This window comes from Microcaecilia unicolor, chromosome 3 (genome assembly GCF_901765095.1).
Source record: "Microcaecilia unicolor chromosome 3, aMicUni1.1, whole genome shotgun sequence".
In the NCBI taxonomy this organism is placed as follows: domain Eukaryota; kingdom Metazoa; phylum Chordata; class Amphibia; order Gymnophiona; family Siphonopidae; genus Microcaecilia; species Microcaecilia unicolor.
In genome coordinates this window covers 436,185,982-436,691,098 of record NC_044033.1, presented here as the reverse complement: position 1 = coordinate 436,691,098, position 505,117 = coordinate 436,185,982, and the positions used below count along the sequence as shown (strand labels likewise).

General features: G+C 44.0%; 3 protein-coding genes and 1 long non-coding RNA gene across 12 annotated transcripts; 2 read left to right on the top strand and 2 right to left on the bottom strand.

Annotated features, from left to right (window-relative positions):
• Positions 1-437: 437 nt before the first annotated feature.
• Positions 438-17,564, bottom strand: LOC115467369. The gene is made up of 3 exons (XR_003941683.1): positions 17,482-17,564; positions 942-945; positions 438-449 (listed from the first exon to the last, which is right to left on the bottom strand). It is a non-coding gene; the product is annotated as an uncharacterized LOC115467369 (long non-coding RNA).
• Positions 17,565-78,031: 60,467 nt separating this feature from the next.
• ASAP2 (ArfGAP with SH3 domain, ankyrin repeat and PH domain 2) lies at positions 78,032-411,421 on the top strand. Of its 5 annotated transcripts, none has more exons than XM_030198894.1 (28): positions 78,032-78,996; positions 105,177-105,249; positions 129,999-130,144; positions 135,053-135,127; positions 143,975-144,024; positions 156,241-156,370; positions 165,131-165,216; positions 201,810-201,885; positions 222,503-222,589; positions 246,287-246,390; positions 246,495-246,564; positions 251,920-252,007; positions 252,808-252,856; positions 254,304-254,470; positions 270,142-270,275; positions 275,744-275,838; positions 276,448-276,637; positions 279,651-279,736; positions 290,844-290,959; positions 304,649-304,716; positions 325,745-325,858; positions 335,836-336,085; positions 343,675-343,842; positions 345,053-345,227; positions 354,837-354,904; positions 380,691-380,797; positions 387,592-387,714; positions 410,393-411,421. In XM_030198894.1, the coding sequence occupies exons 1-28, from the start codon at positions 78,871-78,873 to the stop codon at positions 410,465-410,467; spliced, it is 3,096 nt and encodes a 1,031-aa protein (XP_030054754.1). In that variant the 5' UTR covers positions 78,032-78,870; the 3' UTR covers positions 410,468-411,421. The 5 variants fall into 5 exon arrangements, with proteins under 5 accessions (XP_030054754.1, XP_030054753.1, XP_030054752.1 ...); XM_030198893.1 differs by having other exon boundaries at positions 335,833-336,085; positions 380,694-380,797; XM_030198892.1 differs by having other exon boundaries at positions 335,833-336,085.
• A 7,624-nt stretch (positions 411,422-419,045) lies between these two features.
• Positions 419,046-441,100, bottom strand: ITGB1BP1 (integrin subunit beta 1 binding protein 1). Of its 5 annotated transcripts, XM_030198890.1 has the most exons (8): positions 441,091-441,100; positions 439,227-439,230; positions 434,712-434,843; positions 432,726-432,804; positions 428,707-428,843; positions 427,276-427,368; positions 425,101-425,250; positions 419,046-419,707 (listed from the first exon to the last, which is right to left on the bottom strand). In XM_030198890.1, exons 3-8 carry the CDS (start codon positions 434,781-434,783, stop codon positions 419,636-419,638), a joined length of 603 nt encoding a protein of 200 aa, XP_030054750.1. In that variant the 5' UTR covers positions 434,784-434,843; positions 439,227-439,230; positions 441,091-441,100; the 3' UTR covers positions 419,046-419,635. The 5 variants fall into 5 exon arrangements, with proteins under 5 accessions (XP_030054750.1, XP_030054747.1, XP_030054749.1 ...); XM_030198887.1 differs by lacking the exons at positions 439,227-439,230; positions 441,091-441,100 and adding an exon at positions 439,236-439,305; XM_030198889.1 differs by lacking the exons at positions 439,227-439,230; positions 441,091-441,100 and adding an exon at positions 437,986-438,019.
• On the top strand, positions 439,308-498,736 carry CPSF3 (cleavage and polyadenylation specific factor 3). The gene is made up of 18 exons (XM_030198885.1): positions 439,308-439,486; positions 440,682-440,745; positions 440,955-441,052; positions 447,320-447,448; positions 448,282-448,459; positions 451,771-451,860; positions 454,065-454,215; positions 459,303-459,478; positions 465,732-465,890; positions 475,100-475,246; positions 476,067-476,219; positions 485,614-485,722; positions 488,938-489,036; positions 489,375-489,469; positions 491,144-491,231; positions 492,251-492,320; positions 494,117-494,213; positions 498,037-498,736. The coding sequence occupies exons 1-18, from the start codon at positions 439,410-439,412 to the stop codon at positions 498,133-498,135; spliced, it is 2,079 nt and encodes a 692-aa protein (XP_030054745.1). The 5' UTR covers positions 439,308-439,409; the 3' UTR covers positions 498,136-498,736.
• Positions 498,737-505,117: the final 6,381 nt, after the last annotated feature.

Here is a 505,117-nt window from a genome sequence, read left to right as displayed (position 1 = left end):
CCCAAATCCTTTATCCTCCAACTTTTAAGGCACTGCCTATCCAACTGGAACAGCTTTAGACCTTTTACAAATGGACAACGTATAGGCAGTCTGTGATTTCTATTAATCTTTTGCTATTGTTTTCAATAGTGTTTGCTATTGTTTTATGTGAACTAAAATGGTGGCAAGCTCCGCCTACTGTTGGTACTCCGCCTACTGGCTTCAGCCCACATAATGGGCTAGATAGACTCATGCCATCTCCTGTCTCAAACCTCCTTGGTGCCAGCATTTACACCAGGTTTCGGCAGGCAGAAGTCTTTATAGAATAGCACTTAGGACTGATTTTTTTCCGGCACCTAATTTTGAGTGCCATTTATAGAATTCTCCCTTTGCTTTTATTGAAACCATGCATGAAAGGTAAAATATGAAACGTACAGTACATGTTATGCATGTTATTTTTACAGCTTTTCCTAGAAATGTAATGAAATTATCATGAATGTATTTTATGCAGATGAAAATGTGATCCTTACATTGATTTTCTTCATCTATTAATCTTTGGCACAGGGATGAAAATATCAACGTGGCTTGATAAAACAATTATCCTTGAAAGCATAATAAATTAAAATGACTATGAAACAATCACAGTGCCATAGATATGGAATACTATGTCAAAATGGCAATCAACAACAGGCACTTTCATATCAGAAGCATTAGAGTAATTGGTTTCATGTAAGAGAAACAGCTAAAGATGCTGGGCTGAATCCCAGGAGAGTGCTTGGAGATGTCAGCAGAGATCAGTTCACTAATTGAATCTATCCTGGATGAATTATAGCAGCAGAAAGCATTATGAGATTTTGGCATGCCTAAACATCATGCCAATATAACTTCTTCTGACTCTATTCCTCTCCAGCTTCTCCTGAAAAAATTCTCTGTTGTAACCTGTAATGGATTAGTAGCACAACATATCTGGTATAATAGTGTAATTATGCAAAAAAGTGCCCAATATATAACTTAATAAACAGTAATGCACAAAAAATATATTTATCAGATGCTTAGGATTTGTATGCAGTAAATCCTTATTAAGGCTTGAAACCAGGTTACCGTACTCTATCTCTCCTTTCATTAACATCATACAGTCATTCACCTTTTCTAAAATCCAGGTCATTCTCGCTTCTACAGCTAGGAGTTAACGAAAATAGGCCAGAGGTAGAAGGGGAGAATTCTTTGGCTTACAGTGGAGAATTATAATCAATATACATTATTGCATTCTGGGGCCGAGAGAGTTGGTGACAGACTGACGAATCTGACAAACCTTACAAACCCTTCACTTCAGTGAAGCCATGGAGTCAGCTTCACAACGTTGCAGGTGCATTTTATTACATTACACAGCTCCCTAATTTTGCAGTTAAACATCGCAGGGTGGCTGGAGGGGGGGGGGGGGAGAGGGGGGGCAATGACCCTGGAACTGGGAGGGAGGGAGAGAGGGGGGGCAACGACCCTGGAACTGGGTAGGTGGGAGGGAGGGAAGGGGGGACCCTGGAACTGGAAGGGAGGGAGGGGGGAACCCTGGAACTGGAAGGGAGGGAGGGGGCAGGGCCACCCTGGAACTGGGAGGGAGGGGGGCCCCTAGCACACACTCTCATTCTCACACACACACTCTCACACCCAGTCTCACTCTCTCTGTCACACACACTCACACATTCACTCTCTCTATCACACACTCACTCTCACATACACTCTGTAAAACACACACACTCCGAGGAAAACCTTGCTAGCGCCCGTTTCATTTGTGTCAGAAACGGGCCTTTTTTCCTAGTTTATTAATATGTTAAAAAGCAGCAGTCCCAGCATAGACCCCTGGGAAACCCCATTATCTACCCTTCTCCATTAAGAATACTGACCATTTAACCCTACTCTCTGCTTTCTATCTTTTAACCAGTTTTAAATCTACAACGGGACATTGCCTCCTATTCCATGACATTCTAGTTTCCTCAGGAGTCTTTCATGAGGTACTTTGTGAAATGCCTTTTTAAAATCCAGATACACAGTATCAACCAGTTCACCTTTATCAGCATGCTTATTCACCCCTTCAAAGAAATGCAGTAGATTGGTGAGGCAAGATTTTGCTTCACTGAATCCATGTTGGCTTTGTCTTATTAATCCATGCTTATGTATATGCTCTGTAATTTTGTTCTTTATAATAGTCTCTACCATTTTGTCTAGCACCAATGTCAGGCTCACCGGTCTATAAGTTCCCAGATCACCTCTAGAACCCTTTTTAAAAATCGGCGTTACATTGGCCATCCTCCAATCTTCGGGTATCATGCTTCATTTTAAAGATAAATTATATATTACTAACAATAGCTCTGCAAATTCATTTTTCAATTCTATCAGTACTCTGGGATGTATACCATCAAGTCCAGGTGATTTGCTACCCTTCAATTTGTCAAATTGCTCTATTACATCTTCCATGTTTACAGAGATTTGTTTTAGTTTCTCTGACTCAGCATTGAATACCATTTCTGGCACTGGTATCTCTCCCACATCTTCCTCGGTGAAGACCAAAGCAAAGGATTAATTTAATCTCTCTGCTATGGCATTGTCTTCCCTGATTGCCCCTTATATCTCATTTCATCTAGTGGTCCAATTGATTCTTTTGCTAGCTTCTTGCTTTAATATACCTGAAAAAGTATATTGTTCTGTGTTTTTGCCTCCAATGCAATCTTCTTTTCAAAGTCTCTCTTTGCCTTCCTTATCAGTGCATTGCATTTGACTTGCCATTCTATATGCTGTTTCCTATTATTTTCAGTGAGATCCTTCTTCCATTTTTTTAAAGGGTTTTCTTTAAGCTTTAATAGTTTCCTTCACCTCTCTTTTTAACCATGCTGGTTGTTTGCCCTTCCTTCCTCCTCTTTTAATACATGAAATATGTCTGGTCTGGGTTCCAGGATGGTATTTTTGAACAGCATCCATGCCTGTTGTAAATTTGTAACCTTTGACGCTGCTCCTCTAAGTTTTTTTTTTTTTTTTTGCGTTCTTCTCATTTTATCATATTCTCCATTTTAAAGTTAAATGCTAACATATTGGATTTCCTTTGGGTACTTACTCTAGAGCAGATATCAAATCTGATCATATTATGACCACTGTTATCAAGTGGTCTGAGCACCATTACCTCTTGCACCAGATCATGCGCTTCACTAAGGACTAGGTCTAGAATTTTTCCCCCTTTTGTTGGTTCCTGAACCAGCTGCTCAATAAAGTAGTCATTGATTTCTTCAAGGAATTTTATCTCTGATGTTACATTTACCTAGTCAATATCCGGGTAATTGAAATCACCCATTATTGTGTTACCCAGTTTGTCTCCCTGATTTCTGCTAACATTTCTACATCAATCTGTTCATCCTGGTCGGGTGGAAGGTAGTACACTCCTATCACTATCCTTTTCCCCTTTACATTTGGAATTTCTATCCCTAGGGATTCTAAGATGTGTTTCATGTCCTACAGAATTTTTGGTCTATTTGATTCAAGGCCCTCCTTAGCATGTATTGCTACCCCTTCACCAATTCGAGCCACCCCAATCATTGCAATATAATTTGTACCCTGGTATGACAGTGTCCCACTGGTTATCTTCCTTCTACCAAGTCTCAGAGATGCCTTTTATATCTAATTTTTCATTTAGTGCAATATATTCTAACTCTCCCATCTTATTTCTTAGGCTTCTGGCATTTGCATATAAACATTTCAAACAATGTTTGTTATTCCTATTCATAACTTGCTCAGCAGTTGGCAGTGTTAATTTGCAGCTTTGAAAATCCGTCTGCTCTTTGTTTAAAGGCACCTGATCTACTATGGTTTCAATTGCAACCTCACTATCGGGATACCCTACCTTCCCTGTTTTGGTGATATCTTTACCTTGTTCCAAACCAAGCACTTTTGAATGACTGTTGGCCTTCTCTCAATTTCTAGTTTAAAAGCAGTTATAACCAGAAAACCCCGATTAACATCCCATATGGAGAATTTGAGGATTCTGGTTATGACCGAAATGCCCCCAAAATTTCACCATCTTCATTAGTCTGATGATGTCATCTGGCTGCTGCCCTTACAGGAAGATGACATCATTGAAGGAGGACTTGCATATTTCCTCTCTGTGCCAGCTGCCCTATAGCTCTTAGTAGGTTTGAGTCACATGGTGCAGGATCTGTTACTCTGGTCTGGTTGTCTCAATATAAGATTAGCACAGGCTCAAATCTCTTAAGAGCTCCATGGTGAAGACAGCAGAGGAGTATCTGTTTTTGTTTAAAATATTTAAAGACACTACCTGGAGAGTATGTAAAAGAACTGAGGTGTTCATAATGGGAGGAAAGGATGGTAAGGGAGAACAGAATAATACTGCAGAGAGTAAGGATTTAAGCAAAGGGCTATGCCTGCTGTAGATTAGAAGTAAATAGAACACAGCACCAGCTGCTACATTGTACAGCATAATTAATGTTAATAATGATGTGCAAATTGGAAAAGTAATAAGAAAAAAGACTGGAGGAGATCTGGTATTTGAAATAAGATCAGAGTCAATTAAGATGACTTGGCAGAAAAACAAAGCAGGTCAATGTCCCTGGAAAACATATGCAGGAGCACATTTAGAAACAGAGAAAAATTCTGAATACCACATGGACTAAGAGGTTTATGTGATAAGCTGCTCTACCCGTTTTATCACAAAGAATTTACTTCCGATTTTCCAGAGCTAATCTTACTCCTAAAGTAGTAACTTTTTCCTTTGCATAGAACAATGGTTCCCAAACCTGGTCCTTGAGGCACCACAGCCAATCAAATTTTCAGGATACCCACAATGAATATTCATGAGAGAGATTTGCATACAGTGGAGGCAGTGCATGCAAATCTCTCTCATGAATATTCATTGTGGGTATCCTGAAAATTTGATTGGCTGTGGTGCCTCCAGGACCAGGTTTGGGAACCACTGGCATAGAAGAAAAACGCTAGCCCACTAGTGGGTCTTACTACGGATTCAACTGGTGTGCTGCAGCACATTAGTGTGCCATGGCTGCTCCGCAGGTGTGCCGCGGAAGCACCAGCCAGCGACCCTGCATTTTAAGAACAGGACTTTTTTTCCCCCCTGCAGCTTCTCTGTACTACTTTTAGCTGTCCTCTGGGCTTATATTTGTCTGGAAATCTTGCTACACTCCATGATCACATTTCTCTCTTCTCCAGAGCTTTTGCTTCCCTCCCACTTTTTTCACGTTTTTTGTTTTTATATTTTCTACCAGCAGGATTCCTCTTAAAAATGCCCCCCCCCCCCCCCCCCACCACCTTACTTGGGAACTAAATTTCTTATTCCATCCTGGTTGCCATACAGTTTGATAAAATTCAGTGGCACCAGATCATCCCGTCCTCCTGCTTTGCTGTAGGATGGCTAACAGCACAGAAAAATAAAGAAAGAAAGGCAGTCAAGGTTTGCTTTAATCTTGTCTTCCTTGAAATTAGCAGCATGCCAACACTATCCTTTTGTGCTGAGGTAAGAGGAAAAGAAGTAGTGTAACCCTCTGGTTATGGTGTTCTAGGTGGCTGCCTAGACTGTGCCCAGTATAGTTGGACAAGAGGGGTGCACACTATTATTTATTGGTTGGGACCAGGGCCGGGACTGGGATTACCTAGGAGGCTGAGCAAGCTTTGTATCAGACTTCACACAATGATGGAGACCACACCAGTTCTTTTGCTGAAACCAAAACCTTTACTGTCTTTCAACTGATGAGGGTACAGCTTCAAAATTCTCAATACAGGTGGCCAACTATATATTGTAGATATACTCCTCTCCTCCAGTAATACAAAACATGCATACATATTCTCCTTATTTCTCCTTGTTACACAAGCTCACTCATTATGAGGGGTTGGCGGGGAAGCAGCAGACTAGAGGGTGTCGTCATTGCCACAGACAGTTACAGGGGCACATTCCATCCAGCAGCGGGGTCCTGACTGCCTTCTTAGCCCCAGCTCTACTACAGTAATTCTGGGAAGCAGCAGAGTGGAGGGTGTCATTGTTGCCTATTGTGCAGGCAAGCAGCGGACAGCTACAGGGGCACATTCCATCCAGCAGTGAGGTCCTGACTGCCTTTTTAGCCCTGCAGTATGCAGCCATGGGCACATGCCCAAAGGGGTGTGATCAAAGAGGCACGCCCATTTGGAGCCCTTCTGAGCCAATTGAGGAGCTGGGAGCTTTGCTAGTCATCTATAGAGAAACGGAAAAAGGTCAAAGGTAACATCAGAGTGGCCAATAAGTTAGCCCATGTATGTGGCACAATGGGTCAATATGTCCAAGTGCAGGAGGGATTGACTTACCCGGACCATGTAAGTAGTGCTTCCTCCCCTGACACCTCGACTACGTTGGGAGTTCAAACTCCCCCCACTCAACCAGCATTATTGATGGAAAAGAATCAGCTAGTTTGTAGTAATGATCCTGAGATTCCAGATTGAGATAATGCTCTTCGGGATACCTTTCCTTTATTATTGGAAAACCCTAGCCCTGGGAGTAATTTGCCTTATCCAAGGCCTATCTCTAACATATTTCTCAGTCTTTATTGCTCACTGGTACTCATTCTCAGTCCAAACCTACTCTTAAAGATGTTTTGTCTGTGGTGACTAGAATGGAAAACAGTTTGGAAGCCATTTTAAATCAGTTTTCTAAATTTACTGTGGAATCTTCTGGTAAAATGTTCCAGCAACAGCAGAGACAAACCACAGCTGAGCATCATCTGTTAAAATCAGAGACTCAACTGTCTAACCTTCAAGTTGTATTGTATTGTACTGTTTTGGGATCTTGCCAAGTACTTGTGGCCTGGATTGGCCACTGTTGGAAACAGGATATTGGGCTTGATGGACCTTCGGGCTGTCCCAGTATGGCAACACTTATGTAAGTTGTGGTAGCATCATTGGTTAAAGGCTGTCAGTGCATATGAAATTAGAGACACTTGAGAATAAATATTGGGTTATGAATTGAGACTTCTAAATTTTCCAGTAACTCATTACATCTCTCCTTTTGAGCTCTTTAAGTGGCATATAAAAGATGTATTGTGTTATTCTCAAATGGATTCTTTAGCTAATGTCAGTGCATATTATTTACCTTCAGGTAAAAAGTCTGTTAATGAGGAAAGGGACTTTGATCACATTACATCACCAGATAGTCTGGATATTTCCAGATTTCTGGAATCCTCTCAAGAATTAATGTGTAAAAGAGCCATATTAATTGTGACTTTTCAATTCAGAAGATCAAAAGCTCTCAGTTCTCAAACTGTATTTTTCTAAGAAATCTGTTCTTTTTTTTTTATGGGGAGGCTATTTCAGTGTTCCCTGATGTGGCCAGGTGTACACAATTGAGAAGAAAATCTTTCCTTAGCATGAAGCCTAAGGTTCTGGCTTTAGATGGTACTTTCTTTTTTCAATATCCTTGTAAATGTCTTGTTACATGTGGAAATAATCAGTATATGTTTTGGGATCCCAGTCAGTTGGAAATGTTTCTAAAGGAAAAATCTGTTTCTTCTGATAATTCTTGAGGTTTATTCTAAATGATTAATTTGCTGGTGAGTTTTAATTAAAGGGAGTTCAGGATTTAGTGTGGTTTCTTTGTTTTTTTGCACTAGGCAAAATTAATAGTTTAGCTTAGAGTGATTATTTTTTTCTCTACTTTTTTTTCTTTTTTCATTCCTTGATAATTCTGCTAACTTCCTCTTGATGTGGATTTAATGCCTGTTGTTTTCTAGAATCAGTTGTGGTCTGTTTGATTATTGAATGTTGATTTCTTCATGGTATTTACTTTGTATACTTAGTTGTATGCTATTTATGAAAAAGTAATAAAAAAAAGATAAAGGGAATTAGAAAAGGTTCAAAGAAGAGCGACCAAAATGATAAGGGGAATGAAATGCCTCTCATATGAGGGAAGGCATGAGGAAGACACTATGGTGGTGGTGGTGGGGGGGGGTTATCAAGGAGACAAGTGAGAGGAGGATGGTGAGTACAGTGGGCAAAAATGTTTTAATGGGGAGTTGATGACAGAAGGGACTAGGTGAGTGGGGAAGGAGTGAGAGTGGAAATGGGAGAGCTGGGGAAAAGGAGATGGAAAGTTGATAGGTAGGTGAAAAGTTTTAAAAAATGAGGTGGAGAACTGGAGGGTGAGAGAGACATTTGCGTAGACAGAAAGGAAGAAAGAGCTCAAAGGAAAAGATCAATAGAGACAGATGTGAGGGAAAGGAAGAAGACAGAGGAGAAAGGACAAATGGACAGCAGCCACTGGAAAGAGACAGGAAAGCAGAAGAGAGAAGCTCACTGGGATCAGCATGATTTGGTAAATAAAATGCTCAGATATCAAAGGTAGAAAAAGTTTTATTTTAAATTTATTAACTGGAATTTGTTAGTTTTGTGAAAATTGCTTGCAGATGTCTTTGTGTTGTGCTCAGTACAAGAGAAAATGCATTTCTGTTTTTATTTCTCCAGTGTTGCAGTATATGCCAAGTTTGATTTCTTGAGGTTCTCAGTTCAATTTTTCTTTCCATATTTCTATGTCTAATATTACATTTAGTTTAAAGGTCAGAAACCATTCAGAGTAACATATACAGTGGTGGAAATAAGTATTTGATCCCTTGCTGATTTTGTAAGTTTGCCCACTGACAAAGACATGAGCAGCCCATAATTGAAGGGTAGGTTATTGGTAACAGTGAGAGATAGCACATCACAAATTAAATCCGGAAAATCACATTGTGGAAAGTATATGAATTTATTTGCATTCTGCAGAGGGAAATAAGTATTTAATCCCTCTGGCAAACAAGACCTAATACTTGGTGGCAAAACCCTTGTTGGCAAGCACAGCGGTCAGACGTCTTCTGTAGTTGATGATGAGGTTTGCACACATGTCAGGAGGAATTTTGGTCCACTCCTCTTTGCAGATCATCTCTAAATCATTAAGAGTTCTGGGCTGTCGCTTGGCAACTCGCAGCTTCAGCTCCCTCCATAAGTTTTCAATGGGATTAAGGTCTGGTGACTGGCTAGGCCACTCCATGACCCTAATGTGCTTCTTCCTGAGCCACTCCTTTGTTGCCTTGGCTGTATGTTTTGGGTCATTGTCGTGCTGGAAGACCCAGCCACGACCCATTTTTAAGGCCCTGGCGGAGGGAAGGAGGTTGTCACTCAGAATTGTACGGTACATGGCCCCATCCATTCTCCCATTGATGCGGTGAAGTAGTCCTGTGCCCTTAGCAGAGAAACACCCCCAAAACATAACATTTCCACCTCCATGCTTGACAGTGGGGACGGTGTTCTTTGGGTCATAGGCAGCATTTCTCTTCCTCCAAACACGGCGAGTTGAGTTCATGCCAAAGAGCTCAATTTTTGTCTCATCTGACCACAGCACCTTCTCCCAATCACTGTCGGCATCATCCAGGTGTTCACTGGCAAACTTCAGACGGGCCGTCACATGTGCCTTCCGGAGCAGGGGGACCTTGCGGGCACTGCAGGATTGCAATCCGTTATGTCGTAATGTGTTACCAATGGTTTTCGTGGTGACAGTGGTCCCAGCTGCCTTGAGATCATTGACAAGTTCCCCCCTTGTAGTTGTAGGCTGATTTCTAACCTTCCTCATGATCAAGGATACCCCACGAGGTGAGATTTTGCGTGGAGCCCCAGATCTTTGTCGATTGACAGTCATTTTGTACTTCTTCCATTTTCTTACTATGGCACCAACAGTTGTCTCCTTCTCGCCCAGCGTCTTACTGATGGTTTTGTAGCCCATTCCAGCCTTGTGCAGGTGTATGATCTTGTCCCTGACATCCTTAGACAGCTCCTTGCTCTTGGCCATTTTGTAGAGGTTAGAGTCTGACTGATTCACTGAGTCTGTGGACAGGTGTCTTTCATACAGGTGACCATTGCCGACAGCTGTCTGTCATGCAGGTAATGAGTTGATTTGGAGCATCTACCTGGTCTGTAGGGGCCAGATCTCTTACTGGTTGGTGGGGGATCAAATACTTATTTCCCTCTGCAGAATGCAAATAAATTCATATACTTTCCACAATGTGATTTTCCGGATTTAATTTGTGATGTGCTATCTCTCACTGTTACCAATAACCTACCCTTCAATTATGGGCTGCTCATGTCTTTGTCAGTGGGCAAACTTACAAAATCAGCAAGGGATCAAATACTTATTTCCACCACTGTATGCAATAAAAGGGGAAATGAGGAAGGTGGGTAGCAACGGTCCCACTAACAGTGACCAGTGTTTTGACACTCACTGCTTCAGAGAGTAAGGACTGTGCACTTTCTAAAACACACACACACACACACACACACACACACACACACACACAGTAAACAGCAATGAATGGGTATGTGCAGTTAAATCACAATCAGTCCAAAGCACATCTCTCAATCATACATTATTTAATGGCACTGAACTTCTTTCCTGTTCTCCAGGTTCTCAAAGATGGCTCCAAAACTCCCAATGCTTCATTATACCAATTGCTAATACATCACTTCATATTCTTATATCATATCCTCTGAAACAATGTTAAAATATTTCTCAACAAATACCCAACATAGTGTGAAAATGAAAAAAAATATATTAAATTTTCAAATTCAAACCTTTAGGCTTTTCTGCACCCAAATTAAAGATCCATTGTTGATTCTAATGCAGTAAACAACTCTTCTGATCACCTCCTCACACTAAAGGGGGCATGTGGTCTATGACACAGCAGTGAAAATCTTGATTAGAGTGATTCACTCGAAAATAATGAACATAAGAATAACCATAATGGGTCAAGCCAATGGTCCATCTAGCCCAGTATCCTGCTTACAACAGTGGCCAATCCAGGTCACAAGTACCTGGCAGAAACCCAATTAGTAGCAACATTCCATGCTACCAATCCTGGGGCAAGCAGTGGCTTCCCCTATGTCCTTCTCAATAGCAGACTATGGACTTTTCCTCCAGGAACTTGTCCAATCCTTTTTTTTTTTTTTTAACCCAGATATGCTAACTGCTGTTACCACATCCTTTGGCAGTGATGGTCGCACCAATGGCTTCTCTGTTTTCTCCCATTTCAAACTAGGACTGTACCAAATACTCATACTCAATGCGGCCCCGAATAGTGCCCCAAATACATTATTCATATTCAGCCGAACAGTGATTTAAATATGAATAATCTGGATGGTCACGTGATGTCGTGCTAAAGGAGCAGACGTCGGTGAGTGAGGCTCCCGGTCCCAACCGCCAACCCCGCCTTGTATAACGCTCAAAATAAGTGCCCCACGCCTAAAAAGCGGAGGGAACGACAGAGGAACACCTAGTGCACCTGGAGGGAGATAAGATCAGCGCTGATGACCGCACGAGCGACTCGTAGAGACAAAGACACGCTATCTAAGAGCGGATCCAAGATGGCGGCGGGCAATGGCGAAGGCCCGACTTCGGTTAGCTCCACATGGGTGGCCGAGATTGTTGCGGAGGTCACCCATGCCATAGATGCTATGCTGGATAAGAAACTGCAAACATTGTCCGCCAAGCTCGATAATGTAGATGGCAACGTAGAGGCACTCAAAGGAGAGTTTACGGCATGCACGCAGCGGGGTTTCAGACTTAGAAGACAAAATGAAACAGCTGGAGACGCTGACGGAAAAGCTGCAAAGTAAAATGCGAGACCTAGAAGATAAAGCAGATGATATGGAAAATCGATCCCGAAGGGGAAATCTGAGACTTGTAGGTTTACCCGAATCTCTCCCAGAAGCTGATCTGGGTAAGTTTTTGGAAGAATGGCTGACAAATACTTTAAGGCTATCACAGAATATGGGGCCCCTTCGAATCGAACGAGCACACAGGCTGGGGCCTCGTAGGGCACCAGAAGACAGACCCAGGGTGGTCATTTGCAAAATCTTAAATTATGCTCACAAGGTGGATATCCTGCGGGCTATTAGAGCGAAGGGGCCTCTAAAATATGAAAACAAAACTATACTATGTTTTCAGGACTTTTCAACGCGAGTGTCAAGTATGCGGAAAGCATATGCGCCTATATGTACAGAGCTGCATAAGCGCCATATCCAATTTACGTTAATGTACCCAGCCCGATTAAAGGTGTTCCAGGAGGGTAAAGCGCAGTTCCATGACACTCCAGAATCCGCCAGGCTGTTTCTTAAGGGGCTGCCGGAGAGTGATGCCAGTACAAGCCGCTTGCCATAATGCATCCAATTAAAATTGAAAGATACTAGATGGAACTTTCAATTGAGAACTGAGGATGCTGAAAAGGAAGTAGAAATACGACAGTGATGGTGTACTAGTTTGGGGAAACTATAATATTGTGCATGGAATTTTGGACTAGGAATATAGAGCATGGAAGAACGGATACCTTTTTCGGGTGGAGTATGAAGGGTTACAAAAAACTGCAAAACAGATTGTATATATAATCTTTGGATACTCACACAGGCACACATGGAGATACAGACTGTGGATGTACAAGTTTGCACGGAGTATTATGAAAATAGTGGCAGGAGGACCTACTTGGAGAGAGAAGAAACAAAGCTAAATAGAAGGGACGCTATTAGGCGTGTTTTCGGGGCGCTTGGCCTTCCGGGGTTCCATTTAACATACATCGTGGGACTAGACAGGGGTGTCCCTTATCACCTATGCTCTTTATACTAACGATGGACCCTCTGCTTAGAGAAATTATGAGCAATGCAGATATTAAAGGAGTGGAGATAGGGAAGCAGGTGTTTAAAATATCTGCATTTGCTGATGACTTATTAGTACATGTGGTGGACCCCCAGGTGTCCTTTCCAACGCTGATGGAGTGTTTCGAGGAATATGGTGAATATTCTGGGTTTAAATTGAATTTAGATAAATCCATTGCCATGCCTACGGAACACGCCATGAGAGCGGGTTGGTTAGGATCTTTTCCAGTAAAGTGGGAATACAACTCGTTTAGATATTTGGGAATTCAACTATCGAGGTGCACTTGGAATTTATATAGAATAAATATAGATACCCTATTAGAACACTGCAGAAGGACTTTAGCATCTTGGCAGCAGTTACAGTACCTATTTCATTATATGGCAGAGTTCAGTTGTTCAATATGGTGCTGTTTCCGAAATGGCTATATATTATACAATTGTTACCTTTTAAAGTACTGAAGAAGGATCTAAAGAAATTCCAGAGGCTGATCTCTCGGTTCTGTTGGGCGAGGAAAAAACCACGCATGCAGTTTAAATATTTGATAGGAGCGTGGAAGTATGGTGGAGCAGGTATTCCAGATCTATCCTTATATAACTATGCATGCTTATTCCGACATCTAGGGGATTGGATCTTGGGAGAGGAAAAGTACACGCCTAGGGAATTTGAGGCTGCATACTATTCCCCATGGCATTTCAACTCGTTATTACACTGCTCGCAAGCATCCCTGCCAAATAGGCTAAGACAGAGTAGATTACTCAGAGCAATGAGAGAGACGTGGAAATTTTTGACAATGTTGCTGGGGGGACGAGGGGATATATCAGATCAACTCCCGATAAGGGGAAATGTTAATTTCATGCCGGGGAATGACAATGTCAGCTTTGCTCGATGGGCAGTCAAAGGACTTACCCTAGTACAACATGTGATAGATGAGGAAGGTAAATTATATACATGGGGTGCTCTGCTGGAAGCTGGGAGAGTCGAGCATAAAGATTTGATGGCATATCTGCAATTAAGACATTATATAAGGACTTTGGAGAGAGGGGCCTTGGTCCCGTCCTTGGGAACAAAAATACGGGGGTTCTTTGATAAATTTCAAGAGGGCGAACTTTCGATATCAGGGTTACATAAGGCAATACAGAGGGATTCTAAGGAGAGGACATTTGGGGACCTTGTCGCCAGATGGACTCCAGAAATAGCAGGGAGACTGTGCCCTTTGAAGCTAATAAAGAGAATTCCAGAGATTTCGATTAATGCAACCTTGAGGGAATGTCAATTTCGTATTATTCATAGGGCATACTTCACACAGGAGAGATTGTTCAAAATAGGGGCAGTAGATTCACCCATATGCCAAAAATGTAAACAAGGGACTAATTCTTTTCTTCACTCCTTATGGGACTGCTCTCAAACTAAGACTTTTTGGAAAGAGATATTTGGATATCTAGCAAAGTTAACTGGGTGTGTGGTTGTGCTTTCACCAAGGGCCATACTGTTAGATTACTATGAAGATTATCATCTAGAGAACAGAACATACACGCTACTGTTCCGGAAGGCAGGGGTTTTGGGGAAGAAAGTGATTTTAGGAGTGTGGGTGGGAGATGAAACACCGTCTTTTTGGGTGTGGAGAAATAAATTTCATGCCCTAATGACTTTTGAACATAGATATGCTAAACGCACGCCCAAGAGGCTGAAGCAATTCCATGAAGTATGGGGAGTGTACGTGGACTCTCTTCCACACAGAGCGAGAAGTCTGCTGCTAAATGCAGGTTGAGGACAGTAGGGTTAGAGAGCAGGGAGATCAGTGATTTATACAGGATGGGGGGATGGGGTCCCCCTTTGTTTTAGGATCGCTGTCTTCCTCTTCTCCCCCCCCTCACGCTGGGCATATTTGTATATAAATACCTACAAAATTTTTTTTTTTTTTTTTTGTCTGTGTGTCTTGGACTTGTATTTGTCTGTGGTCTGGTTTCAGATGAAGATTGTTGTTGAGAGATGGCGACTGGGTGGGAGTGGGAGGGAGGGAAGGGGAATAATTGAGACTGCAAAGGATGCTAAGTGGAAATTTCATCGGACATATCACAAAATAGAGATGTATTGATGGGAGCTTTAAGTACATATCCATATTGTTTTAATGGTCCCCTAGAACCCACAATATGCTCACTAATTGTTCAGCTTCTGGGCAACTGGTAAGGTAGGGTGGGAGCTGGGAGATTGAAGATAGGAATGAGTTGAGTGTACGTGTTCTCGTATAGTTATGATTGTTGATATGTTTTGGTTGATTGAATTGTTCAAAACACATTGTTTCAAATGGGAAAAGGGGGAGGGTGGGGGGGGGGAAGGAGGAGGGGGGAAAAGTTTGATGAATATAAGTAATAAGATGTTTACTTGGATACGAATTCATGCTTCAAGTCATGTACATTCGAATATTCTAAAAAAAGTATTTCAATCTGTCCTTTTGCTAAAAACTGTAGTGGAAAAAGAAAACCGTTCCTTTTTAATCAATTTATCAAGAAAAGAGATTTCTTGCTTATGATACATCATTGTAAATTGTATATTTTTGTGACATGTATCGAGCCATGCATGAAACTGTTCAAGATTGTCAGTGGTACCATTCCAGACCACAAATACATCATTGATGAATCTGACCCAAAATTTTAAACATCACTCAAAGGGATTCTTCTCAATCCACAGATTCTTAAAAGGGATTATAAAAAGACTGGCCACTGAGGTTGCCATTGTTGTTCCCACAGCTGTCCCCGATACCTGTTGGAAAATCCTCTGGCCTTAGCAAAAAAAATAATATATATATTTTTTGCATTGCTATAGTTACCAAATCCACAATAAAGCTTGTGGGAACTGCAGAGCTGGTTTTTATTTGATTCAAAAACTTGCAGTCACTTATACAGCTTCAAGCTGAACTTCCGGAAAAAACTAAAAACTAACCTGTTTAAAAAGGCATACCCTACCAATCCAACATAAATGCCTGATCTCTGCAACACAACAAAACTAAAGTACGTAATGGACATAACACAACTCTTCCATTGTATGATTCCCTAGTGTGGCTGTGCCACATGAACTTTATCTTACCACAATATCACTTTGTATTTGTTTACACCGGAGTCTGCAAACACCTCTCCGGTACTATGTAAGCCACATTGAGCCTACAAATAGGTGGGAAAATGTGGGATACAAATGTAACAAATAATAATAATAATAACAGTATATAATGATCTAATATCATAGATTTGATATACCACCTTTCTGTAATACAACCAAATCAGTTTACATGCATTATATGCAGGTACTTTCTCTGTCCCTAGTGGGCTCACAATCTAAAGTTTTGTACCTCAGACAATAAGAGAGTTAAATTACTTGCCCAGAGTCACAAGGAACTACAGTGGGAAATCAAACCCAGTTCCCCAGGTTTGCAGCCCTCTGCACTAACCATTAGTCCTCTGCTCCAAACTTTGCATAAAATCTGTGGTAAGGATTCATTGTTAAAGCCATTATTTGTTTATATTGATCATTTTTTAGGCCATTTATTCAAAGGGGGTTTTCTTACATTCAAAGTTCTGCATATCTATCATCTGTATCTGGAGAGAAGAGCAGAATGATTATTTGGTGAGTTTCAATATTAGGTAGATAGAGGCATCCTTTTTGTTTTCCTCTTTGAAGGTCGAATAATGGAGCCAGTCTGCCATTTACTACTAATTGTGCCTTGGGGAGAGTGAATAACATCTATAACCATTCAATGAAAGTTCCATTCAAGCCAAATTGTTCTAATGCCTAAATAAGTATTGCTAAGCTATACTATCAAAGGCTTTTTTAAATATCTAAACTGGCCACTGCTGCCTTATTGTCTTGTTGTCATAGATGACAGTGAGAATGTTAAGTAAATTCATGAATGCATATTGTCCTAGTACGAAGGTCACATGATCCTCATGAATTACTTGGGGTAAAAGTCTGTTTAATCTGCCTCATCAGACCCGTAGTCAACTTCTTAACTTTTGAAAGCCCGTTTTGTGCTTTAATAGACTTTGGACTTCCAACTTGCCCTTTTTGTAGCAGTTTTGGGGGTGCTAAGGGAGGATGGTAGGGTGGTTGGGTATGCTTGACTATTGTATTGGTTGTTTTGTTGTTGTGCTGCCATCTTTTGGAGAGTGATGTGATGTGACAGACGTTTTTAGCCATTGTAGTGGTTTTTCTTATATACTACAGTGCTTTTTCCAAGGGGTTTTTGCCCTTGATGCAGCCCTTATTTGGGTGAAACACGGCCTGTGTCGGGCATTATCTTGGTTTGAGTGTTTTCTATTGATCTGCTTGGTCTGTTCCCACATTGGAGTTTGCAGATTGGTAACTCTCAGTAGGACCAGGTCTCTAAAAAACTCCTTCCTGGCATCCTTATTCAGTACCCTTTCTATATAAAGATCTCTATAGAACAGTGTCTCTCAACCTTTTTTCTGTTGTGACCCACTGAACACTAAAATTCACAGCTGAAGAAAAGCAAAACAAAAAAAACCTCCTAAATATTTTGTTACAAATGATGCAAGGAAAATATAAAATATTCTTAAACAGAATCTACTTTTGTTTAATAAGCCGTTAAAATTAAACTTATAAATGTTTATTATTTCTTAAAGATATTTTAATCTTCACATATTTTGTCAGTGGGAAACCTGAGGCTTTTATGTTGCATACAGTTTTTCAATATGGAATTGAATTATAGGCAAATTCACATGAAACTTACATACGTTCTAGAGTCTATACAGAGCATAGAGCTAGGATGTTTTTTCCCTTACAACACAAATATATTTTCACATTCTGGTGTCATCTCAGTAACGGCAATGCAAAATCCCTCTACTGCCAGATACTGTGAGGCAACACACAGCCCTGCATATAAGGCAGTACTACTACTACTAATCATTTCTATAGCACTACTAGATGTACCCAGCACTGTACACATTATATGCAGGTAACTTCTCTGTCCCTAGAGGGCTCACAATCTAAGTTTTGTACCTGGGGCAATAGAGGGTTAAGGGGTCCTTTTATGAAGCTGTGGTAAAAGGGGGCCTGCACTGGCATTGGCATATGTTTTTGACATACGCTGAGGCCTCCTTTTACCGCAGTGAGTAAAAGCCAGGGTTTTTAAAAAAATAAAAAATAGACATGTGGCAAGTGAAGCACTTGCCGCGCACCCATTTTGGGTGGAAGCATTTACCGCCACCCATTGAGCTCCCGTCCTACCCCGGTGGCAACTTAGCAGCACGTGGCACTGCCCAATTACCTCAGGGTACACACCGGCACTACAAAAATTAAAATATTTTTGTAGCACTAGAAATGGCACGCACTGGGGGTGGAAACTACCGCTGGGCTGCTGCATTAGCCCGGTGGTACTTCACTTTTAGTGTACCGCCACTTTGTAAAAGGGTCCCTAAGGGACTTGCCCAAGGTCACGAGGAGCTGTAGTGGGAATCAAACCCAGGGTTACCATAGCCTGCTGCATTAACCATTAGGCCACTCCCCCACATATATGCTACTCAGACTATGTCGCAAATAGAACATATGGACAGCAGACCTGAACATTTCCACATCTCAACAGTTATCATTTGGGTTATTGGGGAAGCAGAAATAGGGACCAGTTGTGGAGATTTCAAGTACCTGACTGGATCTTTGGTCTCTTCAGCTTGTAGACACAGGTTGTTGTTGATGAAAACAGGCTTGCTGTCTATACCGGTATGTCCTGACACACTAGTTGAGAGCCACTGCTAAAGAATGTTAGAAATTGTTCAGTAATTTTGTCTGTCGTCATATGCTGCTCACTTTGTCTTATCTTTGATACATGCCTACTAGTTCCACTTTCCCCATTTTACTCTCCCATCTATACCATTTGTATCTTTGATGATAAATATTTTGTTCTGCCCGGCTATTAAGCAGATTATCAATTTGCAGTCTTACCTCAGTCATGTTCTGTTTCTGCTAAGAGGTCATTTTAGCTATGTGCTCACATCTGAGCTCCTGAGCTGATTTGAAAGCTAAAGTAATTTCCCTTCTCTTTGCTTGTTGCATCTTGCCACATATGCTAGATGTAAAAAGCCTTGGCAGGTTCCCAATGAATTCTCAGACCTATCTCCTCTATGGAATCATTGCAAATATAATCCTACCAATGCTTTCTGAGAAAACTGTGGAATTCCAAATCTTTATACAAATGAGGGAGATCTTCCAAACAAAGTCCTGATCATTAGAGGCTAAGTTAAAATGGCTATTACTGGAAGTACTTATTTTTTTACATCACTTATATTTCTACACAGGCTTTTGGTTATGAGTACATAAACTAACCAAGCAAACGCATTATGGGCATGTGAGTAAAATATAAATTGAATCTCAGACAGCGTAAGGATTCTCTGAGTCCAAGCATTCAATAAACTCAAATGCTTTATAAGAAAATGATCACATGTATCCCTATGCATTTTCAATATCTGCTTAGGAGGTTTAAAATCAATTGACAGATCAACTGTAATATTAAAGTCCCCTTCCTCCCCCCTCCCCCCCCCCCCACATTACCACCCTGTAGTCGGGGTACTCAGCTATTTTCACAGCCAAGTCTGAAAAACAATTGTGGTTATTAATATTAGGTGCGGGGACAGACTTGGTTGGGGGTGGGGGAAGGAAGGGGGAGGGAGAAAATGGAAAAATGTATAATTGTAAATCTGCATAACAGCTTGAATTTCATTGATGACACTCTGTATGTTTCTTTTTGAGAATTGTATTTGCTACTTTATGTTATCGTTTATCAATAAAAAAGAATTAAATATTAATATTAGGTGCATATATGTTACACAGCAAAAGCCTTTTTCCCTACAGTTCCCCCATCATTAAGAAATAATGCTCTTCCTTATTATGAATTTGATAATGGATTTTAAAGGGCAATTGTTGTGAATCAAAACGGCAACACCCCTCTGCCTAGCCATACATGATGAAAATCCTATTTCCCCAACCCAATATTTCTTCAATTTTTAATACTCTACAGCAGAAAGGTGTGTTTTCTGTAAAGATACAATATCCCCTTTATCTTTCTGAAATTATGTCAAAATTTGGGTGCACTTTACTGGGGATGTAATCCCATGTACGTTTAAAGGCACTACGAACTAAAATTCTATAACTGGAACCTAAAAACTCAGCACCAAAAAATAGTATTCTATAAGCTTAGGGAAAGGGGATGGGTAGTTACAATTAAAGTGGTTTACCTATTATATACAGGTACTTATTTTGTACCTGCAGCAATGAAGGGTTAAGTGACTTACCCAGAGTCACAAGGTGCTGTAGTAGGAATCAAACCCAGTTCCCCAGGATCAAAGTCTGCTGCATTAACCACTAGGCTACTCTTAGAGGTGGGAGCCAGAACTACATTTAGGTGTGATCATTTACACCAACAAAACCTTGGTGGAAATCCCCATGCCTAAATTAGATGTGGATCCCCTTTATTCTATAACAATGCACATAAATGAAAGGAATGCCCATGATCCGCCCATGGATTTCCATGGTCATGCCCCCTTTTTGGACATGCGTGTAAAATTTACGTGTGTAAATTTTAATTAAATCGAATGAGTACCAATAATTGTTAAAATCTCAATTATCAATGCTAATTGATGCACAATTTTTTGTGACTTTTATAGAATTCGGGAGTATGAGTAGCTTAACCATAGCCCTTACTCCTTATGTTTACATTTTCCTGTGAGTTAAATTCCCTCCTTCCCTGACCAGCCCCTCAGCTAGGCCAACCAGTGACCATGTCCTTGTGTGAACAATTCCTCTGGTATATAGTGTAACCAATTTGCCTTTCATATATTGGGTCCAAATCTTCCGTCCTTTTATGAAACACATTTATCCGCCCATCAGTATTGACGCTACCATTCATACTGGCCCTGAAACCCACAATCCTCCCTTTCCCTTCCCCCCATACCTTCAGTCCCTCTGTGTACCACCCGCATCCCCATTTTCCCTTGAGAACCCTCAGGCATGAAACCTTAAACCAATTAACATATCAGTGGTAACAGGTACACATAACAGAATCCAGGAACACTGTCCAAACAACTTTAAATGCACTCTTCTCCCTTCCTCCCTGCACCACCTGCTGGCTATATATTGGTGCACAGAATCATCGCTGGAGCATACAAAACTGGTAGTGGACCAAAGATACCCATGAACACTCTGTTAGAGAGCAGAGGTGTGGGATGGTGTATTGGGTCATTTTGCACAGTACTTATTCCATACTCTCCCCCTGAGCATGTACCCAGTGGAGTAATTGCAATGAAGGGTCGCATACCCAGCTACTTTCATAATAGAATCCCAGGGGGGAAGGGACCTATGGATGAAAAAGAGCACCTGCTGCTCCGGGTTGTAAATGTTTCAAAATCTCTTGCTCAAAATCAGAGTCCTACTATCCAGTTCTCTCACTCAATGTCCTTCATCAAGATCTGCTCTCCAATTGCCCTCATCCCGTCAGCATTGTACAAACTTTTCCAGTTCTTTGGGATCTGTAAATTCCATAGTTTTATTTTCATAAACAAGCCTCACTAGTGTTAGATATTGCATCACAGCTCTGATGCCCATCTTGTACAGTTCCATGCAGAACGATGTCATAGCTTTCCTTTGCAGCGATACTTGAGCTGAGAAGTTCTGCAACATAAGAATTCTGTGGCTTTCTTATTCTAAAGCTCTACATTGCCAGTATTTTTGGAGCACACAATCTTTATCTACATAGTTTAAGATTCCCAATATAGCAAGGAGGGACTTCTGCTGTTCTGCCTGTTTCAGGCCTAACTTATGAGAGGGAGCGGGGGGGCAAAATTTTCCCAAGCCCAGCCTCCAAGGGGGCCCAGCTCTGGCAAACACCCCCTCCCCCACTGCAGTAGTGGTTGAGAGAGAAGGGTGGCTTCTGGTGGCAAGCAGAAAGCTGGCTTGGTCTCCTGCTCCCGTGACATGTGTCAAATTATCTCGTTAATTCCGCTCTGTCGGCCACAGGTCCTTTTTCCTGCTGTGTCCCACCTATGTGGTAACAAGAAGCTACTTCACAAGAGACGGGATGCAGCGGAAAGAAGAACCCATGGCTAGAAGAGCAGAGTTAACGCGATAACCCATCACAGGAGCAGGAGACCAAGCCAGCCTTCTGCCTGCAACTGGAAGCCTCTCTTCATGCCCATGGAAGCATTAGGGGGCCCAGCATAGGACAAGAGCAAAACTGTTGTGGTGATGGCAGCAGTGGGGAGTGGAAACAGCAGCAGAGGGGTGGTGGTGGCAGGGGCCCTTAAGATTGTTTGTCCTGGGCCCGGCTTTGTCTCTTGGCAGCCCTGGGTTCGAGCTCTAGCCCTAAGGCCTTAGGCAGCCATGTGTTCTACAGTATTTATAAATCTTGATCCTTGACTGTCTCTGGGAATCCCACCAGATGGAGGTTATTTTTCCACTCTCTATTTTCTTGATCATCAATGTTGTCATGACCACAAGACAGTAAGCCTTTGGTTTGCACCTGGAGCTGTGGCAGACAAGTCCCCTAGGATGGCACAAGGCAGGAGTAAAGGCAAGGGGAACCAAGGCAGGAACAAGGGCAGATAGGACTAGGCAGAACAAGGCAAGACTAGACAGGACAGGGCTAAACTGGACAAGGCAGGTCTAGAGAAGGCAGGACAAGGCAAGGCTAGCTAGGCACAGCTAGACAAGGCAAGACAGACAAGACAGGAACAGGACCCAGACAAGGCAAGGTAAGCAAGGCAAGGCAACAGAGCTAGAACTGAACCCAGACAGGAACAAGGCAAGGCAAGGAAACAAGGCTAGAACTGGGTTCAGACAAGGCAAAGCAAGGCAGGGCAAGAACTGGATCTGGACACAAGGAGCTACACAAGACAGGGCAAGGCAGTGGTGCAAGAACTGGAACCCAGACAGGACAAGGCAAGACAAGGAATTAGGCTAGAACTGGGTCCAGACAGTCAAGACCAGGGCAAGGCAAGAACTGGATCCAGATGGGAGTGGACAACACAACAAGCAAGACAGACTAGACTGAGACAAGGCACTGAGGACAAAGCAAGGCCAGAAGGAAACAAGGACTAGAAAAGACAGGGCTGGAGCTTGGCAGGAACTCGGAGAAAGGCAGCGCTGGAGTGTGGCAGGAACTCAGACAAAAGGCAGGGCTAGAGCCTGACAGAAACTCAGACAAGTCAGGCCTGGAGCCTGGCAGGAACTCAGAGAAAAGGCAGGACTAGAGCCTGACAGAAACTCAGAGAAAAGGCAAGGCTGGAACCTGGCAGGAACTCGGAGAAAAGGCAGGGCTGGAACCTGGCAGGAACTTGGGACAAGGCAGGGCTGGAACCTGGTAGGATCCCAGGCAAACTGGAGCTAGAACTGGACATACAAGGCAGACAAGACAGAAACAAAAGACCTTGTTGCGAAGGCCTCTGTGAGAAGGAAGAACCGCTCTCAAATACTCCAGAAAGTGGAAGTGGATCCTCAGCTGTCTCCCAGAACTACAGCACACTGCTGCTATAATGTCCAGAACTTCGGCACGCACATGCCCTAGGAAAGCCGGGTCTGCTCAACTGGAAGCAAGAAGGCATGTCGGGGGTGTGGTGCCACAGAACACTGTGGGACCAAAGGAGCAGGGCAGGAGCAATGGAGGACCCAGCTGACGTCCCCACAGCTTCAGAAGGTGAGCTGTGGCACAAGTCAGGTGGGTGCCGTGACAAATGTGCTCTTGCAGTTGTCAGTTCAGGCACTCCAGCTCCCAAGCTTTTATATCCAGGACATCCATTCTGTCTTCCTGTAGGGCTATATGTTCCTCTGCCTATTGGAGATGAAGATTATGGAGGTCAAGGCCATCTTTTATCTGCTTGTGTCTTTGACAGTTTATCTTCCATTAAAGCAGTTAGGTATTTTGTTAATTCCTTCGCTGCCACGTCATGTAAGATAAAGACAGTCCCAGGTTCCTCTGTCAACATCTTATTGCTCTGAACTCTTTCAATGTCCTCTCAATTCGTTGTTCAGCAGAACTGTGAAATGTTTTACTGCATATTGAAATGGAGTTGTGCAGCACTTCAGCAGACAGGTATTCACTGTTATATCAAGAAATTTGATTTCTTAATTGGAGCTTTTCCCTGGGACATCTGTTTACCTCCCTGCCATCACGTAACCCCCTCTTATGTTCTTAAAATCATTTTCTTCTTATGTTAAAGTGATATAATTTTTGCAGGATTGTTTGCAGAGGCATAGGAGCCAACTTTTCAAAAGAATTTATCATGGCTATAGAGCTTACCAAATTCTCAGGGGAGGCCCAAAACAGACCTACCAAATCTCCCATATTGAATGAGAAATTCACGCTTTAATGTATTACCTCCAGCACGCTCGCCAAGGAAGCCAAGATTTCTGCTCAGCAGATCTGGCCTGGTTACTATTATCACATTCTCTTCTACAGTGAGGAATGTGTTATGTTATGTTTCATGGGCGTAGCCAGACCTCGGCGGGAAGGAGGTCCAGAGCCTGAGGTGGGGGGGGGGCACAGTTTAGCCCACCTCCCCCAGCCGCCGCCCCCCGCCATATTGGATCCCCCTCCCGCCGCCGACCCTCCACCGTCGCCAGATACCTTTGCTGGCGGGGGTCCCCAATCCCTGCCAGCCGAAGTCTTCTTCAGAGCCGGTCGACTCCAGCGCCTTCGCTGATAATCTGTTTCTAACTCCTGACGTCCTGCATGCATGCCCTGTATGTAGCATGCAGGACATCAGAAAGAAAATGACCATTTTTCTTCCAAACAACGAAAAATGGTCATATTCTTTCTTTCTTTTCTCTTGATGAAGTAGTGAAACAGAAGGATTCCTGCATCTGTTGAGAAATAGTTTGAGAAAGACACTAGAAAGACTTGAGATAGATACTTCGGATTGAAGACAGTACTGACCAAAAATAGTATATCATGAACATTGGGTTTGAACAAAATTAAGCGTGGCTCAGGAATGACTGCCTTGGTAGCATTTCCATGGTGAAGCTAAGTACTCTCTTTTGTTGTTCCCGTTTCTCTATGATCTACACTTTAAATTTAATCTTCCAATTTTTCAGAATTAGAAGGAAGTTTGGGTTATTGTTTTTGCACTGATTAAAAATTGTCACAATTTAACCCCCTCCGTTTTTTACTGCAGACTTTTTTTCTCCAATCGGAGTTGTTTCACTCTGCAGGTGTTTTCAGAGGAGGTAGGAGCCAATGATGATAGCCAATTCAGTTGGTGTCCAATTAAGTGGTACCCTGGGCTTATGAGGCTTTAATTGTTTAAAATTACAATAAGTGACATTTGATATAAGTGTAAAATCAATACCATAGATTTGGAGCATAAATATATATAAGTTTCTAAAGTAGTATATTATGCCATACTTTGTATTGTTATTTGAATATTTTTACTGCTGTAATTGCCTATTGCTCATGTTTGATCTATTCTTACTGTACACCGCCTTGCATGAATTCCTTCAAAAAGGCGGTAAATAAATCCTAATAAATAAATATGGTGCCAAAAAAATTAGCGCCAAAAAAAATGACATTATATAAGCTGCACTTAAAGTTAGATGCAGTTTATAGAATAGCGCTTATGCCCGGGAATCATGCCTAACTGTAGGCAAAGCCATTTGCACCAAAAGAAACATGGTGCAAATGTACGTGCTTACATTAGGCATGTATCCCCGTTACTCTATAACAACGTGTGTAAATTTTAGGAACGCTCCCGTTCTGCCCATGACTCTCCAATTTGCACGCCCCCTTTTTCAGATCGCACATAAAGTTCAATTAAATTTAATTAGTGCCAATAATTGCTTGTTAAAAAGCCAATTATTGCTACTAATTAGCTTGTTATTAAATTGTGTGCGCAAATTGGGCACACGCCCAAATTTGCACTCGCAATTTTGGGCAACTTTATAGAATTAGGGGGTATATGTATGAGTCTTTTTGAATATTGGCCCAGTAAGGGATAATGTTTCTACATGTGTCTTTGGAGAAAATATGAATTAGCCTAGGAATTAGATCAATAAAAGAAAAATGAACACCAAAAAGCGGATAAGATGACATTCTGAGAAGAGTGGGGATTAATGCAACTGTAAAATTTGTATGTCATTCTTTGCAAGGGATGTCACAATATGCAGCAGCAAATAATACACAGCAGAGAGCAAGTGTTCTCAGCACTAACAGTGATTAAGCTCTGTGTAGATCAATTGACACAATGTTCATGGAAGTTTAACCAGATTAAAGTATCTTAAATAGTTAAAATGAATAGTAATTATAGACTTTGGTTTTGTGGTAGTATTAGTTAATTTCAGTGGTTTGTAGGGTGTGCATGGAAAAAATGTTCAGTTTAGTATAGTTTCAGATCAATCACCTTTACTTTTGTATTTATATCCCAAAAATATTTTATTTATTTCATTTGTTTCCATTCAAATCAATAGTCCGTGAGTAGGGAACAAAGACATTTCTTCCTGTAAGAAAAAAGTACAAGATAACCACATTTTCAAAACTGACATCTCACTTCTTTAAATATTAAAATTTCAATTTTTTTGTCCATTTACGGGCTGACCATTTTGTTTTTCAATGTGGGTTGGTCCTGGTCTCTCTTCACTACTTCTACTTGTTGGTTTTCTCCTAAATTCTTTTCCAGGATCTAATTTCTATTTTTAGCTTTTCACTGTCCATCTTCTTCCCTTTTACTCTTATATCTTCCTCTGACTCTGATCCTTCTGTCTCGTTTTTTTTTCCATTTCTCTCATCTGCCCCCATTTTTTTACCTACCCTTAGCTAGATTTTATTCCTACGTCTCCCCCAACCACTAAATCAGGGCCATTTCCAAACCTCAGTCCCCTTCTCCTACTCAGTTTCTTTTTATTTATTTATTTGCTGCATTTGTATCCCACATTTTCCCACCTTTTTTCAGGCTCAACGTGGCTTACAGTGTTCCTTCATGGCATTTGCCATTCCAGAGTGAAAAGGTACAATTGATATTACACAGAGAACATGAATGACATAATAGATATGTGGATAACATAGTGGATCGTCATTCCAGAGTAAAAGAAACAATTGGTGTTAACTAAAGGTTATTGATGACCTGGTAGATTAAGCAGATAAAATAATAGAACGTTGTTTCATAGTAAAGATGCAGTTGGTATAATAAAGAGAGTATAGATGAACTAGAAGAACTACACAGTAGGCATAGGGAGAAAACATTCTGGATTTTAAGTAGGTGGTGATGTATTACAGTTCCTATTCTGGGTCATTGTGGTATGCCTTGTTGAAGAGATAGGTCTTCAGTGATTTACGAAAGTTGTTTAGATTGTGAGTTATTTTCAGCCCACAGCTCCAGCACCAGCCCCCTTCTTCCAGCTGGCTCCCATTTTCAGCCCCCAGCTCCAGACCTAATCCTCTTGCTCCTCCCTTTTTCATTTCCCAGCTCCAGCTGTGATGCCCTTCTCCCTCTTATCCCTCCCTTTTCAGCCCCCAGCTCCAGCCCCAGTAACCTTCTCCAACTTGCCTCCCCTTTTCAACCCCCAGCTCCAGCCCCAATGCCCTTCTTCCACTTGCCCCACTCCCTTTCAACCCCCAGCTCCGTGGCTGTCCATTTGAACAGGTAGTGGTTATCCCTTTTATGTACCATACACTAAAGCTGTGAAAGAGGTATACAGCTATCCTATTAGAAGGGAGGGTATATAATAGAGAGCTCCCTCTGGGGACAAATGGAGGTATCTTTAAACAATTGGAGAAAAAGAACCTTTGTAGCTTGGATCAGTTCTTGGAGGAGAGTGAAGTACATGAGTTTCTCTGATGGATCTTTATCAGATGGATCACTCAGATTTTTTTCCATTACTTACAACTGATGGATGGGGACTGAGGAGCTTAAAAAAGATTAGATTTAGTTTAGGCCAAAGTCACCATTTGAGCTGCTGTGTACTAAAATACCTTGGTTTAGGAGTTTGATGTCCAAGGTCTATGGGATATTAAATGCTCCCTTCCTGAAAAACCTTGACATGTGATCAAATGGGAACAAGATCCAGGGGCAGAACTGAGAGGCAGCGAGTGGAGTGAGATGTCCCAACAGGTAGCAAGGGTATCTGTTTCATCTAGTTTAATAAAAAATTGGTTACATTTTTATACCAATGATACATGACTCCTTCCAGCAGACTGTTGGAGGTGCTGTGGGCAGGAGAATACCTTCCTAAGAGTATGGTGGAATTGCCTGGGGGTGCAACAGTAATGGAAGAGTTGTCCAGTGGCTGCATTCAATTTTCCAGGTAGATCTTCCTAGTGAGGTCAAGTGTTATCTCTTATTTCCTTTCCCACCAGATATTCCTTGTGGGGTTAAAAAGTTACTGCACTCTTGGAGGTAGTACAAAAAGTCAATCCCAGAAAAAAAGAAAGCAAATATCGGATGCCTAAAGAAAAATCTATAATATAATGTTTCTTTATGAAGGGCCCAAAAGAGAGTTGAGTATAGGCTGTACCTGTAGCTGAGCATAAACTTCAGTGTGTCAGAAAGCTCTATACATCAGGAGTCCCATTGTGAAAGCAGCACTGGCGTCCCTGAGGAAAAGCATTGAAACAGGAATTTCTGTAGGACATTTGGAATTTACAGAGAAACAGCAACTGAGTTGGAATTTCAGATAAGTCTGCTCCTGTTTGCTTCTCATCCTCCAGTTGTTATTGTTGCCATATTTATGAAGTCGGAAGACTCTTCACTCACATTCAAAGATTATCGGGAGAACATTTTAACCCCATGTGGGTCCAAGCTATATATGATGCCTATTGAAAAATAATTTTTTCACTGTGTTTGTTTCAATTATAATTTCACTTTATTGGGTTATTGCACTAAAGAAAATTAAGGGCTCCATGTATAGAGAGTATCTCATGATGTATAGAGCTTTCAAGTGAGACGTGTTCGTGGCCTGACTCACTGAAGTTTATGCTCAGCTGTAGGTACGCCTATACTGAACTCTCTTTTGGGCCCTTCATCAAGAAACATTATATTATAGATTTTTCTTTAGGCATCCGATATTTGCTTTCTTTTTTCTGGGATTGACTTTTTGTATTGAACATAACAGTTGTCTCTCCCTTGGGATTCTAGTTAGTAGCTCTTGGAGGTAGTGGCAGCTTAGAAGCAGGCATGCCTTCAGAGCAGTTGTTACAGAAGGTCTGGGATGTCTATTTCTTCTCCAAGCTAGCTGCTTTTAGGCATCATAAGTTGACTCAATTTGATGAGGTGTAGGATACTTACCAGTGCTCGGTATGTACTTAGTGATGGCTGGTGATATCTCTCTTTCTCTCTCTCTCTCTCTCTATATATATATATATATATATATGTATATATATATATATGGGAGGGTGAAAGGATTGGGGGCAAAGCAGTGGGATATTTCTGTATAAGCTTGGTAATTTGTCTATCTCTTTAATGGATACACTAGATGGGCTAAAGGCCTACCTGTTTGATGCTGCTTTTGACTCCTAACTTGTCACTTGCTCGTAACCTTTATCTTGTCTTCCTCTCTTCAATAGTCCCTTTCCCTATGTGTCCTTCTGTCTGTCTTACCCTTATCCTTATTGGTCCTGTCTGTCTGTCCTGATTTAGATTGCAAGCTCTTTTGACCAGGGACTGTCTTTCTTCATGTTCAATTGTGAAGCGCTGCGTACAACTGGTAGCGCTATAGAAATGATTTATAGTAGTAGTAGTAATGTCAATGATGATGTTCAGTCTTCTGCATAGGATATATCCAATCATGGTTAGATATTCAGCCGACGATAGTGAGTGTTTTGTTATTCCCAGATATTCAATGCCAGGCCGTGTCTAGGCACCAGCATTGAATATCTGGGTTTTTGCAGCCAGCTATCTTTTATGCAGTTAACCACCTAAGCAACACTGCATAAAGATAGGACTGTGTTTTATGTGGTCCGAAATGACCACTTAGCTTAGGTTGTTAAGTTGTGAATATCAGTGCTTAACTGCCCACAAAATAGCTGGCTTTCACTTTAGCATCTGTGATATTCAGTGGCCTTAACCAGTTGGTGCTACTCAATAGCAGCAGATAGCCCTGCTGGCCAGGAGCCATTTCTGGTCAGTTAAATCGCTTTGAATATTGACCCTTAATTGTTTAAATAATTTTTTTTTAACCCCAGAGGAATAGAGCAGTAAAGTACACCTACTCTGATAATTCACAATTGCATCAGACTTTGCACAGCTTGTCAAAGGCAGACTTAACATAAATCATTCGGCTTACACAGCTAAGATCCACATTTTGTTTAATTTTTTTTTATTTTTAATGCAAGGCAACAGATGGTTGATGTTGAATAAAAATAGCTGCATATAAAAAGCACAAGGAGCAGCTGAAAATGTATTACTGGAGGTTCACAAAACAATGAATTATTCTGTAGTCGTGCAAATTTGCAAGCTGACCTTCTATCTACACTTTTAACATTTATTACAAAAAAATCTTGATAATATTCAATGCATAACAAAAGACTACCTCAGAAGAACAGGGGTGTTTAATGCAGTGGGAGCCCTTCGGCAATGTTTAGAATACAGTGATGTAACATTAATTGCTTTGTAAGGGAGTGTATGTGGAAATTTGCATATAAAGCTGCAGGTGTTTCCGTGTTATCCATACAAAGTTGAACACCATTTTGGCACAATGTCAGTTTAGTACTAATTAAGGATGATTTTATTGAGTCATGACTAGAACTGTCTGGGAAAGCATCTCTTCCCAGACACAGTGGCAGAGCTGCCCGGTTGTTTGCTCCCGTTCTGATACAGGTGAGGTGCTAAATCTCAAACTGATTTAAATCTGTGAGCAATGTCTCCAAGTGGGTTTAGCAGGAATGAAACTGTTAAACCAGTAATGTTGGCTATGAACTCAGTCTCTCCAGTGTACTCCTGTGTACGTGCTCTCATGCAGACCCTGCTGCATTCCAAATTCTGACCTTGCAGTGGAGCAGAAGTCAATTTTTTTAATGTTTGAATAAATAACACACTCAGCCCTACATAAAAGCTGAGGAGGAGCGTTGCAGCATCCTAGCAGCAAAAACAAACACAAAAACACCCAGCAAACAGAAGTGTTCAGTCAAAAATGGAGTAGATCACAAAGTGGTAAAAACATCAAGGAAGTTTGATAACAGGAGATGGCATGATGTCACAAGGCTGAAGCCAGTCTCCACTCACTCCACCCAAGGAAGTTTTAATTCTTCCCAATGCAGCCGCCACCATCTTGGTACACCCAAAACAGTGTAATTGATAGGGCGACAAGTTCCGCCTACTGAATTCAGCCCACATAATGGGCCAGATAAGCTCATGCCATCTCCTGTAATCAAACCTCCTTGTAAAACATAATCCACTCCCACTCCTGAAAGAGCCAACGTACAATAGGTGATCTTACATTGTATACAACATAATAGTTTCATATCAGGACTAACACTTTGTTCATCGTAACTACAAAATCTCCATATATCTCAGAATACTTTAAATGACAGTGTTTCTCTATGGCCCTACATGGATTTATGCTCAAGCTTCTTGAATAAATGCATTCCCCATAGAAGAATTGCCCACAATAGATCAGAGTTGGACATACTACTGCCAGCGAGACATATTTAGAGGTGTCTATCCAGTTGCTGGATCTGAGATGCTTCCTGGCCTGCTGTGGCAAGATCATAAAATATCACTTTTAGTCAGAAGTGGCAAGACTGAAAGTAAGGTCATCTCTGGGCCTCCATGGGCACCTCCTACCATGCATGACCTTCAATTTACAAAGGGGCTGACTACTCTACTCTCTACCCTTACCTTCTCTTCCTCATCCTCTCATTTCCCAGTTAGATCTCAGGCTTGGATAGGGAAAAGAACAAAACAGAAAAAAATAACAAGAAGAAGAAGTAAGTGGTCTTAATATCATTGTAATAGAAGATTGACATCACCACTGAAAAGCCAAACAGTAAATACATCTTAATACATTTCAGTTTAAACATCTATATACGCATGAACAATTAAAGGAGTCAGCAGATAGATGCAATTCTGTAAACAAACAGGGCCTGGCTTAGAGTGAAATTTTACCTTGAGTTGTGTACCTGATTCATATATAAAATCAAATTGTTAATGCAGTTTTGCTAAAGAAAGGATTACATATGCATAAAACAGCCAATGAATCACCAGTGAATCACCTCAGATCCAGGTCATGGATACTGATAGTTTGTCCCATGATACCTTAGGCCTGAATTTCTTCTCCTTGTCTTGACATGTACAGCTTTCAAAAGCTTTAAAATAGCCATCCAAATAACAGGAAATGTCTTCAACCAGTGGTGTAAATCCTTTCCAAGTAGCCTTGCAATGTTGGGGGGGGGGGGGGGGGGGGCAAGTTTACTTTTGTTATGGATTTGCTATAGCACCTTTCGAAGAGGACTCCCAGATCTTCACAAGCAGATTCCCTTTTCAAAATGTTCAGTTGGGAGCCCTTAATTTGAAATTGTGCCACTATCTTCGGCACCCACGTTCCCATTTGCAAGGAGTTAAAGGGGAAGGATGGGCTTGGAATTAACTCACCATAGCCTAGCATGGAAGACAAATGATGAGACTGAAATAGCATCAAAGAATAGAAGGATGCTCATGTTCCATAATGCTGATCCATAACCCCTCCCTATGTTGCAGTGACATAGTCATGGGTAGGTCCTAGCAGACACAGGCAGACCCACTTTGGTGTGAGGCCCACCTAGCTCTCCCTCCCATACCACACAGGCATTCTAGCATCTCAGCTCCCCCCCCCCCCCCCCAACACACACACATCCCTTTTAAAGCCTTCAGTTCTTCACCGGCAGTAAGCAGGGACTCATACCTGCTGCTGTGCCAGCCCCAAGTCTTTCCTCTGACACAAATTCCTGTTTCCACATAGGTGGGACCAGGTCAGAGGAAAGGCACAGGGATGGCTTGTCTGTGGGCATGAGTCGTTACTCGATGCCAGCAATGAAATGAAGACTTTAAAAAGTATAGAAGGGTGGGGGAGAGTTGAGAGACATCTGGAGGGGCATAATCGAATGCGAATGCCCATCTCCATGGGCGTCTATCTCCGAGAATGGGTACGTGAAGGGGCGGGACAAACCATATTTTGGAAAAAAATGAGCGTCCATCTTTTTTCTGATAATATGGTTTGTGTCAACCAAATGCATCGGATTTGTGCGAATTGGAGCTGGGCGGTATCGTTTTTCAGCGATAATGGAAACCGAAGGCGCCCAGCTCAAAAATGAACAAATCCAAGGCATTGGGTCATGGGATGGGCCAGGATTCGTAGTGCACTGGTCCCCCTTACATGCCAGGACACCAACCGGGCACCCTAGGGGGCACTTGTAACATGTAAAAAAAAAAAATTAACTACGTCTGAAGTCCATAGCTTCCTTCCCTTAGGTGCTGAGCCCCCCAAATTCCCCCTAAAACCCACTCCCCACAACTCTACACCATTACCATAGCACTTATGGCTGAAGGGGGGCACCTACATGTGGGTACAGTGGGTTGGGGGGGGGATTGGAGGCTCCCATTTACCACCACAAATGTAACAGGTGGGGGGGGGGGGCCTGGGTCCACCTGGCTGACGTCCACTGCACCCACTAACAACTGCTCCAGGGACCTGCATACTGCTGTGATGGAGCTGGGTATGACATATGAGGCTGGCATATAGGCTGGAAAAAAAAAGTTTTTAAAGTTTTTTTTTTGGGTGGGAGGGGGTTAGTGACCACTGGGGGAGTCAGGAGTGGTCATCCCCGATTCCCTTCGGTGGTCATCTGGTCATTTAGGGCACTTTTTTGGGACTTGTTCGTGAAAAAAAAGGGTCCAAAAAAAGTGACCCAAATTTGTGCTAAAAACGCCTTTCTTTTTTCGATTATCGGCTGAGGACTCCTATCTCTCCTCGGCCGATAAACACACCCCAGTCCCACCTGCACCACACCTCCGACATGCCCCCGTCAACTTTGGCCGTTTCCGCGACAGATTGCAGTTGAAGACGCCCAAAATCGACTTTTGATTATACTGATTTGGGCGCCCATGGGAGAAAGACGCCCATCTCCTGATTTGGGTCGAAATATAGGCGTCTTTCTCTTTCGAAAATAAGGTGGCTGGTCACCTTGTGGAGGAAGGAGAGATGCTGTGAAGGGGGGGGGGCTGATGCCCACCCACTTTAAGCTCAGGCCCACCCAAAATTGGGTGTCTGGCTAAGCCCCTGCTATGATGGTAATACATTGTGAGAGTGCACTCTGGAAACAAATCCAAACAAAAAAATGTACTTTTCAGACTTTTGAAGTGGACAGCACTAATACACAGACACAGACTAGACAGGACTGGAACAGATTAGAAGTGTAAGAAGCACACAGACAAGAACAGAGTACACAAGAGCAGAGCCAAGTAAAGCTAGAGGAAGGGTATTCAAATAGGCTGCAAAGTTGAACTGGAACCCATGCACACCAGATCTCTCTCATACAGGCCGCAAGGCTGAACTGAAACCCACACACAATGGTAGAAGGAAAAAGAGAAGGTACATACACACAGGCCTAAGCAGACTAGGCAGAACCCTAGACAAGGCAGACAAGGCAGAGCTCTAGGTATGGCAGACTAGGCAGAGCACAGGGCAAGGCAGACTAGGGAGAACACTAGGCAAGGCAGACTAGGTAGAGCAATAGGCAAGACAGTCTAGGCAGAGCAATAAGCATGGCAGACTAGGCAAAACTCTAGGCAAAACAGACTATGTAGAGCAATAGGCAAGGCAGACTAGGCAGAACTCTAGGCAAGACAGACTAGGCAGAGCACAGGGCAAGCCAGACTAGGGAGAACACTAGACAAGGCAGAACACAAGGCTGGGCCACACAGGAAGCCACAAGGAAGCCACACAGAACAGCAAGGCTGTGCCACACAGCCACTCAGAATCAAAGAACAAAACAAACAGATAATAACCAAGACAGAAGTACTAACCCTAGCACAGGGGTAGGCAACTCCAGTCCTCGAGAGCCGCAGGCAGGTCAGGTTTTCAAGATATCCACAATGAATATGCAGGAGATAGATCTGCATACCATGGAGGCAGTGCTTGCAAATCTATCTCCTGCATATTCATTGTGGATATCCTGAAAACCTGACCTGCCTGCGGCTCTTGAGGACCGAAGTTGCCTACCCCTGCCCTAGCACACAGACAAACACAGAATAATCAAGACAGAAGTGCTAACCCTAGCACACAGACAAATAGATAAGAACCAAGGCAGAAGAGCCACACAGGCACACTAACTAACTAGGTAGAACTTCCCACACCGGCACACAGGCTAGGAAACTAGGCATAAGTGCTACACAAGCACACCAACAAACTTGGAGACTTTTGGCATTGCAAAGGCCCTGAATGAATGTCCTCACCGTCCTTATGAAGGCCCTCACTGATGACATCATGACTACAGGAAAGAGGCTCGAAACACACCGAACAGAGTGAGGCTTGAAACACAAAAGAAGTGTTAGCAAAGGCAACAATGCAAGCAAAATACAGACTGGAGCCACCTCTGAAGCTGACCACCGGAAGACAAGGTGAAACTGAAACTGGGGTCACAACCACAGTTGTGACAGGTATGACTTTCTGCTAGTGTTACTTGCTTTAGAGTTTGGCTTCTTGGGGTTTCAAGTTCATATTTTCACCACATGTTTTGACTTGCAATATGTAATAACTTACAAGCAGGCTCATTTTCGAAAGAGAAGGACGCCCATCTTTCGACACAAATTGGAAGATGGGCTTCCTTCTCACAGGGTTGTCAAAATCGGTATAATCGAAAGCCAATTTTGGGCGTCCCCAACTACTTTCCATCACAGGGATGGCAAACGTTCCCGGGGGCATATCGGAAGTGTAGCGAAGGTGGGACTTGGGCGTGCCTAACACATGGATGTCCTCGACCCATAATGGAAAAAAAAAAGGTGTCCCTGACTAGCACTTGGACGACTTTACCTGGTCCTGTTTTTCTTATGACCAAGGCACAAAAAGGTGCCTGAACTGACCAGATGACCACCGGAGAGAATCGGGGTCTCCGGTGGTCACTCCCCCAGTGGTCACTAACCCCCTCCCACCCTCAAAAAAAAATCTTTAAAAATATTTTGTGCCAGCCTCTATGCCAGCCTTAAATGTCATACTCAGGTCCATCACAGCAATATGCAGGTCCCTGGAGCAGTTTTAGTGGGTGCAGTGCACTTCAGGCAGGCGGACCCAGGTCCATCCCCCCCCCCCACCTTGTGGTGGTAAATGTAAGTCCTCCAAAACCCACCACAAACCCACTGTACCCACATCTAGGTGCTCCCCTTCACCCGTAAGGGCTATGGTAGTGGTGTACAGTTGTGGGTAGTGGGTTTTGGGGGGGCTCAGCACACAAGATAAGGGTACCTGGGAGCAATTTATGAAGTCCACTGCAGTGCCCCCTAGGGTGCCCTGTTGGTGTCCTGGCATGTCAGGGGGATCAGTGCACTATGAATGCTGGCTCCTCCCACGAGCAAAGGGCTTGCATTTGGTCGTTTCTATGATGGGTGTCCTTGGTTTCCATTATCGCCAAAAATCAGAAACGACCAAGTCTAGGGACGACCATCTCTAAGGACGACCTAAATGTCAAGATTTGGGCATCCCCAACCATATTATCGAAACGAAAGATGGACGCCCATCTTGTTTCGATAATACGGGTTTTCCCGCCCCTCCATCAGGACGTTTTGCGAGGACGTCCTCAGCAAAGCTTGGGCGTCCCTTTCGATTATGCCTCTCTTTGTGTGCTATGAGGCTGTATCCATGTTCTGTGTATATGTGACCGAGGTGAGGTATTCTGCTGATGTGCACTTTCTGTGTAGAGAATCCTGTTTCCTCTGTTTTCTCAATAAGAGGTGTATAGGTGCTCCAGGGATTGGTGTAATATTTGCAATGCTGCTTTTTTGTATACTCTGTAGCAGGTAACAGCAGGCATGGCTACTTTGGGGTGTGGCTACTCTGGGAGCGGAGTCATATATAGTCACCCTAGCCCCTACAGTTGGCCCTGTATGAGTACCGGCACCTTTTTTCTTGGAAAAAAGCACTGTCTACATTTATAGAGTATAGCCATCCATGCACATAAGTGCACACTTATGTAAGTAAATGGTAGTCATATGCTTAGTGGTATTCTATAGTCTTATCACACAAATGGCTTAGAGCATAATTGCAAGGAGGAACATAAGCAGGGCATAGGTGGGGCTGGCATTTATTTGCTTAGAGCTAGATTCTATATACGGTGCCTGAAAAATCCACACAGTAAAACAATATGCCTAGGCGTATTCTCTATATGCCTAAATTTTATAGAATAGGCTTAAATTTCCGTGTAGTGTATAGAATACGCTGAGCACCTCTCCACGTGACCAAATTTGGTCATATCCATTTAGGCCATGTTTTTACTTGACATAAATCCCGATGCCTATATTAGGAGCAGAGCGAGTGTAACCTATAACAATACACATAGATTTTAGAAATGCCCATAATCACGCCCCTTTTTCAACGCTGCAACTTGGAATTTACACATACCGTGTTACAGAATACGCTTAGCGAGTTGTGTGCATAAATCATAATTAATGCCAATTAGTGCTAATTGCTTGTTAACATCCAATTGACAACGCTGATTAGCTAGTTAACCATTAAGTTCCAAGCATTGTTATAGAATACACTTTGATGTGCAATATAAAGAATTTGGGGGTTTGCGTACAGAGTACTATCATTTAAGCACATAAATGTCACATTTATGTAACTGCATTTATGCCAGCCATAGACCTGGAGTAAGTGGCCATGGGTTGCCACATAAAGATAGAACTGTGTTGTATGCGGTCCCATGTATCCTGTTACCCAGTGGCGTAGGAAGGGGGGTGGTGGGGCGTTCCGCCCTGGGTGCACGCGCTGGGGGGGTGTCAGCTCGCTGGTTCCCTGCTCTTTCTGCTCCGGAACAGGTTATTTCCTGTTCTGAGGCAGAGAAAGCAGGGAAGCAGCAGAGCCGACGCAGCTCCCAGTGACGTGTACTGGGAGCGGATCGGCCCTCCCGCCTGCCCCCCCCGCTGAAAGGTAGGGTGCGTTTTGGGGGAGGTGCGCTCCGGAGGAGGGGGCGCCGTGCCCTGCACCCGGGGGGGGGGGGGGGTGCGCAGCGGCGACCCGCCCTGGGTGTCAGGCACCCTCGCTGCGGCACTGCGGTTACCCTGGCCTTTTAAGTGCTGAATTTTGGCTCTTAACCAGCTGCTGAGTGCTGACTCCACTCCAGATCGCCCCCCCAGATAGCTGGTTTTCATTTAGGCCCTGATCGCTAATTTTCAGCAGCAATAGCCGGTTAAGTGCTACTGAAAATTAGATGATAGTCTCAAACAAGGGATTTCACCAGTCAGCAGCCATTTCTGACCAGTTAAATTGTTTTGAATATTGACTAGTAGGTGTCATTGCACAAAATGGGCAAACAAAAAGAGGCATTGATCTACAATCAAGCAAAGCATGGAGCAGCCCAGCCAATAAAGAAATATGCGATTTATTAAAACAAGCACCTGCTGTGGCCACATTTCACCCAAAGGCTGCGTCTGGTAAAGCTTGCAGAGCAAGGGTTGAGGGTGGGCCTGAACAATAACACAGCCGGACAAAAGTGTAAAACTGAAAATAAGTGCTTTATTCATTAAAAAACTGAGGCCTGTTACAGCACAGGGCCAGGAACACAAGGTGGAAAGTCTCCTTGGTTTAATGCATACAGTTTGAACCAGGGCTTATGGCTGACAGGGCCCAAACGCAGCCTGTAAGCTAAGCTCTTCTCTCTGAGTTCCAGGTATGGCTCTAGCCAGATTTCAGGGCAAGGGTTACAAGTCTCAAATCAAAAGTTCAGCCAAGTCATGGTTGCTAGACGTAAGTTGTAGCGGCAGATGGTGGGGCTTCAACTCTTTCTTCCCTGGGCCTCCTTAACCCCAGTCTGGCCCTACCTTTTATACTTCCTCTTTCCTGTACCTTGGGCTCCAACTTTGCTGTCTCACTTCCTCCCTGTGCAGGACTAATGGGTTTAAGGTGGCTCAGATTATCTGTGGGACCATCCTTAAGAGTGAGGGGCAGTGTTGGGCATACTCCCTCACACCTTCAAATAAATTAAAATCATATAAATAAATAAATAAATAACAGAAGTCATAATAATAAAACATGTGAGCAATAGCGTGCACTAGTGATAACATTGCCTCCCAAATGGGAAAAAAATGAAGAAACCCTGAATAAAATGCAACATCCAATAGGAGTGGCCTAGTGGTTACAGTGATGGACTTTGGTCCTGGGGAACTGGGTTCAATTCCCACTGCAGGCACGGGCAGCTCCTTGTGACTCTGGGCAAGTCACTTAACCCTCCATTGCCCCATGTAAGCCGCATTGAGCCTGCCATGAGTGGGAAAGCGCGGGGTACAAATGTAACAAAAATAAATGACATGGGCAGCAAAGCAAAACAAATATTTTTGACCTCCACACCCCTATTATGCAAGTCTTCCCTCCTTTAATATATGATTAATATGAAATATCAACATACAACAATTTATTTATTTTTTGTTGTTGTTTTTTATTATTGAAAATTATTTATTTACTGGGATTTAATAATCGCCTTTATGAAACAATTCACCCAAGGTGCTGTTCAGCAGGTACAGCTTGACATAAAATTTACAATTTTGTTAACAGCAAAACAATAGTAAAATAACCAAATAGAAGCATAAATTAATTGAATCCTGGTAATAGGATTAATATGACACAGTATAAGAAATATAAACATTTAACAACACAGTAAAACAACTCTATAACAGAAATATGTTAAATGTCAGCAGAATATAAATCATATCATAATGCAAGAAGATATATATGACATAGATATGTTCCAATATCAGCACAATACAAATAAATTACCTTAACAGGAATGCATTAGAATATTCAGAGATAACAGATATGATGCTAATGATGTTTGCAAAATACAATTAAACATCTTAATAGGAATGTGGGGGCATAACACATCACCCCATCTCCATTCAGAGGACAAGGTAATTGGGAATGTGAACTGTACTATAATTATGATCAGCACCCTGGGATTTATAAACATCAATCTTACGTTCTCTTATGGATCCAAGTCCACAGCCTCAGTTATACTGTCAAGCAATGAAACAGGCCAATAATTATAGAAGTAAAAGTAGATTTATTTTAGCAGCACATAATTTACTAGAATAAAGAAGGCAATAATAACAGGAGAGTTATGCTCAAATGCTAGGTCCCATGAGAGAACATTATCTCAGATCTGGTGAAGTCACCAGACCAATCTTTGGCCACAGGGGTGCTTCTTATACACCATTTCTGGATGAAGCACGTGGTTCTGAGGTTAACATAAATATCACCCCTTCTTCAAGACCATCTGACCTGGGAAATTACTGAAAAGTCCATTTGTGTCAGCAAAGCTGCAATTCCTGGAACCTGGCTTTGAACAGTCCAGTGATGTGGACTTTTTGGCCTCGATTTTATGCCCAGGTGCCGAAGTGGCTGGGTTAGCCTGACCAGGGGTCAGGGCTGGTGTTGGGGGGGAGGCAAACAGGACAGCTACCATGGTCCCACAGCTCCAGGGGGCCCCATGATCCAGGCATCTCTTCCACTTCTCCCCACCACAGTCTGTCTCCTCCTCCCTTCCCATCACCTTTCCGATCATCTTTAAAAATGTATTTACCTGTAACAAAAATAGTTTTCAAGGATGATAATGCAGAGGAAATGAAAGAAATCTAGAAGAACCTGGAAGACGTACTGAGCCAAATCAACAAATTAAGAATAGTAAATCACCTGGACTGGATGGCATACATCCAAGTGAACTAAAAAAAACTCAAGAATGAAATTGCTGAACTGCTGTTAGTAATATGTAACCTGTCATTAAAATCGTTCGTAGTACCTGAAGATTGGAGAGTGGTCAATGTAATATCAATTTTTTAAAAGGTTCCTGAGGTGATCCGGGAAATTATAGACTGGTAAGCCTGACATCAGTGCTGGGTAAGATAGTGGAAACTATTATAAAGAATAAAATTACAGAACACATAAACCATTTAATGGAACAGAGACAACATGGGCTCAGCCAAGGGAAGTCTTGCCTCACCAGTTTGCTTCATTTCTTTGAAGGCATGAATAAGCATGTGGATAAAGGTGAGCCGGTTGATGTAACATACATAGTAGATGACAGCAGTCTGCCCAACAAGATAACTCATATGTGCTACTTTTTGTGTATACCTACATTGATTTGTATCTGTCTGTTTCAGGGCACAGACCGTAGAAGTCTGCCCAGCACTAGCCCCGCCTCCCAACCACCAGCTCTGCCATCCAATCTTGGCTAAGCTCCTGAGGATCCATTCCTTCTGAACAGGATTCCTTTATATTTATGTCACGCATGTTTGATGTAGTGTATCTGGATTTTCAGAAAGTTTTTCACAAGGTTCCTCATGAGAGACTCCTAAAAAAATTAAAGAGTCATGGGATAGGAGGCAATGTTCTGGTGTGGATTAGGAATTGGTTATTGAACAGAAAACAGAGGGTAGGGTTAAATGGTTATTTCTCACAATGGAAGAGGGTGAATAGTGGAGTGCTGGAGGGATCAGTACTGGGACCAGTGCTATTTAACATATTCATAAAATGATATTGAAATCGGAACGACAAGTGAGGTGATTACATTTTTAGATGACACAAAACTATTCAAGGTTGTTAAAACACACGTGGACAGTGAAAAATTGCAGGAAGACCTTAGGTAATTGGAAGTCTGGGCATCCAAATGGCAGATGAAATTTAATGTGGACAAATGCAAAGTGATGCACATTGGAAAGAATCATTTAAATCATAGTTATCTAATGTTAGGGTCCACCTTGGGGGTCAGCATCCAAGAAAAAGATCTAGGTGTCACTGTAGCTAATACGCTGAAATCTTCTGCTCAGTGTGTGGCAATGAACAAAAGAAACAACAGGATGCTAGGAATTATTAGGAAAGGGATGGTGAATAAGACCGAAAATACTATAATGCCTCTGTATTTCTCCACGGCGTGACCTCACTTTGAGTACTGCATTCAGTTCTGGTCACCGTATCTCAAAAAAGATATAGCGGAATTAGAAACGGTTCAAAGAAGAGTGAGATAAAGGGGATGGAACTCCTCTCATATGAGGAAAGGCTAAAGAGGTTGGGGCTCTTCAGCTTAGAAAAAAGACAGATGAGGGGAGATATGATTGAGGTCTATAAAATCCTGAGTGGTGTAGAACAAATAGAAATGAATTGATTTTTTACTCATTCCAAAAGTACAAAGACTAGGAGACACTCAAGGAAGTTACATGGAAATACTTTTAAAACAAATAGGAGGAAATATTTGTTCACTCAATGAATAGCTAAGCTCTGGAACTCTTTGCCGGAGGATGTAGTAACAGCGGTTAGTGTATCTGGGTTTAAAAAAGGTTTGGACAACTTCCTGGAGGAAAATTCCATAGTGTGTTATTGAGACAGACATGGGGAAGCTACTGCTTGCCCTGGGATTAGTAGCATGGAATGTTGCCACTATTTGGGTTTCTGCCAGATACTTGTGACCTAACTTGGCCACTGTTGGAAAGAGGATACTGGGCTAGATGGACCACTGGTCTGTCCCAGTGTGGCTATTCTTATGTTCTCAGAGGGGCCTCAGTGCAGCAGCCATCCTCACAATTTGCCCTGAAGCTTTCCCTCTCTGCTGTGATCTGCCCCCTCTCTGATGCAATTTCCTGTTTCTGCCTAGGCGGATTGCTTCGCTGCAGAGAGGGAATGCTTCAGGGCGGCTGGAGGCAGCTTGTGATTTTGGATGTTGTGTCGAGGCCCCTCTGAGAAGGGAAATTCATTTTTAAAGAAAACCACAAGGTGAGGGGAGGGGAAGGCACATTCAGCAGATTGCCAAAACCTGTCGTTTCTTTCTCTATAACATCAGCAAAATCCGTCCCTTCATCTCTGAGCACTCTACCAGAACCCTTATCCACACTCTTATCACCTCTCGTCTTGATTATTGTAACCTGCTTCTCACCAGCCTCCCTCTTAGCCATCTCTCTCCTCTTCAATCAGTCCAAAACTCTGCTGTGCAACTCATTTTCCGCCGAAGTCGCTATGCTCACATTAGCCCTCTCCTTAAGTCACTTCACTGGCTCCCTATCCGTTTCCACATTCAATTCAAACTTCTCTTATTGACCTATAAGTGCATTCACTCTACCGCTCCCCAGTACCTCTCCACTCTTGTCTCTCCCTACGCCCCCCCCCCTTATCTGTCCCCTTCTCCTCTACTGCTAATTCTAGACTCTGTTCCTTTTATCTTGCGGCACCTCACGCCTGGAATAGACTTCCCGAGCCTGTACGTCTAGCCCCCTCTTTGTCCGTTTTCAAGTCCAAACTTAAAGCCCACCTCTTTACCACTGTTTTTGACTCCTAACCACTGCTCGCTTCCCCTGTCCTTTTATACTCACCTCTTTATTCCCTTACCCTTAATTGTTCTGTCTGTCTGCCTGTCTTATCTAGATTGTAAGCTCTTTGAGCAGGGACTGTATTTTTTTGTGTATGGTGTATAGCGCTGCATATGCCTTGTAGCACTATAGAAATGATAAGTAGTAGTAGTAGTAGATAGACTGTGGTGGGGAAATGGGGAAGTGATGCCCGGACCGTGTAGTAAAAAAGCAAGTGTGGATGTTGGGGGAGGGGATCAGGGGCCCCAACCATGTCTAAAACCGGCCCTACCTGGGGTACATGTTACTGTGGAAGAATGTTTGTAAGGTGATTGGATTAAGCAAGCAGTTCTTAAGAAATCCCTTTTTGGTGATGCAAGACCTTGCCAAAAACCAGGGCATAGTTTATGCTGTATCGATGCTGAGGTTGTTACCAGCTTTATAAGTACATACGTATTGCCATACTGGGACAGACCAAAGGTCCATCAAGCCCGGCATCTTGTTTCCAATAGTTGCCAATCCAGGTCACAAATACCTGCCAACATCCCAAAAAAGTATAAAACATTTTATGCTGCTTATCCCAGAAATAAGCAGTGGGGTTCCCCCGTCCATTTTAATAATTGTCTATGGTAGTGGTTATCTATGCAGGAGTCTTAACCCTACAGGTAACTGAGGGGGCAAGTGCAGTTGAGACATAAAACAGGACAAGGAGGTAGTATAAAGTCACTGGGATAAGTAGATGGATGGCTAAACTGAAGGGAAATTATATGTACAGTTCAATATGATAAGAGGAACTGATGTGCAGCAAGCTAGATCAGGTGTACAGTGAGTGGATAATCAGTCACCACATATTAAAGGCTTGGGATAAGAGCCAGGCTTTTATGTTCTTCCTGAAACAGAGGTAGTTTGAGTTCAGCCCAAATTATTTAAATGTGATTGATGTTGTGAACCACTATGGAGCCTTTTCAGCAGAGGCAGTCTATAAATATGTTAAATAAATAAATACAGTGCCATCACATACAAATATTCAGTACACATTTTTCACTGCTCTGGAACCTCTTTAAACTTAATTCCTCTTCCCCGTGGCAGCTGGAGTGGACAATGGGGACGGCAGCTGGCCCAGCTGCTCTACCATGTTTTTTTAAAAAGAAAATCATCAGTGCAAATGATGTTAAGTCTCCTTGTGCTAAATTACTGGCACTTGTCAACTCTTTGTTTTCCTTTGCAGCTGTTCAGTATGATCATTCAGTTCAGTGCTGTTCATTGGGGCACCAGAGATAATTGTTATAACTGTGGCATCTTTCCAAATGTCTTTCTACTTGGTGAATCAGCAGTCTGCTCCTCCTTCTGGTACTGCACTGGCTGGTTATAGACATGGCATTCTACATGTAAACATACATCCAACCACAGACAACTCTGTAGAGGTTATCACTGTCCCTGTAAAACAACATTTTTGTAGCCACTTTCCAATAATTTACTGGGTGTGTCAAACATAAATCAGTTCTACATAAACAAGCCAGCAATCAGTATTCAATAGCCTTCATCTGAGATGACAGGTGTTCAGCAAAAAGCAACAAATGATCTGTTTCCCCTGTGACCCAGCTGGATGCACTTTCTACTCGAATATTTTTACACCCCACAGTTGATTCTTGGGTGCCTTCAAACTCTTGGAAATCACAGTTATTATTAGAGCACATTTCACAAACCTTGTAGAGTCTTATTCCATTGAAATGATATTCTGAGACATACAAATTCTTTGATTTTAGAATCTTTATTGTGCAATATTAGTAATGGTATCAAGTGAAGGAGAAGTTAAAAGAGCTTCTTTGTAATCTGAATTTGGCCAAGTGTGAATTAATTATGCATGGAAGAAAGTTATTCCTTTAGAAATTCTTCTGTTTCATTAGTAAAGGGAAATTATCTGCTCTCTCTGGTCAATGGCTTTGCAAATGCTGTTCAGTGAAGAAAAAGATTTTAATTGTTGTCCTGATGTTGGGATTAATTGTGATTATATTTTCTTTAGTAGCCTATTCCTAGATTTTCACTGCAGAACAGCTGAACTAATCTTTTTGCAGGGGAAGGTCTCAAGTGCAGAAGCATGGGGAAGAGCATCTTTCAGGCTTATTTTCGAAAGAGAAGGGCGTCCATCTTCCGACACAAATCGGGAGATGGGCGTCCTTCTCTCAGGGTCGCCCAAATCGGCATAATGGAAAGCCGATTTTGGGCGCCCTCAACTGCAGTCCATTGCGGGGACAACCAAAGTTCACGGGGGCGTGTCGGAGGTGTAGCGAAGACGGGACTAGGACGTGCTTAAGAGATGGGCGTCCTCGGCCGATAATGGAAAAAAGAAGGGCGTCCCTGATGAGCATTTGGTCGACTTTACTTGGTCCATATTTTTTCACAACCAAGCCTCAAAAAGGTGCCCAAACTGATCAGATGACCACCGGAGGGAATCGGGGATGACCTCCCCTTACTCCCCCAGTGGTCACTAACCCCCTCCCACCCTAAAAAAAAAAAACTTACATTTTTTTTTTGCCAGCCTCAAATGTCATACCCAGCTCCATGACAGCAGGTCCCTGGAGCAGTTTTAGTGGGTGCAGTGCACTTCAGCCAGGCGGACCCAGGTCCCCCCCCACCTGTTACTCTTGTGCTGGTAAATGTGAGCCCTTCAAAACCCACCCAAAACCCGCTGTACCCACATGTAGGTGCCCCCCTTCACCCCTTATGGCTATGGTAGTGGTGTACAGTTGTGGGGAGTGGGTTTTTTTTTGGGGGGGGAGTTGGGGGGCTCAGCACCCAAGGTAAGGGAGCTATGCACCTGAGAGCAATTTGTGAAGTCCACTGCAGTGCCCCCTAGGGTGCCCGGTTGTTGTCCTGGCATGTGAGGGGGTCCAGTGCACTATGAATGCTGGCTCCTGCCATGACCAAATGCCTTGGATTTGGCCATTTTTGAGATGGGCATCCTCGGTTTCCATTATGGTCAAAAACCGGGGACGACCATCTCAACATTTAGGTCGACCATCTCTAAGGTTAACCTAAATGTTGAGATTTCGGCGTCCCCGACCGTATTATCGAAACGAAAGAGGGATGCCCATCTTGTTTCGATAATACGGGTTTTCCCGCCCCCTTTGCCGGGACGTCCTTAGAGATGGGCGCCCTTAGAGATGGTCGTCCCCGTTCGATTATGCCCCTCCACATAACCCAACCCAAATCTGGTAGGGTTGCTTCCCTTCCTCCCTACCCAATATTTTCTGCTTTTCTGGTGTAGATTGTTTCTGGGCCTAAGAGTTAATTACTGGCTGATTCACCAATTAGGTAAGGTGGTGACTGCTTACAGCTTTACTCAATTAAAGCTGCCTCTCCATCAATTCCTATTTGATTAGTTCTTTTCCTATCATACCCTTATTCTTTTCTGAAAGCCTTTATTACTGTGTTTGTTTGTTTTGTCTGTCTAGTCTAGATAGTAAACTCCAAAGAGATGGGACTTTCTCTTTACAGCCCTGCAAGCATTCGGTATTAAAAAATGGTTTGTCTATTTACAAAATTTATAAACCACTTACCTGAACAGTCATCCATAGCAGTGTACATACAAGAAAACAATCAACATATTTACAGCTGAGAGAAAAAGAAAGCATAGATTGCATGACAATAGATTATAGATTATGGACGTACAAATAAAGTATCACATACCATGTAAATGAGTTTATCTTGTTGGGCAGACTGGATGGACCGTACAGGTCTTTATCTGCCGTCATTTACTATGTTACTATGTTATATGTTATGAGCAGCCTAGTGGTTAATGCAGCAGACTTTGATCCTGGGGAACTGGGTTTGATTAAAAAACTAATTGCAGTATTGTTTAGAGTCTGTGATTCGTAAGATAATACTAAAATATAATGTGACTCTAAAACTCAAATTTATAAAGATATGTGCTCAACAGGTGGAGAAAAACCCTCAAAAACCTGGGACTGGCAGTCGCAGGTTTTAGAGCGGAGTTACTGTTGTTATAAGTAACACACGCCCAAGTTCTATCATCGGGTGAAAAAAACTCCACTTCAACAAAGTATTGTCCTAAACGACTGTGTTTTTAAATAACAGCGTCTTCAACAAAGTATTGTCCTAAACGACTGTGTTTTTAAATAACAGCATAATATGAATTAAACACTCTCTTATCTTAACCCTCCATTGCCCCACATATAAATAAGTACCTGTATATACCATGTAAACCACTTTGAATGTAGTTGCAAAAACCACAGAGAGGTGTCCCTTTCCCTTACAAATTTATAGACCGCATTATCTAATAGTCTAAGACTAAGTGGTGTACAGAAATACATCCATAATAAACCACATAGTATGTAAAACTTCAAGTACAAATTCAACAAAAAACACATTACTACAATAATAATTCAGAAATTATTCTAAGACTAAGTACATAAGTAATACCACACTGGGAAAAGACCAAGGGTCCATCGAGCCCAGCATCCTGTCCACAACAGCGGCCAATCCAGGCCAAGGGCACCTGGCAAGCTTCCCAAACGTACAAACATTCTATACATGTTATTCCCGGAATTATGGATTTTTCCCAAGTCCATTTAGTAGCGGTTTATGGACTTTTCCTTTAGGAAACTGTCTAACCCCCTTTTAAACTCTGCCAAGCTAACCGCCTTCACCACGTTCTCCGGCAACGAATTCCAGAGTTTAATTACGCATTGGGTGAAGAAAAATTTTCTCCAATTTGTTTTAAATTTACTACACTGCCTAAGGTCTGTTCTGTAAACAGAGTGTATCTCACATATCATGTATTTTACAGTTTGGCAGAGTCTGAGCAGGGCAGAGATAGGGTGCAAAGTTATGTGTGTTATCTCCAGTGCTTAGGCACACACACTTAACACCTGCTGTATGGTGGGCATACATATAGACATGTATTTTAACTGTTATGCTGGTAATAACTGAATAGCAGTGATATTTATCTGACTAGCTATAAGGAAAATGGGCTCAATATCACCACTATCTGGATATCACCAGCACCGATTGCCCTATCTAAATATTTAGCGGTGGCCACTATCCGGATACTGGTGCTGAATATCCAGATTCTTTTAGCTGTGGCAGCAGGCATTTAAAAAAAAAATGCTGACTGCCACAGATCAATATTGACATATGAGTTTGAAATGAAGGCTAATGCTTGGAATAAAAGGTTATATTACTGTAACTGGCTTACTCTGGGTGATGGATTCTGAAAAAATGGCAGTAGGTCATGAGGGGGCACATGGTGGTCTGTGACCAGGCCTGGTCCCAGGCATGCTTGACCATGTTTCTAGAACACAGTTCCACTCCCACCAGAAACCCTGCTATTGAGTGCTGCAGGGCTGCTGCTTATCTGGCTCCATGACTCACCCTGTCCACAACTGGTGCCTCCTCTCCAGCCCCATGGTTGAGACATTCATTGTGGGAATTATGAGAATTGTGGGGCTTTGTATTTATGAAACACTGAAAGGCTCAAACATTAGCTATCTAAGCCACACAGGCCCCTGTGGTTCAGCCTGCTATCTGAACTATGCAGGGCTGTGTAGATACAGAGCCTGGCGGTTCAAACAGTACATGAGTGAGGAGACAGAAGCACTGGATACATTTGAAGCAAGCAATTGCCATACAGGTGCCAGGCTATACCTGGGTCAGTGTGACTGAGGGAGGAAATTTTACAGATTGTGAGTGGGGGTGGGTGACAGACAACAAAGAATGGATGGGACCAGTGGGGAGAGCAAGGTCTCAGAAAGGTAAGGATTGTGAGAGAAAGCAAGGGAATAAGGGGATTCAGTGACATTGAGGGAAAGCAAAGGAACAGCAGGAACTGAATGAATGTGGAAGAAAGCATGGAATCTGGATAGGAGGATGGAATCTTGATAGAGAGTAGGAGTCAAAGCATAATATAGGAGATGGGAGAGGATGAAGAAGACTTAGAGACAGAGTGGAAATTTGGAAGGGACAGTATGTAGGAATGGGGCTAAAAAGGAGTAGGGAAAGGTTTAGCTCTGATGTGAATGAGCTAGAAAACTTGCTAGAGTGAGAAATGTTTAAAAAAGTTGGATCTACAAGGTAAGAAAGGGTGGGAATGGGGCTGGAGAGATGGTGAAAGGGGGGAACAGGAAGATGTGTAGATTGCGCTGGAGGCAGTGGTGTGCTGGTAAATATTTAACAACAGGCGCTCTCTCTCTCTCTCTCTCACCCCCCCCTCCCAAAAAAATGGTGCACCTACAGCATCGCTACCTTTCCCTTACAGTGCTTAGAAGGAAGGAAACCCCGGGAACACCCCCTCCCCATGGCACACTCTCTCCTTTTGTCTGCCCCAAACCCCTCCCCATGGCAAACTCACCCGTTTTGATGTCTATATATCATGTAGTTTCATGTTGTTGACCTTAGCCCTTCTTCTGGGGAGCCTGATGCAGCCGTGTCCAACTCCTTCCATCCCCCATCCTGCAAGTCAGGAGTGGAGGAGTAGCCTAGTGGTTAGTGTAGTGGACTTTGATCCTGGGGAACTGAGTTAAATTCCCACTGCAGTTCCTTGTGACTCTGGGCAAGTCACTTAACCCTCCATTGCCCCTGGTACAAAATAAGTACCTGAATATATGTAAACCGCTTTGAATGTAGTTGCAAAAGCCTCAGAAAGGCGGTATATCAAGTCCCACTTCCCTTTCTTCCTCATCTGCTCCACCCCCTCCCCATGTTTACCTGTAAAGGTATCTTTTTCCCCTGCAGAGGTTGCCACTAGCGGTAGTGTTTCACACACCGCTGCCAGCGCCAGTTGCGAAGCCTTCCCGCTGCCGCAGTTATTTCTTATGACTTAACTTCCTATTGCTGCAGGGGTTGAATGCGGCAGTGGGAAGGCTTCACGAGCAGAGCCGGCAAAACGCTACTGCTAGAAATAAGCAGTGGATTTTCCCCAAGGCCAGGTTAATATTGGCTTATGGACTTTTCTTTTAGGAAGTCATCCAAACCTTTTAAAAACCCCACTAAGCTAACTGCTTTTACAACATTCTCTGGCAACAAATTCCAGAGTTTAATTACATGTTGAGTGAATAAATATTCTCTGATTTGTTTTAAAATTACTACTTTGTAGCTTCATTGCGTGCCCCCCTAGCCCGAGTATTTTTGGAAAGAGTAAACAAGCGATTTACATCTACCCGTTCCACTCCACTCATTATTTTAAAGACCTCTATCATATCACTCCTCAGCTGTCTTTTCTCCAAGCTGAACAGCCCTAGCTGCTTTAGCCTTTCCTCAGAGGGAAGTCATCCCATCCCCTTTATCATTTTTGTCACCCTTCTCTGTACCTTTTCTAATTCTACTATATCTTTTTTTAGATGCGGTGACCAGAATTGTATACAGTACTTGAGGTGCAGTCGATATAAAGGCATTAAAACATCCTCATTTTTGTTTTCCATTCCTTTCCTAATAATACCTAGCATCCTATTTGCTTTCTTAGCCACCGCTACACACTGAGCAGAAGGTTTCAAAGTATCATCAACGATGACACCTAGATCCTTTTCCTGATTGTTGACTCCTAACGGGGAACCTTGCATCGTGTCTTATGTATATGCTCTGTAATTTTGTTCTTTATAATAGTCTCTACCATTTTGCCCAGCACAGACGTCAGGCTCACCGGTCTATAATTTCCAGGATCACCTCTAGAACCCTTTTTAAAAATCAATGTTACATTGGTCACCCTCCAATCTTCCGGTACCAGTGAGTTGTTTTTTTTTTTTTTTTTTTGGGGGGGGGGGGGGGTTGGAGGGCTCAACACTTACCACCACAAGTGTAACAGGTGGGGGGGGGGGGGGGATGGACCTGGGTCCGCCTGGCTGAAGTGCACTGCACTCACTAAAACTGCTCCAGGGACCTGCATACTGCTGTCATGGAACTGGGTATGACATTTCAGGCTGGCATAGAGGCTGGCAAAAAAATGTTTAAAAAATTTTTTTAGGGTGGGAGGGGGTTAGCGACCACTGGGGGAGTACGGGGAGGTCATCCCTGTTTCCCTCCGGTGGTCATCTGGTCAGTTTGGACACTTTTTTGAAGTTTGGTCCTGAAAATAAATGGACTAAGTGAAGCCGGCGAAGTGCTCGTCAGAGCCGGCCTTCTTTTTTCCATTATCGGCCAAAGCCAGCCATCTCGTATCCACGCCCCATCCCACCTTTCATACCCCGCCGAAACGCCCCCTTGAAGTTTGGCCGGCCCTGCGACGGAAAGCAGTCAAAGGCAGCGAAAATTGGCTTACGATTATACCGATTTTGCCAGCTTCAGGAGATGGCCAGCCATCTCCCGATTTGTGTCGGAAGATGGCCGGCCTTCTCATTCGAAAATAAGCAGGATAATCTCCTTTTTGAAAGTTAAATGCTAAAATATTGGATTTCCTGTGTGTACTTACTCCAGAGCGTATATCAAATCTGATCATGCTATGATCACTGTTATCAAGTGCCCCAGCACCATGACTTCCTGCACCAGATCATGTGCTCCACTAAGGACTAGGTCTAGAATTCTCTGGTTGGCTCCTGAACCAGCTGCTCCATAAAGCAGTTCTTGATTTCATCAAGGAATCTTACCATCCCTAGCATGCTCTGATGTTACATGTACTCAGTCAATATCGGGGTAATTTAAATCACATATTATTGTGTTCCCCAGTTTGTTGGCCTCCCTAATTTCTGATAACATTTCTACATCTGTCTGTTCATCCTGGCCTGAAGGACGGTAGTACACTCCTATCACTATCCTTTTTCCCTTTACACATAGAATTTCTATCCATGGGGATTCTAAGTTATGTTTCGTGCCCTGCAGAAGTTTTAGTCTATTTGATTCAAGGCCCTCCTTAACATATAATGCTACCCCTCCACCAATTCGATCCACCCTATCACCGCGATATAATTTGTATCCAGGTATAACAGTGTCCCACTGGTTGTCCTCCTTCTACCAGGTCTCAGAGATGCCTGTTATATCTATTTTTTCATTTAGTGCAATATATTCTAACTCTCTCAGCTTATTTCTTAGGCTTCTGGCATGTGCATATAGACATTTCAAACTATGTTTGTTGTTCCTATTTACATCAGTTGACAGTGATAATTTGCAATCTTGAAAGTCTGTCTGCTTTTTATTTAAAGACACCTGGTCTACTATGATCTCTATTGCCTCCTCGCTATTGGGATGCTCTGTCTTCTCCGTTTTGCTGATATCTTTGAAAGATACCTTGTTCCAAACCATCTATTTTGAGTGACTGTCAGCTTTCCCCCAGTTTCTAGTTTAAAAGCTGCCCTATCTCCTTCTTAAATGTTGATGCCAGCAGTCTGGTCCTACCCTGGTTAAGTTGGAGTCCATCATTACGGAATAGCATCCCCCTTCCCCAGAATGTTGCCCAGTTCCTAACAAATCTAAAACCCTCCTCCCTGCACCATGGCCTCATCTACACATTGAGACTCCATTGTTGTTCAGAATTAATCTCAGAATGACTTATAAATTAAGTTTATGCATGATAATTGTGTTGCACTAATGCTATAGTAAGAAAATCTGATCCTGAAAATGTATGTATTTATTTATTTGTTAAGATTTATTTACCGCATTTTTGAAGGAATTCACTCACGGCAGTGTACAATATGAATCTAAAACCCTCCTCCCTGCACCATCGCCTCATCCACACATTGAGACTCCGGAGCTCTGCCTGTTTCTTGGGCCCTATGCAAAGAATGGGGAGCATTTCTGAAAATGCTACCCTGGAGGTTCTGGATTTCAGCTTTCTACCTAAGATCCTAAATCTGGCTTCCAGAACCTTCTTCCCACATTTTCCTATATCATTGGTTCCCACATGAACCAAGACAGCCAGCTCCTCCCCAGCACTGTCTAAAATCTTATCTAGGTGCTGCATGAGGTCTGCCACCTTCGCAGCAGGCAGACACGTGATGTGTGGCAAAAAGCAATATATGTTTCACTGCAGATTGCTAGCTTCCTTACCTTCCCTGTATTTGCCTCAACACTCTAGGCTGAACTGATACCTGAGACTGAAGCTTGAAATACAGTTTTTAAAGTCAGACATGACAACATGTCAGTCCTTTCTCTACCATAAGAGACCAGACCTCACTAGTTGCAACAAATGAGAGATCCCAAATCAGGTCTCCAGTACCATATTGTTACTTCCAAGTCATAAGGTTATCCCAGCTTTTTGCCAATAAAAATCTACATCATACAGCACATACAAGACACAAAACCTGATAATCTACTTCTCTGAGGATATAAATGTAACAAAAAAATAAAAGCATTCGTTCAAAGAGTTACGTTAAGTAAACAAAAAAAAAAAAACAGTCTGCACATAAATTGAAGGGGACACTTACAATACAAACAAATTTGTTTCCAGCTTTTTATTAAAGTCAATTCATTGAACTTTGTTATAATTGTTGTTGAGAACTAATCTCAGAATGACTCATAAAATAAGATTATGCATGATAATTGTGTTGAACTAATGCTACAGTAATAAAATCTGATCCTGAAAATGTATTTATGTATTTATTTATTAAGATTTATTTACCGCTTTTTTTAAAGGAATTCACTCAAGGCAGTGCACAAATATGAATAAATCAAACATGAGCAATAGACAATTCCAGCAGTAAAAATATTCAAATAACAATACAAAGCATGGCATAGTATACTACTTACAGTGTCATCACAAAATTATATTTATTTATTTATTTGTTACATTTGTATCCCACATTTTCCCACCCATTTGTAGCTTACAAAAGCCAATGTGGCTTACAATATGTAGTAGAACATTTTAATTGACAGTGTAGGGTATAAGCAAAGATGGAACATATAGATAGGTAAGAGAGTAAGAGGAGTTAGAAAGTAAGTGACTAATTTAAGGAAAGGTGCAGATGAGGTGAATGAGTGAGACTAACAAGTTTGTTACTTCTTCCATTAAAGGCCTGGTCTAAGAGTCAAGCTTTAACCTGCTTCCTGAAGTAGAGATAGTCTTTTCTTAAATGGAGCCTTTCAGGCAATGCATTCCAGAGTGTGGGGGCTGCTCCGGAGAATGCTCACTTGCGGGCATCACATCATGTAATGTCTTTTGGAGAGGGTGTGGTTAATAATAGTCCTTGAGAGGACCTTAGTATCCTTGGAGGTGTGTAGAGGATCATCCTATTCTTCAGGTACTCGGGACCATTTCCTTTAAGGTCCTTGAAAATCAGACATAGAGTTTTAAATTAAACCCTGTATTGTACTGGTAGCCAGTGAAGGTTTTGCAAAAATGGTGTGATGTGATCATGTCGCTTGCAACCTTCTATGAGTCTTGCTGCTGCATTCTGAATCAACTGAAGCTGATGCAGGCCCTTTGTAGTCAGACCATTGTATAGTGCATTGCAGTAATCCAGTCCTGATGTTATCATGGCATGTACAATTGGGATAAGATTTACCTTCTTGATGTAAGGAGAGAGACAGTGTAGCTGTCACAAATAGTAGAAGCAGCTCTTTGAAGGTTGCTTGGATTTGGGGAATCAGAGTAAGTATTGAATCTAACTGTATTCCAAGGTTCCTGACTCATGATTTGAGGGGGAGATTGTACTTCCCAAAAAGGGTTTTTGATGTCAGGTATGCATCCATTTATGTTAGAGACCCAGAGAAGTTTGGTTTTACTGGGGGTTCAGGCAAAGTTTGTTGTGTTTAGCCCATTCTTGAATTGATGTTAGACAGGTAATCAGTTTATTCAGGGCTGTAGGTAAGTCAGGTTCAATGGGTATGAGTAGTTACACATCATCTGCATAGATGTAGAACTGAGTATCCATTGACCAAATCAGCTCAGCTAGTGATTTGAGGTAGATATTGAACAGAATAGGTGACAGTATCGATCCATGTGGTACCCCCACAGGTCAGTGCCCATGGTGGCGATGAGTTGCTGCCAAACATTATGGATTGTTGCCTGTCTGATAGATAGGATCTGAACAAGGCAAGTACTGTTCCATTGATACCTGTTTCTGTCAGCAGTGTTAGCATGATATCATGATCCACAGTGTCAAAAGCTGCTGAGAAATCTAGCAGTACTAACACCGAAGCGAATCTCCTGTCTCGGTTTCTTTGAAGATCATCTAGTAGGGATACGAGGACCATTTCTGTTCCATAATCAGGTCTGAATCCAGATTGACATGGATCTAGTCAGTTTCTCTCTTCTAGCTAATCATTAAGTTGTACACAGACTGTTTGTTCTATAAGTTTCCCTAGAAATGGGATGTTGGATACTGGCTGGTAACTTTCAAGTTTGTCCTGGTCAAGGTTGTTTTTCTTCAGCAGAGGGTGAACCACTGCCCTTTTTAATGCTGTTGGTAGTTGCCCATTAGAAAGAGAGACGTTCATAATTTTTGTGGTGCTTTCCATGAGGCCCATACTTGCCTGCTGCCATAAGCGCCCGGTATAAGAGGCTTGGGGAGGCTAAGCCTCCCCAGCTGCCCGCAGCAGTCTCATTCTCTGATGCGACGCCGGCCCGACACGCTGTCTTTCTTTATCTTTTCCGTTCTCCGTCCGTCCTCTCTGCAATGCTCTGAGTGCTGCCAGCTGGCTCACCATCACCTGAGCGCTATGCATGCCCAGTTCCGGCCCGGCGCGCCGCATCCCTCCTCCTCCTCTTCTCGCCTAGATGACGCGGGCCAGGGATCCCGGATGGGGACAGTCAGACCTCGCGCGGGGAAGAGGCGAGATGGATCGGCGGAGCCTCGGAGGGTTGACTGATGCTGACGAATCGTCACCGACGCCTATGCCTGCTGCTCTATTTTTGATGGGCACGGTCGAGGAAGCAGGTAGTTGGTCGAAGGTTTCTTAGGATTTTGTCAAGGCTCTCCACTGTCATTGGGTTAAAAGTGTCTCATCTGTCTCTGTCAGGAGAGGGCGAGTTTGTGTACTCCTAGTTAACTGATTAGAGACTAAGTGGGATTGTCTGTAAAACTGGGTGGGAATGCCTATAAATCCTGGCAGAGACTTTTAATTTTGTTGGCAAAGTATGCAGCAAAATCACTGTTCAGTTTAGACTGGGCAGGCTGGTTCTGTTGTGGGGGTTGCAGTAGACCGTTTACTATATTGAACAACTGCTTGGTTGAATTGGCAGCCTGTGCAATACATTGAAAGAAATACTGTTTTTTTTGTTGCTGTTAAGGCTTGGCAGTACTTTGTTGTGTGCTTCCTAAAGTTTAGCCTGTCTTCATCCAGGCAAGATTTACGCCATCTCCTTTCCAGTTTCTGTCCTTCGAGTTTAAGGATCTGAAGTTCTGGAGAAAACCAAGGTGAGCGTTTGTTAGTTGAGCATAAGACTATTTTTTTCGTGGTGCCATTTTCTCTAAGGTCTTGGCTAAGTGTGTATTCCAAATGTCAACCTGTTCTGACACTGTAGTTGTCTTTTTATCCACATGTGGATAGTCCAAGTCTTCTAGGAAATTCTCAACTGTCAGCTTTTTTTTTTGTCTTTGATCTCCTTCTAAACTCTGGGAGGTGCCATTTGTTTCATGTGGTCACTTAAGGAAAATGTAATTAGAAAATGGCCTGAACATAATAGGGGTATTATTTCAATACTGTTATCCCAGTATTGGGATGTCAACCCCTTTGTAGAATACCAGGTCTAGTATGTGACCATAGGCGCCCCGTATAAGAGGCTTGGGGAGGCTAAGCCTCCCCAGCCCAATCGTGGACTTCCTTTGGCTGCTGCCCTCACAAACGCAGCGGCAGCGCTTTTGGCAGAGAGCTCTCCCTCTTTCCTTCCCACTCTCGCGAGTCGCCGGCTTCCCGATCGGCAGCCCGCCCTCTTCCTCCCTTACACCCCCCTCCGTGCGCGCGCGCTTTAACCTTTTACTTCCCAGTGACGTCAATCAAGAAAAAGGCACTACAGGCTCGCCTCCAGCTTCTCCCTTCACACAGTGTCCCGCCCTCGCCGAAACAGGAAATGCATCATCACAGAAGGCAGGACACTGTGTGAAGGGAGAAGCTGGAGGCGAGCCTGTAGTGCCTTTTTCTTGATTGACGTCGCTGCCATGGTCACTTTTTGGTTTGTGGCTGTTTTTTAAATGTTTTTCAGAAGGAACTGAGTCTCCCTAGAAGAGGAAGTTTGTAAGTATATTTGCTTCCCTACATTATGACTGATATGAAACTTTAGCATTACCAATAGTCATGTTTTTGTTTTCATTCATTTAACAATACATTTTGTCTTGTTTTCATTGCTCAGTTAGAAGTTACTAACATCTTGGTAAACTGTCAGAACTCAGCTAAGGTAAACTTCAGGTTGATGGTCTTATGTTGGTCTGTGATTCAAGTCATTGATGCAAATCTGTCACATCACATAATCACTCTTGAACCCTTCTGTTGTCTTGAAAACTTTTTGGTTCATGTATATTAATTTGTCTTTATTTGAGGCATAGAAGTGGAAATATTCAGAAAGTGGTTTTTGAAAAACATTTTGAGCCGTGTTGCTAGGTGAAATAATCTTGCTAAATATTAATCAATAGCCCCTTATTCCCATCTCTGTTTGCTGTGTTTTACTGTTCAGATTTATGTGTAGAGTGGCATATTAATAATTGATTGAAATGGTAAAAACCATACCATGTATGTTAAATATTACATTCTGCATTTTAATATGTATGTATTTATTTAGTAAAAGGATAATGTCATGGAAGAAGGAAGAGAGATTGTGTAGAACAGTGGTCCTCAATCCAGTTCTCCTGGACTACCTAGCCAGACTGTTTTTTATGTTTGTTTTTTTAAAGTAGCAAACACTTGTCTCATTTTCACTCATGCTATCTATAATTGGAACACTCCTTCCCAGTATATCTGGGCTTTCAGGCATTTCACCATATATGCACAAACGTTCCCACCTATCCACTTATTTATGGCATTTTATCCCACATTAAACATAAATTAGGATGTTTTGTGGCTCTACATGAGAATTGTGATATTATGATCCCTTGTTTCATATTGTTGATGGTCTGCATTTTCCGTATGGGTGGTATATTGGTGTATTAGGTTCTGCCCAGTGTAATATTTATGGTACAGTAAGGTTCTGAGTGTGTTTTTGCGCAAAGTTGTGCATAGTGTTTTGCAGTTGAGCGATTGTGGTTAGTGTATGCTTTGAGCAACCACTTTATTCTTTGACATATGATACATAGCTAATATCTATCTAAATTTAATAAAAGGTATTATGACTTTTATTTTTATTTATTTTTTTTCTGTGTGTTATCAGACAATTATGGATTTAAGCTCCACCCCTTGTCCCACCCCTAACCCCGCCCCCTTTAGCCTCCCCAAACAGTTGGGCCACCGACCGCCTATGTATGTGACCCTTTTTGTGGGTTGGAGAATTGATCACCTGTGTGAATCCTAGTGCTGTCATCGTGTCCAGAAAGGCAGCTGTGGTGGTATCTGGATTTTGATGTGTAGATTGAAATCTCTCATAATCACCAGCCTAGGGTAATTCAGGTCTCTTGAGTAATCAAGTCTAGGAGTTCTTGCCCAGATAATGTGTTGTTACGAGGTGCTCTGGATATCATGGTTTCTTCTCTTCACGATGGATTAAAAGAGATTCTGATTCATTTAGCTGGGGAATGGAGATTCTGCGCAATTTGATTGTATCCCGAATCAATACTGTTACCCCTCCACCCCGTCTTCCTAGCCTTGGTTGATGTTTGGACGTTGAAACCTCTTGTGCATAGTTCAGCCAGTGGTAAACCCCCACTTTCATCTAGCCAGATTTCACTTATTCCTAGGATGTCAAGATGCTGTTCATGTATGACATTATGGATCATTGAGGATTTCTTTGCAGCTGATTTGGCATTCACCAGTCCTATAGTTCCCAAGGGTGGTCTGGGGGTGCTTGGGGTAGCTTTGGTATGGCAATAAGGTGATCTTTTAAGTACTGTTATGTAGGTGTCTGACCTCTTGCACTTTTGCCTTCTCTTTCGTTGGTGGGGATTATAGTTTCCTCTCCCACACACCATTGGTATCCCCAAGGTCTCTTGGTCTGCCGGACCAAGGCACATTCTTTGTGTCAGAAGCTAGTTAGGTACAATTTCACTGACTGGCACTGCAGTCCACTGTATGGAGTCCACCCTGTGGATCAGCAATCTTACTAGTTGGCAATACAGGGTCAGTCAGTCTGCTTACTTCACTGACACTGCCAGAGGGCAGCAGCATGGATGATTAAATGAAGGCAGCAGGGAGCGGGTAGGGAGAGAATAGTACTAGATCCCACAGGGAGGGAGGTTGATAGGCTGGATTTCAGGTGGGGAGAAGGAGAGAGAGGGATATGCCGAGGCACATGTGGAGCCCCTGGGAGCATGAGGCCCTTTGCAACCACCCCTGTCGCCCCTGCCTAAGACTGGTCCTGCTTAAGAGGAAATAGGATTAGGAGGAATCTAAAAAAATACTCTTTCACGGAAAGGGTGGTGGATGCATGGAATGGCCTCCTGGTGGACGTCATGGAAATGAGGACCATGTCAGAATTTAAGAAAGCATTGGATAGGCACATGGGATCCCTTAGGAAAAGGAGGAGTTAGTGGTTACTGAGGAAGGGCAGACTGGCTGGGCCATTTGGCCCTTATCTGCTGTCATAATTCTATGTTTCTCTGTTTCTAACATATGCATGTTTGTCACCATATATATTCATTGTGTCTATCTTGAAAACCTGACTGGCTGTGGAGTCCCCAGGACAAATATGGGAAGCTCTGACCAGGAAACATTTTTTATCTTCAACATTAACGTACATAGGACGTGTTTGGATATAATGTAGATACTAGTCTCTGTATGGTAAGCCTTGGATGAGTGCTTCGTTCATACTGCTAACCTTAACTTCACAAACCTGTCAGAGCCAGAATGCTGACATTCCATCTGCCAATTAGCAGCCATGTAAATAGTTTAAATCACATAAAGTTTATGGAAAACATATGTAATATTCATTTTGAACAGAGAATTAGAGGAAAAAAATACCATTCTGAACATAATACACTATAGGGATGGAATGACAACTTCAGATTCCAGGAAAGCTGCATATACAACAAAGCCCTTGATACAATTCATGCCTTTGTTGTTTTAACTGTAATTTTCCTGGATAATAGTTTTACAATTTTAGATCAGAACTGCTAAAACACTGCTCAGGTATTTGCCCATGGGCAGAGTGTATAATTTTTGGCCGATTGTTAGTATGCAGAGTAGAGGCAGTCTAGAAAAGGGCTAGCACAATCCAGGCATGTTCTTGCATGTCTACAATCTCTGCTGCCAACACCCTTCTTTCCCTGCAGCTAAAAGGTGTGTCCCTTGTGGAATAAGGTAAAATTATGTATAATCATACCTGATAATTTTCTTTCCATTAATCATAGCTGATCAATCCATAGACTGGTGGGTTGTGTCCATCTACCAGCAGGTGGAGATAGAGAGCAAACTTTTGCCTCCCTATATGTGGTCATGTGCTGCCGGAAACTCCTCAGTATGTCGATATCAAAGCTCCATCCGCAGGACTCAGCACTTAGAGAATTACACCCACGAAGGGACACTCTGCCCAGCTCACCACCGCCGAAACGGGGGAGGGGAATTAACCCAGCTCATCCCCACACAAGTGGGGGAGGGGAATCCGTCCAGCTCATCCCCGCGGAGCGGGGGAGGGACACCACACCCGCCGATGCGGGGGGATCTGGCTTATCCTGCAACCGCAACCGCGGGAGGAGCTGACTGACCCTAACACCGCCGAAGCGGGAGGGGTACAAAGCTGCCCTACAGCCGCACGAAGCGGGAGGGAGTGCCGGCAGAATTTTAAGTCTCAATCCAGCCCCGTAAAATGGAGGGGAGAGGAATGCAGCAGCTCACTGTAACACAAACTCGTCTTAACTCTTGAAGAATCCAAGTGAAAAAACTTGAACACGAAGTCTTTCTGAAGTAACTGAAGACTAAACTTGAACCTGAAATGCAACCAGAATAAAAACAGTACAGATATCTGGGAGGGGCTATGGATTGATCAGCTATGATTAATGGAAAGAAAATTATCAGGTATGATTATACATAATTTTACCTTCCATATCATCAAGCTGATCAATTCATAGACTGGTGGGATGTACCGAAGCAGTACTCACCCAGGGCGGGACATTGAAATCCCTGACCTCAACACTGAAGCTCCAAACCGGGCCTCCGCCCGTGCAGCCACAGTCAAACGGTAATGCTTGGAGAATGTATGAGCCGAAGCCCAAGTTGCCGCCTTGCATATCTCTTCCAAGGAGACGGATCCGGCCTCTGCCATCGAGGCTGCCTGAGCTCTCGTGGAGTGAGCCTTCAGCTGGATAGGCGGCACCTTCCCCGCGGCCACATAAGCCGCTGCAATGGCTTCCTTGACCCATCTTGCCACTGTAGGCTTAGCAGCCTGCAGACCCTTACGAGGACCTGCAAACAGGACAAGCAGATGATCCGATTTCCGGAAATCATTGGTCACTTCCAAGTATCTGATGATGACTCGTCTCACATCCAGATATTTAAGAGCAGAGTACTCCTCTGGGTAGTCCTCCCTACGAAAGGAAGGGAGACAGAGCTGCTGATTCACATGGAAGCGAGAAACAATCTTGGGCAGGAAGGAAGGCACTGTGCGAATAGTCACTCCTGCCTCAGTGAACTGCAGAAAAGGCTCTCGACATGAGAGCGCCTGGAGCTCGGAAACTCTTCTGGCTGAAGTGATAGCCACCAAAAAGACTGCTTTCAACGTCAGGTCTTTCAGAGATGCCCTCGACAAGGGTTCAAAAGGCGGCTTCTGCAATGCTCTTACCAGGTTGAGATTCCACGCAGGCACCACTGAGTGCAGAGGAGGGCGCAGGTGATTAACTCCCTTGAGAAAGCGCACCACATCTGGCTGCGAAGCCAGGGAAGCACCCTTCAGGCGGCCCCTGAAGCAAGCCAGAGCCGCTACCTGGACTTTAAGGGAACTGAGCGACAGGCCTTTCTCCAGACCTTCTTGCAGGAACGCCAACACTGAAGAAATTGGAGCAGTGAAGGGAGAAAGTGAGCCTGCTTCACACCACGCTGCAACGATACGCCAAACCCTGGCGTAAGCAGTAGAAGTAGAGCGCTTCCTCGCTCTCAGCATAGTGGCGATGACCTTGTCTGAGAAGCCCTTCTTCCTCAGACGCTGCCGCTCAATAGCCAGGCCGTAAGACCAAAGGGGGAGGGATCCTCCATCACCACGGGACCCTGATGTAACAGGCCCTGCTCCACTGGCAGCCGCAGAGGATCGTCGACTGAGAGCCTGATCAAGTCCGCATACCAGGGACGCCTGGGCCAATCCGGACCCACCAGGATTACCCTGCCGGGATGCTTTGCCACCCGGTCTAGCACCCTGCCCAACATGGGCCAGGGCGGGAACACATAGAGAAGCTCTTGTGTCGGCCACTGTTGGAGAAGAGCATCTACTCCCAGGGATCGAGGGTCCCGTCCTCTGCTGAAAAAGCGCGGCACTTGGCAATTGGCCGATGACGCCATCAGATCTAGGCTCGGCTGGCCCCAGCGCTTCGTGATGTCCAAGAACGCCTGAGCAGATAGCTGCCACTCTCCGGGCTCCAAGGTATGGCGACTGAGAAAGTCCGCCTTGACATTCATGACTCCGGCAATGTGGGCCGCTGAAAGCTGCTCCAGGTTCGCTTCCGCCCACTGGCAAAGATTCATAGCCTCCTTGGCTAGAGGGGCGCTCTTGGTACCTCCCTGGCGGTTGACATAGGCCACAGCCGTGGCATTGTCCGACAGGACCCGTACAGGCTTCAACACCAGTACCGGGATGAACTCCAAAAGCGCCAACCGAATGGCTCTGAGTTCCAGGAGGTTGATAGACCACTTTGCCTCTGCAGGAGACCAGAGCCCCTGCGCTGTCCTTCCCAAGCAGTGGGCTCCCCAGCCCGACAACGAGGCGTCCGTCGTGACGACAATCCACTCTGGGGTCACCAGAGGCATTCCCGCAGACAACTTGTCTGTCTGCATCCACCAGCTCAGCGCCTTGCGCACTGCTGGGTCCAAGGGAAGGCGCACAGCATAATCCTCCGACATCGGAGTCCAGCGCTGCAGCAAAGACTGTTGAAGTGGTCTCATATGAGCCCTGGCCCAGAGCACAACTTCCATCGTGGCCGTCATAGAGCCCAACAGCTGCACATAGTCCCAAGCCCGAAGGGGAGAGGCTACTAGGAACTGGTCCACCTGAGCCTGAAGTTTGACAATCCGATTGTCTGGCAGGAACACTCTGCCCACTTGGGTGTCGAATCGAACTCCCAGGTACTCCAGGGACTGAGTCGGGCGCAGCTGGCTTTTCTCCCAGTTGATGATCCACCCCAGGGAGCTCAAAAGAGCAACTACCCGGTCCACAGCTTTGCCGCACTCTGCATAAGAGGGGGCTCGGATCAACCAGTCGTCCAGATAAGGATGGACTTGTACCCCTTCCTTTCGTAGGAAGGCCGCGATGACCACCATTACTTTGGAAAAGGTCCGCGGAGCAGTAGCCAACCCGAAAGGGAGGGCTCTGAACTGGAAGTGTCGTCCCAGGACTGCAAAACGCAGAAAGCGTTGATGAGGAGGCCAGATGGGAATATGCAGGTACGCTTCCTTGATGTCCAAGGATGCCAGGAACTCTCCTGCCTTCACTGCCGCTATAACAGAGCGGAGAGTCTCCATGCGAAAGTGCCGCACTTTCAAGGCCCGATTGACCCCTTTGAGATCGAGGATAGGCCGGACAGAACCTCCTTTCTTTGGTACCACAAAGTAAATGGAGTAACGTCCCTTGCCAAGCTGACTTTCTGGCACCGGAACGACCGCGCCCAGGCGGATCAGATTGTCCAAGGTCTGCTGCACTGCCACAGCTTTGACCGGAGACTTGCAGGGAGAGAGTACAAACCCGTCTTTTAAGGGTCGGCAGAACTCTAGTTTGTAGCCGTCTCTGATGACTTCCAGCACCCACGCGTCTGAAGTTATTGTGGTCCACTCGCCCAGAAACGAGGACAGCCGTCCTCCAATCTGCACTGGGGCGTGGACCAAGACCCCGTCATTGGGTACGAGACCCTGGGGGAGGACCGGAGGGAGCACCTCCGGGACGGCGGTCTCTGCGAAAGGAATGCTGCTTGGGGGAGAAATTCCTCTTGAAGGAAGAGGGGGCAGAGGAACCCGACTTGCCCGGGCGGTACCGACGGGCTTCCTGCAACCGTCCTCTGGAGGTACCGGGACGAGTACTAGCCCGAGCCCTGACCTCTGGTAATTTCTTGCCCTTAGACGTGCCGAGATCGGTCACGATTTTGTCCAGCTCGACCCCAAAGAGCAGCTTGCCTTTAAAAGGCAACCTAGCCAGGCGGGATTTAGAGGCGTGGTCAGCAGACCAATGTTTCAGCCAAAGCCACCGCCGCGCAGAGATTGTCTGAGCCATGCCTTTCGCTGAGGCCCTCAAGACATCATACAGCAAGTCTGCCAAATAGGCTAAGCCCGATTCCAGGGCCGGCCAATCAGCCCTCAAGGAATGATCCGAGGGGGAAGCCCGCTGCACCATAGTCAGGCACGCCCTGGCCACATAGGAGCCGCAAACTGAGGCCTGCAAACTTAAAGCAGCCGCCTCAAAGGACGACCTTAAGGCCGCCTCCAATCTTTTGTCTTGGGCGTCCTTTAGGGCCGTGCCACCTTCCACCGGCAACGCCGTTTTCTTAGTCACCGCAGTGATTAAAGAATCCACGGTAGGCCACAGATAGGCCTCACGTTCACTCACAGCCAAAGGATAGAGGCGGGACATAGCCCTAGCCACTTTAAGGCTCGCTTCTGGGACATCCCATTGAGCCGAAATTAAGGTGTGCATGGCATCATGCACGTGGAAGGTTCTAGGCGGGCGCTTCGTCCCCAGCATAATGGCAGAGCCAACAGGGGCTGAGGGAGAGACGTCCTCCGGAGAGGAAATCTTCAAAGTGTCCATGGCCTGTAACAACAGGTTGGGCAAATCCTCTGGGCTAAAAAGCCGCGCTGCAGAGGGGTCATCCGCTCCATCCGAGCGGGGATCCATCTCCTCCAAGGAATCCGCAAAGGACCGTTGGGAGACCTCAGACACGCTGCCCTCATCTACATCGGAGGAGACAAATTCCTCCAAGGCCTGGGAATCAACCCGAGGACGTTTACCTCTGGGAACCTCAACCTCTTTACCAGACGAGGGAGCAGGGGCAGCGTTGTGCATGAGGAAGGCCTGATGCAGCAGCAAAACAAACTCGGGGGAGAAACCCCCCAGACTGTGCACTTCCGCAACCTGGGCAACAGCCCTAGACGCACCCTCAACCGGCGCTCGCAATAGCGGGGGAGAGACATGCTGCGCATCCAAAATGGCGTCCGGCGCGAAACTCCGCGAAGGAGCCGCGCGGAAAGAACGGCTCTTAACTTTAGCCGCTTCTGTGCCGTCGCCCAAATTAAGGGCGTTCATGGCATTAATGTCTCCAACCTCAAGGGCGGCCCAAGAAGAAGCCGTCCGAGCCGCGTGGCCGGCCAAGATGGCGGAGGCGAGGAGCGGGGGATGGGCGTTTATGGCGGGAAAAACCGCCACGCCGGAGGAAGGACCGGGACATTCATCGGTCACGAAACTGTCACCCAACAAGGGCGAATCAGGCTTTAAGACCCCCACATCCCCTCTAGAAGCGCTCAAGCGACCCGGGGAGCGACCCTTTGCGCCCTCGCCCTCCGACGCCATATGCCACGAGGAGAAGAATCGGGGAACCCCCTGCCCGCTATAAAAAGGTAAAAATTACCTGCTGTCCGCTCCGAGTTGTAACGACCTGGTGTCCCAGTGAGTAGCTGCAATAGACGCTTAAATAAACGTCGAAATAAACGCCTTTAAGGACGTTCAAAATTTTTTTTTTTTTAACGGAGCCAGCGGGAGGGGGGAGAAAAGGAGGGACCTGGCACCACCAGGTTTGCACTTGCTCAAAAGAGCCCTCAACCCCAGGCACTCAACAAAACCTAAAAATTAGGCTTGGAGGCCTAGCCAGAGCTGCTGCTGTGTGTGACCACCACCTGCTGAGATAGAGAACATACTGAGGAGTTTCCGGCAGCACATGACCACATATAGGGAGGCAAAAGTTTGCTCTCTATCTCCACCTGCTGGTAGATGGACACAACCCACCAGTCTATGGATTGATCAGCTTGATGATATGGAAATAGCACTTGTACTTTTACCTGCACTGAGGGTGGGCAATTTTCAACACCCCATTTTGTATGAGTAAACAAAAATTGGTCTCACCAATGATTACAAAAGAGGTTTGAGCCTACCAGTGGCTCAGGAATGGTGCCATCCATTGCCATGGGGGAAAGTTTGTAGTTTGATCTCTATGGGCCCAATATTTAAAGCTATTTATCTGGATTGCAGCTGCTGCTACCTGGATAAACAGCCCTGACCAGGGCTAATCAGTAATTTTCACCAGCATTATCTGGCGATTGGCACTGAAAATGATCACTAACTGCTTGGCATTATCCAGATAGTGTTGGGATGGAGTTAAAGTGAAGCTGGCTAACTATCTGGAAATAATATAGACTCATACTCATCCTCTCATACTGCCCTTCTCCTACTCCCCTCCCCCCCGATTGTAAACTAGGCCTTTTTTTCTTTTTGTTTCTTCCCGCATGTATTTTTGTATATAAATATGCGTCAATTAGTCAAGTAATTTTCCTCCCCATTTTTTAAAATCTATTTTATTGTAAGCGTCTTGGATTTTCTGCTTTGTGATTTGCGGTATATCAAGAAATTATAAACTGTAAACTGTATAAAATAGGACAACAAAAAAGCTGTCTAGATACAGATCTGAATACTGCTGGTACCCAGAAAAGTGCCAGTGGCCATTTTACACTCAGAATTTCGGATATTCAGCACCGGTATCTGGTTTAAAAAAAACCCCAAAAAACCACAGCCGTGGAAGAATACTACCCCTTAGGCAGTGTTTATGAATCTTTCTGTGGCTGCCACCCATTTATGAGGCCTGAGAAAGTATGTGACCCCCAGAGGTGCAGGCCTATGACATTTTACATGGAGGGCCTTCCCAAGTCAAGACCCCAAACATGGGTTTTGCGACCCCATTTGGGGTCAGAATCCACAATTTGGGAAGTACTGCCCTGAGTTGATTGTTTAGCTTTCAGGTGGGCCGGTCATTGCTCAAGGGTGATACCTAGTGGCTAGATTCATGGCTCATGATTACAGGGTTCCAGGAGATGCCTTGGTGCATGACCAGATTGGAGGGGTTGAGATGAGAAAGGCAGTTATAAAATATGGGTGATATCCATGAGTAGTTAGTGAGTGGAAAGCTCAGGGTGTTAGAAATAACAAGAAAGTGCCGGTGGAGGAAAAGCCTACATGTATGAGCTAATTAAAGCCTAATAAATAAATAAATAAATAAAAATCACCAGCATCGATATGCTTATATCACCGAAATCCATTAGGAAAAAATTAACCTGGAATAAAAATATACTTTAACAAGTGTTTTTCTTCTCATCTTATATTCCAAAAAAATGCAGTTATTTGAGATGTTCAAACTGATACAGACTTAGTTTTGATTAAAAGAATCCCTCTTTTTTTGAACTAATAAATAATTGGGGTTTTATTTAACCAAGAAACCAAAAGTCAGTACACTAAGGCAGATAACTAAAGTGCAGTAAGTTTCGCAATTACTACATATGTAGTATACAGCAAATATTAAATGTGCATAAGTTCAAAGTCTGTGTGGTAAATGCAAGGGGTGTGTCCTGCATTTAGCACCCAGGGCACACAATTAGTGCACGGCCATGATATTACATGCCTAGGCCATGCTATCTGCCTGGGCATGCACCTCTAAAGTACAGCTTTCCACAGTAGCGCTACTCAATCCCACCAACCCCCAAGGCCCCCAATCAACAATCCCTCTCGATCCTGCCCTGACTCCAAACCTAGCCTGCCACAATATAAGCCCAGCCTTTCATAGACCTACCCTCTCTCAATTTGGGGGCAAGCATCAATGGTTCAATGGGTCCTGAACAGCAGTGGTAACCCTCTGCTGCCACCCAGGTCAGCACTACAATCCAAAATGGCACTGAAGATCCCTATTAGTAGTCTTGTGGTATTATCACTAGGGGTCATCTTTACATAGAAGAAATAAATCTCCATATATGGAAGGACGACACCTTCCCCCTGCAGCAGTAGCACTATGAAACTACCACTAGGAGTCATCTGCGCCATTTTGGATTCTGGCATTAACCAGGGCAGCAGGAGATGGGGATCACTGCCCACCCAGCATCCACTGCACCACCAATGCTGAGCCCTGTATATATCTTGAAGGGTCAGGGGAGGGGAGGGCTATGGGGCATAGGGCTCATGTGGCAGCGGGCAGTATTTATTTATTTATTCATGACATTTATACCCCCACATTTTTCCGCACAATTTTGAGTTCAGTGTGGCTAACAAGCTAAAAAGAAGTCATTACAAAATATGAATAAAAAATACATAAACCCACACTTATCAATATGGAAAAAATCATAAATATATAAAGAATTCAATATTAAAGCATAATGGGGAGAATGGAAGGGCAGAGATTAGGCACCAGGATAAATTGAGAGAAATGTTTTGAAAAAAAAACTTATGAAAAACCAAGTAATAATGCTGGGATCTTATATTTTTGAGCAAGGAATTCTACCATTTAGTACCTTGGTATGAAAAAGTGGCTGAATATATAGATTTATAAACTGCTTTCTTACAGGTAGGAAAATGAAGACGCAGGTAGTCCCTTGTACCAAAGACTGAATTGCGAGAAGGCAAAGTAATTTGAAGTCAAAGTGTGGGGTTCTGTGTAAGGGGGTTGGGTTTACAGTTAGAGGATGGGGCTCTTTTGTGGGAGAGGATCAGGGTTTGGAGTCAAGAAGAGGTTCTTGTGTGAGGCGGGGTTTGATGCCAGGAGCAGGATTCTTGTGTGAGTGGTCAGGGTTTAGTTTCAAAGTTTGGGGTTCATCTGTCGAAGAAATGTGTGGGGTAATCAGGAGGCCAGGGGTGTGCCACACCAGTGCTTTAATTTTTGGCAGCCACACTACTGGACTGCTGGTAGTATACCTTCACTTATCACCGTCTCCTGAGGTGGTGGTAAATTAAGTTATGCTTTCAACAGTCATGACAGCTAAGTGCACAATACTGACCCTTTACACTAGCTGTCACCAGTGGCATAGCCAGACGGCCAATTTTGGGTGGGCCTGAGCCCAAAGTGGGTGGGCACAAAATTTTCTCTCTGTCTCAGCCCCCTTCCTCCCTGCACTCTCCTCATCTCCCCTGGCACCTCCCAATTCAAAATATAATTTAGCTCATAAAGATCCCCAAGCTCTGTCAGCTGAAAACTTCCTTTGAAGACAGCCACAAATCCCTTTTACCAAACTTGGCAGGCAGCAATAGCAACAATGCCTTGAGTCACCGATGCTGGCACCCCATGCATGCTTAGTTATCGGTGGCTCAAGGATGTTGCCGCCATCTGCCAAGCTTAGTAGAAGGGAGTTTTAGCTGCTTTTAGAGGAGGTCCTCAGCTGATGTAGGTTAGGGATCCCCACCAGCTACAGCAAGGGTCGGGACTGGTGTCATTCATCCCTCCTTCCCTCCCTCCCTCCACACCCTACCCTACATCCAGCAATTATCCCTCTCTCTCCCCAATAATGATCCCATTTCTTCTACTCTCCCATGCATGTCTCCCTGTCCTACACCCCCCTGCATCTCTCCCTCCCCTCCCTAACAAAAGAATGACAAAAGAAGGAGAAATGTTGGACTTGGGAGGGAGGGGAGGAAAATGTACTGCACAGGGGAGAGAGGGATGAAGGAGAAATGTTTCATGGTGGTGGAAGAGATGCTGCAAGGGGGGAAACAGATGTTAGACTTGGGATGCAAGGGTGAGAGAGAAGAGGAAAAGAGGGAACAATGTTGACCATGAGGGCAGAGGAGGGGGAAGAAGGAGGGAGATGTAGGATCCAGGGATAGAAGACAGTGAGGGAGAAATGCTGGAATGTGGGTGGGATGGAAGAGGGGGAGAAATGCTGGCCCCTGGGGGAAGGGGCAAGAGGAAAGAGAGAAAGGACAGGAAGATGCTAGGAGGGGATAGAGGGTGGAGAGAGGAGAAAGAGGGAGCAGATGCTGGACTAGAAGGGTTGGAAGGAGGCAGACACTGGGATGGTGGAACCATATGGAAGGCCAAGGGGGTGGTAAGGAAATGAACGAGAGGATGATAGTGATTACGGGGAGTAGATTGAAGATGAAGGCTGGAGAAGGAGTGAGATGGGGAATAGGAGAGCTAGTGGGTGAAAGAAGGAGATGGAAATCAGGTATCTGAAAAGTAAAAAGGAAAAGGATTAGAAGATGAAATTTGAGTGGACAGAGAGCAGGAAGATAGGAAAGAGCTAAAATGAAACAAACATCAATATGTCAGTGTAGTGAGGGAATGGAATGAGAGTGGAGAAAAGACAAATGAATAGCAGCTGCTTGAAGGAGAATTAACAGAAAGACAGGGAAGTGGAAAAGAGAAATTTGAACCAACATAATGGAAAAATAAAATGACCAGACAACAAAGGTAGGAAAGACATTTTATTTTGAATTTATTAACTGAAATTTGTTAGCTTGAGAAATGTGCACAGCGGATATCTTATTGTGTTCAGTAGAAAAAAAGAAATGTATTTCTGATTTTATTTCTCCACTGTAACATGCCGAGGTTCCGAGTTCAATTTTTGTCTACATATTTTTATTTCTAATTTGTGATCCCTTGTTCTGTATTTGGTGAGAGTCTGGGCCCTAGCATGTCTAACACCAGTCCCGACCCTTGCTGTAGCTGGTGGGGATCCCTAACCTACATCAGCTGAGGACCTCCTCTAAAAGCAGCTAAAACTCCCTTCTACTAAGCTTGGCAGATGGCGGCAACATCCTTGAGCCACCGATAACTAAGCATGCATGGGGTGCCAGCATCGGTGACTCAAGGCATTGTTGCTATTGCTGCCTGCCAAGTTTGGTAAAAGGGATTTGTGGCTGTCTTCAAAGGAAGTTTTCAGCTGACAGAGCTTGGGGATCTTTATGAGCTAAATTATATTTTGAATTGGGAGGTGCCAGGGGAGATGAGGAGAGTGCAGGGAGGAAGGGGGCTGAGACAGAGAGAAAATTTTGTGCCCACCCACTTTGGGCTCAGGCCCACCCAAAATTGGCCGTCTGGCTACGCCACTGTATACAGCTAAAGCAGGATTTTTTAAAAATCAAGATGGCTGCCTTTTTAGCACAGGAGACAGTAGAGCGATCCCACACTACTGTCTACCACACAGTAAAACCTGCATTTTCAGTGACTTGTAGGGCTACCAAACTCTGTAAATCTACTGAAAACAACAAGAGAATTTATAAATCTATACCTGAATTATCATTTCCTTTCACCCCCTTTTTAAAATATGTCATCTTGCACAAGTTACATTTGGAGGGGGCTTTTGAATGAGATGTGGTTTAATAAATCCCATGATGAGAGTAAGCCATAGTAGCTTGCACTCTGTTCAGGAACAAGGAAGGACAACGTAGGCAGAAATTTGGTGTTAAAGGATCTGTTTATACCTTATTAGGCATTACCTTTATACCCTCTTAATGCTAGGCTTTATATAAGACTAATTTAACCTAACTTCTCTATAGCCTACAGGCCCAAAGCCACCCCAAATCTAACCATAGCATCTCCTCTTCCTTTTAAATACAATATGTGGAAACATTGAGGATATAAATATAATACTAGATATGATTGCTAACTGAGAAGCATATAACGTAAGATATTTAATACTAAAAAATACTATCACATTTCTTGGGTGATCTAAACATTTAACTAAACATTACCTACATCTATGTAAATATCATACTTATATACATAAATATAATGCCAAATAAAATGGGAATAAGAAAAAAAACATACAGGAAGTTAACATAACCTAAGAAAACATAACCTAAGATAACCTAAGGAAATACAAGAACAATTCTTCTGTCTTAACTTCTGTCTGAATATCTGCAATTATTTATTTATTGCATTTGTATCCCACATTTTCCCACCTTTTTGCGGGTTCAGTGTGGCTTACAATATGATATAAACGATGGAAATACAATTTGTTACAACTTGGTTATGGATTACATTGTGTAGAGTTAAGCGAGACAGTTGAAGTAGCGTTAAGGAATATAACAATGGAACACAGACATTGAAACATTGGAAGGGGACAATGGGAGGCTTAAAGGGCAATATTAAGGCATGAAGACACATGGTATACATATTTCTCTGAGTGGAGGTATGAGTGATGTGAGATTACGGGGATAAGATTGTAGAATTGGATGTATGATGCATTAGTGAACAGTGAGTATGGAGTTTATGTGTTTTGGCTCTTTCCGTATATTTTTTCAAAAAGATGGGTCTTCAATAATTTGCGGAAGGAAGCTTGTTCGTGGATCGTTCTTAAGTTGCGCGGCAGTGTATTCCAAAACTGCGTGCTTATGTGAGAGAAGGTTGACGCGTGTAGCGTCTTGTATTTCAGGCCCTTGCAGTTGGGGAAGTGAAGGTCGAGGAAAGTTCGAGATGATCCTTTGGCGTTCCTGGGTGGTAGGTCTATTAGCTCAGACATGTAGGCTGGGGCTTCGCCGTGAATGATTTTGTGGACTAATGTGCATACTTTGAAAGTGACGCGCTTCTTGAGTGGTAGCCAGTGTAGTTTCTCTCTTAATGGCTTTGCACTTTCATATTTTGGTTTTCCAAAGATGAGTCTGGCTGCTGTATTCTGGGCTGTTTGAAGTTTCCTCAGTATTTGCTCTTTGCAACCTGCGTATAGTGAGTTGCAGTAATCCAGATGGCTGATTACGAGGGATTGCACTAGGCTGCGAAAGACGGATCTTGGGAAGAATGGTCTTATCCTTTTCAATTTCCACATGCAGTAGAACATCTTTTTAGTTATGTTGTTTGCGTGAATTTCGAGTGTTAGGTGGCAGTAGATAGTGACTCCAAGGATTTTTAGCATTTCTGAGATTGGAAGGTTTAGGTTTGGTGTGTTTACAGTGGTAAATTCCTTTGTGTTGTATTGGGAGGTGAGTATCAGGCATTGAGTTTTTTCTGCATTTAATTTCAGACGAAATGCATCTGCCCATGTGTTCATGATGTGTAGGCTTTGATTGATTTCATTGAAGATTTCGTTGATGTCTTGATTGAAAGGGATGTATATTGTAACATCATCAGCGTATATGTATGGGTTGAGGTTATGGTTTGATAGGAGTTTAGCCAGGGGGATCATCATTAGGTTGAAAATGGTTGGTGAGAGGGGTGATCCTTGTGGTACTCCGCATTCAGGTGTCCATGCCTTAGACGTGGTTGAATGTGATGTGACTTGATACGAACGTAGGGTTAGGAACCCCTTGAACCAGTTCAGGACATTTCCTCCAATTCTAAAGTATTTAAGTATGTGTAGCAGGATTCCGTGGTCAACCATATCGAAGGCACTTGACATGTCAAATTGTAGAAGGAGTATATTGTTGCCAGTTGCAATTATTTGTTTAAATTTAGTCATAAGGGTGACTAATATTGTTTCTGTGCTATGATTCGACTGGAATCCTGATTGGGCATCATGCAATATTGAGTGTTTGTTCAGATAGTTTGTGAGTTGTTTAGTTACCATTCCTTCGGTTATTTTGGTTATTAGTGGTATGGATGCTACTGGCCTGTAGTTGGTTATTTCGCTCGTGCTTTTCTTTGTATCTTTAGGAATTGGGGTGAGTAAGATTTTTCCTTTTTCTTTTGGGAAGAGTCCGTTTTGTAGCATGAAGTTTACATGATTTGTTAGGTCTATTATGAATTGTTGAGGAGCAGATTTCATGAGGTTATTTGGGCATATGTCTAGTTTGCAATGGGATTTGGCATATCTTTTGAGTTTCAGAGATGAGGTCTTCTGATAGTATTTCGAATTCGGTCCAGGTTCTGTCTGCTGGGTATGTTCCTTCTTCTGGATCTAGACAATCTAAAAGTGTGGCGTACTCAATAGGGCTGGCGGGTATTTTGAGTCGTAGTTGTATTATTTTCTCTTTGAAGTATTTTGCAAGGTTGGCAATGTCTGGTATATCTTTGTCGTTGTTTGTAACTGGTGTGGTGTCTAGCAGTTTGTTCACAAGGTTGAAGAGTTTATGTGTGTCTTTGTAGTTTGGTCCTATTATTGTTTTGTAATGTAGTCTTTTGGTCTGTTTTATGGTGTATTTGTATTTTCTCCGAAGTAATTTCCAAGCGTTTAGTGTTTGTTCGTCTCTCTTTTTGTTCCACTCTTTATGTGGTGTAAATGGTAAAATATCCCTTCTATTAATGCTACCTTCACTATGTGCTAAGAAATATTTGATAAGTATAAATGGGATTTGATCAAGACCAATGAATTAATAATAAAAATCAAAATCATGTGTCCCTTCTAAGCAAAGTTCATTAGCCCTGCCCCCAAAGACCCTTAGACATCAGAGATGGGAGGTGGGGGGTGGGGAGTTTGTTCAGAGGGGAGAAACAAGGCATCACGGCTGGGGGGTAGGAGGGAGGGGGATATTAGAGAGGCCAGGAGGGGAATCAGATTAGCGCAGAAGCCCCTAGCACCTACAAAACAGATGGTGACAATGCCCTCTTCTCCTGCCACCACCCTGCCATTAAAGAAAAATCGGTGAAGCAGCGTCGCAGGCAGCGCCTTGCGTCTGCCCTGCTTGTAAAAGAAGCAAATCTCCTTCTCCTCGTCTTCGTCGGGCCTTCCCTCACTATGTCCCGCCCTCACGGAAATAAGAAGCTACCTTAGAGGACGACGGGACACAGTGAGGGAAGGCCCGACGAAGACGAGAAGGAGATTTGCTTCTTTTACAAGCACGGCAGACACGAGGCGCTGCCTGCGACGCTGCTTCACCGATTTTTCTTTAAAGGCAGGGTGGTGGCAGGAGAAGAGCAGCGGGAGCGGAGCACTTTCCCACCCACTGACACCCGGGGCGGACCGCCCCGCCCTTGGTACGCCACTGCACCTTGTATTTGTTCATACCAGAAATGGCGAACGCCATTACGGTACTATGTAAGCCACATTGAGCCTGCAAATAGGTGGGAAAATGTGGGATACAAATGTAACAAATAAATAAAATAAATAAAAATCATATCCTTACTATGGTCAAAGAAAAAATTGAGACATGGAGACCACTTTTTCCTAATTGGTGGGGTTGAACAGAAGCCATGATAATGGTACTAGCCCCCAAGATCAATTACATCCTTAGTTTGTCCCCTATGTTCTTCTCTTCACACTTCTACAAAAAGTTGGAAAGCCTTTTGACTAAATTTATATGGAAATCCAAAACGCCCTGAATTGCTCTGTCCAAACTGAAGTTACCGAAGGACAAAGGAGGTATCAATTTACTTATCGCCTGGCCTTTCAGGCTTCCCAGGCTATAAAATAGTATACCACCTCTCCTAACCACCCCAGATGGATACAGTATGAATGTTCTCTCGCTAAACCATATTATCTTCATCTCCTATCCACTATGAACAAACTCCACTTACCCCATAACCCTCTTGTATTAAAATCCACTATAACTTTACTAAGAGCCTTTCTCAAGAGACTCAAATTAAAGGACAGAAAAATAAACTGGCAGGAATTATGGTTAAAATCTATTAGGCCAACAATGTCCGTGTTCATCACACAATCATCATTTTTATACTCCACAAAGCTTACTGAACACCCTCTAAATTGGCCAAACTATATTCTAACTCATCAGATACCTCTATATCTAGTAACTGCTGGTCCTGCCACTAAAAAGCAGGAGATCTATATCTTCTACTGCCCTAATGTTCACTCCTTTTGGAAAGGGATCTGGGAAAGAATAACTAATATTATATAGATGGTAAATGCACCAGCTATATTTTATGGAATAATCATCCTTCTATCCTCACACCCAGATATATCGCTGCCAGATAAGTCTACCCGATTATTCAACGTATTGATGGCCATCGCCATCCATCTCATTGTGCTGCATTGAAAAGACAATTTGAAATTGCACTTTAATAAATAGTGGTTTACTACTAGGAAAAATGAAGCTTTAAATGCCTTTCAACTCCATAATACACTACACATTCAGAAGACATAGTGCCCCTTAGATGACTTTTGTACCAACTTAAACTCCAATGTCTGACCTCTACTTCATTTATGAAAAGGTGCTGTAACCTTCCTATACCCCCCTTTTTGTTTTCTTCCTCTCCTTATTTTCCTTATTCATTCCATTTATTATGATCTGTTAAAAACATTAAAGAGAATTTTTATTTTTTTTTAATCATGATTAACCCAATGTTTATGAACAGTTGTTATTTTAATACTAGTAAATCAGGCCAGTTTCTGACAGAAATGAAACGGTCGCTAGCAAGGTTTTTGTCGGAGTGTGTATGTTTGGAAGAGTGTGTGAGAGAGAGACTGTGTGTGAGAGAGAGAGAGTGAATGTGCGAGTGTGTGTTTGTGACTGAGAGAGAGTGAGACTGCTGTGTGCGAGTGTGCCTGCTCTGTCCCCTGCCCCCCCTCCAGCCACCCAGCGATTCTCCTCTGTCCCCTGCTCCCCCTCCAGCCACCTAGTGATTCCCCTCTCTCCCCGGCCCCCCTCCAGCCACCCAGCGATTCTCGTCTCTCCCCTGCCACCCAGCGATTCTCTTCTCTCCCCTGCCCCCCCTCCAGCCACTCAGCAATTGTCCTCTGTCCCCTGCCCCCCTCCAGCCAGCTAGCGATTGTCCTCTCTCCCCTGCCCCCCTCCAGCCACCCAGTAATTTTCCTCTGGCCCCCCTCCAGCCACCCAGCGATTCTCCATTTTTCCTTGCCCCCCTTCCAGCCACCCACTGATGCTCTTCTCTCACCTGCCCCCCCCCCCCTTCCAGCCACTAAGCGAATCTCCTGTCTCCCCTGCCCTAACGATACCGGCCAAATCTCTCCGCTGCCATGCACAGCTCAGCGTGCAGGTCCAGTGAACGCTAGATCGATTCGCCGCTGTGCGTCCGCCCTCCCACCTCTGGTTGGTCAGCTTTTGCGTGTGACATCCCTTCACTCGCACTGTTCCGCCCTCGACGTCATCATGTTTTTACGCGAGGGCGGGGCAGAGAGAGATGTGACACCCTTACGAACCCTGAAGCCACGTAGTCAGCTTCAGAACGTTGGAGGTGCGTTTTATTATAGTAGATTAGTTTTTACCATCCTGTACAATCTTTGCCTTTCTTAAATTTTGAAAAGTTAATAAAAAGATTTATAAAAAAAATTAGGACTGTACTGAATATTCAAATTCGATTCGGCCCGAATAGTACCCTGAATACATTATTCATATTCCGCAGAAGTTATTTAAATCCTAGAAATAAACCCTTGGGGTTTCTGTTTTTAAAGCCGCAATAGTGACTTGGAGGCAAATACCAAGAAGCCTATTCAATGCCTATGGGATTTTTTGCATTTACTGTGCTGGAATCGCTAGCGTGGCTTTTGTAAAAGGAGCCATCGATCTCTGATTTTAAGTTGCTCCTTTCTTGTTATGTTCTTGTATTTGCCTGAATAGTAAAATATGGTACTCGGTACAGTTCTATTAATAATACACAAAAGTCCTTAATCCAGTCAGTCAGCAAGTATACGAAGACAGAAAGGGGTTGAATGAACCCGCCAGAACTAGAAACACCACCACCAGCCGGCAGGTCAGCTTCACGCGCACACCTGGAGCGGCTACTTGCCGTACGAGCACGCACACCTAGCCGGGCCCGGTCTAGCCAGCTGCGCGCGCATGAGAACCCATTGCTTTCTTGTTTCGAAGTTTAAGTCGCGAGGTGCGGCTCTCTGTGGTTACCAGTTATTTAGGTGTATACAACTCTCTTCTACGCTGTATGGGAAAAAAAAATCCTGCTTGGTGATTCGGTCTCTTTTCTCGGCACAGGAGAGGCTGGTGTTGAAGGAAGAAAGCAGCGGGAGCGCGGTTGTTGTTATAATAGTATCCGCGGCTGGCTCTTTTTTTTTCTCATTTTCTCTCCCTCCTCCCCTCCGACTCTCCTGGTTTTGACGTTTTCCTGTGTGCATCCGCAGGACTGCGTGGTGATCGTGGACCCTGAGGAACTGTTCCCACCACTTTACAGGCAATTTTTCATATTATATTGGTTGTGCGCGTGCTCCAGTTCCTCATTCAGAAAAAAAAAAAAATCCCAAAGCCTCCGAAACACCGCCCAGAGAGGGAAAGGGAAGAAGGAGGTTATTTACAATTGGGCTTTGGGAGGATCAGCGGCAGTGTGAAGACTGGCTGCTCTCTCTCTCTTTTTTTTTTAAACTGGAAAGCCTTTAAAACACGGAAACCTTTCTGGCTGCAAAATCTCAATAAGTGTTTCGTCCGCTGGTGGCTGCGCTTCCTTCCATCTTTCTCTTATTCTTTCTCAGTAGTTTATGAACTTCTGATCTCCCCCCGCCTCCTTTTCCATCAAGTATCCTGTGAGCGCCGCCGGGAAAGCAGCGCGGCCGAATCTCCTTCACTTTAGTATTTTTTTTTTTTAGGGGGGTTGTTTTTTTTGTTGTTGTGATTATTATTTTTGTTTTCACTCTGTCGTTGGAAGACTAAAGCGAGTGAGAGAAAGAGAGGGGAGGGAGGAGAGGAGAGGGGGGCCGGGTCCGCGGCCCGTACCCACCATGCCGGATTTGATCACCGTGTCGGAATTCGTGTCGGAGACAAATGAGGATTACAAGGCTCCCACCGCTTCCAGCTTCACCAGCAGGATGGGCCAGTGCAGGAACACGGTGGCGGCGATTGAAGAGGTGAGCTCGGGGCTGGGGAGGGAGGGAATTAGATGGGAAGAGGTTTCTTTCCCGTTGTAGGAAAGGCACAGGCCGGCTGCTTTCTCTTCCTGCTTTCTACCCAGTAGGTAGGTGCCACTCGCTTAGGTCCGACTGGGAAGAAAAGGAACAGCGTGTAGTACACCTCTGGTTCAGTTTGAGCAGGTGACAGGGCATGGGTGGCTCCAAACAAATCCAGCTGATATATTTTTTTTGTTTAAAATTTAATCCCCCCTCCCCCCATTGCTATGAGTCTGATGACTAAATCATATAATCGTTATATATTTTTTTCAATAGTGAACTATTCAGGATGTTTATTGTCTAAAACGATTTGATTTTTTTTGTTTTGTTTTTGGACAAAACAATATAGCGTGCCTAGGCGTTCTGAGCTTTAAAGTTAGGGTTTGGGTTTAAAGTCAGTAGTACTCCTAGGGTGCATTGAACGAATTGTGTTGTAATTTGCCCGTATAGGATGTTAAAGATTATTCATTTCTGGTAGGGTTTTAAGACTGATAGTATGTTTGTGTATATGGGTATAAAGGTTTGTATGTAATCAGTTAATTTCAAACCAGTGTAGACTATGTAGTAAAGCTTCAATTTAATTGTCTTGGTTAGTCGGGAAAAGGACACGTTTCACCGATCTTGTGTTTTCTGTGATTGATGCTTGTTACTGATCTAACCAAATATGGCTAATAAGTACATCCTTATAATAACTTTGTGTTTAACTTTTTGCATGGTTAGATTGGATTGTATGATCAGAAAATTTGTAGATGAGCTTTTCTTGAACGTTTGTAGGTTTAACTTTAGTGCCCATGTGATCAGTAGATGACAGTTAACATTTTTTTAACTTGGCTTTTTTTTTTTTTTTGCTAGCTCTAGAACTATCGTATGGAGGAATGGCTGGGTTTTCAAGTTTTTCAAAGTTGCCTTTTCTGACTGCTTAGTTTTACATGCTGTTAAAACAATATTGTAAAATCAGTAATATTGTTTTGATAAAAGCCAATTACAATATTTTGGTATTTGATCACAAGTGAAAACAACTGGAACACTTCAAACTGGGGGCTGCTGACACATTAATGTTGTTAAGACATATTATCTTACAGTAAATCACTTTTTCTGCAGTGGGATCTATTGATTAATAAAGTGCACTTACAGTGGAGCCAATTCTCAAATCTGGAGGCTAACGTTCACTATGCAACAAAACTGCCAAAAAATAGCTCAGGGATGCTCACAAGAATCAGTATGCAAATGATATGCACACTTAATTCACACTAGTAAACTGAAAGTAGGTGGAGGAATGTGCCTGACACTTGCGCACAAAGGTTTTGTGGTAATCACATCCCCTGTGCACATGCCGAGACAAAACTGGAAGTGAAAGGCATTATTCTTTCGCACCTTTAAATAGGAGTCTTTCAAAAATTTGTGTGCACTTAAAATTATGAGGGGCTTATATTTAAGTGCTGAACAGGCGCTGTTGTGTGCTTTCACTTTCGGTTTTACTCACACACATGCTTGTTTCTCACTTTCAGCACTTAAAACCTGAAGGGGGTTTCTTCTGCTTGGACAGAACCTACGGTTTAATATGACAAATTGGCAAAAATCTGAAAACTTCAAAGCTACCTCTAAGCTGGCGATAAGTTTTTGGTGTTAAAGGCCATCATTTGCTTCTGTGCATTATCCATTGGGAAGGAATACTAATTGACGTCATTTGCATCCATTATAAATTTGCAGTAGTGTTTAGTGCGCATCTTTAACACCTGCGCGCCACTCCTTTCAGCATTCTGTGCACAATAACTTGTATTTCCTTTTACCGCTGGCATTAGGCTTTGAGTAACGGCCCCATTGTTAGTAAGTGTAGTCCAGTGTTTTAATCCTTTAGGGCGCAATGCACTTAAATTCAGGATCTGTAAAATTGTGGCAGAAGCTTGTTGATTTTGGTGAATAACCATAATAGTGTGGTAAGTTACATGTAACTGAGACCTGTATATCCTCATTACATGGGTTTTCAGAATGGCTTATCTTCTTATTTAATACTAACTCTACCCGGCCACGCATTGCTGTGGCTGTCTGGTTAAATGGAAAAGAAAGAAAAGAGGAAGCGCACGTTTCTAATATGTTTAATTTCACAATGCTTGTGGGTATACAATATTTTTTGTTGTTCCATTGTGTGTGCAGAGATAGAGATTGTCTGGTTTGCCGACTGAAGAACATGCAACATATAATTGTCCATGTGAGAAGCAATCCGTGTGTAGATGTAAACAGGTGAATTCTAAAGATTGGCCCTGAGCTTTGTTGATGGTGATTGCAGACGCCAATCGAATTGGGAATTGCAATCTGTTAAATTGAAATGGCATATCTGTTGGAATCATAGGAATGTGAGGAATGAGGACATGTTCACCTTTGACAGGTCCTGTCAAGATTGTTGCTTGTACGACATTGCTCATTAAATATTTTACTGCAAGCTGCGTGCGGTTGCAAAGCTTTGGCTGGTTGATATTTCGCAACATGATAATTGGCACGCCGATTTTCAGTTGCAGTACGTGCGGTGGCATCCCTGGCAGATTGAGTGAATTGAAAAAGTCTGTTGGATAATTAAGCGCTTCATCTGCTTCCAGAACAGTGTCGACGGACTTCTATGTGAGTGGCTCGCTTTGAATGTTAGACTGAATAATATTGTTCAGTTCGTAGATGTCTTTGTTCTTGGCCGCAAGAATAGCTCGTTCACTCAGCGAATCGTGATTCTTATAATTGGTTTGAATATTGGGAAATACTTTTTCAACCAATTCTTTTGAGGTCACTAAATTGCAGAAGTTATGAGGCAATGAAATTTGTCCTCAGGTCAAATCAACCGGCACCTTTCCGTTTCCAATTTTCAGCAATTGATGTGAGAATATCTGAGGTGATTGATCGTTTTGCAGCTGGACACGCATATTTGTAGTTAAGTTTAAAGTCTTTATGTGTTGCCACAAAGTAGAGTATTTTAGGCAAGCATTTATTTTGTCCGCTGGTGTCAATCGAGGAACTACAGGTAATGTTTGCATGAAATCTCCTGCAAGCAATATTAATGTGTTCCCAAATGGTCTGATGTTTCCACGCAAATCTTGCAATGATCGATCAAGAGGCTCAAGCGATGTTTTTCACTGTGCTGTTTCCTCGGCACGTATTTGAGCCATTCTTTGTCTGTTTCGCTCGTTCACTGATGCCTGTTCTTCCTCAGTTTGATTTGCAATTGTAGGTATATAAAAACACGCGCGTATTCGATTGCAATGTTGTGTAGAAATTTCAAAGCAATCGGTGAAGAACTTTTGGAGATTTAAGCCATTCTCAGCCTGTCACATTGATTCTGTTGATAACGAAGCAGATCTGAAGCAGATCTGAAGCAGCAGAACGCGATCGACGTGCTCGCAACCGTGCATCGTCAAGTCTGGCTGCATGTCTCTCTGCTGCTTCCTCGGCACGTATTTGAGCCATTCTTTGTGTGTCTCGCTCGTTCGGTGATGGCTGTTCTTCCTCAGTTTGATTTGCAATTACTCGTCGCACTGCTTCCGCTCAGCGAGTACGACAGCTGTGACATCTATATAATAGTAGGTATATAAAAACATGTGCGTAATTTCAAAGCAATCGGTGAAGAACTTTCGGAGATTTAAGCCACTCTCAGCCTGTCGCGTTGATTCTGTTGAGAATGAAGCAGATCTGAAGCAGCAGAACGCGATCGACGTGCTCGCAACCGTGCATCGTCAAGTCTGGCTGCATGTCTCTCTGCTGCTTCCTCGGCACGTATTTGAGCCATTCTTTGTTTGTTTTGCTCGTTCGGTGATGGCCGTTCTTCCTCAGTTTAATTTGCAATTACTCGTCGCACTGCTTCCGCTCCGCGAGTACGACAGCTGTGACATCTATGTAATAGTAGATATATAAAAATATGCGCGTATTCGAATGCAACGTTGTGTCCAAATTTGAAAGCAATCGGTGAAGAACATTTGGAGATTTAAGATTTTGAACAAACATTTACATTTTTATTTATATAGATTTCAGATATGTGAACTTCTTTATGTATGGACACATTTCGTCAGTTCATATTTTCTAACATGCAGTAAGGTTTTGCAGTTATTGTACAATTGTTTTTTTTTGTTTTTTTTGTTTGTTTTTTTGTTACATTTGTACCCCGCACTTTCCCACTCATGGCAGGCTCAATGCGGCTTACATGGGGCAATGGAGGGTTAAGTGACTTGCCCAGAGTCACAAGGATAACAAAATAAATGTGCATTAACTGTTTTGTGGTGTTCCCAGTAGTTTCCCATTTATTTAATGAGACATCATTATTATAACAACTATGGCTAATTATAAATCTATATTATATCTTAAACACTTTTCAACAAAGTGAATGAAACCAATACATACAGAACACTTTGTTGCTCGTAATTGAAACATGTATCCATATAACATCACACACATACTATCGTTAAAACAACAGCCTATCAGTCCGTTTCCTCAATGCGGAACCAATAATGGAATGTAAAAGTCTTTGTACTTAAGAATCGTCCACCCTAATGCTCCACAACCAGATATATTTCTTTATCAGTAAGGTCTTCAATTCATACTCCTCAATATAGGCAAAACCAGTCAGTAGAGCACTGCAGAAGTCGATCCTCCATAACTGTTGTTAAATGCACACACACTCCAAAGGTGTTCCGCTCTTCACTTCCCACCATGTGCACTGGAACGTTGTTTAAATGAGTCCAAAGCCACCAACATTAACAATCCACTTGAATTTTGACCCTACACGGTCCGTGTTTTGCTCACCAAAGTGTCATCAGGGGTCAATATATCTAAATATAGAACATCAATCACTGTGACATTTTCAAACATACTTACTCAGCACATCAAGCATCCAAATTATACATAATATTCAAGCTAAATACAACTTACCGGCTTCAACGAGCCGCAGAGACCTCAATCATGCTGCCATGTGGCATCGGGAAAGTCAAAAAGATGCATGCGTATGGAGCAAATCGTGATTTGAGTCTTTAAATACTTCCTTTGCTCATCGTAAGACCAAAGAGGCAGGTCAGGAAAACACCTCAATAGTGTTTAATCTGTCATCCAAGCATTTATTTATTTGTTACATTTGTATCCCACATTTTCCCACCTATTTGCAGGCTCAATGTGGCTTACATAGTACCAGAGAGGCGTTCGCCAACTCCGGTATGAACAAATACAAAGTGATGTTGTGGTAGACTAAGGTTAATATGGAACAGACACATTAGGGAATTGTAGAGCGGAAGAGTTAAGTCCATTACGTGCTTTGGTTTCGTACTGTTGCAGGGTTCAGGCATTTAAGTAGGGTCGGTAGGGTATGCCTTTTTGAACAGGTTAGTTTTTAGTGATTTCCGGAAGTTTAGGTGGTCATGTGTTGTTTTCATGGCTTTTGGTAATGCATTCCACAGTTGTGTGCTTATGTAGGAAAAGCTGGATGCATATGTTGATTTGTATTTGAGATCTTTGCAGCTTGGGTAGTGGAGATTTAGATATGTTCGTGTTGATTTGGATGTGTTTCTGGTTGGTAGGTCAATGAGGTCTGTCATGTATCCTGGGGCTTCGCCTTAGGTAATTTTATGAACCAGGGTACAGATTTTGAAAGCAATACGTTCTTTGATTGGGAGCCAGTGCAGTTTTTCACGGAGGGGTTTGGTGCTTTCAAATCATATTTTTCCAAATATAAGCCTGTCTGCCATGTTTTGAGCGGTCTGAAGTTTCTTTGTGATTTGTTCTTTGCATCCCACATAAATTCCGTTGCAGTAGTCTACATGGCTTAGTACCATTGTTTGTATTAAGTTGCAAAATGCTTCCCTCTGGAAGAATGGTTTCATGCGTTTGAGTTTACACATTGAGTGGAACATTTTCTTTGTTGTGGATTTCACTTGGCTTTCTAATGTAAGGTTACGGTCGATTGTAATGCCAAGGATTTTCAGACTGAGATAGGGAAGGTGTAATCTGGGGTGTTTATATTTGTGGGGTTGTTCGCATTGCATTGTATTGGGATGAGAGGATGAGATTGTGTGTTTTTTCTGTATTGAGTTTTAGTTCAAATGCATTTGCCCATGAGTCCATGATGTTCAAGCTGAGCTTGATTTCGTTTGTGATTTCTGTCAGATCATGTTCGTAAGGAATGTATATTGTGACATCGTCTGCATAGATGAAAGGGTTAAGGCCTTGGTTGGATAAGTACTTAGCTAGTGGGGTCATCATTAGGTTGAAAAGGATCAGTGATAGTGGTGATCCTTGAGGTACTCCACAGTCTGCTTTCCACGGTGATGATACGTTTGAATTTGATTTCACTTGATATGTTCTAGTGGTTAGGAAACCCTTGATCCAACTAAGTATATTTCCACCAATCCCGAAGTAATCTAGGCGTCTTAGTAGTATATTATGGTTTACCATGTCGAATTGGAGGAGAAGTATGCTTTTACCTGTTGCTATTTCCTGCTTGAATTTGGCTAGGAGAGTAATTAGTACTGTTTCATTGCTGTGGAGGGGGCAAAATCCTGATTGTGATTCATGTAATATTGAGAATTTGTTTATATAATTGTTTGGTTACCATGCTTTCCATCAGTTTGACTACCAATGGGATAGATGCTACTGGGCGGTAGTTAGTGATTTTGTTTGTGTTTTTCTTGGTATCTTTTGGTATTGGGGTGAGTAGGATGTTGCCATTTTCCTTAGGGAAGAGGCCTTGCTGAAGCATGTAGTTTAGGTGGGATGTGAGGTCTGCTATGAAGTGATGGGGGGGGGGGGGGCGGGGTGGATTTTATTAGGTAGCCGGGGATGTTACCTAATTTACAGTGAGTGTTGGAGAACCTATTAATCGCCTGGGTAACTGTTTCGGCGGTGAGGAGAGCGAAGTTTGACCAGGTTCGGTCAGCTGGGTATTCTCCAAGGGTTGGGTCCAAACCATTGATAAAGTTTTCGATATCGGTATTGTCCTGAGGTAGCGCATTGCGTAGATTTGCAGTTTTTTCATTGAAGTATTTAGCAAGTTTGTCTGCAGATGGGATGTCTGTATTGGGTCATTCCATGCCAAGTGGTCTAAAATAAAAAAAAAGTTCCCACCATCATGTTCTCCAATTTTGTTCAAATTTTATCTGTTGCGTGAGTCAGGTGTTAAACGAAGTTCCCAAAATTTGAGGTCTCTAACTGCCATAGTTGCAGATTTTCTGAAAGGTTGTCAGTCCATGAGCGTGCGACATTTACCAAAATGCCATTTTTGGGGTCTAATAAAATCCAAACACATTTATAAGAGTGGCTAAAAAATTCAAATCCTGTACAGTTTTTGATGCTAATTCCGATGAAATACATTTTAACATTATGGATGCAAAATCCAGTCAAACAAGTTGACTCAAAGTGTGCATCAAAATTGGTTGCGACTCATCGGAACATATTTGAACCAATATTCAGACCGCAACAACTTCCATGCAAACAAAGTTGGCACTATCAGCGCAAATGGTAAAATGTACCAAAGTTCAAAGCCAATTATTAAAAAAGAGTCTGCCTGAATCAGCTTGTGAACAGTATCATCTGAAAGAGAAAATTGTGCTCTACAACACTGATATGTTTTTGTTTTGCAAAGCCACCCTTAAGTAGCCATTTACTCAGGTCAAAGTATGTTATATTTTGTGTGCGTGATGTATTGCGTTGGTCCATGATGGCTGAGCCATTACTGGTTATCACATTGAAACCAGCATCCCCATCGCCATAGGGGCCACGCCCGATAGCTATGCAGTAACAGCCATGGGTGGGTATCTTTACTGCAGGATCCCAAGTCTGCCTTCTTCAGTTACTTCACTGCAGGTTCCCAAGCCTGCCTTCATCATTCTGAAAGCATCATTGATCTGCAAGAGAACAGTTTCAGGGAAACTATATTGCTGACCAGATGATGTCACTGATTGAGCTGGAATAATAGCAATGATAAGTTGTTCTGGGATCCAGCAAGTATCGCGTCTTACCGGCCAATAAAATGAAGTAGCGGGACCATGAGGATGCATAAAGCTTATGAAAGCATCTTTCTGTTCAACTGACGTTTCACAAACGTTTCCAATCCACCATAACAGCGCACAATAAACGATTGGGCAATCAACGAATAAAATACGAATGCCAACTTTGAAGAGATCCTGCAGGGCGGTTATAGATGCTGGTTAGTTGCAAATCTGGCAGTATTATGTCCAGCACACACATAATGCTTGTTCAAAATTTCAAGTCCGTATCTTTGTTTGCATGGAAGTCGTTGTGGTCTGAATATTGGTCCAAATATGTTCCGATGAGTCGCAACCAATTTTGATGCACACTTTGAGTCAACTTATTATGGATGCAAACTCCAGTCAAACGTTAAAATGTATTTCATCGGAATTAGCATCAAAAACTGTACAGGATTTGAATTTTTTAGCCACTCTTATAAATGTGTTTGGATTTTATTAGACCCCAAAAATGGCATTTTGGTAAATGTCGCACGCTCATGGACTGACAACCTTTCAGAAAATCTGCAACTATGGCAGTTAGAGACCTCAAATTTTGGGAAACTTCGTTTAACACCTGACTCGCACAACAGATAAAATTTGAACAAAATTGGAGACATGATGGTGGGAAGGTTTAGACCACTTGGCATGGAATGACCCTGCTGTCTTTTACTATGTTACTTTTGTATTTGATGGGATTATATAATTATTGTTCTTAATTATTTTGAGATGTGTATTTTTAAAATCTAATTTTAAATTTTCAAGCTTATTGAACAAAGGTACATTAAAGCAAGCCAACACTTGAGTTAAAAAATTTTTTTCAAGTTTTCTCAGGTTTACCTCATTTATTGTATTTATTTTGGCTATTTTTTACTATTGTTATGCTGTTAACAAAATTGTAAGTTTTTTTTGTGTGTTAAACTGTACCTACTATACACTGACTTGAGTGAATCTCTTAATAAAGGCGGTTAATAAATCCCAATAAATATAATTCCAGCCCCTATCTCCCCCTCCCATTCTCTTATGTTGAATCTCTTTATTGATAACCAAAAATAAAATTTTCACATTTAACATCAACTAAGCTGCATACTAGGTATTAAACAGTATGAGTCTGGGAAACTTAACTGTATGTTCATATAGTTCCCCACCTCTCCCCTCTCCTCCCCAGTACCCCTAAAATCACCATCAAATACAAGAGGTTTTGATAACCTCTCATTATACTCAACTTGACTAATTGGCCTCCCTCTCCTTCCCTACCAAAAATCTAATTTAAAAGTGGTTTAAAAATAAGTTTTTTTGGAAGAGGACATAAACTACAGTTAGCCATTTAGGCTTGGGAAAGCCACTGTTTTATCTCTGGGGTATGAATAAAAAATTAACCTGTTTCTTGGGATCATCCTGGGTTGTTGAGACCCGGATTGGCCACTGTCAGAAACAGGATGCTGATTGCTGGGCTTGATGCAGTTTGGGTCTGAGCCAATATGGCATGTCTTATGTTATATCCTTTCCTATTCCCCTGCAGTCAGTCTCTCTCTCTCTCTCACAGTCTGTCCATTCTGTCTGTATCATACCCCCTCATGAAGTAGATACAGACACACCTACCCCTTCCCATGGCTGTAAAATTGACTCTCATCAAGTACTTCTTTCCAGTGTGGCATGACATTGAAATAAGTTTGACGCCCTTGTCTTCAAGTAAACACCTGTGGGTCATCATTTCAAATCTGGCTCAGGCTGGCAGGGAATTTGATAAGGTAGGTTGGCTGAAATGAGTTGGCTGTCTCAGTCCAGTTGGGCACCATAAGATTTCTATGGGTTTGTATGTTCTGCTGCTCATCTTATCACTGACTTATATTGCATTCGGGCATACATTTCCTCCTGGTCTTTTTGAGTTATTTGTTACAAGGAGGAGGATGCTAAATAATCCTATGAGTAGTTTGTACACATGTGGGTTTTTTTCCCCCCTTCTAATGTAGAGGAGTCAGAAAATGCTGACCTTGGTCACTTCTGGGGACCAGAATATGTTATAGGAAGGCAGTAGGAGCAGTCTTGGAGTGGTGGATATAAGTGCTGAAACTGAACTTGGTAGAGAGACTAGTAGTTAAGGAAGGCTATATATTGTTTTTAACTCCTGGAGGAATTGTGCACAAAATTCCTCTGGGATTCAGTTTTTACCTATCTCTGAATAGAACATACCTGAAAGCTAACAGGAGGCAGAGCCACTGCAGAGTGGAGGAGTGGCCTAGTGGTTAGGGTGGTGGACTTTGGTCCTGGGGAACTGAGGAACTGAGTTCGATTCCTGGCTCCTTGTGACTCTGGGCAAGTCACCTAACCCTCCATTGCCCCATGTAAGCCACATTGAGCCTGCCATGAGTGGGAAAGCATGGGGTACAAATGTAATAAAAATAAGAAGAAGATTTGCTGGTGCCATCTTCCTACCCTGTACTCAAATGGTGTGACTTTTGATAATAGCACTGGATTTTGGCACCAGGCAGCTCATGCTCAGAGTTTTCTTCCTGCAAAACATCAGGAGAAAGGGAGCAGGAGAGGAAAGAGAGTGTAACAGGTATTCAGGGGACTTGCTGAAAGAGAGAGGAGGTACGAAAAGTATATAGGAGAAGAGAGTATTGGATGTATCTGATATGTTGGTGGAGGAGGATAATCTACTGTTTTATGGTTAGGGTGTTTGGATTTCAGGAATTTTCATTTGGCAATCCATGGAGTTCTGGAGCAATTGGCAGCAGCACTGACTTCTTTCAACTGCTGACATTTATAGCAGCAGCCACAAACAACACTGTGTTGTCACAGTAGTTGCTTTATGATAAATATAGTATGCTGAAGTTTTGTGTACAAAATTTCCCCAGAAGTAATGAATGCTGCCCTTTTAATGTGTCAGCATGGGAGTGAGGGGCCTGATGTTAATGGCTGCAATTGGAGCTTTGCAGGAAAGACAGGGAGTGATGGTCAGAGGCAACTGATAGCACTAGCAGAGCTTTCTGATGAATACTCTAGCTCTTAGGCTGTAGAAGAGAGAGCATTTTGACACTGGAGAGTAATGTGCTGTGGAAATTCCTAATGGAGAGAAAACAAGATGACTGCAAGTATGGTAATTTTGAGGCTTAAAAACAAAGGGAAGGGAATAGGATTTGATATACAGAACTGCTTTTCTGTGGTTACAATCAAAGCGGGTTGCACACTGTATACAGTTATTTATTTTATATCTTGGTCAACAGAGGGTTAAGTGACTTGGCCAGAGTCACAAGGAGATGCAGTGGGAATTGAACCCAGTTCCCCTGACTCTCGCACCACTGCACGAACCACTAGGCTACTCCTAAATTTTCTTAGCGTTGCCAAAGGATTAGTCCATACTTTTTGCTGTATAAGGCTTCTGTACATGAGGTTCCGTTTGGTATTTCTCTATCTCCAGCAAACGATAGACCCTCACTGTGCAGCTCTGTGTCAGGTTCCTGTAGTGCTCTTATTTCCTTTCTTAGGTTTCAGTTGAGCTTATGGGGTAAAAGCTTTATATATTGGCCTTTTTGGTTGAAACCTGGTGGTGCCAGATCCTTTCCCCTTCCCCTCCCCCCCATCTTTCCCCTTTCATGTGGTGGTCTCCTGGCTTTTTCTTGGGGCTTTGGTTGTGCTGGGGCAAAAGCATTCTCTCTTAGTCTTTTGGATGTAAACCTGGTGGTTCCAGGACCCTCCCTCTTCTCCCCTCTGTGGCTTCTCCAGCCTCCTAAAGAAAAAAAAATGTCTGAATCTTTTTAGAGACTTTATTTGGGGAATATTCTCTGCTAAGGAATTTCACTGCAGTGCCTGGGAACCAGAAATCACCTGTTTCTTCACTGTGGTGTGTTATTCAAATGTTACTTACGGTTGCAGAGCTAGTTAAATGCTGTTGAGTGTGAGAGCTGGGGAACAGCATCAGGGCAGTGCACCATGTGTGTTAGTTCCTCTGAAAGTGCATATTTAGTATTCCCATATTCTTATATACCTTTCATTTACAGGGCTTGAGTTTTCTGTTTTTTGACAGAGGGCAGTTATATTTAAAAAAACAACAACAAAAAAACACCCTGAAATTTTCTGCAAATGAAGTGAGGGAAACTTGTTTTTGTTACCAGAACTCTATTTATATTGGTAACACATGTATTCTTTCTTTCGGTACCTTTATAAAGGAGTCTAGTATAGAGTCAAGCTTAGTGCTATTGACTCCATGTTTCTGAGAGATTTTTACATCTTGAATTTTTGTGAGTCTAGTTCCACTGTTCCCAGTTCTCTCTCCTAGTCTCCTTGTTAACTGGGGGGGGGGGGGGGGGGGGGGAGGGGGGGCTCGGTGCTCTCATGGTTACCTGGGGTTTTCTCCAGGTGCAGTGTTAGTGCTTTGAGAGGCAGAATAGCTTATTCTGGAAAGTGGCTAGCTTCCAACTGAAGCTGGTTTGTGCATAATGTTAGAAGCTGTGGATCTCAGCTCTTTTTCAAATGGAGCAAATTTTACTTCACTCTGCCATTGTTGCTTGCCTTGACAAAAAGTTCATTGCATGGCTTGGACAGCTAACGCTATGCTACAGTGCAAAGGTTAGCTGTGTTGGCTTTCCACAGCAGCTTTGCTCACTGACACTGATAGAATAAAGTTGGACTTTTTTAGGCATCGTCTTTTAGACTATATCCTTGTGTCATGTTCGCTGTGCCCTTTGTGTCTTTGAATGTGCAAAGACCCTGTTCTTCTGTGTTTACATCATCATCACCAAACTATTACATACCAGCTCCAGCTTCTGTTGCACTTTTGCATCTTTTAAGCAGCATAAAATATATTGTACTGTTTTGGGATCTTGCCAGGTACTTGTGATCTGGATTGACCACTGTTGGAAACAGGATACTGGGCTTGATGGACTTTCGGTCTGTCCCAGTATGGCAATACTTATGATTTTATGTTCTTAATTGTATTGGACAGCTAGCGATTAATTACAGAACTACTTCAGCCACTGATAGTGCACAATAGTAAAAACAGCCATATTCTGCTACCCCATCTAGCTCTGGCTGTCAACCACATCAGCGATCTCTAGTACACAGCCATGCTGACCAGTTCTTAAACAGTTGCAGCTAGGAGATTGCTCTGGCTTAGAAGCCACATCAGTTGTCCAGTACCTAAGTCGCATTTAGCAAAACTACCTTTCAGAAGCAAACGTCTGTTTGGAGAAGGTCTAGAGAAGTTGGTTAAAGACCTAGAGGACTCTAAGGCTTACAGATTGCCAGAGGACAAGCCTAAAGAATCTTTTAAATCCTCTCAGTCTCCTCTTAGGTTTCGTGAAGCCAAGCGTTACAGAACAGGCAAATCTAGCTTTTCAGTGTTACCACTTCCAACAAAGTCAAGCCTTCTGTTATGCTGATAGAAATCTCCAGGTCTACCAATGCCTCATGTGCCTTCCAATGATGGGGTTTTGGTTCACTCCTCGGATTTCATCAGAGAGGAATGCTTCTCCAGATTCTGTGAGGTGTGGACCAGAATTACCTCAGGCCAATATTTCTTGGAAATAATAAAGCAGGGTTACAAACTGGAGTTTTCCCATTCCATTGCAGATTTTTCTGGGAATCTTCATGCAAAGCTCCTGCCAAATATCAAGCCATTCCTTGTCATCAAGCAAATGAAGCCATTATGTATGGGTTATGTCCATCAACCAGCAGGGGAGATAGAGAGCACTCAAACTTTCACAGTGCCCTCTTGGCCAGCTAGCTCCACTGCCTCTTCAGTATTCTCTATCTCCCCTAGCAGGGTGGCTGCAGCTTGTTCGAGCTCCAGAAAAAATCTGCCTGGAGGTGGTTCCTGGCTTGCCAGTTGTTAACCGGGGTGTTGGAGGCTATAACAGCCTCACTTTAAAGGCACATAGGTTAGCCCTTTCCCTGCCTTACCCATACCTCTGTGGATGTGGACATATTGCCTTGCTTTCCCTGTCCTTACCCACCAACAGTGGATGCAGGCATATAGGTTCGCCCTTTCCCTGCCTTTCCCACTCATCTGAGCCTCCGGAGTCTTCAATACCTCTGCTTTCCTCACAGCTTAAAAAAAAAAAAAAAATTCGCGTTGCGTTTTTAAACGCAGAGACACTGGAACAGAGGTTTTTGACCTGATTTTCAGCAGGATCGTAGTTGTACACTAGATCCTTTGAGGTAAGAGTGTTTTCCAACTCCTCCGGGGTGGGCCCACGATCGGGGCGATTTTGGCGCGAAACCACCATCTTGGATTTTACCGCCGTTTTTCAGCGATTGCTGCGGACAATGTAAAGCGCTGTTCCACTTGTGGCAAGCGCAAATCAGCAGCAGGGCTCTGTAAATCGTGCTGTACTGGCGTAGGAGCCAGCCTGAGCATGGCGAGCGATGTTTCTTCCCGCTCTGAGCTGGCAGCGGGCGCCATTTTGCTTACACCACATGGCGCGGCCTCCGTGGACACGGAGAGACCTGAGCCGGGTGGGGCACCTCGAGATGAGGTTATTTCAGGAGTGGCTAGCACCGGACAGGATTTGGGTGCCCAGGGTGAGATTTTCTCCCCGGATTTTGTGCTTTTGCTGCATAAAGCATACATGATGAAAAGAGCCCTTCCTCAAGGGTCGCCTGAGGCTCCTCTGATTGCCCCCCCAATGGATTCTGGCCTGGGACTGCCCAGTGAGGCTTTTTTCCCGGATGCTTGGCCTAAAGATAAGCGCAGAAGGGTTAATTCCCCTTCAGATTGTGGTGCACCTTTTTCCCCCCCGTGACTCGGGGTGTGAGGATTCGGAGAACTCTGACAGACGTTCTTGGTCTGAGGAACCAGAGTCAGGTGTGGATTTACCACAGGATCTGGATGATCCCTCCGCGGTGAGGATTTTCCACCGTGATGAGCTGCCAGCGCTTATTTCAGATACCCTGCAGGCCCTCTCGATTGAAGATCCTGACAGTGGCATGGCCTCCTCGGGTAATCCCAGGATGGCTAGTACCAAGAAAGCTGCTCGGGCCTTCCCTTTGCATGACTCCATCCTAGAGCTTGTTTCGGCTCAGTGGGCTGACCCCGAGGGACCTTTGAGAGTTTCCAGGGCTATGGGGCAGTTATACCCTCTGCGTGAGGGACATATGGCTCGTTTTCAAATGCCTACAGTGGATGCCCTAGTCACTGCGGTGACAAAGAGAACTACCCTCCCTGTTGAAGGAGGTGTTGCCCTGAAGGATGCTCAAGACCGTAGGCTGGAAACAGCATTGAAACGGTCCTTTGAAATTGCAGGTCTCACTGTTCGTGCGTCTGCATGCAGCTGTTATGCTGTTAGAGCCTGCCTAGCTTGGCTGCAACAGGCAGTGGCTCAGCCCGGAGATGGAGCGGAGCCCTTCTTGGATGTGGCTCCGCGGATGGAGGTGGCCTTGTCCTTTCTGGCTGATGCCCTTTATGACCTTGTCAGAGCTTCGGCTAAACAAATGGCAGTAGCAGTGGCGGCTCGCCGTCGTCTGTGGCTACGACACTGGGCAGCGGACATGGCCTCTAAGCAAGGTTGGTGAAGTTGTCTTTTCAAGGACTTCTCCTATTTGGTGAGGAGTTGGAGAAAATTGTGAAAGGCCTGGGTGATCCAAAACCCCAGCGCTTGCCCGAAGATAGGCAGAGGCCTTCCTCTAAGGGCCAGGCGGTCCACTCCTCGTACAGACCTCGCTTCCGTGAAGCTAGAAGGTACCGCCCGGGGCGTTCTGCTGGGTTCACTTCACATGCCCGTGGTCAGCAGAGGAACTCCTTTCGCTCGGACAAGTGTTCCGCAGCCGGTGGCTCAAGACCAGGAGTTCAGGGGCGACCCTCTCAATGATGGTGCGCCGGCCCTCTCCTCGATGCCTGTCATCGGAGGACGGCTTTCCCTCTTTGTCGAGGAGTGGGCCAAGATTTCCTCAGATCAGTGGGTTCTGGATCTGATCAGAGATGGATACAGAATAGAATTCAACGCCCCAGTAAGAGACGTGTTTGTGGAGTCTCGATGAGGTTCTGCCGTCAAACGGGCGGCGGTGGAGGAGACTTTACAAGGTCTGATTCAGTTAGGGGCAGTGACCCCGGTGCCTCCCGCCGAGCAAGGCTGCGGCCGATACTCCATCTACTTTGTGGTGCCGCGAAAAGGTGGGTCCTTTCGCCCTATTCTGGACTTAAAAGAAGTGAACAAGTCCCTGAGAGTGCGGCATTTCCACATGGAATCCCTGCGCTCCGTCATTGCGGCGGTACAGCCAGGAGAGTTTCTCACGTCTCTGGACCTGAAAGAAGCTTACTTGCACGTACCGAATTGGCCCCCGCACCAGAAGTTTCTGAGGTTTGCGGTGTTGGGAAAACATTTCCAGTTTCGGGCCTTGCCTTTTGGCCTCGCCACAGCTCCCGGAACCTTCTCCAAGGTAATGGTGGTAGTAGCTGCCTTTCTCAGGCGAGAGGGTATCCGGGTTCCCCCGTACCTAGATGACTGGCTCATCAGAGCAGACTCAGAAAAAGAGAGTCATCTAACTACAGCCAGAGTGGTTTCAGTCCTTCAATCTCTGGGCTGGGTCGTCAATATGACCAAGAGTTACCTGACCCCCTCGCAATCTCAAGAATATTTGGGGGCCAGGTTCGACACAGCCTCGGGCTATGTGTTTCTTCCCGAGCAAAGGCGGTGCAAGCTTCAGAATCAGGTCCGTCTGCTCCTGAGGATGCCCTGCCCGCGAGCTTGGGACATTGTCCAGCTGTTGGGATCGATGACTGCCACCTTGGAAGTGGTGCCATGGGCGAGAGCGCACCTGAGACCTCTACAGTATTCTCTACTTCAACGATGGTCTCCGGTATCTCAGGATTATCAGTGCAGAGTTTCTTGGCTCCCTGCAGCCCGCCTCAGTATGGAGTGGTGGCTCTCGGACAGCATGTTGCGGCGGGGAATGCCGCTGGCGCTCCCCGATTGGTGCCTAGTGGTGACAGATGCCAGCCTGAAGGGCTGGGGCACACATTGCCAGGGGAAGCATGCCCAGGGTCTGTGGACGCCCGACGAGTTGGAGTGGTCTATCAACTGCCTGGAGTTGAAAGCGGTGTTTCTGGATCTCCTGGCCTTTCAAGTGACCCTGGAAGGATTGGCTGTCCGAGTGATGTCGGACAACACGACAGCAGTGGCCTACATAAATCGACAAGGCGGCACTCAGTGCAGAGCTCTAGCCGCGCAGGCCGAACAAATTTGCCACTGGGCCAAGCTGCATCTACAGTCCCTGTCAGCAGCTCACATTGCAGGTCAGAGCAACGTGCAAGCCGATTAAGCAGGCATCAGATCGATCCAGCGGAGTGGGAACTAGCAGACGATGTATTCCTGCAGATATGTGCCAAATGGGGCAAGCCAGTGATGGATCTTATGGCGACCAGTTCCAATGCCAAAGTCCCGTGCTTCAGCAGACGGGAGGGATCCTCGCTCTGCTGGGTTGGATGCCTTGGCTCAACCCTGGCCCCTGGGCTTGCTGTATGTGTTCCCTCCGTGGCCCTTGATAGGGCTAGTGCTCCTGCGGATTCGGCTGCACCCAGGAGAAGTGGTGCTCATCGCCCCGGATTGGCCCAGGAAGCCTTGGAATGAGGACCTCCGACAGATGCTGTTGGAGGCTCCCTTTCTGGTTCCGCACCTGTTGTCACAGGGTCCGGTGGCCATGGAGGACGCCTGCCGCTTTGGTCTTATGGCATGGCGATTGAGAGGGCGCAATTGAGAGATAAAGGCTACTCAAATAAGGTAATTTCCACTCTCCTGCAGGCCCGTAAGCGCTCTACTTCCGTGGCTTATGCCAGGATTTGGCGCCAGTTTGAAGAGCGCTTTCTCCGTTGCGGGCTCCTGTCTCGCCGATTCTGGACTTTTTGCAGGATGGTGTACACAAAGGCTTGGCCTATAATTCCCTGCGGGTGTAAGTGGCAGCATTGGCCTCCCTGCGTGGCAAGGTTGAAGGCGTGTCCTTAGCTGCTCATCCAGATGTGGCATGGTTTCTTAGAGGGGTGCTTCGGCTCCGTCCTCCCGTGCGGGCACCTTGTCCAGCTTGGAACCTGTGGTTAGTATTGAAGGCCCTTCAGGGGGCTCCCTTTGAACCGCTTCGGCGTGCTTCAGAGAAAGATTTGACACTGAAGGCCGTCTTTTTAGTGGCCATTACCTCGGCGAGATGGGTGTCAGAACTCCAGGCGCTGTCCTGTAGAGACCCTTTTCTGCAATTCTCAAGAGTCGGGGGTCACGGTTCGGACCGTGCCTTCCTTCATGCCTAAGGTGGTTTCAGCGTTTCACCTAAACCGGCCTGTTTTTCTTCCCTCCTTTGTTGAGGAGGAGTTTCTAGATTCATTTGGGCAGTTGCACCTTTTGGATGTGCACAGGACTCTGTTGCAGTATCTGCGAATTACAAATTCTTTCAGGACCTCTGATCATTTGTTTGTTTTACTATCAGGTTCTCGCAGAGGGTCTCCAGCGTCTAAAGCCACTAGTGCCCACTGGCTCAAGAAGCTATCTTTTCAGCTTATCTGCTTGCCGGCCGGCCTCCGCCTGTAGCCTTTAAGGCACATTCCACAAGAGCGATTTTCCTCTTCCTGGGCGGAAACTGGAGCACTCTCTCTTCATGAGATTTGCAGTGCTGCAACATGGGCTTCTAAGCTCTCTTTCGCCCGACATTACAGGCTGGATGTGGCTGCCAGGAGGGATGCGCGTTTTGGAGCACAGGTGCTAGCGCGTGGTGTGGCTTGTTCCCACCCTATTTAGGGATTGCTTTGTTACATCCCATACGTAATGGCTTCATCTGCTTGATGACAAGGAAGGGAAAATTAGGTTCTTACCATGATAATTTTCTTTCCTTTAGTCATAGCAGATGAAGCCATGAGCCTTCCCTGTATGATTGTCTGTATTGCAGTGATTCTGATTTTAGGTGCTGTTCTTGTTTCCTGAAGTTATATTCCTTCCTTGGGGAGTCGGAAAACAGTCTTCAGGATTCTTGTTACAGTTATAGGAGGATGAGTTCATTCCCTCCATCCAGTTCATGTTTTGGGAGGATGAGTTTATTCTCTCCAGGAGGATGCAAGTATTCCCTCTGTTTATACAAAGTGGAGGACGAGTTTATACCCTCCAGGAGGATGAGTTCATTCTCTCCTTTTTTGAGTTCATGCCCTTGTTAAGGGGCCATCGTTCGCTGTGAGGAAAGTTCATGTTATTTCCATTGCGGTTTGCCATACTGCTTTGGAAGCTTCAAATATTGAAGAGGCAGTGGAGCTAGCTGGCTATGAGGCACTGTGAAAAGTTGAGTGCTCTCTCTCTCCCCCTGCTGGTTGATGGACACAACCCATACGTAATGGCTTCATCTGCTATGACTAAAGGAAAGAAAATTATCATGGTAAGAACCTAATTTTTTCTTCTCATTGACCAGTAGGCATTTAATCCAGTAAGCACCATTATCTGTCTATATACAAACTGTCATATTTTATTAAATCGATACTTGGGCAGTTACTCAGTACATATTTTACAATATGGTGCCTTTATTTTGGTTACTTCTGCCCCGTTGGTATTTCTCTTTTTGATTTTTTTTTTAATTACCACATGATATTATCAAAGTTGTTTCCTTATGTACCATTATAATAATATATGCTAGCAACTTTACGATGTATGTACTTAATCAGAATGTGGAGTTTTCATCCCTTACTCATTTAATCATCTTCTCTTTGGATAAGTTTTCTTAGTCTCCTCTTAGAACACCAGTATGAATCCTTGTGTTATGATTTGTATTGTTTTAATGATTTTTATTGTTTTAATGATACATATGTTATAATCGTCTACTAATTCTGCTACAATACGTTTTTTTGATACTGTACATAATGAGATTATATACTCTTATGCCATTTATTTAAAGTCCATTTTCTCTGGCTATTATGTTTAGTTTTTTTTTAATGATTACATTATTACTTCATTTTATATTCACATTATAAATTGTTTACATTATACATTATACATTTTATATTTTATTTGTTTTGTTTTATATGTTATCTTTTTTTTATATATTCTTTTAGACTCCTGAGGCAGGCCTGTGGCCGAAACACAGATCTGTGTTGAGTCTGTAATAAAACATTTTCTGTATTTTATCCGTCTGTCCCAGTCTCTGAAGTTATTGGTCCATTTCCCACTTTTCTTCATATTCCATTTTTTTTGTGGGATTCTGTTGTCCATCCACCCAGGTGGGTTTTCCTCCCTTGTTTGAGATTTATTTTAACTATTTGTGTATTTGATTACATATATGTAATTTGAATTTAAAATGTATTTTTTTTTTAATTTTCTTCTTTCTCTACTTCTGTTCTTATATATTGATGTTCCTTTCATTTTTTTTTTAATTTTAGGGTTGTAAACCACTTGAAGGGTCTTCTAAATGGGCAGTATATCAAATTTTGAATACACTTGGAAACTTGGTCCTGCTACCTGACTCTTTTCATTCCCTAGCTTCTTCTTCCCCCTTCTCTCCTCATGGCTCTTCAATTCTTAATTTTCTATTTGCTTTTGTTACAATTATAACTTTTTTTTTTTTTGCTTTGTGAACTGCTTTTCTGTGCTTTTTAGCCCATTTGTCTGTATAGAACATTTCTGTAAATAAAATAAAATTTGCTACTACTTCTATTTATTTCTCTAGTGTCACTGGAGATGGCACAGCCACTGTCATAATTTGTAAAGTTAAAAATTATATACAGGGGTCTATTCTGCTAACTCAGTAGCAGTACTGTGTGCTGCCTTGTGGAGGATCCCTCGTTCCATTCCTGGAGTGAGTCTGCATCCCAGTTGGTTGAATATGCTACAAAGCAGTATTCACAGAAAGGAGAGAGATTGTCATTGTTCAGGGACAGATTTAGAACTTATGGGCTTCATGACTATTGTGGCAGCGCCCAGACTAGGAACAGTAAGGGGGAAGACTTATTCATATCCCTGAGCTTAGAAGCCCAAGTAGCTGTACTACATATCTCTTGAAGAGAGAGTGCTCCCATCTCAGCCCAAGAGGAAGAAATCGCTCTTGTGGAATGTGCCTTAAAGGCCCTTGCAGAGGGTCTCCAGCGTCTAAAGCCACTATAGCCCGTTGGCTTAAGGAAGCCATTTTTTCTGCATATCTGCTGTCTGGCTGGCTTTCGCCTGAAGCCTTTAAGGCTCATTCCACAAGAGCGATTTCCTCCTCTTGGGCTGAAACTGGAGCGCACTCTCTTCAAGAGATATGTAGTGCAGCTACTTGGGCTTCTAAGCTTTCTTTTGCCCGACATTACAGGCTGGATGTGGCTGCCAGGAGGGACGCGCTTTTTGGAGCACAAGTGCTTGCGCGTGGTGTGGCTTGTTTCCGCCTTATCTAGGGATTGCTTTGATACATCCCATTCGTAATGGATTCATCTGCTTGATGACAAGGAAGGGAAAATTAGGTTCTTACCTTGGTAATTTTCTTTCCTTTAGTCACAGCAGATGATTCCATGATCCCTCCCTGATTGATTCTGTTTTATGTTCAGTTTTTCCTGCAGACATGTTCCCTCATTGGGAGAAGTTGGAAAACGGTCTTCAAGATTTGTGTTCTACTACAGGAGGTTGAGTTCGTTCCTCCTTTGTGTTATTGCTCCTGTTCTGGGACGTTCGTTTGCTGTGAGGAAAGTTCATGTTATGCTATTTTGCGGTTTAACACTGCTTTGGAAGCTTCAAAATACTGAGAGGCAGATGGAGCTAGCCGTCCTAGAGGAACTATGGTTTTCAGTGTTCTCTATCTCCCCCTGCTGGTAGGTGGACACAACCCATTCGTAATGGATTCATCTGCTGTGACTAAAGGAAAGAAAATTACTAAGGTAAGAACCTAATTTTTGCTTCCTGAGGACGTCTACAAGTTCTTTTTGGTCGGGTCAGGCTCGCCCTTATCTTTACTACATCAGGGTTATTGTCCTGGGCAGCCTAGTTTTCTTTAGCAGTCCAGTCCAGGCAGGTTCTCAGAACTCCCAACTTCATTCGTTTGAGATTCTCTGGATTTCTACTGGTGACGGGCACACAGTCCTGTCTTTTCTGCGTACGGTGGTTTCTGCCTTCTGTCCTATTCCACCTTTTTCTCTTCTCGCTTCTTGGATGTTCACCATATACTCCTATACTATTTGGAAGTGACCAGCGAGTTCCGGTTGTGAACTCTTTGTATCTTGCTGTGCTCGGGACCATAGGAAGGTACCATAAGAAGGCTCTCCATTTTTAGATTGGCAGATGTGGGCATAGCGGTTTTGATGTCAGGCGGAGCAGACCTTTTGTAGAATAGGCGTCGGTGTGAAGCTGAAGAGCTGTATCGCATAAGTTCCATTTTGTTCAAAATCCTTTTAGGGGAGCAGCTGCTCCCCTTGCACCCCACCTAGCTACGTCTCTGCATAGTGGAGCAGTGCCCGGGATGACCCACCTGGCAGAAGTGACTTCCTACATATCCTTATGCACTGCTAAAGACTGTAGTGGATTAGCAGATGTAGCGGTGGCAGGATCAGAAGCAGACAAATTTAGAACCTGGAGAGCCTTAGGTATATAGGAAGGTGGCAACTCCTTAAGAAACACCCACACTGTGGTAGGATCATCAGATTCCTGACCTGCTGAGCAGAAATGCCTCCCAGCATACCCTCATGTTGTCCTCTGGCTGGTCACAAGAAAGGGGATCTGGCTTCAAAAGCTGCAGTGGCCGTTGGCTGAGAGAGGCAATTTCTTCAGCTGGCCTCTGTATGGGACAGTCTGTCCCGTTGCTGGTGGCAGCGCTTTCTTCCAGAGCGCAGTTGACTTCCTTTTCCATGTCCCATCTGTCTTCCGTGGCTGCCCTTTGTAGTTCGGCCACTTGGTCCTCTGTCCTGCCGTGGATGGCTTTTGCAGATTGCCCACTTGATCTGCTGTCCTTCCCTTGCCAGGCTTTGCAGGCTTGGCGTGGCAGCGCTAGGCATTCCAGATTTGACATGGCAGCACATGTAACCGCGGCCTGTGTATCATTGCTCCAGTCTGCTGAGGTTGTAGTACCCCGCCCCATTTGAGGACTGCATTGGTACATCCCACAAGTCTCTGGATTGATCTGTGGGGCACTATGGAAAGTAAAATTCTTACCTGATAATTTTCTTTCCATTAGCCCCAATAGATCAATCCAGAGGCCCGCCCTTTATTGATCTGGGTTGAGTGTTTTCTTCTAGTTGCCTCAGTTTCATCAGATTCCTTCATTTGATTTTTGGCGAAAAAAAAAAAAGGCAAAAAATATCAATTCAAAACATAAAGGAAACCTTCTGTTACCATCCCGCAGGAGCGGTTGAGGAGCCTACATGGGCTTTATGCAGGCAGAAGAGGACTTCCTCTTTTGTCTTCCACTGCTTTGGTATCGACAATACTGAAGTTAAGGTGACTGCACATGACCACATATAGTAAACCTCTGAAGTTCTCTCTATCTCCACCTGCTGGTAAAGGGACATAACCCACAAGTCTCTGGATTGATCTGTTGGGACTAATGGAAAGAAAATTATCAGGTAAGAACTGATTTTACCATGACCTGTTTCTGGACAGATCCAAAGGTCTTGAATTCTATCCTCATCCTTCTCGATCTATCTGCTGCTTTTGACACTGTTGCTCACCACCTACTCCTTGATACGCTGTCCTCACTTGGATTTCAGGGCTTGGATTTCAGGGCTCTGTTCTTTCCTTGTTTTCTTATCTCTCCCATCATACTTTTAGTGTACACTCTGGTGGATCCTCCTCCACTTCTATACTACTGTCAGTTGGTGTACCTCAGGGATCTGTCCTGGGACCTCTTCTTTTCTACATCTGTACTTCTTCCCTTGGTACTCTGATCTCATCCCATGGTTTTCAGTATCACGTTTACGCTGATGACTCCCAGATCTACTTCTCCACACCAGAAATCTCAGCAGGAATCTCATCCTCCCTATCTCATCAGCTTGTAACCTTGGGGTCATCTTCGACTCATCTCTTTCTTTCTCTGCACATATTCAGCAGACTGCTAAAGCCTGTTGGATCTTTCTCTATATCACCACCAGAATTTGCCCTTTCTTTTCTGAGCACACTACCAGAACCCTTATCCTCACTCTTATCACCTCTCACTTATTATTGCAATTTACTTCTCACAGGTCTCCCATTTAGTCATCTCTCTCCTCTTTAATCTGTTCAAAATTGTGCTGCACGACTAATATTCCGCCAGTGTTGTTATGCTCATATTAGCCCTCTCCTCAAGTCACTTCACTGGCTCCCTATCCATTTCCGCATACAGTTCAAACTCCTCTTATTGACTTAAAAGTACATTCACTCTGCAGCTCCTCAGTACCCTCTCCACTCTTATCTCTCTCTACACTCTTCCCCGGGAACTCTGTTCACTGGGTAAATCTCTCTTATCTACATCCTTCTCCTTCACCGGTAACTCCATTCTTTTTATCTTTCTGCACTATATACCTGGAATAGACTTCCTGAGCTGGTACGTCAAGCTCCATCTCTGGGCGTCTTCAGATCTAGGCTAAAAGCCCATCTTTTTGATGCTGCTTTTAACTCCTAACCCTTACTCGTTCAGTACCCATATTTTATCATTTCCACCTTAGTAATTCCTTTATCTCTTATTTGTCCTGTTTGTCCTAATTAGATAGTAAACTATGTCAAGCAGAGACTGTCTTCTCATGTTTAAGTGTACTGCGCTGCACACGTCTAGTAGCACTATAGAAATGATTAGTAGTAGTAGTACTGCCTGCATTTTTTTTGTTACATTTGTACCCCGCGCTTTCCCACTCATGGCAGGCTCAATGCGGCTTACATATTGTATACAGGTACTTATTATTTGTACCTGGGGCAGTGGATGTTTAAGTGACTTGCCCAGAGTCACAAGGAGCTGCCTGTACCTGAAGTGGGAATCGAACTCAGTTCCCCAGGACCAAAGTCCACCACCCTAACCACTAGGCCACTCCTCCTCTGGAGACCGCACCTACAGAAAGATATAAACAGGATGGAGTCGGTCCAGAGGGCATCTACTAAATTGGTAGGCGGGCTCTGTCATAAAAACATCTAGGGACAGGGACAAGCTCATGAACCTCCACATGTTAATGCTGGAACAGAGGCGGGAGAGAGGGGATACGATAGAGACGTTTAAATACCTCAGTGGCATCAGTGTACAGGAGGTGAGCCTTTTTCAAATAAAAGAATACTTTGGAATGAGAGGGCATAGGAAGAAGTTAAGAGGAAATATGGTTAGGAGCAATCTAAGAAAACACTCCTTCATGGAACAGGTGGTGGATGTGTGGAATGGCTTCCCTAGTGGAGGTTGTGGAGACGAAGACTGTGTCAGAATTTAAGAAAGCTTAGGATAGGCACGTGGGATCCCTTAGGAAAAGGAGGAGTTAAGGCTACTGAGGGAAGGGCAGACAGGATGAGCCATTTGGCCCTTATCTGCCATCAAGTTTCTATGTTTCTATGTACTGTACGTATATAGACAAACATGTAAGGGGAAATTGACCTAGCTTGACAATAGGTAGTATTGCCTGATTGAAATATTACTAAAACGCGAATGTTTAATTTTGTCTTTTTTTTTTTGTAAATGAAGGGAGTGAAGTTTAAATCTACCCATGAAAAGTCTTTTGGTTGTGGTGCAATTAGTATTTGGAATTATTTACTTTGAACATTTATCTAATTTCAACATTAGAATCTAAAAATGCACTTTTCTTTTTTTAACAAGTTTGTATGCGCTGATTGTCTCATATGTTGTTTCATTTAAGATTGTAGATTTGATGATAGTTACCCGCTTTGAACCTGATTGATTGAGGATTTGGTGGGATACTAATTCTTTACATAATATAGCATAGCATAACATTACATAAAAACATGCAACCCAAAACAATATAAATAGTAAACCAACCCGGTTAAACCTGTGTGATTGAAACAAACTTGCTGTGGGTAAACCCTTTGAAAGAATGATATATTATTTAAAAAATAAAGTAACTCTGACATCTGCCTCTTGTTTATTTTTTTTTTTTTTTCCCCCTCGTGGTTTAAGAAACACCTGTTCCCCTCTCCCCCCCCCCCCCCCCGCTCCCCAACATCTTCCACATGGTACAGAATAGTTTTTCAATGTGTTTGGTTTTTGATTTCATATTTTTCAACTTTTGTTATACATTTAAGTAAAACTTTTTTCAAAATTGCATTTTAGGCCCTAGATGTGGATCGAACTGTTCTTTATAAAATGAAGAAATCTGTAAAAGCCATACACACTTCGGGTCTGAGTAAGTATGTTTTAATTTGTTTTAGCTATTTGTGTTCGTAAACTTACATTTTAGAACTTGTGTAGGTGGGTTGGATAAAAGTTAGGAAGTAAAAGACTGTGCCAGATTTTTTTTTTAATTAGTTGTACTTTAGGGGAATAGTTAATAACTAATAGATGTTTATTGCATATTTTTTTATTTTTCCTTGACAATTTAAAATAGTAACTCCCTTGGCACAGATTTTACATGTGGTTTTCCTTATCTTGTAAATGGCAGCATTTTTTTCTGTTCAACTTCTTTTTAACTCTTGAGTCAGCATGCTTGAATCCATTTTTGTCATGGTTATGGTCATGTAGACCTACTCATAAAAAGCTAGATGTGAGGAAACTGGAGATAGTGATAAAAAAGAGAACCATAAGAATGGCATTGATCATAGAGGTGTCAGTCCAAAGTGAAAAAAAAATTATCGGTTAGTATGAAATTTAGTCTGAGACTAAGAGAATGTGTCAGAAGGATGTAGAAATATTTTTTGTTTTGGGTGCCTCAGGCTTGGCTAAAAGGAATTTTCAAGCCTATCTGAATAAGTTGCCTACACATGTAATGCAGTATAAACTTGAGAAGGAAACTGTCTTTGGCACAATATAAGTACTATAGTGATGATTAGCAGTAGGTTTGAGAGATTCGGTTCATACTCCAATATCCTCACATACGACAAGTTCTTAACTGAAATGATGTGCACAAAAATAACTCATTTGGAGACATACCCCCAGAACAAACTTTTCAGAGCAGGTTCATATCTCAGCTGAGACTGCTCAACTGAAGGCATCTAGTTTATCAGCACTATCTGATTAGTTTGAGCAAAACATCATTTAAAGAAGCGTGGATCCAAGATAATCGCTCAGCGCAGTCCCCATAGTGCAGATGACTGTTAGTGTGGCACTGAAATGCAAGAAGAGAGATGACTGCTGCACTGATTCTTCTGCACTGTCAGAGCCCTGGTGTCATCAAACCACCAGAGCAGTCTGTGGTTCTGTAGCAGTCTGTGTTTTTTGTTGCTGTTTGTAGTTTATGTTGCTGTCCAGGTGCCTTTATCATCGGTGTTTTTTGTTTTGTTTTGTTACATTTGTACCCCGTGCTTTCCCACTCATGGCAGGCTCAATGCGGCTTACATGGGGCAATGGAGGGTTAAGTGACTTGCCCAGAGTCACAAGGAGCTGCCTGTGCCTGAAGTGGGAATCAAACTCAGTTCCTCAGTTCCCCAGGACCAAAGTCCACCACCCTAACCACTAGGCCACTCCAAAAATCTTCTTCATCACCTTTGCCTGCATAGAGCTCTATGCTTTCACTGTGCAAGAGGCCCCAGAATCCTTCCTTCATCCAAGAAGCCATTGATCTCCTTGTGAGTTCTATAACTGTAGCAGATACATTTTCCCTTTCAATTTCTTTTTCTGGACCTGAACAGAGTTGGGCCTTTTTCCCCCCAGCAGATACTCATTAAATTTGTGAAGGGCTACTGCAAGGATCTACCTGGTGTGAAATTCAAATCAATTCTTGTATACCACTAATATCCCCTTTCTGGGTTCAGTGAGGCTTACTTTCTAGGTGAGACAAAAGCAAATAGTGTTAGTGTGAGGTTTGAGAAACATTAGAGACCACTGGATTAATGCATACTAAAAACATTAAGGAAAAGATAACAGATGATACTAGGAGGTATAAGTCATGACGGATTGTTATGAAGCAGTCTTTGGGAAGAGAGAGGTTTTTAGCTTCTTCCTGAAGTTGAGATAGCTGTTTTCTGTTCTGATGGGAATAGGTAGACCGTTCCATAATTTGACACCCAAGAATGGGGACTAGAGAGCTGAAAGTCTTCAGATTTCTAATTGTCTTTTAGAACCATGATGCTAGCATAAGCTGTTTCAGTCTGTTAGACTGGACTAGACATAGCGAAGCGTTCTTAGCAGTTTAGAGGTGAAACCCTTGTAAGATTTGAAAAACTAAACAAGCAGATTTGAACCTGAGTGTTTCTGCTATGGGAAGCCAGTGCAGTTTGTTAAGATGAGTTGAAACAGTAGTATATATTCAATCTGTATGTTAGTCTAGCAGCTGTGTTCTGTATGAGTTGCAGTTTTTTTTTTCTGATATTGACAATACCAAGAAATAGAACGTTACAGTAATCCAAGTGAGGTAGGACTAACATTTGGACTAGTAATGCGAAGGCTTTTTGGTTGAAGAATGTTCTGATTAGACGTAGCTGTCTTATTTTGAATAGTGTTTTCTTCCGTAGCTGGTTGATATAGAAAGCAAAGGTGAGTGAAGAGTCCAGCAAGACCCCTAGTACTCTGGTTTCAGATCCGTCTTTAACGAGTTGGTCAAAGATATTCATGATGAGACCTCAAATCCCTGATTTTGGAACCACAGGATCTTGGTTTTTTGCTCATTCAGTTTCAGTTTATTGGTCAGTGCCCAGGAGCTGACAACAATCATACCATTCGCTATAGACTGAGTTAGATCTATGTTTGATGCTGTCAGGTAAGAGAAAACAGGATGTCATCCACATAGGATAATAGTAGTTCCATAGCGTCCCACAGATCAATCCAGAGACGAGTGGGTTATTTCCCCCTACCAGCAGGTGGAGATAGAGAGAACTTCAGAGTCTTACTATATGTGGACATGTGCAGCCACCTTAATTTCAGTATTCTCTCTATCTCAGCAGGTGGATGGACATATTTATTTTTTTGTTTTTTGTTACATTTGTACCCCGCGCTTTCCCACTCATGGCAGGCTCAATGCGGCTTACATGGGGCAATGGAGGGTTAAGTGACTTGCCCAGAGTCACAAGGAGCTGCCTGTGCCTGAAGTGGGAATCGAACTCAGTTCCTCAGTTCCCCAGGACCAAAGTCCACCACCCTAACCACTAGGCCACTCCTCCACATATCCTGTGCAGCTCTCTGGATTGGGATTTGCTCCTAGCCTGTTCCCTCAGGTTTAGTTGAGCTAAGGGCTCATGGCCATGTTCGGCCAGTAAGGGGTACACCTGGTGGTGCCAGGTCCCTCTCCTACCCCTTCCCTGCCTTCAGGATTTGGTGGCATTCCTTTGCTCTTAATTTTCTGCGTCTCCCTGACACTCCTGCCTCTTTTAAAAAAAAAAAAAAAAGCAGAGAGTAGCAGAGATATATAAAACAATGCTGGACACAATAGCAGTTGGTTTTTTCCTCCCTTTTGTGCTCTGTTTTCTGCATTCCTACAAGGTGAGTGTCATTTTCTTCTTTTACCGATGGGAGCTGTTCATTTAATTTTATTTGCCTCTCGTGGCCCTGAGCAGGGAGGGATATGTTTTTATTTCACTGTATGGGCGCTCCAGTGCTCTGTTTGTACTTGAGCAGACTGCGCTGTAATTTTGGCGTGCTCGGGGCGGTTGTGCTGTTGCTGACGCCATCTTGTGCTGTGACTTAGTGCTTAGCACTATTCCTCCAGGCAGTTTTCAGTTTCGCGGTTCAGGCTGGCCTTCGGTTCTCCCAGAAGCGCACTCAGAACACTGGCGAAGGTGCTCAGGCTTAGTGTGGTAGGACTCGTTTCCGACCCGACTTCTGCTCTTTGGCTGAGCCCGTTTTGGGGGGGGGGGGGGGAACATTTGTTGTACCCTATGCCCTTTTTCCCGGTGAACTCTTGGTTTCTTTTTAGGGTGTGTTCTATTATTTGCTTTTTCCATTCCGCTTTGAGTGTTTGACTTTGCCCTAGTTCATGTGACAATTTGTTTTCTACCACTGTGTAGCAGTTGTGGTAATGGCATTTCGGGGGCTGATTCTCTTGTAGGACATCTCGGGTCACTGGTAACATGGCTGGCACTTATTTGGTTTTCTGTGTTTAGGAGCAGCCTTTTTTAGCAGTAGGGGAACGTTATTAATAGTTCTTCTCTTCATAAAATAGTATTCAGTGCTGTTGTTCGCTATCTGGATTTGCCTTCACTAGTGCTGTCACTACTTCCATGGTACCGTGCAGGTCCTTGGCTTTTCTTACAGTGTTGTATAGGGCATTTTAAAACCCAATTTCTGCTGCTGGGTTGGCTCAGGATACCTCTCCTATGGGCTATGTGAAGCATTGGATAGGTCTCACTTTTGTATGCTAGTTGCATGTTATTCTGTAGGTGGTGAGGTCTCCTTTACCCTCGGGTTTCCTCCCTGGCTAGCTTTGTCAGCACAGCTAGCATATTTAGGTACATACGTGCATAGGTGTTGCCAGTGCTTTTTTGTAGGAGAAAAGGTACCTGTACTCATTATGGGCGAGGTCACCATCTATGGCTCCTCTCCTATGGTAGCCACACCCACAGTAGCCACACCCCTTATACCAGCCATAGCACATATAAGCAGTATCATTGAAAATACTATACCAGTATAGGAGAAAACAATAACTTGTGATTTTTTTTGTTTTCATTATAACTGATTTCTATAAGCTGTTACAGCTCTAGTATACCTAGTGCAAAATAAGACAGCAGATATAAATTCTCAAATTTGACATCTTCCAAGCACTGGAATGAAAATAAAATGATTTTTTTCTACCTCTGTTGTCTGGTGACTTTATTTTTCTGATCATGTTGGTCCCAGTTTCTGATTCTGCTGCTATCCGTTCCCTTAACTCCGTTTCCAGGGCTTCCTTTCCATTTATTTCTTTGCTTTCCTCCTTTGTTCTTCATTTCTTGCCCTACACCCATAGGTGAAAGCTGGGTCCTCTGCAGACTTGACAGGAGGAGGTATAGAGTGGATCCAGCTTTTGCCAATTTTATTCATGCACGTGCAGTTTTTCTCCTCTTTTCCCTTTCCCTCATCTCGTCAGTATGCATCTCCTTCCTTTTTTCATCAACGCCCAGCATTTTTCCTCTCTCCTTCCATCCATATCCAGCATATCTTCCCTCTCCTACCCTCCATCCATGTTCATCTCACTTCCTCTCGCTTTCCTCCCCTCTCCGTCCATGTTCATCTCGCTGCCTCTCTCTTTTCCTCCCCTCTCCGTCTGTGTTCATCTCGCTGCCTCTCTCTTTTCCTCCCCTCTCTGTCCGTCCGTGTTCATCTCGCTGCCTCTCTCTTTTCCTCCCCTCTCCGTCCGTCCGTGTTCATCTCGCTGCCTCTCTCTTTTCCTCCCCTCTCCGTCCGTCCGTGTTCATCTCGCTGCCTCTCTCTTTTCCTCCCCTCTCCGTCTGTCCGTCCGTGTTCATCTCGCTGCCTCTCTCTTTTCCTCCCCTCTCCGTCTGTCTCTCCGTGTTCATCTCGCTGCCTCTCTCTTTTCCTCCCCTCTCCGTCTGTCTGTCCGTGTTCATCTCGCTGCCTCTCTCTTTTCCTCCCCTCTCCGTCCGTCTGTCCGTGTTCATCTCGCTGCCTCTCTTCCCTTCTCCTCCTCCTCTCTCCCCTGCCCTCCCAACCTAACTATATCCAGCGATTCTCCTCTGCCCCCATCCTCCCTTCCATGTCCAGTAACTCGCCCCAGCCTCCACCTGCCCCTGTCGAGTTCCAGTACCAATCCTAGCCCTACCTGCCCACCCTTAGCTCCCCGACAGCCCTGCTTTCTGTTCCTGCCACCCCGTGACATGTTTAAATCTTTTAGTTTTTTTACCTGAAGTTGCAGTGCCAGCGTTAGTGAAAGGACCAGGCTCGTCTCCTCCAGCCTTCCCTTCGTTCCCTCTCAGTGTCTCGCCCTCGTGGAAACAGGAAACAATGTCAGAGGAAGGCAGGACACTGAGTGGGAACGAAGGGAAGGCTGGACTGGAGGAGACAAGCCTGGTCCTTTCACTAACGCCGCCGCTGGTGCTGCGACGAGATAAAAATAAATAAATAAAAGATTTAAATGCGTCGTGGGGTGGCAGGAACAGAAAGCAGGGCTGTCGGGGAGCTAACAGCGGGCAGGTGAGCTGGCCCTAGGTTAAAAAAAAAAAAAAAAAGGTGCCAGTACACTATACTGGCATGTACCGGCACAAAAAAAGCACTGGGTATTGCCATACTGGGACAACCAAGGTCCTTTAATCCCTGCCTTCTGTTTCCAGCAGTGGCCAATCCAGGTCTCACATATCTGGCAAGATTTAAAAAAAAGTTTTATGCTGTTGACCCCATGGTGCTGGAAGATCTTACTTTTTGAGTTACTTATTGCAGCTAGGGCTTTCCTCACAGAGTTCTCCTGGTTGCCATGGTAATCATGCCTCTAGAGGCTGACATGATAGTTTTTCTTCTTGTGGTTTTCAGGTGCACAATTTGTTTGCTTTTATTTTTAGATGTGGGGGACTCAGCTCTGATTTCTGAGAGAGGTTTTCTTTCTCTATTTTTATGTGCAGTTCATTACATGGCTGTTGCAGCTGTCTCTGAATCTTTATCTATGAGCGTTGATTCTTCCTCCTCTGAACGCCTTGTTGAAGCCCCTAGATGTTAAGGCCTGCTCTGTCTCCGGACACCGAGCCCTGCTTAATCTCCTGGGGCTTCGAGGGTGTCTCTGGACGTTGTGCTGTGTACCGTGCTTTGGGACTTTGTGCTTTCTCCTTTTCCAGGTGTCTCCGCGGGCTGCATGCTAGTATTCCTTTGCCTGCCGTAGGCAGCATTTTGGTGCCCTGGGTGTCCACAGCACCTTACTTACGTAAGAGCCTGCTTGGACAGGCTTTGGTCTCGTGGTACACCTTATTTGCTGGGGCTGGACTTCCCAATAGTGGCATTTGCTGGCCTTCTGGTAGGCTGCATCTTACAAGTTTTCTGCTGTGCTGCAGATGAGTTTCTGCCTCCATGGAGTTTCCAGCTTCCTTAGTTGCCATCTTTGGTGGTTGTCCGGTATGCTGCACAGGGGAACCTTGTTTCTGAGTGGCATGATAACTGTTGCTTTGTTCTCCGCACTGTGCCCCAGGTTGCTAGGTATGGCTCAATCTTGGGAAGTGGAGGCTTTCGCCATTTTGGACATCGAGCCATGTGTCGTCTCGGACCTCCGAACCTTGTCCCGTCTGGGGACATCGGGCCCTGCTCCTACCTGTCGGCGTCTGTCTAGTTTTCTCATTGAGACTACGCGACTGGTGGTATTCACTCTCTAGTCCTCATTTCTGGCTCCATCTTGGAATGGCACATCTTGCTCTGTCTCTGGACTTCGAGCCTGGTTGCGGCTTGGGGCCTCGAATCTGGCTCCATCACAGAACATTCCACTTTGCAGCGTCTCGGGACGATAAGACTTGATATGGTTTGAGACATTGAAACTTGAGGCCGTCGAGCCTTGCACTGGCTGTGGCCGTCGAGCTTTCCCCATCTCTGAATGTCGAGCCTTGCTCCAGCTGCGGCCGTCAAGCTTTTCCCGTCTCTGAATATTGAGCGTTGCTCCAAGAGGCCGTTGGGCCTGGGCCCAGCTCTGGATGTTGAGCCTTGCTCTGACGGCGGCCATTGAGCCTTGTGGCCGTCGAGTCTTAGTCCAGCTCTTGTTGTTGAGCCTTGCTGTGGCTGTCAAGTCTTGGGTCTCTGGGCATGGAGCCATGCTCCGTCTCTGTATGTCAGGCCTTGTTGCATTCCTGGCTGGCGGGTCTTGCCTCCCCTTTGGACGTCCAGACTCTCCTCAGCTGAGGCTGTCTAGCTTTGCTTTATCTGGTTATTGAGCTATGCTTCGTCCCCGGGTGTCAGGTCTCGTCTGTCTCTGGTCGGCAGACCTTGTTCTGTTCTTGGACGTCGAGCCTCGCTTTGTCTGTGCAGGTCATTCGATTCTCACTCTGTTGGATGAGCAATAGTCCTCCGATTGAGTGGCAGGTCTAGTAATTTCTGTGCTGGTGTTGGTCTCGTGCCGTGGTGGCACTGTCACTGAATGTTGGGGCGAGTGCAGCCATAGGGGGGTCTGCTCTCCCCATCTCTGGTTAGCGAGTTGGACCATTTCTCTGGGTTTCAGACTTCTCTCTGGTTCAGCCGGCCAACCCTTCCTCGGCTCCTGTTGAGACTTCTCAGTCTATGGCTACCAGGCTGGACTGGGGACCGGCAGTATGTTTGCTGCTGTCTTTGACTGTTTCGCTTTGTGGGCACATGATTTCCTGCATCTTGCATGTAGAGTCTGACCTGTCTGAGAGGTAGGCTTTGACTCAGTCTCCAGAGGCGGCTATTCTTCTAGCTCTGGAGGACAAGCCTTTCCGGGGTCAGCTCGCTCAGCTGTTTCAGATGTACTTGACCCATTTTCAATAGGTTGCAATTGATCTGGCCCTGGGTATCCGGCTTTATCTGTTTCTGGTTCTTTGCCCTTTCTAGGCTTTGGACGGTTTCAGTCTCTGTCGCTTTAGCTGGGCTTGTCTCTGCCGTCCGCTTGGCTCCATTGTTGGCTGTCGGACATGTCTCCTCGGTTGAGCCTAGTTCTTCTCTGGGGGGTGAGCCTTGCATTCTTGTCTGGTAGACATCTAGGGTGGTGGTCTTGCTGTCACTGTTCGGCTTTGACTGCATGTGGGAGTCAGGCTGTGGTTCCTCTCTTTTTTGCTGTGGCTGCTTGATTGCCTTCATTCTCCCTCTGGTGAGCGAGCCAGGCATCCTTTCGGTCTCAAGAGTGATGTCCTTCCTGTCAGTCTGGCTCCTCAGTTCTGTCCACATTTTCTTGCTTTGTAGCATGTCAGTGTTTCGATAGGCACTCCTATCGTTTAGGCTGGTCCAGTGCCAGGGGCTCTCTGGCCTTTCTGGGCTCTACTTTTCATTGTGAGTCAAGCTTCCTCTTCTACGGGATGATGTGGCGGCCGGTCTTCTTGCTGCAGCTTGGAGATCTATACTGTTTCCGGCTTTGGGGGGTGGGGGGGGGGGTTCCAACTCCTTCTTGCCAGATAGTGCCCTTCCTTTGTTGTTCGAGCCTTTCTTTTTAAGGAGCCTTATTCTGGTGGGGGGTCTGGATCTAGCTCCCTGCTCATGACAAGGGTTGGATGTTTTTCCTTTTCTCCACGATCTGGGGAATGCCTTTCATTCCATCTAGTGTTGGCGAGTCCTCCTGGAGTTTTGTGTCTACTCCGTCCCCGTGTTGGGATTCGGTTCAGGTCGGGCCTGGGTCTGTTTTGGAGATCCCACCCTACTTTGGGGACTGCTATTGTACATCCCACTCGTCTCTGGATTGATCTGTGGGACGCTATTGAAGGTAAAATTGGTTCTTGCATGATAATTTTCTTTCTGTTAGTCCCAACAGATCAATCCAGAGACCCGCCCTTTGTTGTTTTTTTTGTCTGCGTAATTTCCCTTGTTTATGGGGGGGGCTGTTTATTCCTGTTCTGGTTCATTAGGTTCTGTTCTTTTCTAAGGGACCAACAAGAAATAAAGGAAAACTACAGAAGATGGAGTACTGTCATGATGCAATTTGCCACTTAGGTGGTTTCCCTCCCGTTGTAAAGAGCCTGCAAGTGTTATCTGGAGGCAGGAGTGGACTTTGATATTGGATTTACTTTCCTTCTTCAGCTGCTTTGGTATCGACAGTACTGTGACCTGGATTGGCCACTGTTGGAGACAGGATGCTGGGCTTGATGGACCTTTGATCTGTCCCAGTATGGCAATACTTATGTACTTTTGTGGGTCTGTAATACCCCAGAATTGTTCAAAGATTACCAAAGAGGTTCTATTTCCTTTGCAGCAAGAGATGAGACAAGATTAAATGTAGTCGGATTCAGGGGCGACCCAAGGTAATCTGCTGCCTGAGGCGAAGGATGAGCTGGTGCCTTCCCTCCCCTCCTCTCCTCAAACTACAATCAAGGAGTAAGGGAGTTGGGAATCGGTGAAAGCAATTAAGCTTATTACAAAATCATGAAAATATATAACTCACATATGTATTATATGCACATAAAACCAAAGTCGAACAGCCTAATGGAGTTAATGGAGTTGAAACACACACAAGAAAAATGTCCAGTCTGTTCTACCAAGGTTGAGCTCTCTGGTGCTGGTGGTCTCCAAGGGCCTAACTGCAAACTTGTAAGGACTGGGTTGAGGAGCATAAGTACTCACAGAGAAGTCAATTGTGTGTAAATTATATAGAATATAATTGTTAATTCACATGGGCATTCCCAGACAACCACTAAAACTCTAATAATAAGGGGTACCGAACAGAAGTAGACCATTTCACTTTACAACTCAGCATATAAACTCTGTTGTCAAATCAGTGACAGCAACTCAAACTCCCTCCACTATTAGACACTGTGATGTAAGGCAAAATATTGTAAACTTGGTACTGGTGTATAGTAAGCTTCTGAGTGAAGAACTCAAATTAAACCAGCCAGGTCAGCACTGCATAAGTTCTAGAATACCAGCACACCTCCAGGGATTGGGGGTGCAGGGGAGGGGGGGTCTTTAAAGGTTGAAGGTGTAGGGGCTCTTTTCCAACTAGAACAGGCAGACTGCTTCAGATTCCTGTACAGATCCTACATATCAACAGAATCCCTAATCTCTTTCACACAGACCATCACTTGGTTAAAAAAAATATATGAAACTAGAAACAAATATGTAGACAAGAAATAAAATAGATAACTAAAGAAACCAGAGTGGATGCAGTGGGACTGCAAAGAAGGAGAAACAGAGATGCATTTCCTTCAGTACAGAACAAAATACAAGAAATGCACATTTTCAAAGCTGACATTATCTATCTCATTCTCTAAATATCTTAATTTAAATTTGCTTGTATTCTTGTTAACCGACCATTTAATTTTTCCAGTTGAGTTGGTCCTGGTCTCTCTTTACTACTTCCTTTTTGTTGTTTGTGTTTTTTGTTTTGTTTTTTTTTCTCCAAGTCCCTTTCCAGGATCTCATTTCCATTTTCTGTTTCTTCACTGTCCTATCTTCTTTTATACCTGACTTTGACACTGATCCTTCAGTTTCATTTTTGTCTTTATTTTTCTCTTCTTCTTTTTTATGTAGCTGTAACTAGATTTCATCCCTTCTTCTCCCCACAGTTAGAAGATGGAGCAGAGCCTCTTCCTGCGGGGGAGGATAGTTCCGTGGTAAGGATTTTTCATAAGGATGATCTGCAGGATCTTATTATACAAGTTTCCTCTACTCTGCATTTTGAGGAGCAGGAGACTCCAGTGGCAGTCCCCAGGAAAGTGGATTTGCTGGTAAAAGGTATTCGCAAGCTCAGTAGGTCTTTTCCTATGCATCAGGATATTAGAGACATTATTCAGGCACAATGGGAGGTGCCTGATTCTGCTTTTCGGCTTGCAAGATCTATGGTTAGGCTTTATCCGGTTCCAGATTCGGATAAAGAGCTTTTCCGTCCTCCAGTAGTAGATGCGGTAGTGTCCGCAGTTACCAAGCGGAACACGGTTCCAGTGGATGGAGGGACGGCTTTGTGGGATCCCCAGGATCGCCGTATAGAATCTTTGCTAAAGATTTCCTTTGTCTCTGCTCTGGCGGGACAGGCTGTAATTTGTAGGTCCTTGGTAGCGAGAGCTTGTTTTCTCTGGTCAGAAAGAGTTTTGGACCGTACTTCGGATGATCTCTCAGCTGTGGATACTGAAGTAGCAAAGTTGGAAATGGGTTCGGCTTTTTTGACTGATGCTCTGTATGATTTGCTGCGGGCTTCTTCTAAGTCTATGGCTCTTTCCGTCGCGGCTCGTCAGTCTCTTTGGCTCCGTGACTGGTCGGCTGATGCGGCTTCTAAGTCCAAGCTTAGTAAGTTTCCTTTTAAGGGATCTTTTCTGTTTGGTGAGGAATTGGACAAGCTAGTTCAATGGACAGCACAAACAGACTCCAAACATTATCTCCTAAATTGGGACGACAGATACAGGAGCATATTAGACAAAATTGCACCACTACAAACAATAACCTCACGAAGACATATCTCGATACCTTGGTTCAACGAAGAACTGAAAAAATTAAAAACACAAGTTAGGAAACTCGAACGAGCATGGAAAAAAATGAAAGATGAATACACACTTAATGCTTGCAAACAAATGCAAAGAAAATACAACTATACAAGAAGACAAACCAAAAGAGCATATTACAAAACCAAAATAGGGCCAGACTAGAAAGATACACATAAACTCTACCAACTTGTGAATAAATTACTAGACACCATACCGGTTACCACAACCAGCGCAGACACATCAGCAGACAACCTTGCTAAATACTTCAATGAGAAAATTATAAAACTACGATGCACAATACCACTCAATACAACTGATCACAAAGAATTCATGGAGTGCCTGGACCAATTCCCGGTGAATACCCAGCAGACCGAACCTGGACAAACTTTGATCCTCTAACAGAAGAAACAGTCACCCAAGCAATCAACAGATTTGCCAAATCCACTGCAAACTGGATATATGTCCCAACAACTTAATAAAACTTGCCCCCCAATGCTTCATATCAGACCTTACATCACATCTGAACTACATGTTACAACATGGACTTTTCCCCAAGGACAAAGGAAATATACTACTTACCCCTATACCCAAAGACTTAAAGAAAAAAACAAATGACACAACCAACTACCGCCCAGTAGCATCCACCCCTCTAGCAATCAAACTAATGGAAAGCATGGTAACCAAACAACTTACCAACTACTTAAACAAATTCTCAATATTACATGACTCACAGTCAGGATTCCAAGCCAACCATAGCACCGAAACAGTACTAATCACTCTCCTAACCAAATTCAAACAATTGCAACCGGCAATAATGTACTTCTCCTACAATTTGACATGTCCAGCACGTTTGACATGGTTGCCACCAAATACTATAGAACATCCTAGAGTATTTCGGGATTGGAGGAAATGTACTTAAATGGTTCAGTGGCTTCCTAACTGCAAGAACATATCAAGTGACATCAAATTCAAAAACATAATCACCATGGAAACCTGAATGCGGAGTACCCCAAGGATCACCGCTTTCACCAACCCTTTTTTAACTTACTGATTACACCTTTAGCCAAATCGCTATCTAACCAAGGACTTAACCCATACGTCTACGCAGATGATGTCACAATCTACATCCCGTTTAAACATGACCTAACAGAAATTACAGCCAAAATCAAACACAGCCTCCAAATAATGAGTTCATGGGCGAATGCGTGCCAACTAAATCTCAATGCAGAAAAGACACAATGTCTTATTCTCTCCTCACAATATAACACGAAGATTAGCTATAAGATCAGGAGAAGGGCGTGGGGGGATATCACGTATTTATAGAGCTCTGTTACATAAGGCCCAACCCTTGTCCAAATGTATTAAAAAATGGGAGGCTTTGCTGGGTAGATCATATGAGAAGGGAGACTGGAAAAGAATATTTAAACGCTTATTGACGTTCTCTGTGGCTACTCCCTTGCTGGAAAACGGTCATAAAATGCTGTATCAGTGGTACCTGACCCCTAGTCGGCTGGCTCATATATTTAAAAATGGGTCGGCAGCCTTTTGGCGAAACTGTGGGGCAACAGGCACCTTCTGGCATGTGTGGTGGGACTGCCCACTGATTCAGCAGTTCTGGATGGATCTACAGCATAAACTGCATAGTGGTCTGGGGACGGAGGTGGTGTTTGACCCTGGCCTATGTCTGCTGAATACTTCATTAGGAGTGAGCAGAGTTCCTTGCTCGGGACTGTTAGCCTATATTGTTACTGCAGCCAGGACTTTAATTGCTAAACACTGGAAACAACAGACGGTACCCACTGTGGATCAAGTGTTAGCTAAAGTGGACTATTGTTGCCTAATGGACAAACTTACTGCTTTGAGGTGAGGGGGTATGGCGAGATATCTCAAAACATGGTCCGCCTATGTAAAATGGCTGGGTCTGTCAAGATGATGATGGTATACTTAGGGATTCACAGTGCTGATACTGCAGATGGGGGATGTCCTCATACATAAGAGAGACCCTGAGCGGGGGAGGGGGGCGGGGTTCATGTTGCTGTCTATTTGCAAAATAACTAGACTGAAATGTTAGTTTGCATGGTTGTTGTATATTGCAAAGCTTTACTAAATAAACAGATGTTAAAAAATATATATATATAACACGAAGAAACCCACCACCATAAATACCCCAGACTACACCCTTCCTGTTTCGGACCATCTGAAAATTCTCGGCGTTACAATTGATCGAAATCTCACACTCGAAAGCCATGTGAAAAATACAGTAAAGAAAATGTTCCACTCAATGTGGAAACTCAATAAAACCTTTCTTCCCAAGGGAAATATTCCGCAGCCTTGTGCAATCAATGGTGCTAAGCCACCTAGATTACTACAATGCCATCTATGCCGGTTGTAAAGAACAAATCATTAAGAAACTTCAAACTGCACAAAACACAGCAGCCAGACTTATTTTTGGAAAAACGAAATGCGAAAGCGCCAAACCCCTAAGAGAAAAATTACACTGGCTCCCTCTAAAAGAATGAATTGCGTTCAAAGTTTGCACTCTGATACACAAAATAGTTCATGGTGAAGCCCCAATGGAGATAGAAATGGACATGTGCTCTAAAAGAGCCTATTACAGGCCCCGGTCTATATTCGTGTTGTCAGACCTCATAGACCTGCCAACTAGGAACACGAAAAGATCAGCACGCACATTCTTGAATCCCCACTACCCCAGATGCAAAGGACTTAAATATAAATCCACATACGCATCCAGCTTCTCCTAAATAAGCGTGCAATTATGGAACGTACTACCAAAGGCCATAAAAACAACTCGTGACCTACCAATCTTCCGAAAACTACTGAAAACCAACCTGTTCAAGAAGGCATACCATAATGATCCATCCTAAATTACCAGACAACTAGACTCGACATAAACTAGACAAAACCAAACTCTCTACACTAGACTGATAACCTTCGTTGCCACTAATGAAAGCTACGCAATACGTACTACCACTCTATCTCTCATGCCGGAAATGAACTTTCTATAGTTGATTATCTAACCTATTGTATAATTCACTCTGTCATTCAGGAACTTTAATGCAACACCGTTGCACTTTTACCATTTATGCGCCTAATGCAATAACATTGCAAGTCTTTATCCGGAAATGGCAATCGCCACTACGGCATAATTTAAGCCACATTGAGCCTGCAAATTGGTGGGAAAACGTGGGATACAAATACAACAAATAAATAGCCTTGGTGAGGCTCGGGTTCCGAGGCTGCCTGGTGATCGTCAAAGGGGTTCTGGACGTGGTATTTTTTCCAGCCGTGGTAGAGGCCGTGATTTTCATCGATATCGGCCGGGCAAAGTTTTTCTGGCTCAATGTTCCAGATTTTTTCAAAGGACTCAGTCCTTTCGGGGAGGTCATAGAGGAGGTTGGGAAGCTGGAAATGCCTTTTCGTCCTCCTCCCGTCTCTAGCAATGAAGGTTTGTGGGCCCAGCCTCTAGTTCAAATAGGTGCTCGGTTAGCACAATTTCAGGAGAGGTGGGCCCAGATTACTTCCGACCAGTGGGTACTAGAGGTTATTCGAGATGGGTACACCTTAGAGTTTGCTCATCCTTTATCAGACGCATTCCTACAATCTCCTTGCCGTTCTCGTCTCAAGATCGGAGCCGTCAGATACTCTTCGCAGACTTCTAGATCTGCGTGCGATTTGTCCAGTTCCTTTAGCGGAGCAGTGTCAAGGCCGTTACGCCATTTACTTTCTGGTACCCAAGAAAGAAGGTTCCTTCAGGCCGATTTTGGATCTCAAGGGGGTCAGTCAAGCTCTCAAGGTGCCCTTGTTTCTTATGGAAACCTTGCGATCGGTCATAGTTGCGGTACGATCTGGGGAGTTTCTGACTTCTCTCGATCTCACAGAGGCCTGTTTGCATATCCCAATTTGTCCTGCTCATCAACGTTTCCTTCGTTTTGCAGTGCTGGGCCAGCATTTTCAGTTTCGGGCTCTTCCCTTCGGTCTTGCTGTACCGCCCCTCGTATGTTCACAAAGGTCATGGTCATAGTAGCCGCAGCTGTCAGGACGCAGGGTATTTTAGTCCATCCTTACTTAGACTATTGGTTAAACAGGGCGAAGTCTTACCTGAAGCGTGTTCAGGTGACAGCTCGTATGGTAGAATTCTTAGTCTCTAGGTTGGGTGGTCAACATGCAGAAGAGCCGTCTTCATCCTTCTCAATCATTGGAGTATCTGGGAGTTTTGTTCGATACAATGCAGGGCCGTGTGTTCCTTCCACTGGTCCGTGTTCTCAAACTGCAGTCTCAGGTTCGTCAGTTCTTGCAGACTTCGAGTCCGTCCTCAAGGGATTATCTACAGGTTCTGGGATCCATGGCGGCAACGATCGAGGCGGTGCCCTGGGCCAGGGCTCACAAGAGGGCTCTGCAGAGGTCGCTCCTGTCGAGATGGTTGTTGCAGACACACTCTCTTCATCAGAGATTACCACTTCCTCTGCATGTAAAGAGCAGTCTTCGATGGTGGCTTCGAGAGGCCAATCTGACCAAAGGTATGCCGTTAGGTCAGCCCAGCTGGAGAATTGTGACGAAGATGCCAGTCTCCAAGCATAATCGCTGGGGTGGCTGAAGGGGGGGGGCAGGGGACAGGAGAATCGCTGGGCGGCTGGAGGGGGGGCAGGGGACAGAGGAGAATTGCTGGGTGGCTGGAGGGGGTGCAGCAGAGAGAGGAGAATCGCTGGGCGGCTGGAGGGGGGGGGCAGGGGAGACGACAATCGCTGGGTGGCTGCAGGGGGGCAGGGGACAGAGGACAATCACACACACTCACACCCGGTCTCTCTCTCTCTCTCGCGCACACACTCGCACGGTGCTGCCAGGGGGGAGGGGCAGGGGGTCCTGAGACCTGACAGGGGGCGAGGGGAGGGGGTCCCCACACCACACCACAGATGGAGGGGGGGAGGTATCTCTGTCACACACACACTCTCTGTCTCACAGTCAGTGTCTTTCTCTCTCTCTCACACAGTGTCTCACACTGTATCACATTCACTCTCTATGTGTCACAGAGTCACTCACACACTCTCTCGGTCTCACAGAGAGAGTCTGTGTATCGCACACATACTCTCACACTCTCTGTCTCACACACACTCTGTCTCACACACAGTGTATCTGTGTGAGACACACTCTCACACTCACTGTGTCTCACGCACTCGCACACACTCTCATTCTGACACACACACTCTCTCTCTCACAGACACACTCGCACCCCGACTCACTCTCTCTGTCACACACACAGACACTCGCACATTCACTCTCTCTCACACACTTACTCTCACACACTCTCTCTGAAACATACACACTTCGAGGAAAACCTTGCTAGCGCCCGTTTCATTTGTGTCAGAAACGGGCCTTATTTACTAGTACACTTAATATTTCCTTGAAGCATATTTTCAGCCTTAGAAGAACACAAAGTAGTTTAGCTTGTGTGAGCACTCAGGAGAGCTGGTGCGGGGAAAAGGGGATAGTGGTTCTTTCAGCCGTCAGTATCCCTGGTCATTCAGCCCAGCTTAGGAGAGCAGTGCGCCCTATAGGGGCCAAACTGCTGGAGAAAGTTTTAGTTAAGGATGTTATCAATAGAATTCAAACAAAATAAAACATGGAAAAGAAAATAAGATGATACCTTTTTTTATTGGACATAACTTAATACATTTCTTGATTAGCTTTCGAAGGTTGCCCTTCTTCGTCAGGTCGGAAATAAGCAAATGTGTTAGTTGATAGTATATATAAGTGAAGCATCAAAGCATTTCAATGCCAGTGTAGCAAGGTGGGGGTGGGTAGGAGGTATGCATGGGTACATCAAAGCATTTCATTTCATTGATAGTCTAACAGGATGGGTGTGGGTAGGTGAGAGGAGAGTGATAAACAGAGAAATACAACTTTATGGTTTATAATGGGCTAGAAAACCCAGATCCTTGTTAAGTCCTGTCTGTTGGGTGTCAAAATATTCAGTCATTCTGACTTCAAAGGTCTTACGTTCCTGTATTGTTTTAAAGTTACCCTTCAGGATTCTTACTGTGAAATCATTGGTGCAGTGTCCTGGTCCTGTAAAGTGTTGGCCCGCAGGGGTGGCACCAGCTTTCTTCATGTTGTGTCTATGTAAATTGAATCTTGTCTTAAGCATCTGGCCTGTTTCTCCAATATAGCATCCTTCGTTACATTTTTTACACTGAATGATATATACCACATTGGAAGATGAGCATGTGAAAGATTCCTTTATGTTGAATGTTTTTCCTTTGTGAATGACTGTGGGGTCCTGTGAAATGTTTTGGCATAGCTTGCAGCTGGATATGTTACAGGGAAACGTGCCCTTTTCTTTTTCAGTCTGTGTTGGAAGTTTACTTCTGATTAGCTTGTGTTAAGTTGGCTGGCTGTCGGAAGGCCAGCACTGGTGGGGATGGGAATATCTCTTTCAGTACATAAGTACATAAGTACATAAGTAGTGCCATACTGGGAAAGACCAAAGGTCCATCTAGCCCAGCATCCTGTCACCGACAGTGGCCAATCCAGGTCAAGGGCACCTGGCACGCTCCCCAAACGTAAAAACATTCCAGACAAGTTATACCTAAAAATGCGGAATTTTTCCAAGTCCATTTAATAGCGGTCTATGGACTTGTCCTTTAGGAATCTATCTAACCCCTTTTTAAACTCCGTCAAGCTAACCGCCCGTACCACGTTCTCCGGCAACGAATTCCAGAGTCTAATTACACGTTGGGTGAAGAAACATTTTCTCCGATTCGTTTTAAATTTACCACACTGTAGCTTCAACTCATGCCCTCTAGTCCTAGTATTTTTGGATAGCGTGAACAGTCGCTTCACATCCACCCGATCCATTCCACTCATTATTTATACACTTCTATCATATCTCCCCTCAGCCGTCTCTTCTCCAAGCTGAAAAGCCCTAGCCTTCTCAGCCTCTCTTCATAGGAAAGTCGTCCCATCCCCACTATCATTTTCGTCGCCCTTCGCTGTACCTTTCCAATTCTACTATATCTTTTTTGAGATACGGAGACCAGTACTGAACACAATACTCCAGGTGCGGTCGCACCATGGAGCGATACAACGGCATTATAACATCCGCACACCTGGACTCCATACCCTTCCTAATAACACCCAACATTCTATTCGCTTTCCTAGCCGCAGCAGCACACTGAGCAGAAGGTTTCAGCGTATCATCGACGACGACACCCAGATCCCTTTCTTGATCCGTAACTCCTAACGCGGAACCTTGCAAGACGTAGCTATAATTCGGGTTCCTCTTACCCACATGCATCACTTTGCACTTGTCAACATTGAACTTCATCTGCCACTTGCATGCCCATTCTCCCAGTCTCGCAAGGTCCTCCTGTAATCGTTCACATTCCTCCTGCGACTTGACGACCCTGAATAATTTTGTGTCATCGGCGAATTTAATTACCTCACTAGTTATTCCCATCTCTAGGTCATTTATAAATACATTAAAAAGCAACGGACCCAGCACAGACCCCTGCGGGACCCCACTAACTACCCTCCTCCACTGAGAATACTGGCCACGCAATCCTACTCTCTGCTTCCTATCTTTCAACCAGTTCTTAATCCATAATAATACCCTACCTCCGATTCCATGACTCTGCAATTTCTTCAGGAGTCTTTCGTGCGGCACTTTGTCAAACGCCTTCTGAAAATCCAGATATACAATATCAACCGGCTCCCCATTGTCCACATGTTTGCTTACCCCCTCAAAAAAAATGCATTAGATTGGTGAGGCAAGACTTCCCTTCACTAAATCCGTGCTGACTTTGTCTCATCAGTCCATGTTTTTGTATATGCTCTGCAATTTTATTCTTAATAATAGCCTCCACCATCTTGCCTGGAGTAGAGGCTGTAGGTCTCTTATGATTTTCCTCAGTATCTCCAGCTCTGGGTTGTATGTAACTATAAGGGGGATTCCAGGGCTGTGCCAAGGGCCTCTAGTGCCCCCTTGCAGACTATCAGTTGCCCCCCCCCCCCCCCCCCCCCCCCCCCGTGTGGCACAAGATGCAAAGGAAATAGGAGCGGAAAGATGGAGTGCATCTTTGTGGGATTGCTGAACAAATAAAGGGTTTACAACCACTTAGCTTTTCGTGCTTTCATGTTCACGAAATTAGTAATTAAGTCTTTGATATCTAACTGGGCACATATATCATTCTCAATAGCAATCATGGCAAGGCTTACCCTCTAAACAATTGGTCTAAATACAACCCTGTCAGTTTCCTTCATTTTGAGGCTCATACAGTAAATCTTATTTTTTAGCGCAAGCTATCAGGAATTTTGGGTGCTATTTTTCTGTACCTGTATATAAAGTAGGTAGAAAAAGAATAGCATGTAAAATTTACCCCCCCCCTCGTTTACTAAGCCACGTGGTAATGATGTCACAGCCTATTCAAAGTGAATGAGCTGTGTCGGCATTAGCACACTGTAGCCGCTAGCGTGGCTTAGTAGACTAGTAACAAATTTTGTAAAAAAAAAAAAAAAAAGGTGTACTTTATTACAAAATATATTCTGTAAAGACTATTTTTTGTGTATATAAATTAACTATGCATAAATATTTAATGAGCTGTTTTTGCATGATTTTGAATTTCAGCAGTACATTAACCATTGATTCACATGGAATTTATGCACAAATCTGTAAGCAGGATTTTACTATATAAACCTAGCAAACATGGTTTACTGCACTATTTCCCAGTTGTCATTATCCTGCTGTGAGCAGACCAATGAGTTGAGTCCCTCTGCCAGCAAATGGAGCCAGGGATGCTTAACTATTCCAGCGACATACTGGTGTAAAGATTCATGCAGCCTGGAATTCTCCAATATCTCTTTACCTCCAGGAGAGGCCAGGCTGCAGCAGCTCCCAGAGGATCGCCCTCGTGCAGTGGCTCATTTTTCAAGCCATTTTCACCTTTTCAAGGAGCCCAGTGAGGGTCAACCAGGCATCCGCGCTGCTGCGCGTGGGAACAGCTGGACGGTGGCGGTGCCAAAGAGCCGTGCGCTGTGCGCAGGAAGCCAGCAGCATGCTTGGATTTTGAAAAAGAACTGGACGGCAGCACTGGGCACGGTGCCCTTGTAGGCAGGCGCCCCCCTGCCGTGCTTACCCCGCTTACCGGGTTGGCATGGCACTGGGGGATTCTGTGGCTTTTCTTTTCTTTGTACTGTAGCAGATTTTCCCTGGGTGTTTTGAGGGAGGAGGCAATATTCCTGGAGATTATTTTGGGGTTGTAGCCTTTCTGTTTGAAGGATGTGGTTTGGATTTCAAGGTGTCTGTCTCTATCCCTTGGGTCAGAGCAGATACGGTGGTATCTTGTGGCTTGGCTGTAAATAATGGATCTTTTTGTATGTGATGGATGGAAGCTGGAGTTGTGGAGGTAGCTGCATCTGTCTGTGGGTTTCTTGTATATAGATGTTTGTATACAGCCATCACTGATTGAGACCGTGGTGTCCAAAAAATTGACTTTTTCTGGGGAGTAGTCAATTTTGAATCTGATTGTAGGATGGTGTGTATTAAAGACATAGTAAAATTGTTTTGCGTTTCTTCCCCCTCCTTCCAAATCATAAAAATGTCATCGATGTACCGGTAGTATTTTAGAGGTTTGGCCTGGTATGTATTCAGAAATGTCTCTTCCAGCTCAGCCATAAAAAGGTTGGCATATTGGGGTGCTGTCCTGGTGCCCATCGCAGTTCCCATTATTTGTAGATAGATATCATTGTGAAGCGGAAGTAGTTGTGAGTTAAAATGAATTTGATTAATTTTGTAATAGTTTCTGGTGAGTATTGATGGTCCAGTGTGGATGTTTTTAGGAGTCTCCCACATGCAGCTATGCCATCTGCATGTGGAATGTTGCTGTATAGTGATTCTTCATAAATCGTGACCAGAAGGGTGTTAGGTGGTAATTGCTTGATATTTTTCAATTTATTCAGAAAGTCTGTGGTGTCTTGTATGAAGCTGTTTTATGCACGAGAGGAAAACTACTCTCCCCAGAAGCCAGTGCAGGGTCAGCTGGACTCCCAGGAGAGGGAGGGGGGGAATAACTGATTGGGAGATGAGGTCTGATCCTGGAAATGAGGAACAGCTAGGGGAGCTTAGGGAGAAGGAGGATATGGTTTGTGATAAAGAGGAGGTGGGAAAAGAAGGGGAGGAGGAGTGTATGGAGGTGGCTGGTTTTGCTCTAACCCGGGCAGACAAGGTGAAAGCTTTTGTGGCCTCAGCATTGCCCCAGCTGTGGAGTTGGGGAAAGCTGGGAGTAAAGCAGTGGAGAAGAGACTTTAGAGCACAACTTGCTACAGTACTGTCTGCTCACAAAAGGTAGTTCTGTTGAAAGTTAAATTGTTTCTGAGCAGGATTGTGCACTGGAAAACTCACTGTATTGTGTAAGAGATGATGTGGCATCACCTGATCATCAAAACTGTCTGCTGATAAGATAGTGCTGCTGGAGGTTTGGTGAGATTTAAAGCAGAAAACTGCAATTGACAAGGGGAAAATGACTCAGCAATATGTAAAGATGGGAGGACCACCCATTGGGAGATAAACAGCCTTATTTTTGAAAGTGATGGGCGCCCAGATTTTGACCCAAATCGGGAGATAGGCGCCCATCTCGCAAAGGCGCCCAAATCGGTATAATCAAAATCCGATTTGAGACGTCTTCAACTGCAATCTGTCGTGGAAATGAGCAAAGTTGACGGGGGCGTGTCGGAGGTGTGGTGAAGGCGGGACTGGGGCGTGCTTATCGGCCGAGGAGAGATGGGCGCCTTTGGCTGATAATCGGAAAAAGAAAGGCGTTTTTAGTGCGAGTTTGGATCATTTTTTTTGCACCCTTTTTTTTTTTTTCACGAACAAGTCCCAAAAAAGTGCCCTAAATGACCAGATGACCACTGGAGGGAATCGGGGATGACCACCCCTGACTCCCCCAGTGGTCACTAACCCCCTCCCACCATTAAAAAAAACAACTTTAACACCTTTTTTTTCCAGCCTGTATGCCAGCCTCAAATGCCATACCCAGCTCCATCACAGCAGTATGCAGGTCAATGGAGTAGTTGTTAGTGGGTGCAGTGGACTTCACCCAGGTGGACCCAGGCCCATCCCCCCCACCTGTTACATTTGTGGTGGTAAGTGGGAGCCCTCCAAACCGCCCCCAAAACCCATTGTACCCACTTGTAGGTGCCCCCCTTCAGCCATAAGGGCTATGTAATGGTGTAGAGTTGTGGGCAGTAGGTTTTTTTTTTTTTGGGGGGGGGGGGGGTTTGAGGGGCTCAGCACCCAAGGGATGGGAGCTATGGACTTGGGAGGTATTTAAATTTTTTTTTTTTAATTGTTACAAGTGCCCCCTAGGGTGCCTGGTTGGTGTCCTGGCATGTGAGGGGGACCAGTGCACTACGAATCCTGGCCCCTCCCACGACCCAATGCCTTGGATTTGTTCGTTTTTGAGCAGGGCGCCTTCGGTTTCCATTATCTCTGAAAAACGAAACCGCCCAGCTCAAATCTGCACAAATCCGATGCATTTGCCGGGCACAAACTGTATTATCGAAAAAAAAAGATGGGCGCCCATTTTTTTTTTTTGAAAATACAGTCTGTCCCGCTCCTTCACGTACCCGTTCTCGGACATAGATGCCCATGGAGATGGGCGTTCGCGTTTGGTTATGCCCCTCAAAGTCTATTGATTGAAGTTGTTTAAGCCAGATTAATCTGGTGTTAAGAGAGCTGGAACAATAAAGAACTTTGTTTTCTAACGGCTGTGAGTGTGCAGCAGTTTCTTAAAAATCTACAAGCAGAGAGAGAGGAAAAGTGAGGTGTCTGGCTAGCAAAGCTCACGGAAGGTGGTGGAAGCTAAGCAGGGATGACCTCGGCCCCATCTGGAAGAGTGGCCTGGTTACACTTGTTTCATTGCAGTATAGTTTGATTTTAGCAACAAAACATTATGTAGAAGTGGAAACTCAATTTACTACAGTGGACTATACGGAGGGAGGCAGTTGTTTATTGGTTTGAAAGTCTCTTGTTCCCAAAGGCTCACTCGAGCATTCACCCCTTTCCTGAAGACCCTTACCTAGGACATCCCCCCCCCTCCCAAACACTGCCCCCTTCCCCTGTAGGCTCCTCCAGGCCTATTTTAAGGATACCCTGGTGTTCTAGGGTAGGATGAGCAGGAACGACTTCTAGTGGTACTCTTGCAGTAGCAATTAGGGGTGTGCAACCACAGAATTTTTGTTTTGTCTTATTTCTCATGTTGTTTCTGGAAATGTCTTTTGTGTGTGTGTGTGTGTGTATTCTTACCACAGGAGCAATGTAGTTAAGAGTATGCACTGTTCTTGAAAAGCAAGCACTATTGACAGTACATGAAAAAAATAAAATTCCTTGTTTTCTGTTCATTTTCTTTTGCTAGAGACACGAAACAATATGGGAGATGTTGTTGATATTTCTTGTGTCCGTGAGGTTTGCTCATTCTCCTTTTGTTCTCATTTCAAAAGACTTACCTGTTCAAAAAGGCATACCCTACCTGAACCCTTCAACACTATGAAACCAAAGAACGTAATGGGCATAACTTAACTCTTCCTCTATACGATTCCCTAATATGTTTATTCCACATAAACCTTATTCTATCATAACATCACTGTGTAACTGTTTATACCGGAATTGGCGAACGCCTTTACAGTACTATGTAACCCACATTGAGCCTGCAAATAGGTGGGAAAATGTGGGATACAAATAAAGAAATGCACATCCCTAATAGCAATAGCACATATCAGTATAGTAAATTTAGCCTTATGTTAGGAAATCCATTAATTTTGTTATCAGTATAGAAATAAATTAGACCAATGCTCATTTTCACTGTTAATTCTGTAGTTGATTTTGTTTTATAATTTGTAGCAGTGTTCTGGTGCTGGTGACAATAATGTTGCATATGCCCTTGCTTTAAAGGTCATGTAGAAAATGAGGAGCAATACACTCAATCACTGGAGAAATTTGGTGGGAATTGTGTCTGCAGAGATGATCCAGATTTAGGCACTGCTTTCCTAAAGTTTTCTGTGTTTACAAAAGAACTGACTGCACTTTTCAAAAATTTGGTAAGTTGTAAATTTACATATAATATGTTGGGTTAAAGTCCATCAAGATAGTCTGCAGTATGTTTATCAAATGCATACGTTCAATACAGTGAATTCTGTACAGTTATAATGAATAAAAAGTACATCTGTATCCAATGCTGGGTTAGCATGTTCATTGATGTCTTTTTTGTTTTGTGCTTCAGGAAATATTGTTTTGTTTCCCCCTGGGTGAAACACAGATTTGCATTGGGGAGCTGTATTGTTTTTAAATATCACAATATGGTAGGGTACTATATTTTTATTTTAAATATCACAGTATGGTTGATTGCAACATGAGAGGAAGGGTGATTGCAATATGAGAGGAAATGTGGGCTATTGGAATATAATAGATATTTATCATTTTGAAGCCACATGAGCCGATAAAAGATAGTGCTTTGAACTATATATTGATTTTCAAGGTTTGATGGCTACTTTATTTGAGATTTCATTTTATTTCCAGTAATATGGTATGATAGATTCATAATCATCTTCACATACTGCTGGTAGAAGGTACAGTTTTTTTCTCTCAGTGCATTACACCCAATATTTTTGTTCAACACTTACATATTCATTTATTCATTCATTTATTATTTTACATTTTTGTTATGTTAATTATTTTTGAAAAATTTAAATATTTAAAAATAATTTACCTAGTCTTTTTTTTTTTTTAATTGGGCTTTTTTGTGCCAGCTAAGGCTGTTGCATGGCTCTTTTTTTTGGTGGAGGGGGTCTTCAAATGCAGAGGCTGTAGAGGGGGTTTGAAGTACTAGTTTTAATCGAGGAGAAGAAGAAGGAAAGCTGTTCATTAAGGCTGCTGTTTTGGGTCACTCAAAGTCTCTGTGGCATGCTGGGCCCAATACCCCTTCTCCCATGGTTGTGGGCCTAGACTGATGGTGAGGCATCCATCACACCACAGCTGAATTCTCCAGTGATACCTGGTTTGGAGATCTATGGGTCTCAACAAATGCTTACTAGAAGGAGGTCTGCCCATACTATAGGTGTTTCTGGATTAAGCAACTCAGTCTCCCTATCTAGCCTGGCATGCCATGGCCATCCCCCAGAAGTGAAGGAAATAACCTTCGGTCATAACAAATGGACAATGGAGTGGCACCTCCTCCAACACATTCTTGCTGTAGCTAGCTGAAAGAAGGAAATCCTTCTTGCCATCCAAGTCTTCCCACTCAGAGAGTGGAGTGGTTGGTCAAGCAGTCCTGGATATGGACATCTGGCTCAGACTAATCTTACCGGTGGTAGGCAAGCCGGGAATTCCATTAGAAAGTCCATTCAGTATATGTTCTGGTGGTACCTGCTAGGAATCCTGACCTCATGGAGATGTGGAACTACCCCAAGAGCTGGGAATGCCAGGGTGGTAGCCTGCACTAATGAGCGTTTAGTGTTTTGGACTGTAAAGTCTGTTGTGAGTCATGTCACTGACTTTCTTCTCTGGACCTTGATGATATATAGTGAGAGGTTCAGGGTTTGATTCTGGCAGTCTTTCTAGAGATTTTCCTACATATGATTCATTTGACCCATTCTGTCTTGGCATAGTTGGGGCCAAAGCTGGCTGCAGCTGGCAGGATTTGCCTCTCATTGGAATGATTGTGGTCCCTGCCTTTTAAAGTGGTCTTCTAAGCCTTACTTGGCCCAGAGTTCCCTCCATTGAGCCTTGTGGTTCAGTCTTCATGAGGGGGTGGGGAAGATTCTAGGAACTGTCTGGAGGTGGCTATTTCTCTCTCTATGCATTATAGAAACATGACTTGCAGATAAGGGCCCATCCAGTATCCCTAACTCCTCCTTTTCCTAAGGGATCCCACGTGCCTGTCCCATGCTTTCTTAAATTCTGACACAGTCTTCATCTCCACAACCTTCACCAGGAGGCCATTTCAGGCATCCATCACCCTTTCTGTGAAGGAGTATTTTCTTAAATTCCTCCTAAGTGTATTTCCTTCCTATGCCCTCTCATTCCAGAGTTTCCCTTCATTTGAAAAAGGTTCACCTCCTGTACATTGATGCCACCGAGGCATTTAAACATCTCTATTATATTCCCTCTCTCCCGCCTCTCTTCCAATATATACATGTTGAGGTTCATGAGCCTTTCATGAGTGGAGGAATAGCCTAGTGGTTAGTGCAGTGGACTTTGATCCTGGGGAACTGGGTTCGATTCCCACTGCAGCTCCTTGTGACTGACTGTGGGCAAGTCATTTAACCCTCCATTGCCCCAGGTACAAAATAAGTACCTGTATATATGTAAACTGCTTTGAATGTAGTTACAAAATACCACAGAAAGGTGGTATATCAAGTCCCGTTTCCCCTTCCCTTTCCCTATATGTTTTTGGACAGAGACCAATTTAGTAGCTGCCCTCTGGACTGACTCCATCTTGTTTATATCATTCTGTAGGTGCGATCTCCATAATTGCAGGCAGTACTCTAAATGGGGCCTCACCAGAGACTTAAGGGCACTATCACCTCTTTTTCTCCTGCTGGTCATCCCTCTCCTTATGCACCCAATCATCCTTCTGGCTTTGACTGTCACCTTTTCTACCTGTTTGGCTACCTTAAGGTCATCAGATACAATCACCCCCAAGTCCTGCTCTTCTTTCATACACAGAAGAACTTCACCCCCAATATTGTACTGTGCCGTTGGATTCCTGTGACCCATGTGCATGACCCTTCATTTCTTAGTATTAAACCTTAGTTGCCAATTATTGGACCATTCTTCAAGCTTCACTAGATCTTTCCTCATGTCATCCATACCCTCCGGGGTATCCACTCTGTTACAGAGTTTGGTATCGTCCACAAAGAGACAAACCTTACCAGACAGCCCTTCTACAATATCACTCACAAAAATTTTAAAAAGAGCCTGTCCAAAGACCGATCCCTGTGGTACAACACTAATAATATGCCTTTCCTCAGTGCAAGCTTCATTTACCAGTACCCTTTTTCTGCTCCCATTTAACCAGTTTTTAACACAGTCAGTCACTTTAGTTCCCATACCAAGGGCACTCAATTTATTAATCAGTCACCTGTGTTGGAACCGTGTCAAAGGCTTTGCTAAAATCCAAGTACACCACATCTAGCACCCCTCCAGATCCAACTGGTCACCCTGTCAAAGAAATCAATCAGATTCATCTGACGTGACCTGCCTCTAGTGAAGCCATGCTGCCTCAGGTCCTGCAGGCCATTCGATTGATAAACCTCACAATCCTCCACTTTAGATGTGTTTCCATTAGTTTACTACTGACAGGTCTGTAATTCCCAACCTCCTCCTTCTGGTCTTGTTCAGAGGGACCACATCTGCCCTTCTCCAGTCCTCTGGGACCATTCTAGACTCTAATAAAGCACTGAAGATGTCAGACAGCAGAGCTGCCAGGACATCTCGGGGTTCCTTGAGTACCCTCGGATGTATCCCATGAGACTACATCGCTTTGTCTACTTTGTTTAGCTAGCTCCTCACAAACAGTCTTATGAGAATCGGTCGAGGTTTACCGTACATCCACCCCCATTAGCGTTTGTTTTCTGCGGTCCTACCCCTGGCCTTTCATCCGTGAACACAGAACAGAAGTAATTGGTATGCAGTTCATCTTTATCCTTATCGGATTCTACATATTTCTCTCTCTCAGCTTTGAGCCTCAGAATGCTATTATGGGATGTCCTTATTTCACTTACATATCTGAAAAACGTCTTGTCCACCAATTTTACCGTATTGGCTATCTTTTCCTCCATTTGCCTCTTTGCTTCCCTGACAGCTTTTCAAGCTTCTCATAGCTTTTCCAGATATTTTTGCCTGTCTTCCTCGGTCGTCTTGTAATGTACGAAGACTAACCTTTTTTTTTTGCCCTTATTTTTCAGCAACTACATATGAGAACCAGAGCGGTCTTATTTTTCTAACATAAAGGTTTGTCGCCTTTAAAATGGCACCTTTCAGTTTTGCCCACTGCTAATCTGCTTCCTTCAGCGGTTCCTGTTTTGCAAACTCTTTCTTGAGAAATTCCACCATCTCTGCAAAGTTAGTTCTTTTGAAATCTAGGACTTTCAATCCTAAAAAATCCCTCTCCTCCTTTGTCTTAATATTGAACCACACCATTTGGTGATCACTAGATGCCAAATGATCTCCCACCGTAACATCAGAAACATTGTCTCTGTTTGTAAGCACTAGGTCTAGAATAGCTCCAGCCCACATTGGATCTGTTACTCATTACTGAAACAAATCTGCATGAGTATGTAATTTTTAAAAAAGATATATAGGAATCTATATTATACACCAATACTACTTGCATACAGTGCCATATGTTATTAATACTATAACTGAGCAATGTCCATTGTTCTGGTAATACAAGAGTAGGTCCATTTGGGGGGGGGGGGGGGATTTTTGGTAGGCAGGTGGATTGTACAATTCTCTAATTTTATATGTATAGTAGAGACTCAATTATCTGACATAAATGGGACCAACAAGGTAGTTGCTTAATCAAAAAGTTTGATAATAATGAAAAAGTGGATGAAGGATAAAAGAAAGGCATATTGAGTGCATATTTCAAAAGAGGAAGCGGTTAGAAGTTTACAAGCTTAACATGCCCAAAAATCTTAGCTAGCACTGCTGCCTTTTAACTAAATGTAATGCCAAGTAAGAGAAACAGCATTCATCTCATTGTGTCACCTAGGTATGTCTGATAATCTAGAATGTTGGATAAGCGAGACTCTACTATAGAGTCATACTTTAGAAACATTCATTTTAGGTGTAGAAAGAGGACTACCAATATTAAAAAAAAAAAAAAAGAAAGAAAGAGGACTACCATATGGTTCAGGTTGAAGGAAAGCAATTGTCTTAAACCATTTAAAAACTGTACAGTCTTTTCATTTTAACTATTTTTACAACATTTTTATATGTTACAGATTCAGAATATGAACAATATTATCACTTTTCCTTTGGACAGTTTGCTGAAAGGTGACTTAAAAGGAGTGAAAGGGGTATGTTAAATTTATTTCCATTTTAAAGAACTTTATAGATATAAAAATAATTATAAAATATGGCAATTTATAGGACTAGTTATAGAGCTGCAGTAAAATAGCACATTTACTGCAGTGAAATTTACTGTGTGAATCACTAATTTGCGGTACCTCAGTACTGCTGGTTAGTAAATCCTGTTGTAAATTAATTTTCTGGTGCCACTGGTGGGAGCATTGTGCCTTCCTAGCTGCAGCAATGCAGAGATAGTGAGGCTCATTTTCAAAGTGCATTTGCTTTGAAAATGAGCACAGGGGTGCCTTAAAAGATAAGAGACCCAGTTTAAAAGGGCTGGTGGAGGAAAAATAATACCCCTTTCCTCCATTGTGATTGTATACCACTACAGCTCTGATTCTTTTAGATTCCCACCCTTCCCCTTTGTTCTGCCCCAGCCCCCTCACTCTCCCCAGCACCTACCAAAAGGTTCCCTGGTGGTTAGTTACTGGGTAGAAGCAAGCCCTGGTCCCTCCTTCCACATTTATTTCCTAGTGATAGTCTTGTGATAACTACTACTAGAGTCAGACTGTGAAATGTAGGGGAAAATGAAAGGGTGGGGGTGGGGTGCTTTGGCAGTTAGAAAGGTTTGAAGCATGTGATTGCGGGTATTGGGAGACTGAGGGCAGCATTTTGTTATCCATACTGGCCCTTTTAAGAGGCTCCCCAGGAGCATTAGGTGATGTAGCAAGCGTGATGCTTCTGCAGTTAAAAACAATGCCACCTCAGTGGGCATGATCTTTCCATGAGTGATGTAGCTTGTGAGGTTAAATGCAATCTGCATTTTCATTATGTGTAGTAATGAAGTTCTTTGTGTTTGAATGCTTTTCTTCTCAGTATCATTTAATTTGAGTTGCATTAAAAAAAAGTGTTTTAAAGTGTTAAGTGGCAAATTGTGTTGTTGGTCTTCAGCATACATTGTTTAGCCTAAAACATGCTTTCTTATAATGCATATTGGTAACTTCCTCTGTTAGGGTCTCTTACAGAGCTGAGCTAGTGATTCCCCTTCGGCAAATGAGAGGAAACCCATAGGAATTGAATGGGCTTTCTTTCATTTGCTGCACAGGAATTGCTAGTGTGGCTTTGTAAAAGAAGCCCTTAATTGGGTAAGTTACAACTCAGACTTGTAGGATCATTTCCTGCACATGTTGTTTCTTCATGGCAGTCTGACCCGCAAATAATAATAGATGGAAATCCTAGCACGCCTTCCCCTTTCTGACATCAATACTTCAAGTTCCTGTATAAATTCAACTGGTAACTGAGCACGATGTGGCAAACGATCCCACACTGGGACTAAATTTGTTGAAAAGTCTTCCAGGCTCTAGGAGACCGCCGACTGGCAATACAGTCTTTCCTCTTCATTAAGTTGAAAAGTTCATTCTTCCAGGCGGTGACTAATGGATTGGTAGTCTGTATCCAAAACATCAAAATATTCTTTTGGGCCAAAAGAATTCCTTATATAGCAGATGGTTAGGCCCCAATTTCATGCCCAATAAAACAAAGTTTGAATAGAATTGAATATCTGCCCAGAGAGGCAGGCATCTACCCAGTATTGCAGAAAGATGCATCACCACCCACATCCAGAAAGCTTTAATTAAGGGGCAAGTCTAGAACATATGCACTAGTGTAGTCAGCTCAACCCTACAACGTGGGCATTCCGCTGTTGCTGCCACTTGAGCCAAAAATGCCTGATGAGGGGAAATGTACAAACGGAGCAAAAACATGTTGTTGTTCCCGCTGATTCTGAAGTAGTCTAGGAGTCTTAGTAGTATATTATGATTGACCACGCCGAATGCACTGGACATGTCAAATTGTAATAAAAGTATGCTTTTACCTATTGCTATTTCCTGCTTGAATTTAGTTGAGGGTGAGTAGTACTGTTTCGGTGCTGTGGAAGGGGCGGAATCCTGATTGTGATTCATGTAGTATTGTGAATTTGTCTATAGTCATTAAGTTGTTTGGTTACCAAGCCTTCCATTAGTTTGACTACCAGTGGAATGGATGCTACTGGACGATAGTTGGTGATGTCATTTGTTTTTTTTTTCTTGGTGTCTTTTGGTATTGGGGTCAGTAGGATGTTGCCTTTTTCTTTAGGGAAGGTTCCTTGTTGAAGCATGAAGTTTAAATCGGATGTGAGGTCTACTATGAAGCGATTGGGGGGGGGGGGGGGAATTTTATTAGGTAATTGGGACAGGTATCCAGTTGACAGTGGCTGTTGGAGTACCTCTTGATCGCCTGAGTAACTGTATCGGCGGTTAGGAGAGCTAATTTTGTCCAAATTCAGTCCGCTGGGTATTCACCAGGTGGTGGGTCCAGTTCACTGATGAAGATTTCGATGTCCGTATTGTCCTGAGGGAGAGTTTTGCGTAGGCTTGCAATTTTTTCGTTGAAGTATTTAGCAAGGCTGTCTGCAGATGGGATGTTTATTTATTTATTATCTCATTTATACCCCACATTTTCCCAACTGTGTCAGGCCCAATGCGCCTTACATCACACTGCAAAGGCGGACGCCAATTTAGTAAATTAAGCTAATACATCATGTAACCTACATAAGAAATAAAGGAGAGGATGGGGAAGAAACGAAAGGAACAGGGAAATCAGGGGAGAGAAGGGAAGGGTGGATGTGTCCAGAATGTTGGTATTGGTTGTGGTGATCGGTTTTATGTCTAATAGTTTGTTCACTATATGATATAGTTTTTTCGTTTCTTTGTATTCCGGCCCTATTTTAGTTTTGTAGTATGATCTTTTGGTCTGTCTTATTGCGTATTTGTATTTTCTTTGGATAAGTTTCCATGTGTTGAGTGTATATTCATCTTTTATTTTTTTCCATGCTCGTTCCAGTTGTCTTGATTGGGTTTTTAGTTGTTTCAGTTCCTCATTGAACCACAGTATCGAGTTATGTCTATGTGAGGTTCTTGCTCGTAAGGTTGCTATTTTGCCTAATATGTGTCTACATCTTTTATCCCATTCTGAGAGGTAGTGTGTGGAGTCTGTTTGTGCTGTCCAATCATTATTGTATACCTGTTTCCAGAAAGTGGCCTCTCGTGGTATAGGTTGTAGGTTCTCGTTTGTGGATGGAACCATTTTTCCGCCATTTCAGGGCTAGGTTTAGTTTATAGTGGTCAGTCCATGGTGTTTCTGGCCACTTAGTTTCTGTTATTATTAGGTTTTGTTCCCTAGACAGTTTATGAGATGAGATCGAGTGTGTGCCCTTTCGCGTGGGTCGTTTGCATGTGTGGCCATTTAAGTGCACATAAGTAAAGGAAGTCCTTGCAGTCACGAGCGTTGGTAGAGTTTGGGTCTTCTAGATGAAGGTTGATGTCTCCTAATACTAGTATATTGGAGTTGGAAGCGCAAGTATTTGAAATGAAGTCCATGAAGTTTGGCTGGCTTTCCTTCCAATTGCATTGTGGTCTGTAGAACAGGACACAGTTTAGATGGTTGAGCAGGGTTTTATGTTGGATTCTGATTGAGGCTATTTCGAGTCGGGTTGTTATGGATTCGCCAGTGGTTTCGATGGTGAAGTGGGATCAGTATTTGAGCGCTATGCCTCCGCCTCGCTTTTCCTTTCTGGTCCAGTGAGTGATTTTTATATCCTGGCGGGCATAGGTTTAGTACGATTGGGTCTTCTTGATTATGGATCCAGGTTTCAGTGATGAAGAGTAGATCTAGTTTTTCTGATGTAATCCAGTCTGTTATTATTGATGTCTTGTTTACTACAGATCTGGCATTAACGTAGCGTACTTGTATTTTGTGGTATGGGTCTTTTGTGTTCGGTGTTATGTGGACTTTTGTCAATTGCCATTTCATAGTATGTGAGGCTCTGTTTATGATTTCTGGGGATGGGTCCTCTCATTCCCAGTGTTCGGGGCCTCTTTCGAATCGTCGGTTTGTATGACCCAGGACGGCTGATTGGCCACGCGCTTTTTCAGTCTGCCGGTCCTCTCGCTCCCAGTGTTCGGGGCCCTTCTCGGATCGTTGTTAGCTTGTATGACCTCCACTATACTTTGTAAACGTAATGCATCACTGTAATTTCGCTGGCTGTTAAATTGTAAGCCACGTTGAACTGAAACTCGGTTTTGTATAATTGTGGGGTACAAGAATGAATGAATAAAATAAATCACCACTACGGGCTCCATTGGATGATATTACCCAGATGTGAGAACGTGTCCTGCTGTCCTCTGAGAACATCTGCTACAGATAGGTAACTTTGCTTTACTCCTGAGTCTGTCTCCTTTCACCTACATCTTATGTCCCCTCATTCCAGAGATTCCTTCCAATTGAAAGAAAATAGTCTCCTTTCCATTTATACTATGAAGGTATTTAAATGTCTCTGTTATAACTCTTTCTAACAAAGCATACATATTCAGGTCTTTAAGTCTGTTCTCGTATGCTGTATGACAAAGACAACTATTTTAGTAGAGGCCCTCTGGATCAAGTCCATCCTGTTTTATTTCCTTTTGAAGGTGTGGTCAACAGAATTGCACATAGTATTCTAAATTAGTTCTCTGCAAAGACTTACACAGAGGCACAATCACTCTCCCTGTACATCCAAGTGTCCTTTTGACTTTTGCCTGTTTGGCCATCTTAAGATCAGATATAATCACCCCAAAGTCCTGCTGTTCTTTCATGCATGGAAGTACTTCACCCCCTACTGTAGCTCTTCCTCAGGCTTTTGCATCCCAAATTCATAACCCTGTATTTTTTTAGCCTTTAAACTGCCAAATTCTTTACCATTCTTTAAGCTTTACTGTATCTCTTCTCATTTTATCCACACCATCGGGTATCAGCCCTATTGCAGGTTTTGGTATCATCCGTGAAGAGGGAAAGGTTACCAGACAACTCTTCCACAGTATTATTTACAAAAGTAGTAAAAGATCCATACCTTATAACACACCACTGGTAATGTCCTTTCTCCTCAGAATGAGCTCCATTTTTCACTGCCCTTTGTCACGCAACCAGTTCCTAACTCATTCACTTTAGGGTCTATATCAAGGGCACTCGGTCTATTTATAAGTTGCCTTGTGGAACCATCTCAGAGGATTTGCTAAAATCTAACTACTCCACTTTACTTCACGGTAAACCTGGAGGACGTAATGGGGCAGTTCAGCAAACTGAAGAGTAGCAAATCTCCTGGACCGGATGGTATTCATCCTAGAGTACTGATAGAACTGAAAAATGAGCTTGCGGAGCTACTGCTAGTGATATGCAATTTATCCTTAAAATCGAGCGTGGTACCGGAAGATTGGAGGGTGGCCAATGTAACGCCCATTTTTTAAAAAGGTTCCAGGGGAGATCCGGGAAATTATAGATCGGTGAGTCTGACATCTGTGCCGGGGAAAATGGTAGAGGCTATTATTAAAAACAAAATTACAGAGCACATCCAAGGACATGGATTACTGACACCGAGTCAGCATGGCTTTTGTGTGGGGAAATCTTGCCTGACCAATTTACTTCAATTCTTTGAAGGAGTAAACAAACATGTGGTCAAAGGGGAGCCGGTTGATATTGTGTATCTGGATTTTCAAAAGGCATTTAACAAGGTACATCATGAAAGGCTACAGAGGAAATTGGAGGGTCATGGGATAGGAGGAAACGTCCTATTGTGGATTAAAATCTGGTTGAAGGATAGGAAACAGAGAGTGGGGTTAAATGGGCAGTATTCACAATGGAGAAGGCTAGTTAGTGGGGTTCCTCAGGGGTCTGTGCTAGGACCGCTGTTTTTTAATATATTTATAAATGATTTAGAGATGGGAGTAACTAGCGAGGTAATTAAATTTGCTGATGATACAAAGTTATTCAAAGTCGTTAAATCGCGGGAGGATTGTGAAAAATTGCAAGAGGACCTTACGAGACTGGGCGTCTAAATGGCAGATGACGTTTAATGTGAGCAAGTGCAAAATGATGCATGTGGGAAAGAGGAACCCGAATTATAGCTATGTCATGCAAGGTTCCACGTAGAGAGTTGCACGGGGACAGAAATCTGACCCATCCCCGCCCGTCCCTGCTGGAACCTTACCCGTCCCCACTGGAATCATACCCATCCCCGCCCGTCCCCGCAAGAATTTAACCCATCCCCACCCATCACTGTAAGAATTTAATGGTACATAAAAGAAAATTCCAGTCAGCTCTCTCAGTCTTTCTCTGGATTTGAGCCACAGCACTGTAGGCAAGGAAGGAATGGAAGCTGAAACTTGGAACACTCTGGTGTGCACATGTAAGATTTGTCTTTGATTTACTGGCACTGTGTGCTGAGAGGTCACCACATGCACGTGCCAGTAGGTCAGGTGACATCTGATGCTTATGCCTGTGTCAGAGCTGAGGTCTGCTCATCAGTCCGGGAGCAAAGGGGATTAATTGTAACATAGTAAGTGACAGCAAATAAAGAGCTGAATGGTCCATCCAGTCTGCCCAATAGTCACGCTCATTATCAATTCATGATTAAATCAACGAGTGTGATATTATATACTTGATTATGGTCTTTCTTTTGTGTTTCTGGAACATAGCCCATAGAAGTCTATCTGGCCCTATCCTTATGTTCCAACTGCTGGAGTTGTCGTTGAAGCCCACTCCAGTCTATTCATCTTCTTATTTGTGGGACACAGATCGTAAAAATCTGTCCAGAACTGTCCTTATGTTCCAGCCACTGAAGACCAGACTTCAATATATTAGACACAGACCATACAAGTCTGCCCGGTATTGGCCCTAGTTAATCACAGCTAGAGTCGCCATCTAAGCATTACTTCACACATCCACACACATGCAGCCATTTAAGGTTAGGTTTTTTATAACTTCCATTTTCTAATTAGAGATCCTCTGTGTTCATCCCATGCCTTTTTGAATTCCATTATCATTTTTGTCTCTACCACCTCCTTAATGGAAAATTTTCCACATTTGTGCTGTTAAAGCGAGGAGGAGGAGGAGGAGACAGCACTCAAAGAACTTGGTACTCGGTAGATGAGAGGCTGGTGCAGGTGTAGCTTACACTTCCACTGGAACCCCGGAGAACTGTTTCCATCCACGCGGGAACCCCACAGGAACTGCTTCCGTCCCCGCGGGAACCCCACAGAACTGCTTCCGTCCCTGCGGGAATTCCGTTCCCATGCAGCTCTTTAGTTCCACGTTAGGAGTCACGGACCAAGAAAGTGATCTAGGTGTCGTCGTTGATACGTTGAACCTTCTGCTCAGTGTACTGCTGCGGCTAAGACAGCAAATAGAATGTTAGGTATTATTAGGAAAGGAATGGAAAACAAAAATGAGGATGTTATAATGCTTTTGTATCGCTCCATGGTGCGACGGCACCTCGAATGTTGTGTTCAATTCTGGTCACCGCATCTCAAAAAAGATATAGTGGAATTAGAAAAGGTGCAGAGAAGGGCAACAGAAATGATAAAGGGGATGGGACGACTTCCCTATGAGGAAAGGCTAAAGAGGCTAGGGCTCTTCAGCTTGGAGAAAAGGCGGCTGAGGGGAGATATGATAGAGTTCTATAAAATAATGAGTGGAGTTGAACGGGTAGATGTGAAGCAAGCATCTGTTCACGCTTTCCAAAAATACTAGGACTAGGGGGCATGCGATGAAGCTACAATGTAGTAAGATTAAAACTAATCTGAGAAAATGTTTCTTCACTCAACGTGTGGTAAAGGCGGTTAGGTTAGCGGAGTTTAAAAAAGGTTTGGACGGCTTCCTAAAGGAAAAGTCCATAGACTGTTATTAAATGGACTTGGGGAAAATCCACTATTTCTGGGATAAGCAGTATAAAATGTTTTGTACATTTTTGGGATCTTGCCGGGTATTTGTGACCTGGATTGGCCACTGTTGGAAACAGGATGCTGGGCTCGATGGACCTTTGGTCTTTCCCAGTATGGCAATACTTATGTACTATGTATTTAATTGTTCAGTATGTATACACGTCATGTGTTTCTACATATTTGTACTTTCTCCATTGCCGTTCTGCTCTTTTTACCAACTGTTTTCCTTGATCAGTTGGCAATTATATCATGGTGCTTTATACTCTCAGTAGGTCTACTGTCTATTGCAGTCTTTAATAATTCATTCAATTTACACAATTTCTAATTTTAATCCAACAACATATCTACTGTAGACTTTACTTCAAACCATATCTCCCTAAAATTATCAACATTGATATGACACTATCTCTTTTTAACTACATTTGCACTTTGTTCTGTAGTCATACCATTCTCAAACAGCCACCCATGATAGAGATCAGATAGGGTGAGAGCATACCATAAGAGCGACTATTGGGTGCAAAATCGACCAGTTTGTTTTTAAACTATCTGGAATAAGGACCATGTCTAAAGTATGTCCTTTCACATGTGCAGGACCACATTTACTTGAGATAACCTAATCAGGGGTGTCTAACCTCAGCCCTTGCCAGGTCCGGTTTTCAGGATTTCCTCAATGAATATGCATGAGATCTATTTGCTTACAGTTGAGGCAATGCATGCAAATAGTATCATGCATATTCATTGGGGAAATCCTGAAAATCTGACTGAATTATGGCCGTCGAGGACTAAGGCTGATCTATATGGTGACGTATAATCAACAGTCTCCTCAGAGCTAAAAATGCCATTAGCAAAATGCATATTAAAATCTTCTAAATTAAAATCTGAATATATCAACTTCAAATGAACTAAGAAAAAAAACCTCCATTAGTTATTTTGGCTATATCTCAGTGTTATGTGGGAGTAGAAATCTAATAGTCTTGTGTTGCAGGATTTGGAATTAGATTGAGAATTTCTATTTATAAAATTACCACTTTGTTAATTTTTTAATGGGCTTTCTTAAATTTTCAGGATCTTAAAAAGCCTTTTGATAAGGCTTGGAAGGACTATGAAACAAAAGTGTAAGTCTTCTCTATACTTTTAAATATATTTTATATATTTTTCAAAGTATTTTGCATGAACATTATGACCCAATGAACATTTACCAAAGGCTTGTAAATATTACTTTGCTTCACAGAGAAAAGTTATATTTACTGGAAGTTTAGGGGGTCCTTTTACTAAGCTTTGGAAAGTACTGACACATGCTTACCATGGGACGTTCTCAGGCATCCTGCAGCAATTTTTGGATCTACGTGCGCAAACCACAGAGAAGGATGTCTGGGGCAGAGAGTGGGTGTTTCTGTGCTAATCGGTTGTGCTAATGGCAAAATTGGTGCATGATCATTGATGCAAAAAAAAAATAGAAAATTGTCCATTTTCTGGCTGAGGTGAGAATGGCCTTAGCATGTGAGAAAGACCTGCATAAGGACATGCTAAGGGCCACTTTTTAACCACAGCTTAGTAAAATGACCCCAAGTGAGTGAGAGGCTGATTAGTGCAATTTAGGCGTACATTATAGAATAAGCCTAAATTTCAGTGCAGCGTATAGAATATGGTGAGTGGCCATGACATCGCCTAAAGTACGGCCATTTTACGTCAAGCAAAACGGTGTAAAAACTGGCGTCTAAATTAGGTGCAGAGCAGGTGTATTCTGTAACCCTGCATGTAGTTTTCCAGAATGCCAATGACCTGCCCATAACCATGTCCCCTTTTTGACAGCATGCATTAGAATTTACGCACACTTTGCAGAAAATGCTCGGCAGGTAATGCACATAAATTCTAATTAGTGCCAATTAGTGCTGATAATTATGTTAACATTCAGTTATCAGTGCTGATCAGCTTGTTAACTAAGTTATGCACATTGTTATGGAGTACGCTTCGATTTCTGCATGGAAATCTCTGGTTCTATATATAGAATCCAGCAGCAAGTGTCCTCTATATATGATTATGTCAGAAGGTGAGCTAAAGGTGGCGGTAAAGTCTTTACCATTTTTCACTTCAGTGGTTAGAGGTGAAAGTTAAGTCTAGCTCAAAGTTCTAGCCATCAAATTAAAAAAAAGTTTGGAGGCACTCTGGTCCAACCTGGGACACCCAATTCATCAGCCTCACCCAGCCTCGCAATAGAGGCCTTTTGTCTGTAATGTTATATTTGTTTGCTTGTTTGAGACTTTTCTATTCTGACTGGCCTGACTGGCAGATCAAGTGGTTTACAGAGTAAAATCAATAACACAAAATTTATATAAAATGAACTATAAATCATGATAGGAAAGCACTGAAGGCACACCAGGAGTAGACTATGAAGTCAAAACTAGGGAGAACAAGAGGGGGGAACAAGGAAAGCCTGGGGAAAGGGAATATATACTGACAGTTGCCTTAGCTAATACCAAAAGCTTGTTGAAATAGCCAGATTTTCATGTCAATTTTGAAGGCTTTAAAGGACAATTCTGCATGAATAGTCAACTGAGAAAAGCAGGCTAGGCAATGCAGTGAGACCAGCGCGGGACAAACGCTTTAGCTGGCGAAGGTTGGGGACCCCTGCCAGCCAAACTGGAAGCCCCAGAGCCAATTTGTGAGGTCCAGGCCACTATGGCCCTACCACAGCTATCAAAACTATAGCATATACAAGAGAAAATCTCCCTGATTAAAGCAATAACAATCTAGAAAGTTTGGGAGATTTTAAAATAATATGCATCAAAAGGTCTGACTAAAAAACAGGAAAAGGCCTCGAGAAGCCCCCAGCAAGTCTATAGACCACGGGGCTGGGCTTCTTCATCATTGGCCAGAAAAACCTCTGTATACTAACCTTTATTCTTTAGCCTTCTTATATCATTATTTTCTTTTTATTATCTTTTTATTGTTCTCTCAATATATCACTTTAGTGAGTCCAATTCTACATCAGATATTACTTAGCTTTTACTGATGTTCCAGCATACGAGTCAGTTTTACACGCAGACCACGACCAACGATGGCTGCCATTTCGAAGACCTGCATCAGGGTACAGTGGTCCGTGTTTTCATAATCTGAAATACAAAAAACAAAAATGCTCTCATATCATTCCAACTTTCATCTTCATTTAGCAACAAATATAGTGGGCTCACCTCCGAATGCTTGATTCTTAGGCAAAAAATAAATAAACTCAAAATGGCCGCTTTATATTGGTGGCTACGTCAGACGCTGTGCTAGAGTATAGCCTATCAGGAAAGCGGGATCTAAAGGTGTGTGCTCATCCGTACTATGAATGGCTAAAAAATCTCGCACTTCAAAACCCAGTCAGAGTAGAAACAGCTGATATGGGTATTTAAATCAGAAAAAATGACACCACTCGATTCTTCCGTTCAACCCTGCCAGAGACAGTGAGTTGAGACGGAAGATCCATTGTTGCTCATTCTGCAGAAGCAAACGTCTTCTGTCTCCCCCAATTTGATTGCAGGAGATCTGTATCTGCTGCAACACAAAACATCTCAATTGCTCAAAAGAGTGACCAAAAGCATTACAGTGGCAGGCAAGAGGTGAAGTAGTCTTATTAGTATTTATGGTACTTTTGTGTTCTGTCAATCTAACGTAAAGCGAGCGTGTTGTCTGTCCCACATAAAGCTTCTTACAGGGGCATATTATACAGTATATAACATAGCTAGATTTACAGTCTGTATTAACCTTCAAGGGAAATTCACAAGCTGTTTGTGGATGTACAAAACAATTCTTCTCTTTCATAATCTGAAATACAAAAAACAAAAATGCTCTCGTATCATGCTCTCAGTGCCTTTGATATGGTGGATCATGAACTCCTTCTACACCTCCTTGACTCGTTTGGCGTGAGTGGCATTGTTTTGCACTGGATCAAGGTGTTCCTGTCGTCCAGATCCTACCAGGTCAAAGTGAACTCTACCATTTCTGCTCCCTGGAGAGCCTCCTGTGGGGTGGCTGAGGGCTCGCCCCTCTCACCTACGCTGTTTAACATCATGCTGATCCCACTTGCTACCGCCCTCAGCTACCTGGGCCTAAATCCTTACATTTATGCTGATGATGTCACCATTTCCATCCCTTTCCGTGACACGGTTGCCGAAATCTCGGACCTGATTGCTACAAGCATATCTACAATGGAACATTGGGCGAGGGTGTTCCAGTTCAAGTTGAATAAGGATAAAACGCAGTGCCTAATTCTCCACTCCCCTTACTATTTAGTCCCTACTGATACCCTCACTATAAATGACTATGTTCTCCCTCTATCCAGCAGTCTAAAGCTCCTTGGGGTGACCTTGGATAAGCATTTGCTTCTGGATGACCAGGTACGAGCTGTCACTAAGAGAATGTTCAATGCAATGTGGAGGCTTCGGCAGGTCAGATACTGCCTATCTAGAGAACTGTTTCGCACCCTTGTTCATTGGTTGGTGCTATCTCACCTGGATTACTGCAGCGGGATTTATGCAGGTTGCCTTGGATACCTTTTGCAGAAACTCCAGACTGTACAAAACACTGCGGCAAGACTAATCCTGGGTAAATCGCGTTTCGAGCATGCTCAACCTCTGCGTTTCCTTCTCCACTGGTTGCCTGTGAGGGAACGTATCTCTTTCAAAATCTGCTCCCTAATTCACAAAATCATATATGGATTGGCTCCAGGATATATGCTTCGCCTTATCGACCTACCTCTCAGGAATGCAGTTGCCACCTCGAGGTCGTATCTCAACCTGCACTTTCCAAATTGCAGAGGCGTTAGATACAAGAAGATCTTCACTTCGTCCTTCCAATACTCCTGTGCCAAGAATTGGAATGGTTTGCCGAAATGCTTAAAACTGCAAAATGATCACCAGCTAGCTGTTCAAGAGGCTGCTGAAAACCCACCTATTTGGACTGGTCTACTCCCCCCCACTCTTACCGATCAATAGTCCCACTTTCTTACCCCTGCATCTGTTATGCCCCCTTCCCCTTCCTTGCCTATTTTTGTCTCTTACCATTTTCTCTTATTGCATTGTCACTGTTAATTCTCCTATGTAAGCCACATTGTGCCTGCGTGTTTGGGAAAATGTGGGGTAGAAATGTACTATAAATAAATAATCGGACACATTTATTACACAGTTATTACACTTTTTGTGTCCATTCCAAATCTGTATGATCTCATTCCGAGCTGGTAAAACAGAAGGACAAAGTAGCTCTTTTAGATTTCTAGAGCGGCTGTAAGCAAAACAGACCCTAGTATCTGAAAAAGCTGGTATGCTACTGGTGATGGTTAGGGACATAACCCACAAGTCTCTGGATTGAGTTGTTGGGACTAATGGAAAGAAAATTAACAGGTAAGGACTAATTTTACCTTTACATAAGTAAACAAAAACTTTTAAAATGGATAATGAGTTAATACCAAGCTCTGTTAGCAGTTGTGAGAATAGATAGCTGCTTGTCGCAGTCCTTTATTGTACACTGCCCTGTATGACCCTAAAGGGTTGGCAGAGTTAATCCGGGTAGATCATCATACAAGGAGGGTGATGATGATAAGGGATGGTGGGGGGGGTGGGGGTGTGTTTTGAGCAGAAGATGGCATTTTAAGCTGATAATATTGGACAGATCCAAGGGAATCCCTGCCACATTGCTGGAAGACCTTCAACTTCTTTGGAAAGTTTTGGGCTAGAAAAGTAAACATAAGTCTGAAATTATGCTGTTGTATACTAGAAAGGGTGTCTGCTTGCAGGCATAGCTTCGGTGCCTTTTTAAGTAGGTTAAGTAATTAAATTTAATTCCACATTTGCAATCCAGTTAACTATTTATAGAGCTCATGGTGGATAACACACAAATATATCTAAACAAAACAGTGTAAAAAACACATTAAAATAATAACAAGCAGAGTAAGTTACTGTTACAGTATTATAGTATTTCTGAAATAAGTCTGTAGACCTGTCAGAATTGCATTTAATTCTTTATGGGCCCCTTTTACAAAGAGTCGCTAGTGTTTTTAGTGCACGCTTAAAATTATTGTGTGCTAACCGCTAAGATTCCCATTATATTCCTATGGGCAACTTAACGTTTACTTCCGGATTCTATGTAGCACGCCTAGAGATCTGCACCAAAATCCAGGCAGATCTATAACAATGCGCTTAACTTAATTAGCTTAATAAGATATTAGCATTGATAATAGAACTTAAGCAATATTTAGAATTTACGTTCACAACTCACTAAGCGAATTCTATAACACACTGCATCTAACGTCTAACGCACGCAGATAAAAAGGGGCATGGTTATGGGTGGTGAAATAGGTGTTACATGGGCATTCAGAAATTTATGTGCACAGTTACAGAATATAGCTTTGTGCCTACATCTACACACCGGGATTTATGCCATGTTTTCATTGGTGTAAATGGACATGTGGAGTTTTAGGCACTGGGATATCAATTAAATGTATTCTTTATACTGTTCTCAAATCTAGTCACCGCTTGTAGAGTTCGCTTAGCTGAAAATATTTTCTGTGTGAATTTTTTTTAGGTGCCATATATAGAATCCCCCCATAGCACGCGTGAATTTTTAGCATACACTAAAAAGGCTAGTGGTCCCTAGTAAAAGACCACCTATGTGTTAAAACATCAAAGGCAGTGAGTTCCACAATTTTGGTCTTGCACTCTAAATAGCTCCTTTTTTTCAAGTGGCCAGTCTAAATGTTTTGACGGGTCAGAATTATTTTAAATTATTCTTGTACACTTTAAGCTGGAATATACCAGGTAACACATAATGCCATGTAAGTTGGTGCCAAATTATGCAAGATCTTGTAAATAAACAGCAAGAGCTTAAACTGAATCCTAGTTTGGATATGTAGCCAGTGGAGAGATATCATACAAGTCATTGCTCTATCTCATTTAGATCTTGCATATGAGGTATTGCTCTATCCCATTTAGTTCTTCCAAAGACCATCTTTGCATGACTTGTAAGCATGATAATCTGGAAGACCAGCCAAAACACGGTTGCAATAATCCAGGGTTGATGATCATTTGTGTTCATGTATCAGGGAGATCATCTGATTTATATCAGTGGTTTCCAACACGCTGCTCCATATGCGGATCCATAACCAAAACAGAGAAATTGAATTGGCTCACCTGAAGGATGGGGCACCGTTAGGAGGTGGATAGAGAAACGGCCATTTCCTCAGATTTTATGAGCCACGCAAAAGCGTGTCATGTCCAACTAAAATCAGTCGCTTTGGATTGACTGTGCCACGTTGAAACCCCTCCATTTCCAGTGAACAATATGCAGACACAGGTATCTTATTCATATCTCTTAAGTGTGTTAATCAGGAGACTCATTTATAGGTTTTACAACTGTTAATGAGCCAAAATTGAGGTTTTAAAAAAATATATCCTTGTTAAATCAAAATTAGTATTTAAAATTACATGTGTTAAGCCTAAAATCTTTTGGTGGCCCCCAGAACTTTCTCATGTCCACTTTGTGGCCCTTTACATGAAAAAGTTAGAGACCAATGATTTATATGATCTGAACTTTGTCCCAATCTTGAAGTGTTTAAAGATGGAAGCTCATAAAGGGAAAGGAGCAGCTGGATTTGTAGAACAAGTGTGATTAGAATGAATTAGCTCCTACGATTTAATTTACTTGTTCACTTTGTTACCAATAGTGATTCCTGCTGGATTTTTCCAAGTAGTGAACTCTATAATCTCTAGCTTTGTATGGGCAAGGAGGTGTGCCTGGGTAAGTCTGTAAAGTTTGCAGCTGAGAAAGGAGACAAGAGGCATTAACTTGCCCAATTTTTATGGGGATTATGTGGCAGCACTGTTTGGAATTTTGTCCCAATGACATGCCTCTTTGGAGTGGAAGAAAACAGAGTTTGGGAAGCAGAGTGGTTGGGTTCCATGGGGCACCATGTCTGGGAACAGGCATTTTGGGTCAAATCTGGTGAGAGTCAAATGGTGCTCTTTTAAGGAAAGTAGATGGGTGTGAAAATTGTCTCCATTTTATTCCTACTTTGGTGTGCCAAAGATTTGGGCTGTTGGGGTGGACATTTAGTCAGCTATAGTATTTTAGTTAGGGAGTTTGTGTATGTGGTTGGAGTTTGACTAAATTCAGTGTGGAAGGCTTTTCTCTCTTTGCATACTTCAACTTCATGCCTTCGTACTTCAGAGGGAGAGGAAGAGAATGGTCAGAGCTGCTCCCACTGATCTTGAAAAGTTTGTGTTTGCACCAAGAGCTTTTAAGGGGAGATTAAGTGACTGGGAGTATTTATGAAGCTAAAAGGCTGAGTACTGATCGATTGACTACTAAGGCAAGTGGGAGGAATAAGGAGTTGGGAGAGGAGGTTAGGGAAGTCACGGGGTTATATGTAGGGAGTTAAGAAGTTGCTGGAAGACTAAACAGCACAAAATACAAGAGAGGATAGAAAAGATTTTACCACTTCTTGAGGAAAAATCCAAATCAAGAATATAAAAAAAAATCCCCCAGGACACGTGTTTCAAACCATGATTCCCACCATAATCAAATTTTATTTGTGTGTTCATAAAGCTTGAGAGACTAACACCAGCCTATACAAGGTTTTTGTTCTTTTTCAGTCCTCAGTTGTTTAATCATTGCACACTGATTTTTCAAAATGATTCTCTATTATTTTTGTTTCTTTTCCAATTTTAAATGCACACATTCAGAAACTGTCCAAACACTTAAGTTATTATTAAGTAATTATTGGGTGCCTTGAAACAGCAGGCTTGCGAAACATGGTCTATGTCAGGACCTAGCAAAAGGTTTAAAGGTAAGTCTTCAATGACACAAAATTATTCAGGGTCGTCAAGTCGCAGGAGGAATGTGAACGATTACAGGAGGACCTTGCGAGACTGGGAGAATGGGCGTGCAAGTGGCAGATGAAGTTCAATGTTGACAAGTGCAAAGTGATGCATGTGGGTAAGAGGAACCCGAATTATAGCTACGTCTTGCAAGGTTCCGCGTTAGGAGTTACGGATCAAGAAAGGGATCTGGGTGTCGTCGTCGATGATACGCTGAAACCTTCTGCTCAGTGTGCTGCTGCGGCTAGGAAAGCGAATAGAATGTTGGGTGTTATTAGGAAGGGTATGGAGTCCAGGTGTGCGGATGTTATAATGCCGTTGTATCGCTCCATGGTGCGACCGCACCTGGAGTATTGTGTTCAGTACTGGTCTCCGTATCTCAAAAAAGATATAGTAGAATTGGAAAAGGTACAGCGAAGGGCGACGAAAATGATAGTGGGGATGGGACGACTTTCCTATGAAGAGAGGCTGAGAAGGCTAGGGCTTTTCACCTTGGAGAAGAGACGGCTGAGGGGAGATATGATAGAAGTGTATAAAATAATGAGTGGAATGGATCGGGTGGATGTGAAGCGACTGTTCACGCTATCCAAAAATACTAGGACTAGAGGGCATGAGTTGAAGCTACAGTGTGGTAAATTTAAAACGAATCGGAGAAATTTTTCTTCACCCAACGGGTAATTAGACTCTGGAATTCGTTTCCGGAGAACGTGGTACGGGCGGTTAGCTTGACGGAGTTTAAAAAGGGGTTAGATAGATTCCTAAAGGACAAGTCCATAGACCGCTATTAAATGGACTTGGAAAAATTCCGCATTTTTAGGTATAACTTGTCTGGAATGTTTTTACGTTTGGGGAGCGTGCCAGGTGCCCTTGACCTGGATTGGCCACTGTCGGTGACAGGATGCTGGGCTAGATGGACCTTTGGTCTTTCCCAGTATGGCACTACTTATGTACCTTTAAACCTTTTGCTAGGTCCTGACATAGACCATGTTTCGCAAGCCTGCTGTTTCAAGGCACCCAATAATTATCTCTCCATCTGTGTTGTCACTACAAGCAAAATATAATTTAAAAATGTCCAGTGCCTTCCCAAAATGCATGTCATCTCTATCAAATCATAAGTATACAGAACTTCATAGCAGGAGATATAACAAACTAGGGCAGGACTCCATACCTCACTTTCCTTTATTTAAACGTGTGAGAGATGCTAAGACTTACCTGGAATTAGGGACCACCTTTTAAAAACCTGTTCAAATAGAAGGCTCGTCACTACTGGGAACTCTGATAGGATGACAAAGCAGAAATCACAAATATGCCCACCATTCCACTTCTCAATTAGACTATTCAGTTGCTGTGTCTTCAATGAAGTATCCATTTTTGCTCTAGCCTCCACAGTTGCCTCACCTAGTCGCCTCATCTTAGAAATGACGGAACTTCCAGTACTACAAATTTTAAATCCTTCAATGTATGTTGATACTGTGCCCAATGTTGTACTAAAGGTGCTTCAATGACACCACTTCATATGCAGCTCATGTGGTCCATGATATGTGTACAAATCATCCGTGTTGTATGGCCAACATAAACTTTTTAGCATGGGCAAAATTTCAAATATACTACCCCCTTCGTTGTACAATCAGTATGTTTTCGTCTGTAATGTAGGATGAACCACTTCAAAGGTCACCATCATATTCGGACAAACTTTACAATGGACACAAGCAGTGTGACCCGCACTCTTGTCTTTATTTCACCAAGTCTTGATAAAATATGATATGGGAAAACTGGTCCTTTAAATTCTTCCCCCATGCATAAGCAAAGCGTGGATAATGTTAAAAAACAGCATGCGTTTGCATGACGTGCCAATTTTGCTGAATAATATGTTTTATCTTAAATGCTTTGTCTAAGTACTGAAGTACACAAACTAATCTCGACTCAGTTGTGTCATTTCTAGGTAGTAAGTATTGGTTTCATTATTAGATGCCTTGAAACAGTAGGCTTATTTATTTTATTTGTTACATTTGTATCTCACCTTTTCCCACTTAGTAGGCTCAAAGTGGCTTACATAGTTCAGGAGAGGTGGTTACAGACTCCAGTGTGAACAAAAACCATATAGTGGTATTATTACAGTGACAAGTACAGTAAAGAAGTATCGATAAATAGGTTGGGGTGATTCAGACAAAATATTAGGATGTGATCATGCGTTTGGGTTGAAAACTGTTCGTTTTCTGATTAAAATTCCATATTTCATTATTCGGTGTTAGATTGTGAAATATGGTCCATGTCGGGACCCAGCAGAAGTTTTAAAGATAAATTATTCAAAGGTTTGAAGACTTACTGGTGTTTGGACAGTTTCTGGATGTGTGCATTTAAAATTGGAAAAACAACAAAAATAATAGAAAATCATTTTGAAAAATCAGTGTTCACTGATTAGACAACTGAGGACTGAAAAAAGACCTTGTATATTATCCAAGAGGGAGCCCCAAGAAGTCAAATTCAGCATGTAACTCATAAAAACAGAAATGCATTTCCTCTTGTACTTAACAAAATACAAAGAAATCCACAATGCATATTTCCCAAAGCTAACATACTCCAGTTAACACATTCAAAATAAATTACATTTATCAACCTTTGTTGTCTGTTTTTCCAAGCGTGTTGGTTCCCAGTTTCTCTCTTCTGCTTCCCTGTCTGTCTTCAAACTCTTTCTTTCCGGTGGCTGCTGTCTAGTTGTCCTTTCTCCTCTTTCCTCCTCTCTTTTTCCATGCCCTCACTACATCTGTCTCTGACTCTTCTCTTTCTTTTCTGCCTGTCTGCCCACTCAAATTTCACCTTTTCTCAGTCTGCAATTCTCCATATTTTTACTTTTTACCTACTTATTAACTTTCTATCTCCTTCTCTCACCCCTGAGCTCATCCATTTCTTCTGTCCCATTCCTTCCTCAACCTCATATTCTTTTCTATCTTTCACACACTCCCTATTACCATACTTCTACCCTCTGTACTCACCATCCTTATCTTCTTCTTCACAACCCTCCATGGCTTCTCCCACGTGATTCCACCATCTCCCTGTCCTCTCTTTCTCCCCACACTTGTGGCCCAGCATCTCCCTTTCCCTTTTCTCTCTACCCATATGGCCCAGTGTCTCACTATCTCCTCTCCCTTCCCATCAGCATCTCCTTGTCCTTTTGCTTCCCCTCTCTCCTCTGCAGCCCAGAATCTCCCTGTATCCTTTCTTCCCCCCCCCCCCCCCCCACTATCAGCAGTACATTATTTCCCCCTTCCTCCCAATAGTGCCTCCTCTCCTACCAACAGTATATTATCTCCCCCTCCAGTGTGGTAGCAGAACAGCTGCTCTGAGGAAGAGGGTAGCAGCAGGAAGCACAGCCTTCACAGCAGGAGACACTGCCAAACAAGTTCCAGCAGTATTCCTTAATTTTCTGTGAGTTAGATTCCTTCCCTGGGTTTCCAGAAGCAAGTTGCACGTACCAGGCTTTTACTTTCAGTGCGGAGTGACATGGAACTGAAACTAAAATAAGCGCCTTATGCTTCTGTGACCTGAGCAAGGGGATGCAGCTCGTGCAACTTAGAGAAGACATAGTAACATAGTAGATGACGGCAGAAAAAGACCTGCATGGTCCATCCAGTCTGCCCAAGACAAACTCATATGTGTATACCTTACCTTGAATTTGTACCTGTCCTTTTCAGGGCACAGACCATATAAGTCTGCCCAGCAGTATTTCCCGCCTCCCAACCACCAGTCCCGCCTCCCATCACCGGCTCGGAGCTGTGTTTCCTGCTGCTGCCCTCAAAGCTGTTGCCCTGATTGCTCTGGCCCTATGACACACCTTCTGAATCTTTGCAACACACTAATGTGTCACGATAACCTGGTTGAAAATTTCTGTAAAAAAAAAAATTCTAGCATAATAGGTCAAATATCATATTTTAGGTGTGATCACTTATACTAGCCATAGAGCTGGTGTAAATGCTCACACCTGGATTGCCAATGAACATGCATAACTTAAAGTACTCTATAATTAATACATGCAGTTGTGTGCCCCGCCCATGTGAACATCATCCTGTAAGATTTGCGCCATTTCATGTAGGTGCATACTTAGAGAATAGCATGCAGTTGGAATATTATGTATGTGAATAAGTGTTAAAATATGCATATAAATGGCCAGAATAATGTCATGTACATGCATATTTGCTGCCTAAATCTAGGTGGCTCCTTATAGAACCCCTCCCCCCCAAGTGTCTATTCATGGCACTGGGTGGGTATCATCAATTTTTCAGCTATTTCTTCTGGCAAATCAAAAGCATACTGTCAAATTTTATAAGTTTCACATAAATACAACATATGCACCTATATGCCGTAACAGCGTAGACATCCTGTTATCTTCAACTTGACTACACAGAACTGTGTATGTTAACAGCATTTTGAGACTTCAGTGGTTGACAAATTGCAAAGTATGTTTCTTCTTTTTATTTTTAGTACAAAAATAGAAAAAGAGAAGAAAGAACATGCAAAGCTCCATGGAATGATCCGGACTGAGATTAGTGGGGCCGAAATTGCAGAAGAGATGGAAAAAGAAAGGAGATTTTTCCAGCTTCAGATGTGCGAGGTAATCCTAGTGAAGCAATACTTTTCCTTCACAAAGGTGACCCATACTGGCGAGTGGCATGCCTTAAAATGCTATTATTTTTAATTTCCTTTTTTTGTTTTGTTGGGGTTTTTTGATCCAGCAGTTTTCTTCTGCTGCTTTGTCCTTCCAGTATTCATTCAAAATTAACACAACAAATAAACTGGCTAGTCAATATTTAGCTGTTGGCAGAAATCATTTTTTAAAGCACCTGATCATCACCAGCTAAATTAGCCCTGCATATTCAGTGCCGGGCCATGTCCGGGCACAGGTATTGAATATCCTGGGTTATTGGGGCACGTGCTGACTGCTGAATGTTATGCAGGACCTGGCTGATATTCAGACAGACCTGCATAAGGGGATATAAGGTCCCCCCTCAACCTTCCCTGATTCTGATCCTCCCTCCCAGACCCTGCCACCATGACAAGCTCCACACCCCTCCCTCAATTCTAACCCTGCTGTATAAAAATAGAAGCTTCCTGGGTCTATCATCCATGATCATCGGGGCAGGACAAAGGTCACCCTATTGATAGTACTGTGAGACTACCGCTAGAGATCATAGCCACCATTTTAAGCCAGAGCTGCCAGAGGCAGTAGCAAATGGGCTTTGCTCCTGTCCTGATAACCCACTGGACCACTGTGGAAGATAAGGTAGGCTTGGGGGGTAGGGTCCAGAAGGGGGGGGGGGGAAATAAATAATCTTGTGGTAGGCGAAGCCTTCCTGGGAGTGTGTTCTAGTGTGGGTTCTACTCCAGAGAAGGCTGATTGGTGGATGTCACATTGCATGATTTTCTTTGAACAGGGCGTGGTTAAGGATACTCTCTGGAAGGACCTTAGTGACTTTGGAGGTGAATAGAGGGATGTCCTGTTCAAGTATTCTTGCCCATTTCCTTTAAGGGTCTTGAAATAGACTTTATATTTTTGGCCTTGTATTATACTGGTAACTAGTGAAGTTTTGGCAGAAATGGTGTGATCACCTAGTCCTGCTGCAACGTTTTGAATCAGTTGGAGCTGGTGCAAACCCATTGTAGTCACTTTAGTTTAGAGTGCATTATACTAATCCAGCCTTGATGTTGTTATCGCATGAACAGCTATGGCAAGACTTGCCTTCACTGTGTATGGAGAGAGAGTTGTCACAGATGCTAGTAGCAGCTCCTGAAGGTTGCTTGGATTTAGGGGATCAGCAAAAGTGTTGTTTAACTGTGCCCTAAAGTTCTTGACCTGTGTTATAAGGTGGAGTTCTTGGTTCCCAAAAGGAATTTTAATGTCAGATATGTGACTGTTATAGGGATTTAAAGGCATTTGTTTTACTTGGGTTCAGAGAAAGGTGAGTGTTTTTAGCCTGTTCTTGAATTGCTGCTAGATAGGCAGTCACTTTATCCATGGCTAAAGGAAAGTAAGTATGAATTGCTGCCCGTCATCCCCTTTGATGTAGAACTGAGTATTCAGTGACTGAATCAGCCTTGGTAATGGATTAAAGAGATATTAAACAAAATAGGTATGGATCCTTGTGGTATCCTTCAGATCAGTGCCAATGTGTAGTTACTCTTATACTTTAATGCTTCTGAGTGCTAGAGTTGTGCATTTGAAAAGTTAGAATTGTTCAGATAAATATTTGGCTGTAAAAATTTGGAGTGATATTCCCCACCAGATTAGGTCTGTTTGTTCTTATCTTATATTTAGAAAGTATTTGAAGACTTGTATGTATTCGGATATTGACTCTGTTTAATAGTTCTTGTGTTTTTTGTTTCGTTCTGTACTTCTATCTGAATGTGATGTTTTTTCTCTTGTAATCGGCGATTAATCCCAAGGAGATATGGTGGAATATAAGGTTTGAATGGAAGTTGTTGCTGAACAGTGTGGACTGTTGCCTATTTGATAAATAGAATCTGAACCAGGCAAGTACTGTGCCACTGTCACCTGTTTCTGCCAGTTGTATACAGTGTCAAAAGCACCTGAGAAATCCAGCAGTATGAACACTGAGGTGAATTCACTGTCACAGTTTCTGTGGAAATTTTTTAACAGGGATATGAATAACATCTCGGAATTCAAAAATATGTGGGATAAACATATAGGAATCCTGTTTAGATGGAATCTATCCAAAGAAGCTTAGCGGAGACTAGGTGGCAACACTGGTAATTGGGAGGCAAAGTCAGTAATGGATGGACTTCTACGGTCTGTGCCCCCGATCATAGCTGGATAGATTTGGATGAACTGTAATGAAGCTTTTCAAGGGCTTCTATGATAACTTCAGAAGTTTTAGAATAAGGACTGCCACACAGACTTATACATGTAAGCCACATTGAGCCTGCCATGAGTGGGAAAGCGCGGGGTACAAATGAAATAAAAATAAAATAAAATACGGTCTATGTCCTGAAAATGAAATGGCATGGACAAATCAAGATCAGGTATATATATGTAACCAAGTTGGGTTAAAGGTGTTTTTATTATTTATTTGTTGCATTTGTATCCCACATTTTCCCACCTTTTTGCAGGCTCAGTGTGGCTTACGTTATGCTGTAATGGCGATCGCCATTTCCAGAATGAGAAATACAAAGTGGTATTACATTAAAGTTCATAAATGATAGAGTAAATTATAGAGTAAGTTAGATAATCAATTCATTTTCGGCTTGAGAAATAAGGTGGCAGTGCATTAACGTTCATTGGTGACAGAGTGACTGAAGCAGTCTGGTATAGAGTTCAGTTTTGTCTGGTTCTGGAAGAGTTTCGTTGTCTGATATTTAGGATGGATCATTGTGCTAGCTGGTCAGCTGGAGTTGGGAAATGCTCCAGAGAGTCTCCTAAAGATTTTTGTGGCCACATCGAATGTAGGTTGGATTGACTATGCAGACATGTGCATGTGGCACTTTTCCATTGTCTAGGAGACAGCGTCAAGAGTTGCAGGCTCTTGGGCAGAGCCATGCAGCTGAAGGTGCTTTAGTGCATTCAGGAAAAGAATGAATTTCCAGCAAAGAGACCTCTAGCAAGGTAAGGGAAGCTGGAGAATTGCATTTAAATGGTGTTTTTTATTCCTTTATTTTTAAATAAATGGTTGTGTGTGTGTGAAGGGAATTTTGGAATGCAGCACATGCAGTGTTTGAGCTGGCAGAATTCCTGGGAAGATTCTAAAACTGTCCATGGAGTGAGTTGGGTGGGTTCAGGGGCGTATCTGCGTGGGGCCACAGGGGCCTGGGCCTCCGCAGATTTCGCCCTGGACTCCCCTACCTTTGCTGGCGGGGGACCCCAACCCCCCTGCCAGCCGACTTCCGCTTCCTCCTGCCTTTAAAAATATTCCTTCAGCTGGCGGGGTCTTCTGTTCTTCTTCGTCCTCCGTGGCGTGCTGTTCATTCAAAGAGCTGCAATCCAGTTTCGGAGTCTGACGTCGCTGCACGTTGTACGTGCAGGACGTCAGACTCACAGAAACAGAGTCTGTGAGTCTGACGTCCTGCATGTACAACGTGCAGCGACATCAGACTGCGAAACTGGATTGCAGCTCTTTGAATGAACAGCACGCCATGGAGGACGAAGAAGAACTTGAAGACCTCGGCTCGGCTGGCGGGGGTTGGGGTCCCCCGCCAGCTGAAAGAATATTTTTAAAGGCAGGAGGAAGCGGACGTCGACTGGCGGGGGTATGGGGTCCCCCGCCAGCAAAGGTAGGTGACGGCAGCAGGGGGGTCGGTAATGGCGGCGGGGGGGGGGGGGGGCTATAATGTGCCCCCTCACTCTGGCCCTGGCCCCCCTACCACCGAACCTCAGATACGCCACTGGGTGGGTTTAATCATGAGAGGAAGACTTGTGTTTGAGAGGTTGGTATAAGGACCCAGTTTTAAAAGAAATCTTGAAGGGATTCTGTAATTGATGTGTGGTGTGAGTCTGAATTAGTTACATTAGAAGCCCACGGTGTACTTGGCTTCAGGGAATGGAGTGACTGGGATATAATATTGTAATCTGAGCTTATTTTATTAAAATTTTGGTGGCTCATTTAAAATTAGGGTTTATTGAAGTTAAAAATTGAAAATCCTGGCTTTGTGGTTGGGCGTTTTGAATATTACTTGACAGCAGAGACTGTTTATTATAAAACAGTAGCTGTTTGGAGTAAAAAAAAAATGAACTGGGAAGTTCCTGGCTCTGTAAAGGGACTGTGTCCTCAAATGGTTAATGATTTTATGGAAGTCTGTTACAGAGTTCTTAAATAAGAGTTGTGTACGTCTAGTAGCGCTATAGAAATGATAAGTAGTAGAATGTAGCTGCTTAAAAACAGTGAGTAATAAAGTTGCTTCCAAACTGGTTTTAGATAATTTAAAGCTGTTTACTTTTTTTTTTTAAATGTCAGCTTTTCTGTGAGCAGAACGAAATTTAGAAGTAGTAAAAGGAAAGAAATATTCCTTCATTTTGCAAGTCAATTAAATTGAATAGCGACAGTTTTAGGAAGTTTAAAGCTGGAATTTTGAAGTCTGGGATATTAAATAATGTTTCAGACTGGGTGTACATTGTTTTTGTTCAGACTCTTAATTTGTGTATGCCATTAAATTGCTATGTGAATGATTTGAAATGAAACAGGTGAAAGAATGGTTCTGGGAGGGATTAAATAGGGACTCAACTTATACAGCATTTTTGGTCATTTTTAGTTCTAACACTGCCCTCAACTTGTACACGAGATCAACTTAAAGACGAGTATATATTTGTATGCATTTCAAATATCGACCTGCTCTGACTGTGTAGTAGTCTTTTCATCCATGTAGTAAATTCTCAGCCTTTTTTTTTTTGTCTCCGATCTCCTTCCAAACTCTGGAAGGCGCCATCTGCTTCAGGTAGTCATTTAAACAAAATTTGATTAGAAGGTGGTCTGTCCATGAGAGAGGTATTATCACAACTCTTATATCTGGTATCCTGAGATACTGACTACCTTGCAGAACACCGTCTAGTATGTGGCCTGTTTCATGGATTAGAGAATTGATCACCTGTGTGAATCTTAGTACCATTATGTTTAGAAAGCAGTGGTAGTAGCTGGGGTTTTGATTGGCGATCATTGGTGACTAATCAACCTATCTAGAGAAACTTGGGGTCACCTCTCTAATCAAATCGAGAAGTTCTTACACTGGTCGAGGTCAGAGTCTGTTCCGGGCGTGGAGGCGGTTCCGGGCTGTCCAAGGTGGAGCGCATCGACACCTCCTGAACAGAGGGTGAGCGGTCCTCCCTGTGCCGATGCCTACTGGGTGCTGACTCCCTCGGCGACCCAGAGCTCTCGGTACCGACGCGGGAAGGAGACCGATGTCGATGCTTCTTTGACTTTTTCAAACGAAGCATGTCACCGGAACTTCTCGGTACCGACGAGGAGGACGTAGAATCCAACCGTCGCTTCCTCGAGGCCGAAGAAGGTCGGTCTCAGGGGGGCTGTACCGCAGGAGCCCTCAGGGTAGGGGGAGACCCACCCGAAGGCTCACCGCCACCAGCAGGGGAATGGACAGCCCTCACCTGCACTCCGGTCGAAGCACCACCGTCCGACGACATCAGCACTAGTGGAGGTCCCGGTACCGCCGACGCAGCCTTCCGATGTCTCGGTACCGACGATGCAGAGGGTCGATGCCTCGATGCACTCGATACAGTCGATGCCGAGGTCAGAGGTCTTGACGCTGTCGACGTCGATGCACTCGATACCCCCGGTGCTGTTGCCGACGAAGAGCCCGAGAACAACACGTTCCACTGGGCCAATCTCGCTACCTGAGTCCTTTTCTGTAAAAGGGCGCAAAGACTACAGGCCTACGGGCGGTGCCCAGCCCTCAGACACTGAAGACACAACGCGTGCCTATCAGTGAGCGAGATTACCCGGGCGCACTGGGTGCACTTCTTGAAGCCGCTGGGAGACTTCGATGACATGGGCGGAAAAATCACGCCGGCGAAATCAAAACTCGTAATTGCGGTAAAGGCACCAAAAAGAGGGAGAGAAAACTGGAACCGAGGCCTCAAAAGGGCCTACCCTGAAAATGAAAGTAAACAACGGGGCAAAAAACTGGAAATACGGGAAGGGGAAAAAGACCGAAAAGGTCATTCTCCGAAATCCCTTTTTATTTATTTATTTTTTTTTTAGCAAAAAGCTGAAAGACGCGCGAGGGTCAACTTAAGGGGCGCGAATGGCGCAAACACGACCGTCCCGAGCGCGGACAAAAGAAGACTGACGAACACGAGCCGGTTCGGGCGGGAAGACGGCCGCGCATGCGCGGTGCGCGAGGACTAGCAAAGGCCTTTGCTAGTAAAGAGTTCCGATTGGAGGGGCTGCCGTGGACGTCACCCATCAGTGAGAACAAGCAGCCTGCTTGTCCTCGGAGAATACAAACAAACGTGTGTGCTTATTACAGCCTTTATATTCCTATGAGCTAGGAGAACGTCATGTCAGTGCTGACAGATAACTAATTGGATGGCTGATTCAAACTGCTTGTCGACAGAGAACATTACCTCATGGTATATAACAGAACTTAATACATCCTCAAAGGGAAAGCAGAACTGCCTACCTGTAACAAGTATGCTCTGTACAGAACGCAGGATAAATCAGACACACAATGGGTAATGCCACTCGATGGCACAGCGACAGTGTAGCTTACTTAGCATTCAAACTACTAACAAAAAGATTCAGAGCATGACATGCACCACACCCCTGAAGAGGTAGCTCAGTTAAGCAGGTTTGAAGACCTGCTTAAGAAAGATAATGTAGCAAACTAGTTGGAAAACAGGTAAACAAGTTTGGTTCTTCTTTTTACACCTAACAGTAGAGTTTCCAATTAAAGACATAAGATTTTCTTGCTGAAAGCCTCCTTGCTCTTATGACAAACCTGCTAAACCTGAACAGGTAAATGAAGGAAAGCTCTCAAATTGTGCTCAACATTCAGAATTAAGTTCTAGAAGTTGAGATGAAGAAAATATCACAAACAGTAAATTACATAAGGAGGCTGGTCATCTGTCCACACATTCACATCTCATTACTGCCTGCAGCAGGATACCCGACGCGACAGTCGGTTCGGGCAGTCAGTGCTTCAGAATCTGTTCGGGGTTTAGAATCCAACTCCACCCCCATAGGCCCGATTTTTATTCTGTTCCAGGCTACACTCTCAGTTAGTTGGATAAAGTTGTTAGGTCAATCTCAGTTATGTCCTCGCCGTTGCGAGGCCCAATTGACCATGTTTGTTGTTTTGAGTGAGCCTGGGGGCTAGGGATACCCCATCAGTGAGAACAAGCAGCCTGCTTGTCCTCGGAGAAAGCGAATGCTACATACCTGTAGAAGGTATTCTCCGAGGACAGCAGGCTGATTGTTCTCACAAACCCGCCCGCCTCCCCTTTGGAGTTGTGTCTTCCCTTGTTTTGTCTTGCTACATATGGGACTGACGAACACGAGCCGGTTCGGGCGGGAAGACAGCCGCGCATGCGCGGTGCGCATCAGCGCGCGAGGACTAGCAAAGGCCTTTGCTAGTAAAGTGTTCCGATTGGAGGGGCTGCCGTGGACGTCACCCATCAGTGAGAACAATCAGCCTGCTGTCCTCGGAGAATACCTTCTACAGGTATGTAGCATTCGCTTTCTGGCTCCTTAAAAGTACAGGCACAAGCTGGGTGATATTACTGCTATCTCATACTAGCACAGAGATACCTCTTTCCAGAACTATCAGGCTGGTTTGGTTTCACTTTCCTAGATGCTATTGCTTTAGAAAGCAGTGTCTCTGCTAATGATTGTTCAGAATGTGCTTCTATGGTGGTAACTGAGCAAAATTCTTTCGTGACTGTGCAAATTGTATGTTTTTCCCTTTTTTTTAAACTGATCATTACATCATCCATGTTTATATATATATATATATATATATATTACCAGGTGTGTCTGTACTCTGAAATGACATAAGTCATGACGGAAAATTGTAAGCCACATTGAGCCTGCAAATAGGTGGGAAAATGTGGGATACAAACGCAACAAATAAATAATAAATAGTTTGTCATATATTTATTATTATTATTTAACTAGGATTTCTGATGAAGGCCTTAATGCCAAAACACAACCAGTGTTGAGTCCCGTTGCCTGTCTACAAAGAATATATGTTAATTACACATCACTGCTCATTAAAGGTCATCTTTTGATAAATTCCTGGTCCATCTGTTTGGTCATTCCCACTATGGTTCTGTGCATTTTGTGTGACGTGACGTTTTGTTTTCTCCGTTTTATAGACTTCAGTCATGAAAATGGAAAGCAGCATCTGGAGAATTGTTATGATCCAGCAAACTTTATATTCCAAAACAGTTGAACAGAAAATCTTGTCTCCTCTGCTATATGGCATGTCTTGTATACAAAAACTACAACAGCTGCAGTAGGAGATCAAATATAGAACGAATCTGCCCTGCAATGGCAAAAGGCAGCAAGTGCCTATTTTTACTGAAGTACTTTCTTTCTGTTATCCATTGCAGGGCAGAAATGTCCAGGAGATGGTATCAAAAATAAAATGAAGGTTCACAGCCAAACCAGCTAAGAAATCTACTAACAAATTACCAAAAAAAAAAGAAAGAGGCTCTAAAGTCTTCAGTTGGGATGTGAAAATGTAAAATGAGAGGCAGTTTAGTCATGTTCTTAGCTCACAAAGTAAGCTCTTGTCCTTGGCTGGTTTGTTGGAGGACATTTTTTCTTTACTGTATAGCACTTGTACCACATAGCTTTTCTTGTGAGACTTGTGCTTTGAAAGATTTGTTAACTAATATGTTTCATTTTAATAGTATCTCCTGAAGGTGAATGAAATCAAGATTAAAAAGGGAGTCGATCTGCTTCACAATCTGATCAAATATTTCCATGCACAATGCAAGTAAGTTTCTTAGATCTTTTATATGCTTACTGCCATAACTACTCTTTTTTTTTTTTTTTACACTGTAAAATGCTTATTATCATGGTAACCCAAATCAAATCCTCTTTTGCAGCATAAGACTGTTCAGGATTTTTTCTTCATTGACAATTGAACCTTTTAAAAAATAGGGTAATTGAAATTCATGTCTTTCTGCTAAAGCACTAGCTCAGTATTTTTTAGATAAGATCTTGAAAATTAGATCGGCTATTCCTCACAAATTAGAAGAGGCAGTATGCTCTTCTGTAGGTTGTATTGCTGAGACTTGCCCAGCGGATAGACATTGGGCCTCATTCCCACTTGTCACTGTTAGTAAGATTAAAATCTTATTGATATGATTGTCAAAATCATCTTGTATATGGGATAGTTTTCCTGAATACCTAAAGAAAGATCTACCTTCTCAATAGTTGAATTGCTTGCATAAATTCAGAATTATTTTTTCAGTGAAGGACACTTTCCATCTACTATGGGTGGTATTTTAACTCCTGTTATAAAGAATGCTACAAAAAACAAAACATCCATGAGCAACATGTTCCCCTTTCCTTCCCATCCATGAGTAGCATGCCTCTTTCCTCTCCATCCCCTTCTATTCCATGTGCTCTATTTCCCTTTTTTCCTTCCTCCCTCTCCATGTATGTCCCACTTCCCAAAATTTATTCTAGCTCCCGCCTTCCATTTTTACAGCCCACTCGCTCCCTCTCACCCATCCCCCCCCCCCCCATGCACGACTCCATCGGCAAATGGTAAAAGACAGATACAGCAGGATCCCCGGGATCCTCCTGGATCCTCTTAGAAAACTTCTAAAAGTTTACCTTTTTCTTGAACAAATGTTGAGATATGGATATTTAACATATTCTCCTTTTAAAAAAAAATATGTTGATGTTTTTAGCACTGTGGATTATTCTCCCCTCCCCGAGCTGCTTCTTTAAAATGGCTGTGGAGACTTTAAACGGTGGCCTTGCAAGACTTGCAAGTCTCGTGAGGCTGCCTCTTGAAGTCTCAGCAGCCATTTTAATGAAACAGCTGCAGAGAGAGGATCGGCAGCAGCGGGCAAGAAAGAGAGGGGATCTTTCATGCCCTACTAGACCATCAGGATGTACAGAAGTATGCTTGGGGAGAGCACCCAGGGCAAAAGGGGAGACGTTACTCGACTCGCCTACGCTTCCGTGAGATCCCTGCAGGGCTTGGATCCATCCCCACAGGATCTCCACAGGTTTTGGATCCATCCCCATGGGATCCCTGCAGACCTGGGTCCATCCCCACAGAATTCCAACTAGCTCTGTTCCCATGCAGGTCTCTAGTCTAATAGCATATGAATAGCTTTAAAAACATCATCATTCACTGCTCATAATATATTGGGTAATTAATCAGCAGCCAGTGAAATTCTACATATCCTAGTGTTCTGTAAGAAATTCCCTCTACATTTCCTGGGTTCTTTCCTATAAGGGTATACACACAGACACTGCTTTTCCCTGGAATAATAACTTTCTCCGTGGGACAAGCAGGGCATAGTATACTCAAATGTGGATGACGTCACCGATGGAGTCCTGATGTGAATGCTGCCCAGGGTTCTATAAGTTCTAGAAGCCTTTTGCAGGTCCTCATCGCACATGTGGGAGTGCCTTCCCACCTGCCTGAGTCATGCAGGACCTACAGTTTCACTTTCTCCATGGAACTGTGAAGACGTGTCTTCAATCGTGGCAGCAAGTGTTTTTCTCTATGAGATACTTTGCCTCCCCGCCTCTCGTTTTTTTGGTGAATAGCGCAGGACTTTCTCTTTCTTTCTTTAGGTTTGTTTTCTCTTCCATTTTTCTAAGTTTATTGGCTCTTTTACATTTATTTTTTGTGGCTTGCAGCCGTTTGAGACCTGAGCTCTCAGCCAGTCTTTAAAAGAAAGAAAGAAAAAGCCATTTTTCTTCAGCATTGAGATGCAGCTATTTTTCCTGTGATGTTCCAGAAACCTGCCAGTGGATTTAAACGGTGCACAGTGTTAGGGCCATGTCTGTGATTGACCCACATGACATGTGCCTGACTTCTCTGGGACCTGATCACAAATCCTTTAATTGTTCTTTGTGTTAAAATGCAGAAGCGAACCCAAAAAAGTAGAGAGGCCCTGTGTGAGAGGCTTTTCGGCACATAGATGAATAGCTCGTTGGCATTGAAGGCATCAGTTTCTATGTCTTCTGGAGCTGCACTAGACACTGAAGTTGAATCGACCTCTAGTAGTTCTGCTTCATCTTTATTGGCACCGAAAGACTCTGATGCTGGGCACTGACAAGCGTCGGCGTTGGTCATCCTCGAAGTACGGTGCCGGGAGCTCTTTGGCACTGGCATAGCCAGTACGTGGGAAACGTCGTTGCTGAGAGAAACACTCCACTTTTGTAGAAGCAGTGCTAATGCACCAGCCTCCCCGAAGTTGGGATCCTGCCACAAATTTGACTCAGACTTCTTTGCAGACTTCTTCCATACCAGTGCCATCTCCATTTTACCGATGCTTGCCCTCGAGTAGGGCGCATCCTGGATCAGCACGAAACCAGCACATTGAGGGTGCTGGCACAGACTATGGTACCATTCCAGCCCATCTTGGAGACCCATACCCCCCCCCCCCCCCCCCCGCCTGTCGGCTCTTCATCAATGCTGGTGCCAAATGTGATGCTTTTTTCCAGCCAATTGGAAGAGTCGTGGAAAAAACCCGCATCTTAATGCTGTCACCTAGAGTCTGGTCATCCATTCAGTAGGCCAAGGTGGATTCAGACTCAGACTTAGCTTGAGGAATATTTTGCTGAGACTGAATTGGAACACTCCTGGGGATCTGAAGTTTAGCTAGAGGATCTGTTGGAGGAGAGATCCCTTAGTCTACCTTCAGACCCTTCCCCACCACAGGAAAAGATGAAGTCTCTCCTGGAAGAACTCTCCTTTGTAGGTTTTTTGAGGGAGATGGTGGAGGCCATTCCATTTAAGTTGGAAGTCAAAGATGAGCCCAGGGCCAAGATGTTGGACATCCTTGACTATGAATTCCCTGGTAAGGAAGCTGTAACAGTACCATTCACAACATCCTTAAAGATGCACAGATGAAAAATTGAGAGACCTCACTCTGTGTAGGTTGCTTCTGAGATGGTGGACTCTGTATAGAGTCCAGAAGGCTCCCGGATTCAAGAAGCCGCTTCTTCTGCATCTTTCCATGGTGATTTAATCTGCTCTCTAAAGAGCCAGAAGCTCAAGAACCCATGCCTCAGATTCCCCAGGCAGGGATGCTCACACTTTGGAATCTCTTGAGAGGAAAATTTTTCAGGGCTCGATGCTCATTTTCCACATCCATTTCTACCAGCTCTACATAAGAATTTTCTTGAAGATCTTGGTAAACAGTGTACTAGAGTCTTAGCTGAGCAGGCTGCACACCTTCATTCCTGACGTAGCCTACACCTTCTGGAACCTCCACTTCTCAGAGGTTTTTGGGTAGGCATTGAAAGAGTACCTACTACTCTCAAATGTGTAGTTTCACTCCTTTGTCCCGTCCTCAGCAATAGGCCCAGCCTCTGCTGTCCCCTCCTCAGTATCTGTGAATTCAGAAGCCCCAGCCAGCTCCCCAGTCTAAGCAGGGGGCGAGCTTTTGACTGGCTCCAGCAGAGCATAGCTGATGTAAAAGTATCAAAGGACTAGTGGTTTCTGTTAGTAGTCCAGGTGAGTTACACCCTCAATTGGCATCAACTTCGTCCAAATTGCCCAATAAGTGTGTCAAAATATAGCTCTCAGCACCAGGAAGTGCTCGCAGAGGAACTTTCCACCCTTCTATAGGCCCATGTGGTCGAACCCATTCCACTAGGGGAAGAAGGGAAGGGATTCTATTCCAAGTACTTTCCTTGTGCCCAAAAAGATGGGGGAATGTCATCCTATCCTAGACCTTAGGGGCCCTGAACAAATATCTGGTCAAGGAAAAGTTCAGAATGATTTCCTTGGGCACCCTTCTTTCTATAATTCAGAAAAATGATTGGCTATGCTCTCTGGACTTAAAGGATACTTATACCCACATCCAGATACATCCCAATCACAGGAAGTATCTCAGATTTCAGTTGGTGAAACACCACTACTAGTATCGTGTTCTGCTATTATGCTTTGCATCCACCCCAGAGTGTTCACAAAATTCCTAGCCATAATTGCAGCATTGCTATGCAGACTGGGAGTTTGTGTTTCCCTATCTGGATGATTGTCTAGACAACAGCACATCAAAGGAAGGTGCTCAAGAATCCATGCAGAGAACTATTCAGGTGCTGGAGCTACTAAGGTTTATCAATTACCCTAAGTCCCATCTACTCCATGTACATCAGTTGGAGTACATTGGAGCCCTGCTAGTCACAGTTCAAGCTGGCAAGATACTCTCATTGGCATTGCTACTCAGGTTCAGCACAGCCACCATGTCACAGCTTGTCAGATGTTGAGGTTGTTGGGCCACGTGTACCCATGGCTCGCCTCTATTGCCCACAAGATCTTCCGAGAGTGGGGCACCCCCTCGGTGGATCATTTTGACACTCATCTCAACAACAAGGCCCCTTAGTCGTGCTTCAGGCTTACATCAGATGTCTTCCTTCTTGATTCGGGGAGGGTCTTCTGTATACATATTCTCCAATCCCTCAAATAGGAAAGGCTCTGCTGAAACTCACACAGGACCAGGAAACTGTGATTCTCATTGTGCCTTACTAGCTGAGACCGATCTGGTTAACCCTTCTTCTGGAGCTGTTCTATGAAGAACTCTGGAGATTGGAGTGTTTTCTTGACCCTCATCACTCAGAATGAGAGGTCTTTTCTGCATACCAACCTCCAGTCCTTGGCCCTCACAGCTTGGATGTTGGGAGCGTAGAATTCACATCCCTTCAACTGTCAGAGATTGTCTCCAGAATTCTGCTGGCTTCCAGGAAAGATTCCACTAAGAGGTGCAATACTTCTAAGTGGAAAAGGTTTGCCATCTGGTGTGGTTCAGGTTGGCCTTGCTGCTGTAAGTCCCTAATGACCATTGTTGATTTTGGTTAGCCTGATAGCTAGGGCTTCCCACATATAGGAGGAGTGGCCTAGTGGTTAGGGTGGTGGACTCTGGTCCTGAGGAACTGAGTTCGATTCCCGCTTCAGGCACAGGCAGCTCCTTGTGACTCTGGGCAAGTAACTTAACCCTCCATTGCCCCATGTAAGCCACATTGAGCCTGCCATGAGTGGGAAAGCGCGGGGTACAAATGTAATACAAATAAAATAAATTTAAGTATACTATTTCCTGCTTGCCTGCTGGAGAAAACGAAGTTACTCACCTGTAACAAGGGTTCTCCAAAGACAACAGGACAAGTATTCTCCCCTAGGAATTGCATTCTTTATGCTTTTTATCCAGCTGCGGGTCCTGCACAACTTGGGCAGGTGGGAAGGCACTCATGCATGTGTGGTAGAGGCCTGCCAAAGGCTTCTAGAATTTATAGAATGCTGGGCAGCATCTGCACCAAGGCTTTGTTGGTGACATCACCCACATGTGAGAATACTTGTCCGATTGTCCTTGGAAAATAATTGCTACAGGAGAGTAACTCTGCTTTATTAATTGATATTAATTAGAATGGAATTCCATACAGTGTCTAATAGAGTTTGACTACAATTCTAGATACCAGTTGTTCTGTTTCCCTAATAGCCACTCTAGCCGTTGAATTGACTATAAAGAAATATACTGGAGATCCCTCATCTAGATGCCTTTGTTGTCACACTGTTGCCGTGCCAGAGCTTAAATCTTCTTCCTTTGCAAGGCTTGCCTGATTCCTTCTGACAGAATCGTTCAGGCTGCTCCTCAGATTCTTGTTGTATCTTTTTGGTTGGTGTCCTTCAGGTTAATAATTCTTCCTGTTGTGATCTGAGCTCCTCTGGTTTGTGCAGTGGTTTTGTGGAAGGTGGGCAGTGCTTCATGGGACCAATTTTCCTGTTACAGTCGAGCCTAGGAAATGAGGATACCATTGGATTGGAGTGGGATTACGGCAGTGGTGTCAGGTGCAGATGACAGTTATAACCACTAGTGCGCTGAACCAACTTGTGCTTTAGCTGTCACTACTAGCCACACCTCCAGTCCTTCCATCTCACACCTGGTTCTCCACACCTACCTGCAGTAGCTGTTTGATGGAGCTTAGTGAAAGAGTCTTACCTATATCTATATTTATTAGAATGCATATGTATACATCTGCAATAATTTTCCAGGTTAATTACCTTACAATATGATCAAATTGTGAAACCCACAGAATTATCATTGCAGCAGAGTTCAGTTATTCATCTAAAATAGTCCTAACTTTTTGTGTTAATTAGTAGAGGAGTGTGGTAGCCATGTTAGTCCACTCTTAAGGTTATCAATAGAAATCAAACAAAATAAAACATGGAAAAGAAAATAAGATGATACCTTTTTTATTGGACATAACTTAATACATTTCTTGATTAGCTTTCGAAGGTTGCCCTTCTTCGTCAGATCGGAAATAAGCAAATGTGCTAGCTGACAGTGTATATAAGTGAAAACATTCAAGCATTACTATGACAGTCTGACAGGGTGGGAGGATTGGGGTGGGTAGGAGGTATGCATGGGGACATCAAAGCATATCATTGATATTCTAACAGGATGGGTGTGGATAGGTGAGGGGTGGGGTGATCAACAGAGAAATACAGCTTTATGGTTTATAATGGGCTAGGAACCCCAGATCCTTGTTAAGTCCTTTCTGTTGGGTGTTAAAATATTCAATCATTCTGACTTCAAAGGTCTTACGTTCTTGTATGGTTTTAAAGTTACCTTTCAGGATTCTCACTGTGAAGTCACTGGTACAGTGTCCTGGTCCTGTAAAATGCTGACCAACAGGGGTGGGAGCCCTACTGGCACCAGTATTGTTCATGTGATGTCTATGTAAATTGAATCTTGTCTTAAGCATCTGGCCTGTTTTTCCAATATAGCATCCTTCGTTACATTTTTTACACTGAATGATATATACCATTGGAAGATGAGCAAGTGAAAGATTCCTTTATGTTGAATATCTTTCCTTTGTGGATGACTGTGGGGTCCTGTGAAATATTTTGGCATAGTTTGCAACTGGATAAATTACAGGGAAGTGTACCCTTCTGTTCCTTTTCAGTCTGTGATGGAAGTTTACTTCTGATTAGCTTGTGTTTTAAGTTGGGTGGCTGTCGGAAGGCCAGTACTGGTGGGGATGGGAATATCTCTTTCAGTAATTCATCCTCCTGGAGTATAGGTTGTAGATCTCTTATGATTTTCCTCAGTTTTTCCAGCTCTGGATTGTATGTCACTACAAGGGGGATTCTGTCTGTGGATTTTTTTCTCCTTGTACTGTAGCAGATTCTCCCTGGGTGTTTTGAGGGAGGAGGCAATATTCTTGGAGATTATTTTGGGGTTGTAGCCTTTCTGTTTGAAGGATGCAGTCAGGCTTTTAAGGTGTCTGTCTCTGTCCCCTGGGTCAGAGCAGATACGGTGGTATCTTGTGGCTTGGCTGTAAATGATGGATCTTTTTGTATGTGAAGGATGGAAGCTGGAGTTGTGGAGGCAGCTACCTCCACAACTCCAGCTTCCATCCTTCACATAAAGCATACTGATCACTCAAGTCCCCAATATTGGATCCAGGATTTACAAAATAGAAGATTACTAAGAAATAGGTAATGAAGAAAATGATTGGAAATAATTCAAACATTCACTGTAGTTAACTAGATATAATTATCCTACTCCTCAAAGTTATAACAAAGTTGCAGTCTGTTTAGTTGCCAAAAAAGCAGTAAGCTGGGATGGTTAAAAATAAAAAAAACAAAACCACATTTACAAGATTGAAACCTGGCAATACACTTGCATGGGTATCTCAGATTGTAAGCTCTTTGAGCAGGGACTGTCTTTTTTGTGTATGATGTACAGCGCTACGTATGACTGGTAGCGCTATAGAAATGATAAGTAGTAGTAGTAGAAAGAAAGTGACTCCCTGTTGAAGTACCCCTGGTCTCATCATAATTTTTTCCTATGTCTCTGGGTGTCCCGAGCGACATCAGGAAAGACCCTTATTTTTTATACCAAGAAATATGTAATCTCTGTGCCTAATTTTTATAACAAGACATATGTCATCTCTTTTTCCTAAAGAACATATTTAATAACCATTGATTATCTGGTGATAAAACAAGAGCAGCAATCAGAGTAGAACTGAAGACCATCTCTACAATAGATTTATTTATTTATTTATTTATTTATTTAGTGCATTTGTATCCCACATTTCTCCGAGGACAAGCAGGCTGCTTGTTCTCACTGATGGGTGACGTCCACGGCAGCCCCTCCAATCGGAAACTTCTCTAGCAAAGTCCTTTGCTAGTCCTCGCGCGCCCGCGCGCACCGCGCATGCGCGGCCGTCTTCCCGCCCGAAACCGGCTTCAGCCGGCCAGTCTTCTTTTGTCCGCACTCGGTACGGTCGTGTTTTCGCCGTGTCGAGCCCCGGAAAGTCGACCTCGCGCGTCCAAATTTATTTTGACGTGTTTTTTCTTCGGAAAAGTCTTTTCAAGTGTCGGGAAGTGCTCCGGAAACCCCCCCCCCGGGTTTCGTGTTAATCCTCCCCGTACTTCCAGCTTTTTGCCCCGATAAGTTTTCTTTCGTCGTCGGGGTAGGCCTCTTTTCGGCCTCGGTCGAGATTTTCTCCCTTACAAATTTTTTGGTGCTCTTTTTCCGTCATTTCAGACTTTGATTTCGCCGGCGCGATTTTTCCGCCCATGACATCGAAGCCTTCCAGCGACTTCAAGAAGTGCACCCAGTGCGCCCGGGTTATCTTGCTCACTGATCGACACTCGTCGTGTCTTCAGTGTCTGGGGGCCGAGCACCGCCCTCAGAACTGCAGTCTGTGTTCCCTGCTTCAAAGGCGGACTCAGGTAGCGAGATTAGCCCAGTGGAACGTGTTGTTCTCGGGCTCTTCGTCGGCATCGGCACCGGGATCTTCGAGTGCATCGACGTCGTCAGCGTCCAGACCATCTTCCTCGGCCGCCCCTGCATCGAGTGCATCGAGGCATCGGGCCTCTGCATCGGCGCCGAGACATCGGATAGCTGCATCGACGTCGGTGGTACCGGGACCTCGTCTGCTGATGTCGTCGGACGGTGGTGCATCGTCAGGAGTGCAGGTGAGGGCTGTCCATTCCCCTGCTGGTGGCGGTGAGCCTTCGGGTGGGTCTCCTCCTACCCTGAGGGCTCCTGCGGTACAGCCCCCCCGAGACCGACCTCCTTCGGCCTCGGCCCCGAGGAAGCGACGGCTGGATTCTACGTCCTCCTCGTCGGTGCCGGGGAGCTCCGGTGACATGCTTCGGAAGAAATCGAAGAAGCATCGACACCGGTCGCCTCCCCGCGTCGGCACCGAGAGCTCTGGGTCGCCGAGGGAGTCGGCACCCAGCAGGCATCGGCACCGAGAGGACCGCTCACCCTCTGTTCAAGAGGTGTCGATGCGCTCCACTCTGGACAGCCCGGAACAGCCTCCTCGCCCGGAACAGGTTCTGACGTCGACGCCTGCATCGACCTCTTTGCCTTTCTCTGCAGCCGCTCTGAACGAGAGCCTCCGGGCCGTTCTCCCAGAGATTCTGGGAGAGCTGTTGCGCCCTACCCCTCCGGTACCGGCGGTGCTTGCGCCTCCGGTACCGTCGAGCGTTGCGCCGGCTGGCCCATCGCCCGGGGTGAGGTCCCCGACGTCGGTACCGCGTGCGGTACCGACTGCGGCCACCTCCCAGGAGGGCTCCCCGACTACGTCGGCGGAGGGAGCTTCGCCGATGCGGGCCAGGGAGTCTACCTCTCGACGCCCCCATCGTGGACGTGGCTCTACTGAGTCGAGCCGGGCGAGGTTGCAGACACAGGTTCGTGAACTTGTGTCTGACACCGAGGGTGAGGCCTCGTGGGAGGAAGAAGAAGACCCCAGATATTTCTCTGACGAGGAGTCTGAGGGTCTTCCTTCTGATCCCACTCCCTCTCCTGAAAGACAGCTTTCTCCTCCTGAGAGTCTGTCTTTCGCTTCCTTTGTCCGGGAGATGTCTACGGCCATCCCCTTCCCGGTGGTTGTGGAGGACGAGCCCAGGGCTGAAATGTTTGAGCTCCTGGACTATCCTTCTCCACCTAAGGAAGCGTCCACTGTTCCCTTGCACCATGTCCTAAAAAAGACATTGCTTGCGAACTGGACAAAACCTCTAACTAATCCCCACATCCCCAAGAAGATCGAGTCCCAGTACCGGATCCATGGGGACCCAGATCTGATGCGCACCCAGTTGCCTCATGATTCTGGAGTTGTGGATCTGGCCCTAAAGAAGGCTAAGAGTTCTAGGGAGCATGCTTCGGCGCCCCCGGGCAAGGACTCTAGAACCTTAGACTCCTTTGGGAGGAAGGCCTACTATTCCTCTATGCTCGTGGCCAAAATCCAGTCTTACCAGCTCTACACGAGCATACACATGCGGAACAATGTGCGGCAGTTGGCGGGCTTGGTTGATGCTCTCCCCCCCGAGCAGGCCAAGCCTTTTCAGGAGGTGGTCAGGCAGCTGAAGGCGTGCAGAAAATTCCTGGCCAGAGGGGTGTATGACACCTTTGATGTTGCGTCCAGGGCCGCTGCTCAAGGTGTGGTGATGCGCAGGCTCTCATGGCTGCGTGCCGCCGACCTGGAGAATAGACTCCAGCAGCGGATTGCGGACTCGCCTTGCCGTGCGGACAACATTTTTGGAGAGAAAGTCGAACAGGTGGTAGAGTCTCTCCACCAGCGGGACACCGCATTCGACAAGTTCTCCCGCCGGCAGCCTTCAGCATCTACCTCTACAGGTAGAAGATTTTTCGGGGGAAGGAAGACTGTTCCCTACTCTTCTGGTAAGCGTAGGTACAATCCTCCTTCTCGACAGCCTGCGGCCCAGGCTAAGCCCCAGCGCGCTCGCTCTCGTCAGCAGCGTGCGCCTCAGCCAGGCCCCTCGGCTCCCCAGCAAAAGCAAGGGGCGAGCTTTTGACTGGCTCCAGCAGAGCATAGCCGACATCCAAGTGTCAGTGCCGGGCGACCTACCAGTCGGGGGGAGGTTGAAAGCTTTTCACCAAAGGTGGCCTCTAATAACCTCCGATCAGTGGGTTCTCCAAATAGTCCGGCAAGGATACACCCTCAATTTGGCCTCAAAACCTCCAAATTGTCCACCGGGAGCTCAGTCTTACAGCTTCCAGCACAAGCAGGTACTTGCAGAGGAACTCTCCGCCCTTCTCAGCGCCAATGCGGTCGAGCCCGTGCCATCCGGGCAAGAAGGGCTGGGATTCTATTCCAGATACTTCCTTGTGGAAAAGAAAACAGGGGGGATGCGTCCCATCCTAGACCTAAGGGCCCTGAACAAATATCTGGTCAAAGAAAAGTTCAGGATGCTTTCCCTGGGCACCCTACTTCCCATGATTCAGGAAAACGATTGGCTATGCTCTCTGGACTTGAAGGATGCCTACACACACATCCCGATACTGCCAGCTCACAGACAGTATCTGCGATTTCAGCTGGGCACCCGTCACTTCCAGTACTGTGTGCTACCCTTTGTGCTCGCCTCTGCGCCCAGGGTGTTCACAAAGTGCTTGGCTGTAGTAGCAGCAGCACTTCGCAGGCTGGGGGTGCACGTGTTCCCATATCTCGACGATTGGCTGGTGAAGAACACGTCCGAGGCAGGAGCCCTGCAGTCCATGCAGATGACTATTCGCCTCCTGGAGCTACTGGGGTTTGTGATAAATTACCCAAAGTCCCATCTTCTCCCAGCACAGAGACTCGAATTCATAGGAGCTCTGCTGGATTCTCGGACGGCTCGCGCCTATCTCCCAGAGGCGAGAGCCAACAACTTGTTGTCCCTCGTCTCGCGGGTGCGAGCGTCCCAGCAGATCACAGCTCGGCAGATGTTGAGATTGCTGGGCCACATGGCCTCCACAGTTCATGTGACTCCCATGGCCCGCCTTCACATGAGATCTGCTCAATGGACCCTAGCTTCCCAGTGGTTTCAGGCTGCTGGGGATCTAGAAGACGTGATCCACCTGTCCACGAGTTTTCTCGAATCCCTGTATTGGTGGACGATTTGGTCCAATTTGACTCTGGGACGTCCTTTCCAAATTCCTCAGCCACAAAAAGTGCTGACCACGGATGCGTCTCTCCTGGGATGGGGAGCTCATGTCGATGGGCTCCACACCCAAGGAAGCTGGTCCCTCCAGGAACGCGATCTACAGATCAATCTTCTGGAGTTGCGAGCGATCTGGAACGCTCTGAAGGCTTTCAGAGATCGGCTGTCCCACCAAATTATCCAAATTCAGACAGACAACCAGGTTGCCATGTACTATGTCAACAAGCAGGGGGGCACCGGATCTCGCCCCCTGTGTCAGGAAGCCGTCAGCATGTGGCTCTGGGCTCGCCGTCGGGGCATGATGCTCCAAGCCACATATCTGGCAGGCGTAAACAACAGTCTGGCCGACAGACTGAGCAGGATTATGCAACCTCACGAGTGGTCGCTCAATTCCCGAGTGGTGCGCCAGATCTTCCAAGCGTGGGGCACCCCCTTGGTGGATCTCTTCGCATCTCGAGCAAACCACAAAGTCCCTCAGTTCTGTTCCAGGCTTCAGGCCCCCGGCAGACTGGCATCGGATGCCTTCCTCCTGGATTGGGGGGAGGGCCTGCTGTATGCTTATCCTCCCTTCCCTCTGGTGGGGAAGACTTTGTTGAAACTCAAGCAAGACCGAGGCACCATGATTCTGATTGCTCCTTTTTGGCCGCGTCAGATCTGGTTCCCTCTTCTTCTGGAGTTGTCCTCCGAAGAACCGTGGAGATTGGAGTGTTTTCCGACCCTCATCACGCAGGACGAAGGGGCTCTTCTGCATCCCAGCCTCCGGTCCCTGGCTCTCACGGCCTGGATGTTGAGAGCGTAGACTTTGCCTCTTTGGGTCTGTCAGAGGGTGTCTCCCGCGTCTTGCTTGCTTCCAGAAAAGATTCCACCAAGAGGAGTTACTTCTTTCTATGGAGGAGGTTTGCCGTCTGGTGTGACAGCAAGGCCCTAGCTCCTCGCTCTTGTCCTACACAGACCCTGCTTGAATACCTTCTGCACTTGTCTGAGTCTGGTCTCAAGACCAACTCTGTAAGAGTTCACCTTAGCGCAATCAGTGCATACCATTACCATGTGGAAGGTAAGCCGATCTCAGGACAGCCTTTAGTTGTTCGCTTCATGAGAGGTTTGCTTTTGTCAAAGCCCCTGTCAAGCCTCCTACAGTGTCATGGGATCTCAATGTCGTTCTCACCCAGCTGATGAAACCTCCTTTTGAGCCACTGGATTCCTGCCATCTGAAGTACTTGACCTGGAAGGTCATTTTCTTGGTGGCAGTTACTTCAGCTCGTAGAGTCAGTGAGCTTCAGGCCCTGGTAGCCCAGGCCCCTTACACCAAATTTCATCATAACAGAGTAGTCCTCCGCACTCACCCTAAGTTCTTGCCAAAGGTCGTGTCGGAGTTCCATCTGAACCAGTCAATTGTCTTGCCAACATTCTTTCCCCGTCCTCATTCCTGCCCTGCTGAACGTCAGCTGCACACATTGGACTGCAAGAGAGCATTGGCCTTCTATCTGGAGCGGACACAGCCCCACAGACAGTCCGCCCAATTGTTTGTTTCTTTTGATCCCAATAGGAGGGGAGTGGCTGTAGGGAAAAGCACCATATCCAATTGGCTAGCAGATTGCATTTCCTTCACTTATGCCCAGGCGGGGCTGGCTCTTGAGGGTCATGTCACGGCTCATAATGTTAGAGCCATGGCTGCGTCGGTAGCTCACTTGAAGTCAGCCTCCATTGAAGAAATTTGCAAAGCTGCGACGTGGTCATCTGTCCACACATTCACATCTCATTACTGCCTGCAGCAGGATACCCGACGCGACAGTCGGTTCGGGCAGTCAGTTCTTCAGAACCTGTTTGGGCTTTAGGATCCAACTCCTCCCCCCGAGGGCCCTGTTTGTTCTGTTCCAGGCTGCACTCTCAGTTAGTTGGTAAATTTTTTAGGTCAATCTCAGTTATGTCCTCGCCGTTGCGAGGTCCAATTGACCATGGTTGTTGTTTTGAGTGAGCCTGGGGGCTAGGGATACCCCATCAGTGAGAACAAGCAGCCTGCTTGTCCTCGGAGAAAGCGAATGCTACATACCTGTAGAAGGTATTCTCCGAGGACAGCAGGCTGATTGTTCTCACAAACCCGCCCGCCTCCCCTTTGGAGTTGTGTCTTCCCTTGAAGTGTATTGTCTTGCTACATACTGGACTGGCCGGCTCGAGCCGGTTTCGGGCGGGAAGACGGCCGCGCATGCGCGGTGCGCGCGGGCGCGCGAGGACTAGCAAAGGACTTTACTAGAGAAGTTTCCGATTGGAGGGGCTGCCGTGGACGTCACCCATCAGTGAGAACAATCAGCCTGCTGTCCTCGGAGAATACCTTCTACAGGTATGTAGCATTCGCTTTTCGTACCTATTTAAGGGCTCAGTGTGGCTTACAATACATTGTGAATGATGGAAGTACAATTTGTTACAATACAATTATGGGTTACATTGTGAAGAGTTAAGGGAAGACAAAGTCAATTCAGAATATCATTTGGGGGATATATCAATGGAATGTAACAATGGGGGATGTTAGGATGATAGTACAATAGCTAGAGAACATTAGGGTGTAACAATTTTATCTGTGGGTAGAGTTTTAAATGTGGTGAAAGTATGGGGGAAGAGAATTCAGAAGAAGTGTAATGATGCATTTCTATTAGTGTGTATGGACTTCATGTGTTTTGATCCTTGCAGTAAATTTTCTCAAAGAGATGAGTCTTCAATATTTTGCGGAAGTCGGTTAATTCGTAGATCGTTTTCAGGTTGCGTGGTAATGTATTCCAGAATTGCGTGCTCATATAAGAGAAGGTTGATGCATGCAGTACTTTGTATTTTATGCCTTTGCACTTAGGGAAGTGGAGATTGAGGAAAGTTTGAGATGATCTTTTAGCGTTTCTGGGTGGCAGGTCTATTAAGTCAGACATGTATGCAGGGGTTTCACTGTGAATGATTTTGTGAACTAAGGTGCATACTTTAAAGGTGATACGTTCCTTGAGTGGGAGCCAGTGTAGTTTCTCACGTAAGGGTTTTGCACTTTCATATTTTGGTTTTCCGAAGTTGAGTCTGGCTGTTGTATTCTGGCCTGTTTGCAGTTTCCTCAGCATTTGTTCTTTGCAGCCTGCGTATAGTGAGTTGCAGTAGTCCAGATGACTGAGTACGAGTGATTGCACTAGGCTGCGGAAGACAGATCTCGGAAAGAATGGTTTTATTCTTTTCAGTTTCCACACGGAGTAGAACATCTTTTTGGTTGTGTTGTTCGCGTGAGTCTCAAGTGTTAGGTGGCGGTCAATATTAACTCCAAGGATTTTTAAAGTTTCTTAGATTGGCAGATTTATTTTAGGTGTGTTAATAGCGGTACATTTGTTTCGTGTTGTATTGGGAGGTAAGTATGAGGCATTGAGTTTTTTCTGCGTTCAGTTTCAGTCGGAATGCATCTGCCCAGATGTTCATGATGTGTAGACTTTGGTTGATTTCATTGGAGATTTCATTAATGTCTTGTTTGAAAGGAATATTTCCTTGTCATCAAGCAGATGAAGCCATTACGTATGGGTTATGTCCATCAACCAGCAGGGGAGATAGAGAGCACTCAAACTCTCACAGTGCCCTCTTGGCCAGCTAGCTCCACTGCCTCTTCAGTATTCTCTATCTCCCCTAGCAGGGTGGCTGCAGCTTGTTCGAGCTCCAGAAAAATCTGCCGGGAGGTGGTTCCTGGCTTGCCAGTTGTTAACCGGGGTGTTGGAGGCTATAGCAGCCTCACTTTAAAGGCACATAGGTTAGCCCTTTCCCTGCCTTACCCATACCTCTGTGGATGTGGACATATTGCCTTGCTTTCCCTGTCCTTACCCACCAACAGTGGATGCAGGCATATAGGTTCGCCCTTTCCCTGCCTTTCCCACTCATCTGAGCCTCCGGAGTCTTCAATACCTCTGCTTTCCTCACAGCTTAAAAAAAAAAAAAAAAAAGTTGTGTCGCGTTTTTAAACGCAGAGACGCTGGAACAGAGGTTTTTAACCTGATTTTCAGCAGGATCGTAGTTGTACACTAGTTCCTTTGAGGTAAGAGTGTTTTCCAACTCCTCCGGGGTGAGCCCGCGATCGGGGTGATTTTGGCGCGAAACCGCCATCTTGGATTTTACCGCCGTTTTTTGGCGATGGCTGCGGACAATGTAAAGCGCTGTTCCACTTGTGGCAAGCGCAAATCAGCAGCAGGGCTCTGTAAATCGTGCTGTATTGGCGTAGGAGCCGGCCCGAGCATGGCGAGCGATGTTTCTTCCCGCTCTGAGCTGGCAGCGGGCGCCATTTTGCTTACACCACATGGCGCGGCCTCCGTGGATTCGGAGAGACCTGAGCCGGGTGGGGCACCTCGAGATGAGGTTATTTCAGGAGTGGCTAGCATCGGACAGGATTTGGGTGCCCAGGGTGAGATTTTCTCCCTGGATTTTGTGCTTTTGCAGCATAAAGCATACATGATGAAAAGAGCCCTTCCTCAAGGGTCGCCTGAGGCTCCTCTGATTGCCCCCCCCCCCCCCCCCCCCGATGGATTCTGGCCTGGGACTGCCCAGTGAGGCTTTTTTCCCGGATGCTTGGCCTAAAGATAAGCGCAGAAGGGTTAATTCCCCTTCAGATTGTGGTGCACCTTTTTCCCCCCCGTGGTCGGGGTGTGAGGATTCGGAGAACTCTGACAGACGTTCTTGGTCTGAGGAACCAGAGTCAGGTGCAGATTTACCACAGGATCTGGATGATCCCTCCGCGGTGAGGATTTTCCACCGTGATGAGCTGCCAGCGTTTATTTCAGATACCCTGCAGGCCCTCTCGATTGAAGATCCTGACAGTGGCATGGCCTCCTCGGGTAATCCCAGGATGGCTAGTACCAAGAAAGCTGCTCGGGCCTTCCCTTTGCATGACTCCATCCTAGAGCTTGTTTCGGCTCAGTGGGCTGACCCCGATGGACCTTTGAGAGTTTCCAGGGCTATAGGGCAGTCATACCCTCTGCGTGAGGGACATATGGCTCGTTTTCAAATGCCTACAGTGGATGCCCTAGTCACTGCGGTGACAAAGAGAACTACCCTCCCTGTTGAAGGAGGTGTTGCCCTGAAGGATGCTCAAGACCGTAGGCTGGAAACAGCATTGAGACGGTCCTTTGAAATTGCAGGTCTCACTGTTCGGGCGTCTGCATGCAGCTGTTATGCTGTGAGAGCCTGCCTAGCTTGGCTGCAACAGGCAGTGGCTCAGCCCGGAGATGGAGCGGAGCCCTTCTTGGATGTGGCTCCGCAGATGGAGGTGGCCTTGTCCTTTCTGGCTGATGCCCTTTATGACCTTGTCAGAGCTTCGGCTAAACAAATGGCAGTAGCAGTGGCGGCTCGCCGTCATCTGTGGCTACAACACTGGGCAGCGGACATGGCCTCTAAGCAAAGGTTGGTGAAGTTGCCTTTTCAAGGACTTCTCCTATTTGGTGAGGAGTTGGAGAAAATTGTGAAAGGCCTGGGTGATCCAAAACCCCAGCGCTTGCCCGAAGATAGGCAGAGGCCTTCCTCTAAGGGCCAGGTGGTCCACTCCTCGTACAGACCTCGCTTCCGTGAAGCTAGAAGGTACCGCCCGGGGCGTTCTGCTGGGTTCACTTCACGTGCCCGTGGTCAGCAGAGGAACTCCTTTCGCTCGGACAAGCGTTCTGCAGCCGGTGGCTCAAGACCAGGAGTTCAGGAGCGACCCTCTCAATGATGGTGCGCTGGCCCTCTCCTCAATGCCTGTCATCGGAGGTGGCTTTCCCTCTTTGTCGAGGAGTGGGCCAAGATTTCCTCAGATCAGTGGGTTCTGGACCTGATCAGAGATGGATACAGAATAGGATTCAACGCCCCAGTAAGAGATGTGTTTGTGGAGTCCTGATGCGGTTCTGCCGTCAAACGGGCGGCGGTGGAGGAGACTTTACAAGGTCTGATTCAGTTAGGGGCAGTGACCCCGGGGCCTCCCGCCGAGCAAGGCTGCGGCCGATACTCCATCTACTTTGTGGTGCCGCGAAAAGGTGGGTCCTTTCGCCCTATTCTGGACTTAAAAGAAGTGAACAAGTCCCTGAGAGTGCGGCATTTCCACATGGAATCCCTGCGTTCCGTCATTGCGGCGGTTCAGCCAGGAGAGTTTCTCACGTCTCTAGACCTGAAAGAAGCTTACTTGCACAGTCCGATTTGGCCCCCGCACCAGAAGTTTCTGAGGTTTGCGGTGTTGGGAAAACATTTCCAGTTCAGGGCCTTGCCTTTTGGCCTCGCCAGAGCTCCCCGAACCTTTTCGAAGGTAATGGTGGTAGTAGCTGCTTTTCTCAGGCGAGAAGGTATCAGGGTTCACCCGTACCTAGACGACTGGCTTATCAGAGCAGACTCTGCAACAGAGAGCTTACAAGCTACAGCCAGAGTGGTCTCAGTACTGCAATCTCTAGGCTGGGTCGTCAATATGGCCAAAAGTCACCTGTCCCCTTCACAATCTCTAGAGTTTTTGGGGGCCAGGTTCGACACAGTCTCGGGCTATGTGTTCCTACCCGAGCTAAGGCGGTGCAAGCTTCAGAATCAGGTCCGTCTGCTCCTGAGGATGCCCTGCCCGCGAGCTTGGGACATTGTCCAGCTGCTGGGATCGATGACAGCCACGATGGAAGTGGTACCCTGGGCGAGAGCGCACCTGAGACCTCTACAGTATTCCCTACTCCGGAGGTGGTCTCCTTTTTTCTCAGGATTACCAATGCAGACTTACTTGGCTCCCTGTGGCCCGACTCAGCATGGAGTGGTGGCTCTCGGACAGCATGCTGCGGCGAGGAATGCCGCTGACGCTCCCCGTTTGGTGCCTGGTGGTAACAGATGCCAGCCTGAAGGGCTGGGGCGCACACTGCCAGGGGAAGAATGCCCAGGGTCTATGGACACCCGAGGAGTCGGAGTGGTCCATCAACCACCTAGAGTTGAAAGCGGTGTTTCAGGCGCTTCTGGCCTTTCAAGTGACCCTGGAAGGATTGGCTGTCAGAGTGATATTGGACAACACGACAACGGTGGCTTATATAAATCGACAAGGCGGAACAAGGTGCAGAGCACTAGCTGCACAGGCCGAACTGATTTGCCACTGGGCCGAGCTGCATCTTCAGTGTCTGTCGGCAGCTCATATTGCAGGTCAGAGCAATGTGCAGGCCGATTATCTGAGCAGGCATCAGATCGATCCAGCAGAATGGAATCTGGCAGACGAAGTTTTCCTGCAGGTCTGTGCCAAATGGGGCAAGCCCGTGATGGATCTAATGGCGACAAGTGCCAATACCAAAGTCCCGTGCTGCTTCAGCAGACGGAGAGATCCTCGCTCGGCGGGGTTGGATGCCTTGGCTCAACCCTGGCCTCCGGGTCTACTTTATTTGTTTCCCCCATGGCCCTTGTTAGGGCGCCTGCTCTTGCGGATTCGGCTGCACCCAGGAGAAGTGGTCCTCATCGCCCCGGATTGGCCAAGGAGACCTTGGTATGCAGACCTCCGACAGATGCTCCTCTGCCGTTACCTCTGGTACCGAACCTGTTGACTCAGGGACCGGTAGCCATGGAGGACGCCGGCCGCTTTGGTCTTACGGCATGGCTATTGAGAGGGCGCAATTGAGGGATAAAGGTTATTCCAATAAAGTTATTTCCACTCTCCTGCAAGCCCGCAAGCGGTCCACTTCCGTGGCTTATGCCAGGATTTGGTGCCTGTTTGAGTCTTGGTGTGCTTCCAGAGCCATTGCTCCAATGCGGGCTCCTGTCTCACCGATTCTGGACTTTTTGCAGGAAGGTGTACAAAAAGGCTTGGCCTATAATTCCCTGCGGGTGCAGGTGGCGGCGTTGGCCTCCCTTCGTGGTAAGGTGGAAGGCGTGTCTTTGGCTGCTCACCCAGATGTGGCACGGTTTCTTAGAGGGGTGCTTCGGCTCCGACCTCCAGTGCGAGCACCCTGTCCAGCTTGGAACCTGGGGCTAGTTTTGAAAACCCTGCAGGCATCTCCTTTTGAGCCGCTTCGGCGAGCATCGGAGAAAGATTTGACACTGAAGGCCGTTTTTCTGGTGGCCATTACCTCGGCGAGACGGGTGTCAGAGCTCCAGGCGCTGTCCTGTAGAGACCCTTTTCTGCAATTTTCAGAGTCCGGAGTCACGGTTCGGACCGTCCCTTCCTTTATGCCTAAGGTGATGTCAGCCTTTCACCTAAACCAGCCTATTTTCTTGCCCTCTTTTTCAGAGGAAGAGTTTCCAGAATCTTTTGGGCAGCTGCACCTTTTGGATGTGTGCAGGACTCTGCTGCAGTGTCTGCGAGTTACTAACTCTTTCAGGACTTCTGATCATCTGTTTGTTTTGCTATCCGGTTCTCGCAGAGGGTCTCCAGCGTCTAAAGCCACTATTGCCCGCTGGCTCAAAGAAACTATCTTTTCAGCTTATCTGCTGGCCGGCAGGGTTCCGCCTGTACCCTTTAAGGCACATTCTACTAGAGCGATTTCTTCCTCTTGGGCTGAAACTGGAGCACTCTCTCTTCAAGAGATATGCAGTGCAGCAACATGGGCTTCTAAGCTCTCCTTTGCCCGACATTACAGGCTGGATGTGGCTGCCAGGAGGGATGCGCGTTTTGGTGCACAAGTGCTAGCGCGTGGTGTGGCTTGTTCCCACCCTATCTAGGGATTGCTTTGTTACAGTGGTGGAAATAAGTATTTGATCCCTTGCTGATTTTGTAAGTTTGCCCACTGACAAAGACATGAGCAGCCCATAATTGAAGGGTAGGTTATTGGTAACAGTGAGAGATAGCACATCACAAATTAAATCCGGAAAATCACATTGTGGAAAGTATATGAATTTATTTGCATTCTGCAGAGGGAAATAAGTATTTAATCCCTCTGACAAACAAGACCTAATACTTGGTGGCAAAACCCTTGTTGGCAAGCACAGCGGTCAGACGTCTTCTGTAGTTGATGATGAGGTTTGCACACATGTCAGGAGGAATTTTGGTCCACTCCTCTTTGCAGATCATCTCTAAATCATTAAGAGTTCTGGGCTGTCGCTTGGCAACTCGCAGCTTCAGCTCCCTCCATAAGTTTTCAATGGGATTAAGGTCTGGTGACTGGCTAGGCCACTCCATGACCCTAATGTGCTTCTTCCTGAGCCACTCCTTTGTTGCCTTGGCTGTATGTTTTGGGTCATTGTCGTGCTGGAAGACCCAGCCACGACCCATTTTTAAGGCCCTGGCGGAGGGAAGGAGGTTGTCACTCAGAATTGTACGGTACATGGCCCCATCCATTCTCCCATTGATGCGGTGAAGTAGTCCTGTGCCCTTAGCAGAGAAACACCCCCAAAACATAACATTTCCACCTCCATGCTTGACAGTGGGGACGGTGTTCTTTGGGTCATAGGCAGCATTTCTCTTCCTCCAAACACGGCGAGTTGAGTTCATGCCAAAGAGCTCAATTTTTGTCTCATCTGACCACAGCACCTTCTCCCAATCACTCTCGGCATCATCCAGGTGTTCACTGGCAAACTTCAGACGGGCCGTCACATGTGCCTTCCGGAGCAGGGGGACCTTGCGGGCACTGCAGGATTGCAATCCGTTATGTCGTAATGTGTTACCAATGGTTTTCGTGGTGACAGTGGTCCCAGCTGCCTTGAGATCATTGACAAGTTCCCCCCTTGTAGTTGTAGGCTGATTTCTAACCTTCCTCATGATCAAGGATACCCCACGAGGTGAGATTTTGCGTGGAGCCCCAGATCTTTGTCGATTGACAGTCATTTTGTACTTCTTCCATTTTCTTACTATGGCACCAACAGTTGTCTCCTTCTCGCCCAGCATCTTACTGATGGTTTTGTAGCCCATTCCAGCCTTGTGCAGGTGTATGATCTTGTCCCTGACATCCTTAGACAGCTCCTTGCTCTTGGCCATTTTGTAGAGGTTAGAGTCTGACTGATTCACTGAGTCTGTGGACAGGTGTCTTTCATACAGGTGACCATTGCCGACAGCTGTCTGTCATGCAAGTAACGAGTTGATTTGGAGCATCTACCTGGTCTGTAGGGGCCAGATCTCTTACTGGTTGGTGGGGGATCAAATACTTATTTCCCTCTGCAGAATGCAAATAAATTCATATACTTTCCACAATGTGATTTTCCGGATTTAATTTGTGATGTGCTATCTCTCACTGTTACCAATAACCTACCCTTCAATTATGGGCTGCTCATGTCTTTGTCAGTGGGCAAACTTACAAAATCAGCAAGGGATCAAATACTTATTTCCACCACTGTACATCCCATACGTAATGGCTTCATCTGCTTGATGACAAGGAAGGGAAAATTAGGTTCTTACCTTGGTAATTTTCTTTCCTTTAGTCATAGCAGATGAAGCCATGAGCCCTCCCTGTATGATTGTATGCTGTGAATCTGTTTTTCAGGTTCTGTTCTAATTTCCTGAAGTTCCTTCCTTGGGAGAAAGTTGGAAAACAATCTTCAGGATTCATGTTCAGTTTAAATTTAGGAGGATGTGTTCATTCCCTCCAGCATGTTTTTTTTGGAGGATGTGTTGATTCTCTCCAGGAGGCGCGTGTGTTCCCCCTCCAGTTCTATAAATAGGAGGATGAGTTCATTCCCTCCACTGTGTTGGGAGGATGTGTGATTCCCTCCAGGAGGCGCGGGTGTTCCCCTCCACTTATACAATAAGGAGGATGAGTTTATTCCCTCCAGGAGGATGTGCATTCCCTCCTTTATGAGTTCATGCCCTTGTGATGGGCCATCGTTTGCTGTGAGGAAAGCTCTTGTGATTCCCATTGCGGTTTGCCATACTGCTTTGGAAGCTTCAAATACTGAAGAGGCAGTGGAGCTAGCTGGCCAAGAGGGCACTGTGAGAGTTTGAGTGCTCTCTATCTCCCCTGCTGGTTGATGGACATAACCCATACGTAATGGCTTCATCTGCTATGACTAACGGAAAGAAAATTACTAAGGTAAGAACCTAATTTTCCCATATCGTTACATCATCGGCATATATGTATGGGTTAAGGTTATGGTTTGATAGAAGTTTTGCCAAGGGGATCATCATTAGGTTGAAAATAGTTGGCGAGTGGGGGGATCCCTGTGGTACTCTACATTCAGGTGTCCATGCAGCAGACGTTGTTGAATTTGATGTGACCTGATATGAGCGTAAGGTTAAGAACCCCTTGAGCCAGTTTAGGACATTGCCTCCGATGCCAAAATATTCAAGTATGTGTAATAGGATTCCATGGTCAACCATATCAAAGGCACTTGACATGTTAAATTGTAAGATGAGTTTAATGTAGCTGAAACATTCAATGATTCATCAAGATCTTGTGGTGCTTCCAAGAACTTTTCATTTCAGGCAGATAATATACACAAGTAAAAAGGGGGAGCTTCTCCTCCAGAAACACTTCGAACAAGAACTTTTTCAACATATCCCTAAGCACCAAATAGTAGAGCGAGGAAAATTTTAAAAATGCAAATTGTCTCTCCTAGCAAATGAGAGACAGAAAAACTAGGAGGTCCTTTTACTAAGGTGCAATGAAAAGTGGCCTGCGCTGGAGTAGATGCATGTATTGGATACGTGCAAGTCCATTTTTCAGTGCACCTGCATTCAATTTATCAGTTGCCTGTGCGGAGCCGTGTCAAAGGCTTTGCTGAAATCTAAGTATACCACATCTAGTGCCCCTCTCACGTTCAACTATTTGGTCACACAGTCGAAGAAGTCAGTCAGATTCGTCTGACACGACCTGCCACTAGTGAAGCTAAGCTGTCTCGGGTCCTGCATTCCATTCAGTTTGAGAAATCTCACAATCCTTCGCTTTAGCGTTTTCTATTAGCTTACCACCGAGGTCAGACTGACAGATCTGTAATTCCCAACCTCCTCCTTACTTCCACTTTGGGGCAAAGGAACCACATTTACCCTTTTCCAGTCCTCTGGGACCACTCCAGTCTCTAAGGAAGCATTGAAGCGATCAGTCTAGGACTAGGGGGCATGGGATGAAACTACAGGGTCGTAAATTTAAAACAAGTCCGAGAAAACGTTTCTTCACCCAACGTATAATTAAACTCTGGAATTCGTTGCCGGAGAAAGTGGTGAAGGCGGTTAACTTAGCAGAGTTTAAAAGGGGGTTGGACAGTTTCCTAAAGGACAAGTCCATAAACCGCTACTAAATGGACTTGGGAAAAATCCACAATTCCAGGAATAACATGTATAGAATGTTTGTACGTTTGGGAAGCTTGCCAGGTGCCCTTGGCCTGGATTGGCCGCTGTCGTGGACAGGATGCTGGGCTCGATGGACCCTTGGTCTTTTCCCAGTATGGCATTACTTATGTACTTATGTAGTCAGTGGAGCCGCCAGAACCTTTTCGAGTTCCTTGAGCACCCTCTGGTGTATCCCATTAGGCCCCATCGCTCTGTCTACTTTTAGTTTAGCTAGCTCCTCACAAACACAGTCCTCCATAAATGGGTCTTGGTCTACCATACATCCATCCCCTTTAGCATTTATTTTCTACAGCCCTACCCTCCGACCTTTCATCTGTGAACACAGAGCAGAAATAATAGTTAGGCAGTTCAGCTTTATCTTTATCATCTTCTACATATTTCTCTTCATCATCTTTGAGCTTCACAATACTATTATGTCACATCCTCCTGTCACTTACAAAAGGTCTTATCCCCCAATTGTACTGTATTGGCTGTCTTTTCTTCTATTTGCCTTTTTACTTTCCTGATAGCTTTTCCAGCGTCTCTTCGTTTATCCAGGTATTCTCGCCTGTCTTTTTTTCTTTCTGGGTCGTCTTATAACTTGTGAAGGCTAACCTCCTTTCCCTTATCTCTTCAGCTACTACGTTCGAGTACCAGAGTGGCCTTCCTTCTTTTCTTTTATGTAATTTTCTAACATAAAGGTTAGTTGCCTTTCAGTCTTGTCCATTGTTCTTCTGCTTCCTTCAGCTGTTCCCATCCTGCTAACTGTTACTTGAGAAATTCCCCCATCTCGGCAAAGTTAATTATTTTGAAATCTAGGACCTTCAATCTCGAATGAGCCCTCTCCCCTGTTTTAATATTGAACCACACCATTTGATGATCACTAGATGCCAAATGGTCTCCCACCTTATACATGAAAACAAAACCAAAATAATAAAAGCATGAATCTGTGTATTTAAAATAATGACATAAAAAGTATATATGAGTTAGATTGGGACACAAAAATATAAATTAATGTATATTATATAGAAGTATAGACATAAGACAGTGTTGCCAGCATATAATTCTTGTCTGTCTGTAGCTTGTAATTGCCATGCCCCCAAACACTGTAAGTTTCTTCTCTCTCTCTCGGCCCCAGCCAGACCTCAGAACAAGGCTTATAAGTCTTCAAATCAAAAGTTGGCTTACTTCGGCCATGTCACAGTAGTTAGACATATGTTGTAAAGGCGTATGCTGGAGCTTCAGTTCTTCCTTCCCTGGGCCTCCTTAACCCCACTCTGGCCCTGCCTTTTATATTTCCTGGTTCCTGTCTAACGGTTTTAAGGTGGCTCAGACTACCTGAGGGACTATCCTTAAGGGTAACCCCCTCACAGGAACTTTGTGAGGGAGTTTTAGTAGTGTAGGGGCAAGAAACATTCTCTCACTGATGTTCAGCCCTTTTTCAGCAGATGGCGCTAGCCTGTCGATGCAGAGGCTGAGGTTGACTCATTTCAGCCACATGAAAGCAGGTGGCGCAAGGCTGCAGAGGCTGATCCTGAATCAGAGGGTTGGAGCTCGGGCCAGGAGGGAGCTAAAAGCCCTTGGGCAGTTCAGAGAGAGGAGGCCCTGATATAGAAGCTCCAAGGAGAGAGAGTGAGCAGGAGGCCCTGATCCAGAGGCCCAGGGAAGAGGTTACAGAGGCCCCACTCTAGAAGCCCACAGAGGAGTTTAAGCCCCAGGGTATGATTAAGAATTGTGACCTGACTGAGGTAAGCCACTTTTGTTTGGAACTTACAAGCCTTGCTCTGAGGTCTGGCTGACCCTAGTAGTTGGAGAAGAATTGAGAAAGACTGGCCTGTGCTGTCAATAGGCTTCAGGATTCAAGTAAATAAACACTTGTTTGAGTTATATCCCCTTTGTTTGGCTGTGTTTTGTGAGGACTCCATACCTTGCTGCTGTTCACACTATGACACACATTTAAAACAAATAAGGGAGAACACTTTTTTTTTTTTAATTCTTTATTTATCATTTTCATTAATTTACAAGAATATATCTTGAACAAGTAAGGCAGTTTAACAAATTACAGGCAATTTTCTCTAAAGAAAAAATTAAGTAAGAAAATTATAAATTATCAACTTGTATTAGACCCCAAATTGAAGGGGCTGGACCTTAGTACTACTCAGGAGATTAGTTTCAAATATCTTACAAAATTAAGAGGTAAAGGCTTAACAGTATATACCGCGCATTTAACTTTTCCATTAGTCTCTTTTTCCAAGGCTAATCAGACCTACTAAACTCCAACATAAATTATAAAACCTTTTTCTGTGTAATAAACTGTTTCAAATGCTCAGAAACAAAAAATACATATTTGACCCCTAAATATTTCACATTACATTTACACGGATAATTGAGATTAAAAGAGGCTCCCAAGGCTAATGTTGCAGATCTTAATGCCAAAAACTCTTTCCTTCTAGCCTGAGTCTGTTTAGTGACATCTGGAAAGACTAGTACTTTTTTCCCATAAAATGGGGTTTGTAAATGCTTTAATGCAGTTTTTCTAACCAGTTCCAGGTCCTGTTGAAAAATAAAGGATACTAGAAGAGTTTGTCTTTCAGTTTTTTCAGTCAAGGATGATTCTAATAGTTCCGAAACATTTAAATCAGATTCTGTTTGTAATAGTTCCTGGGGGCCATCTTTCAATTTTCTTGCTGGCAAATAATATACTTTATTAAGTGGAGGTATTTTATCTTCTGTAAATTTCAAATTTTCCATCAAATATCGTTTGAAAATATCCAACGGGGAATAAACTAAAGTTCTTGGAAAATTCAACAAACGCAAATTGAGCCTCCTGTTGTAGTTTTCAAAATACTCCAATCTGGTATGAATCAATGTATTATCTTGTATAAGCTTTGCTGAAACTTCTTTCATTTTTACATTTTCATCAGATAAATGTTTCATTCTTTCTGAGACTTCATTTTTCATTGCTATAAGGTCTTTAGACAAAGTCTGAACGTTACTCACAAGAGAGTCGATCTTGCTAGTTGAGGTTAAGACCGTCTGAAGTGTCTCCCATATAGCCTCGAGTGATACCGGCACTTTCTGGGCCTTAGATGAAACACAGGCTTCGACTGGGGAAATCGCTATGGAGCCCAGTTGACTCGCTGCTGCGCCGTCATCGCGATTTTGCGGGTAGCCTCCATAATCGGCCCCAGTCGGTTGTGGCGGTTGAGAGCACGTTGGAGGGGACAATGAGATATCCTGTCCCAAGAGGTCAGCCTCTCCTGGCGCTGTAAACTCAGCGGGACCTCCGAACGCCGTCGTTGCGGTTCTCGCGAGAAAACTATCGAGCGTCTGCTGGGTAGGTGTAGAAGTTAGAGCTGCCTGGGCCGCAGCTCTAACAAACGCCTTTCTCTTTGTATGCGGCATATTTCTTTAGAGGTAAAACAAATTTTTTAGGTAATAGAGAAAGGGTTTGTACTCCTGCTAACTACTCGGTGTTACTCGCGAGGTGATGTTACTGCCGCCATCTTGCTCCGCCCCACATGTATGGTTCCACTGCATCAGGGAGAACACTTTTTTACTGAAAGTATAGGTAAACTCTGGATGTCATAGTTGGAGCAAGTGGTAAAAGCAGTTAAAATAGCTGGGTTTTTAAAAAGGTTTGGACTAGCTGTTCTTATTGGGCTAAAATGCGTTTTACAGAAATGGTTACAACCTGTGTCTCCATCTCTTGCTCAGAGGCGCTCCTTAATCATTATGCAAGTCTCTATGGAGCGTTGTGACATTTCGGAATTGGACTCTGTTGTGAGTCAGTGTTTTTGGGCTTTCCTGACTCTAGCTGCTTCTAGTTGCTTTCTTAATATTTAACTTTCTGAACTATGTCTGGGATTGTGGTCTGTTGGTTGTGCGTATGTTTTTTTTTTTGGAGGGGGGGGAGGAGGGGATGGGGGTGAGACATTCTTAGTATTGGCTGTTTTGCTTGTTAAATTAGACAAACTTGTATTGAGGTGAATGTTGTGTTATTTGCTGTTACTTTAATAAAGACATTTCAAAATAAAAAGGTTTTGACAAGTTCCTGGAAGAAAAGTCCATAAGCTATAATTAGGATAGACCTGGGGAAAGCCACTGCTTATCACTAGGGTTGGTAAAATAGCATGGAATCTTGCTACCTTTTGTGACTCTGCAAGGTACATGGAAGGGTGCTATTGGAAACAGGATACTGGTCTAGATGCACCCTCACTCTGACCCAGTAGGGCAACTCTTCTGTTCTATAATTTTTGCCATCACTTTTCCCACCTCTGTATAAGTGCCAGCCAGCCCTTTCAAAAATGGTGGGCCTGACTTGGGGGCCTAATATCTTTGGGTTGCTATGGCTAGGAATGCACAATATTCTAGGCTGCAGCAGCACTACACTAAATTTATTGTGTGGTAATCTAATCTGTGGTACTGAGGTACTTGGGTTAGTGAAACCCGTGTTCTCCGAGGACAAGCAGGCTACTTGTTCTCATGACTGGGTTGACGTCCACGGCAGCCCCCACCAACCGGAAGAAAACTTCGCGGGCGGTCCCGCACGCAGGGCACGCCCACCGTGCATGCACGGCCGTCTTCCCGCCTGTGCGCGACCGTTCCCGCTCAGTTTTTTTCCTTTCCGCGCTGGAGAGAGACGTGTTCCCGTCTCTCTCTTAGTCAGCCCCAGAAACCGGATTGCGGCCTAGCCGCGGTTTTTTCTCTTTTCGAGTACGCGTTCGCGTGTTGTTTTCTTTAAAAAAAAAAAAAAAAAAAAAGAACAGCGAAAAAGAGTTTTCCTCGTCGTTTTTAGCCGCGAGGGCGCGTCCTTTTTCGGGTGTGTTTTTCACTGCCACCATCGACGATTTTGACTTCGCCGACGCAATTTTTCCGTCAATGTCCTCGAAGGTCCCGAGCTGATTCAAAAAGTGTGGTCGGTGCGGCTGGCAGATCTCGCAGACCAATACTCACGCTTGGTGTCTCCAGTGCCTTGGCCCGGAGCATAATTCCAAGACGTGCACCTTGTGTCTCGGCTTAAGAAAGCGGACACAGGTGGCGAGGCAAGTTCTGCGGGACCGTCTTTTTGGAACTTGCGCCGGCCCTTCGACATCGACCTCTACGGCATCAGTGTCGACGGCCGGGTCTTCGGTACCGGTACCGATGTCGACGAAGTCGGCGCCGACTCTGGCACCGACCCCAGGAGTACAGGTACCTTTGGCCCACTGGCCTGGCGGTGGCGAGCGGCCGCACGGGCAGTCTGCCCCGGCCACTCCCTCTGCTCAGGGCCATCGGGACCGAACCCTGTCGGATCCTATACCTCGAGGCCGGGGGTGTTCCACCTCCTCCTCGTCTCTTCCGCTGAGCGCCGATGACGGGCATCGCAAGAAAGCCAAGAAGCACCGTCATCTGTCGCCTGCGGCGCACGGACTGCCAGCTCCGGTACATCGAGGGACAACTCGACGCCTAGGAAGCGGCAGTGCCGGGAGGAGTGTTCCCCCTCGGTCGAAGAGGTGTCGCTATGTGAGTCCGCGGGTACCTCGGTACCGTCTCATGGACCCGAGCAGCTTCTGGCACCGGCACCCACACCGGCCCCTCTGCCTTTCCCGACAGCAGGCCTTGACAAGTGCCTCCGTGCCATCCTTCCCGGGATCCTGGAAGGGCTGATGCGCCGTGCTGTGCCGGCACTGGGGGTGCTTGCGCCCCCGGCGCCGTTGATGGAGGCGCCGGTGGGCTCTGGCCCGATGCTGAGGCCTCCGACGCCGCTTGCGGCGCCGGTGTCGACCACCACGCAGGTGGAGTTGACGTCGATGGAGGGAGCTTCGTCCCCGCCGGCGCGGGAGTTCACCGCTCGGCGTCATCATCGAGGACGTGGTTCCTCGCAGTCGAGACGGGCCCGGTTGAGGTCTGAACTGAGAGAGCTCAAGTCCGACACCGAGGAGGAGGCCTCGTGGGGGGAGGAGGAGGACCCCAGATATTTCTCCTCAGAGGAGTCTGTGGGCCTTCCCTCCGACCCCACTCCTTCACCGGAGAGGAAGCTCTCGCCTCCTGAGAGCCTCTCCTTTGCCTCTTTTGTGAGGGATATGTCCATCAGCATTCCCTTTCCCGTGGTTACTGTGGATGAGCCGAGGGCGGAGATGCTCGAAGTCCTCGACTATCCATCACCACCTAGAGAGTCTTCCACGGTGCCATTGCACAATGTCCTTAAGGAGACACTGCTTCGGAACTGGTTGAAGCCACTATCTAATCCCACCGTCCCCAAGAAAGCGGAGTCCCAATACAGGATCCTCTTAGACCCAGAGTTGATGCGGCCTCAATTGCCTCATGACTCGGCGGTCGTGGGCTCTGCTCTCAAGAGGGCACGGAGTTCGAGGGATACACCTCGGCGCCCCCTAGGCAGGAGTCTCGCACTCTGGTCTCGTTTGGGAGGAAGGCCTACCAATCTTCCATGCTCGTGACCCGCATCCAATCATACCAGCTCTACACGAGCATCCACATGCGGAACAGTGTGCGGCAACTGGCGGACCTGTTTGACAAGCTCCCTCCGGAGCAGTCCAGGCCTTTTCAGGAGGTGGTCAGGCAGCTGAAGGCGTGCAGAAAGTTCCTGTCCAGGGGTATCTATGACACCTGTGATGTGGCATCCCGAGCTGCGGCCCAAGGTATAGTGATGCGCAGACTCTCGTGGCTGCGTGCCTCTGACCTGGACAACCGCACCCAGCAGCGGCTGGCGGATGTCCCTTGCCAGGGGGATAACATTTTCGGCGAGAAGGTCGAGCAGTTGGTGGACCAACTACACCAGCGGGAAACCGCTCTCGATAAGCTCTCCCACCGGGCGTCTTCAGCATCCACCTCTGCAGGTGGACGTTTTTCCCGGGCCCAGCAGGCTGCACCCTACGCTTACAGCAAGCATAGGTACACCCAGCCGGCCCGAAGGCCTCCTCAGGCACAGGGACAGTCCCAGCGCGCTTGTTCCCGTCAACAGCGTGCGCCTAAGCAGCCCCCTGCGCCTCCACAGCAAAAGCAAGGGACAGGCTTTTGACTGGATCCATGGGAACATAGCCACCATCAAAGTATCCGTGCCGGACGGCCTGCCGGTCGGGGGGAGGTTGAAACTTTTTCACCAAAGGTGGCCTCTCGTAATCTCCGACCAGTGGGTTCTCCAAATAGTGCGGTGTGGATACACCCTGAATTTGGTCTCTCCTCCACCAAATTGTCCACCGGGAGCCCAATCCTTCAGCTCCCATCACAAGCAGGTACTTGCAGAGGAACTCTCCGCCCTTCTCAGCGCCAATGCGGTCGAGCCCGTGCCACCCGGGCAGGAAGGGCAGGGATTCTATTCCAGGTACTTCCTTGTGGAAAAGAAAACAGGGGGGATGCGCCCCATCCTAGACCTGAGAGGCCTGAACAAATATCTGGTCCGAGAAAAGTTCAAGATGCATTCCTTGGGGACCCTTCTACCCATGATTCAGAAACACGATTGGCTATGTTCCCTGGATTTAGAGGACGCTTACACTCACATCCCGATACTGCCAACTCACAGACAGTATCTTCGATTCCGTCTGGGGACACGGCACTTTCAGTATTGTGTGCTGCCCTTTGGGCTCGCTTCTGCAGCACGGGTGTTCACGAAGTGTCTCGTGTTGGTTGCGGCGTATCTACGCAAGCTGGGAGTGCACGTGTTCCTGTATCTCGACGATTGGCTGGTCAAGAGCACCTCAGAGGCAGGAGCTTTTCGGTCCATGCAGTGCACTATTCACCTTCTGGAGCTGCTGGGGTTTGTGATAAATTACCCGAAGTCCCATCTCCAGCCAGTCCAATCTCTGGAATTCATAGGAGCTCTGCTGAATTCTCAGGCGGCTCAGGCCTTTCTTACCGAGGCGAGGGCGCAGAATCTCCTGTCCCTCGCTTCCCAGACCAGAGCGTCTCAGCAGATCACAGCTCGGCAGATGTTGAGACTCCTGGGCCATATGGCCTCTACGGTCCATGTGACTCCCATGGCTGATCTTCACATGAGATCTGCTCAATGGACCCTAGCTTCCCAGTGGTGCCAAGCCACCGGGAATCTAGAAGATGTCATCCGCCTGTCCGTCAGTTGCCGCAATTCGCTGCACTGGTGGACAATTCGGACCAATTTGACCCTGGGACGTCCATTCCAAATTCCGCAGCCCACGAAGGTGCTGACGACGGATGCATCTCGCCTGGGATAGGGAGCTAATGTCGATGGGCTCCACACCCAGTGGGTGTGGTCCCTCCAGGAACAAGATCTTCAGATCAACCTCCTGGAGCTCCGAGCGGTCTGGAACGCACTGAAGGCCTTCAGGGATCGGCTGTCCTACCAAATCATCCAAATTCGGACAGACAATCAGGTTGCAATGTATTACATCAACAAGCAGGGGGGCACCAGATCTCGCCCCCTGTGTCAGGAAGCCGTCAGGATGTGGCGTTGGGCCTGCCAGTTCAGCATGCGTCTCCAGGCCACAAACCTGGCAGGCGTAAACAACAGTCTGGGCTACAGGCTGAGCAGAGTCATGCAACCGCACGAGTGGTCGCTCCATTCCAGAGTGGTACGCAAGATCTTCTGAGAGTGGGGCACCCCCTCGGTGGACCTTTTCACCTCTCAGACCAATCACAAGCTGCCTCAGCTCTGTTCCAGACTACAGGCACACGGCAGACTGGCGTTGGATGCCTTTCTCCTCCATTGGGGGAATGGCCTCCTGTATGCATATCCTCCCATACCTGTGGTGGGGAAGACCTTGCTAAAGCTCAAGCAAGACCACGGCACCATGATTCTGATAGCGCCTTTTTGGCCCCGTCAGATCTGGTTCCCTCTACTTCTGGAGTTGTTCTCCGAAGAACCGTGGAGATTGGAGTGTTTTCCGACTCTCATTTCGCAGACCGACGGAGCGCTTCTGCACCCCAACCTTCAGTCTCTGGCTCTCACGGCCTGGATGTTGAGGGCGTAGATTTTGCTTCGTTGGGTCTGTCTGAGGGTGTCTCCCGCGTCTTGCTTGCCTCCAGGAAAGATTCCACTAAAAAGAGTTACTTTTTCAAGTGGAGGAGGTTTGTCGTCTGGTTTGAGAGCAAGGCCCTAGAACCTCGTTCTTGTCCTACACAGAACCTGCTTGAATACCTTCTGCACTTTTCAGAGTCTGGTCTCAAGACCAACTCAGTAAGGAATCACCGTAGTGCGATTAGTGCTTACCTTTATCGTGTAGAGGGTAAAGCCATCTCTGGAGAGCCTTTAGTCGTTCGATTCATGAGAGGCTTGCTTTTGTCAAGGCCCCCTGTCAAGCCTCCTGCAGTGTCATGGGATCTCAACGTCGTCCTCACCCAGCTGATGAAGCCTCCTTTTGAGCCACTGAATTCTTGCCATCTGAAGTACTTGACCTGGAAGGTCATTTTCTTGGTGGCAGTTACTTCAGCTCGTAGAGTCAGTGAGCTTCAAGCCCTGGTAGCTCATGCTCCTTATACAAATTTCACCATAACAGAGTAGTACTCTGCACTCACCCTAAGTTCCTGCCAAAGGTGGTGTCGGAGTTCCATCTTAACCAGTCAATTGTCTTGCCAACATTCTTTCCCAGACCGCATACCCGCCCTGCTGAACGTCAGTTGCACACATTGGACTGCAAGCGAGCGTTGGCCTTCTATCTGGAGCGGACACAGCCCCACAGACAGTCCGCCCAATTGTTTATTTCTTTCGACCCCAATAGGAAGGGGGTCGCTGTCGGGAAACGCACCATCTCCAATTGGCTAGCAGATTGCATTTCCTTCACTTACGCCCAGGCTGGGCTGGCTCTTGAGGGTCATGTCACGGCTCATAGTGTTAGAGCCATGGCAGCATTGGTGGCCCACTTGAAGTCAGCCACTATTGAAGAGATTTGCAAGGCTGCGACGTCATCGGTCCACACATTCACATCACATTACTGCCTCCAGCAGGATACCCGACGCGACAGTCGGTTCGGGCAGTCGGTGCTGCAGAATCTGTTTGGGGTTTGAATCCAACTCCACTCTCCAGGACCCGATTTTATTCTGTTCAGGCTGCACTCTTAGTTGTTCTTCGTAGGTCAATTTCTGTTATGCCCTTGCCGTTGCGAGGTTCAATTGACCTGGGTTCTTGTTTTGAGTGAGCCTGAGAGCTAGGGATACCCCAGTCGTGAGAACAAGCAGCCTGCTTGCCCTCGGATAAAGTGAATGATACATACCGGTAGCAGGTGTTCTCCGAGGACAGCAGGCTGATTGTTCTCACCTACCCTCCCTCCCTCCCCTTTGGAGTTGCGTTTTACTCATTCCTTTGCTTGTCATTCAACTGAGCGGGAACGGTTGCGCACGGGCGGGAAGACAGCCGTGCATGCGTGGTGGGCGTGCCCTGCGTGCGGGACCGCCCGCGAAGTTTTCTTCCGGTTGGTGGGGGCTGCCGTGGACGTCAACCCAGTCGTGAGAACAATCAGCCTGCTGTCCTCGGAGAACACCTGCTACAGGTATGTATCATTTGCTATAGGGTTTCTTGTGGTATTATATGCTGTTATATAACATGCTGTTATATGTTAGGTTAGTAAATAAGCCTTTTAGGGGCCGATGCACAAAAGTCCCCGGAAAGAACCATTTGCTGTTTCCTCCTCAGTAAAAATGACTGAGGTGAAAATAGCAAGCAGTTCTTAGAAGAAATCACATGCAAATGAGCTGCACGTACTTTTACCATGCAGCTCGATAGGGAAAGTGCCACCCGCTAAGTGTGGCTGCTCTACGCTTACTGAGAACTCCGTGTGCAACACACGGCTTTCGTACATGCATAGAAACTGCATGTATGAAAGCTTCCCCCCCCCCCCCCAAAAAAAACAACAAAAAAAAACTTTTCATGGTTTCAATGCAAGACGAAGAGCCCAGGGCAGGGAATATGAGTGCAGGAGGTGCTGGGAGGCATTCAACAGGCCCAGGCACGATCTGAGTGCTGAATGACTGCCCGGGAGCAGCATGAGCTGAGCCAGTCCTGCACTCTCTGGAGCGCTTGTCATGGAAGGAATGGGCGGGCCAGGCTGGCTGCTTGAGTTCTATTCTGCTTCAGACTGGACACTGCACAGATCCAAAACTGCCCCGGACAAAGCACTTTGGAATTATTTCTAGCTCCAGCTCTCTAGGGGACATCTCTGATCAGACATTCCCCTTCACTCACCACATGACAAACTGCCCTCCCAGAGCTACCAAGGAGAAATGGGAACAAGAAACAGTAAAGCTCTACAACATTCAGGAAAAACAGATGTCTACAGTGGCGAGATCCAGGAGCCACCGTCATGCTACGACGGCTCCTAACCTCCCGTTATAATTCCTGTGGTAAAGGTAGGGGCTGCTTCTGTGCGTCGCTCGGTATTCACATTTGAATGTTGATCTACTCATTTAAATGCATTAGCATACTCCGTATCTCAAAAAAGATATAGTAGAATTGGAAAAGGTACAGCGAAGGGCGACGAAAATGATAGTGGGGATGGGACGACTTTCCTATGAAGAGAGGCTGAGAAGGCTAGGGCTTTTCAGCTTGGAGAAGAGACGGCTGAGGGGAGATATGATAGAAGTGTATAAAATAATGAGTGGAATGGATCGGGTGGATGTGAAGCGACTGTTCACGCTATCCAAAAATACTAGGACTAGAGGGCATGAGTTGAAGCTACAGTGTGGTAAATTTAAAACGAATCGGAGAAAATTTTTCTTCACCCAACGTGTAATTAGACTCTGGAATTCGTTGCCGGAGAACGTGGTACGGGCGGTTAGCTTGACGGAGTTTAAAAAGGGGTTAGATAGATTCCTAAAGGACAAGTCCATAGACCGCTATTAAATGGACTTGGAAAAATTCCGCATTTTTAGGTATAACTTGTCTGGAATGTTTTTACGTTTGGGGAGCGTGCCAGGTGCCCTTGACCTGGATTGGCCACTGTCGGTGACAGGATGCTGGGCTAGATGGACCTTTGGTCTTTCCCAGTATGGCACTACTTATGTACTTATGTACTTATACTATTCCTGTTTCTGCTGCTGTGAATGGAAAATAGCCCACAGAACCTCTTTGTGTATCTCCTGCTGAATAACGTGCTTGCTAAACCAGCTGGAACAGGCCAAAAAAGCATTTTGCAGGCCTGGGAAGTTTTGTGCATCAGGCCCTTAGCTATTCATCTTTTTTATAGTGGGCCATATATTACAGGTATGTCAGTAATCTTTAGGAAAGTAGTCTTAGATGGCAAACTAGTTGCTTTAACTTAAGAAAATACACACTTTATTGTTCTTTATTCCTTTTCAGTTTCTTTCAGGATGGCCTGAAAGCAGTTGAAAGCCTCAGACCTTCAATTGAAAAACTTTCAACAGATCTGCACATAGTAAGGCATGCCATTAAAACATTACCTTTGATCGCTATGTAATTCTAGATGTTAAATAGTTGGTTCAGACGTTGTCTTCTTTATGGTTGTTTTCATTCAAGTGTTATGTTCTTATACGTTTGTTTTTTAATTGCCATTCCTAAAATCAAATGTTTTATAATTATTGATTTGGTAACATCAGGGCCCAGAGACCTGTGTGGGGAACCAAAGCAAGTGTAGTATTAGAAAAAGAGAAGCAGCTTGGCACAAGACTGGGAAGAGTGACAGTTACAATCAGGGACAATGCAGAGCTATTAGCCCTAGGCAAACCTTTAGTCTTGCAGTCAATTAGCTTTTGGACTCCCAGGCCACCCTCCTTGAGATTTTGATAGTTAAACTGAAGTCATCACCCAAACACTATCCCTCTCAAAATATGTGAATACTCACAAAACAAACTGAGCATTATTTTGTGCGAGTATGTGTAAACAGGTTATTTGAAACCTGCCTAAATTCTTTGCAGGAAAAAGTATATATTGATGATTTTTAAGTTAGTCTGTCAGGATTTATCATTTTGTTTTAACTGAAGCTCTTCTTTGCCAGCCACCAGAAATTGTCACCTGAGACATATGCTTGTTTTGCCTTATGTTGGAACTGGGCTCTTATTGAAAAGCATAAAGGCACAGAGCAGCCAAGAGAGAGACGTTCCTGCTTCCTGCTTGAAAGTAAAGACCAATGTAGCCTAAGGACCCAGCAAGGCTATCAGGCAGTGAAATGAAAGGAAGCTCTGTAGAGTTAGAAAAAGAACTTCAACCCAGTGTTAAAATGTAAAGAAGAGACTTGGCTACCCCATAGAGAGCAGTGAAGGGAACAGCAAACCCATGGGATTAAAGACTGCAGAGTTAAATGTGTTTAACTTGTTGCCCTAGTAATTATGGATTAAAATTGCAGATAGATATAGAGGTCAATATTCTGGTGCATGAAAACATGATTTGATTCATCTAAAACACTGTTTCAAATCACACATGTATTCAGTGATGCTACCTATTTTGGTAGCACCACTGAATATCCACAAATAGCAAAAACATCTAATTATGCTGAGTCTACAGAACAGCAGTTGATCACTGTATGATCAACCAAAATATCCAAGACCCAAAAGGTTGACGTAACTTCTTTGTGCTCTTGTGTTGGGGATTGGACCCTGGCTAAGTAGCTTTTGTTTTGGGTGGTTTATTATGTATTTTCTAATTATTTTAGCAGATGGAGAAGTTATGTATGAAAGGTCATTATAACCTTGCCTTTAAATTAATGTTTGTGATTTATAGCACTTAAACTCTTCAAACTCTTTTTTTTTTCTCTCTCTCTTTTTTTACATTGTGCTGTACAAAAATGTAATTCAAAGTGCATTAAAGTAGGAGTTTAGTTTGTTTCACTGATCTGCACCAACATAATGCTTTCAATGTGAAATTATACAAATATTCAAAAAGTAAGACTGAAGAAAAGATGAAAGGCACAAAGTACAGGCTAATCTGTACACTGCCATAGACCTTGGGGATGGGGAGAATATTTACCTTTCAGCAGGGCAACAATCCTGAATACAAAGCAACAGCAACAAGAGTAGCTTTGCAAGAAGAAAGTGAATATTCTGGATGGGTCCAATCAAAGTCTAGGACTGAATCCAATAGAAAATCTGTGGCAAGGGTTGAAGACTGCAGTCCACAGATAATACCCATCCAACTTCAAAGCACGCCAACTTCAAAGCAGTTATTCTAAGTGACTCATGGCTGTTAGTGGTGCAAAAGAGGCTTCCATGAAGTATTCAGTCCATGGGTATGAAGAGTAATGTAATACATTTTGTTTGTTTTATTTACTTTTGGAATATTTCTATAATTGCATAGATAAGTGAAGCAAACTCTTACTTCAATATATTTTGTGGAATGCAAAAATTATAGGCAGTTATGTAGACTTTTTTATTATACAACTTTAAATATGAAATGAGTCAAGCAGGCTTACTATCCAGTGTCCACCACAATATCCAATGTAAGTACTACAATGTCTTTCACTATTCAGGTGTAATTTGCTGATGTTTAACCTTTTCTAAAGAGATTGAAATAGTCGCAAATCTGAGCACAGCCATCACTAGTCATAAAAACCTCCCCTACTTTTATAGGCAAACTTATCCTATTTTTACTGTAAGTTGCCACTTATTAAGAGGTTTTACTTCCAGTATAGCATATAAACACTATAAGCACTTGAAGTAAAAATAGGATATTTTACTTATAAAAGTAGGGGAAGTTTTTATGACTAGTGATGATTGTGAACAAAAAAAATAACAACAGTGGAAATGTCCACAGAAAAATATTAAAAATTAATCAAGGTTATTCCACCAATCATATGGTTACACGAAAAATATTGTCAACGTTTGAAAAAATTCTTAAAATGTCCATAGGGAACACAGTCTCAACTTTTGAAAATACATATGCTATATTGATGGACTAAAAATAGCAAAAAAAGAGGAAATGTTGTGCAAATGATACTAAAAGGCATAACACACATATCTGGGTCAAGGACCTACCCTTTTGGTAAATAATAAAAAGTATGGGTGGAAGGTATTCCAAAGTGAAAGACTATCAAGTTTACACCAAATAAAGTACCTGAAAAAATGAAGACAATAATCAATTCCTCATTACCCCATCAGACAGTGGTGTATCAATAAAATGAAGTGTCGAGAATAAAACATATCTGAAGTATTAAAGGAATGTTAAATATAAGTACCACAATGAGAATACAGTGATTGTTCAATCTATTGCACCAAGGAGAGTATAAGAACCTGAACGATATTACAAATTTTAAAAAATTATTTATTTTTACTACTACTACTATTTTTACTATTTATATATCACCTAGACCTAAGTGGTTTACTATTTCTTTACAGGGATTGACACTGTCTCTAATGGGCTTACAATCTAAGTGGTATATTGTACCTAGGGCAGTGGAGTGACATGCCTATGGTCACACAGAGTTGCAGAGGGAACTGAACCTTGTTTTCCAGGATCTCACCCCACTGCTGACTTTAGGCAGCAACAGTAATTGAACCCAGGTCTGGAATACGCCGCACTAACCATTAGGGTACTCCTCCAAACAAGAGGGAAAATATTCCTTAATGAACACCCCATACAATAAGAGGACAATAAAGGTCTTATATAAAATATCAATATAGAAATCTCTAGGTTGCTGAACAGGCACACACCTGCTTGTCGCTTAATGCTCTGTATTATCAAAGATACTGCTAACTGATGGTGATAGCATACTCCCCATCCATATGGTGGCTGTCTAAACGGTGTAAATACTGTACAGTGAAAGGGTTAAAATTTTCAAAAAATAGCCCCATAATCGTGAGCCTAAAATTATATAAACTAGCTGCCATCTTGTACTAAAATACTTATTTTCCAATCTAATTGTAAAAAGAAAGAAGCCAGGCTTATGAAATATCTTAACGTGTGCAGCCATTAAAAAGAAAATGACAGGTTTGGAATTCTGTCAGATAAGTAGGGAGCTGAAGGGCTGGAAAAGGCTAAAGTAACATAAAAAATACATATAATGAAAGAAGCCAGGCTTATGAAATATCTTAACGTGTGCAGCCATTAAAAAGAAAATGACAGGTTTGGAATTCTGTCAGATAAGTAGGGAGCTGAAGGGCTGGAAAAGGCTAAAGTAACATAAAAAATACATATAATGATATGTATGCCAAACCTTTCTTGATGTGTAACTTATCTATGAATTCCATAGTGACAGGAAAAGTCGTAGTATGATTCTTTTCTGCAAAGCAACCGTGCTGTCCTCAGATTGCGTAGTTTAAAAGAAAAGGCACGAACTAGATTCAAATAAATTTGTGTATGTTAAACTAGTGTACTAAAATCCTCATAGGAAGAAATGAGGCCTAAAAATACAGGAGCGAGGTCTCTACTAAGACACCCAGTGCCCAGTGAAAAATGTGTATTGGAGACAAATATATGGTGACCCATAATGTGGGGAGTCAATGTAAGTGATAAGAACAGTGAAAACTGAAGTTATAAATAGAAAGCAGATTATGACTGGAGCTGTACAACATCTAGAAACGTGGTTTGAATGAAAGGTGCCACAGCACTATGTGTATTAATGATGTGATAAACAGCAGGGAAATAAAGGAACAAAAATAGAAATTAAAGAAGAACCTAGTGTTCATATAATAAAATAGTGAGAAGGATGATAATATCCCCAGTGTGCATATAGTGAATTGATTCTGTGCCCTTTTTTCCTGGCTAATGAAACAGATGTAGCCATAAATCCAGTATTTATGTAAACTTATCGTATAAAAACATCATGCCTGACCATTGTTATAAATCCTATATAATAATTCTTCTCCGAGGACAAGCAGGCTGCTTGTTCTCACAAATGGGTGACGTCCACGGCAGCCCCTCCAATCGGAATCTTCACTAGCAAAAGCCTTTGCTAGCCCTCGCGCGCCGATGCGCACCGCGCATGCGCGGCCGTCTTCCCGCCCGAAACCGGCTCGTGCCGGCCAGTCTTCTTATGTCCGCGCTCGGTACGGTCGTGTTACGCCGTTCGCGCCCCTTTAGTTGACCTCGCGTGTCTCTTTTGACTTTTCGCAAAAAAAAAAAAAAAAGGATTTTGGAAGAAGACCTTTTCGGTCTTTTTCCCTTTCCTCTATTTCCAGTTTTTGCCCCGGTAAGTTTCTTTTCGTCTTCGGGGTAGGCCCTTTTGATGCCTCGGGTCGAATTTTTTCTCCCCCTCTTTTGGTGCTTTACGCAATCACGAGTTTTGATCTCGCCGGCGTGATTTTTCCGCCCATGTCATCGAAGTCTCCCAGCGGCTTCAAGAAGTGCACCCAGTGCACCCGGGTAATCTCGCTCACTGACAGGCACGCGTCGTGTCTTCAGTGTCTGGGGGCTGGGCACCGCCCGCAGGCCTGTAGTCTGTGCGCCCTTTTACAAAAGCGGACTCAGGTAGTGAGATTGGCCCAGTGGAACGTTTTGTTCTCGGGCTCTTCGTCGGCATCGGCACCGGGAGTATCGAGTGCATTGACGTCGACAGCGTCTAGACCTCCGTCCTCAGCCGCGACTGCATCGAGTGCATCGAGGCATCGACCCTCTGCATCGGGGCTGAGACATCGGAAGGCTGCTTCGGCGTCGGTGGTACCGGGACCTCCACTTCTGCTGATGTTGTCGGACGGTGGTGCTTCGACTGGAGTGCAGGTGAGGGCTGTCCATTCCCCTGCTGGTGGCGGTGAGCCTTCGGGTGGGTCTCCCCCTACCCTGAGGGCTCCTGCGGTACAGCCCCCCCGAGACCGACCTTCTTCGGCCTCGGCCCCGAGGAAGCGACGGCTGGATTCTACGTCCTCCTCGTCGGTGCCGGGAAGCTCCGGTGACATGCTTCGTTCCAAGAAGTTGAAGCATCGACACCGGTCCCCTTCCCGTATTGGCACCGAGAGCTCTGGGTCGCCGAGGGAGTCGGCACCCAGTAGGCATCGGCACCGAGAGGACAGCTCAACCTCTGTTCAAGAGGTGTCGATGCGCTCCACTATGGACAGCCCGGAACAGACTGTGACATCGACTCCTGCATCGGCTTCCACGTCTTTCTCCACAGCCGCTCTGCACGAGAGTCTCCGGGCTGTCCTCCCAGAGATCCTGGGAGAGCTGTTGCGCCCTTCCCCTCCGGTACCGGGGGTGCTTGCGCCACCGGTACCGTCGAGTGAGGCGCCGGCTGGCCCCTTGCCCGGGGTGAGGTCTCCGACGTCGGTGCCGCTTGCGGTACTGACTGCGGTCGCCTCCCAGGAAGGCTCCCCGACGACGTCAGCAGAGGGAGCTTCGCCAGTGCGGGCGAGGGAGTCTACGTCTCGACGCTCCCACCGTGGTTCCACGGAGTCGAGCCGGGCACGGCTTCAGACACAGGTCCGTGAACTTGTGTCTGATACCGATGGTGAGGCCTCGTGGGAGGAGGAGGAGGACATCAGATATTTCTCTGACGAGGAGTCTGATGGCCTACCTTCTGATCCCACTCCCTCCCCTGAAAGGCAGCTTTCTCCTCCCGAGAGTCTGTCTTTTGCGGCCTTTGTCCGGGAGATGTCTACGGCCATCCCCTTCCCGGTGGTTGTGGAGGACGAGCCCAGGGCTGAAATGTTTGAGCCCTGGACTATCCTTCTCCACCTAAGGAAGCATCCACAGTACCCATGCATCATGTCCTAAAAAAGACATTGCTTGCGAACTGGACCAAGCCATTAAGTAATCCCCACATTCCCAAGAAGATCGAGTCCCAGTACCGGATCCATGGGGACCCAGAGCTGATGCGCACTCAGTTGCCTCACGACTCTGGAGTTGTGGATTTGGCCCTAAAGAAGGCTAAGAGTTCTAGGGAGCATGCTTCGGCGCCCCCGGGCAAGGACTCTAGAACCTTAGACTCCTTTGGGAGGAAGGCCTACCATTCTTCTATGCTCGTGGCCAAAATCCAGTCTTACCAGCTCTACATGAGCATACACATGCGGAACATTGTGCGGCAGTTGGCGGGCTTGGTGGACAAGCTCCCCCCTGAGCAAGCCAAGCCATTTCAGGAGGTGGTCAGGCAGCTGAAGGCGTGCAGAAAATTCCTGGCCAGAGGGGTGTATGACACCTTTGATGTTGCGTCCAGGGCCGCTGCTCAAGGTGTGGTGATGCGCAGACTCTCATGGCTGCGTGCCTCCGACCTGGAGAATAGGATCCAGCAGCGGATTGCGGACTCGCCTTGCCGTGCGGATAATATTTTTGGAGAGAAAGTCGAGCAGGTGGTAGAGCAGCTCCACCAGCGGGACACCGCTTTCGACAAGTTCTCCCGCCGGCAGCCTTCAGCCTCTACCTCAACAGGTAGACGATTTTTTGGGGGAAGGAAGACTGTTCCCTACTCTTCTGGTAAGCGTAGGTACAATCCTCCTTCTCGACAGCCTGCGGCCCAGGCTAAGCCCCAGCGCGCTCACTCTCATCAGCAGCGTGCGCCTCAGCAAGGCCCCTCGGCTCCCCAGCAAAAGCAAGGGACGAGCTTTTGACTGGCTCCAGCAGAGCATAGCCGACATCCAAGTGTCAGTGCCGGGCGACCTGCCGGTCGCAAAGAGGTTGAAAGTTTTTCACCAAAGGTGGCCTCTCATAACCTCCGATCAGTGGGTTCTCCAAATAGTCCGGCAAGGATATACCCTCAATTTGGCCTCAAAACCTCCAAATTGTCCACCGGGAGCTCAGTCTTACAGCTTCCAACACAAGCAGGTACTTGCAGAGGAACTCTCCGCCCTTCTCAGCGCCAATGCGATCGAGCCCATGCCATCCGGGCAGGAAGGGCTGGGATTCTATTCCAGGTACTTCCTTGTGGAAAAGAAAACAGGGGGGATGCGTGCCATCCTAGACCTAAGGGCCCTGAACAAATATCTGGTCAAAGAAAAGTTCAGGATGCTTTCTCTGGGCACCCTTCTCCCCATGATTCAGGAAAACGATTGGCTATGCTCTCTGGACTTGAAGGACGCCTACACACACATCCCGATACTGCCAGCTCACAGACAGTATCTGCGATTTCAGCTGGGCACACGTCACTTCCAGTACTGTGTGCTACCCTTTGGGCTCGCCTCTGCGCCCAGAGTGTTCACGAAGTGCTTGGCTGTAGTAGCGGCGGCACTTCGCAGGCTGGGGGTACACGTGTTCCCATATCTCGACGATTGGCTGGTGAAGAACACATCCGAGGCAGGAGCTCTACAGTCCATGCAGATGACTATTCGCCTCCTGGAGCTACTGGGGTTTGTGATAAATTATCTCAAGTCCCACCTTCTCCCAGTGCAGAAACTCGAATTCATAGGAGCTCTGCTGGATTCTCGGACAGCTTGTGCCTATCTCCCAGAGGCGAGAGCCAACAACTTGATGTCCCTCGTCTCGCGGGTGCGAGCGTCCCAGCAGGTCACAGCTCGGCAGATGTTGAGATTGCTGGGCCACATGGCCTCCACAGTTCATGTGACTCCCATGGCCCGCCTTCACATGAGATCTGCTCAATGGACCCTAGCTTCCCAGTGGTTTCAGGCTGCTGGGGATCTAGAAGACGTGATCCACCTGTCCACGAGTTTTCTCAAATCCCTGTATTGATGGACGATTTGGTCCAATCTGACTCTGGGACGTCCTTTCCAAATTCCTCAGCCACAAAAAGTGCTGACGACTGATGCGTCTCTCCTGGGGTGGGGAGCTCATGTCGATGGGCTTCACACCCAGGGAAGCTGGTCCCTCCAGGAACGCGATCTGCAGATCAATCTTCTGGAGTTACGAGCGGTCTGGAACGCTCTGAAGGCTTTCAGAGATCGGCTGTTCCACCAAATTATCCAAATTCAGACAGACAACCAGGTTGCCATGTATTACATCAACAAGCAGGGGAGCACCGGATCTCGCCCCCTGTGTCAGGAAGCCGTCAGCATGTGGCTCTGGGCTCGCCGTCACGGCATGGTGCTCCAAGCCACATATCTGGCAGGCGTAAGCAACAGTCTGGCCGACAGGTTGAGCAGGATTATGCAACCTCACGAGTGGTCGCTCAATTCCCGTGTAGTGCATCAGATCTTCCAGGTGTGGGGCACCCCCTTGGTAGATCTTTTCGCATCTTGAGCCAACCACAAAGTCCCTCAGTTCTGTTCCAGGCTTCAGGCCAACCGCAGACTGGCATCGGATGCCTTCCTCCTGGACTGGGGGGAGGGTCTGCTGTATGCTTATCCTCCCATACCTCTGGTGGGGAAAACTTTGTTGAAACTCAAGCAAGACCGAGGCACCATGATTCTGATTGCTTCTTTTTGGCTGCGTCAGATCTGGTTCCCTCTTCTTCTGGAGTTGTCCTCCGAAGAACCGTGGAGATTGGAGTGTTTTCCGACCCTCATCACACAGGACGAAGGGGCGCTTCTGCATCCCAACCTCCGGTCTCTGGCTCTCACGGCCTGGATGTTGAGAGCGTAGACTTTGCCTCTTTGGGTCTGTCAGAGGGTGTCTCCCGCATCTTGCTTGCTTCCAGGAAAGATTCCACTAAGAGGAGTTACTTCTTTCTATGGAGGAGGTTTGCCGTCTGGTGTGACAGCAAGGCCCTAGATCCTCGCTCTTGTCCTACACAGACCCTGCTTGAATACCTTCTGCACTTGTCTGAGTCTGGTCTCAAGACCAACTCTGTAAGGGTTCACCTTAGTGCAATCAGTGCATACCATTACCGTGTGGAAGGTAAGCCGATCTCAGGACAGCCTTTAGTTGTTCGCTTCATGAGAGGTTTGCTTTTGTCAAAGCCCCCTGTCAAACCTCCTACAGTGTCATGGGATCTCAATGTCGTTCTCACCCAGCTGATGAAACCTCCTTTTGAGCCACTGAACTCCTGCCATCTGAAGTACTTGACCTGGATGGTCATTTTCTTGGTGGCAGTTACTTCAGCTCGTAGAGTCAGTGAGCTGCAGGCCTTGGTAGCCCAGGCTCCTTACACCAAATTTCATCATAACAGAGTAGTCCTCCGCACTTACCCTAAGTTCTTGCTAAAGGTTGTGTCGGAGTTCCATCTGAACCAGTCAATTGTCTTGCCAACATTCTTTCCCCGTCCTCATTCCTGCCCTGCTGAACGTCAGCTGCACACATTGGACTGCAAGAGAGCATTGGCCTTCTATCTGGAGCGGACCGAGCCCAACAGACAGTCCGCCCAATTTTGTTTCTTTTGATCCCAACAGGAGGGGAGTGGCTGTAGGGAAACGCACCATATCCAATTGGCTAGCAGATTGCATTTCCTTCACTTACGCCCAGGCTGGGCTGGCTCTTGAGGGTCATGTCACAGCTCATAATGTTAGAGCCATGGCAGCGTCGGTAGCCCACTTGAAGTCAGCCACTATTGAAGAGATTTGCAAAGCTGCGACATGGTCATCTGTCCACACATTCACATCTCATTACTGCCTGCAGCAGGATACCCGACGCGACAGTCGGTTTGGGCAGTCAGTGCTTCAGAATCTGTTCGGGGTATAGAATCCAACTCCACCCCCCTAGGCCCATGTTTATTCTGTTCCAGGCTGCACTCTCAGTTAGTTGGATAAATTGTTAGGTCAATCTCAGTTATGTCCTCGCCGTTGCGAGGCCCAATTGACCATGGTTGTTGTTTTGAGTGAGCCTGGGGGCTAGGGATACCCCATCAGTGAGAACAAGCAGCCTGCTTGTCCTCGGAGAAAGCGAATGCTACATACCTGTAGAAGGTATTCTCCGAGGACAGCAGGCTGATTGTTCTCACAAACCCGCCCGCCTCCCCTTTGGAGTTGTGTCTTCCCTTCTCTTTGTCTTGCTACATATGAGACTGGCCGGCACGAGCCGGTTTCGGGCGGGAAGACGGCCGCGGATGCGCGGTGCGCATCTGCGCTCGAGGGCTAGCAAAGGCTTTTGCTAGTGAAGATTCCGTTTGGAGGGGCTGCCGTGGACGTCACCCATCAGTGAGAACAATCAGCCTGCTGTCCTCGGAGAATACCTTCTACAGGTATGTAGCATTCACTTCACCTCCAGTGTTCTGACACTGCCTGGGACCGTGGCTCCCTCGGATGTGGTCTGCTACCTGCGGTAGATAACACTGACTTCATACATCCCTTCGAGTATGCTGCTTTCCCTTCTCTTCGCGCTGACTCTAGTCCCGCCCTTGCGCAAAAAGGAAATGAGGGCGGGACCAAAGTCAGAGCGAAGAGAAGGAAAGGCAGTACACTCGCTGAGTCTGTTCGCTCTTCAATGCTGCAGACGGGATCCCGGTAAGAGAGGGGGAGAGGGGGGTTGGCGATTTTAGAGGGGGGGGGACTGGCACTCCGAGGGAGGACAGAGCGAAGGAGAATGACAGAGGGAGGGAGGCCTGCAACTCGGAGGGAAAACAGAGTGAAGGAGAGTGACGGAGGGAGGAAGCCATGGAAAACGGAGGGGAGGAAAGGGGGCCGTGGGACTTGGGGGGGGAACCTTGCTAGCGCCCGTTTCCTTTCATACCGAAACAGGCCTTTTTTTACTAGTATATAATAAATTATATCTTATTAAGAATTTATAAACTTCACAAAGAATGCATACTATTTATACATACAAAAATTAAATGATAGAAAACAAATATACCCCCTGTGTCGTCTTAGTATATCGTGTCAAATAAAAATACATAAACAGAGAATGAATGTGTAGGGCATGAAAAGGTCATGCCCTAGTGTAAAAATATAATAAATTATATCTCATTAAGAATACATTAACTTTACAAAGAATGCATGTTATTTATACTTTAAAAAATAACATGATAGAAGTTTATAGTTTAGTGTATAGTTTATTTAGGGGTCCTTTTACCAAGCTGTGGGAAAAAGGGTACTGTGCATCTTTTTTCGGGCTAGTTTGCCCGTCTTCTACTTCTCTTTGCAGCTTTTCTTTGCTTTCAGGCAGAAATATTAGACTGGCAAGGGAGGAATTCACCTTTTCTCGTTTCAGGTGCCTCTCTCCTGGCACGTTTGGCCCTCCCTCCCTTTTCTGTAAGGAGCGCAGTTCTTTCTCTTATGGGGAGAGCTATTTCAGTGAGACCTGGTTGTCGCCCCTTGGCTTGGTGCTTTGCTCTACTTTTTTACAGGGAAGCTGATATGTTCCTGCTGTGGAGCTCGGCTTCCCCTTGGCTGGTTTGTCCTCGTTTGGGGTTGGTGGTTAGCTTCCTTTTTATTCATGGCCTAGCGAGAGTCGTTTCCTCAAGACAGCGTTCGGCTGCCTCTCGCTCTCTTTGGCCTGAGGATTCCAGAGCTGTGGTCCTTCCCTTTCTCTTAGCAGGGGTCTTTCTCTACATTGACTGTGCAAAAGGAATGGATCCTCAGGAGCTTAGTCAAGATCGGGAGGCGGGGCTGGTGGTTGGGAGGCAGGGATAGTGCTGGGCAGACTTATACGGTCTGTGCCAGAGCCGGTGGTGGGAAGCGGGACTGGTGTTTGGGAGGCAGGGATAGTGCTGGGCAGACTTATACGGTCTGTGCCAGAGCCGGTGGTGGGAGGCAGGGATAGTGCTGGGCAGACTTATACGGTCTGTGCCAGAGCCGGTGGTGAGAGGCGGGGCTGGTGGTTGGGAGGCGGGGATAGTGCTGGGCAGACTTATACGGTCTGTGCCCTGAAGAGCACAGGTACAAATCAAAATAGGGTACACACAAAAAGTAGCACATATGAGTTATCTTGTTGGGCAGACTGGATGGACCGTGCAGGTCTTTTTCTGCCGTCATCTACTATGTTACTATGTATTGACTGCTGCTCTATCTCAGTTGGCTAGGAGGGCGGTCATTGTGGCTCAGAAAGCACGGCTTCATCTCTGTGTTTCCATGGCTTCCACTCCTCTGTAAAGTGACGATCTGTCTCTGAGGGGTCTGTGCGGGTATGTTTCTTGGAGGCTGAGAGTGTCCTTTGGGGCATGGGGCCTTCTCTTTTAGTTGTTAACAACTCTATCTAGGCCATCTATTTGCGTTTGGTATGCAGTTCCATCTCCACAAGTTGTGCAGTTTTCTTGTTGGCCACTGGCTTCATTTTCTTCTCTGGCTGTTCACCACGGCTCCATTTATGCACGTGGAGCACAGCTCCGCTGCACGTGGAGCACATTTCCGTAACAGCAGATATAGTGCCCCTTGAGTGTGGAGTGCAGCTCCTTGGCAGCGTATAGAACGCAGTTTTTGGTCTGTGTGTGGTACGCAGCTCCATGTGTGCACGTGGACCACAGCTACGCCAGGATGGTTAGCGTAGTTTCATCTCCATATGTTGAGTGCAGTTCCTTGACTGCAGGTGGAGCACAGCTCCGTGACTACAGATGCAGCACAACTTCTGGTCTGCATCTGTAGCACAGCTCCTGTTCTGCAGGTTGCACTAACATCCAGCTCTGTCCGTGGGGTGCTGCTTTTATTTATTTATTGCATTTGTATCCCACATTTTCCCAACCTATTTGCAGGCTCAGTGTGGCTTACATAATGCCGTAATGGCAATTGCCATTTCTGGATTGAGAAATACAAAATGGTTCTTAAGTGACAGAGTAGATTAAGCAATCAAGTGTAGCGGGTTCATTTCTGGCATGAGAAATAGAGTGGTATTGCTATAGAGTTCATGAGTGACTGGGAAAATTAAGCAATCAAGTGCAGAGAGTTCGTTTCTGGAATGAGAAGTAGAGTGGTATAACGATAAAGTCCATGAGTGCCAAAGTACAGTTAAGCAATCCAGTGTCGAGAGTTCGGTTTTGTCCCGCTCTGGTATGGGTTTCGTTGTCTGGTATTTAAGATGGATCATTGTGGTATGCCTTTTCAAACAAGTTGGTTTTTAATAACTTTCGGAAGTTTGTTGGGTCGTGTATTGTTTTGAATGGCAGTCGGCAGGGCATTCCATAGTTGCGCGCTTATGTAGGAGAAGCTGGATGCATATGTTGATTTATATTTTAGTTCTTTGCAGCTAGGGCAGTGAAGATTTAGGAACGTGTGTGCTGATCTTTTTGCGTTTCTGGTTGGTAAGTCTATGAGGTTTGTGCCCTGAAGAGCACAGGTACAAATTAAAGTAGGGTATACACAAAAAGTAGCACATATGAGTTATCTTGTTGGGCAGACTGGATGGACCGTGCAGGTCTTTTTCTGCCGTCATCTACTATGTATATGTATGTTTGTCATGTATGCTGGGGCCTCGCCATGAATACTTTTGTGAACCAGGGTACAGATTTTGAATGCAATTCGTTCTTTAAGTGGGAGCCAGTGTAGCTTTTCTCTTAGGGGTTTGGCGCTTTCGTATTTCCAAATATGAGTCTGGCTGCAGAGTTTTGGGCGGTTTGGAGTTTCTTAATGATTTGTTCTTTGCATCCAGCATAGATTGCATTGCAATAGTCTAGGTGGCTTAGCACCATTGATTGTATCAGGCAGCGGAATATTTCCCTTGGGAAGAAAGGGAGTTTCCACATTGAGTGGAACATTTTCTTTGTTATATTTTTCGCTTGGCTTTCTCGTGTGAGATTTCGGTCGATTGTGACTCCGAGGATTTTCAGGCTATCTGAAACAGGGAGGGTGTAGTCTGGGTTGTTTATGGTGGTGGGTTTGTTCGTGTTGTATTGTGACGAGAGGATGAGACATTGTGTTTTTTCTGTGTTATTTTAATTGAAATGCATCCGCCCATGAATTCATGATTTGGAGACTGATTTCATTTGTGATTTCAGTTAGATCGTGTTTGAACGGGATGTAAATCGTGACATCGTCTGCGTAGATGTAAGGGTTGAGGCCATGGATAGATAGAGATTTGGCTAGAGGTGCCATCATTAGGTTGAAAAGGGTCGGTGAAAGTGGTGATCCCTGGGGTACTCCACATTCTGGTTTCCATGGTGGTGATGTGCTCGAACTTGATATCACTTGGTATGTTCTAGTGGTTAGGAAGCCCTTGATCCAACTAACTACGCTTCCCCTGATCCCAAAGTATTCTAGGATGTTTAGTAGTATTTTGTGGTTTACCATGTCGAATTGTAGGAGAAGTACACTATTGCCAGTTGCAATTTCTTGTTTGAATTTGGTTAGGAGAGTGATTAGTACTGTTTCGGTGCTGTGGTTGGTTCGTAATCCAGATTGTGATTCGTGTAGAATTAAGAATTTGTTCAGGTAGTCGGTAAGTTGCTTAGTTACCATGCTTTCCATTAGTTTGACTGCCAAAGGGATAGATGCTACCGGGCGGTAGTTGGTTGTCATTTGCTTTTCTTTTTTTTTTTTTGGGTATTGGGGTGAGTAATATGTTTCCTTTGTCCTTAGGGAAGAGTCCATGTTGTAACATGTAGTTGAGGTGTGATGTGAGGTCTCCTATGAAGCTTTGAGAGGTGGATTTTATATGGTTGTTAGGACAGGTGTCCAGTTTGCAATGGAATTTGGCGAATCTGTTGATTGCTTGGGTGACGTTTTCATCGGTGAGTAAAGCGAAATTTGTCCAGGTTCGGTCTGCCGGATATTCACCGGGGATTGGGTCCAGGCAATCGAATTTTTCGTGGTCGATGGTGTTAAGTGGTAATGTGTTTTGTAGCTTTATAATTTTCTTGTTGAAGTATTTGGCAAGGCTGTCTGCTGATGGGGTGTCTATGTTGGTTGTGGTAGCTGGTGTGGTATCTAGTAGTTTGTTCACGAGTTGGAAACGTTTGTGTGTCTTTGTAGTCTGGCCCTATTTTGGTTTTGTAGTATGATCTTTTGGTTTGTCTTATTGCATATTTGTATTTTCTTCGCATTTGTTTCCATGCGTTAAGTGTGTGTTCATTTTTTATTTTATTCCATGATCGTTCGAGCCTCCTAACTTGTGTTTTTAGTTTTTTCAGTTCTTCATTAAACCATGGTATCGAGTTGTGTCCTCTGTTTTTCTCGCAGCTGCTTCTCTGCATTTTGAGCGCATCTCCGTCTTTGCCAGAGGTGTGCAACTCCATCTCTACCAGTGGTGCGTAGTTCTGTTCGTGTAATTTGATCGCAAATCCATTTTGGTTGAGCATGGATCCTGTTGAGTACAGCTTTGCTTCTGTCTCTTGAGCACAGCTCAGCTTCTGATTGTGCAGCTCAGTTTTGTCTCTGTGGAGTGCAGTTTCACCTCGGCCTGTTGGGCACAGTTCCATCTTGTCTGTCGACTGCACCCTTCTCTGTGGGTTGGACGCGGTAACTTCTCTGTAGCTGGGGCACACCGCAGTTTAGATGGCTAGACAAGGCTGCCTTGTCTCCTTTGGCACCTTTTCTTTTCGTAGCCCGTTGGTGGCTGGTGAGAAGCTTCTCCATTCCTGGAGTTTGAATTTTTCCATGCTGTTTTTGGGGCATCTTAGCACCTTGGGAGCCTATACACCTCAGTGTAGCTACTTGGCACTCCTCTTTTTATCTCCTTTCTCTTGGCTCTGTTCTTGGTCCTTATGCCCAGAGCCAGCTGATTGACAGTACTCTCTTTTTGCGGTTGTACCCTGGTATGCTGCTGCCCTCTCTTTGTAGTTCTCCTGGAGAGTTGGGCACTCCACTTGGTTGATTCTCTCAACTCTTTATTGGAGTCGGGAGTTTGATTCTCTTACTAGGCGCGGGGTCCAGGTGGTTCCCGGGTATTTCTTCCTTTTCTTCTGTGATGTGTGGCGCACCGTTTGGATGTGCATACTCAGTAGTACTTGATAGGGTTGCTTCCTCCGACCATCTTGGACTGAGGGTGGGCTGGTGGGCCTGGGACTTTAGTCTCTGTCCGACCAGAGTTCGTAGAGGTGGACCCAGGTCTATGAGAGATGGTTCTTCTCTTTGTTCTTTAGATGCGTACTCTTTCCTTTCAAGAGGAGTTCTTTTGACATGGGCATCTATGCTACTTCTTTTGCTTCTCGGGACGGGGGATACTTAGTTTTTCTAATGCTCAGGACTTTTAGTTCAAGTCCTACAGCTTAGATTCCTTTTCTAGTAACTATCTCTGTTCATTTTGATAGCCTGGTGGTTCAGATGTTCAGATCCTCTTCTGCTGCTAGGTTTTTCCTGTGTGTATAGGTTTGCCGATTTTTCAACCTTCTGCACTCTTCTTCAGTTTCTCCCGCCGTCTTTGGGAAACTGCTTTGCTACATCCCATTAGTCTGGACTAGTCTGGTATAGATGACAAGGAAGGAAAAATTATGTTCTTACCTGATAATTTTCTTTCCTTTAATCATACCAGAATAGTAGTTCCACAACACTATGATTCAGTGGGATTTCCTGCTGCACTGCCTAGTTCATCTTCTGTATTCAGTGTCCTGCCACTTGTTGTGGTGCCAGCTCTGTATGACTCCTGTTAATTGGAGACCATGGAGTTCTTTCCTTGGATTCTGGGGTGGATCTGTATGTGCTTGGGCAAGCCTAGTATGGCATATTGCCTCCTACTTTACTGTGAGGAGAGGTGGCAGTTGCCTTCGGCTGAGCAGGAGCAGTGAGGCTCTGCACCTTGGCTCCAAGAGTTTGCCTGTTTGGTATTCGTGTTTTCTTCTAGACTTTAGGGCACCAGTGCTTGGCTATTTGAAATACTGAACATTCCGGGCTGCATGATACCCTTGAGGGGCGGATTACTTGGAACTATTTTCTCTGTCTCCTTCCGCTGGTGGATGGACATAACCCATTAGTCTGGATTGGTCTGGTATGATTAAAGGAAAGAAAATTATCAAGTAAGAACATAAATTTTCCTTTAGCATGCCCTAATCATTAGATTGTGCTAAATCTGATAGTGTGCCTTAGTAAAAGATCCCCTTCGTTTGGTGTAATTTGTTGGCTTCGCTTTGTAATATCTTCCAACCATACTTTTTGCTATTTGCCGTAAGGTAGGTCCTTGGCCCAGATATGTGTTGTGTCTTTTAGGATCATTTGCACATCATTCCTTCTTTTATTTATTTATTGTTTGCAATTTTTAGTCTTACAATGGGTCCATCAATAAAGCATATATGTTTTCACAAGTTGAGACTGAGTCCCCTATGGACATTTTAATGAGTTTTGCATACATTGACTATATTTCTCATGTAACCTTATGATTGGTGAATAAACTTTATTCTTTTTAGCACCTTGGGACATTTTTCTGTGGTCTTTCCACATAGTTTTTTTTTTGTTGTTGTTCATTCTTTTGTGGAAGTGCTGACTTTCTCTTTGGTTTTGTTTGGACCTAGAGATGATTGTGCTCAATTTTGTGACTGTTTCAATCTAGCAGCTGAGCTTCTGAAGTCTTTTCCTACTCCTTAGAGGAGTGTGGTAGCCGTGTTAGTCCACTCTTAAGGTTATCAATAGAAATCAAACATAATAAAACATGGAAAAGAAAATAAGATGATACTTTTTTTATTGGACATAACTTAATACATTTCTTGATTAGCTTTTGAAGGTTGCCCTTCTTCGTCAGATCGGAAATAAGCAAATGTGCTAGCTGACAGTGTATATAAATGAAAACATTCAAGCATTACTATGACAGTCTGACAGGGTGGGAGGATGGGGGTGGGTCGGAGGTATGCATGGGGACATCAAAGCATATCATTGATATTCTAACAGGATGGGTGTGGATAGGTGAGGGGTGGGGTGATCAACAGAGACATACAGCTTTATGGTTTATAATGGGCTAGGAACCCCAGGTCCTTGTTAAGTCCTTTCTGTTGGGTGTTAAAATATTCAATCATTCTGACTTCAAAGGTCTTACGTTCTTGTATGGTTTTAAAGTTACCTTTCAGTATTCTCACTGTGAAATCACTGGCCTTCCGACAACCACCCAACTTAAAATACAAGCTAATCAGAAGTAAACTTCCATCACAGACTGAAAAGGAACAGAAGGGCACACGTCCCTGTAATTTATCCAGTTGCAAACTATGCCAAAATATTTCACAGGACCCCACAGTTACCCACAAAGGAAAATATTCAACATCAAGGGATCTTTCACTTGCTCATCTTCCAATATATCATTCCATGTAAAAAATGTAACGAAGGATGCTATATTGGAGAAACAGGCCAGATGCTTAAGACAAGATTCAATTTACATAGACATCACATGAACAATACAGCCAGTAGGGCCCCCACCCCGGTGGGACAGCACTTATTTTATTTTATTTTTTTTATTTGTTGCATTTGTATCCCACATTTTCCCACCTATTTGCGGGCTCAGTGTGGCTTACAATAAGACTTGAATAATAGAAATACATTTGTTACAACTAGGTTATGGATTACATTGAACAGAGTTGTGCTAGACATTCGAATATCATTGGTAGTATAACAATGGGACAACAACATAGAAACATTAGAAGGAGACAATGGGAAAAAAGGGCATTATTAGGCACCTAGACATATAGTGTACATAGTTCCGTGGATGAATGTATGATTGACTGGATAAAGGGACAGAACCAGGACACTGTACCAGTGATTTCACAGAGAGAATACTGAAAGGTAACTTTAAAACCATATAAGAACGTAAGACCTTTGAAGTCAGAATGATTGAATATTTTAACACCCAACAGAAAGGACTTAACAAGGACCTGGGGTTCCTAGCCCATTATAAACCATAAAGCTGTATGTCTCTGTTGATCACCCCACCCCTCACCTATCCACACCCATCCTGTTAGAATATCAATGATATGCTTTGATGTCCCCATGCATACCTCCGACCCACCCCCATCCTCCCACCCTGTCAGACTGTCATAGTAATGCTTGAATGTTTTCACTTATAAACACTGTCAGCTAGCACATTTGCTTATTTCCGATCTGACGAAGAAGGGCAACCTTCAAAAGCTAATCAAGAAATATATTAAGTTATGTCCAATAAAAAAGGTATCATCTTATTTTCTTTTCCATGTTTTATTTTGTTTGATTTCTATTGATAACCTCCTCCTTAGGAAAGGTTAAACATCGGCATACTACACAGGAATAGTGAAAACACTGGAAGATTTTTATTGGTAGTTTAGTAACAACAGGCATCAACACAGCATGCAAAATGTGTTGTCCAGAAAAAATATAAACTTCTTTATGAAAGAGTTACAAAGACTGAAAAATATCACTGATATCACACAGCGCAACAATCAAGCCACAAGAGCTTTTTATAACTATCATTTTCTCTCCTTCCCAGAAACCCCTCCCCAACACAGACTTTTATAAGGCACGGTACATTGGAGATACTCAGTTCTTAAATTTTTTACCTCATAGGAAGGTAACATATGTAGTTAGCTTTTAGTAAGCCAGGAAATTTCTTGTTTCAAGATATACTGCATCCTTGTAGAAGTTCTAGCTTGTCTCCTGATACAGGGAGGTTAATTTTCAAAAGCATTTATGATTAAACAGTACTTTGTGTGCTGAAATAGGATTATTTAAAATGTTGTGCTTGTACATGGATAATATAATGTGCATACAGCCTATACATGTGTATCTTTTACCAAGTCTAAATGGAGGAATTCTTTGGGATGGGGTTCAAATTTGTGCACATGCTTTTGAAATTTCATCAATGCAATAAAGAACAGGTATAAATATAAGCGGAGAAACTTCTTGGGATAAGTTTAAAAGCAGAAATATGTGCAGATTTTCGGTTTGAATATTAACCAAAGCCTACACAAGAAAAGATGTGCGTAATTCTTACACATGCACACTGTTATAAAATTACCCTGCTAAGAGATCAATTTTCAAAACTATTTTCAGGGTAATAAATAATTTTACCTGCTTTTGGAAGTGGTTGAGGTGGGGGAACTAAAACATATATAATTTTGGTCAAAAGAAGTATCCACACAAAAAATGTGAGGGAGTTGCCTTTTTCTTAGGAAATTTTCAAGTAAAATTATATAAATTATATATATATATATATATATATATATAATATATTACTTTTGAAAATTAGTGCAAATTAGTGCAAAGTTCATCTGTAAAAAAATACCCATATAGTGTGCAGATTTCCCGCTTAAAGATAGGTTTCTGTTGTAGTCATACTGACATGCGTCTAATAAGGGTACTGCTCTTGGTCTGAGTGTGGAGCTTAGAATTGGAAGTATTTACTTTTTGAATAAGTCTCAGGTTTTCTGTCATTTTATTTAAAGGCAAAATCAGTATATTGTTTTTATTTAAATAACAAAATGCCAAAAACAGTTAATTTATCAATAAAATTAAAAAAATTAACTTTATTCTTTATTCTAGATTAAGCAAGTACAAGATGAAGAAAGAAAACAATTAACACAGCTTAGAGATATTTTAAAATCTGCACTTCAAGTAGAGCAGAAAGAGGTGAGCATATGCAATCTGTTTTGAGTGTGGGGTTTTTGTTTTGTTTTATATAAAAGCAATAATCTGGGCTATTGTGCAAACTTTTTTTTTTTGTCTCATTTCTGCTTTTATGGCTGGCTGTGCCCTCCATAAGCCCTCGGGTAGAACATTTTCCTAGAATGGAGCAATTATGGGCACAGTACCTGGTACTGACTTACACATACTATATGAGGCTTTTCACATGATTCATTCGGTCAGGGCCCCAAATCAGAGGCAGCAGATCATACATCTCTATATCCCTGCACCCTGCCTAATCATTTCTGTAGTACTACTAATCATTTCTGTAGCACTACTAAATGTACGCTGCGCTGTACATATTATATGCAGGTACTTTCTCTGTTCCTAGAAAGCTCACAATCTAAGTTTTTGTACCTGGGGCAATGTAGGGTTAAGTGACTTGTCCAAGGTCACAAGGAGATGCAGTGGGAATCAAACGCAGATCACCAGGATCAAAGTCTGCTGCATTAACCACTAGGCTGTTCCTCCACTCCTGATCTGAAGCTTTCCTCTGACCCGTTCTCCTATGCAGAAGCAGGAAGTGATGTCAGAGGAGGCGGGACTGGCCGCAGGGAAAGCTTTGGAGCAGACCGCAGGCAGCATATGTACATCACTGCCACTGTTGGGGACCAATAGAAGGTTGCGTTTAGACTGGGGGGGGGGGGGGTTGAGAGGGGGCAGATGCCAAACCCTGGGAGGGAGGGAAGTGAGTTGCAGAACTGGAGGGGGCGCCACCTGTGGAAACTATGACCAAGGGAGTGAGCTCTAGCAGCCATGAGAAGAGCTTGGTGCTGCTCTCCATCAAGTTGTGTCATGGAGTCAGAGAGAAGTGCTGGACAATGGGAGGGAAGGAGGGAGGAAGGGAAAAGAGAGAGAGATATTGGACCCCAGGAAACAAAGAGAAATAATGTCCTGGGGGAAGAGGAGAGGGAGGGAGGGAAGGAAGAGAGAGGATCTGAGGGTGGGAGGGAGCCAGATTATCAGTACTTTAGGGAAGAGAAGTGGGATGGGTTTGATATACCGCCTTTCTGTGATTACAGTAGAGTAATGTGGTAGCCGTGTTAGTCCATTTTTAAAGGTAATCAGTAGAAATAAAATAAAACATAGAAAAGAAAATAAGATGATACATTTTTTATTGGACTAACTTAATACATTTTTTGATTAGCTTTCGAAGATAACCCTTCTTCAGATCAGGTCAGCTCGGTGGGACATTGCTATCCTTTGAAAACAGGCAGTTGATCTAATTTTGGAAGACTGTTTTCTGAGATTATCAGAGCTAGTAGTATTTGAGAAGTTGACTGATCCACCGAGAAGATGTTTTGATCATGCAGTGGAGGGACGGACTCATCTAGAATGTTTGCTGGGGGAGGTGGGGGGTTGGTAATGTTGATGTCAACAGGTCAGCTTGAACTACTACTACTATTTAACATTTCTAAAGCGCTACTAGGGTTACGCAGCGCTGTACAATTTAACATAGAAGGACAGTCCCTGCTCAAAGAGCTTACAATCTAATGGACAAATGTACAGTCAGTCAAGTAGGGGCAGTCAAATTGGGGCAGTCTAGATTTCTTGAGAGGTATAAAGGTTAGGTGCCGAAGGCAAAATTGAGGAGGTGGGCTTTGAGCAAGGATTTGAAGATGGGTAGGGAGGGGGCTTGGCGTAGGGGCTCAGGAAGTTTATTCACGCATAGGGTGAGGCAAGGCAGAATGGGCGGAGCCTGGAGTTGGCGTTGGTGGAGAAGGGTACTGAGAGGAGGGATTTGTCCTGTGAGCGGAGGTTTCGGGCGGGAACGTAAGGGGAGATGAGGGTGGAGAGGTAATGAGGGGCTGCAGACTGAGTACATTTGTAGGTGAGGAGAAGCTTGAACTGTATGCGGTATCTGATCGGAAGCCAGTGAAGCGACCTGAGGAGAGGGGTGATATGAGTATATCGGTTCAGGCGGAATATAAGACATGCAGCAGAGTTCTGAACGGATTGAAGGGGGGATAGATGGCTAAGTGGGAGGCCAGTGAGGAGAAGGTTGCAGTAGTCAAGGCGAGAGGTAATGAGAGCATGGATGAGAGTTCGGGTGGTGTGTTTAGAGAGGAAAGGGCGAATTTTGCTGATGTTAAAGAGAAAGAAACGACAGGTCTTGGCTGTCTGCTGGATATGCGCAGAGAAGGAGAGGGAGGAGTCGAAGATGACTCCGAGGTTGCGGGCAGATGAGACGGGGAGGATGAGGGTGTTATCAACTGAGATCGAGAGCAGAGGAAGAGGAGAGGTGGTCTTTGGTGGAAAGACGATAAGCTCGGTCTTGGACATGTTCAGTTTCAGGTGGCGGTTGGACATCCATGCAGCAATGTCGGATAAGCAGGCCGATACCTTGGTCTGGGTCTCCACGGTGATCTCTGGTGTGTAGAGATACAGCTGGGTGTCATTAGCATAAAGATGATACTGGAAACCATGAGATGAGATCAGTGAGCCCAGGGAAGAGGTGTAGATTGAAAAAAGAAGGGGTCCAAGGACAGATCCCTGGGGAACTCCAACAGAGAGCGGGATGGGGGTGGAGGAAGAACCATGAGAGTGTACTCTGAAGGTGCGGTGAGAGAGATAGGAGGAGAACCAGGAGAGGACAGAGCCCTGGAACCCAAATGAGGACAGTGTGGCGAGAAGTAGATCATGATTGACAGTGTCAAACGCGGCGGATAGATCAAGGAGGATAAGGATGGAGTAGTGGCCTCTGGATTTGGCAAGGAACCACTTGCTGCCCTGCCATAGTAGTGGCAGGTGATAGGGGCTGAGGGATAGGGAGGTGATCTTGATGGTGAGGTTTGATATTCTTTTGTACAATGGAGCTGTTGTGTTTATGTTGGGTTTTTTTTTCATTGTTACACCAAAACTTTAATAAACATTTATTGAAACAACAAAAGAAAAAGAAAAATGTATTCATTGGTCCTATAAAACTCTTTTGAACATACTAGTGTTTATAAAGTATCATGCAAAAATATCATCACAATATAACATAATATAATATAATATAAAAAAAACATGTTTCTGCGCACTAATCAAAAGTGTCCAGATCTTTCTCTTGAACAATGTCCAAATGCCTAACAGAGGCCTTTGTTTTGCTAGCAAACTAGCTGCTTCCGTGTGGAACTTACTGTGAACTCTCCTTAACACATATTGAGGAGAGTTCAGCACAAGTTCCTTTCTTGAATCATTTAGGGCCTCTTATATCAAGCCACACTAGCAGTTCCCATGTGGCAATGCTGATGAAGCCCATTTAGAGTGAATGGGCTTTGTTGGCATTGTCATATTGGGGTCTGTTAGCACAGTTTGATAAGAGGCCCTTAGTTTGCTAGTGAAATGAAGGCCTTCATTGGGCATTCAGACATTTTTAAGAGAAAGATTTGGATGCATTTGAACAGATGAGTTCATATAAAATAATTTTGATACGAGGTAATGTGATATTTTGTTTATGCAAGGTGGGACTGTCTTTTTTGTGTATGGTGTACGCGCTGCGTATGCCTTGTAGCGCTATAGAAATGTTAAATAGTAGTAGTAGTAGTACTTGTGACCTGGATTTGCCACGGTTGGAAACAGGATAGTGAGCTTGATGGACCATTGGTCTGACCCAGTATGGCTATTTTATGATATTTTTGCAAGATATTTATAAAAAATTGCTGTGCTCAAAGGAGTTGTTTTGGTATGTTTTTTGCAAGAGAACCTTACGAGACTGGGCATCCAAATGGCAGATGATGTTTAATGTGAGCAAATGCAAAGTGATGCATTTGGGAAAGAGGAACCCGAACTATAGCTACGTGATGCAATTTTAGGAGACACCGACCAGCAAAAGGATCTAGATGTCATCATTGATGATATGTTGAAACCCTCTTCTCAGTGTGTGGCAGTGGCTAAGAAAGCAAATAGAATGTTAGGAATTATTAGGAAAGGAATGTAAAACAAAAATGAGGACATTATAATGTCTTTGTATCACTCTATGGTGCGAATGCACCTTGAATACTGTGTGCAATTTTGGTCACCGCATCTAAAAAAGATATAGTGGAATAAGAAGAAGGGCGACAAAAATGATAAAGGGGATGAGAAGATTTCCCAATGAGGAAAGTCTGAAGCAGCTAGAGCTCTTCAGCTTGGAGAAAAGTCAGCTGAGGGGAGATATGATAGAGGTCTATAAAATAATGAATGGAATGGGTAGACGTGAATCGCTTGTTTACTCTTTCCAAAAATACTAGGAGTAGGGGGCACACAATGAAGCTACAAAGTTGGAGAAAATATTTTTTCACTCAATGTATAATTAAACTCTGGAATTCGTTGCCAGAGAATGTAGTAAAAGCAGTTAGCGGGGTTTAAAAAAGGTTTGGCTATCTTCTTAAAAGAAAAGTCCCTAAGCCATTATTAAGATGACTTGGGGAAAATCCACTGCTTATTTCTAGGATAAGCAGCATAAAATGTATTGTACTGTTTTCGGATCTTGCCAGGTACTGGTGACCTGGATTGGCCACTGTTGGAAACAGGATACTGTGATTGATGGACCTTAGGTCTCTCCCAGTTTGGCAATACTTACGTTTTTATGTTCTTGTTATAGTCTTTCAAATCTTTTCTGTGGAGGCTGACTTCAGGTGGGCAATTACTTCCATGGCTCTGACATTGTGAGTCCTGGCAGTTCCTTCCAGGATCTGGTTTCCCTAGGAATGAATGAATGTGCATCTTTTTAATGTCCATACCATATATACATGAACTTTATCTTGTAACCACATCCCTGAATCAGTTCCTTGCCATTTCAAGTAACAAACCTGTAAACAACTACTGCAAATGTCATTAAGATGATACTGCCCTTCAGAAATCCCAGCATTTCAGCATATCTCAGTATTTTACTGCATTCATTTTACTTCTGTTAATATGAAGGATATTTCACTATTTACCTCCAGGAATCTTCTAGATCAGTGGTTTGTAAGTTCAAAAGATAAGGTGATTATTCTTGGCTTTGGTGCTAAGCACATGCCCCAAACGTTTGAATCATGTAAGCTGGCAATAAGGAGGAATGTGCTTTGTTCAGAAAACACTATATTTTATTGGTAATATATATAGATATATATAACATAAAATAACATAACAGCAGTTCTTATATACTGTATCAACCATTGGCTCAAAATGGCTTACAAAGCAAACATTATCAGCAAAAATATCACAAACAACTTGAAGTAATAGACTAAACAAAAACCATCTGACTGTTAAAATACTTCTAAAATAGCCAAAATTTCATCATTATATGGAATTTCAAATAATTCTGTTCCATTCAAAGATCTAATGGCATAGAATTCCAAGATACAACTGCTGCAAAACTAAATAACTTTTTGCAGGAAGAATTGAACTTCAAGGAGGATGGTGAAGGAACTGAAAATGTGTTCTGTGTGTCTGCTCCTCTTACAAGGAGCTAGAGGAAGAAGATATTCTGGACAAAGTCCATATAAAATTTTAAAAAGTAAACAGGAAGTTACCCAATGTGTAGCAACAAACCATGTAGCCATAATTCTTATCAGCAATTTGACACAATAATAATAATAGCAACTACTGCAGCTATTAATTTGTTCCTAGTAAAACAATAGTCTCACTAATGAACAAACAGAAGTAACACTTAGAACCAAAGTAGCCTGATTTGCACTTTGGAAACAAAAGAAATCCTGTCTACTTTACCCCTGAACTATGCACCAGCAGTTGGAATGGTTGTTTTTCACTTTCTGAGCTCCAAGCTGGCTTATCCTTCATATAGCTCCTGTGCCAGCTGTGGGCTCAAATGCACAAAGGTTCTAATGAGATAATGTTCCACAGCTCCACAAAGTGTATGTTTCTCTGGCATCTGAGAGTAAAACTGGCTTTGCTGCTTCTTTCTTGGTTACTTTTTAGTTGTTTCTCATAGGTTTTACTCTGCTGTTCCTTAGGTGGTATGGAGATGTTACACTTAGGTGTTAACTGTTGCTCATCAGTTCTATATACTGATTATACTCTGAGCCCTGCAAGTCTGTTCTCTGACTGGATGAACTGGACACACTGATTCTAGCAGAGCCAGTCAGATGCTTGCTATTAAGTGGCAGATAGATGGACCATAGTCTTGAATGATAGACCAAGCACAGGCCAAGAAATGGTACCAGACTTTAGAACTGGTATACAACATTTTTGATTTACAAGGTCTTCCAGGCTATGTTTAGCCAAGTAAGCTCTGAGACACCGTGTTCACAGAAGAGAATAATGAGTTGCGGTTGTATTCAGTCTTCACTCAGGCAGCAAATTATTTGGCTGTAGTCACATCCCAAAGTGCAATTCACAGGAAATGGTGACAGATTGGTTCAGAATGGTTTGATGTAGGCCTCAGGTGTACACAAAAAGGTATGGATAGGCGGTAAACCTATAGGTTCCTAAATCTGCCCTGGTAAACTACCAATCAGGCATGATTTGGGGATATCTGTTATAAATATTCATGAAATAAATTTGCATACATTGCTTATAGTTTATGAAAATTTATCTCCTGCACATTTTGTGGATATCATGAAAGCAATACTAACAGTCTTTGTGTTTTACAATATCAGTTAAAAGAAAAATGGAAATAAACTCCATTGTATCACAGAAAAGATCAGAAGAAAGTGTTCCTAGGAAAGCTTGGTACATCGTATTCAGTGCCAAGAAATGTGTTAACTAATCATTGTTCTATATGTTTGCTGGAAGCCTTATGTTTAAGTTTCAGTTTGATACAAATTAACCAACAGTCACAAACTCACAAATCAGATCATGAGTGCATTTAAGTAATCTATAGCAATTTATTCAACTACTCCTAGATCATGTAGGGTTTATCAGGAGGGGCATAATCGAATGGGGCGTCCAAGTTTTCCTGAGGACATCCTCGCAGGATGTCCCGGCGAAGGGGCGGGGAAACCCGTATTATCGAAACAAGATGGGCGTCCATCTTTCATTTCAATAATACGGTCGGGGACGCCCAAATCTCAACAGTTAGGTCAACTTTAGAGATCGTCGTCCTTAGAGATGTCATCCCTGGTTTTCGGCGATAATGGAATCCGAGGATGCCCATCTCAGAAACGACCAAATGCAAGCCCTTTGGTCGTGGGAGGAGCCAGCATTCGTAGTGCAGTGTCCCCCTGACATGCCAGGACACGAACTGGGCACCCTAGGGGGCACTGCAGTGGACTTCAAAAATTGCTCCCAGGTGCATAGCTCCCTTACCTTGGGTGCTAAGCCCCCCAACCCCCCCCCCCCCCCAAATCCACTCCCCACAACTGTACACCACTGCCATAGTCCTAAGGGGTGAAGGGAGGCACCTACATGTGGGTACAGTGGGTTTTGGGTGAGTTTTGGAGGGCTCACATTTACTACCACAAGTGTAACAGGTGGGGGGGGGGGGGGGCCTGGGTCTGGCTGCCTGAAGTGCACTGCGCCCACCAAAACTGCTCCAGGGACCTGCATACTGCTGTCATGGAGCTGGGTATGACATTTGAGGCTGGCAAAAAATATTTTTAGTTTTTTTTTTTTAAGGGTGGGAGGGGGTTAGTGGCCACTGGAGGAGTAAGAGGAGGTCATCCCCAATTCCCTCCGGTGGTCATCTTGTCATTTTGGGAACCTTTTTGAGGCTTGGTCGCAAGAAAAAATGGACCAAGTAAAGTTGGCCAAGTGCTTGTCGAAGACGCCCTTCTTTTTTTCATTATCGGCCGAGGATGCCCATGTGTTAAGCACGCCCCAGTCGCGCCTTCGCTATCCCTCCGACATGCCCCCAGGAACTTTGGTCGTCCCCATGACGGGAAGCAGTTGGGAACGCCCAAAATCGGCTTTCGATTATGCTGATTTGGGTGACCCTGGGAGAAGGACGCCCATCTCCCGATTTTGTGATGAAAGATGGGCGCCCTTCTCTTTTGAAAATAAGCCTGCAGATCTTTCTGTAATTATTGCTTCCTTTTCTAGTACATATAAAATCTTGAGCTACCATATACACGAGCCCCTATTAAGCATGTCACTTGTAGGTCATTACAAAAATACGTTGAGCTGTAAAGGGTTCAAAAATCAGTTGACAAAATTATCTTGATCCATTCTACAATGTGGTGGTTATGTTTGACTTAAACAAGCAGGAAGAAATGGGCTACATTCTACTGTGTTGGGAAACCGGAGTAGAGAAATAGCAACTTGGTTGTGAATGAGGGATAAAAAGATTCAAATCCCATTTGTCTTCATGACTCTTTACCTTAGGCAAGTCACTTCATCCTCTGTTGCCTCAGGTATAACTACTCTGTGTGCTGTTTCAGACAGGGAAAAACTCATATAACTCACTTAATCTTGGATTTGGATAAGTTAGTAATTTAAATATAAAAAACAAATTTTTTCTTGGCCAAATATGGGTCATGCATTTTATATGCCACCTTTCTGTGGTACAACCAAAGTGGTTTTACATATTATATACAGGTATGTGAAAAAGCCATGTTAGCAAGGTCTTTTGTGAGGTTTGTTGACTTTACTAAGACTTTTGAAATACGGAAAGGAGAGAGTGTGGGCAGTAGTTCTTAAACTTTCTGGTTGTCCAAAGCAGTTGGTTAAGGCAGTGGTTTCAACCAAGTCCATGGGACATACCTATCCAGTCAATTTCCCAAATATCCACAATAAAAAGGATCCACTAATTTTCTCCCAATATATATCTGTGCTAAGGAAAGTTGCCACAGCTGCCTGCTGCTCCTTCTTCCTTCTCTGTGTTTGCTGGCTGGCAGTTAAAAAAAAAAAAAAAAAAAAAAATTTTAAAAATGACATGGGTTCTCTTGAGGTCTCCAGTATCAGTTGACCTTACTGGGGATGGAAATGTGAAAGTGGGTAGTTAGGTGGATTAGGGGCACTCTGGTTCCAGGGCACAGTACCAGAGAGCCTCTTATGCAGTAATTAGGTGTTAAGCTTAACGTCTTCCTCTAACTTTGACTTTAAAATGGAAGTTCAAGTTCCAACAGTTACATTTACTTACATTTGGTTCACGTTTTTTACTTCATGAAAGTAAAAAAAAATAAAAAAAAAGTTGTGTTCAAAACCCAACGCAGATTTTTAATGCAGTCTTTATATCAGACACTATGAAAGAAGTGTTATTCCTTTGGCATTTCAAACTCTCATTAATCATTTGAGTTGGCAGAATATAATGCCTCTGAGCCCAGCTCCTGCTCTTGCTTTGATATTCTGAATAATCACATGTGCCAAAGTGATAGTAAAGCTGCAGTGCTGAATTTTTCTTTTCTATCCCTGTGTAGCTAGTAGTAGTGGAGAATGACACAGGGAGTGGGACCCATGGTAACCATGGGGACAGAACCCGTGGGGATGGGGACAAACTTTGTTTCTGTGTCATTTTCTACTTTGAAGCCTGTTAATGAACTGGACTGCTATTTATGTTTGAGTGATACATACGACGATATTTTGATTTTTTGGAAAAATAAGCAATCATGCTGGCCACAAAAATTTGCATGGGGGATCCTGTACATTCCTGCTACCAGCACATCTTCTAAAAAGCCATCATCTATTGTAGGAAGGACTGTGGAAGTTAGGAAAGCTAGATTGAATCCTGAGATTGTTGATTTACTTTCTCATTCATAGATTCAAAAATCATAGCAGTGCTTCATAAGCCATATTTCTCCCCCGCTAGGGCATACAGAATGGGTTGTATTTTGTACCCCTGGACATTTTAAAAGGGTGGATTAGAATTCCTTGGGGTAGTAGAAGTCAGCTATTGTTTGGGTTGGAAAGGTAGAGGGTGGTGGGGGGGGGGGGGAGTTATTATAGTTGCTCATTGTTATTTTCTGTTTTTGATTTATAAAGATTTGCACAGTATATTCCTTTTTATATTTTAATAAGATTTAAATATAAAATCATAAGTTTGAGGTTTCTGTAGATAAGCACAGAGCCCACAGGGATGGGGCAGGGATGGGGACGGAGACAGAACCTGCGTGGATGGGAAGGGGACAGACTTTATCCCCATGGAATTCTCTAAGTAGTAGTAGTTACTTTTGATGTTATTTCTTGTATTTGTAATGTTTTGTTCAGCTTAAATTGTAGTAGTCAAAATGTAGTTTAAAGTTAATGTTTTCTTATGCATGAAAGTAAGCATTAAATCTAAGCCAGTAGTGTGCAGGGAATTTCACATAAAATGCAATGTTCTGTGATTGCAAAAATTTTCATATGCTTTTAATGAATTGAATTAATATTGATTGTGTACTATAACTGAAGAATTTGTTTTTTCTCCCTTTTTCTGAAATGCTTTTGCGTTTTCTGACCGAAGTCTAGGAGAGTAAGTGATTTAGTATTTTGCAAACAGTAAAATTGCATGCTTTGTTTTAATCTGCATAGAACCTCTTGTTAATTAGCAGCAGGGTTTATGCTTATATATGTTAATTTAGTTTCTCCCTTCTGAGCTTTTTATTGAATAGAACTGTTAAGAGGATGTATTCTATCTTTCTTCCTTTTATGGTCCGGTAGAGGTATTGCTGTTAAACAAAGTAACATTACCACAGCTGTACTACTCATAGTAAGAAGAAAAAAAAATAGGTACCCTTATGGGATTGGTCTCCTGAGAAACATAATATCCATTTTGTGTACAAGAGAATTCCTTGTTGACCTTGTGCCATATGTTATCCATTTTTGTGTATTCACTAATAGTATTATTTCAGTGTACATACTGTCTTTTTAAACATTTCAACATAACCAGCCAAATGTCATTTGTTGAAATGCAAAAGAACTGGATATATACTTTGGTCTTTCCTCAGAATACTAGCTAGGACAATTAATTTTCCTTTGCATGATCAAAGGGATTGTTTGAAGGAGTCTCCTTAGAATCCAAACTATATAGAGAAGAAACGTCCCTCAACTTTATTTCTGAGAGAAGAGGACATTTCTCTGACTTCAAAGGGTTTGTTTGAAGCAGTCTCCTTAGAATCCAAACTATGTAGAGAGGAAAGGTTCCACTTAACTTACTTTCTGAGAAGTTCTCAGAAAAGAGGACATTTCTCTGGGTGAGTGACATTATTTTGTTCTGTTCTTGGTAACTTAAAGATTGGGTTTAAAAGAGGAATTGTAGGTTATTGATACACCAAATTAAAAAAAAAAAAAGAATCAAACTTTATTAACTAGTCTCCATACCCTTTTCCCCACAATTTTTAAACTTTAATTTTCTGCCACAGCATTAACAGATAGATTCAAGAAGGCACAGCAGGGATTAGTTCAGTCCCCAGCTCCCACCCACCCCTAGCTTGGCTCTTCTTTTATAATCAATTATTCTAATTAGGACAACAAGAGGAGAGTTTTCATTAGAGTTTTAATTACATGTAATAGTTTCTGAGAAGCAAACATTAAATAAATTACATATTATACCATATAATCTTAAGGCTCTTTATAGTCATCTGATATCCCTAGTACCTTAAGATCTTTTAATTAAAAACTTTATAATATTAAGATGCAGCCAGCAGTCCAGCTACAAGAGGGGTGCTTTCCAGTCTTTTGCATTGTGTCACATATTTTATTATTTCCTAGTTGGCAAGAGGTTATATGTGTGTGCTAGATGCAAAGAGCTCCTAGCTCCCAGAGAACGAATCTGTTCTCGTGAGGCTAGAGTAGCAGACGAGTGAGTTGAGGGAGACAGAGAGGTACATAGGGAGGCCAACAGGGACATTGTACAGAGGTCCCATTGTACAGAGGCACTCCTGTAATTTCTTCTAGTTGGTGCTGACTGGTGTTTGACAGTTGTTTTTTCAGTTCTTCTAGCAAGGTGATTTTGTCTGCGAGTGTTAGATCTTTCCTTGGCATTTTTTCAGCATATGCCACAGATGGAACATTACACACCCCGCAGCAGCATGTGTATACAAACGCGGCAGTCTATATAAACTTCAGGGGTTTGTGACGTATCAATGACGTTTTACGTACGTTACTTTCCTAAACAAACGGTGCGTTGTCCCTTTACAACTGTGCTTTGTTTCTGTTCTCTGTGTTTTGGGCCAAATATTCGGCCGCCCTGATTTAAGCGGTGTCTCAATTAACCAGAATCCACTGTATTTTTTTTAGGCTGGTCTAGTTACTGCTGCTAGTGTTTTCACACCAGTCTTCCTTGTTTCTTTTTCTGTACTTGCCAAAATACACAATAGTTTGGCTTCAACATACAGGATACAGCTAACAATCTAGTACCATCAGTACTATTATCACTGAAAGTATAGTTTGCATGATTTAGGGTCATAGTTATCAACATGGGCATCCTTTTGTGTTTTTCCACCCAGCTTTCCTATCAAATATTGTACTTCATCTCCTCTTCCCCTCACTGTTTGTCATTCTGCTCTTTCAGCCCCTCCCTGTTTACATTTAGAATGTAAGCCTCCCAGACATTAATTTGATGGGCAGGGTAGAAGATCTTAATAAACTTGGAAACTTGTTGTTTTTACCACTAAATCATACTATTTTAGCACAGGTTCCATTTTATGCAATTAGACTTGAATTAACAGTAAAATAAGTCTTAACGTTGGCTCATGTTAATAACTTCACCCCTTAATGTAAATTGTCAGAGCTGGTGAATACTGTGGGATAGTGTATCCAAATAGGTTACTTTTGCACATACAAGCATAGATTCTATATATGGCGCCTAAAAAAAATGGGCACCGAAAAAAACATACTTAGTACTATTCTATAAACCTCTCCTAAAGTTAGGCACGGTTTATAGAATACACGTAGCACCTGTTCCTGCGACTAAATTTAGCCGCAGCCATTTACGCCAACTAAAACCTTGTATAAAAGCACATGACTAATTTAGGCACAGATCGGTCATATTCTATAACACTGTGTGTATATGTTAGGAACGCCCATGCCCCTCCTATGGCCACGTCCCCTTTTGAGATCCATACAGTCTGCTTTACATGCATTGCTTTATAGAATACATTTAGGGAGCTGTGGTGTAAATCCTAATTAGTGCCAGTCAGTACCAATAATTGCTTGTTTGCATCCAGTTATCAGTGCTGATTGGCTTGTTACCCAATTAAGTTACACACACGTCTGCTGCACAGGCTGATTTGTGCACGGAGCTCTAGTCACCATATATAGAATTCAGGGGACAATGCCTGTAATGAACCATACTCCTAAACCAGGTTGTGCTGGATATGATTTTAGTCTCTCAAGTTTAATGCTAGTGCTCGCATTATGCGAGAGAGCTGCTTTTTGGTATTCACAGGATACAATATATAAAGGCAGCTTGTCAAGGTGCACCTGGAAATTTGTTTTTCATCAAGTCAGTGGCACTCAAAATAATTGAGAATATATCTGTATCTTTCTGCCACATTTTCTCAGAGGACCAACAAGATCACAAATCTCACAACTGGATAATGTAATCTGACAGAGCCTACACAGTAAAAAGACTCCAGCTCAGATCTGGAAGCTTTTGAGAGACAATGTTGTGCATAACGTTTTCTTCACATCATTGCATGGGACCTCTTTGCCTTCGTTGTTCCACAGTTACAATCCTAAGGACAAAAGGGGGGAACCCATACAAAGTTGCAGGTACAGCCCTACCTTTTTGGGCAGACTGGATGGGCCATGCTGGTTTAATCTGCTTCCATTTACTATGTTTCTATATAAGGCACCATCTCTGCTGCTGTTGAGTTCTGCTGCCTAGTGCCTACTCCACATCTTTTTGCAAAATGTCTGTAAATATCTGTCAGTGTAGCCATGCAGACCGTGAAATGCTATCTGGTCAATTGCTTGATCAAAAGTCCATCTTGAAAAGAAGCTCAGAAATTCATGTGTAACCATTCCAAGTGCTGGAGTCATTAGGGTTCATTATATACTACCCAAAGTCACACACAAGCCCAACACCTCAATTGGAATTCACAGAAGCTCTGCTAGACATGGCTCAAGCAAAGGCCTATGTCCATGATTTCAGATGATTCTGAGTCAGCAGGTATACATGGAGAATATTGAGGTTGTAGGACCATATGGCCTCAACAGTATTTTTTTATTTTTATTTATTGCATTTATATCCCACATTTTCCCACCTTTTTGCGGGCTCAGTGTGGCTTACAATACATTATGAATGATGGAAATACATTTTGTTACAATTCGGTTATGGATTACATTGTGAAGAGTTATACGAGACAAAATCAAAGTAACGTTGAGGAATATATCGATGGAAAAGAACGTTGAAACATTGGAAGGAAACAACGAGGAGCCAAGGGGCAATATATCATGACAGAAAACATATGATATGTATTTTTTTTTTTTTTTTTGTGAGTAGACGTATATGTGTGGTGAGGTTTCAGGATAGAAAATTCATAGTGGATGTGTTGATGTATTACTGAACAGTGAGTGTGGATTTATGTGTTTTGGTTCTTTCCGTAAATTTTCTCAAAAAGATGTGTTTTCAATAATTTGCGGAAGTTGGTTTGTTCGCAGATCGTTTTCAGGCCACGTGGCAGCGCGTTCCAGTCCTGTGTGCTCATGTAAGAAAAGGTTGACGCGTGCAGCGCCTTGTATTTCAGGCCCTTGCAATTAGGAAAGTGGAGGTTGAGGAAAGTTCTGGATGATTTTTTAGCGTTTCTGGGTGGTAAGTCGATTAACTCAGACGTAGGCTGGGGCTTCTCCGTGAATAATTTTGTGGACTAGTGTGCATACTTTAAAAGTAATGCGTTCCTTGAGTGGGAGCCAGTGTAGCTTCTCTCGTAATGGTTTTGCACTTTTCATATTTTGGTTTTCCGAATATGAGTCTGGCTGCTGTATTCTGGGCTGTTTGAAGTTTCCTCAGTATTTGCTCTTTGCAGCCTGCGTACAGTGAGTTGCAGTAGTCCAGATGGCTGAGTACGAGGGATTGCACTAAGCTGCGGAAGATGGATCTTGGGAAGAATAGTCTTATTCTTTTCAGTTTCCACATGCAGTAGAACATTTTTTTTGTTGTGTTGTTTGCATGGGTTTCGAGTGTTAGGTGGCGGTCGATGGTAACTCCAAGGATTTTTAGTGTTTCTGAGATTGGAAGGTTTAGTTTTGGTGTATTTATAGCGGTGAATTCCTTCGTGTTGTATTGGGAAGTAAGTATCAGGCACTGAGATTTTTCTGCATTTAATTTCAGACGAAATGCGTCTGCCCAGGTGTTCATGATGTGTAGACTTTGGTTGATTTCATTGGAGATTTCTTTGATGTCTTGTTTGAAAGGGATGTATATTGTTACATCATCGGCGTATATATATGGGTTGAGGTTATGGTTTGATAGGAGTTTTGCCAAGGGGATCATCATTAGGTTTCCTTGGCACCTCAGAATGAGACAGATTCAATGAACCTTGCATTCTCAGTGACTCAGGCCACTCAAAAATTGAAATCTTTCAGGGACCTAGGTTCCCCTCTGTAACTTCTTTTCTCCGAGGACAAGCAGGCTGCTTGTTCTCACTGATGGGTGACGTCCACGGCAGCCCCTCCAATCGGAATCTTCACTAGCAAAGTCCTTTGCTAGCCCTCGCGCGCCCGCGCGCACCGCGCATGCGCGGCCGTCTTCCCGCCCGAAACCGGCTCGAGCCGGCCAGTCTTCTTTTGTCCGCACTCGGTACGGTTGTATTTTTCGCCGTGTCGAGCCCCGAGAGTCGACCTCGCGCGTCCATATTGTTGAACGTGTTTTTTCTTCGGAAAAGCTTTTCTTCTACTCGGGAAGTGCTCCGGAACCCCTCCACCGGGTTCCGTTTCAATCCTCCCCGTATTTCCAGCTTTTGGCCCCGATAAGTTTTCTTTCGTCGTCGGGGTAGGCCTCTTTTCGGCCTCGGTCGAGATTTTCTCCCTCTAAAGTTTTTGGTGCTCTTTTTCCGTCATTTCGGACTTTGATTTCGCCGGCGTGATTTTTCCGCCCATGACATCGAAGCCTTCCAGCGGCTTCAAGAAGTGCACCCAGTGCGCCCGGGTTATCTCGCTCACTGATCGACACTCGTCGTGTCTTCAGTGTCTGGGGGCCGAGCACCGCCCTCAGAACTGCAGTCTGTGTTCCCTGCTTCAAAGGCGGACTCAGGTAGCGAGACTAGCCCAGTGGAACGTTTTGTTCTCGGGCTCTTCGTCGGCATCGGCACCGGGATCTTCGAGTGCATCGACGTCGTCAGCGTCCAGACCATCTTCCTCGGCCGCCCTTGCATCGAGTGCATCGAGGCATCGGGCCTCTGCATCGGCGCCGAGACATCGGATAGCTGCATCGACGTCGGTGGTACCGGGACCTCGTCTGCTGATGTCGTCGGACGGTGGTGCATCGTCAGGAGTGCAGGTGAGGGCTGTCCATTCCCCTGCTGGTGGCGGTGAGCCTTCGGGTGGGTCTCCTCCCACCCTGAGGGCTCCTGCGGTACAGCCCCCCCGAGACCGACCTTCTTCGGCCTCGGCCCCGAGGAAGCGACGGATGGATTCTACGTCCGCCTCGTCGGTGCCGGGGAGCTCCGGTGACATGCTTCGGAAGAAGTCGAAGAAGCATCGACACCGGTCTCCTCCCCGTGTCGGCACCGAGAGCTCTGGGTCGCCGAGGGATTCGGCACCCAGCAGGCATCGGCACCGAGAGGACCGCTCACCCTCTGTCCAAGAGGTGTCGATGCGCTCCACTCTGGACAGCCCGGAACAGCCTCCTCGCCCGGAACAGGTCCTGACGTCGACGCCTGCATCGACCTCACAGCCTTTCTCTGCAGCCGCTCTAAACGAGAGCCTCCGGGCCGTTCTCCCAGAGATTCTGGGAGAGCTGTTGCGCCCTACCCCTCCGGTACCGGCGGTGCTTGCGCCTCCGGTACCGTCGAGCGTGGCGCCGGCTGGCCCATCGCCCAGGTTGAGGTCCCCGACGTCGGTACCGCGTGCGGTGCCGGCAGCGGCCACCTCCCAGGAAGGCTCCCCGACTACGTCGGCGGAGGGAGCTTCGCCGATGCGGGCGAGGGAGTCTACCTCTCGACGCCCCCATCGTGGACGTGGCTCCACTGAGTCGAGCAGGGCGAGGTTGCAGACACAGGTTCGTGAACTTGTGTCTGACACCGAGGGTGAGGCCTCGTGGGAGGAAGAGGAAGATCCTAGATATTTCTCTGACGAGGAGTCTGAGGGTCTTCCTTCTGATCCCACTCCCTCTCCTGAAAGACAGCTTTCTCCTCCCGAGAGTCTGTCTTTTGCTTCCTTTGTCCGGGAGATGTCTACGGCCATCCCCTTCCCGGTGGTTGTGGAGGACGAGCCCAGGGCTGAAATGTTTGAGCTCCTGGACTATCCTTCTCCACCTAAGGAAGCGTCCACCGTTCCCTTGCACCATGTCCTAAAAAAGACATTGCTTGCGAACTGGACGAAACCCTTAACTAATCCCCACATTCCCAAGAAGATCGAGTCCCAGTACCGGATCCATGGGGACCCAGAGCTGATGCGCACTCAGTTGCCTCACGACTCTGGAGTTGTGGATTTGGCCCTAAAGAAGGCTAAGAGTTCTAGGGAACATGCTTCGGCGCCCCCGGGCAAGGACGCTAGAACCTTAGACTCCTTTGGGAGGAAGGCCTACCATTCCTCTATGCTCGTGTCCAAGATCCAGTCTTACCAGCTCTACACGAGCATACACATGCGGAACAATGTGCGGCAGTTGGCGGGCTTGGTTGATGCTCTTCCCCCTGAGCAAGCCAAGCCTTTTCAGGAGGTGGTCAGGCAGCTGAAGGCGTGCAGAAAATTCCTGGCCAGAGGAGTTTATGACACTTTTGATGTTGCGTCCAGGGCCGCTGCTCAAGGTGTGGTGATGCGCAGGCTCTCATGGCTGCGTGCCGCCGACCTGGAGAATAGAATCCAGCAGCGGATTGCGGACTCGCCTTGCCGTGCGGACAACATTTTTGGCGAAAAAGTCGAACAGGTGGTAGAGTCTCTCCACCAGCGGGACACCGCATTCGACAAATTCGCCCGCCGGCAGCCTTCAGCTTCTACCTCTACAGGTAGACGATTTTTCGGGGGAAGGAAGACTGTTCCCTACTCTTCTGGTAAGCGTAGGTACAATCCTCCTTCCCGACAGCCTGCGGCCCAGGCTAAGCCCCAGCGCGCTCGCTCTCGTCAGCAGCGTGCGACTCAGCAAGGCCCCGCGGCTCCCCAGCAAAAGCAAGGGGCGAGCTTTTGACTGGCTCCAGCAGAGCATAGCCGACATCCAAGTGTCCGTGCCGGGCGACCTGCCAGTCGGAGGGAGGTTGAAAGCTTTTCACCAAAGGTGGCCTCTCATAACCTCCGATCAGTGGGTTCTGCAAATAGTCCGGCAGGGGTACACCCTCAATTTGACCTCAAAACCTCCAAATTGTCCACCGGGAGCTCAGTCTTACAGCTTCCAACACAAGAGGGTACTTGCAGAGGAACTCTCCGCCCTTCTCAGCGCCAATGCGGTCGAGCCCGTGCCATCCGGGCAAGAAGGGCTGGGATTCTATTCCAGGTACTTCCTTGTGGAAAAGAAAACAGGGGGGATGCGTCCCATCCTAGACCTAAGGGCCCTGAACAAATATCTCGTAAAAGAAAAGTTCAGGATGCTTTCCCTGGGCACCCTTCTCCCCATGATTCAGCAAAACGATTGGCTATGCTCTCTGGACTTGAAGGATGCCTACACACATATCCCGATACTGCCAGCTCACAGACAGTATCTGCGATTTCAGTTGGGCACACGCCACTTCCAGTACTGTGTGCTACCCTTTGGGCTCGCCTCTGCGCCCAGGGTGTTCACAAAGTGCCTAGCTGTGGTAGCAGCGGCACTTCGCAGGCTGGGAGTACACGTGTTCCCATATCTCGACGATTGGCTGGTAAAGAGCACGTCCGAGGCAGGAGCCCTGCAGTCCATGCAGATGACTATTCGCCTTCTGGAGCTACTGGGTTTGTGATAAATTACCCAAAGTCCCATCTTCTTCCAGTGCAGAACCTCGAATTTATAGGAGCTCTGCTGGATTCTCGGACGGCTCGCGCCTATCTCCCAGAGACGAGAGCCAACAACTTGTTGTCCCTCGTCTCCCGGGTGCGAGCGTCCCAGCAGATCACAGCTCGGCAGATGTTGAGATTGCTGGGCCACATGGCCTCCACAGTTCATGTGACTCCCATGGCCCGCCTTCACATGAGATCTGCTCAATGGACCCTAGCCTCCCAGTGGTATCAGGCCGCTGGGGGTCTAGAGGACGTGATCCACCTGTCCACGAGTTTTCTCGAATCCCTGTATTGGTGGACGATTTGGACCAATTTGACTCTGGGACGTCCCTTCCAAATTCCTCAGCCACAAAAAGTGCTGACCACGGATGCGTCTCTCCTGGGATGGGGAGCTCATGTCGATGGGCTCCACACTCAAGGAAGCTGGTCCCTCCAGGAACGCGATCTACAGATCAATCTTCTGGAGTTACGAGCGATCTGGAACGCTCTGAAGGCTTTCAGAGATCGGCTGTCCCACCAAATTATTCAAATTCAGACAGACAACCAGGTTGCCATGTATTATGTAAACAAGCAGGGGGGCACCGGATCTCGCCCCCTGTGTCAGGAAGCCGTCAGCATGTGGACCTGGGCTCGCCGGAACGGCATGGTGCTCCAAGCCACATATCTGGCAGGCGTAAACAACAGTCTGGCCGACAGGTTGAGCAGGATTATGCAACCTCACGAGTGGTCGCTCAACTCCCGAGTGGTGCGCCAGATCTTCCAAGCGTGGGGCACCCCCTTGGTGGATCTCTTCGCATCTCGAGCAAACCACAAAGTCCCTCAGTTCTGTTCCAGGCTTCAGGCCACCGGCAGACTGGCATCGGATGCCTTCCTCCTCGATTGGGGGGAGGGCCTGCTGTATGCTTATCCTCCCATTCCTCTGGTGGGGAAGACTTTGTTGAAACTCAAGCAAGACCGAGGCACCATGATCCTGATTGCTCCTTTTTGGCCGCGTCAGATCTGGTTCCCTCTTCTTCTGGAGTTATCCTCCGAAGAACCGTGGAGATTGGAGTGTTTTCCGACCCTCATCACGCAGGACGAAGGGGCTCTTCTGCATCCCAACCTCCGGTCCCTGGCTCTCACGGCCTGGATGTTGAGGGCGTAGACTTTGCCTCTTTGGGTCTGCCAGAGGGTGTCTCCCGCATCTTGCTTGCTTCCAGGAAAGACTCCACTAAGAGAAGTTACTTCTTTCATTGGAGGAGGTTTGCCGTCTGGTGTGACAGCAAGGCCCTAGATCCTCGCTCTTGTCCTACACAGACCCTGCTTGAATACCTTCTGCACTTGTCTGAGTCTGGTCTCAAGACCAACTCTGTAAGAGTTCACCTTAGTGCAATCAGTGCATACCATTTCCATGTGGAAGGTAAGCCGATCTCAGGACAGCCTTTAGTTGTTCGCTTTATGAGAGGTTTGCTTTTGTCAAAGCCCCCTGTCAAGCCTCCTACAATGTCATGGGATCTCAATGTCGTTCTCACCCAGCTGATGAAACCTCCTTTTGAGCCACTGAATTCCTGCCATCTGAAGTACTTGACCTGGAAGGTCATTTTCTTGGTGGCAGTTACTTCAGCTCGTAGAGTCAGTGAGCTTCAGGCCCTGGTAGCCCAGGCCCCTTACACCAAATTTCATCACAACAGAGTAGTCCTCCGTACTCACCCTAAGTTTCTGCCAAAGGTCGTGTCGGAGTTCCATCTGAACCAGTCAATTGTCTTGCCAACATTCTTTCCCCGTCCTCATTCCTGCCCTGCTGAACGTCAGCTGCACACTTTGGACTGCAAGAGAGCATTGGCCTTCTACTTGGAGCGGACACAGCCCCACAGACAGTCTGCCCAATTGTTTGTTTCTTTTGACCCCAATAGGAGGGGAGTGGCTGTAGGGAAACGCACCATATCCAATTGGCTAGCAGATTGCATTTCCTTCACTTACGCCCAGGCGGGGCTGGCTCTTGAGGGTCATGTCACGGCTCATAATGTTAGAGCCATGGCTGCGTCGGTAGCCCACTTGAAGTCAGCCTCCATTGAAGAAATTTGCAAAGCTGCGACGTGGGCTTCTGTCCACACATTCACATCCCATTACTGCCTGCAGCAGGATACCCGACGCGACACTCGGTTCGGGCAGTCAGTTCTTCAGAACCTGTTTGGGCTTTAGGATCCAACTCCACCCCCCGAGGGCCCTGTTTGTTCTGTTCCAGGCTGCACTCTCAGTTAGTTGGTAAATTTTTTAGGTCAATCTCAGTTATGTCCTCGCCGTTGCGAGGCCCAATTGACCTTGGTTGTTGTTTTGAGTGAGCCTGGGGGCTAGGGATACCCCATCAGTGAGAACAAGCAGCCTGCTTGTCCTCGGAGAAAGCGAATGCTACATACCTGTAGAAGGTATTCTCCGAGGACAGCAGGCTGATTGTTCTCACAAACCCGCCCGCCTCCCCTTTGGAGTTGTGTCTTCCCTTCAGAGTTTTGTCTTGCTACATACTGGACTGGCCGGCTCGAGCCGGTTTCGGGCGGGAAGACGGCCGCGCATGCGCGGTGCGCGCGAGGGCTAGCAAAGGACTTTGCTAGTGAAGATTCCGATTGGAGGGGCTGCCGTGGACGTCACCCATCAGTGAGAACAATCAGCCTGCTGTCCTCGGAGAATACCTTCTACAGGTATGTAGCATTCGCTTTATCCCTCTCTTCTTCATATGTTGTAAACTATTTGGATGTTATTCTTTGGCTTATAGTGTATAATAAAAACATCGTGACTGGGTAATTCAGTCTGGAAAAAGGAATTCCTTTTCAAATTCCTTCTGTTCAAATTGTCCTCACTACAAATGCATCCAAACTGGATTGGAGAGGCCAACTCGATGGTTCTTTGGTCCACTCAGGAGGAACTTTACCTGGTAACTTTGTTGGAGCTCGGGGTAGTATGCTCTAAGGCGTTCAAAGATCAGTTTGCTTACACAATAATCTTAGTTCAGATCAGCTGTGTATAACATCAACAAGGAAGAAAGAATAGGGACTTGCCTTCTATGATAGGAGACTGTCAGAACATGGAACTTTGTTATCTGGCATGGGAAAACAGTGTCCTGTCAAAGGAGTGGTTTCTGGATTCAGGGATTTGGGGCACACCTGTGGATTATTTTGTGTTTCCTAAGAACAGAAAAGTACCTAAGTTCTGCTAGAGTTGGAACTTTGTATAAACTAGTCTTGGATGCCTTTCTCTTAGATTGAGGAGGATAGGAAGGGTTTTCTTTATGCATATCCTCTGATTCTGCTCAGGGGTCCAGATACACAAAACTTACTGAGCCACCAATGAGCTTTTTTTTTGGTTTTTTTTTTTTTTAATTTTTAATTAGTTAGCTGGTTTAGTGAGCATGGAGTTCAGCAAGACATGCATAAAGGGGTAGGTTCTGCAGGCTCTTTTCCTGTCTCTGTAGCAGCCAAAAAGAATTGTATGCAAAGTTATTTTAATGAGCTAATTACTGTTCAAATATGCATGTTGAGTGATGCACAGCTGTTTTCCGATCAATGTACAGAAAGGATCGCCTACCTTTAGGATGACATTTTTACTGGTGATCAGGAGCTGTCTGTTGTATGATGGCTGCTTCTTTGCGGTGCAGTCAACAGGCGGATCCAAGGGTGAGTGTAGCACTACCGCAGTTCAGAAGCCCCGTTCGCATGTGGATGGAGCCCTTGTATAGGCTCTGGGATAGTAACAGGTCAGGTTTTTCCAGGTGGACACTGGGCTGTTTTCTCAGCTGCTGCAGCCCTAGCTCCATGCCGCAGGGCTAAAGAACATCCGTAGGGAGGATTGACAGCACCTGCTTGGGCTCCTCGGTGCAAATCTGTGCCATGAAAAGCATTTGTGCCACTGATAAGTTTGAAAAAATAATGGCTTTTATACACATAACTTGTATTCATGTATAAAAGCTGTAGCACAAGTGCTGCTCTGAGTATGTGCAGAGCAGTCAAGCTTAGCGATTGGCTGTTCTGCGCATGACACATGTATAGGATGACACAGGATGGCACAGGTTTAAAATTTAAAAGTCAGATTAATCTTAAATTTCAATCTGTGGGCTGTGGAACAATATAACAACATGCACAGTCAACAGGGGTAGAAGACTCTCAGGAAATTTCAAAGGTTCTGCAATGTATCTCCACCTCTGAGTACCACTGCAGTACTTGTGTCCAGATTATCTGTCTGGCAGCATTGTCAGTGGTGTTACTATTCTCCTCAGATCTATGGTATATATGGATCAAAGATGAAACAAAAAGTGGAGTGCACAATTAATAATGGGATCCAGATGATTCTATATTGCCAGGATCAGTTACATTTGAAAAACGACCCAACACAGCTGTGTTTGGGCATTAGCATATGCCTGCATCAGGGATCTCAAGAAAATCTTAAAACCAAATGCCAGAGGAATAGAATAAGTTGCTGGTTCTAAATTCTTATAGCGTTCCTGATGGGAGCATTATAGAGGTAACAGTACAATTGATGAGACTTAGTCTGCAGTTCTAATGAACCATATTTATACACAAGCGCTATAAAAATTTAGAACCAGCGACTGATTTCATTCCTCTAGCATTTGATTTCTTTCCTCTAGCATTTAAGATAATAAATTACTGGCTGATAAAAATACTGGTAAATAATGTTGTATAACTTGTGACCACTGCAGACATTAGTTTGTTGCGTGTGTTGTGTATAGTTAGAAAACACATTAATTTTTGTGTACTGTTTCTTCAGGATTCACAAATACGACAAAGTGCTGCATATAGTCTGCATCAACCTCAAGGAAACAAAGAGCATGGCACTGAAAGAAGTGGAAACTTGTATAAGAAAAGTGATGGGTATGTAATTTTTTCTTAGAAGATAATAGCTGGTTTAATTACATTTTGTTATTTTTGATAATATTAGTCAAATATTTTTATGTGAAATTTTTGTCTCTCTCAAGAATACGAAAAGTATGGCAGAAGAGAAAATGCACTGTTAAGAATGGTTTCCTTACAATATCACATGGCACAGTAAGTATTTTAGAAATTGTATGGATGTTGAATACTTCTAGGTTTAACTACTGTATTTGGAGTAAATTAACCTTGCTAATTTCTATCATATGGTATTATTTATGTGAGCCACTTAAGGCATCTAGAGGCTGAGAGATTAGGATGCAGCTTTTCTGAGAGATTGTTCCAGCACTGTTCTTTAGTCAGCATGCAAGGGCTGTGTAAGAGTTATAATGTTCTTGGGTTTCGCCATATGGTTTGTGCAAATTTGTCAACATTCTTTTGCATCCCATTGGTCAGATATAGGGAAACTCAACCTACTTTCTTTGGTTCAGTAGAGCTATACAAACTATCTCCTAAATTCCATGAATACCAATACTGCTGTAATAGCCAATCAATATCTTCTCTCACTGAATATGTCTCAACAGGATTTTCCCAGGAAGGGAGGGTTAAGATGGCCAATTTAGTTAGACATTCCATTAATAGGCGTGTAACATAGCTGGATTGCTGGTGGATGTGAGGATTGCTTGGTCATTTGCCTAGTACGAAGATGGCCAGTTTCATGTCACCTAGATAAGTTTAGACAGTGTTGGGGAGGAGCCAGATGTCCTGGGTACATATGGAACTGTGGGAGGGAGGTTCTGGAAATTAGTTTAATCTTTTGGGCAGAAAGTTGATGTGTACAATCTCCAGGGTAGTAATCTGAAAAATTCTCCCTGTTACACATGCAGAACCCAAGAGGCAGGCAGAACTCCAGAGTCTCAAGGGATTGGTGAGACTGTGGTGCAGGGAAGAGGCATGTAGATTTGCAGCAAAGTACAGCTGCAAGATAAAAAGACAAAATATGATCATATATCTCCTTTAATGGTGTAACTTTATTGGTATCAGTGGAGGCCCACATTTTGTTTAAGAATTGTTGTTTGGTCTATAAAACTTTAGAAGGTCATTGTTCTGAGTGCTTGTCATCTTCTTTGCGATTAGTAAGTTCAGGTTTTTCCCATCGCAGTGTAGATCATCATCTTTTGGACTCTCCCTCAGTGAAAAGTTAAAAAAAGATTTCATGAATAATTTAGCGAGAAACACTTAATTTGCATTTTTGTTTATTTCACCACATCATGCACACCAGACTGAAACTACTGGTTATTGTCCTAAATGCCAGAGCACCAGGGCCCATTTGGTACACATGTTTTGGGTATTCCCCGTTATCCAGGACTTCTGGCGTTGGCTTCTCCAATTTTTTGTTAAGATATAATCCATCTTTGTGGCTTGCATTCCTTTGCTTCTGTTTGGTGCCTACACCTTAGACCGGTGATGGCGAACCTATGGCACGCGTGCCGGAGAGGGCACGCGGAGCCCTCTCTGTTGGCACGCGCACCGCCGGTCGCCTCACCCGAGACTTTCAGCCCACCCACCCGGCGTCAAGCATTCCTTCCTCCCTCCCTCCCACCCGGCGTCAAGCATTCCTCCCTCCCTCCCACCCGGCACCAGCCCGCCCGGCCTCCATCCCTCCCTCCGAACCCGAAGAAATTTAAAAGTCTTCCCTTGTCCAAGTAAGCGGCGTCAGCATCAGCAGTAGCAGCGAAAAGCGTGCTGCTGGTTCTGTGCGTCTTCAGCCTTCCGTCTCTCAAGCTCTCTGGTCCCGCCCTCATTTCCTGTTAGGGCGGGACCAGAGAGCTTGAGAGACGGAAGGCTGAAAACGCGCCGAACCAGCAGCACGCTTTTCGCTGCTGATGCTGACGCCCCCTATTCGGACAAGGGAAGACTTTTTTAAATTTCTTCGGGTTCGGAGGGAAGGAAGGATGGCGGGCTGGAGCCGGATGGGAGGGAGGGAGGAATGCTTGACGCCGGGTGGGAGGGAGGGAGCGAGGCCTGGTGCTTGGGTGGGAGTGCTGGGTGGGTGGGAGGGAGGGAGGCCTGCCTGGTGCTTGGGTGGATGGCCTACCTGGTGCTTGGGTGGGTGTCCTGGTGTTGGGTGGGTGGATGGCCTGGTGCTGGGTGGGAGGGAGGGAGGCTTGGGTGCTTGGGTGGCCTGGTACTTGGGTGGGAGGCCTGGTGCTTGGGTGGGAGTGCTGGGTGGGTGCATGGCCTGGTGTTGGGTGGGTGGCCTGGTGCTGGGTGGGAGGGAGGGAGGCTTGGTGCTGGTTGGCCTGGTGCTGGGTGGGAGGGAGGCCTGCCGCAGGGAGGGCAGGGGGGAGAGGAGGGTGGCTGGAGGGGAGGGCAGGGGAGAGAGGAGGGTGGCTGGACATGGGCGGCTGGAGAGGAGGGTGGCTGGACATTTGTGGCTGGAGGGGAGAGGAGGGTTGCTGGACATGGATGGAGGGCAAGAAATGAAGAAGAAATGAGGAAAGTAAAGAAATAAATGGAAAGGAAGCCCTGGAAACGGAGTTAAGAGAACAGATAGAGAGCAGCAGAATCAGCGACTAGGACCAATATGGATAGAAAAACAAAATCACCAGACAACAAAGGTAGAAAAAAATCATTTTATTTTCATTTTAGTGTTTGGAATATGTCCAATTTGAGAATTACATCTGCTGTCTTATTTTGCACTGGGTATACTGGAGCTGTAATAACTTACAGAAATGATTTATAATGAAAGAAAATCATGTTATTTTTTTCTCCTATACTAGTATAATATTTTCAATGATGTCTGTTTATATGCGCCATGGCTGGTGTAAGGGGGTGTGGCTATCATAGGGGTGGAGTCATATGTGGGGACCCCGCCCATAATGAGTACCGGCACTTCGCGATGAGTAATTAGATTTGGGTTGCTGTTTGGGCACTCGGTCTCTGAAAGGTTCGCCATCACTGCCTTAGACTGTCCCACTTGCCCCGGATGTAATCACTTTCTCAAGTGTTTGGTGTTATTTGCAATTAAATCCATCCTACAGAATTGCCTACTACCTATGGGTCCAACTATTCAGCAGTGACACATCTTGATGATTCTGGACCTCTTCATAGAGCGCCTACAGGTCCCTGATATCTCCTCTGGGTTGGGCTCTCGCTTTCAGGCCATGTGGGCACCCTTTTGGGACACGTTACTGCCGAGTGCTTGTAGTCACCTGCTTAATTTCTGAAGGTTGTAATATTTGAAGATCTGTTTATGCCCTATTAGGCATTACCTGAATACCCTCCTAATGCTATGCTTTATATATGCGAGAGGTGCTCAGTGAATACAACTTTGTTTGGGAATTAATGTATGGCTTCTATTTAGCTCAGATTAATAGATACACAAATTAATTAAATATAATTGAGGTCTGAATAAAGATATATGTAAAAACTTACAATCACTGTGTTTTAATAAGATGTTAAGTTTAATGTTTTCACACAGAGTCAATACCACATATTTACTTTAGCTTACCCCCTGTATGGTCAGTGGACTTAGACTTTGCTAGTTGTTGTCAGTCCTGTACTGTTCTAAAAAGAGTCTGATTTTAAAACAGAAGTTCACTATCCTTCATTTCTGATGCTAGCTCAATTTGAATAGGAATGTTTCACCTTTTCCTAGGGAGAGATCCTTGCTCCCCCCCTTCTGAAATACATTTTCCTCCATGGCACACCTTTCAGTCCTTGTGCTGGCCTGGAGTCCACCATTTTCACATACTCCAACACTCACACTTTCTCTCTCTCTCTCTCTCTTTCTCTCTCTCTCTCTCTCTCTCTCACTCGAGCCCCTAGGCAACTGTCTACACTGTGAGCTCTGCGTGCAACTAACTCACAGCCTCTAATACAAGCTCTCAGCTACAGCCTATCCTGCATGCCCAATCTGGGTCATGAGGCAGCCCGCTGTAAGCTCTTTACTGCTTGTAGTCTATATTGCCTTTACACGTCTATTACAGTTCAATATCAGTTCTTCAATCCAAATTTCTTGAAAGAATGGAATTCAGAAGACGAAAAGGAGCTATCAAATCCAAACATTTGATGAATCTTCAAAGCGCCTGCTTAAGCCTTAACAATAGGCACACTAATGGGATTCAAAGCCAACAGGACCTGTTTCGCCAACTCATAAGGCTTCATCAGGGTCAGGTGCAAAACAGACATCTAATCTGAAAATCAAAATATTCTTCATTAATATCTAAGCTCCGAATATAAAAACAAAACTCTTAAAAACCACACAACCCTTACTGAAAGATCCTGTGTATGGCTTGGAGGCAAATTCACATCTCCAAAATGGCACTATTGATGTCAGACGCCAAACTTTGGTGCTTTAAAGATCCATCCCACATACGTCAATACACCTGAACAGATCTTCAAACCCTAAATGACTCACCACGACTTAAGAGTACATCCTAAATATAACAAACACTTATTAACAGATATACATAGAAGATGATTACAAAAGTGTAGCCCATTCTAACTGTTGATTCAAGAGGCCTTCGACTTCAGATGATGGATCATTATTTCCTGGTATCAGTATTAACAAATAGAAATCTTTAATTTTCCTGTAGGAAATTGCTTCCATTCATTTTGCACCTTTCTGTTTTTGACTACAGAACAAATTGCTAAGCTTAATGAATTTTCTAGGTTCTTTTTTCATGAATTAATCATGAATATATCTGATTTATGGTTTGATACTGGAAAAGTTGAGACTTATTACAGTCAACTCAGTATTTGTTTAGGCAGGATTTGACTTGTTAAAATTTAGCTGACTGAATTTGTAATCTCTAATTCTTTCTCACTCCCCCCCTTTTTTTATTTTTTACAAAGCCGGGTGGTAATGCCAACACAATCCATTCACTTGAATGGGCTGTGTAGGCATTGCTGCGCCAGCAGCCGCAAGCATGGCTTTATAAAAAGGGGGGGGGGGGGGGTTAGCTAGGATGCTTGATGTTTTTTTTTCATACCATACATATTTGAATATAAACCAAGATTTTTGGGTCAAAATTGGGGATCTCTGTTTATATTTGCCTCTCTTCATCCCCTCTCCCCCCACGCTTGCCGGCATTTCTTTCTCCACCCATTGCTGTAGTTCCTACTTCTGGCTGACGCTGACAAAGGAAACGTTGCGCTGGTCCGGTGCAGGACCTTGAGCATCTGCATACGTGGTAACCGTGGAGGAAGGAATGTTGGTAGCTGCAAGGGGTGGGATTAGTGGTGTGGAGGAGGAAGAAATGCTGGTAACCATGGGGAGGGGGGTTGGGGAGGACGAAATTCTCATTGCCGGAGGGGGGTGGAAGTTACTGTACACTTGAATGTAACTCCCTCCTCCCCAGTTTGTATTCGTTTTCATGTTATCTCATTTTATACTCAAATTATGTCTATAGTTACTGATGTAAAACAAAAGCATTTTTATATTTCTTGATTGTATGAGGTAAACTGAATTTTCTTCTGAATGGGTTTTATGGATCTCCTTTTTTGATGTACTTTTTCTTAACTTAGGTGAACACGCCCCCTGCAAAGCTCAATCTCTTAACCTGTCAGGTAAAAACAAACCCAGAGGAAAGAAAAAGTTTTGATCTCATATCACGTAAGTTTATTATTTAAAATATTTTTATTTTACTTGTATATGCTTTTATTTTTAAAATAATCATATGGCTCGAGTGAGCCTCTGGCTTTTTGGCACTGGAGGAGCCAATTAATTACACATGTTGGCAACATGGGAGGCTAGAGAGACAAAGGGGTCATTTAAATGTAAAAGCGTTTCTTACTGGTCTGGGATCCTTACCTGAGATTCCTCCATCCACGGGGTCGGAGTCTGCTCCTCAACAACTTATAAGTAACTTTCACCTTTAATGGAGTCCAGCCCTTACTGTAGTATTTGGGGGGGGGGAGGGTTGGTACTGTTAATTTTGTCCTGTGTGAATGCCTTGGAGGGGGGTCATAAGAATCAAGACCCTCTGTGGCCATTCCTGGAATCATTCGAGCTTTTTCCTTTATGGAGGGGGGGGGGGGGGTATTTGGAGACAGTGGTGATTGGGAGAGGGAGGGTGGCAAAAAGGGGAGATTTGACATTTTTACACTTTATTAACTTATGTAATAACACCGTGTTAATTTTGTTCATTTTCAAACATTGTATACTACTACCAGGTGATGGGTTGGGAGGGGTGTTTGATTCTATGTAAGCAAAATTGAACGAATCACTGTTTCCTAATCAGTATGCTATTTTCTTTGTGCGTTCAATAAAAAACGGTTTAAACATAAAATAATCATATGAAAAAATGCTTTGTAGAAAATGTTTTCTTAGAGAGATGATTCTCTCTATTACTTTTATAATCAAATGTGTTTTCTGAATTTTGCTGAACAGTTCACTTTTTCAATTTCATGCAGATGATAGAACGTATCACTTTCAAGCTGAAGATGAGCAGGAATGTCAGATGTAAGAACTACTTTATTGCTGCTAGCTCTTTATGGGGCTCTTTTACTAAGGCTTAGCACGTGCTAACAGAATTAGCGCATACTAAATGCTAACGTGCTAATTCTGTTAATGCATGCTAATCTGTAGTAAAAGGGCCCCTATATTTGGCTGCAATGTTTTTAGAATGTAAGTGGGTTACAGTTGAAGCTTCTAGTTTTATAGTCCCTATTAGTGCATTTCTATTTGTGTTTTTCTGAGGGGGGGGGGGGGTGTTAATTGATATAAATGTACTTTCCCAAGTTAAGATTTGGTAAATATTGCCATCTCTTCAGGTGGCTGAATTACAGGATGGCCAAGGCTATAAAGTTGTCTTGATTCAGATGTTTATGCTGTTCATTGGAAGAGAAACTGATTCTAGAAGCATGAGAATATAATCGAGCTGAAATATGAAGATATAAACTTTTGCACTAAGTAGCCTAGATGGGAACTTATTCTGTAAAATGTTCAGGATTTATTGTTGTGTAATTTTTTTTTTCTGACAGTTGTATGTTAAGTAATAAAAAAATAAGAGAGAGCCACTTTGGTAAAAGTGAGGTCCTTAGAAGCTATCCTGTGTTTGAACTGAGCTTCAGAAGTGCAGTGCCAGAGTTAAATCACTAGACTTTTTTATGCTTCCCTGCAAATTGAATGTGCCCTTCCAAAGGCTGGAAGGAACAGTCAGGTGCTGTTTCTTACTAGTTAATCTCAAGACAGTAAGTTTTGTCCTTTACTGCTATAGACAGGTCCACTTTTAAGTATTTCTGAATATTACTGAGATTATTTTATATTTGAACCAAGAACTTGGCTAATTTGTATAATTTTGCTTTCCTGGAAAATGAGACCTGCTTTTGGAACACTAGCGGGTAGGGGATTTTGCTGTCCTTGGGATAGGAGGCATAAATTTTGAAAGTAACCCTCAAAAGTTGACTGTATTTTCAAATTCTGTTGAGCACCAGTTTAGCTATTCATGTATGTGAGAAAGTATGAAGAAAGTACTAGAGGCTGATAGGCCAACTACATTTCATGATTGTTCTTATTGAAGGAAATAAAATGAATTTCTTGTATAGTTGTCATATCTTCCAGTCTTTTTCTGTATTGCATATGTAAAATCCTGTGCAGTTCACGGAAGCAACATTTGATATTAATATTCATATAACAGAACAACATTTGACATAAATATTTACATCATATATTGGTAAGCTTTGGAAATCTAGTGGGTCTTTTACTAAAGCTTAGCTTGAGTTATCTGCATCAGGTCCCATTTTATTTCTATTGGCTCTGCTGCAGATAACTCGAGCTAAGCTTTAGTAAAAGACCCCCTAATAAATTGGGATAAGGAAAACTCTGGGGAACAGATGATAATAGGTGGAAAGAGAATAATGTGATAAAAGAAAAAAATGAAATTAAAAAAAACATAACGCTTTTTCAGATGGATGTCTGTACTGCAGAACAGCAAAGAAGAAGCTTTAAATAATGCATTTAAAGGTGGTCAGACCACTGGAGAAAATAATATTGTACAGGAACTGACAAAAGAAATTATATCTGAGGTCCAAAGGATGACTGGAAATGATACATGTTGTGACTGTGGAGCACCAGGTAACTTGGTTAAAAAATAAAACTAAAGTGAACTTAAAGATGATAATAGTTGTTAACTGTTTATGTATATGGTAACATTACCCAGTACAATGTCTTAACTTTCAGCAAACATCCTATGTTGTTTTTGCTGTGTGTTGATATCTTCCTGCTTTCTTGCTTTCTGATACTGGTGAGGTGGGACTACATGCCAGATGAGACTGATAATTCACTTCTATCTGTGAATTGACCATATGAAAAAGGGACACACTTTTATAAAACGAACTGTTCATGAGTTAGTAGTGATCATCAAATATAATACAGCAACAGGGAAATCCAACTCAATTTCAGGAAATCTTACCAAGTAAGCACTGTTTTGTTATTTTGTTATTATTATTATTATTTTTTTTTACAGCAGCTCTTACCTTAAAGGAGAGCTAACATAACTGCTGATTTTCTACTGTAGCTTAGGGCTGTGTGTCAGTGGTTAGCGAGTTCTATAGAATACATTTTGGAGATTCTGGCATATTTAGAAATTCCTTAGTGTCCATGTCAGACCAGTTCAGAACCTGTGGATTATGTCCATTGACCAGTGAATTGAGATGGAGAAACAAAGGGCACTCTCAGCCTTAAGTGCTCAGTATTTCTCTGTCTCCTGTGGATTGGATAGAAAGGCTTGTACACCTCCTGGACTGTTTCTAAGAAGCTCCTCATCCAGTTGGAGGACAGTTGTGTTAGTACTACAGAGGAATTCCTCACTTTGGGATTATGCGCCATTAAAAAAAGAAGAAGAGGTGAAAGTGGTCTTGAAGCTGGTTTTATTACTGATGCTCCTGTGTCAGCTGGAGAGCTTATACCAGTTGAGCAGGGGGTGACAACATGGTTTCACTAGAGGCAAGTCTTGTCAGATAAATCTGATTAATATTTTTGACTGGATGACCAGAGAGTTGGTTCGAGGGAGAGCACTAGATGTGGTGTATTTAGATTTTAGCAAAGCCTTTTACACGGTTCCATATAGGCTAATAAACAAACTGAGTGCCCTCGGTATGTTCCCTAAAGTGACTGATTGGGTTAAGAACTGTTGGAGTGGAAGGCGACAGAGGATAGTCATAAATGGAGCTCATTTTGAGGAAAATGATGTTACTAGTGGTGTGCCGCATGGTTCGACTCTTGGACCAGCTCTTTTTAACATTTTTGTAATTTATATTACTGAAGGGCTGCCTGGTAAGGTTTGTCTCTTTGTGGATGATACCAAAATCTACAATAGGATAGACACTACTAAAGGTGTAGATAACATTAAGAACGACTTCCTTAGCGTCCCTCCGGACCGGCCCAGGATTGGACTGATGGGTTGTGCACGCCTACCAGCAGGTGGAGACTGAGAAAAAAAAACTCTGACTCTAGAGAGCCAATGAGAGCCCTGGTCATGTGACCCTAGCCTCAGTATTTTCTCAGTCTCCCAGCAGGTAGGACGTGAGCCTATTAGTCTCTCTTTTTGGTATTTGTAGATATTTTCTTTATTGGTTCTTCTGTGCCCAGGAATTTTATTGAGGTCATTCCTGATACTAAGTGCCTTAGTGTTCAGCCTCTGGGGTGTTAAACTCGGGTGCCCCGAGTCCCTCCCCCCTATTTCCTCCCCATCTCCCTTCTGGTGTATCCTCACACAGCTTTATTAATAACTAAGGGAAGGGCTACCCTTTCATTGTAAAGGAGTATTGCCTTTGGGAGAGGCAGCCAGTACTTTAAAAAAAAAAAAAAAAAGAACTGAACAGCTGAGTAAGCTATCTGTTCCCCGCTGACTTAACGAGCAGGCAGCTCTGTCAGGCAGCTCTGTCTTTTCAACTCTGTGTGGGTTTCAGCACCTGGTTTAAAAAAAAAAAAAAAAGCTACGAGATAGGGGAAGCGAACGAAGGCAAGCCAGTACCCTTTTAGTGCTTTATTGCTCCTGTCAGCCCTCGGGTTTTTAGCTGCTAAATAGGCGTTTTAAAAAAGGCGCGAACCGCGTTGCCGCTTTCTCGCGATGGCGGAAAAGTTGAAAAGATGTGCAGTCTGTCAGCGTCAGGGGGTTAATGCCTCCGGCGCCTGTAAATTTTGTACAGCGCTTGACATGCCCGCCGTTTCTCTTCCTCCACCGGCTTTGTCTTTGGTTCCGTCGGGGGTTCCGATTTCGCCGTCGCGCTCCCTCCTAGTTCGGAGGCCTCTGGCTTAGTTCTTGAAGCGCCCGCGGCGAAAGTGGCGCGATCAGCGGCCATTTTGTCTCCTGCTCCTTCAACGTCGGGTGCCGCGTCTGGCCCTTTAAACTCCGCGATTTTGGGAGATTTAAATACGGAGGTCCTGGTACATTCGACAGCCACTCAGGGAGGAGGTTTTCCCCCTGAGTTTGTTATTCAGATGTACCAGGCCTTCCTGATGCAGCGAGAGGGGCCAGCAGCGGGGCTGTCAGGGGCTACAGCGGGGCTGTCAGGGGCTATGGGCAGTTCGGTTCCTACTGCAGCTAAGCCTAGGACATGTGAGTTTCCTTCAGATCTGGTACCAGAGCATAGTTCAGACATGCCTTTTTTGGAGGAAGAGGAAGACTTAGGACCGGCACTTAATGAGCTGGCTTGGGAGGATCCTTCCTCTTTAGATCCTGACACTGTTCCTTTGGGCCAGGGGGAAGATCCCTCGGTGGCTAGAGTGTTTCATAAGGAAGATTTACAGGATCTTATTGCTATGGTGGCTACTACTTTAAATTTTGATGATCAGCCTCCAGCTTCACAAGTCCGTAAGGTTGATTTGTTGGTTAAGGGCTCTAGGGCTTCCAGCAAGACCTTTCCTATGCATGAGGACATTTGGGATGTCATTAAAGCGCAGTGGGAGGTCCCGGATGCTGCTTTTCGGCCTACTAGATCTATGTCTCGTTTATATCCAGTGCCCGAAGCTGATAAAGCACTTCTTAAGCTCCCAGTGGTTGATGCTGTGGTCTCTGCGGTTACTAAACGCAACACAGTCCCAGTAGATGGAGGAACGGCGCTTAAAGATACTCAAGACAGGCGTTTGGACCCTCTTTTGAAGCATAATTTTGAGGTTTCCTCTCTGGCAGTACAGGCGGCCATTTGCGGATCTTTAGTGGCCAGGGCCTGTTTTCGTTGGGCCGAGAGAGTCCTGGATAGATCTTCGGATGATCTTGCAGCTATAGATGTTGAGGTGGCAAAGATTGAAACGGGCTCTGCTTTTTTAGCCGATGCCCTATATGACTTGTTGAGGGCTTCTTCTAAATCTTTGGCCCTGGGAGTTGCAGCTCGCCGCTCTCTTTGGTTGAAGGGTTGGTCGGCAGATGCGGCCTCCAAATCTAAGTTAAGTAAATTTCCCTTTAGGGGTTCATTTTTGTTTGGAGAGGATTTGGACAAATTGGTTCACTCCCTAGGGGACTCTAAGGTGCCTCGTCTCCCTGAAGATCGGCCTCGCCTATCCAGTCGGGGTGCCTTGTTTGGACGTGGTAGGCTAAGGTCTTTCCGTAGATTTCAGCCTGGTAAAGCTTCTCAGCCTCAGAGATCGCGTTTCTTTACCAGGAACCAGTCCTTTCGAGGTTACCGCAGAGGAGGCAGATTCTCAAGCGGCAATTTTCGCTCCCCTGCGCGTACTTCCCAATGAAGGTGCGAGGGGTCCTTCTCTGGTACCTGTCGGAGCTCGGCTTTCTCAGTTTTATCAGAGGTGGGCCCACATTACATCAGATCAGTGGGTCTTGGAGGTGGTTCGAGACGGATATGCCTTAGAATTTGCAAGGCCTATTTCAGACGCCTTTCTGGAGTCTCCCTGTCGTTCTCCCCTCAAAGCGCGTGCGGTTCGGGAGACTCTCCAGAGGCTCTTATATCTTCAGGCGATTTATCCAGTTCCTCCTGCCGAGTACAAGCAAGGTCGGTATTCCATTTACTTTGTGGTGCCCAAAAAGGAGGACTCCCATCGTCCTATTCTCGACCTCAAAGCGGTCAATCTCGCTCTCAAGGTCACCAGTTTCCGGAAGGAGACCCTTCGGTCAGTCATAGTAGCAGTGCGCAAGGGAGAGTATTTAACAGCCTTGGACCTGACAGAGGCCTATTTGCATATTCCCATTCGTCCTGCTCACCACAAGTTTTTGCGTTTTGCAATTCTAGGCCGGCATTATCAGTTTCGCGCTCTGCCTTTCGGCCTGGCGACGGCGCCGCGCACATTTACCAAAGTGATGGTCGTGGTTGCAGCGGCTCTCAGGAAGGAAGGGATTTTGGTTCATCCCTACCTGGACGACTGGTTGATAAGGGCAAAGTCTTATCAAGAAAGTTGTCAGGTCACGGAGCGAGTAGTAACGTTCCTGCAGTCCCTAGGTTGGGTGGTGAACATAGCCAAGAGCCGTTTGGTTCCCTCTCAGTCTCTAGAGTATTTGGGGGTCACCTTCGATACTGCGAGGGGTCGAGTTTTTCTTCCGCAGGGCAGAATCCTAAAGCTCCGGTCTCAGGTTCTGAATTTGATGCATCTGAAAGTACCGTGTGCTCGAGACTATCTTCAGGTTCTCGGTTCCATGGCTGCCTCGATAGAAGTAGTTCCCTGGGCCAGAGCTCACATGAGATCTCTTCAGTGGTCTCTTCTGACCCGGTGGTCTGCTCAAACAGATTCCCTTCTGTTGAGACTGCCTTTGCGGCTCCGGGAGCGAATCTCTCTGTTTTGGTGGCTACGGATGCAGAATCTCACTGTGGGGATGCCGTTGGAGCCTCCGCGGTGGATACCTCTAACAACAGATGCCAGTCTCCGGGGCTGGGGGGGCTCATTGCCTGGACAAGTGGGCTCAGGGCCTCTGGTCGCCGCTGGAAGCAGTTCAATCCATCAACTTTCTGGAGACCAGGGCGATTCGGTTAGCTCTGCTGCACTTCGGTTCTCTTCTGGAGGGCACAGCTGTGCGAGTTCTCTCGGACAACGCCTCGGCAGTAGCCTACATCAACCGCCAGGGAGGTACGAGGTGCCGTCTCCTATGTCGGGAAGCGGAGAGTCTCCTGGCGTGGGCGGAGATTCACTTCACGGCCATCTCAGCCTCGCATGTGGCAGGAGTGGACAACGTGCAAGCAGACTTCCTCAGTCGTCACACTCTCGATCCCGGGGAATGGGCTCTGAGCGATCGGGCGTTTCAGTTGATAGTACAGCGCTGGGGTCTTCCAGTAGTAGATCTCTTCGCCTCCAGGCTCAACTCCAAAGTTCCTCGCTTCTTCAGTCGCCGAAAAGATGTAAGGGCGGCAGGGGTAGACGCCCTCTTGCAGCAATGGCCCTCCGGCCTTCTTTACGCGTTTCCTCCATGGCCACTAATAGGTCGTCTCCTTCAGAAGATTGAAGACCACGGGGGGCCGATCATTTTGGTGGCACCGGACTGGCCTCGGCGTCCCTGGTACGCGGATCTCCAGCGTCTGTCCGTGGCGTCTCCTCTTCGTCTTCCGGCACACAAGGCTTTGCTGGTTCAAGGACCAGTTCCGCATCCAGATCCAGCTCGATTTTGTCTTACGGCTTGGCTCTTGAACGAGCTCGTTTAACTAAGCGAGGATTTTCAACGCCAGTGATTTCTACCATGCTGCAGTCTCGTCGCCGTTCCACCTCTTTAAACTATATTTGCACGTGGAGAATTTTTGAGGATTGGTGTGCAGAAGCTGACATTGTTCCTTTTCGGGCGTCAGTACCTCAGATGTTAGACTTTTTACAGCGAGGTTTTGATAAGGGGCTCTCTCTTTCGTCGCTGAAGGTGCAGGCGGCAGCTCTGTCCTGTTTCAGAGGTAGAATAAGGGGTAAGTCTTTGGCTAGTCTTCCCGAGGTGGCTCGTTTTTTGAAGGGGGTCAGCCTTCTTCGTCCTCCAGTCAGATCGGTTTTTCCATCTTGGGACCTTAATCTGGTGCTTTCGTCTCTGACAAAGCCTCCTTTTGAGCCTTTACAAACATGTTCTCTGAAGGATTTAACGCTTAAGACGTTGTTTTTGGTGGCTATCGCGTCAGCTAGAAGAGTCTCAGAGTTGCAAGCTTTTTCCTGTAGATCTCCATTTCTGGAATTTTCTAAAGAGCGAGTGGTCCTTCGGCCGGTTCCTTCCTTTTTGCCCAAGGTTCTATCTCGGTTTCATATGTCCCAGTCGGTTTTTCTTCCTATTCTGGGATCCTCCTCCGGAACGCAGGAGCAGCAAAAGTTGCATACTCTGGATGTTAGGAGAGTACTTAAACGGTATCTTGCGGTTACGGAGGACTTTCGTCGATCGGACCGCCTCTTTCTGCTGTTTGCTGGTCACCGCAAGGGCCTGGCAGCTTCTAAGCCTACTTTGTCTCGGTGGATCAAAGAAATGATAACGTCTGCTTATCTCTTGGCAGACAGACCAGTTCCGGCAGCGCTTAAAGCTCATTCTACCCGGGGGCAGGCAGCCTCGTGGGCGGTGTGTTCCTTGGTGCCTCCAGCGGAGATCTGTAAGGCGGCGACTTGGTCGTCACTTCATTCTTTCTCTAAGCATTACAGGCTAGATGTACAGTGTCGTCAGGAGACCGTCTTTGCATCTCGCGTACTCACAGCAGGTTTGCTGGGGTCCCTCCCTTAGGACTACTGCTTTGTTACGTCCCATCAGTCCAATCCTGGGCCGGTCCGGAGGGACGCTAAGGAAGGAGAAATTAGATCTTACCTGCTAATTTGCTTTCCTTTAGTCCCTCCGGACCGGCCCAGGTCCCTCCCGTGTTCTATGGTTCTCAATTTTACTGTGTACAGAGATGCAACTGTCGTCTACAGAGCTGTTCTGCTAGTTAGACAGTTAAAGGAGATACATTATGATCTATAAGAAATACATTATGTTCTACAAGTTAAATGTTTTGCAAGTTCTCTGGTTATTCAGTTCATAATATTATACAACTTGTACAGTTTATGGGATACACATTTCTGTACATAATTGGCCATGCCACGGCTCTGACCCGAGTTGTTGGTGCGCCCAGTGTCACGGCAAAGCCGTAGTTTAAGCACGTTAGTTTTTCTCGTGCTGCCTGGCTGCTTAAATTCCTCAGGGCACAGAATATAGGTCCTTCTTTTCCTTTCTGCTTGGTTATTCAAATACTGAGGCTAGGGTCACGTGACCAGGGCTCTCATTGGCTCTCTAGAGTCAGAGTTTTTTTTCTCAGTCTCCACCTGCTGGTAGGCGTGCACAACCCATCAGTCCAATCCTGGGCCGGTCCGGAGGGACTAAAGGAAAGCAAATTAGCAGGTAAGGTCTAATTTCTCCTTAGCGAAGCTAGAGGAATGGTCTGGAATTTGGCGGCTAAGATTTAATGCAAAAAAATATGAAAACCCAAGGGACCGATATAGTTTAAGGGGTGAAGAACTTTTGTGTACAAAAGAGGAGTGGGACTTGGATGTGATCGTTTATGATAATCTTAAGGTGGCCAAACAGAAAAGGTGACAGCAAAAGCTAGTAGGATGCTTGGGTGCATAGAGAGGGGAATGGTCAGGAAAAGGGAGGTGATGATGCCCCTGTATAAGACTCTGGTGAGATCTCATTTAGAATATTGTATACAATTCTAGAGATTGTACCTTCAAAAAGATATAAACAGGATGGAGTTGGTCCAGAGGGTGGCCACTAAAATGGTCAGTGGTCTTCATCATAAAGTGTATGGGGACAGAGTTAAAGACCTCAATATGTATACTTCGGAAGAAAGGCGGGAGAGGGAAGAGATAAGAGACATTTAAATATATGTGGCATTAATTCACAGGAAGTGAGTCAATTGAAAGGAAACTCTGGAACAAGGGGGCATAGGATGACGGTGAGGGGACAGACTCAGAAGAAACCTGAGGAAATACTTCTTCACCGAAAAGGTGGTAAATTTGTGGAACGGCCTCCTGGTGGAAGTGGTGAAGACGAAAAAAATATCTGAATTCAAAAGCTTGGGACAAATACATAGGATCTCTAAGGGAGTGTTATAGGAAGAGTAGATGGCATGAATGGGCAGACTAGATAGGCCATATGCTAAATAGTAGTAGTAGTAGTACCCCTACCGAGGGGTAAAAGGGGTAATCAGGGAAGACAAAGCCATAGCAGAGAGATTAAATGAATTCTTTGCTTCATGGTCTTCACTGTGGAGGATTTGGGAGAGATACCGGTGCCAGAAATGGTATTCAAAGCTGATGAGTTGGAGAAACTGAATGAAATCTCTATAGACCTAGAGGATGTAATGGGGCAATTTGACAAATTGAAGAGTAGCAAATCTGGACCAGATGGTATTCATCTCAGAGTACTGATAAAACTGAAAAGTGAACTTGCGGAGCTATTGTTAGTAATATGTAATTTATCCTTAAAATCGAGCGTGGTACCGGAAGATTGAGGTGGCCAATGTAACGCGGATTTTTAAAAAAGGTTCCAGAGGAGATCCGGGAAATGATAGACCAGTGAGTCTGACGTCGATGCCGGGCAAAATGGTGGAAACTATTATAAAGAACAAAATTACTGAGCATATTCAAAAGCATGGATTAATGAGACAAAGCCAACATGGATTTAGTGAAGGGAAATCTTGCCTCACCAATCTATTACATTTCTTTGAAGGGGTGAACAAACATGTGGATAAAGGTGAGCTGGTTGATATTGTGTATCTGGATTTTCAGAAGGCATTTGACAGAGTACCTCATGAAAGACTCCAGAGCAAGTTGGAGAGTCATGGGATAGGAGGTAGTGTTCTATTGTGGATTAAAAACTGCTTAAAAGATAGAAAACAGAGAGTAGGGTTAAATAGTCAGTATGCTCAGTGGAGAAGGGTAGCTAGTGGGGTTCCCCAGGGGTCTGTGCTGGGACCGCTGCTTTTTAACATATTTATAAATGACCTAGAGATGGGGGTAACTAGTGAGGTAATTAAATTTGCTGATGACACAAAGTTATTCAAAGTAGTTAAATCACGGGAGGATTGTGAAAAATTACCTTACGAGACTGGGAGACTGGGCGTCTAAATGGCAGGTGACGTTTAATGTGAGCAAGTGCAAAGTGATGCATGTGGGAAAGAGGAACCCGAATTATAGCTACATCATGCAAGGTTCCACGTTAGGAGTCACCAACCAAGAAAGGGATCTAAGTGTCGTCGTTGATGATACGTTGGTGATACGTTGAAACCTTCTGCTCAGTGTGCTGCTGCTGCTAAGAAAGCAAATAGAATGTTAGGTATTATTAGGAAAAGAATGGAAAACAAAAATGAGGATGTTATAATGCCTTTGTATCGCTCCATGGTGCGACCGCACCTCGAATATTGTGTTCAATTCTGGTCACCGCATATCAAAAAAGATATAGTGGAATTAGAAAAGGTGCAGGCAAGAGCAACGAAAATGATAGAGGATGGGACAACTTCCCTATGAGGAAAGGCTAAAGCGGCTAGATCGCTACAGCTTCGAGAAAAGACGGCTGAGGGAAGATATGATAGAGGTCTATAAAATGAGTGGAGTGGAACGGGTAGACCTGAAGTGTCTGTTTACGTTTTCCAAAAATACTAGGACTAGGGGGCATGCGATGAAGCTACAATGTAGGAAATTTAAAACAAATCGGGGGAAAATGTTTCTTCACTCAACGTGTAATTAAACTCTGGAATTTGTTGCCAGAAAATGTGGTAAAGGCGGTTAGCTTAGTTGGTTTTAAAATGGTTTGGATGGCATCCTAAAGGAAAAGTCCATAGACCATTATTAAATTGGACTTGGGGAAAATCCACTATTTCTGGGATAAGCAACATAAAACATTTTGTACTTTTTTTGGGATCTTGCCAGGTATTTGTGACCTGGATTGGCCACTGTTGGAATCAGGATGCTGGTCTTGATGGACCTTTGGTCTTTCCCAGTATATCAATACTTATGCACATTTTTCTGTGTTTCAGCTCTAAATGTATGTATTTGGATAAACAACATTTAGCTGAGGAGATAACTGAGACAGGAGTGTGAGATTTCCACCCTCACCCCCCCCCCCCCCCCCAAAAAAAAAAAAAAGAAAAATCTCTTGTGGCTGGATTTCTTTCTGTAGTATTTCTGAACTAATCCTGGACCAGGTGAGAAATTGCTTTCACATTGTGTTTGGGGATATCCTTTTGCTGTGGCTGTTCACGAGCAGGTCAGGTTTCAAGCGTCAAATTTATGCTGCATTACAGTATGGCACATTGGTTCATTTGGCTGAAACCTAGGCTGCTTATACTTTTATAAATAAACAGCAGACTTAAGCTGCAGTTGTGCTGCAGGAATTTTCTCCTTTAGGAGGGCTTTGCCTTAGCAGTGATTTCATCTTATCTAAACCTTATTTTTTTAGTATGGATATTGACGTAGAGATTAGTGGCATCTGAGCTGTTAGGCCACAGCATTTGGCTAGATTTTACCACAGCCTGCGTGCCTGAAGTAATCGCTGGATGTTTTTTAATGGAGCTCCTGGGTGGGCCAGCTGGCTCACTGGTGGCATGAGTTTTATTTCCAGCATCCTGGAACATATTTATAAATGATCTAGAGATGGGACTAACTAGTGAGGTAATTAAATTTGCTGATGACACAGTTATTCAAAGTTGGTCAATTCAAAAGGATTGTGAAAAATTGCAAGAGGACCTTACAAGACTGGGAGACTGGGCATCCAAATGGCAGATGACATTTAATGTAAGCAATTATAAAGTAATGCATGTGGGGAAGAGGGAACCCAAGTTATATAGTTATGTGATGCAAGGTTCCACATTAGGGGCACCACCCAGGCAAAGGATCTTGGTATCATCGTTGATAATATATTAAAACCCTCTGTTCAGTGTGCTGCGGCGGCTAAGAAAGCAAATAGAATGTTAGGAATTATTAGAAAAGGAATGGAAAACAAAAATGAGAATGTTATGCCTTTGTATCACTCCATGGTGCGACCTCACCTCATTATTATGTGCAATTCTGGTCACCGCATGTTAAAAAAAGGTACAGAGAAGGGCGATAAAAATGATAGATGGGATGGGACAATTTTCCTATGAAGAAAGGCTAAAGCTGCTAGGGCTCTTCATCTTGGAGAAGAGACGACTGAGGGGAGATATGATAGAGGTCTATAAAATACTGAGTGGTGTGGAATGGGTAGAGGTGAATTGCTTGTTTACTGTTTCCAAAATTACTAGGACTAAGGAGCACGCAATGAAGCTACTAAGTGGTAAATTTAAAACACCCCCCCCCCCCCCCCCCCCCCGGAGAAAATATTTCTTCACGCAACATGTAATTAAACTCTAGAATTTGTTGCCAGAGAATGTGGTAAAAGCAGTTAGGCGACCCTCAGGGGGATCAGGTGACCCTCAGGGGGAGGAATGCTGGCTTCGGCCTAACCCCTGGTAAGCCTTTCCTCAGCTGAGAGGTACCCAGCTCTACCACCGGCTGCCTTTCAGGTGCTGTGGAGGACTTGCAGCTCATCTGCATATCCTGCCTTCTCCGGGGTGACTCCCAGGTCCACTCTGATCCACTCAGGGCCTCCGCTCTAGGTGCCCAGCGCTCCCACCAGGTGCTGTGGAGGACTTGCAGCCCTTCTGCATTTCCTTACAGCTGTATCCGGGGTGACTCCCAGTTCCACCCCGATCTTCCCACGGCCCTCACTCCAAGTGCCAGGGTTTCCAGGTGCTCTGAGGCTCAGCTGCAGCAATCTCAAGGCAACTATGGGTGCTGTTCAGGCACAAACAAGAAAGACAGGTCTGGCAGCCTGGAAGATCCGGACCAGACTGGGCTGAAGCCTGGAACGGGTAGGGACAGCAAGACAGTCTCTGGCAGCCACCGGTTCTGGTCACCAGAGGGCGAGGGGAGCACAAACCAAGAAGCAGGCAGAAAGCATACTTGAAGCATAGAAAGGCTCAACATACACAGGTGCAGCACAGTGGAGCAATCAGAGCCATGCTGGAAGCAGCCAGCACACAGAGACAGAGGCAGAGCTAACTCAGGCAACACACACACAGGTGCAATATGGTGGAGTAATCAGAGCCATGCTGGAAGCAGCCAGCACACAGAGACAGAACTAACTCAGAAAGGACAGACAGCAGCCGGATCAGAAGCTGACCCCAAGAAATAAGGTAAGCCTGAGAGGGGTCACAACCACAGATGTGACACCTACATATGTTTTTTTACAGGGGCAAGTGATGGTATAAACAACAAAATCAGTGGAACAGTTGGAGAAATTTTTGAGCAAAAAGGTGGTATTAGTTGCAGTGTTAAAAAAAGATCTAGTTTGTAACATAATTCTGCAGCTCTGAGAATTGCCACATTTGAAATGACCCAGAGTTCTTGTAGGAGATCTCTTGACTTTCACATCAGCAGGACTCAATCTTTCTTTTAAATTATTTCCTCTCGAGAATGCAATTCTTAGTCTCTTTTGATGAAAAAAAGGAGAAGACTGTAAAATGTCCCATCTGTGCCTCAAAATGTTCGCTATGTGATCACTAGCTTCCGTGTATCTAAGAACCATAGTCATGGTGTCATCATCCTTGTCCCTCGGGGAAGTTGTAGATAATAGTAAATCCCTGCTGTTGTACTTAGATAACCATGTTTACTTAACTTTGTCATAAGATCTTTAGCTTGTGATTAAAAGTAGAATCATCACCGCAAATCCTTTTGATTCTTAGAAACTGAGAAAAGGGTAAGTTGTCTTGCATATGCAAGGGATGACAACTACTGTGATGTAAGAAAGTATTCCTCTCCGTCATTTTATGATGTACTTTAGTGGAAAAACCCTATGGAGTCATAAATACATCAATATCCAAATAGCTGATGTTAGTACTGGAAAGATTACTCGTAAATTGAATATTAATGTTGCAACTGTTTAGCCATCCCATGAAAGAAGAAAAGTCCTTAGATGTGCCCCTCCATAAAAGGAAGATATCATCAATGTACCTCCACCATCGATATATAGAGGCATGAAAAGGGGAAGATCCCAACCACTCCTCCTCAAACTGTTCCATATACAAATTGGCAACTGATGGGGCAAAGGTAGCACCCATAACTACCCTGCTCTTTTGCAAGTACAAGATGCCATCAAATAGAAAATAATTCTCTTTTAATGCTAATCGTGCCAATTTGATGAGGAAGTCAGTGGGAATCAGATGGGGTCTAATTCTCCTATCCAGCACTCTCTGAATGGTTGACAAAGCTTTTTCTTGAGTTATAGAGGTATACAGTGATGCCACATCTAATGTTGCCATCAAAAATGGACCTTCTTCAATCACTATTGATGCAAGTTTTTGCAGGAAATGTGTACTGTCCCTAATATATGATTTTATTTTAGGTACTTCCGATTTCAAAAATTCATCAAGAAACTGAGACAACGGTTCTAACACAGACTGACGAGCAGAAAGAATAGGTCTACCTGGTGCACAGTTAGCACAGGACCACTCATTGCTTCCTCTATAAGAGGCGCTAAGGGCTTCTGTGCTAACTGCAAGCAGAGCACCGTGCGTGAATAGGCATTTTTACATGGTATCTGCATGTTACATGTTACCGCAGTAGTTTTGCAAACATTAAAGCATTTTAAATGCAAATTCTAATGCACTTTAGTAAAAGACCCCCATAGGTTCTGTTTTCAAGTCTGTTCTTGTTTTTCCCAAAAAATGAAAAGTGGAAATGTGCACATGCCTTGTCCAATGCAGCAATTTTGAAAATTGTCTTGAGACTTATTTTTAAATTGAAAATCTATTTTAAAAATATGACTTTTGGAGTTGTGGAATGTGAAAGATCTGTCCCTCCTCCATGGGTCCTCAGGATCTTGCCTCTGCCTTGGCCACTTCGGTTAAGAATCAGGAGACCTGGCTCAGCCTCCTAGCCCACTTCAGTCCACAGGGCAGGGCTCAAAGAAATCCAAACTCCAGAAAGCAAAATCAGTCAGTATCTTTATTCCCTTGGGATTCACAGTCCAGCAGTTCAGAAATAAAGCAGGCAAAAAAAACACAATCCCACTATTTCACTCCACTCCACTGCTTCCAGATCTCAGTTTGTTCCACCTTAAGCAGTCTACAGCCCCGTGCTCTCCTTCTCCCCCCTCCTCCCCTTTGGAAAGAGAGGAAGTGTCCATGAAGGGCAGTTGAAAAAAAACCACAAGAAAAAAGAAAGAAACTGCTCCCGGTTTCCTCCTGGTGCTTTGGCAAACAGTCCCCAATAAACAGTTCCCAATAAACAACTTCTTCAGGCTTGAGCAAACACTTTCCAACAAACAGCTTCCTCCCGCTGTGAACAGTTCACACCGGGGGAGCTAATAATCCCTCTTCAAACAGCACTCTTTAACACACAGTTCAAAACAGCCTGAACTCGCTTTGGGGAGAAAAAAGGTCCCCCCCCCCTTTCTTGGGTCACTCTCTCAATACACTGACCCTCCTCCCTCATGACCCTTTCTCTTTCCCCTCGCAGTCCAGCTGCCATACCACGAGTTCACCTGCTTTCTCAGCTTTTTCCCTAAGGAATGAGCCCAGGCAGTGAGGTCCATTGGTTCCTCCGGGCTCTCCTATCTCTCTCTCTCTCTCTCTCTCTCTCTCTCTCTCTCTCTCTCTCCCTCTCTCCTCGGCCTCTTGCCACTCCATAGGCTCCTCGTCCCACCCACTTTTCAGCTGTTCCTCTTTCACTTGATTACCCTCCAGGGGCCCCTCCCTTGCTTTGTCAGAGTTCTCCCCTGTGGCCTGCTGGGGAAGGTAATCTCTGTACCAGGGCTTGCGCTGGGGCTGCTGGGTAGTGTAGTCTTTTTCTCTCCTCCATTTTTCAGGGGCACTATCCTTTCTCTTCTCTCTCTCTGGGAAAGTAGTAAAGGCAAGGCTCTGTTCTGTCTCCTTCTGCTCTTGAGCCTCCTCCCTTCTTCCACTTCCATCTGCTCCACCCCCTTTTCCTCCCCTTCACAGGAATTATATTTTACTATTTTTATTTGCCTTGTTAGTTTAGTTAATAACTTTAACTCCATTACTGTTCAAGAGGTTTTTTCCTTGTTTTTTATGTATGACATTTCAAAATGTATTTTTTTAAAAATATGAATTTTGAAATTAAATTTTTTTTACTAGTTGAGTTTTTCTATTTACACAAATCCTTTTTTTTCTGTCTCTCACCTCCTGTCCCATGTCTCACTTCAGTTTTTTTTCTGCTTCTCAAAGTTTTTCCCGCTTTGAATTGCCTTTGCTCTACTCATCTTTCCTTTCCAGTCAGTTCCTCACCAGTCTACTCTCCTCCAGAATTTTACCACTTGCCTCACTCTTCCCTACTTTTTATACATCCTTCTTTTGCTCCTTCTTGAACCTTCCATCCACTCTCATATCGCCTTCCTTTTCCCTTTTTCCACACTCTGAAATGCAACCTCTCTTCACTTCTATTAACTTTACCTCTGCCACTGCAACACCTCACTTTTTCAATATTGCTTCTCCTATGCTGTCTACTCCATTTGACTCCACCATGCAATTGTTTATTCCATTCTCTATGGTGTTTTGGAGAGAGGGGTAGAGCAGCATAGGTCGGAAGATAGTAAAAAAGTCTAGCAAGGAAAGGAAAGATACAATGGGATAGTCCCATATTTTTCCAGCAAACAAGATCTCATTATTTTCTGTCCTTTTCTATGGGCAGAAAATTATTTCCCCCCCCCCCCCCCCCCCCCCCCCAAACAGGCAGACAGATACAGGCCTCTTTTTACATAATTCTTGCCAACGTTTTATACGACGACAGTCATAAAAAGTACTGACTACATTAAGTTTTTATTGTTTATTTTTTAGAACCCACCTGGCTTTCAACAAATCTGGGTATTCTGACATGCATTGAATGCTCAGGAATCCATAGGGAGCTTGGTGTTCACTACTCCAGAATTCAGTCACTTACATTAGATGTATTGGGAACATCTGAACTTCTGGTAAGTATCTTTATAATCTAGAAAGTAGCAAAGACTTGTAGAAATGAGAATAATTTTATAAAAAGACATGTCTAAAAATGATCAAAAATGTGATTGTTTTGTGCCTATTTTATAAAGACTTGATATATTCAATCAATATTTATACTAGAGAACGACAGTTATAGTTACTGCAGATATACTGCAGTAAACTGCTGTAAATCTGCAGTAATGGCCACACCCCAACTTGAATCGCTGTGGGTGTGGGAACAAAACTTTTTACTGCCCTGTGGGAAGCTACATTGAGCCTGCCATGTGTGGGAAAGCACGGGGTACAAATATAATAAACAGTAAAAAGCATTGTTCCTGCTGTAAAATATCCTTTCCTCCATTTCTGTCCTCCTCCCCCAAGTCACAGTTGTAATCCATGTTCTTCCTCCTGCTGCGTCCCGCCCTCTGTACTGCAACTTCCTGTTTAGCATCAGAACAGGAAATTGCAGTAGATAGAGCAGGACGTGGCAGAAGAAAGGCCATGTAGTTGGCATGTGACTGTGAATTGCTGCAGGAAAATTTAACTCTTTCCCAAGATGGGTGCTTACCATTCTTTCTTGAGTCTAGGAACTTGCGGCCATTTCTTTCATATTGCATCAGCTCTTCAGAGGTTGCACTGTCTGTTATTAAACATCCAATGATTTTGAACAAGAATTGGGTACTGTTTAACTCCAGTCATTTTACTGTATGATTATGTTTTCTTCCTATTGCCCTGTGAGTGATTCTCTTCATAATGGTGTCACAAAATGTCTAGCCACCCACCTGGGGTTACCCAGTGGCCACTTAGAGGGTCTATCCCCATCACAGATCAGGGCTGCCTGCACCTGAGGCTTGTGCTCTACACTAGTACCCTCCTCCCACCAACTGGGTCACAACCACCTCTGGGCGAGTCTCCCGCTCTCTAGTTATCCCCAGTGATTTCTAGGTTACTGAGGGCCACACTCCCAGCGGTCCCACAGTTCCCTTGAAAGTACTCACAATCAAAGTTTAAAGCAAATGCCCATAATATGTAATATGTGGTAACAATAATGAAACAATGGTGGAATATTCACATAGCAAGCAGCCTGAGGCAGCAGATTTATTTTCCACTGAACATAATTAACTTTATATGAACTTGGCTGCTAATATTCTGCTGAACTGGACAATGTTGGCACATTTAGACTGACTATGGACTTCTGCATGATGGTAGCTCTACCCTCATTATTTAAAATCTTTCTTTTAAATAGTAGTAATAAACAATATTAAGTGCATTTTTATAATATACCAATTCAATCCATAAAACAAAAGGAGCAAGTTACTACAAACCATCTTTCTCTTTTGATCTAGGCACAGAAAAAAAAAGATTTTAAATGCTCCCAAGTTTCAACCTAATTCATGTTAAATGTAGGATATAACTATCATAAATAAGTAAATAAATAAATAAATAGAAACTCTTAATGTTGAGCACCTGATTCTCATAACATGTCTGTTTTAGTGGCCTTTAACCAGGAGAAAAAAATCTCTTAGCCCCTCCAAATGACAGACTGATTACAATTTATAACAAATTACCACTCTACCTATGAAAAGTTATTCTGTTCTTATACTTCCTCTGTGTGTATCCATATGCTGCACAAGCTGGCATGTTTGAAAATATAAGTGAGATTAAATTAAAATGCTACCAACAATAAAGAACGACAAACATGGATGCAGCAGCTCTTAGGTTGCTTGCTTTGTTTTGAGTGTACTGGATGACGGCTGCGCTGGGGAGTGGAAACGGAGATTAACCTAATTGGATTTAGCGTGTTGACGTCACTAGCTCTCCTGTCTATTAAAACTCCTTGCCTGTACTTCCCTGTCCGGGTATGGGTCAGAGGTGAAAGGCCCGGTACATGCTGGAGGCAGCCGTTGAGTAAGGCAGCCACAGCTGCTGTCACTGGTACTGCGAAGACTTCAGGTTAGAAAGTGAAGAAATATACTGAGGCAGATCTAATTAATTACAAAAGGGAGCAAGCAGGGAAGTGAGGTGGGGTTCCAAGTGCTCTAAACTTTCTTTTAAACTGATAAATTATGGCTTATGGTGACAGGGGGAGAGGGGTGCGGGTGTAGTTGGTGGACGTCCACTAAACTGGTCTGCACAGGACCCCGCAATTGCTAAGACTGGCCCTGCTCCTGATATCCTCTATTATTGTATATATATCAGGAGCAGAAGAACACTGTTTTGTTTCAGGGTGCCTGTGCATTACCCACCAACTACACCCCCAACCCTTTTGAAGCATTCCATAGTCCCCCATGACATTCAGCATCTCTCTGTCCCTCCCTCTCAACCAAGGTGGCCCGCATTTTTCTCCTTCAAACACACCCCCCCCTCTCCAGCTCATGGTCTCTATAATCTGCCTTGCCTCCCTCTCAACCCCATCATGGCCTTCAGCATCCCTTCCCTCCCTCTCAATTCCTCCCCTCCCCGTGAAATTCAGCATTTCTCTCCTTCACTCACCTTCCCTTCATCTGTCCACCCTTCCCATGGTGTCCAGCACTCCCTTCCTGTCCCTCTTTAGCATATTTCTCCTTCCCGTCTTCCTTCCCATGGTGTCCAGCAATCCCCTCTCCCCATTTCCTTCACCCTCCTGCCCGTGGAGTCCAGCAATCCCCTCTCCCCATTTCCTTCACCCTCTTGCCCATGATGTCCAGCATTCCCCCCCCCCCTTCTTCCTTCCCCTCCTGCCCATGGTGTCCAGCATTCCCCATCTCCTTCCCCTTCCCCTCTTCAGCATATATCTCCCTTCCTTCTTCCTTCCCATCTCCCCTTCCCTTTCTTCCTTCCACTACTTGCCCATGTTGTCCAGCATTCCCCATCCCCTTTTCCTTTCTCTCTTCAGCATATCTCTCCTTCCCTTCTTCCTGCCCATGGTGTCCAGCATTCCCCATCCCCTTCCCATTTTCAGCATATCTCTCCTTCTTTACTGTTCTGTCATACTGCTGTGAGGATTTTCACCCTTCCTTTGCTGCTCCGGGGTGGTGACTGCCTAATAGGTAATGCAAGGCTGGCTGTCATGGGGCCTTGAGCTGTGGGGATCATCCAGGTGTCTGTCTGCAAATGTGAGATGAACATTGATGCTACCCTTGGATAGTGGCACTTTCTGCCATGTTGCTATTCTATAAATGCATTCATTTACTGTAAATACAATGTATGCACTGATCAAATTGTATTTAAACATAATAAGACACATTATTTGAGAAGTACAACTAATTGCAACTCGCTGGAAGTGGTCTGTGTGATATGTTGCCCATGTGACAAATGGTATATTGGTTATACGACTTGGAGAATAAAAATTAGAATAGCGGAACATTGAAGCAATATACGGTTAAAGAAAGTGGAGGCATCACTTCCCACTGGATGGAAGCTGGACACCCAATAGATACATTGCAATTTGTGGTTTTATACTAGCTGCAGAACTCTAGAGGTGGTAATGCTCCTTATAAATTATATCGCGTAGAACAGAAATTTATTTTTCTTTATAACACTCTTGAGCCAGCTGGCCTAAATCGGGAAATAGAATGGGACTTGCTGATGTAATTTGACGTGCCCCTGTAATAGATTGAAGATGTAGTTAATGTGATTGGCTATGCCTGAGCTCGGATTTGTATAAAATTAGGATATTGCTTGCTTTGGAATACGCATGTGCAAAGGTGTTCTTTGAAGCAATGGAACACTAGACGGGTTGAGTTTTTCCAGCTATGTCGTGCTAAGAATGGGAATTGTCCGATACCTGGTGAGTGTGTTTTGATTTGTATTTGTTTTATTGTAAATTAATAACTGTATGGTTAAATGCAATGACTTTGTATGCACAGGCTGACAGCTCCTGATGACGCCTAAGGGGCGAAACACAAATTTTGTGTCAGGCTGGAAGATCACTGTAAGAGTGGAATATAAGAATGTATTATAATTGCCTACCTTTATGGAAAACCAATGGACTGAGGAGTCTTGAACGATTTCCATGTATGAAGATTGTTTCAAACTAATGGGAAGGAATTGACCTATTTGGACTGATTTGAACATTTGTAGTGTGCTGGGTGGTTTATTTCAGCATTCTCACCATGGAATGACTCCTGAGGATGTTGTCTTAATCTTTTCTTAATAATGTTATACATATGGGGAAGGAGTTCTATGTTTTTGATAAGATTGCTGTGCTTGATTACTATTGAAAAGAATTTTTGAAATGAATAAACTTGTACTAAATTTATAACAATGTTGTTATTAGTGTAAGAATTTTCTGTATAATTTCTTGGATTTAATATTGAGGAAGTATTGTTTTATTAGATTCCTGAATGAGTATTGTTTGCTATTCTATAAATCTCATTTTTGTCCAGTCTTTCTTATTGTGAGCCTTGAACACAGACTAAGAGACCTGCAGTTCTTTCTGACTTTCTGATGAGTTGTCACTGCACCCTTGGAGTAATTTAGACAGGCTGGCCACTCCTGGGAAGGTTCACCACTGTTCCATGTTTTCTCCATTTGGAGATAATGGCTCTCACTATCTTTCAATGGAGTCTGAGTTTTAGAAATGGATTTGTAACTGTTTACAGACATATATTTCAGAGTTTTTTTTTATTCTCATCTCTTGTGAAATTTCCTTTGATCATAGCATAGTGTTCTTAAAACTTTGTAGTGACTATGTTACTCTCGTGGTAAGGTTCAGTATATAGATTTAGATTCAACAGGACCGACCACCTGCTGTCAAGCCTGGCTATGTTCAATCAGTAGAATCTAATTGTTAGTTCAATTTGGTCAATTTGTTGATTAACATGGGTGATATAGGTGTTGGATAACTTTGTTCCTTAAATAAATGAAGTTATAATTTAAAAACCATTATGTATTTACTTAGGTTCCCTTGGTCTAGTAATACATTTTGTTTAACAATCAGAAACCATTCAGTGTGGCATATATGCAATAGGGGAAATCAGGAAGGAGGAAATTTTCTTTACATCAGTGTATGATTAAATATGTTGTGTTGTAATTCACTTAACAAGGGAGGTTGTTGAGGGAGGGTGGTGGTTATTGGCACCTGGAAACCCTGATGGCTCTGGGACACAGATCAAAAGTACAGTGTGTAAGAAAAGCTTTCTGACATGTTGATGGACAGAGTGTTGTTGTGAAATGGAAATCTACTTGGTCTTTACCTTGTGGGAGTAAGAAATGCCAGTAACTGGCTTATTTGGCAGTTATGTTTCGTTTGTGTTCTCAGTAAAGATGATGGAAGTTAAAAAAAAAAAAAAAAAAAAAGAATTGGACTTTATGGAGTAAAGTAAAATTTTTACAATATAGTGACTGAACCAAAGGTTAAAATTAAAGATAGTATCACATACCATGTAAAATAAGTTTATCTTGTTGGGCAGACTAGATGGACTGTACAGGTATTTATCTGCTGTCATTTACTATGTTACTATATTACATATTTTGACAGCTTGCTAAGAATATTGGAAATGCGGGCTTTAATGACATAATGGAAGCCTGCCTGCCTGCTGATGAGATGGTTAAGCCCAGTCCAAGTAGTGGCATGTAAGTAAAGGAAACATATTTTTTCTTCATATAAAACTGTTAATGAAATCTGTAGGTTTTTTTTTCATATTCAAAATAAAACTATTGGAAAGAGTTAACAAAAATGTAGACACTCATATTAAAGCAGATACATTGCAATGTTCTTTTTGAATAATTGTCTTGGTAACAAAAGCAAGAAAATATCACCACTTGCAGTGATGTCTGTTGTAATGTGGATAATCATTTATAGCCCATGTATTAAACTAAACCCATGTTTGTTCAAGTATAAGACATAATCACGTTTGGATTTTTTTTGTTGTTATTTTTTTAAGTCAGATTTTGAAATTAGTGTATGATGGTTTTACTGTTTATAATGGTATGATTATAGTTTTACTGTTTATAGTGTTTGATGTTTTATGATTTTTGTTTATAACCACTTTGGTAGTGTTTGATTTTTGTTTATAACCACTTTGGTAGTGTTTTGGAAGTCAGCCTATAAAATGAATAAATCAGACCAAACCATGGTTTTGTACTAGATTGGAAGAAATGTAGCTTCTCAAAACCTATCTTTAAATTCAAGTGAAATGCATGTATAATTTGAAAATAAAATCTTGACATTTCATATTTCAGGAATGCAAGAAAAGATTACATAACTGCAAAATATATTGAAAGAAAATATGCAAGAAAGAAATATACTGATAATGCAGTTAAACTACATAATCTTTGTGAAGCGGTCAAAGGACGAGACATTTATGGACTAGTACAATTGTATGCTGATGGTGTGGATCTAACGGAAACCATTCCACTAGCAAATGGACACGTAAGATATTTGGAATTCATTATCTAGCTGCTTCTGAGAATTTTTCTTGTGAAGTTGTTTAATTTGAAAAATTGCTTTTTTTTAATGTTGGATATGTTCACATCTGAGGACGTGTAACATTTTTCTTTGACAAGTATCAGAAATGAATCATACTAAATGGGTCGTGCACCTTGTTTTGTGTGTGGTCAGAGGACTCCAGCTGCTTTTCCAGGAAGCTTTTAAGCACTTACCCCCGGATTCTATATAGTGTGCCTAGAGATCTGCGCTGAAATCCAAGCGTATTCTATAACAACGCACATAACTTAATTGGCGTAACAAGCTAATCAGCGTTGATAACGGCTCTTAACAAGTAATAAAGAACACTAATTGGCAATAACTAGAATTTACATGCACAACTCTCTAAGCACATTCTGTAATGCAGTGTGCCTAACTTCTAATGTGCGCAGGCAAAAAAGGGGTGTGGTTATTGGTGTGGAAATGGGCGTTCTGTAATTTTACGCGCGTAGTTATAGAATATGGCCCAGTGCGCCTAAATCTACATGCCGGGATTTATGCCACATTTTCATTGGTGTACTGTAAGTGGAGGCGCATAGTTTTAGGCACAGATATCAACTAAGCGTATTCTATATACTGTGCATAAATCTAGGCACTGCTTATAGAATACGCTTAGTTGGCACAATTTCCTTGCTGATTTTTTTTTTTTAAAGCACCATGTATAGAATCTTCCCCCTATTGAGGTTACGGGTTTTAACATGTTGCCAGACCTCTACCACCCTGTTGTAGACCTTGATATGGTTTCTCTCATTTTTTCAACACACTTTTCTGATTTAATTTTTGTCAGACTCTTTTTTTGTCAACTTTTTTTGATATTTCTTTAATTATTGCTTTTTCATCTTTATTTATGGTTGCAGCTTTGCCTATAGTAAACCACATTTTGGTGCTTTGCTATCAAGTTCTAGGTTTAGTTTTCTTCAGCTGAGACGGCTGAAAGTGAAACTGGCCGTAGTTGGTGTGACTAATTCTCAGAAATATAAGTCTCTTTTTTTTTTTTTTTAAAGACTAAGCTAAGTGTTTGATATCTTTATGATTTTTGCCATGTTTGGATGGATCCAGTTGAAATTGAACTCATCTTGAGTTTTAGCAAGTTTTTATGTCTCTGAGGAAATTTGACCGTGTATAAGTCCTAAAAGTCCTTTGCACACAGAAAGGTTTTCAATACGGGTGGAGGTCAGGGTGTTGAGGCTTTTTCCCTTTCACATTTATTGTACTCCATTAGAGCAGATATAGTATTTAAAGTACTTTTGCACATTATTTGAGAGAATTTTGTGGGATATGTTTCATATGTACACCTGATCTTGATTTGTCTTTGCAGTGGCGTTCCTAGGCTGCCTGACACCCGGGTCGGATCGCCGATGTGCCCCCCCCCCCCCCCCCCGGGTGCAGCGCGGCCCCCCACCCAGCGAAATTCACCCCCTCCCCCCCGGGTGCATTTTTACCTGCTGGGAAGTAACCTGTTCCGCGCAGAGGGAGCAGCAGGGAGGGAGCGAGCGGACTCGGCCAACAGGCGCACGGCACCCCCCCCCCAGCGGCGTGCACCCGGGGCGGACTGCCCCCCCCCCCCCCCCCCCCCGGTACGCCACTGTGTCTTTGCCATTTTCAGGGCATAGACCATAGAAGTCTGCCTGGCACAGTCCTTGTTCTAAAACTTCTGAAGTTATCATCGAAGCCCCTGTAAAGCTCTGCTCCAACTCATCCAAATCTATTCGGCCACCATTAGGGTACAGATTGTAGAAGTCTGCTTAGCACTGGCTTTGCTTCCCAATTACTTGTATTGTAACTTAATCTGTGCTAAGCTTCTTTGGATCCATTCCTTTTAAACATGATTTCTTTGTGTTTATCCCATGCATTTTTTAATTCCATTACTGTTTTCGTTTCCACCACCTCCTGTGGGAGGGCATTCCAGGTATCTACTACCCTCTCAGTGAAAAAATACTTCTTGACATTATTCTTGAGTCAGCCCCCCTTCAACCTCATTTCATGTCCTCTAGTTCTACCACCTTTCCCGTCTCTGGAAAAGATTTGTTTGCGAATTAATAGCTTTCAAATATTTGAACGTCTGTATCATATCATCCCTGTTTCTCTTTTCCTCCAGGGTATACATGTTCAGGTCATCAAGTCTCTCCTTGTACATCTTACTATGCAAACCCCATACCATTTTTTTGCTTTTCTTTGAACTGCTTCAAGTCTTTTTGTATCCTTAGCAAGATGTGGCCTCCAAAACTGAACACAATACTCCAGGTGGGGCCTCACTAATGACTTGCAGAGGGGCATCAACACCTCCTTTCTTTTGCTTGTTATACTGTCTATGCAGCTTGGCATCATTCTGGACACGGCCACCACCTTGTCGCATTGTTTCCTCTCCTTGAAATCCTCAGACACCATCACCCCAAAGTGTGTCTCCTGAACAGAGCTTACCAGTCTCTCCCCTCCTATCTGGTACAGCTGTTTTGGATTTCTGCACCCCAAATGCATCACTCTGCACTTCTTGGATTAAATTTTAACTGATATACCTTTGATCATTCTTCTAATTTTTGGAGATCTCTTCTCATGGAATAACGGGGATATGTGCCTAATGTAGGTGCGTAGATTTGCACCACTTTTCAGTTGGTGCAAATGGCTGCAGTGTTCTATAAACTGCGCCTAAATGCAGCTTATAGAATAGCTCATCTTTTGGTACCATATATAAAATCTAGCCCTCTGTGTGCTTACTCTTTTGTCTGACATTTTTGATGAGCTTTTTCACTAGTAATTTCACATCTGCTGAAGATGTTGATTTATAGCAGTTCTGTGGCATGCCTGTTGTAATTTTGCAAGATAAAATATGTATTAAGTTTTTAAGGCTATACAAATGTCATGTTGAGGTTAAAAAAAAAATTTCTTTTAATTTGTATTTTTTGCTTAACTTTTGAAACATCTCCAAATACTGATGACTGTAATTTATCTTATATTTTAGGAGCAAGGAGAAACTGCACTTCATCTTGCAGTAAGATCAGTAGACCGAATTTCTCTTCATATAGTTGACTTTTTAGTACAGAATAGGTGAGTATTATATGTAAAATATTAGTGAAAAACATCTTGCTGCAAAACAGGTTCTGTTTTTAGTGGAATTAAATACTAGATCATGATTCAATATAGAAAGAATTCCAGTTCTCCAAAAATGTTCACACTACTTGATTTTTATTATTTAATAATCACCTGAACCTATGTGACATAGGGGCTGATGCAGAAAATATGCCTCCAAGTATGCAGTCAGAGAGGGTTCTGTACCTATGTTACTGGCCACATGATCCAGAAAGGGATCTACCACAGCAGTTAACTCGCACAATACACATGGGTGCACAGTATATTAAGATGAATGGTAATAAGGATATTAGATATTTCTCTGCAGTGTGCTGAAGTAAATGGGGGTTTAACGCTTGCACAATGTGAGAAATTCACCATCTAGTCCAAGGCAACCTAGAAGTGTTAGTTGAGAGGATTTTTTTTTTTTTGCCAGTTTTTGGAATTTACTACCAGTTTTTTTTTCTTCTACAACCATTGTGAGTACCTGCAACTTCAAAATGTAGAACTGAATTAACAGCTGTGCACAGAGGTAACAGCAACTTTACTGTGCACATGCCTGAAGAAAACAAAATTACCAGCACACATCTGCACATGTTGTTCTGTGCATAAATATTAGTCTTGTGAAAATTTTAGGTGCAAGAAATTTTTGTGAGGCTAATATTTAAGCGCAGAATTTTTTGTTTTGGTCAGATATGCACAGTGAAGCCACCCTTCTCGTAAAACCTTTGTGTTCATGTGTCTGACGGGCTTTCCCTAATTAGCATTCAAGTTCCACTTGCTTTGAATTTGCATCTCATTATCTTAATGCACCAGTGCAGAACATTTTCTCACCAATGTCACGATAGAAGCCATATGCTCAGCCATTGGTGCGTAGCTCTAACATATGGCTTTCTGCATCGACCTCTTATACAAGTTAAAATGCTAACCATGGATATATTTCATTGTAGGAGGAAGCAATGTTCAATGTTGAGTTTCTCTGTGAATTTAAAACCGTTTGTCCCTTACCACCTCTTTGATTGTATAGTTCCCTTTCTCCATACCACTATGGTCTCATGCCATTCCTGTTGACCTGTGCATAGGTCTTTAATGACACAGTGCAGTTTCTTCCTCCATAGTTCTTGCACTGTTTTTCAGCTACTGTCTACACAAATATCTTGTGAGTCTATAAGGGAGCCTCTGTATTTCTCTTTCTTCTTCATAAGCACCATAAAACTTTTCAAGTACTTCAACAGGGCAAGTAGATTGTCCTTGATGCATGCTAAGTCCTAAATTACAGGAAAAACCACATCTCTTTTGGCAAATGTACAACAGTATTTTATGTTTCAACGGTTTTTTATTGATGAATCAAAAATTACAAATCCACCTCAGCACAACGATTTCAGTACAATATTGCAACACTCACGGTAGTAACACAACAAATATACACCACTGCTTACAGTCATCAAACTTTTAACATTTTTACCCCCCCCCCCCCCAACTATGCTTTATATTCATGTTTCAACAGTTCTTATTGATGATATTATACAGATAACAATTATCATCGATGTTTTAGTATAACACCCCCCTCCCCCCCTGCCAGCATTCTAAAACAGTCTACTTTGAACTCATATGTTCCCCCAACCCATATCAAACTTCCACCACTCTCAAAATTTAGTAAGGAACAGAATGTTACCAAAAATTAGAACAGTAAAACAAACAGTGAAATCCTTCCCTCCCCCCCCCCACCTACCCCCCTCCCCTTGTTGGGAGATATCCAGACTTCCAACTTCTTACCACAAAGGATGGTCTGACTTCAATATATATTTAAAGCGAGTTCACCACTAAACTCCGCCCCTTAGGAGACAGGCTGTGAATATATGGCCCCCAAACATCCAAGAACCGCCTCAGCCGCCCAGGGGAGCTGCCCACACCTCTCCTCTCAAACAACATAAACTCATGTAGCTTGTTGCGCCAATGCCAGAAGTCCGGAGGGGTCTCCGCCACCCACTGGCTCATTATTAGCCTCTTACCAATCAAAAAGGCCTTCCGAACCAATTGACGGGCCGAGCCCCCCTATAAAAGAAAAGCTTCATATTTGTCTAACAAAATTCCCATCGGAGAGCACATGATTCTCGAGTCCAAAAGATCCGCCAGATATTGAGCAATGGAGTCCCAAAAATGTCTCACTTTATAGCAGCTCCACAAACAATGAAAAAGAGATCCCGGAGCCCTCCCACATTTCCCACATAAGGGCGTAGAAACTCCCCCCATCTTGAATATCTGAGCCTTCGTTAAATAGGCCCTATGAAGAATGCGATATTGGCATTCTCTAAGCCCTGCACTCCCCGCCAAACTCCGTATCCTGGCCGTCAAAACATCGAAATCTAAAGTAATATGTGGTCTCTCCAAATCTCCCGCCCACCTCTGTCGAATATACTCCCGATCCTTGGGCGTCAAAAACTTCCCTAACACTTTGTGCAACCCAGAAATAGAAAGACGTTCACTCTGTACCGAATGGAAAAACTGCCTCAAAAGACGACAGTGCCCAGAGCCCAGGGCCTCTGTCTCCAATGAATCCACATAGTGTTTTAACTGGGCATGGGCAAAAGCACCTCCCATATCATATCCTAGCCCCAGTGCTCCCAGATTCAACATGTAACCTTGCCGGTTCAACACATGCTCCAACCGTGTTATCCCATGTCGCGCCCAGATCCGAAAAACCGCATTCTCCAAACCCGGCCGAAACAGCAAGTTACCTTGAATAGGAAGAAGATCTGAGGTGCACCGACTCAGGCCAAACATCCGCATCATATCTCTCCAAAGCGTCCGTAGAGGGAGCACTAGTATACTGGAGCGCAAATCAGGAGGAAGTGACTTGCTGGGAGCCTGCAAAAGAAAGTGAAAATGACACGGCGCATAGTATTGGCTTTCCAACCTCCTCCAAGTGTAATCATCTCGCGCCAAAAACCAATCGCCAAGATAACGCAGGAGACAAGCCCAATTATACCTCCTCAAATCCGGGAGCCCAAGGCCTCCTCCTCTCCATGTCCCTTGCAGCATGTGCAACGGTAATTTTGCCTTCCTACCTCCCCAACAGAAACGCCTAAGCACCTTTGTCAACAGATTCAAATCCCTTGTTTTCAAATAAAGGGGCAGCATATGTAATAGGTATAACCACCTAGGGAACTCCACCATTCTGAATAACTGAATCCGCCCACTAAGAGATAGTGGCAAAGACTGCCAAGCACGCAGTCTCTCCGTTGTGGCTCTCAACAATCTAGAAACATTCAGGCTATACAATTCTGAGACTTTCATCGAGATATGTAGGCCGAGATATTTAAAAGATCCCGGTGCCCATCGAAGAGGGAATTCCTCGCCCCACGTCTGCCTTAGGTCCTCCATCGAGGACAATGCCAATGATTTACTGTAATTGAGACGGAACCCCGCAAAATCTCCAAACTCCGTAAATAGTTCCAAGAGAGCCGGTAGAGACGAGCGCGGCTCTGTAAGATGTACAAGCAAGTCGTCTGCGAAAGCAGAGAGCAAGAACTCGGAATCTCCTATCTGTACACCCTTAATCTCCGGGTGCTGTATCATTTCACGGAGAAGAGGATCCAAGGATAGAATGAACAAAAGAGGAGACAAGGGACACCCCTGCCTCGTCCCTCTATAAATCCGGAAGGATCTCGAACGTTCTCCATTTACCCACACATAGGCCTTCGGCTCCGAGTATAAAACCTTAATAGCCTCTAGAAAAAAACCCTCAAAACCGTAAGAGCGCAAAACAGCAAACAAATACGACCAACTGACCCGGTCAAACGCCTTTTCCGCGTCAAAACTAACTAAAAGCGACGGTAGGCGTTTCCGGGCTACAACTTCCAGAGAGGTCAATAGAGATCGAACATTTTTCACTGCCGTCCTCCCCCTCACAAAACCCACCTGGGACTCCTCAACCAGGGGTGGTAAGACTAAGGCTAATCGATTGGCTAAGATTTTAGCATATAATTTCGCGTCCACGTTGATTAGAGAAATGGGTCTGTAAGATTCAGGGTCCACCACGCTCTTCCCCTCTTTAGGTATCACAACAATTTGAGCCTCCTGAAATGTACCAGGGAGCGCCTGCGTGGACACCATTGAGTTGAACAAAGTCAATAAAGGCCCCTGAACTTGATCAAAAAACTGCTTATAAAATTCTACTCTATAACCATCAGGTCCAGGAGCTTTGTGAGAAGCACTCTGTTGTAAGGCCAACATCAGTTCCCCCTCAGTAAATGGTGCATTCAAACACTCCCTCTGCCGATCAGAGAGGCTAGGTAAAACCAAGTTGTCTAAATACAGAGTACTATCTAACACTACATCCTGATCCGAGGCATATAACGCCTCATAAAACTTACCAAAAGTGTCCGCAATATCCCCAGCTTCTCTCATCATCCTCCCATCCCTGGCCTTTAACTGTGAAACCCGATTGACCCCCTCCTTCCTACGAACCATCCTAGCCAACATGCTTCCCGCCCTATTACCATATTGAAACAGACGATATTTATAATAGAGCTGAGTCTTGGTCGCCCGTTGATGCAATAGCTCATTCAGTTCTTTCTGCGCCTCCAACAGCGCCACTCTACGTGCAACCGTAGGCGAGTGCCCGTATGCTCTCCGCAGCCTCTGGACCAAGCCTCCTAGACGAACAATTTCCCTATCCCTCATTCTCCTCTTATGTGTTGAGTAGGAAATAATATCTCCTCGTAACACAACCTTTGCTGTTTCCCAGAACAGGGCCGGCTGATCTGCATGAGCTCCATTGTGATAAACATAATCCTCCCATCTATCTAACAGGTGTTTATGAAATCTCGGGTCTCTTACCAGCTCCAAGGGGTATCTCCACATCCAATTACCCCGGCCCTTCAACCGACCTGTCAGCGTCAACCATATCAAAGCGTGGTCAGAGACTGCGTATGGACCAATCTCCGCCTTTTGTACCTGAGAGAATAAGGAATGTGAGACAAATAATCCAGGCGGGACTGAGAACCATGTGCCCTTGAAAGATGGGTGTAGTCCCTCTCAGACGAATGTAACATCCGCCATACATCTACTAGTGCCAGGGCTTTACATAGGGAGGACAGCGCTTTACGACTTCCCCCCGGACTCTGGCAACCTGGGGTGGAACGATCCATGAGAGGGTCACATACCAAGTTGAAATCTCCACCCACAATCAACTCCCCTTCTGCATGCGGAGACAGCCTCTTAATCAGATCCTGAAAAAATTTACCATTAAACACATTAGGGGCATAGACATTGCAAAAGACCAAAGGGCGGCCATCAATCTCCACCTTAGTCAAAACCCACCTACCCTCCGGGTCGGCCCAGACGGAGCTGATCCGAAGCGGGATGCTTTTCCGAAAGAGAATCAGCACCCCTGCCTTCCGACCCACCGCCGGGGCTTCCACTAAAGACCCCACCCACCCTCTTTTAAATTTAGCATGTTCTCCAGAGGAGAGATGTGTCTCCTGGAGCAAGGCCACATCGGCCCTCTGTCTCTGTAACTCCTGCAAAACTTTAGTTTGTTTAATAGGGGAGGAAACCCCCCCCACATTCCACGAAAATATTTTAAGTGAACTCATAAGTCCAGTAATCATGCATTTGATTAACAATGTTAGTTTCACCAAAAAACAAGAGAGAAGGCCCCCCAGCCCTTAGGCCCTCCCCCCTTAACCATCCATTCCAAGTACTATTCCTCCCTGTTCCTCCCAGATATCTCCACAACCCCTCCCACCCCCCCCCCCCCAACCCCTCGTCTATCCCCTGTTTGACCCTTCATGGCTCCTAAAAAAGAAGCCCAAGCACGCGAGCTCCCCCCTTACCTATGTATACCCCATTGTCAGTCACACTTCCCATGTCCCCATTATCATCCAACCCATATATGGCTCATGTACTCATGCCTTAATCCCTCGGCTTCTCCCTCACCACAGAATTATCCTCTGACTACCTATAGAAACCCCAACTGTTTAATAGAACAAAACAATCATTTATCAAGTCCCCATCTTGAAGGGCCCGAAAAACAATACAAATAGCATCACATTATATCGCATAGTGCAACAAGGTCTCTTCAAGTACGTTCTTAGGAACGCCAAGCTCCAGACAAACATCAGGCAGCAAAATCATGCAGTCCCGTTAGATTTCAAAAGTTTTTGTCTACCAGACCGGGTCGCTCATGCTGGTCCCTCAGCCCTCACAGCCTGCTGCGCAAACTTCGACGCCTCCTCCACCGTGTTGAAGAACTGTTGGGACCCTCTATACCAAACCTTCAGCCGGGCAGGATAAAGTAGGGCGAATTGAATCTTTTTCGTGAACAACAGTTGGCACACATCTCGATATGCCCTCCGCTGCTGAGACACCGCCGTGGAATAATCTTGAAAACAACGCACCACAGAGTTCTCATATTTCAGCTGTTCCACTTTCCTGAGCGCACTTTAAATATCACCACTCTTGGCCTCTGATCCTCTTTTCTCAGGGGACCCAGCCTGTGGGCGCGTTCCACTCGCAGCGGACCCGTTACCAATGTCAATTGAAGTGCGGTAGGAAGCCAGGATTCCAGGACAGATCTCAGGTCAGCTTCTTTGATAGTTTCCGGAAGACCTATCATCCTGATATTGCTCCTCCGCACTCTATTTTCGAGATCTTCCAGCTTAGCCTCTAGGCGTTCCACTTTTTGTTTCAGGGTTTTATCTGAGTGTTCCTGCCGCTGCACAAAGTCTTCTACATCTGATAGCCGCTGCTTGTACTGAGCAAACTCCGTCTGAATGCCGCCCAACTTATCATCTATCCCCTGCAGTTGTTCTGTAATCCGTTGCAATTTTAAATCTACGGAAGCCTCCAGCATCAAGGATACCTCTGCTGCTACCTCTGCAGCCCACGCGGAGCTCACCGTCGGAGGACTCCCGCTCCTTGCATCCGCCATCTTGGACTCGAGGATCCGGCTTCTCGTCCCCTCCTTCTTCCCCGATTTCGCTGCCATCCGCCTTTTTTGTTCGCGGTCCGTCAGCGCCAATGTTAGGTTGGTGTCTCCCCTGTATTCCGGGTGAATCACCAATTTCGCCGACGTGTTTTACCGCTGTAATAGCTCAGGCAAGGAGGGAGCTCTGCACGACGACAGCCACCTTCTAGCCGTGCATCACGTGATCTGTACAACAGTATTTTAATGCTAGTCACCAACAATGAACATTTCAACATATCCGTGCTTTTGAGCTTCACTAAGTTTACTTTTCAATTTCAGAAGTTCTCTTGCCTATGTGTACTTGCATTTTAAGTGAATTCATTTTGCTACTTGATTACTTTCTCATATAGTGTGTGAAATTTATTCAGCTGCTTTGCATTTGTGCCCATTAAAAAAAGAGCAGCTTGGATAGTCTTAAATAGCTATCTTATAGTTTTTGTTTGTGCCATAATATTGGCTTTTGGAATGCTTTGCTAGATAAATTTATAGAAGGGATTTTTGTGGAGTGTGGATGAGTAAAGGTTTATGTTGAGAGTGTTGAGGGAAGGTGGGTGGGGGGATGTGGGAGGGTATTGCATATTTGACAGGTTATTTGTGGGGTATCACATTGTATATATGTTGAGTGTATTTGGGAGGATGGATTGTGTGGATATAAGAATTATTTGTAAAGGGTTCTAGGGGGTGTATGTGTTTTGGGAAGAGATTTGGTTCATGTGGTGTATGGATGTGGGGAGTAGTGGGATAGTCTGTGTGGGAAAGGTATGTTAGAATGTACTCATGAGAGTATGATTGTGGAATTTATTCGTGCTGGGTTATAGTAGTGAAGTGTGAGTATATGATGTATATGTGTGTCAGCTGGTAAGGTTGTGTAGAGGCTTCTAGACGTTTAGATGTGGTGGAAGCATATGTGGGTTGGGCATGAGGTGTCAGTTTGTGGGTGAATGTGGAGGTACTCAACATGGGAATATATGAAGGAAAATGAGATGGTATGTATGTGGGTGTTCAGCATATGGCTGTAAGAAAGTGTGAAGGTATATATATGTGGAGAGGTAGTTTGGATATGCTTGTGCATGTGAGACTTTGGAATTAAAGCATAAGCGGTTTTAACTTAAGCAGCCAGAGAAGGATGGCTCCTTTAGTTTTCCTTGTCTCTGTCTGCCTGTGTTTATCTGTGCCAAAGTGCAGAAGGGACGGGAGAGTGGAAATGGCATTCAGAACAAGGTACTGGTCCACATTCTGCAACTTCTGATTTCAGTAGAAAGCAATGGGACTTTTGGAGGCTCACTTCTCTGAAAATACTAATCAGATGCTTCCAATTTTCAAACTCATATGAGTTAGTTTCTAACTTCTTACATAATTTGATAAATTTCTATTCCTTGTATGAAATCTGTTGTGTTTAGTGGATGAACAGATGACCATTTATCCGTTCTGCTTAATTCTTTCCAACTTTCCGTATGTTGGAAATTATGAAAATGGGTAAATACCTCCTACTTCTCTTTTCAGAAAGAAGTTTACTAAAAGCCATTTTGTTAAACATAAAATATGAGTGGAAACATACAGGAGATAAATTATTTTTCAACTTTTTTATTTTTACTTTCTGAGCCTATGAGGGCTGAATCTCAAGAACCTAAAACACAGTAGTTTGAGGAGACCACATTGTAGTTAGATACTGCATTACCTAAAGAGCCCAGCTTTCCTGTCTATAAACCTTTCTCAAAGGTTTTCTATAGTTGAATGTATTGATATTTGGCTTATGACTTTTTTTCATTGGTAGCTTAAGGTGAGATGGATTCAGGTACAGTACATATTTCCAGGGCTGGCATTAGGGGTGGGCAAACAGGACAATTGCCCTGGACCCTGTGTTAAAGGGAGCCCCAAACCTACCTTGAGTTGAGAGTGGCCTGCAAGGAAGCTTTGGGGCCCCCTCTCTAGCATCTACCCTGGGCCCCATCATGTCTAAGTAGTATATTTCACTGGCTTTTCTCAAAGCTAATTTGCATATTTTTGACAGATGGTCATGCCACTTCCAGACCCAACAACCAGTCAAAAGGGAGGGTATCCTCAAGCTGCACCAATGCCCCACCGCATTTGATGTCACCACCCACACTCTACCTCCTTGATGTTGTCACTAGATGTGACAGTACCCCACCCAAGCCACACCCTCTTTTGCATAACCCTGCCCCTTTGGTGATGTCACAGGAAGTTGACAGTCACACCCCTTTTTCCAAGATGGCAGCTACCATTGGATACACTATCAGTCTTATTTTCGAAAGAAGGGAGGCAATCTTCCGACACAAATCGGGAGATGGGTGTCCTTCTCCTTAGGTCGCCCAAATCTGCATAATCGAAAGCCGGTTTTGGGCGCCTTCAACTGCTTTCCATCGTGGGAATGACCAGAGTTCACAGGGGGCGTGTCGGCACTGTAGCGAAGGCGGGACTGGGGCGTGATTAAGAGATGGGCGTCCTCAGCCGATAATGGAAAAAAGAAGGGCCCCCTAGGGTGCCCGGTTGGTGTCCTGGCATGTTAGGGGGACCAGTGCACTACGAATTCTGTCTCCTCCCACGACCAAATGGCTTGGATTTGGTTGTTTTTGAGATGGGCGTCTCCCAAGGATTTGCAGTCTGTATCTGGTTTTATTAGATTCATTTAACCTTTAGATTATAATTTTAACTAAAACTTTACAAGTTTTTATAACCTGTCCCAGAGGAAAGTCAAAATATTTTAATCTTCAGGAAGTCTTTGCAGACAAATTTGCTTTTTAGTTCAGGAATTTATTTTATTGTGCTATTTTAGGTTTTCCATTTCTTAAATACCGTGTTTCCCCGAAAATAGGGCATCCCCATAAAATAAGACCTACCGAGGTTTTTGGTGCCCTTAGAAAATATAAGGCCTCCCCCGAAAGTAAGGCCTAGAAAAGTTTTGTTTTTCCCGGTAAGTAGGGTCCCCCCCCCTGAGATCGCCGGGCCCCCCTCCGTCGTTCTGAAACTAACCCCCCACCCGAGGTCGTCCCCCCCCCCACCCGAGATGGCGCCCCCACCCGAAGTCGCCGGACCCCAACCCCCTCTGTCGCTCCGAAACTAACCTGCACTTAAGCCTCCTTTCACTTTCCTTCCAGTTCGCAGCAAGCAGCAGCAGTAGGAGGGCAGGCCACTCCTTCCTTCCGTGTCCTGCCCTCGCCTGACGTAACGTAACGTCAGGCGAGGGTGGGGCTCGGAAGGAAGGAGAGGCCTGCCCTGCCCTGCTGCTCCTGCGAACTGGAAGGAAAGTGAAAGGAGGCTTAAGTTCAGGTTAGTTTCTGAGCGACGGAGGGGGTTGGGGTCCGGCGACTTCGGGTGGGAGCGCCATCTCGGGTGGGGGGGGGGGGGCGACCTCGGGTGGGGGGTTACCGGTAGTTGCAGGAGCGACGGAGGGAAGGTGGGCGGGCCAACCGTGTTTCCCCGAAATATTAAGACATCCCCTGAAAATAAGACCTAGCGCCTTTTTGGGCGCAAAAATTAATATAAGGCAGTGTCTTATATTCGGGGAAACACGGTAGTATGCCCATGGTTAAAACCTATGAAGGCCAGGTGTATTGGACTGTGATTTTGCTAGTTTTGTTAGTCATGTAGATTACTGCAAGACTTCGCAATAATAATATGGAAGAAGTTTTAAGTGTTGAATTTATTGTTGATCTTGTAAGAATCATAAAGGCAGATGACAAAGCCTGAAACAGTTTACCAGTGGAAGTGGTGGAGACCAGTGTTGTAACACATCCTGGGTATGCCTGGGACTGATTTGAAGAGCAGCGGTGTGAAAGGGGTTCTATGTTTCTGGAATAAGACATGAGGAATAGAGATGTAGTGGTGGATTAGGTACAGGAATCTGTATGCTGACCTGTCAAAAGTGGAATAATTGCAACAGGTTAGCCTGGATGGGACAGTTTTCTTTGATCATGTAGTGTGTTAACATGTACATACAACCAATAAAGTAATTGTGAAGAAATAATATCATAAATTCCTCTCAAAACATATTAAAGTAGTTGAAAAGAGAGAATACTTGTGTTAAGTTAACACAAATGTTATTAATATATTTCATTGGATTAATATGGCATTTTTCATGTTTTTAATAAACAGTGGAAATCTTGACAAACAGACTGTTAAAGGCAGTACAGCCCTTCACTATTGCTGTTTAACAGATAATGCAGAGTGCCTGAAACTTCTGCTGAGAGGAAAAGCTTCTATTGATATAGGTAAGAGTTGAAACAAATGCAGAGAAATTTTGCTTTAAATAAGAGTCTGTAAATAGTAACTTTGGGATCTTCACCTTTGCAACAGTAAGGTTAGACAGCACATCATGCTAGTGTAAAATATATTTCTTGTTATCCCATCAGACCAGTCCAGACACTTCGGTTTGTGCTGTGGCCCAGATAGCCACATATCTTTGGGTACTAGAAGTTATTTGGGATGGTGGTATACTCTGGAGTTCACGTGGAGTGGCATAATCGAAAGGAATGACCGTCACACCCCTGAGGACGTCCTCGCAAAATGTCCCGGTGGAGGAACGGGGAAACCCGTATTATGGAAACAAGATGGACGTCCATCTTTCGTTTCGATAATACGATCGGGGACGCCCAAATGTTGACATTTAGGTCGTCCTTAGAGATGGTCGTCTCTGATTTTCGGCAATAATGGAAACCAAGGATGCCCATTTCAGAAACGACCAAATGCAAGCCCTTTGGTCGTGGAAGGAGCCACCTTTGTAGTGCATTTGTCCCCCTGAAATGCCAGGATACCAACCAGGCACCCTAGGGGGCACTGCAGTGGACTTCATAAATTGCTCCCAGGTGCATAGCTCCCTTACCTTGGGTGCTGAGCCCCCCAAAACCCACTACCCACAACTGTACACCACTACCATAGCCCTTACAGGTGAAGGGGGGCACCTAGATGTGGGTACAGTGGGTTTTGGAGGGCTCACATTTACCACCACAAGTGTAACAGGTGGGGGGGGGAATGGGCCTGGGTCTGCCTGCCTGAAGTACACTGCACCCACTAAAACTGCTCCAGGGACCTGCATACTGCTGCGATGGACCTGAGTATGACATTTGAGGCTGGCATAGAGGCTGGCACAAAAGATTTTTAAAGATGTTTTTTGAGGGTGGGAGGGGGTTAGTGACCACTGAGGGAGTAAGGGGAGGTGATCCCCGATTCTCTCCGGTGGTCATCTGGTCAATTCGGGCATCTTTTTGTGCCTTGGTCGTAAGAAATACAGGACAAGGTAAAGTTGTCCAAATGCTCGTCAGGGACACCCTTTTTTTCCATTATGGGTCGAGGATGTCCATGTATTAAGCATGCCCAAGTCCCGCCTTCACTACGCCTCCGACATGCCCCTGTGAACTTTGGTCATCCCCGCGACGGATAGCAGTTGGGGGACGCCCAAAATCGGCTTTCGATTATACCGATTTGGCCGACCCTGTGAGAAGGATGCCCATCTTCCGATTTTTGTCGAAAGATGGGTGTCCTTCTCTTTCGCAAATGAGCCTGATAGTCTCTTAACAGCTCAAATGGAGGAAGTAAGATGCTTGTAAATGAGTATGGGAAAGGTCAGTAACTTACATATTCTAAAGATCCCAAAACTACCTCAGTAAACATTAATTATAAACTTATTTGTAACTTTTAGTGAAATAAATATGCTCATAAGCTTTCATTGGACTACCAAATACTAGGAGGTCTTAATTCAGTCCACATAGTCTAATCATAGCACATTTATAATGAAACAAATAAATGTTACTGTATCAAACAGTGCTTCAGTGTGAAATAAATTCAAATAAACATAAAAAACTATAATGAAATAACACTTAGCTTGCAATATAAATTGTCCTGGGTCCCGACATGGACCATGTTTTGCTGTAAGCTTTCTCAAGAGACCCAATAACTTCTTCTAAAAGCTGGCTGTTTGGGTCCCTGAAAGATTGAGAAATGAACCCACTAAGTGAAACTACACGTACTAAATATTATAACATGTACTTAATAAGCAGATAAAAATGGCATTGAATCAACATTGAATGGGACTGTATGTACCTCACTCAACTTTTTTATCGTTCTGAGGACACTGGAGCAACCCAGAAACAGAAATGGCCCCTAATTAAAAACCTTACAGAGCATGTGACCAAATGCGGCAGATAACTTTAAAGCATCGAAAAGTAACTCGAACAAACTGCAGCTCGCTGGAGTAAAAGATATACCACAGTACAAAACGAACGCTCCAGTCCAAATTTTAAAGGTGTTTTATAGTTATAACAGAGAAAAAAGCCCTCAGAAACCACTGGTAAATTACCTGTGGTTTAGTGCATAGTTATAGATAATTGATTTCAATAACTTATGCAGTGTTTCTATCACTGGGCAAAAAAACTCTGTTATTTTATTTGGGGCTAAGTTGAAACGCCTCAATTTAATGTTAACTGGCAGCACAAAATTATGTTGACTGACTGCATTGAATATATCAGGCTCGGCTAAGAAAACCTGAGTTGTATCAGCAAACCAAAAAAACTTAGCTTTAAGCTGGTTTCAAACACTTGTCATAGTCCGTTCTACGGAGATCACCGTTTCACCTAAGACCACGGCTTCATCAGGAACGGAATGCTGACCATAAGCGGTTGCTGAAATCTGAAACAAAGGTTGTAAATCAATGTAAATTGCTGTCAGAGAACAGTATAAATGTAAAACACAAAAGAGTCACACCAAGAGCAGGCATACTGATATTGAAGGTTCAATCTCTTTTCAGAAAATGGCGCCTTAGCGTTCTCATTAGAGCAGCTGGTTAATATGCTGTCGTCATCATGACGTATTCGAACGTTAGTAAAAATTAAACCAATCGATTGCATTATTGAGTCCATTAGGTTCTAAAGTGTCCCATTCAAAAATCCACTTAGCTTCCCTTCTTGCGAGTGCAATTTTGCGATTGCCACCCCGATGAAATGGCTTGATCCAATCAATAGCAAGGCATCGTAAGTCTTCAAACTTGTGCTTGTATTCAATGCAATGTGCAACAATAGGTTCTTTGATCGCTGATCTTCTAAGGTTAGACCTATGTTCGAGGATTCTGACCTTAAGGGATCTTGTAGTCATGCCTATATATTTTTTGTTGCAAGGACACGTCAAACAATAAACCACATGATTGGAAAGGCAATTGGTAAACTGCAAGAGTTTATGAATTTTATTGGTTTTTGGATTTGTAATCTGTTTGGTTTGCGTGGTAATATTGCAAATTGAACAGTGGCCACATTTGAAATGTCCATAAATTCTAGTTTCATTTTTATCTGTCGAGAATTTAATGTCAGCGGGACTAAGGATCTCTTTGATGTTTCTTGTTCTCGAAAAGGCAATGCGGAGGTCCATGTTTTCAAAAGTATGCGATGTTTTCATAATTTCCCATCTCCTCTTAATCATTGTGGCGAGATTCTCGCTATGTTCGCTAAATTGCATTACCATAGTGAACTTCCCAGAGTCTTGAGGTTCTATATGTTTGGATAAAAGTAAACTTCTATCGTTGTATTTTGCCCTTCGATATGCTTTCTTCAAAATCGATCTACTATAGCCCCTATCTTGTAGGTCTGACATTAGATTGTTAGCTTGAACTTTAAATGTGTTGAAATCAGAACAAATACGTCTGATCCTGAGCATCTGTGAAAAAGGAAGACTCTCTTTCAAGTGTTTAGGATGACAGCTGGAACAATGTAAAAAAGTGTTCCGGTCTGTCACTTTTTTGAACACTTTAGTGACAAAGCCCTCTGATGTCTTGCTAATTTCCACATCTAAAAAGTGAATGTTAGTAAATGAATGTTCCGTGAACTGAATGTTTTCATCACAATTATTGAGCCATCTCATAAATTTATGAAGATCTATGACTGTGCCTGTCCAAATCATGAAAATATCATCGATATATCTCCACCACTGAGCGATGATCTCAGAAAAAGGGGATTTTTCTATCCATGTGATCTCATATTGGGACATATATAAGTTGGCGATGGACGGAGCAAATATAGCTCCCATTGCCACCCCACTTGTTTGTAAGTAAAGTTTATCAAGAAAGAAAAAATAATTCTCTTTCATTGCTATTCTTGCAAGTGAAAGGAGAAAATCGGTAGGGATATGATGCGGTCTGATTCTATTTTCAAGAATATTCTTTATGTTGTTTAAGGCTTCATCTTGGGGAATGGATGTGTATAGTGAGCATACGTCCAACGTAACCATGAGTGCATGAGGATAATTAGATCCAATTCCTTCAATTTTTTCAAGAAAATGAGTGGTGTCCCTAATGTACGATGGGTATTTTGACACTTCCGGTCGTAAAAAGGTGTCAATAAAGGAAGATAAAGGTTCCAATATTGAGTTTCTTCCCGAAAGAATCGGTCTGCCTGGTGGATTCTTAAGACTCTTATGAACCTTCGGTAGAAAATACATAACCGGTATAGTTGGTGAGCTGCGACATAAAAATTTTTTGTCTTTATAAGTGATATATCCTTCTTCTAAAGCTTTGGTGGTAATTCGATTAATCAGAGATTTAAGCCTATTGGTAGGATCAAGCATTAATCTTTTGTATGATTTGATGTCATTTAATTGTTTTAAAGCTTCATTAATGTAATCACTCCGATTTTGTATTACAATACCTCCACCCTTGTCCGCCTTTTTAATGATGATGTTATAATCATTTTTTAGGATATTAAGAGCTTGCATTTCTTCTTTTGAAATATTGAATTTTTTAAAATGCAAAAAACTGTTGTTGCGTTTATATTTTTCTAAATCGCATTCCGTTCCTGATGAAGCCGTGGTCTTAGGTGAAACGGTGATCTCCGTAGAACGGACTATGACAAGTGTTTGAAACCAGCTTAAAGCTAAGTTTTTTTGGTTTGCTGATACAACTCAGGTTTTCTTAGCCGAGCCTGATATATTCAATGCAGTCAGTCAACATAATTTTGTGCTGCCAGTTAACATTAAATTGAGGCGTTTCAACTTAGCCCCAAATAAAATAACAGAGTTTTTTTGCCCAGTGATAGAAACACTGCATAAGTTATTGAAATCAATTATCTATAACTATGCACTAAACCACAGGTAATTTACCAGTGGTTTCTGAGGGCTTTTTTCTCTGTTATAACCATAAAACACCTTTAAAATTTGGACTGGAACTTTAAAGCATCCCCAGTAACTCTAGACTTAATGACAATTGTTCCAAGAATGCCCACCACTCCACCTCCCTGGTTAATCATTAGGTTCCATAGTATCCCAATGATATATCCAGTATTGTTCACATCTCCATAAATATTTGGCTGTGTCACCTCCCCTCTCTGTCCTAGAGGTCTCCACCTCCACAAATTTCAAATCAGATAGAGTGTTTGCAAGTTACCTAATGTTGTACAATAGGAGCATGAAACCCCATTTCTGATGCTACTAAGATGTTCCATAATACGAGTCTTAACCTTTATGAATGTTTGACCACAAATATTTTAGGGCACAAACAAATTAACATACAAACCACCTTCTCAGTGGAACATTCTGTAATCATCTTCAAAAAGATGTGTTTATTGCCTGTTGGAAGTAACACTACATTTGTGGCCATCACATTTAGATATATAGTGCACTGGCCTCAAGAAGTGTGCCAGTCTACATTGTCTGATTTCATAGATTGTTCAACAAATTGTTATTGAGTTAACAATTCCCTTAAATTCTTATTTGTAGAAAAGGTGAACTCAAAGATTTTGAAAAACTTGATGTGGTTGTAATACGTACCAATAACTTTTAATGATTCATTTAATGTGAAACGCCAAATCAGAATAAGGTAGCACACGCACCAAATTGGAGTCACTGTTATGAATTGAAGGTTGCAACAATAAACCTCTATTGGCATATAATGCCCGTTTATATGCTTTATGAATGACTCTATATGGATATCCTTGTACCTGAAACCTAGCTATCTTTGTTGCTGCTTTCAGCTTATATTCTGTAACACTAGTACATAGACACCAAAGTCTCATGAACTGTCCTGTAGGAAGATTGTCTTTCAGATGTTTTGGGTGATGGCTCATATAATGCAGCAATGTATTTCTATCAGTGTTCTTCCTATGTATCATAGTAACAAATGTCTCATTTTTAATGTGTAATGTATACAAAAAGAATTTTCAAACTGAGTGGCGTACAGACAAGCCAATGTGGGGCCATTGTAGCCCCCATTGCTGTATCTTTCTTTTGCATAAAGCAGTGATGGCGAACCTTTCAGAGACCGAGTGCCCAAACAGCAACCCAAAATCTAATTACTCATCGTGAAGTGCCAGTACTCATTATGGGTGGGGTCCCCACATATGACTCCACCCCTATGATAGCCACACCCCCTTACACCAGCCATGGCGCATATAAACAGACATCATTGAAAATATTATACTAGTATAGGAGAAAAAAATAACATGATTTTCTTTCATTATAAATCATTTCTGTAAGTTATTACAGCTCCAGTATACCCAGTGCAAAATAAGACAGCAGATGTAAATTCTCAAATTGGACATATTCCAAACATTAAAATGAAAATAAAATGATTTTTTCTACCTTTGTTGTCTGGTGATTTTGTTTTTCTATCCATATTGGTCCTAGTTGCTGATTCTGCTGCTCTCTATCTGTTCTCTTAACTCAGTTTCCAGGGCTTCCTTTCCATTTATTTCTTTACTTTCCTCCTTTCTTCTTCATTTCTTGCCCTCCATCCATGTCCAGCAACCCTCCTCTCCCCTCCAGCCACAAATGTCCAGCCATCCTCCTCTCTCCTCCAGCCGCCCATGTCCAGCCATCCTCCTCTCCCCTCCAGCCGCCCATGTCCAGCCATCCTCCTCTCTCCCCTACCCTCCCCTCCAGCCCACCCTCTTCTCCCCACTGCCCTCCCAGCACCAGGCCTGCCACCCACCCAGCACCAGGCCTCCCTCCCTCCCACCCAAGCACCAGCATTCCCACCCAAGCACCAGGCCTCCCACCCAAGCACCCAAGCCTCCCTCCCTCCCACCCAAGCACCAGGCCATGCACCCACCCAGCACTCCCACCCAAGCACCAGGCCTCGCACCCAAGCACCAGGCCACCCAAGCCTCCCTCCCACCCAGCACCAGGCCATCCACCCACCCAGCCACCCAAGCACCAGGACACCCACCCACCCAAGCACCAGGCAGGCCTCCCACCCAAGCACCAGGCAGCCCTCCCTCCCAAGCACCAGGCAGGCCTCCCACCCACCCACCCAAGCACCAGGCAGGACACCCACCCAAGCACCAGGTAGGCCTGCCACCCACCCAAGCACCAGGCAGGCCTCCGTCCCTCCCACCCGGCGTGCACAGGGCACCCTCCCTCCCTCCCTTCCACCCGGCGTCAAGCATTCCTCCCTCCCACCCGGCACCAGCCGCCATCACTCCCTCCCTCCGAACCCGAAGAAATTTAAAAGTCTTCCCTTGTCCGAGTAGGCGGCATCAGCAGTAGCATCGAAAGGCGTGCTGCTGGTTCGGTGCGTTTTCAGCCTTCCGTCTCTCAAGCTCTCTGGTCCCGCCCTAAAAGGAAATGAGGGCGGGACCAGAGAGCTTGAGAGATGGAAGGCTGAAGACGTGCCGAACCAGCAGCACGCTTTTCGCTGCTACTGCTGATGCTGACGCCGCCTACTCGGACAAGAGAAGACTTTTAAATTTCTTCGGGTTCGGAGCGAGGGCGGGCTGGTGCTGGGTGGGAGGGAGGAATGCTTGATGCCGGGTGAGGCGACCGGCGGTGCGCGTGCCAACAGAGAGGGCTCTGCGTGCCCTCTCTGACACGCGTGCCATAGGTTCGCCATCACCAGCATAAAGAATCTCTTGAAAACTGAAAATAATTTTTCTGCAAGGCTATCTTTGCTATGGTGGTGAGAAACTCAGTCTGAGGAGCGGAGAAGGGACAGTGCTCACAGATGATGTCTTATCACTTCCACAGTATCATCTTGGGGAATATTGGTATATAAACTGGTGATATCAAAGGTTGTCATCAAGGATCCTGATAATTAATCATGTCTGTCGTGTCTTTAACAAATGATCTGCCTTTAGAAACCTCTGATTTTAAAGCTGCGTCCACAAAGTTGGATAAAGGCTCCAACACTGAACCTATACCCGAAACTATGGGACTGCTTTGAGGAGACAACAAACTGTTGTGATTTTTATGCATAAAATAAATGGTATCGTAGGGTGCTGTTGAAACAAAAATTTATATTTGTGTTCTGTAATGATATTTGATACTAATGCATCCAGTAACACATGTTGTATATATTCCTGTATACTTGAAGTAGGATCCTGGTCCAGTTCTACATAATATTGTATATCCAATAATTGGTGATTGGCTTCAGAGACACAGGCATCCGTATCCTGAACCACTAGGTTTGGACAGCTTCCTGAAGGAAAAGGCCATAGAATGTTATTAAAGGAACGTAGGGAAAAATCCATTATTCCTGGGACAAGCAGTTCAAAATGCTTTGCTCCGTGGATCTTGTCGGGTGATTGTGATCTGGATTGTCCACTGTCAGAGACAGGGTACTGGACTAGATGGACCTTTGGTTTGTCCCAGTGTGGCGATGCTTATGTCATAAGTACATAAGTATTGCCATACTGGGAAAGACCAAAGGTCCATCGAGCCCAGCATCCTGTTTCTAACAGTGGCCAATCCAGGTCACAGATACCCAGCAAGATTCCAAAAATGTACAAAACATTTTATACTGCTTATCCCAGAAATAGTGGATTTTCCCCAAGTCCATTTAATAACGGTCTATGGACTTTTTCTTTAGGAAGCCGTCCAAACCTTTTTTAAACTCTGCTAAGCTAACCGCCTTTACCACATTCTCTGGCAACGAATTCCAGAGTTTAATTACACGTTGAGTGAAGAAAAAGTTTCTCCGATTCGTTTTAAATTTCCTACATTGTAGCTTCATCGCATGCCCCCTAGTCCTAGTATTTTTTGGAAAGCGTGAAGAGACGCTTCACATCTACCCGTTCAACTCCACTCACTATTTTATAGACCTCTATCATATCTCTCCTCAGCCGCCTTTTCTCCAAGCTGAAGAGCCCTAGCCGCTTTAGCCTTTCCTCATAGGGAAGTTGTCTCATCCCCTTTTATCATTTTCGTTACCCTTCTCTGCACCTTTTCTAATTCCACTATATCTTTTTTGAGATGCGGTGACCAGAATTGAACACAATATTCGAGGTGCGGTCGCACCATGGAGTGATGCAAAGGCATTATAACATCCTCATTTTTGTTTTCCATTCTTTTCCTAATAATACCTAATATTCTATTTGCTTTGTTAGCCGCAGCAGCACACTGAGCAGAAAGTTTCAACGTATCAATGACGACACCTAGATCCCTTTCTTGGTCCATGACTCCTAACGTGGAACCTTGCATGACATAGCTATATTTCGGGTTCCTCTTTCCCACACACATCACTTTGCACTTGCTGACATTAAACGTCATCAGCCATTTAGACGCCCAGTCTCCCAGACTCATAAGGTCCTCTTGTAATTTTTCACAATCCTCCCGTGATTTAACGACTTTGAATAACTTTGTGTCATCAGCAAATTTAATTACCTCACTAGTTACTCCCATCTCTAGGTCATTTATAAATGTTAAAAAGCAGCGGTCCCAGCACAGAGCCCTGGGGAACCCCACTAACTACCCTTCTCCATTGAGAATACTGACCATTTAACCCTACTCTCTGTTTTCTATCTTTTAACTAGTTTTTAATCCACAATAGAACACTAGCTCCTATCCCATGATATGTCTACCCGTTCCACTCCACTCAATATTTTATAGACCTCTATCGTATCACCTTTCAGCCGTTTCTTCTCCAAGCTGAAGAGCCCTAGCCACTTTTATCTTTTCCTCATAGGGCAGTCGTCCCATTCCCTTTATCATTTCTTCGCCCTTCTCTGTACCTTTTCTAATTCCACTATATCTCTTTTTTGAGATGCAGTGTCCTGCAGTAAGTTCTAAACTGGTGTATGTTGATCCCAGTGCTAATAATTTTTTTGTATTTTTTGTTGTTGGGAGGCATGTTGGGAGCAGAGAGTAGGGCATCCCTGCGCTGAGAAGTTACCAGCGCTACATTACAGCGTGCTTACTGGTTAAATCAGGATTACTGTGCGAGTCCTTACTGCCTATAAAATGTCAGTAAGTGCTCATACAATAACATTTTTTAATGACCGTATGGTAGTGGCAACATTATCAAGTGTACACCTCAGTAAGTAACAAAAAAAATCTATTTTCTTTTATAACTTTTCAAATGATAATATTTCCTCATACATGTACACCCAAATACTTATACTTTATATAATGGAGGAAAAGGAGCAGTATAGGCCATGAAAATCAATAGCATAACACACCTTACAGCATTTCAGCCATTGCCAGCAAACACATCCTATACTCTGGGGCAAAATGAAAACCATGAACTTAATGGTCAACGGTACCAGCCATTTCACTCTACAGATCTTCCTCAGGAGCAAATTCCTGGACCTGGTCTGGTACAAGCTGTGCATGAATAGGTTGTCTTCCCAGAATGGTAAAGATTACTTGTGCATACAGCATGCACAGTGCAAGGATTTTCTCTTTGGTCTCTGCTTAGTTGCTAGGATGCTAGTTATTGACCTGGTAACTACAATATGGAAACTCAGGGAATGGGTTCCATTTGTCTCACCATACCTGAATGGCATACTAAGGTGACGAATACAGCTGTAATGCTGTGAGGATTTTAGCAAAATGATATTTTTGTTGGAAGAGCATGATTGAATATCAGTGGGCCAAGAATTGTCTGAACTCATTTCATAATCATACTCAAAAAAGAGGGTTTCTTTACTATTGTGCTACTGGTCATGTTTTTAGAAGACAAAATACTGAATTTTAGCAAACTAGAGCATGTTGGACTCTTAAATATCTTTGGGCTCAGAGTTGCCAGGAGCCCTGAAGTCTTAGCTAATATGCACATGGCCACTCACAGATTAAATCTCCATTTTCATCTAACTCTGAACCAAAAAGTGAGAGACTTTGTTCTGGAGGATCTCTAAATCAAATCTAAACAAAGGAAGGACCAGGGTATTTCAAATAGGCTAAAGATCACTACAAAAGTGTGAATCTCAGGAAGAAGGGAGCAATCCTCCTCCTAATCAAGTCAGGCACTCTGGTTTGTAGGGACAGGAGCCTGCATATTAATGTTCTCTAAGTGAAAGTTAACATCCTGGTTTGTACATTCTTATAAAGAGAGGTTTTTTTTAAGGTTTCTGCAAGAATGAGATCAGACAATGGAGTGGCAGTGAGTGACCTAAACAGAGAAGACGTATGTTTTGAAAGAGTGCAACATTCAGAAAATTCCCAGTGCAAAACTCAAATTAAAATCTTGCTCATCCACAAGAATACTATTATTTTTTGTGGACCATCAGAAGATGACTGCCTTAATAAGCTGCTTTTATAAGTTCATAACTTCACCGTAACTCAACATCAATCCTTATATATCAACAAAGTACATCTTCCATTTTCAATATCATTTTCACCTATTATCATAAAATAAATAACTTATTTTTAAAAGAAAAAAGAGAACTGCTGAAAGAATGCAAGGCACTGAAGTTCAGAACATCATTTGGTCAGACTGTTAGCATTCTACATTACAGGTTCACTTGAATGTGGAGGCAGACTGTGTTGAAAAAAGAATCTCAACCCTGGAAATGTGAGCTCAGTCTGAGGCTCTGAGTAAGTCTTTTTACTTAAGTGTGCTGTGTCTTTGATCTGATGACATCAGCTTAAAGCATGAAGCTATCAAAAATCTCATGACACTTTATGACCAGTGGAGTAGTAATTTCAGATTCCCAAAGCTAGGGAGATAAAATCATTGTTCATTAGTTTTGTTATGTCTGAAATACTTAAAAAGGTAAGGTCTTGCTGGTTACTGTAGAAGTAATACTGGTAGCAACTTTTGGTGGAGACTGCCATCTTTCCTAGAGTTGTTGGCTTTGAAGGTGAAGTGCTTCATACCCTTCAAATTAACAGTTGTACCCTGACCTCATTAACTGAAAGTGATGGCCAGGAAGTAAAAAAAAAAAAAAAAAAGAAATTTATGGATTCTGAGGACTACTTTGAAAATGATTTTGGACTTCTTAGAAGTCAAGAAACTCCTAACTAAAAATCTTACTATGATATTGGGAGACATTTTCCCCTTGGTTGCAAACATATATGATATGCCATACTGGGTTAGATCAAGGGTCCATTAAGCCTAGCATCTTTTCTGTGATAGTGGTAAAGCCAGGTCCCAACAACTTAGCAGGATCCCAAGATGTAGGCCTATTCCTTATTACTCATACCAGAGATAAACAGTGGCTATCGGAGTACTACATGACCATTAAAAGTTTAAGAATTTTTCTTCCAGTCACTTGTCTAAACAGCGATGCTAACTATACCTTCTGGCAACAGATTTCAAACTTGATTGTAAGCTGAGTGAAAAACATTATCTCCAATTTGTTTTAAATATGCTACTTAGTTTCATGGTGTGTTCTCTTGACACTACTATTAGAAAAGTTAGCTACTTCTTATTTACCCATGCCACCCTTCTGATGATTTTATAGACTTTTATCGTATCTCCTCTTTGCCATCTTTTTTCAAAACAAACTACTGCTGGACCCCATGGACTAAAAATAAGTAGTCCAGAGAGATATCCAACAGCATCCTCTTCTCATCGCTGCCATCTTGGGCCACAAGTTCTCTAAGGTTAAGTACTGCACTTCACCTCATATGATCCTGCTTCTCATGCATAAAGTTTAAAGAATAAAACCCCAATGACGCATCTCCACCATCCCTATTGCTGTCACACTGTCTTCCTTGTGCCACATGTCCCTCTCATGCCTCCTATATGCATCCTATCTTTCTCTCTCTGCCAAGGTGAACTTATTCTAGGCTTCAGTACAGAAAGAGGCACACAGACAATGACAGAGTGCCACCAAATGGAGGAGAGTAGGGAAAATTTCCCAAGTTGCAGTAATAGCCCAGGTCATTGGTCTTGCACAATCTCTATCCTCTCACAGGGACTCCAGCATCGGAAGTCAGTTCATGCTGGGCCCAGTTACTGACAGTATCTTCACTCCACAGCACACACTAGGTTCAAGGTTCATATTATTTGATCATCCACTTAGGGAAAAACCATCAAAATGGTGTACAATAACACTACTACTCCCACCATGGCCACATAAACTGTGGCAGCCTAACTTGTCACTGTTTATTCCTAGAGCATGCATGTAATCTGACTTGAGAAGTGGGATTACTTGCCCCAGCTCCTACTGCAAGGTTAGGGAAAGGGGATGGGATTTGATATACCACCTTTCTGTGGTTATAATCAAAGCAATTTACATATTATATACACTCACTTATTTTGTACCTGGGGCAATGGAGAGTTAAGTGACTTGCCCAGAGTCACCAGGAGCTGCAGTAGGAATCAAACCCAGTTCCTCTGGTTCTCAGGCCATTGCATTAACCATTAGACTACTCCTCCACTGTGGAAAGTCCCTAAAAAAAAGTATGGTGGTGCTCCATTGATGTGCCATGAACCCAGAGAGCATGTGTGGGCCACAGAGCCACTGGCGTTGCAGACATGTAAGGTGATCTAGCACACAGGGGAAGAAAGCATCAGGATCCTTTGACCTTCACTTGTGCTGACTCAGTGACACACTACAATCAAAGTCTTTGAGGGCTGCCACTGGCCCACATGCCTTACATTGAAAAACACTGTGTTAAATTGGTATTGCATTACTCCTTGGTAGCGATAGATGTAGTTATGAACACTTGTAGCTAGCTAAAGAAAATGTTCTGCTAATTCAAACTACTGTTGCTTTAATCATAGCCATATGAAAAAGTAATAATTTTGGCTTTTTGATTTGCAGCAAATGAGGTTGGAGAAACACCGCTTGATATAGCTAAACGACTAAAGCACGTAAAGTGTGAAGAACTGGTATGTTTCATTTTTCAATAGTTTTCCCTCTTTTTTCCCCCCCCCCCTTTTTAACAAAATTTGGAAGTCCGCAGTAGTTTGTTTCAAAACAAATTATCCAGGTAGGTGTTAATACCCGAATACCTATTGCTGTTTGGGGCCAGCCATTGATAGCAGGCTGCCCCAGCACTATCAATGTTATATCAAATCCATTAGGAAAAAAAAGGGGGTAATTACAAATGTATAAAGCTTATAAAGTCTGAGGATGGTGCCAGAACTTATCTAGGTATGGGTGATATTCAACACAGGTTGCTGGATTAGCATCTGGGTTAGTACAGCAAAACAGCTGCAAGAATTTTTCCCCCCGGTATCGTGTATGAAGTATAGAGCCCTGCAGCTCCATGAATGCTTCACTTTTAAGAATCCTTTGTTTTATTAGAAAGAAACAAACTGCACCCCCACCCCCAGGATTTTAAACTCTCTGTACTCAGCATTGTTTTAAAACAAAATGCAATAATCTGGATACCTAGCTCAGTACCAGTGCTATATATTAGCCATACCCAGATAAGCTCTAGCAACCAGCTTATACCTGGATACTCAGTACTAGTATCAGGATACTGGCCAACACTGAATATCCGGGTATGTGACTGCAAAGTTGAACTATTATGGCATATATTTCTTTCCAATAAAACAAAGGTTTCTCCATAGTGAAGATGCAGGGGCCACTACCTGTCATTCTAAATCGAAAGGTGTGTAGTAATGAGTCCCTTTTCCCTTTAATCCAGTCTCTTAGATGTATGATGGTACAGGTTATATAATCTCAAATCAGGTAAAGCTACCCCCCCCCCCCCCTTCTTGTCCATAGAAAGAGACAACTGAGTTATTGGGGATCTTGCTTTTTTATTCTGGCACAAAGAATGGCACAGGACTTTATTAAATATCTCCATGTCTTTATTGTAAAGAAATATTAGGAATGTTTGCATTACGTAGAGCCATTTGGGGAAAAAGCACCATTTTCTTGTTTTTTTTTATCCTACCTATATTCTTCCATTCTCCTCTCCCTCTCCTTTTGCGCTCATACACCTTTTGCTCTCTTTCTTGCACACATTCTTTCTCTTCACTTACCCTTCCTGACTTTTCCATAATTCCCTCATTTGTCATCTTTCCTTTCTCTTCCTTCACACCATCTTTTTCCTCCTTCCTTCTCCCCATTTCTGCCACTTCCCACTCATCTCTGCTCTTTACCCTTCTTTAAAGTTTTCGTTCTCTCCCCTCCTTGCTTTTTTCCATCTCTTCTTTTTCCCTTCTATCTTCCCCTCCTCTTATCTCTTTCATCTCATACCTTCCCCTTCCCTGGTACACCCTTTCTCTCTCGCTTTTCTTCCCCCTCCTGGCACTGTTCGATCCCTCCTTCTCCTCCACATTCTGGTTTTCTCTCCACTATCAGTCATTGCAAGAAGAAACACAAGCCTGAAAATAGATACTCAGAAGTTTACCATTCTATCACACCATGGGATTGGTGAGCCCTTGGGCCACAGCCGGATTTGTGTCACCTACCCAACCCGGAGGTTAGGCAAGCCCCGACTGGTGACAGGTGAGTCTGCGCTGGCTAGGTTGGGCTGAAGCAGAACTGAAAGAGGTACTGGCGCTCAGAGACTGAAGGGAGCTGGAGCAGAGGGCTGGAAGGGTGCTAAAGCTGGAAGCATGCTGGAAGTGTGATGGAAGCTGGAGCTGGAAGTGTACTGAATGTGGGAGCTGGAAGCTGAAGCTGGAAGTGTACTGAAGCTGGGAGCTGATGTCGGAAGCTGGAAGCTGAAACAGGTCAGCGCTGCATCTAGCTGCTAGAAGACCTAGATGACTCGTTGCAAAGACAGAGAAAGTATACACCAACTTCCTATAGCGGCCCCAGTTCCTGGCGTCCTCAAGGGGGCATTCCTAGATGTTGCTGCTCTTGACCCATTAAAGAATGTCCCCGCACGCGCAGCTAGGAGCGCCGTTGACTGCTGGCAAGGGTGGATGCATTCAAGCCATGGTGGACCACAGAGTGCAGGAAGTGGGTCTTCACACCAGAGGCGCAGCTGGAGACTCAGGACCCTGCCGTGACAGCGAGGTGAGCCGAAATGTGGAAGAAGATGGCAATGACCGTGACAGTACCCCTCCCCAAAGACCTCCATTCTGTTCATCTAGGTTTGGGTCTGTGGAGAAACATACGATGGTATCTTTTGAAGGGGGCATGGACATGGGTTGCTGGTTCCCAAGAGTTTGTCAAAGCCTTTCCATGTGATGAGATACTGTAGTCTGCTGTGCACTCTTCTGGAGTCTAGAATGTCCTATACCTCATACTTTGTCCAGATCTGCAGCTACAGCAGGGGGTGTTGGCAGCTTTCTCATTTTCTGATTCAATACTACAGGTTTGAGAAGGGACACATGGAAAGTGTTATGGACCCTTAATGTGGATGGTAACCTCAGTTGATAAGAGACAAGCCCAACTCGATGAAGGACCAGATAAGGTCCAGTAAACCTAGGAGTGAACTTAGTAGAGGGGTTCTTCAATCAAAGGCTCTGGGTAAATAGACCATGTCTCCAGGCTGGAATTGAGGAGCAGACGCCTTTTCTTGTCTGCCTACCTCTTGTACCATTCAGCAGCTTGAATCAAAAGTTCCTTTGTCCTTTTCTACTGATTACTGAGAGACACAGTCATAGCCTTGGCAGTGGGTATGGTGGCTAATACCCGTATAGATAAAAGTACACTGGGGTGCTGTCCAAATGCAATCTGGAAAGGAGACGAACCAGAGGACTCGCTCACATGATTATTGTAACTGAATTCGGCCCAGGGTAACAATTGAGACCGGTCATTTTGTTGGCTTGATACATAACTGCGCAGTTTGTTGGTTTGGGGGTGGTAGCCAGAGGAGAAGTTCAAGTAAACTGGACCCCTCAATCGGACACAATAGATACTGGAAATCCATGTGGGTGAAATATCTCTCTAAAGAAGTATTGAGCCAGAGTAGGTGCAGATGGCAATCCAGGTAGTGGAGTGAAGTGAGCTATCTTAGAATAACAGTTAATAAACACCCATATGGTGATAAACCCTTCAGAATTGGGGAGATCTGTTATGAAAGCCAAGCTGTGCAATTCCAAGGTAATTATGGAAGTGGGCGAAGTTGAAGCAGCCCCCAGGGGCAGGAACGAGAAGGCTTGTGGCGGGCGCAGACAGAACAAGAGACCACAAAGTCGCATAAATGCTTTTCTCATCTGTGGTCACCAATATGCCCGAGATATGAGCTCCAGGGTCTTCTGAACTCTAGGGTGACCTGTGATCGTGGAATCACGCCCCCATCTTAACACAGTGTCCTGGAGATGTTTAGGTACAACAGTCTTGCCAGGAGGAACCGACATGAATGCTACTTCCAGGATTCTGGTTGGATCTATCACTGTCTGATAGTCAGGACTCTTTGTCAGCAGACTTGAATGAGTGAGAGAGGGCATCTCCCAAACATTCTTCTCAGCTGGGTGGAAGACTACCCAAAAATCAAAACAAACAAAAAAATAGAGACCATCATACTTGACAGGAGTTTAAATCTCTGAGCCTCCTGCAAATAAAGGAGATTCTTTTGATTGGTGGTCATCGTGAAAGGATGTTTTGCTCCCTCCAGGAGATGATTCCGGTCTTCCAGAACCATCTTAATGACTAACAGTTCATGGTCTCTGATGGTATAGTTCCTCTTAGCAGGAGAAAAGTTCTTGGAAAAGAAAGCACAGAGCATTAATTTGCCTTTGGATTGAGAGAGTATGGCCCCGGCCCCAATGGAGGAGGCATTGAAGGGTTTTTCAGAATTGGGGTGTTGAAGTACCGGAACTACAGTGAAGGCCTGTTTCAGGAGCTCAGAAGCTTGTATCACCTCCTCAGGCCAGTCTCCAGTGTTAGCTTCTTTCTGCGTAAGAGTGGTAAGAGGTGCTGCTATAGCTGAGTAGTCATAGATAAACTGACAGTAATAATTGACAAAGCCTAAGAAACACTGTAGAGTTCTTTGCCCCTGGGGGCAAGGCCAGTCAAGGATAGCTGATAGCTTATCAGGATCTATCTTGAGACCTTAATCTGATATGATTTAGGCCAGGAAAAGCAACTCCTTTTGCTCAAAGGTGCACTTCTCCAACTTAGCCTACAAATGGTTCTCCCATAGTCGTTGCAGGTCCTGTTTTTTTATGTGTTCTTGATGTTGAGCTAGCGTCTTGGAGTATCTTAATATATTCTCCATGTAAACCAGAATATAGTTCTGTAGCAAATCCTGGAACAGAGTTCTGGAAGATAGCTGCACTTCTCCAACTTAGCCTACAAATGGTTCTCCCATTGTCGTTGCAGGTCCTGTTTTTTTATGTGTTCTCCATGTTGAGCTAGCGTCTTGGAGTATCTTAATATATTCTCCATGTAAACCAGAATATAGTTCTGTAGCAAATCCCGGAACAGAGTTCTGGAAGATAGCTGGGGTATTGGAAAGCCCAAACTACATGACCATCTCCTCATAATGACCATCTCTCATATTGAAGGCCATCTTCCATTTATCTCCCTCATGGATGAAAATCAGGTTGTAGGTCCCTCTCAGGTCCAACTTAGTAAAGATACGGGCCCCCATTAAGGTGATCAACAGCTCAGATATCAACGGAAGTGGTTATTGGTTCTTAACCATATTGGCATTCAGTCCTCAACAGTCAATACAAGGATATAGAATACCATCTTTCTTCCCCACAAAGAAGAAGCCAGCTCCTTTTGGAGAGATGGAAGGACGAATAAACCCTCTTTGTAGGTTTTCCACTATGTAATCTGACATGGCCTGAGGCTCAAGCAGAGAAAGCAGGTACACTGTCCTTCGAGGCGGCATCTTGCCTTGCAGGAGTTTGATCGGATAGTCGTACTCTGGGTGAGAGGGAAGAATCTCAGCTTGCTTTTTGGAGAATACGTCCGTATAGGCCCGAGCAGACAATCTGGGATATGTATTTCTGCAAAGGCTAGGGCTACGGTGGGGACCATGACATCCAAACAGTAGTGATGACAGGCGCTGCCTCAAGCAGTGATTTCACCTGTCCGCCAGTCTATACTAGGGTTATGCCTCTGTAAGCATGTAGCCCCAGAATGATAGAAGTCACTGAAGTCTGGAGCACATAGAAGACGATGGCTTCCCTATGGAGTGCCCTGATCCTTAGACATAAGGGTACAGTCTTAGCTTTAATGTGTCCCTGGATATTCCCATACACTAAGGAGACCGGGCTAGCATTTGGAAGAACCTGGACGGAAATCTCAAAATGTTGGACAAGGGCGTTTTCAATGAAATGCCCTCCTGCTCCTGAATCAATGAAGACTTCAGTCAAGATCTAACAATGCTAGAAACAGGAATTGGGTGTGGAGAATCTAGTCTGACAAACTAACGGATCATAAAATCATTTACGGAGAGGCCCCGGTCTACATGTCAGACCTCATAGAGTTACCACCCAGGAATACTAAAAAATCAGCACGCATTCCTGAATCTCCACTATCCTAGCTGCAAAGGACTAAAATATAAATTAACATAATCTTCCAGCTTCTCCTACATAAGCATGCAGCTATGGAATGCATTACCACTCGCCGTGAAAAAAATGGACGACCCAACCAACTTTCGGAGATCTCTGAAGACCAACCTGTTCAACAAGGTATACCACTGATCCATCCTAATTACCAGACAATGAAACTCAAGCCTGAACTGGATAAAACCTAACTCTCTGCACGTGACTACCAAAGTCTACTCTACCACGAAAGAACTTTAACGCAATACCACTTTCTCTTATTCCGAATATGAACTCTTTATACTTGACTGCTTAATCTACCATGTCAAACATGATCTTAATGTAATACCACCTGTATCTCTCACTCCGAAATTGGCGATCGCCATGACAGAACAATGTAAGCCACATTGAGCTTGCAAATAGGTGGGAAAATGTGGGATACAAATGCAACAAATAAATAACGGTTTTGCGCAGCCATAGCTAGGCTCAAAAGTTGGCATTTTAGAGCATAATGTCCCACCTCACCACAGTAGAGCATAGATTCAAGGACTTGTGCCTGTATTTTTCCTGTTCTGAAATAGAAAAGTGATCCACCTGCATTGGTTCCCGGAGGTATGGTCTTCATGTTGGAAGGATGTATAGGACCCTGGAAACTGGGTGCCAGCTGGACCATGTGGTGGGAGGTTTGTTGTTCCTGGAACCAGATATCAACCCGGTTTCAAAGACAAATAAATAAGGACATCCAGAGAGGAAAGGAGATCCCGACCTGCCAGCTCATCTTTAATTTGTGGTGATAATCCTTGCCAGAAAACTGCCTCAAGATTCTCAATATTCCACTTCAACTCCAAGGCCAAGGTATGGACCAGGTTGACGTAATTCTGTAACATTTGTGGCCCCATCTCAGTCAAAGAAGTTCAGAGACTGCAGAAAAAGCCTTCCCAGGTTCTTCAAAGACTTTTTGGTATTGATCTAGGAAACTGTTAAAGCTGTTGAGCACTGGATCGCTCCATTCCCAAAATGAAGAGGCCCACACTAGGACTTGACCCGTCAGCAAGAAGATGATGTAAGCCACCCAGGTCTGATTCAAGGGAAGGTCTCTGGCTTGGAGCTCAAAAATTATTAGGTATTGATTGATGAATCCTCTACATATCCTGGGTTTACCATCATATCTAGGAGGGGGCATCAGGCGGAAACCAGAGGAGACTGAAGTGGCCGTGACAATATTCGGCTCTCAGGCCGAAATGGCCGCATACTGAGGCAACGCAGACCCCCCCCTGTAGTTGATCCTTACAGGTAGATTGATCCTGAATGGAACCAGACAATTGCTTCAGTTAGAGAGCCAGTTGCTGGAGCAGCTGCAAGGCAGGTGACTCGCCTATACTCATGGCCTTTGCAAACTGTTTTGCAAACTGTCGCATCATGGGGTTGGTGAGCCCTTGGACCATAGTTGGATTTGTGCCACCCACCCAACCCAGAGGTCAGGCAGGCCCCAACTGGCGACAGGCAAGTCGGCCCTGGCTAGGGTGGGCTGAAGCAGAGAACTGAAAGAGGTACTGGTGTTCAGAGACTGAAAGGAACTGGAGCAGAGGGCTGGAAGGCTACTGAAGCTGGATACTGGAAGCATACTGGAGCTGGGACCTGAAGCTGGAAGCTGAAACAAGCCAATGCTGCAACTAACGTCTAGAATCTCTAGACTACCCATGGCAAAGGTGAAGAGGAAGTGTTCTCTAGCTCTCTATAGCAGCCACAATCCCTGTTGTCATCAAAGGGGCATTCCTGTATATTTGTGCTCTTGGCCTATTAAAGAATATTCCCACGCACATGCCTAGGAACGCTGTCTACAGCTGGCAAGGGTGGAGACACTCGAGCCATGGTGGACCCCAGAGTGCATGAAGCGGCAGTGTGAGTGAACCTTCAAGCCGGAGGTGCAGCTGGAGACATCAGGACCCAGCTCCAATGCCGATGTGAGCCGAAATGTGGAAGAACACGGCAATGACATGACACATTCTGTACCATCACCAAATCCAAGAACGCAAACTGTACCAACCCTACCTATGTAATATTAGCACTGCAAACATTTTAGAACACCAATTTCCAGTTTGGAAAAGAGAACAATGCGGAGTGCTACAGCTTCTTACACAGAGCCTACGTGCTACCAGACTTTCACCTTGCTTACACTTGACCAGAAATAAGAATTCCATTGCATAGCTTCCCACTATTCCAGAACCTGCGAGATAGTTGTCCATCAACCAGCAAGTGGAGATAGAGAACTGAAAACTGAGCTAAGACTTATGTCCCTTGGCATCCATTCCAGCTCATCAGTATTTTCTATCTCTAGCAGTTGGATGGACCCACTTTTCACCCTCTGGTTCTGAATGCCTTGCTCCTGGTCCAGTTGGTCACCTGGTCCCCAGGTTGAGCTGTGCGGGTGGCTTGAGAGTGCAGAATCATATTTGGAGGTCTTCAGATCCCTGCCTCTGGTGCCCCATTAATTTACTTCTTCCCTCCATTCACCTCTTCCCTGTTTCCTGTGGAGCTGACCTTTTCCAGCACTACAACCTTAAAAAAAAGAGGAAGAAGGACGAAAGAGGTTTGCTGGCGAGTATGGGACAGAGTGTTAGTCCTGAGCCTTTCTGATCTGTGATAAGGCATGTGGAGACTGTGAGCTTGGGGAGGAGCAGCCAGCAGTGATAAGTCTGAGTAAAGTTTGACTCAGAACAGCCTGAAGGGCTGCAATTTCTATTTGGTGCCCAGGAGGGATCCTGACTTACTGCTTGGGACAGTCAGGTTGAATGGAGACTCCCATGGAGGCAGTAAAGCTGTGGACCCAGTGTGTGCAAGCTGGGAATCCCGAAGGATATGAAGAAAACTGTTGACGGCATCGCATAAGAACATAAGTATTGCCATACTTGGACAGACTGAAGGTCCATAAAGCCCAGCATCCTGTTTTTAACAGTGGCCAATCCAGGTCACAAGTACCTGGCAAGAACCCAAAACAGTACAATACATTTTATGCTGCTTATCCTAGAAATAAGCAGTGGATTTTAATAATGGCTTATGGACTTTTCTTTTATGAAGCTATCTAAACCTCTTTTTTTTTTTTAAACCCTGCTAAGCTAATTGCTTTTACCACATTCTCTGGCAACAAATTCCAGAGTTTAATTACAGTTGAGTGAAGAAATTTGTTTTAAAATTTATTACGTTGTAGCTTCATTGCATGCCCCCTAGTCCTGGTATTTTTGGAAATAATAAACAAGCGATTCACATTTACCTGTTCCACTCCATTCATTATTTTATAGGCCTCTTTCATATCTCCCCTCAGCCGTCTTTTCTTCAAGCTGAAGAGCCCTAGCAGTTTTAGCCTTTACTCATAAGGAAGTCGTCCCATCCCCTTTATCATTTTCTTCACCCTTCTCTGTACCTTTTCTAATTCCATCTGAATATGCTGGGGTGTTTGGGCTCTCCAGTAGAGCTGGTGTGCAGTTTAATGTAGGAGAGCACGGGAGCGGATAACATTTTGTCGGGGCTGACTGGCAGTGAGGAACACCCTGTCTGATTTTGCACAGAACGCAGCCACCAATTGTCAGCCTCCAGGACTGACAGAGCATTGAGCTGCCTTAGGATCTTTTTCTCTGCAAGTTATATTGCTCCTACACCAGGCTTATTTACTGAAGCAGGGACAGTCAGAGTTGCTGAAAGGTGATTTAGTTTCTTGCCCCGCTGCCCTTCCATCTCCCAAGAGATCTCATTTATTCCTCCAGGAGTGGGCAGATGAGGCTATCTCTGCTTCTCCTCCTTATCTGATGTGACCTCGGTTTATTCAGTCGAGGCATAGTTGATGAAGAGCTCCCTCCTGAGGAGGGGGATGATCCAAAAGTACTGAGGTTATTTCATAACAAGGATCTCAGTACTCTTATTTCTGAGGCACGGCAGTACTTTCTATTGAGGAACCTTCTGCTTCAGTGTCAGGAGTTCCATCTTTGTCGATCATGATGGTGCTTAGAGGTCCTTCTAAGGCTTTCCTGATGCATCCAGACATTCAGGACCTGATTACAACAGAATGGGTCTCACAGGATGCAGGGCTGAGAGTGGGAAGATCCATGTTTCACCTCTATCCATTAGTTCCGGATGAAAAGATAAATTGCAGCTTCCCAGGGTGGACTCCTTGTTACGGTGATAACTAAGACATCACCTGCAGGATAGGAAGCTAGAAGGCTCGCTGAAACAAGCCTTTGAAGTGGCCTCATTGGGTCTTCAAGTGAGAGTATTCAGCTTGTTTGTGGTGAGAGCATGCCTGAAGTAGCATCAGCAGTTGGTAACACAAGACAGGTGCCATAACACCCATCTGGAATTGAGGTTGGCCTACTTGGTGGATGCTATTTATGACATGTTACAGGTTATGGCCCTCTCAGTATTGTTTGGCTGTCACTGCACATCAGCCACTCTGGGCAGCAGATGCAGCATCAAATTCACATCTGGTTAAACTGCCCTTTTGATGCAAATGGCTATTTGGAGAAGATCTCAGTAACTTGGTTAAAGAACTGGGGAAATGAGCCATAGCAGTTGCCTGAGGATAAGTCTTCAGGGAACTCTCGATTTCGAGACAGCAGACGGTACCGACCTGGTCATCAGCAATTTGGTCAGAAGTCCTGCATTCAGGTACGCCAGTCTTACTTTTATGCAGACAGGAAGTTCTCCTCTCAGTCAGCTAGAACACTCAATGCCTCCAGAGTTTCACAGCAGTGCAAGGCTGGTCCACTCTTCTCTTCCTCCAGTTGGAGGACGTCTTCAGGAGTTTCAGGAAGAGTGGGCCAAAATCAAGTCAGACTAGTGGGTTCTGGGTATGTTTAGAGAAGGTTACAAGTTGGAGTTCTCTCGCCTGGTCACGCCTCTCTGCTCGCAGTCTCCTTGTTGAAAGTAAACCAAAGGCAGTCGAGGCCATATTGTCACGTGGGTGCAGTGGTGGTGACCACTGTAGATTCCTTGCTGGTGCTCTGGGCCATTGTTCCAGTTCCCCAGGCCGAACAAGGACAAGGCAGATACTCCATCTATTTCATTGTCCCAAAGAAGGAAGGTGCCTTTCGTCCAGTCTTGGATCTCAAGGGTCTAAACTGCTCAAAACACTACAGCCAGGTTCATATATAAAATCTCTTATTTTGAAAGTGCCCCCCCTTTATTAATCAAATTACACTCATTCTTGGTGTCTTCAGTGTTTGGGGTCTGAGCATATCCCTTCCAGTTGTATTCTTTGTTGTCGTATGAAAAAAAAAAGAACTCAGTTGGCCAGAGATACTCAAAGAGAAAAAGAGTTTGAAGCTTGGTTCAAATCTTTCAAGTTCGTCAGTCCCCATGGCTGTGAGACTGTTGGCAGACACTGGGATTGGGTGTTCATCGAGTGGGTGTCCACCTTCCTCGATGCTGGCCACTGTGCAGGGCCTTTGGGGCCAGTCAGCATTAGACCTGATACCGCAACAACATGGTGATTCAACGATGTCTTCATCAGCACCAAGAAGCGTTGATGACTGTTATTGGACCGAGGGAGTTGGTCTCCGACAAGAACCAGTGCCAGGAGGACCGCTCCCTCTTCATACAGGAGGTGTCAATGCACAGGTCTTCACGCAGCCAGGACGAGGCACCTCGCTTCGACCCCGGGAATTCTCCTGATGGCCTCTCTCGATGAGCGCATCAGAGTCATGCTGCAGGAGCACTTTGGGATTTTGCAACAGTGTGCATCAGCATCTGGGGTGCTTTCATTAGCCATGCCTCTTGCTGATGCCCCGCTAGGCCCTCAGCCTGCAGTGAGATGTCCGATGCCGGTGTCATCTGCTGCTTGTGTGGGCACCCCTTCAGCGTCAGTGGAGGAAGCTTCTCCAGAGTTGAGGGTGGAGCCCACGCCTCGATGCCCCTGTCGAGGAAGTGGTCCCTCTGTGTCGAGGCAGGCTTGGTGTTGGACCTCCCATGAGGAGTTCTTTGCTGACACTAATGAGAAGCACTCAATTTGATGAGGAGCCACAGTACTTCTTGGAGGAGGAGTCCTATGGTATACCATCTGACTCCTCCCCTCCAAAGGAAAGGAGGAAGTCTCCTCCTGAGTGTGTTTCCTTCTCTTGTCAGGGAAATGGCAGCTGCTATTCTAATTCATTTGGAGACTGAGGATGAGCTCAGAGCAAGACAAAAGGGTGACATGGTTTTCTCATACCCCTCAGCTAAGGGGAAGAAGAAACTGTTTGTTTGAACTAATTTTGGCATTTCAAGTAGCTAGACATTGGAAAGATTTTGCTGATATTTTTTATTCTTCTTAGTTGTATTTTGCTTTTAGGGAAAGGGTGAAAACTTTTCTGTTTCAAAAATTTGTTTTGATTCTACTTCCTAATCGTGCTGTAATATTGTTAGCTCCTGATTATCAGAAGATTGTTTCTGGTCTCTTGTGATTGTGTTACCCACTTTGAATTGTGAGGTTCTAGTGGGATATAAGACCAGTTTATCATTATCAGGTGTTTGAGGACCTGGGCTACTACTCAGGCTGTGATGGTCCCTCTTCACCGGATTCTGAAAGATGTTCAGGTGAAAAACTGGGAGTCCTCTCTGTCATTCCCTGTCCTGCCCAAAATAATTGACACCATATACCGGATCCAGAGTTCCCCAGAGTTTGACAATCCTCAGTCACATCATTCCCTGGTGGTGGAATCTGTGCTCAAATGAGCCAGGAGTTCCAGGAACTATGCCCCGTCGCCCCTAGGCAGAGAAGCTCGAAACTTGGATTATTTTGGGTGGAAGATGTATCAGGCCTCTATGCTCATCTCCTACATATGATCTTAGCAGATCTATATAAGCCTTTACTTGCAGAACCTGGAGAGCAGTATGTCTGATTTGGCAGAGACTCACTCACTGGAGCAGGCCAAATCTCTTTGCCAGTTGGTCAAGCAGCAGAAGGCGTGTTGTAAGTTCTTTGCCAGTGGCACTTACAATACCTTGAGTGTGGTGCCCCGCTTCTCTACTCAAAGCACAGACTCTTGTGGCTGTGTTTCTCTGACTTGGACCCTCTGGTCCATCAGAGACTGGCAGATGCCATGTGCTAAGGCATAACATTTTTGAAGAGAAGGTAGAGGAAAACACACTGACACCATTGATGCTTTCTCCTGCCGGGTGCCTTCTGCACCCTTTTTCTCATCCAGGAGTTTTTTGGGCAAGTTGAAGACTGGTCCCTTGCTCGCAGAGGCATAGGTACGCTCTTTCTCACCAGCCTCAGCAGTCTCAGACCCAGCATGCTCGTTCTCATCAACAGTGTGTGCCCAAGGCCCAGCTGGCTCCCCATACAAAACAGGAGGCGAGGTTTTGACAGGCTCCAACAGAGCATATTCGCAGTACAGGTAACTGACCTGGATGACCTACCGGTAGGGGGGAGGCTGAGTTTATTTCCAAGAAAGATGGCCTTTTGTAACCTGAACTGGTGGGTCCTTCAAATTGTCCATCTCGTTTACGACATCAGCTACTAAATTGCCCACCGAGAGATCTTCTCAGTTCTCATCACAGAGGAGAACTCTCTGCCTTTCTAAAGACCCACTCAGTTGAGCCCATTCCACCAGAGGAAGAAGGGAAGGGATTCTATTCCAGATACTTCTTTGTGCCAAGCGAAACAGTGGGGATGCGTCCCATCTTAGACCTAAGGGCCCTGAACAAATCCTGGTCAAAGAAAAGTTCAGGATGGTGTCTCTGTGCACCCTTCTCCCAATGATTCAGGCTCAAAATTGGCTATGCTCTCTGGACTTAAAGGATACATATACTGACATCCTGATACTTTCCAGGTCACAGATTTTGGATAGGAACATGTCACTTCCAGTACTGCATGTTGCCATTTGACCTTGCATCAGCTCCCGGGTTTTCACCAAGTGCCTAACTATAGTCGCAACATCGCTACGCCGACTGGGAGTCCATGTGCTTCCCTACCTGGACAATTGCCTGATGAAGAGCACGTTGAAAGACTGTGCTCAGGAGTCCATGTGGAGGACTGTTTGGGTGCTGGAGCTACTAGGGTTCATTTGAAACTACCCAAAATCACATCTGCTCCCCATTCAGCAATTTGAGTTCTTTGGAGCCCTGCTAGACATGCAGAAGGCATGAGCCTATCTCCCTGTGCCAAGGGCGGACACTCTAGTCACACTCCCTATTCGCGTTTGAGCCAGCCAGCCAGCTGGTCACGGCTCAGCAGATGTTGAAGTTGTTAGACCACATTGCCTGAACGATGCATGTCAAACCTATTGCACATTTTCACATGAGAATGCCCAGTGGACTCTAGCTTCCCAGTGGTGTCAAGCCTCCAGAAATCTAGTGGATGTCATCTGAGTGAAACTGGAGCTGATGAATCTCTCCTATGGTGGTCAGTTTGGACCAATTTGACTGTGGGACTCCCATTCAAGTATTTAAAATGTATTAATCTGTAAAAATTAATTTAAGTTACAGGGGGGGCTGACTTGGGAATAATGTCAGAAAGTACTTTGAGGGTGGTAGATACCTGAAATGCCCTCTCACAAGAGGTGGTGGAGATGAAAATGATAACGGAATTCAGAATTGCTTGGATAAATGGAAAGGAATCCTTTATGGAAAAACAATGGAACCTAACAAACTTAACGATGTTTAGATAGCAATTCCAGTAATTGGGAAGCAAAGCCAATGCAGGGCAGACTTCTAAGGTCTATGCCCTGAAAATGACAAGGACAAACCAAAATCAAGTATGCTTTATGTTGTATTGCGTCATACCGTATGCTGTGAGTTTCTTTGTTGAGCAAACTGGATGAATAGTACAGGTCTTTATCTGCCCTCATCTAGTATGTGACTATGTTACTATTTCCGGCACAATGGCAATAATCTCAGCTCACTTTTTTTTTTTTTTTTTTGTTACATTTGTACCCTGCGCTTTCCCACTCATGGCAGGCTCAATGTGGCTTACATGGGGCAATGGAGGGTTAAGTGACTTGCCCAGAGTCACAAGGAGCTGTCTGTGCTGGGAATTGAACTCAGTTCCTCAGTTCCCCAGGACCAAAGTCCACCACCCTAACCACTAGGCCACTCCTCCACTCCACTTGGATACTATCGCTGATTGATTGGATTCAGCCTGAAGTTAAACCCCTCTGCCTTGTGTTGATGCTGAAGTTAAACCCCTCCAAGAACAAAGCAGTTCTCTTCCCTTGTCTCAAATCTTCACCTATGCATGTTTTTCCTTCTCTCTTAAATATCTTAGAAATCCTTCTTTTCACTACTTCAGTTGCAGACAATATATCTTCTAGAGGCGAACTGAGTTTCAGTTTTGGATTTGGCATCAAAACTGACCCGAAATCCGGATGCTTGTGCATTTTTGGCTGAAACCAAAACTTCTCTTCCCCCCCCCCCCCCCCCCCCCCGGCCATCCAACTACAACCCCTCTGCCCTCCCACCACCCAGAGGCCCTCCCCGAGCCTACCTTTAAATGGTCTGGTGATCTATTGGCTTCTTTTTGGCACGAGCATGTAGGCAAGAGCAATGCCCAGTCGAGCTTGCCCCTGCAGGTTCCTCAGCCAAAATGGCTGCTGAGAATGCCACGAGAGGTCCTGGCAGCCGTTTTGGGGTTGGAAGCAGCACAGGCAGGAGCAACTCAAAATTGCTGGTCTTACTGATATTGTATATTTTATTATTATTACTTTCAGCATTTGTAACTGTTGGATTATTTGTAGTAAATAATTAGCAGATTTTAGTACACACAGCTTCAGCTTTAGAAATGTTAATTTCTTTCTTCATCTCTCTCTCATTCACCCCAGAATAATTCACTGCTGAGTCACTTTAAAGTTGAAGTAACAAAACATCTGTTTACTCACAGTTTGCAGTTAGATTATAATCAGACAGGCTTATATTTACATATTACTATACATTTGTCTTATCAGCTCCTTCCATGTGCTTAGATGGTAATGGATGCTCACACCACCATAGATCCTCTCAGGTTAGGAGAGATCATGAGCTCCATGTGCTCCATGTGCTGCATCTTCTGCGTCTATCCCCCACAGGAAGTTGCATAGCTGTGTGACCTCTCTAAGTAATTTACATCAGAGGTCACAGAGTAATCACAGAGAAATAATAGGTGACAGGCAATGCATGTAAAATACAATTACATTCCAACAAACCCCTTCTCATGCATAACTGTCATGCAATTATTTATTCATACAAAGTCCAAGCTTTATACGCAGATCCTCAAAATGTTCTCTGGGTAACGGTTTGGTCATGATGTCAGCTGTCATCTCACTGGTGTGACAATAGTGTAGACTGATGACCCCTTCTTTCGCCAACTCTCGCACGTTGTAGTATTTCGTTGCGATGTGCTTGGTGCGTGACTGAACCTTGTCATTCTGTGACAGTCGGATGCAGCTCTGATTATCTTCCATTATCTGGATTGGTCTCTTTTCAGCTATTCCAAAATCCAGCAAAAGTTTTTCAATCCACATCAGTTCTCTGCACGCTTCCGATACGGCCACGTATTCAGCTTCTGTAGAAGACAAACTCACAATACTTTGTTTATGACTGGCCCATGAAATTTGTACATTTCCATACATAAACACATATCCACTTGTGGATTTATAATCAGAATGATCCCCTGCCCAATCTGAATCACAGTAACATATTAGTTTTGGATTACTATTGGCTGAAATCTTTAATTTACAATCAATGGTACCCTTTAAATACCTTACCATCCTTTTAACTGCAGTCCAATCTGATTTGGTAGGTGAGCTGACCCTTCTGCTCAAAATTCCTACTGCATTTGCTATATCAGCCCTGTATGTGGTAGCTAGATATAAAAGCTTACCTATGGCTGATCTATATTGGATGTTATCTGGTAAAGGTTCTCTTACTGTTTCATCCTTCAGAAAATCAGTGATCATGGGAGTGCTTACAACTTGGGCATCTTGCATACCTAAACTTTCAATAAGCTCATTTATTTTCTGCTTCTGGCTTAGAAGATAAGAACCATCATTTTGTTTCTCAATTTCTATACCAAGATAGTATGACACATTACCAAGTTCTTTTATCTCAACATTCTGGTTTAAACACTTTACAATGTCCTTGTACTCTTGCTCATTTTTGCTTGCAATGAGCAGATCATCAACAAAAGCTAAAATGTATGCATATTGTCCATTTGTGCACCTAGTGTACAAGCATTTATCTGCTTCACCTTGCTTAAATCCTAAATTTGTCAATATTTCATGCAATTTTTCATTCCAACATTTTGCACTTTGCTTTAATCCATAAAGACCTTTGTTTAATTTACACACTAGCTGTCTTTGTTTTGTATTTATGAAACCTGTTGGTTGTTCCATGTACAAGTCTTCAGTTATTTCTCCATGAAGAAACGCTGTTTTCACATCAATGTGGTTGACTTGCATGCCTTTTGAGACTGCAATGCTCAGAAGTGTTCTTATTGTCGTGTGTTTCACTACAGGTGCAAACACTTCATCAAAATCTTCTCCATATTTTTGAAGATATCCCTTTGCCACTAATCTGGCTTTATACCTTTCCACTTTTCCTTGTGCATTCCTTTTTAACTTGAATACCCATTTGCATCCTATAGCTTTCTTGCCAGGAGGTAATTTTGTAAGAATCCAAGTATTATTTTTATCCAATGCATCAATTTCTTCTTGTGCAGCTTTATGCCATTCAGCAGCTTCTTCTGCTGGCATTTTCTCAATCTCATCCCATGTTAAGGGCTCTTGAGCTTCTGCTGACTTTGTTAGGTAAGACAGTCTTGGGGGTGGAACACCTTTGTTTTCCCTGGATGAGCGTCTGACAACAGGTTGATCTGACCTTTCCGCATCCTCAAAATCTGAGAGTTCTTCTCCAATTGATTCCCCTTCTCCAACTGTACTGTCTTCTTCAATGATCCTTTCTGTGTCTGCTTCCTCTGCCTGTTCCTCGTTAGATACAGATGAGTTGCTTTCAGACATCTGCCTTGGTATGGCATTTATATACACTGGCATGTCTATTATGGTTCTAGTTTCATATTCTGGATGATAAGGCTCATCTGGGATAATCCAGCCTTTATCAACCCTTTTGTTTTCATCAAAATATGTAACATGTCTTATGCCAACAATGCCAGTTTTCAGATTCAAAATTCTATATCCTTTGTGTCCTGGAGCATAGCCAACTAAAATGCCCCTTTCTGTTGTGGAATCCAGCTTATGCCTTCTTTGCTTTGGTATATGAGCATATGCTGTACTTCCAAATGTTCTTATGTGTGACAGGTTTGGCTTCCTACCATGCCATGTCTCATGTGGTGTGCGCTCAGCGCCTTTAGTTGGCATTCTGTTTTGTAGGTACACTGCTGTGAGAATGGCTTCCCCCCATAGTCTTTTAGGGAGATTGCTATCTGACAGCATACATCTGGTCATTTCCACAAGTGACCTAAATTTTCTCTCTGCAACAGAATTTTGCTCTGGTGTATAAGCTACTGTTGTGATATGCTGAATGCCTTCTTGTTCTAGAAATGTGCGCATGCTTTGTGAAGTGAACTCACCACCATTGTCGGTCTGAAGAACCTTTGGTTTTCTTTCAAATTTATTGCTCACCATGGCTACGTATTTCTTCAGCATGTCTGTGACTTGACTTTTTTCTTTCAGCAAATAGGCCACACAATATCTAGAGAAATCATCCAAGAATATTAGCACAAATCTGTTATTTCCCAATGATGGGATATTAAACGGTCCACATAAGTCACTGTGTATTAAGTCCAGTACTTTATTACTCCTATTTCCTGTGTATGCAGGAAATGAGGGTCTCACACCTTTTTGAGTAACACAGTCTATGCATTTCTCCATTTTACCAGCATCTGCACTTATCTGAATGCCGGTGGCTAGTTGCTTACTGTAAAGATCCTGGATCACCTTAAAATCACGATGTCCCAGGCGGCGATGCCAGATTTCCAGACTACATTTACCATCATTCTTCCTTACTTGCGCCAGATGTGAGGCTTCACCTGAAATGCTCAGTTTATAAACATCATTATGCATAAAAGCTTCAGCATACACTTCATCATTTTTAGAGATTATGCACTTACTGTTTTCAAAATGAATCGCAAATCCCTTCTTATCTAATGTAGATACACTAAGCATATTGCAAACTGCTTGGGGAATATACAAGACATCACTTACAGGAATTTCTTTAACTTCATTAGACACTTTGCATTTTAAGAATCCAATACCTTTTGCTTGGATCTTAGCAGTCCCTGCGTTTGCAGTTTTAAGAATACCTTCCTCTGGACACATTTCCTGAAAGAAATTCTTACAATTGGTTAAATGGCATGTGCTCCCTGAATCCAAAATCCAAGTACTTTCATTTGAATTATTATTTACCATAGTCAAAGATTTTTCTGCCATTAGAAAGCCCTTGTGTTTATCTTTGTCCTTCATACATTTCCTGGTTTGAAAATTCTTTAGTTCCATTGGCTTAGGTGAGCTAGAGGGAGTGTTTTGTGTTTCCTTACACCATTTAGATACATGTCCCTCCTTTCCACATGAGTAGCAAATCAGCTTGCCCTTGGGTGGAGTTTTCCCATAGCTCCGCCTTCCTCTGTTCTTTGCCAAGAAATTTGTTTCATTTCTCTCTGACTGACTTTGAGAACACATCTCCTCAGAATCATTTATTATGCATTCCTGCCTTAGTTTTGATGTTGCCTGTTCAAAAGATTGCCCTTCAATGGCCTCATTTACAGACCTAAAAACATCAAACTTCTTTGATAGTGAGGTAAAAAGAAATGCTCTTTTCAATGCATCACACATGGGAATTCCAGAAAGTTCTAGCTTTTGAAATGAAGACATAAGATGCATAATGTGATCATTACATTTACTTTTATCCCTTAATTTGGTTTCATTCAACTCTGCTAACCAAATTGGTTGCTGCTTTGCATATGTAGTTGCATACATAGTTCTCAGTTTATATAAGATGTCCTTTGGTGTATCTTTTCCCTCCACTAATATGGCTTGTTTCTCTGAGAGAGCTTCCAAAAGCATGCACTTCACATAATAGTTTGCATTGTCCCATTCAGCCATATTTTCAGCTGTTCTGTCTTGGTCTAAGCATATATTTAATCTTTTTGCTCGAAGGAGACATATGAATCTTAGTTCCCACTGCTGATAATTAAACTCAGTTAATTTAGGCACCTTGAGAGAATAGAACAATGGTGAATTTCTTCCCTCAGCCATTTTCTTAGCCTTCTGTCTGCTGTGTGGGGGGAGAGAGAGACAGACTGAATCTTTCCTTTAAAACTTAAGAGAAAAAAAAAATGTGGCCTTTTTTTCTGCCTGGTAATATTTCTCTTCTTTTTCAATTCCTGGCCCTGGGCCCATAACCCTTTTGTTGGATTATTTGTAGTAAATAATTAGCAGATTTTAGTACACACAGCTTCAGCTTTAGAAATGTTAATTTCTTTCTTCATCTCTCTCTCATTCACCCCAGAATAATTCACTGCTGAGTCACTTTAAAGTTGAAGTAACAAAACATCTGTTTACTCACAGTTTGCAGTTAGATTATAATCAGACAGGCTTATATTTACATATTACTATACATTTGTCTTATCAGCTCCTTCCATGTGCTTAGATGGTAATGGATGCTCACACCACCATAGATCCTCTCAGGTTAGGAGAGATCATGAGCTCCATGTGCTCCATGTGCTGCATCTTCTGCGTCTATCCCCCACAGGAAGTTGCATAGCTGTGTGACCTCTCTAAGTAATTTACATCAGAGGTCACAGAGTAATCACAGAGAAATAATAGGTGACAGGCAATGCATGTAAAATACAATTACATTCCAACAGTAACCTGGGCCTCCTGACCCTTATCCTTATACATCCGTCTTCATTAGTTGTGTGAATTATTTTAATACTGCTTTTATTTGTAGATCTAGATTTCTTTTGTGATAGTATATCAAATTAATAAACTTTAAACTGTTTGTCTCTGTAATTAGTAATGTTTCCTAATTCTGTTTCTTTCCCAATTTTGAAGTTTTCCAGTAAGTCTGGAAAACTGGTTCAAGTTAAAGGCAAAGTAGATATTTGCTTGTGGAAGTAAACTCATGATAGATAATTACTCTAGGGCTAAAAGGTTTCTGGAGCAAACCCAGCATTGGACAGAAGGTGACAAATCCAGTTTGTCCTGCACCAAGGCCTTGAAGTGACTGAAGATATCAATGTTTAATTATGTTAGTATTTGCACTTATGATTAATCAAAAAGTATAGTTGTGACTGAAAAGATTTGTATATCAGAGAACCAGAAAGTAGATGTTGTTTTGAGAAAAATCAGTTGGTCTGTTCTTCTGAACCAGATCAAACAATGGCAGTTGATGATTATGATGATAAATTGTATCAAATTTGAAGGAGTTTGAGTATAAACTGAAATGCTCAGAAGGTAACATCAGATCTGAATTAAAACCTCTTTTTTCATCCCTTCAGATCAATATGCGTATACTGTGAGTTGTTTATATTTACTTTTTTTTTCTTCAGCTCATGCAAGCGTTATCTGGACGATTCAATGCTCATGTTCATGTAGAATATGAATGGAGGTTACATCATGAAGATCTGGATGAAAGTGATGATGATGTTGATGAAAAGCTACAGGTTAACAAACTTTTTCTGTACATGTGTCCAACCTCAGTTTATGTGAATGGGTGCATATAGATGTATCGATTACAAATGTTAGTGTAAGATGGCAGTATTCTGTATGGAACACCAGTTGTCTAGCCCTAAATAGCAATATTGAAGGCATTAGTTTATGAACCATGTGATGTCTGATTTTTCACAACCTACTGATCTGCAACTAAATGCTTAGCTTTATTATTCAGATACATTTTGGCAATAAAATATTACATTACAAGAGTAAAGCCAATTATTGAAGTTTATTCATCTTACCATGTCCACTTTGCCACCATAAATTAATGGTTTATATTTTATCTACATACTTGCCTGAAAAGATTTGATTATCAGGGAACCAGAAAATAGAAGTTGATCTCAGAAATCCCATTAGCCCATTGTTTTGAACTAGATGTTATACAGGAAATTGCCTGGAGCCCCTTGTGTTGGAACCTCTTGTGATGGAGAAGTGACATACATATTTCAATAAATAAATGCATATTCTGCCCTTGCTTTACTACCTATAGCCTTTAGAGCTAGCAGGCTGTACTGTCAAGAACAATTTTGAACTGGAGCACTGGTACCATTGCACATCCCAATTTAGACACATTGCTTTCCATTCATTTCAGTGGCCTTTTAAAATTGCTTTTCAGTTTTTATTCAAATACTAGTAAAAAAGGCCTGTTTCTGACACAAATGAAATGGGCGCTAAGGTTTTCTTCGGAGAGTGTATGTTTGAGAATGTGTGTGTGTGAGAGAGTGTGTGTGTGTTTGTGTGAGTTTCCCTCCCCTCCCCCATCCATGTCCAGCATTTCTCCTCTCTCTCCTCCATCCATGTGCATATCCTTCCTCTGTTTTCCCTCTCCTCCATCCATGTCCAGCATTTCTCCTGGCTTCCTCTGCATCCATGTGCAGCAACTCTCCTCTCTCCCCTGCCCTCCTCTCCATCCATGTCCAGCAAGTGTCCACTCTGCCCTGCCCTCCCCTGCATCCATGTTCAGCAACTGTCCTCTCTCCCCTGCATCCATATCCAGCAATTCTCTCTCCCCTGCCCTCCCCTCCATGTCCAGCGATTTCTCCTCTCCCCTGCCCTCCCCACCTGCTTCCCCCCACCCCCGAGTTCCAACCCACCCTCTTCTCCCCTCAACAGCCCTGCTTGCCTTCGTGCCGGCCAGCCAGCACTTAAAACTCATTTTACTATAACCTGACTGAAGTCGTGACTGCAAAAGAAGCAGAGTAGAGCAGGCTCGCCTTCAGCCTTCCCCTTCTGTCTCAGCGTGCCGCCCTTGTGTAAACAGGAAATGAGGGCGGGATGCTGAGAGAGAAGGGGAAGGCTGAAGGTGAGCCTGCTCTACTCTGCTTCTTTTGCAGTCACGGCTTCAGTCAGGGTTAGTAAAAAGAGTTTGAAGCGCTGGCTGGTTGGCACAAAGGCAAGGAGGGTTGTTGAGGGAGGTGTGGGGCCTTGGAACTTGGAGGGGAGTGGAAGGAGGGATAGAGGGAGGGGGTGTCCTCACTTCCCATTGGGAGGGCGGAATGCTGAGAGAGAAGGGGAAGGCTGAAGGCGAGCCTGCTGTACTCTGCTTCTTTTGCAGTCACAACTTCAGTCAGGTTAGTAAAATGAGTTTGAAGCGCTGGCTGGCTGGCACAAAGGCAAGGAGGGCTGTTGAGGGAGGTGCGGGACCATGGAACTCGGAGGGGAGTGGAAGGAGGGAGGGAGGGGGGCGTCCTCATTCCCATTGGTCTGCCCTCTGACGTCATCCCCAGGGCGGACCAATGGGAAGTGTGTTACGAACCCAGGCATCCAGACAGAGGTGCAAATTATTATATAGGATGTCATACTAAATCATTTTCAGTAGCACAATATTTATCTACTATAATAAAACGCACCCTCAACGTTCTGAGGACACTGACGTCACTGCAGGCACTCAGACACCGGTTCGTAAGTTCATGGTGGTGAAGCCACAACACTCACCATGTCTCCATGCCCCACCCTCGCTTCACACGTGATGACATTGAGGGCGGGACAGGTATACAAACACGCAAATGAACGAACGGGGAGGAGTAGGGAAACACGCTTAGCGTGTTTCTCTACTCCTCCCCTTCCAACGAATCGCTGCCGCCGAGGACGTGCCCATCACCCCGCCCCTTTCGCGCCATCGCCCCGCCCCCGGTTGGCCCCTCTTCCCCCCCCCCCCCCCATCACCTTCCCTCCCCCCTGTCACCTCCCCTCCCCTTAAGCTACTATCCCTGGTGGTCCAGAGGTACCTGTTCGCTCGGGGCAGGAAAGAAACACCCCCCGCTTTCCTGCCCGGAGCGCTGCTGCTAGCTGCCCTGCTGCATCCTGTGTGAGTCCGGCTCTCGGCGTTTCAAAATGGCCGCTGAGGGTTGAAGCAGCCTCGCGAGACTTCAACTCTCGCCGGCCATTTTGAAACGCCGAGAGCCGGACTCGCACAGGATGCAGCAGGGCAGCTAGCAGCAGCGCTACGGGCAGGAAAGAGGGGGCTCTTTCTTTCCTGCCCCGAGCGAACAGGTACCTCTACACCACCACGGACACTAGCGTAAGGGGAGGGGAAGGGAGTCCCGTGCCCGCTAGCGCCCGTTTCATGACAGGCAGAAACAGGCCTCTTTTACTAGTGTTTTTATAATATCCATACTGTGATCTATACTTTTAGCAGGCAATCTTATTAAGCATTTTATGGTACCTGGTCAAAATAGCCCTGACAAAATAGGCCACGACAAAAAAGCTCCAAACAAAATAGCTCCCGACATAACCCCTGACATAACAGCCACTGTCAAAATGTCCTGCCCACAATATAGCCCTTGACAAAAGGGGCCCGATCATGCATTTTTTTCCTAATAATCTTACCTTGCCAAACATGATAAAGTTGGTAAGACTATGAAAATGATGACAATATTGTTGTTGTTTTTTTTAATTAGCATGTTGATCAAAGTATAGTTTCCTTAAACAGCAGAACAGATCATGAATACCAGTTGATAGCTATAGAATTTTGTTTATTTATATATGCTTTATACAATGCAATGCTGGTAGGAGCCTTTATCAGTGAAGATTTCACTTGTAGTTCATCATCTTTTTTTTGTGATGTGTTATTTTTTTCTAGGGGGTTATTTTGTGGGAGGGGCTATTTTGTCAAGAACTATTTGGTTAGGGGCTGATTTGTCAAGGGCTATTTTGTCAGGGTATTACATCGGGCTGCCGCATTTATACATGTAAAGCCTGTTTTACTTTTTTTTTTTTTATATATAATTTAGCTTATGCCTTTCCATTGGTAGTTGCATTCAAGTACAGTAGGGATTCCCCTGTCACCAGAAGGCTTACAATCTAAGTTTGTACCTCAGGCAGTGGAGGGTTAAGTGACTTGCCCAAGGCCACAAGAGCAATGAAGAAGAGTAGATAGTGGGGTTCCCCAGGGGTCTGTGCTGGGTCCACTGCTTTTTAACATATTTATAAATGATTTAGAGATGGGAATAATGTCATAGGTCTGAATGGTGAGCCCTTGGACCGTTGCCAGTTTCCCTACCCAGAGGTCAAGAGGACCCCCGGCAGACGAGTCACTCTAGAGTGGAGTAGTCTAGTGGACGGCCCTGAAAAGGGCCTTTAGGGAAGGCCCGGCAGAACTGGGACTTAGAATGGCTCTGAAAAAAGCATTTGGGGGCAGGCCTGGCAGAACTGGGACCTGGCAAGACACAGGAATGCAGAGGTAGGGCTGGAGAAGGGAATCCTAAAGCTGGGCTGGAGACAGGAACAGCAGTGCTAGTCTGGGCCAGGGTCAGGAACAGCAAGGCTGGGCCAGAGGCAACCTTGTACAGGCAGAGCAGTTGCAAGGGCATGGCAGAAGAGGTTAATCACTTAAAATAGCATGACTGGAGGATGTCCTTGGGGTGGGGGGTAATCTTGTGCAGTGGCGCGCACCCAACCAGGAAAACTGGCTCCTGCTATCATCGATGTTGCATGCAGAACGCTGCCCTGAGAAGCTTCAAAGCCACCAGGGACAACTGCATATACGGTTCCCTGTGATAGGAAGGGTATCTGGGACCTGGAGACGCCTCAGGTATTCCGGGGAACGGGAGTCACAGTCGGGGCCATGACAGATGACTAGTAAGGTAATTAAATTTGCTGATGACACAGGGGGTCCAAGATGGCGTCTGAGGCAGATGTCCCTGTGTTAAGCTCCTGAGCGCCAATAGTTTTGTTGGCGTATCGGACCTTTCTGGAACCCAGAATGGGGAAAAGAAAGGGGAAGATCTCCATGCCTACCTCCTCAAGCTGGATGGATTCTTCCAGTATGCACCAAGGGACTTTGGATGCGATGGTGGTGCGCACGCCGGGAGCTTCTATGAGCGCTTCGGTGACTCTGACAGGAATGGCGGAACGTAGCTTTGAGGGAATCTCTTTGAGTCCTCCCTCACACACAGCTCCTCCGAGGCCCGTGGGCAGAATGGTGACGCCGGAGGAACAACGCCGTAGGACGCCCGAAGCTGGTTTGCCCTTGACGTTGGCAGTAGGAGGCCCCGTAGCCACCTCTTCTCCAGTGGGGATAGCAGAGCAGCAGGTGAGGACTCAGCAAGTCCTCCCCTTGACTTCGCTTGTGCAGGAGAACCCCACGGGAGAAGTCGGAGATCAAATTAGACCAGCTGTAGTTACCCTAGAAAATTTGTGGGATGCTATTCAGGGTCTGATCGCGACCCTGAAACAGATGGCTAAATCTACACAGGAAGAAATGGCGGAGATTAAATTGACTCAAGAAACCTTTTCTACCAAACTAGAAGCATATGACACTAAACTGGAGGCTCTGGACAATGAGGTACAAACTTTGAAAAACTTTTCTTCGTCAGTCTCCAAGGAAATAATTATTCAATTTAGAAAAATTGAATATTTAGAAAACCAGTTACGTAGAAACAATTAAAGAATATTGAATTTTCCAAAGACTTCTTTAGTTTCACCCTTGGAGATGTTTAAGAGATATCTGAAGGAAGTATTGCTTATACCAAATGAGAGTATCCCACCAATAACTAGAACACAGTATATAACTGGTATCCGTGAAGTGAGATCCTCTCCACAACTAAATCTAACTGAATTTCTTCAAGATTCACTTGAGTTAATTACGGAAAGAACCACTATGCTAGTGACATTTGCATTCGAGTTGGACCGTAACAACGTCTTTAAATTATATTTTCGCCACATTAATGAAGAATTCTTGGGCTCGAAAGTTCAAATTTTCCCCGATCTATCCAGGGATACTCAGAAAAGGAGAAAGGCCTTCCTACAGCTGAAACCTAGGTTGCTTACTGTGGGAGGGACTTTTCTCCTTAGATGTCCTTGTAGATGTATTGTAGTTTATAATTCTCAAACGTATATTTTCTTTGAACCTGAGAAACTTCTGCATTTTATTTCCAGTAAGGAATAGTGTATTAGATCCTGAATATAGCTATGCGCCGGCTGTGCTCATAGAAGTAGCCTTCTGCTTCTGTTTAATTTAAGTTTAGTTCTTCTGGCATATAATTTTTCCTTGATCTTGGACCATATTGTGGACTTATAATTGTATAAATTTTAATTTCTCAATATATATTGTGATTACAAATATTTCTTTGTTTTTCTGCAAGTTGTGCTTATGCATGATTGTAAAAAGAAAATTCATAAATTAAAAAAAAAATTTGCTGACACAAAGTTATTCATTCAAAGTTGTTAAATCACAAGATGATTGTGGAAACTTGCGAGAGGACCTTACAAGACTGGGCGATTGGGCATCCAAATGGCAGGCGATGTTTAATATGAGCATGTGGGAAAGAGGAACCCAAGCTACGTGATGCAAGATTCCTCATTAGGAATCACAGCCCAAGAAAAGGATCTAGGTGTGATCATTGATTTGTTAAAACCCTCTGCTCTGTGTGCAGTGGTGGCTAAGAAAGCAAATAGAATGTTAGGAGTTATTACGAAAGGAATGGAAAATGAGAATGTTATAATGCCTTTGTATCACTTCATGATGCAATGGCACATTGAATACTTTGTGCAATTCTGATATAGCAGAATTAGAAAAGGTACAGAGAAGGGCGACAAAAATGAGGAAAGGCTAAAGCTGCTAGAGTTCTTCAGCTTGGGAAGAGACGGCTGAGGGGAGATAAGATAGAGATCTATAAAATACTGAGGGGAGTGGAACGGGTAGATATGAATTGCTTGTTTTCTCTTCCCAAAAATCCGAGGACTAGGGGGCATGCATTGAAGCTACAAAGTACTAAATTTAAAATAAACTGGAGTAAATATTTCTTTACTCAATGTGTAATTAAACTCTGGAATTAGTTGCCAGAGAATGTGGTAAAAGCAGTTGGGGGGAGGGGTTAAAAAAGGTTTGGATAATTTCTTTAAAAAAAAAAAGAAGTCCTTAAGCCATTATGAAGATGGACTTGGGGAAATCCAGTGCTTATTTCTAGGATAAGCATCATATTTCTGGGACTTTGCTAGGTATTTGTGACTTGGATTGTCCACTGTTGAAACAGAATACTAGGCTTGATGGACCTTTGGTCTGTCCTAGTATGGCAGTGCTTATATTCTTATGGAACAAACATTGGTGTGTTGAGCCTGTAGGAGCTACAGCAGAATGTCTTTTGCTTCTCTCCCTTTCCTGTTGAGCATTTGTAGTTCCATTTTCTCTTCCAGACTTCCTAGTCTTTTCTGTCATTCTTTGTATTGTGAAACACCTAGATGACTCGTCTGCAGGATGGTATATCAAATAAAAAACAGCCTTGATCTTGTGTTTCCCCTCTAGGTTGGCTCCTTTGGTGTTTCTCTTAGAATTGGTCTTTAAGTTGTTCCAAACCATTTCTGTTAGAAATAAGACTCTGTTCATATATGATTTGATTATTGATAATGCATTCTATGTTTTGTTCGTAATTGAATCCTGGCTTATGTCATCTGATGTTATGATAGTGAAACATTGCTATCCTCCAGGCTTTTCTTGGGAATGGGTATGTAAATAGCCTAAGAGGGGTGAAGGTATATTAGTGATCTTTTGCACAAGTCTGGGTTTTAAGAAATCATGATATTTTGTAGGGTAAAAGTGACTTTATGGTGGTTATATTTCCACCTGGAATTTGCAGACTGTTCTTTTTTGTTAGATTTTTTGGATGACTTTGCCCTTAAATTATTTGAGATTGTTTAGTGTGGGTGATTTTAATATTCCATTTACTCATTACTCACAATCCTTCTTAGATCAGGATCATGTTGTATTTGATGCATTAGCCTCAGTGGGACTAAGATAATTGATGCATTCACCTACACATACAGCTGGACATGTTTTGGATTTAGTGTTTTTTTTAACAGAGTCCTTTAAGGGAAATGTTGATTGCTTACCAAAGATAACACCTCTTTCCTGGTCAGATCTTTTTTTTTTTGTGTGTAGTGTAAGGTAAACATTGCTAGAGATGAGTCTGTGGTGGCCTGTGAGAGAAAAATGAAATCTGTTTGCCCACAATTTGATACTTTCAACCATGGTTTAACACAGATCTTTTTTATTAGTAAAACTATCAACAATAGGAAGAAAAATAAATTACTAGTACACAAGTGCAATGTTTAAACATACAGCCCTGAAATCCCATCCAACCCCACCTACCCGCCCTACCTCACTAGACATAACCATTAAACAAACCCTTTACTTCAGGGGGAAGTAAGAACATATAGCGGTAAAAAGAAAAGGAAAGGACGTTCACTATTCAAGTAGCCCTCATAAATGTAACTTGTTTAAAATCAGACTCTGAATTCTCAGAGGCAACAAATGTATGTCAGAAGACCAAATAAAAAAAAAACTGCTTCTGACACTTAAGAATGAGCCATGCTTCCTTAGCCTCCCAGAGCATGAGTTTATGAAACTGATTTCTTCACTGCCAATATGACAGAGCCTAAGTCTGCACCCACGTATATATTTCTTTTCCACTAAGACTGCCTTCCTAACCAATAATTTATGTTCTTTCTTACGTATTGCAATATGACCCAGGTGATCACTTAGTATAACATCCAGGGAAGCCCCTATACAAACCTCTAATAATTGACTTAAATAGGTCATCATCTTGGTCCAAAAGGTATGTATAAAAGGACAAGCCCAGAAAGCATGAACTAATGTACCGTCAGCACGATTACACTTAACACAGAGAAGTGATTCAACAAGCTTCACTTTATAAGCTCTATTTTGAGACCAATAGGCTGTATGGAGCATCCTGTAATGACACTCTTTCAAATCTACTCCATGAGGCACAGAGGGAACAGCACTTACAGTATATAGAACATCAAAAGACAGTAAAGGGCTGCCAAATTCATTTTCCCAATCAACGATGGTTTATTGAGGGTTTACAATAGAAATAGAATAAAATGAGGGTTTATGGAAGTTGAGGAGAGAGTTGAGACAGATTGTACATAAATGGTAGCAATGACCTTACCTAATGGTGATATTATTAATCCTATAGGATTAAAATGATGGAGTACAAATCACTAGTTCAAGTAGTAAGAGATTTTTTTTTTAATCTATAAAAAATTAAGGATTCTATAAATAGGCAACAGGAATTGTTTAACAGAATTAGAAGTCTGATATAGGAGGAGAAAGTACTGTTGATACCTGATGATTTTTTTGCAAATCTAATTGCCAATATAGAATTTGTGCTTAGCATGCATTATCCTGGCACCTAACTTCAGGCAGCCTGTGGAGAAATGTCCCCATAGTGTTTGGGCTTACTGAGGTGACATCAAAACATTAATATAATTTTATATAATATCTGATGGGGTTTTAAAACATTTGACAGTATCTGATGTTTGTTGAGATGGGCATTAGGTTTAAATTATGTGACACTGGGGCTCATTTTCAAAGCCCCTCTGCCTCTTGAGGTGTGTTTAAATACAGTTTAATTGTTTCCATAGAGTTGTGTGTGATTAATATTAAGTGCTTTCAACCTCACTCTTTGGGATGGGCTACCTTTGGCACATCTGCATTCTGATCCAAAATCTTCCTTCCCTCACCTACCCTCCCCTGGTCCAGTAGTTTCCATACCCACACCAGCTCGTCTGGTTCCAGCAAAAAAAAAAGGAAAAAAAAAAAAAAGCAATATAAAGGTGTGGAACTGCTGTCTAGGCTGTGCAGCTGATGGCCTTGCCAGTCTCACCCATTCTGATATGGACTTTCTGTTTCTGATGGGCAGAACCAGCAGAGCCAACAGTGACATAGCCTGTACATCAGCTCTGCACTTTTATGTTCATTTCTTCAGCAGGAATCAGTTTGGCTGGCAGGGGGTTAAGGAAGCTATGTCGCTGAACCAGGGTGTGGGCCCATCCACAAACATTTGTCCAGTGTCACATAGGTCATTAAAGCAGCCCTGATCACCCTCATTGTCATCCATTTATTATTTTATATATAGATATAGTACCAGGTAGATACACAGCTGGGTAGATCTTTGTAGGTCTCTAGATATTTATCTATAGATAATTATTTATAGCGTGCAATATAATTAGGATGTCTGTCTTTAGGTTTAACCGATTAAGAATGAATAGAACAACCCGATGCAAAACTATTAGAATAGTTGCTTATTGGATAAAAACTGAAAAACACCACTTTCCCTGACTTGTCCTATATTATCCATTTAATCTTTGTGCCTTTTCTGCACTAATTGCTCCTAAATGACTCGTTTGATCATTTCACTATTATGTTAACAAAATGGTTCAATGTTATGCCAAGCTGGACCTGCTGTATGCCAGCTTGGGTGAATCTCTTAATAAAGGTGATAAATAAATCCCAATAAATAAATAGAGTATGCCTGATCACAAGCTTTACCTACTGATTCTCACAACCAAAAACTGCCTTTGCTTATCTTAATATATTTTAAAATAATATGCTTTTCCTTCAAACAATATGCGATTTAAATTCAGAACAGGTATGATTATAATTCCCCTTTTTTTTTTTTTTTAGCAGCCTAGTCCTATCCGGAGAGAAGATAGGCCAGTCAGCTTTTATCAGCTTGGATCAAATCAGCTTCAGTCTAATGTAGCATCTTTGGCAAGGGATGCAGCTAATATTGCTAAAGATAAACAAAGAAGTTTCATACCAAGTATATTACAGAATGAAACATATGGGACAGTGCTTAGTGGCAGTAATCCTATCACTCCGACTTCTCTGCCTGTTACAAGTGGGCCACCTCTACCCCCAAGGAATATTGGCAAAGGTAAGAAGTTGGAATCTAATATTTAAAGAACTATGCTATTTATTTTTCTTCGTCTGTAGCTATAGGATTTTTTTTTTTATTTTTTAGCAGTCTGATATAAATAAATTTTGCAGCAGTTATCTGTGATAGATGATGTAGCCTAATGTTTCACCATAAAAAGCTAAAACAAAGTTAACAATATGGCTCAGGACCATACAGTTGCAACAATTCTGGTGGCTTGGCCATGCTGAAGAATTCCAAAACCAGCGAGTCTGACCTTCAACCACCCTAGCTTGAACCAAGAACCATATTCATTTCATTTTGTTTATTTTGTTAGTCCATTCTCTGAAATTGCTCAAGGTAGATTGCATGTAAACTTTCATAAATGTTTGGAAAGACCAGTGTTCAGGGTGTGGTGTCCCTTTAAGTAAGTTCCCCAACCCAGGCTGCGGATGCATCTATGGCAGCGCAAATGAATAAGGTTGAATTTGGAAGGACATATCTTTGGTCTTCTTTGAATGGGAAAGTCACATACACAGGGTGCTTCTCTGGAACTCTTAGGCATTCCTGGTGTCCATGAGTGTTTTGATTCTATTGGGACCTTAAGGGCCATTGGACTTTCCTCACAAGATGTGCCACTGATGCGACAGGGACTGCTGCAGCTTAAGAGCCAACATTATCAACATAATCACAAACAGGTCATGCTCTAGATAGCTTAAGCAAGGAGCCATTGAGTTTGTCCTGAGCCTGAATCAGAAGTTTGAAAGCATAAAAACATCTCTCTGATGCTTGGTACCAAAAACCAGAAGAAAAGAATGTTGTTTTCATTGAAAATGGCTACATCTGGAAGTGAACTTTGCCTCCAGGTATTAATCGGAGTCCAATCCTGAGCCTTTGGCAGTGAATTCCAGAGAGTTTCAGAGGACGTGCATTTTCCTGCAGGGCTGACATGCAAAAAGTACTGAAGTATGAGAACAAGCATCCAGAATCTAGTTCTGTCATTAAGCTTAGACAAGCATTATGATGAGCAAAAAGAATGAGTGAAAATGCACCTTGTAAGTTCTGGGATGGAGCCAATTCCAGGATAAAAAGCTTTTTAAAAAATTTGCTCCTTAGCGTCTGCAGCCAGATAAATCCAAAGACACGTGGGTTGTGACTATCTACCAGCAGGTGGAGATAGAAATGAACTCTGTCTTATAGGATGGTACTCATCCTGGTCTGTCAGTATATATCTTCAGCAGGCGGTAGACGGTCTCCTTCATCCTCCTGGGTTCATCTGTTGTTCTAGTTCTTCCAGCTCTGTTGAGCCTGGAGAATACTGGCTGAGTGGTGTCAGCTTTAGGGGGTACACGTCCCCCACCCTTCAAATCTGTTAGACCACCCTTTACTCTCTTTAGGTTTCCTAGTTCCCTGCAGATAAACCCCATTAGTAAGAAGAGAGAGGCTCTGGCTACTGCTTCTGTGGCTGTGTGTGGTGCAGAGTCTGTTTCCTCTCAAAGGCTGTTGCTGGGACAGAGAAGGACTTGCCGGGGTGAATGCCTGCACTTAATTTCCTCCCTCGCACTTTGCTTGTGTGTTCGGTGGATGACCGCTGAGGCAGTCAAACAGTGCTCCTACTGTGGGAAGCGGTGAGCAGCATTGGGGAAATGTTTGGAGAGATGCCTCGAGCTGTTGGCAGGAGAGGATGTGGGCCATGCAGATGACAGGTGTTTTTCCCGCACAGGGAGTTTGCCGGCGCGCTCCCTTCAGCACAATTCTTCCAATGCATTTGTAGTGCTGGCAGCCATTTTGTACCAGAATCCAGCAGCTCTTGCAGTTTTTCCCTCAGTGTTTCTGCCCCCCGTTTCCTAGTTCTCGGGTCTGCCAGTCATCTGTCAGCCCTTGGATGGTTTTGTCACAGCTGGCTCTGGCCAGGTCATTTCTCCGGAGATCATTCTTCATCAAGCATTTCTCCTCAAACATGCTCAGGCCAGTCTGGACTGCCCTTTTCTGGGTGGCCTACTTTTGATAGTGCTCCTGACCACTTACTGCAGTTTCAGCCCTGCAGGGTCCTTCCTCCGGTAAACAAAGGCAAGAGGATCTGGCTTTGCCATCTTTCCCCTTATTTGGAGGTTGTGTTTTCCTCCTCTTCACTGCTGACCCACCTAGCTGAGGATTTAGAGGAGGGGGAGTTGTTTCCAGATGAAAAGGATGATCCTACAGTGGTTCAGATTTTCCACAAGGAAAAGCTGTCTTTCTTTATTACCAATGCGCTGCTGGCTCTCGATATTTCTACCACAGATGATAAGGGAGCTGCAGTTTCCAGTCCAAAGATGGCTAGCACTAAGTGGCCACCTAAGGCTTTTCCTGTGCATGAGGCTATTCAGGAACTCGTTTCAGCCCAGTGGTCCTCCTCGGATGCTGGTCTAAGGGTGTCCAGGACGATGGCAAGACTTTATTCCCTTTTGCCTGCAGAACTAGAAAGGCTCAAATTGCCTAAGGTGGATGCCTTGGTGTCTGCAGTCACTATGAAGACCACTCTCCTGGTGGAAGGCGGCATAGCATTAAAGGATGTATAAGATAGGAAGTTGGATTCTTCCTTGAAGCTTGCCTTTGAGGTCTTGGTGCTTAATTTGAGAGTGAGTGTGTACTTATGCTGTGAGGGCTTGCCTCAGTTGGTTCCAGCATGCCACAGATATGCTGGCAGACACTGACTATTCACATTCCCTTGAATTTCCCACCTTGGAAATAGGACTGGCCTATTTGGTGGACTCCTTATATGACATGGTTTGGTCCTCGGTCAAGCAGATGACTTTAGTGGTCATGGTTAGGCGTTTGTTTTGGCTTTGTCATTGGGCCGCAGATGCAGCATCTAAGCAGTGCCTCACCAAATTGCCTTTCCGGAATAGTCTCCTCTTTGGGGAAGATCTCAGGAAGTTGGTTAAAGAGCTGGGGGATTCTGAAACCCAGCGCTTGCTGGAAGATAAGTCCCGAACCTCGTTTAGGGCAGACCAGTCACTGTCTTGCCTCAGGGATGCTGGACAGTATCGGCCCGTTAAGATTTCAGCTTCTACTTCCTCTTATTTTTCCAAGCCCAGGTTTCAACAGAGGCAGCCCTTTCTTTGGGACAGGTGCCCGCTCACTCAGAGTTTGCAACTTCCTACGGCCTCCAGAATTCCACAATGATGGAGCGCCGCTCCACTCTTTGATGATCAAGATCAGGAGTCACTTGTCCCTCTTTTACAAGGAGTTGTCCAAAATTACCACAGGTCAGTGGGTGCTCAACATAATCAGAGATGGCTACAAATGAGAATTTTCCATTGTCATCAAAGATTTTTTCTTGGAGTCCCATGCTGCACAGCTGTGAAGAAAGCATCTGTGCTCTTTATCCTTTCTTCCTTATGGACTGTGGTGCCAATGCCAGGTCATGAGCGAAGACAGGCCTGTTGCTCCATTTTCTTTTGGGTTCCAAAAATAATGAGGGGCATTCTGGCCAGTGTTGGACCTCAAAAAGGTCAATGAGTTTCTGCTCTGTTTTGGCTGCAGTACAGCCAGGGGGAGTTTCTCACAGGTCTCAAGGAGGCTTACTGTATATTCCCATTTGACCTGTTCATCAGTGTTTCCTTCGCATGGCAATTATGGGCCATCAGTTCCAGTTCCAAGCTATGCCCTTTGGGTTAGTGACAATGCCCAGGTCATGGTGGTCGTGGCGGCATGCCTCAGAAGGGAAGGGATACGGGTTCATCCATATCTGGATGATTGGCTCAGTAGGGCATCATCAGATCAGGAGAGCAAGTCTATACCAAAGTCATCACGGTCTTGCGGTCTCTAGGCTAGGTTAGCAATTTGCACAAAAGTCATCTTCCCAGTCTCTCAGGTATCTAGGAATGCACTTCAATACGGCTCAGTGCAGAGTCTTCTTACCAGATCAGCGGTTTCTCAGGCTGCTGTCTCAGATCTGTCTATTGTTGCGAGTCTCCAATCCCCGCATGTGGGATTATGTACAGGTGCTCAGGTACATGGCAGCAACCCTGGAAGGTAGTGCCTTGGACCAGGGCGAATATGCAAAAACTCCAAAATTCTATCTTGAGTTGTTGATCCCCAGTTGCTCAGGATTATGAGGTGCACTTGCTTTGGACTCGACAGGCCAAGCACAATATGGCTTGGTAACTGGTGCTGAGTCATCTATCTCGTGGCATGCCAGCCTCTTTGTTTGGGGGGCTCATTGCCTTCAACTGAGTGCTCAGGGGCAGTGAAGGAAGTTGGAGTCATCGTAGCAGATCAATCTCAGGAACTCTGGGTGGTTTGACTGGCGCTTCACGCATTTCATGAGATGCTAGAGGTTCAGTTGGTTTGTGTTCTCTCGGACAACACAACGGCTGTGGCCTATGTCAATCTACAGGGCGGGAATCACAGTCCTTCCTTAGTAGTGGAATTTCATCTGCTATTTCTCTCAAACTTGTGGAACTGTTGTTAGTAATATGTAATTTATCTTTAAAATCAAGCATGGTACTGGACGATTAGAGGGTGGCCAATGTAATGCCGGTTTTTAAAAAAAGGTTCTAGAGGAGATCCGGGAAATAATAGACCAGTGAGCCTGGGGTCTGCTTACTATTATCACACATTAGATAATGACCCACATTAGCAAAACCCCAATTGATTACTGCTAGAACACCCACATTCTTGGGTTTGTTTCTTAAACTAATAAAACAAATAATACATGCATTTAGTGAAGGGAAATCTTGCCTCACCAAGCTATTACATTTCTTTGAAGGTGTGAACAAGCATGTGGATAAAGGTGAGCCGGTTGATATTGTGTATCTGGATTTTCAGAAGGCGTTTGCAAAGTACCTCATGAAAGACTCCAGAGGAAATTGGAGAGTCATGGGATAGGAGGTAGTGTCCTATTGTGGATTAAAAACTGGTTAAAAGATAGAAAACAGAGAGTAGGGTTAAATGGTCAGTATTCTAAAATGGAGAAGGGTAGATAGTAGGGTTCCCCAGGGGTCTGTGCTGGGACCGCTGCTTTTTAACATATTTATAAATGATCTAGAGATGGGAGTAATTAGTGAGGTAATTAAATTTGCTGACGACAGTTATTCAAAGTAGTTAAATCACAAGAGCATTGTGAAAAATGACAAGAGCACTTTATGAGACTGGGAGACTGGGCATCCAAATGGCAGATGGGTATGGGCATCCAAATAGGTTCCTCTTTCCCACATCAAAGTGATGCATGTGGGAAAGAGGAACCCAAATTATAGCTATGTAATGAAATGTTCCACATTAGGAGTCACCAACCAAGAAGGGGATGTAGGCGTTATCGTTAATGATAGAAACCCTCTGCTCAGTGTGCAGCGACGGCGATGAAAGCAAATAAAATATTAGGTATTATTAGGAAACGAATGGAAAACAAAAATGAGGACATTATAATGCCTTTGTATTACTCCATACGACTGCACCTTGAATATTGTGTTCAATTCTGGTCACCACATCTCAAAAAAGATACAGTGGAATTAGAAAAGGTACAGAGAAGGGCGATGAAAATGATAAAGGGGATGGGACAGCTTCCCTATGAGAAAAGGTTGAAATGGCTAGGGCTCTTCAGCTTGGAGAAAAGATGGCTGAGGGGAGATATGATAGAGGTCTATAAAACACTCTTCAACATAATGATGATTCCACTGGCCAAATCCTTATCCAATTTAGTCCTTAACCCATTTATTTATGCTGATGATGTTACAATTTATATACCTTTCAGATACGATTTGACAGAAATCACCAATACAATTAAGATCGGTTTGAACACAATGGATGCATGGGCAAACTCATTCCAACTGAAACTAAATTCTGAAAAGACTCATTGCCTTATCCTTTCATCTCAACACAATAAGTATAAACCTTCAACCTTAAACATCCCAAACCCACTCTCTCCCAATCTCGGATAGCCTAAAACTGCTGGGCGTCATAATTGACCGTAATCTGACACTTTTGAAAGTCAAGTAAATTCCACTACAAAGAAAATGTTCCACTCTATGTGGAAACATAAACGTATAAAACATTTCTTCCCATGAGACGTATTTCGCAACCTAATACAAGCAATGGTACTAAGCCATTTAGATTACTGCAATGGAATCTATGCAGTTTGTAAAGGACAACTAACAAAGAAACTTCAGACCGCACAGAATACAGCAGCCAGACTGATATTCGGAAAACCAAAATTTGAAAGTGCCAAACCCCTTCACAAAAAACTGCATTGGCTTCCCACCAAGGAATGTATTGCCTTCAAGGTTTGCACTCTTGTCCACAGGATTATTTACGGTGAAGTTCCTGGATACATGTTGGACCTCATAAAACTACCACCCAGAAACAGTACCAACCTATCCTGAACTTATTTAGATCTGCATTATCCAGACTGCAATGGACTTGGATAAAAGTCAACTTACGCATCCAGCTTTTCTTACATAAGTACACAACTGTGGAACACTTTGCCAAAAGCCATGAGATCTATCCATAACCATCTTAACTTCAGAAAACTACTGAAAACCAACTTGTTTAAGAAGGCCTACCCTCCTGACCCAAATTAATTTTCTACTCTGTGACACAACAAAATATGGACCGTACTACACTTCTATCACCACCCCCTCTTTATTTCTTTGTTGCTTTATACTTATGTTTCTTACATGCTTACTACTGTACTATGTATTTATATTATTGAACCGGAGACTACCTGTACGGTATTGTGTAAGCCACATTGAGCCTGCAACTAAGTGGGAAAATGTGGGCTATAAATGTGTTAAATAAAAAAAATAACGAGTGGAGTGGAACGGGTAGACATGAATTGCGTGTTTACTCTTTCCAAAAATACTAGGACTAGGGGCCATGCAATGAAGCCACAAAGTAGTAAATTTAAAACAAATCATGGAAAATATTTTTTCAGTCTATGTGTAATTAAACTCTAGAATTCGTTGCCAGAGAATGTAGTAAAAGCAGTTAGCTTAGTGGGGTTTAAAAAAGGTTTGGATATCTTCCTAAAAGAAAAGACTATAAGCCATTATTAAAATGGACTCGGGGAAAATCCACTGCTTATTTCTAGGATAAGCAGCATAAAATGTACTGTTTTGGGGATTTTACCAGGTATGTGGCCTGGATTGGCCACTGTTGGAAACAGGATACTGGGCTTGATGGACCTTCGGTCTGTCCCAATATGGCAACACTTTTGTACTTATAAGTTTTATAGGTCTGTCTGATAAGAGCAGAGAAAACCTTTGATTTATATATGTTGGTCCAATAGAAGGTATTATACAGCATACAAATGTAGTTTCCTTTAGGAAGGATAGAGTTATAACTCTGCATTACATAATGTAAGTTTGTTTGGCATCTTTTGTTTAGGCATTGCACTATTTTTGGACTACTTTTGATACAAAATAGAATAACATTGTTGAAATTTAAAAAATGACACATTTCTTCAATTTTTACTTTCTATTGCAAACTTTTGTTGGTAGATTTTTTTTTTCAGGAAATATCATTTGATGCCACAAAGAAAATAATCTGGAATCTAGGGCTTTTTACAGCATACATAACATGGTATTTTGTATAGAGCCATCATGTGAATAGCATTTATTTATTTTTCATAGTTCAACCTTCCATTCTTGGCAGTGGTCTTCAAACCACATCTTCAACAAATACCATATGGAAAGCAAATTCAGTAGGACTGGAACACATAGGCAGACAGAGGTCTTCTTCAGATCCCCCTTTAATTCATCCTCCTGTACCACCACTGCGTATTACATCCGCTGCAGCAAGTATGTTGTGTTCCATGTAGTTGTCTGTGTGTGTATAGTTATTGCCATTAAAACCTTTGCTGTCTTCTGTAGCAAAGGTTCCTTTGTTAAGGGTTGGTGTGGGATTGGGTAGCATGGTTTAGGATTGTAGTAAATGATGAAAAGCATTCAAATATAGATTAGTTCAAGCTTTTTCAGTAGTAGTTAAAAGTGAGATAAATTCAGAAACAGTAAGTAATTCTGTCCCCAGAGGGCTTACAGTTTGTACCTGAGGCAATGGCGGGTTAAGTGTCATAAGGAGCATCATTGGAATTTGAACCCAGGCTTATTGGGCTCTCAGCCGCTGCCTTTAAGCACTATGCTACTCGTCCATTTTTCTATTGTTCTTTTGGCCCCAGCTGCTCAGGATATTAAACACTCTGATCGGTGATGAAAATTCTTTAGGAGGGGAGGCTTTATTTCTGATGTTGTGCTCGGTGAATTAAAGTAACTTGTCTCCTATGTTGGAAAATGGGGGTAATTGCTGAGTCTATAGTCTGTTGTCTTCTTTGTGTTTGAACTTTGAAAAATGTGTTTCTCTTGTAGGTTATGTACAATAGAAAAGGCTGGAAATTGTGTGAAGAAATTGTAGTACCATTAACAAGTCCTTTATTTTAACAAAAAAGAAAAAAAATCTGCTTTGCATAAAGTGATTTTGTTGCCCCTTTCTCTTTTTTAACTCCATAATGACATTGCTCTAAAGTAAATGCCGGGACTAATAGATAATAGTCAAGAGAGATATAATGAAATCACAAGGGGATTTATTAGACAGTGCCCATGACAGTAGTCATTATCTCTATTAGAAAATGGAATTTAAATTTTTTTTCTACTTGCTGACTTTGATGCCCTTGCACTGACTTGAGTGAATTGCAGTCCTTGCATCTTAACCGAAAGACTGCCATGATAATGAAGGAAAGGAATTAGCAAGAGGGAAAAATCCCTGAGCATCTGCAAATGGAGACACACTGTATCTGTCTCAAAACTTTGTCATCATTAGCAGCGAGTAGAACGGGGCAAGTTCTGAATGGCCTTATAAGTTGAAGATAAAGGAGGAATAGACTGCAAGTCTATTAGAGTATATATGAATCAGGAAAATTAAGTCAGATTTGATTCCTACATTTGTGATGAGATTTCTCATATACAGTAGACTAGTAATTTTGCTGATTACTGTTGTTTATTTTTTATTTTTTAGATCCTCTTTTGTCAGTTCCACCTCCTCCAGTATCAAAGACAGCCAGTGTTATAGAGGCATTGAACCAACAATCAAAGCAGTCACCTCCTCCTCCTGTTCCACAGATCAAACCTGTACCACCCCCACTGCCACCACAACCCCCAAGTCGCATTTCACACAAAAAGCCCACACTTGGGTAATTTCTGCTATTTTTGCCTTTATGTATTTGTTTAAAAGTTCTGTAATGTGTTTAAGTAGACATTTTTTTCCCAAATTTTGCCTAAAATGTTACCAGATCTGTGTGGTTGTACTAATATAGACTTACAGGTACAGTGGTGGAAATAAGTATTTGATCCCTTGCTGATTTTGTAAGTTTGCCCACTGACAAAGACATGAGCAGCCCATAATTGAAGGGTAGGTTATTGGTAACAGTGAGAGATAGCACATCACAAATTAAATCCGGAAAATCACATTGTGGAAAGTATATGAATTTATTTGCATTCTGCAGAGGGAAATAAGTATTTGATCCCCCACCAACCAGTAAGAGATCTGGCCCCTACAGACCAGGTAGATGCTCCAAATCAACTCGTTACCTGCATGACAGACAGCTGTCGGCAATGGTCACCTGTATGAAAGACACCTGTCCACAGACTCAGTGAATCAGTCAGACTCTAACCTCTACAAAATGGCCAAGAGCAAGGAGCTGTCTAAGGATGTCAGGGACAAGATCATACACCTGCACAAGGCTGGAATGGGCTACAAAACCATCAGTAAGACGCTGGGCGAGAAGGAGACAACTGTTGGTGCCATAGTAAGAAAATGGAAGAAGTACACAATGACTGTCAATCGACAAAGATCTGGGGCTCCACGCAAAATCTCACCTCGTGGAGTATCCTTGATCATGAGGAAGGTTAGAAATCAGCCTACAACTACAAGGGGGGAACTTGTCAATGATCTCAAGGCAGCTGGGACCACTGTCACCACGAAAACCATTGGTAACACATTACGACATAACGGATTGCAATCCTGCAGTGCCCGCAAGGTCCCCCTGCTCCGGAAGGCACATGTGACGGCCCGTCTGAAGTTTGCCAGAGAACACCTGGATGATGCCGAGAGTGATTGGGAGAAGGTGCTGTGGTCAGATGAGACAAAAATTGAGCTCTTTGGCATGAACTCAACTCGCCGTGTTTGGAGGAAGAGAAATGCTGCCTATGACCCAAAGAACACCGTCCCCACTGTCAAGCATGGAGGTGGAAATGTTATGTTTTGGGGGTGTTTCTCTGCTAAGGGCACAGGACTACTTCACCGCATCAATGGGAGAATGGATGGGGCCATGTACCGTACAATTCTGAGTGACAACCTCCTTCCCTCCGCCAGGGCCTTAAAAATGGGTCGTGGCTGGGTCTTCCAGCACGACAATGACCCAAAACATACAGCCAAGGCAACAAAGGAGTGGCTCAGGAAGAAGCACATTAGGGTCATGGAGTGGCCTAGCCAGTCACCAGACCTTAATCCCATTGAAAACTTATGGAGGGAGCTGAAGCTGCGAGTTGCCAAGCGACAGCCCAGAACTCTTAATGATTTAGAGATGATCTGCAAAGAGGAGTGGACCAAAATTCCTCCTGACATGTGTGCAAACCTCATCATCAACTACAGAAGACGTCTGACCGCTGTGCTTGCCAACAAGGGTTTTGCCACCAAGTATTAGGTCTTGTTTGCCAGAGGGATTAAATACTTATTTCCCTCTGCAGAATGCAAATAAATTCATATACTTTCCACAATGTGATTTTCCGGATTTAATTTGTGATGTGCTATCTCTCACTGTTACCAATAACCTACCCTTCAATTATGGGCTGCTCATGTCTTTGTCAGTGGGCAAACTTACAAAATCAGCAAGGGATCAAATACTTATTTCCACCACTGTATCTTTTATTATGAATTGAGTTGCAAAAGAATGTCTAAATGGATGTAATTTACTGCTTTGGTAATTCTCAATTTGGACATTCTTTTCCATCGAGTTGTCTGAGGAAGCTTTTAATCGTACGACCCCAGATGCAGGCTATTGGCTGAAACACAGAAATTAAAAGGGCTTACTGTGGGATGTGCTAAGGCATCCTGCAGTAAAATCCCAATGTGCGAGAGTAAACCACGTGCAAAAATTTCTGAATTTTTCTTGGAGGGGTTGTGTCAGGGCAGAGAATGGGCATGACGGCATGAATAAGCGCATCCACATTACAGTGTGCTAATTAGCTTAGGATTAGCATGTGAGCCTTGCCACCTACAAAAGGGTGGTTGTCAGAGTTCACGTGCTAATTTTTGTGTTGGTGGCCACGCGCTAATGGCAACATTAGCACATGGCCATTAATTGGGGAAATGGAAAATCAGCTGTCTTCCTTCTGCATTAAAAATGGCCTTAGCGCATGGGAAAGACCCTTGTAAGGGCGCGGTAAGGCCACTTTGTATCGCAATTTAGAAAAAGGACCTCATAGTATCATGAGTTTAAGCAAAAAAAACCCAAAGTTTAGTGTCATTTTTAGGATGGAATAAGTAGAAGAAATTCACTTTTAAAATATGTGCACGTAGATGTGGTGTCCACATATTTTATGTTTATACCAGTGTTATAAAAAGTAGAGCACCATACCTGTATTTTTTTACTGAAGTAAATTGGTCTTCAAATGAGGTTATGAGTCAGAGTCCCAAATCATCCCCACTCCACCACTTAGAGAGATATTTTAACCCTTTCATTAACATTGGTGTTTTTGTAAAGGCCTTTGTGACTCTATGTTCAGCGACATTGTCTTGAAAATATTCTTGATAAAAAAAGCATTTTCTCTTAAGTTCACTGTTTCAGAACATTGAGGAGGCAGTTTTCAAAACAGTCTACATTGTTGCAAATGCCATGGATATTTTTTCCCATAAACATTGCAACAATTTCTTAAAGGGAAAGTAGAGTATACCTGGCTTTTGAAAATTATTTAGGGAAAAATGTATCCATAGAAATTTGTGCATTTTTCCCTCTTCAGATATCTTTCCCTTCTAAATAACACACAAAATTTTGAAATTGCACAACCTAACCCTCCCTCTGAACCTACCTGCATTTCATACAAGTAAAAATATGCATGTGGTGTGCCCTGCACATTCTTTTATTTATGAAGATAGCAGGCAATTGTTAAGCAGCCAGTCTACCCAGATAAATAACCATTTCTCTGAGGAAAAGCAGGTCGCAATATTTCCACATGTGGGTGACAGTGGTTCACTAGCACAATGGAAAGTTCTAGCAGTGTCCCAAGGTTGAGCATGTGTCCCTCAGTCTCTCTCCCCCCTCCCCCCCCCCCCCCCCCCCCCCCCCCATTGAGCTGAGAGGATGTGTTCATGTGGTCCTCTCCTCACACTCTGTTCCTTACTCCCTTCGCTTTCGTGAGTGCCTTCCCATGAGGATGATTTTTTTAAATGTATTTCTATTTTCCTTACAGTTCACTTTGTTTTTTTCCACATGTTTTGTTTCCTTTATTTTTCGTGAGTGACTGCGCTGTTAGGCCGCTCCCCGACCTCAGTTTGAACACTGCCCCCCCCCCTTTTTTTGTTCAAGATTGAGGAGTTTAATTTAGATGCGATTCTTTTTTTCAGTGTCCAAGAAGACCCCCAGTGGCTTCAAGCGTGCGCCAAATGTCACTGCATTATTTCACTCACGGACCTGCACAACTGGTGCATTTGGTTCCCTTGGGCCAGATCATGACTCCTCTCTTTGTGATCTTTGCTTAATATGCAGACCAGAACACAGAGAGTGTGACTGGCTTAGCAGGAGCGACTTTTTGGCTCTTCAAAGGCTGGACCGTGGCATCAATCTCCATGGTTGCTTCAACATCGGTATAAACTGGGAGTGCACCAGCATAGAATGGTCTCAACCTTCCTCAACACTGGGCTCTTTTAGCAGGCCCCATGATCAGTCAGCATCAGACCCGACACCGGGGAGACGCTCAGATTCGGCAGTATTCTCTTTGGCACATGGGGATCGAGGCTCGATGTATCGGAGGAAGCCCAAGAGGCATAAGCATCGATCCTCCTTGACACGTTATCAGATACTCTGATACCTGAGAATCGCTGGCATCAAGAGAAGGACTTCTCTTCTGTAGAACTGGTGCTGGTGTGCCAGTCATCAAGCGGCCAGGTCCCTGCCAGCGGTTTGACACTGATGACTTTGCAGACTGCCTTTGCCCCTGCTTCCATGCCTTTCCTGATGCCTGGTGAGCGGTTCCAAAGCATGCTCCTAGAAGAGCTGGGACAGTTGCTGCAGGGTGCTCCCGCTTTGGCATCAAGGGTGCTAGTGGAGCAGCCCCAGGCCCTCTCCAAGGCTCCACTGATTCTAGTTCCCAGATCGTTGACACCAGTACCTCGCAGGGTGCTGGAGCCATGTCCTAACCAAGCAGTACTCCCTCTGACATCGGGGGAGGAAGCTTACCTGGAGTCTGAGGGAAGGGCTGCACCTCAATGCTCCTTGGTGCATAAACACCATTCCACTAGATCGAGGCCGATGCAGACCCAGTCTCCTGGTCCTCAAGAGGAAGTGACATCTGACTGGGGACCACTCATGAGAATCAGATGCAGATCCACATTACTTCTCGGAGGAGGAGTCATTGAAATACATTCTGATTCCTCACCGCCTCAAGAGAGACTGAAATCTCCTCCAGAGGCACTCTTTCACTTGTTTTGTACAGGAGATGGCTGCGGCCATCCCACTTAAGTTTGAGAATGAGAAGGAATCTAGAGCAGAGATGTTGTCTGTTCTGGGCCATAAGCATCCTCCTAAGGAAGGAGTCACTCTCCATTGCACCCTATTCTTAAGGATGCACTGATGAGAAATTGGGAATCTCTTTTCTCAGTGCAGGTAGCACCTAAGAAGGTGGATATGCAGCACTGTATCTAGAAGGCTCTCGGATTCGAGAGGGCCCAGCTGCCTTCCCACTCTTTGGTAGTTGAATCTGCTCTCAAACGAGCCAAGGGCTCTCTGTCTCATGCCTCGGCGCCCCTGGGGCGAGAGGCCAGAACCTTGATCTCATTTGGGAGGAAAACTTTTCAGGGCTTGATGCTTATTGCCCACATCCAGACCTACTACTTCTACACGAGCCTTTACTTGGAGTCTTTGGTTAATAGTACACTGTCTGATGGATTCTCTCCCTACAGAGCAGGTCTCTGAGCTTCGCCAGTTGGCCAATAAGTAGATGGAGTGTAGGCATTATTTGGCCAGGGGTGCTTATGACAGCTTTGATGTTGCAGCCAGGCTCTCTGGTATGGGGGGTAGGGATGCGCAAACTCTCATGGCTGCACGTGTCTGACCTGGAACAAGCTGTTCAAGAGAGGTTAGCAGATGTGCCTTGTCGAGGGGACAATTTATTAGTGAAAGTGGAGGAGGTGGCTGACCTCATTAAGAAGCATATGAATATGAACCACACTCTCTCTCAGCAACCTCCATCTGCATCATATTCCACAGGAAGATTTTCGATTGGACAAAGATACAGGTCCTACTACTCTCAAAGGCGTAGATACCAGCCCTCAACCCAGTCCACTCAGGCAACTCAGGGCCATAGTCCTCGGGCCATAGTCCTCAGGCAATCTGAGAGATTCAAGTTCTATGTTCTTAACATCCAAGTCATGAGGGGCAGAGATTGGAGGCTAGGATGCAGAAGGGTCGGAAAAAAGTCCAATCTCCACCAATCTTCTGAAGATAACTGCAGAAAAAGAGGGAACCCTATCTGCCACGGCCAGTGAGGAGTGATAAGAATCATGGTACCCCGGTTTTGTCTGAATTTCAGCAAGGTCTTCTCTATGAGAGGTAAGGGTGGAAACGTGTACAAAAGTCCTCTCCCCCAATGCAGGAGGAAGGCATCTGATCCTAGTCTGCCATGTTACCCTAGCCTGGAGCAGAACTGAGGGACCTTGTTGTTGAGGTGAGTTGAGAAAAGATCCACCGAGGGGAGTGCCCCACTCTCGGAAGATCTTCCTGGCTACACCATGTTGAGAGACCACTCATGTAGTTGCAACATCCTGCTTAGTCTGTCTGCCAGGTGGCAGTTCTTACTGGCTCATCCCATGAAGGAGTCCACTGCCACATACCCACTTCTTCCTGACACAAGGGATAGGATCCCTTACCCCCCTGCTTTTTGACATAGAACAACCTGGATGTCTGTCTGAATTTGGATAATTTGGTTTAGCATCTACTGGTAATCCTTCTTTAATCCATTGTTCAGCAGACATGAAATAAAAGTATTTGTTTAATGTTCCTGCTTTTTCTGGTTATTCTTTTTTTACTACTGTTTTATAGTCATATTTCTATACCACTTCCTTCCACTGCCATACTTGAAAAAGTCTTGTCCTCATGCCTTTCTGGTTTTCCATATATTTTTGTCTGTCTTGTTTTCTTCCTGAGATCCTTTTTTTGACTGCTACTTTTTTCAACCACCTTTTTTCATTTTCCTTTCATTGTATAATAATACTTTGGTGTCCTTTCTTTAGGTCATTTTAATTGACTACCATCTTTCTACCTTACAGGGCAACTTGCCAGTGTCTCCTCAGGGTACTGCCATGTTTTAACAAAATTGTTTCTCTTGAAGTCCAGGATTCTGTCCTTGATGTGGCCCATTTCTTCCTTTTTTTTTCACATGAAGCCATACTATCTGATGATCACTGGAGCTCACATGACTGTCTACCAGGACATTAGAAACTCTTCCCAGATGACCCCAGGTCTAGTATCTGTTCCCCTCCTCCTGGGTTCAGTGTAGGATCTCTATATTTGTGATGCTGTAGATGATATTTACATTTATGTATCTCCCACTCTTCTCCCAAAGAGCCTCAGTGACACCAGCAACTACAAAAAACCCAAATACCACACTGCAAACCTCCAACTAATGCTTCTGAAGAACTAATAGTAAACATTCATTAATGTTTTTTTTCCAGACAGTGAGACAGGCAAATGTGAACAAACTAATTAGACCAGGGATGCGGGAGTTCAGGCCTCGAGCACCACAAACAGGATATCCCTAATGAATATGAATGAGAGAGATTTGCGTACAGTGGAGGTAGTATTCATGCAGATCTCTCTCATGCATATTCATTAGGTATATCCTGAAAACCTAGCCTGTTTTGCCGCACTCGAGGCCTGAACTTCTGAGTTAGGCAGCCCCCCCCCCCCCCGCCAGTTTCCTTCACTCCTGATACCAGCTTAATTCCTGCATTCCCACAGTTTGTCTAGTTTGTTTTTTCCTGCACAGCCAAATGGACTTTTTTTTTCCATCAAGATCAGCAATTCCCATGCTTTTCTTTATCTTTTTGGAGCTTTTTCTGCATCTTGTGGCTTTCTTTTGGAGGAGTAGCCTAGTGGTTAGCGCAGTGGACTTTGATCCTGGGGAACTGAGTTCGATTCCCAGTGCAGCTCCTTGTAACTCTGGGCAAGTCACTTAACCCTCCATTGCCCCTGGTACAAAAATAAGTACCTGAATATGTAAACCGCTTTGAATGTAGTTGCAAAAACCTCAGAAAGGCGGTATATCAAGTCCCATTTCCCTTTCCCCTTTAGTTCAATATACCTTTCAAATTGAGAATCATTTCTCCTAAGCAAAGATAAATCCAGCCTGGACTAAGAACTCATCTAAATGGATTTCATTCTTTGTAGCCCCTGGTACCTGCAGAAAAATACTGTACCTTGGTCCACCTGGTTGAAGTCCTTACACTAAACTAGAGGTTTTCATAAATCCCATGGTCAATCAAATTGTCCTAATTCAAAGAGACATTCAGGTAGCTAGATCTACTGTAACAAGCAGGGAGGTTACAGTCATTTAATATCCATGGACTCCAATTTACTCGAGTGTCCCAACTAGTGTGCCTTCAGTCCTTATCAGGTGTGCCATTGAAAGAAGTCATCACTGCCTGATACTCAGGTCCAGACTAGCACATGGGCTGTACCCTCAGAATCTCATAACAAGAAGTACATAAGTATTGCCATACTGGGACAGACCAAAGGTCCATCAAGCCCAGCATCCTGTTTCCAACAGTGGCCAATCCAGGTCACAAATACCTGGCAAGAAACAGCATTGGTTCTTAAATGTGCAGGAGCTCCTTTCTGAGCATAGAAACACAGCTTGCCACTGACCTTTCTAGGATCTTAGAATTAATAGACAACTTGAAGGAAACATTTCACCTCTGCTTTTTGCAGCACGTTACATACAGCATCACCTCCCCTTTGTCCTAACAGTCCCTTCCAGTCTGTGGTGGAACTTCCCTAGCTTTCCTTTTGGTTACATGAGTCTTCTTTCCATTTCTACCATACCTGCTCTTTGGAAGGTGGTGTGCTTGAAAAAGTTGGGAAACACTGATTTACTCCATTGTAATGTTTTTTTGCGGCCCTCGTGAGTGACCTGTGCAGATAAGTCTGTTTTTATGATGGCCACCTCATCGGAAGAAGGAATTACTGAAACATTGGTAGTTCTTGCCATGCTCCCACTTCTGCTGTCACTTGCTTTCTCGCTCACAGTGGAAGCTTTAATTCTGCTGTCACCACTTCCAGGTTCACTATTTAGGTTGCATCATTTGAGGACAATCCCTGGTACTCGCCGTTTAACCCCTTCTGTATCACAAGGCTTTCTAATATGGCCTGTCAACAAAACAAAGTTACCCTCACAAACAGGTGTAAATCATCTCTACCATGTTTAAGGCAATTCTATAACGGCATCTGTACCAGCCATAGAGCCAGTGTTGGTATTAGCAGTTAAATACTGCATATACTGGCACAGTTTTTTGTAAGAGATATTCATAAGTTTGAGAGCCCTGCTCGTGATTAGCCTAAGTTCCACTCATGTGTCTACCCCCTTGCAAGTACACATTATGTAAGTTAAGTGGGTATTTACAGAATAGTGCTTTAAACACACACACACACGCTGTTATTTTAAACATTTATATACATAACCAGTGTGTAAATGTTAATATCTGTATTACAGAATTATCTCCATAGTGTTTTATCCTTCCATATACTTCTCAGTCAATTAATGTTTAAAAAAAAAAAAACAGGTTTGCAACTATACACTGATGGTCCTTGTCCTTCCCCTTGTAATCAGTCCCTAAGTGGCTATGACATCACCTTCGTCTTCTCATTTCTACTCCATTACTGCTAGCCAAAGATAGCAGGTAGACATTTGACCACCTTGGGTTCTTCTATGCCTTTCTCCAAATCTGTTTCTCTGATTATATCCCCCAGCAGATGGCATGTTCTCTGATACTTTGCTTATGTTCTCTTATGCACCGAGTCGTCTCTTCCAATTCTTGTTTCCCCATCAGGTGCCTTTGTGGGGCTGTCATCTTTAAGAAGGCATTTTGTAGCAATACCACTTTGAGGTCTTGTCTTTCCAGAACCAATTTACTCCTTGCCTTTCAAATCCTTTCTGGGAATGTAGTAGACAGATTCAGGACTCTGGTTATGAAAGGGGGCAACTTTAAATCTTGCCAGTTCTACTGAAAACTGAGCCATGCCTTTTCTTATTCTGTACATATAGGGCAGCACAAGTGCCTCCAGAACATCCCTCTAGAGACTGAATTATGCTCCTTTTTTGGGAATTAGATTTGATCAGTATCTTTTGTATTATCTTTTCCAAATTAAACAGTTTTATAGCGTTAGTCTGTAGACAGAAGTATAACTACGTATGTTCAAATAGGTATATAATGCAGTTTGGGTCCATAAAAGTAGATATTTAGTTTCATTGTAATTTCAGTGGTTTTAGATAGGAATAAGATGACATTTCTTTTGTTATAATAATTACAGAACTGAAAAGTCATCTATTGGAATTAACAAAGGGCAAGCTCGAGGACCTGGAACTTTAAAGCAATCTGGTGAGTACTTAATTATGTAAGACAAATTCAAGTTTACTGCCATATTCTCTCTATATCACATTGCTTTTGGAATTTTTTTAATGGAATTTTAAGTGGCAGAAATGTTACCTAAATAATACATTCAGTTAAAATAAGGAATTAAGCTTGCTTCTGATGATATTTTGTGCAGTGCTGAAGGCCAGTAATAATCTTGATTTTCACTTAGATGATTTTCTTAGAATTTAGTCATTAGCAGAACATAAATAGAAAACATAACCTTTCGATTACTTTGAAACAAAAAGTTTTTACCTTGGAAGCCAGGCCTGCATTATGGCCTGGAGAATATCTTTTCTATGCATAATTTCTTGAGGATGTTCTTTACCATGGCCATTCTGTAGTTAACATTCTTGTAAAGGTGGCCCACTTTAATTTGGATATTTAGGATTGTATTTCAGTGGTATGATGTAATATACACATCTAACTGTTACACTGATAGCATAGCTTAGTAGTTAGTGATTCTCTGAGGACAAGCAGGCTGCTTGTTCTCACATGTGGGTCGATGTCCGCGTCGGCCCGGGAATCGGCATTTTGCAAGCAAAATATAAAAAAAAGTCTTGCTAGAGTCTTCTGGCACACGTGCAGCGCGCACCGATTTCCCGCCCGTCAGTTATGTTTTCTCCGCGTTGAGGTGTGGTTGAGTTTTTTTTTGCTCCGCTCCTCTCAGGCCTGGGAAAGAGTTTTGTGGCTTTTGCCTTATTTTCTTTTCCTTTTCTTAGAAATTTTACAGTTAAAAAAAAAAAACTTTCCGTAGTTTTCTTTATTTTTGCCCTTTTAAAGTTTCCTTTGTTTTCACCGCGCAGTCGGGTTGTTCCCTTCTTTTCGTGCCCTTTTTTCTTTTAACAGGCACAATCACGTCTTTTGATTTCGCCAAAGCCGTTTTTCCTTCCATGTCATCGAAGACACCCAGCGGCTTCAAACGTTGTACTCGGTGCAGCCGGACCATCTCAGGTACCGATACCCACGCCTGGTGTATCCAGTGTCTTGGGCCCGATCATAGCCCAGCCGCTTGTAGTCTGTGTCTTCGTATGAAGAAACGGACCCAAGCGTCTCGAGAAGCCCAACGAGAGAAGCTTTTTGGGGCTCGGTACGGTCCTTCGACGTCTGCATCGACATTGGTACTGAGGGCGTCGACATCGAAAGGAGCATCGACGTCGGGGAGAGAGATATTGGCTACTGAGAGACCAACTCGCGCTGGGAGCAGTGAGGCATCGAGTGGGTCTCCACCTGCCTCGAGGCCTCCTGTTATGCAGGCTTCCCGAGACCAACCTTCGTTGGACCCGGCCCCGAGGAGGCGTGAGGATTCCACGTCGTCCTCGGTACCGAGGGGTCTTGATGATGAGCGAAGGCGAAGAAGCACCGTTATCGTTCTCCTTTGACACATGGTGCCGGGAGCTCCGGGGCGTTGAGAGATTCCGGCACCTGAGAAGCGTTGGCACCGAGAGGATCACTCCCCCTCTATTCAGGAGGTGCCAATGCGTCAGTCTCCTGGCAACCTGGTATCTATTTCCGAGTCTCGACAGATTCTGCAACCGGCTCCTTTACTGACACTGCAGCCGTGTCTGACGGCGGATCTCGACGAGCGCATTAGGGCCTTGCTTCCAGAACTTCTGGAAGGATTGCTTCGCCAGTCTGCTTCAGTGTCAGGGGGTGCTTGCGCCTTCCATACCGTCTGCTGCATCGGCATCTGGCCCTTCACCTGTAGTGAGGTCCCCGCCCTCGGTGTCGCCTACGACATTGGTGTCTGCTGCCACCCCGGTCGACTCCCCTTCAGTGTCGGTGGAGGAAGCTTCACCAGAGTCCAGGCGGGCGTTGACTTCTTGGCACCACCATTGAGGACGTCGTTCCTCAGCGTCGAGGCAGGCTCAGTTTTGGACTGCTCTGAAGGATGTCTTGTCTGATACTGAAGATGAGCGTTCGTGGGAGGAAGAGGAGGATCCCAGGTACTTTTCTTCTAACGAGTCCTATGGGATTCCTCTGACTCTTCCCCTCCACTAGAAAGGAGACTTTCTCCACCGGAGAGTCTATCCTTTACCTCCTTTGTCCGGGAAATGGCTGCAGCTATTCCTTTCCCTGTGGAGGTTGAGGATGAGCCCAGGGCTGAGATGCTCGAGGTCCTGGATTATCCTTCTCCGCCTAGAGAGGCTGCAACGACTCCTTTGCATAATGCACTGAAGGAAGTCCTTATGCAAAACTGGTCGTTCCCTCTGTCTAATCCCAAAGAAAACTGAATCCCAATATCGGATCCATGGTGAGCCTGGATTGATAAGGTTTCAGCTACCTCACAATTCCATGGTGGTGGACTCAGCCCTCAAAAGAGCCAAGAGCACTAGGGACTATGCCTCGGCACCCCCAGGCAGAGAATCTAGAACCTTGGACTCTTTTGGGAGGAAGGCGTATCAGGCCGCTATGCTTGCTGCCAAAATCCAAACATACCAGCTCTTCACGAGCATCCACTTTCGGAACTCAGTGAGGCAACTGTCTAGCTTGGTTGATGCACTCCCTCCGGAGCAGGCCGAGCCTTTTAGCCAGGTGGTCATGCAGCAGAAGGCAGGTCGAAAATCCCTGGCCAGGGGTACGTTCGACACTTTTGATGTAGCATCCAGGATCGCTGCCCAAGGTATATTGATGCGCAGACTCTCATGGCTGCGTGCCTTTGACCTGGATCATTCGGTCCAGCAGCGGATGGCGGATGTTCCTTGCCAGGGGGATAACCTTTTTGGTGAGAAAGTAGAAGATCTAGTTGACCACCTCAAGAAGCATAATGATGCTATGGATTCTCTCTCCCGCTGGGCATCTTCTGCTTCTACCTCCTAATCTAGGAGGTTTTTTGGAGGGAAGAGGAGTGCTCCCTATTCCTATGCTAGGCGTAGGTACACTTCTGCTTCTCGGCAGCCTGTCCAGATTCAGTCCCAGTGCGCTCGTTCTCGTCAACAGCATGCGCCTAAGGCCACCGCGGCTCCCCAGCAAAAGCAAGGGATGGACTTTTGACTGGCTCCAGTTCAGCATAGCCTCAGTAAATATGTCCGTACTGGATGACTTGCCGGTTGGGGGGAGGTTGATGTTTTTTCACCAAATGTGTGTCCTCTTATAACCTCCGACAGGTGGGTTCTTCAAATTGTCTGGTTAGGAAACACCCTCAATCTGGAATCCAAGCCTCGAAATTGCCCACCAGGAGCTCAGTCCTACAGCTCCCAGCACAGCAGGTACTTGCAGAACAGCTCTCCGCCCTTCTACAGGCCCAAGTGGTCGAACCCATTCCACCAGGGGAAGGTGGGCTGGGATTCTATTCCAGGTACTTCCTTGTGCAAAAGAAAACAGAGGGGATGCGTCCCATCCTAGACCTAAGGGCCCTGAACAAATTTCTTGTTCGAGAGAAGTTCAGGATGGTTTCCCTAGGCACCCTTCTTCCCATGATTCAGGAAAATGATTGGCTATGCTCTCTGAACTTAAAGGATGCTTACATACACATTTCGATACTTCCAGCTCACAGGAAGTATCTTCGATTTCAGCTGGGAACACAGCACTTTCAGTACCGTGTACTACCTTTTGGCCTGACATCTGCGCCCAGAGTGTTTACCAAATGCCTAGCTGTAGTCGCACCGTCGCTACGCAGACTGGGAGTGCATGTGTTTTCTTTTCTCGAAGATTGGCTGGTGAAGAGCACCTCGAAGGTGCTCTGGAGTCCATGCGAATGACTATTCGGGTGCTAGAGCTACTGGAGTTTGTCATAAATTATCCCAAGCCCCATCTCTCTTCTGTCCAAAAATTGGAATTCATTGGAGCTCTGTTGAACACTCCGACAGCTCGAGCTTATCTTCCCGAGGCAAGGGCGGACAACCTTCTGTCCCTGGTATCCATGGTGTGAGTGTCTCAGCAGGTGGTCATGGCTCGGCAGATGTTGAGACTTCTGGGGCACATGGCCTCCACAGTTCATGTCACGTCCATGGCACGTCTACATATGAGATCAGCTCAATGGACCCTAGCATCCCAGTGGTTTCAAGCTGCAGGGGATCTAGACGATGTAATCCAACAGTCCACCGGCTTTCGGAATTCTCTTCAGTGGTGGACGATTCAATCCAATTTGACCATGAGACGACCATTCCAAGTTCTTCAGCCACGAAACATGCTGATGACAGATGCATCTCTCCTGGGGTGGGGAGCTCATGTAAATGGGCTCCACACTCAGGGAGCCTGGTCCTTTTAGGAAAAAGGTATGCAGATCAACCTCCTGGAATTAAGAGCGATCTGGAACACTCTAAAGGCTTTCAGAGATTGGCTGTCCAACCAAGCAATCTTAATTCAGACAGACAATCAAGTTGCCATGTTTTACACCAACAAGCAGGGGGGCACTGGATCTCACCCTCTGTGTCAGGAAGCTGTCCGGATGTGGCTTTGGGCTCGCCATCACGGCATGTTTCTCCAAGCTACTTATCTGGCAGGCGTAAACAAGAGTCTGGCCGACAGACTGAGCAGGATAATGCAACCTCACGAGTGGTCACTGAACATGGGCGTAGTCCGCAAGATCTTCCGAGCGTGGGGCACCCCCTCGGTGGATCTTTTTGCCACTCGGATCAATCACAAGGTCCCTCAGTTCTGTTCCAGACTTCAGGCCCACAACAGAGTAGCATCAGACGCCTTTCTCCTACATTGGGGGACAGGCCTTCTATATGTGTATCCTCCCATACCTCTAGTAGGGAAGACTTTGCTGAAACTCAAGCAAGACTGCGGAACCATGATCCTGATTGCACCCTTCTGGCTGTGCCAGATTTGGTTCCCTCTTCTTCTGGAGTTGTCCTCCAAAGAATCGTGGAGATTGGACTGTTTTCCAACCCTCATCACTCAGAACGAGGGGTCACTTCTACATCCCAACCTCCAGTCTCTGGCTCTCACGGCTTGGATGTTGAGAGCTTAGAATTCTCCTCCTTGGGTCTTTCAGAGGGTGTCTCCTGAGTCTTGCTTGCTTCCAGGAAGGATTCCACGAAGAGGTATTAATCTTTCAAATGGAGGTGATTTGCTGTCTGGTGTGACAGCAAGGCCCTAGATCCTCTTTCTTGTCCTACACAGACCCTGCTTTAATACCTTTTACACTTGTCAGAGTCTGGTCTCAAGACCAACTCTGTGAGAGTTCACCTTAGTGCGATTAGTGCTTATCATCGCCGTGTAGAGGGTAAGCCTATCTCTGGACAGCGTTGTTTGCTTTATGAGAGGTTTGCTTTTATCAAAGCCCCCTGTCAAACCTCCACCAGTGTCATGGGATCTCAACGTCGTTCTCACCCAGCTGATGAAAGCTCCTTTTGAGCCACTGAATTCCTGCCATCTGAAGTACTTGACCTGGAAGGTTGTTTTCTTGGTGGCTGTTACTTCAGCTCGTGGAGTCAGTGAGCTTCAGGCCTTGGTAGTGCATGCACCTTATATCAAGTTCAATCACAACAGAGTAGTCCTCCCCACGCACCCTAAGTTCCTGCCAAAGGTTGTGTCGGAGTTCATTCTGAACCAGTCAATTGTCTTGCCAACTTTCTTTCCCCGTCCTCATATCCACCCTGGCGAAATCAGTTTGCACACCTTGGACTGCAAGAGAGCCCAGGCCATACACATTCCGCAAATTAGAAAAGAAAGACGGAAGTCCAAAAGACAGCCGGCCTGGTTGAAAAGTGAGGTGAAGGAAGCTATTAGGGCTAAAAGAAACGCCTTCAGAAAATGGAAGAAGGAACCGTCTGAAAATAACAAGAAGCAGCATAAGGAGTGTCAAAGCAAATGCAAGGCGCAGATAAAGAAGGCCAAGAGGGATTACGAAAAAAAGATAGCATTAGAGGCAAAAAAACATAGTAAAATTTTTTTTCGGTATATTAAAAGCAGGAAGCCGGCAAATGAATCGGTTGGGCCGCTGGATGACCGAGGGGTAAAAGGGGCGATCAAGGAAGACGTAGCGGAGAGACTGAATGAATTCTTTGCTTCGGTCTTCACCGAGGAAGATTTGGGTGGGATACCAGTGTCGGAAATGGTATTTCAAGCGGACGAGTCGGAGAAACTTACTGACTTCACGGTAAACCTGGAGGACGTAATGGGGCAGTTCGGCAAACTGAAGAGTAGCAAATCTCCTGGACCGGATGGTATTCACCCTAGAGTACTGATAGAACTGAAAAATGAGCTTGCGGAGCTACTGCTAGTGATATGCAACTTATCCTTAAAATCGAGCGTGGTACCGGAAGATTGGAGGGTGGCCAATGTAACGCCCATTTTTAAAAAAGGCTCCAGGGGAGATCCAGGAAATTATAGACCAGTGAGTCTGACGTCGGTGCCGGGGAAAATGGTAGAGGCTATTATTAAAAACAAAATTACAGAGCACATCCGAGGACATGGATTACTGAGACCGAGTCAGCACGGCTTTTGTGTGGGGAAATCTTGCCTGACCAATTTACTTCAATTCTTTGAAGGAGTAAACAAAAACATGTGGACAAAGGGGAGCCGGTTGATATTCTGTATCTGGATTTTCAAAAGGCGTTTGACAAGGTACCTCATGAAAGGCTACAGAGGAAATTGGAGGGTCATGGGATAGGAGGAAATGTCCTATTATGGATTAAAAACTGGTTAAAGGATAGGAAACAGAGAGTGGGGTTAAATGGGCAGTATTCACAATGGAGAAGGGTAGTTAGTGGGGTTCCTCAGGGGTCTGTGCTAGGACCGCTGCTTTTTAATATATTTATAAATGATTTAGAGATGGGAGTAACTAGCGAGGTAATTAAATTTGCTGATGACACAAAGTTATTCAAAGTCGTATACTCGCGACAGGATTGTGAAAAATTACAAGAGGACCTTACGAGACTGGGAGACTGGGCAGCTAAATGGCAGATGACGTTTAATGTGAGCAAGTGCAAGGTGATGCATGTGGGAAAAAAGAACCCGAATTATAGCTATGTCATGCAAGGTTCCACGTTAGGAGTTACGGACCAAGAAAGGGATCTGGGTGTCGTCGTCGATAACACACTGAAACCTTCTGCTCAGTGTGCTGCTGCGGCTAGGAAAGCGAATAGAATGTTGGGTATTATTAGGAAAGGTATGGAAAACAGGTGTGAGGATGTTATAATGCCTTTGTATCGCTCCATGGTGCGACCGCACCTTGAGTATTGTGTTCAATTCTGGTCGCCGCATCTCAAGAAAGATATAGTAGAATTGGAAAAGGTGCAGCGAAGGGCGACTAAAATGATAGCGGGGATGGGACGACTTCCCTATGAAGAAAGACTAAGGAGGCTAGGGCTATTCAGCTTCGAGAAGAGACGGCTGAGGGGAGACATGATAGAGGTATATAAAATAATGAGTGGAGTGGAACAGGTGGATGTGAAGCGTCTGTTTACGCTTTCCAAAAATACTAGGACTAGGGGGCATGCGATTAAACTACAGTGTAGTAAATTTAAAACAAATCGGAGAAAATTTTTCTTCACCCAACGTGTAATTAAACTCTGGAATTCATTGCCGGAAAATGTGGTGAAGGCGGTTAGCTTAGCAGAGTTTAAAAAGGGGTTGGACGGTTTCCTAAAGGACAAGTCCATAAACCGCTACTAAACGGACTTGGAAAAATCCAAAATTCCAGGAATAACATGTATAGAATGTTTGTACGTTTGGGAAGCTTGCCAGGTGCCCTTGGCCTGGATTGGCCGTTGTCGTGGACAAGATGCTGGGCTCGATGGACCCTTGGTCTTTTCCCAGTATGGCATTACTTATGTACTTATGACCTTTTACGTGGAGTGGACAAAGCCCTTTAGACAGTCCGCCCAGTTGTTTGTTTCTTTTGATCCCAACAGGATGGGAGTTGCCATCGGAAAACGCACCATATCCAATTGGCTAGTAGATTGCATTTCCTTCACTTATGCCCAAGCTGGGCTGTCTTTGGAGGGCCGTGTCTCGGCTCATAATGTTAGAGCCATGGCTGTGTCAGTGGCTCACTTAAAGTCAGCCTCCATTGAACAGATTTGCAAGGCTGCAACGTGGTCATCAGTCCACACATTCACATCTCACTACTGTCTTTAGCAGGATACCCGATGTGACAGTCGGTTTGGGCAGTTGGTGCTGCAGAATCTGTTTGGGGTTTAGAATCCAACTCCACCCCCCTAGACCCATTTTTATTCTGTTCCAGGCTGCACTCTCAGTTAGTTGTTTATGGTTTCAGGTCAATCTCTGTTATGTTCTCGCCGTTGCAAAGCCCAGTTGACCAATGTTCATTGTTTTGAGTGAGCCTGGTTGCTAGGGATACCCCACATGTGAGAACAAGCAGCCTGCTTGTCCTCGGAGAAAGCAAAGATACATACCTGTAGCAGGTATTTTCCGAGGACAGCAGGCTGATAGTTCTCACAAACCCACCCACCTCCCCTTTGGAGTTGTTATTGTTTCTTTTTATGCTTTTGATTTAACTGAGGAACATGTTCACGCAACGGGTGGGAAATCGGTCTGCTCATGCGTGGTGCGCACTGCATGCGCAGCAGAAGACTCTAGCAAGACTTTTTTTTTATATTTTGCTTGCAAAATGCCGATTCCCAGGCTGACGTGGACGTCGACCCACATTTGAGAACAATCAGCCTGCTGTCCTCGGAGAATACCTGCTACAGATACAGTGGGGGAAATAAGTATTTGATCCCTTGCTGATTTTGTAAGTTTGCTCACTGACAAAGACATGAGCAGCCCATAATTGAAGGGTAGGTTATTGGTAACAGTGAGAGATAGCACATCACAAATTAAATCCGGAAAATCACATTGTGGAAAGTATATGAATTTATTTGCATTCTGCAGAGGGAAATAAGTATTTAATCCCTCTGGCAAACAAGACCTAATACTTGGTGGCAAAACCCTTGTTGGCAAGCACAGCGGTCAGACGTCTTCTGTAGTTGATGATGAGGTTTGCACACATGTCAGGAGGAATTTTGGTCCACTCCTCTTTGCAGATCATCTCTAAATCATTAAGAGTTCTGGGCTGTCGCTTGGCAACTCGCAGCTTCAGCTCCCTCCATAAGTTTTCAATGGGATTAAGGTCTGGTGACTGGCTAGGCCACTCCATGACCCTAATGTGCTTCTTCCTGAGCCACTCCTTTGTTGCCTTGGCTGTATGTTTTGGGTCATTGTCGTGCTGGAAGACCCAGCCACGACCCATTTTTAAGGCCCTGGCGGAGGGAAGGAGGTTGTCACTCAGAATTGTACGGTACATGGCCCCATCCATTCTCCCATTGATGCGGTGAAGTAGTCCTGTGCCCTTAGCAGAGAAACACCCCCAAAACATAACATTTCCACCTCCATGCTTGACAGTGGGGACGGTGTTCTTTGGGTCATAGGCAGCATTTCTCTTCCTCCAAACACGGCGAGTTGAGTTCATGCCAAAGAGCTCAATTTTTGTCTCATCTGACCACAGCACCTTCTCCCAATCACTCTCGGCATCATCCAGGTGTTCACTGGCAAACTTCAGACGGGCCGTCACATGTGCCTTCCGGAGCAGGGGGACCTTGCGGGCACTGCAGGATTGCAATCCGTTATGTCGTAATGTGTTACCAATGGTTTTCGTGGTGACAGCGGTCCCAGCTGCCTTGAGATCATTGACAAGTTCCCCCCTTGTAGTTGTAGGCTGATTTCTAACCTTCCTCATGATCAAGGATACCCCACGAGGTGAGATTTTGCGTGGAGCCCCAGATCTTTGTCGATTGACAGTCATTTTGTACTTCTTCCATTTTCTTACTATGGCACCAACAGTTGTCTCCTTCTCGCCCAGCGTCTTACTGATGGTTTTGTAGCCCATTCCAGCCTTGTGCAGGTGTATGATCTTGTCCCTGACATCCTTAGACAGCTCCTTGCTCTTGGCCATTTTGTAGAGGTTAGAGTCTGACTGATTCACTGAGTCTGTGGACAGGTGTCTTTCATACAGGTGACCATTGCCGACAGCTGTCTGTCATGCAGGTAACGAGTTGATTTGGAGCATCTACCTGGTCTGTAGGGGCCAGATCTCTTACTGGTTGGTGGGGGATCAAATACTTATTTCCCTCTGCAGAATGCAAATAAATTCATATACTTTCCACAATGTGATTTTCCGGATTTAATTTGTGATGTGCTATCTCTCACTGTTACCAATAACCTACCCTTCAATTATGGGCTGCTCATGTCTTTGTCAGTGGGCAAACTTACAAAATCAGCAAGGGATCAAATACTTATTTCCCCCACTGTATGTATCTTCGCTATAACTAGAAAGCCTGAGTTGTTTCCACCATCTGCCTTAAGCAAGTCATATAGGAATTCATTTTTGAAACAGAAAAATGTCCAGAAAGTGGCACAGAGCAGCAGATTGACGTTTAATTTTGCCAAAACATCCAAATCACTATTTTTGAAACATATTTTAAGTCATTTTTCTATGCAGTTCGTATGCAGTGCATCCAAATCACAAGGGGGCATGTTGGAGGCAAGATTTGGTTGTTCCCAAAACTTGGATGTTTTTCTGTCATAATGGAACAAAGCAAAAATGTCCAGGGCTAAAAGTTACATGTTTGTCTAAGCCTGTTTCATTCACAGCTAAATCACAGAAAGGTGCCCTAAATGACCAAATGATCACTAGAGCAAATAAGGCATGACACCCCCCTTTCTCCCCTAGTGTTCACTGACCCCCTCCCACCCCCCAAAGATGAGAAGAAACAGTACATACCAGCCTCTAACAGCTTCAGATGTTATGACCAGGCCTATTAGAGCAGCAAGCAGGTCCCTGGAGTAGCCTAACAGTCGGTGCAGTAGACTGTAGAGAAGAGGAACACAGGTCCATATCCAGGACCTGCCAAAAGCCTACTGTATCCACATGTAGATGACACCTGCAGCCATAAGGGCTATGGTAGTGGTGTACAGTCGAGTACAGTATGGTTTTAGAGGGCTCACCATACAATTTAAGGTGGTAATGGTGAGATGTATATCTGGGACCTTTTATGTGAAGTCTTTTGCAGTGCCTCCTAGGATGCCCCTCTGCTTTGCTGAGATATCTGTGTGACCAATCTAGTAAGAATGCTGCCCTTCCCTCCCCCCCCCCCCCCCCAAATGTAATCCCAATGCCTAGTTTTTATGTATTTTCCCTTGGAATTTTCTTTTCCTCAAAAATGGTCTGAAAAGATAGATGTATTGAGCATAAAAACATCTAACAAATGGCAACAAAAAGACGCTTTATCGTTCAGAAATTGCTATGTTTGTCATTTGATTCTCTGAGGACAAGTAGGCCTTCCTATTCTCACATGTGGCTGACGTCATCCCGATGAAACTCTAAATATCAAATCAGGGCTTGGATAATTCTCACAGTCTATCCACGATAAAGCTCACCAAAATATCCAATAACTCTGTGTGTATATCCTGTTCTGATTTGAACCAGGAAAAGCCTCAAACGCTAAGGAAAGCTCCTTTGTAGTCACCCAACTTAAGGGAGCAACCTTTCATTCATCATAGGCTAAAAAAAAAACCTCATTATAAGTAGTCTTGCACTTGAACCTGATTAGTATATTAAAGGTTCTAAGGTTTAAGATGCACTTATCTCAACAGCTGTAGTCGTAATTCACCGGTCACGGTCCGACTTCAGCCCGAGTTTCGTAGACTGCCTCAGGGTCCGTTGACCAACCGACTATGTCCAAAGCTGTAGTTCCTGAAAATATAACATAGTACTGTTACATCACACGTCTAATCCGCAGGGACCTCATTTAACAGTTTCCTCGCATTTAGTGCTGCAGTTCCTTCCATCTGTATATATATATATAGCCTGACGTCAGACGCTCAGACCCAATCCTTCAATGGGTAAATCAAAGGGGCGGAGCTAAAAACGGGCATTCAACCCCCCCCCCCCCCCCCACCCCCCCCCCGCAAAAGGAATAGACTACTTGATTGAAAGTGGTTTAAAAGACTATAGGCAGGTACTTAGAAAAATTGATTCCATTCACTTTTAGTGTTGATACCCTGTGGGTATAGAGTATTCAGACGATAAATCCAGCATTGCTCTTGTTGTAGTAGGCGGAGGTTCTTGTCGCCTCCGCCCACATTCCATCTTAATTGCTGGAGTACTATGCATCTCAAAGTTTCAAATGCATGCCCTTCTTTAATGCAATGAGCTGCTAACGGAGCTGTTGTCTTATTGGTATTAATATTGCTCTTATGCTCAATTAATCTCGTGGATAACCTCCTAGACTTCTGCCGTATATATAGTTTGTTGCATCGACATATGATACAATAGACTACCCAGTCTGATGTGCAGGACGTGCTGTGATGTAGCTCATATACCCTGTTGGAGTGTGGATCTGTAAACACATTAGTTGTCAGCATCATCCCACACATATTGCAATTGCCGCAGCTCGTATGCCCTTTTTCATTGGTTGGCTTAATACTGTCGGCTAGCTTACAGTATAGAACTTTCTAGCTGCATTCCACTTCTCATGCACTGGTGCCTTCCTGTCCGACGTGGTAGCGCGGATTCTCCAATCTTTGTTTTTCCACAGAGCTGAGAGGGCACGCTTTGCATTCATACACTAACACTAGAACATTTCTTAATGCATGAACACAATACATCATTTTGTTTTTTATAGCATAAACACCATAGCTCCACTTTGCATGTATTGTGATTTTTTTAGTTTGTAATATCTATGTTCTGATACAATTTATCTTTCATTTCAGTTTTTTAATGTGCATGAAAAGTGTGAAGTGTTTTTACATGTATAGGAAATATTGTTTTTTTTTTAATTATTATTATGGTCATGTTTGTAAATTTTGATTTTTGTATGTATTCTAGACCCCTAAGGCAGGTGCTATTGAGCGCCGAAAGACGGTCTGTGTTGGGTCATTCTAATAAAAATAGTGTCATCGTGCTAGTTCTGGAGGCCCTTTTGTGCTTTGTTCTTTTTGTCTGCTGCTTACCACTTTTACCATTCACTGTTCTATTTTATTTTTAAATAATAAACCTGTTAGTTTGTTAGCTCTGATGTCCTAGAGTGACTAAGAATCCTAGCAGTTTGTGTTCTGTGTCTGTGAGTGTTTTCTAGGAACTGTGGAACCCCACAGTTGCGGCTCCCAGTGTCCCTAGAAACCACCAGGGAAATAACGTGCTTGTGGGAGACTTGTCCAGAGGTAAACGGGACCCAGCAGGCAGGTGGAAGGTATGCCAGTGTAGGTGCAGGCAGGCCTGAGCAGTGATGGGTAGGACTCTCCAGGTGGCCACAGGATTAACCCCAGGGGGTGCTAGGGGCATCTTTACTTCTTGTCAGCTTTATCTTAATATCTACCCCATTGATTCAGAAGTTTTTCTTGGAAAATCAGATCACTGTGTAAATGACCCAATAATTCTACCTTCTGGCTAGTGACTGTAAAGTGAGCCCTTTCATTGAAACTGGCATTGGGACTGCAAGGATCTGTCAACTCATGGTTCCTGGCTGAGTCTTTATAAAACAGACCGCTCATAAACTGCGTGTTGAGGGGTCCTTTGCCATAATTGAGAAGCAGTTCTACGAGGGCTCTATAAGGGTAGCAATTGTTGCTCTTACAGATGAGTCTGTCTCTGATCATGACATCCAGCTATTTGAAGAGGGAGGCTATTGAATAATTTACTAGCGCTGCTCTGGTCGCCCTTGTGACGTCTGTTCCATCTTCTTTCAGGTTAAGTAGCATATTCAAATCCAAATAATCTTCACTGTGACTGTCTATGTAAACTTCAAACGGCATGATATCTGTTAAGGCTGATAAAGGCGATATTTTCACATAGATGCTGTTTTTGATACTGGTTTGTGTGAGTGACAATTAAAAGAGATCCAATTCTGATTTAGCACATTCTCCCAAGCCATTGTACACAAAAGCCATAATTTTTTTTCTCAAAATACATTTTACATCTCTGTAGTGTTGACTCTCTTCTTAGCCTTGTGCTTAGGCTTCTGTGATGCTACACTGTTGACTTCCTTTCTTTTAAGGAGTTTGGGTGGTCCTTCTAAAAGTGTCTTCCTGCCTCTCTTCTCATTTAAGGGATTTTCACATGACTGCTAGTCTCGATACGGTCTGCTCCGCGTTGTTATTCATGTTGTTTAGAACAGCCATGGTAATATGACCCATCATATCTTTGGCCGCACTTTTCATGTGCAGGTGTACTGGGTGTTATTCATATTCAGAACTCCATGGTGACGTGACCCGTCACATCTTTGGCCACACTTTTCACGTTCAGTTTAACAATCTAAGTGCCTCTTCCTAGCAAACGGTAGCACTTTTTCTAAAGAAACACGTCACTGATCCCCGCTCCGTACATAAAGGGTGATCCGTAATAGCCCAGGATCCCATGACCAGCCTGGGCCACATAATAATCTCTCTACGCTGCCGTGTCACCATAAGTTTTATTCGTTACCATTTTAAAATATGATCACTTTCCAGCGCCACTAGTGAAGCTTAGGGATCACCTTCCCCTAGTGAAATGTGACGTGTCTGTTCTGGTCTGTCTTTATTTCAAGGAAATGGTATTGATGTGGTTTTTGTTCATTGGGACTTAATGGGGCTGCTTATATGTGAAGCTGACAAACTTGTTACTTTTCCCTTTAACTGGTATGCAGCGCGACAGTGGTACAAAATGATCTGCTACTAACTGATGCTGCACGATGTCTATGAAGACATACGAGGTGTTAAAACTACCTGTGATGTCAGTGAGCAAAATTGCAGTACTAGAAAAGCTGTTAGAATCTAATCCCCAAATGTTTGCTTATTCGTCATCTGCTCGGATGAGCACCAGTGAGCCCATATTTCTCCTTATGGTTTTACGTCTGATGGGGTCATAAGAGGTTTACTGGGGCTACTTATCTTAGCGATTGACGATGTCTTTATTCGTACTCTCCATTAAAACTTACACGCTCGAGCAATAACCTCTCCGTACTACAAATGGGTCTCGTGTGCAGCCTTAGATGTCTTGTAGCTGTTACATTTCTCAGACCGGCCTCTCCATTTCAGTAGATATTTTTTGCTCCGACCCCCTCCTTTTACTTCTAAAAACTTTTTCAATATATGTAGACCCTGTCAGTGTCAGGATTGATTTTTTTTTTTTTTTTTAGTGCTTTGGGGTAAAAAGAACCTTCCATAGCTTCCCCATTGTAATCCTGTATCTTGTAAGCAGGCTTCTGTCCCCTGTTTAACACAGCTGCTGTTATAAATATCTCATTGGTCCACGTCTGTTTGTATCCCTTTTGAAAAGTGCCTTTTGTTTTCGACAGACTTACGTGGTTACCTTTTTCAAAATGTTTCATGACGGTTTCTAGTTTTGCATTTCCTCTGTAGATCATTTTCTAATCCTGCATGACATCAATAGGTCTGCCCCATAAGGTTCTATGGAAACTCCGATTAAAGCTACGTAGCATGGCCTGCAATACATCTACATAGCAAAGTGTTGTGTGAAGTAAAGTACCGCCACATTTTAGACTTTTGTGTGCTGTTAAACCTCTGGCCACTTTTACATCATTGTTGGTCACAAAATGGCAGATTTGTTTTCTTTTCAGTAATGTCTGTACAGGTTTATTTAAAAACTTGTTACCCTTGTCTGTATTTAATTTTTTAGATGTGTGGCCTAAAGTAAATACCTTTTCAAAGGCTTCAGCCACTTCACAACTGATTTTTGTTTTTAGACACATGGCCCAATTATATTTCGATAAGGTGTCGATAATTGTCAGTATGTTTTTATAGCCATAGTTAAAAGAACATAGAGCTGACAGATCCACCAAGACCACTTGCCACTGAGCATACACCTCTGAAACTATGGTTTTGTTTCTTCGAAAATCAATGTGAGCAGGTTGGTGTAAGGTATAAGAGTCTTGCCTCCTGAGCCATTTTTTGAGCTGTTTTCATTTGAGAGCCTTATTATATTTTCTAGAGGCATTGAGCCAAAGGTATAATGCCTTCTAAACTACCAACTTCCTCTGGATTGAATTAAATTCTGCTTAGGTTTTTATTATCATTATTTTTTTTTTTGTACATGACTTGATAGGATGGTGCACATTTCAACACTAGTGCTGCCTCATAAAAAGAGGGTGTTTAAAAAAATGTCCTTGGTACTGTGGGGTGGGGGGACCATGTAAGGAGAGTGGGTAGGAAGCATATGGATAGCTGGACACTGCATCTCTCTATATATATAAGAGCTTTGAGATTTGCCAGCTTTTCCTTTCTGCCTGCAGGGATAGAGAGGGAGGAGACTGCAGAGGGTACTTTTTGTAAAGGAACTGCCAGGGTGGAGAGGGACGGGGTGCAGGGTAGTCTTCTTTACTAAATTACTATTTGCATTGTACTCATAATTTGGGTTTGTATTTTTACACAGCGTTTCTTAGGTTAACCCTGTTAGAGCAAAGTGATCCCCCTCTAAGGCACTATTCTTTAATTATTTTTGTTTAAAAAAGAAAAAAGTTTGCTTAGCTGTGACTATTATCCCAGTCAATAAAACCCTGAAAGCTGCTATACATTTCAATCATGTGACCTTGCCTGCCTGGGATAGAGAGAGAGGGATTGCAGTGGCGGGGTAATCATCTTTGCTAAAGGAACTCGTGTGTTTTGCTTGATTTGCACCGTATTGATAAAAATAGCATTCAATACATTAATTCATGAGCAGATGCAAAGTTTATGTTACAAGTACAAATTATTTTGATATGGAAACAAACCAGGTTGCATATATATTTCAGCTATTTGAACCAAAACTGGTTTAAATCTGTTTCATTAAGCTAACACAAGCCTGTTTTATTAAACTAACACAACAAGGAACACTATAATTGTGTGGCTGTGGGGTTTTCTTTCTATCTTAAAACACACTGACCATTGTGGAAAGCTCTGATCTCTTAGAAAAAAAAACAAAAAAAAATAGCTGTCTTTTTCTTTGACTGTGGAAAAAAGGGAGAGGGGAGTGCTTGAGGGGGTAGAGAGAGGGGGGGGGGCGCTTGTCAGCCTGTTTGAGCTCACACTGAGTTAAAATCAGCATGTTCACTGATCTCTGTGTATGGGGGGGAAGTTTGTAAAACCAGTAGATTTGTTTTAAAAATTCAGCACAGCTTTTTTTCTTTTGGTCTGGCTGCAAAAAGGAAGGGATGTGGAAGATATAGGAGGGAGTGACAGGAGGTGTAGACTCTCTCACACAATACAGCACATCGCTCTGTCAGCTGGGGTGTGCTCTGGGTTAGCGGAATTCTTTCCTGATACGCAAAAAAGTCATCTGACACAGGTGCTTGAGAGTAGAAAGGGGGTCTGGGGTCAATCCTTTTTGCAGTACTGTTAAAAAAAAGAGTTTATAGTAGTCTGAAGGCTAACTGCACTGGCTAAAAATGCCTTTTTTTTCTCCTGAGAGAAAAAAACATCTGTCTGACATCAGGTTTTGAAAGGAGGAGGGAGTTCTGGGATCAAGCCTTTTTGCAGCACCTTTTTCTGAACAGTGCTGCAAAAAGGCTTGACCCCAGACTCTGCCTCCTTTTTCTGGAGTTTAAAGTAGTCTGGAATAGAGAATGACACGGGAATGGGGACCGCAGTAACTGCATGTATGGGGTCAGAGCCCGTGAGGATGGGGTGGGGACAGATCCTGCGGGAACGGGGTGGAGATGGGAACAGAGCCTGTGAGAACGGGGACAGATTTTGAAACCTGTTAATGAACTGGACTGTTATTTATGTTTGAGTGATGCAGACAACAATATTTTGAATTTTTGGAAAAACAAGCAAACATGCTGGCTACAATTAGCAAAATTTGCATGGGGTATCCTGTACGTAGATCTTCTAAGAAGACATTTTCTATTGCAGGAAGGATTGTGGAAGACAGGAGAGCTAGACTGAATCCTGAGATTGTTAATGGCATTATTAATCCACAGATTAAAGTATCATAACAGTGCTTCATAGGGTGTATTTCTGCCCTGCTAGGCAGACAGAACAGGTTGTATTTTGTACCCCTGGACATTTTAACATGGTGGATTATCATTCCTTGGGGTAGTAGAAGTCAGCTATTGTTGGGGTTGGAAAGGTAGAGGGTGGGAGGGGGAAGGGTTGTTATAGTTGCTCATTATTATTATTTTCTATTTGTGATTTATAAACAGTTGCACAGCATATTGTTCCTTTTTATACATTAATAGAGATTTAAATATAAAATCATAAGTGTTTGAGGCTTCTGCAGATGAGGACAGAGCTCGCGGGGATGGGGTGGGGACCGAGACAGAACCCACGGGAACGTGGAAAAACTTTGTCACCGTGTTATTCTCTAGTCTGAAGTCTAAAAAATGCCTGTTTTCTTTCCTGAGAGAAAAAAAAACGTTTCAGCTGAACGTGCCCTCCTAGGCTGTAGAGGGCAGTGTTGGGTGTGATTGATGTCAGTTCTGTCCCATGACCCCATTTTGCAAGATGGTGGTGAGTAGTATGAAACAGGAAGTGATGTAATGTGTCCAGTAGTGACCGCCATCTTGGAAAAGCAGTGGAGCTATGACTTCACTTTCTGTGAAGTCATCAAAAAGGGATTGGGTTATTCAAGAAGAGTAGGGCTAGGGCAGGCATGGGCAGGGCTATGATGTCATATTAGGTGATGTCATCAAAGAGGCGGAGATTGGTCGTGGCCTGGGCGAATCCTCGATTCTGATTGACTGCCATGACTGTGATGATGAGCATATATGAAAACAATGATACCCTCATTCAAAAGGGAATATTAGAACGTAAATGTTAGTATAGAAAATAAGATGAAGGCCTGCTTAGTAAGTAATGTTCTTACCAGATGCTGGAAATTGTCACTAGACATGTTTGAAAGAGAACAGGGAACTGAAAGCAATGTATTCATTTAGCCTGCATGTCTGAGTGTGCAGATGCAGTATGAAATAATATATACTAGTTGTAAAAGATTCTTTACTGGAATGGTTCACTGCTGTTGAACTTTGTCTTGAACTTGCTGATTGTAAGTAGAATATAACCTAAGCAATGATTTTTCAGAGTTTGTGTCCTATTATCTGTGATGTAAACCTGTTGTCTGGTTAATCCATGACTTAATACTTTCATAATAAAAGAGCAAAAAGGACATATGGAAGTTGGGACAGTCCTGTATGAATCCACTGATTGAGTGGACTGGACTCTCTCCACAAAGGCTGTCTATCTATCTATGTATCTATCTTTCTCCGAGGACAAGCAGGCTGCTTGTTCTCACTGATGGGTGACGTCCACGGCAGCCCCTCCAATCGGAATCTTCACTAGCAAAGTCCTTTGCTAGCCCTCGCGCGCCCGCACCGCGCATGCGCGGCCGTCTTCCCGCCCGAAACCGGCTCGAGCCGGCCAGTCTTCTTTCGTCCTCACTCGGTACGGTCGTGTTTTCGCTGTGTCGAGCCCCGGAAAGTCGACCTCGCGCGTCCTTTTTTCGACGTGTTTTTTCTTAGGAAAATCCTAAAAACTGTTTGGGAAGTGCTCCGGAAGCCCTCTCGGGTTTCGTTTGCCCCTTCCCGTATTTTTTCAGATTTTGCCACGGTAAGTTTTCTTTCGCGGCACCCAGCAGGCATCGGCACCGAGAGGACCGCTCACCCTCTGTTCAGGAGGTGTCGATGTGCTCCACTCTGGACAGCCCGGAACAGCCTTCACGCCCGGAACAGGTTCTGACGTCGACGCCTGCATCGACCTCTCTGCCTTTCTCTGCAGCCGCTCTGAACGAGAGCCTCCGGGCCGTTCTCCCAGAGATTCTGGGAGAGCTGTTGCGCCCTACCCCTCCGGTACCGGCGGTGCTTGCGCCTCCGGTACCGTCGAGCGTGGCGCCGGCTGGCCCATCGCCCGGGGTGAGGTCCCCGACGTCGGTACCGCGTGCGGTGCCGACTGCGGCCACCTCCCAGGAGGGCTCCCCGACTACGTCGGCGGAGGGAGCTTCGCCGATGCGGGCGAGGGAGTCTACCTCTCGACGCCCCCATCGTGGACGTGGCTCCACGAAGTCGAGCCGGGCGAGGTTGCAGACACAGGTTCGTGAACTTGTGTCTGACACCGAAGGTGAGGCCTCGTGGGAGGAAGAGGAAGATCCCAGATATTTCTCTGACGAGGAGTCTGAGGGTCTTCCTTCTGATCCCACTCCCTCCCCTGAAAGACAGCTTTCTCCTCCTGAGAGTCTGTCTTTCGCTTCCTTTGTCCGGGAGATGTCTACGGCCATCCCCTTCCCGGTGGTTGTGGAGGACGAGCCCAGGGCTGAAATGTTTGAGCTCCTGGACTATCCTTCTCCACCTAAGGAAGCGTCCACTGTTCCCTTGCACCATGTCCTAAAAAAGACATTGCTTGCGAACTGGACCAAGCCACTAAGTAATCCCCACATTCCCAAGAAGATCGAGTCCCAGTACCGGATCCATGGGGACCCAGAGCTGATGCGCACCCAGTTGCCTCATGACTCTGGAGTTGTGGATTTGGCCCTAAAGAAGGCTAAGAGTTCTAGGGAGCATGCTTCGGCGCCCCCGGGCAAAGACTCTAGAACCTTAGACTCCTTTGGGAGGAAGGCCTACCATTCTTCTATGCTCGTGGCCAAAATCCAGTCTTACCAGCTCTACACGAGCATACACATGCGGAACAATGTGCGACAGTTGGCGGGCTTGGTTGATGCGCTCCCCCCTGAGCAAGCCAAGCCTTTTTAGGAGGTGGTCAGGCAGCTGAAGGCGTGCAGAAAATTCCTGGCCAGAGGGGTGTATGACACCTTTGATGTTGCGTCCAGGGCCGCTGCTCAAGGTGTGGTGATGCGCAGGCTCTCATGGCTGCGTGCCTCCGACCTGGAGAATAGACTCCAGCAGCGGATTGCGGACTCGCCTTGCCGTGCGGACAATATTTTTGGAGAGAAGGTCGAACAGGTGGTAGAGCATCTCCACCAGTGGGATACCGCATTCGACAAGTTCTCCCGCCGGCAGCCTTCAGCATCTACCTCTACAGGTAGAAGATTTTTCGGGGGAAGGAAGACTGGTCCCTACACTTCTGGCAAGCGTAGGTACAATCCTCCTTCTCGACAGCCTGTGGCCCAGGCTAAGCCCCAGCGCGCTCGCTCTCGTCAGCAGCGTGCGACTCAGCAAGGCCCCGCGGCTCCCCAGCAAAAGCAAGGGACGGGCTTTTGACTGGCTCCAGCAGAGCATAGCCGACATCCAAGTGTCATTGCCGGGCGACCTGCCGGTCGGGGGGAGGTTGAAAGCTTTTCACCAAAGGTGGCCTCTCATAACCTCCGATCAGTGGGTTCTGCAAATAGTCCGGCAAGGATACACCCTCAATTTGACCTCCAAACCTCCAAATTGTCCACCGGGAGCTCAGTCTTACAGCTTCCAGCACAAGCAGGTACTTGCAGAGGAACTCTCCGCCCTTCTCAGCGCCAATGCGGTCGAGCCCGTGCCATCCGGGCAAGAGGGGCTGGGATTCTATTCCAGGTACTTCCTTGTGGAAAAGAAAACAGGGGGGATGCGTCCCATCCTAGACCTAAGGGCCCTGAACAAATATCTCGTAAAAGAAAAGTTCAGGATGCTTTCCCTGGGCACCCTCCTTCCCATGATTCAGGAAAACGATTGGCTATGCTCTCTGGACTTGAAGGATGCCTATACACACATCCCGATACTGCCAGCTCACAGACAGTATCTGCGATTTCAGCTGGGCACACGTCACTTCCAGTACTGTGTGCTACCCTTTGGGCTCGCCTCTGCGCCCAGGGTGTTCACAAAGTGCTTAGCTGTAGTAGCAGCGGCACTTCGCAGGCTGGGGGTGCACATGTTCCCATATCTCGACGATTGGCTGGTGAAGAACACATCCGAGGCAGGAGCCCTGCAGTTCATGCAGATGACTATTCGCCTCCTGGAGCTACTGGGGTTTGTGATAAATTACCCAAAGTCCCATCTCCTCCCAGTGCAGAAACTCGAGTTCATAGGAGCTCTGCTGGATTCTCAGACGGCTCGCGCCTACCTCCCAGAGGCGAGGGCCAGCAACTTGTTGTCCCTCGTCTCGCGGGTACGAGCGTCGCAGCAGATCACAGCTCGGCAGATGTTGAGATTGCTGGGCCACATGGCCTCCACAGTTCATGTGACTCCCATGGCCCGCCTTCACATGAGATCTGCTCAATGGACCCTAGCTTCCCAGTGGTTTCAGGCTGCTGGGGATCTAGAAGACGTGATCCACCTGTCCACGAGTTTTCTCAAATCCCTGTATTGGTGGACGATTTGGTCCAATTTGACTCTGGGACGTCCTTTCCAAATTCCTCAGCCACAAAAAGTGCTGACCACGGATGCGTCTCTCCTGGGATGGGGAGCTCATGTCGATGGGCTTCACACCCAAGGAAGCTGGTCCCTCCAGGAACGCGATCTACAGACCAATCTTCTGGAGTTGCGAGCGATCTGGAACGCTCTGAAGGCTTTCAGAGATCGGCTGTCCCACCAAATTATCCAAATTCAGACAGACAACCAGGTTACCATGTACTACGTCAACAAGCAGGGGGGCACCGGATCTCGCCCCCTGTGTCAGGAAGCCGTCAGCATGTGGCTCTGGGCTCGCCGTCACGGCATGGTGCTCCAAGCCACATATCTGTCAGGCGTAAACAACAGTCTGGCCGACAGATTGAGCAGGATTATGCAACCTCACGAGTGGTCGCTCAACTCCCGAGTGGTGCGCCAGATCTTCCAAGCGTGGGGCACCCCCTTGGTGGATCTCTTCGCATCTGGAGCCAACCACAAAGTCCCTCAGTTCTGTTCCAGGCTTCAGGCCCACGGCAGACTGGCATCGGATGCCTTCCTCCTGAATTGGGGGGAGGGTCTGCTGTATGCTTATCCTCCCATTCCTCTGGTGGGGAAGACTTTGCTGAAACTCAAGCAAGACCGAGGCACCATGATTCTGATTGCTCCTTTTTGGCCGCGTCAGATCTGGTTCCCTCTTCTTCTGGAGTTATCCTCCGGAGAACCGTGGAGATTGGAGTGTTTTCCGACCCTCATCACGCAGGACGAAGGGGCTCTTCTGCATCCCAGCCTCCGGTCCCTGGCTCTCACGGCCTGGATTTTGAGAGCGTAGACTTTGCCTCTTTGGGTCTGTCAGAGGGTGTCTCCCGCATCTTGCTTGCTTCCAGGAAAGATTCCACTAAGAGGAGTTACTTCTTTCTATGGAGGAGGTTTGCCGTCTGGTGTGACAGCAAGGCCCTAGATCCTCGCTCTTGTCCTACACAGACCCTGCTTGAATACCTTCTGCACTTGTCTGAGTCTGGCCTCAAGACCAACTCTGTAAGGGTTCACCTTAGTGCAATCAGTGCATACCATTACCATGTGGAAGGTAAGCCGATCTCGGGACAGCCTTTAGTTGTTCGCTTCATGAGAGGTTTGCTTTTGTCAAAGCCCCCTGTCAAGCCTCCTACAGTGTCATGGGATCTCAATGTCGTTCTCACCCAGCTGATGAAACCTCCTTTTGAGCCACTGAATTCCTGCCATCTGAAGTACTTGACCTGGAAGGTCATTTTCTTGGTGGCAGTTACTTCAGCTCGTAGAGTCAGTGAGCTTCAGGCCCTGGTAGCCCAGGCCCCTTACACCAAATTTCATCATAACAGAGTAGTCCTCCGCACTCACCCTAAGTTCTTGCCAAAGGTCGTGTCGGAGTTCCATCTGAACCAGTTAATTGTCTTGCCAACTTTCTTTCCCCGTCCTCATTCCTGCCCTGCTGAACGTCAGCTGCACACATTGGACTGCAAGAGAGCATTGGCCTTCTATCTGGAGCGGACACAGCCCAACAGACAGTCCGCCCAATTGTTTGTTTCTTTTGATCCCAATAGGAGGGGAGTGGCTGTGGGGAAACGCACCATATCCAATTGGCTAGCAGATTGCATTTCCTTCACTTACGCCCAGGCGGGGCTGGCTCTTGAGGGTCATGTCACGGCTCATAATGTTAGAGCCATGGCTGCGTCGGTAGCCCACTTGAAGTCAGCCTCCATTGAAGAAATTTACAAAGCTGCGACGTGGTCATCTGTCCACACATTCACATCTCATTACTGCCTGCAGCAGGATACCCGACGCGACAGTCGGTTCGGGCAGTCAGTTCTTCAGAGCCTCTTTGGGCTTTAGGATCCAACTCCACCCCCCGAGGGCCCTGTTTGTTCTGTTCCAGGCTGCACTCTCAGTTAGTTGGTAAATTTTTTAGGTCAATCTCAGTTATGTCCTCGCCGTTGCGAGGCCCAATTGACCATGGTTGTTGTTTTGAGTGAGCCTGGGGGCTAGGGATACCCCATCAGTGAGAACAAGCAGCCTGCTTGTCCTCGGAGAAAGCGAATGCTACATACCTGTAGAAGGTATTCTCCGAGGACAGCAGGCTGATTGTTCTCACAAACCCGCCCGCCTCCCCTTTGGAGTTGTGTCTTCCCTTCTCTTTGTATTGCTACATATGAGACTGGCCGGCTCGAGCCGGTTTCGGGTGGGAAGACGGCCGCGCATGCGCGGCGCGCGAGGGCTAGCAAAGGACTTTGCTAGTGAAGATTCCGATTGGAGGGGCTGCCGTGGACGTCACCCATCAGTGAGAACAATCAGCCTGCTGTCCTCGGAGAATACCTTCTACAGGTATGTAGCATTCGCTATACTAGGTATGTAATCTGCTCAGGTGAGAGTCTAAAGCAGACAGGAAGTGGACATGGCCATCTGTCAAAATCAATTAAAGATGAATGCTTGTGAGATATACTACATATAGCAACCCGATTGGTTATGAGTATAAAGAAATTTGATCATATACCACCAGTGCTTGTCGTATTGCACTGATTACCAGTGTCTGCAAAGATAAATTTCAAAATTTTGTGTTGGTATTCAAAGCCTTCTGATCAAAGGTTTCTAATTATCTTGCTCTTATCAACACAGTTGCGATCAACACAGAACTATATTAAAATTCCCTTGTCTTTGGTTAAGCTAAAAACTACGATGAAGTGGACTTTTTGTTATCTTGGCCTGTCTTTGTGGAAACAGTTGCCGGAGGACTTGAGGAAAAATGAAATTATTTGCAGTTTTGTAAAGCCTTGAAAACATGGTTTATGTGGTTTTATCTTATGTTTGATATTGTATTTTGTAGTATTGTAAACCGCTTTCGTACCTTATGGTGTAATGCGGTATATCAAATGAATAAATCAAATCAAGTTATTTGATCAGTAATCTAGTTGTCTTCTGAGTAAATCCTATTAAAGAAATTGATAAAGAATATTCATAGTCTCCTCTATTAAATACACAGGTCCTTTGGAGTTGGCATAACAGGTTCATACCTTAATGCTTATTGATTGAAATGGGGCCCGTACATAAGCGGGAAAAAAGCATTTTCTTTCAGTCTGGGAGTCTTATATTCAGTCCCTATCTCCCAAAGCTCATAGTTTAGTTATTAATTCCCTCTGATGGGGATGTGAAACAAAGTCAATTTTGTTTTGTTTTTTTCCTTTGGTTTAGGAATTTTTCTTTTATAAGTAGAGGATTTTGGGGGTGGGGAAGGAAGGTTAAGTCCAAAAATTACAACTATTGATATGTTGTACATAAGACTTCTTTATTTCTTGGGTGGGAGGGTAGATTGGGGCAGGATGCTGGCTGGATGGACTATTGGTGTGGCCTAGTATGGCTATTCTTTTTTGTGTGTGTGTAAAATACATTCCGCAGTAAACTCATAATTTGGACAATAAAAGCCACAAAAAATAATTAGTTATTGAGGGTGAGGAGCTTTATCCTACCTCCTAAGATATTGCTACTGGTGCTAAAAATGTCAGTTTCAGAATTTCTTCAACATATTTGTTTAACCTTTGTTTGCTTATATCCACCAGAAGATTCTTCCTCTGGCACAGGACAAGTTTGTGCAGTAGGAGCTTCAGATGTGAATATTGCAGCTCCAGTCCAACCACCAGCACCAATGCCAAGGAAGTCCCAGTTGGTAAGCATCAGAAAAATATTAGGCAAGATTTGGAAGGAGTTATATTCTGTTGCAGAAATTGCTAGTAGCTAGTTTTGTATGGTTTGTGCCTTCAGCACATGTGAGCTATGTCCTCTCAAACTGAATTTATCAATTAGCACCATTGCTGAGTGTGCCACCTATTCAACCTGCAGCAAGAAATAAGCATAAAATATGCAATCTCTCAGTATGGGTTCACTTGATAGTAAAATGGATTACCAAGCTCTCATTCCCTTTAAAAAGAAAGCTTGCTGCACCTGCAGTCCATTGCCATGTATAATTTTTATTCCTGCTAAGATGGCAAAAGACAAGTTTCAAGATCTCTAAGGCAAAATCCCCATTCTCAGTCAGACATGATTCCCATTTGACTTGCTCACAACGGCTCCCTAAAAGCTTTAATTGTTTGCTTTTTCTTCCTCCAATTATGGCTGTGTTTTGTAAGGCCTGGTTGTGTTAGCTAATTCAGGTTGCATTGGTAGAAACACTTCAACTAAGCTGAGTGCCTTTTAAAGCTTGATACCAAAGAGCTTAAGAATATAGACAAGTGTGTCAAACAGAAGGCCTATGGGCTATTCCTTCTCCAACCAATTCCGTTATCTGATCCATAAGATTAGAGCTTAGTGTCACAGACCAGTAGTCAGAGCAATAGCATTCGCAGAAGCAGCAAACCGCCTTTCCTACCCCATGCCAATTCTAGCCTCTGGTCACCACTGCTGCTTCTGTGGCTGAGCTCCAGGCATCTAGCATGGCATCTACTTCTCCCCCACCACCCCCTCCCTCACTCTGTCATGCTCTTGTGACAATCCCACTTGTTAGGAGGAGGCCAGCAGTGCTCAGATAACATTATTGCCCTCTGCTGTAAGTATGGACTGTCAATCTTACAGTAGCAGTATAGCATATCACACTGTTCAAAGTGCAACACTGACCCCAGCAGCGGAGGAGAAAGATAGGGTCGTAGGTGCTGCATTGCTGTTCTTCTTTCCTGCTCCCAGATGGGATGGCTATGGGAATGTGACTGAGTGGGGATGAATAGAAGATTAAGGAAGGATATGTGAGATGGGAGCTGGACTGAGGGAATGTGTGAGAACATTAAAAATAGGATTGGAGACTTGTAATATATGGTACGAAATGAGGATGTAGACATAATAGGCATCTCAGAAACCCAATGAAAAGAGGACAACCAGAGAGACACTATGATACCAGGGTATAAATTATATTGAAATGATAGGGTGGATCAAATTGGTGGACGGATGGTGTTGTATGTTAAGAATAAAAGGATAAAAAGCCCTGCAGGAAACAAAATGCAATGTAAAATGTTTATGTTTTGTTATCAGGTTCTTATGACCCACCAATTCTCCCAAAAAGAATTCAAGGTGCAGTAACAATAAACAAGCCACTGATCATATATCAGGATGTTGCAAAAGAAAAACAAATGGACAATAAGAAGTAGTAACCAAATTACTTCAATTAAAACATAATCAAGAAAATGTGTTTTTAAAGCCTTCCGAAAAAGAAAAAGGTTCATTAGAGAGCAAATCTGAACCTGGAAATTATTCCAAAGATGAACAGCAAAAAACCAGAAAGAGCAAGAAAAAATTGCTCTTTCCACATCAGTTTGGCAAAGCAGAAAAAGCAAAAGTGAGAGGACTGAGGAAGACCACTGTACATGAGAAGGGCCACACATGCTCAGAACTTTACAGTAGTTTCTGAGCTTTGAGAGACCGTTCCAGCTTTCCCAAGTCTGATTATCACCCATTTCTGTGCCTGATTAAGACCTGCTTGTTGACATAAAATCCATTTAAGTACACTTTATGGAGGAGTAGCCTAGTGGTTAGTGCAGTGGACTTTGATCCTGGGGAACAGAGTTCAATTCCCACTGTAGCTCCTTGTGACTCTGGGCAAGTGACTTAACCCTCCATTGCCCCTGGTACAAAAATGAGTACTTGAATATATGTGAACTGCTTTGAATGTAGTTGCAAAAACCTCAGAAAGGCAGTATATCAAGTCCCATTTCCCTTTCCCTTTATAGGCCTGGTTTCATAACAGAATGCCTATATGAGAAGTTAAAAAAAAAAGTGCTTATTTGAAGCCTAATTTATAAACACCAACGTGCTGTTAAAAATAAGCACCCAGATACCTCCCCAATAGTGCCCAAATGATGACATGCATATTTACATCTGCTCCCAAGCAGATGTAAATGTGTGTGTATACTTTTCTGTGTACTCAGTGTTTTATAAAATATATGGATACATCGTTATTCTGCTTTGCCTTGAATATGCCTTGACATTGGGAACGCCTATTTACAACATATATATAAATATGTATCATCTTATCAATTTGCATATACTAAAGGGCAGTTTTATAAAAGGTCTTTTCTGCATGTAAAAATGTCCTTACTCGTTGAAAATACGTTATAAAATTACCATCCACAAGCACAGGCAGAATCTCTCAAATTAAAACAGCCATCAGGGAGGACAAAGCCGTAGCGGAGAAATTAAATGAATTCTTTGCTTCGGTCTTCACCGAGGAGGATTTGGGGGGGACACCGGTGCCGGAAAGAATATTTGAAGCGGGGGAGTCGGAGAAACTAAACAAATTCTCTGTAACCTTGGAGGATGTAATGGGTCAGTTCAGCAAGCTGAAGAGTAGTAAATCACCGGGACCTGATGGTATTCATCCCAGAGTATTAATAGAACTAAAAAATGAACTTGCGGAGCTACTGTTAGAAATATGCAATCTGTCCCTAAAATCGAGTGTAGTACCGGAAGACTGGAGGGTAGCCAATGTTACTCCGATTTTTAAGAAGGGTTCCAGAGGAGATCCGGGAAATTATAGACCGGTGAGTCTGACGTCGGTGCCGGGCAAGATGGTGGAGGCTATTATTAAGAATAAAATTGCAGAGCATATACAAAAACATGGACTGATGAGACAAAGTCAGCACGGATTTAGTGAAGGGAAGTCTTGCCTCACCAATCTAATGCATTTTTTTGAGGGGGTAAGCAAACATGTGGACAATGGGGAGCCGGTTGATATTGTATATCTGGATTTTCAGAAGGCGTTTGACAAAGTGCCGCACGAAAGACTCCTGAAGAAATTGCAGAGTCATGGAATCGGAGGTAGGGTATTATTATGGATTAAGAACTGGTTGAAAGATAGGAAGCAGAGAGTAGGATTGCGTGGCCAGTATTCTCAGTGGAGGAGGGTAGTTAGTGGGGTCCCGCAGGGGTCTGTGCTGGGTCCGTTGCTTTTTAATGTATTTATAAATGACCTAGAGATGGGAATAACTAGTGAGGTAATTAAATTCGCCGATGACACAAAATTATTCAGGGTCGTCAAGTCGCAGGAGGAATGTGAACGATTACAGGAGGACCTTGCGAGACTGGGAGATTGGGCGTGCAAGTGGCAGATGAAGTTCAATGTTGACAAGTGCAAAGTGATGCATGTGGGTAAGAGGAACCCGAATTATAGCTACGTCTTGCAAGGTTCCGCGTTAGGAGTTACGGATCAAGAAAGGGATCTGGGTGTCGTCGTCGATGATACGCTGAAACCTTCTGCTCAGTGTGCTGCTGCGGCTAGGAAAGCGAATAGAATGTTGGGTGTTATTAGGAAGGGTATGGAGTCCAGGTGTGCGGATGTTATAATGCCGTTGTATCGCTCCATGGTGCGACCGCACCTGGAGTATTGTGTTCAGTACTGGTCTCCGTATCTCAAAAAAGATATAGTAGAATTGGAAAAGGTACAGCGAAGGGCGACGAAAATGATAGTGGGGATGGGACGACTTTCCTATGAAGAGAGGCTGAGAAGGCTAGGGCTTTTTAGCTTGGAGAAGAGACGGCTGAGGGGAGATATGATAGAAGTGTATAAAATAATGAGTGGAATGGATCGGGTGGATGTGAAGCGACTGTTCACGCTATCCAAAAATACTAGGACTAGAGGGCATGAGTTGAAGCTACAGTGTGGTAAATTTAAAACGAATCGGAGAAAATTTTTCTTCACCCAACGTGTAATTAGACTCTGGAATTCGTTGCCGGAGAACGTGGTACGGGCGGTTAGCTTGACGGAGTTTAAAAAGGGGTTAGATAGATTCCTAAAGGACAAGTCCATAGACCGCTATTAAATGGACTTGGAAAAATTCCGCATTTTTAGGTATAACTTGTCTGGAATGTTTTTACGTTTGGGGAGCGTGCCAGGTGCCCTTGACCTGGATTGGCCACTGTCGGTGACAGGATGCTGGGCTAGATGGACCTTTGGTCTTTCCCAGTATGGCACTACTTATGTACTTATGTACTTATGTTTGTAGCACCTTCCTAAAAGTCTGAACATCAGATGCCTTAATTTGTTTAAACTAAGTTAAATTAATCTGTCAGTGAATCAGTTATGCCTGAACTTTGTAGAAAATGTGACAATAATTTCCCTGTAAGATTGTTGCTTTGCGAATCCAAAGGAAAACCCTTCATATAATCTGTGGCTCATGTTTCATGCAGCCAATAGTATAGAACATCATGTGAGCCCAAGTTGTTGTTGTTGTTTTTTTTTAATAAAGTGCACAGTCACTCTCAAAGCACAATAAACTGAATGAATTCTTTCTTTCAACTCTGACATACTCAATTTTTCACCAAAAATATTAAATTGTCTTTTCACACAATAGAGTTCTAAGACATCTGCTTCATCAAAAATGCTTCCAAACAGGTCCCTTGCTGGTTCTGTCAATCATTCATCCCCGACATGGCCATTATTTTGAATATCGTCTGCTTCAGGGGAGATACTTTAATGAAAATGCCTCTGGAGTCTCAGCATATATTGGATGCCTTGCTGAAAAAGAAGAATTAATTGGTCACATTTCTGTCTCATAATAGCCAATGAAAAGCTATGTCATCACTTATATATAACCAGTGCTATGCTTCCACATGATCCTAGATGTCTACAAAGCTAAATCTCAATGTATTAAATTTAGGTAATCCACACCTGTATTTAAACCCCCATGGTGCACTAGCCTACACATCCGCAGCTGCTCACAGTAATTTATGCTGTCTGTAAAATTACCTTCCCGATCTCTCTCCCATACTTATTCAGTGATCCTCCAAAAAATACTTTCAAAAGCATAACAAAAACAATTACAGTGGTCTATTATGAAAGCTTACAGTGGTTGGCTACAGTATTTTGTATCCAAATTTGAAACTTTCTCTGGGTACATCTCGCATAAATTGTTGGGCATGGGTAGGCCAACATATAAATCAGTCCAGATATTTCACAATTAGTCCTACATCAAAGCTTAAATGTCTTACTGTCATTAGGATGTGACCAATCTTCATGAATCAAGTTGGCCTGAAGATAGTGGTTCTTCCTTTCCCTTTGTTATAGAATAAATGTGTGCACCAACTGATCTCCAATATTAGGTGCACCTGGGTCTGGCATCTCTTCAGCTCTTTACCTGCCTGACAATCCTGCATGCACTGTGGCAGGTTGCAGCAGAGACAGTGCTGAAAACTGCCTCTGGCCGGCGGCTGCACATCCCACAGGAAAATGCATCCACTGGCCAGAGAGAGGCAATTTTCAGTGTTGTCTCTGCCATGACCTGCCATAACATTTGGAAGTCCAGTGAGCGGATGAGGAGCTGGAGAGATGCTGGACCCAGGCACGAGGACAGGAAGGGAAAGTTCAGCTGTAGGTGGCCCTGGGCATTATTCCCAGGCTCACTAAGTGATAGCTATGCCCCTGTTTGTAGTGAAGCTAGTTGCTTTTGTTTTAACAAGAATTTTTCTTTTTGATAGTAAATTTTATTTACTGAAACCTGGAGTAGCTTTGGGAGGCCATGTCAATGCTTCCCAAAGCATTTGAAGAGGAATTTGTATTTTCATCACACAGGTGCTAATATCAAATTGTACTATTACATTAATATACTCATATTTTTGTGTTTTGTGTGTGTGTAGACCTCAGTGAATCAGCTACAGTCTTTTTTAGATTGGTTAGACAACTGTGACAGACCTGTGATTAAAGTACAGTGGATGCAAGACAAGATTCCTTTATTAGATATTTTACTTATTAAAATTGATGCCTCTATTTTTACCACTGTTTACTAGAAATCTACAGATCATAATGACTTTTTACATTATAGGTCTTTTTATCCATTGTGGCTGTGTCAAAGTTTGCCTGTTAGCCAGTTGTGTTTTACTGTGACTAAGGGCCCTGTTTACTAAGCTGCGCTACAGGCGTGCTAGAGTTTTTAGCGCATGCTAATGCTTGAGACACCCACAGGAATGTATGGGTGTCTCTAGTGTCAGCGCGTGCTAAAAATGCTAGCGCACCTTAGTAAACAGGGCCCTAAATCTAAAAGGCAAACAATTGTTTTAGCAAGATTGCTTCCACCTGGTTTTATATATTAAAGGGAGAAAATAGCAGAATGGTAAGAGTTAACTGAGAGAGGGAAGGGATATTTCTGACCTTTTAATGCTCAAAATAAGAGCACATTTTGGTTGGGAAAATGGGTACGACATGAATATGACTGAAAACCTTTAGCGGGTATAAAATACTTTTAATGGCAAAAATGTGCAGTAGTTGAATTATAGTTTCAATTACATGTAGTTTATCTTTTCAAAAAGGGTTGGACATATTTTTCTTTAATATTTGAGTTCTGTACTTGATATTTTTCTACTCTTGTTTTTAATTCCCTGATTGTTTTTATTATTGATGTAAACCATTTTGAATAACTTTATCATAAAGCAGTATACACCTTATGAATAAATACATAAATATTTGCATTTTGTGTTAATTTGCAGTTAAAAGCTAAACCCAAAAGAGTAAAAGCCATTTACAACTGTGTAGCAGATAATCCCGATGAACTAACATTTTCAGAGGGTGAAATTATTATAGTTATTGGTGAAGAGGATCAGGAGTGGTGGGTAAGTACCAGAAGCTTAACTTCATGGGTCACTATCAGTTTTGCATATGCTGCTGTGTTTGTATGAACTAGCTATTCTAGCTACCATGATAACCCTAGTATGTATGTAATTCAGTAGGCAATATATCCCAAACCCGTCTTTCCATTAGATTATGCAATGCATCAATAATCTAAATATTCTTTTTGTTTTCTTCAGAGGGCTGAGTTTAGAGTGCTAAATTGGTGTGCTTCTACATTATAAATTTAAAAGTTTTATCTTTCTGAGAGGTGAGCTAAAGTTGGGTGGTGAGGCATCTGGAAATTAGTCTGCATTCTTCTTCTGCACCACATATAGTACTAAAGAGAAAAGACATGAGCCTCTCAGTTACTCTGGTGTGAGGCTGAAGGAACGCTTTCTATCCATCATGTCTTGAAAAGCAGTCCGTGCAGGAGGATGGAGAAATCCTTTGAACTAACATACTGGAATTAGCTATGAGACAGCCAAGCTAAGCAGGGAAAAAAGCATTGAATAAATAGGATTAGCATATAATAGTATGTATATAATGGATTTATGCACATGCTTCCAGTATAGAGAGAGCTTTTGGTACCAGAAGTCATGATCATTAGTACCCATGACATTTAGCAGTACTTACCTGTGCATGTTCTTGCAGATATAAAATTTATTAACACCCAAAAAATTTCCAGGTTTTGCTTTCAAGATTTTTTATGAAGGATGTACAGTGGTACCATTAACTATATGGTACAAACTCTGTGAAGTAAACAATTGATTCTTTTCATCCTTCTAGACCAGTCCAGACATGATTGTGTCCACTTAGCAGAACATGGAGATGAGAAACTGAGAAACTAAATAGTTCTGGTGCAGTCTGGAAACCTTCACTATTTCTCTGCATCAAGCAGATGATATAGACTGGGCTGGTGTAGCAGGTTTGGTGTCTGGACCTGACTCCCCCAGTCTACTGTCCAATCTGTGGTCTTGGGTTCAAGTCCCAGGCCATCTGCTCCTGGGAGTTTGGACTGCAGTTCTCTTACCCTCAGTTGAGCTTTGAGTTGCATTTGGCTCTCCAAATGGCTGCGGTCCCTGTAGTGCCTCTGCCCGGGGTGGGGGGAGGGAGAGAAGGAGGTTATGTGTGAATGTTAGTGTGACTCCCCTCTTGCAGCTTTTGCAGAGGAGAAGATGTGGGGCACAGTGGCTAGGTCAAAGGGCAACACACTGAACTAAAAGTGACTGTGAAGGATACAGAAGGAAGCACTTGTATGATTTCCGGATCACAATGTGCAAACAGGCTTCTGTTAGATCTAGAGAGGTCAAGAACTCTCCCGGTCTGACCAAAGCTATCACAGTGTGCGGGGTCTCAGTGTGAAAGTGGAACTCTCATAAAGGTATTGCCCCCTTTTAAATCCAAGATGGGGCAGAAGGAGCTACTCTTTTGGGGGATGACAGAGTAAATTGAGTACCACCCTAGACGCTACTCCTGATAGGGAACCAACTCCACCACCTCTTAGAGAAGTTTTTATTAAAATCCAAACACAGCAACAAAAATTACGAACAAGTACGAAAAAACAGTTATTGGAATTCAGATAACAAGCCCTTGTACAAAAAGATTTAAAAAAATACCACCCAATAACCAAGCCAATGTCTCAACCCAATAAGCTGAAAGAGCTTTTAGAAATGAATTATTTTCTTCCTTCCCCACAAGTTTGGATATGTTTAAAAAAAAAAAAAAACTGGGGAAAAGCAAAAACCCCACCCCTTCCAACCCATAGCAACCCAAAAGGGGGAAGGAAAAACAAAGAAGCAAATCCAGTGTCATGTTTGACCTGTCTTTTGAGAGGCGAACCACAAGAGCATGCCAAAAGGATTTCTGAAACCGTGTTGGTGAACTCCAAAACATATCCTTGCTAAATCACATCCAGTACTCACTGATCTGAGGTAATGAGGACCCACTCATGGTAGAAGTGGCAGAGTCTGACTCTAAAGTCACAGTGGTGGTGATAGTGCTACCTGCTCAAGTGGGGTACAATGCAATATAAAATCCTATATACTTCCATTCTCCAAAAACTGGATCAATGTGGTTTGCAATAAAAGAATTGCTAGTACAAAATTAGGAATGACAAAATTAATATACTGTTTCCACTATATGTTTAACGATATATTTTAGAGAAAAAGAAAGTTTTCAATTTACCCCTTGAAGCTCATATAATTTTATTCTGGTGGAAGGGAATTCCATACCGAGTCTGCTTGATACGACAGTGTTAAATAATGTATTTGGGTGCATCCCTATTTGGACAACTGGCTCATTTGGGCAGACTCAATAGCAGACTTCAACGCATCCATGGAATCATAATCCACCTGCTGGAGCAGCCTGGGTAGTAAACCTGTACAAAAGTCACTTGCAGGCTCATTTTCGAAAGAGGAGGAAGCCCATCTTTTGACTTAAATCGGAAGATGGGCGTCCTTCTCATGGGGTCGTCCAAATCGGTATAATTGAAAGCTGATTTTGGACGTCCCCTGTGCGTATCGGAGGTGTATCGAAAGAACCAAGGACGTCCCTGACGAACACTTGGACGACTTTACCTGGTCGTGTTTTTTTACAACCAAGGCACAAAAGGTGCCCGAAATGAGCAGATGACCACCGGAGGGAATCAGGGATGACCTCTCTTTACTCCCCCAGTGGTCACTAACTCCCTCCCCCCCCTCAAAAAATATCTTTCAAAATATTGATTGCCAGCCTCAGATGTCATACTCAGGTCCATGACAGCAGTATGCGGGTCCCTGGAGCAGTGCACCTCAGACTGATGGACCCAGGCCCACACCCCCCCACCTGTTATGTTTGTGGAGGAAACAGCGAGCCCTCCAAAACCCACCACAAACCCATTGTACCCACATCTAGGTGCCCCCATTCACCTGTAAGGGCTATGGTAGTGGTGTGCAGTTGTGGGTAGTGGGTTTTGCGGGGCTCAACACACAAGGTAAGGGAGCTATGTACCTGGGAGCAATTTATGAATCCACTGCAGTGTCCCCTAGGGTGCCTGGTTGGTGTCCCGGCATGTCAGGGGGACCAGTGCACTACCAATGCTGGCTCCTCCCACGACCAAATGGCTTGCATTTGGTAGTTTCTTAGATGGATGCCCTTGGTTTCCATTATCGCCGAAAATCAGAAATGACCAAGTCTAAGGACAACCAAATTTCAGGATTTGACTGTATTATAGAAATGAAAGATGGACGTCCATCTTGTTTCAAAAATATGGGTTTCCCCGCCCTTGGATTGGGACGTTTTGCGAGGACGTCCAAATCGAAACGAGGACGTCCCTTTCGAAAATGCCCCTCTTGCTGTCTTCACAACAGCTGGAATATATGGGGATGTGGTTTGACACAACCGTGCCATGTTTCTTCCAAAACAGCAGATGTTCAAGTTCTAGGCTCAGAAGAGAGCTGTCTGTGCTCAACAGCCCCCTCAGGCAGGGGATTATGTCCAGTTCGGCTCATTGCAGTGACTGTGAAGGGGCAGGAGCCTACCTGTGCACACTTCAGAAAGCACTGCTATCTCACTGGGCTTCTTGTTCCTTTCTAAGTGCAGCTTCTCCTACCTGGGTTGTGCCAGAGGCACTTGGGGTGATGGGACAACCAAGGCCACTTGAGAGGGGTTCTGCTGAATGTGCCCAATTGGGTGACTACAGCATTGAGTCTGTTTGACTGGGGAGCCCATTGCTTTGGCCAGGCCATACAGGGTCTTTGGTACTGGATGGAAGCAATATGGTCCATAAATTAGGTAGAGACGAGAACTGTGTAGTTATACTGTAATATTTCTTCCCATTGGAGAGCAGCATGGCAGTTTGGATTATGTTTGACAACACTACAACAGTAACCTATATTAACAGACAGGGAGGGATCTGGAGTGTTAATGTGGCTCTGGAAGCCTACTGGTTATGCAGCTAGGCAGAGAAGCACCTTATGGCACTTCTAGCATTGCACATCATGGAGACAGACGATGCACAGCAGACTTCCTCAGCCAAAACATCCTGGAAGTGGGAAGGTAAGAGCTGAGTCCCTTGGCCTTTGAGCTCTTGGTGGATCAGTGGGACTGTCCATGCTGCAACCTGATGCAAGAAAGAGTTTGGTTTAGCTGGTATTGACTCTTGTGAAACCTAACCACAGCAGGAATCCTTGTACATGTTTCTAACCTGGCCTCAAGTAGGCATGGTCTTCTGAAGGGAACCAGTTGACCATTTCTAGTGATTCTAGTGGCACCAGATTTCCCCTCTCGATCCTCGTATGTAGACCTTGCGTGCCTTCTAGTGGGGTCCCTGCTTCCCCTCCCACGAAGACTGGATTCAAGGCAGGGTCTGATAGTCATGGAAGACCCAGATCCCTTCTATTTATGACCTGTCCCTTGAGAGGTGTTGTTTGAAGAACAAGAGATATCCCTTTGCCATGATTGCCACAGTATTGAGGTCCTGAAAATCTTCTACATCCTTGGCTTACATGCATGTTTAGAGAGTTTTTGAGGAGTAGTGCACTGAGCGCGACCTCTCTTCTTGGTGAATAAACCAAACTTCTGTTTTAGATTTCCTGTTGTCAAGGTTAGATCACAGTTTAGCGCTCAACTCTCTGAAGGTTCAAGGTGTGGCCCTCTCGTGTTTGCAGGGTAGAATTCATGTGGTTTCCCTGGAAGTGCACTTCTTGCAGGGCATGAAGCACACTCGGTCACTGCTTCAAGCGGTTCTCTCACTTTGGGACCTAAATTTGGTGCTTAGTGCTTTGATGGACCTGCAATTTGAGCCTCTCTGTGAGGGATCTATCTCTGAAGGCTTTGTTTTTGGTTACTATTTCTTCAGCTGTGTCCCTTTGTAAGCATGTGATGAAGCTACAAAGTAGTAAATTTAATAAGAATCAGAGAAAATTTTTCTTCACTCAATGTGTAATTAAACTCTGGAATTCATTGTCAGAGAATGTTGTAAAGGTGGGTAGCTTAGCGGGGTTTAAAAAAGGTCTGGATGGCTTCCTAAAGGAAAAGTCCATAGATCATTATTAAATTGACTTGGGGGAAATCCACTGCTATTTCTGGGATAAGCAGCATAAAATGTGTTGAACTTTATCAGGATCTTGCCAGCTATTTGTGACCTGGATTGGCCACTGTTGGAAACAGGATGCTGGGCTTGATGAACCTTTGGTCTGTCCCAGTGTGGCAATACTTATGTACTTCTTGCCGAAGGTTGTTTCATCATTTTATCTGAATCAAGTAGTATCTCTCTTGGCCTTTACCACAAGGAGGTCATCAGACTCAGCTAGGAAGCTTCATCAGTTCGATGTAGACAGGGCTCGTCTGCATTATCTGAAAGTGACAGATCCCTTCCATGAGTTGGATACACTGTTTGAAGCCACTTTCCCCTTGCATGGTCCCTAGAACAACACAGTTGCAAGGTGGATTAAAGCTGCCACTGAGACAGTTTACATCAGGTTATCAGGATACCCACAACAAATATTTATGAGAGACATTTGCATGCAGCTGGGGTTGCCTCCAGGATCAGGTTTGGGAACCACTGTACTAATGTACAAAGTTCACTGTTAAGATGCGGTGAAATTGTTCTGCAGTGGTTTACTAGAGGGTGTTTGAGTGTGTGAATGGTATGAAGTTGCTTTGACATTGGTATACTGAAGGTTTTCAGACTGTACCAATGATGTCACTTCAGTTAGGGACAAAACCCATAAGTCTGGACTAGTCTAGCAACACTCAAGGAAAGGAAATTAACAGGTATGAATAAATTTCACCTTTTCATCAGTTAGAGAGAGTGCAGCATTCTAATCAAAACATTTTAAACTCCTTAATGATTTAAATGTACAGTATTTAATATGACAGAGAACTTAAAACAGCACACACTTGCTTTCAGAGTTTGTATTGTTGCAATGTGTATGTGGAAAATGCTTTTGAATTTCCAGCCACTTTAAAAATTGAGACATAGGTCTTTTGTGTAACATAGTAGATGACAGCAGATAACTACTACTACTACTTAACATTTCTAAAGCACTACTAGGGTTACGCAGCGCTGTACAATTTAACATGGAAGGACAGTCCCTGCTCAAGGAGCTTACAATCTAAAAGACAGGTGTACAATCTAGAGACAAGTGTACAATCTAAAAGACAAGTGTAGAGTCAATCTGATAGGGCATACTATATTTCTCGAAAGGTTAGGGGCCGAAAGCAGCATTGACGAGGTGAGTTTTAAGCAGAGATTTGAAGATGGGTAGGGAGGGGGCTTGGCGTAGGGGTTGAGGAAGATTGTTCCAGGCATAGGGTGAGGCAAGGCAGAATGAGCGGAGCCTGGAGTTGGCAGTGGTGGAGAAGGGTACTGAAAGGAGGGATTTGTCCTGTGAGTGGAGGTTACGGGCGGGAACATAGGGGGAGATGAGGGTAGGGAGGTAGTGAGGAGCCGCAGACCGGGTGCATTTGTAGGTAAGGAGGAGAAGCTTGAATTGTATGCAGTATCTGATTGGAAGCCAGTGAAGTGACTTGAGGAGAGGGGTGATATGAGTATATCGGTTCTGGCGGAATATAAGACGTGCGGCAGAGTTCTGAACGGATTGAAGGGGGGATAGATGGCTAAGGGGGAGGCCGGTGAGGAGTAAGTTGCAGTAGTCAAGGCGAGAGGTAATGAGAGCGTGGACGAGAATTCGTGTGGTGTGCTCAGAGAGGAAAGGGCGAATTTTGCTGATGTTGAAGAGGAAGAAGCGACAGGTCTTGGCAGTCTGTTGGATATGCGCAGAGAAGGAGAGGGAGGAGTCGAAGATGACTCCGAGGTTGCGGGCAGATGGGACGGGGAGGATGAGGGTGTTATCAACTGAGATAGAGAGTGGAGGAAGAGGAGAAGTGGGTTTAGGTGGAAAGACGAGGAGCTCAGTTTTGGACAAGCTCAGCTTCAGGTGGTGGTTGGACATCCAGGCAGCAATGTCGGATAAGCAGGCCGATACCTTGGCCTGGGTCTCCGCGGTGATGTCTGGTGTGGAGAGATACAGCTGGGTGTCATCAGCATAAAGATGATGCTGAAAACCATGAGATGAGATCAGTGAGCCTAGGAAAGAGGTGTAGATTGAGAAGAGAAGGGGTCCAAGGACAGATCCCTGGGGAACTCCAACAGATAGTGGGATGGGAGTGGAGGAAGATCCATGAGAGTGTACCCTGAAGGTGCGGTGGGAGAGGTAAGAGGAGAGGACAAAAGAGGACAGTGTGGCAAGAAGTAAATCATGATTGACAGTGTCAAACGCAGCGGTTAGATTGAGGAGGATGAGGATGGAATAGTGGCCTCTGGATTAGGCGAGGAGCAGGTCGTTGCAGACTTTAGAGAGTGCTGTTTCTGTCGAGTGTAGAGGGCAAAACCCAGATTGAAGTGGATCGAGGATGGCATGAGAGGAGAGAAAATCAAGGCAGCGACTGTGAACGGCGCGCTCAAGTATTTTGGAGAGGAAGGGTAGGAGAGATGGGGCGGTAGTTGGAGGGGCAAGATAAAGACCTGTACTGTCCATCCAGTCTGCCCAACAAGTTAAACTCATAGAATAAGGCATGAGGTAATACCACATACGTATGCTTGATCTTGATTTGTCCTTGCCATTTTAAGGGCATAGACCATAGAAGTCTGCCTGGCATTGGCTTTGCTTCACAATTAATGGAGTTGCCATCTAAGCACTGTCCTTGTTCTCCAGCTTCTGAAGTTGTTGTTGAAGCCCCACTCCAGCCCATCTAAATCTGTCTAGGCACTATCAGGATACAGACCGTAGAAGTCTGCCCAACATTGGCTTTACTTCTCAATTACTGGTGGTTGGCATCTAATCCAGGCTTGACCAACCTACTGCCCACAGGCCAAAACCCGGCCCTCCAAGAGCTTTTATCTAGTCCTCTGAAGCTCAGGGGGGGTTCCTGCTTTCCCTGCCACAACTTAGCTAAGCCTAAACTTGCAGACAGCAGAGTCACTGGGGAAAGCTGGAATCCCACTGAGCTTCTGCCACTTAAGCCAGGTGAGAGGAAGGAAACTAGGTGAAGGCTGGGGGGGGGGGACTATATGAGAGGGAGAGAGACTACTACTAATCATTTCTATAGCGCTACTAGATGTACGCATCGCTGTACACAATTCCTTCAGGTACTTTTTCTGTCCCTAGAGGGCTCACAATCTAAGTTTTTGTATCTGGGACAATGGAGGGTTAAGTGACTTGCCAAGGTCACAAGGAGCTACAGTGGTAATCGAACCCAGGTTGCCAGGATCCATGCCTTCTAAACAGGATTCCTTTGTGTTTATCCCATGCATTTTTGAATTCAGTTACCATTTTTATCTCCACCAGCTCCCGTGGGAGGGCATTCCAAGTATCCACCACCCTCTCCTTGAAAAAGTAGTTCCTCACATTATTCTTGAGTTGGTGTGCCCCCCGGCAACCTCAATTAGTTCTACCACCTTCCTGTCTCTGGAAAAGATTTGTTTGTAGATTTAATACCTTTCCATATCATCAAGCTGATCAATCCATAGACTGGTGGGTTGTGTCCATCTACCAGCAGGTGGAGATAGAGAGCAAACTTTTGCCTCCCTATATGTGGTCATGTGCTGCCGGAAACTCCTCAGTATGTTCTCTATCTCAGCAGGTGGTGGTCACACACAGCAGCAGCTCTGGCTAGGCCTCCAAGCCTAATCCTTAGGTTTTGTTGAGGCCTGGGGTTGAGGGCTCTTTTGAGCAAGTGCAAACCTGGTGGTGCCAGGTCCCTCCTTTTCTCCCCCCTCCCGCTGGCTCCGTTTAAAAAAAAAAAAAAAAAAAAAAATTTTAAACGTCTTTAAAGGCGTTTAATTCGACGTTTCTTTAAACGTTCATTGCAGCTACTCACTGGGACACCAGTTCGTTACAGCTCGGAGCGGCAAGCAGGTAATTTTACCTTTTTATAGCGGGCAGGGGGTTCCCCGATTCTTCTCCTCGTGGCAATGGCGTCGGAGGGCGAGGGCGCAAAGGGTCGCTCCCCGGATCGCTGGAGCGCTTCTAGAGGGGATGCGGGGGTTTTACAACCTGATTCGCCCTTGATGGGTGACCGTTTAGTGACCGATGAATGTCCCGGTCGTTCCTCCGGCGTGGCGGTTTTTTCCCGCCATAATCGCCCATCCCCTGCTCCTCGCCTCCGCCATCTTGGCCGGCCACGCGACTCGGACGGCTTCTTCGTGGGCCGCCCTTGAGGTTGGAGACATTAATGCCATGAACGCCCTTAATTTGGGCGACGGCACAAAAGCGGCTAAAGTTAAGCGCCGTTCTTCCCGCGCGGCTCCTTCGCGGAGTTTCGCGCCGGACGCCATTTTGGATGCGCAGCATGTCTCTCCCCCGCTATTGCGAGCGCCGGTTGAGAGTGCGTCTAGGGCTGTTGCCCAGGCTGCGGAAGTGCACAGTCTGGGGGGTTTCTCCCCCGAGTTTGTTTTGCTGCTGCATCAGGCTTTCCTCATGCAAAACGCTGCCCCTGCTCCCTCTTCTGATAAAGAGGTTGAGGTTCCCAGAGGTAAACGCCCTCGGGTTGATTTCCAGGCCTTGGAGGACTTTGTCTCTTCCGATGTAGATGAGGGCAGCGTGTCTGAGGTCTCCCAACGATCCTTTGCGGATTCCTTGGAGGAGATAGATCCCCGTTTGGAGGAGCGGATGACCCCTCTGCAGCGCGGCTTTTTAGCCCAGAGGTTTTGCCCAACCTGTTGTTACAGGCCATGGACACTTTGAAGATTTCCTCTCCGGAGGACGTCTCTCCCTCAGCCCCTGTTGGCTCTGCCATTATGCTGGGGACGAAGCGCCCGCCTAGAACCTTCCACGTGCATGATGCCATGCACACCTTAATTGCGGCTCAATGGGATGTCCCGGAAACGAGCCTTAAAGTGGCTAGGGCTATGTCCCGCCTCTATCCTTTGGCTGTGAGTGAACGTGAGGCCTATCTGTGGCCTACCGTGGATTCTTTAATCACTGCGGTGACTAAGAAAACGGCGTTGCCGGTGGAAGGTGGCACGGCCCTAAAGGACGCCCAAGACAGAAGATTGGAGGCGGCCTTAAGGTCGTCCTTTGAGGCAGCTGCTTTAAGTTTGCAGGCCTCAGTTTGCGGCTCCTATGTGGCCAGGGCGTGCCGGACTATGGTGCAGCGGGCTTCCCCCTCGGATCATTCCTTGAGGGCTGATTGGCCGGCCCTGGAATCGGGCTTAGCCTATTTGGCAGACTTGCTGTATGATGTCTGGAGAGCCTCAGCTAAAGGCATGGCTCAGACAGTCTCTGCGCGGCGGTGGCTTTGGCTGAAACATTGGTCTGCTGACCACGCCTCTAATTCCCGCCTGGCTAGATTGCCTTTTAAAGGCAAGCTGCTCTTTGGGGTCGAGCTGGACAAAATCGTGACCGATCTCGGCACGTCTAAGGGCAAGAAATTACCAGAGGTCAGGGCTCGGGTTAGTACTCGTCCCGGTACCTCCAGAGGACGGTTGCAGGAAGCCCGTCGGTACCGCCCGGGCAAGTCGGGTTCCTCTGCCCCCTCTTCCTTCAAGAGGAATTTCTCCCCCAAGCAGCATTCCTTTCGCAGAGACCGCCGTCCCGGAGGTGCTCCCTCCGGTCCTCCCCCAGGGTCTCGTACCCAATGACGGGGCCTTGGTCCACGCCCCAGTGCAGATTGGAGGACGGCTGTCCTCGTTTCTGGGCGAGTGGACCACTATAACTTCAGACGCGTGGGTGCTGGAAGTCATCAGAGACGGCTACAAGCTAGAGTTCTGCCAACCCTTAAGAGACGGGTTTGTACTCTCTCCCTGCAAGTCTCCGGTCAAGCTGTGGTAGTGCAGCAGACCTTGGACAACCTGATCCGCCTGGGTGCGGTCGTTCCGGTGCCAAAAAATCAGATTGGCAAGGGACGTTACTCCATTTACTTTGTGGTTCCAAAGAAAGGAGGTTCTGTCCGGCCTATCCTCGACCTCAAAGGGGTCAATCGGGCCTGGAAAGTGAGGCACTTTCGCATGGAGACTCTCCGCTCTGTTATAGCGGCAGTGAAGGCAGGAGAGTTCTTGGCTTCCTTGGACATCAAGGAAGCGTACCTGCATATTCCCATCTGGCCTCCTCTCCAACGCTTTCTGCGTTTTACAGTCCTGAGACGACACTTCCAGTTCAGAGCCCTCCCTTTCGGGTTGGCTACTGCTCCGCGGACCTTTTCCAAAGTAATGGGGGTCATAGCGGCCCTCCTGCTAAAGGAAGGAGTACAAGTCCATCCTTATCTGGACGACTGGTTGATCCGAGCCCCCTCTTATGCAGAGTGCGGCAAAGCTATGGACCGGGTAGTTGCTCTTTTGAGCTCCCTGGGATGGATCATCAACTGGAAGAAGAGCCAGCTGCGCCCGACTCAGTCCCTGGAGTATCTGGGAGTTCGATTCGACACCCAAGTGGGCAGAGTGTTCCTGCCAGACAATCGGATTGTCAAGCTTCAGGCTCAGGTGGACTAGTTCCTAGTAGCCTCTCCTATTCGGGCTTGGGACTACGTGCAGCTGTTGGGCTCTATGACGGCCACGATGGAAGTAGTGCCCTGGGCCAGGGCTCATATGAGACCACTACAGCTTTCTCTGCTGCTGCGCTGGACTCCGATGTCGGAGGATTATGCTGTGCGCCTTCCCGTGGACCCAGCAGTGCGCAAGGCGCTGAGCTGGTGGACGCAGACAGACAAGTTGTCTGCAGGATTGCCTCTGGTGACCCCGGAGTGGATTGTCGTCACGACAGACGCCTCTTTGATGGGCTGGGGAGCCCACTGCTTGGGAAGGACAGCGCAGGGGCTCTACTCTCCTGCAGAGGCAAGTGGTCTATCAACCTCCTGGAACTCAGAGCCATTCGGTTGGTGTTCTTGGAGTTCATCCCGGTACTGGTGTTGAAGCCTGTACGGGTCCTGTCGGACAATGCCACGGCTGTGGCCTATATCAACCGCCAGGGAGGTACCAAGAGCGCCCCTCTAGCCAAGGAGGCTATGAGTCTTTGCCAGTGGGCGGAAGCGAACCTGGAGCAGCTTTCAGCGGCCCACATTGCCGGAGTCATGAATGTCAAGGCGGACTTTCTCAGTCGCCATACCTTGGAGCCCGGAGAGTGGCAACTATCTGCTCAGGCGTTCTTGGACATCACGAAGCGCTGGGGCCAGCCGAGCCTAGATCTGATGGCGTCATCGGCCAATTGCCAAGTGCCGCGCTTTTTCAGCAGAGGACAGGACCCTCGATCCCTGGGAGTAGATGCTCTTCTCCAACAGTGGCCGACACAAGAGCTCCTCTATGTGTTCCCGCCCTGGCCCATGTTGGGCAGGGTGCTAGACCGGGTGGCAAAGCATCCCGGCAGGGTAATCCTGGTGGGTCCGGATTGGCCCAGACGTCCCTGGTATGCGGACTTGATCAGGCTCTCAGTCGACGATCCTCTGCGGCTGTCAGTGGAGCAGGGCCTGTTACATCAGGGTCCCGTGGGGATGGAGGATCCCTCTCCCTTTGGTCTTACGGCCTGGCTATTGAGCGGCAGCGTCTGAGGAAGAAGGGCTTCTCAGACAAGGTCATCGCCACTATGCTGAGAGCGAGGAAGCGCTCTACTTCTACTGCTTACGCCAGGGTTTGGCGTATCTTTGCAGCATGGTGTGAAGCAGGCTCACTTTCTCCCTTCACTGCTCCAATTTCTTCAGTGTTGGCGTTCCTGCAAGAAGGTCTGGAGAAAGGCCTGTCGCTCAGTTCCCTTAAAGTCCAGGTAGCGGCTCTGGCTTGCTTCAGGGCCGCCTGAAGGGTGCTTCCCTGGCTTCGCAGCCAGATGTGGTGCGCTTTCTCAAGGGAGTTAATCACCTGCGCCCTCCTCTGCACTCAGTGGTGCCTGCGTGGAATCTCAACCTGGTGCTAAGAGCATTGCAGAAGCCGCCTTTGGAACCCTTGTCGAGGGCATCTCTGAAAGACCTGACGTTGAAAGCAGTCTTTTTGGTGGCTATCACTTCAGCCAGAAGAGTTTCCGAGCTCCAGGCGCTCTCATGTCGAGAGCCTTTTCTGCAGTTCACTGAGGCAGGAGTGACTATTCGCACAGTGCCTTCCTTCCTGCCCGAGATTGGTTCTCGCTTCCATGTGAATCAGCAGCTCTGTCTCCCTTCCTTTCGTAGGGAGGACTACCCAGAGGAGTACTCCGCTCTTGAATATCTGGATGTGAGACGAGTCATCATCAGATACTTGGAAGTGACCAATGATTTCCGGAAATCGGATCATCTGTTTGTCCTGTTTGCAGGTCCTCGTAAGGGTCTGCAGGCTGCTAAGCCTACAGTGGCAAGATGGGTCAAGGAAGCCATTGCAGCGGCTTATGTGGCCGCGGGGAAGGTGCCGCCTATCCAGCTGAAGGCTCACTCCACGAGAGCTCAGGCGGCCTCGATGGCAGAGGCCGGATCCGTCTCCTTGGAAGAGATATGCAAGGCGGCAACATGGGCTTCGGCTCATACATTCTCCAAGCATTACCGTTTGACTGTGGCTGCACGGGCGGAGGCCCGGTTTGGAGCTTCAGTGTTGAGGTCAGGGATTTCTATGTCCCGCCCTGGGTGAGTACTGCTTCGGTACATCCCACCAGTCTATGGATTGATCAGCTTGATGATATGGAAGGTAAAATTATGTATAATCATACCTGATAATTTTCTTTCCATTAATCATAGCTGATCAATCCATAGCCCCTCCCAGATATCTGTACTGTTTATATTCTGGTTGAATTTTAGGTTCAAGTTTAGCCTTCAGTTACTTCAGGAGGACTTCGTGTTCAAGTTCTTCTTTCACTTGGATTCTTCAAGAGTTGAGACGAGTTTGTGTTACAGTGAGCTGCTGCATTCCTCTCCCCTCCATTTTACGGGGCTGGATTGAGACATAAATTCTGCCGGCACTCCCTCCCGCTTCGTGCGGCTGTAGGGCAGCTTTGTACCCCTCCCGCTTCGGCGGTGTTAGGGTCAGTCAGCTCCTCCCGCGGTTGCGGTTGCAGGATAAGCCAGATCCCCCCGCATCGGCGGGTGTGGTGTCCCTCCCCCGCTCCGCGGGGATGAGCTGGACGGATTCCCCTCCCCCACTTGTGTGGGGATGAGCTGGGTTAATTCCCCTCCCCCGTTTCGGCGGTGGTGAGCTGGGCAGAGTGTCCCTTCATGGGTGTAATTCTCTAAGTGCTGAGTCCTGCGGATGGAGCTTTGATATCGACATACTGAGGAGTTTCCGGCAGCACATGACCACATATAGGGAGGCAAAATTTGCTCTCTATCTCCACCTGCTGGTAGATGGACACAACCCACCAGTCTATGGATTGATCAGCTATGATTAATGGAAAGAAAATTATCAGGTATGATTATACATAATTTTACCTTCAAATATTTGAATGTCTGTATCATATCACCCCTGTCTCTCCTTTCCTCCAGGGTATACATGTTCAGGTCCTCAAGACTCTCCTCATATGTCTTGTGACGCAAACCCCATACCATTTTCATCGCTTTTTACATCGTTAGCAAGATATGGCCTCCAAAACTGAACACAGTACTCTAAGTGGGGCCTCACCAATGACTTGTACAGGGGCCTCAACACTTCCCTTCTTCTGCTAGTTCTACCCCTCTGTATGCAACCTAGCATCCTTCTGGATCTGTGTGTGGGTGGGTGTGGGGTTTTTTACCCCCATCAATTTTCTGTCTAGTCTGACCATTTCATATTTAATGACAAAATTCAAATTCAGATTTATTCTTAGAGACCACTATACCCACAAAGCACAAGTTAGGGTACAATAATAAAAAAAAAAGAGTAAAAAACGTAAACAGTATCAGAATTACATATTGCAATATCACAGACCCTGCTTGATCTCCACCTTTCCACTCACTTAAGGATTGTCTGTGCTTATCCCATACTTTCTTGAGTCCTGATATTTTTTCCCCCACTGTCTCCATTGAACAGCTATTCATTTCATCTACCATCCTTGTTTTCTTATTACACCTAAGAGAGAATTTTAGAAATGCTTTCCTTGTCTAAAAGTGAGTTTTATATGTGGAGAGTCATTTCTAAAATAATGTACCAGATACACTTATAAAAGTATGTACAGGGTGTGATCCTATACATACTTTTAAAAAAAATGTAGTTTGTGAGCTTTCCATGGGGCAGAGTTGGCTGGAGTATAAGATTTACAAAATGCAAAGTATATATGCAAATCCTCATAGATTAACACTTGACCACTCTATATTTCTCTTACGGGAATTGGCAATCGCCATCACGGTACTTTGTAAGCCACATTCTCCGAGGACAAGCAGGCTGCTTGTTCTCACTGATGGGTGACGTCCACGGCAGCCCCCTCCAATCGGAATCTTCACTAGCAAAGGCCTTTGCTAGCCCTCGCGCGCCCATGCGCGACCGTCTTCCCGCCCGAACCGGCTCGTATTCGTCAGTCTTCTTTTGTCCTCGCTCGGCACGGTCGTGTTTTGTGCCGTTTCGTGCCCCTCAAGTTGACCTCACGCGTCTTTGCGATTTTCGCTTTAAAAAAAAAAAAGAGACCGTTCAGGTCTTTACCCCTTTCCCGTGTTTCCAGCTTTTTCCCCGCATGTTTCCTTTCGCTTTCGGGACGGGATTATTTGGCCTCGGTACGGGTTTTTTCTTCCTTCCTTTTGGTGCCTTTCGTCATCATCGCGAATTTTGATTTCGCCGGCGTGATTTTTCCACCCATGTCATTGAAGTCTTCCAGCGGCTTCAAGAAGTGCACCCAGTGCGCCCGGGTAATCTTGCTCACTGATAGGCACGTTTCATGTCTTCAGTGTCTGGGGGCTGGGCACCGCCCGCAGGCTTGTAGTCTTTGTGCTCTTTTCAAAAAGAGGACTCAGGTAGCGAGATTGGCCCAGTGGAACGCGTTGTTCTCGGGCTCTTCGACGACACAGCATGGGACTCGTCGAGTGCATCGACATCGACAGCATCGAAGTCTTCGACCTCTGCATTGGCATCGACTGCATCGAGGCTTCTACCTCCTGCATAGTCGGTACCGAGACATCGGAAGGCTGCGTCAACGTCGGTGGTACCGGAACCTCTGCTATTGCTGATGTCGTCGGACGGTGGTGCTTCGTCTGGAGTGCAGGTGAGGGCTGTCCATTCCCCTGCTGGTGGCGGTGAGCCTTCGGGTGGGTCTCCTCCTGCCCTGAGGGCTCCTGCGGTACAGCCCCCCCCGAGATCGACCTTCTTCGGCCTCGGCCCCGAGGAAGCGACGGTTGGATTCTACGTCCTCCTCATCGGTACCGGGAAGCTCCGGTGACATGCTTCGCTTGAAGAAGTCGAAGAAGCATAGACACCGGTCTCCTTCCCGTCTCGGTACCGAGAGCTCTGGGTCGCCGAGGGAGTCGGCACCCAGTAGGAATCGGCACCAGGAGGACCGCTCACCCTCTATTCAGGAGGTGTCAATGCACTCCCCCTTGGACAGCCCGGAACCGCCTCCACGCCCGGAACAGACTCTGACCTCGACGCCTGCATCGGCTTCTCAGTCTTTCTCCACAGCCGCTCTGCACGAGAGTCTCCGGGCCGTTCTTCCAGAGATTCTGGGAGAGCTGCTGCGCCCTTCTCCTCCGTTACCGGGGGTGCTTGCGCCGCCGGTACCATCGGGTGAGGCGACGGCTGGCCCTTTGCCCGAGGTGAGGTCTCCGGTATCGGTACCACTTGCGGTACCGGCTACGGCCGCCTCCCAGGCAGACTCCCCGTCGGCGGAGGGAGCTTCGCCGGTGCTGACGAGGGAGTCCACCTCTCGACGCTCCTACCGTGGCCATGTTTCCATGGAGTCGAGTCGGGCATGGCTTCAGACGCAGGTTCGTGAACTTGTCTGATACCGATGGTGAGGCCTCGTGGGAGGAGGAGGAGGACATCCGATATTTCTCTGACGAGGAGTCTGATGGCCTTCCTTCTGACCCCACTCCCTCCCCTGAAAGGCAGCTTTCTCCTACTCCCGAGAGTCTGTCTTTCGCGGCCTTTGTCCGGGAGATGTCTACGGCCATCCCCTTCCCGGTGGTCGTGGAGGATGAGCCCAGGGCTGAGATGTTTGAGCTCTTGGATTATCCTTCTCCACCTAAGGAAGCGTCCACAGTACCCATGCATCATGTCCTAAAAAAGACATTGCTGGCGAACTGGACCAAGCCATTAACTAATCCCCACATTCCCAAGAAGATCGAATCCCAGTATCGAATCCATGGGGACCCAGAGCTGATGCGCACTCAGTTGCCTCACGACTCTGGTGTGGTGGATCTGGCCCTAAAGAAGGCTAAGAGTTCTAGAGAGCATGCTTCGGCGCCCCCGGGCAGAGACTCCAGAACCTTAGACTTCTTTGGGAGGAAGGCCTATCATTCCTCTATGCTCGTGGCCAAGATTCAGTCCTACCAGCTCTACACGAGCATTCATATGCGGAACAATGTGCGACAGTTGGCGGACTTGGTGGACAAGCTCCCTTCTGAGCAAGCCAAGCCGTTTCAGGAGGTGGTCAGGCAGCTGAAGGCGTGCAGAAAATTCATGGCCAGAGGGGTATATGATACCTTTGATGTTGCGTCCAGGGCCGCTGCTCAAGGTGTGGTGATGCGCAGACTCTCATGGCTGCGTGCCTCCGACCTGGATAATAGGATCCACCAGCGGATTGCGGACTCCCCTTGCCGAGTGGGCAACATTTTTGGAGAAAAGGTCGAACAGGTGGTAGAACAGCTCCACCAGCGGGATAAAGCTTTCAACAAATTCTCCCGCCGGCAGCCTTCAGCATCTACCTCATCAGGTAGACGTTTTTATGGGGGACGGAGGGCTGTTCCCTACTCTTCTGGTAAGCGTAGGTACAATCCTCCCTCTCGCCAGCCTGCGGCCCAGGCTAAGCCCCAGCGCGCTCACTCTCGTCAGCAGCGTGCGCCTCAGCAAGGCCCCACGGCTCCCCAGCAAAAGCAGGGGACGAGCTTTTGACTGGCTCCAGCAGAGCATAGCCGACATCAACGTGTCCGTGCCGGGCGATCTGCCGGTCTGGGGGAGGTTGAAAGTTTTTCACCAAAGGTGGCCTCTTATAACCTCCGACCGTTGGATTCTTCAAATAGTCCGGCAAGGGTACGCCCTCAATTTGGCCTCGAAGCCTCCAAATTGCCCACCGGGAGCTCAGTCCTACAGCTTCCAGCACAAGCAGGTACTTGCAGAGGAACTCTCCGCCCTTCTCAGCGCCAATGCGGTCGAGCCCGTGCCATCCGGGCAAGAAGGGCTGGGATTCTATTCCAGGTACTTCCTTGTGGAAGAGAAAACGGGGGATGCGTCCCATCCTAGACCTAAGGGCCCTGAACAAATATCTGGTCAAGGAAAAGTTCAGGATGCTTTCCCTGGGCACCCTTCTTCCCATGATTCAGGAAAACGATTGGCTATGCTCTCTGGACTTGAAGGACGCCTACACGCACATCCCGATATTGCCAGCTCACAGGCAGTATCTGCGATTTCGTCTGGGCACATGTCACTTCCAGTACTGTGTGCTACCCTTTGGGCTCGCCTCTGCGCCCAGGGTGTTCACGAAGTGCCTAGCTGTAGTAGCAGCAGCGCTTTGCAGGCTGGGAGTGCACGTGTTCTCTTATCTCGACGATTGGCTGGTGAAGAACAATTCAGAGGCAGGAGCTCTACAGTCCATGCAGATGACTATTCGACTCCTGGAGCTACTGGGGTTTGTGATAAATTATCCAAAGTCCCATCTTCTCCCAGTACAGAGACTCAAATTCATAGGAGCTCTGCTGGATTCTAGGACGGCGCGTGCCTATCTTCCGGAGACAAGGGCCAACAATCTGCTGTCCCTCGTCTCCCAGGTACGAGCGTCCCAGCAGATCACAGCTCAGCAGATGTTGAGATTGCTTGGCCACATGGCCTCCACAGTTCATGTAACTCCCATGGCTCGTCTTCACATGCGATCTGCTCAATGGACCCTAGCTTCCCAGTGGTTTCAGGCTGCTGGGGATCTAGAGGACGTGATCCACCTGTCCATGAGTTTTCTCAAATCCCTGTACTGGTGGACAATTTGGTCCAATTTGACTCTGGGATGTCCTTTCCAAATTCCTCAGCCACAAAAAGTGCTGACTACGGATGCGTCTCTCCTGGGGTGGGGAGCTCATGTCGATGGGCTTCACACCCAGGGAAGCTGGTCCCTCCAGGAACGCGATCTGCAGATCAATCTCCTGGAGTTAAGAGCGGTCTGGAACGCTCTGAAGGCTTTCAGAGATCGGTTGTCCCACCAAATTATCCAAATTCAGACAGACAACCAGGTTGCCATGTATTACATGAACAAGCAGGGGGGCACCGGATCTCGCCCCCTGTGTCAGGAAGCCGTCAGCATGTGGCTGTGGGCTCGCCGTTACGGCATGTTGCTCCAAGCCACATATCTGGCAGGCGTAAACAACAGTCTGGCCGACAGGTTGAGCAGGATTATGCAACCTCACGAGTTGTCGCTCAACTCCAGAGTAGTGCGGCAGATCTTCCAGGTGTGGGGCACCCCCTTGGTAGATCTCTTTACTTCTCGAGCCAACCACAAGGTCCCTCAGTTCTGTTCCAGACTTCAGGCCCACGGCAGACTGGCATCGGATGCCTTCCTCCTGGATTGCTGGGAAGGCCTGCTGTATGCTTATCCTCCCATACCTCTGGTGGGGAAGACTTTGTTGAAACTCAAGCAAGACCGAGGCACTATGATTCTGATTGCTCCTTTTTGGCCGCGTCAGATCTGGTTCCCTCTCCTTCTGGAGTTGTCCTCCGAAGAACCGTGGAGATTGGAGTGTTTTCCGACCCTCATCACACAGGACGAAGGGGCGCTTCTGCAACCCAACCTCCAGTCTCTGGCTCTCACGGCCTGGATGTTGAGAGCGTAGACTTTGCCTCTTTGGGTCTGTCGGAGGGTGTCTCCTGTGTCTTGCTTGCTTCCAGAAAAGATTCCACTAAGAGGAGTTACTTCTTTTTATGGAGGAGGTTTGCCGTCTGGTGTGACAGCAAGGCCTTAGATCCTCGCTCCTGTCCTACACAGACCCTGCTTGAATACCTTCTGCACTTGTCTGAGTCTGGTCTCAAGACCAACTCTGTAAGGGTTCACCTTAGTGCAATCAGTGCATACCATTACCGTGTGGAAGGTAAGCCGATCTCAGGACAGCCTATAGTTGTTCGCTTCATGAGAGGCTTGCTTTTGTCAAACCCCCCGTCAAACCTCCTATAGTGTCATGGGATCTCGATGTCGTTCTCACCCAGCTGATGAAACCTCCTTTTGAGCCACTGAACTTCTGCCATCTGAAGTACTTGACCTGGAAGGTCATTTTCTTGGTGGCAGTTACATCAGCTCGTAGAGTCAGTGAGCTTCAGGCCCTGGTAGCCCAGGCCCCTTACACTAGATTTCATCATAATAGAGTAGTCCTCCGCACTCACCCTAAGTTCTTTCCATCTGAACCAGTCAATTGTCTTGCCAACATTCTTTCCCCGTCCGCATTCCTGCCCTGCTGAATGTCAGCTGCACACATTGGACTGCAAAAGAGCATTGGCCTTCTATCTGGAGCGGACACAGCCCCACAGACAGTCCGCCCAATTGTTTGTTTCTTTTGATCCCAACAGGAGGGGAGTGGCTGTGGGGAAACGCACCATTTCCAATTGGCTAGCAGATTGCATTTCCTTCACTTACGCCCAGGCTGGACTGGCTCTTGAGGGTCATGTCACGGCTCATAATGTTAGAGCCATGGCAGCGTCTGTGGCCCACTTGAAGTCAGCCACTATTGAAGAGATTTGCAAGGCTGCGACGTGGTCATCTGTCCACACATTCACATCTCATTACTGCCTGCAGCAGGATACCCGATGTGACAGTCAGTTCGGGCAGTCAGTGCTTCAGAATCTGTTCGGGGTTTAGAATCCAACTCCACCCCCCTAGGCCCATGTTTATTCTGATCCAGGCTACACTCTCAGTTACTTAGATAAGTTGTTAGGTCAATCTCAGTTATGTCCTCGCCGTTGCGAGGCCCAATTGACCATGTTTGTTGTTTTGAGTGAGCCTGGGGGCTAGGGATACCCCATCAGTGAGAACAAGCAGCCTGCTTGTCCTCGGAGAAAGCGAATGCTACATACCTGTAGAAGGTATTCTCCGAGGACAGCAGGCTGATTGTTCTCACAAACCCGCCCGTCTCCCCTTTGGAGTTGTGTCTTCCCTTGTCTTTGTCTTGCTATATACGGGACTGACGAACACGAGCCGGTTCGGGCGGGAAGACTGTCGCGCATGCGCGGTGCGCATGGGTGCACGAGGGCTAGCAAAGGCCTTTGCTAGTGAAGATTCCAATTGGAGGGGGCTGCCGTGGACGTCACCCATCAGTGAGAATAATCAGCCTGCTGTCCTCGGAGAATACCTTCTACAGGTATGTAGCATTCGCTTTGAGCCTGCAAATAGGTGGGAAAATGTGGGATACAAATGCAACAAATAAATAAGTAGATACATACTTGTATATTTACACCTGCTCCAAAACAGGCATAAAAATACACATGTATCTGCGCTGCTAGATCAGTGTGCAAATGGCAGTTTTCAAAGGGAAGGTATGCATATTTTACTCTCTTTCTAAAATTGTCGCTACTTACGTCTATGCAAGCTGAAGCCACTTATGTGGGTCAGTTCTACAATTGCCCTCTTAGTCTATAAACTATATATATATATATATATATATATATATATATATATATATATATATACTAGGAAATGGGAACCACAGAGCATGCACATTAAAAGCAGGCCAGAAATATGCGTATCAAGTACAAGATATAATTTATAAGTGAAAACAGTTTGTGTAATATTTATAGCACATTAGTAGATGCATAAGCATTTGGTTGAGGGAGACGATTCTGTAGTTGAATTGCACGACTAATTTGGTAATGGTTGGAATATCTTCAGACCAAGAGGGAGACAGCACCTGCAGAATGGTTGGGAGACTTTCAAACCAAGAGAAACGTAGTGCCTGCAGACTTGTGCCCACATGACCAGGTCTATAGCAATTTCACATACAGTGTTGCACCTGTGGTTTTTAGAAGTGCTAATTTAATACCAAAGCTGAATCTGAGTAGACCAAAAATCTATGGCGGTGGCTGTAGTCTTTTGAGATCTTACTGTTCAGCTTAGTATTTGTAAAGTCTTATTGCATTTAATGGTTATTGTATCTGGGCCATCCTGACAGCATAGTGAAAAATGCTGCACATTGCTATGCAGAGGACCTGAATTTGATTTGTAGACTAGGCTTTTGCTATCCAGGTAAATGATTGGACTGTAATTGGGCTAAACAGCATCCCAAGCAGTTGGAGGGGAGAGCAGGCCCTCCTGCTCCCAAAGTTTGCCCATCCCTTTCAGTTGCCTGGTTTTAGCGTTTTGAGGGGAGAGAGTTTTGTTATTACTCCATGATGGCACCTAGTAGCCAGATTAAACTTGGTTCCACAGAGAATGATGCTTTGGGTCCCCTTGTTACTCTAATGGCTGAAGACATTTACTACACTGTAAAATAACGGTGGACTTTGAATTGAGCTGAAAACGGGAATAAACTGCCAGCCCCCCCCCCCCCCCCCAAAAAAAAAAAAAATTTGAAAGGTGGCAGAGCAAGTAATGCGCCCATTTCTTTATGTGCACTAAACACTGTTCTTGTCTCAAAAGAAAGAGAGAAAATAACATTTTCGTATTACAGATTGGCTATATTGATGGAGAACCTAACCGCAGAGGAGCTTTTCCAGTGTCATTTGTTCATTTTATTGCTGAGTAAGCCTCAGATGGAAAATAAAACACATGGAGAAAAGAGAAGTCCATTTCAGCTACTGAAAACAGAAATATAACTTGAAAGAACTGGTCCACAATATCATTGTTCATGTAACTGACCTTAATTCTGTTATTCTGGCAGATTTTGTCAAGTGTGAATATGATCAAGTCTGTAAAAACTTTCTTTAAAAAAAAAAAGTAGATTTGTAACTAAAATTTTAAAGTCTTATATTCTCATTATTTATTTTTCCTCAAAGGAAGTTTCTTAAGAATGTGATGTAGATATTTGCTTCAGACAATTTGAGATTTCTGCATAAGCTTATAATGTATCTTATAGTACTAATCCTGTAATTCTGTCTTAATGTTTGCTGAGAATGAGGCCCACTGTCCACTATAATCATTTTATGTGTTTATGCAAAATCTAGACTGAGCTGTCCTTTGGCTAAGTGTTTATTCAATCATCATATTTAAAAGCATTACTGAGCCTTAGTCATTTAATTCATGTCATGTTCACTGGTTGAATTAACAGTTGGAGACGAGACTGTATTTGTCTGCTTTAGTTTAGGTAATTGCTAAAGTTGATAGCAGAGTCTCTTCCTTCATTGGGAACACTTCTTGGTGTGTTTGGCACAAAAGTAGATGTGCCATTGCTATGCTTCCTTATGTCCATCTATGAAAACAGTAGGTGTTCCATTTTTATCAATGTTCTTAGTCCATGTTTCTTTTACAGTGTACCTATAGAAAATCCCTAAACATGGAAGTTGCAGCCAAATGAAAAACTTGAATCTATTTGAGTGGTTTTCTGTTTGGTTCTTTTACCTTCAGAGGAGGGTACTTAATAGGCTAATGCCAATTGCTTTGTATAACGTCATGTCAACTGTACACTTTTATTGATGTATGCAAACGACCAAATCAGCTATTCAAAAGGAACAGCTTTTAAGTTGGCAGTGAAAATAGCCCAGATGCAGCTATTCAAAAGGAACAGCTTTTAAGTTGGCAGTGAAAATAGCCCAGATGCATGACTGTACTCTGATTCATTCCCATAAATTCTAACTTGGGGGGAGGGGGGGGACCATAAGCTCTCACTGGAATGGTTATAAATTCTAATGCGAATATTTTTGTACTTTTACTATAAAGAAGTGTCCAATATTTAGTGTGATTAGAATATGCTAATTTTGGGGACCAGCCCTATTAATGTTTCAGAAGAGCCTGGTATGATATGTGGCTCAGGTCTTTACTACTAATCATTTCTATAGCACTATTAGAGGTAGAATTTAAGTTTTTGTACCTGGGGCAATGGAGGCTTAGGTGACTTGACCAAAGGTCACAAGGAGCTGCAGTGGGAATTGAACCCACGTTGCCATGATCACAAGCCGCTGCACTAACCATTAGGCTACCCCTCCTCCTCTTCTGCTTGCTAGTTTGGTTATGACTGGGGATCTGTTGAGTCCATCCTTTGGATAGTCATAGTCATCACTGGATTTAGGGTTCTGCAATACTGTCACTGTAATGACTGAACTAAAGTAGATTGGAAGGGGATATGGAATAGGATGAAATCCCTGGGTAGCACCAGATCCCAGTCCCATTTCAAACTGAACTGAAAGTTCAAAGGAGCAGTGGAAACAACTGGGTCAGAAAAAAATAAAGCATTTTAATGCATACTTCTTTTAGAATTATTTATAAGAAATATTGATGTAATAGTATAAAAATAAGTTGAGACTAAATTTTTCATACTACAACAATTAATTTCAGATTGATGCAGAAACATGGGAGACATTTCATACAGCAGTGATACTGTCAGTATTTGGTTTAGTTAGAGTAAAAGCTAAGGGAGCAATAGGTTTTCAAATTAGTGTGTCTGTGTTCAGCTGGAGCTAACTAGTTTATCACTAGTATCTGATACACATGCTTGAAAAAAATGCATTTTTCCAGGACTTTTGGTGTGATTTGACATTTTCAAAATTATATTTATGGAGTTGAGTTGTATTCAAAGGTAGGAATGAAAACTACCACTAAAATGTGTTATCTATTTCATGGCAACAGTAAACATAAGAATAGTCATACTGGGTCAGACTAGTGGCCCATCTAGCCCAGAATCATTCTTCCAACAGTGGCCAATTCAGGTTACAAGTACCTGATAGTGATCAAGGCTTTGAGATGTTCAATTTCTCTACTGGTTTTAGAATCATGAAACTAATCATTGTTTTGGTGTTAAAATGCCATATGGTTCCAGTTGAGTAATGTTCCTACTCAGAAATGCAACTTGACTATCAAATATCTTTATCTTATGGTGCTGCTATTACAAGTGATAGAATTTTTAAATTTACAAGCTGAAAAAAATGTTTTGTGTGTTTTTCAGTTTATATTTCTTTGCTCCTTGAAAACTGAGCAAAAAGTCTAAAAAGATGTTGATATAAACATGGTCAGTATAAAATGTGCAGTCTAACTGGGGACTTCTGCTGAAAGATGTTGGCATTTTCCATTCCATTTGTTTTTTTACCAAATCAAATTTTCTTATAGCACACATACATATAGTTTTATAAGCAGATTATTACATTGCTGTATTGACAGATGTTTTAATGTGGTGATTAACATAAAATGCAATTTAGAAATACAATTTGAAATGTATATTATTTGCTTTGGTTTATAATCTTGGTTTAGTTGCAGAGCAACTATATATATATATATATATATATATATATATATATATATATATATATATATATATATACACACACACACACACACTAAATCAGCCTGTATTTTCAATGTATTGGATGCAGTGATTTATAATTAGAGCATGTTCAATAAATGTATTTACTGTTATCAATGAGTTACTTAAACTAGAGAACGATAACAGCTTTAAACATCTTTGTATAAAATCTTTTACAGTGTTCTGGCATTTCATTAACTTGAAATTTCTTTAAAAGAAAATTAATAAAAGTAGTATTGAATTATTAAAGAAATCCCTGAAATGCCAACTATTAAGAAATAGAAATGACTATTAAATTCTTTATCTTGAATTTAAAGAAAACTGCCTTTGCCAAACATGGTACAGCCAGGTAGAACGTCCTGCAGTAATATGAGGCATGAAATATATGGGAACTGTTTTATGCCCCCATTCTTCTCTGGAGCAAAATCTTTCTTTCTTAGGTGAATTTGATGAACACTGAGGGGCTAGTGTTCATCAAGAGTCAAATCAGCCTAAAGATAGCTTATGTAAATATTCCAAGAGTCTCAGGTATGTCACATTCTGATGTTGAACCTTAAGAACTATGAAATGGTGATGATGCATTTATAGGTCACATTTGGAAGGGTGATTGTATGACAGGAGACCCTCTCTCTCCTGTTCCTTTCCCTGGCCAGAATCTTCCCCTCATCACGGTCCAGCATTTCATCTCCTGTCCCTTCAGTTCTGTAACCAGCATCTTCCTTTCCCCTCCTTATCCCCCAGTATCTCCTCTTCTGTTCCGTACCCAGATCCTGTGGCAATTATATTCCTATGATGCATTTCTTGCCGGGGGGGGGGGGGAGGGTGGTATGCAGCTGTGTGCTTGAGCATGGGCTTGTATCAGAAGCCCTGTACCAGAGCGCATCTTTGGAGTGCCAAAAGAGGTGTTGGGGACTGGCTGAGTAGAGAAGGGGGAGAAGATGCTGGCCATGAGATTGGGAGATGAGATGCTAGACCTCCAGGGAGGGTGGGATAGGGAAGGAAATGCTAAATTTTGTGACCTGTGCATATCTATGGTATAATCTAGAAATCTTTAGGCCTGCTATATTTCTTGACTCAGATAGCAAGGTAAAATTAGCTGCTATTGCTGCTATATGGCTAACTTCAAATTCTGCCCCTGGCCCAACCATAGCCTGGCCTTGATATGGATAAAGTTTGTCAGACATTGACTTGTCTAGCCAAAACTTATCCATTGGCCAACAGTGAATTTTGAAAATGGCAGATTTTCACAGAAAGGGTGGTAGATGCCTGGAATGCCCTCCTGTGAGATAGTATGACAACAAAAATGGTGACAGAATTCAAGAATGCATGGGATAAACAAAGAGGAATACTATATGGTAAAAGGATGGAATCCAGTTGAAGCAAAACTTAAATGACTATGCATTCCAACAGATCATTCTCTTAGTTATGTATGTTGACTATATGATTTTAGGAATAAGCAGAATACAAATTACTGTTAATATTGCTTGTCATGAACAGTGAGTACAAAAGGGACAGCACAATATGACTTCTGGTTCAGATTTCAGGTCACACATAAATTCTTAATCTGCAACCAGCATAAGTCATCCTGAATCCAGTTTAGCACCACACTCTTTTTTTTTTTTTTGTATAATCATCTTTCTAGTGCGGAGTCAGCATAGACTGTCCCTTGTTCACCTATTTTGGCACAGATCTGTCATCTGCACTACACACTTTTTTTTTTAAATCTTTATTATATTGTCAGTAACCACATATCTCATTAATACTGAGACAATCAAGAAATAAGAAAAAAAAGAATAAAAGTCAATAATATTAAAGAAGAAAAATCAAAATACATCTTCAGACCAGAAAATAGGATTCAAGAATGTAGAAAAAAACAAAGTAACTCAAAGAATTCAAACAGGAAGACGCTCACCTGTAAACCCTCCCCAGCCTACCTGAAGCAGCACACATATGAGATTATACAGTGACATTCACTTCTTCCTTAACAACAAGAAATTCTTCTGTTTTGGTTCAAAAAAATTGAAATTATTTACCCTCATAAACAAGGAAACCTAAGCACAAAGTTGGCACCCAAAGCCTGCAACCCTTGGCTGCAAGTCCAAGAAGGCGTTGTGCCTCATCTGCCTTTCTGTTGTACCCCTGGCCCTCTCTTACTTTTAGACCCTCTCCTCCTTAGCTTCCCTTATTCCGGGGCCTGTTTTCCTCTTATCTATGCATATTAAGGACATGGTGCATGCAAATAGGCCATGCTTAATGTAGTGCTTGTTTAGCTAATGTCACATTCCTTGTCATCAAGCAGATGAATCCATTACAAATTGTCCATCAACCAGCAGGGCAGCAATGGGAAGAGAGGTTTAGGAGGATAGAGAGTGGTGGCAGTGGGGCTGGCCTCTAGGTAGAAGACTGGTGGGTCTCCCACACCCACATCCTCCGCCTGCCCCTTTCAACTGATCACCCAAGTGAAAGCAAAGGCTGTCTGAAGCGGCGTCCGTGCTTGCAGGAGGTACAAACTGTTAAACAACAGCTGGCTCTTACGAAGGGGAAGGGCGGGGGGGAGGCGCAGGGGAGGGGAGGGCTGGGTCCTGGAACTCAAAACAGTGGGGGGGAGGGGGCGGGGGTCGTGGAACTCGGTGAGGGGTGCCTGCAGCCGGACAGGTTACCCCTCTTGCCCATTTTAATGGGCTTTTAATGGCTTGTGGCTACATACAGAACAAGTTATCTCATCCTATTCCACTCTTAAACAGAATAGGTACTATTTATATTACATCAAATACTGATATATAAACATAGGAAAAATCCAATTTTAACTACAAGGCACCCTTATCACAATTAGTAACTCTCCCCCTTTTTTTTTTTTGGCACACTTGGGTATGCAATGGTATTTGTTATCTTTTAGCAAACTAATAAACTTTTTTTTTTTTAAATACTTTCAACTTAGATCTGCCTTAAATTCAGCTAAAATGGTTAATAATGCAAAATATATTACACCTGAAATCTTTAATGTCTTATGTGATGCTTTTGCTGTAGGTAATTCAGCATCTCATTATGAAATCCTTTTATCTCATGTTTATAGCAAACTCAATTAGCTATCTCTCTAACTGAAAATTAATGGTCTTTATTTTGGACTAAGGTAAATAAGCTTCTTGTATCTGCTCCCATCTTACAAACTTTATTTTTCATTATGCACAAATCAATATGGTCCCCAGTCAAACAACATAGAATTAGTTACGAATTATCTAATTTGTGTTGGTCATGCAACTCAGCTATAGGTATGATGGAACATATGTTATTTTTATGTCCCACTCTACTTATGTACTGGAACCTTATATGGAGCAGGATTTCATCGGTACTGAATATTAACTTACCAATTTCATATAAATTTATCATCCTTTGTTCTACTTGGTTTGAGAAGATTTTATCTGTGGAACATTGTAAACTCTGACATCTTAACTGCTCTAGCTTTAAAAGATGTTTTACGGGAATGGAAGGCTAACAGTAAACTTTCCTCTTCCTTCTGGTGGAACACAAATGTCTTATTGATAGGTTTTTTTTCTGCTACTTTGGTTTCATTCTTAACAGAGCTGGATACTTTATTAACGTATGAGAACCAGTAACTCTTATGTGAAAATGCAAAAATTTCACTGATTTCTTAAATCCCACAACTTTGTATTTGACAGGCCACAAGCTTATAGTGTGCAGAATTTCTTTCTTTCCTTATTTTATTAAGACAGCACAATTGCTACTTTCTCTATTATTTATATGCATTTAATATTGCTCCTATATTGCATATATATGTTTTGTTATATCTTTTCATAGTGTAAATTTTAAAAACTTCAATGAAAATGGTTTGAACTAAAAAAAAGCCACACAGGCAGACTCAAGATGAGAAAAATACACACTGCAAAGAGAAGACAGTGATGCATCCTCTCAGCGCTGTAGAAAAACAAAGACTAAGAAACCCAAGCTCGCACATTGGGTGGGAAGGCACTAATGCATGGGCATTGGGATACTACTAGAAAATTCTGGTACTTGCTAGTCAGTGTCTTTACCGGGCTCTGACTGATGATGTCACCCAGCTGTGAGAATACGATGACCTGCTTGTTTTTGGAGAATGGAGTTTTTTTTTTTTTTAATGATTGACTGAAGTAAGCTCCAACTGACAGGTTATGGTTGTGAGCATTTATAACTGAGGTCTTTTTTTTTCCCTCTATTTTTTCAGTAACTAAACATAGTATATTACATGTGGAGTCGAATTATCTCTAAGGCTCACAGTGCCCCAAACTAGTGAGTGCTTTAGATTAGTTTTTAATAGATGTACATTATAAACCATAAAAATAAAGCATGTAGGAAATCAAGCCCTTAATGAGAAAAAGCAAAAGTACAGATAGCCTCATACCCTGTTAAGGAAACATTTTAATGTAGATTTTACAACACTCCTTGTCTACATAAGTACCGCTATACTGGAACAGGCCAAAGTATCCTGTTTCCAACAGTTGCCAATCCAGATCACAAGTACTTGGCAAGATCCCAAAACAGTACAATATATTTTATGCTGCTTATCCCAGAAGGATGCCACAATAGTTATGCTTGAAACGGGGGCCTGAATGGAAACCTTAGGGAACTGGTATCTGGAAGAAGAGAAGCGTTACAGAGGCTGATCTGTGAATCTGATTTGATTTTTAGCATGGTTTATCAAATGGCCTGCAAGTGTGAAACCTTAAAAAAAAAGTACAGATGGCCTATGGCTGCTTCAGCATGTGCAGATTTCTACTACATGAAGCAAGGCTAGAATAAGAGAGCAAGCCAATAAGAAACCAAAATACTTATGGTACCAGTGCAGCAACCCAACCATTAATCAAGGAATTACGATAGACTGTAAGAATGAACCTTGAACCCCAGAGCTAGAAAAAAGATAAAGTAGCGGAAAAGACAGCCTTCAGCTCTGTGACCGAGTTCCTTGGGAACTCCTGACCTGCTTTTCGTTTAGAATCTAAATGCTAAGTTCAAAGCTTCCCTTAAAACCTGGATTTTCTCCCAAGCTTCCCAGCAGTTCCATTATCAGCTAAACTCTTACTGCCTCTGCTCTCTTCCTAGTGGACTCTTCTGCCTCCTCAATCAGTGTCTGGTATTTGCTGCCCTGTCACCTGATGTTCTCCTCAATCTACAATATCTTTCTTGTTTTGTCTTTGTCCATATCTTCTGGGAACCATTTTTTATTGATTAATGCCTCAGTGGCCACTGGATTACAGCTGGTATATCAAATAATAAATCTGCATTTAACATGTGTAGGAACAAGCTGATTTGGCATTCAGTGGAGGAGTAGCCTAATGATTAGTGCAGTGGGCTGAGAACCTGGGTTAAATTCTCACTGCAGCTCCTTGTGACTCTGGGCAAGTCACTTAACCTTCCATTGCCACAGAAAGGCAGTATATCAAATTCAAGACCCCACACCTACAGACATAAAGCCACTTAGTAACTTAAATGACAACAATCTCACAGTACTGCATTAATAATAATATGTGCCATTTTACTGACATGTTTGTGATAAAATGTTCACAACAGAGCTTATAAATATGCAAAATATTATTTCTAATCCACACACATCATAGAAATAGCAAATTAAACTAATTTCATACTGCCCCTGAAAACTAATGCCTTTTACAATGTCATGCTACAGTTTCTGAAATGGTGCTTTTGGTGCCAGCCAGTGGTATGGCTTATTCTGGGACCTGTCATCGCTATTAGAATGGTCAGCATGTAACCATACTGACTTGGGCTAAACATCTTGCTTTTACTGGGTCATAGTTGCACACAGGGCACTTTAAGCAGCAGACTTCTGTGAGTTGGAGTTACAGAAAAGACCCACAGAGCACTGCTTTCTCACTTATTATATGATAGCCACTTTTGGCACCATCGGTGACATCAAGATAACAGCAGCTACACAAGTGCTGAATGTCCACAAAGAATACCTCTTACAGGTAAGCAACACTGCTTTGTTTGTCAGGTGTGTTCTGCTGGTATATCACTCAACAGCGGAGGTCAGTTTATACAGAGATTTTCCCCCCAAAATGGCTCTCAGAGCCATCAAGTAGAGGAACTTCGTACAAGTTTCACAACACAGACTGTGCTACATTTGAGGCTCTACCACCTGGATTAAAAATTCACTTCTGCTGTTGGTGCAGTTTCAAGATGTTCAAATTCAAGAAAGCTGTTGAAGATACATGGATCTAATTAATGCAAGTCTTAACAAAAAAAAACAAACAAACCCCAAATTGTATCTTCTGAATATTTTTTTCAGTAGTTAGAAAGCGGCTCTTTCAGGAAAATTGAAAAACTGCAGCTGCACGATCAAGTCCTCTTACATCTTTGATCAAAAAAAGTCTTTGCGGCTAAGACATTGCTCACACCATTTTCAAACACGAAGGCATCCTGTGCTGTAAACTTGGGCTGTCGGGGAGGACGTCAAGCTTTCTCTGATGTTAAGACTGAATCAAATGTGGCAGACAGGACTTTGCAGATGGCTTGTGCTTGTTCCTCCAATATAAAACAAAAAGTATTTATTTAGTGTGCCCATCATCCTCCTCAATTATATACATTGTGACATTACTGTAGCTGAGGTGTGAATACAATTTGTGCTTCTTCCATTGCAATACTATGAGTTTAGCCTCTAAGGTGGCTTTTCTTCCAGGCCTCTATAAGGCAGCTAGCACTGCATTCCTAAGCTTAGAAATTCCATTTAGGGTGTAGATTTTGTATAGAAAAAGCACCTTTTTCTGGGGATCAATAATCACAAGAGGATTTACAAGCAACTAATGCAAACTAATTTGTGCACATGACTTCTCACATGCTTATTTCTGAAAGAATCAAGTAGTAACAAAAGCAAATATAGATAACTACACAGAGGTACAGCCTGAACCCTTGTGTAAAATACTGTAAACTCTCCATATTGCAGCATCTGACCTTTCAGTACCATTAGCAGTGTGTTTTAATAATGATGAACTGAAATATCAACCTGTGGGGCTATGGCACATGTCCCAAAAACAACATGAATGTCATTCTTGAGTTGGCTAGTGCTAATAATCTAATACTTCCTAATATAATTCAAGGAGAACTCAAACCACAAGAGCCTCAGTTGTGGTTTGATTGAGTTTTCCTTGAATTATATTAAGGAGTATTGGATTATTAGCGCTGGGTGGTTCTATTATTTGATTCTGTAACCCCCAATATAGATCTACTCCAATCCATTGACTCCGATTCTTGAGCTGGCTGGCTAGCACATCAGAATGAAGTAGAGATTCATCAATTCTAGCCAGAGAATCTCTACTATTGGTACCACCTTCCCTCTCCTCTCCAACTTTAATAATTTAAACCACTGAACTGCCCACTATGAACTAGGTCAAAATGAAGGGCCTTAGCTATTGAGCATCATCTCAGCAGTCTGGATTTTATCTGCAGGCCGTGAAGGAAAGTTTAAATGAAGAAAAAAAAAAAACTATTGAACACTGTGAACACAACATGACTGTGGAGCTAGAGTCAAGATTATAAATATTAGATGGCCTCAATGGATTCCAGAGGAAGAAGTTATGAAAAAGTCTATCACTGACAGAGAAGTACATTTGAACTGAAGGATAAAACAAGAAAAAAATGGGAAGAAATAAGAAAATTGGAACATGAGTAGTTATACATGGTGTAGACATATCTGCCTGAATAATTATATCAAAAGCAATTTTATAAAAATGATCAGGCATAAAATGTGTAAAATGAGCCAGTCTATGAAAGTATTGTAACTGTTAAACACATGGAGAGTCATATGTTTCACATGGTTCTATGGTTACAGCTGTTTGTAAGATATACTAATCACATTATATATTGTTAGTGCCTGGATTAATTTTAATTTTATAAAAAAATTAACTTCAATTTCTTACTGAAATTTCAAAATGACACTGCTTTGATTACCATGTTAATGAACGCCTGGAGTTCTGAACAACTGCAAATTAGCTGAGAAAGTCTCAGAACATTTACTCATGTCTTTTTAATTCTGATCCATCCAACTCTTCATTTCGGCTCTGTTCCCCAGTTAGTTTAGTGGGCTGTGTATGTTTCATGACCGCGCCAACAGGAGTCTTTCCCTGCTACTGAACCCTTTCCCATGCTAGACTCCTTGCCAATGTTCCCTCTAATATATCGAAAAGAGGAGAAACGAATTCCCTCTCAGAAACAATACAGTAGCAACAAATAGGAGAAGATAATATCAAATGGGATATATAAATCTATTCTACAATCACTTCAAAAAAATCTTCAAGGGGAAGTGACAGAATGGAATAAGTGTAGCCTTAGGACCCCTCTTGTAGACACAGCTACTTCAAGTCTGAGACTTTTATCACAATTTTCTAATCATTTGCCACTCCTCTACCACCTAATTGAGACATTATATCAATGCCCACATAAACACAGCAGCGTTTCGGTAGTCAGCCTGCTTCCGGGGTTAACTGCAGACCAAATATCTTACTGGCGCAGCTTACATCCAACTATTTACTTTTACATCATAAGCCAATAACATTTCTAAATTTCACAGGTGAAAAAATGCCAGCCTTCAGTACATTTAACGCCAGAAGCAGGCTGACTGCCGAAATGCTGCTGTGTGTATGTGAGCATCAGGAGATTATATGAGATTCAGCACGGGATTCTTTATACAAGAAAAGTGACATTTTTGTCTTTTGATTTTTGGATTACTGGCTGTGGTTTTTGTACAACATATAGGTTTTATGAACATTTTTTGCAATAAATATAATTGATATACTACTAAACATTTCTAGAGCGCTACTAGGGTTACGTAGTGCTGTACAAATCAACAAAGAAGAACGGTCCCTGCTCAGAGGAGCTTACAATCTAAAGGACGAAATGTCAAGTTGATGCAGTCTAGATTTCTTGAGTAGAGGTGTGGTGGTTAGGTGCTGAAGGCGACATTGAAGAGGTGGGCTTTGAGCAATGATTTGAAGATGGGCAGGGAGGGGGCCTGGCGTATGGGCTCAGGGAGTTCCATGCATGGGCTGAGGCAAGGCAGAAAGGGCGGAGCCTGGAGTTGGTGGAGAAGGGTACTGAAAGGAGGGATTTGTCTTGAGAGCGGAGGTTACGGGTAGGAATGTAAGGAGAGACGAGGGTAGAGAGGTAAGGAGGGGCTGCAGATCGAGTGCATTTGTAGGTTAGGAGAAGCTTGAACGGTATGCGGTACCTGATCGGAAGCCAGTGAAGTGACTTGAGGAGAGGAGTGATATGAGTATATCTGTCCAGGTGGAAGATAAGCCGTGCAGCAGAGTTCTGAATGGACTGAAGGGGGATAGATGGCTGAGTGGGAGGCCAGTGAGGAGTAAGTTGCAGTAGTCAAGGCGAGAGGTAATGAGAGAGTGGATGAGAGTTCGGGTGGTGTGCTCTGAGAGGAAAGGGCGAATTTTGCTAATTTATAGAGGAAGAAGTGACAGGTCTTGGCTATCTGCTGGATATGCGTAGAGAAGGAGAGGGAGGAGTCGAAGATGACACCGAGGTTGCGGGCAGATGAGACGGGGACGATGGTGTTATCAACTGAGATAGAGAGTGGAGGGAGAGAAGTGGGTTTGTGTGGGAAGTCAAGAAGTTCGGTCGTGGCCATGTTCAGTTCAGGTGGCGGTTGGACATCCAGGCAGCAATGTCGGATAAGCAGGCCGATACTTTGGCCTGTGTTTCCGCAGTGATGTCTGGTGTGGAGAGATAAAGCTGGGTGTAATCAGCATAAAGATGATAGTGGAAGCCATGAGATGAGATCAGGGATCCCAGGGAAGAGGTGTAGATTGAAAAAAGAAGGGGTCCAAGGACAGATCCCTGAGGGACTCCAACAGAGAGCGGGATAGGGGTGGAGGACGAACCATGAGAGTGCACTCTGAAGGTATGATGGGAGAGATAAGAGAAGAACCAGGAGAGGACAGAGTCCTGGAATCCAATAGAGGACAGTGTGTCAAGAAGTAAGTTATGATTGACAGTGTCAAAAGCGGCGGATAGGTCGATGAGGATGGAGTAGTGACCTTTGGATTTGGCGAGGAATAGGTCATTGCAGACTTTAGATAGTGCCGATATAATGTCTCAGCTGGTGAAGGAGCAACCAACGAACTTCTACCCTTCCGAAAGCTGCTGAAAACATACCTCTTCAAACAAGCCTATCCGAACGACCCAACTTAATTTACGTACCAAACCACACCACTAACATTAACCTTACCTCAATCCTTCCCCCACATTTCTCCATGTTATCATTTTCTACTCAACTTGTTATCGCTGTAAGACCTTTGTAACTATACATTATGTTATCCTTGTAATACTTTGTACTCATTCATTGTTTAGCCGCACTATCGAGCGGGAAAGAGTGGGGTATAAATGCCATAAATAAATAAGGAGTGACAAATGATTAGAAAATTGTGATAAAAGTCTAAGGCAACACTCATTTCATTCTGATGTCATTTCCTCTTGAATATTTTTTTGAAGTGATTGTAGAATAGATTTACATATCCCATTTCATATTCTCTTCCTCAAATGTATTATTATCTAAGCATATGTACAGGACGAGGATTTAAAAAAAAAAAGGTTAACCCCCCCCCCCCCCCCCCCCAGCATGCCCTTGAATAGAGATGGCCCAGTGGGCCATGAATCAACCCCCCCCCCCAGTGGTCTAGCGGCCCTCTTCCCCACCCCCCTACCTTTGATGGAGGGAGGTGGCTTTTCTCCTCTTCCATTGGTGCTACCTCACAAATGACGGCGCTCAGCCCAGTGCATCCTGGGATGTGCTGGGTGGGGCTTCACACCATATAAGGGAGAAATTCCCTTATGTAGTGTGAAGCCCTGCCCAACGCATCCCAGGATGCACTGGGCAGGGCTACCGATGATGGAAGAGGAGGGAGGCCACCTTCCTCCTCCAACGAAGGTAGAGGGTGGGGAATGGCCGCTAGACCACCAGGTCATGGGGGAGAGGGGGGAATTGACTCATGGCCCACTGGGTCACCAGGGCTCCATATGATGGGATACTGAACCCGTGTCGCTAGGGGGAGGGGTGCTGCTAGCATGCAAATGCATGCTGGACAGGGCTCACCATTCCTCCCCAATGGTCTGCATACCCTAACGCCAGCTCTGACCTGGTGAAGGGTTTGGCGCGCTGCTCGCTGATCATTGGGGAGGAACACATTTAGCATGCATTTGCATGCTAGTTGCGTTCAGAGCCTGCGAGCACACTGTTTCAGGGGCTCTGATCATTTTAGTTTCTGGCTCGCTGGAGGGTAGACTTTCCACTGCTGTCTATCCTCCAGCGAGCCAGAAACGAAAATGGTCATCAGTGTGGTTTCCTGAAGAAGCGGATGCAAAACAGGACCGTTGGGACCACATAATGTTAAGCCAGCCAACTGGGGTGTAACCACGCTTCACATGAATTGCACAGCTCCACAAAGATAAGTTTTTTTACTCTCAATGTCAAGTGCGTTTTGATTAGCACTGTGTATAAACGACAGTGGGTAAAGTGCGTATGATGTTCCTTAATGATATTATATGAGATGGAAAGATTTTATAGTGCAAGATAAAAATATATATATATATATATTTTTAGGGGTTTTTTGATCTATGATTACTTTTTGCACTGTGTGCAGAAGAATCACTAGTTATTTGCCACAGTTGTATGAGATCTTTTTTCCTCCTTAAAAAGTCACTCTTCACTGTTTGGGTTTTGATGAGTATCTGCAATCGATTTCAGTGAACTTGATCTATGTTGTGGTTCATAAGGAAAGTTTTCAACAAATATACACCAAAGTTTCCATATTTCCCGACCTGTTTATTCCATCAAAAATAAAAAATGGAGTTTTGAACTCACTTTACATCTAGTCACTAACAAAACAACTTTTTAGCTAAATATACTTTACCAGACTATTACACTGGTACACCCAGAGGCTACATTCTTCTTGATTTGCATCGGTTGTCTTCAAAGCCAACAAACTTTTTCCTGCTACCAGCCCATCATCATAACAAACCATCCGGACAATTAAATACAGAGCGTGTCTGTGCAAAATGTCCTGTGGAAGTAAGAAATATCAAAGTTATCTGAAAATCCAATGCATATTTCTTTTTAATATTCTAGAAGGCTCTACCCTCCACAGTCCTATTCCCCCCGCCCCCTCAAAAATCTGAGGGACAATTTAAAATTATGTTGTAAAACAAAGCAACTCTGCAACTTATGCATTCATTTATGTTTATTAAAAACTTGTTATACTGCCAAATACCAACATGGAAGAATCTAAGTGGTTTTACCATAAAAACACACACATACAAAATAGAAAGGAATGCCAGATTCAAATAGGACAGAAAACAAACACTCATCCAAGGTCATTCATCCAAAGAAAAAAAAAAAAGCTACACACCAGGAGTCATACCAGCGATTAAAGAGACAGGAACATCAACAGAAGACCTGCTGAAAGAAATGGGCTTTCAAAGGGGATTTAAACATTTTAAAGGACTGTTCAGGATGTATCATTCCTGGAAGACTGTTCTAAAGGGAAGGCGCCAGATAGGAGAAATCTGAATGGCAAGTTAAGTTCATATGTGATATATCTAGGGTCGGGTATGACCAATCTGTTGGAATCTAGGGACCAGAGTTGGTGAGCAGAGGTGTAAGGAGTGTGTAAATTTTGAGAGAGACAAAGCATTCCCAGAATAACAGATTATGGGGCTCATTTTCTATTACTATGTAACTTTGTAAGTCTAAGTGCTTTGAAAATATGCCTCTTTGTGTACTAACATAAGAACTTTATAAGCAAAATGGGAGGCCAGTGTAGTCTAAGTAGCAGAGGAGAAGCATGGTCATGCCTGTTAGTGCTGCAGAGGAAGTAAGCAGCACAGTTTTGAAGTGTTTAAAGTCTTTGAGATTGAGGTAGTCCCACATAGATCATATTGCAGTAGTCCACACAGGAAATAAGTAAAGCATAAAGAGCAGCGTACAATGATAGAAAAATCAAGCATTAGATGGATAATCCATAATGAACAAAGAGTTGAGAAACCTAGCCTGATCACCTCTGAGATATGTTTAGAAAAGGTGAGTTGAGCTGAGGATACTGAGTGGTTATAACATAGGGTATGTACATATTATGTATGTACATGGGCCTTCTTGCTGTCTGAGGTCTATCTAGTCTAATCTTCTCCTGTCAAACAGCTTGGAATGGAGGGTTTGCCTTGTGGTTATAGCAACGTGCTGAGAACCAGGGATACCAGGTTCAAATCTTACTGCCACCCCTTGTGATCTTGGGACAAGTCACTTAGGGAACCTGGCACTTAGCGTACGCCAATGTCTATTAGAGCATGCTGATCTTTAGTGACAAGGCCCCTTAACCCTCTATATGCCCTCTGGGGACAGCGAAACACCTACTGTATCTGAATTGTAATGCATTGTGAACTATTGAGAAAAGCATGAGCTGAATTCAAATTCCTCTTCCCCTCTCTGTCTTGTGCTAGAGATACAACAGAAATGTCTACCATATTATATTTTAGCTGTAGCTCTTCTATCTATGCCCTATCAAAATCTACTTATAAGAGTATCAGTGGAGGAGTGCCTAGTGGTTAGGGTGGTGGACTTTGGTCCTGGGGAACCGAGGAACTGAGTTCGATTCCCGGCACAGGCAGCTCCTTGTGACTCTGGGCAAGTCACTTAACCCTCCATTGCTTGCCGCATTGAGCCTGCCATGAGTGGGAAAGCGCGGGGTACAAATGTAACAAAAAAACAAAATCTTACTAGAGCGCATCATACTTTTGGTGAGTTCAAGGCTTTCTTTTATGAACTGATCCCTTGAAAGAGCAAGTGGAATCTTTCATGCACCATGACACTATATACACAAAAGAGGTTAGTCCAGTCCACAGAGTTAACTTTTGTAGGGTGTTACCATACGTGGTTTATGTTTTTGTTTCCCCTCAACCAATCAGGCTGCAGAGGGCAGACATATCATAAAAACTCTAGAAATTTCAGTTACTTTGTTGATTGATACATAGTTTCCATATATACACCTATACTTAGTTTTTTCAGAAATTCAGATAGAAAATTTTTTACTTACATACTGATCAGATGTTGCTACCTTAATGCCATACTTTGAAACACCCATAATAAACTCCTCTTCTGGTGGCACAAAGGGCAACTTTCCATCTTGCTTTGAAATGAAAAAGAAAACAAAACCTTTAAACTTCTGTCATAAAAAGAGAAGCAATTTAACAAAAGAAGAAGACCTCCTTTCCTATCCATTGACGTGTGGTGAGGGCTGGGCTATGTGCGATCCTTCTTTGAGATAGTGTTGGCATGAAGAGGATGCACCTCCAAGCCCATTTTACCACTGATCAACCAAAGCCCATTCTGTGCAAAAGCTGCATCATGGAACATCCACAGACTGCTCTGACCTCAACCCTTTAAGCAGCAACTGACCCCAAACTTCTGATAACTTGCAGAGGATGACGCCTTTTCTTTGTCACCCCCTTCCTTCTCTCTCTCACCATCTCACAGTATCCTCAAGCTGCTTGATCACACAATAAAAAGTCTCCCTTATCCTACATGTGGCCATCTTGAATCTCTTTCTCTCATGGTAATGGAGCAGTGGTCAGTGCTTGCAATCCCTTCACCTCCTCTCTGTCCTTACCATCCTTCCCTTCTCATTTCTCCCCCCTTCCTACTGTCTTCTCTGACCTCTTTCCTTTCCTCATGTCACTCTCTCTTCCATCTTCATGATTCATCAATCTCTTCTACCACTTCTCATTCCTATCTCTCTTCTCTCCCACCCCCTTCCTGTTTTCTCATTGTTTTCTTCCACCTGTCTTCTTCCCTCCTTCCTCTTTGTTCATTCATCTTTTCCCACTTCATCTCTGTTCATCCCCTCTCACTTTCTCCTTTTCTTCCTTACCAGTAGGCAGAGTCAACAGTATGGCCACGGGGACTCATAACGAGTGAGGTCAATTCTCATAGCACTCCTCCCACCACACACTTCCACTTTAGTCCTGCCACACCCATCCACACCCATCCAGAACCAACTCACAAAAGCCATGGTAATCAAGGGCTCACAATTTGACAAATTCAGAAAGATTCTTTTTGTCCACTCAAGGCAGTTGGCTAAGTTGTACCCTTGGATTAATGCCCATGAAGTGAATTTTTTGACTATCATATTGGACTTCGATGGTGAATTGGAAACCCAAATTATAATTGCCTTCATCTGTCCTAGCTTTGACATAGGTTACTAAGGAGCTGTAGATAGCAGCAGATCCATGTAAGGGAAATGAAGTCAGCTCAGAGGTTTTATTCTGTCTCTACCTGCTGGCAGGGGGACATAACCTACTTGTTCAGACTAGTCTGGCAAAACTCAGGAAAGGAAATTATAACATGTAAGTTTAGATTTCACCTTAGTAAACATATGACATATAACTTGAGGCAAGCAATAATTCTCTCTCTTCAGGCTTTTATTTATGGTTTGGTGTAAATATTTTATTAGGCTAGTTTTTATCACCTGTGCCACATCAATATAATTGATCAAGTCCAAGGGACCTTGGAGGCTTCTGCACTCTTCAACTTTCAGTTTTTCAATGGCACCAACATACTTAACTCTGAATTCTGCACAGTTGTCAGAATTACTGTTGCTTTGCCCTGTGAATAAAGAAAATATTTATCTTTACCTTTTCTTTGAAAGGAAAAAAAAATGACTACCTCCACTTAAACCCATTTATTCAAACACAATCCCACCCACGCTGTAATGTGCTCTTCCCAAAGAAAGCTAGTCGTGTTACAACAGCATTCTTTTCTGTTTATGCTGTTTGATCTTATGGTATTGGAATACACCAGGACACAAAATTTCAACTCCAGTTGCATTAGCCGAAAAAGCATGCACTTGCCAGATTTGGTGGGTACAGCATTTACTGGGGCAGAATGGCAGAAATAAGATTTTGCACTAATGGGCCTTACAGGTACATGTCTAACATAGGTAGGAGGAGGACCAGTAAAAACAAGAAAATCCAAACAAACTGATCCTAATTACAATAAAGTGTGCTCACTAAAAACATCTTCAAACAATTTCAACTAATTTATGGAGGAAAAAAAAAAGACTTCTGAACTGTGGTCTGATTATATTCTCAATCACAGAACCATCTTAAGCCATCATAGATCATTAAAAAAAAAGAAAAGAAAAACCTCCACATGAAATTTTTCCAATGCAAATCACTGTTAGAAAAGATCAGCGAGTACACTTCCAAGAAATCAGAAGAAAATTTAATAAGCTTAATCGCTGTTTGTAACAAATTATAAGGTCACTTATCTTGACATATTATGTCCAATACGGCCTTCAAACTGTAAGCTTCTAATAGCTGAGACACATTTCTTCAGTTCCCAACAGGGGATCCCTGTTTTGCCAGGAGCTGCATCAGGAAATTATTCCACTGTTCTCACATGGCTTTTTCTCAAGTAAAGCCGAGTGAGAACAGTGGAATAACCCCCTGATGCAACTCCTGGAGAAGGGATTTGAAGAAATGTGGCTCAGTTATTAGAAGTTTACAGTTTGGAGGCTTTACTGGACATAATACGTCAAAATAAGTGACCTTATAATTTGTTACAAACAGTGATTAAGCCTATTAAATTTTCCTCTGTTCGGTTTCCTTGGAAGCTGATCCTGAGATTTTGATTTGAACTGGAAAGATTTCATGTGGAGGTTTTTCTTTTCTTTTTTTTAATGACCTATGATGGTTTAAGATGGTTCTGAGATTGAGAGTATCAGACCACAGTTCTGAGGTCTTTTTTTCTGCACAAATTGGTTGAAATTGTTTGAAGATGTTTTTAGTGAGTAAACTTTTTTGTGATTAAGATCAGTTTATGTTTGGATTTCCTTATTGGTATACCCATACTGCTAGTGACATATCTGAATGTAAGATGCATTGGAGCAAAGACAACAATTTCTGTCACATTTTCCTCCATACCCTGCTCCTTTTTATTTCTTCTGTGCCAAGCCCTGGATGTGCCTGCACTCTGCATTGCAGTGCCCTAGCTCCTCCTCCCCTATCTCCCCTCCTCTTGTTGCTCTATCTAGAGGACATGCTAACCACAGAAAGGACACAGGCAAAAGTACCTCTAACTGCCTCCTCCTGTGGCCTACTGGTCGTGTAAATCTGAGCTGACAAATAATAGACTGCACAAACTGACACTTGCGCTTCCTGCCTTCAAACTAGAGAGTTGCACGGGGACAGAAATCCAACCCGTCCCCGCTGGAATCTAACCCGTTCCCATCTGTCCCCGTAAGGAATCTAACCCATCCCCACCCATCCCCGCGGGGAATCTAACCTGTCCCCACAAGAATTTAATGGTACATTAAAAAAAAAAAAAATTCTTGTCTGCTCTCTGAGTTTGAGCCGCAGCACTGCACACAAGGAAGGAACAGAAATTGGAACACTCTGGAGCGCACATGTAAGACTTCTCTGATTCACTGGCACTGTGTGCTGAGAGATCGCCAAATGCACACGCCAGTAGGTCAGGTGACATCTGATGCTGGTGCCTATGTCAGAGCTGAGGTCTGCGCATCAGCCTGGGAGCAGACAGGATTAATAGTAACATAGTAAATAACAGCAGATAAAAACCAGAACGGTCCACCCAGTCTGCCAATAGACATAATCATTATCAATTCATGATTAAATCAACAATGAATGTGATATTATATACTTGATTATAGTCTTTCTGTGGCGTTTCTGGGACATAGACCATAGAAGTCCGCCTGGCCCTATCCTTATGTTCCAACTGCTGGAGTTGCCCTCGAAGACCACTCCAGCCTATTTATCTTCTCATTTGCTGGACACAGACCGTAAAAGTCTGTCCAGCACTGTCCTCATGTTCCAGCCACTAAAGTTGCTGTCTAAGCCCTTTCCAGCCCATCTTAAACCAGATTGCCATATATGAAAGACAGACCATGCAGGTCTCCTGGTATCAGCCCTAGTTCATCACAACTAGAGTCGCCATCTATGTGTCACTCGACACATTCACACACATGCAGTCATTTAAGTTTCGTTTTTTTTTATAACTTCCATTTTCTAATTAGAGATCCTAAATGTTTATACCATGCCTTTTTGAATTTCATCACATTTGTATCTCTACCACCTCCTTAATGGAGACTTTCCGCATCTGTGCTGTTAAAGCAAGGAGGAGACAGAACTCAAAGAACTTGGTACTCGGTAGGTGAGAGGCTGGCGCAAATGCAGCATACACTTCCACGGGAACCCCGCAGGAACTGCTTCCGTCCCCACAGGATCCCCGCAGAACTGCTTCAGTCCCTGCGAGAATCTCATGGTTTCTGTGGGATTCCCGTGAACTCTGTTCCCATGCAAGTCTCTACTTCAAACTTCAGTAACCCATTCACCAATTCCCAATCTCCAACAGCGAGCTTAACTAGAAGTTCCAGATAACCCAAGTCTCCCAGCTATTTAACTTCCAGATTATCTGCTCCATCTCCTGGGATCGTTTATCTATTTACTAGACCGTCACTTATACAAAAAGTAAATCAGAATGGTTTACAATATAATATAACAATAAAATCAATGTTAGAATACTATAAAAACACACTTTGAAATCCATTTCTGATAGAAAAGCACAGCAAAACCAGAGAGCCAATTAGTAACATTCATACAAATAACTCAGATTATAATCACCATCATAAAAACATAATAAAAGCAAAGAAATATTAAAAATTCCGTTTTTTCCCCCCCTGTTCTCTTCTTCTCTCTCTTTCCCTTCTGAATACTGGGGATACAGGTGAGAGGCTTCACAACCCTCCAGTCTATTTGTGTAGCAAAGATGTGTACTCAAGGTCCCTGCACTAAACAGGAAGTAACTACAGGAGGAGGGGCTGCACTGGGGAATGTAAACACATATCTGCTGCATCCCTATGGGTCAGAGGGCAGTACTGCCACCAGTGTCACATTTCCTCCACTTCCTTTTGCTGCTGCCACAACTGCAGGCCTTTTAGCACTGCCCTTGCTACAGCCTCCAAGGAAAGTAGAAATATGATGTGCGGCAGAAGTAGGTGAGGGAGAGACTAAATTGGTAGCGCTAGAGGAAAGTGGAAAGATGAGTCTTGAAATGGACACTCAATGAAGTTACATGGAAATATTTTTAAAACAAATAGGAAATATTTTTTCACTCAATGAATAGCTAAGCTCTGGAACTTGTTGTCAGAGGATGTGATAACACTGGTTAGTGTATCTGGATTTATAAAAGGTTTGGACAAGTTCCTGGAGGAAAAGTCCATAGTCTACTATTGAAACAGACATGGGAAAGCCACTGCTTGCCCCGGGATTAGTAGCATGGGATGTTGCTACTATCTGGGTTTCTGCCAGGTACTTGTGACCAGGATTGGCCACTGTTGCAAACAGGATACTGGGCAAGATTGGTCTGACCCGGTATCCCTATTCTTATGTTCTTGTACCTCAGGCTACACGTTTGTCAGTTGTGATGCACATCCCCATTCTTACATGTTAGTCCACCCCTACAACTTACCTGAGCTTTTGGTAGAGTCTGTATCTAAGCTAGCCACAGTGCTGGATCTGGAAAGCCCACCGAGGCTCGAATCTACAGACTGTTCAAGAGAGGAATTACAAGTCAAAATACAGAAAACTCATCTTTCTCAAACCCAAATACTCTCTAAACCTTCTCCATCTGGGCAGCATCCCTCTTCATATCAAATAAGGGTTCTAAAAGATCATGGATAGTAAAGTAAAGCTACCATTAAAAGTGAGCTCCCAGACAAAAAGATATGTACCTCCTAAAGTCAGTACACATTACCAGGAACTAGACCAGAACCTCCAAACCTAGCTTGGGGATCCCACAGCCGGCTGGATTTCCAGGGTATACACAATGAATCTAAACACTGGAAACTAGTAAATGCAAATTTAGCTCAAGATCTCTCAAAAATACGATTTGCTGTGGGATCCCTAGATCAGGTTTCGGAAGCCCTGAACTAGAAAATAGAAACAACTGAATATTAGAGACTACAATTGCAAAACAGTAACCATTAAACTGAAAAGAGATAAAAGAAGGTTTTCTTACTTCTCACTTTCTAGTGATGAATGCCAAACCACTTCTGTCTTAGCCACACAAATTTTTCAAGGCATATAAAGGAGTATTTTTTGAGGGATTCATAATTTCATAAATAAATGCATGTAATTATGCCTCCTATTAGCTTTTTGTTCTTCTATCTAATCCACACCTTATTTTCAGGGCTTTTTGGGCAGGACATAAGAATTCTGATGGTACTTTAAGATTTATTCCACAAATATGAATACATAACTGTCAACACAACATAACTAGCTTGCTGTACATCTAATCCATATAAAAATTTCAGAATGTGGCCTAGGAGCAGGAGGATTTGGATAGACTCTCCTGCCACCCCAGATCCATGTGCGATACCTTGGACACAGGCCAGCATATTCACAACCCAAAGTACAGGCTGCATTAGCTGTGACTGAAACTTCTTGCTCGCTAATGGGGCTGTGAGAATCTTTATCTCTCCGAGCGACAGAGGGACATTTTAGAACATACAGCAAAGCTAACTGGTTGACTTTCCTGATCTCTGTAAAATGATCTGCTGCTAAACTATATCCCATTAAAGAAAGGAACAGTCTGCAGCTACCTTAGCTGAAAGGCACTTTCAAATAAAAAAAATTCAAGTCACACTCACCACACCAACCCTTTATCTGATTTAACAGTGAATACATCATTTTCCTTAAAGAAAGGTGTGAGAGGACATGAGCCATCTCTCCAACCTTCTGATGGCGAAGGATGCTTGAAGATATTGTATCTGAACTTTTTGCCACCAGACGTGTTTTAACAAGCTTTACCTATCCTATCTGGACTTGTAAGAGGTCCTAAAGCTAGGGCTTTGAGGTGTATTGTAAAATCACAAGAGTAGTCTTATCTTATCTTCATTTAGCTTATCTGGGTTATGAATACTGAGTGTTGTAAAAACAACCATCCAACCAAAAGGAGGTGATGATTAATGAGACATGTCAAATTTTCAGCAGGTTGAAAATATAAATAGAAACCTCCCTTGTTTTACAAGATTCATCAAACTGTCTTCTCCACTAGAATTTTGCAGTTATTTCTGAACCACAGAGAAATGTCAGATCAACACATGTATCTCAGTCACACTAACTGCTCCATTTTTTTTTATTATTTCAGTCCATCAACCAATTATGAATTGTCCCTCTCTTACTAATTTCTCCCTTTTTTCTTCCCAGGCTCCATTCTTTCCCTTCTACCTTCAATGAAATACTCCCCAGGTGTTTTATTGTATTAATCAAAATGTAATATTTCAGGGCCATCTTGAACCCATGGTGTTTCTACGATAGTCAGATTCACACAACAAAACATGATAATTTTCTGCTGAATTAACTTCATATTCCATGGTTAAACTGCTGCTTAGCAGAAAGAATACAAACTCTCGTATAGCCGGCTAAACAGGCGGTGTGCTGCTCCTGGGCTCACCTTGCTTTTAGTACTAATCTCACTGCTCTGTGAACTGCTACTGCTGTGCCTTTTCTTCCCTTTACGGAACATTCTTCACCATAGCTTGATCAAGATGAGATGCATGACATCAGTGGCAAAAAAGAGCAAAGCCTGAAAGGGAACAGAAAGACCAATGGCTTACATTGGCTTTATTATTCTCTGCACAAAGGGGCAGGCATTAATTACAAAGGTTCCAGAGTGGGGCACGTATCTTTCGCAAGGAAAAAATACTCCTATCACCATGTACTTATTGAAAGAAGCATGTGAGGATGAGCTTGTTCCTTTCCACTGAAAAAAGTAAAGCAGTGAAAAACCTGCTACCACCTATCCCCACTATCCTTATCTTTTGAGAATACAACCATGACGGCCCGTTATGTGAACTCTTATGACTCCGTGCCATCTTACTGAGATGAGTGTGCCCAACAGTTCCTAACCTCCCCTCAACCCCATCCTCTTCCCCCTCCACCCAAGCACACAAAGTCAGCCTGTTGTAGACGATAAACAAATCGTGATTATGTCCTGGAATTTATTCAGTACTGCACTTCTTGTCTTGTGTGAGATAGTTTGCAGGTAATAATTCCAAACGGACAAAAAAGCCTTTGCCTTCTGGGGGTAGCAAGGGCAGCCTGCACCTCCCAAAACATTAAGGCATGTAGTCTATTTCTCCAATACCAAAAAGAGGGAGGCATATCCTGCAACCAATGATTAAATATACACTTTCTCCCAATGAATAGTCTTTGCTAAGAAATAAATGAGAAGCTTTATCAGGAATCTCATAAACTTCCCATTTAGCTAATAGAATTCCCTTCCAAGAAAGGACTATGCATTGACCAAAAAGATTCCCCAAGTATCTATGAATTGTTCTGCAAAAAGCCTGGATACCACTCCATCTCCAGAAGGCATTGTCCCCCCACAGACACTTGGAACATTGTGCAATGGGCACCCAATCCACTTTAAGAGGCCTGTAGCTGTGATATATATGCTTTAAGAAGTATAAAGTATTGACACTCTTGGAGATTCGATATCCTTTATCAATTTAGAAAGTCTACCCCCTCCAAGTCATACCCAACATCTCTGCTCCATGCTTCCTTGAGAGGACCATACTCCCGTGGAGGGAGAAGAGAAACCAAAGCTTTATGTAGCACAGATACCAAGACTGGTCCAAATACATCTCCTTATAAAAATTCTCTAAGCTTCTGACCTAAACCTGCTTTTAAGGCTGACTGATCTAAGCTGGCATAGTAGTGATGCAACTGCAGATAAGCAAAATAGTTATTCTGAGGTAGAGCAAGTATTTGCTGCAATTCTAGGAAAGAGTAGAATCTGCCTTCCTCATTAAGGAGATGTTCAAGTAAAGTGATGCTTAAGTCTGACTATCTCCTAAAGAGTCCAGACTCCATTCCCAGCATGAAATCAGAGTTGCCCCTACATGGCAACAAATCATTAACAATAGGATTCTGGTTCCAAAAATGCAAAAGCTCTCTCCAGATGCTTCTCAATAATTGCAGCAGAATTTTGTTGTGGCAAAATCCTAGCCCGAGCCTGCAGAAGAAATTTTAAATACCACTAGGCAAACAATGCCTGCTCCTATCGTACTGGTGTAAATTGATCAGAAATGAATAACCAGTCTCGAGGATGCCTCAATAAGCAGCTTGATTATATTGATTAAACAACCTCTCTGTGACCAAGTATCATAAAGGTACTCCATACGCATTTTTTATTTCTTCGCAGCACCCAAAAACTGCCTAAACAGTCTTTTTAACAACTGCAAAACCTTTTGCAAGAGATAAATTGGTATAACTTGCAAGACATAAAGCCAAAGAGGAAAAATCACCATTTTAAAGAGATTAATCCTACCCATTAATGATTAAAGTAAATGGCTCCATTTTTCAAACTGAAGTTTAGTATCCTGTAACAACCTGTCTCCATTCAAAGGATGGATATCCCACGTCTCCATAGATAGTAACAACCCAAGATACTGGATAGATCTGTCCACCCATTTCATAAAAATATAAGCATTGCCATACTGGGACAGACTGCCCATCAAGCCCAGCATTCTGTTTCCAACAGTGGCCAATCCAGGTCACAAGTACCTGGCAAGATCCCAAAACAGTACATTTTATGCTGCTTATCCTAGAAATCAGCAGTGAATTTTCCCAAATCCATCTTAATAATTCCTCATGGACTTTTCTTTTAGGAAGCTAGCCAAACCTTTTTTAAACCCCGCTGGACTAACTGCTTTTACCACATTTTCTGGCAACGAATTCCAGAATTTAATTACACGTTGAGTGAAGAAATATTATCTTCGATTTGTTTTAAATTTACTACTTTGTAGTTTCATTGTATGCCCCCTAGTCCTAGCATTTTTGGAAAAAGGAAACAAGCAATTCACATCTACCCATTCCACTCTACTCATTATTTTATATACCTCTACCATATCTCCCCTCAGCCATCTTTTCTCCAAGCTGAAGAGCCCTAGCCGCTTCAGCCTTTCCTCATAGGGAAGTCATCCCATGCCCACTATCATTTTCATCACCTTTCTCTGTACCTTTTCTAATTCCACTATATCTTTTTTGAGATACGGTGACCATAATTGCACACAGTATTCAAGGTACGGTTGCATCATGGAGTGATACAAAGGCATTATAACATCCTCATTCCTTTCCTACTAATACCTAGCATTCTGTTTGATTTCTTCGCCACCACTGCACACTGAACAGAGGGTTTCAACGTGTCATCAACGATGACACCTAGATCCTTTTCCTGGTCATTGACTCCTAACGTGGAACCTTGCATCACGTAGCTATAGTTCTGGTTCCTCTTTCCCACTTGCATCACTTTGCACTTGCTCACATTAAACGTCATCTGCCATTTGGATGCCCAGTCTCCCAGTCTCGTAAGGTCCTCTTGCAATTTTTCACAATCTCTTGCAATTTAACAACTTTGAATAACTTTGTGTAAGCTGCAAATTTAATTACCTCACTAGTTATTCCCATATCTAGATCATTTATAAATATGTTAAAAAGCAGCGGTCCCAGCACAGATCCTTGTGGAACCCCACTATCAACCCTTCTCTATTGAGAATACTAACCATTTAACCCTACTCTTTGTTTTCTATCTTTTAACCAATTTTTAATCCACAATAAAACACTACCTCTTATCCCATGACATTCCAACTTCCTCTGGAGTCTTTCATGATGTACTTTGTCAAACACCTTTTGAAAATCCAGATACACAATATCGACTGGTTCACCTTTATCCACATTTGTTCACCCTTTCAAAGAAATGTAATAGATTGGTAAGGCAAGATTTCCCTTCACTAAATCCATGTTGGATTTGTCTCATTAATCCATGCTTATGTATATGCTCTGTAATTTTGTTCTTTATAATAGTCTCTACCATGTTGTCCGGCACAGACGTCAGGCTCACCGGTCTGTAATTTCCCGAATCACTTCTGGAATCCTTTTTAAAAATTGGCTTTACATTGGCCACCCTCCAATCTTCCAGCACCATGCTTGATTTTAAAGATAAACTACATATTACTAACAATAGTTCTGCAAGTTCATTTTTCAATTCTATCAGTATTCTGGGATGTATCTCATCCAGTCCTGGCAATTTGCTACTCTTCAATTTGTCAAATTGCCCCATTGCAACGTCCGGGTTTACAGAGATTTGATTCAGTTTCTCAGACCAGTTAGCAATGAGTACCATTTCTGTTTAGTAAGAGAGCCCCTTTGTTAACTACCACCCTGCATTTATGTTTCAAAATAATTTTTATTGATTTCAAAGAAGGTAACCAAATACACAGATAAACAGTAAGCAGAAATCAACAATCTCCTTTAATAAAAATATATAGTAACAAAAAATCTTAAGATTTGGCAGTAATTTAGTAAGATATAATCCATGACCGTACTGACATGTTAATACAGATAATCAGACTTGTTCTGGCATAAGTTATAGATTGAGTCAGAGAACAGACGAAGTGGAATTTCTCCGCCACAGGTTGAACACAGAAAACTGAGATCACCTGCCCTAAATCACAAACCTCAGTACACCGAGCCTTTTACATATTTATTTATTTGTTGCATTTGTATCTCAAATTTTCCCACCTATTTGCAGGCTCAATGTGGCTTACAATGTATCGTTATTGGTAGATACTAGATTGGAAGATAGCAATTAGTATTGCATAATAGAGATGAACCAATTGAATTAAACAGGAATTTAAACAGCAGATATAGGAGAAAACCAGTTCTGATTGTAGGTAGAGTGGAGATGTGTTGCATTTGGGTTTTCTAATCTTTGTGGTATGCCTTGTTGAAAAGGTGGGTCTTCAGCGATTTCCGAAAGTTGGCAACCACCGCCCCTGGTAGGAGCTCAGACAAACTGAGGGAACGGCCTCTTATAGAAGGTATCAGAAGGGCTCCGACTAGCACAGACGTATTTAAACATAAGGAGGAACCACCAACCTAACTCACACACAAAACCTAGCAATACCTCTCTTACCTCTGACCGTCTGGAGCGCACAACAACAACCGGAAATGACCCCTCCGCGCAAGTGCATCGCCCACTTCCGGTTCCGGCTTCTTGCGACGGTGACCCTGGAAGTGGTAGAATTGTGTGAAGGGGACCAGGGGTCTGGTGGACTGGAGCTCAGCTGGCGTTTGCTACTCTGCAAAGATGTCGGTGACGGCGAAAAGGAAAGCGGACGCTTTGATTCCGGCTGAGGAAAGTGATCAGCTCCTCATCCGTCCCCTGTGAGTGGACTGTGTACTTGCTCATAGTGTTTACACAAACACATGCTGAGAGAGATAGAGAAAAAAGAATATTTAGAAAACTTGGCCTCCGGTCTAAATTTCTAAGAATGGGAGAAACGGTTATTGGGCTTTTTTTTTCTTATCCATATGCTGTTCTCCATCTTTTTCCTCTCCTTTTAGTCTCACCTTTTCTTCGCCTCCTCTTCTTCCTTCCTTCAAAATACATTAAAGTCTGAGGTTTTTTTTTCAGTGATCTAACAAATGTTTTACGCTTTCAGTATGGAAGAAAATGTACAGACATATTCAAAATGTAGGTAACTAAATTTCACCTTCTTTCTCCTAGCACAAGACGAGAGACTATGAGATGTGAAGGGCACTTTATATGTGGATACATGCAATCACACTCTATATATACTCGGTTCTAAACAATTACAATAACTGTATTTTATATTTATCATATATTCATCCAGACAGTTATAATGAGCGTGAGTGTGGTTGAGAGATCTAGGGTTTTATGAGTTTGTGAATTTGTTAAATATTTGGATAAATAAAGGATAACACTCATTATAACTGTCTGGATGAATATATGATGGATACATGCAATGAGATACTCTGAGAGTTGCAACACACACCCATCCACCTATTTACTGATATGGTATTTTCCTACACATTCACTGAGAAAGACACAGTTTATCTGATGCTCAATGAAACATTCATGTGTTCCCACAAAACTCAGATTGAAGTACATAAACATAGTAGATGACGGCAGAAAAAGACCTGCACGGTCCATCCAGTCTGCCCAACAAGATAAACTCACATGTGCCACTTTTTGTGTATACCTTACCTTGATTTGTACCTGTCTTTTTCAGGGCACAGACCGTATAAGTCTGCCCAGCACTTTCCCCGCCTCCCACCACCGGCTCTGGCACAGACCGTATAAGTCTGCCCAGCACTATCCCCGCCTCCCACCCACCAGCCCTGCCTCCCACCACCGGCTCTGGCACAGACCGTATAAGTCTGCCCAGCACTATCCCACCTCCCATCCAACAGCACTGCCTCCCACCACCGGCTAAGCTTCAGATTCACAGTTGCATACTCACATATGCACATCATACACACTTGTCCATATACTACATGATCTACTAGACAGTTATAGACACAGGCATATAAGACTATTTTTGTGTTCTTTCTGTAGTGGAGCTGGGCAGGAAGTGGGACGATCATGCATTATACTGGAGTTCAAAGGAAGAAAAATAATGGTAAGTGCTCTAGTGTTTGCACTCCGGCTAGCACAAAACATAGTTGTCTTTAAAACATCTCATGGATTTAAGCTTTACATGATCTTTTCTTTTGAGGGATGAATAGGCATGACTGAATTTGTTATTAAAATGAGGAAAGCAGATTGCTTTGTGCCCAGCTCTTGATGATTTGAGGAGATTGCTTCCAGGCTTTTCTTTATCTTTCTTAGCTGGATTGTGGGATCCATCCTGGGTTGGAAGGAATGGATGCTCTCCCTTACATTGACTTGATAGACCCTGCTGAAATTGACCTTCTCCTGATTAGTCAGTAAGTTTCCATTTTAACAAAAATGGTACGATTTTTACATTATCTTGGGAAGTTTTAAGAAGTTTTGCTGTCCAAGTCAGAATCAATAGTAGTGAAATGAGTGTGAAAAAATGGAAGCACATTGTTTTTTCAGGACCTGCATAATAACATCATTTAATATATTTGTATAAATGTGGTCTTCAAACACAGATAATTTGTATGTCTTGGTTGTCATGGTGTGGATACATTAAACAATCTAGCATCATCAGTACTATTATCACTGAATGCAGAGTTTATGTGTGATTCAGAGTCATAGTTATCAACTTGGGCATCCTTTTGTGCTTTCCTACCCAGCTTTCCTATCAAATATTGTACGTCATTCTCTTTTCCTCTCACAATCTGTCATTCTGTTCTTTCAACCGCTCCTCATTTACATTTAGAATGTAAGCTACCCAGACATTAATTTGATGGACGGTGTAGAAGCTCTTAATAAACTTGGAACCTTTTTCAGGACTGGAATTGACCACATTCAAGCAGCACTTTTTTTTTTTTTGCCCAATAGTTTCTTCCTACTCCTTTGTGCTCCCATCAAAATTGGAATCAGTTTGTGCTGGGCTATATCATCCTGAACTTTCATTTGCTATTGCCCAGGGCTTTTTCATTACTTGTATATCTCCCCTCCCCCCCTCCAAACCCAATCTCAAACCCACCATCTTAATAGCAGTCCTTGGTCAGAGGCACAAACTAGTTGTTGTTTTTTTTTTTTTTTTTTTGGGGGGGGGGGGGGGGGTTATTTTTAATTTTTAGAAATCCTTTATTGTAACAGAGCAAGAAAAACAAACCAGACTACAACACCTTTGCAACAAATTATCAACAAAGTAAATTAACAGTTTCAGCAGAACACACAGAACTGTGAAAGAAGTACGTTGATTACCCATTGCTTGTAGGATTACTTTTAGATTTTTTGTTTTTGTTACATTTGTACCCCGCACTTTCCCACTCACGGCAGGCTCTATGCGGCAGGCAATGGAGGGTTAAGTGACTTGCCCAGAGTCACAAGGAGCTGCCTGTGCCACTCTGGTTCATAAAGCATTTTACTTTGGCATCCCTCTATATCTTCCTTGCTTACCTACACCCTATTCTCTTGCTAGGACCCTCCACTCCTCCCCTCTGTTTTATTGCTTGAGGAGCCCTTGCAATGTTTAAATCTGGCTTTAAAACGTTATTTTTAAATTTTGGCATATATATTCTTCATATTATTGCCTTTGCGTTCAGTGGTGGATACTTCAGTTCCTGCAGCTGCTGTTTTAATGTTTGCTATTGTTTCTTCCTTCCTTGTTGAATTTATTGCATATTCTTACATTTCCTTTATTCGAATATTGTAAACTACCTAGAAATAAATATTTGATGGGCAGTATATCAAATATTATTACAACTTGAAACTATTAGTTTACCCCTAATGAAGCCAACTTCTTATAAAATCTTCCTGGTCTACATAGAGATACTAAAGTTAGCTCATGTTGGTTCAATAACAAGGAGAGCATCAAATACCGGCCCTCAGGCTCACACAATGTCTTATGAATCTGAATGGTCAAGAACGTATGCAGTAAAACAGCTACTCCCTATTTTTATAGTCCCAGTGTGATCTTATGCAAAAATAGCTTTCGTGTACAGTGGGTGGGACAAAGAAATACTCATGTTCCTTCTTAAAATGTGTTTCTTGTAATAAAACAGTATGGGGTCTTCTTATTCTCCATTCCTTAAATAATAGTTGGGGCTTCCTTGGTGAGTTAAGCCCCTTCACATTAAGAGAGAGACAATCAATAGAGTAGTAGCCATTAAACAACCATAAATAGGCTGCTCTAGAAAATAAAAAGAAAGTCAATTGACTACTACCAGAGGAGGTCAAAAGCAGAGGTTCACAACATAGCAACAAATCCCACAGATAGCCTTCCCCTCCCCTTCCACCGCCAACATACAATAGCATCCCACAGCCTATTCCAAGATCAGGAAAAGGGTGGACCTCAGGAAGTCCCAGTGCCTGCAACCCAAAAACCAAGCTCCAAGTCTACCCAGACCCCCCCCCCCCCCATCCTATTTCACTGAAAACCTCCCATGCAACCCCACAGTCACATAATTAACTCTCATGCATTCCATCCATACATACTGTCTCAATACTGCTTAATCCTGAAACATACAAGGATCATGTTCGCTCCCCTGCAAGGCAACGCCACATAACTCGGTCATCAATATGTAAAGCTCCTTAATAGTCGCATAGATTATACAGCAGGAGATTAATCACACTGCTTCCTCAGTTTCTGCTTGACAAAGTTTCTTTGTCTTATTAAAGACTCGTTTTCACTGCTGTACTACAGGCATCCGGTGGAACAGGTGCTGCTGATCCATCTGGTGCCAACTGAATAGGGAGCTCAGTGTCCAACATCAGCTTCCTACAAAGTATGCACACAATACATTTTTCCAACCAAAGCAAAACAAAGGGATATGCCCAGCCAAAATATGCAATGCAGGCTTCAAAGCATTCCTTTTCTACAAAATCAGGCTGGAAAAGTCTTGGTAAATTTGCAGATTTGCCCCGTTATATGTGGTGATAGTAGCTTGTCTTGCCAGCAAATGTATACATTCTTTATCAGCATATTTCAAGAAATGCACCTCAGTGTCTCTAGGGCGATTGTTCAGCGGGGGCTCTAGTCTCAATATGCGCTCATCAGCCTCGCTGCCATATAGCTGCACACAGACTATCCACACGATTTGAGCCACATCTTCCTGATTGCTTCTGGCACCCCGCAGATCCACAAGTTTTTATGATGACCACGGTTCTCCAGGTTGTCTTTTTTTTTTTTTTTAATCGATAAGTCCTCATATTTCTCCGCCATCGCTCGCTGCTGGGCCTCCATCTGCTCCTCTGCCTATTCCTCTAATGTCTTGACCCACCCACCCAAGTCACACAGGTCTGCGTGAATTGAATCAGTGTGTTAAGTACATAAGTAATGCCACACTGGGAAAAGACCAAAGGTCCATCGAGCCCAGCATCCTGACCATGACAGCGGCCAATCCAGGCCAAGGGCACCTGGCGAGCTTCCCAAATGTGCAGACATTCTATGCATGTTATTCCTGGAATTGTGGATTTTTCCCAAGTCCATTTAGTAGTGGTTTATGGACTTGTCCTTTAGGAAACCGTCTAACCCCTTTTTAAACTCTGCTAAGCTAACCGCCTTCACCACATTCTCCGGCAACGAATTCCAGAGTTTAATTATGCGTCCTCACACATAGTCTTGATTTCTTGGCATAAAGCATTAAAGTTATTTCAAAAGCTATGGGACTCTGTACATGCACCAGGCTGATCCATTTGCTCACCTGCTGAGAAGAGCAGGTTAGTGTCGGATGCAGAGTCATCAGCCGGAGACACATGGTGGGCCATGGCCTTTCCAGCAGTTTGTGGGATCTTCACTATACCTTTTCGAATCTCTACTTTTAAGTCTTTGAGCCACCCTGAGACTTTCAAGATTCAGGAGAGGCAAATAGGTGCATGGAAGATGCCAAAAAACAAGGATTACCTTGGATTAAACAGATAAGGCCGGGAGCTAAGAGCTCAGATTGCTGACTTCACGTCCTCTGTCACAAACCAGTTTTAATATGGATCCTTAGTCTGGCCATTAGATGTTGCCTTTGAGCAGTGGTTGAGATACTGTTACCTTTCATCTTATTGTCTCTATACTTGAGGACTAGAGCAGTGGCCTTCACTCCCAGTCCTCAAGGGCCCACCAGCAGGTTTGATTTTCAGGATATGTCTAACAAATATGTACAAAGTAGTAGGCATGCAAATCTCCCTCGTGCATATTTATTAGGAATATCATGAACTTCTGACCTGTTAGTAGTCCTTGAGGACTGTGAGTGAATACCACTGCTGTAATTAGAGGCTGACAAAAAAATTGGATTTGGCACCAAAACCGACCCGAAATTCGGGTTTGAGTTTCGGCTGAAGAAAATCGAACCTCTCTTCCTCCTCCATCTTTCCGCCTGATTACCCATGAACTGTCCCTGTGCCTACCTTATTGAATTCCTGGTGGTCTAGTGATCTGTTTGGGTACAGGAATGAACCCCTACTCATTCTTGCCCTGTTCCATTGCTCCCTTAAAGTGTCCCTCGTGGTCTAGTGGCTTCTTTGGGGGCAGGAATGGGTCCCACTTGTTCCTGCCTTGTGTGCTGCTCCAATCCAAATGACTGCCGAGACTTGTGATTAGAAGCAACACGGCAGGAGCGAGTCCTCTGCCCTTGCTGGTTCCAATCAGAAAATAGCTTCCAGAACCTCCAGCAGCAGTCTCGGCAGCTATTTGGATTGGAGTAGTGCCCCCAAAGTGGCCAAAAGACCACTAGGGATTCACTAAAGTAGGTCTAGGGAGGGCTTATGGGTGGTTGGGCAGGAAGGAGGGGGGCACCACCAGGAGGGGGGCTCTTACGGTCAAGGGGATGGTTGGGGGGAGGGGGGAGTTTTGTTTATGGTTTTGGCTTCTGCTGAAACCAAACGGCCAATTTCGGTCGCAGATTCGTTTTCAGCAGAAACCGAAGATCCTGGGTTCAGTCGGGCTCTAGCTCTAATCCTCAGGTATAGAGACAATTTGAATGAAAGATGACAGGTTATCAATAGCCCCCTCCCCCCACTCCAAGCAGTTGTGAAGGCTGCCTCTGTACTGTCCCCATCCCACATCAGCCTGGAAATTGAATCTAGCACCTAAGAATTACCATGGAACCACCAGCCAGGACCCTTATCAAGCAGAATGTTTGACTTCTGTTGGTTAGGTAGAGTTCATCTTTCATTCAACTGCAGGTCAAACTTTTGTAGAATATGTAATGAAGGATGGGAACAAACAACTTCTTTATACGAGTGTTTGTTTCAGTATTTCTGTAGCTTTTAATCAGTGTATATCATAAGACACAGCCAACTATTGAGGCAGATATGAGGAAGCCGCTGCTTGCCCTGGGATTAGTAGCATGGAATGGTGCTACTATTTGGGTTTCTGCCAGGTACTTGTGACCTGGATTGGTCACTGGTGGACGCAGGATACTGGGCTAGATGGACTATTGGTGTGACCCAGTATGGCTATTCTTATGTTCTAGTGTTACTTGTTCAGTATGATACAGTGAAAAGTAGTATTGCCATCCAGTTAGAATTATGGCAGAGAAGAGGGTAAGACAAAGGCATCTGAATATCAACAAGGAGATGGTACCAGAGGAGTGGTATAATTAGAGAGGACTGAAAGCAGGAAGTACCTTGTTTAGTAAGTGGTAAAGTAAGGAGAGTGCAAGCAAAATAAATCAAGCAAGAATGTGTATAGCATGTAATGCGGGATCAGAAAGAAAAAGAAGCAAAACCATAAATACTTTTAAAAGTAATCAAAATAATATTTTGTACCAACAGCAATATTTTGAGGGGGAGTCAGTAGAGACCTTGAAAGAGAAGGGTGGCATGGGAGAAGTGAGAAGACTAGGGAAGGTATGCAACAGAATTTTGTAAGGCCTGAAGAGGGTAGCAACAAGTTAAAGGCCAGTCAGCAGTGTGTTTCAGCAGTGGAGACAGAAGAGAAGTGGATGGAATAGAAGATGACAGAAAGAGAATAGGATTTAGTATACCCCAGATTCTCAGGCTACTCCACAGGAGAAAGAATACATGTTTCTGAGCTGAAATAGCTGGAAGTTGGGAGATCATGTACCACCTTTCTGTGGTACAAGCAATGCAGTTTACATAATCTCTTCAATAAACAATTAAAACATTTTTTTAATATATGGAAAATGAGGGAGGGTGAGGTGCCATTGAGGTCTTGGACTATTAACAGCAGAATAGGAGAAAGGAGTGGGCCAAGGCTAACAGGGTGGATAAGTTAAGTCCGAAGGGAGAAAAGAGTGAAGTTGGTGGATAAAAATGAATATTAAAGTGCCAAGTAAGAGGGTTGGAGAGGGAAAAGAAAGGAATCAAAATACTGCAGAAAGATGCAGCAGATCCCAGGATGGCAGAGTACAATGCATGAACCAGTCACGTTCGATCCCATGCACCTCTGTTCTGAACATGGTTGCTCCCTGAGGAATGGCTTTAAACATTTCCAAACTGTTATGAAGCTTTTAATTGGTAAAAGAGTGAGAGGATAGTACACCAAGAGGTCTACTTTCTGCTACAAATTAGCTTTATAAATTATAAGGGCAGTGGGTGCTTTTACAGCAGGTCAGTGGTAGAACTGCAAGGAATATTATTACCTGTATTTTTGTGTCTTTAAGTTTCCACTTGGATCATTGTGGTGCTCTTCCATGGTTTCTCCAGAAGACCAGCTTTAAAGGAAGAACCTTTATGACACATGCCACCAAAGCTATTTACAGATGGCTCCTCTCAGATTATGTCAAAGTTAGGTGAGTTCCTCTTCTGTTTGAGCACCATTCAGTATTCTGTACAGTTCCCTAACCCAGAGAACTGAGCTAGCATAAACTCTCTTGTATCATCATATTAGCAGAAAATATAGTACCAATTCATTTTCAGAATTTGTTTTCAAAGTAATGAGGCTAAGGCTTAGAAAATGGATAGAAATGAGAATGAATGAACCTGGAACCTAAAACATAGCTTGGAAGAATGTTGTATTATAAGCCCCAATCTGGACAGTGCATTTGATCAGTTCAATTGGACACTTATGAGCACACTCTGCTTTGTAAAGTGTAATACTCCTATTCAGATGTACACTGTCTTGAGTGAACTCAGCTGAATCAGTCAGAGATCTAATTAAAAAAACCCTTGTTTTTTCTATTTTACCAGTCCTTTAATCCAAATTAAGTATACTTGGCTTCAGAATAATGTTCAAAATCTGAGCAGCATTCTGAAGCTACTGTAAGTATTCTTAATTTGGATTAAAAACTGTTAAAATAGAAAAAGCAAGGAGTTTGTATTAGATATATGATTGATTCAACTCAGGAATCAAGTGCAAATTGCTCCTAGATGTTGAGATCTTTTTTTTTTCTCCTTGCTCAACATTTCTGTCTATATTGTGTTTTTCTTTTGGGATTGTCCTGTTTGAGCCTTAAAGCATGTTGGCCCAATTAGATACCTAATTTCACCTCTCTACATTTCTCCAAGATTTGAGTGCAGTGTTTTCCTTCAAGGTGTGTGACTGTACAAGACGTAAGGCTCTTGCTAGAGATAAGATTAGCAAAATGAAAAGCCAGGAAATGTAAACTATTCCCTTCTTATTTAGTAACATTTCAGCCGATGACATGCTGTACACTGAGACAGATCTGGAAGAAAGCATGGACAAAATCGAAACCATCAACTTCCATGAGGTGAAGGAAGTAGCAGGCATCAAGTTTTGGTGTTACCATGCCGGTCATGTCCTGGGAGCAGCCATGTTCATGCTTGAGATAGCTGGTGTCAAGGTATCATATTTTTCTCAGGAAGTAAAAAAATGCTATGCTAATATTTTATTTTCTAACCCTTTGGAGCATTGGAACATAGCTCTCTCATTACCCCACTACCTACTTAATGGTTATTCCTTATGAGTTTGACTGAGAACAGTGGTGCAAAGTGCTGATCAGGAAGGCTATTTGTTTATTTATCTTTTTTTTTTTTTAAGTTTAAAAAAGATAAATAACTTTGTTCTTTGTCAGGCAGCTGCTGGAACTAGAGACCACACAGGCACTTTGCCATTTGCATTAATATTTAAATCATTCAGGAATGTTCTGATTGGGATTGGTCCTCGAAGGTGTGACTGGGGATTCCATCACATGTTACGTTAAGAACAAATCTTGTTAGAGTCAACTTTTGGTTGGTTTTATAATACATGGAATACCCATTCCTGCAGAGTTGTGGGTTTTTTTTTTTTGTTTTTTCTGGGTTTTGTTTTTGTTTTCTGTTATCAATTTCTACTACTTATTTCTATAGCGCTACTAGATGTACGCAGTATGTACACTAAAAATGTAAGAGACAGTCCCTGCTCGACAGAGCTTACAATCTAATTAAGACAGACAAACAGGGCAAATAAGGGATAAGGGAATTATTTATGGTGGGAATGATACAACAAAGAGATAAGACAAAAAATTGGGAGGTTGACCACGGATGCCAAAGACTGGAGAGCTGCGCACTTCTTCTTTTCTTTTTTTTTTTTTTCTTTTTCTTTTTTTTTTTTCATCTTTGAATTACTTTTTTCGTTATTTCCTTTGTTCATCTATATAACGGTTTTGGCTCATATATTGTCATTTCCTTTGCTTAACTACATAATTCTTTTCTTATATCTGCATGTGATGTAAAGATTGTTTTAGTGCTTTTTTATTTGTTCACATATTATAATGTACACCATATTTATCTTTTATTCAGACCATCTTCATTATTGTACCCATATGTTGTGACCAAGTACATTGTTTTTTTTTTTTGTTGTTATGTATTTGTGTATGATCTTACTGTTCCTTTATTGCACATATTTCTTTGTATTTTGTTATATATTTGAATACTTTACGTATTCTTATTTGTTTCTACATATTGAAGAATTCAATTTTTATTGTAAATCTTTTCATTATGTATGTATATATTTTTATTGTAGAAACTCCTGATGCAGGCCTAGCGGCTGAAACACAACATTTGTGTCAAGTCTTTTTACTCAATAAACATTTGATCTCAAGTGCACATCTCTCCAGTCTTTGGCATCCGTGGTCAACCTCCCACTTTTTTGTCTTATCTCTGTGTTTTCCCGTGGGATATTTGAGTTCTGCACTTCAGGCGGATTCTCTTCAAAGGGAATGATACAACAGATATGGGTACTGAAAAAGTGAATAGGAGTTAGGAGTTAAAAGCAGCCTCAAAAAGCTGAGCTATTAGCCTAGATTGAATACAGCCAGAACTGGAGCTTGACGTACTGACTAGGGAAATCTGTTCCAGGGGTAAGTTGCAGAAAGATAAAAGGAACAGAGTCTTGAGTTGGCAATGGAGGAGAAGGTTATAAATAAGAGAGATTTACCCGATGAATGGAGTTACCGGGGAGGAGTGTAGGGAAAGATAAGAATGGAGAGGTACTGAGCAGCTACAGAATGAATGCACTTCTACGTCAATAAGAGGAGCTCGAGCTATATATGGAAATGAATAGGGAGCCAATGCAGTGACTTGAGGAAAGGGCTAATATGAGCATAGTCACACTGGCTGAATATAAATTGTGCAGCAGAATTTTGAATGGATTGAAGGGGAGAGAGATGGCTTAGTGGGAGACCTCTAAAAAGCACATAGGATATAAAAGTTATAGCAGGGAATACAATCCAGCAGGTTGTAAGAGTGAGTGACAGTGGACAGACAGGGTATTCTTGCCCAGTGGAATTCACGTCTGGAGCCCAAGAGGTTGTGTTTTCCTCTTTCAATCCTGAACTGCATGCACATATCATTTGTGGCACCCATACACATGTAAAACATCTCTGCGTCTTCTCCTCTTCCTGCATTTTTAAAACTTTCCTTAGCATTTTCTTTACTTGTTCTTTATTTTTCCAAAGCTGAACTGTCACAATTTTGCCATTTATGAAAGATTTACATTTAGTTATTACTTTACCACTTTCCAAACTCCAGCTGTCACTGAGAAAATGATCTTTACTAATAAACTGTAGGTAATAGAGTGGAGTGACGTAAGGAAATTGCTTTCCAGGGCGTTGTATGAGTCACAGTCTAAGACTTCTTTGGCTTGAGAGAGAGAATTTTAGGACTTATGATGAGTCAGTAGGTCAGGAAACCTTTCCAATGTCAAGGTTTTAACATAAACATTATATAAATCTAATAAATTTGAATAACAAGAAATCTTTTCAGGGCTATGGCAGGCAAATATGTAAGATCGGATGATCTGCTATCAGCCACTAGGCTTCTGAATAGCAATCCAAGAGTGTCATGTGTGTGCATCTTTGAAATAAAGCTATATATATATATATATATAATATGCATGTGTGTGTATGTATATAGATAGATAGAGATATAGGTATAGGGCTAGATTCTGTATATCACACCTAAAAAAATCCATGCAGAAAAAAAAATGCACCTAGGTGTATTCTATAAAGTATGCCTAGATTTAGGTGTGCTTTATAGAATATGCCGAGCGGCAGTCCATACAACTAAATGTAGTTGTAGGCATTTACGCCAAGTAAAACGGTGTAAATGCCAGCGACTAAATTAGGCGCGGACCAGGTGTACTCTATAATAATGCATATAGATATTAGAAACGCATACAACCCGCCCATTCCACGAACCATTTTCAGCTATGCACAGTAAAAGTTACATACATCACTTTACAAAATAAGTATACAGTTGTGCATATAAATTCTAATTAATGCCAGCTAGTCAGTTGCTTGTTAATTGGCAATTATCGGTGCTGATTGTCTTGTTAACTAATTAAGTTGTGTGCGCAAATCCAGAATACGAATGGACTTGTGTGCACAACTTAAGTCACGCTATATAGAATCTGGAGCATTGTGTGTGTGTGTGTGTGTATATATATATAACCTCTGTTCCCAAAAAGTCTTCTCTTGTTCTCCTAAATATCCCATGGTGTGAACAGCAAATCTTACGTTTATATATTTTAAATGTCAGCTAAGAAAGCTTTCTATCCTGTGACACCTTGCTGTTCTCTGCTTGGCCTTGCAACTGATTAACTTTCAGCTGTGCTCTGTGGTCTAAACCATTCCGCTGGTCTTTTTGCACAGTCTTCTCTTGTTTTGTGTTGCAGATTTTGTACACTGGAGACTTCTCAAGACAGGAAGACAGACATTTGATGGCAGCAGAGATTCCTAACATTAAACCTGATATCCTCATCATTGTGAGTATTGCTAGTATTTTATTGCACTGCTTGCACATGAATATTCAGTCTAGCAGAATAACATTCTAAGAAGAAAGTCCTGGCCAGGTCCCTGAAAAGTGTGTAATGCCACTCCTTTACAAGCACAAATCTCTCTCTCTCTCTCTGTTTGTGGCTGCAGTCCTAGCCAGGTCCCTAAAGAGTTGTAGTGAACAGTGCTTAGGCAAGAACAGATAATTGCAGAACCTAGTAATACTCTGCCAGAGACAGAAATTCACCCAACAACATTGTAACTCTCTGGACTCATGTGTCTAGGGAATGATACTACAGAACATCGAACAGATTTTGCTTCATACTGGTAGTACACAATGAAGAAATATGCCAAAGTGGAAATCTAGTACTAAGAATTATACCTGAGAAGAGAACACTAAAAGCCAAATGTATTCAGCTAATTAACCATGCCCATGAGAGCTAACACAGCCTTTGGCAGACTAGAAATAGTAGTTAACTGTGAACCCTGATTCCTCACCATCACAAGCCAGGTGCTCCACAGCAGGATTCATTCAAAGACAGGATTATACCCTTCGCTCAAGCTGCATCCACAGTAAGCTAACCGGTCAGCATCTGATTAGTGTAGAGATAAGTTACGGATCTCGCTAGCACTGGTAGCTGGTCTTTTCGCACAAGGTTAAAAGCTGTAATTCTCAGTTTACACATCTCTGTAATGTTATACAGAGAGGCTCAGTACTTAGATGGCACAGAGAGATAGTTCAGGAGAGAGAGACAATCAGCAGACAGGATGCTAGGAATTATTAGGAAAGGGTGGTAAATAAGACCCAGAATACTATAATGCCTCTGTATCACTCTATGGTTCTGGTCACTGTATCTCAAAAAAGATTAAAAAAGATTCACAGAAGAGCAACTAAAATGATAAAGGGAGTGGGACTCCTCTCATATGAGGAATGGTTTAAGAGGTAAGGGCTCTTCAGCTTGGAAAAGAGACGGCTGAGGGGGAGATATGATTGAGGTCTACAAAATCCTGAGTGGTGTAGAATGAGTAGAAGTGAATAGATTTTTTTTTTTTACTCTTTCAAAAAGTACAAAGACTTGGGGACACTCAATGAAGTTACATAGAAATACTTTTAAAACAAGAGGAAATACGTTTTCACTCAACAAATAGTTAAGCTCTGGAACTCTTTGCCAGAGGATGTAGTAACAGTGGTTAGCATGTCTGGGTTTAGAAAAAGGGGTTGGACAAGTTTCTGGAGGAAAAGTCCATAGTGTGCTATTGAGACATACATAGGGAAACCACTGCTTGCCTGGGGGTTGCTTTGGGTGTGGCTTGGACAGGACTGAAATCTACGTATGTAGTCCCCATTTTGTAAAGGGAATATGTGTGTACAGGGAAAAACTCGAAGGCACGCAGTGGTTTTACAAATGTGCTCATTTTGGCCGGAGCTTTACACAGGGATTAAGGGAGTCCATCTCGTTAATCCCATGTAGTTTATTTCCAACTCCAGAATGAAGCCAAGTTAAAATCGTGACCTTGTTACTTGATTGGCAGCACTTACATGTGTAGGTTTATAAAGTGGAAGTGGTGCCAGTTACACATAGAAGCAGTAAAATCACCACTTCCACATGGAAGCTGCTGAGTTTAAACTGTTCTTGTTTTTACAGTCTATTTGTAAAATGGCTGCTCCCACTGCAAGTACTTGTGAATTCCTGCAGGTATTTTAGAAAAGGCTAGATGCCTCAATTCCGTTCTCTAAGTTCTAAATCAGTTCAAAAGCCAATTTAACTTTTTTTTTTTTTTTGGAGGATGATATAGCTATTCACCAGGGAAATGTGTTAATCCAGCAATTAAGAGCTGGTCAGAGTATTTGTGGGTCAGGAAGGAATTTCTTTGTCACTGTTTGCAGAATTGGTTGCAGATGCTGTGTGTTTTCATCTCCTCTTGATAGCCTTACATCTCTCTGTATGATTATCAGGAGAAGGTTGGACTCGGCATCTGTGCTCCTGAACTTTAACCCAGCATGTCCCAACCATTGTGCCTTCAGACCTAATCAGTCATCACTGCCTGCTCCTGGGCCGTGTTGGATGGGACTGCCTCAGCTCCCACTAACATTTGTTTCTTAACAATATGAGCTGAAAGATAGCTTAAGTAGGTTTTACCCAAATGCTGTTCCTTCACTAATGGCCCTGTGTTTACTTTCTTCTCTATACAGGAGTCTACCTATGGCACCCATATCCATGAGAAGCGTGAAGAGCGGGAGGCCCGCTTCTGTAACACGGTGCATGATATCGTCAATAGGGGAGGAAGAGGACTCATTCCAGTGTTCGCCCTGGGACGGGCGCAGGAGCTGCTTTTGATTCTAGGTATGTTATGCTAATGTCCTTTAGAATCCAGTACAAAGTTCTTACTGTATGTCTGTGTGGAGTGTGGGACTTCAGTGATGCTTCTTCTGAAATTACTGTTATTAAAGTGATTTAGAACACAGCAGAGTTTGTATAGATAAGAAAAAACAGACAAGCAAGCCAGGGGTTTCTTGTTAAGAGGATTAAAACAGCACTGCTTATTTATAACAAGGTAAACAGAGCTGCAAGTAGCTTAACACCCACAGAAAGAGGAAACAAGGTAAAGTATACGTTCATCAATATGGAAGCCCCAGCAGTCCAAAACAATTCAGCACCAAATGTGAAAACATTTTGCAGTCTTATACTTAGTAGAGTCTGGACTTGGCTACAAATATTGTTTTAGCAAGTAGCCGTCAGTTACTAAATTAATTAAACGTAAGAAATTAGTATAAGTTAGTGCTTAAATACTCTGCCTCCACACTACTGCTGGTGAATTTTATTCAGGTAGGAGCCACCCAGATGTGTAACTGTATAGCATATAAAATGTCTTGGTATACTATTGCTGTAGCCTATTAGAATTTAAAGGCAGCTGTCCAAAACAAGCATACAGTATTCTGCATCAGAACTTCACAGGGAGTAGTCTAAAGATTAACATTGCTGAAACTCGAAAGTACTGTAGCCCTTTTCAAAAATTACTGCAACCTTTTTTATTGGTATATCAGAATAACAAAGAACCATACACATCAGTAAAAACAGCTTAAGCAGAACAAAAGATTCTGCCTGTACACCCCCCTCCTGTGCCAATACCATCTACTGGAACCTTTTTTTAAAACTACATTATATCTGCTTTCCTCCCTCCTCCAGTAATGCTGTGCCTCACCAATTTGTCAATAACAAGAAGGTTACAAAGAGAGAGTCTGTCTCTTGGTGTTGTGGTCTCAGGCAGCAGTCCCTTCCTCTCCAGCCTATTCATCGAATAGAGCTCCCCTCATAACTTTGTATCCTCATTGTTCCCCCACCAAGTAGCTTCATAATTATAGTGGAGGTCCAAAAGTGCTTGGGAGCATAAGAAAAAGACATAAACCCACAGGAAATTATTTCTTCCATAGCATCCCACAGATCAATCCAGAGTCGTGTGGGTTATGTCCCTCTGTCAGCAGATGGAGATAGAGAGAGTACTTCAGAGATAGCTATATGTGGTCATCTGCAGCTAGCTTCTCCTCGGTATTCTCTCTGTCTAGCAGGTGGAAGGTCATACCTGTGCAGCTCTGGATTGATCCGGATCCTAGCCCATCCCCCCGGTCCCTTTTGAGCCTGGATCGCGGTCAGGGACCCAGGTCTTGGGATATTTGGGGGTATACCTGGTGGTGCTAGGTCCTTCCCCCTTCTCCAGTGACCCCTCCGTGTTCCCGGTCATCTGTGCCTTGGTTTGTCTGGCCCCAGCTATTCTCTCCTGCCTTCTGAAAAATAAAAAATAAAATGACAACAGGCCACTGAGGCAAGCGCTTGCTGGTGAGTTAAAAAAAAAGGGGGGGGGAGAACTGGACAGAGGAGTGCTGTACAGCACTGGAAGCTCTGCGAGGGGGGGGAGGGTGTCAACGACGTTCGCCTGAAAGCAGCGACTGGAGGATATGATGTGTGTTTGTGGCAAAGTGTGCCAGACACGAGGCCATCGATAGTGGGGAGCCCGGTTTCGGGAGACAACACGGAGGAACCGATTCCTTGTTTGGCAGGACCCTCAGGCCTGACTGTGGCGCTTCCTCCTTCAGGCACCATTTTTTCAGCTCTGCCACATTCGGCTCAGCATGTGGTAGGGGGAAAGGTCCAGGCTGAGCAGACTTTTGTTCTGTCAGACTCCTGTCTGTGAGAAGAACCAGCGGAGGCTCCTTGGAGTTTATTCTTCTAATGCACAAAGCCATGTTGAATTGGGCAGGGGGTTCTAAGTGTCAGGACACCTTCCCCTCCCTACCAGGATCTCTTTCTTTACATCAGCCGCTCTTGGCCAAGTGGCCCTGATTTGAGGCCTTTGATTTGGATGATGCCTCCATAGCGTTGGATGCAGATGATGCCCTCCTTTCCAGGGACTACTCTCCACCTTCTGGAGGAGGAGGAACTGCTGCCAGAAGAGAGGGATGACCCCAAGGCAGCACGTTTATTTCAAAAGGATGAACTTCCCACATTGATCATCAGGGCACTCGAGATTGAACATTGCTTTGCCTGATTCCATGGCCAGGCTGCCATGCCTGGGACCAAAAGCCCCACAAAATTGTTGCACATCCATGAGGCTATGAAGATCCTCATCTCGGCGCAATGGGATATGCTGGACACGGGGCTGAGGGTGGCGCGGGCAATGGCACACCTCTACTCTTCCAACGTCAGATTTGGAGTCCCTAAGACTTCCTATGGTAGACTCTTTGATCATGGCGGTCACAAAGAAGACCACTTTACCGGTGAGGGTGGTACAGCCCTTAAAGATCCCGAGGACCGTAAGTTGGAGTCATCACTCATACTTTCTTTTGAGGTGGTGACTTTAATCCTAAGCAGCCCGGGTGTGCCACTCATGGGTATAAAAGGCCTCCTCAGCAGAGTTGCTCATTCGATTTCTTCTGGTCCTGGAATTCAGTCTGTAAAAGTGTTATCCCTTGGCGATGCCGGAATGGGTGGTAGTTACCACAGACACCTGCCTCTCCGGCTGGGGATTCATTGCCTCAGTCGGATGACCCAGGGATCTTGGTCCGCGGTGGAGGCGTCGTGATCCATCAACTGGTTGGAGCTGGTTGGAGCATGTGATTTGCCTGGTGCTCCAGGAGTTTCTGAGCGTCCTGTGGGGTTGTCCTGTGCTAGTTCTTTCGGACAATGCAGCAGCGGTTGCATACGTGAACAAGCGGGGGGAACAAAGAGCACACCCTGGCACGGGAGGCGGAGCTCCCCTGGCTCTGCTCTTAGCAGTGCACATTGCGGGGTCTGCGAATGTGCAGGTGGACTTTCTGAGTTGGAACAGGCTGGACCCGGTCAAATGGGAGCTCTCATGTCAGGCGTTTGAACAGATATCAGACTGTTGGGGGATTCTGGTGATGGATCTCATGGCCAGCAGGGCCAACACAAAAGTATCCCGATTCTTCAGCAGAGGACAGGAGTTCGGTTCAGAGGTGATCACTGCCCTGCTTCAAAGTTGGCCCTCGAGGCTTCTATATTTCTTCCTGCTGTGTCCCATGGTGGGCCGAGTAGCAGGCCGTATTGCGAGGCATCCCAAGACGGTGATCCTTGTGGCCCCAGATTGGCCTTGGTTTCCTTGATATGCAGACCTTGTCCACCTATTGATTGCTCGCCTGTTCCTGTCCACTCAGTGCGGACTCCTGTTCCAGGGACCCATACTGATGGAGGATCCCTCCCCATTTGGTCTTACGGCCTGGCCCTTGAGAGGGCGCGTCTGAGAAGGAAGGATTACCCAGACACAGTTATTTCTACCGTGCTATAGGCTAGGAAGTGCTGTACTTCCACAGTGTATGGCACACATTTGAAGCGGGTGCTCTTTGTCAGGTATCCCAGTATTTCTGCTTCAGTGTCAGTTATTCTGGCTTTCTTGCAGGAAGATCTAGAGAAGTTGCTTTCCTTGAACACTTTGTAGGTTCAAGTGGCGGCTTTGGCCTGCTTCCGGGGCTGCCTTCAAGGCTTCTTGTTAGCTGCACACCCTAATGTCGTTCGCTTCCTCCAGGGGTGAACCATCTGTGCCTGCCTAGGTTGCCGGTGATCCAGACTTGGAATCTGAACCTCATTTTGCGGGCAATGCAATGACCTCCCTTTGATCCTTTGGACTGAACAATTTTCCTGGTGGCTGTTGCCTCCGTGAGGCGTGTGTCGGAACTGCAAGCTTTGTCATGCAGGGACCCCTTTCTCTGTTTCAAAGAAGTATACGGACGGTACCATCTATTTTGCCCAAGGTGGTGTCATGTTTCCATCTAAATCAGGCTCTGGTATTGCTGGCTTTTCGCCGGGAGGACTATCCCTCCAAATTCCGGGCGCTACGGTGCCTGGATGTTTGACGCATTCTTATTTGTTACCTGGAGATCACCAATGACTTCCACCATTCTCATCATCTTTTTGTCCTTCATGCTGGCAGCAAGAAAGGCGATATGGCATTCAAGGCCAGGGTAGCATGTTGGTTGCGGGAGGCAATTGTTTCGGCTTACATAGCCTTGGGTAGATCCCCCTTCCTTGCGGGTTTGGGCACACACTCCACGAGAGCACAAGCAGCTTCCCATGCTGAATTTCATCTGGTTTCGTTGGAGGACATTTGCAGGGCTGATACATGGGCTTTGGTGCATTCCTTTACTAACATTGCAGATTGGACATGGCCCGTCAAGAGGCAGGATTCGGTGCTTCGGTCATTTCTTCAGGGGAAGATCTGTCCCGCTCTACTTGAGGACTGCTTTGGTACATCCCACACGTCTCTGGATTGATCTGTGGGACACTATGGAAGGAAAAATGAGTTCTTATCTGGTAATTTTCTTTCTATTAGTCCCAACAGATCAATCCAGACTAATACGATTTTTCTGTGGTTTGTTTAGGGTTTAATGTTTTGCTCCTAGTACTGGACAGGTTCCTTCATTTAGTTTCTAACAAAAAAATTTTAAAAAACACAACAGAAGAGAATCATCACAACAGGAGATCGCAGTATCCATTCTAGTGGTATACTTCTTCCTCCTCCTTGTGCGGTTGAGATACCAAATTCGGTTCACGGAGGCAGGAGCGTGTTTGGCTTGTTGGATTTCTGATTCTTCCACTGCTTTGGTATCGACCATACTGAGGAGAAGCTAGCTACATATGACCACATATAGCTATCTTTGAAGTTCTCCCTCTATCTCCATCTGCTGGTAGAGGGACATAATCCACAAATCTCTGGATTGATCTGTTGGGACTAATGGAAAGAAAATTATCAGGTAAGAACTAATTTTTCCTTATTTCTTGTTCAGGATTTGTTGGTAAATATGCACTGCCATTCTGATCCTGAGAGCTGTGTTTAGCTCTCTGAGCTGTTCAGACTTCTCCTTGAGTGCTTTTTCTCAGACCTGTTCCATTTATTGTTTTATTTTTTTTTTGTGCTGTAGATGAGTACTGGCAGAATCATCCTGAACTCCATGACATTCCCATATACTATGCTTCATCGCTAGCAAAAAAATGCATGGCTGTCTACCAGACATATGTCAATGCCATGAATGACAAAATCCGCAAGCAGATCAACATTAATAATCCTTTCGTCTTCAAACACATCAGCAACCTGAAGGTGAGAAAGAGCAGCAAGGAGGCATGCCTTGTTTTCAAACGTATGGGAGAAAGAACTAGGAAGATGGAAAGTGGCTTACAGTAAACATTTACAGCACACTGTGTATTTAGACGAGTAAATACTGCATCAGAGTGCTGACTGGTTTAAAATACCTCTTCTAGGAATATATTGATAAAATACAAAGTCCTGTATCCTTATGGGAGGTTCATCAGGTACAGATGCACTCTTCCCAGACACATAGTTGATGTGCGATAGGATCCCTCGCTTGTTTAGGGCTAGAGGAAATGTGTCCTTGACACTGAGCCACACCACCTTGATCTTCCTCCCTTTTCCTGGAGCTGAAGTATATCCCACCTCCACTGGCCCAAGTTTAACCAGTGTCATGTCTGTGTCAGCATTATAACCAGAGCCATGGGGTCAGTCTAGCTCAGTTAGAGTGTTTAATAAAACAGTTTTCAAACCTCATCCTTTCTAGCACTGTGTGACTTTCATATCCTACTAGAAGGGTAAAAGTCATTCTTCGTGTAGTAATGAATGACATTTCTTGGCAACACAGGTTGATATTCAAAGCGATTTAACTGGCCAGGAGAGGAACTGCTAAAGCTGTAGCTGGCTATGTTGTGGGCGGAGTCAGTACTTATGCGGTTAAGTGTCAATATTCAGCACTTAACCGCCTAAGTTAACTGGACAAATCAGATCACATAAAACTCGGCCCAGTCAGTTGGCCAATAGAAGGAAGCAGCAGGAACAGCTGGGCGTGGAACCAAGCCCTGATGCTGATTCCTCACAGAAAATGAGAGCCGAGAGCAGCAGAGAGGCTTTTCCTACTTTTTCCCAGCAGCGGGCAGGCAGGGAGCGCCAACACAGGTCTGCCCATCCAAAAAAAAAAGAAGGGTATATCTACTGCTTTCATACACGCTACTTGTCTGCGTGTATGAGAGCCGTCTGTAGCATGCACAGGGCGAGTGTTCTGCGCATGCTCAGCTCACCGACTGGCTTTCCCTATATCGCATGGAAACAAGCTGGGTCGCAAAAGCAACGATCAGCTCATTTGCATGCGATTCTCTTTGTGAATTCCTCTGTTTCCGAATTGGTAAATTTTTACCAATTTGGAAATGCAGACGAATTCTTAATGGGACCTTTGTGCATCTGGGCCTCAGTTACAGTTCTTACTTGCTAATGTTGAAAAGTTGCATTTATGTGTAGTCTAAACATTTATCAGTAGCCCAGCGGCCTTGGGAGCTTGCTGAATTAAAACAAGGACCATGAGAAACATGATGGGATGCAGTACATCATATTGCATATCTTAGACACTGGGGACAAAGAATTCATCAAAGGGAAAAGAAAATGACTGGCTAATGTGAAATGCATATTCTTGATTAGTTAGAACTTCGGACCATAACAAAGGAAAACAGATTCAAACAGCAAAAGAGCATTAGGTTGCTCAATGCAGAGAGATAGTAATTGCAGAGGCATGAGATTATTCTGGTAATTATAAGATAAAGGGAAGAAATTAAACCTTTTTAGTGAATATTGCCATGGTATGTTATGAGTGTTAAACAGTGTTCGTATGAGTTATTGGCATCCATGAATATAAAAGTAAGTTCTTAAATACACTCGAGACTGTGGCTTGTTGGGTAGAGGAGTATGATCTGGTCTGTAGTGTACCCTGCTCTGTGACGGCTCCCTAAACAATGGCAGCGCTGCTCCATTGTGCAGGCAAAAGAGTTATTTCTGGCTCCTTGGCAGAACTGTAATGAGGGACATAGAGGTAGCTCTCTCCTTGTTATCATGGAGTGGAGGAGTAGCCTAATGGTTAGTGCTGTGGCCTGAGAACCAGGGCAACAGGGTTCAATTCCCACTGCAGTTCCTTATGACTCTGGGCAAGTCACTTAGCCCGTCATTGCCCCAGGTACAAAATAAGTATCTGTATATAATATGTAAAATGCTTTGATTTTAACCACATAAAGGTGGTATATCAAATCCCATCCCCTTTCATTTCCTGGGGTGGTTTGCCATAGGCAGTGCTGCTGGATCAAGGCTTTCAACTAAATTAGGGAGTGGATTTAGATCTCCTCAATAAAGTGGTAGGGTAGCTGTGTTAGTCCACTTTTTAAGGTAATCAGTAGAAATAAAAGAAAAGAAAGTAAGATTAATTCATTCATTTCAGTATTTATATACCGCTTAGACCTATGATACCTTTTTTATTAGACTAACAATACATTTTTGATTAGCTTTCAAAGGTAACCCTTCAGATTAGAAATTCAGAAATGAGCAAATGATGATATATATTTCAGAATATATATGTGAAACTACTTAATTCTGACTATGACAAAAAAACTCTGCAAATGTGCTAGTCAGAAACTGAGAAGTGAACTTATATATCAACTCTACAAAAAGAAGAAGATGACAAAAGCCTAGTGAGAAGAAATTATGAAGAACATACAGTAACTACTAAATCCCTACCTTATGGGCCAAACGACGAAAGGAACTTCAAGAAATCCAAGCAAAAAAACAATACACTGCTTCCATTGGAAGAAAAAAAAAAGACATATCTCCTGCAGAATCAGAGAGAGATCAGATCTAGAGAAATTCTTTAGGGAACTCTGTTTGAAAGTACATTAACATAATAGACAGACTCCCAACAGACTGGAATACAGTTTTAAACAAAAACACATATTTCATCCCACATGATGGAGAAAACAATAAACTAGTCAACTACATGGAAAGTTTCAGACATAAGGTGAAAGCACATCTCTCCAGCAAATAAAAGAAAATCTTGCACAATCTTTCTCCTCTAGATAAAGCTGTCATAAAAAGCCTACAAAATAACCAAAACATTGTTATCAAACCTGCAGACAAAGGAGGTTCTGTAGTGAACACAAAAATACATACAACAGGGGCACAGACAGCTCTCAGTCAGTACATACTATAGGAAACTGACTGAGGAACCCACACAGGATTATACAAAACAGTTGAATAATCTTATCAAAACACTTTCAAAGCAAGTACAACCCCAGCTAAAGAAACTCATACCAAACCACCCTTCTGTGGGCATATGCTATCCCCTGCCTAAAATCCATAAACCTGGAAACCCCAGCAGACCAATCATGTCTTGTATTGGCACACTCACAGAAGAAATATCTGGATTTACAGAGGGGATTCTGAAACCCTCCCTCCACCCCCCTGATTCTAAAACCCTTTCCCCCGGATTCTATAAACATCAAAGTGCCACGTGCAAATCGGCACGAGTAGCTGACTTGCATGTGGAACTTAATTGGTTTACCTGCACTGTTACAGAATATGCCAAATCCACACGTAAATAAGACGTGCGTTGACAACAGGTTTTAGTTGGTGTAAATGCTTGCATTGAAATTTTAGCTGCGGGACGGTTGCTATGTATATTTTATAAACTGCCTAACTTGTGGGGTTTATAGAATACCGCTAAGCGTGGGGGTTTTTTTTGGTGCCATATGTAGAATCTGACCGTTAATGCACAAAACAAACAGCTTCATACAAAACACCACAGACTTTCTGAACAAATTGGAAAACATCAAACAGCTACCACCAGGTGCTCTTCTGGTCACAATGGATGTAGAATCACTATACAGCAACATTCCCTATCATCAAGCTGATCAATCCATAGACTGGTGGGTTGTGTCCATCTACCAGCAGGTGGAGATAGAGAGCAATATTTTGCCTCCCTGTATGTGGTCATGTGCTGCCGGAAATTCCCCAGTATGTTCTCTATCTAGCAGGTGTGTGGTCACACAGCAGCAGCTCTGGCTAGGTCTCCAAGCCTAATTGTTTAGGTTTTGTTGAGTACCTGGGGTTGAGGGCTCTTCGTGAGCAAGTGCAAACCTGGTGGTGCCAGGTCTCTCCTTTTCTCCCCCCTCCCGCTGGCTCCGTTTTAAAAAAAAAATTTTTTAAAACCCAGAAAAATAGACGAGATATTCTAAAATTCATATTAAACTAAACCTCTAAAATACTAGTATATTGATGGCATTATTATGATTTGGACTGAGGGAGAAGAGACGCTCAAAACAATTTTACAGTTCTTTCAATATATACCATCCTTCAATCAAATTCAAAATTGAGTACTCCACAGAAAAGTCAGCTTTCTAGACAACACAGACTCTGTCAACAATGGCTATATAAACACATCTATGTACAAGAAACTGACTGACAGATGCAGCTACCTCCCACAATTCTAGCTTCCATCCTTCACATATAAAAAAACTCAGTTATATACTGCATCTGCTCTTACCCAAGAGACCAGAGATAAACACCTCAAAATCTTGACTGAATCTTTCAAACAAAAAGGTTACAAACCCAAAATAATCTCAAAGAAGATTACCTGTTTCCTCCAAAATACCCTGAGAAAACCTGTTGCAGCATGAAGAAAATAAAACCAAAGAGAGAGTGCCCCTTGTAGTGACATACAATCCAGAACTGGAAAAACTGAAAAATCATAAAAATTCTAGAACCACTACTCCACGAGGATGGATTACTGAAAGAGATATTCACAGCTTCACCTATGCTGGCCTTCCGAAAACCGCCTAATTTGAAACAAAATTTGTGAAAACAAAGCTCCCAGTAGAAACTGAAAAAGAGAATGGCACACATCCCTGCTGTTGCAAACTGTGCCAACACATATTACAGGAACCTACAGTCACTTGGGAAAAACATTTCAGCACACGCCGTATGGTGTAACATAGTAGATGACGGCAGTCTGCCCAACAAGATAACTCATATGTGCTTCTTTTTGTGTATACCCTACTTTGATTTGTACCTGTGCTCCTCAGGGCACAGACCATAAGTCTGCCCAGCACTATCCATGCCTCCCAACCACCAGCCCCACCTCCGGCTCTGGCACAGACCGTACAAGTCTGCCCAACACTATCCCTGCCTCCCATCACCGGCTCTGGCACAGACCGTATAAGTCTGCCCAGCACTATCCCTGCCTCCCAACCACCAGTCCCGCTTCCCACCACTGGTTCTGGCACAGACCATATAAGTCTGCCCAGCACTATCCCCGCCTCCCAACCACCAATGAAAATGTGAAGAGACAGGCCAAATGCTTAAAAACAAATTCAATTTACACCGGCATCACATTAAACACTACAGTGCTAACCAGGGTGACACCTCTGTAGGACAACATGTTGCTAGACCAGAGCACATTACAATTAGAAATAATTTAAACCCATCAGATAAACTTTACTGTACATACAGTTATGTTTGAGAATTTCTGTTGTATTTGATTTATCAGTTTTTCAATTTGCTTTATTTGATGGAGGTTTCTTATATATATAAATGTACATTGATTAAATGTTAAGTGACTTCATCATATGTTAAGTGATTTTGATTTGATTTGATTAATTATGTTGATGCATTCATTTATATGTTTGATAATTGCATACATGTTTGTCCAGAAATCTTTTTAGATTATATTTTTGTGTATTTATGTAACGTTTTTTTAATTTATAAAAATTTCTTTTAAATAATTTTTTAGACTCCTGAGGCAGGCCTGTGGCCGAAACACAGTACTGTGTCGAGTCTACAATAAAGCTTACTTCTTTATATACCACCAGAGTCTCAACGCCCTGAAGTCATTGGTCCACTTCACACTTTGTTTCTTTGTAGCCAGACCAGAGCACTGCATGAATGACTTTATGGTGAAAATGCTAAAAGGAAATTTCAAAACCATCCAGGAACATAAACCCTTTGAAGATAAAATGATGAAATATTTTGACACCCACCAGACAGGACTTGATCTGGGTTTCCTATCCCATTATAAACGATAAAATTTATACTTCTTTGTCACACTCTGATCACCCATCTCTCTGTTTCTCTCCCCCACCCCCCCATCCACGCCAGCCCTTGAGCCTGTCATATATATATTCTGATATGTCATCATTTGCTCATTTCTGAACTTCTGATCTGAAGAAGGATTACTTTTGAAAGCTAATCCAAAAATGGAAACAGGATGCTGGGCTTGATGAACCTTCAGTCTGTTCCAGCATGGCAATACTTATGTACTTACGACTGTCTTCTTGAGAAAGTAAATGTGACCCCTTTGTGAGGGCCTGTATTACAGTGCTTAAACCAGACTGGGCTCTCTTCCCTTCGTGTTTTTCCTCTGTTTGTAAGCAATGTTTGATTGATTAGGTGCATCTGAGATAGTCATATGGATTTTCATTTAGCCCCTTCTGGTACTGACGGCCCATTGTTTCTATTTGTTGTACTCTGTCAGAGCATGGACCATTTTGATGACATCGGCCCCAGTGTTGTAATGGCATCCCCAGGTATGATGCAGAGCGGCCTGTCCAGAGAGCTCTTTGAGAGCTGGTGCACTGACAAGAGGAATGGTGTCATTATAGCCGGTTATTGTGTGGAGGGAACACTTGCCAAGGTAAGCCAGCACCAGAAACTACTGGGAGTTAGTTTCCATTCAGAATGTTTTAACATAGGGGCCTAAATTTAACTGCAAATGATTGTAGATATTTTGAACACATATACTTTACAAAGATTTTCAAAGTAAAACTACAATGTTGTTTCTCTGTGAAAATGAGCAATAAAGTACATGGACTAGAAATGGCCGGGCACTTTGCACCAGCTTTTTTTGTTCCTATACCAAAAAAGTGGGAAGATAGTTTCCCCTCTGGTGAAAATGTCATATATGAATGTTGTTTTTCCTTCCTATAGGTTAATCATGCCTCTGGGCATACCTCACCACATCCTGGTTAAAAATAAGTACTGTGGAAACCCATGAGTAGTTTTGTCTAGATAAATGGTTTTGAAACTTGTTCAGTGAGAGCAGGAGTCTCTAGGAAAAATCATAAGGAATGTGTAAGCGGTGGAGTACAGTAGGGATTTCCAAATGTTTCCTGCTGGGATCTACTTTTAAAGCGTGGGACAACAAAAGACTGGCACAGTTCAGAGCAGTTCCAGATAGAAATAAGGTTCTTCTGATTGTCCTAATCCTGGACATGTGATGTCCTGTTGTATAAGTAAGGCTTCTGATTTTAGGTTTTAACCGATAAATACCAATAAAACAAATGGAAAATAATTCGAATAACGTTTATTGGGTAAACACTGGAAAAACACCACTTCCCCTAGTATTCCTTTACTTGTTCCCTGGCTTGTCTCAATCCTCTAATAAGTTTTTGTCTCTCTTCTGCACTAACATCTCTTGAGTGATGCAAACATATATTTGATACCAATGGAAAAGGTACCTGTGGTGAGAAAACACTGATAAACACTTGACTCTTTTTGTACCCTCAAAATTCCCTAATTTGCTGGAAAATAAGTACCAAATGTGTAATTTATAAACACCTGGGAATAGAAGGCTTATTTATAAGATAATTTACAAGCTGTTATCATTTTGTGTTCTCGCTTGAATGACCAGACAGTTTGTGTCTGGTGGACACAAATTTAGGAGCCTACGGAGGAGAATCAGAAGTCAGGTGCACAGGTCAGCAAATGATTCACAAAAGCCATAATTCTTGCATCAGGATCCAAACTTGAGCATTCTATTGTTTCTGTATTGCTATGAATACAATACGAGGCTTTTATGGATCTTTTACGTCTTCTAACTGTGCCTGAAGCATGACCCTTTTTAAAATGTACTACCAACAATTTCTGGATCACCACTTCAAATTCACCAGTGGGTTCTCTATGCCTGCCTTTTGCAGCAGAGTTATGCTTCTTCTATGGTGGTAATGCGTGTATTATCCTCATGTACAGTAACTAAGAGGCCAAATGGGAGAAGCCATTTGTACCAGAAATTATGCTGTCTTAATGCCCCAGCACTTCCTGAAATACTTGTTGCCACTGCAGCGTGATAGGTGACCAATCTTGAAATATCTTCACTTAGTGTTCTTGCCACACAATCTGTCCCCTTTCTTTAGCTCTTCTAAGGAAGAGCTCCTTATCCTTAAAATTGTGAAAGCATACCACAGTGTCTTTGGGTAACTCTCCCTTCTTAGACCCCAGCACTCTGTCCACTCAAACCACTTTAGTGGTCTCTCCAGAACCTGTACCCCCTCAGTCACCATCCTGTAGAGCTTTGAACCAACTGAGTAGAATCCCAATATTCTTCTGTATCTGGAATGCACATATTTTGCTTCTTGGACTTGTTCCAGATCTTGTATTCAAAAGGTCCTCATGATCTTTTTGCAGAGTTTTCATAGTGGTGTGAAGCTCTAAAGCCACTTCCTCCTTGATCTTCCCTCTCACCCCTTGAAACTTGCTTTTAAGTTCAAGTTCCCATTCTTTATGGTCTGCTTTTGTGGTAGAGGCAGCATCGTCCGAACAGTAACATGGGGAGTCATCATCTGCGGCACTCACTTGAATCTGATGGCACCGCATGAGAGACACCTCGCATGTGGTGGAGGCCACAAATGTTGGCTGTTCGTGCTAGCGTGCAGGACTCATGTTGCTTCTTTTTTTGCTGGCATAGCTCCAGAGGGGACAAGAGCAGGAACAGCACGTGTTCGATTTTACTGCTTTCCAGTGAGGTGAATGCTGTAGACCAGGGGTAGGCAACTCCGGTCTTCGAGAGTCGCAGGCAGGTCAGGTTTTCAGGATATCCACAATGAATATGCAGGAGATAGATTTGCATACCATGGAGGCAGTGCTTGGAAATTGTCTCCTGCATATTCATTGTGGATATCCTGAAAACCTGACCTGCCTGCAGCTCTCGAGGACCGGAGTTGCCTACCCCTGCTCTAGACGGAGGGATTATTCACTGACCGGGCCGGATCTCCGTCTTCATCCAGCTGTTCCACCTGATGATGTCACAAGAAGTCCAAATTTGCGCTAACTTCTGCCAGGGGTTATTCAACAGTTACTGCATTTTGGTGAATTTTCATACCAAGAGTAAAGGGGGAAATTTTATAACTGGGTGCTAAAGTTAGATGTCTAGGAGTGTGAATTCTATAACTGCATTTGAGCACCCAGATTCTGTTATAGAATGCTAGTGTAAATCAGCACCTATGTGCCTACAATTAGGTGTGTCCACTTGTGCCATGTCAGTAGCATGCGTAAATGCACATGCCTATATGCAGCGCTTTAGCACATAACTTACAGTATTCTGTAAGTTATGTGTCTAAGTGGGAGCCTGTCTGTGCCCCATGTGTGTGCCCCTCGCATGTACACACTAAGCAAATTGCACGTCTGTTATAGAATGATGCTTAGTACCCAACTAGTATTTACATGTGTACATGCTAGTATTCTAGAAGTGTAGGGCACAAATGGCGCTTAAGTTTAGACGTTAAAGTAGTAGAATGAGGGACATTGTGGGCTCATTCGTTTTATCCAATGGAGCTAGAAAATCTTGAATTTGTGAAGAGTAGCCTAGTGGTTAGTGTGGTGGACTTTGATCCTGGAGAACTGTGTTCGATTCCCACTGCAGCTTCTTGTGACTCTGGGCAACTCACTTAACCCTCCATGTCCCATGTATAAAAAAGTATCTGTATATACCATGTAAACCGCTTTGAGTGTAGTTGCAAAAAAAAAAAACCAAAACCCAACACACAGGCGGAATATCAGGTCCCATTCCCCTTTCCCTTATCCTGGTAGACCAGTCTAGGTAAGCATGTTTTGTCCTCTACCAGCAAATGATGGTGATGGAAAAAGCCAAAATTTTCCAATGATGACATAACTGGCATAAGGAGTGGTATGTGCAGCTAAGCTACCTGCCAGTATTCTCTGTCTCCAGCAGATGGTAGTGGCTGAAATGGTGCAGCAAGATTCAGTTGTTGTGGGCTCCTAGGGATTCAGGTTGTGGTTTGTCCTTCCCGGTCGAGCCAGATCGCTGTGGAGCTTTCAAAGTGTAGGGGTCACTTCTCTCTTGGTTGAACAGGATCCGAACCATCTCACAGGTCACAGTTGTTGCTGTTCCACTGTTTGCTCAGTTTTCTCTGAGCAGTTACGGCTCCCTGGAAGAGAAGGGGGCAGTGAGCATCTGCAGGTCCCTAAGTTTCTCCTCTCACACTATTGGGTCTTGAGCTTTTGGGTACAGATGCTCTCCCTCTGTTTTCTCCAGAATTTGTGCTCATTATGCACCAGTTTTAAAAAGCCTTGAAGAAACCCAGGGAGGAATTAGCAGTAAGCTCTGAGATTTGAGGAACCTTAGGACTGTCATCATTTGGAGATCTACCCCAGAAGAAGCACAAGATGGCCAAAATTGGAGGCACTTGGCTAGAGGATTCAAGTTCCCTGACCTCTTTTTAACCAGGGCACTGAGGGAGGATGAGGAGGAGCCATGCAGTCCGTTAGATAGCCTTGGTGTTGAGGATGGGGAGGTCTCTGTGGGGAAAGATGACTCTTTATTCATCCATCTTTTTTCGTGGCTTCCCTTATTGCAAAAGTCAGCGCATAGCTTCGTATTGTGGAGGCAACAACTGAGGAAAAGTCCAATGGAGATTCAGTCTTGAAGGGGCTCCAGATGCCCTTGAGTCCTTTCCTCTCCATCAGATGGTTCACCATATCATCCTGGCAGAATGAGATTCATTGGATAACCTCCTTGTGAGGGGAAGATTCTCGCTAAGTTCTGCCGCCTTCTGCTTAAAGACCTGGATACCTTGTTCCATTTCCCCAATGTGGATGCCATTCTAATGGCTGTAACCCACCAGACAATGATAAATAGTGGAGGGCAGTACAGCCCTCAGGGACCAATAGGATCAACTACTTGAGGCAGTCAATTTTAAGATGACATTCTCCTCTTTCCCCCTTTCCCTGAACCCAGATTCTTTATAACTCCACTCCAATATAAGTGACATACATGCCAATAGTAAATTTCTCATTGGTTCCAAGGGCTAGGCATCTCCTCTGAGACTAAGTACTCTCTTTGATCAGCAAAAACAACACCTGAACTTCAACAGCCTTCAGGCAGGAGCATCAGACTCGAGTCCTCCATGCCCCAGTAAAAAGCACTGCTGCATGAGGTGCAGGACCAGCCAGATCCATGACATTTTTAATGCGGTACATGTGATAGGTATTTCAGTGCCTAAAACTCAGATCAGTTTAACTGTAGGATTTTCACTTCTTAAAAAGTGACTGAATATGTTCATGTAATTTCATGTTCACCAGACTTTGTGAGAACAGCTCGATGTGAATGCATGCATGGGGTGTTTTTAGCAGCTCTCTAGTGTTAGAATGTCATGCCAGAGCTGGGTCTTGTTAACCCTTGGATGCCTAAGAGCTGAGCATTTCATCATATGCATTCAGACCAAGGAGGTTTAATGACAGGAGATGGAATGAGCCTATCTGGGCTGAAGCCAGTGGGCAAAACTTGCCACAATATTGGTTTGTCCGAGAGAGGCGTATGTCTGCTAGGTACGGATGGGGAGAGGGATCTTGGGGTGATAGTATCTGAGGATCTGAAGGCGATGAAACAGTGTGACAAGGCGGTGGCCGTAGCTAGAAGGTTACTAGGCTGTATAGAGAGAGGTGTGACCAGCAGAAGAAAAGAGGTGTTGATGCCCCTGTACAAGTCGTTGTGAGGCCCCACCTGGAGTATTGTGTTCAGTTTTGGAGGCCTTATCTTGCTAAGGATGTAAAAAGAATTGAAGCGGTGCAAAGAAAAGCTACGAGGATGGTATGGGATTTGCGTTACAAGACGTATGAGGAGAGACTTGCGGACCTGAACATGTATACCCTGGAGGAAAGGAGGAACAGGGGTGATATGATACAGACGTTCAAATATTTGAAAGGTATTAATCCGCAAACGAACCTTTTCCGGAGATGGGAAGGCGGTAGAACGAGAGGGCATGAAATGAGATTGAAGGGGGGCAGACTCAAGAAGAATGTCAGGAAGTATTTTTTCACGGAGAGGGTGGTGGATGCTTGGAATGCCCTCCCGCGGGAGGTGGTGGAGATGAAAACGGTAACGGAATTCAAACATGCGTGGGATAAACATAAAGGAATCCTGTGCAGAAGAAAGGAATCCTCAGGAGCTTAGCCTAGAATGGGTGGCAGAGCTGGTGGTTGGGAGGCGGGGCTAGTGTGGGCAGACATATACGGTCTGTGCTGGGGCTGGTGGTTGGGAGGCGGGACTAGTGCTGGGCAGACATACGGTCTGTGCCGGGGCTGGAGGTTGGGCGGCGGGGATAGTGCTGGGCAGACTTATACAGTCTGTGCCAGAGCCGGTGGTGGGTGGCAGGGATAGTGCTGGGCAGACTTATACAGTCTGTGCCAGAGCCGGTGGTTGGGAGGCGGGGATAGGGCTGGCCAGACTTATACGGTCTTTGCACTGAAGAGGACAGTACAAATAAAAAAAAGTAGCACATAGGAATTTATCTTCTTGGGCAGACTGGATGGACCGTGCAGGTCTTTTTCTGCTGTCATCTACTATGTTACTATGTTTTTACTATGTCCAAAACAATAGCAATCGCTACTGAAAACAATAGCAAACTTGTGAGGTTTATATTGTTTTATTAAACCACCTAGTTTTTGCATTTTTTCTCTGTTAGGAGGGGATCGTGGGGGGGGGGGGGGGGGGGGGAATGTAAGGGGAGTGGAGGGATTTGGGGAGATTTTGAGGGGTCTGTAAAGGGGGGGGAGTTAATGTTTTTGTCAGCGCTTCAGAGCAGCAGAAGGTAAACGGATACTGCAGGATCTGCTGGATTCTCCTGGATCCTCTTAGTAAACCTTTAAAAGTTCACTTTTTTGTTCCCCAATCGTTGAGACGTTGACTTTTTACGTATATTCCCTTTTTTTTTTTAATGCCTTTAGATGTTTTTAACGCTGTGGCTAGTCTCCTGGACTCTCCTGCTATCCTGTAGCATTCTTGTACTCTTTAAAAGTCAATTGTGGCAAGCCCCCTTTATTATTTGCAAGGCTGTATTGTGGATTTCAGTGCTATGCTATATGCCTTTCTTTCTTTTTTTTTTTTTTCATCTCAAAAAGACAGCAACAGCAGCAATCCATGACCTGGGTGCCTCTGTCTATCCCAGGATTAGACTCCAACCGACCGATGCAAAGCGATTTAACAGGGCAGGAAAGACTCATGCCCGGTTAAATCTCTTGTGGTATGTGCTGAATATTGACCAGCAAGTTTCTTCCTCTCTGTCCGTTACTCTGCTCATTGTCTCACACACACAACCCCCTTCCTCCTGGAAACCTTTCACTGCTCCACATGCTCTCTGACAGCTTTTCTATTTATTTGAAAGCTTCCCATATGTAGTTCCTCTGTGTACATCCCTATGCTGCACAAAGCCAACATGTTTCTAAATATAACCAAGATAAAACAATGCACAACAACAATGTGGATGCAACAGCTGATAGTTTGTTTTGGACATACGAAGATGGCGGCTGCTAGGGGAACGGCTTCAGCTTTTTGATGTGTTTAACCCCCCCCCCCCCCCCCCCACCCCCTTTCCAAATCCCTGGGAAGGATAATCAGTGGAAGGCTGTACTGGCTAAAACTTCAGGGGGTGCTTCTCCATGGTTTCACTCTTTTATGCATTAAATCTTATTTGTTCTGTTATCACAGGAAAAGATATATTCTGAATCAATTTGTAAAAGAAATTTCTTTTTTTTAAAAAAAGCTTTTATTTTAGACACTAATCAGATAAAGCGAATTACATTGCAATTTCATAAAACATATATTCTGTAACAAGCAATTGGGTCTCTTCTTTCCTGTGAGGGGAACTAAAGCAAAATACAGCAAGTTGCTGATTGGCTTTACTAAAGTCCCCAACTTCTCTTTCTTTAACTCTGTTTTTAAACATTGTTTTTTCTTTCACTTCTAACTGCTTATATGCAAAGGTCTACGTCTGTTGACTCCCTCCCAACTTTCCTAGTTTCTGTTGAATCTGCAGTTAATTACCCCTTTTTCTTGTTTGTTTACTTTCTCAGTTTCATTCCTTCAGAAATGCTCCCTCTCCTGAAGTCACTTCACTTGCTCCCTATCCGTTTCCGTATAAAATTCAAGCTCCTCTTATTGACTTATAAGTGCATTCACTCTGCAGCTCCTCACTACCTCTCCACCCTCATCGCTCCTTACATTCCTTCCCAGGAACTCCGTTCACTAGGCAAATCTCTCCTAATTACACCCTTCTCCTCCTCCATCGCTAACTCCGACTCCGTTCCTTTTGTCTCGCCGCACCTTATGCCTGGAATGGGCTTCCTGAGCTATTACGTCTAGCTCCATCCCTGGCCGCCTTCAAATCCAGGCTAAAGGCCTACCTCTTTGATGCTGCTTTTGACTCCTAACTTGTCACTTGCTCGTAACCTTTATCTTGTCTTCCTCTCTTCAATAGTCCCTTTCCCTATGTGTCCTTCTGTCTGTCCTACCCTTATCCTTATTGGTCCTGTCTGTCTGTCCTGATTTAGATTGTAAGCTCTTTTGAGCAGGGACTGTCTTTTCTTCATGGTCAATTGTGAAGCGCTGTGTACGACTGGTAGCGCTATAGAAATTATTTATAGTAGTAGTAGTAAATGCTCTTATCTTTAAGCTGCACTTTGCCCCTAGAGTCTGTCATGTCCATCTTCACCTTTCTGGTATTCTGCTGATGTCTCCATTTGTTATCAGTGTTCCCTGGCAGGCTGCTATTGTTATCACACAACCTCCCAATAAAACAGCCAAGCTCTGCTTCAGTCAGAGGTTACAGAGTACAGACTCCATTTTGCATAACAAGCAGCTATCATATGCACAGAGATTTCTACAGACGTCATGCCTTCTCCCGTCATTAAACCTCCTTGATCCAGACCATTCTCAGCAGTTGTCAGAAGCACTTAGATTCCAAAGGGTTAATGGGTTCTGCTATTGCTCCGCAAGTAAAACTTAGGCCCTATGAAGACGGATTTGATGTCATGGGTAGTGGTGTATCTCTGGCAGACTCTCTAAGTATGGATAAGAGGAGTCACCAGAGCAAGACACAAAACTGTAAGAGGGTAGCACAACATGTCAGACCTGATAGACTTACCACCCAGGAATGCTAAAAAATCATCCCGTACATTCCTTAATCTTCACTTCCCAAATTGTAAAGGTATTAAATACAAACTAACGCATGCGTCTACCTTTTCCTACCTGAGCGCACAATTCTGGAATGCGCTGCCACGAAACATAAAAACGACCTACGAACAAGCTAACTTCCAAAGTTTACTGAAGACCCATCTCTTCAACAAGGCATACAACAAGGAACAACAAATATGAACTCCTGTACACATACCCAGAACTGCCCTTACAATATTTGCTTGCCAAACCATTACCATGTTTTTCGCTACTACTAAATGCACATTTTCTATATAACTCTTATATAATTCTTAAATATTTCTTACTATGATTGCTTGCTAAAATATGATCATGTTTTATCATTATCATGTTACCCAAAATCCTTCTGTTATTACTAATTGTATACTTTCTCATGTATTCTCATTATTCATGATGTATTGTAAGCCACATTGAGCCTGCAAAGAGGTGAGAAAATGTGGGATACAAATGCAATAAATAAATAAACTTTTCTATTCTTGCCGAGTCTGCATGTTTTGTTCCTCTGTAATCTTAGCATGAATCTTGTACCTGTCAGGTTGTCATGCCTCCCCTCTAAGAAGTGATCATTCACTGTAGGACCTTTTCTGGTATTCATTTTCTCTTATCTTTTCTACCGGTAGCACATCATGTCAGAACCTGAGGAGATCACCACCATGTCTGGCCAGAAGCTGCCACTGAAGATGTCTGTGGATTATATTTCTTTCTCTGCTCACACAGATTACCAACAAACCAGCGAGTTCATTCGTGCCTTAAAACCACCACATGTGGTAAGTTTCCAGGTTTTGCTTGTCCTGCCTTCCCCTCTCTGCATGATCACACTGAATGCTGTGATTTCCCCAGCAGGTTCTGGGTTGTAGTGAAAGCTTCCCTGTGAGATTTGTTCCCCTATGCTAATCTAAGCCAAGGAGGCTCCAGGAGTATATGAGCTTTCTGTTCTGGATCTGAGCACCCAGCCTACTGAAATTCATAGTCCACCAGGCCATAACTGAGACTTCAGGACACAACATGAGGCTCACAAGAGCTATCACTGAAAGAATGTGTGTGAAAAAATGTGTGCATTTATAGGTTGGTTACATCTTCGAGCAGGAGTGGTCAACTTTTATACATAGAGGGCAGCATGGATATCTGTATTATCCCTTGTGGGCCGTGCACAGAAAATTAATAAATGCACCAAATAACACTGTCAACAAAACTCAGTGTGGTGACTGACTAAACATAAATTATTACCAGAATGGACTGTTTACCTTATACTTTTGTCTTTCCAAATAGTTGTTAAAACTGTCAAATAAAGTCTTATCCCATTGTTGTATCCTTCAGCAGTTCCACTGACAACAAAACTCTGGTTAATAACATCTGTGCAGGCTGTTTTCTGTGTATACTTCCCTTGGTCTCGCAGACCACATGAAATTCAATGGTGGGCCACATGTTGCATGCCCCTGTGTTACAGTGAGGTCATCAACCATCATTATTTTAAAGTTGAACTTAATATTTTTATCATGTTTTAAAACTGTGGCAAGAAAAAAAGATGGAATGAGAGAGGATCAGAGTGCAAGTGCACCAACCTCTAATTATGCCTTGCCTTCACAGATACTGGTGCACGGGGAGCAGAATGAGATGGCTCGGCTGAAAGCAGCAGTGATTCGAGAATACGAAGATAATGACGAGGTCCATATAGAAGTGCATAATCCAAGGAACACTGAAGCTGTTACCTTAAACTTCAGGGGAGAAAAACTGGCTAAGGTACAAGAGTAACGCTTTTCCCTTGTTTGGTGATTGTCAATTATATGTGTTAGTATTCGGTCTGTTTTTGGCCTGTCTTTCTCTTAATATCTTTAGTTTGTGTTTTATTCATAAGAAACTTTCTTGCTTACATCAGGTCTGGAGACTTCTTCACTGATGTGAGTGAGACATCTGTGTTCACAGCAGCTTTGTATCATTTAAGTATAGACTAGCCGTTAAGCCCGTAAAAATGGGTGAGATTTCCAGCTACCCTCGTCGCTGCCGCTCCCTCCCCCCTCCGTGCCGGGCCCCCTGCACTGACCTGACAGCACCTCTCACCTCCGTGTGAAAGTGCTGCAGGCCAGGGGCGTAGCTACGGGTGGGCTTGGGTGGGCCCAGGCCCACCCAATCTCGGTCTAGGCCCACCCAGTTTCTCTGATCCACCAATTGGCACCGATCTTCTAGGCGCCGGTTAAGCACAGCTTTTTAGTTCAGCTCCACAAGCCTGGAGCGTTAAGGCCTACCTTGTTTTCTTGCAGTGCTCGGGTCCGGATCACAAGTCGGTAGTGGAGTTACTCGCTGCTAATGCCGCTGCTGCCATAGTGGTTTGTCTGCACTCTGCAGCTACTCTCACCGGTGCCTGCTGCTTTGCCCCTCCCCCGCGGCGTGAATGCGACTCGTCGGGCCCGGTCTCTTCCAACTGTGCCTGTGTACCACTGCCAGCACTGAGCTCCTCCTAGGACCCGTCCCAAATCTGGGTTGGATCCTAGGAGGAGCTCCGTACTGGCAGCGGAACACAAGCACAGTTGGAAGAGACCGGGCCCGAGTCGCATTCACGCCGCGGGGGGGGGGGGGGCACGGGGGGGGACAGGGCAGCAGGCACCGGCGAGAGTAGCACGATGCTGTGTCACTTGGGACTGCCCCAATCTTCAATGGTTCCTCAGCTCACACCCTCAATGGATTATTGAGGATCTCAGCTGCAGGGGCTAACGGTGCAGATGGCCTCTCCGTCGGAGCAAGAGAGAAAAGTCAAGATGGCACAAGCTGAGTCTTCCGCGATTGTAAAGTTGGACTTGCTTAGTCTTTTTGCCTTACTGCGCTGTTTTTTGCTTACCTGATGCCTCGCAAGCAGAAGGGGAAGTGAGAGCCCTTCTTCTATTGGGCGCAACGCCTCCTGGACTGGCGGTGTCTCAACCGATGATTGTGGGATATTTGACTTAGTCTCTCGATGGGGGCAGCTTGGGTGGAAGCACTGACCTGTTTGGGGGCGAATAACAATTAAATTCTGACCTTGGCTTAGCAGAGATTTTTCTTGTGCAGTAATAGAACCCACCACCATCTTGGTCTTATAACTTTTGAAAACCAGACTGTGATGGATGCAAAACACTGTATCTATCCAGGTAACTTTCCATCAACTTGGTAACATAACCCTCTGTAATTTTCATAAACAATGGGATAATTGCAACAGGATGATAATTACTCATTACTTGTAAATTCCCTCTGGAATTTTTAGGAATTGGTGTTAACACAATGTCCCCCCAATTTGCTGGGAAAAGAACTTGTACAGTATAGCAAACCGCTTCCAATGGAGATACAGTAATTGTATCTAACATAGGGATATAAAAAATGATTTATATAAAATTGGAAGCCCACACCCATTTTTATCCTGCCTGGGAACATACTACTACTACTACTTAACATTTCTAGAACGCTACTAGGGTTACGCAGCGCTGTACAGTTTAACAAAGAAGGACAGTCCCTGCTCAAAGGAGCTTACAATCTAAAGGAATGTAATATTTTATAACCTATTAGGCACATAATCTGAGATCATCAACAAGTGGGGCGCGTGGGGGACAGGGCAGCAGGCACCGGTGAGAGTAGCACGATACTGTGTCACTTCAGCCTCAGACGGGCCTCAGCATTCCCCCGCGGGACGGTGTAAAAGCCTGGGAAGATCCCAAGGATCCCGCTGTATCCGTTTTTTACTTTTGCCCTCCCTCGTTGCCACAAAAAGGGCCAGGTACAGGATCCAGCCCAGTCTGCAGTGCTCTGCTCCACGTGAATAACTACGGTCATTTGAGAAACCAACATTCAAGCCCAGGTAAAAACAAATGTTTTAATTTTTATTATGTGTAATGCTGGACTGCTGGTAGGTTTCAGGGTGGGGATAGGCTCAGTGCCCAGGTTAAAATAAAATTTTAAAAAAGGTTGTAGATTTCATGTTGGTGTGGATGGTCTCTTTTTTTTAATTGTAACCTGGGCACTGCAGAGCCTATCCCCACCTAGAAACCCACCAACATTAAATACAAAAACGTTAAAAAAATTATTTTAACCTGGGCCTGGGTACTGCAGAGCCCAGGATTTAAAAAAAAAAGTTTGCATTAATGTAGGTGGGTTTCTGGGTGGAGGTGGGCTCTGCCATGCGCAGGACATTAAAATACAAAATGTTTTAGATTTAATGCTAGTGTGCTTTAAGGTGGGGTGGGATGAGATTAGGAAGGGCAGGGGAGATGCAAGACGGGGGGGGGGGGGGGGGGGGGGTGGGGCTTAGGACAGGGCTGATGTTGGGCTACAGGGAGGGGTGGGGGTAGAGTAGGGCTATTGCCTAGCTACAGGATGGATAGTGGATATCTTGTCATATGTTGAGGTGTTTGCCATTATAGTAGACTTGTGTCTGGTCAAGTTTAAGATACGGGATAATGTAACTATATAAAAATATTGTTTTTTTTCTATTAAGTATCTATGTGATTTATGTTGATGCAGGGCAGCTGTTGGGCAGACTACTTAGAAATTCATGATCAAATGCATTCTAAGGCATTATTTTGTAGTATTCTAAGAAACACTACTCATACTTATATACATAGTGCCCACTCATATTAACTCTGGGCCCACCCAAAATGTCAGGTCTGGCTACGTCACTGCTGCAGGCAGCAGCAGATCGCTCTGCTGCTGCCTGCAGCGCTTCCTCATGGAGGTGAGAGGCGCTGTCAGGTCAGTGCAGGGGGCCCGATACGGAGGGGAGCGGGGATGGGGGGGAGGGTGGAGGTTGTTTCGCTCGATGTTCCTTTCCAGGCGGCATCCAGCAATTCGACTCCGTTTTCCTCTCTGTTCCACCCTCTGACATCATGACGTCTTGACGCGAGGGCGGGACAGAGAGGGAAGTCTGTACTGCGCATTTGCAAGTGAGTACGATCACTTGCCGTTTATATGTTTGATAGATCTGCTTGCAGATCTGTGTTGTGAATAGTCGTTATAGATATCCTGAAAACTAGAATCTCCCAAGACAGATTCTAAAGAGTGCATATTTAGCTTCTTTAAGTTTCTTAATGTAAGACTGAAATCAGAGACTACGCTCCTTAAAGTGGAGGAGTGGCCTAGTGGTTAGGGTGGTGGACTTTGGTCCTGGGGAACTGAGGAACTGAGTTCGATTCCCACTTCAGGCACAGGCAGCTCCTTGTGACTCTGGGCAAGTCACTTAATCCTCCATTGCCCCATGTAAGCCACATTGAGCCTGCCATGAATGGGAAAGCGCGGGGTACAAATGTAACAAAAAAAAAAATTATCTCATCAATGTCTTTTTGTAGATATGGTCTTTAGAACTAGTCACAGAATTCAAACCAGAATCTACATAAAGAGCTGTACAGAGTTAACATTACTTCCCTCTTTCTACTAGTGATACCTTCCCTTATGCATCCAATTATATGCCTAACCTTCCCAACTGCTTTCTTAAATTGACTGGCTACCTTGAGATTAGCAGGGATAATGACCACCAGGACTCTTTCCTGTTGGCAACTGGTAGTTAGTTATTCTTGTCCCAAGTGATTTATGATCTTTGGTTTTCTCTGTCCTGGCATTTTGCGTCTACTTTGTTGCAGATTTATTTTTTTGTCATCCATTGACTGGCACTTTTTTTTTTTAATATAAGCAATTTTTGAGGAACATAAAGCAACTGTACCGTGGATAATACCATTGCAGAGCTACTGTGTATACAAGAGTTGCCTTGCAATATGCATGAACAGACTTTCATTTAAAAAAATTGCAACAATGCAGAATTACATATCTTTTGTTTTGAATAATTAGCACCAATTTGTGATAATATTGGCTGGATCCTCCCCCCCCCCCCCCCCCCCCCCCCAAAGTTAACAGCAGTAAGGAGAACAGGGTAGATGATGACCCTTCCCCTACTAAACTGCTCCCCTGGATGGTCTGTACTGCCACTTAAATATCAGAGGCCCATTGACTGGCACTTTTTCCTCTGTTTTTTTTGAGTTCTGTTATTTAACCAGCTTCTTCCATGGTTTATCATTTTTCTTTTCATGCTGACTGGCTAGTTTGCTTAAAGCTTTTTCTGTTTGGAACACTGTCAAAGGCCAACCCCCCCCCCCCGTTTGGAACACTGTCAAAGGCCAATTCCACATAGACCACATCCAACGCATGCCCCCCCCCCCTCAAAATCAGTGTCCCCTCCATTCTACTGCAGTGTTCACCTCATAAAAAATTCCATCAAGTTTGTTTGGTAAGATCTTTTCTTTCTGAATCACTGCTGCCTAGGATCCCATTATTGCTGCTTCAAGATGTATCACATCATTGTTTCCTTCAGTAATATTTTCATTATTTCAGTGGTGTAGCTAGGACTGAATGGGCCCCAGGTAGAAAAACTGAGATGGGCCCCCTATAACATCATCTCTACCAAGACGGTGGAGTGTGGAGGGTGGGGGGGAGGGAAGAGACATCCTTTAAGAGGTCCAGTAAACAAACTCTGCAAAAAGCAAACCTGTCACAGTAATAGAAATTGAAATGCAATTATCCAAAACTGACATTATAATTAATAACTTCAGAAACAAACAAAAAATTATTTTCCATCTTTCTTATCAGTGCATTGCTTTATTCTCATTGTCTCCTGCTTTTCTCTGTTTTTTTTTTAAAACTCTTTCCAGGTTTTCCTGTCCTTTTGAAATTTCTTCTCTGTTTCAATTATCCATCTTTCCTCTGTGTCCCTACTTGTCCTAGCCAGTGTCTCCCCTCTGTGTCCCTGTCCCTATCTCACCCCCATGTTCAATATATCTTCTTTATGTCCTTATCTTACTCTGTCCAGCATCCTTCTCTGTGTCGCTATCCCTCCCTTTGTATCCAGCATCGCCCCTCTGTGCCCCTGTCCAGCATCTCTTTTCTGTCTCCCTGTCCCCTCCCCAGGTCCACTTTCTCTTTCCTTCTACCCGAACCCCACCTTAATCTCTCCCGTTATAGTCTGTCATTTCTTCATTTTCTCCCTCCCTTCCTCCTTGGTCCAGAGTATGTGTATTTCCCCCTCCCTCTTTGGTCCAGGGTGTCTGTCTGTCTTTCTCTCTTGCACCCTGGACCAAGAGAACCTACCCCTCCCTCCTTGGTCTAAGGTGTGTGTGTGGGGCAGGGGGGGGGGGGTGTCTCTCTCTCCTTGGTGTCTGTTGACTGGCACTTTTTTTTTTAGTATAAGCAATTTTTATTGGTGACCATTTGACAAATAAAATATACAGTATGGACAATACCATTGCAGAGCTACTGAATATACAGGAGTTGCCTTACAACATGCTCAAACAAACTTTCATAAAAAATTGCAACAACCCTGAATTAAAATAATCTTTTGTTTTGAACAATTAGCACCAATTTGTAATAATATCAGCTGGAATCCCCCTTTCTGTCCTTCAAACTCCCCAGTGTGTGTGTGTGTGTGTGTTTGTATGTCTGTCTGTCTCTCTCTTCCTCCTCCTCCCTTGTTCCAGGGTGTCTCTCCAGCTCCTCACCGGTTCTGCACTCACTGCAGCGAGTTGCGGCAGAGACAGTGCAGAAAGTTGCCTTTCTCTGGCCAGCAGAGCATTTCCTCGACATCGTCCTGCTCATAGGAAGTTGCATCAGAAATGTGGGACATAGCTGAGGAAAATAGAGTTGCATAGCTGTAATGGGTGTTCTCCATTATCTGCTGGATATTTCAGCCAAACAAGTGGTTATGTCACTGGGCGATGGCGCCGAATCGGAGAGGATAACAAGCAGTGAAGACTTAAATGCATGTGCTGGAATTCTCATCAGTTCATACTTGAGCACAGTTTAACTCAGGGTTGGGAGGGAGGGAGCCTGTCCATGGAGAAAATAAAGTTGCATACCTGAACCAGGTGTTCTTCATGTACAGCTGGATACTTCAGCCATACAAGTAGTGACTCCCAAGCTATAAGTCGCTCTTAATAAAGTTGTTAGTAATATGCGACAAAAAGCATAAAGGGCGATCTGAAAATTTTTGGCTGTGGTGGTGAGTTGAAGTGTTTACAAGGAAGAGTTCAGAACCATCTAGTAGTACAATGGACTTTGATCCTGGGGAACTGGGTTCGATTCCCACTGCAGCTCCCTGTGACTCTGGGTAATTCACTTAACCCTCTATTGCCCCAGGTACAAATAAAGTATCTGTATATACTATGTAAACCGCTTTGAGTGTAGTTGCAAAAACCACAGAAAGGCAGTATATCAAGTCCCTTTCCCTTCTAGTCTCCAACATAGGAACAGTTGCACAATCTAAAAGAACAACAAGCACACAGTCTCTCTCTCTCTCTCAGTTCTTCAGATCTGATGATACAAGAAACGATCAAACTCCAGTTTCTAAGAAAACTCTGTCCTAATGGATTGCTGACTATCGCCTTCTGTTATGACTTACAGCTCACAACCCTTGATCTATGGCAACTGCGGGCCATATTGTCATTGTGCTTCTGCTCATCCTATCTGCAAGGCAGCCACATGGTCCACAATACATGCTTTCACAAATCACTACAATTCGGACCATCCAAGCTTTTCAGATTCTTACTCTCAACACATCCACTAGTATTACCACTTTACTACCTCCTCCACATCATTGCTGCATTTGTAGTCAGATTTGTGATTGGAATGGTTGGATGGCAATACCCCCTTATTGTGAGGTTGATGCCATCGAACCACCAGAGAAGGGGTTTCTTCATGTCAACTGAATGTGTGTTGACAGAGGTTGGGTGTGTTTGGTTCTAAAATCTCTTGAAATGGCCTTATAAAAGTTTCATGTATAGATGAGTTATATATAGTACTTGTAATGTCGCTATCATACAATATATCGTATACAATCGCAGTCTGAGGCATGCTGTCAGGTGCTGACATCAGTGCCCAGCAGGCTCAAGGGAAATCAAGCTCCGAGGCAGCAGTATAAACAGCTTCTCACTTCAAAGGACTGCTTCCATCAGCGAGTCTTGCTGCCTCTCTCCATGCTGTCATCTACTAACAATTGCAACCTGAGGCACGCTGTCTGGTGCTGACGTCAGCGACCAGTGGGCTCAAGGGAAATCGAGCTCTGAGACAGCAGTATAAATGACTTCCCACTTCAAAGGACTGATTCCATCAGGGAATCCTGCTGCCTCTCTCCAAGCTGTTGTCTACCAACAATCGCAACCTGAGGCACGCTGTCTGGTGCTGACAAGATTGTCCAGCGGACTCAAGGTAAATCAAGCTCCGAAGTGTTGCCCCTAAAGGGGCGTGCAAAGGGGCACCAGGATTCCTTTCCTTATGAGGCTACGTAGACGGAGTAGATTGCTGGATGACTCTCTTCTTAGCCCAGCTACTCCTCATACGCTGAGGATATGGAATTCCCTGGGGGCTCATAAGGATTTCTTTGTATCCCGCTATACTCCTTTACAACACAACACTCCTCTGTTTCCCACTGGGCTTACTTCTGGGGTGTACAAGACTTGAGAAATTAGAGGACTGGTACACCTGGGACAATTTGTGGATTATGATGAGAGATTTGTGGCTTTTGATGTATTGCAACAGGAGTTTCACCTTTCTGAGGAACATTGTTTCACTTATTGTCAAGTTATGCATTTTTTACAGAGTAAATATGTTAAGCCACGTTTGATTGGGGAATACACTGAATTGGAGAACATATGTAAAGATTCAGATTTACTAGACATTTACTGGCAGCTCTGTATAGATATGTGCATGAGTTGTTGCAGCCTGCCTTCCAACTTCGTAAGAGGTGGGAGAGTGAGCTAGGGGGTGTCATTTGAGCCTTCAGACTGTGGGATGCTTTGTATGCTGAGCTTGCTACTGTGGCTATTGCAGCTAATGTCCAAGATAACTCTGGATAGAATCCAACACTGGTTCCCGCAGGCCTCTTCGGTGTGGACCTAAGGTACACCAGGTCATATATGGTGGACTTGCCCTAAGGTTAAAGCTTTTTGGAAAAGTGTCCAATATCAGATATCACTGTACCGGCCACTGGTGCCTTAGGATCCGGGGATGTTCCTGTTCAGTAGAGCTATCCCGAATCTGAAGGGTGCCCAAGTGAAGCTGGTGCGCATCATCTGCTTAATGCTGCAAAATTAACTTTAGCTACTTGTTGGAAACATATTGAGCCATCCTCTATGTCTGTCTGGAGGGCGAAACTGAGTTATATTTATCTGATGGCGCAGTTAACCGCTAAAAGGCATCACTGTATGCCTAAATGGAAAAAGATCTGGGGTCCTTTGAACTTTCAGCTGGCATGGAGAGTATTTCCTGAACCCACTTTTTTTTTTGGGCGGGGGGGGGGGGGGGGGTTGGTGTAGGAAATGGGGGGGGGGGTTGAGATTCAGAAGGTTCTTGCTATACTCAAACTAAAAGTTTTGAGGTTTCTGTATTGCTTGGTGTTTCTCCTCTTGTTTTTGTATTATGTACTTTGCTGTATGGTGTTATATTTGATTAGGTCATGTTGGCTTTGTTTGTTGCTCATTTTGACTGTGTTTAATAAAACCTAATTTAAATTTAAAATTTTTTTTACAAGGCTCTAGTTTTCTACCTCATCTTTGTTCCTCCCCTTAGCCAATATAGCTGTGTCTTTTTTCAACTTCTTAAATGTTCCAGTTTCTAATGGTAACTTTAAGAGGGTTGGTCTTGACTAATTTTAATTATGATAGTCCCTTGAATTCTCAGCAAATGTGTTCAACCCACAGTTCATTTAGCCTTTGCTTTTTGTACCTGTATTTAGGCATCACCCTTATATAGTGCAAATACAGGGCAAAAGTATCTGTTCAAGATGTCCGCCTTTTTTCTTCTCTCTCGTTATTAAAGCCATCCTCCCCCTTATGAGTCCCCTTTGGCTGTTCTCATTTTACTGTATAATCTAAAGAGAGTTTTATCCCCTCTCTTTACTGATTGAGCATTGGAGCCTGTGCTAGTCCATTGACCCTTCCTGCTTTGTGATTTTTGCCTGTATTTTCAAATGCTGGGCCTTGCTGTTCCTCCTAACATGGGCACTCTGTTTTCTTTCCTACACTAGTGTATCTCACAGATTCTAATCCATTTTAAAGAAGCTTTCATGTCATTAAACTATTTTGATGATTTTGTGAGTTATACTTCAGCATCATGCTTTTTATTATGTTTTTGGGAATAGGTTATGGGCGTGTTAGCTGACAAGAAGCCAGAACAGGGACAACGCATTTCAGGAATACTCGTGAAGCGGAACTTTAACTATCACATACTGTCTCCATGTGATCTCTCCAGTAAGTAAAAGAGAAATATCCTTACTCATTATGGTCTGGACTTAGATTTTTAATAACAATGGAGAAAAAGCATTGGTGTGTTTGAAACTGATGAATCTGTGTAGCAGTAAAGCAGGAGATTGACCATGTTCCAGTTAGAAGCCTTTTTTTCATTGAATTATAGTCCCTGACAGATCCAGAACATCTCTTTTGACTATCATTATAGTGATATTACTCTTGTATAAAATTCAAAGCTTTTCTTTTCATTTCTTCTTTATAATTTCTCTGAATTGTTTTCCTTGTGAGCAACATCACTGTTTTCTGTAGTGCTAGGGTGACAGCATGCTGTTTCTAGTGGCTCCACTGAGCTAGTGCAATTCTGTGGTGCTCACACCTAAATTATAGGCACATATTTGACTTAGTATACTAATATTCTATAAAAGAAAGTAGGCACCTTCCTTTCCTTTGTAGACTAGGACCACATAGATGCCATGTTTACAGAATTAAACCCTAATTGTTCAAACCAACTAGATTGAATTTTACTTGCCCTGATAAATTTATAGCTAATTCCTTCTGTTGGAAGGGCAAATCTTAATCAACAGTGAGGCATTATATTGAGAGCAGTATGCCTAATGTACATCTGGTGTATGCCTGAAACATCAGCATCTGTAGATGTCATGAAATGCCTAGCCACCCACCTGGGGCTAATCCTACGGGCACTTAGAGGGTCTGTCCCCAGCACAGCTCAGGTCTGCCTGCACCTGGGCATGTGCTCTACACTAGCACCCTTTTCCCACCTACTGGGTCCCAACCACCTCTGGGCAATTGTCCTGTTCTCAAGTTATCCCTGGTAATTTCTAGGTTACTGGGGCCACAGTCCCACAGACCCAACACACAAACCACCAGGATTCCTAGTCAGTCCAGTCAAGCAGAGTCAATAAACTAAAAAAGGTTTATCGTCATTAAAAAATATTGAAAAGTGAACTATAAAAACAGATGGAAAATAACAGGCAAATAACAGGTAACTGAATAAGGGTCAATTAAAAAAACTATCTAAACATTTTATCACTACCTGGATAGCACCTGGGAAGTACAGGAAATGTAACTGCTCACAGGGTCTAGTAAAGAGGTCTTTATCTCTCTACTTCCAAACAGAGACTGGTGAAAAATCCAGTATTTCCATACTGAATTTGAGCTCCTGGGCCAAGTAGAGCCCAGAACAACATTTTTTTAAAAGTAGCTGTCCACATCATTGCAGGTTACTTTCTCTTTGTGTTAAACTAAAGAAGGAACAGTTGTTTCTCTGCAGCAGCTTTAAACATAAAACATGCACCATCTGCTGACCAAACTAAAGAAATACACTTCATGAGATATTCTTATAATTTGCATGCTAGAAAATTCACCATTTCACCACAGGGGACATTTGTCAGGTCACAGCAGGTAGCAGTGTTGAGAATGTGAGCACTGCAGCTGCACTCAGTTCTTTCTTGAAGAGAACATTTCTAGAGGTAAAGAATATGAACCACAGCCTCTCTCTAGCTAGATCCATTTTTCCTGCCCCTTAGAACAATGTTTCTCTACCTCTTAAGTAGCAAGTACCCCCAAACCTCTGCTAATATGCTCTACCCCTAATAAAAGCAATGATCCCAGCAGCATATCAAAGTTTAACCATAGTTTTGAAAAACCGAAAGGGAAAGAGACACAGAGGTGGGTGAGACAAGAAGGGACAGATGCCAAGATAACGTGAAGAGGAAGAAAGATTATGGCAACTCTTTTTCTAAGAAAGGTGTGTCTGTTGCCCCAACATAATACCTTCTGCTCCCTGTCGCCAACACCAAACAGTAGCAGTGTTTTTATAAGGTATGTGAGGCTACAATAGCAATTAGGGCTCATTAGTCCCAATATAATGCCTGCCTCAGAAATACTACCAGTATACCCCCTTTCTCCCCCATCCTCTATCCAACACCAGTATTCCTTTCCCTAAACTCCTCTATTACTCTGGACACTGTGCCCAGCAGCTTCAGCACTCTCTCCATGCCCTACATCTGATTACTCTGTTCCACCCCCTTTACCCCCGTCCAGCACCAATATTTCCTTCTGAACATAGCCACCCCCCCTTTCCCACCCAACACCAGTATCCTCTCTTTCCCCCTGTAGACTGTACGCAGTGATTTCCCTCCACTGCCTGCCATCCCTTCTCTCTGTAACCCAACACCAGTACCCTGACCATCTCCTCCTTTCAGCCATGCAAACAATGCCCAGGTGTTCTCCCTATCTCTTTCCTCCCTTTGCCTCTCACTTCCCTGTCTTTCTCATGCCCACACTGCTCTGTCTCTTTGTCCATTGCCCCTTTCACAGCAGGCTTAGACAGTGTGACCATATAAAAATATTACTTCCTTCTATCTGAAGCAGCTCGAGTTTCTTCTTCTGGCAGCAGCAGCCAACAGCGGCATACCATGGGTTTCTAGTGCTTGGGAGTGGGGGGTAATGATTTCATCTCTCCTCAACCACCATTTTTCTCTCTCTTCCCTCATTCTGTCCTTTTCTCACTATCTTCCTGCTGTTTACGTATTTCCTTCTTGTTACTCTTAATCACTTTTCTTTCGCCTTTCTTTTGCCATTCCTTTCCCCATCTCTCTCCTTATTCCTAATCATCTCACACCTTCTCATTACTCTCTTCTACCACTTCTTTTCCTCCCCCATCTCTCTCCGCATTTTCCTCCATATCTCACCTCTGTTCTCCCATTCCTTCCCATCTCTTCCCTTCCCTGCCTTTCAGCCTACATGAAGAGGGAGCAACATAGCTATGGAGCAGAACCATCAAAAAAGGAGCTGGCTTCACTGTAGGGCAGTGGCCAGGCAGGATCAATTGTACTACTTAGAGCATGGGCCACAGAGACTCAATCCCCACAGCTGCCTTCTCTCTTTGCTGGTGGTCTTCCTTTTTCAAAGGAGTGTGTCTGCAAGAACTCCACCGACACATGGCCCATGTTGCGAGTTAGGAGACATAGAAAACAAATAGCATAGTGCTTCTCTTTGTTGCTTACTTGTTCTGCTCCAGGGACAGCACCTGGGATCTTTTCCCTACCTTCCCCCTTTGGAACTGTGCACAGCAGAGGTTGAGAAATGCTGCCTTAAAGCACAACTCACATTGAGGATGGGTTTGGAAGGGCAGATAATCAAATCTAAAATCTGACTCTTAAGTGAAACTATTCACTTCTGTTTCCATTTTTCAGGTTATACTGAATTGGCTATGAGTACAGTGACGCAGACCCAGGCCATTCCTTACTCTGGTCCCTTCAGTCTATTACACTTCCAGCTTGAGAAACTGACTGGTGAGTGTCATTTATCAGCTCTCAAAAGCACCTTTTCTCTGTTGTTGCAAGTTGCTCCATGAGTTCCGCCTGAGAGCCCAGAAAAAGGTATAAAACTAGCAACTTGCAAGGAGAAATTTGTATATGTGTATGTTTGACTCTGTGTACACACAATTTTGGACTTTTGTATATATTTTTTGGTGTTGAAGGAATGATGAAAGATTGAAGGTTTGTAGGCTGAGATGGATCTGCTGCATTGGGAGAAACAGGGCTGGCAGTGCTCCTGTAAGACGCCTCTCTTGTTGCAGGTTATTCCTTGTAATGTATACTGTAGTAACTTTGTATTTGAATTTCCATAGGTGATGTAGAGGAATTAGACTTACAGGAGAAGAAGGCCTTAAAGGTTTTTAAAAGTATCACTGTGCTGCAGGAGCCAGGCATGATAGTGCTAGAGGTGAGTGTGACTAGTCATCCGTTCCCAAATGATTACTGACATCTGAAAAAAAGGGACCCATGTAGTTTGGAGAGTTCATGTACATTAGCATCTCGGAATAGTTGTGTTGTGCCAACAGAAGGAAATGGTACCTGCAAAGAATCCCATGTACTCCAGAATTGGGGTGATTACCCACACTCTGCTCTATAACCGAATTAAGCCATCACGGCTCTTGAGGGAGAGCAGATGCTCCCCAAAACAATGGAGAGCCTCAGAAATTAAACTGAAATGAAAAAAAGAAGCATCTGTAGATCACTTTAACAGACAGCTTACTTGTGAGAGATTTGTGATTACTAGTGCTGCTTTATATTGGTATGAAAGAAGCCTGCACCAGGATGAATGGGTTTGGTATAAAGAAGTTGTTTGAAAGTTGGAGAATGAAAATGGTGCTTCACTTCATAAGTTAGGGAAAAGGTTATCAAGCCATGTTAGGGCCTTAAGTCACATTATTAGCCTCTTAACCCAACTCTTTGCCGCTGGATGTAGTAACAGTACATATCTGGGTTTTAAAAGGGTTTGGATAGGTTCCTGTAGGAAAAGTTCATAGTCTGCTATTGAGACAGACATGGGGAAGCTACTGCTTGCCCCAGGATTGGTACCATGGAATGTTGCCACTATTTGGGTTTCTGCCAGGTACTTGTGACCTGGCTTGGCCACTGTTGGAAACAGGATACTGGGCTAGATGGACCTTTGGTCTGACCCAGTATGGCTATTCTTATGTTCTTAATTTCTTAGGACTTAAAGGGCTATAATACAGCTTGTCTTACTCTGCCACGGTGATATTTAGGTCACCATGGATTACATAGCAATAAGTTGCAAAACAAGCAAATGCATGTAAAGCAGCTTATTACCATGTAAAGACCATATTGTGACTTGCAGTGTGCATACTGCAAGTCACATTATGGGTATAAAATCATAGTAAAATAACCTCAGCCAAAAGCTGTTCCAAGAGCATTGGGCCTCAAAGCTATGGCCCAGTGCTCTAGGGCCAGAGGCTGGAGAGGACTGTGCTGTGCCCTCTTCCCCCCCCCCCCCCCCATTTCCCATTAGTGGCCTAGTGGTCTTCAGGCAGGAGCAATCCCGTTGCTCCTACCCTGGCTGGCACCATCTCCAAAATGGTGCCTCTAGAGGTAGTCTTGCACTTCTTTCGCTAGAGTTCATGTTTCCTTATACAGAAATTGTACCAGCCAGGGCAGGAGCAACTGTGGATCACTCCTGCCCAAAGACCACTAGTGTTCCAAGGAAACTAATAGTAGGCCTTTTTGGAGGAGGGTGCCTCTTTAGGGGTTGGGATGAGGGGAAATGATTGGGGGAAAGTGATTGGGGAAGAAAGGGGCAGCACAGCTTTTGAGGCCTGTTGCTGCTGGAATAATGCTGTTTGCAAGGTTACTCACAAGCAGGGTTATTCCTTTACCATAGTAGTCAGCAACTTGAAGGCTTGTTATACCACAGGTTGCTGACTGCTGTGGTAAATCAAGGTGCAGTAAAAGCACACCTTTTAACGTACCTTGATAACTTTCCTCCTAAATTGGTTATTTTCCTTTGGTGGTTGAATCTTGCTTTTCACTTCTACAGCTGCACCTTCACTTGTTAAGCCACGTATACAACTAAGAGTTTATCTTGTCTTCTTCCTAGTGGGTAGCAAATCCTTCCAATGATATGTACGCTGATACAGTGACAACAGTTATCCTGGAAGCCCAGTCAAACCCCAAAGTACAGAAAGGTATAATTCTAGTGTATACTGCTTGGTTTCTGTGAGTGGGAATATGGTGGACTCTGACCAGAAGCTGCTAAAACTGGGAAAGAGACCTGAAATCTGTGAATGGGGACAATGTTTATTATAATCCCTGTCTCTCCATTTGTGCTTTGTACAGCTTTACCATATATAAGAATGATGTGTAGATCAGTTACCGAAACTTGTTGCTGTCTAGATAAATGAGTTTGACTTGAAACTATGGGATACGTTTCAGAGTTCTCATTAGAGAGGTGTGGTAGCCGTGTTAGTCCACTTTTAAAGGTAATCAATAGAAATCAAACAAAATAAAACATGGAAAAGAAAATAAGATGATACCTTTTTTATTGGACATAACTTAATACATTTCTTGATTAGCTTTCGAAGGTTGCCCTTCTTCGTCAGATCGGAAATAAGCAAATGTGGTAGATGACAGTATATATAAGTGCATTTTCATTGAATTCCTTTCAGCCTTATACTTCACAAGTTGTTTAATTCTTCTCCAGCTGTTCACAAAGAAATTTGTACCTATATTAAAAAAAAAAGTAGTACACATCCACATAAAACAAATGTTCAAGCCCTTGAAAGAAAGAAAAGCTTTTCTGTGATATTCTTCCTTGCTGACAGACATGTTAACTATTTTAAAGAAAGGTTTACAACCCAGAGTTTACCATTCCAGCTGCAAAGATTTCAGTTGCCACTGAGGAGTGAAAGGTGATCTGCGAGATTGTACTTAGCTTGGCTTCTTAACTTGGTTGCTTCTACATTGCACATGGTATGACCATGCTATATGTACTTGGCTAAGAACTGCAGCTTTGTTTGAGAACTTTAATTGAGTAAGAAATATGGAGAAATGTGCAAGACAGTGATGTTCAATGAGCATCCCCACTGAGCACGTGTATGTGGAGTAAGATGTCTCGCTGTGTTCTTTGCAGAAATGTATACCAGTTTATAGGTATTTGTATGCATTTACTTTAGCCTTGTTAACTGACTGACTTTTACTCTTTCAGGCATTTCATACAGTGTTCCTAAGGAAGTTGATATGGAAGTGTACACTAAGAGACTGGAGATTATGTTTCAGTAAGTTCATATGGTATGGTTAATTCAGATTTGGACAAGGAGTACTAAACTGAGAACAGGATCATAATGCCTGGTGCATAGTATGAGACCTTGAAGGTTGAGAGTGAGTGCGCTTTGTGTGTGTCGTAGCCACATTCTCTCTGTAGAGCAGCTGGGGTACTGTATCTTCGGGGACAGACATGCATTTACCCATGTTGCAGATCACCTTACAGTACTGAGGAAAATGCATTATTGTATGATAAAATACTTTGTGCCACTTGAAGGCTATAAATGTGGTCTGCTCATCCTTGCTTTGGGATAGACAGTTGTACTGTATGCCAAAAAAAAAGGACACTAGGATTTTGAACAAGCATAACAATATAGATATCAATAATCAGAAAACGTGTCAGCAGAAAAGTTATACCAAATATGGTTGGATAAAGATACCCAGATAAAATTATCCAGGTAGCTTTGCCACTCAGAAGGTTTATGAATATTGGAAAAATTAGAAACATAAAAGCTAGACTGAACAGCACCCCAATTCCCTCTCCCAACCACAAAATTAGGCAAAATCTGTAGCTGCTTATCCCCCTCCCTCCCAGCCCCCTAGATTTATATATATATATATATATTTTAATGTAGTGAGCCATCATCTCTTTCAAAATGCCCAACCTGAAAATAAAAGTAATGTAGTGGGTAAGTGAGCCCACTCAACCTCCCCTGATATTAAAACAGTGCAGCAACCAACCTCCTATACCAAACCCTCCAACCTGCAAATTGGAACTTCCAGAAGTGTTCAGGAAGCCCAACAAGAAGAGAGGCTCTTGAATCCACCTGCTGGGCTAAATACAAAGTGCTAGTGCAATAATCGGCAGTACCAGCATTCATTTATTCACTGCACTCCTCTACTGTTTTGTCTCGTCACTAACATCTAACAGGGCAGTGAATAAATGCCAGTGCATCCAAAAACTGTACCAGCATATACTGTTTTAATCCCACAGGAGGCGGGAAAAGCCTCTCCTGCTCCTGCTGGACTTTTGAACCAGCTTTGTAGAGTTGGAGTGGAGATAGAAGTCATTTGGGTGAGTAAGCATCAGTTAGTTAAGAGCGGGAGATCTGCTTGGCCATCTGTTTTGATGGAGTGAGGAATAGGGTGCTCAGCCATGGGAACCAACTTTTCAAAATTATTGGGGGTGCTTAGCCCAGTGGAAATAACCCCTTCCTGGACATATACAAGGAAGTATCTCAATATTGGGGTGCTCAAGCACCCACAGAGCTGAGCCGGCTCCTATGTGCTCAGCCATGGTTACTTTTTCTTGTCTTGGTGTTGGGGCTTGAGCAACTCCTTGTATTAATATATGGGGTAGACTCAAGTGGCCCAGATACTCTCAAGTTAATTATATGAGGTTAGTTTAACGTCATGGCTATCTGGTTAAATTTGAGCCTCATTGCCAAAATGTCTATTTCCCCTCTCACATTTAACTGGATAAATTTTAGTTGGATGTTGAATTGTCTGGCCAAAGACTGCCCGTTTTGTGGGGAATGGGTTGGAATTTAAAATCAGCAATTTGTCCAAGTAAATCTAAAGGTTATTTGGATAAATCTCTGAATATCATACCCAAAAGCATTAAAACATACTAACCTAGGGCAACAAAAGAAACCTTAGAATGAAACCCAAAGAAATACTGTAGGTATAAAATAGTAAGATGCTGTCTCACTGCTTAGGCTGCTCTATATGTTAAAAGTTCCCTCAATCTTTTTTTTTTTTTTTTTACATGTGAACAGCACAATTGTTCACAGTGCTTTGTCTTTTCCAGGGATATGTTTGGAGAAGACTGTGTAACCTCAAAAGATGGCTCTATTCTGACTGTGACAGTGGATGGAAAAAGTGCAAACTTCTCAGTGGACACAAGGGTATGTGTAATAAAGGGTCTTTGGTGAACAGTGTGGTCTAAGTTCTCTCAGGAAAGAAAGATATTCAGTGGCACTTAACCAGTTAATACTGCTAACCAGCAGTCCCCTAACCAGTTAGATTAGGGGAAGTCTGGAGGTGGACTTAGGGCAGAGAGCAACTTATCTGATTAGTGGTGATATTCAGTCCACTAACCACCTAAGTAAGCTCATCAGATTAGGACAGCAAAACAGCTGTCCTAACTTTATGTGGCAGGCCAGTGTCCGGTTAACTTCTGGGTTAGCGGATGTACCCGGATAGTCAATGTCAGGAGCCACGCATGCTCCAGCCTTGAATATCCGGGGTTAGATCAGCCTGTGGCTGGATGCAGATTGCAAGCCACTTATCAGTGCAGGCTGAATATTGACCCCCATACAATTTCTAGATGAAATAAATGATTGATGAAGCAGCAGGTCCAGACATAACAAGAGAGGAGAGGTATTTTAGACCTAGTCTTAAAGCAGGGATTCTAAACCCAGTCCTCAGGAAACATTAAGCTGGTCTGGTTTTCAAGGTATCTACAATAAATATGCGTGACATAAATTTGCATGTACTGCCTCCATTGTATGCATATCTCAAGAATATTCATTGTACTTTTAAAACCTGACTGGTTAGGTATGTCCTGAGGACCATGTTGAGAACTCCTGTCTTAAAGGAATGCAAGATTTGGTGCAAGGGATATCAGTAGTAGGCCATTTGGTAATATTGTTCATAGTGCAATTAACTTTGACTTAATAACTGGAGGGGGGGGGCACACTAAGGAAAACTACTGTTTTAATATATAAATTTCAAAAGGGAGACTATGATAAAATGAAGAAAATTGTATTTACACAGTTTTTATATTCCAAATCCAGTAACATTGATCTTGCTTTGAACTTACCTGAAAAAACTTTTTCAGATATGTTCAAAACAAGAAGACTATGAGTAAATAGCTCGGACCATTAAATGAGCGAAAGGAAAAAAATGGATGCTTGGGGAGGCCAAAGCAATAGTGGGGAAAAAACAAGTTAATTCTTTGCTTCACTAAGGGGGATGCAAGGGATCCATGCCAGAAGTGGTATTTAGTGGTGACGATTTAGAAGGAACTGAAACTAATCTGAACTGAAAACTTATGTGTTTGTATAAGCATATGATAGGTAGGGATTATGATCTTGCTTGGGTGTGTATTAGGCAACATGCCTGTATTTTTTACAGTCTTTTTGTTTTTATATTTGATTTTATATTTTAATGTATGTAATTTGTAATCTTCTTAGGTGTTAGGCAGAGTAGAAATGTCAAAAAATAAATAAATATTCCTCTTTGTCACAAAAGCTGTCTACCAGCAGGTGGAGTTAAGAGAACACAGAATTGAGATCTCATGTGCCCCCTGTGTCTTTGCCCATTCTCTCTCTCTCTCTCATGTGCCCCCTGTGTCTTCACCCATTGTTTCTCTCTCATGTGCCCCTTGTGTTGTCACCCATTGTTTCTCTCTCATGTGCCCCCTGTGTCTTTGCCCATTCTCTCTCTCTCATGTGCCCCCTGTGTCTTTGCCCATTCTCTCTCTCTCTCTCTCTCATGTGCCCCCTGTGTCTTCACCCATTGTTTCTCTCTCATGTGCCCCCTGTGTCTTCACCCATTCTTTCTCTCTCGTGCCCCCTGTGTCTTCACCCATTCTTTCTCTCTCATGTGCCCCGTGTCTTCACCCATTCTTTCTCTCTCATGTGCCCCCTGTGTCTTCACCCATTCTTTCTCTCTCATGTGCCCCCTGTGCCTTCCCCCATTCTCTCTCCTTCATGTTTCCCCTGTGCCTTCACGTAATCTCTCTCTCTCATATGCCACCTGTGCCTTCCCCCATTCTCTCTCTTCCATATGTCCCCTGTGCCTTCATCCATTCTCTTTCTTTCATGTGCCCCTTGTGCCTTTACCTATTCTCTCTCTGAGCCCCCTGTGCCTTCACCAATTCTCTCTCATGTTCGTCCTGTGCCTTCACCCATTCTCTCTCTCATGTGCCTGTCTGTGCCTTCCTCCATTCTATCATGTGCCTCCTATGCCTTTCTACATTGCCTCTGTGTCATGTGGCCCTTTTGCTCTTGCTAGGCGTAGATCATTAGGATCATGACTCTCCTGTGCACAAATCTTGGGAGTAGCTTCCAGTTTCTTTACAAATGAAATTCAAATTTCTTATCTTCGTTATCTTTCTTTGTTCTGACATGCCATCCTACATTACTGCTTTACGTTCCCATCCACACTCTTTGTGCTTCCTCCTGGCCCTGCCTCCTCCCTTCTGTCTTCACTTTGATATTTTCTGTTATCTTCTTTCTCCTACCTAGATGCACTGCCCATCTATATCTGTCAGGAGCTTCCTCTTTTCCTATTCAAAAAGCCTTTCAAATTCTGGCCATTCAAACTAGCATTTTAGAATAGCTCCAGCTCTAAATTGGTTCTACTTGTTTTCATAACCACCTTTTTTTGTTCCCTTCTCCTGTTGCTTTGTAATTCATTCCTTTGGGTATGCGTTTTTTCTTAGTTTTACATCTTAACAGCTGTAAAACATCTTGCTTGGAGCAATAGCAAAGGTTCATGAATGCAAATATTTTTGCTCTTACTTGTTCAGCCACTTCTTTTGGAAACCATACTGGTTTTTATCCCATTATTTTTATTTGCTTCCCTAACAAAAATGTGTTATGTTTTGCCCACAGTTCTACGTTACCCAGATGTCCCCACCCTGCCCAGACCTCCTCTTCTTAATACTCTCCGCAGCGTTTGCTCTAATATTAAACCACAGAGTCTGGTGTTCCCTGGTGTTCAGATAATCACCTACTTGGACATTAGAAACAATTTTATTTGTTGCGTGTGTATGACCTTAAGTTGTATGTTGTGAAATGTCATTTGTTGCATTATGGCTGGTTTTTATGTTGATTGATTTCTGTTGTTTAGTTATTTCCTACCCGTTATTCTTAGAAAGGTGGGATATAAATAAACAAAGATTAAAGTTTCCCAATTTCTTCTAAGTACCAGGTCCCATATTACCCTTCTCTTGTATGTATTTGTCTGAAGAGATCTCTTTCAAAGGAGTACAGGAAGTTTCTATTTTTTTATTCTGCATTAGGGATGCTACAGACACCATGCAGATTAAAATCTCCCAGCTTCTTCATTGTAGTCTTCATATGTCTTTCACTAAATTGCCATCTCTGTCTCACCTCGGGTGGGGGGGGGAGGGGAGGTCTGTAGAATCAACTAGTGTAAACAGAAATGCTATTTTCTTTTCTATGATAATCCAGAATGCTTCCCCATTTGTTTTCACAGTTCAGTTTCTTTGTTATGTATTTTATCTGAAGTACTGCTTCTTACCCCTTTCTGCCTAACCTGTTTTCCTGGACAGATTATGGATTGGTCTGTTGATATCCCAGTCTGGTAGCAACAATATTGAAATCTGTCAGCAGTAACTCGGCATGATTACCACCACCTCCATCTCTAGATAAAAATGTGAATTATAAAAAAGTTTAGCAATCATAGAGCCCAACAAAACAATTTTGAAAAGGTAGTGTGAAAAACCTATGTTCACTTAAAATAGGGGTTTTCAACCCAGTCCTCAGGGCACACCCAACCAATGGGGGTTTTCAGGATATCCCCAACTTGGCTGGGTATGCCCTGAGGATTGGGTTGAAAACCTCTGACTTAGAAGTAAGCAAGAACAAAGCACTGTTGGCCCTGTTGGTTCAATGTTATTTCTCTTGTTGGTGTGTGAAAAGCAGTACACGTACTGGAGTGCTGTAGGAATCTAACATTTTGTCCATGATCTTTCAGACCGTTGAACATGAAGAAGGAATTGATGAAGATGAAACCTTATGGGAAATGGTGGAGTTGGCTGCACAGAGACTATATGAAGCCATTAATCCAACATAGTGAGCACTGGCAAGGTTTTCACTAATTGGGTAACTGTGTCACTCTGTGCCTTTCTGTAGGCATCTAGAGGGCATCTAATTGATGCATATTCTATAAAGGAAAGTAGGCGCCTATTTTCCTTCATAGAATACTCACATAACCAGGTATATACATGTATATGTACTTAGACACAAGCGCTTACACCAGATGTAAAATTGGCATGTGTGTGTGCACACGCACCTTTATTTATGAGATGTAACTCATAGTATTCTGTAAGTTACTGCATCATTTTGTGTCCGTGCCTATGTTCTGCCCAGGTACTACCCATGTGTACACTCACCTATGAACTATGTGCTATCAGAGATATGAGCATAGTTATAGAATAGTGTATTGGCATTCATATGTGCATATGTGCTGGTATTCTAAAGATTTACACATTTGTGGTGCTTAAATGTAGGTGCCCACATTATAGAATTGCCTTATCAATGCAGGGAATGGGATGACTTTGTGCTTGTACATTTTTCTCGACTGTATATATTTTTACAAAAGATATCTGATTGCCAAACTGTTATTAAACATAACTGCATCCATTACAATAAAACCCCTAGGTTATTTTATTATATGTGGTTTGTGGTGTGTATCATTAGAATCATATTTTTATAACTCAAAAAGCAAAACACATTCAAAATTACATTTTCCTTGAGCTGTCTTCAGAACGATTCAGAAAAACCACAGTTCTTGTGCATGATTCAGGGGCATATGGAGTCACCTGAATGGTTAGGGTTATTCATTGGTCTGCTCACTTGCTCGCAATGTGAGAGCTCTAGGAGGTAGTGCTGAAAGTATTTAGCGGTCTACTGTCATAAGGAATGGTTGTTTTATAACGACACCAACATCTACAAAAATTTCAAAAAAGTGTCTGTTTTATAAAGGCATTTTGCTTGTATGTGCCTTTGTAAAAGTCTTCCAGAACTAGTCCCAGCTAATTATGCCAACTCAGAGGCATGTACATGGACTCTGTAAGGATACACACATGTAAAGTGCACACATACCTTGCAACTTTGCACAGGCTTCATCGAAACAGTGTCTTCAGCTATGCCTATGCATGGACCACATCGAAGTACACGTGCTCTCATTGGCAAACTTAATGTGCCAGTGCATATACTGGGACAATTTTCTAATAGCTATTTTCTGCATGTAAAATGTGCTTTATTTAAAATTTGTTTATTAAAGTTTCCAAAGAGAACAAAAAAAAAAATTTCCATCTACATGAACAAGTCAACATAGTGATAGACGGGATACATCTGAACAAGACAAAGGTGAGAGAAGGACCTGAACTCTTATAGTCCTCCCCCTGACAATGACACACCTCTCTTCATGCATAACTATCCCCTTCCATCCCCCCCCCCCCCCCAATAAAAGTGAAACCAGTCATAACAAAGAAGTGTAGATGCCCAATTCCCATCCAAGAATTAAAACATGTTTAAAACGAGATTCTGAGCTCTAGTAGGAAGAAAAGAAATATAACAGTCCCAGTCTAACAAAAATTGTCTCTTTCTCCAAAGAGATAAAAAGAGCTATCCAAGGTATCCTTAGCCAGCAATGCATATAAATTTTCATAAAATTGTTATAAAATACGATTGTCTAGATCAAAATTTAGTCTTTTTCCCCATACTATCTGCTAGCTGTAGAGTCCTTGTAGGGCCTCATCTAGTTCTAATCAAATGGGAAAGTAATTTACCACGTTTACTTCCATGAACATAAAGTTGGTGTTTATAGTCTGTGAAAGATTGAAGAACCCGTTAGTGTAATAGGGTATTTATTGCTGCTTGAGAAGCTAAAAGCACTGCTTTAGCACTTTCTGATTTCTGAATACCAAAAACTATTCTATCCCGAATCACCTGTTTCTCAAGGTGCAAAATTACTCTCTCCCTCAGTTTCTTCTGACGGGCAGTGTATGACAAGATCTCACCCCTGAGCACAGCTTTAGCCGCTTTCTGAAAAAAGAATGGGCTGAGTCATATGTCTTCATTGTGAGCTTTATAATTATTCCACTTCTCTACCAAAAAAGAACAGAACGATTGGTCCCAATGAAGCTCAATACGGAATCTCCACCAAAAGTCTCGATGATCCACAGGATCAAGGTCCAGGGAAATTCCATAGGGACCAATTTCCAATGTAGCCAAGTGGTGGAAAAATGATTGAGAAACCCAAAATGTAATCAATTTTGTACTGAGTTGAATGAGCCCTGGAGAAGTTGGTATATGGAACAAGCACCAAGAATCTATTAAATCAAGAGTATTGTACATAAGAGGTAAACCCTTAGAAGACTGAATCCGCAAGTCCCCTCAAGGGTGTGAGCAGACCAAATCGGGGTCATAAACTATATTAAAATCTCCCCCAACAGTAATGTCATGATTAACATGTAATAACATGTTTATCAATCTATGAAAGAAATGTTTATCATAGATGTTTGGGGCTTAACATTACATAAAACTAAAGAATGTTTATTTATAGATACCTTTGCTAGAACAAATCGGCCTTCTGGTCCCTGAAAAACTGAGTGAATTTGAACATTTAAAGACTTCTGGAACAGGATGAGAACCCACGCCTTCCTTGTATAAACCAAAGATTGTACATAAGTATTGTCATACTGGGACAGACTGAAGGTCCATCAAGCCCAGCATCCTGTTTCCAACAGTGGCCAATCCAGGTCACAAGTACTGTAGAAATATGTTGTCCCTTGCTCTCAGTGAAATACAGGCCAATGGCTCAGGCTAAGAACTAGGCCTGTAAAAATCAAAGATCATCTCTGACACAGATACATTTCACTGCAGCAAATGCTGAAATGAGGAAATTGGGAGCAGATAGAGGGAAGGGGGAGTGGCACCTGCAAGAAGTCATGAGCAAAGATGTTTTGGCTAATGGAAGATAGCAGTAGGTCAGGTGCAACTAGGATGAGAACATCCAAAAGGGGGGCTATAATCATTTTCACAATGCATTCCCAAGGCAAGGAATTCATTATCTATGGTGCCAATAACATGAATAAAGAACTTAAACAACCCTTTTTTTCTGTCAGAACAGATGGTAACTGAATTTGATTTTTATAAACACCATGAAGAATGCCTTCTCAATTGTAATATCAGATATGAACTCAAATATGAAGGAGCTTTACCATATAAAACCTTAAAAAATAATACAATTTAAATTCTATATGAGTACAGATAAGGAGAAAGAATAGTGGAGTGCCGCAGGGATCTGTACTGGGACCGGTGCTATTTAACATACTTATTAATGATCTGGAAATTGGAATGACAAGTGAGGTGATTTATTTATTTGTTACATTTGTATCCAGGTAACAAACACAAAAGGGGAAACTTTCGCTTCGCTTATTATTACATTTGTATCCCACATTTTCCCACCTATTTGCAGGCTCAATGTGGCTTACATAGTACTGTAAAGGCGTTTGCCAAGTCCGGTAAAGGAACAAATACAATGTGATGTTAGGGTCGAATAGGTAAGTATGTTTAGGCACATTAGGGGGTCGAAGATAGGGAGGGTTATATAGTGTCCAATACGATCTTTGTTTTGCTGTGTTGCAGAGCTGAGGCATTTATGTTGGGTCGGTAGGATACACCTTTCTGAACAAGTAGGTTTTCAGTGATTTCCTGAAGTTTAGATGGCCGTAGATTGTTTTCACAGCTTTTGCCAGAGCATTCCATAGTTGCATGCTTATATAGGAGAAGTTGGAAGCATAGGTTGTTTTGTATTTGAGTCCTTTGCAGCTAGGGTAGTGGAGATTCAGGTATGTCCGTGATGATCCGGTTCTGTTCCTGGTTGGTAGATCTATCAGGTCAGTCAAGTATCCTGGGACTTCACCATATATAATCTTGTGGACCAAGGTGCAGATTTTGAAGGCGATGCGCTCTTTGATTGGGAGCCAATGCAGCTTCTCTCGGAGGGGTTTGGCACTTTCGAATCGTGTTTTACCGAATATCAGCCTGGCTGCTGTGTTTTGGGCTGTCTGGAGTTTCTTTGTGAGTTGTTCTTTACATCCCGCATAAATTCCATTGCAATAGTCTGTATGGCTAAGTACCATTGATTGTATTAGGTTACGGAATATTTCCCTCGGGAAGAAAGGTTTTACACATTTGAGTTTCCACATTGAGTGAAACATTTTCTTTATAGTGGAGTTTACTTGGCTCTCAAGTGTAAGGTTGCGGTCAATTGTAACGCCAAGTAGTTTGAGGCCATCTGAAATAGTGAGGGTGTGGTCTGGGGTGTTTATGGTTGTGGGTTTGTAGTTATTGTGTTAGGTTGAGAGGATGAGTTAGTGTGTTTTTTCCGTGTTCAGTTTCAGTTGTTAGAACACATTTGGATTGTGAAAAACTGCAGGAAGACCTTAGGAAGTTAGAAGACTGGGCATCCAAATAGCAGATGAGAATTTAATGTGGACGAATGCAAAGTGATGCACATTGGAAAGAATAATCCAAATCATAGTTTCTTGATGCTAAAATCCACCTTAGGAGTCAGCACCCAAGAAACAAATATGCTGAAATCTTCTGCCCAGTGTGTGGCGACAGCCAAAAAAGCAAACTGGATGCTAGGAATTACTAGGAATGGGATAGAAAGAATATTATAATGCCACGGTATTGCTCCGTGGTGCGACCACACCTTGAGTATTGTGTGCAATTCTGGTCACAGTATTTTAAAAGAGGTATAGCAGAATTAATAAAAGTTCAAAGAAGGGTGACTAATGACTAAGGGAATGGAACTCCTCTCGTATGAGGAAAGACTTAAGAAGATAGACTCTTCAAATTGGAAAAGATGGCTGGGGGGGGGGGGGATATGATTGAGGTCTATAAAATACTTAGTGGTGTAGAATGTGTACAAGTAAATCAATTTTTTACTCTTTCAAGAAGTACAAAGACTAGGGAACACTCAAGGAAGTTAAATGGTACTTTTAAAATGAACAATTGGAAATATTTTTTCACACAGCAAATAAGCTCTGGAACTAATTGCCAGAGGATGTGATAACAGTTGTTTGTGTATCTGGGTTTAAAAAAGGTTTGGATAAGTTCCTGGAGGAAAAGTCCATAGTCTGTTATTGAGATGGACATGGGAAAAGCCACTTTTTGCCCCGGTATTGGTAGCATGAATCTTGCTAAAATGTGGGATTCTGTCAGGTACTTGTGACCTGAATTGGCCACTGCTGGTAGCAGGATTGTTATGATTCTGTTAGAATTCTGCTAATCAGACAAGGGTATGCTTGGAACCGCTGCTGATTGGCCCGTCAGGGGCTGAGCCAATGTCAGTCTGATCTACTTAAGCTTACCTTTCCCTACAACCCGCGCTTTGGCTTTATCCCTATCTTGCTGAAGCCTTACCTGCGCTCTGTCTGAACTGTTAGCTCTGTGCTCTCGTGGAGTTTGATTACTCCTTTTCTTGTTTGTAGTTTTCTGTTGCTCTGTCTGCCTGCTGCTCCCAGTGTGTGTCTAATTACCTCTCTACACTACACCTGGGATTCTCTTTCTGTTTGGCTGTGGTGCTCTGTGGTGAGTTCCTACCTCATCCTGTTTGTTTGTTTAGCTTCCCCTTCCTTCAGAGTGCCCTTTGTGCTGTGTTTATATTCTGCTCTGCTCTTGTAGCAGCCTCAGGACCCGTTGTTTCTCTCTGTGGGGGGTTGTTTGCTCTTTCCTTGTACTTCAGATTAAGACGTTGCGTTGCCTGCTGTGTTCTTGTCTCTGGCAGTTGTGTGTGTGTGTGTGTGTGTGTTGAGCTTGGTTTAACCCTTGCCTGCAGTTTCACGGCTTCTGGCAGTTGTCTGTGTACTGCAGTCTTCCCTTTGTGACCATGTCAGTCCTTTCTTTGCTGTATCTACCTCCTGTATTGTTGAGTACTGTCCCTTTCTGTGCGGGGTGCGTGTGTGGCTCCGCACTCCATTTTGCGGATTCTTCCCTTCTCTGTCTGCTGAGGGTCTCTACCTATAGTATCTTTATTTTGCAGTCCCTCATTTTCTTTGTGTGCGGTGGGGTATGGCTTGACATGTTTCTGTGTATGCTTCCATTTCTCCTTGATTGACAGCATCGGGGGTGTTGCTGGCGCTCTGGTCCCCATGGAGACCCCTTGTTTAGTCTCTTTCTCCCCTCCGTACGTATGAGTCAGTTCCAATTGGCAGTGAGGCCCGCCTGATTACCCTATCTTCCCTTTTCTGGAGGTGCAAGTTGGTTGCTGCGTGTGTGTGTACACGGCTTAGTAGCTGGGGTAGTGTGTAGTGCTTGCTCGGCCCGCCTTGGCCTAACATCTTACTAGGCCTGGGCTCAAGGGCTCACAACCAGACTAACAAGGATATTGGGCTAAATGGACTAGTCTGATCCAGTATGGCTATTCTAATGTTCTTAGGCTCCCCATTCCCCAAATAAAGGGGCCCCTCCACTAAAGCTTAGTGCATGCTAAGTGCCACATGGCCCACAGGTATAAAATAGGATACACGGTATTTAGCATGTGCTAAACTTTAGTAAAAAGGCCTGAAGTGAGTTACCTTTTTATCCCACTTCTAGAAATAGAAAATTAATATGGGTAGTTGTGAAAAAGGAATAAAAATGTTGGTAGAACCATGATCTGAAAGGCCATGATGTGCTCCATCTACCTAAGGGTAAGTAAACATCAGTAGTAAACTCATCATCCCAAATCTGCTAACAAGCAAGTTGTCAGATTTTCCAAACTACTAGGTAGACTATCAGGACAAGCTTTAAACTGCCATTAACTTTTATAGCTAAGAAAAAACACCAAAGATAAGGCTTTGGAAAGTATACTTTGCTAACAAAACTCTTTCCTTCTCAGTGAACAAATGGCTATTTTCTATCTTATCCTTCTAAATCAGGGGTAATGTGGGCTGGGTTTACCTTGAGACTGCTTAGGGCTGTTCGTCATTTTGATCAGGCTACATTGCATGTGTTTTTGTATTCTTTGTTGCTCTCAAAAGTTGGATTACAGCAACATG

Coding starts and splice junctions, on each gene's coding strand:
- ASAP2 (XM_030198892.1), top strand. CDS start 78,871: ATGCCGGATTTGATCACCGTGTCGGAATTCGTGTCGGAGACAAATGAG. Junction 144,025..156,240: donor AAGGACTATGAAACAAAAGT/GTAAGTCTTCTC, acceptor TTTTATTTTTAG/TACAAAAATAGAAAAAGAGA. Junction 222,590..246,286: donor TTCAAGTAGAGCAGAAAGAG/GTGAGCATATGC, acceptor CTGTTTCTTCAG/GATTCACAAATACGACAAAG.
- ITGB1BP1 (XM_030198890.1), bottom strand. CDS start 434,783: ATGTTCCGTAAAGGGAAGAAAAGGCACAGCAGTAGCAGTTCACAGAGC. Junction 428,844..432,725: donor AGACTCTACCAAAAGCTCAG/GTAAGTTGTAGG, acceptor CTTTATTCACAG/GGCAAAGCAACAGTAATTCT. Junction 425,251..427,275: donor TAGCAACATCTGATCAGTAT/GTAAGTAAAAAA, acceptor TTACTTCCACAG/GACATTTTGCACAGACACGC.
- CPSF3 (XM_030198885.1), top strand. CDS start 439,410: ATGTCGGTGACGGCGAAAAGGAAAGCGGACGCTTTGATTCCGGCTGAG. Junction 491,232..492,250: donor AAACCCCAAAGTACAGAAAG/GTATAATTCTAG, acceptor TTACTCTTTCAG/GCATTTCATACAGTGTTCCT. Junction 492,321..494,116: donor AGACTGGAGATTATGTTTCA/GTAAGTTCATAT, acceptor TGTCTTTTCCAG/GGATATGTTTGGAGAAGACT.